The 576,716-nt window shown below is 40.6% G+C and overlaps 5 protein-coding genes and 1 non-coding gene across 13 annotated transcripts; 3 read left to right on the plus strand and 3 right to left on the minus strand.

Annotated features, from left to right (window-relative positions):
* Window positions 1-18,717: 18,717 nt before the first annotated feature.
* On the minus strand, window positions 18,718-35,012 carry EAF2 (ELL associated factor 2). Its single transcript, XM_032217117.1, has 6 exons — window positions 34,798-35,012; window positions 31,712-31,806; window positions 30,146-30,282; window positions 29,313-29,461; window positions 23,149-23,412; window positions 18,718-20,354 (listed from the first exon to the last, which is right to left on the minus strand). The coding sequence occupies exons 1-6, from the start codon at window positions 34,898-34,900 to the stop codon at window positions 20,308-20,310; spliced, it is 795 nt and encodes a 264-aa protein (XP_032073008.1). The 5' UTR covers window positions 34,901-35,012; the 3' UTR covers window positions 18,718-20,307.
* Window positions 35,013-35,357: 345 nt separating this feature from the next.
* Window positions 35,358-61,687, plus strand: IQCB1 (IQ motif containing B1). Of its 3 annotated transcripts, none has more exons than XM_032221124.1 (14): window positions 35,359-35,439; window positions 39,626-39,740; window positions 42,225-42,387; window positions 42,503-42,632; window positions 46,056-46,149; window positions 46,313-46,412; window positions 47,113-47,285; window positions 47,883-47,992; window positions 48,370-48,479; window positions 51,410-51,552; window positions 56,013-56,161; window positions 57,629-57,754; window positions 58,581-58,737; window positions 60,913-61,687. In XM_032221124.1, the coding sequence occupies exons 2-14, from the start codon at window positions 39,629-39,631 to the stop codon at window positions 61,137-61,139; spliced, it is 1,794 nt and encodes a 597-aa protein (XP_032077015.1). In that variant the 5' UTR covers window positions 35,359-35,439; window positions 39,626-39,628; the 3' UTR covers window positions 61,140-61,687. The 3 variants fall into 3 exon arrangements, with proteins under 3 accessions (XP_032077030.1, XP_032077015.1, XP_032077022.1); XM_032221131.1 differs by lacking the exon at window positions 35,359-35,439 and adding an exon at window positions 35,441-35,461; XM_032221139.1 differs by lacking the exons at window positions 46,313-46,412; window positions 47,113-47,285 and having other exon boundaries at window positions 35,358-35,439.
* A 115,270-nt stretch (window positions 61,688-176,957) lies between these two features.
* TSN (translin) lies at window positions 176,958-183,692 on the minus strand. Its single transcript, XM_032229822.1, is given in 7 exon segments — window positions 176,958-178,315; window positions 178,808-178,887; window positions 178,990-179,105; window positions 179,537-179,585; window positions 179,588-179,632; window positions 180,462-180,555; window positions 183,152-183,692. Coding segments are annotated over 7 exon segments (729 nt in total). The 5' UTR covers window positions 183,260-183,692; the 3' UTR covers window positions 176,958-178,078.
* Window positions 183,693-206,285: 22,593 nt separating this feature from the next.
* On the plus strand, window positions 206,286-471,448 carry CLASP1 (cytoplasmic linker associated protein 1). 6 transcript variants are annotated; one of them, XM_032216164.1, is made up of 40 exons: window positions 207,307-207,561; window positions 255,389-255,869; window positions 316,874-316,952; window positions 318,030-318,133; window positions 319,661-319,752; window positions 319,858-319,933; window positions 331,564-331,661; window positions 332,466-332,533; window positions 355,807-355,959; window positions 356,710-356,783; window positions 357,828-357,920; window positions 358,461-358,606; window positions 360,554-360,689; window positions 362,564-362,634; window positions 370,916-370,975; window positions 372,067-372,144; window positions 372,935-373,102; window positions 373,446-373,495; window positions 374,418-374,588; window positions 393,787-393,894; window positions 398,665-398,841; window positions 405,326-405,433; window positions 411,017-411,079; window positions 417,582-417,685; window positions 422,045-422,068; window positions 426,351-426,595; window positions 428,934-428,997; window positions 429,447-429,449; window positions 429,668-429,831; window positions 430,394-430,472; window positions 430,726-430,869; window positions 437,109-437,252; window positions 439,452-439,558; window positions 450,841-450,991; window positions 452,815-453,061; window positions 453,633-453,823; window positions 456,254-456,382; window positions 461,341-461,547; window positions 467,361-467,477; window positions 469,478-471,448. In XM_032216164.1, exons 2-40 carry the CDS (start codon window positions 255,675-255,677, stop codon window positions 469,562-469,564), a joined length of 4,575 nt encoding a protein of 1,524 aa, XP_032072055.1. In that variant the 5' UTR covers window positions 207,307-207,561; window positions 255,389-255,674; the 3' UTR covers window positions 469,565-471,448. The 6 variants fall into 6 exon arrangements, with proteins under 6 accessions (XP_032072024.1, XP_032072055.1, XP_032072016.1 ...); XM_032216133.1 differs by lacking the exons at window positions 207,307-207,561; window positions 405,326-405,433; window positions 411,017-411,079 and adding exons at window positions 206,286-207,228; window positions 434,722-434,817; XM_032216125.1 differs by lacking the exons at window positions 405,326-405,433; window positions 411,017-411,079 and adding an exon at window positions 434,722-434,817.
* Window positions 314,433-314,561, minus strand: LOC116523739. Its single transcript, XR_004257110.1, has one exon. It is a non-coding gene; the product is annotated as a U4atac minor spliceosomal RNA (small nuclear RNA).
* A 31,483-nt stretch (window positions 471,449-502,931) lies between the features above and the next one.
* Window positions 502,932-548,493, plus strand: TFCP2L1 (transcription factor CP2 like 1). Its single transcript, XM_032236635.1, has 15 exons — window positions 502,932-503,309; window positions 514,765-514,916; window positions 525,810-525,886; window positions 527,854-527,959; window positions 528,509-528,615; window positions 529,947-530,099; window positions 532,053-532,163; window positions 534,257-534,348; window positions 535,764-535,812; window positions 535,909-536,002; window positions 536,281-536,371; window positions 536,758-536,858; window positions 539,071-539,213; window positions 545,585-545,636; window positions 546,710-548,493. The coding sequence occupies exons 1-15, from the start codon at window positions 503,248-503,250 to the stop codon at window positions 546,745-546,747; spliced, it is 1,428 nt and encodes a 475-aa protein (XP_032092526.1). The 5' UTR covers window positions 502,932-503,247; the 3' UTR covers window positions 546,748-548,493.
* The last annotated feature ends 28,223 nt before the right edge of the window (window positions 548,494-576,716 follow it).

The raw sequence follows: 576,716 nt of genomic DNA on the forward strand, positions 1-576,716 counted from the left end.
GAGACATTAAAAAAAAGGACTACGTATGGTCATACATTGGGAGAATAAACACTGTGTAGTCTGGCTAATAAGGCAAACTACAAATACATGAGGCCTTCAGCCTTCCTCAACCCTCCAAGTGGTTAGACAAGGGTATCACTGACATGTGCGAAGTTGTAGTCTAATTTAATGAATTTTTGCTTAGCCATTTTATTGTATTGCTGTATTTTAATTAGTGGGGTATGCATGCGCAGAGTCTTGGCCGGTATGGATGGGGGGACTGAGAGTGCAGCCCAGAGTCCCCACCACTGAGTGCATAAGCAGAAGCCCGGATTCACCTCTCGTGCCAGAATGTGTGGTATGACTGGTCTGCCGGGGAGAACGGAGGCCATGGGAGGGGAAGTCAGGCCTACAGGTGTGGGGATGGGCCGGTGCATCCCGGTCATAGTTGGGAAAGGCAGGTTTGACAGGAGTTATAGGGCTAGCCATTACCGGGAAGGAGGGTTCGCTACGTCACAGTGATCCCCCCTTCTGGCCCTGTTAGCTCCACTCCAGGACCAGATGGCGAGAGTTGTCAGGGCCCTGGTCTCAGGCTGCTGTTGCTAAATGCCAGGTCTGTGGTTCACAAAGCTCCCCTTGTCCAGGACCTAATATTAGACGAGCGGGCAGACCTGGCATGTATTTGTCAGCATTTCTTCATTCAGTAATCAGGAAAGAAAACCACTGGACTCCATTTGTTGAAATCAAGTGTACTTTTACTAATTATAAATGAACAGTTCCAAAGCTAAGCTAAGTCTGGTTAATTAGGCGCGAAAGCGAATAATATATTGTATAATTCATTCCCCTCCTCTTGGCATCCCCGTGCACAGTCCAATCATAATTCTCCCAAATGTCAGGTGTGAGATAACTTCGAAAGGCATCACCAGGATGGAATGCTGGACTGTTGGCCTTGGCGGGAAACACTCCTCCTCAACATGCACAGTAAGGTGGTCAGTTCAGTATCTAGGAACTTCCTCCAGCACCACAATGATTCCCCTCCCAAATACCATGCCCCCCTCCCCCGTTTCAATGGCAGCCAAAGCAGTAGCAAAGCAGAGGCTGACATCCAGCCCTCCTCCAGAAAAAGGCGGTCAGACCTGCAGAAACGACAAAGCACAAACAAACAGACGAACAACAAAACATGAAAAGGGGGAAAAGGGAGAGGAAGAGAGAGAGAAAAGAGAGAAGAGAAAAAAAATTGTCAGGAAACTGGCGAAATCAGGGCTTGTCAGGATAGGCAGAATAGAACTTGCGGAGTAACTGAGGGGCCCGAACATGGGACCTGTCCACCCATTCTGCGTGAGAGGGGGGAAAATGCTTCCAAGCCACCAGGTACTGGATACGATTCCGGCCTTTATGAAAGTCCAAAATCCCGCGAACCTCGAAATGTTGTTCGTCAATCAAAAGCAGAGCGGGAGGTGGAGGAGCAGGCGGACACAACGACGAAGTGCAGACAGATTTTATGAGGTTAACATGAAAAACAGGGTAAACCCGGTTGAGGTGTTTAGGCAGCTGTAGCCGAACAGAAACAGGATTGATGATGTTGACAATGGGAAATGGGCCAACATATTTAGGCCCCAACTTCTTCGACTTTTGTGGAGTCTGAAGAAACCTGGTGGACAAATAAACTTGATCACCAACTTTGTAATCATACGGCTTAGTCCGCTTCTCATCAGCCTGTTTCTTATGGGCACGATGCGCAGCGTCCAAAGTTTGGAGAGCTAAAGGCCAAACGCGCCGAAGGCGATCACTCCACTCGGACAGAGACGATACTTGGGGCTGCGCACGAGGAACCTCAGGAATGGGCACAAAATCCTGGCCAAACACCCCACAGAAAGGGGTGAACCCAGTGCTGCTATGCACAGAATTATTACAAGCCATCTCTGCGTGCGGCAACAAATCCACCCAATCATCTTGCTGGTAGTTGATGAAACAACATAAATATTGTTCCAGTACAGAATTAGTCCTCTCACAAGCCCCATTAGTCTGAGGGTGGTGGGCGGAGCTTAAGCCCTGGGCAGAACCAATCTGCTTCAGAAACTCCTTCCAGAATATGGAGGTGAACTGCACACCTCTATCCGAAATGATGTGGTTGGGCACTCCATGTAAGCGGTAAATGTGGGAGATGAACATCTTAGCAAGAGTCTTAGCAGAAGGAATCTTGGAGCAAGGGATAAAATGGACTTGCTTGGAGAACAAGTCGATAACAACCCAGATAACAGTGTGTCCCTGACTCTTGGGAAGTTCGATGATGAAGTCCATAGAGATCTCCTTCCAAGGGGCGACAGGGCGACCTTGCGGTTTCCCCGGCGGGCGTTTAGCAGTAGCACAAACGGGACAACTGGCAACATAACATTCAATGTCCTTTTTCAAAGAAGGCCACCAAAACTGTCTTTTGACGAGATGGAGCGATTTAATGAAACCAAAATGCCCTGCCATTCGGAAATCATGAGTTCGCTGAAGAACAATTAATTGAAGAGACGGAGGAACGTAAAGTTTTGCCCCAATCCAGGGCAACTCATCCCTCATAGTACATTCATTCACGTGCTGCTGGAACCAATCGTCATCAGGGAGGGCTTTCTTGAGACTGGAAAGAAAGTCCTGGGACATCTCCACTTTAGAGCGTGCCTGATTCCTAGTAACAACTGGAGCAGCGATGCTCATCGTGTGAAAGACAGGCTAGACCACGCTGAGTTTAGAACAGTTGTATTGAGGAAGCCTGGATAAAGCATCAGCCATAAAGTTCTTCCCCCCTGGAATGCATTTCAGGGTAAAATTAAAATGATTGAAATGCTGAGCCTAGCGCATCTGTTTAGGAGAAAGTCTTCTGGGAGTTTTCAAAGCTTCCAAATTTTTATGGTCAGTCCACACCTCAAACAGGTGCTTGGCGCCTTCCAGAAAATGGCGCCAAGTGGCCAAAGCCCAATGGACAGCAAACACCTTCTTCTCCCAAATGGCCCCCCTCCCCCGTTTCAATGGCAGCCGAAGCAGTAACAAAACAGAGGCTGACAGTATTACTGAAACCTGGAGGGGGAGGTGTCCCCCTCACTGAAATGTGCCCAGAAGGGTTTCAGGTGCTCCACCAGCCGCGACACCAGTAAAGGGGTGGGGGAGTGGCTGTCATCATCCAAGAGTCACTAGTGCCTCGTAGGATCCCTGCTCCGGAGACTGTCGGGTGTGAGTCCCTTCTGGTGAAGTTGGACCTTGGGGGTCAAGTGGGTTTGTTTCTAACGTACCTACCTTCCAACTGCATTACAACAGCCCTGCCTGTGCTCCTCGAGTCAGTAGCCGAGCTGACGATTGAGTTCCCCAGGCTTATAGTGCTGGAGGATTTCAACTTGCCGTCACTCGGCGAACGCTCTGATGGAGCACAGGAGTTCATGGCTTCCATGACAGCCATGGACTTGACCCAGGTAATTCAGGGTCTGACTCATACAGTGGGTCACACGCTCGACCTCGTGTTTCTCTCGGAGCAGTGGAGGCGTGATCTAGATTTGGAGGGCATTAAGATCTTGCCCTTATCATGGTCAGATCACTTCCTACTGAGGCTCGATTTTCGGAAACCAATCCCCCACTGTAGGGAGATGGAACCGATTAGGTGGTTCCGCCCCAGGTGCCTGATGGACCCTATTTCAGATGGCACTTGGTGAGATACCTGACTCTCTGGCCCACAGTCTGGCAGAGTCCTTGGTCGCTGCTTGGAATACAGCGGTGGCGGAGGCTCTAAACTGGATTGCACCTTTACGGCCTCTCTGCAGCTGTGGATCCAGGAGGGCCCCTTGGTTTACCGAGGAACTCCAGGAGATGAAGCGCCAAAAGAGACGGCTAGAGCGACGCTGGAAGGCTAGTAACTCCGAATCTGACCGAACACAATTAAGAGCCTTCATTAGGACTTATCTAGTGGTGATATGGGCGGCAAATTGTGCACATTTTTCTGCTCTTATTGCATCCACAGAATTGCGCCCAGCCGCCCTGTTTAGGATAGCCCGCTCCCTCTTGAAAGGGAGGGATGCGGTCGAGCCTTTACAGGGTAGAGCTGAGGAATTTGTTCAGTTTCTGTCGGATAAAATCGCTCGGATTCGGACAGACCTGGACTCCACTTGGACGGTACCAGCCAAGATGCCGGGGGAAGGTCTTGATCGGATCTAATGGAGTGAGTTTCAACTTGTCGCTCCTGAGGAAGTGGACAAGGCCATGGGAGCGGTGAGTGCCTCCACCTGTTTACTGGACCCGTGTCCCTCATGGCTGGTCTTGATCAGCAGGGAGGTGACACGTGGCTGGCTCCAGAGGATTGTTAACATCTCTCTTCGCAAGGGATCCTTCCCACACCCCCTAAAGGATGCGGTGGTGAGACCCCTCCTTAAGAAACCTTCCCTGGATCCAACCATCTTGAACAACTATTGCCCAGTTTCCAACCACCCATTTGTCGGGAAGGTTGTTGAGAAGGTGGTGGCCTTTCAACTCCGACAGACCTTGGATGAAACAGATTATCTGGATCCCTTTCAGTTGGGTTTCAGGCCTGGTTATTGCACCGAAACTGCTTTGGTCACGCTGATCGATGATCTCTGGCGGGCCAGAGATAGAGGACATTTCTCTATCCTTGTGCTTCTTGACCTCTCAGCGGCCTTCAATACCATCGACCATGGTATACTTCTGCGACGGTTACGGGAGGTGGGAGTGGGAGGCACTGTCTTATGGTGGTTCTCCTCCTACCTCTCGGACAGGTCACAGTCAGTGTTGGTTGGGGGACAGAGATCGACCCCTAGGCCCCTCAAATATGGGGTGCTGCAGGGTTCGGTCCTGTCCTCCCTCCTATTTAATATCTACCTGAAGCCGCTGGGTGAGATCATACGCCAGCACGGGATTAAATATCATCAATATGCGGACAATACTCAGTTGTATCTGTCCACCCTGTGCCAACTCAGCGAAGCAGTGGAAGTGATGTGCCAGTGCCTGGAGGCTGTCAGGGTCTGGATGGGAGCGAACAAGCTTGCACTCAATCCAGACAAGACCGAGTGGCTATTGATGCTGCCTTCCAAGGATAGTCCAGATATTCCACCTCTTAGCCTGGGGGGTGAAATTATACACCCCTCAGAGAGGGCCCGCAATTTGGGTGTCCTCCTGGACCCGCAGCTGACATTAGAACACCATTTGTCAGCTGGGACCAGGGGGGCTTTTGCCCAGGTTCGCCTGGTCCACCAGTTGCGGCCCTACCTGGACCGGGAGGCACTTCAAATGGTCACTCATGCCCTCGTCACCTCAAGACTGGATTACTGTAACGCACTCTACATGGGGCTGCCCCCGAGTGTTCAAAGACTACAGTTGGTCCAGAATGCAGCCGCGCGAGCAATACTGGGTATACCTAGATACACCCATGTTACACCTATCCTCCGCGAGCTGCACTGGCTCCCCATTGGTCTCCGGACGCGCTTCAAGGTGCTTGTCATTACTTTTAAAGCCCTACATGGTTTAGGACCTGGCTACCTGAGAGACCGCCTCCTGCCATTTACCTCCCAACGACCAATAAGATCACACAGGTTGGGCCTCCTTCGGGTACCGTCGACTGGACAATGCCGGCTGGCGGCCCCTCGGGGGAGGGCCTTCTCTGTAGCTGCGCCGGCCCTGTGGAATGAACTACCCGTAGAGATCCGGACCCTCACCACTCTCCCAGCCTTCCGTAAAGCCACTAAGACCTGGCTGTTCTGGCAGGCCTGGGGCTGTTAATTAATATCCAGCCCCTCTTCGACAGAATGAATGTTGTGTTAATTTTAATATTGTATTTCTTATTTTTAAATTTTTTTAAAATGCTTTTATCTTGTCTGTTAGCCGCCCAGAGTCCCAATGGGGGTGGGCGGCATACAAATTTCATTAAACTAAACTAAACTAAACTAAACTAAACTAAACTAAGATAGCTGGTGAATAAAATCAGACCCAAAAAGAGTAATGTATTCTCTATGATCCAGATTGTTAAAAGATAAAGAACAAAGTATTCAGTCAATGGTAGCACTGACTATTCTTGCTCTTGCATATCAACATTACCAGTTTGGAGATGGTTACCTGAGTTACCAGTACTACTGGGTAATGTACAAAATTAATGAAACAAAAAAGAATCTTAGCATTATATTTGCTAGACAATACATTCCTGTAAAATAGCACATCAGCTGACTTTAGCTGATTCAAGTAAGCTACTGTAAGTAAGTTTAAACCTGCTTAACGTTTGAACAGGAGACCACCAGGACATCTCCAGCTGTAGACTAAACTAGAAGTGAAAAATAAGATCCCAGAAGAAAAAAAAATGAAGTAATTCTGTTTTCTTACCTCTAAGAAAACTACATGGAGATGCAAGTCACCCAGAACTGAGCTCAGTTAGAAGGAGACACTGGAGCAGCAGTCACCAACTAGTGGTCTGTGGACCACTGGTGGTCCATGAGAAAATTTTGGTGGTCGGCCAAAAAATTATTTGCATTTTTTATATTGCACTAAATCAGGGGTCCGCAAACTATGGCCCCAGTGCCAGATTCGTGCAATGAAAATTTGTGTTGCTGTAGAGAGTCTCCCGCTTTGGGGTCTTTTTGTGCAGGTCAGAGGGAGGCAGAAATTCCGACTTGGGGTCTGCTTTCGCCTCTTGGTGCGGGGCTTTGGGTGAAGGCTGGAGGCAAGTGCTGCTGGTGGCAAAAAGCTGGAGGGCCTCGTTCAGTGGGACTGCATCATGGTCTGGAACTGGCTGATCATCTCAACCTATTGAGCCTTCAGGTGCTGGCACCTAGCCTTGCACTCCTGCAGGTCTTCTCTCTGCTTGGAAAGTCTATGCTCATAGTCCTCAGTGAAGTTCCTCTGCTGAGCCTCCTTCTTGGTCATATCCAATTTGAACTGAGCCAGCTGTTTTGCCAATTCTTTCGCATGGTGGCTGCTTAGCTCCAGCAACTGCTTCCTGTTGGGCCCTAAGGAACTTGGGCGGGGAAGCAAGGAGTAGCGAGTAGAGGCTGGCAAGGCACCCCTAACATGAGTGACATCGAGTTGGCCATGCCCACTCAGTCACATGACCACCTTGCCATCTCCACCCAGCCGGTCATTAGGCAGATCATATTAGTAGTCTGTGGGATTTAAAATTATGAATTTAGTGGTCCCTGAGATACGGAAGGTTGGTGATCCCTGCACTAGTGGGCAATGACTTTAAATAACACTTAAATTTCACCTCATGTCCGTATCCTACCAAGCATTCAAATGCAACAAATACAAAGATTTTTCAATGTTTGTTTTAGCACTATTACAAATTGAAACCTAAAGATAGTCCAGGATAATTTGAACATTTTTTTTGGTAGCTGCAGAACATCAAAATAACTTCTTTCATCTGACATGCCATACTATTATATAGATTGAAAGTGAAGCTGAATGACCTTTTCACGTTCCATCAAATCCTGTAATTGTGCAACTATAAAAGGAAGACTACAACCCAGTTGGAGATAGTTATCTGGATGGGTCAGTCTAACCGTAAGAGAAGTCCTTTGAAAAAAAAAAGTGTGCAAATGTGCAGGCATTTGTATGAGTTGTACCAGCTGTGTACAAGTGGCTCTATTTGTAGATTCTCCCTTCTTCTCCTCAACCCCTCCCATCCCAAATCCATTTGACTGTTGCTCAGCGAGTGGTCTGTGGCCCTGAAAAAAGGACACAGTTGGAAATGGATTAAATCCAGGCTGAAACTTGCTCGGAAACAGTTTGACTGAAATCAGAGAGACACACTGTCTCTGAACTTGGTCCCACCCGGTTCTGTTAGTCCACAATTAGATAAACTAAGTTTATCCAATTCTCTATAATGAAAGCATTTTCAAATTCATGCATTCCAGATGAAGAGCAAAAACAGATTGTGATATGCAACTTTAAAAAAAAGAAAAGAAAAAGAAGGGATCCTCTCGCATTAATAAATAAATACATCTTTGGGTCAGGTTTTCTGTAGGTATGGTGGTCTGTATTTAATTTTAATTAATTAATTTAATTTTAATTTTATTTATTTTGTCAAGCATGTATAAGATAACAGATACAAGTATAAACATGATTATGAATATAGGAAATGGATACGGATAAATGGGAACAATAGGACAGGGACTGTAGCGACGTTGGTACGCCTATGCACGCTTCTTTACAGACTTCTTAGGAATGGGGTAAGATCAAAAGTAGACAGTCTAAAGTTAAAGTTAAAGTTATGGGGATTTGGGGATGGACCACAGAGTCAGGTGCATTCCAGGCATTGACCAGTCTGTTGCTGAAGTCGTATTTCTGCAATCAAGTTTGGAGCAGTTGATGTTAAGTTTGTATCTAATGTGACCTCATGTATTGTTGCAGTTGAAGCTGAAGTAGTCATTGACAGGTAGACATTGTAGCAGATAATTTTGTGTATTATGCTCAGGTCAGACGAAAGATGGCGTAGTTCTATATTGTCTAAGTCCAAAATTTCAAACCTGGTGGTATAAGGTATTCTGTTGTGAGCAGAGGAATGGAGGACTCTTCTTGTAAAATATTATCCCTCATTTTTAGCCAGTGACTCTCTGAAAGTTGTAGAAAGAGATGGAGGGGCTAATTCTGACTAAAACAAGACCAAGCCTTAAGAACAAATTCATACCAAGCCAGAATTGAGAAGATAGCAGCAGACAGTAAATGTCATGTTTGCAAAGGAGCTGAAAAAAAAGTAGACCATCTAAGAAGATCACACAGAGTGATTACAAAAACTGGATAACAAAGGAGCAACAAACATAAATTCGATCTAGCACAACCTGGCTTCCAGAACAAGAACCAGGAATTAGATAAAATTTTAATTGGACCAGATGAGAAATTAATTTCAAAAATATACAACTGCTTACTGATTCGAAAAACGGAAGCAGAAAGAGTAAAAGAAGTCATGGTAACCTGGGCCCAAAACATCGGCCACTCAATAGATCTAGACGACTGGGAAAGAGTCTGGGAATGGAATCTAAAATTGACAAAGTCGACGGCCTATAAAGAAAATATATATAAAATGTTCTACCGCTGGCATCTTCCACCGACAAGACTGGCGAAAATGTCTTCAAAAGTTTCAGCCATATGCTGGAAATGTAAAACGGTGCTGGGCACGTACTACCATATGTGGTGGACGTGTCCGGTAGCCAAAGCATATTGGAAGCAAATACTAGGATGGCTGAATGGAATCCTGTCAATTAAACTATGCTTTAAGCCGGAAACTTTCTTATTAGGAATAATAGATCAAAAAATTTGCAAATCTGACCAATACCTCCTAGTCCATATTCTGACAGCGTCAAGGATTGTTTACGCACAGTGCTGGAAGAGTGAAAATGCCCCCACCAACACTATGGTGATGAATAAAATTTTAGAACTAGCAGAAATGAACAGACTGACGATGCGAATTAATGACAAAGAAGACACAGACTTTTATACAGTCTGGGAGAAGCTATACAAATGGCTTGATGAGTCAGTGAAGACCTAGACATAAAAAGAGATAGCTAACTAACCTATCACGATTAAACCAATAACTCAAATGAACAATATACAACAACTGAGAGATAAACGAAAGGAGAAATGTATCAGGGGCGAGAACCCACCGTCGAGCAATTTTGTCACGCTACAATGCTGGGAAAACTTTAAAAAGCTGATAGGAAATTCGCTATAATTACCTGCATGAAATTAGTGATCAAACTTCATTTTAGATGAGGCGAGAAGACGTATAATCCTTGCCTCTTCAAGCAAGGAAAGGGAAAGAGAACCAGATTGTCCTCAGCAGAGGAAAATACGCAAATGTAACAAAGGTTAGAAGGGAGGGAAGGAGGATAGTAGGGAAGTCTGGATGGAGAGGAGAAAGGAGAGGAATAGGAAAGGCAGAAGAAGGGGGGAAGAAAGAGGAGGAAGAGAAAGAAGAGAAGGGAAAGAAGGTGGGAAGAAAGAAGGAGAGAAGAAAGAGAAGAAACTGGGGGAGGAAGGAGGGAGGGAAGAAGAGAGGGTAGTAAAGAGGGAAAGAGGGAGGGAAAGAAAGAGAGAAGGAGAGTTGAAAGGAAGGAGGGAAGGAGGGAGGAAAGGAGGGAGATTAAGAGAAAAGGAAGGAGGAGGGAAAGAGGCAGGGAAGGAGGGAAGGTATGTGTGAAGGAGGGGGGGAGCGAGGGAGGGAAAGGAGGGGGAAGGAAAGGAGAAAAGGAGAAAAGAAAGGAGGGAAGGCAGGGGAGAAGGAAGTAAGGGGGGAGGGAAGAAAAGAGGGAGGGAAAGATACCTAACCTTTGATGTTTATAATGATTTGATAGTATGGGAATATCTCGAAATGTAGTTGTATTGTTTTGTTACAAGTTATGGATGTTGTATTTTCTTTTTACCAATAAAATCTATAAAAAAAAAATTAAAAAAAAAACAAAAAAAAAAAAAACAAAGGAGCAACAATGGTGCGTTGGAATATCTGCAAGAAATACTATTTGCCTGAATGTTAGAATTGTCGGGATCATAAAATAGACAAAGTAGTGGAAAATGAAGAAGCTGAAGTGATCTGGGATGTTAGAATTCAAACAGACAGACACCTGCCACATAACAACCCAGACCTAATAATTGTTCAAAAGAAAGACAAAAAAAGTTTGGATAGTGGATGTGGCAGTACCTGGAGACAGAAGAATAGAAGAGAAACAAGTGGAGAAAAATTCAAATAGAAGTAAAATGACTGCATCAAAAAAAGCAAAGATATTATCAATAGTGATAGACGCCTTGGTTAAAATCCCAAAATATCTGGAGCACCACTTGAACACCATTAGCATTGACTAAATCACTTATCAGTCAATTGCAAAAGTCAGGTTTACATGGAATGGCTTACCTCCTGCGACAATACCTTTAATACTATTCAACCACAATATCTGCCTATCCCAGATTCTTGACAAGAGCTTGATGGATGGACAAAAATGCCAAATCCAGTCTAATCATCTGACTATGTGACCAATGATAATAATATTACTGTGCAGTATTTTACTTCACTATGGCCTCCATACATTTACCCCTGGAGTTAAGAAAAGGCATTGTTCCCCAGCCTCATCTAAGACACTTTTAGGAAGGTCATCCAGGCCTTTTTCTGAGGCAGTGAGAAAAACACAGTGCTTGTTTCCAGAAGCTTGTGCAACTGTTTCTAGAAAATTCTGGGAACTGGTAGAACAAGATGCTTGCCAAAGAAAAGTGAAACTGGAGCCTCCAAGAGCAAGCAACATTATGCACTGGATGACCTCTGTGGGGGGGAGAAGGAGCAGCAGAAAGACAATGCAGTTGGGATGAGAACAAAAGAAAGATGCTAAAGTCTTCTCCAAATCCCAAACAAGAGGTTTGAAATCTGGAGCGGCTTACAAGTTGGAACACGAAACAGACATTCAAATTAAAGCAAACAAAAAAGGTGGCACGCAAATGCATTCATCAGACCTGCCCTACAGATCCCAGTGAGTCAGCTCTGAACTCTCTGAAGACACATAATTTGCCTGCTGAAAGGAAGGCTTCCTTTAGATTAAATGTCTAGTCCAAGCTTGGTTGGACAGCCTCCCAGTTGTGCATACAATTGGCAGGCTGGATGTAATTATTTCTCCTTAATGAAATACTTTTTTCTGGGATATGTAACCACGTAAAAGTCAATTGCCACTCCTTGTTAATATTCATTGCGCTACCAAGTTTTTGACTAAGAACTGAAACTCAATTTGTACTTAATTTGTGCTTTCAAGCTGCAGCTGGTGTCCAAAAGCACAAATTTTATGACTAGAAGTGTATCCTTTCCACTAGGCCCCAGCAGGCTCTTTTTAGGGCAGTTCTATATTTACTGAGATAACACTTTCAATGCTCCTGTCAGATTGTTATGGGAAAGTACCCTAAAAGTGCTCTATTAAAACTTATTTGAATAGAGGGACTCCCTTTACACATTTCCCAGATGGCTCCCTGTGTAACTATTCCATTTTGTTTTCATTTTTTAAGGAGGGGAGAAGCAATGAGAGAACACAGATGGAACATCATAATATTGGAGCCTATTATTTACATTTATGAGGACACCCCCCCCCCATTCATTATTTCAATGAAGCATGAGAGCTGCAGGGTAAAAGCTTGAGAAAGTCCGTTTCCCTGCAGTCCACATAATAAAAAGAGAAGCCAATACAAGGCAAGGGGGAACTCGAATTAGACCATCCAATGGCTTCAATTCAGATCTGACAATCCGCTGTGACAATCACAGTGGGGATCCTTACTTTCTTTCTTTCTTTGTACTTTCTTTATAACAGGGGACAAGGTTTCAAGGAGCTGAGGGAAAAACCTACTAACATTGCCAAAAGCGGGGGGGGGGGAGGGAGGGAGATTTTCCTGTCTCCATCAAAACGATGGGGCAACATCTTGCAGCAAGCACACACTTCTATTAAGAACAATTCAAGTCTACTTTTCAGAAGAAGCACATTGTTGGGGTACACCAGTAACCCCAGGAGTGATATGCTACTGGTTCGGGCAGGTTCACACGAACCAGTAGTAAAAAATGCTACCAATTCGGGCAAACTGGTAGTCAGCTGTGTGACAATCAGCTGTGCCAAACGATTTATATGTGCTAAAAATCGTGCAGCACAGTGATTGTCGCACAGCTGATTATTGGAACTTTTTAAAAACTTTTTTTTAGCATTTTTTTACTACCGTTTTACTACTGTTTTAAAAAAGTTTTTAAAAAGTTCCAACGATCAGCTGTGCGACAATCAGCTGTGCTGCACAATTTATATTCACTAGAAAGCAGGAAATCCTGCTAAATCGTGCGGCACAGCTGTTCCCCCCGCGCTGTTCTACTTACCTTTGCAGACTTAGAAAAGGTTTCTTAGTGCCTGCAGTGCACATGCGTGTGAAGCAAACTAGTAGCAAACTTCCCAGAATTTCATCCCTGAGTAACCCCCAACCTTTTGGGTGCCAGGGACTGGTTCTATGGAGAGAGATTTTTCTGTGGACCAGACGGGAGTGGTTTCGTGTGCTGCCTGCATCCCATGGATGGGACTGTGCTCGTTTGCACAGCCCGGATACTGGCATGTCGCAGACCTGTGCTGCTCCATGGACTAGGGGTTGAGGACCCCTGGGGTATATGCAGAGGTGGGTTGCCAATTTCTTTGCTACCAGTTCAAGTATGCTCCCATGCATGCTTGTGCACGCACACACACGCAACATTCCTGCACATGCGCAGAAGTCTCCGGGTGGGAGGGCAGAGCCAAACCAGCAGCAATCCATCTCTGGGTATATGATGTAATATTTATCGAGTGCAAGGTTTAGATTTAACTATTTGGTCTGAATTTGAGTAGATTATATGGACATCATGCATATGTATGGAGACACTGAGAGCAGAGTTGTGGTTAGTTTCATGAAATGGAACTGAAAAACAAGTGAACCTCATGTCCCAAAGGTGTTTTTTCAGGAGGCAACTGGACTGTCTTGTTTTTTCTTTTGAAGACATTTCGCTTCTCATCCAAGAAGCTTCTTCAGTTCTGGCAAGACAGTGGGGAATAGAAGGATTTATACTGTCCTGTCAGAGCTGAAGAAGCTTATTGGATGAGAAGCGCAATGTCTTCAAAAGGGAAAAAACAAGAAAGTCCAGTTTGCCTCCTGAAAAAGCACCTTTGGGACAACCGTGACCTGGATGACTGAGAATCTCTACAGATTTTAATTGAACTTCATATTGCTAAATGGAGATCAAATATATTGCAAGCAAATTAAAGGCAGGGAGCCTCCACAAGAGGATAAGTACAATTGATCTGTTTCTTTGGACACATTGCCAGCTCAATAAACTAAAAGATTTTATTAGCCCCAGCTTCCTTTGTGAAGGTTAACGTTACTTGATTTGTGTGCTTTTGAGCTTTCCATGGAAATGTCAGACCTTTTAGTGTTGGTAGTTTATAGCTTTTGAAGATCTTTTATGTTTTTCCCCCTGGGTATTCCTGTGTATTTCTGCCTTGATTATAGCAGCTGATTCTAACTCATAAATACCCCTCAATTAAATCTGTAGCATATGTGGTTTCTGCACTTACTAAAACCCATTCCCAGTATAGTATTTTAGCCTTTAGTTCAGGAGAACCGCTCTCGAGATTCAGCTACTGGAATCTTTCACCCACCACTATATTTTAGCTTTCATTCTCTATTAGTCATTTTTCTTTTCTTTTCTTATTCGTAACAACCAAGGAGTAATGTATAAAATAAACATCTTCAGTAAGATTGGTATCTCTTTATTGACACAGCTTTATATGGAAAATGCAACTTTTCAAGCATTGCTGAGCTCATCAGAGAGTAAAAAATGGGACTAGAGCTCAATTTCAAAACTAATTAAAACAATGCAAGACTTCAGTCACTGTGGGCAGGATGCTGATTAACTTAATGCTTAATCTTGATGAAGTCAGTTGAGTGTAATAGCCAATTGTTGAGCATATTTTCAAAGGAGGAAACCATGAGAATATGTTCAGAAGAAGATTGAAAAGGATAGAATGAAAATTCTGCCTTCATCATCATCGTCTTACAGATTCATTGTTTGTCTTTTCAAAACATGTCGATATAAGTAGTCCTCAACATACAGCCACAATTGAGCCAAATATTTTTGTTGCTACGCAAGACAGATTTGCCCCATTTTATATGGTCTTTCTTGCCACAGATGTTAAGCAAAACACTGCCGTTATTAAGTTAGGATCACCATTGTTAGGTGAAACTGGCTTCTTCATTGACATTGCTGCTCAGAAGGTCACAAAAGGTGATCACATGACCCTGGGACACAGCAATGGTCACAAATATGAACCAGTTGCCGAGCATACAAATTTTGATCATGTAACCACGGGGAGGCTGCAACGATTAGAAGTATGAAAAACTATCATTAGTCACATTTTGCAGTGCCATTATAACTTCAAACTAAACAAATGGTTGTAAGTCAAGGACTATCTCCACTTGCCAGCTGCCGGCCAATTAAATCTCACCAGGGTCAAGGTTCACTCAGCCTTCCATCCTTCCAAGGTGGGTAAAACAAGGATCCAGACTTTGGGGGGAAATATGCTGACTCGGTAAACCACTTAGAGAGGGCTGTAAAGCACTATGAAGCGATATATAAATCTAAGTGCTATTGCTATCTGTTGTGACTCGGCTAGAGCCTTGGGAGCTGTTATCAGACTCTGACAGCGAGTGGGCTTATGAGTCATACTTGGAAGAGGAGGAGGGTTCTGGACAGGGGTCTGCCTCCGAGCAGGGCTCAGAGAGACTAGTTGGTCCCCAGGTAATGACTGAGCCTTGGGTCAATGGGGAGGACACAAGAGAGACTGAGCCTTGGAGCAGTGGGGAGGAGACAAGAGAGGCTGTGCAAGAACCCTTCTGTGAGTCTTTTCGGGATGCACGTAGGAGAAGAGCTGACCAATGTAAGGCACAACGGAGGACTCCTAGGAGGTGATTGCACTCAGATGTGCCTCGTTAGAGGCTTCCCTGATGGATAAAAGGACTGGTGGTGCCATGCCCTGGTTGCAGAAGTCAATGTTCCTTGATCCTTGATCGTGGTTTCTTTGATGTACACTTGGAAAAGTGATTTGACTTCTGTAACCCTGATTCATAGAGACTTTGGAATAAGTGCTTTGTTTCCATTTGGTTCACCTTGTGTTGCCGTAAGAAAGATTTGTTTTTCAGTTCGTTATCTTCTGGCAGAGACTTTAATTAGTTTATTTTGGCTCGCAGCCACTTTGAACTGAGAACTGATAAAGAGAGTTCCCTTTCATTTTGTTTGCCTGTCTTCTGTTAACAAGCGAAGGACGGGGGAACAGAACAGCTATCTATATTTCTCTTCTGTTAACAACTAAGCTAAACCTTCTTTTCCATGCTACGACTAAATCTAGATCTTATAAATGTTTTTTTTAAATTAAATGAGGCTGGATTTGAAAACACTACAAGATACACTATATTGCCAAAAGTATTTGCTCACAACTGAGTCTGATTATGTGGATGGGTGAGCGAATACTTTTGGCAATATAGTGTATTTAGAAGAAGCAAGCAAGCATTACAATTACTACTTCAGACAGTATCCCTTGTCACAACCAATTTAGGATCAGAAATGAGAATGAGGCGGCTATGATCTGGACATCATGAATTACATTTCAGTTCAATTTCATAAGGCTGGAGGCAGGCAAAACATTTAAATTGTAGATTGAATTAGGGCAACTGGACTAATTTTACTAACTTTACCTGGATGACTGAGAATCTTTTATTAATGATATTAATAACATTCATATTGTACTTTTTGTGCTATTGATACAGTGTAGTACATTCAAAAAATAAAAGTTTCACTTTGGAAAAGAAGGCAGGAAGGTAGAAAGGAAGACATGTATATGTTTTTTTTAAATAAACTTATCCTACAATCTGTAGAAATAATGTAGGTTTATTATTTTTCTTAATGCACTAATAGCAAGAACATATTTTTAAGGCAAAGTACATCAAACCCAGCAGTCAACATTTCCTATATTTTGATTTAATAAAACTTAATATTTGCAACCTGTTCTTCTTGTGTGTTTAAATTCCAGTTTAAACATACTATTATGTTTAAATTAAACACTATTATGTTTAAATTAAATTGAATTAAAATTAAACATGTGTTGTTAATTTTAACAACACATTTAGGCCTCGAACTCTAATTTAAAAGCCAAGCACAGTTGGTTGGTGTTGTCAATGTACAGGCATTCATGAACTGGGCTTTTTGTTTATTAATCTATAAGATTTATTTGGCTGCCTCAGTGACTTTGGATGACTTACAAACAGTAAAAACCCAATATAAAAGAAAAAAAATAGTAATCCCCTCACTCCAGCAGGTATAGCATGTGGTGCATGCAAACAGTTAAAAACTAAGCAGACTTCCTGTTAACTCAATTGCTCTGAAGATGATGTTGGAGTAAAATCCTAGCAATCTCTGGCCACATAATCCTGAAGACCAGTCAGTCATCCCCCTCTCCTCATTTAGACAACAAATTATGTCTTCTTTTGAAACAACAAACATATGCTGTGAAGTACTCTGTTATTCAAAAACATGACAGTGAATTACAGAACAAGATTATCTACTAAGAAGAAAGTTACCTTGGGCTGGCCTAGGGCAGAAGTCAAAATATTAAACATGTTATTAGCATGCATCAAAGCAAAAGTTAATGTTTTTCTAATGGGTAACAATTATTACCTTGTAGCTTTCAGGAACCTGACTGAACTATTCTTGGCTTTAAACAACTATATTTCCTATAAAAATAGTACATCCAATACATTTGTGTTATGCCACCTACTAGACAAAGCTGCATTTTGCTTATTATAAGGATGGCATGCTCCCATTTTTATCAGCTTGATATTATTAAGCAATCCTTTGCTTAAAATCCTTTGAACTACGCAGCGTAGTTCAACTAACCTATGTTAATCCTGTTAAATGCAAAAAAAAAATTTAAAAAGCAAAAAAAGGACTGAAATTAACAAGGAAATTCATTTTCCTTTATGCATAAGGATCTTTGTTCCTGCAATTTATGCTTCATCCACTTTTGACAATAGTTAATTGGATTCAGAGATGGGTTACAACAGGAGTCATCAACCAACTCTTGTAATCATCACATCCACTGCTGTATTCATTATAACTTCAGGTTTACTACCATATCCATTGACTTTGGTGTGCTTAAATGTATCTAACCGTCTCTTTTAGAAACAATACTAAGAGAGAACAAGTACAAAAACCTTGTTCTTTTTGGTTGCAGAATCTACTTCAAATTTCCTTCAAGGACTGGCAAAATTTAACTGCCATGCCTGCAGCCGGTCTATGGAATATGCATGGAAAAGTTCTTTACGTATTTCATGCAATCAAACACCATAGCATGTTGTCTCCGTCTGTTGTCTCAGCCTGCATTTACATGTGGTATGCTGATAAATGGCCTGTATTCTCTGCCCCTACACCTGGGTTCAGGTTACAGGACTGTTATGTTAACCAATTCAAATCCTTCCTATCAGTAAAAAGATGGTGAACGGGACAAAAATGTAAATCAATGTAATCTCAAGACTGAGAAATCTAGGGTTTTTCATTGAGTGAGAACAAATATGTACATGGGCACTCCATGGAGGGATTGATACAATGCAATATTCAAGACTCATATACATTACATTACATTATAATATTAAATTATATTACCTATTATACAGGTAGTCCTCGACTTACAACAGTTCATTTACTGACTGGTCAAAGTTACAATGGCACTGAAAAAAGTGACTTAAGACTTAGTTTTTCATATTTATGACTGTTGCAGTGTCTTGGGGTCATGTGATCCCTTTTTGCAACATTCTGACAAAGTCAATGAAAAAACCAGATTCAGATTCACTTAACAACCACATTACTAACGTAAGAACTGCAGTGATTCACTTAACAAATATGGTGAGAAGTCATAAAATGAGGCAAAACTCACTTAACAAATTTTTCACTTAACAGCATAAATTTTGGGCTCAATTGTGGTCATACGTTGAGGACTACCTGTATGTGTTGTGTTGTTGTGTTGTGTAGTTATTATATTATTTTATATTATATTATGTTATGTTATATTACGTTATATAACGTTATATTAACTACATCTATAAAGCAATTGATAATTTGTTGAGCTGTTATTGCTAGACTTGCAAAATAGAGGCAATACCTTAGGAAAGTTTTTATTTTATTTTTTTCTTCCAATGATTTTTTTTATTTGGCCTCTCCCTATCCCTTTGAAAATTCATTTGTGTGGTTATAATCTCACATGGCTGCAAATTGTACATGAATTAAATAGATACATGGCTAGAGAAGATCATATCACCTGGGGAATTCTAATATGAAATGACACCTGGTGCCAATTGTTTTGTCTCCCTCCTCAAACTATGTACCCTTCCAGAAGTGCTCACCTAACAAGAAAAAAGTACCTTCTATGCAGCTGAAGGGAAATAAAAATTCAACAGATCGACATTACAGAAGCTACGTATTTTAGTTCTGAATAGGGGTAGAACTGAGAACTTCCTCACATTTACCATTTTTTCTTTTGTGGCGCCAAACAGCTCCCAAAATGCTGTGTCTTGGCACCGAGAAAGTATTTTGAATCTAAGAATATATTTATATTCCCACAGCCAGTCCTTGAGCACACTTGTCACATCTTGTTTTACTCCTAAGAACATGCTTATTCAGCTCCCAAAAAATTAAATTAGCGCAAGGGAAAAGTTTCTGAAAATGACAATTATCTTTTTGACAAAAGACCAGATTAGTTTAGTGCTGAGAACCAGCTTTCTTGCTGATTCATAAACATGCTATTCCACAAAGTATTAGAATTCACACTAATAATACATGTAGTAAATTACTGGCCCCTATCTTAGAATTTTTTTATGGCTATATATGTGAGACAAATTGTTGGGATACCGACATAAGAAAATATTTCACCAGTGTAGTAAAATATATAAAGTATGGTCTGCGTATATTTATTATAGAATTATGTTTGCCTGCATGCTTTATAACCTCTTTGTAATTATGAGGTCAGAGATTATTCCCCTATTTTACATCAGTTTTAAAGGGCAAAGGGATCACAAATATTCCAATATCTACAGAAGTTATTAAGGAAATAATAAATATTTTATTATTTCTCAGCCAACCAAAAGCAATTCATTGATCTTAACATAATTTGAAGAGCACATTTATGTTATATAATGATATACCTTAAGTTGTCAAGATACTAAAGCTATTAATTCATTATTACCATAGACAATAAATTTAGCAATACCCAGATGAGGAAAAACTGATGGCTAGAAAAAAAAATGGAATTTCAGATTGTATTCATTACAGCTCAATTGTTACATAAAATTGGATAGTTCCATTCTGTTGATTAGAAAGTACTTTAGTAGCATTAGGTCTCAAAAATAAAAACGTAACAGATATCAACTTTTTGTTTTCTCTTACTTATAAACATGCTTGCTCAAGTAAAAGTTTTATCCAAAATATGTATATTATAAACAAATATTTCCTCCATATTTAAGTCACAGAGAATAGTTAGTTGTTTCAACTTTTAAGTAAAGGAGGTAGTAGAAGCTACTCTGGCTTGGCTAAAATACCCAATATCCAGACATTTACAACAGCCATATAAAGTTATGGCAGAAGGAATGCTGAGCTTCATGTCATGAAAATTAAGTCAACTTCATTATCAAAGTTCATAACATGGTTCTAATTTTATTACTTAGTGCAAAATAAATGTCTTTTCATCTTCAGCAAGGAAAATAATGCATCTTCAAAACTTCAAAGCATCTTCAATCATCGCTGTCACTTCCAGAATCACTCAACTGTAGATCATTTCCTAAAATTAAAATGGCAAGTTACACCATAGTAAAGAAGCGCAAGCAACCCAACAGCACAATCTGAACCTGGAGTCTGTGCTTTTCACTCCATATGTTGCTTTTCTTTTTCCAAATAAAAATACAGGACTTTCAGTCACTCATCTCTGATTGTATCTTTTAATCCTAACACATAGGATTAAAACACCAGGCTTTCAAAAGCTTTCAACATTACTCAACCTTGTTGAATTTGTCAATTAAAATAAAGGTTAGCTTTTTGAGAGGGAAAGTATCTAGTAACAACTGATTGCAATTTAGCAAATTCACAAAAAGTATAGAATGGGAACTACAGTATCACATGCAATAGAATGGACAATTGCATTAATATCCTTGTCATAGTGCTGTTTGGTGGGTGGCAATATGAGTAAAATACTAATTGGGAGAAGCAATTTAGTGTTTGTTTTCTTATATGTAGGTGAGTTGAGAAAGAAAGGGTAGCTGGCCAGACATAGGTGTGCTTAATGATGAGGAAGATTACAAACTAAAAAAGAAGTCTATGAACATATCTAGTAATATTTGGGGAGAAAGGTTCAGAAAATCATATATTACTAAGCATTTACAGCATTCATGCAACATTGTAAATTTAGATCAGATTCAGATATCCACCTTTGGACAGTGTACAATTCTGTCCTAACAAGGTAACCAGAATTAGTTGTGTTCAGTGTGGTTTTAAAGTTTAAACTTCAGAATAATAACATTTTAAATATCCTTTAAACACACTACCATTTTATCATAAGTGTAGACATGAGAAGTACAATTTGCAAATAATATGTTTCACCCAAGGACATAAATGAAATCTCATGCAATTCTATTTATTTCAATACAAAGTAGAAAAAATAATTCTTTCTAGAAACATTTCAATTGCAAGTTGTGACATAAAATCAATCAGATTTAAGGGTCATCAGTTCTGTATACTGGCTATAAATACTTGAGCCAGAAGCAATTTGAAACATGTTTTTTACTTAAAATTTTCCCCATACACATTAAGGACACATTTAATACATTTCTTTGTCCTAGAAGCAAAATATAAACTATACTTTAAATAAAAGAAGCACTTAAATATAGAAATGCGGGCTAATTAATGCTAAAAATCAACAGTTTCTTTCAAGTTTCTCATATTATGTTTAATTATATAATATTTATGTAGAAAGTTCAAGAATAGTAAGCTGGCTTTCCATTGCCACAAAAGGCAATATTGCATTGTAAGTTATCAACAATTTTTCTTCATCAACCTTATAGTGTTAACAGAGCCCAAACAAAATGCCAAATGATTACAATTATTTTGTTCAAATTTCTAGCCATTCAATCATTCTCCAAATGAATGCTCTCCAAAATTTTCCTCCCAGTTATTCATCATAGTATTTAACAAGTTCAGCCTTTTGGGCTGTTTTCTCACCTATTTGGGATGTAAAGTGAACATATAGTGCTAATCCTACCTAAATAAAAACCTTGCTGTTTCTCACTGGGTTTTCTATGCAACCGCCAATTCCATCACTAAAAGCTTTTAAAAATAGTTTTTCAGGTGGCCCAGGTAAAGACCATATATATGCTCATTTAACTTTATAAAATATTTTGCTTTATTATGTATTTTTTTCCTTATCAAGTTCATACTGAGGGCCAGTTTGGTCAAGTGGTTAAGGCACCAGCCTAGAAAGTGGGAAATCATGAGTTCTAGTCCCGCCTTAGTTATGAAAACCAGTTGGGTGACCTTGGGCCAATCATCCTCTCTCAGCCCAATTTACCTCACAGGTAGTTGAAGAAAATGTATTCCAGTAAACTGAATTGACCTTGTTGATACAGTGAAATGTTTTAAGAAGGCAAGTTTTCATTCCAAAATTTAATTTTGTCAATGTTCAAAACATCAAGATGTTCTTATTATTAAAAAAGTATCAAGGACGTAGTAAAATTAAATGAATTGCCAGGAAAATAAATAACTCTTTATTAGTATCAATTGTTATATAATCCAAGGGGTGTATATATAGAGAATACTGGAGTTAATAATCAAGTCCGATAATAGTGTAACTGAATAAAGATACAGTACATAGATACATACAGATTAGCACAAGCTAAACAAATGACTGGTTGCATCATTTTTGGCTAGCTTTGACAGCTAAGCTATAATTTATGTTCCCATTGTTCCTGATTATATATGATATCCCAGAATCAAGCAGGAAAAATCCTTTGCTCTATTTTTGGATCAGGAAAATACGGTAGGAGTCTACCATTTACCTATGAAGTGCCAACTTACTTGTGTGTTCCATTTTGGGAACTGTATATAAAAAAATTCTACAAAAATTCTTAAATTCTATAATCATTTATGCTTCCTATCTATCTAGTTACTTTGCTTTAGGTTGTGATAAAGGCTGGTTTGTTATAAGGTAAAGGAAAAAAAAATGTCAGGCATATATATAAACCAGTTCTTAGCAAAGCAGCCCTGGAAATAAAACAAAACATTTTACTGCAGTGAAATGTGAACTATACTGCAGTGATCATTTCTGAAATGTATGAATGCTTCTGGACAACATTGTTTTAAAACCCCAAATCCTGAAACCAGTCGTAGGTGATATCATCTGTGCTGAATTGTTTTTAACCATAATCTTTAATTTGGCATCATGAGAGGTCAATGAAACCTTTATCCCACCTTCTAATCCAAACTGCTGTTGTGTAACTTAAATCTGTGCCTGGAAAGTCGTAACTAACAGCATGTGGTTTCCTCATGCCCAAGTCTATCATAGCATGCTTTGTTTCATTACTTACTCAGTGTATTCATCAAACGGCCACTGCTCTCTTGACTTCTGCGATATCCAATATCCACATCTGGGAATGCCTGTTGGGATACTGTCATCATGGGATGCGGTGGCTGCAGGTGTGGCATTGACAAGGGAAGCGATAGCTTTGATCCTTCTTCTTCTGAATCACTAGAGCTGTTTTCACTACTTGATGAAGCAGATGAACTCTTTGATTCCGATGAACTATCAGAACTGCTCATTTGCTCTATGATTTTAGCTTCTGCTTTTAGCTCTGAAAAATACAATGTAAAAAAGGAAAAAAATAAAATGTAAGACAAAGGCACACATAATCACGTTCAGTTCACAAACCTGGGAGATCATTAATTAGGTGGTACAGAGGTTAGAATTGGATCAGATGTTCCCATAGCTGAAATCTCTACTCAAAGAAATAATAGATAAAAAGAGAAAATACCAGTTCTGTAAAAGGAAGAAAAACTCCAAATATATAAGGAGGCTTTCTGAAGCACAGCTCAATATGTTTCATGTTTTTCCTTAAGGAGACTCTTCAATAATTAATTTCAATCCTGGCCTCTGCACAAAACTGATACTGATCATTCACAAATGCTCTTGGGAAAAAACCTGGCAAAGGGTCCCGAAACCTCACTTTATTTGAGCAAACTTGAATATTGATGTAGAGCCCTGAGGAGCAAATACAAAATACGTATGAAAAAACCTGCTTCATCATTGTTTTTTAAAGTGATCACAGCAGAAATAACATGGCAAAACTCCCATCCTTCTATAGCCTATTAGGCAAGAATTGTTTAATCAGGTGATCAAATCAATTTAATCAATTACAGCTGTTATTCTTAGTAGATATACCTGCACTGAATTCAGAAAGTACTACTTCTGTATCAAAATCCAGCAAGCTGAGAACAGTTCCCCCATTCAGCCCAGTAGTTCTATACAACTCTTATTCTGACTGTAGCTAAAGTTTGAAATACTATTTGCCATGCAGCATTTTCAATCTTGAGGCAAAGCCAAACTAAACTGTGCTACTTCTAATGAACTCAAAGCAACAGCAGTATTATATTGTATGGGATTTGCTGATGAGCTTCAAATCAGGAGCACTGCCAACCTCACTCAGATTTTAGGCAGACTATGTTAAACCTTCCTTCACAACAATGCCTGGTTTAAATCATCATCTTGACTTCAGGACTTCAAGGAAACTACAACCTCACAATTATTCCTTTAATACTAAATAGTAAAAATGGTTGGAGAAGGCTCAGAGACATTCGTTCTTTTCTCTATGACAATATCTATCTATCTATCTATCTATCTATCTATCTATCTATCTATCTCTATAGGTGAAACTCGAAAAATTAGAATATCGTGCAAAAGTTAATTTATTTCACTAATGCAACTTAAAAGGTGAAACTAATATATGACTCATTACATGCAAAGCAAGATAGTTCAAGCCGTGATTTGTCATAATTGTGATCATTATGGCTTACAGCTCATGAAAACCCCAAATCTACCGTCTCAGTAAATTAGATTACATGCAATTAATAAAACAAGGATTGTACATAGAACAATATCGGACCGCTGAAAAGTATAAGCATGCATATGTACTCAGTACTTGGTTTGGGCCCCTTCTGCAGCAATTATTGCCTCAATGTGGCGTGGCATGGAAGCTATCAGCCTGTGGCACTGCTGAGGTGTTATACAAGACCAGGATGCTTTAATAGCGGCCTTCAGCTGCATTGTACAGCCTCATGTCTCTCATCTTTCTCTTGGCAATGCCCCATAGATTCTCTATGGGGTTCAGGTCAGGCGAGTTTGCTGGCCAATCAAGCACAGTAATCCCATGGTCATTGAACCCGGTTTTGGTGCTTTTGGCAGTGTGGGCAGGTGCCAAGTCCTGCTGGAAAATGAAGTCAGCATCCCTGTAAATTTGTGTGTTGAAGGAAGCATGAAGTGCTCCAAAATCTCCTGGTAGACGGCTGTGTTGACCCTGGACTTAATGAAGCACAGTGGACCAACACCAGCAGATGACATAGCTCCCCAAATCAACAGACTGTGGAAACTTCACACTGGACGTCAAGCATCTTGCAGTGTGTGCCTCTCCATTCTTCCTCCATTCTCTGGGTCCTTGGTTTCCAAATGAGATACAAAAGTTGTTCTCATCAGAAAAGAGGATTTTAGACCACTGAGTAACAGACCAGGTCTGTTTTTCTTTAGCCCAGGTAAGACACTTCTGACGTTGTTTGTTGTTCAGGAGCAGCTTGACAAGAGGAATACGACATTTGAAGCCCATGTTCAGGATCCATCTGTGTGTTGTGGCTCCTGATGCACTGACTCCAGTCTCAGTCCACTCCTTGTGAAAGTCCCCAACAGTTTTGAATGGCCTTTGCCTGACAATCCTCTCCAGGCTGTGATCATCCCTGCTGCTTGTGCACCTTTTTCTTCCACACTTTTCCCTTCCACATAACTTTCTATTATTGTGCTTTGATACAGCACTTTGGGAACATCCAACTTCTTTTGCAATTACCTTTTGAGGCTTTCCCTCTTTATGGAGGGTGTCATTGATGGTTTTCTGCAGAACTGTCAGGTCATCAGTCTTTCCCATGATTGTGATTCCTACTGAACCAGACTGAGAGACCATTTAAAGGCTCAGGAACCCTTTGCAGGTGTTATGGCTTAATTAGCTGATTAGAGTAGGACACTTTGAGACTAGGATATTGCACCTTTTCACAATATTCTAATTTTCTGAGATTGTGGATTTGTGGTTTTCATGAGCTATAAGCCATAATCATCACAATTATGACAAATCACAGCTTGAATTATCTTGCTTTGCATGTAATGAGTCTATCTCATATATTACTTTCATCTTTTCAGTTGCATTACTGAAATAAATGAACTTTTGCACAATATTCTAATTTTTCGAGTTTCACCTGTATCTATCTCAATCTCACCAAAGCTTCCATGATCAGCACCAAACAATTCAGCATTAGCAGTAAGAAATCTTGAATTTTGTATGAGTGCAGTTTCTGTCAGGTTGTCTTCTAGTTTAATTTTTAATTCATTCAAGAGTACTTTTCTGCGTGTATGATTTAATTAAATGGAGTCCATTTCACTTATGCCCTAACCAGTACTAGCTATCCACTTGGCAATGCAAAAAAAAATATTTTGCCATTCCTATCCACCACACTACACCACACCCCACTCTTGGAAGATCCTTCCCTGCCGGGTAATTGTCAGGTTGGCAGAATGCTGGGCAACCTCTTTGGAACTGTGTGACTCAGGAAAAAAAATCTTAAACAAAGCATTCAACCTTAGAAAAAAACCTCTCCATTTTAATGTAATCTTAAACACCCTCCCCTGCAGCAAGTGGGTACTTTTTTAAAGCAGCTATTGAGGAAACTAAATGACAAGATTTTCCAGTCAGAGTTGAGTCACAAAAGAAACACCTGCCTGTATCTCCCCCCCCTCCCCTGAATATTCAAAGACTTTGCCTAAGAAGAATGCCCTGGCCATCAGTACAACAAGCTACTATTTTTTTAACATTAATTTACCATCCACCAAGTTTTTCTTACTCATCTGCCACACTATGTAGCTGGAAGTTTATTCTATTTTACTTTACATAGTATGTAAAGTAAGTGTGACATTCCTACTGTTACTAACGGAAGGGGAAAAAATGGCACAACTTCCAAGCCATTCAAAGGAGCAAAATTCAAATTCAGTATGGCCCAAATTTTGTTGAAAAGCAGCATCCCCAGAAAATGGTACCTCAGATCTAGACAACTGCATGTGTATCCATGCAAAATCTTAGTACAAATAAAACCATAAAGGGGGGGGGACTTTCAATGGGATTGGCTCGCCACACCTCTGCCAGCAAAGGGGACATGTGCTGGCTTCATCAATCGGGGAATTTGGGCTGTTGGGGTCCATGAGAAGAGCCTTCTCTGCTATGGCTCCGGACATTTGGAACATATTATCCCCCCCTCCCCCTTCCTGAGATCTCATCCTTCTGACCTTCTATAACAGCCTAAAGACCTGGCTTTGGCAGATGGCTTGAGGCCGCAACAGGGGAACACCACACTGGAGTTGGTGGATGAATTAAGAGAAAATCCCCCCTCACCACCACCCCGCCGCAATGCATCCTAATCCCTCACCCCACATCTGTTAACTGCAACTTCACTTGGATTCTAATTCTGTTTTTATTGTTTTCAGAAATATTTATCTTTTATGGTTTTAATGTTGTAAGCCTCCTGGAGTCACTTCAAAGCAAGACGAGCGGCAAACAAATTTAATAAATAAATAAAAAATAAAACTAGAGACTATTATCAAAGAAAGGAAAGAATGAGGATAGTGACCAAGAGAATATATAAACAGGATCAACATGACTAGAAAATTCAGCTAACAGAAAGGCAACAACTCAGTTATATATCTGTGTAGTGTAGCATGAGGTTTTGTATTATTATACCACACTGGCAAGAATAAAGGATCAATGAAAAGACTGACATATTGCAACCAGTGCAGTAACAGAAGTAATAAAAAAAAAACTGTTCTATAGCCCTCATAATCTTTGGAGCCATGGACAATAATTACATAATGGCTCCAAATAGGAGCCGTGAATATCCATCTCTAACCTCTCTCTCCCACCCATCCCCAAAAAACACCCACCCACTCAAAACACATGGATACATTTTTATGACATTGGCATTGCAGTTCAGATGAGGAAGCAGTTTTTACTATAGTGAATTCATCTAGAGCAGGGGTGTCAAACTCGGAGTGTCACGTTGTCATCACATGATGTATCACAATTTTTCCCCTTTGTTAAACTGGAGTGGGCGTAGCCAGTGTGTGACGCAACCGGTCCACCTAGAACTATTCTGGTGATTCAGGTGACATGCAAGTAAGAAGTTAAATTGACAGAATTGCACAGAATTTCATAATAAGTTGTTTCAAAGTTTCAAAACAATAAGTTGTTCTGAGAACACTTCATTCCCAAAGCTGCTTTCCTTCCAACCAACATGAAAATGAAGCAATCTTGCAGAAGAGGGATTGATTGTTTTTTTCCTCATCTGGTTTTCATGTTGGTTCAGAAGAAATAAAAAAATTTTTATTAATATTTATAGCCAGAAAAAAGGAGCACTAGAATAGACAATGGTAAATTCCATGGTTTTCACTATTTCTGGTCCTCTATATCTCTGTGCTAGATTTGCAAAATGTTTTTCTATGCATTTAAAAAACAAGCTGACTTATGGATACTACAGGGAGTATCCTCTGAACTCTACAAGTGTTGTGCCCGCCAAATCTTTGCTGATAAGAGGGATTGGCAAAGCAGAAACAAACCTCAATTCTGAGGTTTATTTACAAGAAAATATTCTATATAGTGCCCTGGCCAGATCCTGAAAAACCTGGACAGGATCAGATCTAGTTAGTTTCTGGATACTCCATAGGAAATCTTGGGATTGTTCACTAGATTGAGAAATATTTTTTTAAAATTGAAAAAGTAAGTCATCGGAAACCACTTTTGTAAGTCTCCCAGGAAAACTACATGAATATAAACTATGTAATTCTCTCTACCTGAATTTAATTCAAAGATATCATTTCCATTTTTAAATTACTTGATCAAGACAAGAATAATTTAAAAGGCAATACATCTGGATACAGGTAGTCCTCAATTTATGACCACAATTTATGTTGCTGAGAGATTTGTTAAGTGAGTTTTGCCCCATTTTACAACTTTTATCTTTTTATGACTTCACATTTGTTATGGTGATGCTGCAAGGGTCATAATTGTGAAAAATGGTCATGTCACTTTTTTCAATGCCACTGTGATTCAAATGTTCACTAAATGAAATAAGTTGAGGACTACCTTTATATGGATATGAGTGTGTGTGTGTGTGTGTGTGTGTGTGTGTGTGTGTGTAGTCCTCGACTTATTAATCTATAAAATAGATTAAAAACCTTCTCCCGTTATATATTATTCTGCATACAGGCAGGGTATCCATTGTGAATAAATAATCATATGAATCCTAGCTGAATACTGAATCCCTGACACTGAAGCTGCTACCCCACCCCGACCAACTTATCTTCTCAAGGACAATTTAAGCAAAAAACTTCAGTCTCAAAGTCTTCAAGTTACGGAATCACTCTGCAATCTCAAGGAATATAGCTATAATTTACCTCTTTCAATATCATCCATAGGAGAAGGTGGAGACACCTTTTCTTTTGGTGGAGATGATTTGTGGTTGTTTGGCATCTTATTAGTGTGTTTCATTAGCTGCTGCTGGTGGTGCTCAATACGAGACTGCACCTTGCTGCTGCCTTCACCTCTGCATCAGATCATCAAAAAAAAAATCTTGACAAATATGTAATAGTTTGCTTTTTCAACACTTTTTAAAGAATATACAAAATAAATGAACTTCTGTGATATGGATAACTATAATGACTACTACCCATAATACAGTTGTTACAGACTAGTTATTTCATGAACTTGTGCTAAGGTTTTTATTAAAATAAACAAGTCTAAACTTGCTACAGGAAAACAGTTAAATGTGTTCCAGTATACAACATTAAAGAGAGTGAGCATGCTCAGAAATTGGGTTAAAGAAAGCAAATGAGAGTTGTCTGGAGACAGAATAGAATTTAAATAAATTCCCATTTCTCATTGAAATCTTCCAAAATACCTTACATTTCAATAGCCACTATACAAGTGATATGAACATGTAGTAGAGTACAACTGAAAGAAAATTAGAAGAGCGTTGAATCTCCATGCTCTGTTTGGCATAACAGCTTTTCAGTTTCAGTTAATCATAGTTTAAATTTACATCTGAATCACTAGCTGTGGTTAATATTAAAATCCAAGCACATGACAGCTTTCGCATTGCACTTCCTACTTACCCTGGAAAATGATAAGGGAAGGAAACACTCATGAGGCCAATGCTTATCAGAACTTTTATCCCAAAGCAACTATCACATTTTAAGAAGGAACAACTTGGCTATTTTTTTCTACCCACCTGGTTTTCTTCACTGTGATATTGCTATTAAGTTTCTCTAGTCTACATTCGCCAGTGTCATGGTTAATTATTAAGATGCATTCTTTTTGATATGGCTTCTTGGAACCCTTGAAAACTGTTACTGGTGGAGTAGAGCCCTATTTTAAATCAGAAAAGAATTACTAGTATCACTATAGGTTTTTTTTTCCTCTTAGGGAAGAGCCCTATATTTTATAATAAAAAGCCCTCACATTTCACACATAAACTCAAGAGTCTCTATTTCACTGTAAAAATAAAAAAGGGAAGCCAATCTTAGGATTCATGTTTCATAATGAAATTACAATTTTCTGGTTTTTCACAGAACACTGAATTCAGTCCAGCCCAGCTCAGTTAATTCCTGGCCTTTGTTTATCATATAACTACAAAGAATTTCATTCCATCTCTTTAATTAACATCCCTCCTCAGTTATTAAAAAAGAAGTTTATGTTTGCATCAGTAACTGCAAGCTATTACTGCCATGAATTGCTGCCTTTCCTTTTTTTCCTGTTGAATTTTCTATCAAAATTATAGTGCAACAAACAACTTTTGAAAATACTAGTTTGCTTCAAGATTACATACAGCAATTTTACAGTTCTAGCACAGAAGAGTAACTATGTGCGTTTTTTAACTTACGGTTTACTGAAAATATTTTGATATCTTAACAGAATTGAAGATGAATCTCCCTCATCAATAGGACTATTATATGTTCTCAATAAATCAATTTCAGCCTGATTCATATGTCACAAATAACACAAATCATATCATATTATGAGGGGTCCTTGGTGATCTCTAAGCTTGCTTGTTTTCTTGCGGATGGTTCATTACCCAAACTAGTTAACATCATCAGTACCAAGCCCCTTGAGCTACAAATATTCTCATTTATCATATCATGTTTTGCCTAACTGGTCTTCCCCACTTGGTTCATTCTATCAGGTGTGGCCAAACAAATCAAAAAACTCCATACTTAACAAGGAGAAATGTAAGTAATGTTTGTTTTTTACTTATGAAGAGGAACAAGCTAGGAGAATTAGGTAATACAAAGTTGCCTGCTTTTTGAGAAGTCCTGACTGGTAGGGAACAAGTACTGGGAGCAATTGCACAATTTGCTACAGCACCTTTCCTTAATTAGACTGTCTAAAAGTTAAAGGTTTCTGGCTTATCATAAAAAAAAACCAGTAAAAGTTGCTTTGCACTTCGGATCTGTTATCCTGTCATCATTAATCACTTTTGTGCAGCTATTACAAAGATACTTCTAAAGTGGTTAAATGCAAGAATCAACACAAGGATTTTCCTGCTACTTATTGCTCTCACATGTAGCCAGTATCTGTTGCAGAACATAGATCCTCATAGTAAACACATAAAATACAAATTGTAAGACTGCAACTTCCATTATTCTACAGTTCAATAGCATCTTGGAAGTTACCAATCCCCTAATATAATAGCCCATCTGCACAGTCTACCTTAATAATTATATTCTTCATGCACTAACATAAAAGTAATCACACTTAAGATATAGCTATGCCTTTTTAAGGAATACAAAAAACTTACCTCAATATTTGGCAACATTACTGTTACCTGTTCACCTTTACCAACTTCAAGGTTTCCTTCACAAGATGTATCAATTGATGCAGGTTTGAAGTCATCTGAATAAAATCATAAATATTTATGATTCCATAAATATTGATCAACTTACAAGATAAATGGAAAAGTTACATTATTCAATGGAAATCTTTTCTACTAGTAGTTTATCTGTCTTGTTTAGTCTTATTCAGAGGTCCTTAGGAGTAATCCACTACTTATTATAAATTAATAATTAAGTTCCCATACCACTCAACTCCTAGATAAATAGCCTGGGCTATTTATCAATGGTTTAAAAAATTAAAACAAAAAAAGCTCAACATAGAACTAAGTCAAAGATGGCAGAGATAACAAACCTTCATAGGAACAAAGAAAAAGAAGAAAAGGGGGTTCAATCATGCTCAACAAAGGCCTGGGGGGAAAGCCAGGTCTTTAGGGCCCTTTGAAACTTGAGGTGTGTGTGTGTGCGCGCGCACGCGCACTGCTACAGAGAAAGTACTATTTTGGGTTTTTTTGCATTTCTAAGCAGCACTCTTTTACAAAAACATGTCAATCAATTTTAAACAGATCCATTTTTAACTAATTTTCACATTCAACGGAAAATAAAGAACTAAGATTCAGAAAGAAAAATATTTCAAGTTTTAAATCCAAATATTCCCACATCCATATAACAGGATTTATAATTTTGGTAATACGTATTTCTATCCAGTGGAATTAATCACTGCTCTAATCCAACCTCCAAAGATATATATAGTGACGATTGCTTCTGACCATGACCAAATCAGGTTGTGACCAAAAAAATCCCTTTTTTTTTTTTCACAGCCAATTTCTCCTTCCGCGCCTTTTTTTTTGTAAGCACCAAATTTCCAAAATTAGGTTCAGGTCACAACTAAATCAGGTCACGACCAAAGTTATGGAACAAATTCTACTGTACTGATTAGGGGTACTATCCAATACATATACAGGGCTTTAAATTATGGAAAGGCGATGTCAAGACATGTCAGGTTTATCTTTTGCTAAATAACGCATCTTAATGAGCTGAACAAATATTTTATTCTATTTCTTATTCGTATTTCATAAGATTAAAAAGTTACAAACCTAATTTGTTTACTTCCATGATATTGTTGCATTTATTTACAACCAATTTCGTTGTATTTAAGTACAATGACAATAAAGATTATACTTATTTTATCTAAAAATGCCAAATGTGCCCTTGATTCTGTTAACTTGTCCTGTTAATTATTGACACTGCAGAGCGCTTAGGTTTTAAGCACTCTACAGTGTGGATCTATTCTAAGTAAATAGAAATCTTTAGGTTACAATTCTGTAACAATAATGACAGTTGTGATAAATATAACAGGATCCACTGCCAAATATAATTGTCCTATATTGTACAATAGCAATAGCAATAGCAATAGCAATAGCAGTAGACTTATATACCGCTTCATAGGCCTTTCAGGCCTCTCTAAGCGGTTTACAGAGAGTCAGCATATTGCCCCCAACAATCTGGGTCCTCATTTTACCCACCTCGGAAGGATGGAAGGCTGAGTCAACCCTGAGCCGGTGAGATTTGAACCGCTGAACTGCTGATCTAGCAGTAGACTGCAGTGCTGCATTTAACCACTGCGCCACCTTGGCTCATCTGCAAAATGCCATCACACCCCAAAATGCATACAAGCATTCTAAAAATTGGATCTTTTTTATACTATGAATAGAACAATATGATTTGGGTAGTGGTAACTGGTTTATATTCCTCTCTGAGCTGAATTTGAAATGTTTAAAAGCACATAGAAGTAAGTAGAACACTTATATAAACAAAACAATTTTTAAGAATCCAATTCAAAATACACTGTTCTACATCCCAGATATTTATACCTGAAATATGTTCTCACCTATAAAAGCTCATCTAGCCGGGAACTATTATTCAACACTTGTCTTTTATGAGAGATAGGGAGGCAGTTGGGCAACCTCTGGAAAACCAGCTTATTTCTCAAAGCCCTCCCAAGCCACGCCACAATCCCGCCAACTTTGTTTCCCTTCCGATCACCTCCCAGTCAACTTCAGGAGGTTCCCCTTACCTGTTTCTCGAATTGCTTTTCCCTTTAAAAAAAAAAAGCAGAGGGGCTCTTAAACTGATTAAGCGGAGAAGTCACAGAACGAAACCGATACATACGGTACGTTTAATCCCCTTAAGGCAGGCGAGCTTTCCCACCGCAATTTTACTCCGGAACCAAGGAAAAATCTCTCGCTGCCTCGCTGCATTTATAATTGCATCCCTTGAAGCTGGCTCTTTCCCCTTCATCCTCTTGCGGGAAAAGCAGCCTGAGTTTTGAGTTTTGCTTTGCCATCTAAAACAAATCCACACCCTCAACACGCGCGCGCGCGCGCGCGCGCACACACACACACACAGTGTGTATGGGTTGAGGGCGTGGGTTTGTATGTACTGCATTACACACACACATACATACACAGTAACAGAGTTGGAAGGTACCTTTGAGGTCATCCAGTCCAACCCCCTGCTCACGTAGGAGACCTGTACTAGAGATTCGAACGCCGACAAGCTCAGCGTCGTAGCCACTGAGCCACCTAGTCAGGCAGTGAAAATATTGACCTTCAATCTGCTTTTCCAAAAATAAATAGGGTTCAAATGGATGACATTTTTGCCTATATTTCTCCTGAAAATCAAAAGCCCAAATACAATGGACATATTTGAACACAGAGACACACACAGACACACAGACACACACGTCCCTTCTCCCTCGAAAGACTCTTCTAAAACGTCAGCAGGGGTACAATTTAGGCTTTCGGGCTAAAAACCACCAGGGTTAACAACGTATCCTGAAAAATTCGATTCCCTTGGCACAGATTTTGAGTCTCAGTCCCCGAAGTTTACACACACACACACCACAACCTTCTCTTGCCGGTCTCTTGCCTTACGGGCTGACTATAACAGCCGAGGGGTCCCCACATACTCCTAAGCCGGAGCTCACTCGCGAAGCCTCAACTTTTTCCGCCGCCCCTTTTCTCCGCCTGTTAAAGCTCCCGCTTCGACTCACAGCGCAAGGTGTGGAAAGCGCAGCGCGGCTGCTTCTCGAAACTCTCGCCCAACAACAGGACGCGCTCCTTGCTGTCGAAGAGAGCCCGGGCCGCGCCGTTCATCCCGAGACCCCCGCTTCCCGTTTCCTTCCTCTCTCGCTCGCCTCTTCTCTCCAACAGCTGCTTCCACTGCCCTGGTACATCTCTCGCGCTTGCCAGTTGGGGGAAAGGGGGCGGGGCTGCCGAGCGAGGCCACGCCCCTTGTCAGACTACCGCTCGCTCCTCACTGGATGAGGAGCTCCGAGCGCCGCCTTCCTTTCCTCTAGAAGCGGAGTCGGTTCAGGGAGGCTAGAGTGAGGCGAAGGGAAAGGGCCTCCCCTTCCTATTGGCTGCGACCGTCTGGGGAGGTCACGCCCACTGCCGGTCAGTGGCCGTCAGATAAAGCCGTCCCCCACGCGTCGGTGCGTCTCAGGGTTCTAAGAAGGGAAGACGTGTTATGCTAATGAGAACTGCGAGGAACAGGCCCGCCAATGGGAGGCAGCTAAAGCGATTCTCTCTCACCGAGGTGTGAGAGCACTGATTCTATTGGCTGGAAGCGCTTGTGATCTCACAACAGTTGGCATAACAGCGCCATAAACGTTTCCGGTCGGGAGAGGAGGCGGGTGAGAGAGAGTTGATGCCGAGGTTCTATGAGGGGTTTTTTTAGGGGTGGGAGGTTGAGCGGCCACGTCGTGCCCGCAATGAGCACTTTATGACGCGGACAGTTACTGAAATGATGCTGGGACAGAGGGAGGGGGGAGGGAAATAACATGAACTGGCTTTTGCAAAGCTGACACGGGGTTACTAATTCCTTCATTTTTCTTCATTTAGGTCTCGCTTATTTTTATAAAGTGGCTTTAAAAAAAAAAAAAAAACCTCAATCTCTCCCACAGTTAAGCTCCAGTCCCTGTGATTTATGATTTTGTCAGAAGCTCGAGGGTGATTAAGCATTAGCTCCTTTGATTGTTGTTGTTTTACCTCTGCTACTTATATAATTCTGGGATTTGGTTGTCTTCTGTAACTATGTTTTCACCCATATTTAACCTCTTCGGCTTCTTTTGAGATCACTCAGCACTGGCTAAGTCCTGCCACATCCTTACATCCCTGAGATGACTTTCGGTCGATTTCCTTCTTTGCCCCACCTTATCACACAGTCTTGTATAGGTAGTCCTTGATTTACAACTTTTCATTTAGTGACTGAAGTTACAGTGGCACTGAAGAAAGTGACTTACGGATGTTTTTCACACAAGAGTTGTAGCCTTCCCCATTGTCCTGAGATCAAAATTGGAAGCTTGACAACTGCCATGTATTTATGACGGTTGAAGTGTCCTGGAGTCATGGGATTGCCTTGTGCACCTTCTGATGACCAAAGGCAATGGGGAAGCCACGTTCACTTTAAAATTTGTGTTACTAGCTTAACAACTGCAAGGATTCACTTAACAGTTGTGACAAGAAACATCTTAAAATGGGACAAAATTCACTTACTTATATTCAAATCACATTACATTTCAATCATTTAACTGTCTCACTTAGCAACAGAAATTTTGGATTCAATTGTGGTCATAAATCAAGGACTACCGGTTCAGCAGTGGGGTTTAAATCCCCACCCTCCTTCAGATGGTTTACACAGAGGTTATTGAATCCATAACAACCATGTGATTGAGAAAAACTGATGGGAAATCTCTTAGTGAACTTCATGGTCAGTGGGCATTTGAATTTGGATCTGTCCTGCCCAGTATCTCAATATTTTAATCTTGCTGGCTCTGGAGAGGATATAGAAGTAATCCCAATATAGGTGTGACTGCATGAGAAGCTTATTCACTGACTGCTAAACTAGCCATATGAGCTAAGTTCATACAACATGTGATTGTGAACTAAAATATAATTGGCAAATTGTGGTCCAGGACTAATATGTTGGAGGGCAGTGACGTGCAGTCAGGGGAGGCAGGGCCTCACCACTGTCGTCATGAAAAGAAAAACAAATTAAAAGGAAAAAGGCTGAGGTAGTTGCTGCCAGAGTCACAGTGGATGGCTCTGCTTAGTGCTTAACTGTTTAAAAAAGCCTCTTAAAAAAGTGCCCTCTACAGGATGAGACAAGAGAACCACGTGCCTCATTTAGTCTATCTTTATGATCACTCGAGCAGAGTTAAGCAAGGGTTAAAAGCCAAAAAATTCGTTATGTAGATGAGGCACGTGGTTCTCTCGCCTCCTGTAGAGGGCACTTTTTTTAGAGGCTTTTTTAAACAGTTAAGCAGAGTCATCCATTGGAGACTCTGGAAGCAGCTAATCTAGCCTGACCTCAGCAGCTCTTGCCTTTTTCCTTTTACATTTTTACATTTTCATCATGGCAGACAAGAGCAGAGTTGAAATCCTCTGTGGAACAGAGGTATGTGGGTCGGAGGCAGGGGGGAGGAATTCAAAATTAATGTAATTTGTAAGTAATTGTATTATTGTAAGTAATTTGTGTGTGTTTGTGTGTATGTGTGTTTTACCCGCCTCTGCTGGCGCGCGGGCTGGCACTTTATTTTTTATGTCGGACATAACGGCCAGCAGGGCTTTTGGACATAGCAGCAGGCCAGGGCTTTTGGACATAGCGGCAGGGTGGCTTTTGCCTCCAGCCCCGGGGCAGCAGGGTGGCTTTGGTTCCATCCAGCATTGATTCTTTGAAGCTTTCCATAGGTCCTCTCTGCTTTTAAAGTCTTCTGCTTTTGGCTGCTGTCAAGAAAGAGGCTTTTGCCCGCCCCACAGGGCAAAAGCCGAAAAAAAGCACCCCACCACTTCTATCTGACATAAAGGTGTCCCGCGCCCCGCAGCTATGTCCGACCCAGCTGCGGGGCGCAGGGCGCCTCTATGTCAGACAGAAGCGGCTATGCACGTCTAAAGTGCCTTTCCATTCATTGTTATATAAGATCAATCCCCGATCCCAACTAAAGTAACTTTTAGAAGTGGGAGAACGATTTCAATGGCAGCAGCAAGATTGCGCTGGTAACGCCTCTTTCTTGTGGAGACGGAAGCGCGTAATCCTGTTCCATGCTTAGAACTAGATCACCTTCGGGGAGAAGGTAAACGATTGCAGGCTGCAGTCTTAAGCCCTGGTATAAATGGCTTCAAGCAGCCTCCGATAGAGAAGCTTCCTTCACGGGAAGCGGTGGCTGGATTGGGGGCGCGACTGATGCCTCCTTCCAGCTGACCGGCCTGAGGCGGGGCCCTTTGCGGAAGCGGTAGCTTTTGCAGCGGCTACAAGGTGACGATCGCCCAGGAGACAGTTGATTTTGGGTGTGGAGCCTGGCCGAGCTGGAGCCATTGTGCAGGTCTACAACTTGCACCCCTTCGGGTTGCAGCAAGTCGTTCCTCTGAAGCAGGAACCAGCACTCTTCTGCGGGCGGGACGTACTCCTGGTGGCCTGCGGCTCCGGCGCCTGCAAGGTGGAAGTGTTTGCCCTGCGGGGCGGGCAAAAGCCAAAAGAAAGCGCCCCGCCACTTCTGTCTGACATGGGATGCCTCTATGTCAGACAGAAGTGGCGAGGTGCTTTCTTTTGGCTTTTGCTCTGCAGGGCGGGCAAAAGCCAAAAAAGCCCGCCCCGTAGGGCAAAAGCCAAAAGCTATGGCCTGCTGCTATGTCCAAAAGCCCTGCCAGCCGTTATGTCCGACATAAAAAATAAAGTGCCAGCCCGAGCGCCAGCAGAGGCGGGTAAAACACACATACACACAAACACACACAAATTACTTACAATAATACAATTACTTACAAATTACATTAATTTTGAATTCCTCCCTCCGACCCACATACCTCTGTTTCACAGAGGATTTCAACTCTGCTCTTGTCTGCCATGATGAAAATGTAAAAATGTAAAAGGAAAAAGGCAAGAGCTGCTGAGGTCAGGCTAGATGAGCTGCTTCCAGAGTCTCCAATGGATGACTCTGCTTAACTGTTTAAAAAAGCCTCTAAAAAAGTGCCCTCTACAGGAGGAGGCGAGAGAACCACGTGCCTCATCTACACAAGGAATTTTTCGGCTTTTAACCCTTGCTTAACTCTGCTCGAGTGATCATAAAGATAGACTAAATGAGCCCTGCAGCTGGGTCAGACATAGCTGCGGAGCACGGGATGCCTCTATTTCGGACATAGCTGTGGAGCGGGCAAAAGCCGCTTTCTTTCTTTTTGCCTCACCAGCCATAAACTTCACCGCACGTCACTGTTGGAGGGCTATAGGTTATTCACGGAAGATACTAAATTTGGAAAGACTGAGGCAAACATCTAAGATAATAAAGCGCTCTGTGTTCAGAAGTTTGTTTTCAACAAGGAAAGATAGAAATACTGTTTGTGTTAGAAGTGAGGTGTTTTATTACACTAGTTTTAAGAACATAAAAGCTTTCTTGGATCACGCCCTCTTTTTCTCCCTGCAGTTAGTAATTCAAGTTTGTTATTGTTCAGGAGGTAGTGAACAGCTTTCAAAACTAGTACCCATTGATATACACTCTTCTACAAGTTTGCACAATACAGCTTTAAACAGTGGATCTAAATGGATGCCCGTGTCTATTGCTCCTATGTTCATAATTAAATTATGTTAAAAAGTACCCTATTGTCAGTCTTAAATCTCCAAAATTCAAATAAAAATGTATTTTAGTAGAAACAGTAAAGTGTATGAATTAGATATTAAAATTAGCTACTATTAAAATATCTTCCATAGATGATGTGGATTTTATTAGATGAAATCTATTTATTACATCTTGCTTAAACTATTGCTTGCCATAAAATGTCACTTACTAAAGATAATTATCTTGAGTGACTTTTTTCCCTTTCTTTTTGTAGTTAATGTTACGTGAAATGAAGCCACTTCCTGTGGATTCTAGAATATTGTCTCTGACTGCTCAGATTACTGAAAGTCCTGATCAGGATATTCCTGTGTTGCTGCTAAAGTTAAAAGGTAAATTGAGATCTTAGGTGTAGCACCATAAGGTAAAACTAAAGCCTACTCTTGTGCTGAGCCTGCTATGCTATGTTTGAACAAGTTCAGTAGTCTATTACTGTAGAGATCTTTCCATTAGGGTTATTGGAAAGGACATTTGTACATAAAGAATAGAGATTCTAGTATTAAAGAGAAGAAAGACTTGATCATTATGAATTACGAGGTTCTTTTGAATCTTAATACAATTGTTGTAAAGAGTGAATGTACTATTGGACATGTTCAAGTTCTTACTTGTAAAATATTTTTAAATAAGTTACATTTTTATAAAGACATATGAATACATAAACCTCCAATTTTCTTCTTCCCACGCCATTGTTCTAAATTAATCTGATTTTAATATGTGTTTTTAATTTACATGATCAATCTTTGTTTTGTGTAATAGTTGTGCAGGAAATGAGATGTTGGAAGGCAAATAAGGAAAAGGGGGGAAATAATGCTTGAGGCATTAAGATTGGAAACCAAGGGGAAGAAACCGAAGTTATTCATATATTTCTAAATTGATAGAATGGGCTCAGTTTATGCTTCATATGACATCTTGACCAGAGGTAGTATTCAGCTGGTTCGGACCAGTTTACCTGAACCAGTAGCGGAAATCGCGGGTGGAACCACCCACCCGCCCCGACTCTATGCTGTCTTATTAGGCACATGTTTGAGGCTGAATGCATGTGCAGCAAAGCATATATGTGGAAAGCACATGTACAAAGAGGGCATGCGTGCGCGGGGAGAACCAGTGGTAGTGAAATCTGCAACCCACCGCTCATCTTGATCTATTAATTAATCATGGGATGAGAATTAGAATGTGTTTCTGTATCTTTAAATCTAACAAAGAATTGTATGATATGAATTATGTAAAAAGAGAACCAATTATGAAGGATACACAATACAAATTATATTTCAGAGCCAGGAGTTAGTGAAAAGTTAGGAATTTGGTAGCATGTTTTCACACAATTTTTATAAAAAGTCGTAAACTTGATCAAACATGCATCTGATAAGGCAAGCTATAGCTCATGAAAGCTAATATCTTTTTCTCAGAAAAAGTATACCAGGCTTATAATAACTAATATTGATCTGTTAGCAAATCAGATGCATGTTGGCTCAATACACTGAGCCATAATAAAATGGCATATTTTAAGTGTGGCTCTGCTATGCAAACTCACTATAAATTGTGAATGTATAGTTCAGAGTATCAAACAAGCCTAGAAAATCAGGTTTGGTAAATTATGGTTATTTTAATTATGGTAAGCATATTATGCAAATATGCTGAACAAAATGAGACAGAGAATAAACCACAGTTTCATTTCAGTTGGAGAAACTATCAGTTGCTAGAGGGCTGCTTTCCAGTAAAGGAAGTTACAGCCAAAGTTGGTTCATTTCAGCTGTGCAGAATAAGGAAGTCTTACTTTCTGATTACCAGAATTCCAACTCAAAATTAGTTTCATATTTCTGTATCATGGACACTGTGACATACCATATGTTCAAAGCATTTTCTCATTGACTAAACAATATTTATTTACATTTCTACTGCTGCTTGATTCACCAGTTTGATTTTTGTCTGCCTTCATTTTCTCTTTAAAATAACTTTTAATAATATATTTCTCTCAAAAATAAAAATAACCTTTTTGATGTGAATTACATAGCTTGCTTTTTATATTTTATCTAACAACCGGTTGGTTGCCTGTACTTTAGTAACTGACTAGACAATCCATGACCTGTTAGATCTTTGTTTCAGATATATTTCTTGACCAGATTTCTTAATATCTTCAACAATTGCAAAGTTTCTAATATTCTTTTTAAAATTCAGAGAGATATTCAGAGATGTACTTGACTGAGATCCGGACCCTCCCCACTCTCTCAGCCTTCCGAAAGTCTACTAAGACCTGGCTGTTCCAGCAGGCCTGGGGCTGTTGATCCTCAATTGAGTTCCAGCCCCACTAAGAACTGAGTATATGTTGTGTTCTTTTAATCTCTTTGTTTTTGTATTTTAAATTTTCTAGTATTTTTAACTGTTTTTATGTGAGCCGCCCAGAGTCCTTCAGGATTGGGCGGCATACAAATCCATTCAAATTCCTTGAAAATAGCCCTTTGAACTTATATAGCAGTCAAACAGCAGTTGACCACTGGAAAAATGTTTTATGACATTTTGTGTGATGTAACCTGCTTTATGAAATTGTTCATGTCATAAAATATTTTATAACATTTGTCAAATTTCAATTCCATGGGCGTTATAGGCCCCAGATTTTGTGTGCATTCTGTTAGTTATCCCATTTGGGTTTTCCCTATGGTGCATCTTTTCATCCAGTTACAGAAATCAGAGTTTTAGTAATATATAGATAGATGCTCCAATTTATTACCTGATATTGTGTTTTTGCTATGCTCCCTTCTGACCTGTATTTGTTATTTGTAGAGGGCTCCAAACCTAAGCAGTTCAATTTTTTTTCTTAGAAATTTTAACAAGTGCATCCCCAGGAAGTAATGAAACAAAGAAAATTAAACAAGATTTATACTACTGTGATCTAGTCCAGTACTGTCTACTAGTCCTTAAGCAAGATTATACAAAAGTGACTGGAGGATGGACTACTGCTGCCCAGATAGCAGAGATATTAAGGTAAAAATACTGCAGAGTTACACCGCTGTATTCCTGCTCTAGTAACTCTGAATTAGCCTATGGCTATACTATTTGCAAATTACAGAAGGGATTTTTTTTTCCTTTTTCTTCTCAGTCAGTGTTGTGTAGGTCTTGAGGTGAAAACAGAACGTGAGGAGTTTTACAGTAAACAGCTTCCTTCTGCAATAGACAGCCTCCTCTTTTTGGGAAGGCGTTTGCAAGCACAATTTGTTCGGGCAATCAAGGTATTTGAGCCATTTTGTAATATCTTGACATACTAATACAGGCAGTCCTTGACTGACAATAGCTCATCAAAGTTACAATGCACTGAAAAAAGTACTTATGAAGATTCTTCACCATTGCAGCACTCCCATGTTCATGTGATCAAAATTCGGATGCTTGGCAACTACTCATATTTATGACTGTTGCAGTGTCCTACAGTCATATGATCACCTTTTGCAAACTTCTGACAAGCAAAGTCAATGGGAAAATCAGATTCACAACAACTGTATTACAGTGATACACTTAACTGTGGCAATAAAGGCCGTAAAATGGAGAAAAATTCACTTAACAAATGTCTCCCTTAGCAACAGAAATTTTGGGCTCAATGGTGGTCGTAAGTCAAGGAATACCTGCATAGAAAAATGTTGATATGGGTAGAAAGAGGGTTCCCACCTCTTCTAATACCTAGCCTAAGTGATGCTTACTAAGATATAATTTCTATGCTGTCAAGGTTCAAGACAGTTACCAAAGCAGTGTATTGTCTCTTTTTGATAATGTATGATAATACTCTGCTTGACAATATGGACAAGGAATGTCAGGGCTGCTTCACTTAATAACCAAGAAAGAAACCACTCAACTCCCATTTTGCAGAATTAAGAGTACTTTTACTGGTTATAAGTAAATAGAAGAGTAAGTAAAGCTGAATCTGAGACAAAAGCGCACGCAAGCATAGATATCAATGCATGACCCATACCCCTCCCCTTGGTAACCCCAGCTCATAGTCCAATCCAATCATTCCACAGGTGTCATGTGGGCAGGGACGTGTAGTCACTAGAGGCAGGGGAGGCGGGGCCTCACCAGTCTCCTAAGGGAAAAGAAAGAATTTTAAATAATTTTTTTAAAATAATTAAAGCCAGAGTAGTTGCTACCAGATTCAAAGTCACAGTGGCTTGGTGTCTGCTCTCAGTGTTAACTATGGGAGGAGGCCAGAGAACTCGGGGCCTCTTTTGCCTAAGGAATTGTTCGCCTTTTAAAAGTTAAGGAGGAGTTAAAAAGTGAAAACTTTCATATGCAAAAGAGGCACTGATTCTCCCGCCTCCTGATCGGGGAGCAGCGAATCATGCCTTATGAGCACGCTTACGTTGGGCGAACAAGAGGAGAGTTGAGAGAGTTTCCACAGCTGTAAAAGGTGGATCGGACGGAGGGAGGGGGGGGGATTCAAATTTATTGTAATTTAATTTGTAATTTTTTTATTGTGAGGTTTGTGTGTGTTTTTTTTTCTTTCTTCACAGCGGTGGGGTCGGAGGAGGAGGCGGGGGGCGAGGCGGCGGAGCGCGGAGGCGGCAGGGACGTTCTCGCCACTGTGTCCCAACAGGCCAGGTGTCTCGCGTTTATGTCCGCCATAAACGTGAGATGCCTGGCCTGTTGGACACAGTGGTGGCGGGGGAGGAATGGGCTGGCTGGGCTGGCTGGCGGTTTCCCTTGCCTGCCTTAACCAAAGCTTGGCGCCCTGCCTCTGCTTTCGCGCTCTCCCTCTCTCAGCTGTGCAGCAGTGTCGGCAGCAGCTCTCGGCCTACGGCGGCAGCGTCGCACAGGCTGTGGAAGGAGAAGGAGGAGGAGGAGGGAAACAAGAGAGGCTTTTACCGGGCGTGCGCCCCACAGCCAGGACCGTCATTGCGCCTCAAGCCGCGTTTCTTCCTGCAAAGCCCTTCGGGCATCAGGTGGAGCTCTCGGGTTGCCCGAAGAGCTTTTCAGGAAGAAACACGGCTTGAGGCGCAATGACGGTCCTGGCTGTGGGGCGCACGCCTGTTAAACGCCTCTCTTGGTTCCCTCCTCCTCCTCCTTCTCTTTCCACAGCCTGTGCGATGTTGCCACCGTAGGCCGAGAGCTGCCGCCGAAGCTGCTGCACAGCTGAGAGAGGGAGAGCGCGAAAGCAGAGGCAGGGCGGCAAGCTTTGGTTAAGGCAGGCAAGGGAAACCGCGAGCTGAAAGGAAGTCTTGCTGGGAAGGCGCGGCAGCAGGGCTTTAAAGGGCTCCCCCCTCCCCAGCCAGCCAGCCCACCCAGCCCGTTCCTCCCCCGCCACCACTGTGTCCAACAGGCCAAGTTGCTGGGAGGAGAAAGTTTGGGCTGCAGAGCAGAGTTTGAACTGCCGAGTGACGTGCTGTGAGCTTCATGGCCGGTGAGGGTCCCGCTCTATGGCGGACGCGGCGCCGGGGCTTCGGCGGGGCTTTCACGCTTGCCTCACTAGCCATGAAGCTCACCGCACGTCACTGCATGTGGGAGACATCTTCAAAATCATCATCAGGTTGGTATGCTGGACAGTTGGCCTTGGCGGGAACTCCTCTCCCTGCCACATGCGCAGTAGATGGCGAGAACAACTCCCTTTTCACAGTCCTCCTGTACAGAATAATTCCCACACCCAAATACCATGCCCCCCACTCCCCATTTCAATGGCAGCCGAAAAGCAAGCAGCAAAACAGAGGCTGACAAGGAAACTGTTGAACTTAGGTTACTATGAAAATGCATCTACATATAGCTTCATTAATCATTTATTCAGAGTAATAGAACAAATATTAGACCTGCCTCTGGCTATAGACAGATGCAACATTGCCAAGGCAGATATTCTGCTGTTGTCTCTTTATGTATTGTTTTTCCTTTTGCAATGTATCTGTACTTACATTTTCAAATTGATGAGAGTAATCGATACATAATGCGGTAAATTCTAACAATTGTATTTGTCCATTTATTTGCATGTTTCTGATAAAACAAAGAATAGAAACTAATAAAACCTTATTTGCTTTGCAGTATTTTTAATACCTGAAAAATACATACTACTAATAGATTTCACAAAATCCTCACACTGCATCTAATTTATGGCTGTACAGATGTATAGTTTCCAATTCCAAAACACAATAAAAGTATTCCAGTTGATTTAGTATTAACATTTCTTCCTCCCTTAACACTTAACTAAATGTGTTATTTTAATGTCCTATATCAGTTTTCAATCTAATTTGAACTATACTCTCATTAGAACTCTCAATTTGAACATATATTCCCAGTATTATTCCTCATAGGAATCATGAAAGTTGATGTCCAAAGCATATTAAAGGTCGCAAATTCAGCAAAAGTAAAAAATACACAACACTCCAAGTTTTTAAGATCATTGTGATGTACAGTACACTTTTGTGTATTAGTTATTGCTAAGAGACATGCTGGATCCTGCAAAGAAATACCTTATACTTGGTTAGAACAGTTTCAGAATAACAAGGAGAAAGGTTATTTTCTTATTGTCCCTGTATTGTCACTTAAGTAGACCCCAGTCCTGCTTCTCTACTCCCTTTCTTAATTTTAGAAGAATATTATCTTTTTAATATATATAGCTTGAGGGTATAATCACTGTTTACTTTGTGTGTTTCAAGAATTTTAATCATCAGTTTTCCTTTAAGGATGAAAAAAGGAATGAATTTCTACATTGTTTCAGGACAGTGACTGATGCCATCTGTTGGTTGTGTAGAGGTCACATCCATCTAGTAGAAAATGGTAAGGGAATAAAAGTCTGGAAATTCATTGGGTATGAATGTTATTATGGTTTCTGATTCACCTGTGATCTGTATTTTGCTGTTAGCTCCCACTCTCCTTCCCTGAAATAAAATTAAGCATAGCTTGAACTTCTGTTTGAAATAGATTTCCTGTTTTGCCCTAGTGCTTCAAAATAAACACTTCCAGCAATTGCTGACAACTGATGATGATGAAACAACAACCCAGACTCTGTCACTCTTGCAGAATATTTTAAGGACCAATAGGTAATTATATACTAAAGTATACAGAACATTAAAAACAATTAGAGTGAAATTCATCCTAAAATATGAATAGTTCCTCTAGGTTAATTAGCTTTACATCTTCATAATTCTATATTCTTCATTCTAAAACAAGAGATACAGATTATAGCTATAGTTTAAAGATAGCATCCTCCCCCCCCCCCTTTTTTTTAAACTGGTGGACATGTTTGGCATGTTGGACAGGTGGAGGCTTTCACAAAATGAATGCTGAGAGAGGTGCTACCCTATTCATGAAATGAGTATTGCTGGGATGTAGCTGGATATAGAGCACCAGTTGGAAAAAAATGGTGCCTGCCAATACTGTCCTTATTTTTTCTCAGTAGCTCTTGGGATCCAGTGTAGAACATTGCCAACCGAAGCATCAGGCACTCTTCAGCTACCTATTATTTCTGTGTTCACAGGATGCTCATAGAACTCATTTGCAACATGCCACCTTCTCATTTATTACATTTTTTAAATTGTAAAAGGCAGATGGGGTGGGGAGCCTGACATGCATCAAATAAATGGATATTGGAGTCCCCTGACTTTTGAGTTGGTGGAGCCTCATTCAAAGGATTTAGTGTATTTTTATATTACAATATGGTTGGGGTTCTTCTAATCCTGCCCAATTTCCCATACACCATTTTTATTCCAATATGATTTCCTCTCTCTCTGGTTTTCTCAGTAAAGCATTAGTTCAAATAACTGAAGAAGCCCTATACTTCCTTCTGGATGAACTTATTTACAAGATTTCCTCTACCACCAACCCTGCCAGAGGAAATGCAACTGCTAAACTGTTACTTTTGATCACAGAATCCGATGCCCAACTGGTTATCAGAGTCAATGCTCGCTACAAAGGTTTGTCCAAAAAAGATGGATTTTGAAAAATATTCTAGAATAATAAATGTTGGCATTGAACATTCCTTGGATTAACTGTAATCCAAACAGTTTGTTACATGTATCGGTTCTCCAACTTTAGCACTCATGCTATTGATTGTAAAATATATTAAATGGGCATTGTTTTGAAACAGTGAATATTTTGGGTGAAGTCCTGTAAAGGAATCTAGCATTATGTATAGTAAAACAGGTATAATTGATGGGTGTTATATATGTCTTATATTGCCATAATCATATACTAGGAAAAGCAGTGGATATATTTATTTATTCATTCATTCAGTAATTCATTTATTATGAATGCATATTCTGCCTTTCACCTGCATTCAATGCAGGAAGTTTTATTACCCCGTCCTATACAATTAATCTATTCATTATTTAAGCTTTTCTTTGGCTCTTTCACTACTTTTTGCCACTGGTGTATATTTAGTGTGGAACATTCTAACTTTTACCTTAGTATCTGTGCCACTAGTAATTTATAATTGACATCTGTAGGGTAAATAAACAAGTACTTTTTCTTACCAATTAGCATATTTATCTTAGCACATCTCATTTATTAAGGGCTACATACTCTTCTAAGCAAGCAATGGACTGGCAAAGGATTTGACAAGAATCTCAATCAATTGCTGGATTTGCTGGATGCAGAAAACTCCAGTTCTTATGATCCACAGGTACGACACAGGTATACTGTGCGTTTTGTAGAAAGAATTCTGTGTATGGTGGAGGTAGCTCATGTTAGATTTTACCAGTGTATTCATATGTGTTTCATAACTTATAATCTGGTCTCATAATTGGAATGTGGCTATGTGAAGGAGAACTGTTATAGAGGCATTCTGAAATGGTTAGCTTCATTCTTCATAGGGAGTTTGCCATATCCCCAAGCCTGGATCAGATCTCCTGATTAGATTATAAACCAGCCTTGGTTTGAATGTAGACTAGAAAATTGTCAAATCAAATAAAGCTCATAGAGAATGTACATTCTTAACATCTACAACTGTTTAATTACACATGCAATATAAAAATAAATAAGCTAATTTGTTGATTTCAGAGAATGCACCAAGCAGCATGCTTGATCCAGGCATCTTGGCGAGGATATCAGACGCGAAAAAGATTAAAGCAGCTTCCAAAAGCTATAACTATCTTGCAAAGGAAATTTAGGTAAAACTATGGGCTTTTTAAATTGAAAACAATGTTGTCTTGTTAAAATGGCTTGGAAAGTAAAGCTACAATATAAGGATTTTCCAGACTTCCCATCTGGCCAGGGACATCAACATAGGTATGTATTTACTGAATAAAATCTCTATGTGTATGTTTCTTTTTAACTTAAAAATATCCCAATTGAACAAATAAACTTGTATGTAAAGTCACAATAGACATAATTTCTCTGTGTTGCTATTCTAAGAAGAAACTTGCTTCTGTAGAATTAGATAAGAGTGAAGAAATTAGATTAGAATTTCTTCGCTCCCTTCTGTATTCATGCATTGTCTGAGGCTTATACAATTTTTTCTATTTTTTAAATTTATTTACTGGTATTAGATTTATGTGCTGCTCATCTTATCTAGAGGTGACTTTTGTTAATACTACTATGATTAATTCCTTTCTTTGCATTCAGTATTTGCAGGTGTACTGGTAAGGATATGGTGCTGAATTATTGTATGACTTTATATCCCAATTGATATTTATTTGTTAATGTTTTTTTTATTGTGGGTGCACTATGTTATAACCATACCCTAATTTATTTCTAAAAATACAAAAAGTTCTTAATTGGTACTTGTTTGAGGAATCCACTAGAGGGCAGATTTCATTCATGGATTTTCAAGCCTGCAGATTATTTTCAAAATGAAAATTCCATGCTTCATTGCTAGATTACACTATATAAGGTATAAATTACATTGCCTGATCCCAGCATGCATACATAAATAATTTCTATATATCTATGTGCATTTTAGTCAGTCTTGACTCCAGGGGCTGCCTAAATTAATCCCTGCAGTTTTCTTGGTAATATTTTCAGGAATGATTTGCTCTTCCAATTTTCCTGGGCTGCGATAGAGAGTGACTGGCTCAATCAACCATCTGGGTTTATGCCCTAGGTAGAATTAGAACTCACGGTGTCCTAGTTTCTTGCCTGGTACTTTAATCACTATGACAAAATGACACATTCATATACTTTTGTGGGGGTGGGTGGGTGGGGGTAGTAAAAGAATGCTCTTGTTTACTCTTTATGTGATTCTTAATTGCCATTGCTGAAAACAGCTGAAGAAGATCTTGGTTTTAGATAGTTTCAACTATCATATTTTTTCAGAGTATAAGACGCACTGAAGTATAAGACGCATCAAGGAGGCAATTTTTTAAAAAAAGTTTTTGCACTCTGCAAACCTCCCAAAAACGGCCCGGGTTTTTTTTTTCTCTTCAAAAAAAAGGGCATGAATAGCCCTTAGGAGGCTTGTAGAGTGTTCCTGGTGGGGTAGGGGGACCAAAAATGAGCAAAAAGCGGCCTGTTTTTCGCAAAAACAGGCCTTTTTTTGTCAAAAAAAGGGCATTAGGAAGCTTATAGTGTGCTGCTGGGGGGGGGGACAAAAGTGAGCAAAAAACGGTCCATTTTTTGCTCATTTCTGCTCTCCCCAGCCCCCAGGAGCTCTCTGAAAGCCTCCTATAAGCTATGCACGACCATTTTGGTGAAGGGGAAGGGGTTTGGGGAGGCAAAAAATGCTGTATTCAGTGTATAAGACGCACACAGATTTTCAGCCTCTTTTTGAGGGAAAAAGGTGCGTCTTATACTCCGAAAAATATGGTAAGTACATAAACTAAAGTTTACTATCACATACTAGCATACATCATTAGTACTATAAAATAATATGGGATCAGAGGAAGACCCGCCCATGTCTTCAAAATGGAAGGGCAAGGAGGGCAGGAGTCTAGGCTATCACTGATGAGTTTATTTTTGATATTCAGAATTTAGAATAGGTACTACGTAAATTGGGGCCTGAAAAAACCCCAAAAGAATGACTAGAGCAGTGATGGCTAACCTTTTCTGGACCGAGTTCCCAAAGTGCACGTTCCTGAACCCTCAAAATGCAATACGCGCAGCCCCTGTGCATGAGCCCCGCCACCATATATGTGTGCCCCACCCCCATGCATGTGCTGCCCCCTGTGCATGGAGCCGAGGTGGCGCAGTGGGTAGAGTGCAGCACTGCAGGCTACTTCAGCTGACTGCAGTTCTGCAGTTCGGCTGTTCAAATCTCACCGGCTCAGGGTTGACTCAGCCTTCCATCCTTCCGAGGTGGGTAAAATGAGGACCCGGATTGTTGTTGAGGGCGATATGCTGATTCTGTAAACCGCTTAGAGAGGGCTGAAAGCCCTATGAAGCGATATATAAGTCTAACTGCTATTGCTATTGCTATTGCATCCATGCATATCCCCCCACCTGTGCCCCACTCCCTGTGCTTGCGCGGCAGAGACCCAACAACTAGCTGGCTGGTGGGAGGTGTGCTCACATGCACGGTGAAGATGAACTGAGGCGATGGCTCATGTGCCCATAGAGAGGGTGCTGCGTGCCATCTGTGGCACGTGGGCCATAGGTTTGCCATCATGGACCTAGGGATTGCAAAGTTAATCAAGAATAATGTCGTTCCTTTAAAAATAGCCCAGACCTCCCCAAATAAAAAAGATTCCCCAAAATATGGTTTTGTCCACTCTGGGGGACTTGTTTTGGCTGTGTCTTGTGGAGCGAATCTATTTCCTTTTTTCCTCCATCAGGCAATTAAGAGTGAATGTCAGTAATACACTAAGAAACAAATAACATTGCAACAGACTGGTTTTGAAGGGGTTGAATTGTTCTTAGCTGATTAAAGGAGTTTAAACAGAGCTGAATGGCCACATCTCAGGAACACTATAGTAATAGGCAGGAAGCTGGACTTCATGAGGTTTGAAGTCCCTTAACTCTTTCTATCTACAAATGGCTAGCCAACTTTGGTTTGTGGAAGAACAAATGGCAGAAATTCTCATGACTTGGCCCTAAACAGTGCTAAAACTGGAAACAGTTTAAATATTGAAAATGGCATTTTCAGTATTTTTTTTATTGTTTATAGAGCTAAAAGAGAACAGGAGTTGCAAAGTTTAAGAAGACAGAAAGAAGAAGAACACCTCCGTCAACAACTACAGCTTCAGAGACAAAGAGCCATGAGGCTGTTTCATGAACGGCAGCTGACACTATTGGAAATTGTCCATGCAGGTATAGTTATTATAGAACCATAAAGAACTATTATGGGACAGGTATCTCATTTTCTTTAATTTGGATTTTTTTTGTCTTTGCTTTGTTCCCCAAAGTGACATCATTGATGCTCTTTAAACTTTAAACTTTAATAGAATTTGTATGCCGCCCACTCCCTAGGGACTCTGGGCGGCTCACAACAAGTAAAAAGCATTTAAAACATTTAAAAATACAGAATTAAAATCAGTACAACATCCATTCCATCAGTGAGGCTGGGATTTCATTAGCAGCCCCAGGCCTGCCGGAACAGCCAGGTCTTGGTCGCTTTACGGAAGGCCGGGAGAGTGGTGAGGGTCCGGATCTAAGCAAGTAGCTCGTTCCACAAGGCCGGTGCAGCTACAGAGAAGGCCCTCCCTTGGGAAGCCGCCAGCCGGCATTGTCCGGTCAACAGCACCCGGAGGAGGCCCAACCTGTGTGATCTTATTGGTCGTTGGGAGGTAAATGGCAGGAGGCGGTCTCTCAGGTAGCCAGGTCCAATACCATAAGGGCTTTAAAAGTAACGACTAGCAACTTGAAGCGGGTCCGGAGACCAATAGGAAGCCAGTGCAGCTCGCGGAGGATAGGTGTAACATGGGTGTACCTAGGTACACCCATTATCGCTCGCCCGGCTGCATTCTGGACCAACTGTAGTCTTCGGACACTCTTCAGGGGCAGCCCCATGTAGAGTGCGTTACAGTAATCCAGTCTTGAGGTGACGAAGGCGTGGGTGACCATTCGAAGTGCCTCCCGGTCCAGATAGGGCCGCAACTGGTGCACCAGGCGAACCTGGGCAAAGGCAACACAAATGATGTTCTAACGTCAGCTGTGGATCCAGGAGGATACCCAGATTGCAGGCTCTCTCCGAGTGATGAATAATTTCACCCACCAGGCTGAGAGGTGGAATGTCAGGACCTTCTTTAGGAGGCAGCATCAATAACCACTCGGTCTTGTCTGGATTGAGTGCAAGCTTGTTCGCTCCCATCCAGACCCTGACAGCCTCCAGGCACTGGGACATCACTTCAACTGCTTCACTGAGTTGGCACGGGGCGGACAGATACAATTGTGTATCGTCCGCATATTGATGATATTTAATCCCGTGCTGGCGTATGATCTCATCCAGCGGCTTCATGTAGATATTAAACAGGAAGGGGGACAGGACCGAACCCTGCGGCACCCCATATTTGAGGGGCCTAGGGGTCGATCTCTGCGACCTGTCCGAGAGGTAGGAGGAGAACCACCTTAGAACGGTGCCTCCCACTCCCACCTCTCGTAACCGTCGCAGAAGGATACCATGGTTGATGGTATCGCAGGCCGCTGAGAGGTCAAGAAGCATTAGGATAGAGGAATGACCTCTATCCCTGGCCCGCTAGAGATCATAGGTCAGCGCGACCAAAGCAGTTTCAGTGCCGTAACCAGGCCTGAACCCCGACTGAAAGGGATCCAGATAATCTGTTTCATCCAAGGTCCGTCGGAGTTGAAAGGCCACCACCTTCTCAACAACCTTCCCCATGAAGGGGAGGTTGGAGACTGGGCGATAGTTGTTCAAAATGGCTGGATCCAGGGAAGGTTTCTTAAGGAGGGGTCTCACCACCGCATCCTTTAGGGGGTGTGGGAAGGATCCCTCCCGAAGAGAGGTGTTAATAATCCCCTGGAGCCAGCCACGTGTCACCTCCCTGCTGGCCGAGACCAGCCAGGAGGGACACGGGTCCAGTAAACAGGTGGAGGCGCTCACCGCTCCCATGGCCTTGTCCACTTCCTCAGGAGCGACAAGTTGAAACTCGCTCCATAAAATCCGATCAGGACCTTCCCCCGGCACCTCGGCTGGTACCGTCCAAGTGGAGTCCAGGTCCGTCTGAATCCGAGTGATTTTATCCGACAGAAACTGGGCAAATTCCTCAGCTCTACCCTGCAGAGGTTCGTCCGCATCCCTCCCTTTCAAGAGGGAGCGGGCTATCCTAAACAGAGCGGCTAGGCGCGATTCTGAGGATGCGATAAGAGCAGAAAAATGCGCACATTTTGCCGCCTGTATCGCCACTAGATAAGTCCTAAAAAGGCTCTTAATTGTGTTCGGTCGGATTCAGAGTTACTAGCCCTTCATTGTCGCTCTAGGCGTCTCTTTTGGCGCTTCATCTCTCGGAGTTCCTCGGTAAACCAAGGAGCCCTCCTGGATCCACTGCTGCCAAGAGGCCGTAAAGGCGCAATCCGGTTTAGAGCCTCCGCCGCCGCTATATTCCAAGCAGCGACCAAGGATTCCGCCGGACTGCGGGCCAGAGAGTCAGGTATCTCCCCAAGTGCCGTCTGAAATCCCATAGGGTCCATCAGGTGCCTGGGACGGATCCACCTAATCGGTTCCACCTCCCTACAGTGGGGGATTGGTTTCCGAAAGTCAAGCCTCACCAGGAAGTGATCTGACCATGACGGGCAAGGTCTTAATGCCCCTCAAACCAAGATCACATCTCCACTGCCCCGGGAGAAACACAAGGTCGAGGGTGTGACCTGCTGTCTGAGTCGGACCCTGGATTACTTGGGTCAAGTCCATGGCTGTCATGGAAGCCATGAACTCCCGTGCTCTGTCAGAGCGTTCGCCGAGTGACGGCAGGTTGAAATCCCCCAGCACTATAAGCCTGGGGAACTCAACCGCCAGCTCGGCTACTGACTCGAGGAGCACAGGTAGGGCTGTTGTAATGCAGCTGGGAGGTAGGTACATTAGTAACAACCCCGCTTGACCCGCAAGGTCCAACTTCACCAGGAAGGACTCACACCCAACAATCTCCGGAGCAAAGATCCTGCGGGGAGCTAAAGACTCTCGGATGATGACTGCCACTTCCCCACCCCTTTACTGGTGTCGGGACTGGTGGCGCACCCGAAACCCTTCTGGGCACATTTCAGTGAGGGGGACTCCTCCCTCATGGCCCAGCCAGGTTTCAGTAATACATGCCAGGTCTGCCCCCTCGTCTAATATTAGGTCATTTCATTTTTTCATTTCATTTTCCCATTATTTGTATGCCGCCCTTTTCCCTGGGGGGACTCAGGGCGGCTCACAGTTCAAAAAAAAGGGGGGGGGGAAGGACAAACAATTTCTAACATAAAGACAATACATCATTATTAAAAACACAACAGTCACACAATTCGAGTGGGGTTAGAATCTTAACCCCAGGCCAGCCGGGACAGCCAGATCTTTAGGGCGGCGCGGAAGGACTGGAGGGTGGTGAGGGTCCGAATCTCCACGGGGAGTTCGTTCCAGAGGGTCGGAGCAGCCACCGAGAAGGCTCTCCTCCGGGTAGTTGCCAGTCTACACTGGCTGGATGATGGAATTCGGAGGAGGCCTAATCTATGCGATCGTATCGGTCTAGTGGAGGTAATTGGCAGTAGGCGGTCTCTCAAGTACCCAGGTCCAATACCATGAAGGGCTTTATAAGTGACGAGGTCCCGGACGAGGGGAGCCTTATGGACCACAGACCTGGCATTTAGCAACAGCAGCCTGAGACCAGGGCCCTGACAACTCTCGCCATCTGGTCCTGGAGTGGAGCTAACAGGGCCGGAATGGGGGGATCGCTATGATGTAGCGAACCCTCCTTCCCCGGTAATGGCTAACCCTATAGCTCCCATCAAACCTGCCTCTCCCAACTATGACCGGAATGCACCGGCCCATCCCCGCGCCTGTAGGCCCCACTTCTCCTCCCATGGCCTCCGTTCTCCCCAGCAGGCCATTCATACCACCCATTCCGGGATGAGAGGCGGATCTGGGCCCCCATCCACTTCTGCTTCTGCACTCAGTGGAGGGGGCACCAGGCAGCACTCTCAATCCCCCCATACATACAGACCTAGCATTCTCCACATGCATACCCCTAAAGGACTTTTATACTTTATGATGGATCTATTATCCAAGGAATAAGGCAAAATGTGTTCTAATTTGTATCTAGTAAAAAGTTGACTAACAAAAGCATAATTCAGGATAGATACATTAATATGTATATGAATCATACGGTACATGTTGTATTTGGTATAAGAGCTTATCTATATAATGCACAAATAGAGGGTGCGGCTAGCATAATGTATTATCAAATATTTATTATAAATGAAAGTACTTCACATCTGTAATAATCATGTTATATTTCTGGACCTATCATATTAAAACTTAGACTTCGGTTGATATCTCTGGGTAAAGTACAAATTGGGGCTATATCAATTCTGAGATGTCATATTGTGCATATACATGAGGTAGCAGATAAACTTGCTTTGCTGTGCAAGTAACTATAGTGGTTTTCTGTTTAAAATGATTGTGCAAGTAACTATAGTGGCTTTCTGATTAAATAAAAAGTTTTATTCTAACCCTGTATGGTTTCTCTTCTGCATCTTTCATCTAGTTGGAATGAAATTCAACTCTCTGCTTATGTGAATTCTGATGTTCTAATAATGAATATACGCTCTTTATCTCCCAGGTCAAATAGATAAGTATATGCATGAAATGAAAGAAAAAGCAGCCTTAACTATCCAAAGATACTGGAGAGCATTTAAAGCAAGGAGAAATTTTCATCAGCAAAAAAGAAATCTCAAGGAATATAAAGCAGCTGTTCTCATTCAGAGAGCGGTCAGTATACAAACCAACTGTTGGCATAATATAAAACATTTTGCATTTCTTTCTTTCTTTCTTTCTCTCTCTCTCTCTCTCTCTCTCTCTCTCATCTATCTATCTAATCTATCTATCATCTATCTATCTATCTCTATATATATCTATGTATATCTATATCTATCTATCTATGTATATCTATATCTATCTATCTATCTATCTATCTATCTATATATATATATATATATATATATCATGCCCTCCAATGCATCTTCTAACTTAAAATTTTAATTTAAGATGTTCATGGGACACAGCTATCTACAAAAACCTAAGCATTAAAAGCAATGTTTCAGAAAGTCTGGTCTGCAAGACTTAAATTGGAATAGTATTTCAATAGCAGATTTAAAACTATTCTTGTTTTTATAATCTTGCTACCAGTTAATCAAATTGTTCCTTACTTCAATTATGGTCTAAACTACCGTAGGTTGCTTGAACCAGACTGTCAGTCTTGAAGTAAGCATTGTTCTATCATTATCTGCCTGAAAAAAGATTCAAGAGAAAGAAAAAAACTTCCTGTGATTTTGTCACAACTTTTAGCAGCAAAAATACTGCTGTAGAAACTAATTAAGGAAGAAAATATTGAGGTACATTGATTCTCAATGTCTTTTACCAAGAATATATATATTTTATGTCCTTATGGACTTCCTATTTAGTGCATTGGCCAAAGAAAAGTCTACATTTAGTATTTCTTCTTCCATCCAATAATATGCAGCAATTCTAAATCTAATCTCTGTAATTGCTTCATGGTTCAAATAAGTCTCTTCATGATGTCTTTTTTTAAAAGTATGAAGGCTCAAATATAGCTGCATCTTCAGCTGTAATGTTTGCCCACCAGTTCAATTTCAGGCCTTACTAAAGTGAGTCGCAAAGAGTGAAACTTATCCCTAGAGGGCTTATCATGGCCAGCATTATATGATCCATCTCCTTTCTCATGCATGAAGAGGGTGTAGGGAACACTGTTGGGTCCAGGATGTGACAGTTGTTTTAGGAAGATATTATTAAAAATATTAAAACATATATTGTTGTTTAAATGTGATCCATCAAGATTGGTTTGCATTGAAGGCAGAGGTGATGCAACATTTCTTTTTCTAAAATGTCCATGTTCACTAAGACGGCATAAGAGCCGCAGTGGCGCAGTGGGTAGAGTGCAGTACTGCAAGCTACTTCTGCTGATCACCGGCTGCCAACAGTTGGCAGATCGAATATCACAGGGTCAAGGTTGAGTCAGCCTTCCATCCTTCTAAGGTCGGTAAAATGAGGACTCAGATGGTTGGGGGCAACATGCTGACTCTTAAAGAGGGCTGTAAAGCACTGTCAAGTGGTATAAAAGTCTAAGTGGTATTGCTATTGCTATTTCATGAACCTACCCTATGTAAAAATGAAAATTGTGTAAAGAGTTAATTTTTATTAATATTTTGTTTCAATAAGGTGCTTAAATTCTTGGAGAAGAAAAGAAGAAAGGAATCTTCTCTCTGGAAGCAGCCTGAATCTCTTTCGGATGAACAGAGGATATTGTTGCAGCAAAAGGTGGAAAGCTATACCAAACTGCACCCAGTAAGTCATCATTACACTCCTATCCCCTGGATGGTCTCATATTTGCTTTTTACTTCAAAAGGCAAGTGGGCTGTTTTTTTCTTGAGGTAGAAGAAGAAAATGTTTTGCTTCTCACCCAAGAAGCTTTGGGCCTTTGAAGCATTCCATAGTCATATGACTACATTTTACAATGGTTTTGCTGAAAACAGGCATTTACTTCTGGTTTCTGCAACCCATAGTAAACTATTGGTTCACTTAAGGGTCATGGATTCAGTTAATGACCACTGTGATTTGCTTAATGACCTTTACAAAAAACTTTGTAAAATCAGGTTGGTCATGTGATTGACCCATTGAAAACTATCAAGAGTTACTATCATGATAGGCAGGTTCCATTACAGTCATAACTTGAGGACTACCTGTAGTAGCTTTACAGCATTGTCTTCAAATCTTGAAAAGTTATAATTTATGTACATATTTTCTTTAATTCTATTCCCTTTACCTAATAAAACATGTCAATGATGCGTAATTTTTATAGCTATGTAAACTGAAACTATGCTATGGATAACCTGCTTTGCTTTTATTTGATATGAGAAACATAAAATATTTGGTAGGGTTGTTTGGGTCTTTTCTTTAATCTAATAATAGCAAGTTGCTTCTTCCTGAATCTTAATTAAGAAACTAAATTAATTCGGTGATGGATCAATGGCTTCAGAGAGAAAACATAGAGAGAAGCTCGGTGATTAGATTTACCAGTTCCCAAGGAATGCAAATGTTGTGCTGCAGACCCTTACAAAGGTTTGAAGCTGATAACCGTTAATGGTAACAGAGATGGTAATTTTTTCTTCAGGCTTCTGCAATGTCAGAAGAAATGAGCAGAGAACTTCATCATCAAGCCCAGGAAAAACTAGCCCACTATATGCTGAGAAAAAGAAAAGATCAGAAAGCAAAACAACATCGAGAGGCTTTGCTAGCCCAAGTTCATACAGATGTGGATCAATTGTTAAGTATGTGTCTATCTTATTTTGGTCTTGCATAGATTGTCTTCCCAGGTTAGCTCTGATGTGGTTAATATCACAACTGAATTTATCCAAGTAGGCACTATTACTTCACCCAGCTTGAATTTTCTTCTGAGATCATCACTGCGGTGTAAATTATTAATTCACATTCACACCCACCCACCAAGATTTATAGAAAGACGACAGCTCCGATCATGCTTTAAGGCCAAAGCACCAGCCTGAAGATGGCGAGTGAGATCTCGCCGAAACGTTGCCAAGACAATCTCAATCTTACACGGGAAAAGACCCGAACAACAAGACCCCATATATATATGTGATATATATGTATGTCTGTGTGTGTGTGTGTGTGTTATGTTTGTGCTGATAAATAAATAAAGGGAGACTAGTATAGATCTATTTCAAGCTATTTAGCTCTCATCAGCTAGCCATACCCTTACTGGGATTCGAACCTGTGCTGTATTACATCTTAGGCAGACGTCTTCGCCATTAAGCCACAGATCCTCCTCCTTATCAGCTGAAGCCAGGGAGGAAGGTATATATTTAGTGTCACAACCCCTGGTATGCCCCAATTATGGGAGGAAGCTAACTGCTTCCATTATCTGTCAATCGGCTCGTCACAAGAGTCCATCACAACAGAAACCCAATATTTTTACTGTTGCCTTTGTTATATTTGTGTTATATTTGTGCTGATAAATAAATAAAGGGAGACTAGTATAGATCTATTTCAAGCTATTTAGCTCTCATCAGCTAGCCATATTTATTTATTTATTTATTTATTTATTTTACGTACATACATACATATACATTCACACACACACACACACACACACACACATATACACACACACACATACATACACACACTCACACACACATAGGTGAAACTCGAAAAATTAGAATATCATGCAAACGTTAATTTATTTCAGTAATGCAACTTAAAGGTGAAACTAATATATGAGATAGACTCATTACATGCAAAGCAAGATAGTTCAAGCCGTGATTTGTCATAATTGTGATGATTATGGCTTACAGCTCGCTCTCGCTCTCGCTCTCCCTCCCTCCCTCCCTCCCTCCCAGGTTATATCATAATTTTGTTCTTTCCTTAAGCTATGCTTTCTAAGTTCAAACCAATAAATTACAAATTCTTTTCTTTTTTTAGCAAGAACCACAAGGGCATTCCAGTCACTAGTAAATGTAGTTATTGATCTTTCTCTAATCAAACAAATTAATTTTGCCATTTCTGCTAGTTCAATATGTCTAATATTTTCCACAATATTCTTCAGAAACAACACTAGAGATGCTTTTTGTGTTAGAAAATTCAAGAGATACTTTCCCCATGAGAATAATTTATGGACAGTTTTGGCCCACTCTGTTATTATATTACCTGTCAACATACACACTCTGTTATTAGTTCCATCCTTAACTATTGCTTCCATGTAGAAATTTTAACCTGTAATATAACCAATGTTGTTTAGGTCTTCAGATTCGCCTTTTAAAATATTAGTTATCGTTTTGCTTCTATCATTTTTAGTCTTTCCTAAGTTTGATCTCTACTTCCAAACCATGTACTTATAACATTGCATTATTTTCATCTAAGATAAGACATAATAAATAATTGGGGCAGGTGGAGAGCTTAGGCACCTTTTTATTGTTTTCTACCACAAAATATGTAATAACGTGTACTATACTTTAAAAGGATTTGCTGCTAAAATTCAATTGGACTCTAAAACCTGAAAAATTAGTTTCAGATTAAATGTAGTTTGTTCTAATCTTTTAAAGCAACCCAAGTTGTGATCATAAACGAATCTTATGATAGCAAATTATGTATGTTACACATAAACTCTTATTTATATACAATTCAACCTTACTTCAAACTGCCAAAAAAACCATTATGATTTTTATTTATTTTGATCTGGACAACCACTAATTTCTCGTCCTTAAATGCTTCTCTCTATTTTCTTGGTTTCTTTCCTTTCACATGTGATATGTAGCATGCACTTTACTTGTTAGAACTTCTGTGCTTCTATGTACTTTGGCTGCATTGCTCCTATATGTATTTCCTATTGCATCGTTGTAGGATGCTACTTTGAAAACAAGATGATAAAAACTGCAAATGAAGAGAAGGTTAACCAATTTTAAAGAATATATGTATTTTTGCCATAGGTGCTCCAAGTCTCTCAGAATGTACCATGAGGGATCTGAATGTCTTTATGAGCAGATCAGTTCCTGTGGTAGCTAAAGCCAAACAATCCCATAATACAATATTAAAATATATGCAGTGGCCCTGGTGGAAGAAACTTGAAGAAGGCTTCTTTAAAGAAGAGGTTGATTCGGTGGATCCTACAACTGCTGAACTGGAGACTTTGTTCATTGGTGGAAGCAGAGCATGATTATTATAGAACATATTCTAACGAAGTAATTGTGCACTTTTTCTTCATGATTTCCCCCCAAAATATATTAGCTATTATCTACTGAATTCATAGTAGAATTCTACATTCCAGAGATTGAATTCTGTGTAGAAAGTCTGAATTTGACTGCTCAGATTTCAGATGATCTGTAGAAGTGTATTGTATACAGTTTTATACACTAAGAATTGTATAATTTTGACTAAAATGACATTTAAAACCGGATGCTGTAGATTTAGAACTATGGGTACACAGAATAAACAAGGAGGGAGATCCCAAATTACCATAGATGTATGCATATGTGTTGGGGAATAGTTTTTCTTGTGAATAATCACCCTGTGTTCATAATATGGAGTCTTTCTGTCTGTTTAAATGTTAAGACAGCATCTGAATTTGAATATAAGCATCTTGGCTGTGTGCCCTTTACTACATGTGCTTGGTGATTCCTCAACTCCTCTCATAGACATAGAAAAGTTCTATTCTTTTAAAAGACAAAAACAGAATTCCAGACTTGTGAAGCAAGAGGTTTCCGTAACTAAACTAGGAAAATAAATAAGAGTGTACTGAATTTCCCCAGCAGGATTCAGATTATTTTAAATCCTTTGTTACAGAAATCAGTAATTGCTCTAGTTAGACATTGCATTGTTTTAATTTCTTCTGCCTGATTTAAAAGCCTTGTTCTCTCCCCTCCTTTATAGCAATAGCAATAGCAGTAGACTTATATACCGCTTCATAGGCCTTCAGGCCTCTCTAAGCGGTTTACAGAGAGTCAGCATATTGCCCCCAACAATCTGGGTCCTCATTTTACCCACCTCGGAAGGATGGAAGGCTGAGTCAACCCTGAGCCGGTGAGATTTGAACCGCTGACCTGCTGATCTAGCAGTAGCCTGCAGTGCTGCATTTAACCACTGCGCCACCTTGGCTCTTTATTTCTGCACATTTAGGACATTCTGAGTAATTTCAGACTGAATTCAAGATTTACTTAATATCTAGGATGATAACAAATTTTCAAAAACATCTCTTTCCCAATATCTCTAATTGTAGTCAACTGGGACCATATTGTGTTTGCTCAGAGTAGTGAATGTGTTTTTGTAGATCAAATTCATATATCTTTTGAATTACTTAAATAAACATCTTTTTTAACTTTGTTGTGATTGATTTATCTCCCAAAAGGAAAGGGAAAGATTGTAGCCGATCATCACACTCACTTGTATTACAAGACATATTATAGAAATTATTTAACTATGTTCCATATTGTCTCTTATTTACCAGAAAGGCAGTACAGGTTGTAGAGCCTCTGTCATTCTCATAAAACTAAGTTTAGGGGGAGGACACCAAAAGAGACACTGCCTGGAAAATAGATGGTGACAGAGAAACTTCCAAATTTGACAGGATATTTAAGTTAGTGTTAAGGGGGCAGAAAAACTCTTATGCTACTGAAAAATGGGGACACACTTTTCTTGTGTAGCTATTAGAAGATATTTTGCAGTTTGTTAGATTCCAAGACTTGTGCCAAAGGCTACGGAAGTCATCTCAAGCACTACTGTAAATGGGATCCATCTATCTGCTTGAGCTCAGGACATGAGAAGTACAAGCTGGGATGGAATTTAAGAGAATAGAATAGAATAGAAGAAAGAGGAGAAAATTAAAGTAATGGAGCTATAAAAAATAAAATGGGGGAAGAATTAAACATGCCAGTTAGGTAGAAACAAACTGAAGTGGAGAGTATCCCCTGCAACCAGTCCAACACTCCCAGAAGTGTCAATAGAAACGTTTTCAGAATACAGGGAAAGTAGGGATGCATGCCACTTCTACAGTATTTTGAAGATTCATGCCTAAAATGTCAGGGAAATCTTAGTATATATATTTTTGAGACTAGGTTCCCAGATCACTATCCTATGAAATGGTTTGGCTGTTGTAAGAAACTTTGCACTCTTCAAGACTATGATGAAATCCTAGATAGGACTGCCGTCAGAAAATGTAAAACAAAGTTATGAACATTATAGTGGAATTGCCCATTTGCTCACAAAGTATAAACTATATGATGCAAGTATATGGGAGCCAATATAGTCAAAGTCATTAAGTCATTAAGATTTAAACAGTTCACGACCTAACTATCTGACCAGATTTATGATGAAGTCATTCTAATGGGACTTAAGATAATGGATAGTTCATAAGCTGGCAACCCTCTTGGTGATGTGAAAACAGGACAATGCAACCATCCTAAGACATTTGTAAGGTGGGAGGAAATCTAACCAGTCAGGATTAATAGAGGCTATACAACACCTACCACTAGAATATCCTACCAAAGCACTATCTGATCGACTGTCACCAGCAGAGGGCAAAAACATCCAAAATCTTCAAATTTGTGAAAGTGGGACATATCAACAGAGACCGCGAAAGCCCAAGTAAATTAAGCTGAACTTAAGAGATGAGGAAAAAAAATCTTTCCAATCTAGACTTCCCTAAATTCAGTTATAGATGCTACTCCAGTCATGAGGAGAGTTCATGTGATAGAAGATGAGTATATAATGGCCTGAAGAGATAGTGGAGCCATGATCTCTGCTATAATGTACGAACATCACTTGTCAAAAACCAACATTCAGTCAAGGTCTTAGTTGAGTTTTAATGCTGTTTGCAAGGGGATAATGGAAATTCCATTTTTAATCCCCCTTTCAGTGCTTAATTAAAGGTCCCATAGTGTCAGTAGAGGTCTCCTTATAAAACCCATTTTTCATCAATATGAACTTGATTTGCTATTCTCCAGTGCTAGAAAAGCTATTTAATCTGTGAAGAACCACATTATGTAATTAATAATTGTCTCTTCTCGGCAACTATATAATCCATACAACCATAATTTCATCGTTCATTCCAGCCAAACTCAATGCAAATTAAAGTAATGGTTCTTAATATAAAGATGGCCAATTGAAAAATTAGATTTCCCTTACATTTTGAATTATGATGTGATAAATAATATCCAAGATAGGTACACATGATGAAATTTAGGTTTACCTGTAATTTGGTAAAATAGTGATTAAGATGCCAATCATCCTATCACAAGGTTACTGAGTAACTGCTTAATATTTCTATTAAGCACTATAAACCCATCAATCCCTGTGGCAGTCCTCTTTTAGTCAAAATCCTTTTCCTTTCAAGACCAAACTCCTTGATCTTTATTCTATACCAGTTTGCTAAATAGTCAGGCATTTGATTTTTCTCCATTTGTTGTTCTTTTTAAAAATGTATCAGTGCAATATCATGAAATTAATTGATTTGTATTTGCATTTTACTGTTTCATTCTATTGAACATTTAAGCAAAGTGATACAAAGTCTTTGCTGCAGCTTATTACAGAATGCAAATCCTACAGAGCATAATTTTATGACACAGGAAGCGCAGTTCTAAGAGAGGGAAATAATTCAATGATGTGCATTTATTGAATCATTAGCAGCTTCATATTCTAGCCAAACAATTTCTTCTCCTTCTTTGAATAAAGTGCTCAATAAATACGGTCTATATAAAACTTGGTATAAGAAAAATCTTCAAATACTAACAAGTCAGAATCCCAAGTATGATAAAACATACTGAGTGCACCCTCAAAATACCTAGTATTCCATTTCTTGCTGATACTTCAGGGACAAAAAAAGCCATAATTCAGGAAATGCAATTGCTAAAATAAAATAAAAACAATGCCCTGGATTTTTAATGGGCCATAACTGTATAATCATGACATCAGAAAAAATAATGCAATAATCTTTAGCAATGCATTTGTCTTTAATTCAGTGAGGTTCTTAGGCTCATTAATTTTTCTTGGAACATTAGGCAGAAATTGATGTTTCTAATGTTTAAAATGTAAGTAGTAAAGACAGTATAGAATTTAAAACATAAGATATGAATTTTAAAAAGCATGGGAGAACAGGGCTGCCCCTTACCTCAGATAGCTTCTAGTATTGGACTGTGGGAAGGTTAATGGGACTAAAATGTAGGAAGAAGCCACTACATTCAAATCTCTTGTGTTATGAATCACATTCACCTAGTCTCCCCTTTATTAGATCCAACCAGAATTTTATTCTATGGCTTTGGATTCTCAGACTATTTTTCTTCTCAAGAGAATTTCAATTTAATTCTGATCACATGCATAGAACTTTGCCTCCAGGGACAAATAAAAAAGCCTGCCCTACAGGGTCAAGCATTAAGCTCTTCCACGGTTTGTTTAGGCACTATAATATTTCCTCGGCAGATGCCACAGTACTGTAGCAACTCTGATCTGAAGTTGCTATTAATGAAATGATGAAGACACACAGAGACATTGAGGTGATACTCCTCCATAAATTCTATGAAGCCTCACTTATGGCTATCTGAGCAACTACGGCTATATTGGTATTTTCATCAGGACACTTATTGTGTGTGTTAAATGCCTTGTATGGTACATTCTGTAAGACATGCTGGAGCTTAGGTAAAAAGTGAGCAAACATGGCAGATACCAGCCTGGACAGCATTGAATTTTCCATCAGTAGGAAATAGCATTGTCTTAAAAATTGACATCTAGACTCTAAATACAAGATAATGCACATTCTAATAAATAAATACTAATGTATTATAATGTACTAATAAATTACATGTTCTCTTGTGAAACCTTCAAACCTGGTTCAGCTTAGTTCATCAAAGCTCATCAAGGCTAAACCTGGTTAGTATTTGAATGCACAGGAAATATCAGGACTATAAGCAAGATCAAACAACCTGCCAAAAGGGAAATTGGACATACTTGGGGGTTGGGGTTTAAAAAAATATTAAGATGACTAATATGACTGTGCAATCCAGTCCTACTTTCTATTAATATGCCATACATGTTCCATATCCTTTTGGTTACACTGTCACAACTACCCACTAAAGATTCTGAACCTCCTCAACTTCTTCATATCTCACATCCCTCACTTCTCAGTTCCCATTTTCTGGAATATAAACTGGGAAAAGATGCTCAGTCTTTTGTTACTTTGGTAATTACTTTGCTCAATCATCAGACTCTGCAAGGATTATCATGTAGGAGACAGGGGTTAGAAGAGATAAATTCAAAATACTGCCCCTTCCCAGCTTTCATTTTGATAAGTGCTTTTTTAGGAAGTCATAGGCAAGGAGTATGCAATTCAGCCTGCTGATATCCTATTTAATATTATTTTTACTTCAAGTGCTACACCAATGCAAATGCTTTATTTTCAGTCTGAGCTATTAAGTCAATCACACAAGAATTTCACTAAAGTACTAAAGCAAGGCCAAGTTTTCCCAAGATCAAAGATCAAGACCATCTTCATCTTTTCTATTGGATACTAGAAGATGTGCTACAATATTTTTTGGAACAAGAGAAGATAGGCTTGATTTGTCCAAATTTCGTGTGGGGGCATTTTAGTGAACCGGCATGTACTATCATGTACCACTGTTTTATCAACTGATACAATTTGTCACCCATGTGCACCCTCACACTGGAAGCACTGCTGAGTTATTTTTGTTGCAATCAAAGTGATGACCCCTCCCAAAGGATACAAATGATCCCTCTGCACACAGTGGTTCAAGCAGCAAAATAGTCATAGAACACATCTGGAACATTAACATCATCAAGTATAAAAACGAAAAAGATCCTTTGTATCACTGGTACCTACAATGCGGTTCCATAACTTAAATAAATTAAGTTGTTTAGACTCTTATTCAGAGGGCTAAAGGACTAAGAAGAATTAGGCACTGAAAGCAATGATATTAAGGTATCTCAATAGGGTCATCAAGCTGACATGTTTCACGACCTTCTTTGGCTACTGTATGAATAAGAATAAAACTTAATACTATGAATATTTTCCTCAGGAAACAAACAGGTGTAGGTATATTTGATCTCTGCACATGGGATGGAAAGAAACTACTTTATTCATACAATTTAATTTTTTTAATGAAATAAGTTTATTGTTGTATGACAAGAATTAAAGAGTAAGTGGCTCATGATAAATCCAAATGAAGATCCTTTGACTGAAAGCAGATGATGATTACAGAAAAAGATGAGGCACTGAAATGAAAAATAGATGACAAAGAATGGTGAGGTAAAAAATGTGATTTCAGTTTATTTAATCACCCTAATCATCACATCTAATTGAAGATTCCTTGGAAATCTGGACCCTACAGGAATGTCTTCAAAACAGGCTACATTAAGGGCCAGCTGAATATCAGATGCTTTTAGGGTTTAAGTGTGTGACTACTATTTTAGCATGAATAGGCAATCAATTCTAGTAAGATATACAAAAGGGGTTAGAGTGACACACCAAACAACAGAAGGCATTGGGGCAGCAGTATTTATAAATATGAAATGATATGGAAATAAATTAGGGATTGTGAAATTGATTTTGTATTATTTGTAATATGACTTCAGCAACAGAACAGTCAATGCCTGGAATGCACTACCTGACTCTGTGGTTTTTTCTCCTAACCCCCTAAACTTTAACCTTAGACTGTCTACTGCTGACCGCACCCCATTCCTAAGAGGTCTATAAGGGGTGTGCATAAGCGCACCAATGTGCCTACCATCCCTGACCTAATGTCCTTTTTTATTTGTACCCTTTTCATGTATTCAAAATCATGTTTATACTTTTATCTGTTATCTTATATATGCTTGACAAAATAAATAAATAAATAAATAAATAAATAAATAAATAAATATTTTGCATATTGCTTCCATTTTAACATATACTGTGTTGTGTGTTTTTTTCCCTAGTTTTCTAGTTTCAAGGTTTATGCATCATATATAGTGTGCTGACAGTAGAATGGGACACACATCTAAATAAAAATATCTTCTTAGTAGTACCAGAGGAATGTTTGAGGCTGGCCAATGTTAGCTTGGAAGATAACATAATTTTCATTCAAGAGGACAAAGATAGAATTTCAGATATAATATGATGATCCCAAATTTTATGAGTACAGAGTGACCTTGTAGGGAGGGGGGAACAGAAGAATCCATTTACTTCAGATTACAATGCCCCAAATCACCTTGACTTTCCAGTCTTAACACTTGGAGAATTTTAAGTGTAGCCTCCAGCATAGTACATGGAGTTTTGCTTGGAAAACCTGAATCGGTGAGCATATAGTGGTGCGTAAGCATAATGAAGATCTTTGTTTCTCAGACAAAATACTTGCAGGAATCTATAATAGTTTTTTAATGCTAAACTCTCTGTGCAATGGTTTAATCAACTAATTACATATCAAGTTTCTAACTGGATTTTTAGATATGCTTAAGTAAGACTGTCAAGTCTTCTTCATTATCTTAAATAATAACTTCCAACTGGGTAGTTCTTAAGTGAGGGAGAGAAAAGGGTAGTGATAAAGAAACCATATTTTGCATGATATCATTTTGCACCTTTTTGGGGGTATGGCTGAACATGTAGGACTGAAGTAGCTGTGCAAAATGTGAGAATCTATATCTGATTTTGAACAGTTCTGCTCATTTTCAAGTGTGAAAATTCTAGATGGCAGAATTCTAGATGGCAGGATGGATATTTTGCAAATTGCCATTTTGTCTTTCTGCCAGCATATTGCACATAGGACGCCACTAGGTGAGAAGACAAACAGAGTCATCAATTAACTGAGGACATACAGCTCTGACTCTCAGTTTTTAACTAGACTGGTATTTACAGTATTTTCTCACTTCTAGACATTGGATTGAATTTGGCTGATAAAGGTTAACTATCTGACATTTCAACCAGACATGATTGAAATAATGATGACTGGCATGTCCTATGATTGAAGTGCAGAGAATTGGTTGTAAACTGAAAGTTTCGATCTTTACTGATGGTCTTCACTCAATTCTGATTCCTTGGGTCCTTCTAAAGCCATATACTGCTTTCATATCTGTAACCTTTACTGGGTGAAATGGTACTTCACAGGGCAAAACTTTTTCAACCACCCCAAATGGACTAACCTACAGAGTTACAGGACTATTACTCCTGTGTGAATGAGTTTGGAAAGTTCGTGCCATTTCAAAACATGCATCAAAAGATAAAACTTTTTCAACCAGGGTACTTCGGATTAACTTACAGAAGGCTGGAATTCATTACTCCATTACTGTGGAAGTACAATTTTGGAAAGTTCTTGCTATTTCAGTGAACACTATGGTGCTGTTTAACACTGCCACTATGCTGCCACAGTCATATGGTCCTCATTTACAATGTTCCATTCCTATAAGACATTGAGGAAGCCTGGGAAGCTTGCAGGAAGAAAGTCAGTAGGGATCACGTGACCATGGCTAATAGCAGGAACATGATGGCAGGTCTGGGACTTGCATTCTCTGATTAGGTAAGGAAATATATTTGAAAGGATGACCCAACAGCATATCAGTTGTCTAGTTAAGCATTAAACATGGATATTTATCCCTGTGTTGCAGCTATGAGTGCTTTTTGCTACAGGTCATCTTGGTGCTTCATGTTTAACAGAGCTAGATTTTTTGGAGTCCAGAAGACAACACAATGATGTGAAGTAAGAGGGACAATGTCACATACGAAGGAAAAACTAGATCTTTCTTTCCCACCCCCACCGGGAGAGCACGCTTGAGTTTATTGTTGTTTTGCAAACTATTTAAAGACTTTGAGTCTATTCTAGACTCTAAGTAGGAATGTACTTCCTACTTAAAAATGGCAGAAACTTGTGTTGCTGCATTTTAGTAATTATTATTAAGCTGGAACCTGGGCTCTTGATTGTAAAAAGAAAGGTGTTCAGAGGTGACATGTGGGACCCTTCGGCCTCAAGTGTCCATTCTTATGATACAATTTTTGCATCAGTATATTTAGTACTGTATGTTTATTGAGTATATTTATTACTTACTCAAATACTTTAGCTTGAGTTTCTAATTTAGCTAGAAATATTTTGAAACGACTAAGCACCTTATTATTTATGTATCTTCGCCACTGATTAAATTAAGGCAATACTTGTTTCTTCACATAATTAAATTAAAGGGAATTTCCCAAGATTAGGAAGAGGATCATTTAATTGAGAAAATTAGAATTCCCGAGCAAGGAATATAGCCCATTCTGAAGGGTTAACTTCCTCCTACTTTTAATTTTTTTAAAAAAAATAGCTGCAACTTGTTTCCTCAGATAAGGTCGCATCAATCCCTCATTTTTATTCCTTGATTTCATCCAATTTCCAGTCTACTTTGAGAGTCCAAATACAATAATTTTACACTGGAGAATAAATCAAATTCCTAGTCCAGTATTGACACTCTTATTTTTAATTCTTTTCATAATTATCCTCAATATGTCATTTTTCTTTTTTTTACGTGACATGTTGAATTTCACTGAGCTGCTTGCCCCGAGGTTCCTTTCCCAGATATCTTCTCTAGCTCAGACCTCACCGCGTCTATAAACAACTTACAATGTATTTCTTCCTCATAATGGACAAGCAGGCCGCCTTTGCATTTTATGCGACCTGCTGTATGAAATCCCCTTATTTCTCAGCCTCAGCCTCAGCCTCGCCCTCGCTCCGCGCGGAGATCAGCAAGCGCATCCCTCACGTCTGCCTCGCCCATGCCGCTCTGCTTGGAAGGCATCGGTCTGCCAGGCCCCGCCTCCTCGACGCTGTTACATGTAAGGCTCCCGCTACCCAATCAGTTCGCCCCCTGCCTCTCTCGTGCGCCTCTCGCAGGGGGTTGCTGTGGTGACGGACTAAAGCAGAGGCTTTCCGCCAGTTCGCGAGTGGGGAGGAGGAGGGTTGATTTATTCACCGTGCAATGAAAGGTGCTGCAGCGGCTAAAGTCGGAGCCGGAGCCGGAGCCGGAACCGGAGCCGTGCACAACAAAGGTACCCAGCTAAACGCTCCAGGTAACAAACGCGGGGAAGCTGGCAGGAAAGAAGACCAATCGAAGCCGTTTTTAAGAGGAAACCAAGGCGAGAAAGGGGCGGAGGCTGATATGTCAGAATAGAGGAGGGGATAGTTTGTAGGTTGAATTTCTATCTCCGTGGCGTGGCATGTGGGTCCTCCTCTCCCCTTACTCGCCGCCACGGTTGTCTACACCGAACGTGGAGCTTTCTTTTTCTCCATTGTGTGCATTGCACGCAATCGATAAAGCGCATCCCGGCAATTACAGGGTTCTTTTTTCTCCCCTTATCCGCGTGTCGCGTGTTTCGCGTGTGCATTTGGACTGTTAGAGATGGCATAAAGTTGGGTCTTGAGTTTCAGCTGAAAAAAGGGAGAACGAGGATGCCGATCTGGTATAGGCGTAGCGCTGCAGGACGGAGAAAGAACGGGGAGAAACTTCTCCCTTGGGTTTGGATTTTGTGTTTTGCATGATCGACTCTTACATGCGGGGATATGAGTTTTTTATATTATATGTAGTGTAAAAACTCGTTCAAAACCCCTTCGCTATGAGGGGGATTAGGCTTTGGGGGGGGGCGTTCTGGCTTTCCGTAGTGGTGTAGGGGACTGCTGTGTTCTGGAAAGAGACTCACATAACCATTTAAAATAAAAGACCACCTGACAACCGAAGCTCACACCTTCCAATTGTCATCTTTCTCCCGATTCATTTTCAACTTCGGTTGTTTTAGCTGGAATGATTTATGTTTCACGATGCTAGCTAAGATTTTTATGAATGATCCAAGCAAGAGCAACGTCACCTTGCATAGATCAGACCAGGAGGCTCTGTTTCAGGAGTGACTTTACTATTCCTTTTAAAAAATGTTTCTTTTTCCTGTACAAATAAAAACACCCTCTCCCTTTGAATAATTTTTTAAAATAACTATCACAAAGCACCACATATGTGAGTACATTTTCCCCAAAAATTCTAATTCCAACATAGCGAGTGTTGTATGATATAAAAGAGAAGAAGGATTTCTGCAAGTTGAAAAAAAATGCTTTGCTAGGAAAGCTGGGAAGAAGGGATTTTCAGCCAAACCTGCTTATATTGACCTAAGCCTGCAAGGCTATAGCAGAGGCTTTGCTACAAAAGCAAATGGCTGCATAGAGTGAATTGGAGAGAGCTGCAAAAGGTTAGTGGGCAGGCAGTGCCTTCCCTCTTTTGGATGCTTTTCAGCTCTTTTCCTATTGAACTAGCAAATAGAGAGCATTTCATAATCATTATGATAATAATAATAATAATTTCTTGGATCATTATCATTCTCTTTCCTCCTGTTTACTACTAACCTACCAAGCAACTAGCTCAGGCTGCATCTCTTTCATACTGTACTGTCACATTGCAGAGGCAAGGCAGGGGTTCCAAAATGGATTAACTCCTTTTCTGGCTGTGCCTGATGCTCAACAGTCTGTTTCTGTAGTCTAGAGACTCATTATGTATTTTCTACAGCTATTGTCTTCTTCCTAGTCATACTTTCTGTTACCACTCCTCGGCTGATGAATGCATAGATTATATACTGTAGTGTAGATCAAAACCGAGGTTAAATGACTACATATGGACAATAGATAGGCTTTTCCTTTGAGACAATTTACAAGCCTGTGTTTGCTGTCTTCATCTATTTGCATTAGAATCAACAATATATCCTTCTTTTAATTTTTCTCACCCGCCCTCCTTATAAAAACTGAAAGATTAAATATATAATAATTCACAATCAATCACTAAAACTGTTGTATCTCAGCATTACAATATAGACTATCTGGATACTAAGTATGCTTAAAGGGGGGAGTGGGAGGGATTTGCATTTATGGATGGTATTTTCACTGATTTTGTACTTTAAAGACTGGAGTTTATTATATAGGCAAGAAAACAAGCTGAATTAATTCATCTTTGATTCAGGATGTTCTTACTTTTCACAATATTGACCCCATTCTCAATATCTGCCTTAAGACTTTTTGTGACTGTGGCAGAATATGGATATAATAAATAAATTACGCTTCATTAGATTTATACCCACTCATTATTTTAAAATTAATTTTCTACATGTGGATTTAATGACAGGTATGTATTGGCAAGGTCACCCATATGAGGGCTAGAATCTAGAAATAGAACTATTTTATTAAATTATGGAAAGATATGAAATATAAATAAAATTCCAAAGTGATTTAATAATGACCAACCAAAGTCAGAAGTACAGCTTAATATAATAACATTGTAGAAACTTAATTTTAAATTTAATATTCCTTTGGTGTTTGGTGTTTTTTGGAATGATAGAAGAAATTGTGAATGTCATGTTTCCATAAAGATAGTCTGGATGGAAACACTTCTATTCAAGTATCATATCAAAATTGGTCTTGTGAGGTTTATTTACTCTTACCCTTGCTATCTAAACTATTGCATATAACATGTGACAGTGATGGCTAATCTTTTCCGGACCGAGTGCCCAAAATGCTCGTGCCTGAACCCCCAAAATGCAATGCATGCAGCCTCTGTGCATGTGCCCTGCCACCGCACATGTGTGCACGCTCCCTCGCATGTGCCCCGCCCCCATGCATGTGCAGCTCCCCATGTATGCATGCACAGCCCCCCCACCTGCGCCCTACTCCCTGTGCTTGAGCAGCAGAGACTCAGCAATCAGCTGGCTAGCGGCAGGTGCGCGCACATGCATGGTGAAGCTGAACTGAGGCGATGGCGCGTGTGCCCACAGAGAGGGTGCTGCGTGCCACCTGCCATAGGTTTGCCATCACAGACATATAAGATGGGCTTAAATGAGATTCACTTGTATGGTTAGAATAAAAGGGGGTTGATTTGACATACTAAAATAATGTACAAGATTTATAGTGATGATAATATTCTGCATCATTTTTTCTCTATTAATATTTTTAAGTGTGAAATTAGATGTAGGTTCTAGGTCATGAATTAGATATGTAATTCATGGCACCATAGGTCTGTAGGAAACTTATTTCAGCATTTTAATTATATTTTTGGCTATCACAGTACTCAATGTCATTCCTGGGAGAGGACCATAATTCAGAAACAGAGCACATATAGAATAGCTTTTCCCTATCAAGTGTTCTCCAGATGTGCTGGATATAGTCTTTGCCACTACCTCTGGGGAAATTAAATCTAAAACAATCTCAAACGATGCCAAGTTATGATTCTTGGTATTTAAATGGGTTAAAAACAAACACATTTGGCAGGTGCTGGATATAGCACAAACAACTAAATATTTAAGGCAACTTGCCTTACCTCTTTGTAAGTTGGGAAGCTGCGACTCTGAGATGCTGTTGTATTATAACTCTAAGCATCTTTGTCATTAACAGTGCTTTGAAGGAGTGGAGTTTCAGCAAATTCCTCACAACTGACTAAAAATATTGTCCCATCACCAAGTGAATATTAATACTTCTCAAATTAGTTTCTACAGGTGGAAAATTGGGGTTTATTGAGATATTTTTTATCCTGCTTTTATTACTTTGTAAGGAACTTAAGGTAGTAAACATACATAATTCCCCTTCTTCCTCCTATTTTTCACCACAATGATAACTCTGTGAGGTAGATCACTTCTATTTTTTATGTACAATGAGAGCTTATGCACCAAAGACAAATTCCTTGTGTGTCCAATCACACTTGTCCAATAAAGAATTCTGAAGAATTCTATTCTATTCTAGATTGGGTTGAGAGAGACTGGCTGGCTAAAGTCACTCAGCCACTTTCATGTCAAAGATAGAAATAGAACTCACAGTCTCTTGGTTTCTATGCCAGCAAAACTATTACCCGAGACTGGCTCTGGATCATAACAACTGACTTATTACAATTGGACTGTGTTAACTTGAGCAGCAAAATGTCTGGGACAACCCTGGTTAATGGAATCAGGTTATAAGAAGGTTTTGTATGGAATATGGCTAGTTGGAATACATGATATTTTATTAAAAGTACTGACAATATGGCTTAATTTCTATTTTTACTGACATATGAGAGATGATAGTCAAGAAGGCATCCTTGGTGGCTACTGATTTACTCCATGTTTAACTTGAAAACCTTCATAAAGAACATTTGGGCCACACTCTCTGAAATTGCAAAAATATCCCAGAAGAACATAATGGCAAATGTTTTCCATATTCTTGTCACAAGAACAATGTGGATTGCCTATGAAGTTAGTAGGAACTTCAGGGAATCTCTTCCTTTACATACATTTATGTCTTCCTCAGAGTGGAAATGCAGATTTGCAGGTGTTCATGCTGCAAATCTAAAGCCAGCTATCCTTCTGGTATCTGTGTGTTTGCTGCATTGTTGCAACACCCCTCTCTCCCTGTAGACAGTAGATGATGAGAATATTAGCATGGGAATTTTCAATCTCTTATCTGATTTTTATGTACATAAATTGTGACCCGTTCTTCAGGCAAACTGCTGATTTGAGATTCTCTTATGGATGCATCCATACACATTGTATGCAATATTGTATATCATATCTTTGTTGCATAAAAAGCTGAAGCTTCTATTTAAATATAAGCTGATGTAAACACACATTTGTATGCTGTGTAAATTGTCCTCTTCTAATTAAATACTGTCTGGTGTAGGGCTTTTAAGGGTCAGTAGGTTTACTACCGTGGTTTGCTGGCAAGGACATCTCACAAATGGAAATAAGAATAGTATATGTTTTCCCTAATAGTAAAAATAGTTTGATGTGGAAGCAATTACTCAAGAAAGATGGTGAGTTTCCTATTGCTCAGTGGGTGACAGAGGAGTTAGACAACCAGCTGTTCGGGGGTGTTTTAATTTGGATTACTGCAAAGAGCAGCAGCTTGGACTCACTGGTCTTTACGGCTCTTTCCAATTTCATGGTAGCATGATTCTATTCTATGTACTAGGGTCATATGCTGAGTTAGCATATAAGGTGAATTTAAGAAAACTATACTCCAAAGCATAATTATTTTTTAAAAAATATGTTATAATGCTGCAAAATTGGAGTTGCAAATATCTGGTCAACCATTAGATGGCAGCAAAAAGCTACATCTGTAATTGCTACTAAAATCAACTATTACTCAAATATCTATGTAGATTCTCAGACTCCACACCCATTTGCACTACTCAGGTGACCCTGATGACACAGATAGCCTCCAGGTAGCCTTAAAAATGCAAATGATCAGCTATCTGCAAGGAGTATAAACCCTTCCGTTCCCCACTATCCAGTCAGAGCTGAAGAAGCTTTTTGGGTGAGAAGTGAAACATCTTTAAAGAAAAACAAGAAAGTCCAGTTGCTTCTTCAAAAAGCACCTTTGTTATTCAAATACAACTTTTTGATCAAAGATTGATTATAAAAAAATTAATCCAAATTAATCAGCCTAACAATTAAAATGCAGCAAATGAATTCCTTTAATCGAAGGATGTAATCTAATCTTTAGGAAATATTACAAGGTAAAAATATCTTTCTGAAGATCAAGTCATGATAATTTTGTGGTCACATGCATATAGTTCTCATGGGAAGAGTACAGAAATGATTTGGTAGTTTTACAGTTGTTGGGAATTCAGGTTTTTAAAAAAAATAATCCGCTCCAGGACATGAAAGCTGCAAGTGCAAATTTGTCTGCAGTTTCCTATCCTACATCCACTTAATGACAACCAAATCTTCCTGTTGAGTGTACCTATCTTGATCACATTGACATTATATTATTAGATGTTCTTTTAAATACATGTAGGTATATATCTAAAAATATTCTGGCAGATATTTATTCTAACTGTAGACAATTCAATGTTCTTTCAGATGTTATGCTCTTGAATAGGCTGACTAGAATTGATGGGAATTTGTCCAAAATTTCTAAAGAAGACAAATTTGCTTATCTATAATGTATAAATTAAAGGATCCTGGCTTTAATTAGAAAGGTATTTCTCTTTTTTCGGTGGACTGCTTCAACCTAGGCAGCCTCCAGATTTGTGGATTTTAACTTCCAGTGTTTTTAGAAAAGACCATGTATACTGGAATTTTTTTTATTTGAAACCCACGATTTGCATCTTACCCAGTTTGGAGAATCAAATCAAATCTTTATTATGGTCAGAGACCAACATAACCAGTTTGGGTCTTGGCAATTTCCCTTTCCTCTTCTAAGGCAGAACTGAATCTTGTTTCACAGCTCCTCTTATAATTTATTCGGGAGAATTTGCTTTCCCTATAGCTTGGTATCCTTTCAATGCACTAGAAATTAAATTGTAGCCATGTCTGTTAATATATTATTTTGATTCTTGGGGATTTCATGAACATTTCATGTAATATTATTAGCAAATAACTTTGCTTTTTCTTGCTCCTGAGATATTTTTCAATTTCTCTTTCTACCGTAGGGTTTTTTTGTTGTTGTTTTTTTTAGTTTCAGGGGCTGAGGGATATCCACTGTTTTTTATCAGATGTGAAAGGTTAGTGCCACATGTTAAGTTCCAATTAAATTGATTTATTGTGTATCTCTGTGCATAAGAATCTAGTCAACTAATAATTAGCATTATTTTGGAGCTAAATAAGGTTTATTAGAATTCAAGAAAGGTTGGACTTAGTGTCCTTGTGGCAACAGAGAGATTCTAGGCTATCTTTTGACTCTACTCATCACCTGCCACTTCTTCTCCTGTATTTGCTATCCAAATGCTAACTACATCAAACACTAGTTCACTGGATTGTGTACTTTGGATTATGTACTTTGAACTGGAAGATGCAGGTTCCATGGGCAGTGCAAGAAAGTATATGCATTTTAAAAAAATTCTTACAAGTCTGAGTCAATAGATCTTTTATACATTCTTGTTGGGAATTATCCAAAAGATCAAGTAATAGTTGCATTGATGGTATATATGAAATCACAACCACCAATGGGTTAGTGTGAATGTAAGGAAAAGAACAATATGTTAGAAAGATTTTAAAAAATAGAAAAACAATACTATATGGTATAATGATTAAGCTGTTACTCCTACCCAGGAATATCTACTGACGTCCACAGTAGCTCACTGAGGGATTATTCTTGTGGGGAAAACCTGTAAAACTAGCATTTTGAGTTCCTTGAGAAAAAAATTGTATAATCTTGTCTTTTTAGAAAATTTTCAGAAGAAGTTGTCTTTTTATAATAATTTTATACCTCTATGGAATTTTAAGAGACAATCCAATATGTCGTGGTTTTAAATACATAAAATTATGTAGTGTATATCAAAACTTTACAGCACATATAAACAGTGGTGGAATTCAAATAATTTAACAACCGGTTCTCTGCCCTAATTATTTCTTCCAACAACCAGTTCATCAAACTGCTCAGAAAGTTAACAACTGGTTCTCCCAAAGTGGTGCGAAGTTCTGCTCATTTTTGTATTCAAGTCTCATTCAACTCAGTGGAACATAACTTCCTAATAAATATATGTGAATGCACTTCTAAATATAATTTTACTATTATATGCAGGAGAAATAAATTTTAAATGAAGGAATGCATATTAACTCTGTGATGAAAAGCTTTTTTTTCTTCCGTTCAATCATGGCGGATTCTCTGAGACTGCCTGGACAAGTCCCTGAAGTTTTCTTGGCAAGGTTTTTCAGAAGTGGTTTGCCATTGCTTCTTTCCAAGGGCTAGGGAAAATGAATAGATCAGGGTTACCCAGTTGGCTTCATGCCCAAGGCAAGACTAAAACACATAGTCTGATATGATGCCTTACGTCAAACTGTCTCTCAAAATGATTGTGTAGATGAAAAACTATCAGCTGCTAATTAAACATGCATATGGAAATGTAGGGGAAAAAATCAATGCTGATCACAATGAAATGATCACACACCCACTGAATAAAAATTAAAGTGAGGGGTAAATAAAAAAAAACCCTGGGAATTTTTAACTATGAATTGAATGATGCCAGGAGCCACAATGTGTGAATTGGACAGCTATGTAAATTTGTTTTTAATAATAAATAAATATTGAGAAGCAAATGCAATTAGACCATTTAAAAAACGGTCTGACCATTTTTATATTTCAATTCCCAAGTAATCAATTTAATATCTGTTAACACAAGCATCTGGAACAAATTACAGTAACAATCCTGATATCAGGACAATATAATGCAAATAATCTGCATCAGTTGAATGGGGCTGTGTCATGCAAGCCTGCTTATACAGTATACCATCACTTGGTTTTTCTCGATTCTTTCTGCCAAGAGGACCAGCCAGCTTAACTAAACATCTTTTTATGCTTCGTTCACTGTAATGCCCTAAGCAGTAATGCCCACCCGAGCTCTGATGCGGGCAAAAGAAGGCACTTTAATCAGTGGGATGCGTGCAGGGAGGAGAGGAGATATTCCTCCCTGCGCGCAGCCCACTGATTAAAATGCTTGCTTTCGCTCGCCCGAGCTCTGATGAGGGCGAAAGAAAAGTCCTTTCCTTCGCCTGCATCCCGCCCGAGCTCTGATGCAGGCATCAGTGGGGTGCGTGCAGGGAGGAGAGATGCCTTTCTGCACAAGCCCCCCCGACCCCCTTCTTTAGAAGAGCCGGAAGCATTAAGGTAGGGGGCTTTGCACATCCCCCCTCCTCTGAAGCCCCGCGCCTGCTTACAGCAGTCTCAGATCGCCAGTGGCATCGGACTCCAGCTCCCATCCCAGCCCTCTGCACAGGGTGACGCTTGCAAAGGAGAGATGCGAGAGGCGCTGGGATTGGTTAGAATCGGATGAAGCTTGGCTTTGGAAAGGGTGGGGGGGGGGACAAGCGAAAGTGAAAGCCCCAGAGAGTGACGCCACCAAGAAGAGTTTTGCAGTGTTCCACGGCCCTCCGCCCTCGGGAAAGGAGGGTTAGGATCACAGGCACCTGACTCTATTCGCTTTGGGTGTTCATTATAATGTTGTAAGCCGCCCGGCGTTACCTGTGTGTGAGGTGGGCTCCCTATGCCTTTGCGTGTGTGCGTGGGAGAGAGAAAGAGTGAAAAAGAGAGGGAGAAATAATTATATTTATTAGATAGATCAGTGTTTCTCTACCTTGGAGACTTGAAAGTGTGTGGACTTCAACTCCCAGAATTCTGGGAGTTGAAGTCCACATACTTTAAAGTCTTCAAGGTGGAGAAACACTGAGATAGATGATAATGAGATGAGGGAGGGAGAGGGAGAGAGAGAGAGAGGGAGAGAGAGAGAGAGAGAGAGAGAGATACCATAACTAGATAGACAGATAGGCAGGCAGATAGACGGATGGATAGAGAGAAAGAGAGAGAGATAGGTAGGCAGGCAGATAGACGGACGGAGAGAGAGGGAGAGAGGGAGAGGGATACCATAACTAGATAGACAGATAGGCAGGCAGATAGACAGACAGAAGGAGAGAGAGAGACAGAGAGATACCATAACTAGATAGATAGATAGGCAGGCAGATAGACAGACAGACGGATGGATAGAGAGAGGATATGTATAATTAAGGTGACCAGATGTCCCTAGCGAGGCCATGGGCTGGCACTAACCGTTGCAGCCTAGCTTCCTCCCCCCCCCCCCCCCCCGTTTATGGTGTCCCTCTTTACCAATCTGAAAATCTAGTCACCTTACTTATGCTAGCTTACATTTTCAAGAGAGAGACGCTAAACTCCTTATTAGAATTGAAATAGAAATGAGTAGAGTAGAGTAGAGTAGAGTAGAGTAGAGTAGAGTAGAGTAGAGTAGAGTAGTTTATTAGCCAAGTGTGATTGGACACACAAGGAATTTGTCTTTGGTGTACATAAAAAAAAATACATTCATCAAGAATCATAAACTACAACACTTAGTGATAGTCTCTCTCGCTCTCTCTCTCTCACACACACAAAAACAACACAACACACACACACACACACACTCCTCCTCTGGATTCAATGGGACTTTTAGAAAATCCCCCCTCCTCTCTCTCTCTCTCTCTCTCTCTCTCTCCCTCTCTCTCTCTCTCCTCCTCTGGATTCAATGGGGTTTAGAAAATCCCCAATCCTCACACACTCCCCCCCTCTCTCTTCCCTCCTCTGGATACAATGGGGTTTAGGAAATCCCCCCTCCTCACACACTCCCTCTCTCTCTCTCTCTCTTCCCTTCTCTGGATTCAATGGGGTTTAGGAAATCCACCCTCCTCACACACTCCCTCTTTCTCTCTCTCTCTCTCTTCCCTCCTCTGGATTCAATGGGGTTTAGGGAATCCCCCCTCCTCACACACTCCCTCACACACTCCCTCCCTCTCTCTCTCTCTCTCTCTCTCTCTCTCTCTCTCTCTCTCTCTCTCTCTCTCTTCCCTCCTCTGGATTCAATGGGGTTTAGGGAATCCACCCTCCTCACACACTCCCTCTTTCTCTCCCTCTCCCTCCCTCTCTCTCTCTCTCTTCCCTCCTCTGGATTCAATGCGGTTTAGAAAATCCCCCCTCCTCACACACTCCCTCTCTGTCTCTCCCCTTCTCTGGATTCAATGCGGTTTAGAAAATCCCCCCTCCTCACACACTCCCTCTCTGTCTCTCCCCTTCTCTGGATTCAATGGGGTTTAGGAAATCCCCCTCCTCACACACTCCCTCTTTCTCTCTCCCCCCCCTCTTTCTCTCTCTTCCCTCCTCTGGATTCAATGGGGTTTGGGAAATCCCCCCTCCTCACACACTCCCTCTTTCTCTCCCTCTCTCTCTCTCTTCCCTCCTCTGGATTCAATGGGGTTTAGGAAATCCCCCCTCCTCACACACTCCCTCTTTCTCTCTCTCTCTCTCTCTCTCCCCTTCTCTGGATTCAATGGGGTTTAGAAAATCCCCCCTCCTCACACACTCCCCCCCTCTCTCTTCCCTCCTCTGGATTCAATGGGGTTTAGGAAATCCCCCTCCTCACACACTCCCCCCCCTCTCTCTCTTCCCTCCTCTGGATTCAATGGGGTTTAGGAAATCCCCCTCCTCACACACTCCCTCTTTCTCTCTCTCTCTTCCCTCCTCTGGATTCAATGGGGTTTAGGAAATCCCCCCTCCTCACACACTCCCTCTTTCTCTCCCTCTCCCTCCCTCTCTCTCTCTCTCTTCCCTCCTCTGGATTCAATGCGGTTTAGAAAATCCCCCCTCCTCACACACTCCCTCTCTGTCTCTCCCCTTCTCTGGATTCAATGGGGTTTAGGAAATCCCCCTCCTCACACACTCCCTCTTTCTCTCTCTCTCTCCCTCTTTCTCTCTCTTCCCTCCTCTGGATTCAATGGGGTTTGGGAAATCCCTCCTCCTCACACATTCCCTCTTTCTCTCCCTCCCTCTCTCTCTCTCTCTCTCTCTCTCTCTTCCCTCCTCTGGATTCAATGGGGTTTAGGAAATCCCATTCTCCTCACACACTCCCTCTTTCTCTCTCTCTCTCTCTTCCCTCCTCTGGATTCAATGAGGTTTAGGAAATCCCCCCTCCTCACACACTCCCTCTTTCTCTCTCTCTCTCTCTCTCTCTCTCTTCCCTCCTCTGGATCAATGGGGTTTAGGAAATCCCCCTCCTCACACACTCCCCCCCTCTCTCTCTTCCCTTCTCTGGATTCAATGGGGTTTAGGAAATCCCCCTCCTCACACACTCCCTCTCTCTCTCTCTCTCTCTCTCTTCTCTGGATTCAATGGGGTTTGAGAAATCCCCCCTCCTCACACACTCCCTCTTTCTCTCTCTCTCTCTTCCCTCCTCTGGATTCAATGGGGTTTGGGAAATCCCCCCTCCTCACACACTCCCTCTTTCTCTCTCTCTCTCTCTCTTCCCTCCTCTGGATTCAATGGGGTTTGGGAAATCCCCCCTCCTCACACACTCCCTCTTTCTCTCTCTCTCTCTCTCTCTTCCCTCCTCTGGATTCAACGGGGTTTAGAAAATCCCCCCTCCTCACACACTCCTTCAGCCTCTTTCTCCCTTCTTTCTGGATTCGCTCCGAAGTTTTTAAAATTACCTCTTCTGTAGAGACCAGGTTATCAGCCATGTGAGACACACGCTGTGGAGAAGCAGCAGTCCGGGGAGGGGGAGGGGCTGAGTTTGGACAACCTCAGAGGCAGCTGCTAGCTCCGAGAGAGAGAGGAAGAGAGAGGGGGGAGGGAGGGGCTGCTCAAAGCAACAGAAGACGAAAATATCCGTGAGGGAAGTCTGCGGTCTCCACATGGAGTAAGTCTTCTCCTCCCTCAGCCATTGGCAACAGCTCCCAGGGACGCGCTGGCAGGAATGCACTCGTCTCGGAGAAGAATATACGCTCCCAGTTGCTAGGAGAGCCTCGGCGGCTGGAGGCTTTTTCGTAACTTTAAAAAAATCAGGGATGCGGGAAAAATTGTGAAAAAGTGTGACTATCCCGCCAAAAGCGAGACATCTGGTCACCTTATTCTCCCCTCAAGGTTATCATCTCCAAATTTAGAGACATGTTGCCAGATTACAACAAACATTACAATAAATAAGCAGCAGAATGTGTAGTATCAAGCCTCCAATAGGCCTAATACATCTATTTTAGTAAATCTAAAACACCCTCTTTGTTTTAAAAAGAAGGCAAAACACTCAAATCTTACTCCCTTTTGTGGTCAGTACCAGATATATCCTTTGCAGTTTTTGCACAAAAAGTAGATTAACAAGAATCTGTAGGCTTTTGCCACAAAAGGTTTGCCTACTCTTGCACTAAACTAAACCTAGAAGGTACTATGTTACTATGTTAATCAACCAGCCAACACCATAATTTAATCCTATAATTGAAAATGCTGACTTGGAAGAAAAAAGAGTAATTTCAAACCTTTCTGAAAATTCTTCCTTGGGTTCTTTTTGAGAATATTTTGCTGGTTGAATAGATACTGAAGAATTTAGTTTTCCCCTTAATGACAGTTTTGGCACCACCTTTGACCAATATAAATTAAGCATATATATTTCATCTTTTAGAACTGCATAGCCTTATGGAACAAACAAACCACCCTTTGAGAGCTTTTGTCAGAGTAGAACAAAAGCAACTCCCTATCATATGTTACATTCATTTAATATGTGAGGCAGATGCTTTGTGATTGGGTTGATATCATTGACTGGATTATTTTCTTTGTAGTTCTAGTTGCGTCCTTTAGATGATTGAAAATCATCTTGTTACAAAACTGTCAAGCACTTTGCTCTTGCCTGGCCTGACCTTGCCTGAATTCCCTCCCCCCCATCTCTGACACTGTAATCAAATTATGCTGTCTTTTCAGGTATAAATGTATATACATATTATTGGAAAGTGGGAGTGATATAGAGAGAATAATGCTTCTTTCTGGAGAAACAAGACTAGACATTTTATTTTATCTCACAAGGAATATTGACATTTTAAAGAAGTCTGCATCAATATTCTCCACCCTATATTTCTCCCTTTTCTATGCAAAAGGCAGAATGCTCATCTGAAAGAATATGGGTTGTGGTTGTGTGGTTCTCCACAAGGGACCATATTTGTTTCTGGGCTGTAGTTACAAACTAAGCCATTGTAAGAACAGTGCATTAAATATAAAATCCAAATCATGTTAAGGTTTTTCACCATTGTTCTTCAAGAGGATATGCAAGCCTCGGTAGGATTTTATGAAGTCCAGAACAGTTTCTTCCTCTTCTAGCATTTCCCAAACTAAGTATCTTGTATGTTTTATTGAGTGATAGCTGACTTGTCAGATACGTCACATGCCTTATGATATCCATGATATGACATAATAACAGCCGTCTTAATGAATGATGATGTACTTTGCTTGGCTAATAAAGGGTGTTTGATGAGGAATTTTGGCAGAGTACCATATTCTGAATGAACAATTTGTCTACTTAACAGCATGTTGTTGACTCTTCTATACCAAAACCTGGTCCCACCTGAATTGCAGATTTACCATTCTAGCATTAATGTTTTCCTTTTTCTTTCTTTTTTGTAAATCTCCCCTCCCCCAGCAAAAATTGTGCTCAATTTGCGTGTCTGCCTATAAAAAGGACACCTGCTGTAGTGGCACTGGGAAACAGATGCACGACTATTGTGCAGATAGATGGGATGCTGATAAAACCTATCCAGAGACACAGTGTTGATGATAAGGGTCTAGTAGTTCTGTCTGAATCCAAGAAGCAAACCAGAGGTGAGTTCCTACCGGTTTGGGCTGGTTCAGCCAAATAGGTAGTAACTTGGGCGGCCACGCCCCCGAATCGGTTCTATCGGCAGTGCCATAGGCACTGCCATCTTGTTTTTCGATTCTGCACATGTGCAGAAACAATTTTTTACTACTGCATAGTAGTGCATCAAGCGTGCATTAGTACTGCACTACTACTGCATCAAGCGTGCATGAAGTGCGTCCCTAAGCGAATCGGCAGTAACAGAAGCCGGAACCCACCCCTGAAGCAAACATATGGCTTGCTTGTGGTTTCCTGGCTATTTTCAAGTTAGTAAATGTGCACTGCAGTTCTACCCGGAAAGAACAACCATAAAACAAAAGAGAACTAACCAAGAATGGGCAAAGAATCCATGATTACACTACCAGTGTATATGTGTTTATATTTTTTTGGTTTTGTATTATATGCAGACCTACTTATTGTAATGTATAATCCATAGTTTGTAGATTAGTATTATATAATATAATATAATATTATATTATTATATTATATTAAATCCATTCCAATAAAGCATATAATAATAGTTAATGTAAAGCAATAATAGACTCAAGGTGAGTTGCAGCTATAAATCCTATGAGAAGTGTTAAGTATTCAAAGTAAGCACACGTTAGTCACATCAGTAATGAAGCATTTGAGAATCTACTACTTAAAAGTGCTAGAAATATGGACAAGGATATTGATTGTAGGAGATAAGAAATTTCATAAGCAGTGGATTGTAAAAGTTAGAACCTATAAGAAATGTGTATAGTTTTTAACTTTTCCTCTGGACTCCTAGAATGCTTAAACTGTGCTGGGCAATGTGAATTTTACTGGTGAATCACCCGCTCACTTGTCCACAGTCTCCCTGTTTTAGCTAACACACTGGTAGTGCAAGAAATCACAAACCAGGATGTTGCAAATGTCCTTTTTCAGGAAACAACTGGATTTTTTTTCTTTGAAGATGTTTAGCTTCTCATCCAATAAGCTTTTTCAGCTCTGACAGGATAGTGGGGAATGGAAGGATTTATACTCCTTGCAAACAGCTGGTCATTTGCATCCTTTTAGAGTGTTTAGAGAAGCACTTGGATGTTTAATTATCTGTGTCCTCAGGGTCACCTGAGTAGTGCTCCTGGTTCCTGTAGTCTGCAGTTTTTCCTTTCTGGAAATCCATTCCTACTCCCACACCATTCAAAGGGTGTTCATCCCAAATTGTATGGCTAAAATTTTCCAGAGGAAGGGAGGGAGTGGTTACCTGTTGGTATTCTCAAAGCCTGATTGGTCCAAAGACTGAGAGCAAAGACTTAAATACTGGTGCCTTCCAATCCTGGCCCAGTTTCTCTCAGTCTTTCTTGGTCCAAGTACTGTTTGAGAATATTCCATAGATAGGCTTTGTTTCATTGCAATCTGGCTTATTTGGTTTGATTGTGCACTTTAAATTTCCCAAATTCTAAAACCCTTGCTGCGGCCCCAAGGGACAGTCCTCTGCCTCAGGCGGTTGGGGAGGGTCCTGTGGGGCATTCGGCCTCCCCCCCCCGCGGGCCCGGAGCCTCAGCCCTATCCCCGGGATTGCGGGGGTGCCAGCTCCTGGAGCAGCTACAGGGAAGGAGGTTTGCCTTTCTGGGGGGCAGGAAAGCTTTCTTTAGCGCCTCGTGGCATGCGTGAGCTATCTGCGCCGCTGCTGTTTGATTTGGGCGGCTGCCGCAAGGCTCCGACTTTGCTGGCTTTGCAAGGGGAGTTTGGGGGTGAGAAGAGCGTGCCCTGTCGTTATTCGGACCAGCGTCGGCTCAGCGAAGCAGAGCTGAGCTGCGTGAGCTTGTATCCAGCCTCTCGCATCTGCATGGAGTTCCGGCGGCCATTTCGGCTGCCACCACGTACGTGAGGCCCTTGCCTCGTTCTGCAACCGGTGGTGAGGCCCATCTGGAGGCATTTTTGGCCTAGTCCCTCCACTCCACACAGCAGGCCCAGGTCCCGGTGGGGCCTACAGAGGCCGGTGTCTTCTCCTCTTCGTCGGACACATGAGTGGGGCATGAAGGAAGGGTCAGATCTCCCCCAGGGCCAGGCGGAAGGCCCGATTAGGGGTGTGGAGGCTTTGGTGCAGGGCTCCGAGGGGGTTCCCCTCCCTAGGCCTAGCACGGCTCAGCGCCGATCTAGGGCTTCCACCAGGGAGGAGGCCAGAAGGCACAAGGCCATTGAAAAGATTTTTGCTAGAGCAGAGAGGCAGGCCAAGGCCTCTGGGCCTAGTTCCAGGGATAGATCCAGGTCTCCAATCAGGCCTTTTTCTGGGCTTTCCTCCCCTAGGGGTTTCAGCCCTTCTTCTCCCTCAGCCTCTACAGACAGGGTCCTCTCCTATTCTAGGCGAAGGGGGTTCCTGTCTCCCTCCCTTCCGGTGTCTTCAGGTTACACGGGGAGGGGGGGGGGCGGTGCAGATCCTTTGGAAGGTACTTCCAGGGGTCCTTGCTCTTCTCGCAGGTTGGCTCCCCAGAGGCCTAGCTCTTCTTATGGGGATGTGTAGGATTTGGAGCATTTTCCAGAAGGTATCAAAAGGCTTATTTCTGCTGCCATTTCGCAGGGCATTGCCCAGCGGAACAAGAGTTCCCTTTCTTCCAGGCATGGGGGTCTAGGCAGGGCTCAGTATCGTGCTTCCTCTCCTTCCATGGTTAGCGAAGCTTTGTTCTTGGTGGTGGAGAACCTCCAGGACATGGGCTTCTCGGATGATAAGAATGCGGGTCTCCTAAATGAGCCCTCTTCTGCGGGCCTCTTTGTTCCTGCAACGTTCAAGATTCTCTTGGACAAGGCACAGCAGACCACCAAGGTGGGGACGGGAGATCCTTTGGTGCCCCCTGCTAGGGATCCTGACATGGCCATGTTCTCAGCCACGGCCACAAATAAGGAGGAGATTCTGGCTCCTCCCCTGTTTCTGGAGGTCTTGACCAACCAGTGGGCTCGACCCTCCAATTTCTCGGCTCCTGGAAGTAATGACCGCCGGCACTATAACATGGAGCAAACCTTTGCTCAAGCCATTCAGCTGCTGGCCATTGACACCCCGGTGGCCCCCCTTGTTTCCTCCTCTCCGGTGGTATCAGGCGATGCGGCGGATAAATTGAAGCTGGAGGATAAGTGCACGGAGCTTACCTTGTGGAAGAATTTTAATGCCATGGCATGGGCTGTCAAGTCCGCGGCCTTGGCCTCCTACTTTAACCGTGCCACTGTCATGTGGCTTAAGAAGCTCCAGGAGCGCATTCCCATCCAGGACGAGCGGCTCCACCAGGATCTCTTCAGGATCATGACGGCCTGCCAGTTCTCCATTGATGCAACCCTGGTCACGGTCAGGTTTGCATCCGGTGCCTTAGCCACTTCTGTCACTTCTCGCAGGCTCCTTTGGCTGCGTCACTGGCAGATGGATAACAAGGCAAAGTGGAACTTGGTAGCCGCCCCTTTCAAGGGGCCCAATCTTTTCAGGGAGGCCCTCGACCCCATTCTAGTCAAGGATAAGGACAAGAAGAAGGTTCTTCCTTCTAACGCTAAGAAGTCCGAGACTAAGTCTCACCCTTACCGTAGGCAAAGGTATAGGGCTGCGGATTACGACTATAACCAGCGTTTTCTTCTTTCTGCTCTGATAGGCAGTTCCCCAGGTGGTCCTTTCAGGACAGGAATCGTTTCCAGAACCAGTCCAGGTGGCCCTTTCATGGAGGAGGAGGCCGTCCCTACCACAGGGGGAAGTGACTCGAACCCGAGTTGTCCCATCAGCGATCGCCTTTCCTTCTATGCGGATCAATGGGATGAGATCACATCGGATGCTTGGGTCCGAGTCACGGTTCGTTACGGTCTCAGGTTAGAATTTCTCTCCACCCGTCCGAACCTCTTCAGGTTGTTCCCTCCGTCTCCGAGCCTGGAGCGCCGCCGCCTGATGGATCAGGCGATCGCCCACCTTCTCGACATTCAGGCGGTGGAGGCAGTTCCTCTAGAGGAACATGGCCTGAGCCACTACTCCAACCTATTCGTGGTTCCGAAGAGCACGGGAGGCTGGAGGGCGATTCTAGACCTCAAGCTCCTGAACTGTTTTCTGGTGTACAGGCGTTTCAAGATGTCATCCCTCAAATCTATCCTTCAGGGCATCAGAAAAAAAAAAGAAAAAAAGAAAAGGGGACTTCCTGGCCTCCGTGGACCTCACGGAGGCCTATCTCCACATCCCTATTCTGCCCACTCACCGCAAGTTCCTGAGGTTCTCGCACGGGACCCGCCACTACCAGTACCGGGCTCTTCCTTTTGGGCTGGCCTTGGCTCCCCAGACTTTCACGAAGGTTCTGGCAGCCATGGCAGCTCATCTGCGCTCCGTCCCAGTGCGGCTCCAATGTTATTTGGATGATGTCTTGGTTCAGGCGGGGGTCTCTTCCTCAGGCCATCTTGGACCATTCAGAGCCTTCAGAGCCTGGGCTTTTTGGTGAACTTTTCCAAAAGCCATCTTTCTCCCTCCATGCGTATTCTCCACCTGGGGACAGTCATAGACTCCGTGTCGGGAGTGGTGCATCTGTCCCAGAAACATCAGAGCAGCCTCCGTCAGCTGGCAGAAAGCGTTCATGGAAGTCAGTTAGCTTCGATCCTCTCTCTATCACAGTTATTGGGCAAGATGGTCTCTTGCATCGGGATTGTCCCTTGGGCCAGGCTTCACCTTTGGCCTCTCCAGTGGGAACTCATCCCCTTTCAGAGGGGACGTTTGAGCAATTCTCTTCGGACTCTCCGTCTCCCAGCGGGGGTCCAGGTCTCTCTGGGATGGTGGCTTTCCCCGGCCATTCAGCGAGGCTGCTGCTTCTGCAAGCTGGACAAGGTGACCGTCACCACAGACGCGAGTCTGTTCGGGTGGGGGGCCCTGGTGGGTTCTCGGATGGCTCAGGGCAGGTGGACGGCCTCGGATCTCTGCCACAACATAAATTGGCTGGAGCTGAAGGCAGCCTGCCTGGCGTCACTTTCAGTCTTCGGTGGAGGGGCGTCACATGCTCCTCCTGATGGACAATGTGGCCACCAAGGCCCACATCAATCGTCGGGGGGGACCCACTCTCGGGATCTCTGGCTAGAGGCTCTGAGGTTGGGCGCCTGGTCGGAGAGGCACATGTTGACTTGGTGTCGGAACACATCTCCGGGCTCTCCAATGTCCAGGCGGATTGGCTGAGACTTGGGCGGGTGACTCTGGACAATGGCGAGTGGCAGCTCCACCCGTCGTTGTTTCGGAGGATCTGTCAGAGGTTCGGGACTCCTCTGGTGGATCTGTTCACCTTGCCCGCGAACTCCCAACTTTCTCAGTTTTTCACCCGTTTCCAGTCCAGGTCTGTGGAGGGCATGAACGCCCTCAGGAGCCGGTGGCCCTCAGGCCTTCTTTATGCATTCCCTCCCATTCCCCTCATCCCGGGGACTGTCAGGAAGGTGGTGGCGAAGAAGGCCCTGGTCATTGTGGTGGCCCCTTATTGGCCCAGGAGGCCCTGGTTTGCAGACCTGGTCCAGCTGTTGGTGGCCCCTCCGTGGAGTATTCCTCAGGGGGAGGTGGTCTTGCTGCAGGGGGCCCTGATTTACTCGGAGCCCCAGTGGCTCCATCTGACCACCTGGCTCTTGAACGGCGGATTCTGAGGGGGGGGCTAACCTGTCCTCCAGGGTCATTTGTAGCATCGAGGCATCTCGGTGTCCATTGACAACCCGCATTTACAATTCCACCTGGGCGGCCTTTGTCCGGTGGTGTTCTCCTGTTGGCATTTCTCCTGATAGGGCCACTATTCCTAACATCTTGGACTTCCTCCAGAAGGGCCTCGACGGAAGGCTTCCACAGAATACATTGCACCGCCAGGTGGCAGCTTTGTCTTCGGTCCTGGGGGGGGGGGTGTCTTCTTCCCTCTCCCATGTTCCCCTGATCAAGCGTTTTCTGAAGGGGGCGGCTAATCTTAGGCCTCCCCCATCCACAGGTTCCCCACGTGGGATCTTCCCCTGGTGCTCAGGGCTTTGACGGGGGCCCCGTTCGAACCTCTCCGGTTGGTTCATCTGCGGTTCTTGTCGCTGAAAGTGGTTTTCCTGGTGGTGGTTACTTCCACCCGACGCATTTCGGAACTGGGCGCCCTGTCGTCCAGGGATGACCTTTGCCATTTTCACCAGGACAGGGTGGTGCTTTGTCTTGATCCTCCCTTCATCCCGAAGGTGAATTCTCCCTTCCATAGGCTCAGGAGATCGTCCTGCCTGACTTTTGCCCGGGCCCATCCAATGATAGGGAGAAGCTATGGCATCGGTTGGACGTGCACCGCGCTCTACGGATTTACCTCCGGCGGACCGAGGGGATCCGTCAGTCGGAGGCCTTGTTTGTTTCGTTCCAGCCAGGAACGCTAAGTTCTAGGGTGTCCTCGGCCACCATTGGCCAGTGGCTGTGTCAGGCGATTACGGAGACCTATGGGGTGGCTGGTCGTCCAGCCCCGTCAGGCATCACAACCCATTCTACCAGGAGTGCCGCGACACGGCGGCACGGGCCACGAGGGCCCCGTTTGAGGACATCTGTCATGTGGTCACTTGGGCTTCTCCAACGCCTTTCATCCGACATTATCATCTGGATGCCTTTGCGTCTGCGGACGCGTCCTTTGGTCGGAGAGTCTTGCAGAGGGTGGCGCTGATGCTCCCCTTGGCCCCTAGTAGTTTTCCTTGTTTTTCCCTCCCTGGGACTATAGCTTGGGTTTTTCCTCTGGAAAAAGAACGTTGGTCTTACCTGAACGTGTCTTTTAAGAGGAAGGGAGGGAGTGGTCACGACCCGCCTTGAGTGTTGTTCCGTTGGGGCCAAGGGGAGGGCCTGGGTGGTCCCGGGGAGTTGTTGTTGTGTTTTGTTGTTTCAGTTCTACCGTTCGATTTCGAGGAAACTGGGCCAGGATTGGAAGGTACCAGTATTTAAGTCTTTGCTCTCAGTCTTTGGACCAATCAGTCTTTGAGAATACCCACAGGTGACCACTCCCTCCCTTCCTCTTAAAAGACACGTTCAGGTAAGACCAACGTTCTGTCTGTAGAGATTCTCAGTCATCCAGGTCATAGTAGTCTCAAAGGTGCTTTTTCAGGAGGCAACTGGACTTTCTTGTTTTTTCTTAGAAGATGTTTTGTTTCTCATCCAATCTGGTCTACTAAGGATGAAGGCAAATTGACACCAGATAAGAGTCAACGGACTTCAAAGGGGGCTGGACCTAGGTCTCTTTCAGGGGCATAGAGACTCCAAACTGATGATGCATTTAACCCCACCCTCGGGCTCAGCCTGGTCATCTCCTAAACCAGTGATGGGCAACCTTTTTGGCGTGGTGTGTCAAAAATCGGCAAAAAATCGAGCATAACTCGCGTTGTGTGTCACTTCGACAAAAACATAATTTTGCGCAATTTATAGTTTAAACTACAAAAATGTATAATTGCAATATATAATTGTATTTAATAAACCAAAAACAAATTATTTAACATACCTGCTTAGTAACTTCTTTGTTAAGCGCTTTTGCATGCTGAGCTATGGAGTGAGCAATGCTCAAACTTGCAGAGTTTAAATTTGTAGAGCCTTTCATAAATTTAAGGATGGAGTTAGATTGGCTCTTATAAAGGTGTAGCTTCCTGGAAATGTATTCCCTCCTTTCATCCTCACTTTTTTCCAAGAGCTGGGAATGATTAGTTTCAAAATGTCTATTTATATTCCACGTTCTGCTTACTACCGTTTCAGTACATAGAACGCAAAATGATCTGCCATTTTTTTCTATAATGCCATACATCTCGCTCCATGTCTCTTGAAAGGGTCGGCCACTGCCACTACCACTCCCTTCACTTAACCTTTGTTTTTTATTTTTTGGGTGCTCCATCAGTGGGCCAGTGACAGCAGATAGAATTATAGATAGGCAATTAGGGGTTAACTAGCCTAACAAGCTAACACAACCTCCCCCTCACTTATCTCAGTTATTGTGGGCAATTACAAGTCCATGGCACCCCAATAGTTGCTGCTAATGGCACTCACAGTTCCCGTTGGCACTCCGCTGTTCCCTGCTGTGGTGCGGTCGTAACCGACAGTCCCAGGAGTAGACTCTCTGTGCCGGCCTGACTGGAGAGAGGCGCGCACTGTTCCCGCGCTCCTCTCCTGCGGGTCCTCCCTTGCCGCGCTGATGACGTGTGTGCGCACGGCACGCACGCCTTACCAGCAGCCCCTGCGCTCAGAAAGGGGCGGCGGCGATACAGTAAGTGAGTGTGGGCGGGGGAGATCACACGTCCCGCCCCCCCCTGTTCCTCCAGCACAGATTCTTTCATCCTCGGTGGCCGTGCAGGAGCCGAGGATGAATCGCATGAAATCCTGTGCGTGTCACCCCAAATGGCTATGCGTGTCAGCACTGACACGCGTGTCATAGGTTCGCCATCACTGTCCTAAACAGAGATTACCTCAGATTTACTTCAGGGTTTCCAGGATAGGTGATATCAAGATTGTCATAGTCAAGAGACTTTAGCTCTTTATGGTCACTATGACAATTTTGGGGTATTTCAATGCCATACTGTCCTGACATCTGAAGTAGATCTAATTCTAGATTTAGTTTCCACAATCAAGCAGACGATGGTGATCTAAAAATAGAGGATTTATCAGCTTTTCTTTTGTCAGAATGCTGCTGAGAAAATATGAGAAGGTTTCTTTTTCCAAGTGAATGAGAGATTTATTAAAATGTTATTTTCAGAGGCTAATAGACTACAATGAGATTTACTAATATGGCTGGTGAGATTATTGCAAAGATTAGGCCCAAGTGCTTTTTTCTTTGGGTGGTGGTTGAACACCTGAGCTGGCGATAATGAGTTAGCTAGATATCATCTGAATTATAGCTAGAGGAAATTTTGTAGTGAATTCAACCAAATGCAAGTTGAATTCATTATGGAGCCTGTTTATTGGTAGTAATTATGGGTATACATACACACAAACACATTCCACTACTGTGGTACTTTATTGTTGTCCTATGAAGCTGCTTCAGTTATTTGGAAGCTCTGTGGAAAGGTTCATGATGGCCTCATTAGCCCACTGTGATAAGTCTGAGAAACACTTTTGTGTTGCTTGCCTCTGTACACACTGAACCGTTGCACTGAACACAGTTGCTTGCCTCTGTACACACTGAACCGTTCCTATTTTAAATCAATTATTCTAATGAAATGTTGTACCATCAGTTCTCTGGTTTTCTTGGGTATATTCTATCTGCTGCGACATAAAAATATATGTGATGTCAATCATCTACCGGTATAGGCTTGATTTTTTTTCTTCTTATTTATGTTTAGGGTGATTTAGGATTAGGGTTCAGTAGTATCTAGGTGGGAGACATTCAGGGAAATGCAGGACTGTAAATTAGACTAGGAAATCAAAACAGAAACCAGAAAAAAACTCTAGAAAATTGTGGGGCCATTACAAAGTTATTATGAGTCAAGTTTTGCCTTGAATGAAATTATACTGGAAGCGAAGAGAAAGGGAACTACTACAAAGAAATTATATTAAATGTATTGATTTTTGTTCGGTTTTTTTGGAGAAAAGCCCTAAAGGGTAAGGCACATTGAAGATTGGAGATTATAGAGATTATTATACGATAATGTACCCTTCTTTTATATGGGTTAGCAAAATGTGGGAAAATGTCATGACAAATATGGAGAATAAATATTGCAGGTAGTCCTTGACTTATGACCACAATTGAGCCCAAAATTCCCATTGCTAAGAAGGACAGTTAAGCGAGTTTGTCTCATTTAACAACTTTTCTTGCCTCAGTTGTGAAGTGAATTGCTGCAGTTGTTAAGTTGGTAACATGGCTGTTAAGTAGATCTGGCTTCTCCAATGATTTTGCTTGTCAGAAGGTCATAAAAGGTCATCAATGAGTATCATAAATACATGCCAATTGCTAAGTGTCTGAATTTTGATTGTGGGACAGAGGTGGTATTCGGCAAGTTCTGACCAGTTCTGGAGAACTGGTAGCATAAACTTTGAGTAGTTTGGAAAACTGGTAAATACCACTCTGACTGGCCCCGCCCCCATCTATTCTCTGCTTTCCAAATCCCAGCTGATTGGCAGGAAATGGGGATTTTGCAGTAACCTTCCCCTGCCATGCCCACCAAGACATGCCACACCCACAAAAGGTAGTAAAATTGTTTGAATCTCACCACTCTCGTGGGACCATGAGATGCTGCAACAGTCAAAAGTGAAAAATGGCTGAAAGTCACTTTTTCAGTGCTTTTGTAACTTAGAATGATCACTAAACAAATGGTTGTAAATCGAGGACTACCTGTAATAGGAAAAGGGTTCAGGAAAAAGGTGAATGGCAAAAACCTACTGGGGATTCAAAGTTTATCAATGTATTTCTATAATCACAGTGTATAAAAATAATGTAGATCATAATTAATTAGAATCTTATTTATTTATTTATTTTATTTATTTATTTATTGAACATTTATAGGCCGCCCTTTTCCCTGAGGGGACTCAGGGTGGCTTACAACGATGTGGGAAGGGAGTGCAAGACAAGACATAAAAGAAAAACATGAGTAAAAAAAAAATTAACCATAAAACACAACATTCACTCAACATTCGGGCGGGGTGAGAGTAAAATCCTATCCCCAGGCCTGACGGGATAGCCAGATCTTGAGGGCTGTGCGGAAGGCCTGGACTGTGGTGAGGGTACGGATCACCACGGGGAGGTTGTTCCATAGCGTCGGAGCTGCAACTGAGAAGGCTCTCCTCCGCGTAGTCGCCAGTCGGCACTGACTGGCGGATGGAATTCGGAGGAGGCCTACCCTGTGCGATCTGATGGGACGCAGGGAGGTAATTGGCAGAAGGCGGTCTCTCAGATAGCCAGATCCACTACCATGGAGCGCTTTATAGGTGGTAAGTAGGACCTTGAAGTGCACCCGACGATCAACAGGTAGCCAGCGCAGCTCACGTAGGATCGGTGTTATGTGGGCGAACCGTGGTGCGCCCACGATCACTCGCGCGGCCGCGTTCTGGACTAGCTGAAGTCGCCGGATGCTCTTCAAGGGCAGCCCCATGTAGAGCAGAATCATCTGCTTCTAAGAAAAAGAAACTATATTAAGTCATGAATTATGCAAAAATGTTTTTCAAAAAAATCACAGTGATGTACTTAGATTGCACAGCTCATATATCCAATATTTATTAAGCAGTATATTGATGCCAGTGGGGAATCTGCAGGAGGGAATACAATGTATAACTAAAGCAGTGATGGCGAACCTATGACACGCGTGTCAGTGCTGACACGCGTAGCCATTTGGGGTGACACACACAGGATTTCATGCGATTCATCCTCGGCTCCTGCACGGCCGCCGAGGATGAAAGAATCTGTGCTGGAGGAATGGGGGGGGGCGGGACGTGTGATCTCCCCCGCCCACACTCACTTACTGTATCGCCGCGCCCCTTTCTGAGCGCAGGGGCTGCTGGTAAGGTGTGCGTGCCGTGCGCACACACGTCATCAGCGCGGCGAGGGAGGACCCTCAGGAGAGGAGCACGGGAATAGTGCGCGCCTCTCTCCAGTCAGGCCGGCACAGAGAGTCTACTCCTGGGACTGTCGGTTACGACCGCACCACAGCAGGGAACAGCGGAGTGCCAACGGGAACTGTGAGCGCCATTAGCAGCAACTATAAATTGCGCAAAATTATGTTTTTGTCGAAGTGACACACAACGCGAGTTATGCTCGATTTTTTGCTGATTTTGACACACCACGCCAAAAAGGTTGCCCATCACTGAACTAAAGGTTAACTGCTGGACCCATAAAATGGATTAGAGAAAATAATGAGGACTTTTGCAAAGCAGTGCAGTGGTTCTGGAACAAAGGCTCTCTATCTTAATTGTTGGCATTGGCAATATCCAGAAGTTGCATAAAATAATAGTCCTAGCTTGCTAATGTAATGCCACAAAACCAACAATTTGAATTAATCCAGAGCTACCTGACTGTTCCCTGTAAGAACAGAACCAGGATTGGATAAAACTTTGGTCTGATCTAATCAAGGGCTTCTTAGATTTGTCACTGTATAATGGGTTTGTACTGTAATTATCAAGGGACACGGTGGCTCGGTGGCTAAGCCCTAAGCTTGTCGATCAAAAGGTCGACAGTTCAATGGTTCGAATCCCTAGCGCTGCATAACGGAGTGAGCTTCCATTACTTGTCCCAGCTTCTGTCAACCTAGCAGTTCAAAAGCACATAAACATGCAAGTAGAAAAAATAGTGACCACCTTTGTGGGAAGGTAACCACGTTCTGTGCACCTTTGGCATTTAGTCATGCTGGCCATGTGACCACAGAGATGTCTTCGGACAGCGCTGGCTCTTCGGCTTTGAAATGGAGATGAGCACCGCCCCCTAGAGTTGGGAACGACTAGCACATATGTGCGAGGGGAACGTTTACCTTACTGTAATAATCTTAATGGCTAACTAGCCACATTACAGTAGTATAGTAGCAAACATGTATTTCTTTATAGAGATTTTTCTAAATACAAGAAAGAAGTAATGTTTGTAATATACTCATTAGAATTACACACACCTTTGGTACTACAGTTCTTTATCCATTTCCAAAAGCCACTTGTCAGGACTCTTCACAATTCGCTTATCTGAGGTTTTCTTTTGTTTTGTCAATTTCCATGTTAGGATTCATTGAATTTCTAAATGTAGAATCCTTACATTTAATTTCTAAATGTAGAATCCATTGGAGAATCTGTATTCCTCCATGGAAGCCAGGCCTGTACATCTCAAATTCTGGGTGTGCAAGAATTGGGACAAATTCAGTTTTGCACCTCTTTAGGACCTGAGATTTTATGTCAATGTTGTCATGGCTTCCTTCTCATCTGTTCCACATGAATGGATCAGCTTTCAGTGCTTGGTAGTAATATATACTGAAATCAGAATGACCCATTTGATAGAGGTCTGTATACAGTTGCACCATCCAGATGATTGTAATTGGAAACCACTGTATACCCAGGAAGGCCTTGGAGTCTTGGGAATTAGCCTAGCAGCACTGTGGATTGTTATATGGATTCCTTTTAAGATGTTCAAGCAGCAAACTGAGTCATCGACACTGAGGTTCAGATTTGTATTCCTATTTTGCAAAAGGAATTTATTCCTGTTGTCCCCGAAGATCATGGTTGAATTTTCAAATGACAAAGTAAAATGGCATATTTACACAAAAGGAAGATGACACTGAATTGAAGATGATTCTGGCCCCCAGGCCAAGAAGATTGAGACAGGGAAAATGTAGTAAATGTACACTGCTCAGTTTTCTGTTTTGTTGAGGAAGATTTCTAACTCCTACTGAAATTCATGGATTTTTCCCACTTTAACAGATATGTGTTGGTGACATTTGTGCCTGCTTGTGTGCACAGGCCAGAGGCCACATTCCAAAAAAGGATGCCATGCAAATACTGATTAACTGTAGACCAATTAAAATTAATTAGCAATAAAATTACTATTTATATACATTCATGCATACATACATTCCCTCTAGGGGTGGGTTGCTGTCGGCATTACTGCCGGTTCAGTGCACGTGTGCATTTGCACATAAATAGGTCTGTGCATGTGCAAAATGTTAAAAAATGAAAAAAATTAAATTTGTGCAATTAAAATTGTTCTGCGCATGCGCAGAACCAAAAAACCGGTTTGGGGGCATGGCAGGCCTGGGTCACTGCCAGTTCCAGTGACCCAGGCTGCCAAACTACTACTGGTTCAGCCGAACCGGTCCTATCCGGTAGGAAACCACCTCTGATTCTCTCTCTCACTGTGTATTACCAATAAGGCACCTCATTTTTTAAAAAAAATTAACTGGTCCTATATATGTGTGTGTGCGTGTGTGTATGTGTGTGTATACACACTCACACACATACATACATATAAACATGCACATACATATTGTATTTATAAACTTTTCTGTCTCACACAAAGAGGGTTTGCGTTCCCAAATACCATAAACCACATGGACACATGCAACCAAGCAGAAATGTGGAAAATCTAGGCAGAGCAAACAAACACCTGCATATTCTGCAATAACTACCTTCAATTCAGTGGCTCTTACTCCCAAGTAAATATGCATGGGCTGCTGCTATGGGGAGATGGATCTGTTGTCTATTTACATCCATGTGCCTCTTCCTCCTCCCTAACATGTTCTACATAAGTTGGGGTGAAAATTGGGGAAGAGGTCTTGGGGCTTTGAGCCATATTTTTGTTTGCAAAAGAAAGAGCTGGGTAGAGCCCCCTGTGTAAACTGCAAGCACAGGGATACTTACACTTGTTTAATGTATAGTGAGTCCCATTGATTTTCTGGTGCTTTCTCCCCAGGTAAGTATGTTTAGGACCTAGTGGCCTGTTCAGATAATGGACTCACCTCCCACAGCTCTCATTTCCCTCCACCTACAATGAAGGAGGGTCCGACCTGAGCAGTCTTTCTTACCAAGGCATCCCTATGTGGAATATGATTTTTCCAGAGTCATGGCATGGGGAGCTTTTGTTTGAGCACAGCCTGCCTTCATCTTCTACCTCCTGCCCATTTCTATGTCTGTCTTGAGTTCTCCCTGAATATAGGACATCACTCTCTCTCCAGTTCACAATAATTGAGGAAACAATTCAGTTTTTTCTTTGGTAAATATGATCTCTCCTTCAACCTCTTCACCTCAGTTTAGCTCTTCTGCAAATCAGAGCCAACTGCACTTTTCACACCAGGGATCCATGGACCACTCACTGGGCTTGCTTTCTTGGTGTGTCTATGTCTCTCTCATTAAATCCCCCCTACTTGCACCATTGTCCCTTGATGCTGCTGTGTCTTCGTTCATGGCTGACTGATTTGCTAGGTAGAGGCTACCCTGCTGGGAAGAAAGATCTACAGTCTGTAGCCTGAAAAGTGCTCCTTTCGCTGAGTAGAAGAAAGCATTGAATCCAGCTGAGATGTTCCATTTCATTGACCTAGTACATTTTATGGAGCAGAAGAAGCGGAAGGTTTGGTGATTAGCGCTACCAAAAATAGTTTTTAAAAGACCCTCGTCTCTTGTTCATAGTTTTAGTGCAAAAAAACCGAGGTTAACAAATGCTGGTGTTTCAACTGTGGAAACTAACCATTTTTTGACAGGATGTATAGCCAATCAGGGCCCTCCAAGTTCATGGAGAACGATGGTTCATGCAGGTTTCCATCAGCGTTCCTTCATGCACGGAGCCCATTTGCAGCCTCAGCCTCATTTTCCCACATGTGCCAAAGTCTGCTGGCTCACAAGAATAAGAACAATGGTTGAAAACTGACTCATTGAAGCAACCAAGTGATAGTCCAAGTAACAATGTGACTTATGACGTTCAGAAAAGTGAGAGCCATGAACTGATCTCAAGTATGCCAATTGTGAGTCAAGCTCTGAGTCACTCCAGGTGATTCATGGCATCATACCCCTTACGTGAAATGTATTTATTAGAGGGGAAAACTGATGTAGTCTTTCAAACATACAGTATGTGTGGTTATGCATCAATAGTATTAATGTTAGTTTGTATGCATTTTGATGCAGATGATTGAACAACACTGAAGTCTTATTTGAGTTACCAGGAGAAGAATTCAGATATTCTTAAAACTCTTTTTTTTGTACTTTTCCCCCTATCATTCTAACTCAGGGGTGTCAAACTCGATTTCATTGTGGGTTGCATCAGGGTTCTGTTTGACCTCGGGGGAGCTGGGGGGGGGGCATGGCCAGCTCAACATTACTTGTGTTGGAAGGTGCCTGTGGTGGGCCAAGCGCTCTGCCAGCAAAATGGGTTCCCGAGCTCCGTTTTGGCTGTGGCAGTCCCTGCAACCCTTGCCAGCGAAAACGGAGGGCCGCCTGTGGCCCTCTCAAGTTCCATTTTTGCTTGCAGAGGCACCATGGGCTGGTCCTTTGCTGTTTCCAGGGCGGCCCCATGGGCCAGATCTAAACACCCCACAGGCTGGATCTAGCCCCCAGGCCTTGAGTTAACACCCCTGTTCTAACTCATTCAGGTAGTCCTCGACTTGCAACCATTCAATTAGCAACATTTCAAGATTTGGAACTGAAAAAGTGAGTTACACTGCCCCATACATTTATGGCCATCATAGCACCCTCACAGTCAAAATTTAGATACTTGGCAACTGGCATACCGTATTTTTCAGAGTATAAGATACACCTTTTTCCCTCAAAAAAGAGGCTGAAAATCTGGGTGCGTCTTATACACTGAATACATTATTTTTCCTCCTGAAGCCCTGCCCCCTTCACCAAAATGACAGTGCAGAACCTTTGGAGGCTTTGCAGAGTGCTCCTGGGGGCTAGAGAGGGCAGAAATAAGCAAAAAATGGCCCGCTTTGTGCTCAATTCTGTCCCTCCCCCCAGCTCCAGGAGTACTCTATACGCCTCCTAAAGGCTATCCATTCCCCTTTTTTGACAAAAAGGGCCCATTTTTGCACACACAAAAAAACCGGGCCATTTTTTGCTTGTTTTTGCCCCCCAAGAGCAGCCTACAAGCCTCCTAAAGGCTATTAGTGCCCTTTTTTGAAAAAAAAAAATGAGCCCGTTTTTACGAAAGACAGGCCATTTTTGGGAGGTTTGCAGAGTGCAAACCCCTTTTTTATTTGCCTCTTCAAAACTTTGGTGTGTCTTATACCTCCAAAAAATATGGTATATTTACAACGGTTGCAGCATTCTGGGGTCATGTGATCCCTTATTTGCAAGCTTCTGACAAGCAAAGTCAATAGAGGAAACCATATTTGCTTAACAACTATATAATTCACAAGAGCTGCAGTGATTTGCTTAACAACCCATGCAAAGAAAGATTATAAATAAGACTTGTTTCACAACGAGAAATTTTGGTACCAATTGTGGTCACAAGTTAAGAACTATGTATGCATGAAGGAAGTGGGAGTTAAGTCCTTCTTGTTTTAAATCGTTTCCTTCCGCTACTGGGCTACTTTGCATTCAGAGTTCAACGTAACAAGTTGAATTGATCTTGGCTGAATGTTTTCTGGCTTCTTATAATTCTGTCCAGATTGGATTTGTCTTGTATGTTTTAATTATCATCCAAGAGAAGAGTCAGGAGAACTATGATGACTGCATTTTCTTTTAAAATTGCAGAATGTTCCTGGTGAGGATTACAGCCCCTTCACCATATTTACCATTGATCTGCTTGTTTTACTCTCAAGGGGAACAGCGTAGAAGCTGATAAATGGATGCCAGTTTTCACTGTGGCTTTGTAGGATGGTAAAGATTCTTATGCTTATATTGGTGCCATTTATATTGTTCTAATTTTATAGTCTTGTCAGTAGAATTAACATCATTATTTAGATGTATTACTACAAAATTGATATTAAGCCTATTTCTGATAACTGAGTTCTAATAAGAATGTCATTCTTCTACCCCAGGACTATGTACACAATTCATATACCTTACAGATTTGCAAGGTTTGCAGTATAATTCTATGTATGTTTATTTAAAAGTAGGTATAATAGCATTTGGTGTCAGATATTTGCAGATTGAGTACTGCAATCATGATTAGGGAGAGTATTCTCCATGATCAGAGCACATTGTAGTTTTAGGTGGTCCAACTTCCTTTTGTTTTTTAAGTGACAAGAGGTTATTTGGGTAAGGGATGGGTAACTGAATCTGCTCTAAGTAATACTATATTGAAATCTGCTTTGCTTTTCTTGCTTTACTTCATGCAAAAAGGATTTTTCCCCCGTCTGTTTTTCTCAATATACTTGGAATTCCCCCCCCCCCCACATTTCCTTGTTGGGGCTTTTATTGTTGAAATGAGAGTGGGGAAGTGTGCCCTCTGTTTTCTGCACATGTGTTACTCCAATCTTCTTGGCTCAATAAATTTTCCAATCTGAAAACAAATGAAGTCTTGTCATGAAGATTAATTAAGCCCATAGTTGAGCCCAAAATTTATGTTGCTAAGTGAGATATTTAAATGAGTTTTGCCCCATTTTATGAACTTTCTTGCCAAAACGTTTAAGTGAATCACTGCTGTTTTTAAGTTAGTATAAGTTGTTAAGTGAATCTGGTTTACCTATTGACTTGCTTATCAGAAGGTCGCAAATCTGACCACATGATCCTGGGACTGTCATAAATGTGAATCAGTTACCCAGTGTCTAAATTTGATCACATGGGGATACTGCAATAGTCGCAAGTGTAAAATATGGTCATAACTCACTTTTTCAGTGATGTTGTAACTTTGAATAGTCACTAAATGAACTTTTGTGAGAACTACCTGTGTCGTAATTGAAACATGGGAAGCTCAAAGGGCTAGAGAGCTGAAAGGCATTACATTCCTGGGAACCCCTTAGCGACCATGACAGTTCTCCACAGCCAACTCTCCACAGCCAACTCGCTGCAGGACAATTTGCCACAGCCAACTCACCACAGGACAACTCGCTGTGGGACAAGAGTTACACTAATATCAAAGAAATAGTGGAATAGAATCATTAAAGGATGCAAAAGGAAGGACAGAATGAAACGTGGAATGGCAAAAAATTAAAAAAAATATTTATTTTAAATAAATAGAATTGTTAAATTGTCCCACAGCGAGTTGTCCCATAGTGAGTTGGCGGTGGGAAGTTGGCCATAATGTCTTGGCCGCAGCAAGTTGTCCCATTCTGCCCCTTAGCAGCTTTATAAGTCAAAGTCTTTTTTTTTAAATAATCTTTATTAGTTATACATTTTTTAAAGAGTAAAACATACAAATACAATTTTAAACATACAACCCCCACCAACCCACCCCCCCCGCGTGACAGTCATTCACAGCCCAACTTTTTTTTTCCTTCCTCATTGTTAGGTCTCTAAGCCACATCTTCTCATTACAAAATTCAGGGATCTATTACCATACCCATGTTCACTTTAACTTTCCCCGTTTTAAGTCCCTGCTGTTCTCCTTGTCGCCCACATATACCATAAGTTCCAGCTAAGGTAATGTTCCATTTCTCCTTTGTCCCTCAGCCAACCCGTCATTCTGTCCATTTCTACACATTCATAGATCTTTTTAATTATAGCGTCTTCTGACGGTATGGTAGTGGATTTCCCAAAATTGTGCATAAGTTATTCTTGCGGCCACAATTATATGTAGGCTCAAATGCCATATTGAATTGCTCATGTTTTCTGGTTTAATGCTTAGTAGAAGGTTCTCGGGTCTCCATTCCATGCTTGCCCCGGTAACCTCTTTAGCCATTTTTTAATCCTTTTCCAGTATTTCGTGGCCTCAGTACAGGACCACCAAATATGGTAGAATGTGCCATCCTTTCTTCCACATTCCAACACAGTGGAGATAACCCAGGAAACATTTTGGCTAACCTCGTTGGGGGGAAATAAAGTCAAAGTCTTTATTGTCATTGTACATCATGTATACAAACTAAATTGGTTTAGGCTCTGCTGGTGCAGTTCATACAAGACAACATGAATAATATAATATACTTAATATTATACTTAACTTATACTTAATTCAGTGCAATAGCACCACAGTTCACCCATGAAAATGTTACTAAATTTCTTTGCTTTTCATTGAAAAAAATAAAGGAATTAATTGTCCTTCATCAAGTTGATATGAACTAGTAAAACTAACAGAGATCCTCAGGGCACTCTAGACCTGTGGCTTAGGTTACCTTTCTTTTTAACTTTTGTTGCTCTGATGTATTTCTGGGTCTACCTTTCAAATCATATTTCTTCACATATTATGAATAAGGTGACCAGATTTTCAGATTGGTAAAGAGGGACACCTTTGACCAGAGAGGGAGGGGGGGGGCTTGATTAAAAATTTTATACGGAGCAACAAAAATTTTCATACAACGCAAAAATAGTATTGTAATATTTTTTTATTTCAACATAACTACAATTTACAAATATAAATTGTAACTGTTGCCAAACATCAAAATTTTGATCACGTGACCATGAGGTTGCTGCAATGGTCACTAAGTGTGAAAATGGTCGCTAAGTGTGAAAAATGGTCATCAGTCACTTTTTTCAATGCCATTGTAAGTTTGGTCACTATACCACCTTTCTTGCCACAGTTCTTAAGTGAATAACTGCAGCTGGTATTTTGTATTTTGGATAGAATCTTTTTAAAATAGTCTAAGACAATTTTAAAAAAGAATCCACACAGAATAAATTGAAGTAAAACATTTCAAACTATTCCACACAGAATAAATTGAAGTAAACTATTTTTTAAAATTCTATGCACAGTATATTTCAAAGTATTGTGCATAGAATTTTTAAAAATGGTTTCACTTCATTTATTTGGATAGAATCCTTTTTTAAAATTGTCTTAGATAAATTGAGAGACCGCCTGCTGCCAATTACCTCCCACAGACCCATTAGATCTCACAGGGTTGGCCTCCTCCGAGTTCCATCTACTAGCCAATGCCATCTGGCTACTACCCAGGGAAGGGCCTTCTCTGTGGCAGCTCCGGCCCTCTGGAATGAACTCCCCGCAGCAATTCGGACCCTCACCTCTCTCCAGGCCTTCTGAAAAGCCATCAAAACCTGGCTTTGCCGGCAGGCCTGGGGTGATGAGTTCCCTCCCCTCTCGACTTGTATGGTTGTGTGACTCTTGCTTATTTTAATTATCTGTATTCGTTTTATGTTCCCCTTTTTCCCCTTTTGAATTGTTCGCCACCCTGAGTCCTCCCGGAGAAGGGCGGCATATAAATAATAAAATTCAATTCAATTCAATTCAAATTTAAAAAAAGATTCTATCCAAAATACAAAATACCAGCTGCAGTTATTCACTTAAGAACTGTGGCAAGAAGGTGATAAATGGGCTTAGTGACCAAAGTTACAATGGCATTGAAAAAAGTGACTGATGACCATTTTTCACACTTAGTGCCGTTGCAGCATCCTCATGGTCACACGATCAAAATGTTGATGTTGGCAACAGTTACAATTTATATTTGTAAATTGTAGTTATGTTGAAATAAAAAAAAATATTACAATACTATTTTTGCGTTGTATGAAAATTTTTGTTGCTCCCGTATAAAATTTTTAATCAAGCCCCCACCCCATCAAAGGTTTCCCTCTTTACTGAAATCTGGTCACCTTGCTTTTTAGGATGCTGTCTAGATTTGCCATAGCTTTCCTTCCCAGGAGCAAGCATCTTTTAATTCCTTGGAATTGGGTAGGTCTAGTTTAATGAAAGAAGGACCGAGTATTGTATTGTGGTTACTGGCAATTAATATACTTAATAACTCCATTTTTATTCTTTATTTTTTAATAATAATTTTCATAACAGTTGCTCCTGTTTTGAAAGGCATTAAAGCCAGAAAATCGGGACTTTTTAAAAACGCGGCGGGAAACGGGACAAATTGTTATAAAGCGTGATTGTAACACTGAAATCGGGATGTCTGGTCACCTTAATTATGAAATCTTCTACTCCTCAGTATAAGAATTCAATAAGAATGGGGGTATCAGCCAATAGAAAAAGAAAGAAAAAGTAACCTTTCCCTTCCTAATTTCTCATTCACAAGACTCATCTGAAAGTGCCTTTCCTTTTGCATCCTTAATATATTGTATTTGTTTGAATATTTTCCCATCTAATATGTGAATTAGCTCTTGAATTCATCGATGACCAGTCAAAAGTTATTTTATTACTCTAGCTGAAATTGTATTGTAAGAGTGTACTTAATATAATCTCTCCCCACCCCCAAACTGCTTTAAGTGATTCATAACAAAATTGTGTATTTTGAATATTTGAAAATGTAACCAGTAACTGAAGATGTAGCCACATTTTCTGCCGTCTTTGTCACCGTTGGCGCCTTCTAGATTACATTTGTTCGGAAGTCAGTTTGATCCCATTAGTAATTGACTTTTAAATAGGCATGGATTGAAATATCTTATAATAATCAGAGAGATACATTTGTAATTTATTTTCTATACTTGTTTTATTGTTGGTGGTGTTTTACTTTTAATTGAAAGCTACCTTGAGTCTCTTTGATTTGGTAGCCTTATCAATTAATAAATTATAATTATTCCAAGATGCTTTAAAACAATAAAGCAGTAACAATGGGAAAACATTAATAAATAGCTCAGAAAGGAATATGAAAATAAAAAACACATAAAAGCCACCAACCCTAAATAACATAATATAGTCATTTTGAATTTGAACCATTCAATGAATGGATAAACTGGTAAATAGAATTACTCTTCAAATGTGAGTCCTGTTCCAGAATGCTAATTAGTTGTATGAAAATAATTCATCAGATGTGCTGCTTGTATTAACACTGTTCAGAATACAGCTTCTTATTGTAACAAATCATCCCAAAGAAACTGTTTGAAGTTTTGGGCACAACCATATTTTCCAAATACACTGAATTATTTCTTATTCTGCTTTTTATGGCTGACTCTTTAATAATCTAGCCCAGTTGTTCAAGTGTATTTTGTGAAACTGTTTCATCTACATTCAGTTCAATGCATGATATTGCCTTCTTAAGTCCCATTTAATTACCTAATACCCAGAGCAATCTTTTCCCAAGAAAATATTTCTCCATGTATGTTTAAAACAAGTGAATGCAAACATGTTGTCCAACACAATGCAGCACAATGTTGTCCTTGTGGGCATGGATGCATAGAAATCTTAGTGCAAGTCCTCTTTGGTTAACAGTTTTACAGGGACAACCATCTCCAGCTGATCATCTAACTTTTATCCAATTTCTAGCTGCTGCCGTTGGGAACTGTGCTGCACAAGCGTGGGCGAGTGTGTGAGCTTGTATTGTGGTTGGGGACCGCTGTTCTAAAGCATGGCGGATATGTTTTATTTATACTACATATTACAATACAGAGATAACTTTAATTATCTAAATGTAGCAACATTTTGTGCATATAAACTCCTCCTACCAATGGAATAGTCAATGATGTAGTTTAGTTGCTTATTTATTACATCATGACACACTAAATTAGCTTCATTGTATAGTTTTTGTATTTTGAATATTAATATTATTTACTGGTAGAATGTAATGATGATAATAAGGTGATTTTGTGATATACACTCACACAGTATGTATATATAGCTATCGTTCCATAATTTTATACCGTAACATTATATTAGATAATTTACACTGCATTGTTCTTGCTTGCCTTATTTGTATGTTCTTTGACTGTTGATCATTGAGTACTTTGATCAGTGTGGATTGTGTTCATGGTACCCTTGAATGTGACTTTGTTTTCTCTGTTTATGATTATGTTCAGGAAGATAATCTTTTGTTGTTCTCTTCTTGTAAAGTGAGTCTGTGGAAGTTGTGATGATGACAGTTCTATGGTGTGTTCTAATCTTTTTATCCCTTTCTTTTCATTTTGATGATACCAAACATGGCATCCCCACAATTGATCAGTAATTTGTGTATATCTTTGGGGAAACTGCTGTTTCCAGATTTGCATGACTGTCTCTGCTATGAATTATGAAACATCACAATAACCTCACACTCTAAAATGCAGAATAGGCTAAATATAACTTCTTTTCAATACAGTGGATACCAGCATAACTTCATCAGTGTCTAATCATGCAACTGACAACTATACAACTCATTAAAAGGAAAATTCCATCACATTCAAATTTCTGAAACTACCAATAGGTTACCACGATTCCTACAAATTATAAGTAGCCCATAAACTAACAAGTTTATCCAAAGCTCCTAAGCAAACCTAAAGACCCAACAATCAAAGAAGACAAAACAAAACTCATCTACAACATACAATGCAAGGACTGGAAACAGGCAGAACACATGCTTGAACATCAATTGGCACTTTAGAAAACATGGTGAAAACTCAGTCTCACAGCACATTGACAGTTAAATTACAGTTTCAACAGGGTAATTATAGACATCTGAGATCACAGCAGATCCAAAAATGCAAATGTTTCTGAAGAATCCTTTTACAGATATAGTTAAATTCTACCTGCAATTCATTCAAGAAAGAAAGCAACTAAAGGTCAAGGAAAAAGGCAAACAGATCTAAACACATCCTTCCTGATTAACCAATACCAGATAAGCAAGACCTAGCATTAGATAAACAGGAATAGTGAAAGAAGAAATAACATTCATCTTAAAAGCATTCAAGGATACTATCAAGGAGGATAGTTCAAGATACCACATATAAACAGCAACTTGTTCACTGATGATACTAGCTAGCTAGCCTGATAATGAAATGTCTCTAGGAAGAAAAGCAAGCTAAAGGACATCAAGAATCCGGCAATTCAGAGACTTCCAGTTGGGCGTGGTCTGAGAGGAGTTGTTGTTTTTAACAGCTCCGGATCCTTGGCTGTGTTAAGCTGTCTAAACAGTATCCATCAACTGTTGATAGTTTGATCACCTCTTCTCCGGGCATAGGAAAGGAGGTGAGAAAGCTGTGTTTGGGTAGTGCTCCATTCAACCCCACCCCCCCAGAACATAATCTGGGGGTGGAAAGGTGTGAACCGCCCTGCAACCTAGTGAATTTTCCGCGTCAAGGACTTTTTCTGCCTTTTTGCAGAACGAAGGCATAAGTCCACCCTCAGCTCAAGGATGGATTATTACTGATTCCAACACGGGCAGACTAGTACTGGAGAACTTCTAATTGTATGTATCACAGACTTTAACTCCATTTTTTTAAAAAAATCCTTCTGATAACCACTTGCTAGAAACAAAAAGAAAATGGCACCGAAACAGCTTTGTAGGCAGGGTCAGGCTCTGATGTTACAGATTTTCATGGAGCTCAGAACATTTAAAGATCATTAACTCAGTAGTGATTTATTACTAAGCTAAATAGTAATTGCTGGACAAGCGGCTTGCCTGGATTTAGTATTGGGTGGAGAAGATTAAATGAGAAAATGGCTTCTAAGCAGCAAAAAATAATGCCTCTAAAAGTGCTGGTAATTCACCTGCTTCCCGGAATTAAATTACAGTCACTACTCCCCCCCCAACCCTCCTCTACTCCCACAGGAGAACCTTTGACTCGAGAAATACTGCAAAAAAGAACTAAGTGTGGCCTTAGCCGAAGCCTTAAAAAATCATGCAGCTGTGATGGAAATTAAAATACAGGAAAAGATATCTGCTGCCCATAAGGAACTGTCAGAAGAAGTTATGAATTCGGTCCAGATTTGTAACCAACAATTAGAGACGATATTTTAGACGCTTTTAAATGCTTATCTGGTTATGTATCAGGAATCGAAGATATATTTTAAGATTCTTAATGATTCCAATATTAACCTGGTAACAAAAATGGAGGTGGTACAATAAAAGGTTGGTGATGCAGAAAATGAAATTATAATGTTGCAGTATAGACAGATGGAATTTGCCTTAAGGATAAGAGGCCTCAAAGAGAAAAAACCAAGAAAATTTGAAGCAGATTTTCTCAGAAGCTTTTTTAAAAATAATTATTTATTTATTTATTCCAAAACAAACATATATTGTAAAAAGTATATCAAGCTGGTTACAAAAAAGCTTTTGTGCATCTCTTCCACTGTCATCAAATATAATTCATATTAATTCAAATATCTTAAGTCAAATATTTACTATATTAACATCATCATACCTCCACTTTTATTTGACTACAGTTATTTAAAACATCCTTCATCCTTAAATATACCAAGATTCAATCCATAACCACATGCTGGCATTTCATTACTTATTTATAAAATCCTCCATTAACATTAAGTCCTCATATCCTGTTTTAGCTAAACATCCATAATATTAATATCAAAGTTTTCTAATCCTCCATGTAATAATTTATTATCATTATCCTTTCTTTATTTGACTATATCCTATATCATAGCATTTTCCCCCTATTAGTTAAAAGTTAAACTATATAGTTTTGTTTTTTTATGATAATTATTATTGTTATTAATAATCTTTATATATAGCCAAAAATATTTCTAACCTTCCCTTCTCATATCCAATTATTACTTATCATAACAACTCAACATTGTATACATTATATCATTATCAATTTTTATTTACTATACCTATTACTAATGGATTTAACTAAGTTTAGCTAATTTTGAATTATACTCTTCCATCTATCAACCTGTATCTCTCCAATAACAGAACAGTCTTATATCTGCTGCCATTTGTGGATCCATTCTGCCGAACAACTTTTTGAATGAATCCATACGAAGAAATCTTGCACCTTCTTGTTTGTGGTATCTCTCATATACTGTTGATGCCCTCTTTTGTTTCCTCTATCAGCTTGTCTTTAATTCTCAGCAGTGTGTATAAATGTTTTGTAAATAGTATTTCATAGTCCATAAATTCATTGATATTTTCTTCTCCTTCTATGCCCTGTCTTTTGAAGTAAATTTTCTCTCCATTTAACTCCTCTTCAAATATTCCATTCTTTCCTCCCTCAGAAATAAACCAATTGTCACAAATGTCAACAAGCTCAAATTCTTTATCTCCGTCTTCCATCTTATTTTGTATTTGGTAATTATCCTCAATTTTTTTCTCATAATTTGTTTCCAAAAACACAAAATAATCCAATTTTCTCTGAATTCTGTCCTCTGTATCAGACAGCCTCTTCAAAGCTGAAAGTATTGCTTGGAGAGACACTTGAAAAGACGCCATGTTTATATGCAGTTGTATTTTTTCTTAAAAGCTCTGAAGCATTCACAAGTGAAAGCAGACTACAAAGGGAACAGCTGTACAATCTTATCAGATCTTAAGCCAGAACAGCTAAGCAATAAAAGTGTCAAGATGTAAACAGTCAAATTGTAGTCAATTAGTTTACAGCCAGCTTTGGATACCAAGAAAGATAAGAAGGGTCTCCTGCAAAATATCCAAACGTGAGCGAAACTACCCAAGTCCCTTTTTGATATGATGGATGATTTCGAACTGAGAGGCATTTGCGAGAAAAGAATGCAGAAGAACATCACTTTACATTTTTCTCTGATAGACAACAAGTCCCTTTTCTAGGATTGATTTTATACTAACAACCAATTATTTGCTTTCTAGGGTAAAGAAGACAAAGATATGTTCCAGAGCTTTATCAGATCATAATCCAGTTTGGATGGAGCTGGAATTTGGGACCAAAGCAAGAAGGACTTGGAGATTAAATGAAAATTTATTTAGATATGAGAAAAATATTAATGAATGTAAAAAATTGTTGAGAATATTTTGTTTTTGATATGAATAAGGGCACATCTATGGAAATGGTCTGGGATGCAAGTAAAGCGTACATGTGAGGAGTCCTAATAAATTTAAATAGGTTACATAGACGTGAACAGGGGGGGGGGAGAACTGAACTAGGAAGAAACCAGGAAGAGAACAGGAGTTAATATTAAACCCAGGAGATAAGAAGATTAAAGAAGCAATTACTTTATTAAGAGCGCAATTTAATATGCTGATGTCAGACCAGGTGGCTACTAATTTGTTATATGCAAAACATAACACTTTTTGTAACGCAAACAAATCTGGTAGATGGTTAGCATATCTGATTAGGAAGAAACAGAAATCTCGCAATATATCGAAATTACATTATAAAGGGAAGGAAATGTATCAACAGGATGAGATTCAAAAGGCCTTTCATGAATTTTTCACAGGATTGTACACGAAGGACAAAATACAAGGTTTAGATATAGATAGATACCTGGATAAAGAAAAAATACCCATAGTTAAAGACGAGCAGAGGGAGAGATTGAATCAACCAATAACTTTGGGGAAATTCTCCAGGTAATTAAACAGCTAAGGTAGGGAAAGCACCGGGTACAGACGGTTTGACAGAGGCTTACTACAAAAATTTACAATTAGAAATGGTAGAACCCCTTAAGGAACTATTTAATAAGATCCAAATGGAAGACAGCCTTCATATCCCTGATACCTAAAGAAGATCAAGATCTTAGTCAACCAAAAATTACAGACCTATATCATTACTTAACGTAGATTATAAAATTTTCACTAAAATACTAGCGAATAGGTTAATGTTGGTTATTCAGCAATTGATTCATAGTGATCAAACCGGTTTTATACAAGGGAGACAAATGAGAACTAATGTAAGACAAATTGTTAATATACTGGAATACTTGGGAAAGAATAATCAAATCCCTGCAGCGCTTTTATTTTTAGATGCCGAGAAAGCCTTTGATCGAGAGAATTGGCAATTTCTAATGAAAATAATGCAAAAAATGCAAATGGGAGAGCATTTTTTACAATCAATTAAAGCAATATATCAGGAACAAACAGCACAAATTATAGTCAATGGAAGTTTAACAGACTCATTTAAAAGCGAGAAAGGTACAAGGCAGGGTTGTCCCCTATCTCCATTACTGTTTATCATAACCCTGGAATTATTGTTGAATAAAATAAGGGGATCAGATGATTTACAGGGAATCAAGATTAGGCACCAAGAATATAGAATACGTGCTTTTGCGGATGATTTGGTTATAACATTAACTCAACCACAGGAATCTAGTAAGGTTTTAATGAATATGATTAATCAATACGGCCAAGTGTCCGGATTTAAAAGAAATTTAGGGAAAACAAAGATGCTAGTTAAAAATATGAACACTAAACAAAGGGAAGAATTAGAAGGAATGACAGGATATGAAATAGTTAAAAAGGTTAAATATCTAGGAGTCTATATCTCAACCTCAAATGGGAAACTATATAAGTATAATTATGAGCCACTATGGCGCAGCACACAGACAAAGATGAAAAATTGGGAAAAATTACAATTATGTTTGTTGGGAAGAATAGCAGCAGTGAAAATGAATGTTCTATCTAAATTTTTATTTCTTTTTCAAATGATACCAATACTTTAAAAAGATGCAAATTTGCTAGAATGGCAGAAGGGCATTAACAAATTTGTTTGGGCAGGGAAGAAGCCAAGAATAAAACTAAAAATAATGCAAGATGTGTGTGAGAAAGGAGGTTTGAAATTGCCAGATTTAAAACTATATTATGAAGCAGTAGTTTTATCAGTAATCAGTGACTGGATTAACTTAACAGATGATAGAATACTTAATATCGAAGGGCATGATTTGGTATATGATTAGCATGCTTACCTGCTATATGACAAAAGGTAGATAAGAATTTTAAAAGTCATATTTTAAGGAATGCTCTACTGCAGGTCTGGAAAAAATATCAATACAAACTAAATGACAAGATACCTATGTGGGCAATTCCTAGACACGCAATAGAAAACATAAATATAGTACAAAAACCGGATGTAATTACATACAGACAGTTTCTCACCTTAGAAAGAGGTGTATTACAATTAAAACCCTTGAATGTACTAAAGAGGAAAAGGTAATTCAAACATGGTTTCAGTATGGGCAGTTACAGGCCAGATGGAAAAAAGATCAAAAAATTGGTTTTATGCAAAATGAGGATAATTTATTAAAACAAATTAGGGATCAAAGTCCAATGTATATAAAGAAATTATATAATGTATTAATAGAAATGGATTTGGAAACAGAATTAGTTAAAGACTGTATGATAAAGTGGGCACAAAATTTTGAAGAACCAATCATGTTGGATACATGGGAAAAGATATGGGTAAGAAATGTAAAATTTACACAAGCCCAAAATTTGAGAGAAAACTTTTATAAGATGTTTCATAGATGGCATTTAGATCCTAAAAAATTAGCCTGTATGTATCCGAATCTACAACCTAAATGCTGGAGATGTGATTGTCTCGATGCCACATACTATCATATATGGTGGACTTGTAAAAAGGTAAAAGCATTTTGGATAAAATATGGTGGATTATGCAAAATGTTCTTAAAAAAGGATAAAGTTTACCCCTCAGTTATTCTTGTTAGGTATAATTACTGATTGTACAGTTATAGAGACTAACTTGATTTTGCATTTAATAATCGCAGCAAGACTGTTGGTGGCGCAATACTGGAAGAGGGAAGATCTGCCTACTATTCAGAATGGACATTAGCAGAGATGGCTAAAATATCAGCATATCTCAAGGATCACTCAAATGAGAGATATAAATTGGAGTGGAGAAGATGGATTGACTATACTCAAAATAAATATGGGACTAAGAAATTCCAGATAGTTTATGACTGAAGAAACAAGAAATGATATAATCTGTTTAGAGTTAGCCTAGCAAAGAGGAGTTAAAGCACATATGAAAGATGATGCTAACTTTTTTAAAGTTTACTTTAGAATATCTTTGTTAAAGATTTATACCCTGTATTGGTTCTGGGAAGTCGGGGGGGGGGGGGTGGGGGGGGGGGGGAAGGTTGGGGGGGTGGAGTGGAGGGGAGGGAGGTAAACATCTGTAAAAGTCTTTTTTTCAAAAAATTTCAATTAAAAAAAAAAGAATCCGGCAATTCAGTCCTCAGCTACATATTTTCTCCATTGTAGTTATTTTTGTATGATTGATTACTGAATATGCCCTCAAGTTGGTGTTGAGTCTTAGCATTTCCATTAAATTTTATTCAGGATAATCTGACTCTAACCTCATCCTCCAGTTCTTCAAATGGTGCACACTTTCACTTTGTAGTTGAGTCTACTCATCTTGCTGCTACTAACCCTCTTTTTGACTTACACCCAAACACGGAGAAGACTAGAAGATGTCCTGTAAATGGATGATATTCACATCATTCCAAAGAATACGGTGTTCTCTGAGTTCCTCTCTATTGTCCCTAACTATGCAATCTCAATAATTATCCTCCTCTCCTGAGACATGAGTCTCTTTGGGATACATGTTTTATTAGGTTGTCAGGGTCAGTAGCGGTAGCTGCTCATTATTAATTCAACAGAGAACCAGCCTGAGAAGTCATTTCCTCTTTGAAATGTTTCTCTCCCTCTGTAAATGTGTGTGTCCTCTTCTCCAAATGTTCATTGGGGTGATAAAAATAATAATAATAGAAAAGGCAGAGCTCCTGGCTTCTAGCATTTTTCTTGCTGATTCCAGCATAAAACAATTTCACCATTTTCCATCCAATTATAAATTTTAATCAGAAAATTAAGAAGTTTTAATATGGTCTTGGTGGTTTTCACTGTTATCACATGCAGTGAAAAGGTTTAAAGCTGTAAACCTATAGAAAATGCATGTTGTAAATAAACTATGGGGGCATCTGACAATTGCCTCCATTTTTTAACTCCCCTGTTGCTAATTATCTCCATTCACTTCTGCCTTTGCAACTCGCAAAAAAATTAATTGGCAGTCTTTACAAACTTCTGTGGCCCCAGATCTGCTTAAGTAGGTTCAAAATTATTTGGTTGATGGGCAGCACCTTTGTTTGACAGATGCCACTCATCCATTTGTTAATGAATTAATGAATGATGTTTAGGTCATGTTAGTCATTGGGGCAATAGTTCTATAAATAGTTTTTTAAATGTCTGCCGGAATAATGGTAACTAATGGTAAGTGGGGATTTTGGTCTAGAAAGAGTTCATTAAAAATACCTTCATTTGGCTGTATTGAGGCAAAGGAAGTGTCCCAGCCACAATTTTGCACATTTGAAATGAACTATAGAATGGAAAGAAATAAAATGTATTGCCAGATTGGTTTAGTGGTTAAGGTATCAGGCTAGAAAACAGGACTGTGCTTATCCAGTCCTGCCTTAGACATGAAGATCATTCTCTCTCAGCCCAAACCTTACAGAATTATTGTGGGGAAAATAGGAGGAGGAAGATGTGTTGGATATATTGTAATAATAATAAAGGTGGGAGATGGTAGGTAGGTAGGTAGGTAGGTAGGTAGGTAGATAGATACATGGATGGATGGATGGATGGATGGATGGATGGATGGATGGATGGATGGATGGTGGATGGATGGATGGATAGATAGATAGATAGATAGATAGATAGATAGATAGATAGATAGATAGATAGATAGATAATTGCAAAAACCTTTGTTGGAAGAAATGTCCTTCTGGGTTCGGCTCCAAGTGGGAAAAAAGACACTGGAAACGTGGAGGCTGCTTGGAAAGATGGTTTAATGGTAGACAGGATCCCGTGGCTTGAGCTCCTGAACAGGAAAGGAGGATCACATGCTTCCAGATGTTGGGTGAAGGAGAAAAGGGAGCGAATGCTGAAAGTTCCTGGCTTTATGCCCTCTCTGGCCCTTGATCTTTATTCTGATTGGTTGTCAGACTCCCATGGATTGTCAGACTCCCATGGGCCATGCGGGGACAACTCTCTAGGCTTTTTGAGTCCAGGTTTGGTTGAGCATTGCTTCTTCCCAGGTGCCCTGTGGTGAGGTGGGTAAAGGGCTAATACTATTATGCATTAATCCCATCATCCTGGAGCTGAATGGGGGACATCTTTGTTATGTACACTGGCTCGGGCATTTTAATGGCCCATTGACAAAGGTGGGGGCTCTTAAGAGTGAGTCTGTTTCCTGCCTAAAAAAATGTTTCTCTGTTTCTTATCCAGGGAAATATAATATTCTGCCTTTTCAGTATTTCCCAGGATATTTCATTTTTCTAAGAGAGGGGTAGGTGCTAACTTCCTACACCTTTACATAAAAGGTACACCTGAACAAAGGTGTTACTAGTTACAAATGTAGATCTATTTTTCTATATAAATTTTATTCATTAGCAATTTCCACATAGCTTGACAGATTTTGTTGAGACTTTCCTGCTGTCCAGCTGATTGCTATTGATGAGCGACTTTAAGACCAATATTTTTTCCATATGCCTCTTTATCTTATAAATGCTGATCTGTGTAAAGTAAGTACGTCACAGTAAGAGCCAAAAAGCACCTCAAGAATTTTTGTTCTTTTTATATAGAACATAGACTCAGATAGGTAGAAACTAGGAATACAGAAATTCTTGTATACAAAATGGAAATGCATGCATGAGTGTGCTTGATACATAATATTCAAAGTAATGCAACTAAGCCATTAAAATAAAGAAAAACAATTTTAATATTAAAAACTATTTAAAACCCCTAAAACAGAAGTGCTATCCAACTTATTAACAATATAATAATTTAACAGGCTTTATTCCACCAGTACTGAATTCCCAAGCAAGATGGCAAAGCCAAATCTTCAGGCCCTTCCTAAAGGTCAGAAGGCTACATGCCAATTTAAGTTCCAAGAAAATTATTTCCATTTGTTATACGCAGATAACAAGTTATTATTCAATCACATTCTTTCACATTTTCATGTTAAGTCTTTGTTACTGGAGAGTAGGACATTCAAGCACAATGGTTTTATTGTTGTGTTGTCACATTACCAAGATGGTCCGATACTTATATAATGTTAAGTCTTAATGTGGCTTCATTTGAGCCTGTTGTGATATGTGAACCAATTTATAATGGCTAGTATTGTATTCAAACCAGGTTGCTATGTCTTATTCAACAGCCTGTGTTCAAAAACATTCCTGGTATTAGTGTTGTGCAGATACTAAAAAGGCTATTTTCTGTTTTTTTCCAAACCATTAATTCATTTTATAGCGTCCATAATTCATTTTATAGCGTCCAGATGCTCATTATGGAGGAGTTGAGCCTTATTGCTCAGGAGACATGCTCTAAATTATTGATGATTTCCTGCCAGAGAAACAATCTGAATTGTATAAACATTACATCTTGGTAGAATATGCCTGGTAGGAAGTTCATTGCCTTGTAAAACGGTATGTAAAACACTAAGGGCTTAATGTGGTTGCAGATTCCTAGGATAAAAGAGAATTGTCATTTGAGAAAATAAATGGAATGAATTCCACATCTGGTTATGATGGGCATTAATCAGAAAAACTCTTTTTCTGCATTTACAAAGGTTAAGTTGGTGGTACAGTACAAATCTCATTTTTGTGCTCTGCTCTGGTTTATGAATCCATTAGGGGAAGCACCTTAAATTATCTTTGTCGCTATAAATGCTAGCTTCATCTTTTGATTTCAGTTTAGAACACACAATATTTTTTGTTTTGTTATTTTGGAGTACTGCCTTTTTTTTTACAGAAAACATATGATATATTATTCTCTGTGTAGTCCACAGAGCACTATGAAAGTGCAGTATGCAAGTGTACATATGTCAACCTGGAAGAGAATAAAATAGACCAGCATATCTGAGGATTCCACTGGTTTCCCCCCACCCCATTTTTTAAAAAAAATACTGCCAAGAACGCTTCCTTCTTAGCAGCAAAAGGAGCCAATGGTTAAACATTTCATCTTAATCTTAATCGAAACCAGTGGTGGGATTCAGCCAGTTCGCACCACTTCAAGAGAACCGGTTAACTTTCTGAGCAGTTTGGTGAATTGGTTGTTGGAAGAAATCATTCGGGCAGAGAACTGGTTGTTAAATTATTTGAATCCCACCACTGATCAAAACTATGATATAAACCAGCCTTCCCCAATATGATATCCTCCAGTGTTGGTCTGCAACTGTCATCTTGGTCATCTAGCAAAGTCCTATAAAATGTCTTGGCATGGAATAAGGGGTTCTTTGGGGGATACCAGGATAGATATCCAAACAGGTATTTCAGCCTACGCCTATATCTGTTTTAAAGATCTGCTTATTAAGAATCTCATAGCACAATTTTAGGCTGTTTCACCTTCATCCATATTTGAAGAGATGGAAAATTTGAGTGAGTTTTCGGGAAGGATGAATGAGTGGCCGCAAAGGAAGAAAAGATGAATATGACATGTGTTAGGGAATCTCCAACAGACTGGAGGGAGGTGTTAAGAGACAACCAAGTTTGGATTCTTTTCACTGCAGAAAGTGGCACAGACTGGGCCTCCACCAGAATCTTTGAACCTTTACCTACCATTCCCAAGGGAATAGAGTCAGTCTGGTGCAATTTTTGTAACATAGGTGAGAAGCAATCAGTCTTCTGTTTGAGACTATTCATGACTGGTTTTGGTTGCTTTCCTCTGACACATATGAGATCTTTGACAATCGCTCTCTAAATGGGTGTCCCTCCCCCCCCCTATTTAAAACAGCAAAATATTGGAATGTAATAACAATATTGAGAAGATAACATTAATGTTTTGCTCCATATTCTTTCTTTTTTTTTAAATTATATGCCTCCCCTTTTGTGGCTTTTTTTCTCTCAGAAAAGGCAATTAATAGCTTGAGGCAGGGGAAGGAAGATAGTATTGATTTCCATTGAGGAAGACTCAGACAAATACCTCTCTCCCTTAACTTGACTACCTAATTAATCTCTTTTACGTGAGTAGTTTCAAATTTTAAATATGGGTGGATCTGATTACTGAGCTTCTGGGGCTGACATTGATTAATATAAAATAACTATGGAAAATGCATGGGCCTGTCCTTGAAAGCAATAGGTGATGAGCTCGCCGTGAAAGAAATGTCTGTGTGCCCAATTTTGACTAATCTCTTCTAGTTAATTACAGTTATATCATCTGATCATTTAGAAATCTTCTTTATAACTTTCAGTTAATTGTGGAATCTTTAGTGCTAATAAGACTTTTCTCAAATGTGTTAAGAATATGAATGTCTATGTTTAATCTAGTATTTCTATAACTACGGCTACTATTTTTATCATTTAATCTCGCCATTCATAAAAACTGATTGCTAATGTTTTTATGCAATTCTTGTGTAGCATCTGCATTCCTTGTCATTTTATGGTTTTATATGTTTCTCCGTTTCTTATCCAGAATTATTTATTTATTTATTATTTTATTTCATTATCTGCACTATCTGCAATTTTCTATGGTCCACTTTACCTCCAAACCTTTTTGAAGAAGATTTAATAGAAGGCTCCCTATGAAATATTTACTTTTCTTATACAGTTTGATGAAAAACATGGATATTTATAGTCCATATTATTTATTCTGATATTAGCTTCCCTTCAATGGAGATCAAGGAGAAGTTGGACAGTCGTCTGACATAGATCCTTTCATTTGGATTCGAACACTGGGCAGGGGATTAAATTCACTGACCTAAATTCGTATTTCCAGCTCTTATCAGTACAAAAGCTAAGAGTAAAAACAGTGAGGAACACGTAGCTTCTGATTTCACAATGGAAGTTTTCATACTGTTTCCCAATAAGATCTATGCTAACTTGTTCCAACTGTAATGTTCCGTAAACATAATAGTGTGGATGTTGTATGTTCTCTGCTAGAGATTCTCCTACTTAACCCACTGCAGAATTATTTCTCCATGTTGCTTACAGGATTACTTGGGAGAAAAGAATGGCCTTTAAGAAATATTTTGCAAACTAGAACTAACCCTTTTTAGACCAGTCAGCTGGTATATTAGCACCCACCTACAACTTGGTCTATTGTGACCACGCATGGAAAAACACATCCAATCTAATGAATACTTTTTTTTAACTTTTCGTCTTGTGACTTTTGGACATAGCATGGTGTGGTTTCTTGAAGCAATGTCTTGTTGAACTCTTGTTACTGCAATACCTGATAACAGTAGTGAATTATTTAAGAACAAGTTGAGTTCCTCATTACAATTAATAAGTGCAGAGTTTTTACAATGCCCTTTTAGCCTAGCCAGGTCTATTGACTCAGGCATGAGATGGTTATTTTCTCTAATTCTGTTTTGTGCTCTTTCTTTTGAGAAAAAAATATATAGAAGCTTGTGTTTTAGCACAGACTATCAGCAAGATTGCTTAGTACAAACTTGAAAATACAGTATTATGGGTAGTTCTTTGAGGTTAATAATATCTCTCCAAGCCTAATCTATCACTAGGATTATTTAAAGTAGCATTGCTGAAAATTGTAATTTGATGCTGTTGCAAGCTAATTTTCTGGCGATTTGAAGAGAATTGATTGTCAGTTGTTTATCTGTATTCAAGCCAAAGCCGTGTCAACTGACAGTAATACAAATGCTCATTTCTGCCCTCCCTTTTCAAGATATACCAAAGTATCCACTAAGAGTTAAGACATCATATTGGATATGCATGAATATGGCAGTGGTCAAAGTAGCAGCCAACTTGATTTTCTGCCATTTTAAATTGGATACTCTCAACTTACTGAGTCTAAGACGAGGTACAGACATTTTTCTGCAAACAAATTACAATTTTTCCTACTGAAAATAAACCATCTATTCTAGCCAGTGGAAGCGTAGAAGCATTTCCTCTATAGCAAAAAAGTGCTGCCCATGTTCACAGGGGAAATGCCATCGGCATCCTGGATCCCTCCTCTTACTTCTTACAGAACTACTTGTGGAATGTATTCCATGTTTACAATGTGGATCACAGATTCAACTTTGTGGGATGCTACATTTAAGCCCCGTAGGGACAATTAAGAACCATCCATCACCATTGATTGATTTAGATTTTGTACTATGATATTAGCAGCTGTGGTTCCCCTCCTTCTCTCCACCCCTCCTCAACCCAGCACCCCTCAGCTCTCAAGGAGCAGCCCATTTTCAATGCTGCTGAATAGTTTGTGAGGTCCAGCGTTAGTAATGTTGCCATCTGTCCTTAATTTAAAACCATCATCCTATCATTTCTTATTCTGTCAAGTGTCTTCTCCATTCTATAGGTGGGTTGGAATCCAAACTGAAAGATTCTTAGTCTACCACTTATTTTTGTGTTGCTGAACATAAAATTTTCTGAATAACAGACCCCTTGCAACTATTTAGTTGTGTCCCAAATATGCATCTGAATAAAACTTGCTCTCCCTAAGGGCAGCACTTCCTTTACTTATATAGGTAGTCTTTGATTTACAATAGTTCATTTAGTGACCATTCGAAGTTACAACTGCTCTGAAAAAAAGTGACTTGTGACCTTTTTTTTACCCTTACAACAGTTGCAGCATCTGGTCATGTTATCAAAATTCAGGTGCTTGGCAACTGACACATATTTATGATGGTTGCAGTGTCCCGAGGTCATGTGATTATCTTTTGTGACCTTCTGACAAGCAAAGTCAACGGGAAAATCCAGATTCACTTAACAACTGTGTTACTAATCACAACTGTGGCAAGAAAGATCGTAGAATGGGACAATAATCACTTAACAACTGTCTTGTTTAGCAATGGAAATTTTAGGCTCAGTTGTTGTAAGTCAACACTACCTGTTTTGAGGGTCGTTATTGTTCTGTAATGCTTGGAGTTCATAGGGTGGAATGAAGGTGGGCTAAACTAAAGCGTAAAATATAATTTTGGTATAGATATAGAATATGGATTCTTTCAGAACATTTTGCCAAGATGCTTATTTATTATTTTATTTATTTATTTAAAGCTTTTATATGCTGCCCAATCCCAAAGGACTCCGGGCGGCTTACAAAGAAAATATAAAAAACATAACAACAATACAATTTAAAACAACAGTCATCCCTCATAATTCATTCTAATCGGGGCCGGACCTCAACAGTGAGGTCAACAGCCCCAGGCCTGCCGGAACAGCCAAGTTTTTACGGCTTTCCTGAAGGCCATCAGAGTGGGTGTGGTCCGGATTTCCGGGGGGAGCTGGTTCCAAAGAGTCGGAGCAGCCACCTAGAAGGGTCTCCTCCGAGGGCCCGTCAGCCGACATTGTTTGGCCGACGGCACATACATACCATTATGTCCTCTAAATCTTTCCCTACAACAACTGTGTGAGCTGAGGGAGTATGAAGTTGAGTCTTTCCAGTCCTAGTCTAAAACTGTAACAATTGCATTAGGCTGGTCCTTTCATAAACCACTCTGTATATTCTGAATCACAACTTCTCCTAGGCGCTGCGGAGTGTCCAAGCTCAGGTTAACTTCAGCTTGCTGCCCAAGGAACAGAGTTTGAAACTTTGTTGTAGCTCCGCCTCCTGGTTGCTCCAGAGGCTCAGTTTTAAAAAACTCAGTCGCCCAACAGGACGTATTTCCAGGGGCTCCAGTCCTTGTGCAGCAAGCTGGACCCCAATTTAGTATTTCCTAGAGAGTTTGTAGCTCCTTTTTTGCTAGTTTGGATAGATAGGTTGCAGTTAGGATAATTTTATCCTGCTTTTCTACTTCTTCGAGAATTCTGCCTTAATCCATCGCGCAGGCAGGCTCCCTGAGGCGATCGCACCAGCCTCCACCTGGGCTGTTTCTAGGTCAGGTCTCTCCCAAAACGCCGGTTCAGTGAGTACGTGGGGGGGGGTGATTCGGCTGCTAAAGCCTTCCTGAGCCCCTGACAGGAGCGCTAGGCTCCGTGCCGGCCCGACAACGCTCCAGGCGCGCGCGGCAAGAGAGCCCGCCATTTTAATCGGCCCATTTTGGTGCGCTTTCATTTCCAGGCCTCTATTCTTGCCGCGCAGCCTCCCTTGAACAGCGGATCACCGCGGAGGGCCGCCTTAAGCCCAGAGACTCACGTGGGGTGCTCACACTGTCTCTTGCCCTCCTTCTCCTTCCAGCGGCTGCAGGGAACCCGGGCTTCAAACCCCCGCCTACCTGCCTTCAGCGCAGATCCGCAGGCGCTAGGCCGATCCTCTCAGCCAGCTCCAGCCTCCCTCTCCTCTCTTCAGCCGGCTAGGCCTCTGAGCCTTAAAGGCCCAGCGTGTGGATCAGGTTCTGGCCTACCCCAGGCCTGGTCTACTGCCATTGCCAGAATGGAGCAACAGCTTAGTACTATCAGCATGGAAGAGAGGCAAGGGGAAAAGACCGGGCCCACTCCCAGTAAGCGTAGCAGGCCCAATCCATCGGGCAAGGGAGTTGGGGGGGTATTTCCCCAAGGGAGAAGCAGCCTAAGGTAGGCCCGGCCTCCAAGCTGAGGAAAATATGGCACTGTGCCGTCAGAAGCCCTGGAGAAACAGTTCCAGAGGGCCCAGGCCGCACAGTGCAAGATTTCTATGGAGCCATCCCCCATCGAGACCGGGTGTGGGTCTCCCAGGGGCGAATCCCAGCAAGGGGAATCCCCTCTAGGCCCAGGCAGTGAGGACTTTGGGTTCTCCCCCAACCCTCATAGGGCTTCCTTGGGATCCTACCCATTCCATGGCTATGGATTCCCTAGCAGACATGGATTCAGGAGCTGAGGAGGAATCCTTAGTTCCATCTGAATTGGAGCCCCCTCCCCCACAGGGTCAGGAGTCCATCCTATCCAGGGCCATGGAGGAGGTGGTAGCTCGGGCCATATCCAAAGGCATCTCAGATGGCATGGTACAGCGGCGGCCCAGTTGCCCTCTGTGGCGCACAAGCCAGCTCCCAGTCAGGCCAAGATCCCCAAGGCTTCTGAAGCTAGGCACCCTCTCCTGCCCCCATGGGCCTTAGTGAGGTGTCAGATCAGGAGGAACCTGAGGTAGAGGTTCGGTCCTATCGAGGATGAGGAACCTGCGCTGAACAGGCCACGGGCTCAGCCCTATTCATCTGGCCATGTTTAAGCCCCTCCTTACGAAGGCCAGGGCTGCAGGCCCCCAGATGGGTCTCCCAGCTCCGCAGCAAAGCCTATATCTGATCCGGTCACGGGTGTAGTCATAGGGCCCCAGGACCCCGGCGCAGGCCTTTTTAATGAGGTTCCTCTGCCTTTGGACCTCGTGCCGGCACCCCAGTTATTTTTGGACATCATCCAGCGACAATGGGTGCAGCCGGGGACTCTAGCCACTCCCAGTGGGACGGAGAGGAAGCTATTCACCATGGAGGCTCCCCTGGAGGAGCTCCTCAAGGTTCCTCAGGTGGACGATCCAATTATGGCTCTCACATCCCCCACTTCCCTTCCAGCCGAGTTATTGGAAGGCCTCAAGGCAGAGGACAAGAGGGTGGAATCCGCGGCTCTTAAGACGCACCAGGCCACCGCCTGGGCCATGCGCGCTTCCGCCAGCTCCTCTTATTTTGGCAGGGCAGCCCTCTTCTGGCTCCACAAACTGCGGGCTGGCCTCCCGGCAGGCAACTCCAGGACTAGGCAGGACATCACCAAGATCATAGCCGCCATGGAGTATTCTGCTGACGCGTCCCTGGCCGCCACCAAATTTTCATCCAGGGCGCTGGCCTCGAATGTCACCTGAGGCGCCTGCTGTGGCTCCGCCACTGGCAGGCTGATGTTAAGGCGAAATGGAAGTGGCTTCCGCCCCCTTCAAGGGAGGTAAGCTGTTTGGAGAGGCCCTAGATCCATTCCTCACCGAGAATAAGGATAAGCGCAAGGTGCTCCCTCGGTCACAAAAAAGCACGAACGGAAAGGTCAGCCCTTTCGCAAAAATTCCTTTCGGAATAGCGAGCCCTCCACTTCCCTGCCGGTCCTAGTCGAGCCTACGGCGCCTCACAGGATCGGCCCAGGATAGACCCTCCTTTAGAGACAGAGGGAAGCAGCAGGGTTTCCGCAAACCCTTCCGGGGAGGCTATTCCAACAGGCCCTTTAGAAAGTCAAAGTGACCGTCACAGGGCTCCCCCCATAGGCAGCCTCCAGCTCTATGCCGCCCAGTGGGAGGAGACGACGACGGACAGTTGGGTCAGGAACACGGTCCGCCACGGGCTGACCCTGGAGTTCCTGTCCTTCCCCCGAGAACCTTCCTCCTTGCCCTATCCCCAGGTCCGCCCACAAGTTACAACTGATGAGGGCGGAGATACAACACCTTTTAGAGATAGCGGCCATAAGGAGGTCCCCAGAGGGCAAGAAGGCAGGGGGTTTTATTCCATCCTCTTCCTGGTCCCCAAGTCATCAGGGGGGGTGAGGGCGATCCTGGACCTCAAGAAGCTGACAAGCATCTGGCGTACAAGCGCTTCAAGATGCAGTCCCTCCAGACCATCCTGGGCTGCATCAGACCGGGCGATCTGCTGACATCGATCGACCTGAAGGAGGCGTATCTGCACGTTCCGATCCACCCGGCGCACCGCCAGTTCCTGAGGTTCCAGTTCGCCCATCACCATTACCAGTACAGGGCCCTTCCCTTCAGGCTCTCGTCGGCCCCGCGGACTTCACCAAGCTGCTGGCAGCTGTAGCCGCACGACTCCGGTCTCTGCCCGTCAGATTGGAATGCTACCTGGACGACATACTTATCCACTCATCGTCCAGGGGCAAGCCCAAGCAGACCTGGCCACCACCATCAAGGCCCTGCAGCTTCACGGGTTCTCAGTCAATCTCACCAAGAGCCATCTGAACCCGACCTGCAGGATCCAGCACCTTGGAACGATCATCGATTCCGAAACCTGCCAAGTCTTCCTCATTCAAGAGCGAGTCGACAGCATCTGGACCCTGGTGAGGAGCATCCGCTCGACCGGGTCAGCCTCGATCCTCTCTCTATCACAACTGATGGGGAAGCTGGTGTCTTGCATCGCGGTGGTCCCTTGGGCGCGGCTGCACACGCGAGAACTGCAATGGTTCCTGCTCCCTCTCCAAAGGAAGAAGGCCAGCAACTCCAAACGGGTGGCACAGGTCCCACCGAAGGTCCTCCGCTCCCTCTGGTGGTGGCAGACGGAAGCCCTCCTCAAAGGCACACGCTTCAGGAAGCCAAAGAGGCTGATAATCACCACAGACGCCAGCCTCTTCGGCTGGGGTGCTCATCTGGGAACAGCGGTGGTGCAGGGCAGGTGGTCGCAGGCGGAGCTTGCCCACAACATCAACTGGCTAGAGCTCCGGGCCGCAAGACTCGCCCTACGCCACTTCCTCGACCAGGTCAGAGGCCGCGATGTACTGATTCTGACGGACAACATCGCCGCCAAAGCCTACATCAACCACCAGGGCGGCACATGGTCTCTGGCGCTGATGTTGGAAGCAGAGATTCTGGGTTGCTGGGCGGAGAGTCATCTGGCATCAATACGAGCAGACTACATCTCCGGCGTGGACAACGTGACAGCAGACTGGCTCAGCAGAACAACCATCCAGAACTCGGAATGGCGTCTGCACCTGAGACTGTTTTACCAGCTGTCTCAGAAGTTTGGCCACCCGGTTGTCGACCTGTTTGCCTCGCTGGCCAATGCCCAACTTCCAAGGTACTTCACCCGGTTCCATTGCCCAGGGGCGGAGGGCACGGATGCTTTAAGATCCCGCTGGCCCCCGGGTCGGCTGTACGCCTTCCCTCCAGTCCCTCTGATACCACATGTCATTCGGAAGATTCTGGAGGAAGCTGCGGAGGTGCTCCTAGTCGCTCCTCACTGGCCGAGGAGGACTTGGTTTGCCGACCTGGTCCGTCTGTCGGTTGGCCGTGGCGCATACCTCAGGAGCAAATCTCCCTCAGCCAGGGGGTCGTCCAACATCCGGAGCCCCAGTGGCTGCAGTTGGCCGTCTGGCACTTGAGGGAGACCTCCTGAGGCTTCATTGCTTCTCCGACAGAGTCATTCAGACGATCCAGGCCTCCAGACGACCGTCCACCGTCAGAATCTACGAGGCTACGTGGACGGCCTTCTCCAGTTGGTGCCTCAACCATCACCTTGTGACATCCTCCGCGACCATTCCGCAAGTCCTGGAATTTCTTCAGGACGGTTTGGAGAAAGGGCTGGCACCAAACACTCTCCGTAGACAGGTGGCCGCCCTGAGCACCATCCTGTCTTCTGACTCTCAGCTACCGATTTCACGACATCCTCAGGTAAAGGGGTTCCTGAAGGGGGCGTCCAACCTTTGCCCACCCATTCACAGGTACCCTACCTGGGACTTGACTGTTGTTCTGCAGGCATTGACCGCATCTCCCTTTGAACCTTTGGAGGTGGGCCTACGCCACCTTACGCTAAAGACCGCCTTCCTCATCGCCATCACCTCCACCCGCAGAATTTCGGAGTTGGCCGCCTTGTCTGTCAGAGGCGACCTTTGCATTTTCCACTCTGACAGAGTCATATTGAGACTGGACCCTGCCTTTGTCCCGAAATTAACACCATCTTCCACAGAGCGCAGGAAGTGACACTCCCTGACTTTTGCCCTCATCCCAAGCACCAGAGGGAAGTCACTTGGCACAAATTGGACGTACAGAGGGCGGTGCGTATTTACATCAAGCGAACGGCTCCTTTCCATAAATCGGAGGCCTTATTTGTGTCATTCCAGCCGGCCTCCATGGGCAAGAAAGTCACGTCCTCTACCATCGGACGCTGGCTCAGAGCGTGCATCAAGTTGTCTTACGAGATTCAGGCCAGACGGTTCCCTCGCGCATAACAGCACACTCTACGAGGAGCGCTGCGACTTCGGCCGCCTGGGCTACGCAAGCGCCAATTGAAGAAATCTGCCGTGCTGCGACGTGGTCTGGTCCGTCTCCATTTATACGCAACTATAGACTGGACACTTTGCCTCCGCTGAGGCGTCCTTTGGGAGGAGAGTTCTACAGAGGGTCGTGGCAAGCACCGCGGCCCGGACATTTCTTCTTCCCTCCCAACTTCGACATAGCTTTGGCATGTCCCGAGCTTGGACACTCCAAGCAGCGCCTAGGAGAAAGACCATTGGCTTACCTGAATGATCGTTCTCGAGGCGCTGCGGAGTGTCCAAACCCACCCTTAAGGTGGGGCCGCGAGGTGTGTTAGCACCTTTGTGTCTTGGACTTTGGACTTGGACTAGTTCAGTCATGGACTATTGATCTCCTTCATTTTTTAAAACTGAGCCTCTGGAGCAACCAGGAGGCGGAGCTACCACAAAGTTTCAAACTCAGTTCCTTGGGCAGCAAGCTGAAGTTAACCCGAGCTTGGACACTCCGCAGCGCCTCGAGAACGACCAGCCAATGGTCTTTCTATATAATCTGAATGTTCCCTTTAGAGTAGCAGCTTTTCTCTGCTGCTGGAGTGTTCCATGTGGTCCATTTTATGCCCCAGATAGTGTTGCCTCACTTTAGGAAATACGGGTTTCTTACTGTGGGACTAAGAGATAAAGTTGTTGCTCTTCAGTATGTGGGAATGCCACATGTTTGGTAAAATTGATCTTTCTTTTCTTTTCTTTTCTTTTTTTAACTTTATATTAGTTTGTATTAGTTTTTAAATATTTAATAAAATTGTAGACAAGGTAAAATTGGGTACTATGGTGATAGCAAATTTACAAAATTAAATAATTAGCATCAAAGATCTGATTAACAAGGAATAAATCTCTAAATTAGTGCTTACTGAGCAGAAAAGCAGAGTAGGTTTTGAATTAAGGAGGAGGGAAGGAAGCAAAAGAATGTGCAAAGCTGAAATTAAAGGGAGCTCTTCGGTCTAAAATAAATTTGTTTTTTAGAGCGTGGTGTAAATTACAACATTTGAGATGGGGAGAAGGTATAATTGGGTCAAACAGAAACACTGGCCCAAAAGTTTAAATCCTGGTATTCCCATCTGGAAATTAGCCTGCAGTATGATGTATACGGTAAATATATGGAAGAATGTCCCACTGCACACATTGCCCTGGATGAGAATGTGCTTTCTTTAAACTCAGTGGGACATATTTCTGATTAAATTGACATGTGTGCGAAACAAAACATTATCTAAAGGGCATGCTTACTGGAAAATAAATCATATTTAAATAAATGGGAATGACTTCTAAAAAAGAACACACAGGAGATACTTATTATTGGTAGATGTTTGAAAGCCTATGGGCTAAAAAGTATGAAAAGCTTACAAAATGTAAGAATGCCTGCAAGATCAAATGATAGTTAATGATTTTTATGTGGCATGAATTTTTTTTTTAAAAAGCATTGGGAGTAACAGACAACTTAATATATGGTATATATTACGTTAGATAGGCAACTTAATAGGAAATAGGAACTTTGAAGATAGAAAAGTATTCATGACAGATATTGGAGGATACTGTAAATTGGGATAGAGAAGTATGTTGCTTAAACTATTTAGTAACAGAGACACATTTTGCTATGTGCCTTCACTTCTAACCTGCTGCTTGCCTCATGAATTTTTAATCCCTCTCCAATGTACTATTCCCTGCTTTGTCAATGAATATGCCATCACAGACAGTCAAAGCTGAGCAGGTCACCTGCAGGTTTGACCCTGTGAATCTGTTTGATTGATGTATCAAAGAGAGATCTTGCTAAAGGGACATAGCCATTAGGGGAATTTTAATGAACTGGCTCCTAGGATTAGCGAATGAAAGGGGGGTACCACACAGCATGAATGCAAGTCATATCTGCAACAGTGAAATAGGTAGATCTTTGTAAGAGAAGATTGTAGGTCCAGTTGTGAAGCTGAAAAAAACAACAACCCAATGCTGAAATAAGATTGATCCAAAACAAAAGTTATGGAAGTGATTTTTTTTTTTGCAGGTTTGACTATATTAGAAATTGGTGGGCTATGGTACTTACTCTGGTGTTGTTTTCTTCTAAAGTGCAAAATGACCTATATACTACTAACCCCTCCACTATTCATCTATTTGAGAGAATTTGGAAGAGATCATGTGACAAACTCCTGTGCTGATCATAAACATCACCAGTGGCCTGCTTCCCCAGTGGGGTCCTTGAATAGCCTAAGGATCAATAAGTATGGTTTATCTTCTACGTCTCCAGCTCTCTTGGTTACTTGCAGGAGTGGAACATGTTGGAACTTCTGTTTTAGCCCAAATGGTAGAAAACGATCCTATGAGTTTGAAAATTATTTCCGAGGACCAGAAGAGATAGTCATTATCAGTTTTGGATCGTTCTTACATTTTCTCATAATTTAAAATTATATAACACTCAAATTGGGAACGTGGTGGCTCAGTGGCTAAGACGCTGAGCTTGTCGATCAGAAAGGTTGGCAGTTCGAATCCCTAGCGCCACATAATGGAGTGAGCTCCCATTACTTGTCCCAGCTTCTGCCAACCTAGCAGTTTGAAAGCATGTAAAAATGCATGTAGAAAAAATAGGAACTACCTTTGGTGGGAAGGTAACAGCGTTCCATGCACCTTCGGCATTTAGTCATGCTAGCCATATGACCACAGAGGCATCTTTGGACAGTGCTGGCTTTTCGGCTTTGAAACGGAGATGAGCATCGCCTCCTAGAGTCAGGAACAACTGGCACATATGTGTGAGGGGAACCTTTACCTTTACCTTACTCAAGATTACAATAAAATCCTGCAGGGAGGAGGCAGGCACTAAAATAGGAAATCAGTTTGTAACTCACCAATTTCAGATTCTAGCCCAAATACAATAGCAATAGCAATAGCTATTGCTAAATACAAGCCCATCCCAAGTACCTGATCAAAGATAATCTCTACTGAAAGGGGAAAAATCACATCCTCCAAGAGTGCTCCAACATTTACTTAGCTTTTTAAAAAAATATTATCAAAGTAAATTGATCCTCATGTCATAATGAGATGCCACAGGTTTCCCTATGGCTGCATTGTTGTGTGGTGTCATTAGAAAACTTGTTATCCAGTTAAAAAAACAAAAACAAGCATCATAGTTCAAGTGTGAAGCAAAGTGATTCTACGGCAATTCCATCCGTCTCTTATAAAACCTAAACTACACCTTACTTGCAGTCATTTATATCAAGTTTTTGATCTTTTTTTTTTTATCAGAATAGTACTCACTGTTAATTCCAAGAAAGTAGCAATGGAAGGGAATAGGATCTCCCTGGCCTTTCCCACCCTTTCCTGCTATTTTTCTGTTACTCTGTGGAAGAATAGATGAAACATTTTGGCTCAGGCTTGCAGAAAAAAAATGGAGAAAAAGTTAGGAAGAATATTCTTGCCATTCCTATGGTTGTGATGGAATATAGTTTTGGTTTCCAGGAAGGAGGCAACTCAGTTCAGATATTATGTGTGAGAGAAAGAGACAAAAAAGAATATTGCTTCATGTGGGTTGTTCTCTTTGGCAAGATTCTGTCTATAAAGAAATCTGCTCAAATGAACCTGTGTGTGTCTGCCTTGGCTTTTGGAGCCTGACCATCTCTGAGATTGGATTTTTTTTCTAGTTTAAGAGAGAAAAAAGAAAATCAGCTTCCTGTGGGGCCCAATGTGCACCTTTGGCCATCACATCCTGCTCAAAAGGTTAACTTTCTTGAAACATTTGGAAGATGAAAAGAAATGGGTTCTGTATTGGATCTCAATCTGTTACAACACAAATGGGAAATTGGTTGTTTCCCCTTTGCTGCTGTTTGTCATTTACATGTTTCCTTGTAACATTAAGATGATATAATGAAGCAACCTGTGGTTCCACATCAGTGGAAGAGCTGTTGAAAATCACATGCTATTTTTGCCTCAGTGAGGAAATAGATGAGTTTGAATGTCAGAGAGCACTGTGGACAGAAAAGCAGGATGATGTATTGCACTGGCTTTCCCCCATCCATCTGTTCGACTGGCAGGCCTAATGTTCAGTTACGGACTGTCCCCGTTGTTGTAAATGATGCTGACCTACAGGATATGGGATGACAAAGGTCACACAACTTTTCCTCTTGCATTTCTATAAGTGACCATTATATTCTCTGAGATATGATAACTGCAGAGAGATGACTGCCAATTTAAATGGAAGAAAAACTTTTTCCTGATATTAAGAGGTTATTCTGTATGCACACATGCGCACAGACAGACATACCTTGATTCATATAGTTGCTTTTGCTGGGGGGACTTTGCCCACAGCCTCTGTTTTAAAAGAAGCATTCTGGCATATTATACAGATTAACCCCTTCAAAGATGCTCATGGGTCATAAGAAGTTGCAAGTATCTGTGACTGCTACCAAAATCCCATCCTCGAGTTGCTGAGTTATGAGGATTCTGCCCTTAGCGGCATATCTGGACAGTCACTTTAACATGCTTTCCTCCAAACTGTGATGGGTGCTAAAGCAAGCAGGCATAATTTACTCTGTCTACATAGCTGGTATCTAGTGTCATCTGGATACAACCTGCTTGTCAGGCTTGGGTGGAAGCAGATTCTGGATACACAGGTTGTTCTGCAGGTCACTTCACAGAGGTCCTGGTCTACTGTGTTTATTTTAAAAAAGGTGGACCAGGATTTCTGTATAGCAACCCATCTTTAGTTGCTCAGCAAACATTGGAATGAAATATCTCTCTGTGAGGCATTTCAGTGGTCTGTAAAGTGACTTGGGCGTCTGGGATTTGTTTCTACGTATGTCTGACAAGCAGTATGCTTTATTGAGCTCCTGGACTACAGTTGTCTCTAGCGATCTGGTGTCATGTCATTTCAGCAACATAAGCCAAAATGGTCTACAGGGAAGTCAGCAGCAACCAGAGAGAAAGAAGCAGACTTGCAAAGATGGGACTTTTTTTAACATAGGATCAGAATAACTTGGAGTGAATTGGCCTTAGCTACAAGTTATATAGTTATAGTTATATCTATCTATCTATCTATCTATCTATCTATCTATCTATCTATCTATCTATCTATCTATATCTATCATCTATCTATCATCTAAAACTGTGTGTAGCACAGTGATGGGATTCAGCCAGTTTGCACCACTTTGGGAGAATCGGTTGTTAACTTTCTGAGCAGTTTGGTGAACTGGTTGTTAGGACAGAGAACTGGTTGTTAAATTATTTGAATCCCACCACTAGTGTAGTACTATACTAGAAATGATTATGGAATCTTCCTATTTGGTGAATAAATTGTTTCCTAATCAAATCAGTTTTTACTATTAATCTGAAAAGAAATTAACTCTGTTGCTTAGCATCCAACAAAGAATGTTACTTCATAAGTGACTTGGTTTTGGCTTAAGATAATACGCAACTCATACATTATGGCATTATGGATGACAAATATAGCAATATAGCTTATTTAATAGAAGCGGTTAAAAATCTCAAATTAACTTTAATTGATAGTACAGCCAGCTTATAATATAATTATATAATTGCCACAAGCTATAGGTAGTCCTTGACTTACGACAGGGCATTTAACGACTGTTTGAAGTTACAATTGCTTCGGTAATGGTGCTTTATGCCCCACACTTCCAATTATAAAATCCTCCCCCTATGGTCATATGATCAATCTGGGTGCTTGACTATCTTTTTCCACTTATTGTCAGTTGCCAGCACCTCACAAACATGTGTTTGCCATTTGCAATCTCTTCTGCTGGCTTCCCCAGCAAGTCAATGGGAAAGCCGACAGGACAGATTGCAAATTGCTGCCTCGTGCTGAGAAAACTGCCTTTCATCTCTGTGGGCTGGCTAAAAGAGCTGCCCACCAACAGGTCCTTAACTCCTTCAAAGATCTAAGCTCCATTCCTACAGCCCCCTGGAGCAATTCTCTTCAATGCACAGAGAACTGAACTTGGCGCGTAGTTCTTTTTCTAATGGTTAAGCAACCCTTAGATTGCTTAATAACCACAAGTGGAAGTGCTGGGTTTGTGGTTGTTGAGAGAAGCTGTCTCATGGAATATCTGCAATAATATTTCTGTTTTCAGAATCCTTATCCCGTGGTAGCTAGGAATGTTGAAGATAATATCCAATCTCTCCATGCCTTTTTCTATTTTGTTTTTGTTTTGTTTATTTTATTCATATAACATTACAATATTGCCTCTCTCCAGGCATTGTTTCCTATTCATATCCCAAATTGCAATGGATTTAGTTATAGATTGATTTTAAAGTAACATACTACAGTACTTTGTATAAATGATGCTCATTACCTTGAGAGTAAGAATGAGTGTATTGTTGAAGCTTTACAAAGTGGTATTATAAGATCACTTATTTTTGGTAATTAAAAGATGTAGTTGTCCCCCAAATAGTCAGCTGCTAACAAGGTCTCATTGAACTCTAGGAACTTCAAATCTGGAGGCTTGTTGCTTAAATGCAGCACCTTCTTATTCTATAATTGGGTATTATAAGCAGAAAATATGTAACTGAAGAAAGTTATCCCCTAAGAAATTGCAGTCCCTGAGGAGGAAGTTCTTCCTTACCCTTATGATTGGGAAATTATTCTTCACCAATTAATGACAGACTGTGAGGGCTATGAGAGGTGTGTAATTGGAAAAACCCTGAAAAAGCACCCTTAGTGTGTCATGTGTCACAACAATAATAAAGAGTGATTCTTGAGGTGAGACTCTCTGAAGAGTTGTCTTCAAATTGGGGAAAATAAAGGCAATTTATTAATGAAGAAAAATTGCCCTCTTTCTGTCTTCACTTCATAGTTATGTTTCTCCTGTATTAATGCCAGCTTCCAGTTGGTTCCCATCTATTCTTTTCAACTCTCCTCTGGGTCTGAAAAGAGGAGGATTCTACACCTCTGGCTCTTGAGGCCAGCAGCTGAATACAGAAATAACCAGGTTCTGCATTGTGTAATTTGAAAAGGCTGTTTTGGGTTAGATAGACCAACAGAAAGCCAAACCAGCTGGGGGGAAAAAGTAGTTAATATTGGCTGGTCTTTCACAGCATAGAACTGAGTTTCCTTCCCATATCTTATTAAATGCAGAATTTCTACATTTAAAACAAAACAAAAACCCACAACCCAACTCTTCCTGATTTTGCATTCAGAGAGAGTTCTCCTGCCACGAGTGCAGCATGACAGTAGCATGAAAGATATCTCCAATATAAATGACCATTTCTGTTCCTCCTCTTTTATTAATTTCCACGCTAGCTCATTTTATAATTTTATAAGATTTTTTAAAAAGTTCTTATTTCTCTGCTTTCTGAGGATGTCCTAGCTATGAAATCTCAGTTCGGATTTTTGCCAAAGGTTCACAAATTCAACAATTCTATTAATTGTGCAGCATATTGCAGCCATAATTCTAGCCCATGTGTACCGGCCTAGGCTAGCCTGACAGTCCTCTAAAAGGAGCCCCGCTCCTTTTGGACAGGAGTCCAGCCTCCTTTTGACCCGATGAACTTGTTGGGCATTTACCTTGATCTGCAAATGGTCCATCTGAGGACCATAAACAAACACCACAAACCCATTTTTTTCACTGTCTCAAATGCTTGCTTTTCACTGGTGTTGTCTCCAACTTCCAACAGCCATGATCTAATTGATTAATTGTTTGGTAATCCAGTACAGTTGATGATGGACAAACATGTATGATCCAATTCATTGCTTGGGATTGCATGGTTGAGCATTATGTTTTTGTAATTGTGGTTGAATGAGGGAGCATGAAGTAAGATCCTGAGTTTTCCCCATAGCATATGATGGTATTGTATGCTGGAAGAAGACCATAGTTAAACAGTTAAACATCAGTATCTCTCATCTAGAATCTCATTACTCCAGTGTAGAGCAGGGGTGTCAAACTGGCAGCCCATGGGCCAGATAAGTCATTCAGATTCAGATTTAGTTTATTTGCATGCCGCCCTTCTCCGGGAGGGACTCAGGGCGGTGAACAACTCAAAGGGGGAAAAGGGAAGATAAAGCACAATACACGTGATTAAAATAAACAAGAATCACACAACCATACAAGTCGAGAGGGGAGGGGAACTCATCAACCCCAGGCCTGCCGGCACAGTCAGGTTTTGACGGCTTTCCGGAAGGCCTGGAGAGAGGTGAGGGTCCGAATCTCCACGGGGAGTTCATTTCAAAGGGCCGGAGCTGCCACAGAGAAGGCCCTCCCCGGGTAGTAGCCAGGTGGCATTGGCTGGTGGACGGAACCCGGAGGAGGCCGACCCTGTGTGATCTAACGGGTCTTTGGGAGGTAATTGGCAGCAGGCGGTCTCTCAAGTACCCAGGTCCAATACCATGAAGGGCTTTATAAGCTACGACTAGCACTTTGAAGCGTATCCGGAGACCGATCGGTAGCCAGTGCAGCTCGCGGAGGATAGGTGTAACGTGGGTGTACCGAGGTGCACCCACAATCGCTCGCGCGGCTGCATTCTGGACGAGTTGAAGTCTCCGAATACTCTTCAAGGGCTGCCTCATGTAGAGCGCATTGCAGTAGTCATGCACAGGTCATGCCCACCCCATCTCCACGAATGGGAAAAATGTCACAAAACGTCACATGATGGCATCATGATGCAGCGAGTTTGACACCTGTGGTGTAGAAGACCATCTTGGGTGATCCATATTTTAAACCTCATTTGTCATCTTCTACCCAGATACTGACATATTTCAAGTGAAATGGTTTATATATATAGTATGTATGTATGTGTATGTATGTATGTCTGTCTGTCTGTCTGTCTGTCTGTGTCTGTCTGTCTATCTATATCTATATCTATATCTATATCTATATATCTATATATCTATCTATCTATCTATATATAGATATAGATATAGATATAGATATAGAATAGATATAGATATAGATAGAGATTAGATATAGATATAGATATAGATATAGATATATAAGATTTTTACAAGCCCCGGTATGCCCAAATATGGGAGGAAGACCGGCGGGTTGTAAAAATCTAATAGATACCTTTCACCCTGGCTTCGCTGATAACGGATAAGAGCCTGTGGCCTAATGGCTAAGATGTCTGCCTAGATGTAATATAGCCCAGGTTCAAATCCCAGTAAGGGTATGGCTAGCTGATGAGAGCTAAATAGCTTGCAATAGATCTGTAGTAGTCTCCCTTTATTTTTTATCAGCACAAAACAACATAATATATATATATATATATATATGTATTTGTGCTGATAAATAAATAAAGGGAGATCTACAACCCCCGGTATGCCCAAATATGGGAGGAAGATCACTACTTCCATTCTCTGTCCTTCGGCTCATCACAAGAGACCTTTATTTATTTAAAGTCACAACCCCTGGTATGCCCAAATATGGGAGGAAGTTTACTGCTTCCATTCTCAGTCTATCGGCTCGTCACAAGAGACCATCCAGACAGAAACCCAATATTTTACTGTTGCCTTTGTTACATTTGTGTTGTATTTGTGCTGATAAATAAATAAATAAATAAATTTATCAGCACAAATACAACACACATACACACACACAACACATATATAGAGTAGGTAGATAGATAGATACATAGATAGATAGATGATAGATAGATACATAGATAGATGAGAGAGAGAGAGAGAGAGAGAGATGATATAGATATATAGAGATAGAGAGATAGATAGATAGATAGATAGATAGATATAGATAGATAGATAGATAGATAGATAGATAGATAGAGATAGATAGATAGATAGATAGATAGATAGATAGATAGATAGATAGATAGATGAGAGAGAGAGAGAGATGATATAAATCAGGGACGTGCAGGCAGGGGAGGCAGGGCCTCATCACTGTCATCATGAAAAGAAAAAAATTAAAAGGAAAAGGCTGAGGTAGTTGCTGCCAGAGTCACAGTGGATGGCTCTGCTTAGTGCTTAACTGCAGGAGGAGGGAGGCGAGAGAACCACGTGCCTCCTTTAGTCTATCTTTATGATCACTTGAGCAGAGTTAAGCAAGGGTTAAAAGGCGAAAAATTCCTTATGCAGAGGAGGCATGTGGTTCTCTCGCCGCTCCTGCAGAGGGCACTTTTTAGAGGCTTTTTTTAAACAGTTAAGCAGAGTCATCCATTGGAGACTCTGGCAGCAGCAGCTCTTGCCTTTTTCTTTTTACATTTTTACATTTTCATCATGGCAGACAAGAACAGAGTTGAGATCCTCTGTGACACAGCTGGAAAAGGTATGTGGGTCAGAGGGAGGGGGGAGGAATTCAAATTATTGTAATTTGTAAGTAAGTTTTATTGTAAGTAATTTGTGTGTTGTTGTTTGTTTGTTTGTTTCTTTACTTCACTCAAACAAACACTCTCTCAATTTGAGAGAGAGTTTGTTTGAGAAGAGAGGAAAGGGGGAGAGGCAGGGAGGGCAGCTTGTTTGAGAAGAGAGGGGCAGCCCGCCAGCAGAGGCGGGTTTTACGTGGCTGCATTCTGGACTAGTTGCAGTCTCCGAACACTTTTCAGGGGCAGCCCCATGTAGAGCGCGTTGCAGTAGTCCAGCCTTGAGGTGACAAGGGCGTGAGTGACCATTTGAAGTGCCTCCCGATCCAAATAGGGCCGAACTGATGCACCAGGCGAACCTGGGCAAAGGCCCCCCTGGTCACAGCCAACAGATGGTGTTCCAATGTCAGCTGTGGATCCAGGAGGACCTCCAAGTTGCGGGGCCCTCTCTGGCCCTCTCTGTGACCTATGGTTGATTTAATAGGATCTATGGAATGAAATTTTGAGAGAGAACTATTTTGAATAGGCAAAATTGTGGGGTGGAAAATAAAATGACAAAAAGTTTCAGAGACACAAAGACTTATTAATAACAAATACATGTCAAAACTTATTGACAACAAATATATGCAATACCAAAAATTGTTGCTTCCAAGACAATAGTTATGTCAGATTATCCCAGCAAAAACAGCCCAGAGTTCGGTAACATCTCCAAACAACAATGAAAGAACAAGGTCTAGTTTACTATTATGGGAAAGGGGTTATTTATATTGTTGTGGGAGGCAGAAATGGTAAAGAAAAGATGAGGAGGTAGGTAGCGGTTAGGTGTAACACAGACATTCCAGCCCTGAATAGAGTGAACATGTGTCATTTGATAAGTCTTGATCTATGTTTAATCCATGGGAAATGGTGCCCTCTTGTCTAATGAATTTGACCTTAGCTGTTTAGGAATCTTTGTAATTCCTTCTACCAGAGCAGATGTCCAGAGGAGTTTGAACAGGGTACTTGCTGGTACCAGATTTGTGTCCATTTGTCCTGCCACATAGAGATTTGCCAATTTTTTTTAAATACAAGGTATGTGAGGGATTGTTGACAGGTCATGGCTTGTACTGAATTGAAGAATCTGCTTGATTTAGTATCCTCAAATAGCATTGCCAGATAAGATGTACCGATACAATAGTATCTAGCTTCATTCTTGGATGTGAATCATTGTGGTCCATTGTGTGGAAAGGTCAGTCTTAACAAACTAGAAAGCATAATTTGGCCTGCAAATTACCAACCTTTAGTTAGAAAAGCCTTTCACAGTAATAGCAAGCAATCAGGAGCCTTTCCAAATTGGGTGACCTTGGGCCAGTCACTCTCTCTCAGCCCAAGACACTTCACAGGTTGTCCTTGAGGGGAAAATAGAAGGAGGAAGGTGAGTTGAATACATGTATATTTACCACTTTGAGAGGTATTTGTAAACAATAATAAATACAACATATAAAGATAGATGATGGATGGATGGATGGATGGATGGATGGATAGGCTACATTTCATACAGTCCTTATTTAGTGACTACAATTGGTACCAGTAACTCAGTCATTAAACAAAGTGGTCACTAAGTGAAATCCCGACTGTGCTTATGATCCTACTTAAATTTTCTTTTAGACCTGTGAAGGTAATAAATATGAGTACTAGTTGCAAAGTTGATTTTCATTATCACTGTGGTAACTATGAATGGTTATTGTCTGAGGTGGCCACTAAAGAAGGATTACCTATAATTCACTCTTTGATCATTCATATTATTCCTGTTGATTATTCCAGGATTCCAGGTTTATTGTTGCACATGAACACAATTATTATTTGAAAGTTACTCAAGGAATACAATATCACTTCTCTTAAAACATGTACATTTTGGGGGTGTTGATGTATGCTGTCTGGGTAAGGGGAATATATAGATTGTTTAGATGGTGTTATGTTGATCTCAGAAAAGTCCATTTCTTTTTTTTAGTGTTGAATGTAACTGTGGACAGTATCTACTGTCAAATAGATGTGACAATGCTAGTGCTACTACTCCTTTTTCTCAAAACCATGTTTTATTTATTACTAGCTGTACCTGGCTACGCGTTGTTGTGGCCCAATCTGGTTAAATGGAAAAGAAAGAAAAGAGAAAGCGCAAGTTTCTAATATGTTTAATTTCACAATGCTTGTGGGTATACAATATTTTTTGTTGTTCCATTGTCTGTGCAGATATAGAGATTGTCTGGTTTGCCGACTCTAGAACATGCAACATATAATTGTCCATGTGAGAAACAATTTTCAATTGCTGGAAAGATGTTGGACCGGACACATTTACCAACAGCATGCAAAGAAAGAAACATTCCCAGGGTGGTTCCCTCCGGGCAGGGTCATGCCGTTGCCAGCAGAGGCAAGGTTCATGAGGGTTTTGCCCACCTGGCGGGTCCTGCCACTCACTCCCCGGCAGAGGCGGCCCCCGCATGGAAGTGAGCCACGGTGGCCTCTGCAAGAGCCACCACGGAGGATACTCCCACAGGCCCCGTCCTGGCGCCCTCCAAGCTCCCCACAACGGGCAGCCTCCAGAACGACGGGCTGGATGGGGACCCTCTGTGGGAGGGAGGCTGGGGGTGTTCCCCGTGGGCGTAGTGGGGCAGCAGGTGAGTGCTGCCATTGGTTAGGCCTTGGGGTTGCTGGACCGGGCAAGGCTGGTTGGGGGAGACGGCGTCGGGGCTGTTGGCCTCATGGAAGTTGTTGAGCGTCTCCTCGGAGGAGCTGCGCTTGGGCTCCCCCAAGTTGGTGGCCCGGGAGAGCAAGACATCCAGGATCTCGGAGGAGGAGAAGTCAGAGGTGCTCTGGGAGGGCAGGAGGAGACCGAGACGGAGGCGCCTGGGGAGGTGGAGGCGGCTGGCTCGCTGTGAGGGGGGTTGGAGAGCGCGTGCGGCCGGCCGGGCTGAGGAGACGCTCCACCTCTGCCTCCTCTGGAGCTCTGCTGGGCTGGGCGGGGGGAGGCTGGCTTAAGGACGGGGGCAGGTGGCCGAGGGATGGCGCAGGCCCTGCCCCGCCGCAGACAGCAAGGCCCAGCAGGAGGGGAGGGGAGAGAGGGGAGGGAGAGGCTGAAGGGCTCCCCTTGGCGGAAATGGCCAAAGCTCATTGGAGGAGGGGCAGAAAGGGGAAAGGGTGTGGCTGCAGCCCAGCAACACATATAAAGGGACCGTCGGGATGAAGCTTGAGAGAGGCCGAACTGTTCCGCATATACTATACTCACGAAATGAACACTATGGTAAACGACACAGCTCAATTCCAACACAATGTCACACGAAATAGTTAAATCAAAATGAAAATAAATCAAAATCTATGAAAATTCAATATAACAATGCAATCGGAAACATTGAAATGGAATCGTGAACTATTTAGTATAGCGTGTGTTTCTTTTATGTCCAACAGATGCCGCTAGTTTTCAAAAAAGCATGTTTTTACCTGTCACAGGTGTGGCATCTCTATAATATAGGTATATAAAAACACACGCTTATTCGAATGCAATGTTGTGTCAAAATTTCAAAGCAATCAATGAAGAACTTTCGGAGATTTAAGATTTTGAACAAACTAACATTTACATTTTTATTTATCTAGATCATGAACCTGATATGAACCTAGAATGCAAATGCATGCCCTTAAAATTGTACTTAGGGAGTGGAAAATTACGATTCAAATTGTTGGATAAGAATCCATGGAGTTTTTCTGTTGGCTATAGAATAGAATAGCAGAGTTGGAAGGGACCTTGGAGGTCTTCTAGTCCACCCCCTGCCTAGGCAGGAAACCCTACACCACTTCAGACAAATGGTTATCCAATATCTCCTTAAAGACTTCCAGTATTGGAGCATTCACAACTTCTGGAGGCAAGCTGTTCCACTGATTAATTGTTCTGTCAGGAAATTTCTCCTCAGTTCTAAGTTGCTTCTCTCCTTGATTAGTTTCCAACCATTGCTTCTTGTTCTACCCTCAGGTGCTTTGGAAAATAGTTTGACTCCCTCTTCTTTGTGGCAACCCCTGAGATATTAGAACACAGCTCTCATGTCTCCCTAGTCCTTCTTTTCATTAATGGTTTCCTGCAACTGTTCTTCATATTTTAACCTCCAGTCCCTTAATCATCTTTGTTGCTCTTCTCTGCACTCTTTGTAGAGTCTCCATAATTCAGCTATAATTCAGCAGATGGGTTTTTTTAGACTAAACCTATTGAATATGATCTTCCTTGTGAACCTATCTTAAATTACACCAAAAATGTTTTTGAGAACACTTGCTTTTCCTTTTCCTTCCTTTTGCATCATTTCTGGGATGTTGCTCCTCTGAGCTGAATCATCACGATTCCTTGCTAAATCTGCTTTCACACTGTTCTTTATTCACTCCTTCACTGCAGAACATGTTGTAACCTTTGATCACACAAGAAATCCTTCTTTGCCACTAACTGTGATCTTCCCCAAGTAGAACAGGAAAAATAATTAAATTATGAATAAAAACAAGTGTTGGAAAAAAAATAAGCTGTTCCAGATGGGATGATGATTAGACGAGGTGATAGACTGATTACAGAAGCATCTTGAAAAACCATGAGCACATTATTTACACATATTACATGTGGTCAGCAGTGCTTTTCTGGTTAACTCTGAAGAGTGACTCCAGTCAGTCTCAAGTGGCAATGATCTTAATTTACCCAAGAATGTTCATGCAAAGGAATAGATACCCTTGTACGTAATACCAGTATGTACACATTAATCAACCCTAGTGTAATGTAGTGATTCTACTAGTTATAACATTGTGCTTGAATGTAATAAGCTTACATTAAAGATTTTGTATCTGTGTTTTTAATTATATTGTACAATAGGACGCTTAAATGTGCCAAGATTTTTGCACCACAGTCTAAGGTAGTAGTAGGGAACTTTAGTCTCTCAAGATGTTATTGAACTACAATTGGCCATGCTACGTTTTATGGATTTGTTAGAGGGAATGAAGAGTCACTAAATTTGTTTATACTTGTGATGAAGGTTGGAAGTCACTTATATATTTTTTCTTTTTATATTCATATTTTTTGTTTCTTCTCACTTTCTTTTTATTGCTATTTTACTACTTTCTGTTCTCCTGTGTTTCTTTAAGTTTACCTTGCATTAGATTTTACCATTATATCAAAATTCTTAATAGAAATTTCACACACACGCACACTAACCTAGCTGAAATGCTTTTGGTTCACTACTTCTGATCCAGTATGAATGGATTAATATTACTGAGATTACATATTAAAGTATTGATATAAATGCCATAAAATAGAATAGTCTCTGTTTTTTAATGTGTGTTAGCAATCACCAGTGGAGTAACTCTGGGCATGAACCTAGTGCCCCAATGACCTGCAGCTTACCATATGGGCTGGAAAGCAATGGCTTTGAGGGTCATTCCATTCCATTCCTCACCTGTAGCAGTGGTGGGTTGCTCCCGGTTCGGCCGAACCAGTAGTAGTGGCGACAGGAGACCCGGAAGCGCGTGGGGGAGTGCACCCGAACCAGTAGTAAAAATATTTGCAACCCACCACTGACCTGTAGCCTTTGTCCCCCTCTATAACTTTTCCTCCATTGTTGAGGAAGGAGTACTGACAGGCCTGTCTTTCCAAATTTGATTTCTCTCAAGAGAGGAGGACAGGAGATATGAATGTACTTCCTGCCTTCTGCTTTTTCCTACTATCTCCCTTTGGTAGCATTTTCTAGTTTTGCATAGAAGGGAAGCCTCAAAAGTCTACTATTTTCTTCCCTTGCCATTCTAGATTTCCTTCCAAAAGATCATTGCTCTCTTCTCAGAATCTTCTGCTATGGTTATGCTATCCGTTAATAGTGATGAGAAGGCAGATTTGATTCAAGCAGCATACTGTTTCAAGGACTAGTGGTTTGACATTTTTTTATTATAGGAATAAATAGCAACCATTCCCTTAAATGAGGGAAATGAAAAGAAATGATACCAAGCCAAACATTCCCAAAGGAAGGAGCGTCTAATGGTGTTACCTTCACTGAAAAACTCCCTTCTTTTGAAGATGTATGAAACATGGGTTTCCCAATATGTTTGCTCAAATGTGATTGGAAGTTGAAGACTACCTCTAGTCTAGACAGTTCCGCCATGTTGTTTTAATATTCCATTTGTGCATTATTCTTATGTGCTTTAATGTTAAATAATTTGATCATTTGGTGATGAACAATACTCAGAGTAATAAAGAATATCTATACTTGTCAATAACCATCAGACTTGCACTACTTTGTACCCATAAAGAATATATTGTGCTAGAACAGATGACAATTTGTATAGCTGCCAATATAATGTGCTTTTTATTTAAACTGCCCTGATGTTCTTTGATCATTTGCTCCACTGTCTAATAAGACTTTAGATTAGTATTAAAAGTACAATTGCAAAGCATAAGTTGGGAATGTTCTTTGTAGGAGAATTCTTGAACAGTCAGGGAAAAGCAACATGATAGCAAACCTGATCTATTTCCAAAATAAGAGACGGGTGTCAACTGGATCCAGTTTCCAATAAAAGGCAGACTAAACACTTTCATTATAAAGGGCAAGCAAGAAGACTGGTGCAAAAGAATTTGAATATTGTAAAAAGGATTCTTGCTGTTACAGCTCAACTGTCCCAGGAAATTCTCTGGAATTTTTTGTTAGGGTTTCTAATGCTTCTGGTAAAGAATGACTTATTGGGAATTTTGAATTCTTGTGAGCTTGCTCAATTGGTTCAATTCTTTGACTTTTGGATTATGTCTGACATTGTGATAATTGGTTGCATATTTAATGAATTGCACAATTTGTCCCTGAATATCAACCTTTTCCTGTAACTTCCTTTTTCTCTTCTTTGTTTGATCAGGTTTCTCTTCTGGTTGAAGACTTGCAGCCATGGCTCTGGACAAATATCTGCTCTTTAACGTGAGTACCCAGATAGCAGCCTTCTGCTGTCTGTGGCCAGGACCTCTGAACGTCAACTGAAAGGTCTGACAGCCCATTCATCCTTTCACCCTCTCCCTTCTAAAATCATCCGTCTGTCCAGTCACCCATGTCAATTTGCTATGACATACATCAGCGTTGATGAGAGGCAGGAACACTCTCGGGTAATTTTGAGCTGCCAGAATAATCAGCTGTATGTGCAACATGGCTTCAAGGAGTTCTCAATTAGCAACACGCATCCATTAAAGAACATGGACACTCGTATTTTCACTGGAGACTTTAATCCCGTAAATAAAGGAGGCAACAATGCAGGAACACATCTGTACCAGAGCATGGAGAATATACACTGGGCCACGGTAGCTGATCCACACTGCCATCCTCGCTGTGGAAATGTAGACAATAAACTTGTCTTTCATTGCAAAGGCACAGCCCACTCTTCCGGGTATTCCATGGAAGATTCTCTAACTCCCAGTTCACCTGAACGTTACCGACACTTCTCCCTTCCATCAGAACAAGGGATCCCTTCAACGCAAGATATAGCGATTTCCTTTTGTGCCAAAGTGCCTCCGTGGTTTCTTTCCTCCATAAGTGGGGATGCCAAAAAAATCCTGAAAGAAAAACTTAGAATTCACAGTGGTAAAGCTCCTGAGATTTGCAAGCCCCTCAGAGCTCAGCCTTCTTTGAATGATTCGGTTGCAAGGGAATGTTCTCAATGCTGGGTCTGCCAGCAATACAAGAATGGTTGCTCCTCTAACTGTTGCACCATATTTGTGCAGCATGCCACTCTTGCCCATGCCCCTGGCCTTGCTTTCATAGCAGGCTAACCAGCCCAGAAGACATCAAGCAAGAAGCCCAGAGAAGGTTGCAGATCAGGAGGCAGAACAGTTCCCCCAACTTGACCCTGCATTGTGCCCATGATAGTCAGAAAGTGATCAAATCCCAAACTATGGGATCATTAAATGGAGAGGGAGAGAGAGGAGATTGCAAAGGGGCTCCGGGAGAGAGCAAAAAAGCCAATTGCAAAGAGAGGCTCTACATTCCAACGTTTGAAGAGTTCAAGAGGATGAGAAGCAGGGAAGCCCTTTTTCTCAATGGCAATAGTGAAGTTGTGAAGGACAAAATGGAAGCAACTCAAACGTTGGAGGAAAAAGTCAAAATCAGGATCACGTTAAAGGAGTAGTTTCAGCCATAGATGACGACGATGAGGTGTTTCATGAAAACAGCCAGAATGCTTCCAGGTTTGTTGGCTGTGAAGAAAATTCATCCACATGGGACAGAAGTTTCTGCCTAATAAATATCCCTATGGCCAGGGATAGGATTTCCGAAATTCCAGCATCAGAAACTGTTCCCATCTGTTCTAGCCCAGTCCCAAGATCACCTCTGCAACCTGCTGCGGCATTTAGGAAAGAGGGCAAGAAAGATTTTGTGGACGGAGAGAAGCAAGGATTGGATGAAACAAATGTCAGGGAAACCCTCCATTGCGCTGGACAATCGCTGGTGCCCGAAACTCCATCGTCTTGCTGCCCGCTGCTGTTAGAGACAACCGATATTTCCAGTTATGGAGCTAAGCTTCAGAAAATGAAAGATGAATTTATAGGTACTGCTCTGGACCTCATTAAAAAGAGGTAATCGTTTGTTAGAGATCCTAAGGAATGTTAAGTCCGAGGGAACTTAGTAATATCTAATACTTTTATATTTGTATGTTGTCAAGGTGAAGTAGGTAGGTTTCGACTAGTGTGAAAATTGATGTCCTGGGTAGCATCCTTCTGGGCTTTTGGAAAGTTTCTTCTCAGATAATCATATAACTTCAACCCAAGAAGCAGGGTTAGTGTCCTGTGAATTTATTTTGTGTAAAACAAACAATGTTTTTGTTTCAAAGGAACAGCTTCATGTTGTGCTTCGATGATAATTTTGTACCGTGTTACTAGAGCTTAGTTCGCACTTCATGCCAAACCACAAAGAGGCTTGGCTTTAGTTTGGCGTGATGTGTAAACCTCGACTTTTGGCTTAGCATTCTTTTAATATACTAACAGGTTAGCACAATTTACGAACCCCAATTTTTATTTGGTGCAGAAAGGATTTCCTACATAACTGATGGGAAAGAGTAACAGTGGGATTAGATCCTTTCCTCTATTTGGCATTATTTATTTATTGAGCACGTTGAAGTGATTGGAATTTATTACATGACTCTGTCCTATTAATGCTCATGAGCTATGTTACACATAATGCAGGGGTCTCCATGGAGTAGGGGTGGAGGGATAAAAATGCCAAGGGGAACATAACCTGGCAATCAAAGCCCTGCTACTGTGTGCAGTGTACATAGCAAAGGGATGTGATGCCACACTAGGATTGAACACTGTGATGGAACCTAGCTTCTCCGTGTCCTCTTCCTGTCTGTCAACGTGACAGTTAACATCACTTGCCATTTAAACCATGGAATGTAGTCAGTCTTAGCTATAGGGCTGGCAAAAACAAGTCACTTTATTATGGGTTTATTACAGTCTTAACCAGTGTTACAATTAACTGCATTTTTGTGGGTCTGGATAACATGACAAGTTTAAAGTTTAAAAACTTTCCTGAAACCTCCTAAATGATTGGAGGAAGAAGGGGTCCCAGGAGAAACCTAGAGAAAGGCCAATCTTATTCTGAAAACCATCAGGTGTCCCTTGCTCAGTCTGATCACTTGCTAATTCTACTTGAATATGCATTAGGTAAGGTTACACTAAGCGAGATCAATTTCTGTCTTAATCATGGGGCATTCAGAGTGACATCTAGATTACTGTCACAGCCATATAAAATACTCTTAGGCTCCCTTTAGAAAATTTGGGGCAGTGATTCATAATAGATGGTGCATGGACATTAGTACTGAATTAGCAAATGTGCATATTTGGGACAAAATAGTGCATAAGGCAAAATGCAGTTTTTCTGTTGAAATTATAAAACTGAGTCAGGAGTTTCTCAGAATTTAGCTTTGGCTATTCCAGCAATTTACAGCTCAAGGCTATAGAATTGGAGGTAATACTTAAGCAGCTATGTAGATTGTTGCTAGATTTGGGAGTTAAAACATTCTCAGGCTCACTCTTGGTCTTTTGATAAGGAAGAAACATTGGAAAATTGGAAAGCTTAGAAAAAGAAAAAGAAAGAAAAAAGATACAAAGATGTAGCTTCTCATCTTTTTACAGTAACCATAAAAACAATTGTAGGTTTGCCTCTTTCTCTAAAGTTACATTGTGACTTTCTTTTTACTATTGAATCCTTAAAACCATAGATCATAAATTCTTCTGTTTTATGCAAAAGGTTCATAAAGGGTTTGCAGCCATCAATAAACGTATATATTGTCTAATCAAAGAGGTCAATTGGCTATCTCAGTGTATTCTATCATGTTCACCACCATTCCTCTGTGTAAATACAGCTATATCTTTCCATCTTTGTGCTTCATTTCATTTTTCTTTTTTTCCTTTATGCATTTTCATTTCATTTTCATTCATTCATTCATTCATTCATTCTCATTCAATATGTTGCCCATCTCTTTGTCCAAAGTGATCCTGGTACAAAATTTTAGTTTGTACTAAATTTTGCCCTTGTTTTAAAACTTTCAATAGATTATATTTAAAAAAAGGAAGAAGTCCTGGGTTTACTTTAGTAACATGAGACAGAGAAATTGTTTGAAATGTGCCAGTAATACCAACTATTTCCGTGCAGTGTCTTACTGGCTACTTTCCTCACATTGCATTTCAAACTATGGTTTGCTAAACAAGACATTATGGTCTATTTCATAATCCTAAGCCATCATATAGTGGCTGAATTCATATATTGTGCTTTCCCAAAATAAAACAAATATATTTTGTTTTTGTGATTTTGCGAAGGCAATCATGACTTATTTTGGCATTTTTAAGTATCTTACAATTCAAAATTGCAATTAGTAATATATAGCTGCTCAGAATTTAAATATAGCTCCAAATGAACAACCAGTCACACGACCAATTGATCACATTGACACACAAGACATTTTTAAGCTAAGGAGAATAAGACAAGAAAATCGTGTGGATGGGTTACCTAGTCCGTTAATGAAATGTTCAGAAACTAAATTGAAACAAGCTTGGAGAGCAAATCTGCCAAAATACTCTTACTTTTTGAAAAAATATTTTAATGGGGTTTCCAATAATCTTCCTTTGGTTAGTCAATGGTAAATACTTAATGTATTTGTTCTGAATCACACATCACATTTATCATCATAGAAAATTTCTCACAGAATTCAATTGATAGACCCTCTCCTGAAATGTAGAATAGCAAAGAGCATGATTTACTGTTTACTATTAATAATAGTAAAGAGCATGATTGAGGGGATTATTTGTTTGTATTTTAAAACTGAATTATATCTACTGCATAGGCTAAATCATTCTCAATAGTTTTTTGAATCAGTTGCTGTTCATCTTCTTTTGCATACTGGATAAAAGTGTTCTGAGTTGTACAAATACTTGGAGGGAGTTATAGCCGCCAAATCTGGAGTGTAGTCAATTGGGAAGGCTAAGCTAAGCAATGTAAATTCTGCAGGCAAGACTTGGAAAAGAATGGTGAGTGGGGGAAGTATAGGAAGAAGAGAATTATGTATGTAATCTTATGGGTGGGATATTAAAGCCTGCACTTTTTGTGAAATCAGGAGTCACTTTTTTTAAAGATTGTTTGTTCTATTTGATTTTTCCACCTTTTTCTTTCCTTTTCTTTTTGCACTTTTTCTTGTTTTTTTTCTTTCTCTCATTTCAGTTCAATTCAGATTCTTTAGACTTAGAATAACAAAGTTGGGAACTTGTAGGTCATCTAGTCAACTCCCTGCTCAAGCAGGAGACCTTGTACATTTTTGACAAGTGGCTGTCCAGTTTTTTCTTGAAAAGTTCCAGTGTTGAAGCATCCACAATTTCTGAATGCAAGCTGTTCCATTGATTGATTGTTCTCAGAAAAATTCTCCCTTATTTCTAGCTTAAATCTCCCCTTGATCAGTTTCCATCCATTGTTCCTTCAGATGCTTTGGTTGTCCCCCTCTTCTCTGTGACAGTACTTCAAATATTGGAACACTGCTATAATGTCATTCCTGGTCCTCCTCTTCACTCTACATTAGCCATTAAATGCTTCTGTTAAAATTATTTTTTTCAAAAAGAGGAGGATGGAAGCTGGAATTAATCTCAATAAATGGGCAGAGAAGCAGAGCTTTATTATATCTATCAGTGTACCTATACGGACTACCACATATACAAAGGAATGAGGAAAAAATATGAGGGTAATCAGGAAGATGGTTGAAAAAGAAACTTCAGGCAAAAGGTTTTTTGGATTTAAGCAACAACGCTTTGTTACACAAATGGTCAAAATAACCACTTATTTTATGATTACAAAGAAAGAGGGATGGAAAATGGTTGACATTCTCAGTCATCGAAATACCCAGTCTGTACAGCTTTGGACCAGAGTTCTGATGAATTTGTGCTACTGATCATATTGGTCAGGGCTAATTATGCATGAAATCAAGAGCATTTAAAAGCATTTCCTGGACTACTGTGGTAGAGGCAGATGGATGAAGAATGCACAAGAGATAAAGTACTTTTAAATGTTGGGCCAGTTAGATAGAAATGTGCTTCCAGTGGAAATCTGGCTGGTAGAGAAATTAATGCAAATGATTATATAAATAAATAAAGGACAGGGTAGACCACTACAGCAAAAAACAAAATCTAGGACAGATTTGATAATTAAACATGTTTTTGGGAGCCCTGTTTTCTGCTATATAAAAGCCACTTGCAATGCTTTGGTATAATAAGAAGCTTACGTTGGTTCATTTATAAGCACCTCAGCTTTTTTTCCAGTTAGCATCTTCCTAAACTGATCCCATGCCAGATAGTGTATCTAAGCTTATTAATTTTTTCCTCATCCTGAAGTCATCAGTTTCCTTGTTCAGTTACAACATTTGATGATCTAATAGAAGATGAGAGAATTCTTCATGAATGCATTTTATTCTCCTTATGTAACTGAGAGCATATGCACCAAAGACAAATTCCTTGTGTGTCCAATCACAGCCAATAAAGAATTCTATGACCTAGATGAAAAAACAGTTGGCCAGAAGAAGTGAGAGAAGGAGAGGGAGGAAGAGAGAGAGGAGAGAGAGAGAGGAGGAGGGAGGGAGAGAAAGGGAGGGAGAGAGAATAATTTATTCAAATGGAAAAAAGTTTCCTATGTCATTCATTAGTTGACCAAATGGGCCAGCATTTAAAAGTATTTCCTCTCTTGGGCATTCTTTGTTTGTCTGCACGCGCTATGGAAATCTACCAGATGCCTTGTAGAATCATCATCTTCAATAATACCAGTTTTTGAAGTTTTAGTGAAAAGTGTTGCCTATTTCTCTACCAGAACATTGGATAACCTTCTAGGACACAAGTCCTCTATTAGCTAACTATGTTAGATGACTTCATTGGCAGCCAGCTTATTTCTAGGCACAACTGGAGATTATGTCTGCAATTTGAAAGTGCAGATGCTTTTATTATATCAGGAAACACTCCCTCATAGGTGTGCTTTCTCAGCAATTAAGATGTATAAAAGAGATTTTTCTTCCAAATCCAATTGATTTATTTTATTGAAAGGCTAAGCAGATTTCCATGAGCATTTTATGTGCCAGATTCAGCTAATAGGGGCAAATATATGCCACATGTTTTGACTTCCTTGTTTTGTGAAGATTTTTACTTTTCAAGATTGATGTGTTTTTGGCTCTACTCTTCTGCATGCATGTTGGAGGTAATCCCCTGATATTATAAGTTTTATGCAAAATGCTTTCAGAAATAGTAGTGATATGGACACGAGTCTGTTTTAGATCCTTTGAAATGAAAAAAAGATCTGAGTCACAATTAATGATTTAGGTCGTTTTAAAAATACCCATATCTGCTCCCAGCAGTCCCCAAATGACTTGCATACATATCTATGCATATGTTAATTTAAATTAATCAATGGAACAGCTTGTTTCCTGGAGTTCTCGGTGCTCCATCACTGAAGGTTTTCAAGGAAAGATTGGACATCCATTTGTGCAGGATGATATAAGGACTATTACTTTGGACAGGAGGTTGGACCAGAAGACCTCCAAGGACCTTTCCAGAACTATGATTCTATATAAGGATTTTAAAATATTTTATATACTAAGTTATAAAATTAGAAAGAATATGGTGTGTTTTTCTACTTTGTGTGGATTGCTTTAACATTGCTTTATTTTGTGCAATTCTAGCACAATAATAGTATCTCCGGCTTTTATGGATCTTCTCTAAATAAAATAAGCATTCTTTGCAGTGGATCTGTCAGGGCTGCTTCACTTAATAACCAAGAAAGAAACCACTCAACTCCATTTTGCAGAATTAAGAGTACTTTTACTGATTATAAGTAAATAGAAGCTAAGCAAAGCTGGATCTGAGCAAAAGCGCGCGCAAGCATTAGATATCAATACATGACCCACTCCCCTCCCCTTGGTAACCCCAGTCCATAGTCCAATCCAATATCTCCACAGCTGTCAGGTGGGAGACATCTTCAAAAACCATCATCAGGTTGGTATGCCGGACAGTTGGCCTTGGCGGGAAACTCCACTCCTTGCCACATGCACAGTAGATGGTGAGAACAACTCCCAATTAACAATCCTCCTGTACAGATTATTCCCCACCCAAATACCATGCCCTCCCTCCCCGTTTCAATGGCAGCCGAAAAGCAAACAGCAAAACAGAGGCTGACAGGATCCTTGACTTCCATTAAACCTTTTTTTAAAAAACCTACAGATAGTCCTTGACTTACAATCATTTGTTTAGTGACCATCCAAAGTTACAACTGCATTGAAAAGAGTGATTTATGATCAGTTTTAAAACTAACAACCATTGCAGCATCCCCAAGGGTCACATGATCCGTGGCATGACAAAACCGCGGTCCACTAAAGCGCGCCCGATTAAAGCGCGTACCTGACGTCATCAGCAGCGCGACAAATACAACCGCGGAGAAAAAAGGGTGCTTTAAAAAGCGCTTTTAAAGCAAGCTGATTCATGTAAAGGTAAGGTTAGGGTTAGGGTTAGGGTTTTAGGTTAAGGGTTAGGGTTAAGTTTAGGGTTACGTTAAGCGTTAGGGTTAGGTTTAGGGTTAGGTTAAGGGTTAGCGTTAGGTTAAGGGTTAGGTTTAGGGTTAGGTTAAGGGTTAGGTTTAGGGTTAGGTTTAGGGTTAGGTTTGGGGGGTTAGGGTAAGGTTTTCGCGTTAATTTTAACTTTACCGCTCACAGCGTGATGTTTTCGTCGCGCTGTGATGACGTCAGGTACACGCTTTCGTCGAGCGCGCTTTAATCTACCACGGTTTTGTGGTGGAACCACATGATCAACATTCCTATGCCTGGCATTTATTTATGACAGTTACATTGTCCCAGGGTCATGTGATCACCATTTGTGACTTTCCCAGCTGGTTTCCGACAAGCAAAGACAATGGGGGGAAAGCCAGATTCACTTAACAACTGTGGCAAAAAAAGGTTTCAAAATCACTTAACTGTCTTGCTTAGGAACAGAAATTTTGGACTCGGTTGTGGTTGTAAGTCAAAAACTACGCATATATGATTTAGTGTTGGCAATATTTTAGGGTACATTGAATACTCGTGTGTGAAGATCTGCATGAAAATTATTAAAATATTCTGTAGAAATAAATAGAGGGCATCGTTCTACCAGTAGCTATTTGACATGGAATAAAAATACTGTATTTTAATTTTTTTCTCTCTTATTCCAAATATGTTTGCAAAAAGGAATGATGTATCTGAATCCTGTTAATAAGTCAGTGAAGGATACACTTCTAACATCTGGAAAGGCTCTTCAATATTTATTGAAATAATAAATATGAATTGAGCCAGTTCGATGTAGAAGTTAAGGTCCCAGGCTAGAAAGCAGGGAAATGTGAATTCTAGTCGGGTGGCTTCAAAAATTTCAGCAACAGGTTCTCTGCTCGGTTGCTGGGTAGCCATGGTGGGTGTGGCCTAGTCTGCCTCCTGTACCACGGGGGGGGGGGTATTTTCATCTTCCCCAGGCTCCAGAGGCTTTCCTCAAGCCCCTGGGAGAGCGAAAACTTCCTTCACTGGGCTCTAGAGGCCCTCTGGGAGGCCATTTTTCCTCCTCTCCGAGCCTCCATACGGGCCTGCACTTACCTTGAATCTAAAACGGGCTGCGTGGAGACTCCTAGAAGGGGCATGGTGGGGTGGCAGGGGCAGGGTGGGTGGGACGGGGCCAGCCAGGGGTGGGATTTGGATGTTCTCTGAACTGGCCATAACCTACAGGTTCTCCTGAACCCAGGCTGGAGGAACAAATATTAGATAAGCTTGCTGCCCTGAGTTTTTTTTTAAATTAAAATTTAAAAAATCTAAATGTAATGTAAAAACTGAACATTTATTAAGCATTCCTATTATTTCTACAGTTCTAATCTGAGGGGTTCCTCTCTCTTACCCTTAGTCTTCCATGCCTTGGGTATTGGTACACTATTTGCTCATAATTTATGGATGAGGAATTATATGTGACATCTCCATGATTTAGGGAGCACTTTGTAATGATGGAAGGGAAATGTTTCTTCTTTCTCAGGATAAAAAAATATCCGAGAGTAGCAAAGGAAGAGAATATGAGCTAGTTTGTTACCATTCTATCTTAAGGAGCTTACCTTTTTCAAATTACCATAATTTCAATTAGTAATATCACCAGAGGTAACTTGTTTAAATAACCTGTACAGGAGGGAGAGATAAAGCATTCACTGTTTCCTCAGTCAGTACAAATGAATTTACATTTTGAATACAACTATTTGTTCCCTGGCACAGTTAATTAGTTAATTAGTTAAATGTAAATCAGTTATATATTTCCAACTGAGTATTTTGTTCTCTACTTTGTGAATGGTATTAATTGGATTCTGTCCCTTTTCTCACAGCTGCACTGCTGAAACTACCCTTGATCTCCCTTCCCCCAAATCCTGTGAAGTTCAGAAAGCAAATAACACTTTTGTGGAAGACTGTCATCAATCCACAGTGAGTTACTTGGCTTGGGCAACAGGTCACAAATGATAATGGATGCATCATGATTTGAATAGAGTAATTTAGACACTTGCCTTAGACTCTGTGATGCAAACTATTTTCCAGAGCACCAAAAGGTAAGACAAAAACAATGGTTGGAAACTAACCAAGGAGAGAAGCAACCTAGAACTAAGGAGAAATTTCCAAACTGTGAGAGCAATCAACCGATGGAACAACTTGCTGTCAGAGGTTGTGGGTGCTCCATCACTGGAGGCTTTCAAAGAGAGACTGGATAGTCGTTCATCTGAAAGGGTATAGGGCCATGATCAGTGGTGGGTCCTACTGGTTTGGACTGGTTCAGCCAAACCAGTAGTGGTTTGGCGGCCTGGTTCCCCAGGCCCCGGCGTCGTCATCTTGTTTTTCAGTTCTGCACATGCACAGAACAATTTTAATTGCACTGTGCACGTGCGTGTAGTGTACCTCAAGCATGCACACGTGAAGCGCGCACATGAGCAAACCGGCAGTAGTACCTGCCGGAACCCACCCCTGGCCATGATGGTGAACCCATGGCACGTGTGCCACAGGTGGCATGCAGAGCCCTCTCTGCGGGCACGCCAGTCGGCGCCCCAGCCCAGTTCCACCGTCCATGCACGCCCGTCTCCCGCCAGTCATCTGGTCTTCGGGCCTCTGCTGTGCATATGCAGGGAGAGCGCTGGGGTTGGGGCACATGCGGGGGGTTTGTACACATGTGCAGGAGGCAGGGGGGTGCATGCATTATATTATAGGTGTGTGCACACGCTTTCAGTACATGACGACAAAAAGGTTAGCCATCACTGGTATAGGGTCTCCTGATTGAACAAGGGGTTGGACCTGAAGACCTCTGAGGTCTCTTCCAGCTCTATTCTATGTTCTAAGTACTAACTAAGTACTAACTGATCTCTTTTGAGCATTTTGATACAGATATCATCACTTTGATGTGATCATAGACACTGCTGCTACCTGGGCATTGAGGAGCAAATGAAGAAATATGCATTGCAATATTGTGATGCAAACTCTTCTCCTTTTGTGACCACATTACAACGTTGAAATCATCCATATATAAGGGGCAGACTCGTGTTCGGTGAATTTGGCAAATATTAACTTGCTCTGAGAATCCCTGCTAAAATGTAATTGGCTATCCTGTGTAAAGCTTTCTTCTGACTCAACTTCTTTACCTTCCAGAGCGCCACCTCAAATTGCCGCAGATCGAATTCAGGCATCTCCTACGAAACCCGGTCTGCACCAAAGTTGAGCGGGAGTGTAGACTACGGCCTCATTTCAGTGATCCAATGCCAACAGATGCTGTAAAGAGGAAACAACTGGAGTTGAAGATAGCTGCAGCGGCCCGACACCATGCCCAGAAGCGCCGGCAAGAGAGAGAATCCAGTAAATCTCATCTTTTACTCCTTTTTTTATAACGGTTGTCGTGCCTAGATGGCAGCATGTAGTTGACTTTGGTTGATCTTGAAACATAACAAGAGCCATGGTGGTGCAGTGGTTAGAATGCAGTACTGCAGGCTAATTCACTGCTCACTCCAGGAGTTCGATCCTGACTGGCTCAAGGTTGACTCAGCCTTCCATCCTTCCGAGGTGAATAAAATGAGGACCAAGACTGTTGGGGGCAATATGCTGACTCTGTAAACTGCTTAGAGAGCCTATGAAGCGGTATATAAGTGCTATTGCTATTTCTATATAGTTTTCAAAGATAAAGAACTATTCGTCAGCACTTGATTAATATTTGGGCTGGAAACCACTGGAACCTAGAGTTGTAACCTAACTTGGGAATTGAAGAAACCATCTGAAAAAGGCAATGTCAAATCATTTCTGCACTGTTGTCCATCTGTCACCAGATGCTGAGCTCATCTGTCATGAGGGCAAGAACACAGAAGTTTTGTGATTTCATGAAATGTTTCACCATTAAATGATTGAAATGGTTTTAGATTTAATTTCATGGCTTCACACACACCATTTAGAATGTTGCATTACTGACCTTTGCTGTAGAGGTTACAAGAGGAAAAAACATAGATGCAATTGACTTGGCACTACTCCTTGCCCTTTGTAACAAACCTCTAGATCAGGGGTGTCCAAACTTGGCAACTTTTAAGGCGTGTGGTCTTGAACTCCCAGAATCCCGCAACCAGACTGTTTTAAAGTTGCCAAGTTTGGAGACCTCTGCTCTAACTCGAGCAGAAATTTTGCACATTTCGACTAGCCATGTTCTGGAGTTGCTCCTAGTCTAGTAATTAGAAAGGGAAGATAATGCCATCACTGTGTCTAGCAGGGGTGAAATCCATCCGGTTCTGACAGGTTCTGGAGAACCGGTAACGGAAAATTTGAGTAGTTCGGAGAACTGGTAAATGCCACCTCTGGCTGGCCCCAGAGTGGGGTGGGAATGGAGATTTTTCAGTATCCTTCCCTGCCATGCCCACCAAGCCATGCCCACCAAGCCACACCCACAGAATCGGTAGTAAAAAAAAATCTGAATTTCACCACGGGTGTCTAGCATTTAATCTTATATAGAACAAGAGACAAACCTGAAACAACTGGTTCTACAGGAGCACCTGGAGCAAATGAGGAGTCTACTTACTAGGATAAGGAAGAGGAAAATTCTTTCAAAGATGAGTCATGCAGCAAATGAGAGTTTTCTTTCTTAGTGGTCAAATTAAAAACAGAGGTGTTTAGAATCGGAATGTACTTTTTGATTGCAAAAGTAATAGAATTTGATATCCACCAAGCATTGTATGACTGTCCAACCATGGATGCTTATCTACTAGGAGTGTCATGAAGGTTTTTGTTGTGTTAAGTTTCTTAGCTACAAATATTGATAATCATTTTAGCAAGTCACATAACTACTGGAGTGTATTTAGTTTAATAATGGCTGATTCTCTTGCCCAACTTTCATAGTTCATTTAATTTTCTAAAGAAATGCTGTTGGTTTAGAACAGGGGTCCCCAACCTGCAGTCCATGGACAAGCACCGGTTTGTTGCATGGTAGAAACTGGGCGCACAAACAAGTGAAGACCAATCAATGGGATTCAGGCAGCACATGAAACCACACCCCCTCCAGTCGGCGGAAAAACCTCTCTCCACGGAATCAGTCCCTGGTACCCACAAGGTTGGGGCCTGCTCATTGAGAGAGTGGCTGACATTAGCTATAGATAACATGACAAATATATATTTTCTTCTACTTAATAGTAACAATAGAGATACTCTCAGGTTGAACTTGACTCCTGGTGAATTCATGGACACATCTTTGCAATTTTCTTCTTAGTCTCATATCACTTCCTTCTTTTGAGAATTGTTTCCACCTTTCTAATTTATCTTACAGTCTTAAAATTTCTTGATGATGTTCCCACCAAAGTAGTAAGCTGGTCTAATTTTGCTTAGTTTCTGAGCAGAATTAGTCAGGTGATTTACAAGATTCCAGTGAAAATAATGCTGCATCATGAACCTTTTTATTGCTAGATAGTGATGTCCATTCTTTTTGCTTCTCTGCTCAGGTCCAGCACTGACTAAACCCACTGTCAACTATGGAACCAATGTTGATGAGAATCACCATGTCCTGAGCAGCTCCTTTCGTTCCAAACACCGCTGGAGCAATGTCAGCAGTCTCAGCGCAGATAGTGGAATTGCTGGTGGGAATGAGGAGAGAGACAATGCTGACACCACTATTGGAGGGGTGCCAAGGATTAGGTCATCCAAGATGGAACGAGCTGATAGTGGTATCAGCCAGGTGTTGAGTAGGAAGTGGAGGAACCGGGCATCAGAAACATTAACATCTCTACAGGCATGGGAAGCCCATCAACCTTGCACTGACTGTGGTGGCAGAGATTTTCCATTGGAAACAGATGTCCAGAATCAAAACAGGAAACAGGCCATTCTCTGTGAGAAGTGTCTGAAGTGCAGGACAGAACGGAAAGAATCAGTGTTGGAATTTGTCAACACTGAAGCTAGCTATGGGGAAGACCTACGCATCATCAAGGAGGAATTCTATCTCCCCATGCAAGCAGCTGGCCTCCTAACACAAGAACAGCTGTTGGTGGTTTTTAGCAATATCCAGGAGCTAATTGACCTCAATGAAAACTTTCTGGAGTATCTTCAAGAAGAAATCGATCAGGCTATTGAGCAGGTAGTGTGTGTGACTTCAAATCACAATTCCCTTCCCATTTGCAACAGTTAAATTATCTCTTGCAGTATTTGTTTCTGAAGCATGCTACTTAATGGCACTCATTTAAGAATTACTATGTCCAAACCTGCTTCACGTGAAATGTTAATACCACTTTATAATGCCTTGGTAAGGCCACACTTGGAATACTGCATATAGTTTTGGTTGCCATGATGTAAAAAAGATGTTGAGACACTAGAAAGAGTGCAGAGAAGAGCAATAAAGATAGTTAGGGAATTGGAGGCTAAAACATATGAAAATAGTAGGAACTGGGTATGTCCAGTTTAATAAAAAGAAGGACTAGGAGTGACATGATAGCAGTGTTCCAATATCTCAGGGGTTGCCACAAAGAAGAGGGAGTCAAATTATTCTCCAAGGCATCTGAGGGTAGAACAAGAAGCAATGGGTGGAAACTAATCAAGGAGAGAAGCAACTTAGAACCGAGGAGAAATTTCCTGACAGAACAATTAATCAGTGGAACAGCTTGCCTCCAGAAATTGTGAATGCTCCAACACTGGAAGTTTTTAAGAGATTGGATAACCATTTGTCCGAAAGACTATAGGGTTTCTTGCCTAAGCAGGAGGTTGAAGACCTCCAAGGTTCCTTCCAACTCTCTTATTCTATTTATCATCTTGTTGACATCCGATGTATTGAGAACTTCAGAATTCTGGGAAGATGTCTTCCAGATGTGTTACTGCAACAGATGTATCCCAGAATCCTTTCTGCTCATCTATCTTGAATCCATAGAAGAGGCACGTGAAATATGCTTCATCGGTTCTCAATTTAGTTAATTGAGCATCTGTTCTTCCCTATGAAGTGCACCTTCATTTCCCAAACTTCAATAAACCTATTGTACTGTGACATCTGCCATCGGTTACCAATATGAGCATATTTCTTTTGGCTTAAGGAAAACGATGTTAACAAGTTGTGATAGCTTCTAAAAAAGCTAACATAATGTAAAGACCACTGCCTGTTTATATTTTGTAGTTCATTATTGCCTCTGAAAGGAATGAAAACCATATGCAAATAGTTTTCAACTTACAACCATTTGTTTAGTGACTGATTCTCAGCATTGATAAAGTTGATTCACAACTGTCCCTCACCTCACTCTTAGAAGCAGCATCAATTGATCAAAATTTGGGTGCTTGGCGAATGGTGTGTCTGTGTGTCTGTGTCTGTGTGTCTGTGTGTCTGTGTGTATTGTATTTTTGGAGTATAAGATGCACCTTTTCCCCCAAAAAAGAGGGTGAAAAATCTGGGTGTCTTATACACTGAATACAGCCATTTTTGTTCTTCCGAAACCCTGCCCCATGCATCCTGTTTTTGCAAAAACGGACGCGCAGAGGGTTTGGGAGGCCTGTAGAGTGCTTCTGAGGGCTGGGGAGGGCAAAAATTAATTAAAATGGACCAATATTTCACAAAAACAGGTGTTTTTGCCCTCCCCAGCCCACAGGAGCTCTCTGCAGGCCTCCCAAACCCTCTGCACATCCCCTTTTTTGTGAAAAATGGGCCCATTTTCGTAAAAAACGAACCTGTTTTTTGCTTGTTTTTGCCCTTCCCAGCCCCCAGGAACACTCTACAGGCCTCCCAAACCCTCTGCATGCCCCAGTTTTGTGAAAAATGGGCCTGTTTTTCACCTCCCACCCCCCGGTTGTGTTTTTGTCCTCCCTGGCCCTCAGGAGCACTTTGCAGGCCTCCCAAACTCTTTGCATGCCCCGTTTTTCACAAAACCTTTTTTTTTAATTACCTCTTCAAAATCTTGGTGTGTCTTATGCTCTGGTGCATCTTATAGTCCAAAAAATATGATATGTATATATGTATGTATGTATTTATGTAGGTATTTATTTATCTATTATCTAGGAGATTTATAATAGTTGCAGAGCCCCAAAGTCATGTGATCGCCCAGCCAGATTCTGACAAAGTCAATGGGTGAAGCCAGATTCAGCTAATAACTGAATGGTTCCCTTAACAATTGCAGTGATTCAGCTAATAATTGCAGCAAAAAATGCCATAAAATTAGACATGACTCACTTAACAAACACCTTAACAACAGAAATTCTGGTCCCAACCATAGTCATAAGTAGAGGACTACCTGTAATTTCCTACAGAAATTCATTTTCTCAGCACCATCCAACTGGGATAGTTTTGCCTCTGAGTGAATAATTAAAAGAACCTTAGCTTTGCCAACAGTTAATGAATTAATGAACATTAGGGTGGGTTGATTTCTTAAGTATTATTCAAACCCACTACAGATTGTCCGTCTTTCCTGAAGGCATTCAAGGTTATTTATAATGGATTGGAAAGGCATTTTTTTTAAAAAAATATTAATTATGTCAGCCTTCTTGGTTAACCTCAAAAGTCGGTTCAGACAGAGATGATTATTTTAAGACTGGCAAGCACCTTGGGAAAGAGCTTTCATTTAATACTAGTACCCAGTTGTTGCATTTTTCCCCCTCATACAGATAGGGTTAGCTTAGGTCCCAGGCATACAAATCTCTGCTTTAATTTTTAAGCAACAGATGGCCTCTCTACAAAATTGGGAGAATTGCTGGCCAAATTGAATTGGGTAGGGTAAGGAACTTGCAAGCCTTCAAACACTGTTAAACTATAAGCCTCGGCCAAACAATTATCATGGCTAATCATGAGGGATCATGGGAGCTGTAGTTCATCAACAACTGAAGGACCACAGGTTCTTCGTCTTCTGGAACAAATAGTACTGATCCAGATAGACAGATGGTCAGAGAGAGAGCCAGGGAGTGGGGCATAGTTCAGGCTATAGCCAAATTTTATACTTGTTTGATTCCTGGTAACTCCAGGTTAAGCTGTTTGTTTGTTTGTTTGTTTGTTTGTTTGTAGTTTATTTATAGAGCTGGAAAAAGATCCTGAGAAATCTTATAACTGGGCAGTGCTGGATGAGATAGCCCAAAAGTCTGGTATATATTAGGAAGTTGTATGTATTTTTAGTAATGAGAAAAGGATTGTCCTCAAAGGTTCCCTCGTCTCTGCAGGCATTTGCAATTACAGTCATTTTGCTTTGCTTGTGATTCCCCCCGCCCCCTATAAGTATTGCCCATGTGTGTCCACATATGCCGAAACTGGAATGAAAACACTTGAAATAGCTATGGCAACCCTTCTAGAAGATGTGGCTGCTATAATACTTCAAGGTGGGGTGATCAATCCGAGCTTCTGCATTTTGCAAGGTGTCCTTGTCAATGCTTTGCACGATCCTAATGTCCACTTATTTGAATAGACTCAGTGGTCACAGGTCACCATAGATCAAAGGTGGTTCATTTAAATTGGCTTTTGCATGATTTGGACTGCAGTCCGGTGCATTTTTATTTGTAAATCAACCCCAATATATTTAATGAGTAGTTAACTGCTTCTTAGTGAACCTACCCAGAATTCTGTAAGTATCCTCAATTTTTGCAGGGAAAAAAAATTGCAACTACAGATGTTTACTTTTGGTGCTTATGAATTCTTATGTCCTAGTGATAGGATCTCTACCCATTGGATCATAACCTTTATCACAATAAAAGGAGATCCCAATCAGTGACGTGCGGTGAGGATTATGGTTGGTGAGGAAAGAGTGCAGCAGCGGAGAGAAGCAACGTTCCCGCCGCTGTGTCCGACGCGTCTCACATTTATGTCCGCCATAAACGCGAGATGCCTGCCAAACATAGCGACGGGAATGGAGGAGGCGGGGGGGCGAGGCGGTGGGTGGTGGCCATGATGGCGCCCGGCAGAGAGACGTGCACTGGGCTGGGCTTCGTCAGCTTCACCCGGCCGGGCCTTCTTGGGGGCCCCCTGGCCTTGGGGGGCTCCGGCGCTTCCCGGGGGACCTCTTCGCCACTGCGCCTTCTCCTGCTGCCCTCCACTTCTTCTTGGGCCGCGCCAGCGCCAGGCTGACCAAGCGGCTGCCGAAGATGGGGATCTTGCTCAGGGCTCGCTGCGCGTCCTCCGGCAGGGAGAAGCTGATGAAGCCCAGCCCAGTGCAGGTCTCTCCGCTGGGCGCCGTCACGGCCACCACCTGCTGCACCGGCCCTGCCTGCCCGAACTCCTGCTCCAGGTCGGTGCACGTCTCTCCGCCAGGCGCCGTCACAGCCACCGCCCGCCGCCTCACCTCCCCACCTCCCCACCTCCTCCGGCCCTGCCACTGTGTTCAACAGGCCTGTCGGACTCAGCGGCGGGACGGAGGAGGCAGGGGTCGAGGCGGCAGCCGGCAAAGAAACGGGAGAGGAGGAGGAGGAAAGGGAGAAGGGAGCAGGACAGGGCTCCCAGTGGGGGGGAAGAGGGCTGCCCCTCTCTTCTCAAACAAACTCTCTCTCAAATTGAGAGTTTGTTTGAGTGAAGTGAAGAAAGAAACACACGCACACGCACACACACACAAATTACTCACAATAAAAATCACAAATTAAATTACAATAATTTTGAATTCCCCCCCTCCCTCCGTCTGACCTATATACCTTTTCCAGCTGTGTCACAGAGGATTTCAACTCTCCTCTTGTCCTCCTACCATGATGAAAATGTAAAAAATGTAAAAATAAAAAGGCAACTTAGGCGAGAGTTGCTGCTGCCGGATCAGGAGGCAGAGAACCATATGCCTCCTTTGCATAAGGGATTTTTCGCCTTCCTAACCCTTGCTTACTCTGAACAAGGGTTAAACAGGCAAAAATCCGTAGGCAAAGGAGGCCCGTAGTTCGTTCTCTCGCCTCCCCTGCAGTTAGCACTAAGCACGAGTCATCCACTGTGACTCTGGCAGCAACTACCTTAGCCTTTTTCCTTTTAATTTTCCTTTTCTTTTCCTCATGACACTGGTGAGGCCCCGCCTCCCCTGACTGTACGTCCCTGATCCCAATGTACAAAAAAGATGCACATTTGCTTCAGCTGGTGAATGGTAAGGCAAGGAATGGTTTTGAATGTCTAAGAAGTTTAAACTTATGAATGAGCCCGTCTGCCTTCGTGAATTCCCATTTTCTCATTCCATGTTTAGAAGTTTTCAATTTACCATATCTATACCAAAGAACTGTATGGTCACCTGATTTAGAACATTGTAACTGTATTGTAAACCACATTCAGATCTTATTATTGAAGTCTTTAAATCCAACAGGTGGTCATTAAATTTGAGATATCCAACAGAACTGGTCCTTTCTAAAATGTCTCCACTTCCTTTAATCCTCAAATATGTCTCCTGTTACGATCCTATGTATCAGCCAAATCAAGTCTAATCTCTGTAATATCTTTTGCCAGTAATGATATCAAGTTTATATTTCAGAGTAACATAATAAGCTTTGCTAGCACTCTAGTCAACCTCTGCAATTTGAGAAGAGTTTCATTTAGTTGTTTAAAACCAAATCAGATCATCTTAGCTGACTTATCCCTATGCATCTTTTAGTTCCTGCTTGAGCTACTTTACAGTATTTAGATTTCCTATTTTGTCATTTCAGAACATTCTTAACAGTGCTGGATTTTTAATGCTGTATCAGAATATCCACAGACACTGCCGTTTGTTTTTATTACCAGTGTGGCATGCTGATTCCCTGCTTTTAGTTCATTCATGTAAGCCTTAGTTTCTCCTGCCTTTTGGGGAGTCACCTTCCTTAAGCTCGTTTTCTAACTAATATTGCCAATTAATGGAAAGTGAAAATGATCAGAAAAACAAATTGGGAGGAGAATAATCAACTCACATCCGTCTTCTCCCCATTAATTGTTTATCCTTCTGTATTTTCTGTTTCTCTCCTTCCTCTTGTATGTTGACAGGGTGATGATGATCTCATGACAGTGTGCATTGGTGAAATATTCCTGGAGTTTGTGAACATGCTGCCTGCATTCCAGACATATTGTCTCCAGCAGCCATCCTCTGTGAACATGCTCAATGCATTGGAAAAGGAAAAAGAGTTACTCAGGTGAGGATGGGCCCAAATTTTAACTAGGCAGGAGGTTCAAGGAAACAATTGTGCTTTGGGGATGGATAAGTTGATGAGTTTTTCCAGAGAAACAGATATTTCTGAGCTTATACTAACAGAGACATGTTGACAACTGGAATAATGAAATGGCTTTACTCACCTATTGGTCTCCCTGAGTCACTAAGAGAGCTAAGTTTGTGAACAGGTAGTCTTCAACCTATGACCACAATTTTGTTTTTGCTAAGAAAGACAGTTGTTTACTGAGTTTTATTTCATTTTATGACCTTTTTGCCACAGTTGTTAAGTGAATTACTTCAGTAGTTAAGTTAGTCATAAGGTTGTTAAGTGAATCTGGCTTCCCCATTGACTTTGCTTGTCAGAAGATCACAAGACATGATCACATGACCCCTGGATAATGCAACCAACATAAATACATGCCAGTTGCCAAGTGTTTGAATTTTGATCACATGACCATGGGGATGCTGCAGTGGTCATAAGTGTGAAAAATAGTCATGTCACTTATTTCAGTGCTGTTGTAACTTTGAATGGTCACTAAACAAATGGTTGTAAGTTGAGGACTACCTGTAATGCAGCGATGGGTTACGACCAGTACACCCCGATACAGGTGTACCGGTGCCTGCTGGGAGTACCAGGTAACGTTCTGGTATGGTGCTCCTTACTGACTAAAAATAATTCAGTTCCACCCAGCACCAGCATAATGCATTGTTAAGGCACTTGGGTCACTAAAGATAAATATGTTTTTGTTCAGCACAAAAGACCAGGTCCACATGTGAGGGTCCAATTAAACTGATTATTGCTAAAAAGCCTATACACAGGAATCTTCTCAACCAACAGTTAGCACCTGCTGGGGGTTAGATAAGGGTGAAAGAGGGTTGGACTTAGTCCACTTGTGACTACATAGGAATTCTAGGCTAGTCCCTCTTTTAACTCCACCCCCAGGTTTTCCTACAGTTTTGTATGCATGAAAAAGTTATGATTTAATCATTTCCATGGTCTGCAGGATATTCCTCAATGTTTCTCAGAATGACAACACCGCCCTTCGTCGCATGAATCTGAGGTCCTTCCTCATAGCTCCACTCCAGAGAGTCACCAAGTATCCCCTTCTTCTGAGCCGTATCATCAAGGCCACTATGAAGTACCACCCGGATTACAGCAGTCTGCTGGAGGCCAAAAGCCGCATCGAGTCCCACCTGGAACACATCAATATGAAAACCAAGCAGGAAGGAAATTCGTGGACCTTGCGCTCCTTCCGCCAGGACAGCAAGAAGAACAGAGAGGTGATCAACATTGAAATGAGGGAAACTGCTCTCAAAACGATGGGCTGGCTGCGGGAAGAAACACGGTTTGTGATGGAAGGCCCCTTACAGCTGGCCCAGCCACCTGATGGACAATGGGTGAAAAAGGGCAGCAAGACGTTAAAGTTCCAGAAGATGCAAGTTCTCCTGATGGTCAACATCAGGCGTGCATCTGAGTCCAGTTTCGAACCGGGGGAGCCAGGCTCTGTGAAAGATGCAGTATTGATCCTTATTCGGGATAAAAACAATGGGAAGTTCAGTTTGCTCAGGGAACCCTTGAGACTCAGCAACTGTGTGGCCTCTGTGGATCCCGACTGCGATGACACATTTGAACTGCTTGAGATAAGACGGGAATCCTTCATATTTCGAGATGGGGACAAGGCACGGACTCATCACTGGTTTAGGCAGATCAGGAGGTACTCTCGGGAGCTGGGCTCCTGGAAGAAGCGGCGTAACGCTTTGCCCAATATCATGATAAGTGCATCTCACAATAGGTCATGAGTGGGGGCTGCCCAAGAAATGACTTGACCGAGCTCTGAACCTCCACTAGGTCTGCTTGAATATCACTTGTCAATACAATTGCACAACGGATGAACTTCAGATATCCAAATAGCATTGGTGCTACCTATGACCACTATCTACTAGGAAGGACTTTCTAACAAGTGCTTTGTAGTGCTGTTTTCACACCGCAGGCTTAACTAAGTCAGGTAAAGGCACAGTGCACGTATTCACGCAACATGGTATGCTTGATGGGTCTTAACTGTGGTTAGGCTTAGCAAAATGTGCAACCCAGAGCATTGGTCAGTTCATGGTTCCATATGTTGCGTGATCCCAGGAAGTGGAAAAATTCAGTAAGTACCAGGTTGAGCATGCGGTGTGAACCACAACCAGTATTTTTAAATTCTAGGGGGAAAAATGAGTCCATATTTAAACTTGTTAAATCTTCTTATTACCTAGACCCTAACCTAGAAGCCTCAGTGTGGAAGCTTAACCGGGATATACACGTAGGCAGTGTCCTCTTACAGCATTCTTAGTTCGCAGCTAATACAGAATCCTCAACGCCGGAACTTCTGAGATTAGATAACGCAGAACACTTAGAGATTTCACCGATCGAATCCTCTTTTCCAGCTTGAGTAGTTCTGTTCACATAGAAGCACACTTTGGGAAACCCCGACTCTCTCTTTAGGTCTACCATCAACTCAATGTAAGAATTCTAGCCTCTTTTTCCTGGGGCCTGCATTCCCTTTGAAAAACACCAGAGGAATAAGAACAGAAAGGCTCAGTGGAAGTAAAACTGCAGTGCCTATCGTCATATTGAGAACCAACCTATCATTTACAAAGCTGGTATCAAGAAAGAAAGAACTTACTTGCCTGAATTTCCTATACAGGTAGTCCTTGATTTAATGAAATCATTTGGGGTTACAATAGACTTGGAAAAGGGACTCTAGGACCCATAAAACAAGTCCAGCCATTGTAAACTGTTGCGCCCCTGTGATCACATGACCACATTTTAGGTGCTTGGCAACCGGCTTACAGCCGGTTGCAGCACCTTGCAATCACATGACTACAATTTGCAGTGGTTTTTAGTAGTTTTCGGCAAAAAACCCCAAACCCCTCCCATTTGGGAGAATGGGTCCAAATTTACGACCGCATGATTCACTTAATAGCTGTTATAAAAATGTCTGTAAAATTGGATCTGGTCACATGGGACTAAGACCATCATGACTTATGACCGAAATTCCAGTCCCCATGGCAATCATAAGTAGAGGATTACCTGTAAGCACTGAACAAAATATGTGTTGTTGGGGATCGGGTCTGTATAACAGGAAGCGAGGGCAGCATTCTGCTCTTGGCCACCAGCCTAAGAAATAACTAGATGAGGTTTTCATGTGGTAGAATGTTAAGATCCACTTCTTGTAATAAATAGGTTCAACAGCAGCGACAACAAAATCAGGGTTGTCTGACGGAGGAGATGGGGGCAGAGTGGAAGAGGGCAGGCCTTTCAGGTTTGTGACCTATTGGGGATAATAATCCTCTTGTACGGTAAATGGATAGCGTTGGCTTCAGATCTAAGGAGCAGGTCTCTAAGAAATATTGAACTAATATTGTTAATATTGTGCAACGTGACCCTGCATGACTGTGCTGCGGAAAGGCATCCTGGGACCATGTAATAGAGATTTCATTGTATGTATAATAGCGTTAGGTAACATGCAGGTCAACTTTAGAGCAGTATTAATCCAATAAGAGAGAATGTTTAGACAGTGTCATTGTTTTCACATTTTAGCTTGCTATCCCAGGAAATACTACTTTTAGGAGTTGTTTTTGCTTCTAGGAGAGTTTTATTTTATAAAGAAAATCTACGAGTTTTGTCCTCTTTTGCTCTCAAGACCAAGTAGGTGCCAGTTTATTGAATTTTACATTGCACAGAATGCATGTAAGATGTAAGATGGAAGGGAAGCCAAATACATATTTGACATTCAGCCACAACTATTCCTGAATATATATAGAATCCTGCGGATAAGCAATAGCCTCTTTTTAAGCACTAGTGGACTTATTTGTAAATGAATTAAAGAACGACTGTAGAAATCCAATTCTGTATATATCAATTTGTTCCAAACTGTCTTCTGTTAATAATGTTCAGTCAGTGATGGGATTCAGCCAGTTCGCACCTATTCGGGAGAACCGGTTGTTAACTTTCTAAGCAGTTTGGAGAACCAGTTGTTGGAATAAATCTTATTTTGTTTTTTTTCCACTTTATAGGGCTAATCCTATAAGGAAGGCAGGAAGGAAACATTCTGGTGTTGTTTCTAGCCTAATCTTTATTGTCCTCGCTTTCAGAAATTGTTTTTCTAGTTAACACTATTACATTTTAACAGCTAAGACAAAGCGCCCATCAACGTGAGTGACGTTGAGTTGGCCACGACCATCCAGTCACATGACCACCAAGCCATGCCTACCCAGCTGGTCATTAGGGCATAGAACCGGTTGTTAAATTATTTGAATCCCACCACTAGGTTCAGTCACCTCTTCTAGTTGGTGACTTACTTACATAAAAATATGTATTTCCAATCTGTCACAACAAATTCTAGAGATTAACAATAATACATTCATTTCATTTTCATTTTATTTGTCTTGTATGCCGCCCACTCCCGGAGGACTCCGGGCGGCTCACAACAGACAAGGGAAAGGGGATAAATAGACAAGACAACACTTAAAAAAAAAGACGCAACATTCACAATTTCCGTGGGGCTGGGTGTTTCACAAGCCTCCCGGCCTGCTGGAGCAGCCAGGATTTGGTGGCTTTGCGGAAGGCCAGGAGGGTAGTAAGGGTCCGGATCTCCACGGGGAGGTCATTCCAGAGGGCTGGAGCTGCAACAGAGAAGACTCTCCCCCGGGGAGTCGCCAGCCGACATTGGCTGGCAGAAGGGACCCGGAGGAGACCTAACCTGTGAGATCTTATCGGTCTGAGGGAGGTAATCGGCAGGAGGCGGTCTCTCAGGTACCCAGGTCCGATGCCATGTAGGGCTTTATAGGTAGCGACCAGCACCTTGAAGCGGATTCGGAGACTAATGGGTAGCCATTACATTTTAATACCTTTTTCTTAATTATTGTAAATATTTTGCACTGATTCCATATGCTTCTCTGCATCAGGATTTAAAATGCTTGCTGTTGAATATCTGTCATTCTACACTTCCTAGCGGTACTTATCTTTCTTCCCAGCTATTTCAAGCATGGTCACTAGGAAAGAGGAATAAACAGATCCTAATTTATTTATTTCTATTTTGTAAAGTGTACGAGAGCTGAAATTATCTAGGCAATTTACAATAAAGCCCATTGATAATAAAATTTGAATAAAAATATATAAATAAAATCCAATAAGATTTGGATTTTAGAATGCCGGCTACTTGCAATTTGGCAGTTCGAATCTCACCAGGCTCAAGGTTGACTCAGCCTTCCATCCTTCCAAGGTTGGTAAAATGAGGACCCAGATAGTTGGGGGCAATAAGGGCTGTAAAAGCTCTATGAAGTTAAGTGCTACTGCTGTAAGATATAAAATAAAAACAATAAACTAGGCAGCAACATGATGATGTTTGGTAAAATTAAAGTACAGTTTGAACAGTATGGTCCACTTAGCTGCTGCTTCCTTCAGCAAACTTAGCAGAAGTCACTGGTGCATTCAGTAGAAAACTCCACTAGCTTGCCTCCCATAAACATAATACATTGACACTGAATGTCCAGAATTATTGCTGGTCCCCTCTGAATTTCTCTACGAAGCTCCCTTTGGCATACAGGAACATTGGCTGAGCCACAAATTGTGCTGCTGTGAATTGAGGCAAATTCTGCCCCAGCTGTTGTATTAATTGTGTCGTGACATTCTGCAAGTTGATCATCTGTGCCTCTATCTGCTGCTGCTATTGCAACAACCCTGCTGCTGGATGCTTGGCAGATTGCAGGGCTCCCTGGGGATCAAAGGCCATTCCTAAAATTCCTCTCTTTGGGAAAAGGAGACTTGCAAGATTGTCAGCCTTATGAGGTGCACCAGACAGGAAACCCAACCAAATAAGCGAATTCTACTTTATTGTAAAGCTACATTAAAGAATCTTGCAAGTCTGAAAGTACTTCTGTCTCCTTCCTCCCATCCTCTTTAGAGCCCCCAAACTAGGAAGGGATTCTTTTTGCCCCACCCACATTCTTGCTTTGGGCTCAGCTACCTTTTATCTGACCATTCCCTTGGCTAAATCTCTTTGCCTTGACTCTCAAGATCATCCCTACGTACCATTACACCAGCGATGGGTTGCTCCCAGTTCGCCCTGTATCAGGCAACCAGTAGTAGCAGTGGCAGGAGGCTCCACCCACCTGCCCGGACGTTTCTGTGCTTGTAAAGAAGCTGCACATGCGCAGAAGTGTCGCACGGGTGTTCTTGCAAGCGTGAGTACACACATGAGCAAACAAAGTTGTAAAAAAATTGGAAACCCCCCACTGCATTACACTCTTGTCAGTTCAGCGAGGGAGACTAATGGACAGCATGGCAGGCAGTACACCCAACAGAATCCCCAATCTGCCCTTAGTATTTCTGCAAATTCAATCTTAATACTCAAGATATACATATATGTGTGTGTGTGTGTGTGTATGTACACACACACACACACACAATTTCATTGATGGCCACATTAGGGTTGTGTTTCACCTCGGGAGGGCCAGGGGGCATGGTCAGCTTGATGTCACTTGCATTGGGTGTGCCTGTGGTGGCCCAAGGATTGCCAGCAAAAACGGGCTCCTGAGCTCCATTTTCATCTGCAACGGCCTCCTGCAACCCTCTGCCAGTGAAAACAGAACTCTGGAGGGCCATGGGCTCGCTCCGTTTCTGCTGGCAGAGGCACTGTGGGTCGGTCCTTCTCTGTTTCCATGGCAACCCCTTGGGCAGATCTAAGCATCCCTGTTATATATAATAAAATATTCCAAGTGGCAATAATGGTTGAGATAACACATAATTCTAAGCTGGGAATTTTAATTGTGCATTGTGGAATCCTCGGTGCTCTCTGAGTTTGATTGCATGGAAACAACCAAAGGTTTCACAGTTGAACCCTGAGCTTCATATATTCTCTTTTATTAGTAACTATGGATTGTTGAGAGATTCATTGCACCCTATTATGTAGAGCAGTGTTTTTCAACCACTGTGCCGTGGCACACTAGTGTGCCGTGACATAGTGTAAGGTGTGCCGTGGGAAAAACACTTTATATATAGTCAATATAGGCACAGAGTTAATTTTTTTTAACATTTTCTAATGGTGGTGTGCCTCGTGATTTTTTTCATGAAAAAAGTGTGCCTTTGCACAAAAAAGGTTGAAAAACACTGATGTAGAGCCATAATAGCAGAATTCATATATCCTCTTAAATCCAGAATTCATAAGCTTGTTTTAATTGGAGGTATTGGCCTTTGCAAGGCGTATCAAGGGCTGATTACAAAAGTTTCATTTAACCACCAATAAACTTCATTTGAGAACCAGTTTGGTATAGTGGTCTTCCTCATTTATCAGCAGGAAGACTCAAATCGAGGAAGCCGCCACTGGCACTTGCACAAGATCTGCCTAACAACTTCTAACAATGCTTCCCAATGGAAAGCCAACTAGGTGGTTGAACACCCACTCATAGGACGACATATAAATGATCCCACAAAAAAGGTGCCAGGCTTTGAACAACCATTGTCAGCAATGGACAATCCTGAATAGGATTCACACCTCACATGCCTTCTGCCAGGACTCTCTGTATACCGTATTTTTCGGACTATAAGACGCACCGGTGTATAAGACGGACCAAGATTTCAAAGAGGTACCAGTAAATAAGAAAAAAAAGTTTTTGCCTTCTCTCAGCCCCCAGCAGGCTTCAGCAGGGGCGTTTTTGCCTTGGGGCGTTTTTATCTTGCCCCAGCCCTGCTGAAGCCTGCAGAGGGCTGCTGTGGGCTGAGGGAAGGCAAAAAAGCCTCCGGTTTTGTGAAAATGGCCCGTTTTTTGCAAAAATTGGGTGCAGAGGCAGGGCTTTGGGAAGCCAAAAATGACTGCATTCAGTGTATAAGATGCACCAACATTTCCACACTTTAAGGGGGGAAAGGTGCGTCTTATACTCTGAAGAATATGGTAAATTATATCTTCTCCTCAGTGTGACTGTGGGGTTCCACATTAAATTGTAGATCACATTGTGACCGGCTGTAAGAAGAGAGGTGGCGCAGTGGTTAGAGTGCAGCACTGCAGGCTACTTCAGCTGACTGCAGTTCGGCTGTTCAAATCTCACCGGCTCAAGGTTGACTCAGCCTTCCATCCTTCCGAGGTGGGTAAAATGAGGACCTGGATTGTTGGGGGCAATATGCTGACTCTGTAAACCGCTTAGAGAGGGCTGAAAGCCCTATGAAGCGGTGTATAAGTCTAATTGCTATTGCTATTGCAATATATTGGTCCAGTATCTGATTTTTTAAAATATAAATGATGCTGTGTTCCAGTGATTAGATGATAGACTTTGGTATATGAACTCATATCTTTTTAACATTTATATTTTACTGAGTGTTACTAATCTAGATGAAATGTTAATATATATTGCTAGTCCATATATGATATGGCATACAATAAATAAATAGTGGTTAAGACATCAGGTTAAAACCCGGGAGAACCTTGAATTCTAGTCCAGCCTTAGGCACAAAATCAGTTTGGTGACCTTGGGCCAGTCACTTTGTCTCAGCCCTCAGAAGGAAGCAATGGCAAATCACTTCTGAAAAATCTTGCCAAGAAAACTGTAGAGACCAGTCCGGGCAGTCTCAAAGAATTGGGCCAATTGCATAAGAAAAAAAAGTCCCCATTTTGTAATCATAGTTGGGCCTGGCAACTTGGTTGTTAAGCAAAGTGATGGCTAACTGAAAACGCAACTGTGCATACAATCCTAGTTTAGCTTTCCTTTGTTTTTCAGACCTGAAAAGGTCAGAGATATGATTGCTTGCAAAGTTTTCTTTTCCTCAATGTTGTAACTGCAAATAGTTGCTAAAAGAGGACTATTTATACATCGTTTTTATTTAAACCAAACATTCTCAAATTCTGTAGTTTCATGCCGTAAGATGATTAATATATTTGTGTTAAGTCATCTTATGGCAATAATCCTTTCAGATTTCTTTCACATCTTTCTAATCTATCTGGAAACCCATTGCACTGTTATTAGTAATAGCAGTCTTCATAAACCCCAACTATGCTTAGGGTAAGAACATTCTCTGAGGGATTTCTGTTTAGCCATTGTTATAATGTCTCAAACTTATTTTTAACGTTCTTTTCAGTTGCTTCTTTTCAGACAATGCTCTGTTGGCGCTAGGCTAAAACTACAGAATTAAAACAAGCCTGCAGTTCAGGTTTGTTGGCAACATACAGATAACATTTATAGGTTTTGTCTTTAGTAACAAGTTCTTGTTGAAAGCAAAGAACTGGAGTGCATAAGCATTGGGGACGATTACAGAAGTTCAAGAAGAAATTTAGTTGCATTGGATTTTCACATGATCAAGTGGCTTCTTGAATACAAAGTATTAAGCCCAAATCATACACATTGAAGTTTAGTGTGGTATGTGAATTAATCTGTCTCCGTCTCGGTTTTCTCTCTGCATATAAATAAATAATCATGTTTGTCACTTTGTGACACCAACCGCATAAACATTTTTTACTCAAAGCTCTTAAATGGATCCTAGTGAAAGAGAACAAACCATCTATTTTCAATTTCTCAAAATAAATTCAGGAGTTTGATAAGGGTTTTCTGATTAACGAATTCTAATGAAAACCATACACACCTCATCAGATGCATGGAGTGCTAAACTGATGTAGGATTTAAAGAGGGTGTTCGTACTATTACATTGGAGTCAGATTGCAAATACATCAATTAGTAATTGCAATGTTTTTTTAATAAAGTTTTTATAGTTTTATAGTTTAATAAAACCTGTTGGAAAAGGTACTACCAAACTTTGTCTCAGCTGCCATAGACTAATACAGCCCTTTTACGATGTATGCTGTAACTCTTTTGTCCAACATTATATAAATTTGAAGGATTTTTTTTAGTGCAGGGCTGTCATACTTATGGCCCGGATGTGTCATGCGCTGGCCACGCCCACCCCATTTAGCAGAGGTCACAATATGTCATGTGACATCATGGCATGAGTTTGACGCAATGGTTTTAGTGCCTGACACTTGAATTTGTGACTCTGATCATGGAATTTAACATTCTAGTGATTCCTTTATGAACAGATATTTAGTTTACTTATCAAATCCAGAAACAATTCACAAATGTTAATTTTAAAAAAGTAAATTTTTCATGGTATTTTTAGCCCATCTGGGAAAGATAGGAATATTTCTTTTAAATAAATCACTAAATTAATCACTGGAGAGACATCTCATGTTCTGAGAGATATGTTAACATTGTGTATCACATTGTGCTGTGATATCCCCTTGGACTGAGCTATCTCTCATCTATTATTTGGCAGCCCTCTTGCTAGTCTAATGAAGTTATAATTGGGGAGAGCTGTATTAGATAGTAAAAATCAAGGAGCACCTTTTCTAGCAAATTTTATTAACCTAACTGAAGGGGTGATTAATAACACGCAGAATCCTGAATTTAGGATTTAGAAATTTAGGAAGTTTAGCAAATTCCAATTTTACTCTAATTAAAAAATTATCAAACCATTGACTTTTACTGGCATTATCTTGAAGTGTAAATCACAGCACAAGCCATGTTTAAAAAATGTCTTTTTATTTTTATTTAACAACTTTAATAAAGGAAATATTTGCTTCCCATTGAACATTTCAAAAACAGCAACCAGAACAAGGAAAAAAATTATAAACAAGGATGCTTATACGAATTATAAAGTATATATTTTTATTCTTTGGAAAATAAACTCTCAAAAAAAACATGAATAATGGAAAAAGAATGAGATAAAACATTGTGTATGCAAAATGGTCAAACATAAACATGTCGTTATACATTTCAGAAACAGTATGTAGTTTTTGCCTGAATGATAGGGAAGATGACAATCAAATATTAACATAGGAGAGGAAACCATAAGTGGCCATAAAAAGTCAGTTTGCTTAACATCTGCATCTTACTGTTCTAAGGCTGTGATCTTATGTTTGCTGGAAATGAGTTGAATGAAAACAACCTGTATTCAGGTAATTAGGATTTAGCTGACATTGTTCTCTACACTATTTGCTAAATATCTACTTAGAACTTTATTTTAAATTGAATGGATCACTATCTGACTCAAGTGCAGATTCTAAGTAATGTAATTGCATATCCCCCCCTTTGCCCTTCACTAAACCACAAACACATTTTCATGTTCTCAACTTTTTTAAAAAAAGAAAAACTGGATATATAGACTAAGAATATGCATATAAATGTATTATGAATGGTTTACAGTTCTTTTCAAAGTTTAAGAATCCGCTTATTTCAGAATACAGACTCTCTGTACTATATAATGATCATTTAGAAATAAATTCCTAACGTGTTTACTTATTCAACCGACTACATTACATCTGAAATCTCACAATCTAACAAGAATAGGAAATGAAGCATTCTGGTTTTATTCTAATGATAAACATATTTACACAAGTGCTCCTTTTAAAATGAGCATTCGTTGTACTAAATGTGAATTATGGAGAGGTCCAGAAAGAATCAGCTCAGCCTGATACTAAGATACAATAACAAAGGATTACCATGTTTGGGACTGCAGAACAATTAGACAATAAAGGTCATAATTCACAAATACAGTTTATATCAGTAACTTATACTGCAAACACAGTCTACTAATGGGGGATTTACAGAACGGTTTTCAAGTCAGATGTATACTAAGCATTCAGATGGAGGAAAACAGTTTGCAGCTTGTGGTTGTTCTACATTACTGCTAGAGAGCTCAGTTAAAGCTTCTCTTTCATTGGCCACATTACTGAGGTGATCATGAATCCAGTTCAGTGAGGCCTTTTCTATTTCTCCTCACCAGCACCTCCGGTTGCTGTTTTGCTGAGTCCTCTGATTGACAAGTCGTAAACCACCTCTTCTATTTTCTTGACGTCATACTTGAGGCCATCGTAGCGTTTCCTCAGGGAATCATTTTTCAAATTGAGCAGGCGGAATCCTGAATCCAGCTCATTGATGAAAACAGAGATGCGAAGTGGCCGAGAATAGTCCCCAGATGTCACACTGTTCACGGCTAACCTAGACTATTAAATAAAACACAGAATGAAGCCTGTTACGACTCACTGGTGTTCCATTATAATTCCTGTATGTTAATAGGATACAAATACAACCTGATTATTTTCAGAAAGCATGAACTTGAAATCCAGATGTTTGGAAAGTACCTATGTTGGGTGATGTAGCCTTAGATGAATCCCCAATCTCAAAAGCCTTTTATTTAAAAACTTGCACTAATTAAAATCTTGCCCATCAGACAATAGGAAAGGCTAACAAACTTTAATCACTCAGCCAACAAATAAATAAATATTGCCATTTAGGTGCACAATCTTCACCTGCTGTCCTCTAAATAGAGATTTTACACTTCCCAGAACCTTTTAGCGAACATTTGAGATTGCCTCATCCAACGAGAATAACCCAGTCAGAAGAAACCAAACTAACTTTATCCATGCATTAACTTGCCATTTCCTTCTATTCAATTCAATTAGATGAGAAATTTAGCTGTATAATATTCTACATACCAGCTCACTTGCAAGAGTCAATACTCCAGAAAGATAATCCTCAATGTCCAGATGAAAGCCTTTTTCTCTATCAGCTTCAACTGAAAGAAAAGGAACGTACATGAATTCAAAAATAATTAGGCAAACTATTTAGCAATTAACAAACATGTCATGACTTTCTCCAAGCCTTCTTATTAACTTACTTCCAAGAATTTCAGTAACAGCTTCCCGTGTCACCAAGGTTTCTGTTTCCAGATAGACAACAAATGCTGCTAAGAACACCAATCGTTGGAGCACAAACCTCCAATGTTCATGAAATCTGTATGGAAAACCACCTGATTGAAATCTAAGCATTTTATGAGCATTTTTAATGATAACCAGGGTCATGTTTACAACGTTTCAATGGTTGTATAACCAAACATCAATAGAAAATATGTATCTTGCTCTTCTATTGAAGGTCAACACACTCTGTGATGCAACAAGTTAGATAGTATAATGATTGGCTCCAGAATGCCAAATTATTTTAGTTATTTAAAAACCCTCCAACAATTTCTCAAATACAACTACTTGCACAACAAGTCATTAACTATTTAACAAACAAACAAAAACCCCACTAAGGATTAATACAGCAAATAATTGTTTAGAATTAGCTCCCTCTAACAATAATTCTATCTTTTACCAAATCATTTTTTTTCCTTTTGAAATCTATTGTGTCAAATGTGTACTGAGGGAAGGGAGGAATTCACTAACCTGTAATATTGATCTGCAGGAAACTTTGTTTTCAGAGAAGCCAGATGTATTTAACAGTATTAAAGTGTTCTCGAGCCTTCTGACATTTCTTTGGTACTGAAATTAAAAGAAAATAGCAAGTTAAAAAAAGGTACTGAAATTGTTATGGCTTCAAGCATAAATGTATGAGCTGTGAAAAAAGAAAACAAATTCAGAATTAAAAGAAATTGATTCAGATTAAAGTAGTCATTCCCAAATAAACAAAACAAATTTGTGATGACTATAATTTTGATCTAGCCCTTTTATGTCTTAAGCTGGGAAAATAAACCTTCTGCAACAGGCAGCCTATTTTTTTTCCTCTTTCTGTCTCTTTTTAGTGGCTAAGGACCACAGCAGGCACATGCTGACACACCAAAGTGGCCGAGTAGGATTTCTGAAGAAGGCGCTTTTAAGATGTATTCCCTTTGTTCATATGCACATTGGTATATTCATTCTAAAGAACTTTAACACACCTTGAAAATATTTTTTTTGCCAAAAATGATCAGGAAAAAAATCATACTTTTCTTTCTTGGGGATTGGCCATTGAAATTCAGCTGCACAATTCAGGACACTACAAGAAAAGGATTGGGAACCAAATGCAGCCTGCTCATTCTTGTCCTAAATTTTCAAGGCTTAAGAAACATTTTGCTACCACACCATTAAAAAATGATATATCAGATATTCAACTCTCTGCTAAAAAAAAGTAATTATTGACTGGCTAAATACCTAAGCTGTATTACTTTAGATAGATCCTCATATTTCTGACAAACAAATGCATATATCATTCTGACTAAGAAAATATATTCCCCACCTTACCTGGTAGCAACTGCTTTTGTAGGATCGATACATTTTAAATTGTTTCCCAACAGTGTGATATACTGAATACAACAAACAAAGCTGGACTTACTGTCTTGAAATCCAGAACCCTGGTGGACTCCTTGAAGCACAGTCAAAATTTCCCGGGCAGTTTGCTCCAGACCCTGAACAACTTTCCTAATTTCCTGTATTTGATTAAAAAAAATAATCTCTGAGCAAGATTGTTAAAAACAAAAACATTTTCAAACAAGACTAATGTCATTTTGACTTTTTTCCCTAATATTACGGCCAAACCTGGTTTACCATAAGCAATCCAATCACTTTGAAGATGCAACACAAATTCTTGGACTTGAGATTTCCAGATGAGTACATACATAATAAGTTACATTTTGGCTTATACTTCTAATCATGTTATAAAAGACCTCAGCTGTATCCATCTGCATATGGGAATTTAGACATCTACACCACCACCCCCCCCCATCCAATTCTGGGTGCCTTCAAAATCTATTAACATGATTTGATTTTCTTATTCCAACAGGAAAAGGATTTACTTTTAGAGGCCTAATACATTTTGAGGATCCACTTGCCTTCAATACTGGTACAGGTAGTCCTTGCTTAGTGACCAGCAACTCCATCCTAAGCGCTGCAACCACTAAGCAAAAAATTACATAACTGCAATGGGATTACAATCCAATCCCCATTTGGTTGTTAAGCAAAATATCACATTACTGTGGATCACGAATGGCGCTCATGTGACGCTGTGATGGTCCTAAATGCATGTTGGTTGCAAAATGCCTGTATGGCAATTATGTGATTGCAGGATGCTGTGACAGTTATAAGTGTGTGGATTAGTTGCAAAGCTATTTTTATAGATGTAACTTCAAACAGTTGCTAAATGAAGCAGTTGGTAACTGAGGACTATCTGTAATATGATAAAATCTATCTTTGTATCTATTGCATCAACCAACACTGCAATACTACTTTCTATCTTCATTGTTGAGGTTCTTTATTTTTGCTATTTGCTAAGTTTAAGATGCCTATGTACATTGTCTACTAGAAAACATAAGGTTGGGGTTCATGGGCTTTATGATTTCCACCGAGAGAAAACACTTTTCGTAAAAAATGTCTATGGAAAAAAGTCTTCAAACTGTGTTTTAACTTTCTTGCTTCTTCCCCACTACTTTTTGTAAAATTTTGCCTAATGAATACTATTGGACTACAGAAATGTGGTACACTCACTTGTGATCAAAGACCACTTAAAAATTCCAAGTGGGTGTAACATGTTATTAAAGAAATAGGGGCTGCAGTTACTTGAGTCAGATGTTGTTCTGTACAGTTTAGCTTCAACATATTAGGTATATTTTCCTGTTTATCCACAAGCTAGAGTAATTTGGAATCTCTTAACAGCATTTGTATTATAATACAAATACAAATATTATTATATGGAGCTGACAGGAAAAAGCCATAATGCTTTTAGAATAACTGAGCTAATGAAACTGGGAACCCTGCAAAGGGATCAGAAACATTTATAATTCATTATCTGCAAAAGATTGATTAAAATTTGCAAGTAGATTGCCCTGAAGATGAGTTATATCAGTTACATCATCACTTTCTTTGAAGGGAAAAAAACCCTAAAATGAGAAGGCAACCCAAGGCAAACAAGACCCTTATTGTTAACTGTTATGCTGAATGAGAGGTGTAGAATACACCAGATTTTCCTCTTCATCAAAACATAATTAAAACATCTGCTTCTTCTCTGCTTTCCCTTCCTTTGACAAGTAGTCTTTGATTCATGACAGGTAATAAAAGACCCTTCAAAATTACAAGGGACATCCCCAGAGCTACTTATAATCCATTTTTAAAGTTATGACAGCTTCCCAGGTCATGTGATTGTATTTTGGATATTTGTCAACCAGCTCACCTTTCTGGTTATTTGCAGTATCCTGAGGTCATGTGACTGATTTTATTTTATTTTTGGCTGGTTTCTGGCAAAAAAAGCCAGAAAATCTATTTCCTATTTGGGAAATAGATTCACTTAAGGATTGCTGCAAATATGTCATAAAAGCAGGCCTAATCACATGATGCCTCAATGTACAATCTACAAACTTACAACTGGGTTCAATTATGGTAATGTAATATACACTATGATTATAAGTCAAGACTGCAATATAAATGCAGATTTATTTTAGTGTTTCTTACAACTATTTTTTTTCTCAAGGCCCCTTCCGACTTCTAAAAATTATGGAAGACCCTATCAATATTTACTATATTAAAACTTAAAATGGATGCATTTGCAGAATATTTGTTCATTGCATCATGTAAAAAACAACATTACACCTAAACAAATATTTTCATGAAAAAAATCGTATTTTTGTTTGTTTTAGAATGAAAACATTTTAAATGTTTGCAAATTAACTTCAATATCTGGCAAATCGTTTTGATTTTGTAGATTCCCGAGATGCACTTGAGGAACCCCCAAAAGGCCCCCGGGCCACAGTTTAGGATATACTGGTTTAGACCATGATTATTCACTACGGAGCAAATCCATGCAACATAGGTAGATATGGGGTTGGTAGGTGCGTGTGTGCGTGCAGGAAGGGCAACAAAAGCCCGTTCTCCTTTTTTCCTTTCAACCAGTATTTCACCCATCTTACGCCCCTTCTCCGGACTGGTAAGGACTACAATCCCCAAAATTCCCAACCACGGCCGGGAATCCTGGGAGTTACAGTTCCAGTGCCTTGGATGGGGAGCCCCAGGCCTCCCTCTCCCCCCTGCTCTTACCTCTCGGATATCCTGGTCGGCGGTGAGCACCCCCTGTAAGGAGATAAACATCTCGCTGACGGACATGGCTCGAGCACCGGGACAAAGATTCGCGCCTCCTGGGACCATGCGCAAAAAACCGACGGGCTGGCCACGCGCTCTCTGTCACGTTCAGCGCAGAAAATGGTCCTTCTTGGCCGCCGTCGTATAAGGCTGTCCGCCTGGCTGCCTCCCTAAAAGACTGAGGCGTGAAGGAGCAGGTTATTGCTGCCGCTACCGTAAACCAGAAAAGGCTGGCTCGCTTTTCTCACTGTTTGGTTGCTTTGCTGCCGTCCTCCCCTAGGCAGAAGTCTTCCGCGCTGTCCAGGAACGCGCAAGACAGCCCTCCGAGACAGCAAATCCCAGCCCGAACATCGTCGCTCGCTTCCACGCCTTAGTTTTGGCTCCAGCCAGAGAGAAAAGATCCCAGAGCTGCAGGCCCGGGAAATTAATACGGCTGAGAAAAGGGTCTCGTCGAGCTTTGTAGCGTTATTTCCTGTGCGCTCGACCCAGCGTGGGGACCTTTCTCGGTTTCGGCGCGATTTGCTCTCCTGTGCTGGGGGCGAGGGGCGTGGGGAGGAGAGAGAATAAGGCTGAGACGCTCCCGCGCGTGGTTGGCATGGAAACGAAACCCGGGATGGCCATTGGCTTCTTCGACTGGCGGACTGAGCGTCCTCGCTTCTAGGTCGGCCTGGGCTGATCGCGTCAGTTGTGAGGAATGCGCAAAAGCGGGGCGGACGATATTTTATTTTATTTATTTTATTTTATTTTATTTTATTTGTCAAGCATGTATGAGAAAACAAGTAGAAATATAAATGTAACATATAAACATATAAGTATAGGCAGGTATAAGTATATACATAAGAAATGAGTACTAATAGATGGGACATTGGGACAGGGATGGTAGGCACATTGGTGCGCTTATGCACGCCCCTTACAGACCTCTTAGGAATGGGGTGAGGTCGACAGGAGACCGTCTAAGGTGAAAGTTGTGGGGGTTTGGGGATGAAATCACAGAGTTTCCAGGTATTGACCACTCTGTTGCTGAAGTCGTGTTTTCTGCAGTCGAGTTTGGAGCGGTTTACTTTAAGTTTGTATCTGTTGTTTGCTCGTGTATTATTGTGGTTGAAGCCGAAGTAGTCATTTACAGATAGGATATTGTAACAGATAGTTTTATGTACTACGCTTTGGTCAGACCTTAGTCGCCGTAGTTCTAGGTTGCCCAGGTCCAACATTTCAAGCCTGGTGGCATATTGTGAGCAGAGGAGTGGAGTACTTTTCTCGTGAAATACTTTTGGACCCACTCAATTGTATTAATGCCCATTATACAGTGTGGATTCCAGGCAGATGAGCTGTATTCGAGAATTGGTCTGGCAAAGGTTTTGTATCCCCTGGTTTGCAGTACAATGATATACGATGATATGGTGGATTTCAACTCCGGCTCCCTCCAGTCCATAGCAGCCGGAGTGGCGAGTGGGTCACCATGTCGGAGTAGCAAAAAACTGCCACTGCAGACTCCCTTAGCTGCTGTCTCGCGGTCATCGGATTTTGTTTTTCAGCTTCAGTTATGGTTGTTGAAAAGGGAATGGCAGTAGAGCTACCAGGAAACCCATCACCCCCCATTGAACTTTGCATTCACTTTGGGTGAACCTCCAGGATGAGGAAGCCTTACTGTATTATTCCCAGGTTCTGTGCTTTCCCCTCCCTATTTGGAATAAGCTGTGTGTCCTCGACTTATGACCACAGCTGAGCTGAAAATTTCTGTTGCTAAGTTGAGATATTTGTTAAGTGAGTTTTGCTCCATTTTACGACTTTTCTTGCCACTGTTGTTAAGTGAATCACTGTAGTTAAATTAATAACATGGTTGTTAAGTGAATCTGGCTTCCCTGTTGACTTTGTTGACAGAAGGTTTACAAAAGGTGATCATGTGACACTGCAACTATCATAAATATGAGTCAGTTGCCAAACATCCAAATTTTGATCACATGACACTGGTTGCACTAGTCATAACTGTGAAAAATGATCATGTCATTTTTCAGTGCTGTTGTAACTGAACAGTCACTAAATGAAGTGCTATAAATCAAGGACTATCTGTATTTGGTAACACAGCTGAGAATTAAGGGGGTCTTGAGGAGTGGTGGAACTTAAATAACTTAACAACCATTCTCTGGCTGGGTAGGCATGGCTGGTTGGTCATGTGACTAGGTGGGTGACATCACTCATCACACCCAGCCTGCCTCCCAGCCACTCGCCTCAAAGGCAGAGGTAGGATTCAGCCGGTAAATCGCACCACTAGCTAGCCATGCCCCTGCCCACTTTTTGGCCATTTTTGGCCCTTTTTGGTTGGTTTTGGGGCCATTTCTGGGCCATTTCCGAGCTGTTTTTTGGCCTGAAAATGGCCTGAAACACTGCCTGAAAACAGTCCGAAAAATGAGCGAGGGTGGGGCTAGCCAGTGGTAGGATTTGCTGGTTGCTAACTGCATGGAATCTTAACTACTGGTTTGCCTGAACCGGTGCTAACCGGAAGCAGCCCACCTCTGGTTTTGAGTTGATTTTAGTAATATTATCCATTAAAAATTAGTCACTTAGGAGAGTCTTTTCCCAAGTTCTGATTCTTGGTGATGATTTAAGAATAAATATAGGTTGAGAAGAATATAGACTAATCTTTGAGAGTTTGATTTGCAATTTTCATAATCCATTGACTTTGGACTAGAGCTGATTAGAGTTGAAGTTCAAAACTATCATTATCAATCTTTGTTTTTGCTTATATGTAAAATTCCTTAACATATCTCTATTGCATCCCTTCTTACCTGCCTTCTTTCTACCTATAATTTTTTTTCTTCTATAGGAATTGTTCTTTGTTTGCTCTTTTCCTGTTCTACAATAATTACTGAAGTGTGGAGATCAGAAATAGATAGTATTCCAAATGTTCTCACACCACAGATTTATATAAGTGAACATGGGCAGTTTTACTTTCACTATCTTTTTAATGATAGACATTTTTATCAAGCATGACTCCAAGATTTCTCTTGATCATTGACAATTGCATTATTATTTGCCCACCATTATCCCTCTTGGCAATTCATTATTGTTTATTTTTAGGAGTCTCTTAATGGTAAATATCCCTATCTTTTGATACAGGGCACAGTTCAAACTTCCCAGTGTACGTGGCCAACAGGAAAATTCATCCCACCTATCCAGTTGAACATTAGGAATTCTTACTTCACAACCAACTATTACAGTTTTGTAATGAGTAGCACTAGGGAATCTGTAATGTTTAGCATTATCTGTAAGTTATTAGATTCACTTGCATGTGAATTTTGTTTTGATACCTGTTGTGATCCTTACAGCATTTAGCTTAGATGGGGCAATGTTACCTAATCTTTTTATCTGACTTACAGCTGCTACACTGTACTTATCAGATTTTATTTCATCTCACAAACACAGAATGCCAAATACATTTGCATAATCAGAGATGAGAAATCCTTTCATCTATACATTCGCTTGTAGATGATCATTTGTACCATTAAATAATTTTCAGTACTTTTTACCATCTGCAGGACTCCTGTTAAAGCCCCTTTTAAAAGCAATCACATCAATATGTCTGAGAAAGTAATGAGTAAAAGGATTATGATTGAAAAATTTATAAATAGGGGACGGGATATGTGGAAAAAAAACCTGAAGGTGCAAAATATAAATTAGTCTGAGTGTGTGTGTGTGTGTGTGTATTTGTGTCAATATATTCTCTGGTTAACTTTTAACAGAATTCAGTGGCCTGTATGTCAAATATTTTTTCTATGTACATAGTTATAAAATGTACTAATCCAAACAAAGTATGAAGATTTGTAGGAGGGAAAACTAGTCCCCATTCTTTAACACGATGATACACCAGGGGCAGCAAATTTCATTTGCTTAAGTAAGACTTCATTTTCCACCAATATTCATTTATTTTATACCAGTATAGAGTTATTTTTTCATTTGCAGCACATTTTGCACAAGCAATCTTTACCATCAAATCTTTGCCTTTTCTCAGTATAATAACACATTCTATGATGTGAAATGTAGTTTATAATTGCAGTGTAGATTTTAAGAGTAAGAATACGAGTGGTCCTTTATGATGAACAATGATAATGACCTCTATGTGTTGGGATTTTGCCAAGTTTCAGATAATGGCTTAATGTGAAGTTGAACTGCACTCACAAGATGCTTACTGGAGAGAAAAAAAAGAACATATTTTTTATGTCTATTGCTCTTTCCTTTTGCAAACCAAAGACTTCGTCTATCATGCTGTTTCACAGTGTTGTGCCTCTGGGGTCCTATTCTAAGGGGCTAAAGGGAAAAGTGGTGAAAATTATTCACCACCTACCTGTTCTTTTCTCACTCCTTCTAGATCCCTTTGGGTATAATGGAGCCTGTCAGTTCTAAAACATCATTTCTGAATCCAGCCTTTGAATAGCCACACATCTCATAAAGGTGACTGGGCAGCATACAGAGCTAAAATAATTCAATAAAATTCATAAAAACAATATGTAAAAAAAATAACATGCCTGGGATCAAAAAACACTTGTCCTTCAATTCAATGCAATTTGACAGTGGGGCTTACTTAACCTCTTGGTCCAGTTCCCTGTGGAACATCCAAGCTTTCAAAGTTCTGCAAAAGTCCAACAGGGTGATACTCATTTGGATTTTTGGGGCAATACATGAAACAAGCTCTTCATGGGGCTGTCCTTGAAGAGCATCCGGAAGCTCCAGTTGATGCAAAATGCAGCAGCTCGCATGGGTTGTGTGCAGACGCCATTGTGTACATATATCACCTCTCCTGTGGGAGCTGCATTGGCTGCCAATTTGCTTCTGGGTGCAATTCAAGGTGCTGGTTGTCACCTTTAAAACCTTTCATGGCTTGGGACCAGGTTTTTTGAGGGATCATCTCTTGCCGGTCACATCTACCTGACCCATCAGAGCGGGGAGGCAGGGAATGTTGCAGGTACCATCCCCGAGGGAGATACACCTGGTGGGACCCAGAAGAAAGGTCTCCGTGGCGGCTCCCTCTCTTTGTACATCATTTCTCCAGAGATTAGAATGGCCCCTACTCTAATACTCTTCCAGAAGGTTGTGGTTCTGGTTCTGCCAGCAGGCCTGGGCAACCCAGAGTGGGATGGAGCCCATTAAATGGCTCATTTGATCTGCTGTCACCAGGGGAAGTAGGGGGGTGATTTTGTTATAATGTACTATATTAATTTATTTGATTATTTTTGTTAGTTTTTATTGTTTTAAATGTGGTTTTATATTATGTGTGTTCAGGCCCTCATCTTTTATCCTTCTGGAGAATATTCTTCCCCCAAGCACTGAGATAGGATGAAGTCAGGGTGAAGTAAAATGAGAATTCGGGTTTCCAACAGAAAAGAGTGTTGTGGTACCAGATTGTTCTCCTGTGCACCGCTTGGAGAGTCCAAGTAGAGGTTATTACAGTCTGCTTGCCCTGGACTGAGAAGTCTTTTCTCTGGCCACGCCTCCTTGCATGGTCACGGTCCTCCAGAAAAAATTCTCAGTCCAGCCCGATCGGATTGTTTTTCTGTAAGCTCCAGCTTTTGGCTTTCTTTTCCTTGGCTTGGACTCTCCAACCTGTCTTTTCCCTTTAAGACTACTTTGCCTTTTTTCCTCTTTCCTCTTTCGTCCCTGAGCAGCCTGGATTGCTGCTTTAAGCCCTCCGGAGGCTGGGAGGCAGACGGGTGAGGGAGGGGGGCGCTCTCCAGGCCGCGCCTTTGCAGCCAGCTTCGAAAACCTGCCCTGGCCTTTTACAGGCACGGCGATCGGCGGCCTGGCTCTAAGGAACGCAGAGAGCTGTGCTGGTCATATTTATTGTTTCTCCTGTAGTTCTTTCGTTTCTGGCCATAGTTTGGGGTAGCCTGCCGCAGAGGCGAGCGGGGCCGGCGGTGTCAGCCGCACGCGTCCCATCGCTCGCTCTCTCTTCCCTCCACGCTGTTGTGGTGGCCATTTTGGGCGAAGGAGTTTCGCGCCCTTTTAGGCCCTCGCCTCCGTCTCAGCCCCGTCTTGTCAGGCAGCCACTCGGTGGACAGGAGGTTCAGCGGGGGCTATCATCTATCCCTCAACTGTCCCTCGGCCATCCTCATCGCTCACCATGCGGAGCTAGCACCAGTGCCATCCCTGGCCTGCGCCCTGGCATATATATATATATATATATATATATATATATATATATATATATGTATGTATGTATGTATGTATGTATGTATGTATGTATGTATATGTATGTTGTATTTGTGCTGATAAATAAATAAAGGGAGACTAGTATAGATCTATTTCAAGCTATTTAGCTCTCATCAGCTAGCCATACCCTTACTGGGATTTGAACCTGGGCTATATTACATACTAGGCAGAGATCTTAGCCATTAGGCCACAGGCTCTTATCCATTATCAGCGAAGCCAGGGTGAAAGGTATCTATTAGATTTTTTACAACCCCCGGTATGCCCAAATATGGGAGGAAGATTACTACTTCCATTCTCTGTCCTTCGACTCGTCACAAGAGACCATCCAGGCAGAAACCCAATATTTTTACTGTTGCCCTTTTTGTTACATTTTGTTGTATTTGTGCTGATAAATAAATAAAGGGAGACTAGTATAGATCTATTTCAAGCTATTTAGCTCTCATCAGCTAGCCATACCCTTATTTTTTCTTGTGATGAGTCCCTTTATTTATTTATCAGCACAAATATAACAAAATGTAACAAAAAGGCAACAGTAAAAATATTGGGTTTCTGCCTGGATGGTCTCTTGTGACGAGTCGAAGGACAGAGAATGGAAGTAGTAATCTTCCTCCCATATTGGGCATACCGGGGGTTGTAAAAAATCTAATACACACACACACACACACACACACACACACACACACACGCACGCACACACACCCATATATATATATGGCTCCCAAACCGTGATCTATTTTCAAGTCATCTCATTTTTTTCACAATGCCAAGACGCTGATACAGAACTGGATTGCTTAAGCATTGACATTGGTTTTCTTGCTTTGCTTAATCATTCTTTGTTCTGTTGTATCTAATGTAGAATATTAATCTTATTGGCCACATATTTGTCTGGAAAAACTGCATTCTTCTGTCCATTGTAAAACCAACAATAATCATTGCTCAAGCCAGATTTTGAAATAAACTTCAAGGCTTGAAAAGAAATTGTTTTGCTGTTTTAGTCTTTAGGGCTGCCGAGGTTATAAATACATAGATCTTGCCGGCTAAGTGCATGAGTAAAAGCCAGACACTTGATACTTAACCAAACATAGTTTCCATAGCAAATGGATGGGATGTAGTGTCATGATTTGTTCTTCCGCTTCTGATAGGGAGAGTGCATGTTGATGATTCTGCTCATTGAACTAAAGATGTACAAAGTCCTAACTGGCAAAAAAATACATTCATAAGATTTCATAGGAGTCACTGCTTTCCCCCAAAAAACATTTTTAGAATAGGTATAAGTAGCACAGTTGTTAAGACTGGGAGAATGATGAAGAAATACATTTAGAATAAGGTCACAAATCTTATGAAGGCTTTAGTGTTCTTAACAGATACAGTACGTGACACACAGAAATTGAATAGATAATGACTCCCCCCGCCATTATTACCACCGTTTGGGTCTTCCAACTTTATTAGCGTATTATGAACTTGTAAGAATACCTGATAGGCAGACATCCCATATGTAATATTTTCTTGGCTTAGCAATGTAGGGCTAAAATTTCACCAATTTTATTAGGCAAAAAACCAACAACACTTGGTAATCCTAGGTATGATATAAGGAACTTTCAAACTATTAAAACTGTGACATTTTTGAAAAACTATGATGGAAAATCTATTTGGGCCCAAGAGTTCAGGTAAGTAAGCATGTTGAAGGCCACAGAACACCATATGATGGATACACCACAAATAAACAGGGAAATCACTATAATGAGCTTGCCAAGGCAGTATTTGGGTTCATAGGTTACGTCATGCTCTAAATAGATTGCTTGGTCTTGATTTTAGTATGGTTTATGAACCCTCTCAATTATGTCTTATTTAGTTAATTATGGTTAAATACCCAAAACTGATAATAATGTGCAAATTCAGCCACACTCTCCTCACATTCCTATTCATTGGCAGAGCTTCAGTGTAATTTCTAAAGGAATCACTTGAAGCTATTTCTGATTCAACAAGACAATGGCTCTTTTTTTTTTGAGGGAAGAATCAGATTGGTGACAGAAGCATTATTCCTTTCCTTCCCATCCATTCCTCCACTCCCATAAATACATGGAGCTTGTAAAACAGCTTATACTTACTATTTAAAGATTTGCCTGAAGCCAGGAGAGTTTTTAAATCTAGTTAGCTGCTGACAGGAGATAATAGCTGGGTTCATTGTTGTTAATCACATTGTTGAATGAACTGTACTTGTCTAGATTCTACATTTATGCAATCCACTAAACTAGTGTTCCCAATCTTAGCCAAGATGTGTGGATTTCAACTCTTAGGATAACCCAACCACACCATTTTAAAATGGCTAAGATTGGGAAGCACTGCACTAATTGTAAGTATAAAAAACAGCTTGTTCATCCAACAAGCTAAGCCAATTGTGACTTGTTTTGTATGATACAGTCAATAAGATCTTTTGATATAGGTAGGTGGTTCCTGAACCTGGGGGATGGGATGCAGGTCTGAGGCAATATTGAGAAGTCTACTGAAAAGGATGGAACTTGAACAAGAAGCCAGTGAGCTAGATAGGAGTTCATGCCTGACTGTATTTTTATGAGGCAAGAATATTATAATATTATTCTCTATTTGACAAAATACTCAGGCAATTCTGATTTGTTTTATGCATAGTTGTTATTATCAGGCCAGTTTGATTCCATTTCTATGAACAATGGAAGTTCTGTTTCCACTGTCTGGGAAAGCAGACAACTTCGATCATATCAGTGACTTAATCACAAACTGTTTTACTTTGTTTCTTCCACTGTTGGATTCTGGTGAAGTGACTGTAATAATGATATATATGTATGAGCTAGATGCACAATTCCAGCAAGCTGGAAGCTTTCCTGACACTTCATAGAAGAAAAAGGGTTGATAAGCAAATAAATTATGTGAGTACTTTTAGCTACAAAAATATTTAAAGACACAGCTTAATTATATCTACATATTTTGCCACATCTCATAATTCACAGTGGTTATATTTTTCAGCCATATTAAAGCAATAGCAATAGCAGTTAGACTTATTTACCGCTTCATAGGGCTTTCAGCCCTCTCTAAGCGGTTTACAGAGTCAGCATATTGCCCTCAACAAACAATCTGGGTCCTCATTTTACCCACCTCGGAAGGATGGAGGCTGAGTCAATCCTGAGCCGGTGAGATTTGAAGAGCCGAACTGCAGTCAGCTGAAGTAGCCTGCAGTGCTGCATTTAACCACTGCGCCACCCTCGGCTCTGAAGATAGTCCATGACTTACAATCACAATACAGTTCTGTCCTATTTATGATCGTCTTGCCATAGTGGGTTAGATGAATCCCCACAGTTGTTAAATTAGTAACATGGCTGTTAAGTGATTCTGGCTTCTCCATTGACTTTGCTTGTCAGAAGGTTGCAAAAGGTAATCACATGATCCCGGACACTGCAACCATCATGAGTATAAGTCAGCTGCCAAGAGTCTGAATTATGATCATGTGAACAGAGGGTGGTCATGAGACGGTCATGAGAAAAATGGTCACTTTTATTAGTGATGTTTCTTTGAACATCACTTAAACAAATGGTTGTAAGTCGAGGACTACCTGTATTATACCAGTTAAAAAAACTCAGGATAAAATGAAGTCCTTGAAAAAGTGTACTTGGACCAAACTGTGTCCAAATGTTGCATTTGGAACAAATTATACACCAAGGACTCTACAGATGAAGCTGTATAATCTTTTAATTTTTGGAGAAGATAACTTCTACACAGCTGCACTAGCTGTAAGCTCAGAAGGGAAAACTTTGCATCTTCTTACATGGCAGTGTAAAAAACAGCTTTCCTAAATATTTCTCCAGAGCAGTTGAGATACAGCAACATTTTCTCACCAGTAAACCTAAATATCCTAGCTGAGGGAGGAAAAGAGAAAACTTTCTTTGGTCCTGTTCTTGTTTTAAGGACAATGTGTATCCAGCTGAGTGAAAGAAGCTGTAGTTATTTAATCCCCGAAGGTTTTAAGTCCCTCACTTTCTTCTCAAGAATTTGAAAAAAAAGGAAAAACTCCCCAGCCTTGGGAATTGAAATGAATTTATAGTTCTACAACTGCTATCTGTTGTAGGATCCAGTCCTAGTCATTAATGTAAACTGAAATCCACTCCTGTGTTGCCTAATGCAATAATCAGTTGCTTGCACTTGGCAACTAGAAATTGCTATAATAAAAAGGTATCATGATGACATGAGATGCTTCATACTGAAGGGTTTTACAGTTACTACTCATTGGGATCAGCTTTCCTCCTCTTGCAAGGAGGAAGAGGAAGTGATGATAGAATGCTAACTGGCTGCTGGTTTTTGTGCTCTTCCACTGGTCAGCTGACAGGAGCTCTGTTTGCCTCAGGGAGAGTGAGCAAGAACATGAGCAAAATGACTGTGAGTTTGAGAACAGGTATGTGAAACTGGTTTCTGTATGAAAATTCCCATAGGGATGCAAAGAGAAAGAAAGAGGAAGAAAGAACAATTTCAGTTTTAGCTACAATTTTGGGAAGTCAAAGTAGATGCCACTTAAAATGAGAAAAAGTATGAAAATAATTTAGGCAAATACTGTCCATAGAGAGAATGAAACATCTCTAACTACAAGCTATTTGTGTGAAAAGTTCCAGACCAGCATTAGATAAAGAGAGATGGATGAGATTTCATCAGGAAGCAGTGAGGAGGTATTGGCAAGTAGAGGTATGTATACGCTCTCCCTTTTGATTTCTACCTTCTCAGCTAGCCTGCTGCCTTCAGGTGCAGTCTGGAACTATTATCAGTGTTGAATTAATTTTGCATACAAAGGAAGTCATGCTCACTATCTGAAGTTAGAGCAATATCAAGGCAGGATTTAGAAGAAGTAAATCTAAAGTCCCTCTTCTCCAAACAACCAGGCCCCATTATTTAATTTTAAAGGAAGTTAATACAATTGCCATCTCATAAGGCAATGAAGTCCAATCTTACATGTTCTTCATTCATCAAACTGCTTTGATGAGCTCAGCAAAACTTCTCTTTCTACTCAACCAAACCACTCTTCTGTGCTGGGACTCAGTTCAAACATTCTAATAGTCCTTAATTTAAATGAGAGGAAAATGCAAGTAAATCCCAGTGTTTTGAACCTTACAAAATGCTGGCATTTGCGCTTCCTGGGAGGAGCCTGCTGGTGGTGGCAGCAAAAAATCAGCTGCCTCCGAATTCCTGGCTACGTACCTGTTTAGAGGATCTTCCATCTGACGTCTTATCAGGTTTTCTTATCCTTCAGGCAAGAAGGAAAGAAGAAACTGTTTTGCTGGCAAATGCTCTTCGATTTTTGCAGCTTTGTGCTTGCAAGGAAAGGGGGGCTAGCCCAAGGCAGAACGGCTGTCCGTGCTGGGAACTTCAAACTGCCTTGTGCAGGACAAAGTAGGTCTCCCCCACTCTGCTCAAAGTTTTGTTTGATTTAATCTTATCACGAGCTGAATCCGTTTACTGCATGGACAATAATTGTTTATCAACATTTTAGCTTCTTTTCTTTTTCTCCTCTGAAAAATTATTTACTTAGAGGCTTTTAAAATGGCGCCGAGCAGGCTGGTTTCTCCGGTAATAACGAACACTTTTTGCTAATCCTCACAAGAATTCAAAACAAAAGAGATTGCTTATCATATGTTTTGGTTTCACAATAGAAGAATTTTACTCCTTCATTAACCTTGCTTATCTGGAAGTTAAATGGTGATGAATCTGCTGAACGGTCTTGTTACAATGTTTACTCACTGAAAGTTTTGCCAAGCCTTAAACTTCAAAATAAAAGCCTCTTTACTTAAAGCTGCATATTCAGGCAATAGAGTTTTATTAACTGCAGGCAGATAAATTTTGAAATGGCCTCAAAACCAAATATTAACTTGAAGTCGTCACCCTCTACTTCCAGGGGCACATCCTCAGTGCCTGGCACAAAGCTGCAGCCTCCGCTTCCTACGCCCCCTGCTGGGGATGTGTTAACGAAAGAATTTTTCCTGAGTAATCTAAGCGAGGCTCTTAATGCACAGACAATTAAAATGGAAGATAAATTTAGAGATAATAGAGAGGAGAGAAAAGAGGAAATAAAAGAAATGAAAGAAGAAATTAAAAGTGAAATAAAAGGACTTAAACAGGAGCTGTATGAGAAATTTGAGGCTAAGGTTGATAAAATTAGAGACGACATGCTGAGTCTTGTAACTGTATTAACAGAACATATTTCTGGAGTGGAAGATACTCTAGAGGTTCTTAATGATGCCAATGCTAACTTGATATTGAAAACAGAGGTGGTGGAACAAAAAGTGGAAAATGCTGAAAAAGAAATTATTATGATACAGTACCGACAAATGGAGTTCGCATTAAGAGTAAGGGGGCTGCGTGAGGAGAAACAGGAGAACCTGAAACAGATCCTATCGGAAGCTTTTGACCACCTGATGGGAAGACCAGGGACCAACCAAGACTGGCAAATTGACAAAGCTTACCGCGTTAACTCCTGGCTGGCAAAGCAGAAGCAGCTTCCTCGAGACATCGTTATATATTTTACTACAAGAGAGCTTAGAAATATGGTACTGCAAGCGTCTTATAACACTAAGCTTCAAATTGGCGGTCAAGACCTGGCTGTTTTGAAAGAGATACCACCTCAAATGTTAAGAGCCAGGAGAGACTACGCTTTTTTGGTCGAAGAACTCAGAAATCGTCAGATACAGTATAGATGGGATGCACCATTTGGCATCATATTTACATTTGATAAGCAAAGGTACCGCCTCAACTCTGTATGGAAAGCCCGAGATTTTTATTATAATATATTGAAGGCCGGACACCCTGCACCATCTGGACCTAGAGAAAGACCACAAGAAGGACAGGATAGACAGCAAACCACACAACCACCAGACAAGATGGAGCATCTCTCTTCTCTAGAAGTGCAAGGTGCTATGGAACCAAGACCTAGCCGCATGACTACTAGACGTATGGAGAAACAAGCTAAAAAGCAACAGCATCAACAATCATCGGCCATCGATCAAGGAACTACAATAACAAATCTGGAAGCAGTGGGAGGAGCTAGACCTAAGGTTAAACAGGCCGTAGCAGGAAGCTCTAAAATGCTTCAACCAAACCAAAGATGACAACTAAGATTTTAACATGGAATGTCAACGGACTGAACTCTCCACAGAAGAGGAAGAAAATATTTCATTATCTCAAACAGTTTAAGAACGATGTAATTTGTTTGCAAGAAACTCATATCAAGTCAACTGATCAAAAATATTTGATCAACTCAAAACTTGGTCAACATTTTGCAGCTTCTGCTATGGAAAAGAAGAATGGTATAGTTGTATACTTAAGAAAAGATATGAAAGCTGAATAATAGAAGCAGATCCCTTCGGAAGATATATTGCTTTAGACTTAATCTTAGAAGGGAAAAAGACATTACTTTTGGGAATTTATCTCCAAATCAACAGCAAGATAGATTCTATAGAAATCTTCATGCTAAATTAGTACAGTGGGACTATAGTTTCCTGTATACTATTGGGTGACTGGAATGGAGTGATAGACACTAAGAGAGATAAGAAGATTTCCCGCCTAAATACCAAGATGCGAGCAAAGTTACCCAAATCTTTCTTGACATTATGGATGATTTTGAATTGAGAGATATTTGGCGAGAAAGAAATGCAGAGGAATAATGACTTCCTTCTTCTCGGACAGGCATCAATCCCTCTCAAGGATTGATTTTATTCTAACCACTAATGATTTGCTTTCTAGGGTCAAGAAAACAAAGATTGCAACTAGGGTCCTTTCGGACCATAACCCAGTTTGGATGGAGTGGGAAGGTAGTGCAGGCAAGAAGGTCTTGGAGATTGAATGAAACTTATTTAGATATGAAAAGTATATTAATGATTGTAAAAAATTAACTATCTGAATATTTTGTTTTGAATATGAATAAGGGGTACATCTATGGAATTTGTATGGGGACGCAAGCAAAGCGTATATGAGAGGAGTTTTTGATGAATATAAATAAAACACATAGAAATAAGCAAGGGTTAAAACGAACAGAACTGGAAGAGCAAATTAAGAGAAAAGAGCTGGAGTTACAATGAACCCAGACGATACAAAGGTTAAGGAAGCTATTAACATATTAAAATCTCAATTTGACATGTTGATCTCTGACCAGGTAGCTACTAATTTATTATATGCAAAACACAATAACTTTTTGTAATGCAAACAAACCTGGCAGATGGTTAGCTTATCAGATTAGGAAAAAAAGGAAAACTCGAAATATATCTAAACTGATTTATAGAGGGAAGGAGGTGTTTCAACAGGAAGAGATCCAAAAGGCTTTCTGGGAATTTTTTACAGAACTGTATAAAGGGATAAAATTAATGGTTTAGACATAGACAATATTTAGACAAAGAGAAAATACCTTCAGTTAGAGAAGAACACAGGCAAAAATTGAATCAACCAATAACCTCGGGGGAAAATCCTGCAGGGTAATTAAGCATTAAAGTCAGGGAAAGCACCAGGTACAGATGGCTTGACAGCGGTTTACTATAAAAAACTTACAGTTAGAAATGGTAGAACCTCTTAGAGATTATTTAATTGATTCAAACGGAAGGTAAAGTCCCTCCATCTTGGAAGACAGCGTTTATATCGTTTGATACCCCAAGAAGATCAAGATACTACTCAACCCAAAAATTATAGACCTATTTCATTACTGAATGTAGGATTATAAAATTTTTACTAAAATATTAGCAAATAGGTTAATGTTGGTCATTCAACAATTGATACATACGGACCAAACAGGTGTTATACAAGGGAGACAGATGAAAGTAATGTTAGGATAATTATTAATGCATTAGAATATTTGGGAAAGAACAACCAGATCCCTGGCTGCGTTTATATTTTTGGGATGCTGAGGCCTTTGAATCGAGTTAACTGGCAATTTCTGCTGAGATACTGCAAAAAAATGCAGATAGGAGATATTTTTTACAGTCAATTAAAGCAAGATACCAACAGCACACACACAAATCAGAGTCAATGGAAGTTTAACAGACTCTTTTCAAATTGGAAAAGGTACAAGACAGGGCTGTCCTTTGTCCCCATTATAGTTTATTATAACTTTGGAAGTATTGTTGAATAAAATACGGGCCTTGGATGGTTTAAAAAGGGATCAGATTAGGGCAGCAAGAATATAGAGTCCGCGCTTTTGCAGATGATTTGGTCATATATTGGAACAACCGCAGGAATCCAGTATGGTTTTAATGAATACGATTAATCAATATGGTCAAGTGTCGGCTTTAAAATAAACTTAGGAAAAACCAAAAGATTAGCTATAAATATGAATATTAAACAAAAGGAAGAATTAGGAGTGATGCTAGATGGTGAGGTAGTTAAAAAAGTCAAATATCTTGGAGTTAACATTTTACTTCAAATGGGAAATTATATAAGCATAATTATGAACCACTTTGGCATAGCATACAGACCGAGATGAAAAATGGGAGAAATTGCACTTATCTTTGCTGGTAGGATAGCGGCAGTGAAAATGAACATTTTACCAAAATTTTTATTTCTTTTCCAAATGTTACCTATACTTAAAAAAGATGCGAACCTTTTAGAATGGCAGAAGGGTATCAACAAATTTGTGTGGGCAGGAAAGAAGCCGAGGGTAAAGATGAAAATAATGCAAGATGTACGTGAGAGAGGAGGATTGAAACTACCTAATTTAAAACTATATTATGATGCAGTGGCATTATCTGTAATTAGTGATTGGACTCATTTAACCAATGATAGAATATTGAATATTGAGGGACACGATCTGGTATTTGGTTGGCATGCTTACCTGTTATTCAACAAAAAATTGGATAAGAATTTTAAAAGTCATATTTTAAGAAATGCTTTATTGCGGGTTTGGAAGAAATACCAATATAAATTAAATGACAAGATACCCATGTGGGCAATTCCTAGACACGCAATTGAAAATATGAATACAGCACAAAAACAGGACAGAATTACTTACAGACAGCTTCTTACCTCGGAAAGGGGGGTATTACAATTAAAATCTTTAGAGGTATTAAAAGAGGAGAAGGTAAGTCAAACATGGTTCCAGTATGGGCAATTACAGCTAGGTGGGAAAATATAGCCAAAAAATGGTTTATCCAAGTTGAGGATATCTGTTTAAACAAATAAGAGATCAAAGCTTAATGCATATAAGAGGATATATAATGTATTAATACAGATGGATTCGGAAACAGAATTAGTTAAAGATTGTATGATAAAATGGGCTCAAAATATTGAGGAACCAATAATGTTGGATACATGGGAAAGAATCTGGGTAAGAAATTGGGAAATTTACACAAGCTCAAAATCTGAGAGAAAATTTTTACAAGATGTTCTATAGATGGCATTTAGATCCTAAAAAGTTGGCTTCTAGTATCCGAATGTACAGCCTAAATGTTGGAGGTTGTGGTTCTCTCGACGCTACATATTATCATATAGGTGGGACCTGCCAAAGGGTTAAGGCATTTTGGATAAAAATATGGTGGGTCATGCAAAATGTTTTAAAAGAAAGGATAAAGTTTATTCCTCAGTTATTTTTACTAGGTATATGTACGGACTTTACAGTGGTAGAGACCAATTTGATTCTGCACCTGATAACTGCAGCAAGACTGTTGGTGGCGCAATATTGGAAGAAGGAAGACTTGCCTACAATCCAAGAATGGACATTGAAAGTAACAAACTTAGCCGAAATGGCTAAAATATCGGCATATCTCAAGATCATTCAAATGAGATATATAAACGAGAGTGGAAAAAATGGATGACTATATACAAAATAAATACGGGACTAAGAAATTCCAGTTAGCCTATGCTTAAGATCAGAATGAGTTAAACTGTTAAAAGTCAGTTCAGTAAGAAGAAGCTAAGTCAATCTAGAATGTCATTTATTTCTTTTTCTCAATAGATTAGACTGTGTTAGTTAAAGAATCCATACCGTTTACGGGTTCTGGGAAGTCGGGGGGGGGGAAGGAGGAGGGGGGGTGGGGGGGGGGTGGGAGGGAGGGGAGGGGTACACACAACAAAAAAAAATGTACTTCAATGTCTTAATGATTGACAAATGATGACATATTTGTGTTTTTTTTTGAAAAGAAAAATAAACAAAGTTCTGTTTAAAAAAGAAAAAATGCTGGCATTTGCTAGTGATTTGCTAGATTGAAGTCATTCCTTCAGCATGCAGAGTTCCCCTCTCTGCATGGAAATCCTCCAATCTCAGAATCATATCCTACTGTTGGAAAGAAATATCCACCTGGCAATGTTCCCTCTAATTTTTTTTCAGTGTGAGCAGAAAAGTATAGTGTTTGAGCAGCATATTTTCATGCCTGAGCACCTGAATTTTTTTCACAGATGTCACCCAAGACAACAACGAAATCAGTATTATTTGAAACTCAGTTATGTTTATTCAAGGTACCCGCTTAATTAAAAGTGTTATATAATATCAGTATCACTTAACAACGCTCCTGTTTAGCAACCAAAATGTTGGCTCAACGTCTGGCATTTGAAGCACGCAAGTCTTAAAGCTGTCAAGTTACAAGACCTTTGCACCCCTAACCCTTTAGGGAAAAAAACCCCCAGGGGTCTTCAAACCTGACAGCTTTAAGACTTGTGGACTTCAACTCCCAGAATTCCTCCTTGAGGGGAATTATATATTTGGACTGTTTCATAGTTACATTAGAGAACTACATTGTTAGAACTTAGCACAAAAGATACCTTTTATCTGAAAATCCAAATAGAGTAAACCTGCTATTATCCCAGAGCACTAATGGTCATTTGTCCCAATCTGTTTTACGAGTCTGTATTAAAAATAGATAGAAATATTTTCACTAAATTTTATAGATCTATATTTCAGGAACCTATCAGAAGTTAGGGCAAGATAAGAGTGGAAGAATGAATTTTGTTGCAGGTCATGGGGATTTTTTCAGCATTTTAAAAGTGGAGCGCATGTGCATTGAACTAGCAGTACCCATTTAATAACAAAAGGAAATGGCTGAATTAAATTTGGTAAAGTTGCAAGCGAGCTGTAAAAAGCTTGTGGTTTTTAAAATCATAGAATCAGAAGGGATACTGGAGGTCTTCTAGTCCAGCCCCTTGTCCAAGGCAGGAGTCTTTATATCATCTGAGACAAATGGCCGTCCAGTCTTTTGAAAACCTGTAGCAAATGAATTAAGATTCCATTGATTTTAATTGTTCTTACTGTCAGATTTCTCCTTATTTCCAGCTTGAGTCTCCTTCTGACAAGTTTCCATTGCTTCTTGTCCTGTCCTCAGGTGCTATTGCTGCCGCCTCCTCCTCCTCCTCCTCCAACAGCACCAACACATTTGCTGCCCAGCGATGCGGCTGAGGTGAAGCCGCCAAAGCTCCCGCTGGGCCCCCCGCAGCATTGGGCGGAAATCCGGCAGTGCTGTTGGGGGAGGAGGAGGAGGAGGCGGCAGCAGATATAGGAGAATGATTTCTTACTATTGCTTGATAAACAGTTGGAATCTGAAATTTTCCTGAAGAAGTTAAAGGTTTAAATTTTTAACCAAATGTCTTTTAAAACTCTGTATTATCTACTTAATGTTAATCATGCTTGCTCATTTTAGTTCCACTTATAAAAATAAATTTACTGGACCAAAATTGAAGCCAATATAGAAAATATTTCAATTAAAGCCAACAAACAGGTTGGCTTTAAACTTCCTATAATTAAAATATCAAGCTGTATTCTCTGAAGTCAGCCATGTTCATTACTATACCTACATTTCTCTATTTGCCCCAAAGGATTTAAAAATACCTTGAAAATAAAGAGAAAAAAACTTTTTCTAGAATAAAGCTTAAACAAGTACTGTATATACTCGAGTATAAGCCTAGTTTTTCAGCCCACTTTTTGGGCTGAAAAAAGCCGCCTCGGCTTATACTCGAGTCAGTGAAAAATTTGCCCGAAATGGAGGAGAAAAAGGGGCGGGGCCATGCCCGCTGGGTGACACTCGTGAATGGCCCAGTGCCCCTGTGAGTTTTCCCTCCCTCTGTGTCAGTTTGCCGCGCAGCGCGCACCGCACCATCCCCCCTCCTCACGTTCTAATGTAATGCAGGGCTGTCTTACGATTCCCCTTCCTCCCCCTCCTGCCGCTCTGCAACGATGTCCCACCTCCTCCTTGTTATGGCAAGCAGCCACATAGCGATGTCCCACCTCCTCTGGTACAGTGATCCAATGATAGGAATCACTGTGCCGTGTGTCATAGGAGGCGGGACATCGCTCCCGCGGCTGCACAGGACATCATCATCACAGCGGGACATCAGCATCATGAGGTGAGTGAAGTATTTCATTGAATACACCGCTAGTTTACTGTTTTTCTTTGAAATAAATATTCAAAAACATTATTGGTATCTATTTTTATTTTTGAAATTTACCGGTAGCTGCTGCATTTCCCACCCTAGGCTTATACTCGAGTCAATAACTTTTCCAGTTTTTTGTGGTAAAATTAGGTGCCTCGGCTTATATTCGGGTCGGCCTATACTCGAGTATATACGGTAAATAGGAAAAAAGACATACAATAGATTACGTAATGTCCATTACTTCACTTTGTAATTCTTCCATATAAACCAATCCTCTCCATTCCATTAAATATGTGCCCACAACAGACTTTAATATTTGTATGTGTGTAAGTATGTATAAACATACATGTTCAAGCAGATATACCTCCTAATCATATACTGCAACAGTAAGAGCAATAAAGTTTATATTCATTAATCAAATTTACACAGCCAGACATCTATCTCATCCAAGGCAACTCTTAGACATATTAGACAATTTCCACTCCAATCTTCTCTTTTGGATGCCCTCCTCGCCTGCTGCCAGGAGAGCCTTCCTGACACTGAGCCAGAGAGACTCATTCTGATGCAGCCCCAGACAGGAACAGTGCATGAAGTTGTGACACTCCCAATGAAAGCACAGGAGACCCACTTGGAGAGATCAATGGGATCTTCTAGTCCAGAAACCCAATGGTGACCTCATACTACTTGCAACTGGTAAGGTATTTACTTTACAAACAAGCAAATCAAAATAAAAATCAGAAAGGAGGTACTGATAACATCTTCAGAAATGTATCTTGATGTAGGACCAAATCCCTTCCTAAAATGAAAAGCCCACCAGTAAAACACTACGGAAACCGCCGGAGTCAAACTTCCTCAAGAAAATGAAAAAAAAAAATGTTTGCCACGAAGGCTGCCGGACAATTGGAAACCTTTGCCTCTTTAGTGAAGGGGGAAGCATCTGATTCCCCCTTCTTCCCTTCTTGATAGATTAGTGGAGCGTGAGAAGAACTTGCGTTTTAAAGTATCAATTCTTAAATCCTCCTTTATTGGAGAATCTTTGAATGCCCGGTTGCAAATAAAACCCCATCTTCAGAGGCGGACTGACTCTGGATACCTTCCTCCTGGTCCCGGAAAGTAAAAGCCACCAGGGCAGGGCGCCCCGTCTCTCCTCTCCTCGCCCGCCCCCTCGCGCAGCACCCCGTCCGCTGGGCTGCGCCGGAACGCAGGTGCCTGCTCGCCCCTCTGCGGACCAGGTTCAAGTTAGGGGTGCGGCGGAGGGAGGGGGGAGCAGGTCGAAAGCTGCCGCACAGAGGGGGCGGCGGTGGAAAGGCAGCCAACCAGCCTGCCACCGCCAGCCCCGCCGCTCTTCCCACCCCCTTCCCAGCCCCACAGTCCAGCGGTCGCAGCAGAAGCAGCCCCCGGTCTCTGCTGCCGCTCCCCGCATTTTCTGGATGGGGTCTCGCAGGAAGGAATCCCCTCTCCAAGGGATCCCCTGAACATGGACTTGAAGAGCCGTGCTCTTCAAAACAAGTCTGGGGAGGTTCTTTGCAGGCGGCCAGTTCTAGCTTCCTGCAAAGGACTTCCCCACGTTTGCTTTACAGAAATCTCTGCGTGGCAGATAGAAACTGCTGCGTGGGATTTTCTTGCCACGTGCGCGGCCGCGCAGCCGTGCACCTTAGAGGGAACAGTGCCACCTGGTTCGGTTCCAAATGGGGAGAAAGGCACTGGGAACGTGGAGGCTGATTGGAAAGATGGTCTAATGGAGCAGAACTGTCAATCATCAGGACCTGGTGCAGCTGATCACATGGAGTGGAGAGTGAGGGTTATTTATACCCTCTCTTGGGCCTTGCCCTTGAGCTTCCTGTTCCTGTACAAGAAATGTATTATAGTGGCTGTAGTCAGACTCCCATGGGGCCATGGGAGGTCAAGTTTGGTTGAAGCCTGGAGGGTGATGCAATGTCTCCAGGTGATTTTTCAATGCAGTGAGCCCTGCTGCTAAATAATCCTATTATGTCTTGGAGCAGAGGTGGTATTCAGCTGGTTCTTATTGGTTTGGGCGAACTAGCAGCGGCAGCTGCTGGAGGCTCCGCCCACCCACCCCGACGTAATGTGCTACCTTCTGCACATGCACAGAAGGCAGTGCGTTTGTGCAGGTGGTGTGAGCACGCGTGCGAGTGTGTTCACATTTACGAACCAGTAGCAAAGGTAAGTGAATCCCACCACTGTCCTAGAGGTCATGTCTTAATCCCATCACCTGGAGTTTTTGTTTTGTAGATAGACTGGCCCAGTCCTTCTCAATGTGCTGAAGCACTGAGTTTCTGTCTCCCTTAAGGTTTCTATTTCTCTTTTAGGGAAAATATAATATTCTGCCTTTTTAATATTTCCTAAAATATTTCATTCTTCTAGGAGGGTTGGGTGCTAACTTTCTACACTTTCTTCATTGCAACCTTCCTTGCCGGCTACCCCATTGACCCAGTCAGCTTTCTTGCCTTCTGCTTTCTAGGCCATCACCCAGAGGTGGTATTCAGTCAGTTCGCACCGATTCACCTGAACCGGTGGCAGAAATTTTGTCCTGTTCGGCGAACTGGTAGTGATGGCCGACTGGCCACACCCCTGAACTGATCCCTGTCGCTGGTTTCTCACCCCGCCCGCCCGGTCGCCGCTCACTCACCCCAATGCTTTGCATACTGGCTTGCAAGGCAACGGGATGTGCATGCGCGAAGAAAATGGCGACAGCAGCAGCTTTTTCGCCATCCGGAGGACTTTTCTGTCGCCTCTGCCAGCCGTCACCTTTTTAACAGCTGGTTTGCAAAGCAGCTCTCAAAGAGGCAGAGGCTGGGAGGCCTACCTTTTCCTGAGGGCATGGATTGGTGAGGGGAGGCATGTGACTGAGTGGGCTTGAGTGATGTCAGGTTGGCCATGCCCACTCAGTCACATGGCTCCCCCCACCTAGCCACACCCACCGAATCCCGCCACTGCCATCACCTGAACCACTATACCAAACTGGCTCTCTGAAGGGAGTTGGAATTCAACAGCTTTTGGAAGGTCATGCATTTTCCCTTCTTGATAGGTCAGATTCTCTTGTTCCTTTTGTTATAATCTAGTAATAAAATCCCATGACCCAAAAGTTTTTGCCTGATGGGAAAGCTAATTAATGTTAATCGAGAAAGTTACATGAACATTACAGAATTATATAATGTGGCAAGTCTGATTTTAGTCATTTGAAGGAACCTTGGCATAAAAATAGATTCTAAATAGAAGTATGTGTGTCATGTAAGAGTCTGGATAGTTCATAAGGGATTGGAAATCATGTTTTTTTTCTCCTTTTCAAACTTAATGTTTCTATAATTTCATATTTTCCTAATCTAAAATTTCCACAAACAGTATAACCTTAATGCAACTTACATTCTCTTTTTTGTAGTGGCAGAATTATTTGAATTATCAATCTTTCTGCTGCATCTAGCCGGTTTCTTTTTAAAAGACATTTCTCTTTAATGATTTTATTTCTTATCCAACCTAGAACTAAGGAGAATTTTTTCTGACAGTAAGAACAATTAATCAGTGGAACAGCTTGCCTCTGGAATTTGTGGGTGCTCCAGCACAGGTTTTTAAGAAGATATTGGACTGAAATGCAATAGGGGTTTCTTGCTTAATCAGGAGGGTTGGACTAGAAGACCTCTAAGGTTCCTTCCAACTCTTGTTAACTCTATTCTGGTGTGCATTCCAAGATACCCTTGTGATTATGGAATTTATGGATGGGCAGAAAAAAAAGGAGCTGCATGCTACAACTCTCTTAATTTCTCGAGTATTTTTCAGGCAGTGTGGGTAAAATGGGTGACTCTGACGTTAAAAACAAGCCTTGGCCAGAAATCAAATTTCAAACCATTAGGCGGTTTATAAAATGAACGTACGATAATCTCAAATACGGACGACGATAAACGCCCCCCGCCCCCTTGGTGCCTTTTTTTCACAACTTTTAACCCCGGAAGGAAAACTCCAACCACGCTCATTTGCTAAGTATCCTTCCGCCTTCACGCAAACATGGCTCCCCCTACTTTGCCCGCCTAAGTGTATTAATGAAGGTATGCAGCAGCCCGTTGCGCCTATACACCATTACGGCTCACGCCTCACGGACGCATGCGCACTCCGCGCGCTGAGATCATCGCTCCGGCCGTCCTTCAGGATTTCCCCCTCCCTTATCGTTCTGATCGGATTCCGTCACCGTAGATAGGTTCGCTCGTTTTCCTTCCGTAAAAACTCTTTGACGTCGGGAATTCGGGGCTAGGAAATCTCCACGGAGAAAAAAAAAGCTCACGCGACCCTTGGGAAGCGGGGAAAATCGGAAAAAACCCGCCCCTCTGCTGCCACCTAACGCTCGCCGGGAGACTTGCAACCGAGCCCTTCTAGCCCGCGAGGGGCGAGCGCACTAAGCGAAGCCAGACCAGCACATGCGTGATGATCATTAGAAGCGCCAGGACTACGAAGCGCATGCTCACTTGAAGGTTGGTATTATTTGGGGGGGGCACCCTGGTCCTATTGCGCATGCCCGCCACCGGTCCGCTCCGTCTCTCCAGCCAAACGCGAAGTGCGCCTGCGTAGCAGCGCTTCCATTCTTACCAAGCCCAAGCTGCAGTTTTCTCGGCAACTAACAGGGGCGGAGAAAAGCATCAACCATGCATTGCGGTGGCAGTAGCAGCAGCGGCGGTGGCGGGAGCAGCGCGGATTAAACACGTCTGTTGCTCCCGGTTCCGTCTGAATGTCTCTTCCAGGACGTGCTGGCCTCCAGATACCTTTGCACCCACCTCCAGTGTTAGCGCCGCCGCCACCACAGCCAGGTAGTCGACCGTCTTTCCCTCCCTTCCCAGCGCTTGCACTGTCATGTTGCATGGACTTTCTGCATGGGTGGGTGGAGGACTTGGGGGAGGGGGAATCGGCGGACGGTGGGGATGGGGGGGTGAAGATCGAGGAGATGTGCATTGTTTGGATGTGAGTGTGTGCAAGGCTGGCAGGGCTGATGAAGCAGGGAGGAGGGGAGATCTGGTTTAGCTGAATACGGTGGAGCCAGGCAGGCAAGAAGTGCGGGCGATCGTCGCCTCTTGTCTCGCCGGCCTCCCTTCGTCTGGCGAAGGTCACCGTTTGGTACTTATTTTTTTATTTTGCTTCAGATGCGGGAGAGGGGAGAGAGATCGGAAGCGCTTGCAAACACACACAAACACACACACACACACACCCCGACACACACAGAAAAATCACACACACACAATGGGCGGGCAGGGGCAGAAAAAAAACTCCTTTCAGAAAATGATCTGGGTAGGTGGGGGGATTTTCCTGCCGATCCTCCTTTCCTGGGGGGAATGATTTAAATGCGAGAACAAAGCCAAACCCCGTTCAGTCTCACTGCATATCTCCAGGCCGGCGGAAAGTGGGTTGGGTGACTGTTCCTTTCTCCTTTTTCTGTATATGTGTTTTTCCGTCCTCGATCTACATTGAGAGAGAGAGTGTGTTGCCGGAAAAGTGCAGCTTTTTGTTTTATCTCCGCCACTCCCTATTATAAATGTCTTTATATCGGAGATTCTGACGCCACGGCCATAATACAACTATATAAATTGTATTATTTCATTCTTCCTGCCGGATCTCTTAAGTGATTTTCTTTCTTTCTTTCTTTTGGACATTCCGGGTTTTGATGTCCGTTTCCCTAACTCTAAAAGATGTTGTCGCATTTCTGTAACATTTTCTTTAAAATGACCTCTTTTTGTGCATCTGTGTGTACACACTTAACCCGGATTTGTTATCTGGGTACAAAATGAAGCTGTGTATGTATGTATGTGTGTGTGTGTGTGTATATATATATATATGTGTGTGTGTGTGTGTGTGTGTGTGTGTGTGTATTTCTTGGGCATTATTTCACTACACTTGGGTCTCAGAAGTTTAAATGATGTGAGGTTAGGAGTAGTGCTTAAATATACTGAGATGCTGGAAGGAAACAATTTAAAGAATTTAGTTTGTGTTCGCCTAAATAATTTACTGATTGTTGGATTTGCACCATTTCTCTTAAACGTCAGTGGTATTATTTCATCTGCCCTTTCCAGATGATGAATTTATTTCGTAGTAAATGTCTCAAGTGCTATAGTTGATTATATGCCATCAAATCAGTGTTGATTTTTAGAGAACACACAGATAGATGATCTGTTCCCAACTGGGCCCTTCAAGTCTTCCAATACTTATCATTGCAATCAAGTTGATCCATTTTTTTGGTTGTCATTCTCATCTCTTTCCTTCTACCTTTCTCAGCATTCCAGATTTGTCAAAAGAGGCAGGTCTCCTCTCATCGAAAATACAATAATTTGAGTCTGATGCTTTGTGTCTTAAGTGAGATTTTTTTTCTCTTGACCTGTTTGCTCTCTTGGCTATCCATGGTATTCTCTGGAATCTTCTCCAGTAGAGTTTGACAGCATCAACATTCTTTCCATCCTGCATCTTCAGAGTTGAACTTCTGCTTCCATAGAGTGTGACATGGAAAACCAATGCCTGCTCAATCCTAACCTTTGTAAATATATACACATTATGGCATCTGAATATCTTTCCATTGCTACAAGTGCCAGTTTGCAGAATATTTCTTGATTATTGGTTCCATTATTGTTTGTACATCCTCATTAAAGAAGTTAAGACCTCTGTACGATCACTTTCAGTTTTAAGGGTGATTGGACTATCTGTGGTCATTAGCTTGGTCTTTATAGTCCCATTCTTTTCATTGTGGCTTTGGCTTTTCTTACTATAATATTTTCATTTGTCAAAATAGCATTATTGCCATAACATAGCTTATTGATTTTTCTTCCTCCATTTTAAAAACATGCTCATCTTTAAATCCAGCCCCCTTCAATATATACTTAGCATACAGATTAAATCAATAGAGAGAATACATCCTCTGCTGATCTGGAACCACTCTGTTTTGCTATTTTCCATCTGGACCATGGCTTCCTGTCTTGTGTATAAATTTTGCAAAAAGACAAATGAAATTGTTTTGGGATTATTATTTTCTTAAGAACATTCTAAAATCCTTGTTGATATCTCTTGCTCTTCAGCCTTTTCTACAACCAGTTCAAACATCTGGCATGTATGTCTGTAAAACCTGCATCAGATATTCCTAAGTACTATTTTCCTAGTGTGTGAAATTAAGGATATCATACCATAGTTTTCACATTGTTTTGAATTTCTTTGATATTGTATGTAGATTGACCTCTTCCAATCATTCGTTACTGTGCAGTTCTCCAGATTTGCTGACATAATTAGGTTAGAATATTTATTGATTCTTTTGTTGCTTGCCATTTTTCTGTACGTTCCAATTTCTGTAAACTTTCAATTTGGTAATAACCTTCTGGTATTACAATTCTTATGTTTCTTATTTTTTAAATAATTGTATTTCTTAGAGAAATTTTCTACTATTTTACAGTATTTTGGAACTTGTGTGTACTATATAGAATTTTAGTAGTCTCCTTCCATCTTTGTTTAGTCTTTGAATCAGTTCACTGATATCTTTTATGACATCAGTTCAAGGTTGACACCTCTTCCTCAATTCAAAAAAACTTTCCTTGTTTTTTGGTTTCTGTTATCATCTTTGAGGTTTTTACAGAAGTCATTGTAATATTGCTTCTTGTCTCTTCTGTCAACTCCCTGTTATTGTTTCAAATTCCTTTCTGAGGTCTTCTTGGCTTTGGTTTCTCCTTTCTTCTTGGTAATTTCTAGTTTTTTGTTTCTTTTAATGGTGCCTTGGTTTTTGGGAGTCTAGATTCACAGTTAATCTGAGCTACTATGTTGGTCTCATTCCATAGTTTCTCTGATTCTCTATATATTAAATTCAGGACTTCATAGCAATTGCTGATGTTCTCCTTGACAATGGTGCATATATGCTCAAGATCATATGATGGAAACTCATTGGTTTCCTTTTTTAACCTGGAACATGCACAGGAACAGTTTGTGATCTGTTCCACAGTCATCACCTGACCATGTTTCTGACCCTCTAATTGAGCTCTTCTACCTTGTTGTATCAAAAATATAAGCAACTTGATTTCTGTGTACTCTGGTGATAACTATGTATATAGGCATTATTTTGATTTTCAGAAGGCTGTGAGCAACAAAGACATCATTGACAGATTGACAGTGATTGATACATTATTCTCATGCTTCACTTCTGTTTCTTAGACCATACAGTCAAACTACATTTTTCTTAATATTTTCAATTTTGAAATCTCAGCTTGCAACTATAGCCAATACATCTTGCTTGCATGTTCTCTCTATTTCAGATTGAACTTTCTTCTGCATCAGTGGTTGGAACATAAATTTGGATAACCATTATACAGAAAAGTTGCCCATGAATCTAATTGATATTATTCAATCACTGATTGCATTGTCTTTGTCATCCCCCCCCCACTATGAAAGCAACATATTCATTGTTTTTTCACATCATCAGTATTAAACAGTATGGTTTTCTGATTAAAATTGTCCCATTCCAGCATTTCAATTCAATGCTTATGATATCAATGTTTAATTAAAGATATAATATTTCACTATGTTGGGCTTTGCCCTGTTCATGCTTCTTATATACCATGTTCCCACTACATTTGTGTTTTTGCAGCTTCAGGTTTTCTTTCCCTGCATAGCAGTACCAGCAACTAGATATTCCAAGGATTTAATCCAGCCACATCATAAACATTGATGCTATGAAAGATCTTCAGCTCTATAGCATATTGATGGGCATCCAACCGGAGGGGCTAGCACTATACCATCAATCATTGTATCTTGCCTATAGTTTTCTTGATAAAACTGAGGAGTGCCTCCTTCTCCTGTGTAGTATAAAATGATACATTTGCTCTTGTTTTCCCCTCATCCTTCCCAGGAACAATAGTCTGCAATGATGAGGCAGCATAATCTGCAGTTGGGCAATTATAACACATCTCTGCATCAACAATTTTCAAGTAGTAGCTGTACATGAGGGATCTCTGATGATCTCTTATGTCTTCCAAGTATTTGTATTGTAACTCTCACATTCCTTTATCACTGAATATGTGGTCTGGTCTTCTGGGGATTCTAGTCTAAAAATCTGAAGGCATAAGATATCATAGTATCTAGCATGTCACTTTTTGAAATTTCTTACTTTTCATGTCTTCTTAAACCACATTATCTCAAAATGATGAAATTCATTATTTGTATGTTTATTCAACAGCATTTATGTGAAGATGAAATTCATATCTTAGCTATCTTTCAAGACTAGAGCCTTCTAAATCATAAAAATCTAGTAAATTATAGCAAGAATGTATTTGAAAATAAATAATAAATTAAAATCAGCTATACATGTAACTTTGTCAGTAGTACATGACAAAAGTTATTTTATATGTTGTAGACATGTTTGAAGATTTATTTTTCTCATTATCAAAAAAGAGAGACATTCCATATTTTTTGGAGTATAAGACACACCTTTTTCCCTCAAAAAATAGGGTGAAAATCTGGGTGTGTCTTATACACTGAATACAGCATTTTTGGCCTACTGAAATCCTGCCCCCTTTGCAAAAATGGACGTGCAGACGGTTTGGGAGACTTGCAAAGTGCTCCTGAGGGCTGGGGAGGTCCTTTTTTCTCGTTTTTGCCCTGTCAGCCCCCAGGAGAACTCTTCAAACTTCCCAAAGCCTCTGCATGCCCTTTCTTTTTTGTGTTCAAAAAACGGCTCATTTTTGCCCCCCCCCCCAGTCCCCAGGACCACTCTTAAGAGCCTCCCAAAGCTCTGCATGCCCTTTTTTGTTGTTGCAAAAAACAAAGCATGCAAAGGGTTTGGGAGGACTGCAGAGTGCAAAAACTTTAAAAAAAAATTACCTCTTCAAAATTATGCTGCGTCTTATAGTCCGAAAAATATGGTAAGTCCTGCTGCCATATGTTTTTGAAAACCTTTTTTAAGTGATTGAATGATTGCTTCTTGGAAAAATGCTTTGATTTATTGTTGAAATAATAGATGATGACACATACTTCAATTTAAATGAATGTTTTGATTTTTTAATACAATAATCACTTCATTATTTTTATCCTATATAGATATCCTACCTTTATGTTTTAGAAATATAAGCATGGGCTGGATCCATACTTTAAATATGTATATTTAAAAGTGTTGCCTGATTAGCCATGACTAAATTAATGTTGATTGTAATAACCTACTGAATACAAGAGTGTCTGAATCTATTTTACAGTTTCCCCTCAGTAAGCCTTTCTCTGAATTCTAGAAGAAATCTATAGTTCTTCCTGCTTAAGATGGATCATCAATAGGATTGAGTTATGATTCTGTATTGTACTTTCACTTTTGCTAGTTTCATTCACATTGTTCCTGATAGTTGCTAGGCTCTGCAAGGAATAGAGATAAGGCATGTGTGGAAGGGTTTGTACCTTGATAGTGGAGGCTAAATTTTAAGACATAAAATATATAGTGCTGCTGGGAAGAAGTCCTTTTGAAATTTAGGAAACAGGGTGTCATGTGTTTTGATTTTTGAGTGAAATGGATTAACTGTTTGATATGGCATAGTAGCTTCAATTCTGTATTTGGTTTTGTTGTTGTTGTTAGTTGCAAAGTAGTGTCCGACCCATCATGGACAACGTTCCTCCAGGCCTTTCTGTCCTCTACTATCCTCTGGAGTCCATTTAAGCTCATGGCTACTGCTTCAGTGACTCCATCCAGCCACCTCATTCTCTGTCATTCCATTCTTCTTTTGCTCTCAATCTTTCCCAGCATTAGGCTCTTCTCCAATGAGTCCTTCCTTTTCATTAGGTGGCCAAAGTCTTTTGAGTTTCATCTTCAGGATCTGGCTTTCTAACGAGCAGTCAGGGTTGATCTCCTCTAGGATTGACCGATTTGATCGTCTTGCAGTCCAAGTGACTCCCAGGAGCCTTCTCCAGCACCATAGTTCAAAGGGCTCAGTTCTTTGGCACTCAGTCTTCCTTATGGTCCAACTTTCACAGCCATACATTGCAACTGGAAAAACCATAGCCTTGACTATACACACTTTTGTTGGCAGGGTGATGCCTCTGCTTTTGCTATTTGGTTTAGAGTGCTAAACAGAAAATATATATTTCACTGTCATTGAATCCATTGAATCCATTTAGATAAATGCATTTTTAAAGATGTCATTCCTGAACACAATCCTCACTGGAAATGTTGCACTTAATGCCCCATCTCCCTCTTTACCATGGTATAACAGATTAGGAAATGAAGGTTCAGTTGTTATGCAAAGTGTTACAGTGTTATACAGGTACATATTAAAATGTATGTGTGTAGATTTTTGTTTTCTTTTTAGTTTTGTTAGTGATATAAATCACCTGAGTAAATAAAAATCAGTCTCGGGGAGTAGAATTGTGTAACTGTTCCATAAAGATTATTTGGTCTTCAGTCAGCAATGGTTAATTTCATTAATGATTGTCTGGAAAAAATTACATTTGAATTGTTTCCATAAGTGATTTAGCAAAACAACAACAAAAATACCTCCATTGATTTAGAGCATGCATGTTCTCGTGTGCACTGCTTGGAGACTCCATGCATGGCTTATAACTTCTGCCTATTAGACCTGAGACTGAGTTGAAATGTTTGGACACGCCTCCTTGGCTTGACTAGATCTCAGTTCTTAACTCAGTCTTAGCCCAACGAGATGTATTTCAACTCTTCTCCAGGATTAATAGACATCAGTTAGAACGTTCTGTTTTGGAGTCTTCAATCAGTCTGATTAAATTATCACCACCAGTTGAACCAAAGTTTTTATGTGCAATTACAGGGAAATTCTCAGGAAACTAATCAGTGACTGTGTATAACTTGCTTGCCTTGATATTGTGACAGAGGAGCATCTTGAGATCTAAATGGCAAGGACCCTTAATTATACAATGGAAAATAACAGTGATGAAACACATTGGCACAACACAACTACAGTAACTGAGTCTATCACCATTCTCAAGGACCATGGACTTACCCAGTAACAGGCAACTGATGAAATCTGAATCTGTTCTTGTTAAATACAGAGTAATTGTCCAAAGTAGCATTCCAGCTTCCTTTTGATTTGACAACTTCTCTCATTTCAAAATTCAGACAATATTAAAATGCATGGCAGCTTGATCAGGTTTGGAGCAAATAGAGGATAATTCAGGATCAAAGGCAATGGGAATATTCATTGGGTAGAGGTGAAAACTGAAAATATATCATAAAAATCAAATGCCTGCAGCAGTCAGTGGCTGCTCTAGATTATCTCTAAGTCTCTGTTTTCAGAGGCTGGAAAGAAATGTTAACCTCAGGTTAACCCAATTTTTTAAAGCTTTGATACTTTGGATTTTTGGTGAAAGCATGATCTGACCCAGAAAGGAACAAGTGATTAGGTTTATATAACCCAAGAGGTATTTAACTAACTTAAAAAAAAATGATTGTAGCTGTACTGTGAACTTTATTATCCTTAATTTCCCAAAGATTCCTGATTCTGTTATACTTTTTCCTTGCTATTTCTTATGCCAGGAACTGGGTTGTGGAACATTTTAATGCAACCATTTACTTTTAGGTATGTCCTTAGAATGCTAGAAATTACATCTTCCATTATCTGCTCAGCTGAGAAGGATTGGTTTCTTTTTCCAAACTGGGAAAAGTGTCCTTTCTCATCATGTTTCAAAATGGGCCCACTGGAAGACACATGCCTTATTCTGAAAGGTATCCTCCCCCCTTCCCCCAAGTTGCTGTGTACATCCTGTGAATCATACCTGTAATGTTATGACTGTTTATGAGCTGCAGCACCCAAATGCCACCGAAAACTCACTACTTTTCAATAGTCAAATAGCATTTGGGATATTTTGATTTTGCTGTGGGGCCCTAGGATGCTGCAATGTGCGGTTAGGGGACTGCGGGCTTAGAATATTATTTAAGATAAGCACTTGTAATCTGTAAATGATACTTTATAGATTAGCTGTTAAACCCTGGCACAACATGCAAACACTAATCCAGCCATTCTGTATAGATTAGTAAATTCTTCCAGTTAACGAAATCTTGGTTTGGCATGCTCTGTGAGGTCCCCGTAGAAGTCACTGTCACATGGGATTGCTTTGAGGACCAAACTCCCTAGAATGAAGCATTCTTTAGGAGAGGGATTGTGAGACAGTTCCCAGAAATAAAGGAGATCAGAAAAGATAATCCCCTTTTCTCCTTCAGTGCTACAGGTTCTCATCTCCTACCAAATGGATGAGGCAACTGTAGTTGGCTGTAGACCCCCCCCCCCAAACCATCATTTATAAATTGCTGTAACTAAAAGTGCATGCACTTGGAACAATGATCAGTTGTTCCTCTACTTACCCAAATTTGCTTAATCCCCTTCTTGTTTATTTTGTATGCCTAATCTCCTAGGGAATGAGACTAATGTAATAGTGATTTTAAGGGCCATATGCAAATCCTAGACAGTACCCTATAGCTATGTATGTACATAGTCAATGGAAAAGTAAAGATAGCTAATAATTGATTGAAAATATAATGAGCGGCTGCTAGGATATTTTTCTACAAATATTTGATAGTCCCCTCCCCCCCACCCCCTTGCTATTCTGTGCTTCCGCAGTAAGAATTGGTTTCGGTTCAAAAGCTTGATGGTCCCCAGGAATCCAGAGATTAGTAAGAGAAATAGCATGGAATGATTGCGTGCACCATCTAAAGAGGATGCCGTTATATTGGGTATATCTATGAAGAGCCTGGAACAATCCTGCACTCCACTGACACTCCTAAAATGAGGTTTACAACAGGATAACTTTTATACATGCAACTTTAGGTGCATTGATTTTTCACATGAGCCATGTCCTTGCATTATTAAAGTCTTGGTTGATGTGGAATTTTGTGCCTATATAGCTGTATATGCAAAGACTTCTCTACTGACATAAATGATGTCATTTATGTGATTTTGGCAATAGAATGGATTTACTAGGTCCCTTACATGGCCAATATTTTAGATTTCATTACAATCAGATAGGAGGTAGTATGCTAAACAGTGGGTGAGTTTTCCTTGGGCTGTGGTGAGCAGCCAGAATACCACTTGGAATAGATAATTTCTATATGAGCTGTAGCAATCTGAGATACTGATCTTTGAATTTGAAAGGCTATTTCAGTTTCCAATGTTGGAGGTGACAATCAGGATAAAAAAAGAAATATATGTAAAACGAAGGTAGTTAACTTAAACCAGCCTTTCCCAATCTGGTGGCTGTTATATATGGTGCCACTACAATTTTTAGGATTATCTGCTCAAATGCACAGACCTCTCTCTCCACCCCCAATCTAAATGATTGCAGTTAATCAGCTTTTTAAGCTGTAGTTTGTGATTATTTCCCATTATTGTATTTTGGGAAGTTAGAAATGTTGTAATGTTAATGAAATTAAAATTGTCTGGCAAAATAGTACCCTTGAAAGCTATTATTTAACTACTTTTATTGAGCCAGACAGGGACGTGGTGGCTCAGTGGCTAAGACACTGAGTTTGTCAATCAGAAGGTCGGCAGTTCAGCAGTTCGAATCCTTGAGTTCCTGTTACTTGTCCCAGCTTCTGCCAACCTAGCAGTTTGAAAGCATGTAAAAATGCAAGTATAAAAATAGGGACCACCTTTGGTGGGAAGGAAACAGTGTTCCGTTCACCTCTGGTGTTTAGTCATGCCGGCGACATGACCACGGAGATGTCTTTGGACAGCGCTGTCTCTTTGGCTTAGAAACGGAGATGAGCACCGTCCCCTAGAGCCGGAAGCGACTAGCACACATGTGCGGGGGTAACCTTTACCTTTTGAGCTAGACTGTCTGGGTAGTAAATCAAAAGACTATATTTTTTTCTTAGCAACATTAGCAAAATATCATGAACCTGTCTTGCTGTGTGAAATATATTTTAAATGCTTCTAATTAATAGATTTATACTGTGATTTTTCCTGACAGTTCAAGGCAAAGTACACTTAGAAAACAGTCTCCACATTCCTGCTACTGTGATCCAGATTATTTGGAAAAACAATTAAATTGAGGAAGAAATTTGAAATCGCACCCATTAGTTGTTTTTGAATATGCAAGCTAGAAAAATGTAATCTTATTTGTATTAAGTAGCTGTGTTAACATAAACAAGGCAACATTGAAAAAAGATATGCCCATTCTTATTTAAAATATAATTGTTTTTATCTTTTGCTTTTGATATTCAAGAAAACCTAAATGTTGAGTTTGTTTTCAGTATTTTTCCCCTTTTGCTGTGCTTCTGATATGTCATCTCAATAATTTGACATTAAAATCATTTGTGCCCTCTATTTTTAGTATCCTAATTCTGTTCCACTTTCATTTAGTAAATGTAATATAGCCATATTTTAGAAAGAAATAGAATGATCATGGGGGATGAATTAGTGGAATGCTGGAAATATATGGTATGCCCTAAAGGTTTATTTATGTATATATCTGTAGATTACTTCGGGTCAATCAATTCTAAGCAATGTAAAGGAGTACATTTTGAAAATTTACTGAAACATAATTAGCTGTCAAAGTTGTAATTTGAAATCTGTGACAGTAATACTCAAGAACATGATTAGAACTGGATTAGCATTTTACATGTTTTAGCTTTCCTTAGATATCAATCAACCCAGACTTTCCCCCCATAAAAGACACATTCTTTTAGTTAGACATAATGGTAAACCTACACAAGGCAATTTCGTTATATTTCTCCTTTTCACCACTTTGGGGAAAAGATCTGAATTATTCACCTAATTTTAAAAGGCTGGAACTTTCCAACATAGGCAACAAGTTTTTTTCATAATCTGGATGCTGAGCTTTTAAAAGTTGCTGCAAGTTTGTACCTGCTTACAGAAATTTAAGATCTATTAAGTTGATTGTCACTTAAATCTGTCTAGACTTGTTTAGGATTGTAGTAGTATTGGTGCAGAACAAACAATAGAGTCTATGTCCACTTATTACTTATTAAGACATTTATCATGATGTGAGGAGGTAGTTATTTACCTTTTCATTTTTAAGCAGACCAGGGAAACATATGAAGTTTAATTTCACCTAATAGAAGATGGCACATGAGGTGTGGGAGGCAGAATCTGTCTTGGTGCAAGTTTATTACCTTCCTGGTGGGGCTAATAAACTTGCACCAAAACAGATTCTGTGAAGCAATCAAATTTATTATCTATAAATTGGACATCCAGCATTTGCAGGTTGGCACTTCTTTTGCATGATGGTAGATCTATTACTTTAAAAATGGCATCTACAAAGACTATGATTTTCTCTTTGTTTGAGGTGCCTCTGACTTTTCCTCAAGAAGCTTAGAATGGTGTACAAGCACTCCTTGCGTCATTTCCCCCCATGCCAATAACTACATGATATATGTTGTTTGATTAGATATACGCCGCTGAGTGTGTATGACCGGGATTATTTACGTATTTATTTTTTAAAACCTTTATATAGTTGCCCAATGCCTAACCAACTCTGGGTGGCTCCCAATCAAAAGTTAAAACAACATATAAAATCATATTAAAACCATAAAGCTAAACAGATTAAAATATTAAAAACAACAAAGACCTGGCGCCAAATCAAACTTCTAGAATGTGCAATTATCCGATCTTATCCTAGTGCTTGTGGGAAAAGCCAGTCTTTAAAGCTTTACAGAAGGCTATAGGAGGATGGAGGCCGGCCAAACTTTAGGAGGCAGAGTGTTTCCAAAGGTTAGGGGCTGGCATGGAAAAGGCACCCTTCCCAGTTCACATCAGATGGCAATATTTAGGGAAGGGACAAGGAGCGTACCCACCTTATCCAGGGTTGGGATTTGACCGGTTCAACGATCAACTGGGAGTGAACCGGTTCTCTCTGACAATCAGATGGGCCCACCCGCCCACAGCTGACTTGCGCAGCAGAGTGGATTGCAGTGCCTCTGCTGTGTTATTCTCCTGAAGAAACAAGGAAGTGAAGATTTCTTTAATCTGTGCACGGATACACAGCATGCGTCAGGCGCATGCATGCGCGATCACCAATCCGGTTGATAAACTGGCAGAATCCCGCCACTGACCTTATTTAACATAGTAGGACAAGTATATATCTTTAAGGAAAGGCAATCCCATACATAATCCACACTGTGCCATGTAGGGGTTTAAAAATGATGACTAGCAACTTGAATTAAACTCAAAAAGAAACTGGAAGCCTGTAGGAGTAGGAGTGGCAGAATCTGGAGGCGGAGTTAAAAAAGGAATCGGCTTAGAATCCCTACAGAGCTATGAGAGAAGGCAGCCTCCCTTGAATTCTAGTGACCCTTCTCTAACTCCATGCAAGTGCTGATCGTCAGTTGCGAAGATTCATGTGCATAAGCATGATTAGGAATAAATCAGTTCGTTCATGCGTGGATCTGATCTTTCACACTGACAAAACCAGTGCAGTTCATGCAATAAAGGTGGTACATGGGAAAACCTAGAGGTCCCCATTACTGTGTGCATTTCTGCGTTCTGGACCAATTGGAAGTTTCTGGGTGATCTTCAACCCTCATATAGAGTGCAGTGCTATATCCAAATGGAACGTGACCAAGGCATGAGTGCATATTTGAAGGTAAACTTTAGACCTGTTCTAGCACCATAACCACTCTTTTCAGTGTGCTTTCACATTACTGCTGTGTTGAAATTCTATACAATTTGTATTAGCAGGAAACAATATTGGCATAATGCTTTACTATCCCTATTTCTGATCCCTCACCTGCTTATATTATGTCTATTCTGGAAGGCTGCCAAATGATGGTGTCCCGATCAGGAAGCATGCCACTCATTACAGGCAAGATGGATTAGTTTCCCCTCCTTGCTTTACTGACATTCCCTTTCATCATGTCACTGGCCAGCCAGGAATACTTCCTGCAGTAACAGCACCTTAGCAAAAATGTGTTGAGGTTAATGAAATTTAATTATTCTGATTGTGCTTATCTAGACTGCTTTGCACGCTGCTCTTCTGCCTCCAATTCTGTGATATCACAAATTGAATAAAAGTGTAAGCAAGAAACATACAGGAATAATGAAAGAAGTTGAGTCCTTAGTAATGGTACAGAGCAGTACAATTTGAATTAGGCCCTCCCCTCCTCTTCCTGTTTACCTGCCCCTGTGAATGCCAGCCTCTTTTGCATGCATGCGTGCATGCAAGCAAGCAGACACATACACATGTGTGATCAACGAATACCAGCCTCAGTATTTCTCTGTGTGATGTTGGTTTTGTGATTTCACAATTCCACTAGCTCAACTCTGCACAGTGCTGCTTCCCTTTTCCATCCCAGCATAATACAGTACTAGGAACCTCTTTATTGGAGTGGTGGAAAACCTGGAGAGAAACTGGCTTGTCAAAGAAATGGTGGTAATATACTTGATAGCTAATCTATATATACTGTATATAAAAGCAAAAGATCACTCATGCATCATTACGAAATCTCCAGAACCGTAAAGCCTACAGACTTGAAATTTCATGTTCCCCTTGGCTTCTATGTGCTCGCTAAGAAACGTCAATGACCATCAGATCATTAGTATTTTTTATATTATTATAAACACACCCTGATGCTAAGGAGTTAGACATTCTACTCTCCCTCCCCACCTGAAAAGAACTCTGTTCAAACTGCCGCGTGGGCGTGGCCAGGGTGTGACTTACCTCACCTGCGGGCTGGAAGTTTAGACATTCTACTCCCCCCTCCCCGTCTGAAAAACGCTCTGATGTTAAGCAGGTAGACTGAGGGAGAAAAGGGGATAAGATAGGAGAGGCCTCTGTGGAGCAAGCCTGAGGGAGAGGATAGGAGAGGCCTCTGTGGGGCAAACATGAGGGAGAGAAGGGGATAGGAGAGGATCAATGGGGCTAGCCTGAGGGAGAGAAGAGGGAGAGGAGAGGCTTCTATGGGGCAAACCTGAAGGAGAGAAGGGGAGAGGAGAGGCGGATTGTAACTACTCATTAATTTTCAAGCTGTGTTGATTTATCAAGCACGGGTATCCAGCTAATGCTGATATAAATCTTCTCTGATCAGGTTGAAGTGATTGGTTGTTGAGCAGAGCAAAGATCTGTTAGCAAATGGGAGTTGCTTCTGCACTTCTGAGGATTTCCTCTGCTGGTTCATCTTTCCAAAAAATGTAATTGTATGGGTAAGGTGACCAGATTTTCAGATTGGTAAAGATTAAAGATTGATTAAATTTTTTATATTTTGTCAAAAGGTCACAAAAGACGATTACATGACCCCAGGACACTGAAAGCATCATAAATATGAATCTGTTGCCAAACATCAAAATTTTGATCACGTGACCATGAGGATGCTGCAACGGTCGCTAAGTGTGAAAAATGGTTGCTAAGTGTGAAAAATGGTCATCAGTCACTTTTTTCAATGCCATTGTAACTTTGGTTACTAAATGAACTGTTTGAAAGCTAAGGCTAGCTTGCATTATAATGCCTTATGCTAGCTTACATTTTCCAGAGAGAGAAGCTAAACTCCTAAACACACAAGGAATTTGTCTTTGGTGAATATGCTCTCAGTGTACATAAAGAAAAATAAAATAGAATACATTCATCAAGAATCATAAGCTACAACACTTAGTGATACTCACTAAAGCCTGGAGGATTGTTCCCTCTGTGCTTCTTTAAAACAGTATATGTTAGAATAGAATAACAGAGTTGGAAGGCACCTTGGAGATCTTCTAGCCTAACCCCCTCCTTAGGAAGGAAACCCTACACCATTTCAGAAAAATGGTTATCCAACATCTTTTTAAAAATTTACAGTGTTAGAACATTCACACCTTTTCTCCTTGATTAGTTTCCACCCATTGCTTTTTGTTCTACCCTCATGTGCCTTGGAGAATAGTTTGACTCCCTCTTCTTTGTGGCAACCCCTGAGATATTGGAACACTGCTATCATGTCTCTCCTAGTCCTTCTTTTCATTAAACTAGACATACCTAGTTCCAGAAACAGTTCCTCGTATGTTTTGGCCTCCAGTCCCCTAATCATCTTTGTTGCTCTTCTGACTTGTGACTGTTTTTCTCCTTTATGACTACTGCACCATCCTCATGGCCACATGATAAAAATTTGCTTGGCACCTGGCATGTATTCATGATAGTTGCAGTATCCAGAATTATGCGATCACCATTTGTCACTTTCCCAGCTGGTTTCCAACAAGCAAAGTGACCGGGAAAAGCCAAACTTGCTTAATGACTGCATGGTTCACTTAACAATTGCAGTGACTCACTTAACAACTGTGGAAAGAAAGGTCATGAAATGAGGAACCATCTTGCTTCGCAATGGAAATTTTAGGGCCAATTGTGGTTGTAAATCGAGGTCTAGCTGTACAGTATATGGAAATAATCCCAGTCCCTTAAAATTGAAGTGTGCTTGCCTTGCATTCTAAACAACAAAATATCCAACCATTTTTTTCTTAAATATTTTAAACAAATGTTCTACAAAATCTCCCAATGCAATAAGCTTAACACTGTATCCTGAAGTGTTGGAATATAAAAACTGTCTCATTCACATAGTATGTGAAAATAGCAATGAATGTAAATGTATGAATTTAAAACTAAGTTTGGAGCTATTGTTTATTAGCCAATTTTGCACTCTATTTTATACAAATGCTTACGTATCAGAAAACACCCATGTTCTCCTAGGCGCTGCTTGGAGTGTCCAAGCACGGGTTAACTTCAGCTTGCTGCCCAAGGAACTGAGTTTAAATTTGATTGTAGCTCCACCTCTTGGTTGCCTCAGAGGCTCAGTTTCAAAAAACTCAGTCGCTCAGGACGTCTTTTCTGGGGCTCCAGTCCTTGTGCAGCAAGCTGGACCCCAATTTATAGCTTACTAGTGATATTGTAGCTTCCTTAGTTTAGGACAGTTAGTTTAGGTTGCAGATAGTGTCTTTTTGCAATTCTGCCTTTCTGTTAACTCCGTCTGTCTCACATTGCGCAGACAGGCTCCCTGGAGGGCTGGCAGCCCAGACATCATGTTGGGCTGCTCCTAAAGTCGGGATCCCACCAGGAGCAATGTTTCAGTGAGTACTGGGGAGGCAGCCAGGTAGCCAGAGCCCCCCTGAGCCCCTGACAGGAGTGTTAGGCTCTGTGCAAGCCTGACGACGCTCCAGGCGCGCGGCATGAACGTCTGCCATTTTAAAAAGACCGTTTTGGTGTGCTTTCGCTTTCAGGCTCCTTTGCCGCGCAGCCTGTCTCACCCAGCGGATCGCCGCGGAGGGCCGCCGTAAGCCCAGAACCTCGCGTTGGGTGGCCAAGCAGGCTCTTGCCCTCCTTCTCCTTAAGCGGCTGCGGGGAACCTGGGCCTAATCAGCCTGCCTACCTGCCATCAGTGTGGATCCGCCGGCGCGAGGCTGTCCCTTCCAGCCAGCTCCAGCCTCCCTCTCCTCTCTTCAACCGGCTAGGCCTCAGAGTCCCTCAAAGGCCCAACACGTGGATCAGGTTCTTCCCTACCTCAGGCCTGGTCTACTGCCACTGCTAGAATGGAGAAGCAACTCAGCCCTCGCAGCGTGGAAGAGAGGCAAGTGGAAAAGACCGGGCCCACTCCCAGCAAATGCAGCAGGCCAATCCATCGGTCAAGGGAGTTGGGGGGTGTGTGTTTCCCCAAGGGAGAATCAGCCAAAGGCAGGCATGGCCTCCAAGGCTGAGGAAAAGATGGCGCAGCGCCGCCAGAAGGCCCTGGAAAAACAGTTCCAGAAGGCCCAGGCCGCACAGCGCAAGAATCCTATGGAGTCCTCCCCAAGTGAGATCGGGGGTGGGTCTCCCAGAGGTGAATCCCAGCGAGGGGAATCTCCCTTAGGCCCAGGCAGTGAGGACTTTGGGTTCTCCCCCAACCCCCATAGGGCATCCTTGGGATCTCCTACCCATTCCATGGCTGTAGACTCCCTGGCAGACTTGGATTCAGGGGCTGAGGAAGAATCCTTAGCTCCCTCAGAATTGGAGCCCCCTCCCCCTCAGGGTCAGGAGTCCGTTTTATCTAGGGCCATGGAGGAGGTTGTGGCCCGTGCCATATCCAAAGGCATTTCCGATGGCATGGTACAGTTAGCAGCCAAGTTGCCCTCTGTGGCGCCCAAGCCAGCTGTCAGCCAGGCCAAGGTCCCCAAAGCTCCCGAAGCTAGGGCACCGTCTCCCACCCCAACAGGGCTTAGTGAGGTGTCGGACCTAGAGGAGGCCGAGATAGAGGTCCCGGTTCTATCTGACGATGAGAATCCCTCCTCTGAACAGGCCACAGGCTCAGGGCTGTTTAATCCCACCATGTTTAGAGCCCTTCTTACCAAGGCCCGGGCAGCGGGGCCCCAGATGGGTCTTCCGGCCCCCGAGGCCAAGCCTCCGTCTGACCCAGTCACGGGAGTAACCATAGGCCCTCAGGATCCCGGGGCAGGCCTATTTAAAGATGTGCCTCCACCCTTGAATCTGGTTCCAGCCCCTCAATTATTTATAGATATCATCCAACGGCAATGGGCCCAGCTGGGGACAATGGCCAACCCAAGTGGGATGGACAGGAAACTGTTCACCATGGAGGCCCCACTGGAGGAGCTCCTAAAGCTTCCCCAAGTGGACGATCCTATCATGTCCTCCCCTTCCCTTCCCGCGGAGTTGCTGGAAGGGCTTAAGGCGGAGGACAAGAGGGCGGAGTCCGCAGCCCTTAAGACTCACCAGGCTACCGCCTGAGCCATGCACGCTTCCACCAGCTCTTATTTTGGCAGGGCAGCCCTCTTCTGGCTCCGCAAATTGCGGGCTGGACTTCTGGCAGGGAATTCCAGAACCAGGCAAGACATCACAAAGATTATTGCCACCATGGAGTACTCAGCCGACGCATCCCTTGCGGCCACGAAATTTTCCTCCAGGGCTCTGGCCTCGAATGTCACCTCGAGGCACATGCTGTGGCTTCGCCACTGGCAGGCTGACATAAAGGCGAAATGGAAGGTGGCTTCTGCTCCCTTCAAGGGGGGTAAGCTTTTTGGGGAGGCCTTGGATTCATTTCTAACCGAGAACAAAGACAAGCGTAAAGTGCTCCCCCCGGTCACTAAGAAACAGGAACGGAAGGGCCAGCCCTTCCGTAAAAATTCCTTTCGGAATAACTAGCCCTCCACTTCCTCAGGCGGTCCCAGTCGCGCCTATGGTGCCCCTCAGGATCGCTCCCAGGATAGGTCCTCGTTTAGGAACTGAGGGAATCAGCAGGGTTAAAGAAGAGCAGAGGCAAAGATTGAATCAACCAATAACTTTTGGGAAAATTTTAAAGGTAATTAAGCAGTTAAAGGCAGGGAAGGCACCTGGTACAGATGGCTTGACAGCGGCTTACTGTAAAAATCTACAATTAGAAATGGTAGAACCTCTTAAGGAATTATTTAATAAGATTCAAATGGAAGGTAAGGTACCCCCATTTTGGAAGACAGCTTTTATATCCCTGATACCCAAAGAAGACCAAGATATTACCCAACCAAAAAACTATAGACCTATCTCACTACTTAATGTAGATTATAAAATTTTTACTAAAATACTAGCAAATAGGTTAATGTTGGTTATTCAACAATTGATTCATAATGATCAAACAGGTTTTATTCAAGGGAGACAAATGAGAAGTAACGTTAGATTAATTGTTAATGCACTAGAATATTTGGGAAAGAATAACCAAATTCCTGCCGCGTTCATATTTCTGGATGCTGAGAAAGCCTTTGATCGAGTTAATTGGCAATTCCTGTTGAAAACACTGCAAAAAATGCAAATAGGAGAACGTTTCTTACAATCAATTAAAGCAATATATCAACAGCAAACGGCTCAAATTACAGTTAATGGAAGTTTAACAGATTCTTTTCAAATTGAAAAAGCTACAAGAAAGGGTTGTCCCTTGTCTCCATTACTGTTTATTATAACTTTGGAAATATTGATAAACAAAATACGGGGCTTGGAGGGCCTAAGGGGAATTAAGATTAGGCAGCAAGAATATAGAGTGCGTGCTTTTGCGGATGATTTGGTTATAATATTAACCCAACCGCCAGAATCTAGTATGATCTTAATGAATATGATTAGCCAATATGGTCAAGTGTCAGGATTTAAAATAAATCTAGGGAAAACAAAAATACTAACTATAAATATGAATACTAAACAAAAGGAAGAACTAGAAGGAATGATAGGATGCGAAATAGTTAAGAACGTCAAATATTTAGGGGTTCATATTTCAACCTCAAATGGGAAATTATATAAGTATAATTATGAACCACTTTGGCATAGTATACACACAGAGATGAAAAAATGTTACATTTATCTTTGCTGGGAAGAATAGCAGCAGTGAAAATGAATATTTTACCTAATTTTTTATTTCTTTTCCAAATGCTACCTATACTTAAAAAAGCTGTGAACCTGTTAGAATGGCAGAAGGGTATTAATAAGTTTGTATGGGCAGGAAAGAAGCCGAGAGTAAAACTAAAAATAATGCAAGATGTGCGTGAGAGGGGAGGTCTGAAATTACCCAACCTAAAATTATATTATGATGCAGTAGCATTATCTGTAATTAGTGATTGGATTGATTTAACAAATGATAGGATACTTAATATCGAGGGGTATGATCTGGTATATGGCTGGCATGATTACCTGTTATATAACAAAAAAGTGGACAAGAATTTTAAAAGTCATATCTTAAGGAATGCTTTACTGCCGGTTTGGAAAAAATATCAATACAAATTAAATGATAAGATACCCATGTGGTCAATTCCTAGACATGCAATAGAAAATATGAACATAGCACAAAAACAGGATATAATTACTTACAGACAGCTTCTTACCCTAGAAAGGGGTGTATTACAACTAAAATCCTTAGATGTATTAAAAGAGGAAAAGGTAATTCAAACATGGTTCCAGTATGGACAGCTACAGGCCAGGTGGAAAACAGATCAAAAAATTGGTTTCATGCAAGTCGAGGATAACTTATTTAAACAAATAAGAGATCAAAGTTTAATGCATATAAAGAGAATATACAATGTATTAGTACAGATGGATTCCGAAACAGAATTAGTTAAAGACTGTATGATAAAGTGGGCTCAAAATATTGAAGAACCAATAATGTTGGATATATGGGAAAGGATCTGGGTAAGAAATGTAAAATTTACACAAGCCCAAAACTTGAGAGAAAACTTTTATAAGATGTTTTATAGATGGCATTTGGATCCTAAAAAGTTGGCTTCTATGTATCCGAATTTACAACCCAAATGTTAGAGATGTGAGTCTCTTGATGCTACATATTTTCATATGTGGTGGACTTGCAAAAAGGTTAAGGCATTTTGGATAAAAATATATGGTGGATTATGCAAAATGTTCTTAAAAAAGGATAAAGTTTACTCCTCAGTTATTTTTGTTAGGTATAATTACTGATTGTACAGCTGTAGAGATTAATTTGACATTCACCAAGCTGCTGGCCGCTGTGGCTGCATGGCTCCGGTCTCTTCCCGTGAGATTGGAATGCTACCTGGACGACATCCTTATCCACTCGTCGTCCAGGGGGTAAGCCCACGCAGACCTGACAACCACCATCAAGGTCCTGCAGCTTCATGAGTTCTCAGTCAACCTGGCCAAGATCCACCTGAACCCGACCTGCAGGATCCAGCACCTCGGGACGATCATTGACTCCGAGACCTGCCAAGTCTTTCTCACCCAGGAAAGAGTAGACAGCATCTGGACCCTGGTGAGGAGCATCCGCTCGACTGGGTCTGCATCTGTCCTCTCTCTCTCTCAGCTGATGGGGAAGCTGGTATCGTGCATATCGGTGGTTCCGTGGGCGTGGTTGCACACACGGGAACTGCAGTGGTTCCTCCTCCCTCCAAAGGAGGAAAGCCAGCAACTCCAGGCATGTAATCTGGATCCCCCCGAAGATCCTCTGATCCCTCTGATGGTGGTTGTCCGATGCCCTCCTCAAGGGCAGTCACTTCAGGGAGCTGGAGTAACTGATCATCACCACAGATGCCAGCCTCTTTGGCTGGGGCGCTCATCTAGGGACATCTGTGGTCCAGGATAGGTGGTCGCAGGCGGAGCTCGCCCACAACATCAACTGGCTGGAGCTCCGGGCCGCAAAACTCGCCCTGCGCCACTTCCTCGATCAGGTCATGGGCCGCGATGTACTGATTCTGACGGACAACATCGCCTCCAAAGCCGACATCAACCACTAGGGCGGCACGCGGTCCCTGGCCCTGATGTCGGAAGCAGAGGCCCTGGGTTGCTGGGCGGAGAGACATCTGGCATCAATTCGAGTATCACATCTCCGGCGTGGACAATGTGATGGCGGACTGGCTCAGCAGGACCACCATCCAGAACTCGGACTGGAGGCTGCACCCGAGACTGTTCTGCCAGCTGTCCCAGAGGTTCGGCCACCCGGTGGTCAACCTGTTCGCCTTGCTAGCCAACACCCACCTTCCCAGGTACTTCACCCGGTTCCACTGCCCCGGGGCGGAGGGCACAGAAGCCTTAAGGTCCCGCTGGCCTCCTCTTCCTCTAATTCCACATGTCATCTGGAAGATTCTGGAGGAGGGGGCGGAGGTGCTTCTGGTAGCTCCTCACTGGCCGAGGAGGACTTGGTTTGACGACCTGGTCAGCCTGTTGGTGTCCCGGCCATGGCGCATACCTCAGGAGCAAATCTCCCAACATCCGGAGCCCCAGTGGCTGCAGTTGGCCGTCTGGCACTTGAGGGGGACCTCCTGAGGCTTCATCGCTTTTCCGACAGAGTCATCCAGACGATTCAGGCCTCTAGACGACCTTCCACTGTCAGAATCTACAAGGCAACTTGGTTGGTTTTCTCCCATTGGTGCCTCACCCTTAAACTTATGGCATCCTCCGCGACCATCCCGCAGGTCCTTGACTTTCTGCAGGACAGTTTGGACAAAGGGCTGGTACCAAACACTCTCCGTAGACAGGTGGCTGCCCTGAGCACCATTCTGTCTTCTGACACTCAGCTACTGCTTTCTAAGCATCCTCAAGTGAAGGGTTTTCTGAAGGGGGCGTCCAACCTCTGTCCGCCACCCATTCATATGTACCCCATCTGGGACTTGACTGTCGTTCTGCAGGCGCTTGCCGCGCCACCATTCAAACCTTTACGGACGGTGGGCCTACGCCACCTTACACTTAAGACTGCCTTTCTGGTCACCATCACCTCAGCCCGCAGGATATCGGAGTTGGCTGCCTTGTCTGTTAGAGGCGACCTCTGCATCTTCCACTCCGATAGGGTCATCTTAAGACTGGATCCTGCCTTCGTTCCGAAGATTAACACCGTCTTCCACAGGGCGCAGGAGGTGATACTTCCGGACTTTTGTCCTCGCCCAGGCAACAGAGAGAAGTGACATGGCACAAGTTGGATGTGCGGCGGGCAGTGCGCATCTACATCAAGCGGACCGCTCCTTTCCGTAAGTCGGAAGCCTTATTTGTGTCTTTCCAGCCAGCTTCTATGGGGAAGAAAGTCACGTCCTCTACCATCGGACGCTGGCTCAGAGCGAGCATCAAGATGTCTTACGAGACTCAGGCCAGACCGGTTCCTCCACATATCACAGCACACTCTACAAGGAGCGCAGCGACTTCGGCCACCTGGGCTACTCAAGCTCCAATTGAATAAATTTGCCGTGCTGTGACGTGGTCTGGTCCGTCTCCATTCATCCGTAACTACAGACTTGATACTTTTGCCTCTGCTGAGGCGTCCTTTGGGAGGAGAGTTTTACAGATAGTCGTTGCAAGCATCGCGGCCCTGGACAATTTTTCTTCCCTCCCGACTCCGACATAGCTTTGGCATGTCCCATGCTTGGACAATCCAAGCAGCGCCTAGGAGAAAGACCATTGGCTTACCTGAATGTCGTTCTCTCGGCGCTGCAGAGTGTCCAAACCCACCCTTGTGGTGGGGCCGCGAGGTGTGTTGTTAGCACCTTCATGTCTTGGACTTGGACTCTGACTGGTTCGAGTCATGGACTATTGGTCTTCTTCATTTTTTGAAACTGAGCCTCTGAGGCAACCAAGAGGCGGAGCTACAATCAAAGTTAAACTCAGTTCCTTGGGCAGCAAGCTGAAGTCAACCCGTGCTTGGACACTCCGCAGCGCCGAGAGAATGACCATTCAGGTAAGCCAATGGTCTTTCTTCTATTCTAGACACCTGTAATGACCCCAAAGGACAGCTATTTGTCTATGACCTTCTATAACAAATTCATGGCTTTATACAGAGATACAGTAATATCAACACCCAACTCTGCTCCCTGGGTAGTTTCAGATAACTGCTATTTGAGGAGAAGTTTTAGAAGTTACTTGCAATCTTGTGGCGAGTTTTCTGTTTAATCTGCTAGTTTTGCAAAAGGAGAAACTACACAGCCATAAAAATAATTCCTGTTGCTCAATGCAGCTGTGCTGAGCTGCTTTCCTGGCACGATTTGGAAGATATTGGTCACAGTAGATCAAATATGGATAAGAGAGTCAGTTTGCCTAGTAGTGGTTCAGGCACCAGACAAGAAATCAGGAGTTTCTAGTCCCATTTTTGGCATGAAAACCTGCTTGGATGAAATGAGGCCAGTCACTCTTTTTTCCCCTTCTTTCCTTCCTTCTTCCTTTCCTTTCCTTTCCTTTCCTTTCCTTCCTTTCCTTCCTTCCTTCCTTCCTTCCTTCCTTCCTTCCTACCTTCCTTCCTTCCTTCCTTCCTTCCTTCCTCCTTTCCTTCCTTCTTTTCCTTCCTTCTTTCCTTCCCTCTTTCTTTCCTTTCCTTCCTTCTTTCCTTCCTTCTTTCCTTCCTTCCCTAACTTTCTTCCCCCCTCCCTTTCTCTGTTGTGGGGAGTCGGAAGGAGCATTAGATCTGCTCATCACCTTAAATGTGGGATTTTTTTTAAATGGCTTTTTTAAAAGTGATTTCAGCTGGGATGCCTTTAGTACTTGCCCCATCCGTCCTCCCATCCTCCTTCCAAAAAGTTGATTTAAAAAGCCAGCGATCCGCGCCCGCTTCTCCAGCGTTCCTGATTCAGGGGCAGAGTCCGAGACAGGTGCCTGGAAGTGCTCTGTTCCCCCCTCAAGGCTTCGTGTTAAAGCCAAAAAGGACCTCCACAGAGATGGCTCTGGGAAGACAGGGCAGGGAGGGACGCTGGAGAGCAGCTTTCGCCTACAGCCTTGGGGGGAGGGGGGTGTTTGCAACCCTGCCCTGTTTGGTACCCCCCGTTGCTTGAAATGGGGTTCTCTGTTTGGGGGGGGATGCAGGATGTCCAAATAGGAGGCGGTCTCAGCCTCCGCTGGGATGGAGCAAGCAGAAGGAAAGGCAAGAGCGGGGGGGGGATGGGACTTCACTGGCAGTTGCAAAGCAGCCTTCCACCGATTGCCTTCCCCCATGCCCACCAACCCTTTCAAAAGCCACCCCCATCGCCAGCCTCTCCCAACCGGATCCCCACCTGCCTTGGAAAGCCGTCGCTCTCCCTGCAGAAAAACGGCGCGCGTCGGCGCGCACGCAGGAGGGAAGGGAGGGAAACCACTGCCCTCTACAGGCCACATTGGGAATGACACTTCAGAGAAATTAAAACATTTTTTTTAACGGCATCCTTTTTAAAATTGATTTTCTTTCTTTTGGAAAATCGGGATTTTTTGAACACGCCGCGGGACACGGGACAAATTATTAAAAATTGTGACTGTCCTGCCAAAATCTGGACGTCTGGTCACCTTATTTATGGGGCACTGATGTGAAAGAAAGAGCACTAGATATTGCATGGAGGAAGACAAAAAAAGCTAAGCCAGCCCAAGGAGAATGCCACAGCCAAGGACATTTAAACTTAGGGTGGTTTCGGATCAAGAGTTCAGCATTACATTACTAAGTAGATTGGAAAACTTGACAGAATTAAAGAAAATTGAAAATGCTCTACAATGCTGATTGGCCATTTAAATTTGTTCCTTGCTTAGGAGAACAGCCAGATTAAGGTGGTAACATGTTAACATCCATATGTCACCCTGTGCTGTACATGGGCCCAGCAGCTGGTAGAGGGAAGCCATTCAGATGCCAAGGTTGTGAGGAAGGCAAAGGAAGTCCCCCCCCCTTCTTAGAAATCACAGCAGTGTAGTGAACATTCTAACCTAGCTGTGCAAGCTTGACAGTCTGCTAATAGCAGACCTTGCTCCAAATAGCAGCATATATTTGGCAGAGGTTAATAAAGTAGCCTGTGGGTTATTGTAGGGTGCATTTCTGTTTGGGGCATCAGGAATACAGATTCCCTGACCTATTTGGGTGGGTGGGTGGTGGGTGGGTGGGAGTTCCTCTGAATTGTGACGGGAGAAAACGTGATGGCTCAGTGGTTAAAGACACTGAGCTTGTCAGCTGAAAGATGACTGGCCAGGTTCGAGACCCAAGTGTCGCATGATGGGGTGAACTTCCATTACTTGCTCCAGCTTTTGCCCACTTACCAGTTGAAAAGCATGCAACTGCAAGTAGACAAATAAGTACCACTCCAATGGGAAGGTAACTGTTGTGTATGCCTCAACATATAGTGATGCTGGCCACCTGACCACAGAAGTGTCTTCGGATAACACTGTCTCCCTTGACTAAGAAGTGAAGTTGAATAAGCACCACTCCCTAGAGTCAGATATGGTCAGACTAGGGAAACCTTTACCTTTAGTATTGAAGGGCTAGTAACAATAGGTATGGAACATCTTCTAGTGCTTCTAAACAGCAGTGTACCTTTCCGGATTGACCCAAAGGTGCGTTTTCAAGAGGCAACTGGACTTTGTGTTTTTTCTTTGAAGACGTTTCGCTTCTCACCCAAGAAGCTTCTTCAGAGCTGAAGAAGCTTCTTGGATGAGAAGCAAAATGTCTTCAAAGAAAAACCACAAAGTCCAGTTGCCTCTTGAAAACGCACCTTTGGGGCAACCATGACCTGAGTGACTGAGAATCTATTGTGCTCTGCCAGGCAGTTACTTGAAAGGACCTATAAAGGGTGTGATCACAACTTTATTGGGTATTTCAGGCTGATCCAGGTACACTACTTCACCTCTCGTCTCTAGTCAGCCTTTTCTGCTATCATTCTGCTCTTCCCTACCTAAACAGCTGAATAAATCTTCAATCAGAATAGAGCTGGAAGGGACCTTGGAGATCTTCTAATCCAATCCTCTGCTCAAGCAAGAGATCCTTTACCATTTCAGACAAGTGACTGTCCAGTCTCTTCTTAAAATTTCCAGGGATGAAGCCTCTACAACTTCTGAAGGCAAACTATTCCACTTGTTAATTGTCCTCACTATTAGGATGTTTCTCCTTAGTTCCAGGTTGCTTCTGTCCTTGATTAGTTTCCATCCATTGTTTCTGTCCTGCTTGGCATATGAAATACTGTAACACAATCCAGAAATGTGTCTATGGAGATTTTATGTATCTTGAGAAGTTTGCATTGTATTGGAATAAGGGGAGAAATATTATGTTTATGCTGACTTACTTTCAGGCTGTGTTACTCTTGTACTGGGAGAAAGATAAGGACAGTACAAGATCAATTTCTCCCTTGTGGGAACAAGGGAGAAATTGGTGCCAGGGTGCCCATTAGTGCAAATGGAGATAGAAAAATATTTGAATCCAACCCATTATATTATAAAAATTGCAAGAGACGGTCTAATTATAACTGAACATAATTGAAGAAGATATTAGGGCCAAAAATCCATAAAATGCAACCTCTCTGTTGCATTTTTTATGATCATGTGGAAAGTTGACACTGCAAAACCAAATTGGCCCTGTAGCTCTTCTAAATAGCAGGGGTGGGTGATAGATAACACAGTCCTTCCAATTTGGTTGTGCTAAATTTGGAGAAAGAGATACTCCTTGTTTGTAGGATACAAATCAATATATGTATCTAAGTTCTCACAGCTACATATAGGAATTTGCTAAATGAGAGGGCAGGTATTTTTTCATGAAATTTAATTTTTGGGATAGGGAGCTGTTTTCTCACCTTTACAGGTGGGGGACTCTCAAGGTGAAGTACCAGGGGTGCAAGTCTCTGTGACAACAGTGAATATTGAATAAACATACTCAAGCTACAGAGTATGGAAAATCAGATTTGTCTAGCACCATCTGATAGGTGCATGGCTCCATAAAATAACATTTGCCTTGTTCTGCCTGAAGCTGAGCTGGACTTTAAACATTAGATTGCAGGACTTCCTTATCAAAATTGAGGTCCTCTGTGGTAGAAATCTATTAAGTAAAAAAAAAGCAATCCTTTTATTAAGATTAATTGCGGTGCAAGATAAAAGCTTTTAAGCTTTGCAATTTCCTTCCTTATCCAGTTTGTTTAAAAGGGAGAACAGGTTCGATAGGCATTTCAACATTGCATTTGCTTAAAATAACTGTGTTAAAGTTGCACTGCATTAACTCCTTGTTTGCAGTATGAATATGAATTACACTGAATTTTGCTCTTGATGGTCACTAATGAACTAAATTCTGCTAAATTTACAAAGTCTGTTTAAATGTAGGCACAGTAGACATGTGCTTGTATATCAGTTGAAGTGGCTAAAGTTGCAACTTTTACACTAAAATGTTGTAACATTAAATAACTTTATACCATATACATATCCTTCAAACTATAAAAAGGGTGGACCTAATTTAAAAACAGGAGCAAAATCAGAAGACTATTTCATTTTCAAAGAAACACAAATGATAAAACATTTCATGTAGTTATTTGTATGGGCATAATATTCACCTGTTCAAAGATGAAGGTTCATCCTTGTCTGTTAGTGCTGAAAAGGATATTCAGGAGTCTTCCTCTCTCATTCTGTGTTCAGTCAGTTCATCTGTTATTTCTGTCTTGCTGGTAACTAAGACCTTGGTTGCTTGGTGATTTTACGGTGTTTGGGATATGCTTGGAGGAATGATATGAGAACAGCTTTTAAAGTCATCTTTTTAAACTTTGTAAATGAACAACTTACAAAACAGCTATTATCCAGTAAAGACATCGGAAGATTATAGGGAACATTTCCCAATTCTTCTTTATTTAGAAGGGAAGAACCTTTGAGGCCTTTAAACCTTTGACAAACTTGCAAAAACTGTAGGGAAAGCACTTTTTGTACAATTGTGACTGATCAACTTCTCTTTCTTTCTTCATAGTCAGCTAAAGGCATTATCTGTTTCTGTCACCGAGCGCTTGAGGAGTTACAGGAAGCTTCTTTTAAGCTTCTTTCCAAATTTAAGAGTGAGAGCGAGTATTTTGATCGCCTAGGATGGGTTGGCTACACTAATCAAGTTAGGAAATTTGCAGGCAATATCTAAAATTCATGTGGTATCACAGAGAATATGCATTTTAATGGCATGAGCCATAATAAGGATTCATTTTTTTATTAGAGATAAATGTAGGTAGCCTTTGGAAGTGTAAAATACTTTGTAAAATAGAACCTGAAATGCTATGGAGCAAGCAAACACACACACTTTTTGTAGCTTTTGAATTAATTTTGACCCCCTCTCTTTTATGTATAATGTATGTGTATGTGTACACACACAAACACCTGTGTGTGTGTATGTGTATGTAAGTAAGTAAAAGGAAAATGAAGTTAGTCTGATAGGAAAAATATGGTTCTAATTGGATCTTAGGATCCAAAATTATTTTTGTCAAATCAATAGTACTTGGGGCATATACTTTGGGTTCTGATTTTTAAATATTCAAATAGGTCCTATGGATCAGTACATCCCCATAAGCCAAAATTATTTCTGTTATGTTGTTGTTTGAAGCCATTTTTCCTTTTCAATTATGGAATTTTGGCACCCAGAAGTATTCAGATAACTTTTTTTTTAAAAAAAATAGCAATATTCCATAATTACCCAAATTCTCAGAGGGCCTCCCCATCTTGCAAGTGTCTCTGACACGTTAACTTTTCTTTTTATTTTAAGATGAGTAGCTGCTTGCTTGTTGAGCTCATTGTTCTTACTGTTGACATCAGTATTTCATTTGATTTCTAAAAGGGAAGTGTGGAAGCATTGGGTTGATTCAAACTTGGAAAGGCTGTCTTCTGAATCAGGAAATGTGGTGAAGGGAATTTACCCCTGCAGGCCTCCAAAGCAATTGTATTATTTAGTACTGTTCTTACATAGTTCAAGGTTGAACAATTTGTCAAATTGAAAACTCATATTAATGCATACATTTTGTGGGGTGGAGGGTTGGGTGATTATTTGAAACATGAACGTTTGTTTATTTGCCAATTAGTAATATTATATTACACTCTCATTCAGAATGCAGATAGTTTTGTCTCCGAAATGGATTGCAAATTTATTAAATCACTATTAATACTTTTAATAGAGTTTGCTCTCCCCCTCCCTCCCTCCCTCCCTCTCATTAATCTTATATATTTGTATGTACCAGTGTTGACTCCTGACAATTGCTTGGATTAGTCCCTACATTTTTCTTGGCAGCAATTTTTGGAAGTGGCTTGACTGTGCCTTCTTCCTAAGAGACAGCAACTGGCCCAAAGTTGCTTAGCTGGCTCTTTTATTTTTTATCCTAGAATCTTCATCACCTCACCAAACTGGCTCTTAAATAAAATCAATCTGGCCTCAGATCTCTAGTTCTGCAAAAATCTAGTTATACTTTTAATAATTATTCCCTTTATTATGAAGATTTGCTTGGTTAAAACAAATATACTGTTTGAAATTCCATTCATAATATAGAATCGGCATTGTCTTCAGATATCTGCTAAAACTCTGGTTTATCATAATAGGAGCAAGGTCATATGAGCCTTGCACATACTCCCTCCTTTTTCTAGCATGAAAGAGGAAAGCTTCAAAATATGGTTCCTGTTTAAATTTTGTTCATTTTATCATCTTTCAGATCTGACAGACTGTGCTTAATCTACATTCACGTTTACTTGAGACAAATCAACTTCAAACCATGGAAATTTCAGCCAATCTTAATTTAAATTAAGCACAATTTGAGCTTAGTTGTAATGTTAAATCATCATTAATAAACATGGAAGTGCAAATGTCCAGAAGCTTCACAAAACTGATAGTAATTAAATTAAATTAAATACATGGTGGTGAAGAGCACAGGTTCAATTTCCTTGGACTAATTCATATAATGCTGCTCTGTGAATTATTGTGAGATGTCCAAAGCAGCCATTGGCTGAAGCTGGATGGAGGAGAGGGCAGTCTGATATCCTTCTAAAACATCCACAGAATTGGTCTTTTTGGTCTCTGTTTGCAGTTGTTCCATTGCTTCCTGTTGGGTTGGGTACAGAAGGTGACATGTATCAAAGTATCAGTTGTGTTGAAAAATAATATATATTCTCTATATAATTGAGAAACTGGGGAAGAAATATTTCCTTAAAACCATCTGAAGCAGCCTTATCCTTTCAAATAATATATAATATATATTTATGTAAAATTATATTCACATAAAAATGACAGTTCAATAGGGGGCTGTTGACCTGTGAGGGTTCCATGGAGTTTATTCTTATTGTTTATTCCATTCATCTCTATGAAGCCAGTCATCTGGAGTTATGGAGTAAGATACCATCTGTTAACTGATGACAACTGCAATTCTGCTGCAGTGTTTCCCTATAACTTCAGGGAAGCAATCAGGGTTCTTGAATGTTGCTTAAGTTCCATTAGCAAACTTCGTGAGTGAAAACAAACTTAAATACAGAGTTTCTGGAAATCAAGAACTGAAGTTTGATATTTGCCCTTCAAAGTGTTGAGAAATATGCTCAGATAAATTCAATATATACTTTACCTTATGCAGGTGGTCTTTGACTTACAACAGTTCATTTAGTGACCATTTGAAGTTACAATGGCCCTGGAAAAGGTGATTTACGACCATTTTTCACACTTACGACCGTTGCAGCATCTCCATGGTAACGTGATCAAAATTCAGACGCTTGTCAACTGACTCATATTTATGATGGTTGCAGTCTCTCGGGGTCATGCGATCACCTTTTGTGACCTTCTGACAAGAAAGTCAGTGGGGAAGCCAGATTCACTTAACAACTTAAATGCAGTGGTTCACTTAACAATTCTGGCAAGAAACATCGTAAAATGAAGCGAAAGTCACTTAACAAATCTCTCACTTAGGAACATGAATTTTGCGCTCATTTGAGCTAACAGGACAAAGACTACCTGCATGTTTTTATATTGGTTCATTCTGGGTTTTTTAATTTTTGTTTTCCTGTGTTGTTTCAATGATGATGCAACCTTCGGGGTTTTGTTTTCTTAATGGAAAAGTGCATACACACACACACAGACAGACAGACAGACACACACACACGGACATGGGGGGGGGAGAGAGAGAGAATAATAAGCCAAATTTGTTGCTTAATTGTGATTATATGAGCAAGCTGTATGTCATGGTATACTTTGCTGATTAGCCAGAAATTATTATTTATAATTTACTAAAGATGATGTAGTGAGATCATAAAGATAAATGGAAAAATACCCAGGGAAAAACAGCAACAAAGTAGCTTTGTAAAATGGAATGCAGAGTCACCCGGAATGATGTATTTGGAAAGCCACAAATCTCCTTCAGCAAGAAGATTTTGTGAAAAATAAAACTTCAGATTCCTGATCCGTTAAGAAAACTAAAGCTATGAAAGTAGCACGTGGGGCATTTCTAGAATGTGAGGTTTTAATTCATTTTATTTGTTTTTAATTTGCCAAAATAATGATGGCAGAATGTCTCCCAATTTAAAAAAAAAGTATGATATTTTATATATTTAAGATAGAAACATGTTTTCAGTAGCTAAGAAGGCTTTCATATTATCTAGCATGAGATCTTCAGAAGAATTAGAGTATGGGGAAGAGGAGAGGGTTTCTTTAAGATTGTACATATTTTAAAACCATTTACCTTTTCTGGAAATAATTATTTGTTGAGGTCAAATGTCAAATCTGTTCAAACGCTGAGTTCATCCATTTCATAATACATGGGATCTTATTCATAAGACTTTTTTCCCATCCAAATCTAGGACAGTGTGTCTCTACCTTGCAGCTTTAAGATGTATGGACTTCAGTTTCCAGAATTCCCTACACTGGCTAAGGAATTCTGGGAGTTGGAGTTCACACATCTTAAAGTTGTTAAGGTTTAGAATTACCATTTCATTGGAGCAAGGACTTTCCAGGTGATCGGGAACATTGTCCTTTTGAAACTTGAGTCCCAGCAATAATCACTTTATTGAGGAACCTAGATTCCATAATGCCAGAAACAAAAAGATTTATTTTTCCAAGAATGGTAATTTAAATATCTTAGCTTCTAATCCTGTGCCCTTTCAAGATTAATTCTGAGTCCCACCATGGTATATATACCACCAGCAGAGAACCGCTGTATTAAATCATACAGTCTTCCTCATTTAATGAGTTACTGCTACTATCACCACTAGATATACAGCATATGCATGCAGTTTATTAATTAAATCTAGATTGAATATCTATATTTTTAACAGTAGTTTCCCAGGACAACAATTGGGCAGCAGCGATGAGGTAAATACCAACAATTAATGCAAAATGCAGAAACTTCACATTTCAATTGTAACAGACTTACAGAATAAAGCCATGATAGCGAACCTATGGCACAGGTGGCAAGCAGAGCCATATCTGCTGGCATGTGAGCTGTCAGTTCCAGTGCGCATGTGCACACCAGCCGGGTCATTTTTGGCCTTCCAGAGGGCCAGGGGAGGTTGTTTTTGCCCTCCCCAGGCTTCAGGAATGCCTCCGGAGCCTGGGGAGGGTAAAAAACAGGCTCAACGGACCAACCGGAAGTTCGGAAACAGTCCATTTTCCAAGGCGCTGCTCAGGAGAGTCCAAGCAAGAGTGAAATACAGCCAAACTGCCCAGAACTGAATTGAAACTTTAAGCCACGCCTCTGGTGATGATTATCCTCAGATTTTTTCAATTCAGCTAGCTCAGTGGACGTGCTTAGAGTTTTCTCTTCGTTCTGGAAGTTTTTGCTTGGACTCTCTTGAGCTAATTGTGAGTAGTTTTCGTTAAAGGTGAGCAGGCTTGGTGAGATTTGTCTATTTTAAGTGCTTTAATTGCTGGATTTCACCCCTTGTTTCCCCGGCATCCTGCTTCATACACAGGCGTCACGGGGAACTCAGGCAGCTAGCGGGGGCGCGTGGGTCAGATAGCCGGCGCCAGCGCTGCGGTAATCCCCGCTGAGAGGGGGAATCCCCGCTGAGGCTTCGAAGGTTGCTGTCGTCCGTGCCTCCTGGTGGCCGGCGTGTGGTGCGACTCAGGGCTCCTATTTAAACTTGGTGGCAAGCTTTAAAGCGCTGGGAAGCTCCGGATGCCATTTTTGAGCCACTTGCGGTTTCGATTTCAGTTTAACATACCGCGTGCCGCAGCTGCCTGCAGCCTGACACAGCAGGAGCCGCATGTTGCCTTTCTTATCTGGCCTGGCTGGCAATTTGGCTTGCTTTCTCTCAGAGCGGCAAGGATTGGGGCCTACTGATCACAGACCTTCTATTCCTGCAGGCGCTGGGAGCATTTAACGCTCGCGCTTATTACCAATTGCCTGACTTGGTGCTACGACCTCCTGCGTCTCCCTTGAGTGTTTCAGGGGCCTGCAGAGGGCTTTGCAAGGTGGTGAGTGGAGGCGATCCCTTTCATAATCCACAGTATTCTACATGGCTGATCAGGTGCCAGAAGACCCTAGCCAAGTAGGGGGGGTCATCCAGGGCTTTCTCCAGGCAGGCCGGCATGGCTGCCCGGGAGGCCATCAGGGGATCAAAGCGATACTCTAGGCCGGGGCCTAAACAGGGAGCGGGCCCAGGCAAGGATGCATTGCGTCGCCAGAAGGCCCTTGAAAAGCAGTTCTCCAAGGCCCAGCACCAGGCACAGGCTTCCCTGAGGAGGTGTCTCCTGAGGAGCCCTCCATGGAGGTTCCACCAGCTCAGTCAAAGCTTATTTCGGATAGTGAGGAGGAGGAACAGGAGTTTTCACCCACGGCCTCCATGGCAATGGCAGTTTCTCCGGGGCCTTCCATGGTGGAACAGGCTGACCTTTTCGCTTGTCCTTCGGATCTGGAGGAGGCTCTGGCCCCGGGGCCCTTGGCTCCTCAACCTCCACCTTCCAGACCTGACCCCAGGGTTCGCCCCAGGGAAGATCTAGGGCCTGACCTGTCAGTTGAGATGCAGGAGGTTATTAATAGAGCCATTTCCCGGGGCATTGAAGCGGGCATGATGCATACGGGTAAACATACCCGCAAAACTAAGCACCTCCAGCCCCAGCTAGTTGCCAGGGCTGCATCTCCTCCACTTATATCTCATTTCCCCCATTCCTCTGGGTTCCGAGGATTCGGACTGGGAGGAGGGGGAGGACATTCTTCCTAGATAGGAGGCTGAGTTCTCTGGGGAGGAAGTGGTCATCACCGAAAAGCCCACATCGTTGGGACTTTTTAAATTGGCCAATTTCAAAACCATTTTGGATAAGGCTAAGTTAGCCACCCATATGGGGTCTACCCCCCCGGTTCAAGCTACTGCTGATACGGAGGATTTATTTGGGGATTTGTTTGAGGAGCCTGTTTCGGCTCAGGAAATCATGCCTGTTCCCAAACTTTTTCTTAATTTGGTTCAGAAGCAGTGGGCTCAACCAGCCACTATGGCTACCCCCAGTAACAATGATAAGAGGCTGTACACAGTGGATGCTAGTCTGGAGGATGTACTTAAGCTGCCCCCTATCGATCCTCCTGTGGCGGCGCTTACCTCGACCTCCGTGCTGCCGCCAGACCTTCTGGAAGGTCTCAAGGCTGAGGATAAAAAGTCTGAAAATGCCTGCCACAAGACACATCAGGCAGCTGCATGGGCGATTAAGACATCCGCCTCTGCCTCCTTCCTCTCCAGAGCCGCCCTTCTCTGGTTGAGACAGCTATTGGCCAGAGTTCCAGTTAGAGATACCAAGTTGCGCCAGGACATTAATAAGATCATGGCGGCCACAGAGTACACCGCAGATGCCACCCTAGCGCAGCTAAGTTTGCCTCTCGGGCCCTGGCTTCTAATGTTACCACCAGGCGTCTCTTGTGGCTGAGGCACTGGAACGTTGACATGTGTTCCAAATGGAAGTTGGTGTCTGCTCCCTTCAAGGGTGGCAAGCTTTTCGGGGAGGTCCTGGACCCAGTCCTGGTTGAAAATAATGACAAAAAAAAAGTGATGCCGTCGGTTACCAAGAAATCCGACAAGAAGGGTTTTTACTCCTACACAAGGCAGCCCTTTCGGAACACGGAGTCTTCCTCTGGCTCCGCTCAGTCGCAGAGGCCTTTTAACCAACAGGCAGATAGGCCCCAGGATCGCCAGTCTTCCCGGGATAGGGGTTGCCAGCAGCACTATTCCTGTCGCCCCTTTCGAGGGGGCTCTGGTTCCAGTCCATTCAGGAGATATAAGTGACTGTCGCTGGTCGGCTCCCATTGGAGGGCGGCTCCAGTTGTTTCATGCCGAGTGGGAGCAGATCACGTCGGATCAGTGGGTCTTGCAAATGATCCAGCTGGGACTCACCTTGGAGTTCCTCTCCCCTCCCCCTGGTCACTTCATCAGGTGCCCCATTCCCTCATGCCCGGTCAAACGGTCCCTCATGGGGCAGGAAGTCAGGCACCTCAGGGATATCAGGGCCATAGAGCCAGTTCCAGCAGGACAGGAAGGGTCAGGGTTTTACTCTATCCTGTTCCTGGTTCCCAAAAGCTCCAGGAGGTGGAGGGGGATCCTAGATCTAAAGAGGTTGAACCATCACATCACCTATCGGAGGTTCAAGATGCAGTCCCTCCAATCTATTCTGGGCTGCATGAGGCCGGGAGACATCTTAACCTCCATAGATCTCAAAGAGGCCTACCTCCACGTTCCCATCCGCAAAGCCCACCGCAGGTACCTGAGGTTCACCTACGCAGGTCAGCACTACCAATACCGAGCCCGGCCTGTCATCGGCTCCCAGGACATTCACGAAGATCCTCGCGGCAGTGGCGGCTTTCCTCAGATCCCATCCGGTGCGGCTGCACTGTTACCTGGACGATGTCCTCCTTCAATCGTCATCCCACCAGCAGGTGGTCCTAGACCTGCAATACACGATGCAGGTACTTCAAGACCATGGTTTCTCCATCAACTTGAAAAAGAGCCACCTTTATCTGACGACCAGGCTGCAACACCTAGGGGCCGTCATCGACACCGTCACCTGCCAGGTCTTCCTGTCACAGGAGAGGGTGGTGAGCCTCAGAGAAGGTCGCACATGTGCAGCGATCCTCCCAGGCCAAGGTCGTTCAGCTGTCACAGCTCCTAGGTAAGATGATCTCTTGCCTGTCCATCGTCCCGTGGGCACGACTTCATTCTCGCCCTCTCCAGTGGCTCCTGCTCCCTTACCAAAGGGCCAACAAAAGCAGTTCACCAAGGTTCATCCCAGTTTCCATGAAGGTACGTCGTTCGCTCAGGTGGTGGATGTCTCCAGCCCTGACGAAGAGGTCCCTGTTCAAGGAGCTGACCCAGCTCACCATCACGATGGATGCCAGCCTGTACGGTTGGGGGGGCATTTCCGCAATCAGATTGCTCAAGGCAGGTGGTCCTCGGCTGAGGCATCGCACAGCATCAACTGGCTGGAGCTGAGAGCGGTCCGGTTGGCCCTGATTCGCTTTCAGGTTAGCATTCAGGGTCGTCACGTGAGGGTGTTGATGGACAATGTCACGACGAAGGTGCACATCAACCGCCAGGGGGATACGCGCTCCAGGTCCCTGATGTCGGAGGCTGACGACCTAGGTCAGTGGGTGGAGAAACATCTCTCCATTCAGGCAGAGCACATCTCCAGCAAGACCAACACCCAAGCGGACTGGCTGAGCAGGGCCACAGTCGACCACTCGGAGTGGTGTCTTCATCCACGGCTGTTCCAGCGCCTAGTTCAGAGGTTCAGTTGCCCTCAGGTGGACCTGTTTGCCACGGCAGCCAACTCACACCTTCCCAGGTTTTTCACGAGATTTCACGATCCAAGGGCCAAAGGGGCCAATGCCCTCCACTGGCCCCGGGTCCTACTCTATGCCTTCCCACTGTTACCGCTGCTCCCCCGAGTCATCCGGAAGATCCTGGCTGAGAGGGCAGAGATCCTGCTGGTCGCTCCCTTCTGGCCCAGGAGGACCTAGTTTGCCGACCTGGTGAGCCTTTCTGTAAAAGATCCATGGCGGATTCTGCCACAGGAGATCTCTCTCAGTCAGGGGGCCCTTCAACATCCGGAGCCCCAGTGGCTGCAGCTAGCCGTCTGGCACTTGAGAGGGATCTCCTGAGCAGGGACAACCTTTCCACCAAGGTGATTTCTACCATCCAGGCATCCCATCGTCCATCTACGACGCTACTTGGAGGGCATTTGTTAGTTGTTGTGCTTCTCGTGGGACCTCTGCTCCCTTTGCGTCAATTCCTATCATTCTGGACTTTCTACAGGACGGACTTGACAAAGGTTTGGCGCCCAACATGCTCCGCCATCAGGTGGTGGCACTTTCCACCATCCTGGCCCCTGACAGTCAGTCATCCCTTGGTCGTCATCCCACCATCCGCAGTTTTCTCTCGGGGGCTGCTAACCTGAGCCCTCCTATGGTTCACAGGTATCCGACTTGGGACTTTAATGTGCCCTTGTCGAGTCTCCTTTCGAACTCCTGCATACGGCCAGCATGAAGCATTTGATGTTTAAGACCGTGTTCCTCATCGCCATCACTTCGGCTAGGCGTATTTCTGAACTCTCTGACTGATTCACCAAGACAGAGTTATCCTCAGACTGGATCCGTCTTTCATCCTCAAGAGTAATTCTTGGTTTCATTGGGCTCAGGAGGTCATCTTCCTGACTTCTGCCCTCATTCCAGACATCTCCGTGAGAAGCGCTGGCCCAAGTTGGATATCCGCAGGACGCTTCGCAGATACATCAAGTGCATGGCCAGCTTCCGCCGTTCTGAGTCACTGTTCATCTCCTTCCAGCCATCTTCTCAAGACCGGAAGGTGTCCTCGTCTACTATTGGCGGATGGCTTAGGGCCTGCCTCGCCCATGTTCTGCAGTCTAAACAGGTGTTGCAGGTACTACACTCATCATAGGTATCGATGGTGCAGCTGTCACAACTCCTCGGCAAGATGATTTTGTGCCTGTCAGTAGTTCCTTGGGCACGCCTTCATTTGTGACACCTACAATGGCTCCTCCTGCCCTATCAGAGGGCTAACATTAGCAACTCTCAACAGCTGGTTCGAGTCTCTCTGAAGGTACGTCAGTCTCTCCAGTGCTGATTGTCCCCTGCGCTGGCAAAGAGCACCCTTTTCAAAGAGCCAGACCGTCTCACCATCACAACGGATGCCAGTCTATTCGGCTGGGGCACTCATCTCCACAACCATATTGCGCAGGGCAGATAGTCGTCCCACAGCATCAACTGGTTAGTACTGAGAGCAGTGCGGGTCGCACTTGTTCACTTTCGAGACCACATCAAGGGGCGTCACGTGAGAATCCTAATGGACAATGTGGCCACAAAGGCGCACATAAACCGCCAAGGGGGCACCCGCTCCAAGTCCCTGATGGAGGAATCAGAGCGCCTGGGAATGTGGGCAGAAAAACACCTGTGCTCGATCCAAGCGGAGCACATCTCCGGGGTCCACAACATCCAGGTGGACTGTCTGAGCAGGCCACGGTCGATCACTCTGAGTGGTGCCTCCACCTGCAACTGTTCCACCAGTTGTCTCAGAGGTTCGGCCATCCTCTGGTCGACCTGTTCGCCTCCCCAGAGAACACATACCTCCCCAGGTTCTTCTCCAGTTTCCATGTCCCGCAAGCCGAAGGGGTCAACGCTCTCCACTCTCCGTGGCCACTGGGTCTGATGTACGCCTTCCCCCTGTTGCCTCTTCTTCCCAGGGTGATTTGGAAAATTCTATTAGAGGAGGCGGAAATTCTGCTCGTGGCTCCCTACTGGCCCAGAAGGACCTGGTTCGCCAACCTGGTGAGTCTCTCCGTCAACCTTCCTTGGCAGATTCCCCAGCATAAGGTCTCTCTTAGCCAGGGGGCACTTCAACATCCAGAGTCCCAGCGGCTTCAACTAGCCGTCTGGCACTTGAGAGGGACCTCCTAAGTAGGGGTAGCCTTTCCACCAAGGTCATTCACACCATTCAGGCGTCCAGACGGCCTTCTACAACCAGAATATATGATGCGACGTGCAAGGCCTTCGACAACTGGGGCAGAGAGCATGAGGCTGAGGCTACTACAGCTATGATTTCCCAGATCTTGGACTTCTTACAAGACGGACTTGACCAGGCCCTAGCCCCTAACACTCTTAGATGGCAGGTGGCGGCTTTGTCCACGATTTTGACGGTAGATGACCACTCTTCCCTTGGGTGTCATCCCATCATCCGCAGTTTCCTACGGGGCGCAACCAACCTGAGGCCTCCGGTTGTTCACAGGTACCCCTCATGGGATCTCAATGTAGTGTTACGGGCTCTCATTGCCCCAGCCTTTGAGCCCCTCTGTTCAGCCAGCCTCAAACATCTGACATTTATGACAGCCTTTTTTATTGCCATCACGTCTGCACGGCGAATTTCCGAATTGGCAGCTCTGTCAATTCGTAAGGACTTTTTTTTTATTCAACCTCCATTTGGACCCGGCATTTATACCCAAAATCAACTCTTGGTTTCACTGGGCCCAGGAGGTCATACTTCCGGATTTTTGTCCATACCTCAAACATCCCAAGGAGAAAGAGTGGCATGTGCTTGATGTTTGTAGAGCGATACGTAAGTACATCAAACGCACGGCTGCCTTCTGTCGCTCTGAATCACTTTTTGTTGCATTTCAACCAGCCTCCCAGGGCCGCAAAGTCTCTTCTCAGACCATCGGTCGCTGGCTACGGGCCTGCATCACCTCGGCCCACATTCTTCAATCTATCCCGGTGCCATGCCATATCATTGTGCATTCTACGAGAAGCGCCATCACCACACCTGCAACGTGGACTTCCTTATCCCCCTTTGTTTGACATTACAGACTGGACAAATTCGCCTCTGCAGAGGGGGCATTTGGGAGGCAGGTTCTCCAGGGCATTCATACCAGTGGAGAGACCCTGGATGCTTCCGCTCCCTGCCCTAGTGACATTTAGCTTGGGTATGTCCCATGCTTGGACTCTCCAGAGCAGCACCCAGGAAAATGACCATTGGCTTACCTGAAGGGTCCTTTTCTGGGTGCTGCGAAGGAGAGTCCAACCCCACCCTGGGGTCTGCTCCGCCAGTTGTCATATGGTTCTGCGGAACTATGGATACTTGTTTTGACTTCCTTGACTTTGTTCCTGAACTCAGCGCGCATTGTCCACGCATTCATTGAAGAAAATCTGAAGAATAGCCGGCACCAGAGGCGTGGCTTAAAGTTTCAATTCAGTCCTGGGCAGATTGGCTGTATTTAACCCATGCTTGGACTCTCCTTCACAGCACCCAGAAAAGGACCCTTCCGGTAAGCCAGTGGTCATTTCTGGCTTCCAGAGGGCCTCTGGGGGGCCGGGGGAGACCGTTTTTCACCCTTCCCAGGCTTTGGAGGCTTTCCTGGAGCCCAAGGAGAGCAAAAATGGCCTCCCCTGTCCCACTGTAAGCCAGAAACGGATGGTGTCTAAACTTCTGGTTGGCCCGCTGGACCTGTTTTTCACTCTCCCCGGGCTCCGGAGGTTTTCCTTAAGCCTGGGGAAGGCAAAAACTGCCTCCCCCCAGCCCTCCGGAGGCCCTCTGGAAGCGGGAAACAGATCATTTCCAAACTTCAGGTTGGCCCATTGGGCCTGTTTTCTACTTTTCCCAGGCTCTGGAGGATTTCCTGAAGCCTGGAGAGGGTGAAAACCCCTCCCCCTTGCGGGGGTGGTACTGCGTGCATGCATGGGGAGGTGTCATGCGCACTTGCATGGGGGTGTGCATTGTGCACACATGCGCAGGTGAGTGGGGTGCATTGCATTGTGGGTGTGAGGCACATCCACGCGCCATTGCGCACCCGCACATAGTTTTGGCACACTTTTAGAAAAAGGTTTGTCATCACTGGAATAAAGCATGCAGCATGGTTCATTTATACCCATGGTTTTATTTGATATTATTGAGCCATGGTTAAAGCCTGGATCTCTGCTTGTGGTATTTCCTTTTTTCATTCTTGCGGCAAAAATCTTCCTTGTCTATTTAAATCTGCAAAGCTTGAAGGACTTCTTTCAGAAGACCTGCCTGTCAGTCTGCTCCAACAAAAGCAGGTGTGGCTTTGTAAAACATCAGCCATTTTATTTGTGTATATGCTTTAGCTATTTGACTTCATTAGCTCATGAAACATTTACTGGTAATACTCGAGTTAACAACTGAAATTGAACCTGACAATTAAGGTTATAAGTTGTGATGGTCATACTGTGGGGCACCAGGTGACTGGATTTGATTTTATGGTTAAGCAAATGAAGTAGTCAATAAGTGATACTTCAAATGCATCAATACTCTGCCTATCCTGCTTCCTTAAAGTCAAACCTTTGCTTTCATAGTGTCACAGGGAATATCATAGTTGCATGATTCTTATCTTTGTAGGAATAAACACATCACAGCGTTCGAAGAACATTTCCATTTTAATGGCGGTTCTATCAGGAGCTACTTTTTAGAATTTTTCTGGACTGTTCCTTTACTGCTTAAAAAGCAGAAGCTATCCACCACTTCAGTAGCAATAGTTCTTAGGCTTATATACTGCTTCATAGTGCTTTACAGCCCTCTCTAAGCGGGTTACAGAGTCAGCATATTGCCCCTAACAATCTGGGTCCTTATTTTACTGACCTAGAAAGATGGAAGGCTTAGTAAAACTTGAGCTGATTAAGATCAAACTCCTAGCAATGACTTGAATAAACCTGCAATACTGCATTCTAACTCCTGCGCCACCACAGATCATAGTATCTTTATTGTCAAATTCCACGGCTGCTTGTTTTACTGGTCATTTATTTGGTCTTCTTTGTATTTAATTTTAATCCCATTTTCACTGTCTTTCTTGGCTTTTAGATCTTCCAAATATTTTGCCTTGTCAGTTATCAGTGTAGTATTGTCACTATAGTACAGGTTAGTAATGTTTCTTCTTCCTCCAATCTTAAAACCTTGCTTACTTTCTAATTTCCTGTTCCTTTTGCAGCCTCCACGTACCCTTGTCCTGTTGTTCAGGATAGTTTTTAATACATTCCCTCCTGTTTTCCAGGAAGTCATCCTGTGAGTAGAAACCTCCTTCGTAGGATGGATTTGTATGTAAATACTTTGCAAACACAAGTCATAAGTTTGGGTCTAAGGCCGGGATGGCGAACCTATGGTACGCGGAGCCATTTGTCAGGGCATGCGAGGCGCTGGCCTGTCAGCTGGCCAACACGCATGCGCATGCTGGTCAGCTGACTTTAGCCTTTTTTTGAGGCCATTTTTCGCCCTCCCCAGGCTCCAGAGGCTTTATAGGAGCCTGGGGAGGGCAAAAGCAGTCTCCTCCACCCCACCGGAGGCCCTCCGGAGGCTTCAGGAGCTTTCCTGAAGCCTCCAGAGCACAAAAAACTGCCCCTATGGGCAAACCGGAAATTCAGGAACGGACTTCTGGTTTGCTCGTAGGGCCATTTTTAGTCCTCTGGAGCCTTCAGGGAAGGCCCCTGAAGGCTCCTGAGAGCTTAAACTGGCCCTACGAGCAAACCGGAAGTCCGTTCCCAAACTTACGGTTTGCCTGTAGGGGCGTTTTTTCGCACTCTGGAGCCTTCAGGGAAGCTCCTGAAGCCTCCGGGGGGGGGGCTGTTTTCGCTCTCCCCAGGCTCCTATAAAGCCTCTGGAGCCTGGGGAAGGTGAAAAAAGCATGCAAAAAATGGGGGGGGAGCGCCTGTCATGCATGCATGCGCTCTGGGGGTCGCGCATTGGATTATGGGTGCAGCACGCCTGCGCACGACTCCCCCGTGCTCCCCCTGATTTTGGCACGCGAGCCAAAAAAGGTTCGTCATCACTGCTCTAGGGTTTGCAATCTGGTTTACAACTCGAATGCAAAGAAAAGTTAGAAGGGGGATGGGGAAATCTGAACTTACTAAACAAGGGCAAAGGTAAACAGAAAAAAAAATCAGTGGCATTGTTAAATGTTAAATAAAAGAGAGAAAGAACCACTGATGGACTTCATTCTTGTTTTGAAAAAAAAACATAGGAGAGGGAAGATACCCATTTTTGGAAGAGAGCAAAAATGTACGGGGGCAGTCAAATGAACCGTAGCACCAAATAAAACAAAAGTAGGCAAAAGACAAGGTTTTTTTGACATTTTTGTTCAGTTGGCTGAACATTCGTCATGATATTTATTCTTTTACAATAAATGTTTTTGTTAAAATGATAGAAAAGCAGGCAGTAATAGAATACAGCACAGTAACAGGCAGCTCTTCTGCTAGAGGAATTGTTTTGGAGGAATTGGTTTGCGGGATCTAGCTGCTTTTTATAAAAGAAGAGGATTGAAGGAATGATGACCTGGAAAAAACAGGAGGTCTGATAAGCCAGCTGCAGCTCATGGCAGCTTAAATCGTTGATTCTTTGCCCTGCAGATGAAGAGGGTTCTCTTCCTACATCCTCCGATAAGGGAAAGAAGATTCAGATCTGCAGAAATCTCCTTTGATTTGATAAACGTCACTTAGACTAGACTTCTAATGTTTTGGATGGCATGATGCCTTTAGGTCTTGCTCTGCTTGTTTACATATCAGGTTTTTTAAAAATATTTTTATCTCTGCTCCATTCACACACTTTACTGCTGAACTTGACCCATTTTCCTTCAAGTGTGCCCTACTTTTTTTTTTTTTGCAGAACCAGAGGCATGTCAAATTATTATTAGTAGATCTGCCCTCTTTTTATCAAATGAAAAGAGACAAGCTGGACTTGAGTACTTTAAGGGTAAAGAGACTGTTCTCTGCAGGCAGGCGGGAGTTTTCCTCTATTCTAAGTAATGGTTGCAAGGTTGAAGGACTATGGAGCATGGCCGGAGGACAGGAGGAGATTGTGTATCTGTCAGACTTAATAAAGTAGAGTACATACAAGAGGGAAATTCATTTTGTTATAAGGGGGCAGGGAAGAGCCAGGCTGCAGCTGCTGGTAAAGTGATACAGAAGAGCCGGCCCTGTTGTCATGAGGAGAACCTGCAGTGTGTATTTTCCTTGTGTCTATGCTTGCAAGTAGTGCTTTGGGGCTTGGATTGTAGGAAAAGGACAAAGTAAAACTCGGATTAATTCTCTATGTATGTATTTCATATGGCTAAGGTGTTAGTTGGGTGCTGGAGAGGCCAGTCTCCATCATGGAAAGTCACCGGATCATCTATCTCGTGTTGTAATGGGAAAAGGAAGTGCTAGCTATGCAGTCTTGCACTGCTGAATGATGAGGATGAGGGTGATAGTGATGAGGATGAGGATGTGATTGCAAACAGTAAAGTTAGCTTTTAGCCAACGTAAGTCCTCTTAGTCTGAATAGACTCACTTATATGAACTCAAATAATTCTGAATGAAATAGAAGCAAAATTTTGAAATGTTTCAGTGCCCCGTGAAACATGAATACTGCTTACTAGTATTGGTAAGAAATATTTGTTGAGCCATAAACTTAGGCCTAGATGTGTATCACTCATCCCTGATAGTTTGCAAGTTAGCAGTGGTGCCACTTACCTTGCTGAAAATCAGGTTGTGTAATCCAATTTATTCTTAAAGTCACTGTTTAACATGGTAAAGTGAGGGAGTTATTCTTTATTTACTTACTCATTCCAAAATTGCTCTTAACAAGCAGCCAAAACAAGCATATCCAAACCTGTTTGATAGGAGTCTGGTAATACCGGATGCCTGAAAAGGCAAGGCTGCTTCAGATGATTTTAAGGAAATATTTCTTCCAAGGTTTCTCAATTGGGGTCCCCCCTGTTCCTGCTTGAGCACATCATTTTCTACTAGTGTACCATGTTGTGTGGTAGTGGTAGAAACCAGGAATTCAGTTCTTATAAGCAATCCTTTTGCTAATCGCAACTACTCTAAGCAATCTGTTGTCCTACCTCTTGCACAGTTGTATTGTTGTCTTCCCTTAGCTGGTGAAACAAGTTAAGAGATTAAAAATGCATATTTTGTCAACTCAGGTTTCTGCAAATGCACATACCAATCATTGCAATGTAAATTTATTTCAAATTAGCATGTGGATTGCACGTATGGTTGCACTTCTTATAATAACCTGTGTAATAGAGCAAAGCGCCCCTGCATTTATTTGGTGTTACCTCAGAGAAGTCATTAAATTAGCATTCATAACAAGGGGAGTCTGCATACTGACAGTTAAATCCAACTTTTTCTATTTGAATTATGATAATCCATAGTATTTAATTTCATGGCTTCAGTTGCATTAGAAATAGGAGTGTGCCAATTTAGGAGCCCGATTGCCTTCAGAAAGAAATCCTGAGGATGCCAGGTGTCTGAGATTAGAGAACTTTGCCAGTAGGTATCATGATACATGGCATTTGCAATTTATATAGGTAGTCCTCAACTTACAACCATTCATTTGGTGACCAGTTGGAGTTACACCAGGACTGAAAAAAGTGACTTATGATCAATTTTCACACTTAACAACCGTTGCAGCATTCCCCATGGTCACATGATCAAAATTTGGACGCTTGGCAACTGACATGTATTTATGGCATCTATGATCCCAAGGTCATGTCATCACCATTTATAACCTTCCCAGTGACTTCCGTTAAGCAAAGTCAGTGGGGAAGGCACATTTGCTTGATGATCACATGAATGGATTATCACTTAACATATGCAGTGATTTGCTTAATAAAATGAGAAAAACAGAATTGCCTTACTTAGGCATTTTTTGGAAATTTTTGGGCTCAATTGCGATCATAAGTTGATCTGTACTATTAATGTATTCAAGGTGGCTGGCTCCCAAATAAGTTTGAAATAAGTGAGGGTTACTTTTGACTGGACATGTGTAAAATTGAGCAGTTAGAGTATTCCAATACCAATGTGATTAATCCAGCTTTTATAATAGTAAATTTGTATTTGCTGTACATATGAATATGGTAGATTCAGCAGCTTTTTCAGAAGGAGAACACCATGACAAAATTTTGTCTCATGTATTGGGTACCAAAATACATTTTTTAAAAAGACAATAAATGACATATTGAGATTACAGAATTCTCATTCTGGCAGCTCACAAGATTTCAGTGTTCTTTTTCTGAAAGTTTGTTTCTCATGTGATTTCATGTTTGAATGCTGAAGTCTTGCAAGATTTTGTGATATCATAATATTTTAACTATACAAACACATGCAGGAGAAATGCAAATTCTCCTTTCAGATTTTCTGAAGTTTTGAATATTTTTGTTACTGAATATTGTCAAAGCTTCATTTGATTGATGCTGATTTATAAAGAGAGGCTGAGTAAATGAATGACGTGGAAATTTCTTTCACAAGCACAGTATCATTATGCAATGGGCCACTGGTATTAATTGCCCCTTTAATATAATCATTTCAACCCAATAATCAAAGCTAGCTACATTAAACAATATAGGTTGCTTTGGGCCATTCACTGTAGAAATCTCACAAACTTCGTTCCTGTTTGGGGGGAGGGGGGAGGGAGGGAGAGGGAGAGGGAGAGAGAATATCACACACACCAAACAAAAAAACATGTAATAGCCTGGAGGAATGTTCTGTGGATAGGTAGATCAAATGAGTAACTTTTGAATCTACTTGAGTGTTATGTCTGGCAGAAACCAAGCACTATATTTTACAATAAGAGCTTTATATCAAGTCAAGCAGGGAGATATTTGACAATACAATGTGGTAAGGCTGCTTGCTTTCTCCTTAACACCTCCTTAGTTCACGTGTTTTCGGGTGCAAGTATGGCAAGCCTTGAGAAAGCCATGCCTTCTTTAACAAGCTGCTGACAAATAGAATCAATGTGTAACTAGAGAAGAATCTTCCCTTCATTGTAGCCAAATAGCTGCACATCTCTAGCAAGGATCCTGCAAAGCTGACAACATTCAATGGGAAAGACAGGCACCGTTCAGAAAATCCCAAAGAGGGCAAAGATACGCACACCCACACACCCACACACACCCTCCGTAGATGCTATCTGGGAGTGTTGTGAATGATGTAACATTCATGCCAGTGTATAGCTTGCCCTGCAGCAAGAGGAGGTTTCAGAATAGCATTCTGACATTCCGGATTATGGAACGTCTCCCACAGTATCAGTTAAGCCATATTCTAAATATGATGTTTGTTTTAGTATTTAGAAACCTTCATCCAGTATTGATTTCCCTTAAGATTATCCTAAACCTTACTGTTCTATATCTTGGTTATTGCATTTCTCTCCCCTCCCCCCCTCCCGTAGCCCCCTTGATATAGTACCTGGTTTGGATGCATAGATCCTGTAACAAAGTGTCTTCTCTATTTAAATATGATCCCTGATAGTCCATTTTGGATTCATGTTTTTGTTACTGAAAAATGGGGTGATGTGTGTGCGTACCTGTGCGTGCATGCATTTTCTGAACACTTGACATTTTATTACACTAAAGCATCACATTTTAATTTTAAGACAGACTTCAATACTACATAAGATACCAAAGCACACAAGTTTTAAGTCCCAATTTTTAGAACCTTAATTAGTTGTCATAACGGTGCGTTGAAAAAGAACTGAAGGAAAATTCATTCCTTCTAAATGGAAATGTCATATATTTAATTTGGGATTTTGTGAAATGTAAATTTTTGCTTAATATTTGCCAATAACTTTTGCTCTTTAAAATTTCAGGATGGACTGCTGATTTGGAAAGTACTACAAACCTGGTCCTACAGCCTGGCTGGTCTGCTTTCTGCTTTATTTATCTATTACTAGTTTTTTGAATTGAACTTTTAATAACCTGCCAGCTGCTCTTTAGACACACATGGTGCATTGTTGTCATTCCCAGAATCACATCTTTGAAATCCAGGACCTTGGTAACCTTCAAACAAAGAGGCGACCTCAAGGATAATCTCTACAGGAGGACTTTTCAAACCTGCCGCCCTCTAGTTTGTCTCCGCCTTCTTTCTAGAACATTATGGAACCCACAATGGAGTCCTGCTTGATGCAGGTCCTGCAGAAAGATGTTGGGAAACGACTTCAAGTTGGCCAAGAATTGATAGATTATTTCTCAGATAAACAGAAATCTGCTGACCTTGAACACGATCAGACCATGCTGGACAAAATGGTTGATGGCCTTGCTACCTCGTGGGTAAATTCCAGCAATTATAAGGTAAGCTTGATTTGCAGAGACAGGAGCGTGAAGGGGGAGACCTTGTGTATTTGCACAGGTTCTTCAGTCAGTTTTGGAACAATGAGTTCACATTGCAAATCCCTGGAGGCCAAACACATTTCTTACTGATCCACCGTAAGCCTTCATTTGTGGTATTTCCTCCCCGTCCCCTTTGTTCTTAGGAACTCTCACACCAACTTGTAGGCATAGGCACTTTCCAATCAAAATAAAAAAGGAACCATGTAATTGAATTTGACAAGTTATTAGTTATCTTTGCTGGGTGCTTGGGATGGTGATCCAAGCTAAACAGATAAAATATAGCGTTTGTATGTGTGTCCCTGTTAAGGACTGGGGGCCCAGGTTCAACTTCTTACAAAGTCATGGAGTCTAATTGGCTGACTTTTATCAATATTGTCACAGGATTGTTGTAGTAGGAACAGTTGGTGAGAGAAACACATTTCATGCTGGCACCTAGAAGAAATTTGGTTATAAATCTAATGAATTAAGTATAACATCAAACTAGTACTTTCCTTCCCCCCCCCCCCAAGAGACTGCCTGTATAAAAGAAGTATGTATTTAAGATTAGAATATTATATTTTAAAAGACATTGGGCTGCTCTTCAAAAGTTGATCTTGTGTTGTCACATCCTATGATTTTTTTTAAGTGATTATGCTGTACATTTTCCTTCTTTCTAACTTCATTGGTTGCTACAAATAATACTCTAAATATGGTAATGCCGGGCAATCAATTAAGTCCTATTGCTGGTTACAGGAGGAAAAACTGTAGTAGCATTTGCTGTAGCATATAATAAGTTTGATAAATATATTTCCGCAGGAAAAGTTACAGGATAATGGGGATGATTCTGGAAAGTCAATGTCACCAGTCAGATAATGTCTGTCATCAAGGAGTCATAATTTTAAGAGAATAGAGATTTTGCATTGTATGATATAAGTAATGGGCTAAGTATTACCTGAATGACACACAACTAATATAACTGTGGGTGATGGGAGACCCTAGATCCTTTTCTAAAGAATCTGTAGTTTCCCAAATATTACTGATTTGTAATTTGTCCATACTGTCTAGTGCTGGTGAGTATTGCATTTATGCAAATCTGCAGGACTACTTGTTTCTCATATCTGTTATTGACATTCTCCAGAAATTTTTTATGTCTGTTTCATATGGAGCCTGCTTTATCTCCATGAAATAAATGAATAATAGCCCACCACTGAAATGGATTTCATTATACAATTTATTCCTATTCTTGTTGCATTCTATATGCATTAAAAGTGATATAAAAACAAAGCATCAAGGCTGACTTGTTCTGTGAGGTGAACGCCAATAGAGGGGCATTTTGGGGTCAGAATTTGAACAGTTGATTAGGATCTAGAAACTAAGGCTTACACGCAGCGAGATGGAAGGAACTGAGCATATATATATAGTGTTGAGAAAGTCAAAGGCACAGGAATATGAAAGCGTTCTTCAAAGATTTGAAAAGTTTTCCTATAAAAGATCAAGTCTGGTTCTCTTTTGTTGCAGAGTGATGGAGTTAAGATCTAGGAAGGCAGATGCTAATGGAGGAATAGGAAAACTTCTTCACAGTGAGATTACTTTGACAGAAGAGCTGGTTACCCAAGGTGTTGGTGGGCCTCCATGCACTCTGCATGTCCAAGTAGAAATTAAACAGCCAATTGTCTTTAGTTTTAGTTTGGATTTGGGTGCTGAATGATCAGGGACCTGTCTAGTTCTATGATCCTGAAGCCAGCTTTGGTAACAGAATGATCAGATGTAGCCTCTTTATTCACAGAAAAGAAATTACAACTAAAGGTTTCTTTATGGCAGCATGAAATGAATAGTTTCTTCTCAAATCAAAATTTTAGACAGACACCTGGAACTAGCCATATTAAATAATTCTGGCTGGCACTAAGAATTGGGCTGTGGCTGTTTTGAAACTTAAACCTGATATTTGTCATGCTCATAATATTTTACAGTTGCTCTGTTAGCATCATTAAATTGTCATAAAAGCCGTTGAGTCAGACTCATATTTTATCTAGTCTTGTATTTCTTCTTGGGAGTGGGAACAGCAACAACAGTTTTAGGTAGCTATTCCCATCCCAGCTGATTTTATTTTTATTTTTTTATTTAAAAAGAATGTTGAAACTCCATCAAGGACTTTCTACATTTTAACCACACCTAGTATTGCTGGTCATCTTTTAATGTTAATTCGGTGTCTAAATGCTAGCTTTGAATTTTATGCACATCCTATGCAATGCCAAATGAAACAGATTCTGTTGTTACACATTTGTGATGTGTTTGGTGTATCTGCTTCACAATCTCAGACTACAAATGTCCTTATAAATAAATAAAGTGACAGACCTCTTATTTGATCCTCCCCTGCTGATATTTGAGATGAAAATGACCATTTAAGGTGAGTTCAAAAGCAGGGGGCCCAGCAGATGTATAATAGCCCTAATAGAATTTCAGGAAGACTGTCACAGAAAGAAAAAAAAGTACTGTAGCTTTAGATCAATTTGAAGCACACAGTTCTTTCCATGGAAAGATAACAGCATGGGATCTTTAAGCATTGGTCACTGCCATATGGGCCCTATTTATAACTACTTAGTTATCAAATTCTTTGTGGCAAATGCTACAGTTGTTAACACATATTTTTTTTCATGGTAGTGGTATCAACAGTTCTGTAAATTAAGTGTTATGAAGATGCAACTCCTTTAGAATGCAGAGAAGTTAGTTTGTCTCACAATAAGAAGATCACAGAATTTATCTTATGGATGCTACGTGAAAAAAGGTCTTTTAAGTAAGTTAAATCTCAGAAGTTCGAAAGTGTTGTAGACATTGTAGGTTGTGAGGTTGTAGATACATTAATGTGACCTTCGCTGATCTACTGTCCCCTAAGTGGGTTTGAATTGTAGCATTCTGAATCTTGGATGTGGGAAGATTATAAGGGTTGGGAAATCTATACAGTGAGAATGAAAAGTGACTCAAAACAAGGTAGATGTTGCTGGAAAAAATTTTCAGATCTTGTATTTTGAATGTAAAAAACACCTCTATATCTTTTATTTCCATTGCCACAAACTGCTTTCTGAAAAACAATTGTTGGAAAATATAATGAAAATGTACTTCCTTTAAGAAATCAAGGGAAGCCTATTTTTATGACTCATGCATACAATGTAAGGAAATATTGTATATACTCCCAAGTGTAGATAAACAGACCCTCAAATTTTAAACCAAAATACAATGAAAAATGTGGGTCAGCATATTTGTGGTTGGCACAGTTTGTATGCTATTTTAATTAAAAATTCAAAGGTCGGCTTATCGTTGAGTAAAATGTTCCTTGTCTGATACAAAGGGGAAAAAATTGGAATTCCTTGGATTAATAGTGTCCTGGCACAAGTTATGGCTGCAAAAGAGTAGGACAGGGTCTTTGGAAAGCACATTGCATCTTATAGATTTTTAGGGCAAAACCTTTTGAAAATATACACATTTCTATAATTAATTCTTCTAATTTTTTATCCCTCCTTTATTAGTTTTATAAATAACTTAAGGTGGCAGACATACCTAATACTACTACTTCCTCCTGTTCTCCTGCGCGCTGCTTGGAGAGTCCAAGCATGGGTTAAATTTAGTCTATTCGCCCAAGGACTGAGTCAACTTTTCTTAGACACGCCTCCTCCTCCTCATTGAGGACAGTTTAAAAACTCAGTCCAGTCCAGTTCAGATGCGTTTTTGGGGAGCTCCTCAGTTCTTGAGCGAATAGACTGGGACTCTCCTTTAGATAGTTAGGATTTCTTATTTTTGTCTAGTGTTTCATTTTTTCGTAGTAATTAGTTAGCAAGGCTTTTATTCCCTTGCTGTCTCTTTAAGAGATGCTGGGTGAAGGCTGTTGGGTATCTCTGTCCTCTAGCCACCATTCCCCTTCCCCTAGTCCCCTGCCAGATGTAGCAGAGGCTCCGTCCCACCCATATCATCAGAGGGTTGTCTCACCCTCACTGGAGGAGGAGGAGGGCTCTAGGGAGGGTTCCCCTGAAGCATCAATTGGCTATCCTGAGTCCTTGGTTTAATCCATGGCTGAGGAATTAACCCGCTTTGACTGCGCTATTGCAGAGGAGGAACCTGACCATCAACACATGCAGACAAGCCCATAGCAAGGGGAACCAGCCCGCTGAAGAGCAAGGGCCTAATCTTTCAGTAGAAATGCAACAGGTTATAGAGCGGGCTATTGAGAGAGGCATTACTGCTGGCCTCCGCAGGGAGCACCAGCCTTCCAAGCGTACCACGGCCAGGTCTTGCCAGCAATCTGTCCGCAGGGATCCGTTGCCACAGAGGTGTCCGTTCTAGATTCGTTTCTGCCACCCCGGACTTTTGGACCTTCTTCAGGCCTACAGGAGAAGGGAAGACAGATATTCTCCTGGTTACCATCTACTGCCATTGCTGGTTCTCAACCATTCTGGACTTTTAGAGTTATCTGCACAGTTTCTAAGACCCGCGCAAACTGTCTTGGTATGTGGAGTGTTTGAGTATGTATGTTAGTGAATGATCCCACCTTTATTAACTTTAACTTTTTACCCTTTTTTTATTGTACCTACTGTTTTTATTGTTATAGTGGGGTTTGTATGTTGAGAATGGCTGCTTGGTATATATGAGGGGACCGGGAGTGCGGCCTGGAGCCCCCTCCACTGAGTGCAGAAGCAGAAGTGGATGGGGGCCTGGAACCGCCTCTTGTCCTGGAGTGTATGGGGTGAATGGCCTGCCGAGGAGACTGGGGGCCATGGGAGGGGAGGAAGGGTCTACGGAGGGTGGGACGGGCCGGAGCATCCCGGTTACGTCTGGGAGATTCAGGTACGACGGGAGCTTCAAGGCTAGCCATTACCGGGGAAGGAGGGTTCGCTACGTCACAGCGATCCCTTGTTCCGGCCTTGATAGCTCATCTCAAGGACCAAGTGGCAAGAGATGTCAGGGCCCTGGTCTCAGGTAGCTGTTGCTAAATGCCAGGTCTGTGATTCATAAAGCTCCCCTCATCCGGGACTTAATATTAGACGGGGCAGATCTGGCATGTATTACTGAAACCTGGCTGGGCCATGAGGGAGGAGTCCCCCTCTCTGAAATGTGCCCAGAAGACTTTCAGGTGCTCCACCAACCATGACATCAGGGAAGGGGTGGGGGAGTGGCTGCCATCATCCGAAAATCATTAGTTCCTCATGGGATCCCTGCTCCGGAGATTGTCGGGTGTGAGTTCCTTCTGGTGAAGCTGGACCTAGGGGGTCAAGTGGGCTTGTTGCTAACATACCTACCTCCCAGGTGCGTTACAACAGCCCTGCCTGCGCTCCTGGAGTCAGTAGCCAGACTGGCGGTTGAATTCCCCAAACTGATAGTTTTGGGGGATTTCAACCTGCCATCTCTCGGCGAACGCTCTGATGAGCCGCAGGAGTTCATGGCTTCCATGACAACCATGGACTTGACCCAGGTAATTCAGGGTCTGACTCATACAGCGGGACACACTCTTGACCTCGTGTTTCTCTAGGGGCATTGGAGACGTGATCTGGAATTGAAGGGCATAGAGATCTTGCCCCTTCATGGTCAGATCACTTCCTACTGAGGCTGGATTTTCAGAAACTATTCCCCCACTGCAGGGAGGGGGAGCCGATTAAATGGTTCCGCCCCAGGCGCCTGATGGACCCATCAGACGGAGCTTGGGGAAATACCTGACTCCCTTGCCCGCAATCCGACAGAGTCCTTGGTCGCTGCTTGGAATACAGTGGCGGCTGGGGCTCTTGATCGGATTGCGCCTTTGTGGCCTCTCCGCGGCAGTGGATCCAGGAGGGCTCCTTGGTTCACCGAGGAACTCCGGGAGATGAAACGCCAGAAGAGACGCCTAGAGCGACGTTGGAGGGCCAGTAACTCCGAATCTGACCGAACACAGTTAAGAACCTTTATTAGGTCTTACTTAGTGGCAATACGGGTGGCAAAATGTGCTCATTTTCCCACTCTTATTGCGTTCGCAGAATCTCGCCCGGCCACCCTGTTTAGGATAACTCGCTCCCTCCTGAAGGGGATGGATGTGGAGGAACCCTTACAGGGAAGAGCTGAGGAATTTGTTCAGTTTCTGTCGGATAAGGCCCTCAGATTCGGACGGACCTGGACTCCACTTGGGCAGTACCTGCCGAGATGCCGAGGGTGGGCCTTGATCGGATTTCTTGGAGCGAGTTCCAGCCTGTTACTCCTGAGGAAGTGGACAAGGCCATGGGAGCGGTGAGTGCCTCCACCTGTTTACTGGACCCGTGTCCCTCCTGGCTGGTTTCGGCCAGCAGGGAGGTTACACGAGGCTGGTTCCAGAGGATTATTAACACCTCTCTACAAGGGGATCTTTCCCGCAGCCCTTAAAGGATGTGGTGGTGAGACCCCTCTAAAGAAACCCTCTCTGGATCCAGCTATCCTTAAAAACTACCGTCCAGTCTCCAACCTCTCCTTTGTTGGGAAGGTTGTTGATAAGGTGGTGGCCTTTCAACTCCGACGGTCCTTGGATGAAGCAGACTATCTAGATCCCTTCCAGTCGGGTTTCAGGCCTGGTTACTCCACTGAAACTGCTTTGGTCACGCTGACCGATGATCTCTGGCGGGCCAGGGATAGAGGACATTCCTCTATCCTGGTGCTTCTTGACCTCTCAGCGGTCTTCAATACCATCGACCATGGTATCCTTCTGTGACGACTAGGGGAGGTGGGAGTGGGAGGCACCGTTTTGCGGTGGTTCTCCTCTTACCTCTCAGACAGGTCGCAGTCGGTGTTGGTCGGAGGGCAGAGGTCGACCCCTAGGCCCCTTACATATGGGGTGCCGCAGGGCTCAGTCCTGTCCCCCCTCCTATTTAATATCTACATGAAGCTGCTGGGTGAGATCATTCGCCAGCACGGGATTAAATACCACCAATATGCGGACCATACCCAGTTGTATCTGTCTGCCCTGTGCCAACTCAGCGAAGCAGTGGAAGTGATGTGCCAGTGCCTGGAGGCTGTTAGGGTCTGGATGGGAGTAAACAAGCTGGCACTCAATCCAGACAAGACCTAGTGGCTATTGATGTTCCCTCCCAAGGATAGTCCAGACTCTCCATCTATTAGCCTGGGGGGTGAAAGTCTACACCCCTCAGAGAGGGTCCGCAACTTGGATGTCCTCCTGGATCTGCAGCTGACATTAGAACACCATTTGTCAGCTGTGACCAGGGGGGCTTTTGTCCAGGTTCGCCTGGTGCACCAGTTGCAGCCCTATCTGGACCGGGAGGCACTTCGAATGGTCACTCATGCCCTCGTCACCTCAAGGCTCGATTACTGCAACGTGCTCTACATGGGGCTGCCCTTGAAGAGTATTCGGAGACTACAGTTGGTCCAGAATGCAGCCGCGCGAGCAATATCGGGTGTACCTCGTTATACTCATGTCACACCTATCCTTGGCGAACTGCACTGGCTCCCTATTGGTCTCCGGACGCGCTACAAGGTGCTGGTTATTACCTTTAAAGCCCCACATGGCCTTGGACCTGGATATCTGAGAGACCGCCTCCTGCTACATACCTCCCAACGGTCGATAAGAACTCTCAGACTGGGCCTCCTCCAGGTGCCGTTGACCGGACAATGCTGGCTGGCGGCCCCTCAGAGGAGAGCCTTCTCTGTAGCTGCTCCGGCCCTGTGGAACGATCTACCCGCAGAGATCCAGACCCTTCCCACTCTCGTAGCCTTCCAAAAAGCCACCAAAACCTGGTTGTTCCGGCAGGCCTGGGGCTGTTGACCCATGAATGTGGTCCAGCCCCCAGCTAAGTCGAGTTAAATTTAAATTGTTCCTGTCTTTCCCCCTTTTTTATTTTGTTTTATCTTGTATTTGTAAGCAGCCCGGAGTCCTACGGGATTGCGCGGCATATAAGATTATTAAATTACGAATTACGAATTAGAGGAGGACAACATAGGGGAGCAGGAGCTATTGGAGGATGAGAATCCTTCTCCTGATAAACCTGCATTTACTGGGTTATTCAAGCCTTCCCTTTTCAAAGCAATATTACATAAGGCCAAGGCCTCAACCTAATTGGGCAGCTCCAATCAGGGTGTGGCGGCTGCCTCTGGATCCCAGGATCCGAAAGAGAGCTCATTTAAAGATAACGCCCCAGCGCAAGATCTGGTTCTGGTGTGGGATCTTTTTGTAAACGTCATTCAGCAGCAATGGACGCAACCAGGTTCATTAACCAACCCCAGCGGGGCAGACATAAACCTATACTCAGTAGAGAGTAATCTAGAGGATATATTGCAACTTCTGCAGATAGATGCCCTGTTATCTCACTCACGTCCAGTTCTGTCCTTTCAGCTGACCTCTTAAAGGCCTGAAGGCAGAGGACAAGAAGGCAGAGAAAGCCTGCCATAAGATGCACCAGGCAGCTGCCTGGTCCATTAGGGCTTCTACCTCAGCCTCCTTTTTCACCAGGGCCTTGTTACTTTGGTTATGATAGTTGATATCTAAGCCCTTTACGGAAGGGTCCAGATGGAAGCATGATCTTAACAAGATCATTGCTGCTGTAGAGTATTCAGTTGATGAGTCTCTCAACGCGAAATTCTCTTCCCGGGCATTAGCTTCCAATGTAACTTTACACCATCTCCTGTGGCTTCGCCACTGGCAGCCGGACATGAAGTCCAAATGGAAATTGGCTTCTGCCCCCTTCAAAGGGGACAACTATTTGGAGAGAACCTAGACAAGGTCCTGATCGAAACAAAGGATAAACGGAAGGTTCTTCCGTCCACCACCAGGAAGCCAGACAGGAAGCGTAACACTTTCTTTTGGAGGCAGTCCTTTCGTGGGACTGATTTCTCTGGCTCTGGTTCCTCCTTCCACAGGTCCTGCCCTCAGGGCAGCGACCGTGCCCAGGACAGCTCATCCTTCAGCGATAAGGGTAGACCACAACAGCCCTTCCGTCGCCCCTTTCGTGGTGGCTCCAACAGCCGCCCGTTCCGTAGAAATAAGTGACCACCAGCCGGGTCCTCCCATAGGTGGTCGTCTCCAACTATACGCCGCCCGATGGGAGTCAATAACAACCGATGCCTGGGTTCTCAACACGGTCAGGCAGTGACTGCCCCTGGAGTTCCTCTCCTTCCTCCTCGGACCTTTGTTCGCTGTCCCATTCCCACATCTCCCATAAAGAAGCAACGCATGCAGACAGAGATACAGCATGTGCTAGAAATAAGCGTGATAGGGCCAGTCCCCGTAGAGCAGGAGAAAAGAGGGTTTTATTCTATCCTCTTTCTCGTACCAAAGAGCTCCGGGGGGGTGGAGGGCCATATTGGACTTAAAAAATCTAAATCGTCATCTGGCCTACAAGCACTACAAGATGCAATCCTTGCAGACGATCTTAGGCTGCATCAGATGGGAGGACGAGCTGACCTCGATAGATTTGAAGGAGGCATACCTGCACATTCCCATCCACAAGTCACACAAAAGGTTCCTCAGGTTCCATTACGACGGCAGGCATTACCAAAACAAAGCCCTACCGTTCTGACTTTTATCTGCACTGAGGATCTTCACAAAGATATTGGCGATCCTAGCAGTGCATCTTCGCTCTCGCCCAATACACCTCCTCTGTTATTTGGACAACATTTTGATCCTATCGCCGTCCAACTCCCAAAGTCTCAGGGATGTTCAGACCACCATTCACATGCTGCAGCACTATGGGTTCTCGGTGAACCAGGGAAAGAGTCCCATGATGCCTTCCACCGCATCCTGCACCTCAATGCTCTGATAAATTCCGACCGTTGTCGTGTGTTCCTCTCGCCAGACCATCTGCGCAACCTCATGGCCTGGGTGCTGAAGGCGAATGTGACCAAGTATTCCGCCTTATCGCAACTGTTGGCGCTCAAGATATCATGCATAAAGGTGGTCCCCTGGGCACGCCTTTATGCGAGGGAGCTCCAGTGGTTTCTCCTGCCCTTCCAATGGGCACAGGCGAGCAGCTCTCTCAGATGGGTTGCATTGGTGCACTGGTGCCGAGCACATCACATTGACACATTTTCTTCAACTATCGCACAACTTCTTAACTTTCTACAGGAGGGGTTGGACAAAGGCCTGTCTCCCAACACCCTTCACTGCCAAGTTGCGGCCCTATCTACCATCTTGTCTAGGCACTCATCACAGTCCTTGTCGCAACACCCTCAAGTGAGAAGCTTCCTGAAGGGTGCTTCGAATCTACATCCGGCCATAATCCATCGGTTTCCTACGTGGGACCTTCCACTTGTTTTATACATACATATATACATACATACATACACACACATACACACACACACACATACACACACACACACAAAAGAGGCCTGGAAGGCTAGAGTGGCAGTGGCTATCAGACTCCTTTCTTTTTTCTCTCCTTCATTTTTTTTTGGGGGGGGGGAATGGATCAATATGCAGATGAGGAAACCTTAAAATTTTGAAATATCCTGGCTGGAATTCAAAATATTTTGGAAGGATTTGGGAGATTTGAGAAGACGTTGGATAGACTATTGTTTCTCACAGCAAAAGATGATGGGGTTGGAGCCCCAAAAATTAAAGAAGAGAATGAAAATATAGAAGATAAAGACAAGACAATAGATGAACTTATTAATGGGGCAAATAAGGGTGAAAATGGAAAGAAGGGAAGATGGAAAAGTGGATTTGACAATTTGGAGCTTTATCCCAGATTTCAAGATACAGGAGAAAAAAAGGGTGATAATGATGGAGTTAAGAAGAGAAACCTTTTCAGAAATAAGTCTGACAACCAAAGACAAGCTAATTTTAATAACAATTCAAGGGCAATGAGATTATTTGAGAGATCTTTTAAGCAATAAAGTGCGGAGAGAAGTTTATAAAAACTTTATAAAGGAGCTGAAAAGAGAATTGACACAACAACTGGCAAGAGAGATAAGACTGTTTTGCCACTGGAAAGATACAGGTTGATAATGAAAGTTGATGATAAAAAGTTAGTTAATTTTTGCTGATTAATAAGTAGGAATTTCAGTATTTTGTAGATTGTTTTAGATTGTTATTAAGTGCTTATTTGTTTCCTTATAATTAACTATGACAACAATAATGAAATGATAACCTCAACTAGTATAAGTAACGGTTATAAATTATAAATTGGGACTTGGCAAAAAGACCTATAAATTTTATTAATAAATTTTTGTTTAGATCTTGTTATAAAGGTATAATTTCTTTGGGTCTGATGAGAGAAGATGTGATATAAATAGTAAATATTTTTTTGTTAATCACAACAATAACAAGGAAATGTTAATGGATATTTTTGGTGATTAATAAGTAGGAATCTTAGTATTTTGTAGATTGTTTTAGATTGTTATTAAATGTTTATTCATTAACATATAATTAACTATGATAATAATAATGAAATGATTACCTTAATTAGTAAAAATAACTTGGATATAAATTGTAAATTGGGACTTGGGGAAAAGACCTATAAATTTTATTAATAAATTCTTGTTTAGATCTTGCTATAAAGGTTTAATTTCTTTTGGGCCTGATGAGAGGAGAGGTGATATAAATAGTAAATAATTTTTAGTTAACTACAATAATAACAAGGAAATGTTAATGGATAATGTTTAATGATATATATGTTTGTGTGTGTGTGTGTGTGTTGTATTGGTAAAAGCAAATTGGATATAAGCTTTAAAGTGTGAGTTGGGGGGAAAGGGGGGGAAATGCTTAGATATCTTATTAACTGATTTTGTTTCAGAATATGTTATAAAGGTGTAATGTTATTGGAGGTTTATTGAAATGGCGAATGAATGCCAGGTGGTTGTGTCTTTAAATACAAATGATTTCAGATAAAAGCACTTTTAAATAATTGTAGTTAAATGAGAATTGTGGTACAGTATTGTGGTATAGTAAAATAAATAAAGATTTTTGATTTAAAATGTACAATGTACAATGAATGAAGTATATGTAATGATTGTGGAAGAAACGCACAAAGTGTATTTGTAACCAATCGACATGCTTTCTACAAGATGTAATGAAGGATGAGTCTTTTTTGTGTTTTTGTTTAATTAAAATAAAAAAAACTTTTCAAAAAAAAGTGAGAAGAAGAAACCCGCCTCCACCATGCAAATGTGGAGTCTGATGCTGGTTTGTTCTTTGCCATGCAAGAGGTTTCTAAAGACCATTGGCAGTGAAAGTTGCATGAAATGCAGAGTAAAGTAAAACAGAGATTGGCAGTCTATATTCTTCTGCATGGCTGGAGGTTGATTCTGCCTTCTGTAACTAGAGAAGGAGCAGATGGTTTAAGCTTATTTTAAAGTGCAGGGTCTATTAAAATAACAAGCTGATAACAAGCATTTGACAGTTTAAGAAGTCCACTTTCCGAAGCAGGCTTTTCACTCTGTGGAAGTCCGGTGGACAAAACATTGTTAGAAGCAATAATAGGAAATAGGCAGTGTTTTATAGGTTTTTTCCCCCTGAGAAAACTTTGTTTATAGTTAAAGTTGTTATAACTTTTTAATTGTGAAGTACGGAGAAAGAAGGAAACTGCTTTAGAGAAGTAATGCGCACATTCTGATTTCAGTTGATGTAATATTGTGATGTTAGCTATCCTAAAAAAAAAAAAAAAATTTATTACTGAGTGTTATAGTCATGCAACACAGTGGTCCCCTAAATTGAATGTCCTTAGACTATGCCCTTAGCAATATGACTCATGGGATAACTGTTGATCTGAAGTTCTCAATCTTAATTACATTTAAACATTGTGCTAGATCATGTTTTGTTTTAACCACTGCTTTTCTGATTATCTGCATGATTGATTCACATTAAAGCTAGGGCATAAGCCATAATTGAACAAAGCAGAGTAGCTGTGTTGATGCAGCTCGGCAAGCTATGAGATGTCATAAATACAGTCATATAACAAATGATAGGTGATTCAAAGTTATGCTAGACTTCAGATTAGAAATACAAGTTTATACAAATGCAAAAATTACATAGGTTCATTAAAAATGGAATGGTAAACAAACCTACTTGGTGGAATATTTTGAGTTTTAATTCAAAATAAGCTGCCTCGACCTCTCTGGAAGTGATTCTACAAAATAGAAAGGGTTCTTACTTTAAAATATGGGGATTTTGAGGTCAGACACCTTAAATAAAGTTGGAACCATGTTGAAACACTTATGTAGAGTCTGCACAACATTTTATTAAGTAGGGTGCACCTCTATTTATAACTCATTCTCATTCTAAGTGAAAAATTATCCACTATGGAAGGTTTTTAAGCCTCTCTATCTATCTAAAGTAGCACTTCTCTGAAGATGTTAATGCAGCTGTTGTGATTTTAATGTGCATTTGCATGAAGCACAATTTGCTGGTGCAATTTGCATTGGGTGTAATTTTTTCAGGAGTTCCTGACCTAATTTCTCAGTACTTGCTTTAAAAAGTAAAAGACAAACTCTGTCCATGTCACCAACACAATCCATGTGGGTTTCTTATATAGCAGCCTCCCTGATATACCAGCATAGTTTTTAAGAATATCGCTCCTTTGCCCTTGTTCATTCATCAGATTGTGATTAGGAGGACAAAGCACTAACAGCAGTCCCAAATTGGTTTAAATCCATAAAAGTTTTTCACTAAATACTTCCTTCCCCTCCATCAGTTTTCTTCATTTTCATTTTCTATACCAGACCAGGGGCACCTCTGTTGTGAAGTAATGAGAAATTGTCGCTTTAGGCAGTAGACTTTAGGATGGGTGCCATTGTGATGCTATCATTTTGACATTTTGGCTTCAGGGGCAAATGTTTTCTGAAGTTGCCAAGGTGAGTATATAGCTTTGGGATGCCTGAAATCTGTGACTCCACGTCCTTTTCTGTGCTTTTTGACTTGGTTATTGCTTTGCTATATCTGTAATATCCAGTAACAATCTTCCTGAGCTTAGACTGGTATTATCAATATGAGGAGTGTCACGGGGAGGGTAATTGGCATTCCAAGTGGATCTCTAGCAGCTGGACTCTGTCAGAGTCAATATTAATTTGAAGCCCGTCTTACAAATTTATTTAGCTATTTAAGAAAGTAGGCTGTTATGCTTTACCTCATGAGGGGTGCAAAACAATATAGAAAATGGCTGTATTTTAGTAGCAGCTTGTGGAAAAGTGCGGAGGAGAGACAGGGTGGGAAAATTACCTATTGACAGGTTGAAATATGCAGGAATACAAACACTTGGCTTCTAAGAAGGAGCCAACTAGACAACTGTGCAAAGCAACTGGTCCTAAAAGCTTGAAAACATCAGTGGAGTTTATATTTAAAAAATATTATAGCTTCGTTTAGGCTTTTTAAAAGGATTACAAGTAGTCCTCGACTTATGGCCATTCATTCACTGACCATTTAAAGTTAAAATGGCACTGAACAAACATTTACTTGTGCCTGGGCTCCGAAGTTATGGCTGTTGAAGTGCCCCCACAGTAACTGGATCAACATTCAAGTGCAATGTGTTATGAATATTTATTTAGTTTGCAGACTGTATTTCTCAGGGAAAGTTCTGAAAGAAAGAGAAGGTCCTTGTGCCCAAAGAGTAAAACATGACCTTTATCTGCCATTTTTAATGAATACTGAAGCTGTATGTGGGTGAAGTATAAGACTTTATCTTTGTTTATAGAAGAAGATAAAGGGAATAGAAATCTCAGTGTTCTCAGTTATTTGAGTCACAGGAAAAAAGGCTTTGCAAACGTATTGCCTTATTTCTGCAAAGTTTCGGCCTCAGTTGGTTTTGAAGTACAATGTGAATTTTAATGTATTCCCTTGCTCATCTTCATCCCAAATGAACTTTTTATATTAGATTATTCCTATATAATCAACATAATTTCTGGGAAATGCTACCTTCAACATAAAACTGTTTAATTTTGTGGATTTGACACATGATATAAATATGTTATTCCCTTACAACAATAAATGTTTTCGAGAGTTTGGAAAGCCAGTGTAATTCTTGATCTTGTAATTATTATGAGAAATAGAATGCTTATTTCTAGAATTCAGGAATAACTCTGAAGGGACTCAGAAAAATGAACATGGCTTTGTGAAAGAGGCCTTTGGTCTGTTATGATCATCTGAATCTTTATTTTTATTATGCTTTCTTTCTTCTTTTTGACCCCCTTTAGATTCCCTTTCCCTTTTTTCTGTTATTTTGTATTTTATCTTTTTTAATTTTTTTTAATCTAGTTGCTTTTAAAAAGCTCTTCATTGTTCAATCCTGATCAACCAAAACCCATTAAAGGTTACCAGAGATCTATCCATATTATATATCTAATTTAACCTATCTATATTACATACCTAATTTAACCTTGGCCAAATAAAGCAACTTTACATTCCTCCTTTTACTTTTAATAACCTTTAACGTTTACCCTGTAACATAGAATCTGATTTCTTTTCAGTTTTTATTTGTTCGGGTTTTATTTGTTTATTTGTTTTATTTGTCCTGTGGATGAATCCAACCCTTTCCTTGTCTGGAGAGGAATCTGGTCCATTCCTCTTTATTCTGCCCTGGGCAGTTTTTATAGAGTTATCTTAAGTTTTCCATTTCTTCTCCAGAAGCCCAGAAGAGTGATTTTTCAAGTGGTTTTTATGGATGCGGCCTGTGATTAATTGTGTTTGTGTGTCTATGTTTATGTGTGTGTGTGTGCATCAGACTTAGGGCAGATGTTGGGAGTTGTAATGCAGTTCATCTGGACTTGTAGATGAGCTGTTGTGGAAGTTTTTTATCAGATCTTTTATTGCTTCCAAATGTTGCATCTTGAAGGGAATTAGCATAGTAACCCGAGTCTCTCTTGCTGAAGATAAAAGTATTGCTCTGACTCTTCCTAATCTTCATGTTTGGTGCCATAACACCTTGCTTGGTTCCTGTCTTAAGTAGATTGATCAAGCAGCTTTGAAAAGCTCCCAGATGTAAAGCCTTGGAAGTCTTGGTCCAGCCCCAGGGCCCAGCCCAAAATGGTTATGAGGCTCACGTTTAATGTGACAAAAGGGGAAATAATTTAATTCCTAATTAGAAAGGAATCATATTTAATTTCAGTTCGAAATGAAAAGCTACTTACTTCTGACTTGATTCCTTCACTAGCATTTGGAAGAGCAGTCACTGGCTTGTAACTGAAGGCCAAGTATGATTGCCATCTGAGAAACTGCAAGCTTTGGTTGGTACTCATGGGGATGATTGTTCTAAAAGGTAATTTGTGCATTTATTGTGCATGTAAGATAAAGAAAACATTTGAATTGTTTTTTAAAAAAACCAGTACTGTTAAAAATATTAATGTTTTAATGGCATTTTCCAGGTTTAAAAATGGTAGATAAAGCCAACAGACTGGAGTTGAAGTAACTGGTGATTAAGTGTAATTCTAGTTAGCCTCAAATCTTTGATCAGAGGCAGGGTTGAAATGCTACCTGTTCGGACTAGTTCATCCAAATTGGTAGTAAAAAATACTACCGGTTCGGGTGAACCAATATTTCCAACATCAGCTAGGCAATGATCAGCTGTGACACACAAATTTTATTAGCTAGAATCATTGGATTTCCTGCTTTCTAGCTAAACTAAATCATGTGGTAGTATTTTTTACTACCAATTTGGATGAACTAGTCCGAACAGGTAGCATTTGAATTCAATGTTTTGAATCCCCCCCCCCCCGGCACTGTTATACTTACTTTACTTACTTACTACTCAGACTCAGAAGGCTTCAAAATGTTCCTTTTTTAGCACTGCGTGGGCATGCTCAATAGCAGACTTACCAAACCGGTAGCAGACTTCAGAGGATTACACCGCTGATCAGAGGCCACATTATAGGTGCATAACTTCTCTAGGGTTCTGTTTACCATTTTCCTTCTAGATGTTTTCAGAACAAATCATGGAATTGGGAACTTGTTTACATCAAGATGTTGGAACAGTGCAGAATAAATTAGAATTAAGACCCTGCCCACTCCAAGGTGTACAGGTAAAAATTAAGCTAAGATGGGGATGGGGGTGGAGCTGCCCTACTACTTACTATTGGATAGTTGCAGCCAGGCCTGGCACACCTTGGCCCATTTCTTCTGCTGGCAAGGCTTTCCTGAAGGCCTCTATAGCCGATAATAGAGCTTTGGATCGATCCAGAGCTCTATTATTGGCTACAGAGGCCTTTTGGAAGGCCTTGCTGGCCTTGCAGTACGAAGAAGTTCCTGAAGGTCCCTGATAGCGAAAAAGTGGCCAGGGGCGACGTGTGCAAGTGACATGAGTCAGTGGACAACATTCCCCCCTCCCCGAAAATAAGACCTGGTGCCTTTTGTGGCAAATATATATATAAGATAGGGTCTTGTTTTCAGGGAAAAATGGGTAATTTGCTCAGCCACTGTCTGAAAGAAAATGACATGATAAGTCCTCATACTTATGACCACAACATGGTCACATGATTGCAGTTTGGGCACTTGACATTGGCTTGTATTTACGATGATTGCAGCGTCCTGGAGTGTGTGTCACATGATTGCCATTTGTGATGTTCCCAATTGACTTCTGACAAGCAAAATCAGTTTGCTAATGACCACATGATTTCGCTTATGGCAAAAAAGTCATAAAAGTGAGTTTGACCCACTTAACCCACATTAGTGGCAGACATTCCAATTAATTTTGAGGACCAGTTTTATTTCAATTTCTTTTGATGCTAGATCAAAGGTAATTGGAATTTCACTTTAAAAAGTTATTTTTGGTAGAGCAAAAACTATATTTGGTAGCTTTGCTGACTAGATAATGAACTTAGGAAATCAAGCATTGAATCTGTTTGCTCTCTGTAACCAAATTTTATTATTTATATTCAATGACATACAACAGTGTGACATTCCCTATTGGGAAAGATTGAAATTCTACATTCAAATCTATCCCTAGTTTGTACAAATTTTGGAGAAAAATCACATTTGCTTTGATTCCTATAATTCATTTGATATTGACTCCAAAAAGAAGAGAGGTCTTGTTTCACCCTCAAATAATTTATCTTTAAAATAAGGTCCTCTGTGATCTGCTGAGAAAATAGAAGAAGCTGGAAATTAGTTTTTGGCTTAAGCATTTAGTCTTAAGCATTTCTTTTAGGAAGTGGTCATTTTAAATTCAGGCTTATCTTCCTTTCAGGTAAATAATTTTTTTTTTTTTTTTTTTGCTCTTGCTAGCATTGCAGAACCATTTTTCTATCTTCTGGCTTTCTGTCCGGCATTATCAATGTATAAGTCAGTGATGGCTAACCTTTTTCTCCTTGTGTGCTGGAATTGCATGCACGACAGCACACCCATAATGCAATGCATCCCTGTGTATGTGCACATAACCCCTGTGCTTCTCCTGCGCATGTATGCAACCCTCCTCATGCTCCCCTTGCATGAGCACAACCCCCCCGTGCCCCATTTTGGGCCTAGCAGGCCTCCCTAAAGCCTCCTGGGACCAAAAACGGGCGACTGGGGGGCATCACACATATACCATGCCCTGTTTTGGGCCTAGCAGGCTTCCCTGAAGCCTCCTGAAACAAAAAATGGGGTGTAGGGGGGGTCGAGCCGAGGTGGCGCAGTGGTTAGAGTGCAGCACTGCAGGCTACTTCAGCTGACTGCAGTTCAGCAGTTTGGCTGTTCAAATCTCACCAGCTCAAGGTTGACTCAGCCTTCCATCCTTCCGAGGTGGGAAAAATGAGGACCCGGATTGTTGGGGGCAATATGCTGACTCTGTAAACCGCTTAGAGAGGGCTGAAAGCCCTATGAAGTGGTATATAAGTCTAACTGCTATTGCTATAATCCCCGCCCCCCACGCATGCATGTGTATGTCACACATGCACGGCAGAGATCTGAAAATTAGCTGGCTGACAGGAGGCGTGCACACATGCACGATGAAGCTGAGCTGCCAACCCTTCACATGCCCACAGAGAGGGCTCCATGTGCTACCTGTGGCATACGTGCCGTAGGTTTTTCATCATGGTTATAAGTCTTTATGACTATGAGGGCTAGAATCTTACGGTGTTTTGAAAACTGACAGTTGAGGACTTCCGGTGGGCGGGGCCTGACAGAGGGTTGTTATCTCTAACAGCTCTGGAATCTTGGTGTCATTAATCTGTCTAAACAGCAATCTATCAAGCTGTTTAGCAGTTTATTTATCCTCCCTTCGGGCTTAGAAGAGAGAGATGAACAGCTATGTATCGGAAGTTTTCCAACTAGCTCTTTCAGCATAAACGCTGGGAGGAAAGTGGGAAAGCACCGGCTGTAGCATGGCAGCTCCGTGCCAGGATTTATTCCTCTGCCTTTTGTTGCAGAATGAAGGTTTTCGCTCATCCTCAGCACAATGATTTATTATGGACTTCAAGCCGAGCTGAACCAATACTTGTGAACTTCTTAATTGTATGTATAAATCCTTAGCTCCATTGTAAAGAATTTCTTCTGCTGATTACTTGCTGAAAGTGCTATAAAAATGGCACCGAGCTGTGTAGGAGGGTCGTGCCTCGGGTAGAGCTTTTGCAAAGCCTAAAAGTGATTTACTATCAAGAAGAGATTTATTATCAAAACAAATAACAATTGCTGTATAATTGGACTGCCTGGACATTTTAACTGACTAAAGAAGATTAAGTTTGAGATGGCTTCTAAGCAAAAATTCCCCCCGTCCTCCCCCCGCATCGAAAAGTGCCGGAAATTCACCAGCGCCTTCTGCTAAAATACATTCATCACTCCCTTCTACATCTGCAGGGGACCCCCTGACAAGGGAAATTCTGCAGAAGGAATTAATCGATGCGTTAAAAAATCATACCGTTACGATAGAAACAAAACTTAAGGAAGAGAAGCTGCTTCTAACAAACAGATGTCTGAAAAACTTATGACATGTAACCAAATGATTAGAAGGGACTTGGTGACGGCTCTGAATTCAATAGTTGGTTATGCACAGGCCCTTGAAGAAAAGTTAGAAGAACTTAGTGATGCCAATACGAACTTGGCAACGAAAATGGAGGCGGTCCAGCAAAAGGTTAGCGATGCAGACAATGAAATCATAATGCTACAGTATAGGGAAATGGAATTGGCTTTAAGGATAAGGGGCCTCCCTGAAAATACACAAGAGAACCTGAAATAGACTCTCTCTGAAGCCTTCGACCTGATGGCGGGAAGGTCAGGAGGGAATCTTGACTGGCAAATCGAAAAGGTTTATCGCGTTAATTCCTCTCTGGCAAAACAATTACCAAGAGATATAGTGGTCTACTTCGCCACTAGAGATGTGAGAAATACGATATTACAGGAATCCTACAAAAATAAGCTTCAAATCCGGGGTCGGGAGGTGACTGTCTTGAAGGAGATACCACCTAAAATGCTGAGATCTAGGAAAGACTATGCCTTTCTAGTGGAAGAGCTCAAAAATCACCAGATACAGTTTAGATGGGACGCACCAACCGGCATCGCATTTAGGTATCTTGGAAAAAGACATCGCCTCAATACAGTATGGAAAGCTCAAGATTTCTACACCAACATACTGAAGGGTGGACAACTCTCTTCCTCTAGATCTAGACAAAGAGAACAAGAAGGATATGACGGAAAGCAAGCCACACAAGTTTTAACAAGGGGGGATCAACTTGTTCTTTCAGAGGTACAAGAAGCTAAAGAACAAAGACAAGTGGTTACCAGACGAATGGAACAGGAATTAAGAAAGCAACGTACACAAGCCACCGTTCAGGAGCATACAGGTGTTACATCAGAAACAGTGGGAGGAGCTAGGCCAAAGGTTAAATTTCAAGAGGTTCAGATGGCTATTAAAAAGTTTCAGGGGGCTAAGGATGGTAACTAAATCTCTAATATGGAATGTTAAGTGATTGGATTAATTTAGCAGAAAATGGAGTGCTCAGTATTGAAGGGTTTGATTTGGTATATGGCTGCTTGTTTGCTGTATAATAAAGAGGTGGATGAGAACTTTAAAGGTCATGCTCTGGGGAATGCTTTGCTATGGGTTGGGAAAAAAACATTAATATTAATTACATGGTAGATTTATAAAAGGGTTAAGGTATTCTGGACAAAAATATGATGGATTATGTAAAATGCTCTCTCTCAAAAAAAACCCCACCTATTCTCTGTTATGCATAATCACTGACTGTACAGCAGTAGAGATTAACTTGACTTTGCATTTGATAACTGCAGCTAGATTGTTGGTGGCGCAATACTGGAAGAAGGAAGATTTGTTTGCTATCTAGAAATGGATATTGAATATCACAAACTTAGCAGAGATGGCTAAAATAGTTGCATATCTCAAGCATAATTCAAATGAGAGATATAAACGAGACTGGGAAAAATGGATTGACTATTCAAAATAAATATGGGTCTAGGAAATTTCAGATAGTTTATGACTAAGATCAGAAACGATACAAATTGTTTATAGTTAGCCTAGCAAGGAGGAGCTAAGATCAATTCAAAGATGTTATTAACTTTCTACGTTTTCTCTTAAGTATATCTTAAACTGTTTTTGTTAAAGATTTATACCTTGTATTGGTTCTGGGAAGTCAGGGTGAGGGAAGGTTGGGGGGGGTTGGGGGTTGGGTGGGAGGGAGTGGAGTTTACTAAGTTGGAGGAGGGATGTTGGATGATTGAACATGTATACTGCTATTTTTTCATTTTTATGTATATTGAAATGGAATTATAAATACCATCAACACAAAAGGGATTTTGCTCAGATGCTGAAACATACCAAGTGAATTAGAGGAAGAGTGGGAAGTGGAGGAGAGAAGAAAGATAGGAAGAGAGGGATAGGAGAGAGGGTGAAGGGGGAAGATGAGGTGTATAAGGAGGAGTGGTAAGGGGAGAGAGGAGAAGGAGAAAGGAAGGGGAAGTAGAGTAGTATGGAAGCGGAAATACACCAATGAGAGGAAGAGTGGGAAGCAGAAGGGAGAAGAAAGGTGGGAAGAGAGGGATAGGAGAGAGGGTAAGAGGGGAAGATGAGGAGGATGAGGATAAGGAGGAGTGGAATGTAGAGAGAGGAGAAGGAGAAAGGAAGGGGAAGTAGAGAAAGAAAGATGGAGGGAAGATAGGAAGTAAGAGAGGTAGAAGAAAGAGGTGTATGGAGAGTAGAAGAGCTAATAATGGGTGTTAATCTTTTGGGGGCGTTGAGGACAAGAGGAACTGATGTAATCATTATTTAATACTATATGATACTGGCTATGTATAGTATACATGTGATTGTATGTTATGAAAATGGAAATAAAAATATGTTTTTTTTAAAAAACTGACAGTTGAGATGCTGAGGAAAATAATCTTCCTTTGATTAGAGCGTCATTTTATTGATACTCTTCTAGTGTTGTAGCATATGTGGGAGGGGATTATGTGACATAATTGTCTGGCATTGCTCCATAAATATCTTTTTTAATGGAAAAGTGATACAGATGGGTTACTTATCTCCATTTGAAAACCGGTAGGCCAAGAGGAACAGCATGGGTCACTGCCATTAGAAAAAGTGAGATTCTGTTAATTCAGTATGTAATATGTATAACTTTCTGATAGCTCACTTGCACAGTGACCTTGAAATCACTCATGAATCATTAAACTTCATTAGAACCTTGTCTCCTGCTACTGTAAGATAATGTCAGGATGAAAGTTTTTTTCCTATGGTTTTCCAAATACATTCCTCAAAGTTTGAATATGACTGTGGAATTTTTGTATAAGTCTTGATTCCAGCAGTAGAGATTTTATTTTCCATGCCTCTTATTTTCCAGAGGAGGGGGAGGGAGTGGTCACACGTGGGTTTTTTCCAGAAGAGGGGGAGGGAATGGTCACACGTGGGTTGTTGTCAAAGCCTGATTGGTCCAAGACTGAGAGAAAACGCTTAAATACTGGTGCCTTCCATTCCTATTCCAGTTTTCCTCTCAGTCTTTTCTGGTCCAAGAACTGTTGAGAATTACTGGTAGGATTACTTTATTCAATTTGGTCTTATTTGGTTTAATTGGGCATTTAAAAGATTTCTAAATTACTAAATTCAGCAGCTGCGGCCCCAAGGGACAGTTTACTGCCCCGGGCGGTGGGGGAGGGCCCAGTGGGGCATGCTGCCTCCCACCCCGCAGGCCCAGAGTCTCAGCCCGTCCCCGGGTGCGGGGGTGCCAGATCTCCTTTCAGCTGCTGGAGAGGCTGCCTTCTCCTTTAAATAGCCAGGAGAGGCAAGAGAATCGGCTCGGACTGCTACGAGCATTCCTGGGGGAGGGGGAGCGTGCCTGAGAGCCGCGTGGCCTCCCCCGTCCTTGCCTCCCATCCTTACCTGCCTCAGCACGGCCTTTCAGCAGGCCATCGGAGCCGCAGATCGAAAATGAAAGTTCCGGCGGCCATGTTGGCTTGGTCGCCACGTGTGCGAGGACCGGGCCTCGACCCAGGTCCATTGGCTGGTGCGGTCTCTTCCTTGGCATGGCAGGCAGCAGAGAAAGCAGGCCCAGGTCCCGGTGGGGCCTACAGTGGCTTGGAATCCTCCATTCCTTCCGGCTGGACGCGTAAGTGGGGAAATGGAGGGGGGGCTTGGAGTTTCCCCAGGGCCAGGTGGCAGACCTGGCGGCAGGTGAGAAAGCCCTTGCAGGGGGAGGGGGAGGGTGTTTCTCCCCCCCCCCCATGTCTTCCTCTGCCCTGAAGTCCTTCTCGTGGGAGGAGGTCAGGGGCTGCATTGTGCAGGAACAGTATTGTGGCTCGGAGGTTTCACATTGCAATTAACATAAGGTCTAAATAGCTTGAAATAGACCTATACTAGTCTCCCTTTATTATAAGGCTAGCTGATGAGAGCTAAATGGATTGTAATAGGCTATACGAGTCTCCCTTATTTGTTTATCAGCTCAAATACATATATATATATATATATATATATATATATATATATATATATATATATATATATATATATATATATATATATATATATATATATATATATATATACATGCATATATGTACAAACGCACTTCACAACTGTGCTTAATTCGATGCCAGTAAGGGATGACTAGCAGATGAGAACTTAAGGGCTTGCAATATTAGTCTTCCTTTTGCTACTGGTGCCCGGGGATTCTACCCGGGCCTACTCTGGGTTGGCTCTGCCTTCCTCCTTCAGAGGTTAGCCATTTGGGAACTGTTGTTCTGTGGGGCCCAACAGAGGGCCGTGCACATTTCTGGGGACTTGCATCAGATCTACATGTATGAGCCTTTGACCTTATCCCAGGGTCTGGGGTTGGTCCCGCCTCAGGCCTTTTCCCCCCCAAATCACTCCTAGGGGTTGGTTTTCCTGCCCTGGGGTTCCCAGGCAGGTTTCCCCTTCCTTCCAAGTAGAGTGGGGTCCCTCTCTCCCTCCCCCACTCAGGGGGTCCAGGGGGTGGTGGTGAGTCGAGGGTCTTAACCCGTGTGCAGGTAGGCTCTCCCGGGGCCTGGTTTTGCCTATGGTGGTACGGAGGATTAGATGGTTCTCCGCCCCTTCTAGACATGGGGGTCTGGGCCGCGCCCATCGTTGGGCTATGTTCCCCCCTACTTGATCCGCGGTCAATGATGAAATTGGAAATTTGCTAGGAAAATAAAGTGGACTAAAAGTTAATGAATAAATAAATAAATAAGTAAATAATAATGATAATTTAAAAAAAAAAAAAAACCATTTCTATTGAGGCCAGGGGTTCTTCCTGGCCTGCTTAGATCTGTAGCATTCCCTTTTGGAGATTGAGTTCCAAGATGCCAGGTGGTGAGTTTCTGTTGCAGGCTAATCCGACCTTTGTTATGTAGAGTAGACCGGCTCAGGCGTTTTAATCGCAGCTGTGGCCCTGGATGGGCCCATCTCTGGGCGCCTTGGCTCAGACTGTTTGCTGTGCCTGGGGCAGGCTCGGTGCATGGCCAGCTGGTGGGGGGGACCTTGATGCCTCCGCCCACTGATCCTGGCAGGACCACGTTCTGCCACGGCCATGGTCTGGAAAGAGATCTCGACTCCTCCCTTGGCACGGAGGCGCTGACCATTCAGTGGACGCATTCCTCCGACTTGTCTGGGGGCCTGGGCCATTGGCTCTAGAGTAACTGGGCCCTTGCCTGGGCGATTCAGTTGCAGTCCGTCACCTTCTAGTGGCTGCCCTGGTTTCATCGGGCGCGCTGAGCTTCTAAGATGTCCTCCCGTTGCCGCTACGGGGGTCGCCCTCTGCGGACTCAACTCCCGGTAGTTTCGTCAGGCCTCGGTCAGTGACTGGGGCAGCGCCGGGAGCGCTTTCACGTCCCAGGGAGCCTCGCCGCCTGGGTCTCTTCTGACTCGGGGCAGCCCGCCCTTCCTCCCTGGGGCGACCGGGGCTCGCTCAAGTTTGCGTCCAGGATGCTGACCACTTCGGTCACGTCGTCCGGGCTTCATTGCCGGCGTCACTGACGGAGGACCGGCTCGGCCCGCTGTCTCTGGATGACCATGCCTTCGAGAGGACTGACCCCTGGGGGGGGGGCTCTTCCCGGTCCGAGGATGGAGACACGGGACAGTTCGCCCACTTGTGACAGCTGAGCCGGATCTAAATCTTCTTTGTCATGTGCCGGCATGGATTTCCGATTCTGTCAATAATCTTGCGTTTTTCTCTTCCATTTGTAGGCAGTTCTCCAGCTCATCCCTCAGGAGCGCCTACGGCTCCCTCCTCTGGTCCAGACGGTCCAGCCACAAGGGGGGGGGCAGCACCCCTTCCGCTCGGGGGGGGGCTTGACCTCGGGTCGTCCCATTGGAGGCCATCAGCCGCTAGGCGTGTTCTCAGAGCGGCCGGCATTGGACGCTTGGGCACGGGCCTCTGCTTGCCTCGCTCCCGCGTTGGTTCTCTCCTCCCCGCCGGCTCTTTGGGGGATCCCTCCGTCCCGGAGCCGGGGGGGGGGGGCTGCTACCCGGTGGTTCAGGCCATTGTCCTTCTCTTCGGCCTTCAGGGAGTGCAGATGACTCCTCCGGATGACCAGGGCCTGGAGCGCCTCTCGCATCTGTCTGCGGTTCAGACGGGTGGCCGGAAGGCTTAGCGGGCCCTCTCGTTTCTGCACCGCTCTAGTGCACAGGCGGGGAGAGCGTTCTCCCCCCTTTCGGTCCTTCGGGGTTTCAGACAGGAGGCCCCTGGCCTGGTGGCTCTTCGGGGGGCTTATCTTCGTTCCTCGGCTCTGGCCGGTCATCGCGGGTCCCTGGGGTTCCCCCCCCCGGGGCTTTTCCCTTGGTCTGGTCTCCGTTCTCCGGATTTCACTAAGGCCTGGCGGCCCAGGCGGCTTGTCCGCGCCCCATCCTGGGGGCTCTGATTCCTTGGCGGGCTAGCCTATTCAGGTCTTCGGTTATTTAGCGCCTGTTCTAGGAGCTCGGAGCCCCGTCCTGTTCCTCGGCTGGCTTCTCCGGCGTCCACCTCTTCCCTTTCCGCTTGCCTGGTGTCGGTCATAGGCTCCATGTCAGGGGAGGGGGTGGGTCTGTCCAGGAGCTCCACCTCGGCCTATGCCCGCTGGCGTAGGGCCTTAGGGATGTTGTTCGGTTTCAACCTCCCTCTATCAGATCGGGCGAGATGTTTCTTGAGCAGGGATAGTCCCGCCCGCCGGACCCTTGGACTCTCCTGGGGAGCCTCGTCCTGGTTAGGGGGCTCCCGGTTCGCTCTCGGCAGGTGGTCGCTTTCGGGGCTTACCCTTCGTCACTGGTATGGCGCTAGTGCTGTCCTGCTGGGCTCTGCGCTTCCCTTGGGCCCCGTAGCTGGGCATCGCGTGACCTCCCGTTGGCACGGGGACCGCTCAGGCCCTCATCTGTCGGGGGGGGGGTCTTCTCCAGCCCTCGACCGGAATGCTCGGGACTGGACGTCTGGGCGGTGGGGCCTCTGTTGCCCCCAGAGTCGAGAATCTCCCCGGGCTCTCCTGTCTCCGGGCGGCTCGGCAGCATCGGGCGGCCCTGACCAGGGGAGCGGGCCTACTCCCTCAGTCGTCGGTTCTTCTTTTTTGGCGGATCTGTCGACAGTTCGACACTCCCTTGCTCGCCGTGTGTTCTATTCCTCCCTGGGGTTTCACCCATTTCCTATCCTGATCTGTGGAGGGCGCAAGCGCCCTCGAAAGGAGGTGACCTGCGGTCTCGGTATGGGGCCTCCCGTCCCCCTGGTTCCATGGGGACCCTGACCGTGGGGGTGGGCCATTAGGACCTAGGGGCCTTGGTTCGCGGACCTCGTCCAGCTGTCGGTGGCCCCCCGCGGAGGCGCCCGCGGGAAGGGTTGGCCTGGCAGCGGGGGGTGGTGGTCCTGCTTCGCCTGGTCCCTGGGGTTGCATCCGGCCCATGACTCTTGTCTGGCAGCTGTTGGAGGCTGCTCTAGCCAACGGGGTCACTCTCGACTAGGGATGCCTGGGGGCCTTACGGACCGCGGCTGCGGTTCCACCTGGGTATCGTCCGGCGGTGTTATCCGCCTGGCCTCCCCTGGCTTCGCCTGGCAGGGCACCTTTCTCTCAAACGTCAGGAGTTCCTGCAGGAGGGGCCTGACTTCGGAAATCCACAAGATTGTGCCGCCTGGTGGCGGAATTGTTTCAGCCCTGGAGGGGGTGGGGGTTCTCCCTCTCTCAGGTCCCCCTGATCGAGCTTCTCGGTAGGGGGCGGCTTCTGGGTTTCCCTCGGTCCGCGGGTTCCCCGTGTGTTCTTCCCCCTTGTGCTCAGGGGGGGCTTCTTCGAATCTCTTCGGTATGCTCGTCGGCTGGCTCCCTTGTGGCGGTTGTCTCCGCCCGGGTACGTGGAGTTGGGCACCCTGCTCTGAGGTCGTTCCCGTCACCTCCAAGGGGCGGGGCGAGGCTTCGCCTTGCTCGTGCCTTCTTCCCGTAGGTGGCCACTTCCTTCGCTAAGCTCTGGCATTGGTTGGGCGCGCACCGCGCCCTGCGGCTCCATCGCCAGCGGACCGAGGGGTCCGTAGGTCGAGCCCTTGTGGACTGATCCTCCAGCCGGGGGTCGCTGGGTTCGTGCGTGTCTTCAGCCACAGTTGGCGTTGGCTGCGCCAGGCCATTGCGGAAGCCCTCGGGGTTTCGGGTCGACGGGCCAGTCCCGTCAGAGTTCGCGGCCCAGCCTATTAGGAGCGACACGAGCGTGGCCTCGGGGGCCGCGGGGGGGGGGCCAGTTGAGGCCGTCTGTCGCGCGGCCTCTGGATTCCCCGGCTTCTTCCTCCGGCGCTATGGTCTGGGAGCTTTGCAGATGCGAGTGTGTCCTTGGTGGTGGGACCCTCTGGGGGTGGCGGTTGAGGCTCCCCTTGGGCCCTGGTGATTCTCGTTCCCCCTCCCTGGGACGGTAGCTTGGGTATGTCCCACGTGTGACCATTCCCTCCCCCTCTTCTGGAAAAAGGACGTTGGTCTTACCTGAACGTCTATTTTCAGAAGGGGGAGGGAATGGTCACAACCCGCCCTGAGACCTTTCCGTCGGGGCCAAGGGGAGGGCCCGGGTGGTTCCCGGGGGTTTTGTTGTGTGTGTTTTTTTGTCTTTTCAGTTCTACCGTTCGCCTTCGAGGAAACTGGGATAGGAATGGAAGGCACCAGTATTTAAGCGTTTTCTCTCAGTCTTGGACCAATCAGGCTTTGACAACAACCCACGTGTGACCATTCCCTCCCCCTTCTGAAAATAGACGTTCAGGTAAGACCAACGTCCTTTCTCTTAGCCTGATTGGTCGAAAGACTGAGAGCAAAGCTTTAAATACTGGTGCCTTCCAATCCTGGCCCAGATTCTCTCAGTCTTTTGATCCAAGCACTGTTTGAGAAATGTTTAGGTAGGATTATTGTATTGCAATCTGGTTTCCATTTGGTTTAATTGGGCATTTTAAAAACTTTGTACAAATTCTAAATTGTGCAGCTGCGGCCCCAAGGGACAGATCTCTGCCTCGGGTAGTTGGGGAGAGCCCTGTGGGGCGTTTGGCCTCGCCCCCACGGGCCCGGAGCCTCAGCCCTATTCCCGGGATTGCGGGGGTGCCAGCTCCAATCTTCAGCTGCTTGAAGAGCAGCCTTTCTTGCCGGGATCGGTGGCAGCAGCAGCTTCGGCGCCTTGTGGAACGCTCTAGCCGCCCGCGAAACAGCTGATCGCTCTGGGCAGCTGCTGCTCCGCTGATCTTACTATTGCTGCTGTGGGGTTCGAGCGGGGGTGAGGAGAGCATGCCTGGGTTCCACGTGGGTCTCCCCGACTCTATTTAGCGCGGCGCCGGCTCCTGGAAGCCTGGCTGAGCCGCTTGAGTTGGTTGCCGGCCTGTTTGCCTGCGCACGGTGTTCCGTCTGCCATTTTGGAGATCGCCACGTGCGTGGGGCCTTTGCTTCGACCTGCTTAGTGGGTGAGGCCTGGCAAGGGTACCTTTTCGGCCTAGTTCCCCTGCAGACCTTTAGGCCCTGGTCCCGGTGGGCCTTCAGAGGCCTGTGTTCCTGCTCCCTTCGTCAGACACGTGAGTTGGCTATGGACGAGGGAGCGGAGATTCCCCAGGGCCAGGTGGTGGGCCTGATTAGGAGTGAGGAAGCCCTGGAGCAGGAAGTGGGGCAGGGGTTTCCCCCCCAGGTTCCTTGGTTGCCCAACGCCCTTCTAGGTCCTCCACTAGGGAGGAGGCCAGGCAGCATAGGGCGATTGAGAAGACGTTTGCCAGGGCAGAAAGGCAGGCCCGATCATCCAGGCCTTCATCCTGGGACAGGTCCAGGTCCCCCCCTCGGGCCTATTTCTAGCAGATCTTCCCCTAGGGGGTTTAGCCCTGCTTCTTTCCCGAGCTCCCCCGACAGGCCTCGGTCCTATTCCAGGAGGGGGCATTCCCCTTCCCCTTCAGGTGATCCTTTGGAGCAGTGGTCCCCAACCTTTTTATCGCCGCGGACCAGTCAGCCTTTGATAATTTTACTGTGGCCCGCTGAGCGCGCGCAGGGGTGGGGAGCGTTGTTCGCGACGACACATTGATTGTTTATATATCAGATTGTTTTGATTAAACTTCCCTGGAGCCAATATGCTATATGTTATGTTACTTAAGAATATATATACCTCAGAATCAGATACAACATCCACATCATTTCCAACTGAGTCAATAAAATCATATGCCATGCCAAAACTATTTTAAATAAAGATATGAAATTAATCAAGTATTGCATTTATTTTTCAAAATGAATGTACAATTTTTTTATTATTTAAGTTTTGTACCCTATCTTTTCTAACTAACGTTAACTTTAAAAAGATGTTACATCAGACTACAATACAAGTAATTAAATGAAGACTAAAATAAGTGTTTTGGCATATTGAGCTTTTTATATTTCTTTCTTATATTGCTTCCTTAGTTGAGAACTTGCTCCTCAGCTTACTTACGCATTAACTGTTTGTTGCTTTTATGGTTTATTCATTCACTGCTCCATCTTCAGTTTTTTTCACAGGGGGCAGGGCTTCCTTCCTCCCTCCCTCCCTCCCTTCCTTCCTTCCTTCCTTCCCTCCCTCCATTCCTTTGGCCACCAATTTTGATCCAATTCTCTCTCTCACACACACACACACACGTTCTTTGGGGGGGGTTGAATTACTCCGCCTCACTGCGCAAAGTCGGCTCAGCATGCGTTCGGCCCCCACTTATGCCGAATCAAATCCGCGGCCGGCGGGACCAGGGGGTTGCATTTCAAAGCCGCCAGTCCTCTTGCTTCTTCTCCTTCACCGGCAAAGCTCCCGCTGGCGGCTCCGCCCATGGTAGCAGTGGTGGTGCCTCCCCCTCCGCTCGGAGCACCTCAGCTGGGCTCTGGGTTATCCCTGCCTCCACCTCCGCCGCTTTCCTACTAGCTCCCGCGGCCTCAAAAGCACGGCAGAGGAGGAAGGGGGAGGAATAACGCGGGAGCCAGCTCAGGTGCTCCGCTTGGAGGGAGAGGCACTGCCACTGCCATGGGCAGGGCGCCAGCGGGAGCTTTGCCGGTGAAGGAGAAGAAGCAAGAGGACTGGCGGCTCATCAAAACAAGTCTGGGGAGGTCCTTTGCAGGCGGCCAGTTCTAGCCGCCTGTAAAGGACTTCCCCACGTTTGCTTTACAAAAAACTCTGCGCGGCAGATAGAATCTGCTGCGCGGGCTTTTTTTGTGACGTGCGCGGCCGCGCAGGCGCGCACCTTAGAGGGAACAGTGATCATGGCCCCCGGTCGCTGCGCGGCCCGGTGCCAGGTACTCCACGGCCCGGCACCGGTCCGCGGACCGGGGGTTGGGGACCACTGCTTTGGAGGGTCTGTCCAGGAGCCCCTGTACTTTTCGCAGATTGGTGCCTCAGGGGCCTAGTCCTGCTTATGGGGATGTGGAGGATTTGGATAATCTTCCCGAGGGAATTAAGAGGCTTATTTCTGTAGCCATCTCCCAGGGCATCGCCCAACGGGACAAGGGCTCACTTTCTTCCATGGTCAGCGAGGCTTCGTTCTTGTGGGGGGGGGGAGAACCTTCAGGACATGGGCTTCTTGGATGATGAGAATACAGCCCTTTCAGACGAGCCCTCTTCTAAGGGCTTCTTTGTTCCAGCCATGTTCAAGATCCTCTTAGACAAGGCGAGGCAGACCACCAAGGTAGGGACGGGGGATCCTTCGGTGCCCCCTCCTAGGGATCTGGACATGGCCATGTTCTCTGCCACGGCCACTAACAAGGAGGAGATTCCGGCTCTGCCCCTGTTTCTGGAGGTATTGACCAATCAGTGGGCTGGCCCCTCCAATTTTTCGGCTCCTGGGAGTAATGACCGTCGGCACTATAACGTGGAACGTCAAGCCATTCAGCTGCCAGCCATTGACAACCTAGTGGCCGCCCTTGTTTCCTCTTCTCTGGTGGTTTCGGGCGACGTGGCTGATAAGATGAAGCTGAAGGATAAGCGTACAGAGCTTACCTTGTGGAAGAATTTTAATGCCACGGCATGGACTATCAAGTCCGCGGCCTCGGCCTCCTACTTTAACCACGCCAGGGTCATGTGGCTTAAGAAGCTCCAGGAACGCATTCCCATTCAGGACGAGCGGCTCCACCAGGATCTCTTTAAGATCATGGCAGCCTGCGGCTCTGGGGGAGGAGCCTGTCACCGATGGGAGCTCAACGGAGCTCCTCTCAGAGTTCTGGTCTGTATATCTTATAAGATCTATAGATATCTCCCCTTTCTGGCAGAAAGGGGCAGGGAGAAGGTCAGTTGTTAGGATCTCTTTGTAATTCACAGCCTTTTTTTTCGCTGTGAATGGAGAAGAGGTTCAACATTAGCTGAGCTTTTACTCCAGCCAGTTCTTCGCAGCTGCTTTTTTGCAGCCCTAGGCAGGTTGCCCCCCCCCCCCCAGGACAAAGCTAAGCTATTTAAAAATTTAATCCGGGCGGGGACCATTCCTGAGGAATTTCTTCTATTATTATCCAAAATACCAGCTTCAATTTTGTAAAAGGCTCCCTTTTCTAGCTGCGTCACAAGATGGCGATCTTATAGCTTTTGTGTTTGATGTGACGTACTTAGTGAGCCCTACTCTCCTGAAGGCTTCTCTGTATTAACTGTTAAAAGATTAACTGAGGGGAGCAGAGACTTTGATTGTTGGCTTGCTTGATTGCTTGTTTTTATTTTTTATTTTTTTGGAATGGCTCCCAAATCTAAGCAGAAGCGCTTCCTTAATAACACATCTCAAAAAATTGCTATGAAGTCGCTGCCCTTGCCTCCTACGCCCTCCACTGGAGATTTGTTAACACAAGAATTTCTTCTCAAAACGCTTAATAATTTCAGACAGGAAATTAATCAACTGATATCGGATTTATATGATCAATTTGATGCTAAAATTGCTCAAGCAAAGGAGGATATGATCGGAGTAATGACAGTTATGACAGATTATATTGCTGAAACGGAGGATAAATTGGAACTTTTGGAAGAAACCAACTCTAATTTGACATCCAAAATCCAAACGTTACAACAGGAAATTGAAAATGCTCAAAAACAACTTGTCATGATAAATTATAATAAGACTGCGTTTGCAATAAGAGTTAGAGGACTGCGTGAAAAGGAACAGGAGAATTTGAAACAGATCTTCTTTGATGCTCTTAGCCGTTCGGTGGGAAGTCCGGGACTTAACTTTGATTGGCAGATCCAAAAAATTTACCGCCAGAATTCGTGGGTAGCAAAACAGCGACAGCTTCCGAGGGACATAATTATATATTTCACCACAAGGGAATCCAGAAATGTGATAATACAGAGGCTTTACAACAAGAGGCTGAGAATTGATGGACAGGACTTGATTGTTTTTAAAGAAATACCATCTCAAATATTAAGAGCAAGGAGAGACTACATTTTCTTAACTGAAGAACTCAGAAATTCTCAGATTCCATACAAATGGGAAGTCCCGGCTGGCATTACAGTTACATTTGAGAATCAAAAACATCGCTTTAACTCTGTCTGTGAAGCCCGAGAATTTTATTACAAGACTTTGAAGGCGGGACTTCCTGATTCATCCGGACCTGGAGAGAGACAAGGAGAAGGAGAAGACAAGCAGCGGGACACGTGGCCACAAGGCGGAGGGTGTTGCTTTCCTCTTCCGGAAGGGCAGAAGAGTAAAGAATAAAGACTTAGCGATGCTTTTAAAACTTCATGATTTCTGCCTGGTATAAAATGGAAAAGTTGTACATCGATGATGAGATATGGAGGCTGAAAGAAGCGCTGCTGATTGTGGACATATATTGTATATAAGATTTGTTTGAACTCTAACTCAAATTGCGCATGAATTATTTTCCTAGGCGAGGAGAGCGGAGATCGCGATCTTCTTGAGTTGTGGTTTGGGACGAACGGAGTTGGGAGCTGCGTGGGAGATGGAAGGGTAGCGAAAGCTTAACTAGACTACTTGGGGCTAGAATGCAAGCTGATGTTTGTATGAATTGCTATTTCAATATAAGGTTAAGAAAGATTAGTCAGAGAGTCTCCAGGAAGGTGGAGTAAATATGTGAGGAGCAATGGACGCGGATAAAATATATATGTGGACATGGGTAAAGGCAGGGTGGAAGGTAAAAAATTTACACGTGGATGTGGGTAAGGACAGAATGGGAGGTGTTGGAAAAGAAAAATGAAAGAAGTACTTGAGTTTAATGGTTTTATAGAAAGGTTTGGATATTTGGATAAAAAAGAGATAAAGTAAAGGTCCGAATAGATAGATAAAGCAATGAGACCTTTAGTTGGAGAACCCCAATTGATTAACTTACCTGGCTCTAATAGAGTTTGAAACCCTGCAAGTAATAAAATAACCGAAATTTGGAATGAGGCACATTGTTTAAGATTTACAGAGGATGGGAAGCTGTGTTAATGTAGCGGGTTTATTGATCTTTCTTGTTTTTCTTTTTTTTGTGTGTCTTTTTCTTTTTATTTTTTTCTTTTAATTTTAAAGTTAGTTGGTCTTATTACACTCCAGTGCTTGTTAAAGAACTATGCCGGGTATGGGACCTGGGAAGCCGTAAGGGGGTTAGGGAGGGGGGATTATAGGGGGGAGGGGGGAGGGTGGAAATACAGTTTCAATTCTTAGAACAATAAGAATGCACTTGTATACTGTTGCTCGCTTTTCTTTTTTTTTCTTTCATTTTCTAAAAAATAAACTGAATAGATTAATTGTAGGGATACACCAAAGTGAGGAGTAGAGGGAAAGAAGAGGGAGAAGTAAAGAGGGAGTGAGAGGGGAATGTAAGGAGGGTGAGATGGAGGGAGGGGGAGATGTCTGAGGGGGAAGGGAAGTAGAAGAGGGGAATGTTGGAGGGGAGAAATGAAAGTTGGAGGGGGAGAAGAAAGGGTGTATGGGGGATTGAAGTGTTATGTTGGTTTTTTTATGGTGGATTTTTTTTCCCTTTTTTTTTTGTTTTTTTTGTTACGCACAGTATATAAGTGATTGTATAAAATGAAAATGAAAATGAAATAAAAATATGGTAAAGAAGATCATGGCAGCCTGCCAGTTCTCTGCTGATGCGACCCTGGATACGGTCAAGTTCACTTCCAGTGCCTTGGCCACCTCTATCACCTCTCGTAGGCTCCTTTGGTTGCATCACTGGCAGATGGATAACAAGGCAAAATGGGATTTGGCGGCTGCCCCTTTCAAGGGGCCCAATCTTTTCGGGGAGGCTCTCGTCCGCATCCTAGTAGAGGATAAGGATAAGAAGAAGGTCCTTCCTTCTACTGCTAAGAAGCCTGAAACTAAGTCACGCCCGTTCCGTAGACAAAGGTATAAGGCTGCGGATTATGGCTATAACTGGCGTTTTTCTTCTTTCCCAGGTGATAGGCAGTTCTCCGGGTTGTCCTTTCAGGACAGAAATCGTTGCCAGAACCAGTCCAGGCAGCCCTTTCGTGGTGGAGGCGGCCGTCCCTATCGCAGGGGGAAGTGACTCGAACTCGAGTCGTCCCATCGGCGGCCGCCTCGCCCTCTATGCGGATCAATGGGATGAAATCACGTCGGATGCTTGGGTCCGAGCCACAGTTTGTCACGGTCTCAGGTTAGAATTTCTCTCCACTCCTCCAAATCTCTTCCGGTCGCTCCCTCCGTCTCGGAGCTGGGAGCGCTGCCGCCTGATGGATCAGGCGATCACCCACCTTCTCGACATTCGGGCATTGGAGGCAGTTCCTCTAGGGGAATGAGGCCTGGGCCACTACTCCAATCTATTTGTGGTTCCAAAGAGAACGCGGGGCTGGAGGGCAATTCTAGACCTCAAGCGCCTGAACAGGTGCTTCAAAATGTCTTCCCTCAAATCCATCCTTCAGGGCATCAGGAAAGGGGACTTCCTGGCCTCCATGGACCTCATGGAGGCCTATCTTCACATTCCTATCCTGCCCGCTCACCGCCGGTTCTTGAGGTTCTCGCACGGGTCCTGCCACTGCCAGTACAGGGCTCTTCCCTTCGGGCTGGCCTCGGATCCCCGGACCTTCACGAAGGTTCTGGCGGCTCATCTACGGTCTGTTCCGGTGCGGCTCCAATGTTATTTGGACGATGTCTTGGTTCAGGCGGGGTCTCTTCCTCAGGCAGTCTCGGATCTTCGGCTCACCATTCGGAGCCTTCAGAGCCTGGGCTTTTCGGTGAACTTCGCCAAAAGCCATCTTTCTCCCTCCACGCGCATTCTCCACCTGGGGACAGTCATAAATTCCATGGCGGGGGTGGTGAGTCTGTCCCAGGAACGGCAGAACAGCCTTCGTCAATTGACGGAACGCGTTCGCGGAAGGCGGTTCACTTCCATCCTCACTCTGTCACAGTTATTGGGCAAGATGGTCTCTTGCATCGGGATTGTCCCATGGGCCAGGCTTCATCTCAGGCCTCTCCAGTGAGAGCTCATCCCCTTTCAGAGGGGGCGATTGAGCAATTCTCTTCAAACTCTCCGTCTCCCGGCAGGGGCCCGGGTCTCTCTGGCGTGGTGGCTTTCCCCGGCCATTCAGCGGGGCTGCTGCTTCTGGGAGCCAGACAGGGTGACTGTCACCACAGAAGCGAGTCTGTTTGGATGGGGGGCCCTGGTGAGTTCTCGGATGGCTCAGGGCAGGTGGACGGCCTCGGACCTCCGCCACAACATAAATTTGCTGGAGCTGAAGGCCGCGCACCTGGCTCTGCGTCACTTTCAGTCCTTGGTGGAGGGGCATCACGTGTCCTCCTGATGGACAATGTGGCCACCAAGGCACACATCAATCATCAAGGGGGAACCCACTCGCGGGCCCTCTGGCTGGAGGCTCTGTGGCTGGGCTTTTGGGCGGAGAGACACCTGCACTCCTTGGTGTCGGAGCACATCTCCGGACTCTCCAATGTCCAGGCTGATTGGCTGAGTCGGGCGACTCTGGACAATGGCGAGTGGCAACTCCACCCATCGCTGTTTTGGAGAATCTGCCAGAGGTTCGGGACTCCCCTGGTGGACCTGTTTGCGTCGCCCGCGAACTCCCAAATTCCACGGTTTTTCACCCGTTTGCAGTCCAGGTCGGCGGAGGGCATGGACGCCCTCAGGAGCCGGTGGCCCCGGGCCTTCTTTATGCTTTCCTCCCATTACCCTCATCCTGGGGACTGTCAGGAAGGTGGTGGCGGAGGGGGCCATGGTGATTGTGGTGGCCCCTTATTGGCCCAGTAGGCCCTGGTTCGCGGACCTGGTCCAGCTGTCGGTGGCCCCTCTGTGGAGGATTCCGTGGGGGGAGGTGGTCTTGCTGCAGGGGGCTCTGGTTCACCCGGAGCCCCAGTGGCTTCATCTGACCGCCTGGCTCTTGAATGGCGGCTTCTGAGGGAGGCTCATCTGTCCTCCGGGGTCATTCATACCATCGAGGCATCCCGGCATCCATCGACGACCCACATTTATAATTCCACCTGGACAGCCTTTGTCCGGTGGTACTCATCTCGGGGCATTTCTCCCGATAGGGCCACCATTCCTAATGTCTTGGATTTCTTTCAGAAATGTCTTGAGGATGGGCTTTCGCAGAATACTTTGCGCCGCCAGGTGGCAGCTCTGTCTTTGACCCTGGGGGTGGGGGGGTGGGGTCCTCTTCCCTTTCCCAGGTTCCCCTGATCAAACGTTTCCTGAAGGGGGTGGCTAATCTCAGGCCTCCCCCCGTCCATAGGTTCCCCACGTGGGATCTTCCCCTGGTACTCAAGGCTTTGACGGGGGCCCCTTTCGAATCTCTCCGGTCTGTTCATTTATGATTCTTGTCACTGAAAGTGGCCTTCCTGGTGGCGGTTACATCCGCCCGACGTATTTCGCAGCTGGGTGCCCTGTCTTCCAGGGACGACCTTTGTCACTTTTACCAGGACAGGGTGGTGCTTCGCCTTGACCCGGCCATCATCCCGAAGGTGAATACCCTCTTTCATAGGGCTCAGGAGATCGTCCTGCCCGACTTTTGCCCGGGTCTATCCAATGATAGGGAACGACTCTGGCGTCGGTTGGACATCCGCCGCGCTCTGCGGATTTACCTCCGGCGGACCGAGGGGGTCCGTAGGTCGGAGGCCTTGTTTGTTTCCTTCCAGACAGGGCCGCTGGGTTCGAGGGTGTCTTTGGCTACCATTGGCCATTGGCTGCGTCAGGCCATTGTGGAGGCTTACGGGGCTTCGAGTCGGCTGGTCCCGTCGGGGATAACGGTCCATTCTACTAGGAGTGCCGTGACCACGGCGGCGTGGGCCACGAGGGCCCCGTTTGAGGACATCTGTCATGCGGCCACTTGGGCTTCTCCGATGTCTTTCATCCGGCATTATCGTCTGGATGCCTTCGCGTCTGCGGATGCGTCCTTTGGTCGGAGGGTCTTGCAGGGGGTAGCGGCTGAGGCTCCCCTTGGGTCCTAGTGGTTCGTGTTCTCCCTCCCTGGAACTTTAGCTTGGGTATGTCCCACGTGTGACCACACCCTCCCCCTCCTCTGGAAAAAGAAGGTTGGTCTTACCTGAACATGTCTTTTCAGAGTAGGGGAGGGAGTGATCACGACCCGCCCTGAGTTGTGTTCTGTTGGGGCCAAGGGGAGGGCCCGGGTGTTTCCCGGGGTTTGGTTGTGTTTGTTTGTTGTTTCAGTTGTACCGTTCGGCTTCGAGAATCTGGGCCAGGATTGGAAGGCACCAGTATTTAAAGCTTTGCTCTCAGTCTTTGGACCAATCAGGCCCACGTGTGACCACTCCCTCCCCTACTCTGAAAAGACACGTTCAGGTAAGATCAACGTTCTTTTTATTCTCTCTTCTTTGTCTACAGTCAAATGGCTACTTATGTATGTGATTTACTCCAATTATAATCCATTAAAAAGGTTAAAAAGTGTGCATGCAGGGTTTTGCCTTTAGTGAAGGACATTAATTTTTCTTTCAACTCTGCTGTAAAAAGACCAAGGCGGTTAAAAATAGTTGTAATCTGATTGGAAAAGTAAAACCTAAGTACAGCTATAGAAAGCAGTATGGTGCCACAAGAAGTTACCTTTTAAAATGCAAGTTAGCTTTTCATCATGGTTTAATTCCATCTTTTTATTTTCTATTTCTTGTTTGTAAACTCTTTAATTTTCTTAAATATTTTACCTTCATGGGTACACAATTATTGTATTTTCTAGCAGCAGTGTTCATTTTTGAAAAAGGTAATTATTTCCACAGGACATTCTATTAGTGTTGTGTGTAATAATCCAAAATGACAGCGGGCGGGAGGGGTGTCCTGATTTGATTTTCTATTTAAGATGCGGCATATTGTGAAACTATTCCTTTGAAAAATTTGTATGTGGGTCTACAGAAGGAAGGAGGGGAAAAGATATCCAGGTTTTAATCTCTGTATTGACTAGTGGTGCAATATCCTATGTATGGCATGGACCCTCAAACTACGGCCCATGGGCCACATGTGGCCCGCTGAAGCCATTAATCTGGCCCACGCAGGACCACAAGGCTGCCCTGCCCACCCTTCGGCCAAGTGCAGGACTTACCTTTGCAAGCCCCTCAGGATGGAACTGAATAGTAAGGCCAACAATTTTGGCCTGCAGAGACGTTCTGGAGGTGGGGGAGGTGAAAAACGGGGCACACAGACGCCACAGGAGGCCACAAAGCAGGTAAAACAACCAATTTTTGCCCCCCAAATTTGGCCTGCAGAATGCTTCTGGAGGGGTGTTTGTGTGTGTGTGTCTGCGTGTGAGAAAAACGGAGCGCATAGACACCCCAGGAGCAAAAAAAAAAAGGTTAGGGTTTGTCACCCTAAAAAAAGGTTAGGGTTTGTCACTCCCCTACCTCTGGAAGATAGATGAAAAGGGAGAGATGGACACAGAGAGAGAGAGAGAGAGACAGAGAGATAGACAGAGATAGAGCTAGATGAGAGAGAGAGAGAGAAATTTCTCAAGCTTGTTGGGGCTGAGAAAAATTGCTGCAAAACTGAGTTTCCTGAAGTGGCCCATGAAAAATGATCTAGTAAAAAGAAAAGGCAACCAAAAGAGCAACATGCAAACAAAAGCAAATAAAACACCCCCAGGAGCAAAACAAATTAGAGTTTAATTTGTGTGCATTGTTCAATCGACTATTAAATTGGTCACACCCACCCAGTCACATGACCTAGACATGTCCACCCACTTGATCTGCCCCTCCTCCCAAACAGTCTGATGGACAGTGAATTGGCTCCCTGTTTAAAAAGTTTGAGGACCCTTGTCCTATGGTATGCAGGAAATATGCTTGATTAGAATATAATGGTTTTTTTCCAGTCTGATGGCATATTGGTTTTTTGGAAAGTCATTTTAGCTGCACTTGTCCCTGTTTTCCTCCTTGACTTTCCACCTGACCATTTGGGGTAACTGATTCTCTGCAGAGGTTTCTTAGTGAAGCAGCAGGTTTTTGATGGGTAAACAAAGAAAAGCTAAGTGACCAAAAGACAGACAGGAAAGTGGGTTGGGGGAAAAAAGACAGAAATTGGACGGATGATATGGGTGGCTGCATTCTGTTGTAACATAAACCAGGGTTTGTCTTAAGCCAGCTATCTCAGTCTTTGGGTCAAGCAAAGGAATCTGTTCAGCCCTTCGGGTGGGTCTGACTTCAGCCCCAATTACCTCCTGTCAGGCTGATCAAAAGCGAAGTTAGCTGGAGATGATGGGAGTTTTAATATAGCTCATCTGGACGTGTAGATGAGCAGGTGTGGAAGGGCACAGAGTTTCATATCTTTTATCGCTACCAATTGTTGTATCTTGAACGGAATTAGCGTCGTAACCTGAATCTCTCTTGCTGAAGATAATACATTGCTCTGACTCTTCCTAATCTTTAAGTCTGGTGGCATAAAATCTCCCTTGGGTTCCTGCTTTAAGTAGACAGGCACTGATTTGGTTGAAGCATTCCTCAGACAAATCGGACTTCTCCAAAATGAGGACTGAAAGAAGCTTTGCTTCATTTCTTTGCATTTTTATACTTTCCCATAGTTGATAACCGTCCTATTTATTAAGAAATGCAATTGAATTGTCGGCTTATGCGCAGTTTATAACCTAGATATGAAAATATATGAAAATATGCAGAAATCGGAGAGGACTTGATATTTTGAAGAGAACTTCAGTAACTGGAGTGAAAGTCAAGTTATATAACTCGCTAGTGAACTCTTCTTTTGGCTTAGAACAGTAATGGCAAACCTTTTTGTAAAGGCGTGCCAAAATTGTGTGCCCACACCCACAATGCAATGTGCCCGCGCAACTGTGCATGCGCACCACCCTTCAATGAATGCGAGCATGACCACCACCACCAGATAGGAGGCTTTCCTAAACCTGGGGAGAGCAAAAAACGGCCTCCCCCGGTCCACTAGAGGCCCTCAGGAAGCTGGAAAGAGATTTTTTCCGAACTTCCAGTAGGCCCGTTGGGCCCATTTTTCACGCTCCAGAGGCTTTCCTGAAGCCTGGGAAGAGCGAAAATGGCTTCTCCTGACGCTCTGGAAGGCTGAAAATCAGCTGGTCAGCATGAGTATATACGCTGGAGCTGATGGCAAATATGGCTTTGCATGCCACCTGTGGCATGCATGTCATAGGTTCACCATCACAGGCTTAGAACATCTTGTGTACTCCAGTACTATATGAGAAAACGTTTGTACAGGGTTGGTGGTTTGCCTGTCAAGCTTATAGAGGCGAGGTGGCGCAGTGGTTAAATGCAGCACTGCAGGCTACTTCAGCTGACTGCAGTTCTGCAGTTCGGCTGTTCAAATCTCACCGGCTCAGGGTTGACTCAGCCTTCCATCCTTCCGAGGTGGGTAAAATGTGGACCCGGATTGTTGTTGGGGGCAATATGCTGACTCTGTAAACCGCTTAGAGCGGGCTGAAAGCCCTATGAAGCGGTATATAAGTCTAACTGCTATTGCTAAAGTACAGTCCTCTAAAATTGATGCAGCTTTGACACAAGCTATTTAAGGTTTCTTTCACTCAAATATTGATCCAAGAAAGCTCTATGATCTTTCATGCATGGATAAAAACATTCAAGGGCAAGTTATCCACCTCTGGTGGTAAGATGTCTTACTGAATAAGTAGTAGCCTAGTGATTAAGCCTGAGGACTTGCTGAGATGTTTGGAGAAAACAATTGGTGTGAAGTGAGAATGTGGCCTTTTTTCCCAAAGATTTTGGAAATCACTGCTATTCTCAAACGGTGAGCTTCTCTCCCCCACTTCTCCAATATATGCTTGAGGGGAAGGGTATTTTAAAAAGGCCAATTTCTTATTTGTTCCCCTTGCCCCACCCCTGGTTCTGGGCCTGAAAGATACCAGGAGCTTCATTCCATAGTCACACATATTCCAGTTATGTCTTTAACACTCAACAAACACACTGGTTTCAGAAAAAGCTCAAAAATTACAAGACTTGGAAGCACAAGCAAATTGTGGAAGTTAATAGTGTGCAGGTCATTTTTTCTTTCTATTTCTTATTCTGATGCTTTGGTAGGGACCCTAAATTAATATACTTTTGTCACTGTTACTTTTTCTTATAATTGGGAGCGCCCAATGAACAACCAATTTGCCATCTCTTCAGATCTGGATAGAACAAGCAGTGTTCCTTCTTCTTTCCTTATACTTCCTCACTCAATTTCCCATGAACCTTTTAAAAAATCTTGACAAGATTCAAGGAAGGAACAACTTGGAGATAAATGCGCAAATAGTGATTGTGGGAGATGATTTTTTTTAAAGACATGCTTCCTTTTAAAAAAAAAAAAAGAAATCAATAGGAGGTATTTAGTTCTGCTTGGTAGAATGGCAGTAATGCTTCGAGAATATTTGCAGCCATTGGACCTCAATCTTCCAAGATGAAAAGATATAGATTGTTTGATGGAACATGCTATTTACAAACAATAGAATTAGAACAGAGCAAGACAGCCTAATAAGCAACCTTGAGGATGAGATGGGTCTATTCCCAATTGACCAATAAATCTGATTATATTATTTCTGATGCTAATAATGGAGCGATTTGGGGGGCTTTTTAGGAATTGATTTGCTTTTTCTGTACAGTTTGACATTTAATGGGGTCATGGCAAGAGATAAACCTTGCCTGTATTGTCAACTTAGGCTGTATCTGTTCTCCAGATGAATAGTCACCATTGAAAGATCGGATTCCACTCCCTGCTGCCTCTTCCAGGTTCCCTGGTCCTCTCATGTCACACTCTTACGGAAGCCTTAAATCTCATGATTTAGTTGACCACAGAAGTCACCCAGTGCTACATCTTGATGTGACAGATGAGGAGCAGATTGTGAGGGTGGGGAGGGAACAGGGAACCACTGTAAACCTCAAGAATAGATTTGAGGACATGTGATGTCAGGCCTGGAAACCATCTTGGGCATTGAATTTTCAGGCCTGCCACATTTACTTACAGGGTATTACTTGGGACCTGCAAGTGGAATTGTGCAAGCAATGCAAACTTTTGCAGACAAATAATTTATGGGCTTGCAAACTGACCAGCATTTTTATTTAACTAAATTTTAGAGGAATCCCAGAAGACAAAGTTCATGCTGCTTGAACAAATAGGGTAGGGCTTGTCAGATCATTTATTTAAGATTCCTATTTCTATTTCTGTTTGTAAATCAATCAGTCCCATTTGAGCAGAATTCATTATTCTATATACTTGCATAAAAGGAGACCACTGTAGTTTTTCAGGTTTTTAAAAAATAAAAGCTTGAGAAAATGCAGCTGCCACCAATGTAAGCAAAAAATTTATATATCTGATTTCTATACACTGAATGATGTCCCTTAGGGAGAAAAACAACAGGCTGGTGCATGTCTTTGTTTCATTACTGCATGGCTTGCATATCCTCATAAGTTCAGCTTTAAATGTGATTTAAAATTGCATGATTGATGAAACAAATAAATACTCATATTCTTACATCTAGGATGGCAACAGAGATTTGTGGAGGTGCATTTATATATCTGTGCATGTGCAACCAATAAGTCATGCTGACATAATCAGTTCAAAGAAATAGACACTTGTATCATCAACCATGCAGCAGTATTTAATAAAGTAGTATGTGTGCTGAAGATTATAATTCAAAAAGCAACTTTTTCTCCTTCCTGCTTGAATATAGAAGATCTATATCCAATCCCTCTATTTCCCTGAAGGATAAAAAAAAAGATTTCTATCTGAAAGATCAGATGCTGGTGTATTCTAGCAGTGGGGAACTTTGACTACCTGAATATTAGATTTCAGTTCCATTATCCTTGACCACCAGCCTACTAAGGAAAGCCGATGAGAGTGGGAGTCCAGCAGCATTTGAAGGCTATTGCTGTTGTCCAAGTGTTCCTTTCCCTGGTCAGGAGAAAAGAAATATCATAATTCACCTTTTGTTATTTGGAGTTCACTGGGTCTGTTGGCTTTTAAGTTTCTAAAAAGTTATTGATATCAGAAAGAGGGTTTTTTTTTTTTTTGCAATTTAGGTCGATCAAAGCATTACACTGTCACAAGTGAAGAGATAACATAGTTTCTTCTATTGTTATCTTCTAGGATGTTCAGATGGCTTCTCCAGGTTTGTGGAGGGTTATTTTGTGATTGTTTGGAAAGATTCTGAGCCTGGTAAAACCATGCATATATTTAAAGTGGGGGAAGCATGTTAAAATACCAGTATTTTGAGAGTAGGTAGCTCAGCAAGATTCCCTAGATCCCATGATAGGTTGAGTTTCAAAAAAGAGATGTGTAAAGGAGCAGAATTAATAAGACAGGAAGAATCACAAATATCCACATGGGTGAAAACTGTGTGGTATTTTCATTTCAGACTTGATGTGACACATTCCATATTGTTACATGCCATCTAATTTTTTAGGTGCAATAAATGAAAAGATCATAGTTCAGTGGGAGCACAACTACTTTGCATGTAGAAGTCTATGTTAGTCCCAAGCATCTTTGAACAATTTGAGGAGAAACTAAACCACCCTTGTAGATCAACCTGGAGCAGTTATGGCTAACTTTTTTGTCGGCGTGTGCTGAAAGTGCACCTGCGCCCAACAGCGTCCACATGCCTGCACCCATAATGCAATGCGTGTGTGGAACCCCCCCATGTGCCCCACCCCATGCATGTGTACCCCCTGAATGTGCACACGTGACCCCCGCACATGTGTGTGTGATCTCCTGCGCCCCATTTTAGGCCTAGTAGGCCTCCATGCAGCCTCCTGGGAGCAAAGATTTGCTGTTGGGTGACCCACGCTGCACCTCCTATGCTCCCCCCCACCCCAACACTTGCATATGCACCCCGCTGTGCATGCAAACGTGTCTCCCACATGCATCATGCACCCCGCACATGCACAGCAGAGACCTGAAAATCAGCTGGCTGGTGGGAGGTGCATGAGCATGCGTGGTGGAGCTGAGCTGGGTGACTGTTCACATGCCCGCAGAGAGGGCTCTGCATGCCACCTGTGAATTTTGCACACATTCCACAGGTTGACCATCACAGACCTAGAGCCTTCCAAATGTTTTGAATTTTTAATTCCCCTCAACTCCAATCAACAGGATGAGTAGCAAGAAAATGTGGGGGCTGCACTTTAAAAAGTCACTAGCTTGCCTGCTCCTGGTTTGAATAATAATAGACACTAGACCCGTGATGGCGAACCTATGGCAGTCAGAGCCATTTGTTAGGGCATGCGAGGCGTTGCCATGTTAGCTCCAGGGTGCTTGGGCTTGCTGGCCAGCTGACTTCAGCTTTCTTTTGAGGCCGTTTTTCATCCATACGACTGAAAAACCAGCCCTATGGGCAAACAGGAAGTTTGGGAATGGACTTCCAGTTTGTTCATAGGGCCGTTTTTTGCCCACTGGAGCCTTCAGGAGGTTTCCCTGAAGCCTCCGGAAGGCTAAAAACGGCCCTGCAGCCAAACCGAAAGTCACTTCCGGTTTGGCCATAGGGACGGTTTTTCGCATTCCAGAAGCTTCAGGGAAGCTCCTGAAGCCTCTGGAGGGCCTCAGGGTGAAAGGAGGGTATTTCTGCCCTCCCCAGGCTCCTAGAAAGCCTCTGGAGCCTGGGGAGGGCAAAAAAAGTGTGGAAAAAGCAGGGGGGGGTGTTGCTGGTTGCACGCATATGCGCGCAGAGGGGGAAAGCGCATGTATGTGTGGCACGCTGTGCATGACCTCCCCCTGTGCTCCCCCTGCTTTTGGCACGCGAGCCAATAAAGGTTCACCATCACTGCGCCATCTGGATCTGGTTCAGGATAAGGCAACTTCCTTTGTTTTTGTCAAGACATTTCCTTTTTGTGCTGTAGTTCTTGGCTAGCCAAGTCAAGGCTGCCATTTTGAAGAGTAAAGTCCCTTGAAGTAAAATCCAGTTTTCCAAGCCAACCAAAATTTTTATTCCTATAAGCCCTGGGGCAGCTCTGCTAATCATCTGACAATATTGGCAAACGGCAAGTTGGTGAAATACCATTCTAACAGCACTGGATCCCCCTCCCCCCCACTTCTCCCTGTGAAAGAATACTTTGCAATAGTTTGACCTCTTAGCTAATTTTAAATACTGATTTGACATAGATAAAAAGATCTTAGAGGACTTAACTATTTCTCATTTGTCTAAACCCAGGAACAGGGAGGGGGGTGTTGGGGAATTCAGTTTCTTTTATATTTAGAACCTTGCAGGTTTTACGCTTTGCTGTACTGAATTGGTAACGCAGGTTTTGTCGGTGGAAGTAATCCTGCTACTTCTGTTTTGAGATTCATATTTCCTCCCTATGGATTTTGTACATGGTTAGGTGGTACTTATTTCCTGCAAATGAGTTTAATTGCTGGTTGAATTGATCACCCAATTGTAAAACCTGTTCGCGAGACGGTCCCATTCTTACAGTTGGGTTGCATCAGTTTTTAATCTGTAAACGAGAGTTGTGCGAATGGAAAACCCATGTTTTGCCAGCATCTCTTTGACTCTGGGCAGGACACAACAATCTAGCTTTCAAGGTTGTGTACATAGAAGTTGCTCCTACCTTCCTTCAGAACAACTCCACTAGAAAAATTGGACTATCTTGAAGAGTTGATGTGAGACCTAAGGCATGAAAGGCAAGGCACAGAAATAAGAAGATGCATACAGGTAGTCCTCAACTTACAACAGTTCATTTAGTGACCATTCAAAGTTATAACAGCTCCAAAAAGGGTGAATTATTTATTTATTTATAGAATTTATATTGCCGCCTATTTGCACATGGTGACTCAAGGTGGCTTACAGAATGTAAAATATATAGTTCCTCGTAGGATCCCTGCTCTGGAGCTTGTCGGGTGTGAGTCCTTGTTGGTGAAGTTGGACCTTGCGGGTCAAGTGGGCTTGTTGTTAACGTACCTTCCTCCCAACAGCGTTGCAACAGCCCTCCCCTCGCTCCTCGAGTCAGTAGCTGAGCTGGCGGTCGAGTTCCCAAGTGTATGGTGCTGGGGGATTTCAACCTGCCTTCGCTCGGTGGACACTCTGATGGGGCGCAGGAGTTCATGGCTTCCATGACAGCCATGGACTTGACCCAAGTAATCCGGGGTTCGACTCACTCAGCAGGTCACACACTTGACTCGTATTCCTCTCGGAGCAGTGGAGAAGTGATCTAGATTTGAAGGGTATTAAGATCTTGCCCTTGTCATGGTCTGATCACTTCCTACTGAGGCTGGACTTTCGGAAACCAATCCCCCACTGTAGGGAGGAGGAACCGATTAGGTGGTTCCGCCCCAGGCACCTGATGGACCCTATGGGATTTCAGACGGCGCTTGGAGAAATACCTGATGCTCTCGTCCACAGTCCGGTGGAGTCCTTAGTCGCTGCTTGGAATACAGCGGCGGCGAGGGCTCTAAACCGGATTGCGCCTTTGCGGCCTCTCCGAGGTGGCGGATCCAAGAGGGCTCCTTGGTTCACCGAAGAACTCCGGGAGATGAAGCGCCAAAAGAGACGCCTAGAGAGCCGCTGGAGGGCCAGTAACTCTGAGTCAGACCGAGCACTGATGACAGCCTATATCAGAGCCTATCTCGTGGCAATACGGGCGGCAAAATGTGCGCATTTTGCCGCTCTTATTGCATCCACTGAATCGCGCCCAGCCGCCTTGTTTAGAATAACCCGCTCCCTCTTGAAAGAGAGGGACGCGGAGGACCCTTTACAAGGTAGAGCTGAGGAATTTGTTCAGTTTCTAACAGATAAAGTCGCTCGGATTCGGACAGATCTGGACTCCAATTGCATGGTACCAGCCGAGGTACCGGGGGAAGGTCTTGAGCGGAGTTTATGGAGCGAGTTTCAACTTGTCGCTCCTGAGGAAGTGGACAAGGCCATGGGAGCGGTGAGTGCCTCCACATGTATACTGGACCCGTGCCCCTCCTGGCTGATCTCGACCAGCAGGGAGGTGACACGCGGCTGGATCCAGATGATAGTTAACACCTTTCTCCGGGAGGGATCCTTTCCGCTCCTCCTAAAGGATGTGGTGGTGAGACCCCTCCTGAAGAAACCTTCTCTAGATCCAGCCATTTTGAGTAACTATCGTCCAGTCTCCAACCTCTCCTTTGTAGGGAAGGTTGTTGAGAAAGTGGTGGCCTTTTAACTCTGGCGGTCCTTGGATGAAACCGATTATCTAGATTCCTTTCAGTCTGGATTCAGGCCTGGTTACAGCACGGAAACTGCTTTAGTCGCGCTGATCGATGATCTCTGGCGAGCCAGGGATAGGGGTCACTCCTCTATCCTAGTGCTCCTTGACCTCTCAGCGGCCTTCAATACCATCGACCATGGTATCCTTCTGCGACGGTGCGGGAGGTGGGAGGCACCGTTCTTTGGTGGATCTTCTCCGACCTCTCGGACAGGTCGCAGTCGGTGTTGGTTGGAGGGCAGAGGTCGACCCCTAGGCCCCTCACTTATGGGGTGCTGCAGTGTTTGTTCCTGTCCCCCCTCCTATTTAACATCTACATGAAGCTGCTGGGTGAGATCATACGGCGGCACGGGATTAAATACCATCAATACGCGGATGATACACAATTGTGTCTGTCCGCCCCGTGCCAACTCAGTGAAGCGGTAGAAGTGATGTGCCAATGCCTGGAGGCTGTCAGGGTCTGGATGGGAATGAACAAGCTTGCACTCAATCCCGACAAGACAGAGTGGCTATTGATGCTCCCTCCCAAGGATGGTGCAGCTATTCCATCTCTTAGCCTGGGGGGTGAAATTATTCGCCCCTCAGAGAGGGCTCGCAATTTGGGAGTCCTCCTGGACCCACAGCTGACCTTAGAACATCATTTGTCGGCTGTGACCAGGGGGACTTTTGCCCAGGTTCGCGTAGTGCACCAATTGCGACCCTATTTGGACCGGGAGGCCCTTCAGATAGTCACTCACGCCCTCGTCACCTCAAGACTGGATCACTGTAACACGCTCTACATGGGGCTGGTGGGGGTGTTCGAAGACTTCAGTTAGTCTAGAATGCAGCCGCGTGAGCGATTGTGGGTGCACCTAGATACACCCACGTTACACCTATCCTCCGCAAGCTGCACTGGCTTCCCATTGGGCTCCGAACACGCTTCAAAGTGCTAGTTGTTACTTTTAAAGCCCTTCATGGCATCGGACGTGGTTACCTGAGAGACCGCCTCCTGCCAATTACCTCCCAAAGACCGATTAGATCGCACAGACTAGGACTTCTCCGGATTCCATCTGCCAGCCAATGTCGGCTGGCGACACCCCAGGGGAGGTCCTTCTCTGTTGCAGCTCCGGCCCTCTGGAACGAGCTCCCCGTTGAGATCCGGAACCTCACTACCCTTCCGGCCTTCTGCAAAGCGACTAAGACCTGGCTGTTCCAGCAGGCCTAGGGCTGTTGAGTTGTCCAGCCCGACTTCAGGTTTGTGACTGTTGTGTAATTTTAAACTGTTGTTTATTTGTTATATATCCCCCCTGCCTTTTATTGTAAGCCGCCCTGAGTCTCTTTTGAGAGTGGGCGGCATACAAAATTTAATAAATAAATAAATAAATAAAACCCCATATAAAAACAATGAAACTAATAAAAGAAGAGTCATATAATAAATTAATATATTAAAATCACCCTCTGCCCCAGCGACAGCACTTCACACAAACCATTTAATGGATTCTATCCTGCTCTGGGTTCTCTAGGCTCGCGGGCAGAACCAGGTCTTTAGTGCCTTTCAGAAGTCTGCTAGAGTGGGAGCCATTCTAATCTCTGGGGATGATGTTCCAGAGAGAGAGGGCCACCACGGAGAAGGCCCTTCTTTTGGCTCCCACCAGGGTGGGTGTCACCAACATGCGGTTCCTGAGCCACATGCGGCTCTTTCTTCCCCCTGCTGTGGCTCCCTGTCGGCAGGCTGGCTCCACTCCTCGCTCTCCCCTCCCAGTCACTCCTCGTATGGCCTGGGAAGAAGAACAAATAGCAAAAAACAACAACACCCCCCAACCCTTGCCTGTTTTTGAAAATGGTTCGGGAGGGAACACACACGAGTGAGGGCGGAAGAGAGAGGCTGGAAGAGAGAGAGGGAGGGAAAGAGAGATAGATGAGAAAAGGGAGAAAAAGAGAGAAAAATGAGAAAATGATGGGAGAGAATGAGAGGAAAAAGAGAGAAACAAATGAGAGAGAAGAAGGGAGAGAGAGAGAGATGGACAAAGAAATGAGAGAGCTGGAGAGAGAATGAGGGGAAAATGAGAGAGAGAAGTGGAGAGAAAGTAAAGAAAAAAGAAAGAAAGGGAGGGAGAGGAAAAAGAGAAAAACGAGGGAGGGACCCATTTCCCATAGAAAACACTCGGAGCCACAAAATCCAGATGGGCGTGGCTGGGGGAATCATGTGACTAGGTGGGCGTGATGTTAAATTGGCCACACCCAGCCAGGTTTTGTGGCTCCCAGTGTTTTCTGTGAGAAACAGATCTAAATGGCTCTTTGAGTGTTTAAGGTTGTAGACCCCTGCCCTAGGGTATGGGACCCGCAACATATCCTGCCTCCCCATTTTGATGGGTCGGGTAGATGTGATCGGCAAGAGACGGTCCCTCAGATAATTTGGTCACAAGTCATGAAGGGCTTTAAAGTTGACAACCAGCACCTTGAATTGCACTTGGAAGCAAATTGGCAGGCAATGCAAATTGGCAGGCTATAGGAGAGGTGATACATGTGCACACTGGAGTCTGCACAAAGCCATGTGGGCTGCTGCATTTTGCACCAACTGGAGCTTCTGGATGCTCTCCAAGGGCAGACCCAGAGCGTGTTGCAATAGTCAAGATGGGAAGTGACATGAGTGACTGTGAATAGGGGTTGTTGGTCCAGAAAAGGGTGTAACTGGTGCACAACCTGCAATTGCACAAAGGCCATCCTGGCCATGACCACTACCTGCTCTTTAAGCAGGAGTCATGAGCACTGTTCCCTCTAAGCTGCGCGGTGTGCGGCCGCACACGTGGCAACAAAACACCGCGCAGCAGTTTCCAACTGCCGCCCAGTGGTTTTTGTAAGACGCCTTCCACGATAATAGGAGGGGAGAGCCAGCCTGGAGACAGCAATCACAAGGCAGAAAGTAGCTGAGAGAAGGGGTGTGGGGGTTGGGAAAAGGCATGGGACCGGCTCCCAGCAGCGGCTGCTCGGATTTGCCATTTGAGAGAGAGAGAGGAAGGGAGGGAGGGAGGAGGAGGAGGAGGAGGAGGAGGGGAGGGAGGGAGTGAGGGAGAGCGTGAGCGTGTGTATCCTTCCTTCCTTCAGCCCAACACTCTCGCTGGCATCCCGGCCAGATAAGAAGGACTGCAGAGGGTCTCCTTGAGTCTAGGGCAGCGAGTCATTCGATGGGAAACGTGCCTCTTTGAAGGAATGACCTGGCTTGGCTCTCGCTTCATCTCTCCTGTCTCTTCGCTTCTCCGTTCGGTCGTTGGGCGGCAGATTGAAAGTGGGAACCAAGCCGGGTCATTCCTTCCAAGAGGCAACTTTTCTACCGAATGACTCGCTGCCTAGACTCGAGGAGACCCTCTGCAGTCCCTCTCATCTGTCCGGGATGCCAGCAAGAGTGTTGGGCTGAAGGAAGGAGGGATTCTCTCTCTCCCTCTCCCTCTCCCTCTCTCTCCCTCCCTCCCTCTCTTTAAGAGAGAGTTAGTTAGTTAGTTAGTTAGTTAGTTAGTTAGTTAGTTAGTTGGTGGGCAGACTTAGCACTTTGTTAAGTTTGTTTCTCTCTGTGTTGTGTATATATACATGTCTCAGTGGGTGCAATTGTGCAAGCATTTTTTTTCCTCTTTAAAGAATTTTTGGATTTCTCCTCACCAAACCTTTAAGACTGAAAGAGTTCTGGTTGAAATATAAAGAGATTGTCAATCGCCATACTGTTAGATTGATAGGCAATTATGGACTATCTTGATTATATCCTCCTTAGAAAGAATATGCTACTGTATGGATGAGAAAAAGATCAAACTTCATTCCATGGAAACCCAACAAAGTTCATAGGGAGGGTTTCTTTCTGCGATGGGCTTCTTGGGTCAACAGTGAATATCAGTTATCAAAAATGTAGGTAGTAAATTAAGCAGGCAATAGGCAATTACAAAAAGGGAAGCCAACTTTCTGAATCTGTTTCTTTGCACTTAGTGACATAAATAGACTAATGTTCTGAAAACTTGACCTAAATTACTATATATTTTAAATAGCTGTAAAGCTATTGCTGAAAAAGTTGTTCTCACGGTATTGTTTTGTTTGTTTTGTTTATTAGTTTTGTATGCCGCCCACTCCTGAAGGACTCCGGGCGGCTCACAATAAACAGGGAGAGGGAAATAAATAAGACAATACAAAGAATTTTAAAAATGCACAACATTCACAATTGAGGCGGGGCTGGATATTTCAACAGCCCCCAGCCTGTCGGAACAGCCAGGACTTGGTAGCTTTACGGAAGGCCGGGAGGGTAGTAAGGGGCGGATCTCCACGGGGAGCTCATTCTGGTGCAGCAACAGAGAAGGCTCTCCCCTGGGGGATTGTCAGCCGACATTGGCTGGCCGATGGAACCCGGAGAAGGCCAAGCCTGTGAGATCGAATCAGTCTTTGGGAGGTAATTGGCAGGAGGCGGTCTCTCAGATACCCAGGTCCGATGCCGTGCAGGGCTTTATAAGTAACGACTAGCACCTTGAAGCGTGTCCGGAGACCAATGGGTAGCCAGTGCAGCTCGCGGAGGATAGGTGTAACATGGGTGTACCTGGGTGCACTCACAATCGCTCGCGCGGCTGCATTCTGGACTAGCTGAAGTCTTCGAACACTTTTCAAGGGCTATTGTGATAAATTCAATAAAAAGAAGGGAATTCTTGATGAACTTAAGGAGAAATGAGAGCATTGGATAGTAAATGGACAAATAAAATTACCAATTAAAGAGAATATTTGCACCTCAGGGTTGAAGTGAGATGTTCTCTCTTACTCTTTCCTCTTCCTCTCTTCTCTCTCTGTCTCTCTCATCCTCTTTCTCTTTGTCTCTCTTCTCCTTCTCTCTCCCTCTTTTCCATTCTTCTGTCACTTTCTCCTTCTCCCTTCTCTCTCCTCTTTGTCTCTTTCTGTCTCTTTCACCCTCTTTCTCTTTGTCTCTCTTTCTCTCTCCTTCTTTCCCACTCTTCTGTCACTTTCTCTGACCTTCTCTGTCTCTTTCTGTCTCTCTTCCCTCTTTTTTTCTTCCTCTCGCCCACTCTTTTATCACTTTCTCTCTACTACCCAACCTGTCCCCATACTTATCTTCAATTGATCATGTTTGCAATAATTTACCTTCTTTCCTAAATAGGCGCAGTTCCCTTACCGGATCCCTCGCTCACTCAAACACACACAGACACACTCACGCACAAAACCATTTTTCTCCATTCCAATTTGGATCCTATAAATCAATTGCTCTGTGAAACATCTGTGAAAAAAATTCAGGTGCTCAGGCATGAAAATATGCTGCTCAAATACTATACTTTTCCGCACTCACTGAAAAAAAATTAGAGGGAACATTGGTCATGAGTCCAGGAGACCCCCCCCCCCAGATTACGCCCAGGGTCTGTTTGGGGTAGTGCCACCCCATCCAAGACCAGTGGTGGCAATTCTCCCTGAGCCAACGAACCCCAAACCCAGAGCCACTCGGTCTTGCCAGGGTTTAGTTTCAACCTGTTATTCCCCATCCAGCTCCTAACAACCTCCAGGCACTGTGAGAGGGAGGAACACGGCATAGTTTAACTCACCACATGACCGTTTTCACCGGTTATCACCATTGCAGCATCCCCACGTGATCATGTGATCAACATTCAGATGCTTGGCAACTGGTTCATCTTTATGACTATTGCTTTGTCCCAAGGTCATGTCATCCCCTTTTGCAACCTTTTGACAAGCAAAATCAATGGGGAAGCCAGATTGACTTAACCATGTTACTAAGTTAACAATGGCAGTGATTCACTTAACAACAGTGGCAGGAAAGGTCCTAAAATGGGGCAATTTACTTTGGCCACTTAGGCCCGGACATGACTAAAATTTCTCAAGACACATGATGCGATACGGATAGATAAGAAATTGTATTGGAAAACCTGAGTGAAGCAACATTGCACATTTGATTTGTCCTTTTTCTGTGAAAAGACACATTTCCCTTCTTATAGGTATGCCCCTGGCTTCTTCTTCAACCATTTTCTGTGTTCCTCTGCATTTCCCCCCATGCTTCATGGTCTTAAAGCTAAGCTGTTATTGGCTGTTTAGACCATGACAGCAACCATAGCATCTCCAGATACATTGTCCATGCTGTCAGAGATTAGTGGGAATTGTAATCCAATAGATTTGAAGATGACAAACTACGAAAATATGGTCTTATCAGAATGTATCATCTTAAAGCACCCTGCCACTTGAAGTAAAAGGACTGGTGATTTCTCTTTGACTGCATTGGTTTTGGAACACTTTAAGAACATTTTCATGGACCTGACTTTGATATATATGTATCATTCTGGTGCCTAATGAAGCCTTTTTCATTGGTGCAGGATTTCCAACATACGCTATATAGCAGTGATGGTGAACCTTTTTCTTATGGCATGCCAAAATTGTGTGCGCACACGGATGCACACACGACCCCTCCCAAGGCTCTGGAGGCTTTCCTGGAGCCTAGGGAGGGCGAAAACGCCCCCCCGCCCCCCGGAGATCCTCTGGAAATGGATCATTTCCAAACTTCCAGTTGCCCCATTGGGACCGTTTTTCACCCTCCCCAGCCTCCGGAGGCTTTCTTGAAGCCTGGATTGGGCGAAAAGGGTCTCCCTTGGCCCTCTGGAAGGGCGAAAAATCAGCTGGCTGGTGCACGCATGTGCGCCAAAGCTGGTGGCTGGCCACCAAATATGGCTCCACGTGCAACCTGTGGTATGTGTGTCATAGGTTCACCAGCGTGGGTATATAGCAATAGCACTCAGACTTATATACCGCTTTACAGCCCTCTCTAAGCGGTTTACAGAATCAGCATATTGCCCCCAGCAATTTGGTGTCCTCATTTTACCCACCTCAGAAGGATGGAAGGCTGAGTCAACCTTGAGCTGGTGAGATTCGAACTGCCAAATTACAGGCAGCCGTCAGTCAGCAGAAGGAGCCTGCTGTACTGCACTCTAACCACTGCACCACCGAGGCTTGTATATTCCATCACATGCTGTGAGTTTAATTAATTCTTTAGGTTAAGCCCCTATCTGAGATCAACATCTGGTGCCTTCATGGACACACAGTGCCCATATAGTTTTGTTAGCTAATGGAAATCAGGATTGCTCTTGCTTTCTTCTAGCATGTTTTGTCACTTTCTACAATAGCCTTCAGCACTGCAGTTTTGTACTGGCTTCCAGTCCCAACTAGCATTAAACTCCCCAACTGTGCTCAACTTTTTCAGAAGAAGCTACGATTGGCTTACTGCCACATAGCTGAGTGATATTTACTGTTGTGCTTCTGTTACACTAAATTTCTGGTTTTTCTATCTGTTGATCTTTATCCTTTTATACTATCCTAAGGGTGGGGAGTATATTTAATCTTTTGTGAATAAATACATGCAATACAACAATCCTATCTGGCTTGTCAGGAAAAAAAATACTTTCATTTGAAAAGGCTGAATTTCCTGATCTCCTTAGACATCCTTCATTAACACTAAAGAGACTTAAGTTGTACTGTTGCCCTCCTTTGCCAGGGGCAAATCAAAGGATAGATTTTCAAATATGAGATCCACCATGATTCATTGGTATCTGGGCTACTGCTACTTTTCAATCAATCATCTCACCTAAAGGTGACTCTTATGTATTCAACTACATAAAAATAGAATGAAGAATGATTTCCCCTTTCCCTTGTATTTATTTATTATTTGTTTATTAAATGTATATGCTGCCCATCTCACTATCAAGCAACTCTAGCATATGACATTTCTGATAACCTGGAAAGAATAATAATCAGAATAGAGCTGAATGGGATCTTGGAGGCCTTCTAGTCCAATCCCCTGCTCACGCAGCAGACCCTGGTCTATACCATTTCAGACTGACTGTCCAGCCTCTTCTGAAAAACTTCCAGTGATGAAGCACCCACGACTTCTGAAGGCAAGCTATTCCACTGGTTCATTGTCCTCACTGTCAGGAAGTTTCTCCTTAATTCCAGGTTGCTTCTATCCTTGTTTAGTTTCCATCCATTATTTCTTCTCCTGCCCTGCCTGGTGCTTTACTAGGGAGTTGACTTTCCTAGTAAAGATTTATATTTTTAAAGCAATGCCACCTTAGACTGTGCAGTGATAATTTGATTTTTAATATATGCTTAGATATCTCATGATTTGCTATGTGAATTTTGATGGTGTAAATTGCATAGACCTAGTTCAGTCAAGCAGGATCACTTTGCAGTAATAGTTGCAATGTGACAATAGTCGAGCAGTTATTTTGGTATTGTGTGACACGTAGGGCCTTACCCACAAGTACCTGAAGTAGCACATATTGCAGCTGACCTTGACTGATCCTGAAAAGCTGAACAGGACCAGATCTGGTTATTTATTTGGAGAGAAGACCAGCAGAAAATCCTCAAATGAGGAAACTGTGAAGGTTTTTTTAAGCCTTAGAAAAAGACAATTGATTCCCAGTAGCTGGTAAAAGATGCATTAGGATTGGTGCTATGTGACCTTGTTTACCAACTTGGCCACAGCATTTTCCAGTTGAGGCTTTGAGACTGTTTCAAAGATGAGACATGGAGAGTGCCTCAAAATGACTGTTCTTTGCAATTATTAGGGCAGGCTCATTGAAGAGACTGGGATGCTGTGGCATCCCTGATGTCAGGGGACCAAACACATAAACTCACCTTTGCAGATTTTTAGTAGTGACCTGAGCAACTACAGGACTTTGAATCCCCAACCCTCAAAATTGCCCCAACTAAACCCCATTAATAGTGAGGGAGTTAGCAAGATTACAGGAGAGCATCCAAAAACTCATCTCTCAGGGTAATCCAGACAGTGGATCTACTCAATGTCCAGATTTGAAAATGGAAACATATAGAATTAATAATGTAAAGAACGAGGGACTCATCAATTAATGTTTTAAATGTAGGTATTACTGTATGTCCTTAAATGCATAGACTGGATAGCTGTCGGGTTCTTACGATGGGTGTAAGTCACTTGCCTGAAAGAGCAAGGTAGTGTATATATGTACCTACATATGTATTACATTTTATTTCTATAGTTCCTTTCTCAACAAGTGACCCTGGGCAGCATACATTCTACTCTGCTTCCTTGCAAAGTGGATCACCCTTGATTCCTCTTTGTAGAAATGCGGAGTTCAGGTGGCAGCCCCATGTCAAAAGTGGGCTGTTCTCAGAAAAGCTAAGCGTGATTGGACCTGGTTAGCATTTGGCTAAGAGAGCGCTACGAGATTCAGAAGATTGAGCTAGACTGGAAATGAAAAGAAAAGTCTCAGAAGGTGGCTGAATTGAACACTTTACATGTTGCCAGGAATTCAATTTGACTTAAGGGGAGTTTTTACGTAAAGAGACAGCCACTTTGGTTACAGTAGTTAAAAGCACCTGGTTAGAAACAACCAACACATTTCCTCTTATATTGCTATTTATAGGGGGGAGGGAGAGTCCTAAATTTTCCACTTTGCTAGTTTGAGTCAGTTGGGCGTGGTGTCAGGCACCAGACTAGAAACTGGGAGACCATGAATTCCAGCTCCTCCCTTAGGCCTAAAGCCTATTGGGTGACCTTGGGCCAGTCGTTCTCTTTCAGCCCTGGGTAGGAGGCAAGGGCAAGGCTGAAAAACCCTGCCAAGAAAATCTCAGGGACTTTTCCAGGCGCTCACCAGCCAACACTGACTCAGGGGGATTCTCCCCACCTTTTACCTAAAGAAAGATGATGGTCCAAGGCTGATAAAACAGTTAAAAGCAAGTACACTGCTGCTTTAGCTCTCCTGATCTTCCTGTCCCCTACAAATGTTAACACAGTGAAGGATTGGGGAAGAAACCACTTGCCTTCCTTAACAATCTATTAATGTTTTACAGGCAGCTTTTAACTTTTTAAAAATTTGTTAGATGCCTTTGGTGTTTGAAGTAGTTTTGAAAGGGGGCTTTGTATGGGATTCAAATACCTCTGTGCTCTTGGCTCAGTTTGGATTACTTGTTGAATAAAGGGTACCTATGGAAATAACCAGGTTACCTGTGATTGCTTCAGGATACAGAAGTTACCTTGTCAAATAAAAGGTACCTATGGAAACAAGCAACTTAACTACGATTGCTATAGCACCACCTAGTGGCAACCTACGAAAACTGAGTACAGTTGCCTAAATATTCGTTTACTTGGCACAAAATAAGGAAGCAACATACATTAACATTGCTTCCTGGATTTGTACCCCACTGGAGGGGGTAAATTTAAAATAATTTTCCAAAAATTGCACCTCACGTGGGGAGCAAGCCCCCCAAGGATGCCAATGTGTTGTGTAGGTGTTAGCAGTACTGTCCTCACTAGACGTTCATTGAACAGTAGCGCAACCCCAAGACAAGGATGGTTGAGAGAGACCAAGCAGGCGGCGGTCTGGGGAACTAAGTAGGAAACCCATCGAGATCATAGTGAGGCGCGACCCGCGTTTGCTTGCTTAGACTGTTTTGCGGCGGGCGGCATCTTGATTAATGCCGCTTCTGAAGTATTTGCAAAGCAATCAGCTTTCCGGCTCCTCTCCGTGAGTTTTGAGGTTACCCAAAATGCCTTGCAGCAGTCACTTTGCATAATGGGCTGTGCTACGACTAAGCGTAGCGGGGAGGCGGTCTTAAGCTTCGAAGCAATACCTTCTTCCGCTTGTGAATATCTTGATATGGCGCGCCTGCCTAGCGTTGGGGGAAATTCATCCTCTTTAGGGTTGCTTAGCCTACATTTCTGTACGTGTCTTCGTTGAGTTTAGAGCTTGGTTGATCTTTTTTTTTCTTTTTAGTTGAAGCCCTTAATGTTACAGACCAGCTTTCTCCAAACGGGCGCAAACTCATTGCATTAGACTGTAGCTTCCACAAAGGAGGAGGATGGGAGGTGTAGTCCAGGGCCCTTCAAAGGCACATGCACGAGAAAGGCTGCCCTATTTGGGTAAGCTTCCTGTAACAGAAGCGCTCTGCATGTAAATTCCTTCTGTGTTTGGAGTTTAGTCTGCAATTGGAGGCTTATTTATCCCTGAATTCTGCAGCAAGTACATTCTGGGAACTACATAAATTTGATACTTAATGGAGTTCTAAAATATATATCAGGTTTGCTTCCTTTCATGCTTCATGCAAACACTTCTCCAGTCTGGTTCTTTGCAGATATGTTGTGGCTGCAAATCCAATAATGAGTAGCTTTGTAGTTAGAACATGTGCGGGGATAAATCCTGTTTTAAAAATATAGCCTTGCGGAATTTAGAGGCAGCTTTTTTGCATTTAACTTAGTATTTTTAAAAAGAAATTTTGGAAAAAAGTTTACATCTTACACTTCATGTGTAGCATAAGTTATTTCCCCTTATTTAAATGTATTACATGTAAGCCAATACATTCATAGTAATTGCATTAAAGGTGTCAAGAGTTGGAATAAGTTAAAAGCAAATACTGTATTATTGGTCTCTCTCCTCCACCTTACATGTTTGAAGTATGAATTTGAAATATGTGTGCAAAATCTATAATTTTATGGATTCAAAATGTATTTGGATTTAGAACAGCGTGTATTCAAAATACATAATCCATTTATTAAACTTATGCCGCCCAATTCTCAATGACTCTAATCCTTTGGTTAGTCATAAATATACTGCCCACATAAGGATTTTAATCTCCCCCCCCCCCCCTATGGCTTTATAACTTCTTCAAAGATTTAGTATTAATAAAAAGTGTTAACTGGATATTTTAAATAACATCTCATTGAATATGAGCACACTGTTTTATTGCTGTTGTGCTGCCACATGATATAGTATACAACATTTTCAAAACATAATAATTACGCTTGGTAAACATGTCAACAACTTCAACTTATACAATATTTGGCCCAGGATTTTTTTTTTTTGTAACTCAGTTAGTTTTAATTTGCTTATTAATAACTTCTAGATTACAAAGTGGTACATCTTCAGTATAGTTTGATTTGCCATTTTATGTATTATTTCAAATAATGTTTCTTTCTCCTCGCTTATCTTAAACCAGTATTGATAACGTTTATGGAAGTAATCTTTAGACCCGGAGCTGTTCTGCTTGTTTGCATTTTCCTGAGCCGTTGCATAGATGTTGGCTAGGTTTCCTGAATCACAGCTAAAGAAACCACAAAGAAAATACAACACTACATAACCTGACATCATCCCTCCACTCTTCTTCTGTCAGGTCTTACAGTATGTTAATTAATCCATAATAAGTGACCAAGCTTAAAACTTTAATAGCACTCTGTAATCCAGATCTTCAACCTGCCATTTAAGTATATAGGAAGCAAGGACAGAATAAGCAATAGAACATTTATTGTCCTGAGCAAAGTTAGATTACTGAATAGAAGGATTTACTCCAATAAAGGTGCATAGCATCAGAAGGGACATTGGTTTTGGTCCATCTTAGTTGTTGAATTGTGATCATTTATTTCAATAGCAGTTGCCTAATTACATAGTCCTATCTACAATGTTGGTTACCTAGAAGACGCCAGATCCCTTGAAAAATTGAAATGAAGTTTGTGCAACTTTTAACGTCCTTCTGTTTGAGAATTTTGAGAGCCCATTCCTTTAATATCCTTTTAATGCCTTGGTTGCAAATACATTGTTTTCATATTCATGTTTCTTTTCCACATCCAGAGGTTGCATCTTTTTTTTTAACCTTGTTGTTTTTGTTGCTTTCAGGTTGTCCTGCTGGGTTTGGACATCTTATCTGCACTGGTGACACGGCTCCAAGATAGATTTAAAGCTCAAATTGGCACAGGTGAGGTAATCAGAGCCAAGGGATAGGCTGCTGCATTAAACAGGGTGTACTGGCCTTGGTAACTTTTCATAAAATTACATTTATTTGATGATGAAACTAAGATCATATGTGTGGGCTAGCTTGTTCTTAAATTGTTAATTAATTATTTACATGTACAGTGTAAATTCCTGAATTCTTAAGGATTCTAACACATAAAAAACAATATACAATCAAGTAAAAGTGTAAAATAAGTGTTCAGAAACAAATGAAAGCATGGAATAAAACTAAATTAATCAAGATCCCCTCTGAAAAATCCCAGTTCCCAGAAAGCAGCCAGAGAGGCACCAAAAAGTAGCATTTTCACTTATGTTCCTTAAAACAGACTTTACTAATAGTTTCTTCCCAGGTAGGCTGAACTGGCCATGGCAATTCAAATGAGTGAATCTACTCATGCAGATAACTAGCAATTTTAAAAGTTAATACCAGCACTTTAAAATTGTACCAGGTGCCTATTATCAATCAATGCAGATTCCCACAACATTGGTATAATGTGTTCCCACTGGCAAACGCTGGTCAGCATACAGACTGCTTCACCCTGCACTAACTGTTATATTTCGTGGTCAAAAAAATGTAAGACCCTGTCATATTTTCAGGGAAGCATGGTAACAATGTAAATGTGATCTAGTTGCCAAGTGCCTAAAATGCAGTCACGTAACTGCAGGTGTATGTATGGCAATTGTAACTATGAGGATAGGTTTTAAGTAACTTTTGGGGGGTTCAAATGATTGTTAAGTGACTGGACATTAAGCAAAGATTACCTGTATAGGGTAATTACAGGCAGCAGCCATTAATACAGTGCATGGAAATAAATACGATTGGACATACTTGAAAAGCTTGCAGCATATGCAAACATCATGACAGGGCATTCTTTTTTACAACCTGTTGTCTGAAGCAAGTATCTATTTCTTCCACACGAGCAGCTTACCAAAACACCACACAAGGCACTTGGGAAGGTGGACATATTTTAGTGTTGATCTAAAATGCCAACTCTGTTTTTTTAAATCCTCCTTTGTGATCCACCTTTCTTTTTGTCTCCAGTGTTACCTAGTTTAATTGACAGACTGGGAGATTCAAAAGACTCTGTACGAGAACAGGACCAGGCCCTGCTGTTAAAAATCATGGAGCAAGCTGCTAGTCCCCAGGTGAGTTCTTGGAAATGTACAATGATCAGGTACAAACTTATTGTACCTGCTCCAAGAAAACCATTCACAAGTGGGTTCAATTTGTATTGAACATTTTTATTATGCCTAATAAACTCTATTGTTCAAATAAGATGGGTGCTATGTATCGATCAAAGGCATACAGGTTGAAGAAGTACTGCAGCAGCAAAATTGTCCTTAGTACTTAAACAGGTAGTATGAGGAAGTCAGCAGAACAGTACCAGGATTAATATCAGTGCAGAAAATATCCTTAATTGAGGTGACCAAAAGCCTTACAATCAGGAATCTTTTTATATATGATAAAGCTAGAGCATACAGCTAACCTATGTATTTGATCAGAGTGTTTGTGCGCCTTTTGTAATCAAAGTAAACCACAGTTGAAGCATACTTTTGTAGTTACAGAACCAGGCACAGAGGAGTGGAGATAGGGAGATGCTGATCAGCCTTATCTTAGTGCTTGAACATAAAGCTTCTATTTATAATTTATGTTTGCATAGCAATATTTAAGAATATTCTCAACCATAACCCTTTATGTTCAAAAGTCTACTTTGTATTATATTAAACCAATCAATACCAGAAACAACATTAAATATATTTTGAGAACTGAGAAAAATCCAGTAATTTAGCTGCTATAATTCCATAACTACAGGTAGTCCTCGACTTACAACCCAATTAGAGGCCAGAATTATGGTGGTAAGTTGTGCTAGTTGTTAAGTGGATCATCACTTGACCTGATTTTATTACCTTTTCTGTACTGGTCATTAAGTGAACACCTCCGTCATTAAGCAAACCAATCAAACTGATGATTTTTAAAATAGCAGGATGACTTTTTCATTTAGAACAGGTTATCTTTGCTTTTTGTTCATTAGTATTTATTAGTTCCTCAGGCTAAGTGCCTATTCCTTTAAATGGTCTAATAGATAAGGTTTTATATTTATATTATAAAATAAAAATGTGCTAATGAAATTCAGTCATTTGCGGCCAAAAAGCTGTACCATGATCTGGGAATATTCTGTATCTACAAAATAGGGGCTGTTAGGATGTACTTGAGGATTGTAACAATAGATTGGCTATCTGTGCTTTAAAACTTCTGAATAAAATTATACATAGATTATGAAGTGTCTTATTTATAAATAATGTAATGTTGTTTAGCATTCTTTCAGAGCAGTACTCTTATACAAGATATTTTAATTAGCTTGCTTTGATGTTCAAAATATAACTTTTTAGAGTCTTTATACATGGATATGATAAGAAGCCAGCCAAAATAATATAAAGAGGCCACATCAGCATATTCCCACCCAATAAAAATAAAGTTCTAAAATATTTTTCAATAGTTAATTTAGTTCCACTTGCCTACACTGCCTTCATTAATTTATGCATCCACACATGCACATTATGTGTCCAACCCCATCACACTTGTGACAATAGGATATTCAGGATCAAGCAGATGCAACTGATCTTGATTTAGGGTGTTTTCCTGCCCCTTACTTTTTTATATCTATGTGACAGTACGTATGGGACAGAATTTTGGGAGGATTCAAACACAAGAATTTCCGGACAAGAGAAGGAATTTGCCTCTGCCTTATTGCAACTCTTAATGCGTAAGTTGGACTATTATGCCTAATTTATACCTACATTCAATTGCTTTGAAAAATACTTCGCTGATATGTTGCTTGCTTGCTTTTTCTCTCCTTCCTCTGTTTTAGATCTGGAGCTCAGAGTTTAACCTTGAGCAAGATTGTGCCCCATATATGTAACTTACTTGGTGATCCAAACAGCCAGGTGAGTCTTTAATGCTCTACATTTGCCTTCCTGGAGAAGAATAACTGTTCTAGAGGCTTTATTTGTATTTTATTTTACTTTAATTTCAAAGCTTTAGCACATCAACATTTCATGTCACCAGGAAAGTTTTAACTTCTTTTATTGATTGCAGATACCTATGCATTTTAAAATATATATCATCATCTTTAAGCAGTAACTCCTTAAAGAATCTCTTTTTTTCAGGGATTCACATGACTATTACTCCACAATCCCAGGAAAATGCAGTTAATTTAAAATAGGTTGATAGATGTTATGCAAAATCATAACATCTGTCATTTTGTCAAATCTGTCAAATCATAACCTTTTTTTTCTTGTTGAATCTAGATTGATGCTTTGATCTCATGATTAATTCTTGCTTCTTCGTTCTCAATTTCAACCGTATCTTGTAAAATGAATTCTATCCATATTTATTGGTCCATGTTAGGCTTGACCAAGTAGTTTGGCGGCCTTGATAAAGGAGAATTCATGATTGTGCAGAGAAGCATCCCATGTTTGAATCACAGCACAGACTTATTTCATTGATCGAATATATTTCTATTCCACTTATATTGTTCTAATTTTTCAAAAATTTCCACAAATTTACTTTGTTGTTCCAACTGACGGGTAGTCTGGCAGGGTCTGTATACTTGTCTTTAAGATTGCTTTTCTTCCATTCAATCGTACAATACTCTGACTGCATGACAAATTTCTGCAGTTTTCTTGGCAAGGTTTTTCAGAAGTGGTGTTTGCCCTCCGCTCCTTCCTAGGACTGAAAGAAAGTGACTGGCTCAAGATCCCCCAGCTGTCTTTGTGGCCAAGGTGGCACTAGAACTCATGATCTCCCAGTTTCTAACGTGATGCCTTAACCACTATACCATACAGGCTGTCCCTGATAAGTTATCCAATATTTGCAAAATAGAGAGCCAATATAGAGTTCTGAATGATTATATTCAAATGTCTTTTGTGCAATTTTGTTAACAAAAGCAGGAAATATTTGAATTATAATACTGTTTACTATGTAGTGTGTTCTGTAATTGTCTAGAGCAACGGTTCTCAACCTGTGGGTCGGGACCCCTTTGGGGGGGTCGAATGACCCTTTCACAGGGGTCACCTAAGACCATCGGAAAACACATATTTTTGATGGTCTTAGGGACCGAGACACCAATTTGATGGTTGGGGGTCACCACAATATGAACTGTATTAAAGGGTCGCGGCATTGGGAAGGTTGAGAACCACTGGTCTAGAGTGTAGACATTCATTGTTAATCTGCATGCATTTTGTATGGAGAAAATTATGTAGGGCACTGAAACTCTGTTCTCTCATCCACTTAAAGACCTGCTGAAACTCAACACTTGCTTTCTGCTTTGAATTTGTGCCATGTATATAGCTGGTTTTTTGAAGAATTGTTTTGACTGTAGAAGACAAAGCTATATACAGATAGTCTTGAAGATATGACTGAAATGGTTCATTATGGTTGTATGTCCCCAATGGTTGTTAGCTCTTCCTGCTCTCGCAAGAATTATTAAATGTCCGGGTCATTAAGTGGACCATGGGGTGCCTCAGGTGGGGTAGGCCCTTAGAGACCTAGCATAGGCCCAGGGTTGCCTGCCCTGGGCCTCCCAAGGCCTCCCTAACTCTCAAAGACCCTGTAATCCATTTTCCATCTCTTGGGTCCCCAAAGGCTTTCCCCACTGGGTCTTTCAGCCTTAGGCCTGATTCCCACTCCATCAGGCCAAGCACCCTCCCCCTCACTTAACTTTTGAAGGACTCTGAGGCCTTCCAGAGCACTGGAATGGATTGTTCCTTTCTACAAAATACAGTTCTGGAAGCAGCTGCCATTTTGTCCTACCCACAAAGTAGTTAGCTTTGCAGTGCTATATATGCCTCATAAAGGCAGCAAAATGAAGCAGTTTGTCTGGCAGCCACCATTTTGTCCCAGGGGCACATTGCCTGCCCTCCTTCCTTACAGTGAGGTCTGAAGAACTTCAAAATATCAGTGAGATTGGTGATGGGCATATGGGGTCTCAGAGAATGGGATGGAGTGAGCCTTTTTGTGGTGGGTTGTAAGGGTGAATGATCTCAAGGAGCCATTTGTAATTTTCAGGGTCATTTATAATTTTGGAGTGTCTGCTGTAACTTTGAATGTTGGTTAAGTCATCTATCATATCTCAATACCTACCGTATTTTTCTGTGTATAGGACGCACCTTTTTTCCTGAAAAAAGAGGCTGAAAATCTGGGTGTGTCTTATACACTGAATACAGCTTTTTTTTGCCTCCCAAAGCCCCGCCCCCTTCACCAAAATGGCCATGCATACCCTTATGGAAGCTTTCAGAGAGCTCCTGGGGGCTGGGGAGGGCAGAAGTTAGCAATAAATGGGCCTTTTTTGCCCCCACCCCACCCCCAGCAGCACTCTATAAACCTCCATAAGGCTATGCATGCAATTTTTTTGACAAAAAACGGGCCCGGTTTTGTGAAAAACGGGCTGTTTTTTGCTAGTTTTTGCCCCCCCACCTCCCAGGAGCACTCTGCAAGCCCCCCAAGGCTATTCATGCCTTTTATTTGGGAAAAAAATGGGCCAGTTGTCGCAAAAAACGGGACGTTTTGGGGAGGTTTGCAGAGTGCAAAAAGGTTTTTTTTTTCCTTTTGGAAAGCTCTTTAACTGATTGATGAGAATTACATTGCTCAAGTGCTAGGCCAGCAGAAACAAAGTCTTAGGTGCTCCAGCGATTTCCTTCTCCAGGACATGGATAAATACACCTGGAAACATCTACCTACCTACCTACTCTCTCTCTCCCTCTCTACTACCTACTGTATTTCTCTATTTCTCTCTATCCCTCTATCTACCTACTCTCTCTCTCCCTACCAATCTACTGTATTTCTCTCTATCTCTTTCTATTTCTCTCTCTCTATCCCTCTCCCTACCTACCTACTGTATTTCTCTGTCTCTCCCCCTCTACCTACCAACCTACCTACTCTCTCTCTCTCTCTCCCTACCTATCTACTGCATTTCTCTGTTTCTATTTCTCTCTCTATCCCTCTACCTACCTACTTACCTACCCAACTACTTACACTCTTTCTCTCCCCCTACCTACTGTATTTCTCTCTCTCTCTCTATTTCTCTCTCTCTCTTTCCCTTTATCTACCTACCTAACTACTCACTCTCTCTCCCTCCCTACCTACTGTATTTCTCTATGTTTCTATTTCTCTCTCTATCCACCTACCTACCTACCTACCTACACTCTTTCTCTCCCCCTACCTACTGTATTTCTCTATCTCTCTATTTCTCTCTCTCTCTCTCTCTCTTTCCCTTTATCTACCTACCTACCTAACTACTCACTCTCTCTCCCTACCTACCTACTGTATTTCTCTCTCTCTCCCTCTATCTACCTACTTTTTTTTAAAAAAAAAAGCCTTTTCAAAACCTTGGTGCATCTTATACTCTGGTGTGTCTTATACTCCGAAAAATACGATATATTGCACTGAAATTGTACGTTTAAGTAAACCCCCTTTTTAGTAGAAGACCAGCTTTTCTTTTCTTTTTTAAGTAATTTTTTTATTTTTTCATTTTCATAATATATAATCACATGTATACTATTACATAGCCAGCATCGTTTTGTATTATTAAATGTTTACATCAATTCATCTTACCATCAACTTCTTCTCTTCTTCCCTTACCTCTCTCCTTTTCTTCCCACTCTTCATCTCATTTACTTGGTGTATTTCAGCTTCTGTGCAAGCTCCATTTTATGTTGATGGTATTTATAGTTCCTTTTCGATATACATATTTAATTCTAACTTATATTCTCCTCCTTTCTTAAAAAAAACAAAAAAGTATACATATATAGCCATTGTACTTTTAACCTCCCCTCCCCGCCTAATTTTGATAAAAGTGAAACACAAACCTCTGCTTTACAACCTTCCCATATCAGTTTCATATTTATCCATATTCAGTATATTTTGGCCACTTTCAAAAGCATCCTGAGGCATTTGCAATACATATTTTGGCTCCTGCAGCTGACCAATAGATTGAAAACTGCTTTGCATGAAAGCTTATGTGTGAACAGAGAATATAAAAAATGGTTGAATTTGTTGGCTGTCTTTTTCCATCCTATTTTCATTTCCTATTTTCTAATCCTATGCTTTAATTAACCACATTATTAAAACAGTGTCGCTAATGTGACTCTTAAAGCAAAATAATGTTCTTTCAGCCTAATTTGGAAGCCTGAAAAAGCCCTGCATACTTTAACAAATAACAGAGGGTCACAATAATGAATAGCAGAGAGATTCTCCGCACACTTTAGGTCAGTGGTGGGATTCTGCCAGTTTAACAACTAAGCCAACCCCCTGTGAGGCCAACCACCTTGTGGAGGGTTTGTTGCTGTTTACTAATATGCATATAGTATTCAGTCCTGGTCCCCCTGGACTTTCGGACTCCAGCAGTAGAGATGGGAATGCCAAGGAAACAGGAACCCAGAACAGAACGGAAAATCCCAGCTTCCGGTGCTTCTGTGGTTCTCGTTTTAAGACTAAATAGGGCCTTGGCAAACACCAATCACACCGCCACCCGGCAGAGGTTAATGTGGAGCATGTAGCTGTCCTACCCACAAAGCGCCTGGTGTGGACCGATGAGGATGATGAGGCACATGCGCAGGTGATACAGGCATGTGTGCAGTTGCGCAGTTTTAAGAAACTTACCTTCCACGTTACTGCTGGGGAGTAACATAGCCGAGGAGCGGCAATCTGCTCTGCTGCGTGAATCAGCTGAGAAGATATAGGTCAGTAAAGCACAGTCGCAGGCGGGCAGACCCACCTGATTGTCAGAGGGAACTAGCTCGCTCCCAGTTGATCATCGGAGCTACCGGTTCGCTCGAACCGGTCCAAACCGGTAGAATCCCACCCCTGCTCTAGGTATAAGTATTTATTCTAAATCATTTTAAAATCAGCTACTGTCCTAACAAAGATTGGAGAGCAACTGTTGCTAGAGTGTAAAGAGGAAGCTTTCCATTGTTTTACAGGCATTACTGTAATTGTTCCCTAAAATCTAGACATTTCCTAATTGCTCCTCATTTGACTCCTTTTGCGCATGAGTTACACAAGGTACTTTAAGCCATATTCTTTGCAAAAATCTTGTTATTTTCTTGATTAGGCCAGTAAACCAAGCTAGAATTATACCAGTTCCAATCCATATACAGTTAGAAATGAACCTAATTATTAATGGATATGAACAGGTCTAAAAATAACTCAGTCAATTTAATAATTGGAGTTTATTGAAAAGGATAGATAATTCAAATATTATCAGAACGTAATCTATCTTTCACTTGTTGCTGTAATGCAAGTGAATCAGCATTGTCCTATTAATACAATATATGGACTATCAGTCACCCAATCCATCATTTTGGGAACAGTGTGTTCAACCCAACATCTGGAACACTTCACACTGTTCTGGATTTGTGGGTTTAGTCTTAGAAACTGCCATTGGGTATTCTGAAAGGATAACGGTATTCTTATTTCTAGTTGAAACAAAGTAGAAAAGACCATTGATTTTTAGATTGGTTTGCTTTTGAATAATTGTCTGGGGTTTTAGTTGGTTTTTTTTTTCCTTTTGTTCTTTTAAATGAGTTATACCTTAAATGATTATCTAGTATTAAACACTTTGATATTTAATGTATTTACTGGATTCTTCCAAATCCTTCCATTTTTATCATGATTTTTCACCTTCTGCTTCTTTCCTCCTTCATACAATAATTATAGCATTTAATTGTGTTGTAAGAAAAAATGCAGTTATCTTCATTCACTACCTCTGTAATAGATCCCAGGATTTAAATATTATGGGCAAGAGCACCAATGCCGTTGAGTTTCTAATTTCTTTCTGCAAAGACTTCCATGTTGTTCAGATAATTCATTTGAGCAGAAAGCATAATGTTGGACTAAAAAATAAATGCCATATCATAAACTTTATTACATGAAAGCCACTGTTAAGAAATTCCAGCCAAGTATAGCCTTGGACATGTTTTTGCATATTAATCTGGCTCTTAGCAGGAGTGACTAAGCTTTCTTTTGGGGCCATCAAATATTTTATTATTGAATTTTATTTGTATGAAATGAGGTAATTGTGATGCCTTTTTTATACTGTTCTATATTATTGTATCCTACCCAGAAATTTGGAATTGGCATTGTAAAAAAGCTTTTGATAAGTGCACCAATGAATAGTTCCCCCTAAATCCATAAAATCATTGTTTTGCTTGTGGGGCTTACTTTATTGATATTTAATTGGTAAGAAAGTAAGAAATTATATGGCTGTTTTAATTTTTATTTTCCCCCAATCTGTCATGAAATTTATGATGATTAACTAAACATTAAGTATTTAATGGTTTTATTAAAGGCATAATTTCCTGTTTATGTGTGATAACTCAACATTTATTTAGAACGGCTTTGTCCAGCTTGGTACTCTATATATGTATTGGCTAAGATGGCAGATAATTTTAGAAACTGTAGCCCAAACCGATCAGAAATATACCAAGTTGGAAGAAACTGACTTAGAATAATATTTTAAATCATTATCCTTTTTCCTCCAATTTTCCTGCAGGAGAGGGAATAAATTAGGTGGCTCATGTTCTTGCTGTAAGGCAAATGAATTGCTGGGTTGTTCAAAGGAAATGCTAGTGATTGTGACAAAAAACGTACATTTTAGTTTTCTCCTTCAATCTGTTCTGTAGTGCTAATCTTCTAAATGCAGATAACCATCTTTCATGGGTAACCATCTTCACTAATACTTGGGTCTGTGGAGATAGCGCCAATAGCATGGCCCTATTCTTCAGTGGTCCTCTTAAACACATTCTTTTCACCTATACACACAGAAAAATGACTGCCTTTGTCTACCTTTTTATTCATTTCTTTTGGGGTATGAGATACACTACTTGTGAGGTATTGAAATTGCCTAGGGATCCTGAAGTTGATTCTTCCTGTCCCAGGACATGGGTGAAATACGTAAGGCCAGTAGTCAAAATCCAAGTTTCAGAACTATGCAGTTGACTATCAGCAGTTGTGTAGCCTAACAGTGACAGTTCAAAAAAAAAATATACATGTATATGTAAATAATTTGGTGGGAGAATGCACAAAAATATCCTTTAATATGTATGTTTGGCCCTCCCGTGATCATTCTTTTCCTCAAAATGTTAAGACATTGGGCAGTCTGTTGGCAAAGTCTTACTTCCCTCTAGTCTTGCAACACAGTGGCTTACCTGTGGTTACCATGGAGACAAAGAGAGCTTTCAGCCATGATAGGCCAGAAAGGTGGAAGAACAGCGTGGAAGAACCGTTTGGAATGAGGATAGAGGCCTAGTGAAGATGGCTGGCAGGATGAGTATGATTTGTGGGAAAGAAGAATGGTGGATTAATTAGAAAAGTTTGCAGCTCTGTGAGAGAAAAAAACAGAAGAGGGAAGTATTTTCTAGAAATGCTATTGTTAATGTTTGGATGTGTATGTGTGTTGTCCCTAGATCAATTTTGAATTTTAACTTCTTTTTGAACTGGAACTTCCCTTCAGAATCAGTATTTGATGTTGATCAAAGACAGGTAGCCACATTGACCTATTATGACATCGTTTATAAGGCCATTCAAATTATATTTTCATTATAACCCTCCTATCTATATCTATTTGTCTGTCTGTCTGTCCGTCCATCCATCCATCCATCCATCCATCAAATTTCTACACCCATCTCACCTCTATGACCTTTTAGTATATTGGAGATCCTTGTGGTGCAAAATTCAAAAGTTCAACTTAAGCAAACTATTGTACCCTTTTAAAAGTTTTTTTTTTAAAGAGTGAGATGCTTTAGACTCAAGCCTTAAGTCTGAAGTGGATGCCAAATCTGATGCAGTGTATGTGACTGAGATTGCTCCTATGAATAGTTCACTTCTTTTGATTTTATTTATCTTATTTATTTAAATGTATTGGAAGCCTAACTCCAATGGAATCTGAGAAGCATACAAAAGTAGGAAAAAATATAAAACCAGCTAAAAACATTAAATAAGGTGGATAGTACAGACTAAATTGATCTAATAATAAAATCAAATTGGTTTTAACCATTGGCTGAATATATTGGCCTCCTTCACACTTAACAACTATAGTTTAGTTAATATACCACTATGGCTGGGTTCACACATCATATCAAGATAAAATCAAAAGCCAAGCCTATTGCTGTTCAGCATGAGAAATTACTTTGCTTTGGCCTTGGTTTACTTTCACTCAATTCTCATTCCCTCTATTTAAAAAACCCCAAGTAATACTGATTTATCTTATATCTACAAAAGGTAGGAAATCCCAAACAGTCTGTAAAATTTTGAAAAGTCAGATTTTCTTTTTACTATGAAATTTTAAAAGATTGTTTAACAGCTTCTTCCGTTAAGCATGGTGGCAAGAAACATGGTTTCATTTTTCTTGCAGGTGTACTGTAAATATATTGACAAAACTTAGCAATCTGCACATACAAGAGAAATGGAGGTTGATTCCTCTAATAACAATCTGCTGCAGTGGTATGCTGATTTTTGAAAGAGGACATTTTCCTTCTCTAAGAATATACTTTGATTCCATGTTAATGCTAAGGGAAAATGAGGTCCCTTTTTATTAATGTACTAATCTCTGCATTTTGTTGTTGTTTATGGTTAGCAAATCAGGGTATAAGGCTGCAAGGGTTGAAATGTGCGATTGTGCTAGAGCTGTACTGAAAGTTGGATAGTTAATTATATGCATATCGAAATTACCATAGAGTTAGCCAGATGAGTTTTCTGCAGCAACACATTGCAAAATGTCTTGTGGCACCTTATATATGCCATATATTTATTACTACAGACACTTCCATGGATTGTGATGTTAGGTAGTTCCAGCTTGTCTGTTAATCTGCTCTGATATTATTTCTCAAAGTCTTTAGAAATTGTCTCCGTAATTGGATGAATAATGATGACATCCTCTTTGTCACTTTTAGTTTTTTTGCTTTCACATTAAGTTGTGAAAGAAGATGCTTTGCCGGATACTTCCAGTCATAAATTAGTTTATCTACCACAATGGAGAAGTCCTTCTGCTATGGAATGAACTATTTTAGGAGTTGCATTTGGTGGCTATTATCATTAGATTTAGAAAATTGTAAAAGGCTATCTTTTTCACCAATCACTCACTTACCTACTTGTTCACTCATTCATTCTTTCCACTTATATTCTACCACTATCAGACTAACTTTCATTTTGGAACTTTCTGTACTTTCTGTTTTAAATATTGTTACCTGCTTTGCCTACTCATTTAAGTGGAAGGTAAAATAATCCATGGATGGATGGCTAAATAGTAGATTGTGATTTTCTGTGTTGTGTGAACTCATCCAGTTGTGATTGACTTAATACTTGGTTAAAATAATGACCTTTATGAATGGACATTATTGAAAAAAACGGATTTAATTTATTTTCCTACCAAGACATATTGAAGCATACAAACACATCAATTACTAAGTGAAAGTTTCTTTAATTGGATAACTGGCCGTGATGTCTGAAGCTAATTGGCTTGTTTCAGCAATTGTTGTTTTCTCTAAGAAGTGCAGTTGTTAGCTTTGTATTGTTTCACCACAGCATCAAACCATGATGTGCTTTCTGAACAGTGCCCTTGTAGACAGGATAGATGATGTAGGGAAATGGTGTGGGAAGAACCACTATAACCTGGTTCTCAGGTAAGCAGGAAATGTACATGCAGAAATAAATTCCAGTAAAAATTCAAGTCATGACCATTCCCCTCCCTTTTTATTTCCACTTTAACTCTATGCAAAATATGTACACAGTTTACAACCTGTTTGCTATGCTTGAGACTGGAATTCAAAGCAAACCTTGGCTGCCTAATTATGCAGACTTATCCAGGTTTATAATTAACTTGTTTAAAATTGGTTGCAAATGGTTTTAAAATATTGTTTCTAGTTCAGTTGTATGAATAAACCTGCTCTTATGTAAGGTTGAAGTCAAGAAGAACCTTACTACCAAGAGGAAGAAAGAAGTGGAGGAGTAGAGGGGACTACAGGTAGTCCTTGACTTACGACCAGAATTGAACCCAACATTTCTGTTGTTAAGTGAGACATTTGTTAAGTGAGTTTTGCCTCATTTTACAACCTTTCTTGCCACAGTTGTTAAGTGAATCACTGCAGTTGATAAATTAGAAATCCGGTTGTTAAGTGAATCTGGCCTCCCCATTGACTTTGCTTGTCAAAAGGTTGCAAAAGGTGATCACATGACCTTAGGACACAGCAATGGTCAATTGCTAAGCATCTGAATTTTAATCACATGATCATTGGGGATGCTACAAAGGTTGTCACTTTTTTTAATGCCATTGTAACGTTGAACGGTCACTAAATGAACTATTATAAGTCGAGGACTACCTGTATAGGAATTTGGTTCTGCTCGTAGAAGTAATTTTAAGTATCAGTTTAAGGTAATATGAAAAGTGGATCTTTGTGTAAACTATCCATAAGTGCTGAGATCAATAGATAGATACAGAAATAGTTCTATAAAATTTACTTTGATCTCTGTTCTTTAGTATAAATAATTAAGTGCTAGCAATAAAGAAAAGTATTTATCGTTTGGGTTGAAATGAGAGGTCCTTGATCCTCTCCCAAGGATCTCTCAATTAAGTGCTATTTCTATCATCACAACTCTTATAGAAAATGCATGCCCCTGATGTGCGTGGGACCTGTATCATTACATACTTCGAATATGCACCATGATGTGCTTGAAATGGTTTATTCAGAAGGAAACATAACTCTACATTACCGCTAAAAGTGCAAAAATTGTGGTATATTTATGCCTTACAAGTAGAATTTCTTACAAAATATTCTGGGCTTTGTGGTCCTCAACTTAAACTGTAATGGAGTCTGTCTATCATGGTCATAAGTTATAATGGTCATAAAGTAGGCTGATTATATGACCAACCTGATTTTATGACTTTTTTTGCTGTGGTCATTAAGTGAACATAGCTGTAACGCATCTATTGCTTAAGCAAACAATACAGTTGTTTGCTATGGGTATGCTTTTTCTGAAAACCAGAAATAAATGCCATTTTCAGCAAAACTACCATAAAACATGACCACATGAGTACGGAATGCTGCAAACAGAGAGAAATGCAGCATTTTGCCTGGCCCACAAAGTTTTGTCATGTGACAACAGATGGGGTTCAACTGTCAGAACTTCAAATCTAGGTCTATTGTAATTTCGAACAGCGATATAAGTGACTCTCATTAGTCATGAACTACTGTACCTGTATAGATATTATTTTCCAATAAGCTATAATATAGCAAGATAGGCTATTAGCATGAATTACATTAAGCTTTTAAGAATCTTGGATTCTTTCAGAAGAATTTTGAAAATTTGTGCTTTTGTTTAATTATGATTTGCTGCCTGGATGTCATTGGGAATACTGATTTACGCTAACTATGATCATTTCAAGGAAACTAAATAAAGATGAACCTATTGTGATTTCTAAAGCCAATGTCTTAAAATTAACAATTATGATTTTTTAATCATAAATTGATCATAAACTGAAACATATAAACCATATTTTCCTTTGTTATTCTTTAATGATTAGGTTCGTGATGCAGCAATAAATAGCCTTGTAGAAATCTACAGACATGTAGGTGAACGTGTAAGAGCTGATCTCAGCAAAAAGGGATTGCCACAGTCTCGGTGAGTGAAAAGCTTCTCTTTCTGAGTTTTTGTTCATTTGTTAGCTTTTGAAGTCCAATTGTGTTTTTTAAAAAAGATCAGATTATTGTAGGCAACTCTCAGTTACGATACTATCTTGAAATTAATGAGATTAAAATGCAACATCCTGAAGTATTTATTTGTGTATGTTCCTGGAAAATGATGTATAGGTAGTCTTCAATGTACAATTGAGTCCACAATTTTGGTCATAAGTTGTGATGATTTAAAGGAGGTCACCACTCGACTAGACTTAATTTTATAAACTTATTGTGGCATCTTTAAGCAAAAATAGCAGTCATTGTTCACTGTAGGATATTTTTTGTTGCTAATCAAAAGTAAATACCAATTTCCACGAAAATGTCATAAATTGCTGCTATGAATGTGAGCCCAAAATGTGGTCATGTGACAACAGAGAGGGGTTCTCAGATATTGGAGTTTTGTATCCTAAATAGCTTTTTTGGGGTTTCATTGTCCATCACTAAACAATCATCCATAAGTTGAGAACTAGCTGTGTGTTTTGTTTCAGTAAATTAAACTAAGATTGAAGAATGGACTAAATTTTCTCAGGGTTAGGGTTAGGGTTAGGAATACAGTTCAATTTATGTACAAGTTTGAAATTCCATATTCTTTAAAAAATGTAGTCTCTCTTTTTGTTTTTATTTAACATTTACATTTAATTAAAAGAAGGAAAAAAGGACTTAAAATTAGAGGCACAAATGTGCCTTATTTGGATGTCATTTAAGCACTGCCAAATTCATTATTTTTCTTTTTTTTTTTTCAAACCAGGCTGAACATCATTTTTACAAAATTTGATGAAGTCCAGAAATCAGGCACCATGATTCAGGGAGCTGGTGGTGAGTAGTAGTGTTTTCTTTAAATAAGATTAAATCAATGATTTAGTGTCTTTAAAATTGTTTAAAATTTTCTTTTATTGCTTAAACTATGAACATCATGCTTTTTTTTACATTGGCATATTACTTTTGGAGGGGACATCTCATTATTTATATATATACATTTTTATTAATATATGGTGATTTGTAAATAAATCTGGTTGAAATCCAATGAACTAGTCCATATGCAATATTAGAATATTTTTAGAATTATAGAAGCATGTTTTACGCTCATGTGATTTCTGCTACCTCTGCATGCTCAATTATTTAATAGTTTGAGGGGGACTCAATTTTAATGTAAGCAAAATACTTAACTACATTATTTAAAGTCTGTAAAGTGTTGGTAAAAATAATGAGCTATGACAATTAGAAGATTACCTAGATCAACCTCCCCAGCATGTTTTTGTTCAGATGGTTTGGATTGTAATACCTATGTATCCTATCCAACTTCTGGAGAATACCAGATTGGGGGAAATCTTCTTGTGTACCTATAGCGACTAAAATGGAATATTTTAAGGGTCAAACTTTCATTGTCAGAGCAGCAGTTCTGCTTGAATCCTGTTTTGAAAAATGACATACTATGATAGATATGCTGGGCATGACTTTCTAAACTTCGGTGTGTTGCTTAACATTAAATAACAAATATTAAGATGCTTTTGTTTGACAAAGGGGTATGTTTGCCATTGAACAGAGATGTTGGATTTTGAGAATTAGTTTAGAATTTAACAGGCATTCATTGCAACTGTAAATGTATTCCAGAATACAGTGCTAGGTATAAGTGATTCATGCTGAATTTGATGTCTTGTGCAATCAATAAATAAGTGTTTAACTTGAAACGACCTATTCATTGGAGGAATAGGTCAGATACACTTATCTACTCTGGAAATGTATAGGTTCATCTGGGATTTGTGAGATAAGAGTCAGGATCATCTTATGAAGGAATTGTTGGTTGAGAAATAATAGTTTTTGTGGATGCAAAGTAGGTACCGTATTTTGGGAGTGTAAGACACACCTTTTTCCCTCAAAAAAGAGGGTGAAAATTTGGGTGCGTCTTATACACTGAATACAGCATTCCCCCCCCCCCGAAACCCCATCCCCTTTGCAAAAATGGCCATGCATAGCCTTTAGGAGGCTTCCAGAGTGCTCCCGGGGGCTGGGGAGGGCAAAAATGGGCAGTTATTTGCTTGTTTTTACCCAACCCCCAGGAGCACTCTATAAACCTCCTAAAGGCTATACATGCTCCTTTTTTGATGAAAAATGGGCCGTTTTTGGGAGGTGCAAAAAATTTTTTTTTAATTTGCCTCTTCAAAATCTTGGTGAGTCTTATACTCCGAAAAATATGGTTCGTTTATTTGTGTATATGTTTGTGCATGTACACACATGCATCTGTGCATGTGCATATTAGAATGGTGGAGGTAATTTGACAAAGCTGATTACTGTATTTTTCAGACAATAAGATGCACTCCCCCCCCTCCAAAAGTGGGCGGAAATGTCTGTGCGTCTTAGAACGAATATTGTGGTGGGAGGTGGGGGGGTTGGTGCAGCGCCAATCAGCTGTTCTAGGCCACGGCCGCTGCCACCTAACGCTGCCACTCGTTCACGGCAAATGGGCAGCGGAGGCAGAGGTTCCTCTAAACTAATTAGAGGTAGGTTCCTACTGGTTCGGCTGAGCCAGTAGTGGTATGTTGGCCTGGGTCACTGGAACCAGCAGCAACCCAGGCCTGCCACGCCACCGAACTGGTTCCCCGCCCGTCGCCTTTGTCATCTTGTTTTTGAGTTCTGTGCATGCGCGGAACAATTTTAATTGAAGTGTGCATGCACGTGCAGCGTTGCACAAGCGTGCAAAGCGTGCACACAAGCGAACCAGCAGTAAAGCCAGCCAGATCCCACCCCTGAACTAATGTGCATTTTATAGTCTGGACCATCTTATAGTCCGAAAAATACGGTAGTTGATTTATATGTGATAAGTGCGTAATAAATGAATTATGTAGTAATAATAAGGAAAAATAGTTCCCACCTTCTGCAAAAATAGATTCAACTGAATAGAAAGGCAATATTTATTATTTTCACGGCTTAGCTCTAGTCAGCTCATATGTGGCATTCAAGTCCTAATATGTATTTGGGATTAAAAACAAAGTCAAATTTAAAAACAAATTACACATAACACTGGTAATAACGTAATACTGGAAGACATAACTGGTGATAACATAAAACTGGGAGAAGACTAACACCCGGAGAGTTATTTATAGCAAATCAAATTCCATAATTGAGGAGAATTGAGTGGAACAGTCATGTTTTCACAAATTTTCTGAAGAGCAGAAAGGGAGATGTTCAGATCTCATGGAAGGTAGAATGCTGTTCCATAGAAAGAGGCAGTGACTGAAAAAAGTATGCTTCTCTGACACTTGATGATGATGTGTCAAGGGACACATAAACAGCCAACTCGATTACATCTTATTGAGCAGGCAAATGTTATTTGGTGAAAGCCATTCAGCAGATACCCAACTGTATAAACTATATATGTCTTGAAGGTGACAAGGTGACATGTGTCACAAGGCACACCCATAATTACATAAGCATGAGTTAGGGACCAGTTGTAATTTCTCTGAATGCTCTTCAAGGTTATAGGTCATAACAGTAATTTCATCAAGAGATGACTAAGGAATGAGTGTCAGTGAGTAATGCCTCCCATTGCAGAAAAGTTCACAATTGTCACACAAGATGCAGTAATGTTGTGCAAAAGCCCTCCTTGAACAAAAGTCGAAGGGGACTTCCAAAGTGCTAGTCAGTATTTGGGCCTTCTTATTCTTTTAAATGCTGAAATGCCTAATAGAACAGCTAGATCCAAGGAATAGCATTTAAAGAAAACAGCTTCAGTGACTGCCTGCTCTCTAGGTTATTTGAATGGGAACTTTGATGAATTAGTGTTTTAAATGTAGCTTTTAGTGCATTTCTTTAGACTTTGTTGCATCCTACCTGGATTTTCTTCGGCTAAATCATGATATAAGTCAAAAACAGGAGTAGGGAAAACATCCTTTAGTACAGTATTGCCCATGCTAGCTAGGATTGCTAACAACAATAATCTTAATTTCATTAAAGGAAAGAGCTTTCATTGGCCTTTAAAATCATGCTGCTAAAATCTTTGTTCTCATTTAGGGATTTTAAATTTTGACTGTTGAATTGTCCCCCCCCCCCCCCCAAAATGGGTTATATAGTAATGAAAAACTTTCTGATAAATAGCATTTGAAAGTGGAAAAGCTTGATCTTTGTAATTCTCATATTTGTTTCATGTAAATGACATTATTGACCTTCGTATATTAAATAGAATACTTTAAATCATTTTTTGCTCTTTGGTTAGATGAACTGACCAGTTTTTAAGTATGAGATTTCTTTTCTCCTTTATTGTAGGGTATGGTAAATGGGAAATAAGATGCCAGCTTTATGATTGTTATGAAGAATGGCTTTACTTTTTTATAGTAGTAGAAATAAAATGCCAGTTGTTAGATACAAATGGTGATGTGAACCAGGCTTTACTTTATGTAACAGGAAGAAGGATTTCATCTTGCTTGATATGCCATAGTTGCTAGGTTACAGGAAGGTTTTTCAGTTTTTTATAGCAGAAAATGGTGCTAAGCTGCAAGCTGGATTTCTCACTGATTCTTAATATTCTGTCTATGCACATATGTGTTTATGTGACTGTGAGAGAAAGAGAGATCTGCAAATTGTTGGATTCAGGGTCTCAGCTAATTATTTTTCTGTTAACAGCCTTTTTTGTAGTTTCAGTAGAAATCTATTTCTGGGTGTGAAATGAAGTGATGAAAACCTTTGCATATTATCCTTTAGAACCAATTCTTTAAAAAAAATTCAGCTAGTGTTCTTTTCTAATAAAAGTGAAGGTATATTAATTGTCTAAAATAAGATTTTAGAATTAATGTAGAGATGATTTCCTGGTTCTATGGCTCCACCTTTAAAGCTTTACTTTCCAAGGAAGCTATCCCCCCCTGCTTTTTGAGGATTGAGAAATATGTTACACTTCAGCCACTCAGATGAGACTCACTTTGCTCTCTGCTATTTACAGCAGTGTGCTACAGAATGTTGCAGTCTGATAACTATGCCACACAAGTTTGTTCCATTTTCTAGTGTATAGGATGGTATTTAAGTCAAGACTTATTTTTCTGGTTTTGATTTTTAATACTCAAATGTGACCATTCTTCTATAGCATTTCTTTCAGGGGTTAGTATAAGAAAAGCCATATCAATAGGCATGCAAATTAACAAGAACGCATTGTGGTCTTTCCTGTTCATACTCCCCACATCTGGAAACAGTAGTTCATATTTTCTCTAATATCAATAAATTGTACTTTTTAAAGCTGCAATTCCATATATGAAGTAGTATGAAGTATGAAATACTTTTCTCAAATTAGCCTTGAAAGGACTACTATATTCCGGATCATTCCAACTTCATAGCCTGGATTGTAAAACTGAAAATGAGTATTTGGATGAAGTGTTGCATCACAAGTGTGTGATTTTTTAACTACTTGGGAAAAATCAGTTTTCCTCTGTATATGAATATTCCTCTGTATATGGTTTATTTTGACTTGGCTAACCAGTCAGCAGAAGCATTATAGCTAACAGGAGCAAAACAATCCAGTTTACTGAATTTTTTAACTCACGAATGATCATCTCAATCATGTCTTTATCTCTGTATTGATCTATTTAGATAAACATGGAAATATCTGTGTAGCTGGTCCATCAAATATTATATTTTGAGGCAGCTGTGCAGATTGACTATAGCTCATTTTTGAAAAGAACAAGCAGAATTTGTGCTTTTTAATATGTGTGTAAAAAGCCTCCCAATAGCCTGTCAGACAATTGTGAAGCCTGGCTGTAACCCCAGATGTTGGTCTATCTGTTTAGCCCAATAAAAATGTAATTGCGTTGGCATTGTATCATAATTGCTTTGATTAATGTATTTTGCTTATGTTTTACAAGTTTTTAAAATGTATTTTTGTGATTTATTGTGAGCCATACACAGGTACATATTTAAAAAGAGGAGGGATGATGAACAAATAAAAGTATAAATAAATATGACAGTTGTGGCTAGTTTCTTCACCATGGCAACTCTTGGCAACTAATATGAAAAAGAAATTAGATTATACAAATCTGTGCAGATATCTGAGAAGATGATTCCCACCAGGGGTTTTTTTAAAAACACCAAAACAAAAGCAGGGTTTCCAAATAGATGCTTTCGCATTAGACTACTATCATCTCCATCCAGAATGAATTATATAATAACAGTTAATAATAATATAAGGAATCTCAAGGCAAAAATTATTTGGAATTTGGCATTATTAAGCTGAGGGAGTTTATGCACTTTATTTGGATCTTGTAAAAAATCAATAGAGTGCTTATTTCAAGTTCTGAGAGATGAATAGTGCAATGGGCATAAAAGTCGATAGAAACATTCCTATTTTGAGAGAAAAACAATTGATGTTGACAAAAACACGTTACTGAATTCGTTGTGAATGATACATTTCAATCCAAAAATTACAAAAGTCATCCCATTCTACTTAAAGGAAGACAGAAATGGGACACAAAAAGATACTGCTTCTGAATGATCATGTCCGCTTGCTTTAAGCAGGCTTTGCATTAAATACTGTGCTGAAGTACATGTACTAATTCAAAATGGAGATCCTTTAGTTTGGTAAAGGCAGCTTTTTGGATAAATGTTTTCAAATCAGAGTTTGTGTAGAAATTCTATATTTCTACGGCCTTCTTTCTTATACCAGAGAGGGGGATGATTGTGCTGTACAGAGCAAGTATTTCTTCTTTATCTGCATAAGCAGCTTTCATTTTGGAACTGTATAGCACTAGCTTCTTGCACTAGGACTTCAGGGGAGGAGGGTGAACTGGTTTTTAAGTTGATGAGAGACTGCACACAGGAGTGTGTTGTGCAGTCACTTTCAGATTAGGGAGCATCACTGGACTGCCGCAGATCATGACTGCCAGCAATGGTAGGTATTTTGCTTAATAAATTGTACAGAATGCATGTTATGTGACAGATGACTGAATCTGTAATCTGAGTATGAACAAAAAATGTTTTTCTCTTGATATTTTAACAAATGGAATTTCATTATACCATTAATACGATGGAGAGAAGTTTAGGCAAGCAGTAGCTTTGAAGCAGATACAGAAAGGGTATTAAAATATGAATAGCAATGCTATTCATAGTATTAATCTAATAGAGAGAAACTGTTCTGAAATTTAAAAAAATCTGAAGGTTACAAACTTGTAATTTAATAATTTAAAATTGAATTGAATATGATTGTTGCTGGTGTATTTATCTGAATACTTAATATGAAATTTGTTTGAGAGAAGAGATCTTTAATGATGCTTTCCTAAGACACAATTCTAGCTGTATTTTTGGGGGTGCAGAATTTATGGAAACTGTGACAGCAGCATGCAAAAAAAGGGAAAATTTGACTGTTCTGTGTATTTCAAGTCATGCTTTTTTTCTTTTTATTAAGAAAAACAGGAAGGTAAAGGAAACATGTAAAATGAAACTGCAGAGATATAAGATAATTAAGAATTTACTTACACATAGGAGGAGATTTATTGCCTAATCAGCCTGTTCTTTCTGGATATATATTACATTTTATGGAATCTATTTATGATGCCCACCATTATCATAATAACACTACATCTCTGCTGACTGCAATGCCTACCTATTTGTCTTTAAGGATTGCTTGTTTGTTGAAATGGTGTCACTGTAGTCCTGTTCATGTTTGCCAATCATGATTCAGTTGTTTTTAACAGATGAAACAAGAGGGGATTGTATGTGCTTTGGTTAATAAATGCATCACTGTCTATCAGTTACTTTCCTTCGAATTCTCTTACAGAAACCTTCTCTTGCGTATGATAAGATGTAAATTTCAACTTTCAATTTAATTTCAGTTTTTGATTGATAATCATTGCAATTAACTTGTACTATTTACAATTTAGTGCAATAATGTTTATTGGTTTAATGATGGCAGCTGTATGCATTTAAATAATCATCTTGGATTTGAAAAAAGGTGTCAGATTATAAATACTAAGTATGATTAACAATGAAATACTTGATATATTATTCCCAGTGATCTTATCAGTTCCTTGTACTTACAGGTGCTAATTATTATTATCAGGGCTTTTGGCAGCTTCCTGATCTGAAACTTTTTTTCCAGGGCAATGCTCACGCAAGATTTATTGAACTGAAAGAAGTAAAGGTACCAGAATTTCAGCAAATAAATTAATTTTTCCTGTTGGAGCCAATATATTTTTCTTTGGGCAGAAACTTCCTCTTTCTCACAGTGTTACAATTAATGAGGAGATTTCTCTTAGTTGGTAATGGCAAATCTGACTGTATAATAGTTGTTTGAATCTTTATCACTGAGAACCAACTCTTAAGATGACCTTAGGTACAGTTTCATATTTAAGCTGAACAGTGCTTGAGTTTCAAAGGCAAAAAAGTACTTAAGACAGCATGTGGTATACAAATGTAGCACCATTCTGCAGTACCTCAACCAAATAACTTAAAATGCTGCACATCCACAATATTAGATACTAACTAGAACAGGGCTTCTGTTATAGGTTCATTGTTATAGGATCATGTGATCACCTTTTTGCAACCTTCTGACAAGCAAAATCAATGGGGAAACTAGATTCACTTAACAACTGTGTTACTAACTGAACAACTGCAGTGATTCACTTAACAAGTGTGGCAAGAAAGGTCATAAAATAAGGCAAAACTTATTGTCTTACTTAGCAGCAGCAATGTTGGGGCTCAATTGTGGTAAGTCAAAGACTACTTGTACACAGTTCAACATTGGCTAATTTCTTCCACTTCTTCCAAATGCTTTAATTAAAATTTTACAAAATACATAAAAGATGACATTAAGCTAATAAAAAGTGAAAGGGAGAGAGGAAGACTACTATGTGGTAGTGTCTACCAGTGTCTTTCTGCAGGAAATTAAGAGGACAATGTAGGAATAACAACACTAGTTTTGCTGTCTAGAGACATATAGAATGATGTAGGTGAGCATTCAAGCAATAAGCATGGGTACGGTACCCCCCTCAGTGATCAAGATTATATGTATGGAAAGCCCTTTGGACTTAGGTGTGTCCCAGTTGTGCTTCTGCTTTTTTAAGTCCTGCACTAGGACATTCCAGATACAGATAGGTGGCAGCCTTAAGTTTATTTGTGCTGAAAGTCCTTCATTTTCATGGAAGGGTTGGAAAGTAGGTTTCTTTATTAGAGCGGCTTGAAGCTAACAGTTATATTTATTTTTCCATAGATAGGGGAATAGTAAATAGGAAGAAAAGAGAAAAATATTGCTATACCTCACCACTTGATTTAATCAATATTTGCAGGAATTTTCAGTGACATTTCACTTACATACGCACACCAGTTCATGCCCACAATTAAAATGGCTTAATAACATTTTAAGAATGTACATTTCTGCTGAAACAATTAAAATGGGATTTAAGAGTTCCTGAGTTTCTTGCATTTCAGAACATGAGGCTTCCTTTCATCTTTATGTGATGCTCCTCTTCTGTATAGAGTTTTTATCTTAACATTTTCTAATTAGTGTACATTTTGCTGAATATTGCAGTTTAGCTATAGTAGGTATCCTGCTCTGTCAATTAAGGAAAGATCAATTTATTGTTCTCAGTATTTGTGGATTTATACATTCCTAATATTTTGAATAAAACTATATATCTTTGGGTTTCCTATGTCCATTGTAGTATGTCTACAGAATAAAACTGTTTTTAGAGTGTTTGGTGTTTCTTTACTCTGTGGCTTTATATTGAGATTTGGAGCAGATCTCCATTCTGTAATAAATAGTAGAGTACTGTTTTGTGTTTTTAAGAGTTACACAACAAGTGCTTTCTACGCCTGGCATTTTTGGCTACTGAAAGAATTAATCATAGCTGTCTATATCCTTATACATATTCATTTGTTGCATTGTGCCATGTGAATCTGTACCTTCTTTACTGGTCTAAAGATAGATGTGAATAATAGGGCTGTGCAAAACTTTGAAATAATGCTTCAGTTCACTGATGCTTCTAAGAAAGAACTCCATTACATTTGATTTGCAAAGTAACAGTAGTCTTTTTGCTTTTTAGTTCAAAGCAGAACAACCACATTGCTTCACTTTGCTCTGGTTCAGTGTTCTTCTCAAGGTTGTCTTGACACTACAAGAAAAAACTGAGAGGAATCCCAGTTTTGGGGGGAACTTGAGTATCCCAAAGGCATGTTGGAGGTATTTAACTTGAAAGTTTATTGGGGAGTTCCCTTCACTCACTAAGTTCTGTTAAAAGCAGGGTGGATAAAAATCTATGATTAAAAAAGAATAAAGAAAGATTTTTTAAAAACTTTAAATTGGATTTTTTTTATTTTTATCAAATTTAATAAAATGCTTTTGGGGTAAAAATCTGTCTAAAGATAGTTTTCTATTTAAGATACATTAATAACTTAGTTTATTCAGCATGAAATGGAGCTTAGTTATGTAGCATAAGGCTGTATATGTATGTTCTACAATATTAGGACTGTTGGTGAGTCAACAGCAGGTCAGAAGGAGCTGCTGCAGGATAGAGATAAAAGTTACTCTTTAAAAATTATGATTTAAATCGAGTTGATTTAAATCAAGCTGCCTTACTAGTGATTTAAAATGATTTAAATTGTGATTTAAATCAACTCGATTTAAATCAAACCCATCCTGGTTAAAAGGCTTTCTTTTACTTGAAGTGAAAGTATTAATTAGGTGCTTAATTCCAATATTTTCAATACAGTTGAGAGAGAAAAGATGTACAGTGGGGCAAAAAAGTATTTAGTCAGCCACCATTTGTGCAAGTTCTCCCACTTAAAAAGATGAGAGAGGCCTGTAATCGACATCGTAGGTAGACCTCAACTATGAGAGACAAAATGAGAAAACAAATCCAGACAATCACATTGTCTGGTTTGGAAAGAATTTTTTTTGCAAATTATGGTGGAAAATAAGTATTCGGTCAATATCAAAAGTTCATCTCAATACTGTGTTATACATCCTTTGTTGACAATGACAGAGGTCAAACGTTTTCTGTAAGTCTTCACAAGGTTGGCACACATTGTTGCTGGTATGTTGGCCCATTTCCCCATGCAGATCTCCTCTAGAGCAGTGATGTTTTGGGGCTGTTGCTGGGCAACACGGACTTTCAACTCCTTCCAAAGGTTTTCTAGGTGGTTGAGATCTGAAGACTGGCTAGGCCACTCCAGGACCTTGAAATGCTTCTTACGAAGCCACTCCTTTGTTACCTGGGCGGTGTGTTTGGGATCATTGTCCTGCTGAAAGACCCAGCCAAGTTTCATCTTCAATGCCCTTGCTGATGGAAGGAGGTTTGCACTCAAAATCTTACGATACATGGCCCCATTCATTCTTTCCTGTACATGGATCAGTCGTCCTGGTCCCTTTGCAGAGAAACAGCCCCAAAGCATGATGTTGCCACCCCCATGCTTCACAGTAGGTATGGTGTTCTTTGGATGCGACTCAGCATTCTCTCTCCTCCAAACACGACGAGTTGTGTTTCTACCAAACAATTCTACTTTGGTTTCATCTGACCATATGGCATTCTCCCAATCCTCTTCTGGATCATCCAAATGCTCTCTAGCAAATCTCAGACAGGTCCGGACATGTACTGGCTTAAGCAGGGGGACACTTCTGGCACTGCAGGATATGAGTCCCTGGCAGCGTAGTGTGTTACTGATGGTAGCCTTTGTTACGTTGGTCCCAGCTCTCTGCAGGTCATTCACTAGGTCCCCCTGTGTGGTTCTGGGATTTTTGCTCACTGTTCTTGTGATCATTTTCATCCCAGATCTTGCGTGGAGCCCCAGATCAAGGGAGATTATCAGTGGTCTTGTATGTCTTCCATTTTCTAATTATTGCTCCCACAGTTGATTTCTTCACACCAAGCTGCTTGCCTATTGCAGATTCAGTCTTCCCAGCCTGGTGCAGGTCTACAGTTTTGTTTCTGGTGTCCTTTGACGGCTCTTTGGTCTTCACCATAGTGGAGTTTGGAGTGTGACTGTTTGAAGTTGTGGACAGGTGTCTTTTATACTGCTAACAAGTTCAAACAGGTGCCATTAATACAGGTAATGAGTGGAGGACAGAGGAGCCTCTTAAAGAAGAAGTTACAGGTCTGTGAGAGCCAGAAATCTTGCTTGTTTGTAGGTGACCAAATACTTATTTTCCACCATAATTTGCAAAAAAATTCTTTCCAAATCAGACCATGTGATTGTCTGGATTTGTTTTCTCATTTTGTCTCTCATAGTTGAAGTCTATTTATGATGTCAATTACAGGCCTCTCTCATCTTTTTAAGTGGGAGAACTTGCACAATTGGTGGCTGACTAAATATTTTTTTGCCCCACTGTAAGTTCCCATTCTGCCAGAGGAAGCTGGGTATCTGGAAAGCTGTCTGTCAGGGTAATAACTTTTCCTGTGCATGCAAAGGGCAAACCCTGTCGGATATGCTCTGAGCTTTCCTTCCCATCTGTCATAGTTTGATCATAGGTTCTTTTACAGCAGAATGTGTCTGTGCCTTTGAGGTTGCTTCCCAGAGACAGATATGCCCTAGGGTTTTTTGTTTGTTTATTTGTTTATTTTACTGTGTACCAATCTATTTACAGAAATTAGGGAAACAACTAATAATGTCCAAACTTTTCAGTTTCACACTTTCTCTCCCTTCTCTCTCCCAGGGCTCTTTACCCGTTGCTTAGCTACCAACTCCCTCTTTCAACCTTCCTTCCCCCATCAGTGATTTTACAGGGAGAGGGAGAGAAAGAGAGGAAGATAATTGGCTGAGTTTGCTTAACATGTTTGGCTGTCCATGCATTTTCAGATCTACATCAGCCATCCCTCTGTGCTGCATGATGCAACTCCCTCTGGGTCCTTTGCCCTACCCTTTTTGCACTGCAAGCTCTGCAGCCTTTCATATGTCCCTGTGACATCACAGAACAGGTATAAAAGTAGCAAGGCTAGTGACACAATATTGTTTTTGTAGTTTGCTTTCCTTGACCCATTTTGTGCATGCAAATGATAGCGTTTATACAGTATTTTTTAAACTTATGCTATAAGCTGCAATGAATAAGGTTTAAAAATTTTTCCATGAACAGCATTAGCTTCTCTTTAGATGTAGATCTTAGTATTTTATCAGTATCATACTCAGTCTTAGCAGTAAATTGCAAGTCTACAGATCCTTATCCTTCATTCTGCTGATTGCTAGATTTGGAGGAGTACTTCCAAATACCACTCAACTATGTTTAAAGCCTCAAACTCAGAAGTTAATTGCCCAGTATGGAGCAAAGACATCCGTAAGTTGTATTTTTTGTATAGTTGTATATGTGTATAAGGTTGTTTCCTTTCACCCTTCCGAATTAGCAGATATTTGGCAAGCTGAGATATGTTTATATAATGCAGGAGTGTTGGGGCCCCAGCAGAGCTGGCAGCAGATTCGGACAGTGAGGAGGTTGGGGAGGAAGATAGACCAGTCCTGGAGTCAGAGGCGGGGTCTGATGAGGGTTCTTTGTTGGAGACAGAGAGGGGGCCAGGGCCATATGCCAGTTATCAGCTGCTTTCGAAGTCAGACATCAGTGAGGCAGACGAACAGCTGGAGCCTGTTCCCAGTGTGTGCATGTACAGAGTTGCCAGACAAAGGGGAACAGCTAAAGAACAGTGGTAGATGGTGAGTGGCCCCTCACAGAGGAAATAAAAGAGGATCGAAAGGGAAGTAGGACACAATTAGTTCGCTTAATTGGTTCAAGACTCCTTGCCAAGTTTGAAGATATTGGCCTGGCAGCTCTCCAAGCCAGATAAAGTCTGTGAGTGTAAATCCTCCCTTGAAAGACTTAGTTGGATGTGAATAATTCACAGTAAATTAATAAAAGGGGTTTTTGTTGTGAAAGGAGTTTGCTTCATGCTCTTGGAAAGAACAAAGGATGTCAAACTCAAGGCCGGGGCTGGATGTTTAGATGTGGACTGACTTACGGTGTCTCTATCACCGAAAATGGAGCTGCGAGGGCTGTCTGTGCCCCCCCTCCTGCTCCATTTTTGCTGGCAGAAGTTTGCAGGAGGCTGTTGCAGCCGATAATGGAACTTGGGAGCCCATTTTCACTGGCAGAGTGCCCCCAACACAAGTGACATCGAGCTGGCCATGCCCACCCTGGCCACACCCATCCCAGCCCCCTGAGGTCAAACACAACTCTGATGCGGCCCTCAATGACGTTTGACATCCCTGATGTAATGCTATCTATAACCTGAAAATTGCTTGTTCCCAAGTTCCGACCTTAATGGTGCCCATCCCCAGAATGCTAACCTTCTGGATGTATCAGTGATGAATTTTTGCAATGAAACATATGACTGTAGTTTTTGTTGTTATGTTACTAACAGACAAATACTTTTACAGATTCTTAGGCGAACCTATAATTTTGCAATAAATTATGCTGGTCTTCATCTAAAATAAAGTTCATTTCCATATATGTGTTTAAGTGTAGAAAACAAATCAATTTCAATTGAGAGGATTTTAACTTTGCAAAGTATTTATTTAACCAATGAAGTCTTTGATGAGTGTGTTTTTATACATGCATGAACATTCTCCAGAAGCTGTAGAGTTCTTCCTCATGCTAGTATGATTTTAAACGATAGAGTACAGGTAGTTCTTAACTTATGACCGGTTGTATAATAATCATTTGACCCACTTGATAAGGTTGCTTTATGGCCATTAAAAACTTCCAGCTATTGTAAAACACTATGCCACATCCCTCTCCCTCCCTAAAATCACATGATCACAGATTACTTGCAACCACTTACATGTGATCCCCATTTGCAATCTTCTCAACCAGCTTCCCCAGAAAGTCAATGGGCAAGCCATCAGGAAAAGTTGCAAGCTGCTGCTGCCTGCTGGGGGATTCCCTCTTATCTTTGAGGACTGGCTAAAGAAACTGATTACCTGGCCAAAGGAGTTCATCAACTCATTTGGCAAGGTAAAGAAATGGAACTCAGATCCCAAAGATCCATCCTCTATTCCTGTAGCCTGCTGGAGCAGTATTCTTCCACATATAGAGGGGAGCTGAACTTGACAGGCAGATCTTTCAGCTTTGTCCATTTAATGAGCCCTGATTCCACTTAACAACCCTAACTTGGAGTACCAGGATTACAGTGGTTGAGCAAAGCAGTCACCTGGGCATTTTGCTTAATGACTGCTTCACTCAGTGACTGAGATTCCTGTCATAATTGTGGTTGTAAATTGAGAACTACCTGTAGTTGGCCCTCCCCACCATCTCTCTGCTCACTCAAGCCTCTCCACTCATGCATATCCATTAACCATTCTCTTTCTTTGTATCTTACTCTCTTTTACCTCAGGAGCAAAATCATTGATTGAGTGGTGTGGTTGAAAGCCTTTCTTCTCCTCTTCCCACCCTGTAAACCAAGTAGATGTTTCTTTGTTGTTTAACCGTAGTAGAGAAACAGCAATGTTGCTCATCAGTGTCAGGAACAGTAAGTGAAGTGATCTTTGCCATCTTCCCTCATAACTCTGCTCAAGATTGTACTTGTTTTCTCAGTGTATGAGGAAACCTCATGTGGTTAAAACCAGGCTCCTTCTATTCTATTCTGTTTGCTTTAATTGTGTCTCAGAAAAAATGATTAAAATTGATAATATGGAAATAAAAATTTAAATCAGATCAATTGACATTCTAATAATACAATTCATAGAAAGTTGAATTATTATAAAAATATTTTTCAGAGAAAAAGAAAGCAACTAAAGAAACTATAGTCAAGCTCCATCCTAGTTTTTTTTTTTGTTCTCAGTTTCTTTCTGTGCATTTGTTTTTCTTTATTGTACTTGTTTACTTGCCTTTAATCCAGTAAATAACTCATCATTTTTGCAGAAGTGTCAAGCTACATTAAAAACAGATGTAGCTCTGCCTTCTTTAAAGGGGGATTTGTCATGAATCTTAATCATGGCCTGTCCAATTATTCAATAGTATTGCCAGTCTTGGCCTCTGATAAATGAAAAGTGCTAATCTCCACTTTCTTATTCTCTTGCTTGATACTAATGTCTTTTTAAAAGATGAGTGGGGGAAAATATTCCCAGGAGCCCTCTGTTCCATCTCTCATAGCAACATGTCTGGAGGTTTTGCTTCTTTTTCTTTTCCTATAATTGTTTTTTTTAAGGGTCTGCATGAGGTTGAATTTACTATCACTCACTGCTTGGATGCTTGCTAAATCTCAGCCTTGTTCTGTGTTGTTGACTTACACTTTGGTATGCTTCTTGACTATTCTTTGTCTCTGCTTCCTTGAATGGTTTTACTTCCGTAGTTTTAAACCCAGATTGAATTTGGACTAATCTAGCTGTTTTATCTTCACCATGTCCTTTGAGTCCCCAAATTTGGCACTACAGACTTTGTTGAAATACTTTGAGACAGGACATTTTTGCTTCTGACAGATAACTTGTCCACTACTGAGTAGCAGTAGATGCACAATTTTAAGGTACAAATGATTTTGAAAAGTGGGCAAAACAAAGTACTATCTCAACACTGCACAGTTTCATTTTGCTAAATGCCAAAAATCAGCTGGAGAAAAAAAAATCAATAAAACAAAGTTAGGAATCCATGAGTAACACACATATTGCTTTGAAATATAACCTTTAAACTAGCGATCCCCAACCTTTCTGGCTCTGCGGATCAGTGGTGGCAGAGGGGAAGGGATGGTTTTGTGCACACGCTGCTTGCACAAATACAGCTTTGCGCGCTGACCTGCTCTCTCACTGCTCTCCCAAGGCCCAGTTCCTGATGGTTTGCAGCCTGACACGTGACCACGGTCTGGGGTTTGGGGACCCCTGCTTTAAACAATAATGAAAGGCAAACAAATGGTTCTAAAGAATATGCAGTTGTTTGTTCTTGCAAGAGGCAGGTATTAGCGAATTCTGTTTATAGTATTTAGCTAGTATCAGTGTTTGCCTTATAGATTCTGTTTCTCTATTCCTCTCCACTGGAAGTGCTGCTTTTCTTGTGGGCACCTGAAGATTGCATTAGTCTTTGTACCACTTGATTCCTCTTGGTTCTCTTCATTTAGCACAAAGTCACTCTTGCCAACTGAATGAAAACAAATAGGCTATATATTGCCCATAAACAGGTATGTTTACTTTAAGCTAAGAATCTGTATTTGGCTTATTTTTCTGAGTTTATGTTAGAATTTATATTTTTTCTGCCACCTGTGCTTATACCTTTGAATATGGGTCTCCATGTATACAGTACATGCTGCACAATTCACACACATATTTTGGATTATGTTCCTGAATATAGATTTATAGTTTTTAAATCATCAGTTTTCCTTGGTAAGTTTGAGTTCTGTAAGATTCTGAGCCTGGTTGTAAACAAGCAGTTTGAGGGACAACAGCACTACCTTGTGTTCTGACTGGAGCATTGCACTTTAATTTAGACCCCTCTCTCCACAAGCACCAATGGATAATTTGTCCAGTCTTTGTGAAAATAAGATAAGTATAATCTTTTATTGTCATTGTACTTAAATACAACAAAATTGGTTTTAACCTCACTGGTGCAAAATTATAGCAGAAACGAAAAAAAGAAAGAAAAAAAACTAGCGTGTGCATAGAGTGATTGTGGTTGTATTTAAAATTCTGACAGCCCAAGGATAGAAACTATCTTTAAACCTATTTGTTCAACTGGCTATACTTTGATGTCTTCTGCCCGATGGTAGAAGTGCAAAGAGACACTGACCAGGATATGAATCATCTCTGAGTATCTTCCTTACTCTGCTAAAGCAGCGAGATCTGGCGATGTCATCCAGTGGTGTCTGAGGGCAACCAATGGTTTCTTGTGCCGAATTGATCACTCTCTGTAGTGCCTTCCTTTCCGCAGCTGTTAAACCAGCATACCATACTGTAACACAATATGTGAGGACACTTTCTGTGGTGGACCGATAGAAAGAGGTCATCAGCCACTGTTCCACCTGATTTTTTCGCAGGACTCTAAGGAAATGAAGTCTCTGTTGGGCCTTTCCAATCACCAGAGACGTGTTGTTTTTCCAGTGAGATCTTGACTAATAAGCACTCCCAAGAATTTAAAAGAGGAAACCCTCTCAACACAGCCTCCCTCGATATACAATGGGGCAGGCTCATCTCTGTGCTTTCGGAAATCTAGCACCATCTCCTTTGTCTTACTAGTATTTAGTTGTAAGTTGTTTCTTGAGCACCATGCAGATACCTTCTGGACTTCTTCCCTGTATGCTCATTCTTCCCCTCCAGTTATGAGACCCAACACCGTTGTGTCGTCTGCAAACTTTATTATGATATTGGATGGATCAGAGGATATGCAGTCATATGTATACAGCGAGTACAAGTAGGGGCTGAGCACACAGCCCTGAGGGGAACCTGTGCTGAGCTTCAGCATGGAAGGTGTAAAGGACCCAACCCTTACTGTTTGTGGACAATCCTTCAGGAAGTCTTTGATCCATTCACAAGTGAGGGGAGGGAAATTCAGGTCAGTCAACTTTTCAATGAGAATGCCTGGTAAGATGGTGTTAAAGGCTGAGCTATAGTCTGTAAAAAGCATTCTGACACAATTCTCAGATTTCTCAAGATGGCTCAGTGCAATATGTAGAGCAGTGGCGATGGCGTCCCTGTCAACCTGTTGCTTCTATAAGCAAACTGGTGTTGATCAAAATTTGGTGGAAGACAGGACCTGAGGTGTTGTAGGACTAGTCTCTCAAAGCATTTCATCACTATAGATGTCAATGCAATGGGTCTCATTCAGTCTATGTTGCCAAAAATGGAGATTGCCAGTCATCCAGGTCATGGTTGTCCCAAAGGTGCTTTTTTCAAGAGGCAACTGGACTTCCTTTTTTTCCTTTGAAGTTGCAATTGATCAGCTGTCTGCAAGGAATATGGGGTGCAGAAAAATGGCTGCAGGTACTCTGGACTGATGAGTCAAAATTTGAAATATTTGGCTGTAGCAGAAGGGAATTTGTTCGTCGAAGGGCTGGAGAGCAGTACAATAATGAGTATCTGCAGGCAACAGTGAAGCATGGTGGAGGTTCCTTGAATGTTTGGGGCTGCATTTTTGCAAATGAAGTTGGAGATTTGGTCAGGATTAATGGTGTTCTCAATGCTGAGAAATACAGGCAGATACTTATCCATCATGCAATACCATCAGGGAGGCGTATGATTGGCCCCAAATTTATTCTGCAGCAGGACAATGACATTTGGCATACAGCCAAAGTCATTAAGAACTATCTTCAGTGTAAAGAAGAACAAGAAGTACTGGAAGTGATGGCATGGCCCCCACTGAGCTCTGATCTCAACATCATCGAGTGTGTCTGGGATTACATGAAGAGACAGAAGGATGTGAGAAAGCCTACATCCACAGAAGATATGTGGTTAGTTCTCCAAGATGTTTGGAACAACCTACCAGCCGAGTTCTTTCAAAAACTGTGTGCAAGTGTACCTAGAAGAATTGCTGCTGTTTTGAAGGCAAAGGATGGTCACACCAAATATTGATTTGATTTAGATGTTTCTTTTGTTCACTCACTTTGCATTTTGAACATTGACAGAAATAAACAATCATTATTTATATTTCTGAAAGCATTATTTGTTTACAGTATTTTTTCACACCTGCCTAAAACTTTTGCACAGTACTGTATATATGCATACACCCCAATTCACAACTCTAGGCATCTTACAACATTTAAAACATCACATAAAAACTCCACCTCATCCCACCCAGGCCAACAACAATACAATCAAATCAACCGCTTGATTGGCTTCTTCTCCATTCATGCTCCCCAGGCCTGCTGACAAAACTGTTTTTGGTCTTTTGGAAAAGCAATACGGTGGAGGCCAACAGTAATTTGTGAATACTGAAGTCAGGCAGTAAGGCAAGAAGTAAATTGCCTTCAGCTGAAATAAGGAAAGACTGAATTTACCACTTAGTGATCTTTTTAGTTGTCTGGAAACCTGGAGATCTTTGGAAGTGCTTGCCTTTAGACTAGAGATGTGTTCATTTTTATGTATGTATGTTTATCATACTTGTATGCCGCCCTATTCCCGAGGGACTCAGGGCGGCTAACAAACAAGTGGGGAAGGGCCTATATTGGCCTAGATTATATTAGTACAAGAGGGCAATGAACAGAGTGAAAACATGTAATTAATTCAGAGCATGAAAATGAATTCTGATGTCATGAACTCTTTCTTAGAAATCCAGGCAGCATGACATTAGCCAGATTATAACTGGTGGCGCAGTGGTTAGAATGCAGTACTGCAGTCTACTCCTGCTGACTGCCGGCTGATTGCAATTTTGTCAGTTCAAATCTCACAAGGCAAGGTTGATTCAGCATCCCCTCCTTCCGAGGTCGGTAAAATGAAGACCCAAATTTTCTGGGCAATATGTTGACTCTGTAAACCGCTTAGAGAGGACATCTCTGTCCTTTAGGCTACTCTGCACTCTGAAGGTCAGGTGAGGTTGGAGTGGGCGGTGGGAGTAGGCAGTGAAATGTACGTGGTCAAAAGAGCAGAGATAAGGGGAGCGAGGGAGGGGAGTATAAGCAGGGGAGAGCATGGAAGGACAGGAGTATGAAATCCTGGCCTAACGACCGCTACCGTAACTACCAGAACTGCCATTTTGAACCAGTACAGTCATTTGATGTTTTGCCTAATGTCTTCATAGTTTAGCATCAGAAATTCGGATGGTTAAGCAAGGATATCTGTAACGTGGGAACATAGCCCCTCTAGCTGCTTGTAAAAATGTACTCTGGAAAAGATGTTGACGATATAACAAGCTAAATAAATGAATTAAATGAAGAGCTACAAAAACACTTCAACCCCTTAAAAGCTCTCCTTGAAAGGAAAAGAGGAATGAAACACAACTGTGAGTTTAATCAAGAGCAACAAATTTAGGAACAATTGTGAATGCTGAAGGTGACAAAGCTTTGTTTGGGTATTATAGAAGCATTTTTGCAATTTTTGTAGAGAATTTGTACAGCTGAGGATGGGGCATTATTTTTGTCTCTTCCTCCCCATGCATTTTTCTGACTTCCTGGCATCACCTCTTGTTTTTTGTAATGTTATACCTGGTAGACTGATGTTAGGAAGTGAGCTTTTAAAGCAACATCATGACAAATATATGCAAACGCATTTGTCATGGAGAAATGATGACAAGCTATTATGATGCTCCCATTAGACTTCCCGGAGGGATGAACTTCAGCTCTTTTTTTCTTGCTGGTCAAAGCAGCTCCTGAAGAGATTCTCTGCTGCAGGTGCCTTTAATAACCTTCCGCTTTTGCCACTCAAAAGCTTGGGAAGAGTGCATCGGCTGGTGCAACTCTCCAATCACAAGCCTCTAAACAGTGCTCGCCTGGGCTGTCGAATGCTGGGTGTGAAACTGCATGCTTAATGAACACAGGGGGCAAGGATTGATTATGCCTTGGACTTGGAAGCTGCAGCTGCCTGTGAAACAGTGCTACCTCTAAGCTCGCTATGGAAAATATGAAGGAATGTTGAAGAAGCTTATTTGCAAAAGGATATGCTCCTGTAAGCAATTTTGTCTCTCCCTGTGTGTGTGTATGTGTATGTGAAATTTTCTCCCTTCAGTGAGGAATAAAAAAAAGATCATTAAGTATTTTTTTAAAGAATGTTTAACTGTTAATAGGGACAGACAAAGGCCTCTTTAAACAAGGCATGTGTCTATGTAAACCTAGACGGTCATTCATAAATGAGCTTTGTAGAAGCGGAAGGAACAGCAGTGATGGATGGATAATGGCTAAATGTAGGGAATTGTGTACTGTCTGGTTTAAAGTCCATTAAAACCAGTGGAAGGCAAAGCAGGTTTGGATATAGCTTTATGAAATGTGTTGTTTGATTTGCAAACCTCATCCCTCTATGTGAACTATTATGTAGCACTCAGCTGTCATAAGGGGTGGATTTTATTCTGACTTTATAGTACAGATCTGACTGTTAAGGTTCCCATTTCCTGAAGTCCATGTTCAGATTTTTAACCTATTCTTTGTTTCTCTTTCTGCTCTGCACATGTGCTCTCAAAAACCTGATGTCTGGAAGTGAATAGCTTAGATTGTGAACAGTGAAAATTAAGTGTGGAAATGTAATGTTATTCAAACGGTTATTTAGATTGATTAAAAAAATCACAGATATTTAAATGTCTTTTTAAACTCTGTGAAATTCTGGGTGTTGCTATCTATATAGCAATGAGTTTTCCTGGAGTATTGTTACAAGGATTTTTTTTCTTTGAATCATTATGGAAAACAAAATGTTCTTCTCACAACTCAAACTACTGAAAATTGTACTTTCTTTAGTTAACACTTCAATATAGGAAGCCACACCCCTGAGGAATGTATAAGAGAGAGAATAATCTTCCGTTCATCTGTTTATGTTATTTGTTTTACTTCTGATCTGCTCAGCAACAAGGTTTTGAACTAATTAATTCAATTAATTAAAGCTTCAAATTAAAACTCTCTTGCTTTGATAAAGACCTAATTTGTATAGTATTTGAATGCTTCCTTTTGTTTGTAAAAATTTATCATGGTCCTAAGGATAAGAAGATACATCTCCACAAATGCCAATATCAAAATTGGACTAAGATGAGCAGATAGCTTTATTGAAGTTCTAGAGGTGTTAATCTGCACCCTTTTATGAGTACATGGTTCAGTGATTTCATTGCTGATGACTTGCATTGAAATATAGTATAAAGAGCATGGATTTTCTTATTACTAATAGTTCATAGAGGCACTTTAAAAAAATCAGAGGGTGTGGTATTAAATCTAGGCCTCTATCTCCCACATGTTTCACTTGTGTAAGAAGGGAGTTGTGTGTTGAATATGTTGTTGAGTAGAAATAGACTTAAACAAAAGCATTTGGTATGGTATTACTGTCAGCAATAAATTTTAAAATTTGATGCATTTGTTAGGTATCACACAGACATTAATTCCCAGTGGTCAGACTCCAAAGAACTGGGAAATTAGTTTTGTGAACCCTGTAGCCTTATGCTTTTGACACTGGGGAGTCTTCCAAACTAGGCTGTGATAAGATTATGAGCATTAGCCATCGGGTATTCCACAAAGAGCCCACGCTTGAGTATAAACAGCTACTTGGGAGCTCAGCCCATATTTGTAAATCATACTTTTATAACAGAGGAACATTCAGAGAAGTACTACATTTTTCAGAGTATAAAACACACCTTTCCCTCCCTCCCCCCCCCAAAAGAGGGTGAAAATTTGGGTACATCTTATATACTGAATACAGCATTTGTGGCCTCCCGAAACACAGCCTCTTCAGAAAAATTGATGTGGATAGGCTTTGGGAGGCCTGCAAAGTGCTCCTGGGGGCTGGGAAAGGCAAAAATGAGCGGAAAACAGGACATTTTTTGCATGTTTCCCCCCCCCCCTCCCCGCTCCTAGGAGCACTATACAAGCCTCCCAAAACCTATGCATGCCCTGTGGGGTTTTTTTTTGTTTTTTGTTTTGCAAAAAAAGGGTCCGCTTTCATGAAAATGGGCCATTTTTTGCTCGGTTCCCCCAGCCCCCAGGATCACTTTGCAGACCTCTCAAACTTTCTGCATGCCCCGTTTTTCACAAAAAATGAGGCATACAGAGGGTTTGGGAGGCCTGCAGTGTGCAAAAACTTTTTTTAAAATTTACATCTTCAAAATCTTGGTGTGTCTTATAGTCTGAAAAATATGGTAATACTCAGTATTAATATAAACCATTAATCAAATAGATGTTTTTTTAAAAAAAAAAATCAAAACATCGAAATACTAAAATGCTTAATAGAAATCCACAATTATTTTGTTTCAAAAAGGAAAATTACCATACTAATTTGGAAATGTACATAAGGAACCAAGGCATAAAGGTTGTTACGCATTACATTTATAACAGACACATGGACTTAACTCGGTTTTTACTTAGTTATCTTCTGAAGCCCCCTGTCTTCCAATGGACATTAAAAAGCAAAATAATGTATGTTTAGTTTTAAGTGACAGGGTACAGGCAGGCACATGTCTCTATGTTCATATAACTGAATAACAAGTTGTGTCTTCCTGTAATATATGTATTTCTTTTGTTCACATTTGCGGAGCAAACTTGCTTCAAAATGGGCTATGAGAATTAGAAGTAATTCTCTGAATTTTATGTTGTGTTTTGTAGATAAACATTTTGATGATGATGACTCGGTGGATGGGAACCGACCATCCTCAGCCAGTTCCTCAACCTCTTCAAAGGCTCCCTCATTATCTCGAAAATGTGGGACGGGCACTGCTCGAAGGGTAGGAGCAGTAGCTTTAGTCGCAAAAACTCCAGGTAGGTCAAGCCCTTGCAAACACCTAAATGTTACTTCTTTCAATCTTTTTTTCCCTTCCATTTTTTATGCATGATTCGAACAGTAGAACATAACAACTCCCTTGGTGCACTTATTTTGAGACAGTTGCTAAGTATCTGAATTTTGATCACATGATCATGGGGATGCGGCAATGTTGTGTGAAAAGTGGTCATAAGTCACTTTTTTCAGTGCTGTTGTAACTTTGAACAGTCACTGAATGAAGTGTTGTAAATTGAGGACTACTTGTACTTTGCAGTAGTACTTTCAGAAAGCTTTCAAAAATAGGGAGTCCAATCTAACTAATGTTGTAAACTGCCCGATTCATTCTTTAGCCCAGTCAAATAGATCACATTTACATTAATTATACATGAATGTATACACAATGTATACACATATACATCAATACATTAATACACATACATTACTTATAATTAAATAATTTTAATTAATTATGTTTATAATTATATTTAATTATATTTAAATAATAATTTAAATAAATATATTAACTTTTCTAAACTTCGCCATTTTAGAAAAAACAAATTTCATCACTTTCAGGTAATATTCTGTTTTGTTTGATTATTTCAATCTTTTCGTTAAAGTTTTTTCCTGAAGACATTGCATGCTTCACCATTTCTTTTCTTTACTCTTACTACAATAAGACCTATTTTACATATAGTTTATATAAATGTATTTTATCGCTGTTATTATTGCCTCCCTCTTGCATTTTCTAGCAACTAAAGAAGGAGCTGGTGCCATTGATGAGGAAGATTTCATTAAAGCTTTTGAAGATGTCCCAACTGTTCAGGTAAATGGCTCATAGTATGGTTAGAAATAAAACACTAGAACATAAGGGTGGAGGTAGAATGCATTTTTAGAAAGACACTATATGGAACTTTTGCTTGCATCACAGAGAAGAACAAAGACAAGATAGTAAAGTTGATTGGATTGGCAAATCATTTCTTTTTCAATATTGCCAGTGGGACAGCAGGATAGTTTGAGACTGTAAAGCAGAACATGCCATGAGAAGTTTGGTAAATTAACAGAATGGAACGATGAGGAAACTTGTATAATGAGGAATACTCTTAAATCTCAAACCATCTTAAGTCATGGATGATTTTAACAGTAATGGTATCGTTTCACAAGAGGCATAAAATGCACAGAATATAACATTGAGATATGTTTCTTTTGTTAATGGAAACTGGGTTGATCTGGTGGAGACATCCTTAAGCAGCAAATGGAGAGTTGTTTTTCTTGGATCCCTTCTTTTCTTTGTAATTCCATCCTATCTCCATCTGCACAAGAGGAGTTCCCTTTGGACTACATGAAAGATAAACAGGATGCTGCAGTAAAAATGGGACATTTTATTTATTTATTTAAAACATTTATAGAGACACCCATTGTTCAACTGCGCAGTTCCCAATCGAACAACGAAAGAAACATAAAATTACATTTAAAACTATAAAACCAAACCATTTAAAATATTAAAAACACTAAAAACCAATCATTGGTAAATAAAAGAAGTTCCTACCATGTTTCCCAGAAAATAAGACGGGGGTCTTATTTTCTTTTGACCCCCAAAATAAACGCTTGGCCTTATTTTTGGGGCGGTCTTATTATTTTTGAGGTGCAAGAGGCCCCTTAACTTGGCCTGCAGCCAGTGGATCACCTGAACCAGAAAAGTTGTGTCTCTATTTCTGGCACACTCTTGCTAGCCCTAGCATCCTATCCTCCTAACCATCTAATACATATTTGGAGGTATACAGAAGATGTGTGATGAGGCAGAGATAATTTCTTATAGTTCAGTGAATTCTTCTAGCTTAGTAAAATAGTTTTTATGTTTTCTTTACAGATTTATTCTAGCCGAGACTTTGAAGAATCCATAAACAAAATCAGAGAAATCTTGTCTGATGATAAACATGATTGGGAACAGAGAGTAGCTGCAGTAAGCATTTGATTCTATATGAACTGTTCATCTAATGTAACCTACCTGGCATGAGACTTTACATTGTGTGATATCGTAGAAGATTGGATAAACTCTACTGTGTCTGTATATTTCTGCAAATTGGAAGTTTCTTATGTTCAAGACATCCTGAAAATTCTTATTTCCTGTTAAAAATAATAAAAACTAAGCAAGAATAGTGAATGCTTAGTTTTCAGAGCTATAGAGGGAACTTTGAACAAGATCACTTTCTTTTTGGTAGGCCTCATGTTATAAGAAGTTGCCTTTCTCTTTAAGTGTGCTTCAAAATTGGTTAAATCAACCTAGAACTCAATTTTATTTTTTAAAGTTGTTTTAAATATATATGTTAGGGTTTTAACATGCTTGGATTTTAGCTTACTACTGTACCCTATTTGGAGGCTTAACTGAAATGGAAAATACAAATAATACAATTTTATCACTGACATATCTGTACTCTGCTGATGATAACTGATAAAATAGTTATCAGAAAATAATTTTCCTTTCTATATTTTTGTTCAACAGCTGAAAAAAATCCGGTCTTTATTATTGGCTGGAGCTGCTGAGTATGATACCTTCTTCCAACATCTACGCTTGCTTGATGGAGCCTTCAAATTATCTGCTAAAGACTTGAGGTCCCAGGTAGTGCGAGAAGCTTGTATCACATTAGGGTAAGGAACACAATCTACGTATTCTAAATTGGGTGAAACTACAACATATTTTTCCTCTGATCAACTTCTTCTGAGGTAGGAGAGTGAAAGGACACTTTGTTAAATTATTAATGGTCACTCCTTGCTGTAAATCTTTGTCACTCTGATTTATGAGAATGACAGAGTTTGGTTTCTGCTTTTTCTGACGAAGGGGAGACTGGAACCTGCCTTATGTGAAAATGGAAACCCTTATGCTTAGTTCCTGTGGTATATGCCCATATGATTTGTGTTAATACCACATAATGGGGTACTCTTTAACATTGATAGGATGGGTTAGATTGGGTCTTCTGACTTCCATGAAATGGTCTCTGAATCCTTCACCCACAAACCTATGTACTCATATTCATGAGGATAGCCTCTTTGATGGCACTGCCAGCAGTCAATTTATTAGAGAAATTATTTCTGCCTGGATTACTTTGAGGGAGGAGACAAATGGCAATTTTCTTGGTGGGGCATATTTTTCTTACCTGCCTTCAGTCAACCCCGGGAGAAAAGAACTAGTAAACAAATAGTAGACAGAAAACCAAGTACAGTATAGCAAATATTTGCGAATTGAGGAGCAGTGGAGGAAATTGTTACTAAGAACTTCTCATTTTCAGTGTAAACCATGTCTTTATATCATTCTCATTTCTGGACAACTTGGCATTTCTGTATCTGTTTATCTTAATCATGAAACTGAAAAAAAATATTTTTCTTACAGAAAGAATTATTAGGTCATAAATCCCTAATTCGTAACTCTTGTGTATTTTAGTAGTGGAAAAGCCATTTCCCTGTCTCAGATAAGTAGTAGGATTGCTGGGAGAGAGAAATCCATCTCTGCTGTTCTTAAATACTGTTAGTTTATGAATATATTTACAAATAAGCATGTCAGTGATTCTGGCTTCATGTCAGATATGTCCTTTGTGCTACAGTGATTGTCTACCCTGATATTGATAGTATGAATAACCTGTATCACACACCTGTGAAAAAAGGACTTAATAAGAATTATGCAAGTGAAAAGGCCTGCTTTCTTGCCCCCTGTATATATCTACATCCTGGTTACTTAGTGCAGGTAACATTTTACAGTTACCTGGCATGTTTATTCAGAAGCTACTCTCATTGTTCTTCAGTTAGGGAATATGGGATTGTAGTTGTTTGTTAATTATTTTCAGCAGTTTTTGTTTATGAATGGTTAACTTGGTTGTTAAAGAAAAACCTATGGATAGATGCCACAACAAATATATATTTAAATAATGTGATAGCTTGCATTTCTATAGAAATGGGAAGATGAAAAACAATTTCAAGTATTAATCACAAGTATTTTCAGATAAACCAAACATTCTCTTCTCTGTCCTCCTCTCATTGTTATAATTGAGAAATGTGTATTGAAACTTTGAAAAAGGTATTTTTGTAACCATTGTTTCAATAATTCAATGGTAGTTTCTGCCTTAAATGTCTGAAAACGTGCCTTAAATCTTATTTTATAGGATTGAATACTTTGTCTAGGTTCAATCAGAGTTCAGGGTGAAAGTTCAGGTATTTCATTTGCCCTGGCACTTTCATTCTGTACTGCAGTTTGCTGGAAGGACTGATTTTAAGCAGAGGGCAAGAGGGCTTGTTAATAGCAGCTCTAAAATTTACAAATGACAGGCGAGGTGGAAAGCAGAAGAGAAGGTCTGACCAACTGATCAGCAGTTTAATAGTATCCTTTAGCCTTTCCCTAATAACTTCACAGTGATCTACTCCAGACTGATTTCTTGTGAAAACTGACCATCATATCATGTGTTGGAAAGAAAAGTGAGAATACTTTGTTAACACACAGACTGTGTTTATAATTTATTGTTAATTGAATATAATAGCCTTGCATAACTGCATCTTGGCCTACCCTGCTCTTTCACTATTGCAATCTGTTTTCTTGTTGTATTTCAGACATTTGTCATCGGTATTGGGTAACAAGTTTGACCATGGGGCAGAAGCCATCATGCCAACAATCTTTAATCTCATTCCCAACAGTGCCAAAATCATGGCCACTTCTGGCGTAGTAGCTGTGAGATTAATTATTCGAGTGAGTATTGCTCAATTCAGATACAAATTGTTCTCCCATGTACTCCTGATGAAAGTAGCAGAGGGATATAATAAACATGAAAATCAATCTTGCCCAGAATCTTAAATAGGCCTTGTAGTCAGCATGAGAGATTCACTTACTGTTTGCCTTGCATCTGTGTTTGTGTAAACGTTACCAGACTGGCAATTCAAAAAGCTGAAATTAAATTGTGTTCTCTGGACTGTTTTTTAATAGTCTGACAGTGATATATTCTACATTTGTTACATGTTAAATACAAATGAAGAATAGAACACACCTGCTGAAGAATATATGTATTTTTAATGGAAAGCCTGTCTCGGCATTAAAAACAAACCTTCAATTTGCATTCAGATGTTTTAAATTGAGATTTGATTTTACCAGTGCTGCTTTTTAGTTTAACATTTCTTGATATGAAGTAGAAGCAAATCTGTGTTCGTTCCAAGGAAACAGTATTAATAGCAATAGCAATAGTTAGACTTATATACTGCTTCATAGGGCTTTCAGCCCTCTCTAAGCGGTTTACAGAGTCAGCATATTGCCCCCAACAACAATCCGGGTCCTCATTAGGCCTTAGCTGCAAATTACAGCATGTGAAAATTTTAAATTTTTCCATTGATCTAGTAGAATGCTAGTATCCTTTTACTGGTCATAACTGTACTATTCTTTCAGTGGTGTGCCAAGAGAAAAATCTAAAGTAGATTTGATGGATTTAGCTGATATAAATTGCTTCAATTTTTTTAAATGTATGGCTTTAATATCCCATCATTATATTAAAGCAAGTATTTCTTTAGTATCTAGTAACTTCATTTCTACCATATTCAAAATTACAACTTGAGTTCCATTTTGGGAGGACCGTTTGATAACTGCATCCTAGGTTTTGGGGTCCACATAGAGATCAGGACCCTACATGTATTTGTTATTTAATTGATCCTATTGGCAGTAATAGTCAACAAAGAGCATTAAGCATAAAGTATGTTTCTGGTAAGGCAAAATTCTAGTTTGATTTAACATTCAGTCAGAATCTTTTTTGGATAACCAAAATTTTGGACATGCAAAATTAAAAAACATAGAGCTGGGCTTATTTAAAAATTGTTGGTAAAGTGTGATTCAGAAAGTGAGCAAGTCTGCGTGATTTAGTAGGCACAGAATTTAAATAGAACAATCAATGTGCAACAATCAAAATATCAGTGGAAGAAAAATATAAATCGTACATTAAGATTTATACTGAGAAAATTTAGTATAAGATCAGTACTGATTACTAAAATAGAAAATTGGTTCGCTTAAAAATTGTTGGAAATTCAGTAAGCAGGTTGATTATTTTTTCATATTTGGTGACTGTTGCAAATGCCAACTCTGGGAATTAATTTGTAACAGCATGCAGCACATTTTAAAGAATTATTTACTGTAATCCTTTAGTTTTTAATTAAATATTATCAAGCCTTATATTTTCATGAAATATGCTGAATTAGCTTTGTACATGGTAAAAACTGCAATAACTTTTTATGCTGTTCCCTGGAAATTATATGGAAGTATGGTTTGATATCAGAATTAACCTCAGATTTGAAAAACAAATTTAACAAAATGTAGAAGCCATGAAAATAGAACTATATTCCAAGACCATTTGCTTTTTTAAAAATTTGAACTTTCTATTCCTTCTAGCAATATAGCAGGGACGTTAAAAATATATTGATTTGCTTGTTTTGAAAAATGGAATTTGATAGCCGTAGAAAAGAGTGATAAGACCAGCTCTGCTACCACAGATCTTTGTGAACTCTCTCAAGCCCTGTTTGGTGTTTTCAATTTGATAATCAATTTGTTTAAGCTATTGCTTTTTACATTTTTTTTTTATTCCCTAGCATACACACATCCCTAGACTAATTCCCATCATCACCAGTAACTGTTTCTCCAAATCAGTTGCAGTGAGAAGGTGAGTTATGCAGATCGGCATCTATAGTCTTCTTTATAACTTACTTAAACAATTATGTTTCTATGGAATAATTAATTTTGAATTGAATTGAATTGAATTTTATTATTTGTATGCCGCCCTTCTCCGGGAGGGACTCAGGGCGGCGAACAACTCAAAAGGGGAAAAGGGGAACATAGAACAAGATACAAATAAATTAAAATCAACAAGAATCACACAACCACACAAGTCGAGAGGGGAGGGGAACTCATCAACCCCAGGCCTGCCGGCAAAGCCAGGTTTTGACGGCTTTTCGGAAGGCCTGGAGAGAGGTGAGGGTCCGAATCCCTGTGGGAAGTTCGTTCCAGAGGGCCGGAGCTGCCACAGAGAAGGCCCTCCCCCGGGTGGTAGCCAGGTGGCATTGGCTGGTAGACGGGACCCTGGTTCTAAGACTATTTAGTTATAGGAATTTCTTTTCTTTTCTTTGGCCTTACAGTTATTGATGGAAAGATTGCTATTGTTAATTAGTTTTTGAACTTTGCAATCATCCTGTTCTGACCAGCAGGAGCAGATGTGGTGGAAGAGGTCCTTTTTGTAATCTCCATTTAGTGAAGAATCCTCTAATTCATGTCTTTGTCATTACTGAGCTGGACAATGCAAATATTGGGAACTGCTCCTAATGACTAAAAGCTGTCAATATCAATCCTTTTTGCTTCCTGTACTCTTGCAGATTTAAGCAGACCAGACAAGTGTAATCCTCAATAGTATTTGATCCACACACATTTAAAGAAATGTCTCTTTTCCCCTGATGGGGGTAGGAGACCATTTTCAGATCAACCTTTTTGGGAATATCTTTTTTTTCCCTTCTTGTTTGATGTCTTTTAAGTCATTTTGGACTCTAATCAGCCTGCTGTTTTCTTGGCAACATTTTTGGCTTGCCCTTGCCTTCTTCCTAAGGTTGAAGGAGAGCAATTGGCCCAAGGTTACCCATTTGGCTTTGTACATAAGGTAGGACTAGGCTTCATAGTCTCCTGCTTTTTAGCCTGGTGCCTTTAACTGTCACCAAACTGGCTCTCGGGAACATCAGGTAACTGCAAAGCAAAGTATGATTCTCACAACTCATAAAATTATCTGCTATATCTGACTTCCATGCCCCATTCTATTTACTCAGCTCTGTCTACCAGTGCTAATAGAAAAATAGAAATACTACAGGTTATAGAATAACAGTTGGAAGGGACCTTGTAGGTTGTCTAGTCCAACCCCCTGCTCAAGCAGGAGACTCGACACAATTTCTGACAGATGGCTGCCCATTGTCTTCTTGAAAGCTTCCAGTGGTGAAGTACCCACAACTTCCAAAGGCAAACTGTTTCCTTGTTGATTGTTCTCACTGTCAGAAAATTTCTCTTTATTTCTAGGTTAAATCTCTTTTTGATCATTTTCCACCCATTGTTCCTTGTCTGGCCTTCGAGTGCCTTGGCCAATAGGTTGACCCTCTCCTCTATGTGGCAACACCTCAAATACTGGAAGATTCTATCATGTCATTCCTGGTCCTTCTCTTCACTAGACTAGCCATGTCCAGTTCTTGCAACCGTTCCATTTTTTAGCCTTCAGTCGCCAAATCATCATTGTTGTTCTTTTCTACTGTGGGTTTTTCTTTTCTTTAATGCTCCTCTTTGGTATTTGTATTAATCATACCATCTCTTGTAACTGTATTTCAAAATTGTCATCTGTAAATCTTGCACAAAGTTGGCTGTTGACCAGAGGCTGTTTCCCCCCAGAAGAACTATGCATGCACACTAGATAATTCCCAAGAATAATGCTGCTGTGTGCACTTGTCCCTGAAATTAATCTGCTTAGATTAATAGTCATACATATAGCTGGGGAGGAGCGATTCCTTCAGGTATATGCAGACTTAAAAGATGTATGCAACGAAAAGGAATGTGATACTTTGCCCCCTCACCGCACCACAGATTGGGGCTAAACTGCCAAAGCCCCGAATATATTCTATGACCCTGCAATAGCTAGCAGAAATGAGGGCATACATAAAAAAGAATTTAAAAGGAGGCTTTATTCAGCCAGCTAGATCAAGGGTGGCTGCCCCCATTCTTTTCCGGGAGAAAAAGGATGGCGGCTTACTCCTCTGTGTTGACTCTCGGGGCCTTAATGCCGTCTGTGTGGAACATCTGTACCCTGTCCCTTTAATGAAGGACATGCTGGCTAGGTTAGCAGAGGGATGCATATTCACGAAATTAGATCTCAGGGAGGCATACTACAGGGTATGCATTCGGGCTGGTGACGAATGGAAAACAGCCTTTAATTGTTCTCTAAGCAGTTACCAGTTCCGGGTTATGCCCTTTGGACTGCAAGGAGCCCCAGCAATGTTCATGCAGCTAATTAACGAAGTGCTGCATGAGCATCAGAATCAAGGGGTACTCGTCTATTTAGATGATATTCTTATATATACCAAAAACCATGGAGGAACATGTAATTCTTGTACGTCAAGTGCTTAAAAAGCTGCTGGACGCACATTTATACATCAAATTGTCTAAATGTGAATTCCACAGGACACAGCTGGATTACCTTGGGTTCCATATTTCACCTAACGGGGTGGAGATGGACCCCGTGAAGGTAAAGGCGGTGTTGGATTGGCAGGCTCCCCAAACCTGCAAGCAGTTGCAGAGTTTTTTAGGGTTTGCCAATTTCTATCGCCAGTTCATCCCGTCCTTTGCTCAAATGGCCTTTCCACTGACCGACCTCTTACACACAAAACATCTCACGACAAACCCTCGACCGGGAAGCCCAGTTGTGTGGACAACAGTGTGTCAGCAAGCATTTAAGCTTCTGAAGTCCTTATTTGCACAAGAGTCGGTACTAAAATATCCAGAGCCCACTAAGCCATTTGTGATTCAGGCAGACACCAGTGATGTGGCACTGGCCGCAGTCCTCTTACAAAATAACAATAAAGGAGTCCTACAGCCATCTGCCTACATCTCGAGGAAGTTGACAGGGACCGAACGCAACTGGCCCATTTGGGAGAAGGAGACGTTTGCGGTCCGGTGGGCCCTGTTGACGTGGCGCCATTTACTAGAAGTGGGAGGGATATCCTTCAAGGTCTGGATGGACCACAAGAATTTGGAGGCCCTCCAAACCCCACCAAGATTGTCGCCAAAACAAGTTAGAGGGGCCTTGTATTTTCAGCGATTCAACTTCCAATTAAAATATATACCAGGGAGCAAGAACTTCTTAGCCGATGCCCTCTCTTGCAAACCACAGTATCATAATAAAAGGGAGGATTTAGTGCAGGCTATTATCCCGACCTCACAGCCTAGGGTGTTAGCCACTCAACAGGCCCCACCGGCACCAAGCTTGTATGCCCAGGGGAAAGACCAATCAAAGCAGCACTCCCAATGGAGCAGTGGTTTAAAGAAAATCAAACTTTATTAACACAGCAAGAGGGCTTTGACTGGAAGGGGTCAAAGTTATATGTACCAAGTGGTACGGGTAGCCGTGCTGCGGTGCTGCTATGATGTCCGCTCAGCTGGACATTTTGGGTTCCTCAAGACTCTGCATTTAATAAATCGCCAGTTCTGATGGCCCCACATGAAGAGAGACATAGAGGAATATGTAAGGAGTTGTGTTGTTTGCACTACCATGAACGCCTGGTCTGGCCGGCCTCCTGGACTTTTACAGCAGGTGGCAGATCCAATTCGGCCATGGGAACCAATAGCCATGGACTTCATTGTGGATTTACCAGACAGCCAAGGGAACAAGGTCATTTGGACGATAATAAACCTGTTCTCCAAGCAAGCTCATTGGGTAGCATGTACCGGCCTTCCATCTGCTAGGAAGCTGGCCAAACTGTTTATTACCTGTTCTGTCCCAAGCATCTAATATATACTGACACAAACTTGGCTGTCTGCCACAACTAAGGAGGGAGATAAGCAACCCCTTGGCTAGGAGCCCAGAAAATTATCTCCATGAAAACAAGGCTTGAACTCACGAAATTCTCCCAATCTTTCACTACGTCTGGATTAGTAAACTGCTGTTTCCTGCAAAATTCCCCTCCTGTCGCCCCACCTATAAGCTCTCCAGGAGGGGCCAATCAGTAGCCACCTGTTCCTATTTCCTTCTGTGAGCCTTTTTCCAAAGCTGCTCCCTCCTCCTCTTAGCCCTATGCATACGTACATCAGGGACAGCCTCCCTCTGTTCTTCCTCACTGCTCCCATCTGGTGGCCAAGAGGCCTCTCTAGTCCCTGCTCTGACTCCGAAAACCCCCCAGAGTATTCCTCAGCCTCCAGGGCAGGCCCATAGTGTTCATTGCTGTCAGATTCCACCAACTGCTCAGCCGGCCGCTGTTGGGCCACAACATTACCCATGTCTATAGAATCCATGGCATCCCCAAAAGGATAATTTCAGACAGGGGAGTGCAATTCACTGCCCGGTTCCGGCACAGATTCGTGGCAATGGTGGGGTCTTCACAGGGACTTAGTACAGCCTTCCACCCCGCGACTAATTGTGCTGCAGAGAGAGTAAACACGATGGTGGAGCGCTACTTAAGATGTTACATCCAGTACCAACAGACTGATTGGGCTCAACTCCTTCCCTTTGCAGAGGTTGCACATAACAATGCAGTGCACAAAAGTACGGGGTTTACCTCATTTCATGTGGCTACAAGGCAGAAGTTCGTCCCAATTCCGGAGTGTCCTCAGGTGCGCCCAGATGACACGACCTCGCAGGAGTGGATAGCCCGGATGCAAAAAGTTTGGAAAGTGGTGAGGGATGCCACATATAAAAAGAGTGGAAGGCGCAAGGACCTTTCCACGTAGGCCAGAGGGTATACCTCTCCACTAAATATATCAGGCTGCCGTTGCTATGTAAGAAACTTGGGCCTAAATTCGTTGGGCCTTTCCCAATTGTGTGAGTTATTAACCCAGACACAGTGCAGCTAAGACTCCTCCTCTACTGGGGAAAACACATCCAGTCTTCCACTGCAGCCTGCTCCAATCAGTTCAGGCATCTGATATCAGAGGAGACCTGCTACGGCAGCCAGCCCCGGTTACTGTAGATGGGGATCAGCATTATGTAGTGCAAGATATACTAGATACCAGGTGGGACAGGGGATGGTTACAATACCTTGTTTTATGGAAAGGTTATCCACTGTCGGAGGCATTGTGGGTTCATAGCAAGGACTGTAGGGCGCCCCACCTGATAGCGAGATTCCACCGCAGACATCTCACAAAACCGGGGGGGAAGGGGTCCTTTGACTCCTAACTGACTGTAATTTGTAGCTCCCGAAATGCTGTCTCCATGGTAGGGGCCAGATGTCAGCTCCGGCCAGCCCAGAGGCCTGGAGCTGCCATTCAGGGGAGAAACCCAGGCCAGCTGCCAAGACTCGCCAGGCTTCACTCCTCCACAAGGAGCTGAGTAAATCTACAAAGCTAGTGATAACTGACTGACAACAATCCACAATTAATTTCCGGGTGGTTTTCGTTCTGGATTACGAGGGGATGGGTGTCCGTACGTGCGGGGTACAGGTTATCTTAATTACTAACTAACTATAAAAGGTGGTGGGGAGCACTGGGTGGCAGTTCTGACAATTTATTCATTGCCTTAGTGCTTTGTTGGTCAGTTCGTGCCGGAGGAAGAATACAAATTGCATTTACAAACAATTTCTGTGTTTGGCTGTTTTCATTAACCCTTCGGAACCTGACACATATCCTATTTACTGTTGTTTTGCAGTTCTCAGACTTCCTACTGGGGTTGTTTTGGTGCATCCTCTGCTTTTACCCTAAAATAGGTCTAATTTCATTTGTTACGCTTTTTGATTTCTTACTGAGCACTGAATTGCTCAGTAGGAAATTTGTGGAATTTTTAGATACTCCCCAACTGATTCAGAATGTTCTTGGGGCATGGGGTAAAACCTGCTAGTTGTTATTCTTTGTCACTTGTTTGCAACAAGTTTGTATCAAAAAGCACATTAAAGTAGAAAAGTGCCAGGTTATGTAGCATTAGAAATATTTAGTTCCAGACTAAAATTCCAGAGTTGTGTGTTATGATATCTGCTGTCACTCTCATTCATTCAATGCATTTCAATTTTTTTAAAAAAGGCAACTACTTATTTATAAGTAAATACTTACCAGGAAACAGAGCCCGATTTACTTAAATATAAAATTTACTAACAGATAAACTAAAGTATTTATGAAGAAAGGAATTCAGTCCTCATTGACCTTTTAGTAAATGATTGCATACTAAATAATTGAGCAATAACCATGTTCAATTGTGATTATCTCTTGAGAAATCTTTAATTGTAACTAAACAGAAATTACAAAAAATGTTTTTACGGTTGGAATACTGGAAAGTAATGAAAATTAAAAAGAGTAACATGATAAAAAAAATTCTGAGCAATTACAAAGAGCTTCTGATATTAAGACAATAATTTAATACAGGCATTCTTTCATATATGACCATTCATTAAGTGTTTGAACTGACAGGGGAGCTGAATAAATAGTGGTTATGACCAGCCTTTAGTTCCAGCTATCATAGAGTCCCTTGCAGTCACGCAATTCCAATCTGGATACTTGACAGCCAGTTGTAGTGCCCCACAATTATGTGATTGCTATTTGCAATTTCCCCTCCTTACTTCCCTAAAAAGTGAGTGGAAAAACTGTCAGGGAAGATAGCAAATCACTGGGGTATGTTTCTCCCAACTGCACACTTCCCACCTCTGTTTGTCTTGCATTGGCTGCTTCTGCACCCCAGCACACTCTCCCTGACCCTCTTCTACCATCACTCATCTTCTCCAACCCATTCCCTATCTCTTAGGCACCCCTAGCACCCATCCCCTACCCAGTGACGTGCAGTCAGGGGAGGCAGGGCCTCACCACTGTCATCATGAAAAGAAAAAAAATAATAAAAAGAAAAAGGCTGAGGTATTTGCTGCCAGAGTCACAGTGGATGACTCTGCTTAGTGCTTAACTGTTTAAAAAAGCTTCTAAAAAAAGTGCCCTCTACAGGAGGAGGTGAGAGAACCACGTGCCTCATTTAGTCTCTCTTTATGATCACTTGAGCAGAGTTAAGCAAGGGTTAAAAGGCGAAATATTCCTTATGTAGATGAAGCACGTGGTTCTCTCGCCTCCTCCTGTAGAGGGCACTTTTTTTAGTGGCTTTTTTTTAAACAGTTAAGCAGAGTCATTCATTGGAGGCTCTGGCAGCAGCTAATCCAGCCTGACCAGCAGCTCTTGCCTTTTTCTTTTTACATTTTTTGCATTTTCATCATGGCAGACAAGAGGAGAATTGAAATCCTCTGTGAAACAGCTGGAAAAGGTATGTGGGTCGGAGGGAGGGGGAAGGAATTCAAAATTATTGTAATTTGTAAGTAATTGTAATTTGTATTATTATAAGTAATTTTGTGTGTGTGTGTGTGTGTGTGTGTGTGTGTGTTTTACCCGCCTCTGCTGGCGTGCGGGCTGGCACTTAATTTTTTTATTTTTTAAAGCCATGCCGCCGCGCCTGCCATAGAGCGGGACGCATCCCACTCTATGGCGGGCACGGCACCAGGACTTTAAAGCCATGCCGCCGCGCCCGCCATAGAGCGGGATGCATCCCGTTCTATAGTGGAAAGCTGCGCCGGGGTTTTGGCGTGGCTTTCCGAAAGCCCCGCCGAAGCCCCGGCGCTGGCAGACATAGGGCGGCTTTGCCCTACCCCCCGCCCCCCTTTCTCTGACTCCCACCCACCTGCCTGCTGGCCTTGGAAGTTGCTTCGCCTAATGCCATGGGATTTGGTTAGGACAACGATCGCAAGGAATTGCCATCATTAAATGATGCAGTCATGGTTGATGACCACACTGCTTGGCAATGAACATTGTGGCCCCATGTCTGACACAGGTTGAAGCTATCTGTACTATGCCGACACACAGAAGACTGCAGTTCCTGACTACAGCCATGAAACTGAACATTAGATAAAATAAAACAAAAAGATGGCCTTAACAGCATAATTGAAGCCTCGGCCCTTTTATGTATGTCATGTGGCATAAGTCAAAAAGAGCGGTGCCTCAATTGCATGGTCACAGGCATTGTTTGAACATTTCTGACACCCCCTCCCTCTCTGTTCATGTCAATGTCATAAGACCTAATAAGCCTGACTAGAAGCACATGATTTTCTTTAAAGTTTGTATTTAGTAGCCTGAGTACAGGATTCCTCAAGATACTTTTGAAATCACTTTTTCATGTCTAACTACTTCTTTGATGTTAAGCAAGTTGTCATTGAGGGACAATATTAAGGACAATTACCTTTTTTCTCTCTCAGGCGGTGTTTTGAATTTTTAGATTTAGTTTTGCAGGAATGGCAGACACACTCCCTGGAAAGGTAAGATACAAACATTATGATATGTCACATACTGCTCCTCTGGCTGCATTGGGGTGGTTGGGGTCCGGGGCTCCTTTCTCTCCTGCCCTTGCAAAGACAGGCAGACATTCCCTCTGACTCCAGCAGAGCAATAAATAGAGACCGGGGGGGGGGGAACGGGACCAGTTTCTTGTGCCTGACTAGTGTCTGAACTGTTTCCAGCCTAACTGCTCCATATAAGAACTGCTATGTGACTTGCACAAATTAGTGATTTCATTTTGATTGCTTAGTTTCGCCCTTCTTTCATCCTTCATTCGGGCCACATTTGAGCTTTTACAGCCTATGGGCAGGCTCTCTTTTGTTTTTGTGGATTTTAATAAGCTGCCCTTGAAGACTTCTCAAGCCGAAGAATGGGGTAAAATGCTTAAATTAATGCATGTGCAGGAAAGATGAGCAGAGGAGGTGGAAATAATTTTTAATCTTTTTATTTTTAAAAGTGTCTCTTTAAAATAAACTCTTTGGGGGTAAAATTTTAAATGAACCTTTTTGTTTGTATAGGTATTTACTTAAAGAATGTTTGTCTTACCTTTGTACTTAAAAACCCTTGAGTGATATCACTCTGGCCACTGGGGGGAAAATAGTGATTGTCTTTGGGTAAGCAAAAGGCAAAGGCATTCAGGGTGTAAGGAAATAGTTACAGAAAGTGGCCTCAAATGGGAATATTTTTGTTGACCCACATAAGCTTAGCAAGTTGGTGTTGCAGAAACCCTTCTGTGTAGATCAAACATTTGGTTTATAGCCACTCGATTACGTTCTTGTATGGCTTTAGCATCTTAATGTGCTTTAGTCTCTCCATGCTTCTGTGGTTTCCACATATAAAACAATGACCTCCAAGGAATGTTTCTTGGTATTTTTTATAAACGAGAATGAAATGCAATAAAGCTCACTGGTACAAACAAACACCCACACCTTCCAAAAGGATATTGTGTATCCAGTTCTTTCAAATTCTGGCCAAGTGGATAAACGTCCTTTGAATTCCAAATGTAATTTTGGAAGATTGTTTCTTCTCTCCTTCTTCTGACAAGGTAAATAGTGATGTGTTCTAATTTCAGACATGTATCAGTATTGGCTGAAACCATCAAGAAAGGAATTCATGATGCTGACTCCGAAGCACGGATAAAAGCCAGAAAGTAAGTGGGCATATTTTTGCTTTAATTGTTTAGTGCATCAATAATCACAGGCTTTATAATGCTGTTCAGCTGAAAATTCATCCAGTAACTCATATTCCAAGGAAAGAACAGGACCAGACCATTAAGAACTCAGGAAATGGACCATGCTATGCTTACTAGTGATTCTAAGTGTTTTACTGAGGTACTTCAAAGTAAATGCCATCAGATTCATTGGAACTTTTTTCTGCATAAGCCAACTAAAACTAGTAATTGTTTTGGCTCTATTTGATATGGTTTGTTCAGAAAATTAATGTGGGAATTTGGAAAGAAAAATCTTGATTTCAACATTTTCATTGCTTAGTACTCCTGAAAGTTCAGGCTTTTGCATTCTATAGGGTTTTTGATATTCTGTTCCCACTTTGGAATTTAGAACTTGGTTTAATTTAACATAGAAGAGAAATCCACCTATTTCTACGTTCAAAATATCAATAACTAATGGCAAAGTGGAAGCTTATTTAAGCTTGTAATGTGCTCACTTCTTTATTTATTTATTTTGTAATGGAAAATGCATTCATCCCAAATTTTTCAGTTCCTGCAGTCACTTTCCTATCAAAATGTTAAATTCCTTTAAACAATGTTTGGAAACCCAAATAATATATATGAAAATAAATAGGCTTGTCACTATTATACAATTGATTTTTTCTGCTATGTTTTCCAATTTTTTTCTTAAAATTTATTAGGTCTCTCTGAACAGTTAGAATCTGACACACTAGTATACTGTTCAATGATCAGTTTAAACTTTTATTTTCAGGTGTTACTGGAGCTTCCACAATCATTTTAGCCGAGAAGCGGAACATTTGTTTAATTCACTGGAATCCTCATACCAAAAAGCCCTGCAATCTCACTTGAAGAATTCTGATAGCATAGTGTCTCTGCCTCAGTCAGATCGCTCCTCTTCTAGTTCCCAGGAGAGTCTCAAGTAAGCCTTCCCTTCCACTAATGTATTGCTATTGGATGAACTTAATACCTTCAAGTTATCCCTTCCTCATCTATAAATTAGAGCCTTTGCATTTTGGGAATTGTTATTTTTGTGAATATAAAAGTAAGTATTTTACACTTACATAGAGTCTAAAACTGATTTTGCTTCCTTATTTATTTTTGTTTCTGTACAGCATTTTTGTAGGAAAATTCAAAGTGCATTAATGTAGAAAAGTATAAATACAAATAATATAGAATAATTCATTAATGTCGATAAAGAGTGAGTTAATAGTTAAGATAAAATTCATTCTGGAATGAAATCCATTAATTCTATTCCTTTTTAGCCGTCCATTGTCTACCAAAAGAAGCCCAACTGGAAGCACTACTTCACGAGGTAAGAAGCCAAGAGAAGAAATGGTCAGATGTAAGGCAGAATAAGCTCTCTCTCTCCTTCTTGCAAAATAAAGTAATTTTTACTCATATTGCTTTATTAGTTTTGCACGTTAGTTTTGTAAATTAAACAATTGGATCTAAAATAGAATGGTTCTAAATATAAGATGGCTGAATACTTTACATTTAAACCACTGGGAAGAAATATTGAAATATGAATTACTTTATTCTTAAGCAAACTTTGTTCTTGTCTGTAATGATAGACAATGGTGACAAAATACTGAAAGCAAATTCTAAGATATGGAAGGTATATATGAATTCTGAAAATATTCTTTATATGTATGATAAATGTTATTTTAAGATTGAAATGCAACATTTGATTAGAAAAGTTGTGTCCAGCACGGTTGTACTAATCCCTACCTAATGCTTGCTGTTTACTACAGTCATAAACAGCAGAGGGTATCTGATAGTAACCAATAGAGATCAAAAATCCCAATACTTGTTGAGCATAGCCCTATCAAGCAAAATATGGGACATGAAGTAGGTCAGTGGCTTGCCTGCCATAAATTCATAATGTGCTGTGGAGAAAGAACTGTGCTATGCAAAGTATAAAATGTCTGTTTGGGCTCCAAATGTCTGTCAAATAAAATACATTTTTACAATGGTAAACTGAGGATTTATGATGGTGTTGTGAGTTTCCAAATTGTTGAAAGATGATGTTGGAATATGCTGAATTTTGGAAATGCCTTTGATTGCATTTACAAATCTTCACCAGAAATTATTATTTTGAAATTACATTTTTATTAGGCTTAAATATGTATGTGCTTAAACATAAGTTCAGAATATTTCCTCTTTGTTCAGAATGAATTGAAAGAATATTCTGGGATGGATTTATCTATAACTCTGATTTTTCTCTTTCCTTAAAGCTTCTGGAATTAGTGTGAAATCTGCGTCAACATCAGGGTCTCTCCAGCGTTCTCGCAGTGACATTGATGTGAATGCAGCAGCCAGTGCCAAATCCAAAGTAACATCTTCTGGTTCAGATTCCCCCTTCAGTTCTGCTGCAGCCCTACCTCCAGGCTCATATGCATCTCTTGGTAAGTGTATTTTATTTTTTACAAAAAAGATACACAGCTAATCAGAATAGGAGGGAAAATTTGTTTTAAGGAATGTAGTTTCAAAGAGGAATGTGGTTTGAAAAGCAATTCTGGGCTAAGCCCACATATTGCACTGCATCCATAAATCAGGATTTACAAGCCTCAGTGGTTGGGGTCCCCCAATACAATAATCCAAAATGAAACTTTTGTGCCCTATGTGACATCAGATGGCATATAGCATGTGGAACAAATGCAGTAAACACTGTTTAATAACTTTTAGATAACTAACTAACTTAGTTTTCTAAAGTAACCATGAATTTTGAGGGGAAAGGTATTATTGGTGGTGTTTATTAGAATTCCCTAGCAAGACTTCAGAATTATTTAATAATTCAGGAACATCATAATCTGAAGTAAACGTTTGTTTAAAAACTGCAGTAGGCATAAAATGAGAAATATCCTATCCTTTTTCATTTTCAGAAAAAAGTTCATTTGAACTCACTATCTAATCCAAGAATAAAAATATGTATTACAAAAAGCAAATAGATTCAATCGAGTATATGTCAACAACACATTTGTATTGCTTATTGTTTATGGCCACCTCATTGATAATTTCTATTGGTGTCTGACATTAACAAAGTCTTAATTTAGTTAAAAGACAATAACTACTTTTGTAAGAAGCTATTCTTATAGCTTGGTGATTATATCAATGGCAACATGGTGTTTGAACACCACTAATGATCTATGAGACATCACTGCAGTATGTAGCAATGGTGCCTCTTCCACCAGTGGCATTTTCTAAATATGAGTTGTACCAGCATGAAAAACTATATCCTAGGTTTACTGAAATTTGAGATACCATACAAAGCTATTTTCAGCACAAATATATAATTCTCCTGAGACCCCCCCCCCCCCCCGGTGATATTTTGCCTTTATGGGCGGTACCTTCTTGTGGAGAAAACAGACAGAGTCTAATCTTCAATTAAAAACTCTAAGGGGAAGAATGATCCTGTCTCTCAGACTGATCTTCTCCAAGGCCTGATTCTCCCAACAAAAGTGGGTTGTGTTTGGGGAGTGAATTAAAAGATTTCTGAGGCTGTGAACATTCTGCAGCCAAAAAAAAAGAAAAAAAAAAGAGCAGGTTCATATCCCATCCCTGGTCAAAAAGTGCAAAAGAAAGGAGAGAAGAGGTTCTGATTCCAACAACGGTAAGAAAGGAGTTTATAAATCAAGGAATTCTTTCTGTGGTCCTTCCAAATTCATCCTCTTTCCAATTCTCACAGGTTCTCGAATTTCCCCTCCCCTGAGAATTTCTCTTAGAAAAAAGGCCAGAAAAATAAATGCCACAAGTGCTGTTTTTAAAGAGGGAAACTATGTTAGACAGAGCTTGTCATAATAGTTTAAAATCTCTTCTAATCCTAAAATTTTGGAGGTAGGGAAGCTTATAGTTAAAAAAAAAACTCTTTAAGAAAACTGTTGATATTGTCTTAGTAGAAACAAAAAATAAGAGTTTCCTAATTCAGGAAAGGATAAATTTAAATGTATAGATGTTATTCTTTTGCCCAATCTGCTCAGATGGTTTAAAGGAGTAACCAGACCTAGATAGTCTAAAAATGCAGGTCCTCAGGTAAATCTATTCTTTGCTCTTCCAAAAAAACCAGAGGTCAGAAGAAAACATCAACTACAGACTACTAGCATTCATTTATATGATAGGGAAGAAGCATCACCATTTAACAGTGTCAAAATAACAGGATTTTCTTAAGACTACCAGCGTCTTCTGTAAATCAGTGCAACAGAACAAGTGTAAAATTCCACAAATCTGGAATTTATTTTCCAAAGTAAATGGAGGCGTAAGGGTTAAACTAGATCTGAGGTTGTTCACAGAGTACCTAGGAGAGAGATACTTCAAAAGAGAAATATTAAGGTCAGTTTTGTTGATAATATGCAGTATTTGATAGTCTTTGCATTTCTAGAAGAAGCTTACTTTCATCACCTGATTAGAAAAGAAACTGAAGTTCTGCTATGATAACATCCCTCTTAGTATTAGATCTTTCTATTTTAGTTAATTCAAGCACCACATGAGATTAGTAACACCAGTAGCTCATCTACAGATTTTGTTTCTCTACTTAGCATTTTGATTTTAGTGTCACCTGGACAGAAGAACCACCTTCTACAAGAGCCAATTGTCTATCCTTGGAGTTATTATGAGCCATCGTGGCGCAGTGTTAGAATGCAATACTGCAGGCTATTTCTGCTGACTGTTGGTTGTCTGCAGTTCAGCAGTTTGATTGTCACCGGCTCAAAGTTGACTCAGCCTTCCATCCTTCCGAGATCGGTAAAATGAGGACCCAGATTGTTGGGGGAAATATGCTGACTATAAACTGCTTAGGGCTGTAAAGTCTAAGTGCTATTGCTATTGCTATTCCTAACTGTCTACCTGAAACCGAACAGATATGGTTACGGAGATATTCAGATAAAATTCACAAAAATTTACTTTCCTAAGGGAGAGCTTCTACTAATAAAATGTATAAGAAACTTTTTAATTAATAGAAAAATATAAGCAAGTCAGGATTTTTCAGTGAAATACTCTAATTTCACAAAAGGTTTGATAGAAGTGGTCCACAGTTCATAATTTTCTGATCTGGGAATCTAAACTGGGTCTTGACTGTGCTCATTTTCTTTGTCTTTTGCCTATTTGATATTATGAAATTACTTACACCATCTTGTGATAACTAGAATACTTTTTAAATATTTAGATAGATCCTTGATATCACAGAAAATAGATGATAGTCCCCTAAAGCTTAAAATTGTGACTGATTGGCAGAAGCATCCATGGGGAAATGGGAGGACAGGTAACAAAAACACTGTCATGTTGCAAGTGCTATTTTTCTTCACTTGCGTTGTCATCTTGCATGCACACATGAAAAGGGAAGAGCTTATAACATGAAGCTGCTTTTGTCGTTTTGATGAAAACCTTCTGTCCTGTAGATATCTCTAATGACTAGTTTTGTTTCATAGTGTTCAGGTATATAAGATCTCTGGGTGATATTTTATTCTGATATTACAATAGCATTGGAAACTTCGACACCTCATTTTCTTAAGCAGCTCCTCCAGTGTTTCCATAAATTTGTATTCATGATAACAAAATACATGGAAAAAAATTCACAAACAAACTAAAAGCAGAACTAATTTAACTTGTTTGTTTCTTGTTCAGACCTACTCATACTTGAGCATTAAATACTCTGTGCAGCAGCATTAATACAGTAAAAGGTGTGATTATGTTAGCTGCTTATATTAACAGTGCATTATATGGTCATTTTTACTCAATTGGAGCTGCTATTATGATTTGGTCTGTGGTGAAGAGATATTTGCTAAATTAGTAGAAGAATGAATACATATTTATAGTTTGCAGGTTCTGCTAAGTAGCATATATAATTCTGGAAGAAATGCATCATAATGTATGTTGTGTGAAAACAAGAAAATAGGCAAAGGAAATCTTTCTGTGGTTCTACTTTATTAACTAATTTATTTTACTTTGTTTGACTGATGTGATTTCCCCCTCATTTGTGATACTAAAGACACCCTGCCCACTTCTGCTGATATTACTAACGAATTCCCTCTTATCACTCTCCTTATTCTTTTAATTTGCTTAAAGATGGTACTACCAGTAAAGCTGAGGGTAAGCTGTCTGTATAACAGGTCTGTCTCCAACTTTACCAGGTCTCTGTTATCACCCGAGTACTCCCTGGTTTTCATCCGTGTCTGCTGGTACCTCTTGCATGACTCTTGCATGTTGTTTGGACTCTTTCCTCATGTTGGAACTATCGTATCCCTTTATTGTCTCTTTCTCCTAACTCCTAGGCACAACTTAATTTAATTTATTCAATTTAGGCAACATCTGACTCCAGACTCTCTGGGCTCTCACAGTATAACAAACAGTAAAGTACAGTGTATGAATAATAACAAACAACAAATTAAGAATAAGAATGATAAAGAGCGAGAAAACAATTATACAATATGCCCCACCTCCCCAATAGGTTTGTTAGGCTTAGACAGTATGTAACTTTTAAGTCATTCATGAATGTCATTCACTATACCATTAAATATAAAACAAGAAATTTACATCTTACATATATTTTTACTCAGATTTAAATTTATAAACCAGATACTGTAACAATGAATATCTGGAGTAGAGAAATGAATACGTTGGACTTTTTATTTCTGTGAGAAGAGTACTCAGTGCAGAATGTTAAAAGATATTTAAATTTATTGGCAGGAGACTTTTTCCAGTTCTCTTATTGGTTGTGCAGAAATAGTAACTTTTGTCATAAATAGATGGCTTTGTTTTCATTTTGGTTCTTGGCCATTGCTGCATTAAACTTGGATTTTTTAAACCAATATGTTATTCAAACTGAATTATTATTTTTGTTTAAAAAACGGAAATGGGGAAATGGCAGATTTATTCCTGCACAGATTCATTCTCATCCCTCCCTAACCAATTTCATCAGTACTGTACTGCAGAGGTCCCTAACCTCCAGCTCGTAGCCCAGTGCAAGGCCGCAGCACGTTGAGTACCATAGAAGTGATGGGTGAGTGCTCACACAGGTGCAGAAAGCTGCTTTTGTGAAAGCTGTGTGCACATACATCCCCCCCCCCGGCTCCGGGTCACTGCAGCCTCCTCGGCTAGTCTGCCAAGCCAGAAAGGTTGGAGACCACTGCTGCACTATAGACACATACATTCATTTTATTACTCCTTTTGGGGGTAAGTAACTTTATGTTAAGTGCAGAAGAGAATAAGAGACAGTAAGCCAAGGAAATTAAAGCATGAGGCAAGAAAAATGAATATCTCATTTATACCAAACTTTACACCTCATCTTTATTATCCATCCTTGCAAGCCACATTTATTCCATCATGTTCATACACTAGTTTATATATCACATTTTGCTTTTTGAAGTTCTTTCCTCTTTCTTTCGAGGATCTTATCAAATTTCACACTCGTTTATTTGTTTGGCAATTGAATCTTTATTTGCATTTATCTCACTGTATTTTTCTGTATACTGATCACTCTCATTTCTAGTATATTCAATCAATATCCACTTAACACCTGTTTATTCTTGACTCTACAGTAATGCTTGTGCACCTTTTGGAATTTTCAATATTTCTATAGAAATATGACCTGAAACATGATCTATTCTCTTCACAGGTCCTAAAAGTAAAGAAAACCCAATTAAACAAAGAGTCAAAAGGAATACTCATCTTAGGATCATCTTAGTTAATTGACTACTCATCGAGGGGGTTGGGGGGATTGACAATTGTATTGAATACCCTCCATTATCAGTCTACCTGATAGTGAACTGGTAGAGTCAAACTCTTTGGAAATAGTTTTGTAACTTTTCCAACTGGTGAACATCAACATCTGTTCAAGAGCAGCACCTCAATTACTGAAGACAAAGATTCACAGTTTTTTCCCCACAAAAATAAATAGCTTTGGATTATTTTCTTCAATGAATAAATAAGATTGAAGGACTCAGGAATCCATCATAGCAGGTTTCCAAAATGTCTATCTGCCTGCGCAGAGTTTTTCTCCTGTGTGCTGCTTGGGGAATCCAAGCATGGGTTAACTTTGTCCATTAGCCTAGAGACTGAGTTATGCAAATTGGTGACCACGCCTCCTCTGACTGGATGGGTCAGTTTTTTAACTCAGTCCAGCCAGACGAGACGTATACCAATTTTCTCCAGACTTCTGAGACAAATTTTGTTACCCTTTGGATTCTTCGAGTGGATGTTTGGGAGAGTCATTATGGCATAGTAAGGAGAGGCGACAGTTCGCTGTCTGCCCAGTCTTTCCACCCCTTTTCCCGTGTGGCAGGTATTTACTGGTATTGCAGCCGCTACCTTGGGGCTTGGGAGTTGCCGCTTGGAGACATTTAGATTAGGGCTTGACGCCCGGTTTTCTCGCCCGTAATTGCCTTTGGGCTTACCAACTGGGTTTTGCAACGAGACTTCGCCGATGTTGCCGTGGCCGCGCCTGGAGCCCTTCAGCCGCATTGGATGCCTGAGACTCCCGCTGTTCGCGGCGCGGTTCATCCAGGATCAGCTGGTTTTCCCGCCGTTCGCAGCGCGGTCTGTCCGGCTCCTTGATGGCTGAGCGTGACGGGAGCATTCTGCCGGTGCCACCAGCATTCTCCATGCTGCGGAGTTTCAGGGCGGCTTGTGGACTACAGGGCAAGTTTAAATTAGGCGCTCGAATTGCGGTCGCCATTTTGGGGCCGTTTCTGACGCATGCGCCCTAGGCAGTTGAGATCGGGGCTTTGTACTCCTTAGCGCCGGGAAGGCTGCTGAGTCATCGCCCCTCCCACTTCCCTCACTTCGAGCCTAGTCACCCTGGTGAGAGGATCGCGCTGCTGCTTCCTTTGTTGACCACGAGGCCTGCAGTTCTTACATAGTAAACCGGTGCCTTTTGTACTAATTGAGTCTTTTCACTTCTAAGTTGCAATGGCCGATCAATCCACCTCAGGAGGTATTGTAGAGCCCTCTACTGATGCCCAGCATTCTGCCCAAGCGGGGGTTAGCTTGAGGCCTGGCAGGGCCGCATCTAGAGCCATTAGTCAGAGGCCCAGGGAGACCTCCGGGGCTCCGGATAAGGGTCATAAGAAAAAGGATAAATCAAAGACCGCATCTAAGGTTTCTGGGGAAGGTAGAGTTTCTCCTCCCACGCTAGTGCCTCAGCGAATTTCACCAGCCCCTATTCCGCAGTCAGCAGGACACCAGGCCTGGTCTCCTGATCGCCCCTTGCCTGTTATTTTGGAGGCTGGGGCGGGGGGGGGGGTTGGGGATCCAACTCCCCCCAGTCGTTGCTGAGGCCCAGGCTGCCTCGGCCTACTTGCTGCCACGTGCTGGGCCTTCTGCCACCTTTACTCCTACTGCTACAGGCCTAAGGCCTATGGAAGGCTATGATCACGGCCTTTCACCAGATCTTTACCAAATGATCTCTGCAGCTATTTCCAGGGGGGTGGACGCTCAATTGATCCGTAGAACCCAGGCCCCTGTGGTTGCCAGTGCCCCTTGTGGGCCTAGCCTCCAGGTCCCTCAGGTAGATCTCCCTGATCTTCCAGCTGGGCCTTCTTCGCCTCTTCCTTCTACTTACAGCGAGGATTCAGCATTAGTGGAGAAAGGGGAGTTGATTGATAGAGATTTCTCTGATGATGAGGGCTCGATATTTGATCAACCTAATTCCTCTAGTTTGTTTCGGCCCACGTTATTTAAGTCCTTATTATATAAAGCTAAGGCCACTACCCATATGGGAGAGGTGGCTTCTAAGGATAGCTCTGCAGTAGGCCTTGATACCACCGAGCACCTTTTCGCTGAGCCGGTCTCACTGCAGGAGGTTATTCCTTCTCCAAAACTCTTTATGGATATTATTCAAAAACAGTGGGACCAACCGACTGCAGTTACCCCTCCCAGCAATAGGGACAGGAAACTATAAACTTCCACTCCTGATTTGGAAGGTATTTTGCAATTCCCGACTGTGGATCCGCCAGTAGCGGCCCTGGCCTCCCCGGCTCTCATTCCTTCTGAAATCTCTGAAGGTCTAAAGGCAGAGGATCGCAAGGCTGAGACTGTCATTCGTAAGACTCACCAGGCTGCGGCCTGGGCCTTGCGCGCTGCTACTGCAGCGTCGTTCTTTAATAGAACTTCTATCCTTTGGCTCAAACAATTGCAGGAGAGACTAGCCCCTGATGAGGTGCGTCTTCACCAAGATGTCACTAAGGTTATGGCTGCCCGGGAATTCTCGGCGGATGCCACTCTTAATGCGGCCAAATTCGCTTCTCGAGCTGTAGTGTCCAATGTGGCGTCGAGACGCCTGTTGTGGCTTCGCCATGGGCAGGCAGATGTTAAGTCTAAATGGCGCCTGGCATCCACACCCTTCAAGGGCGGGGCATTATTTGGATCCGTGCTTGATCCCATACTCATAGAGACCAGGGACAAACGCAAGGTGCTCCCTTCCACTGGGGGACGCAATAACAGGAGACAGCAGCCATATAACAGACACCAGTCCTTTCGAGGTGGCTACTCGGGATATTCAGCGGCTCCCTTTGTTCCCCACTACAACTGGCCATTTCACCAGCCACAGGATCACGGCCAGGACCGTGCGGGGGCCAGGGATAGGGGACGCGCAATCAGGCGCAATCCCACAATAGGAGGTCCTTTCGTGGATCTGGTAACCGGTCCTTTCGGAGGTACCGGTGACTCCCAAGCTGAGGTTCCGGTGGGCGGCCGTCTACTGGCCTTCGCTCATCAGTGGGTGGAGACCACATCCAATGCCTGGGCCCTTCAGGTGGTGAGGCTGGGCCTCACCCTGGAATTTCTCTCTATCCCCCTGAGGCGATTCATCAGGTGTCCAGTTCCCAGATGCTCCGTGAAGCGGCGTCTCATGGAAGCCGAAATATATCATCTCATATCCATCAACGCCATAGAACAGGTTCCCAAAGGGCAGGAAGGCCTGGGGTTTTACTCAATATTGTTTCTGGTTCCCAAGAACTCAGGGGGATGGCGGGCCATTCTAGATCTGAAAAGACTCAATTGGTACATCAAGTACCAAAGGTTCAAAATGCAGTCCTTAAAGAGCATCTTGGCATCCATCCGCCAGGGCGACTGGATGACATCAGTCGACATCAAGGAAGCGTACCTCCATGTGCCCATACACCCGGCACATCGCAGGTTTCTGCGCTTCCAGTTTGCAGACCGGCATTTCCAATACAGGGCTTTACCCTTCGGTCTCACCTCGGCCCCACGCACCTTTACCAAGCTCCTAGCGGTGGTGGCGGCTTCGCTTCGCTCGGTTCCAGTGAGAGTAAATTGTTACTTAGACGACATCTTGGTCCTGTCGTCGTCTCGGGAGCAGGCCCTCTGGGATCTTCAAGTAACAATGGACTCCCTGTGGAGGCATGGTTTTGTCCTGAACCTCCCCAAGAGTCATCTGCAGCCGACTACATCTCTGCTTCACTTAGGGACCGTGCGAAGTCTTCCTGTCCCTGGAGAGACGTCAGAGCATTCAATGACTGGCGACCCAGGTGTCAGCTCAGCGGCTTGTGCCCCTGGCCCTGCTCTCCCAGCTGTTAGGGAAGATGATTTCCTGCATCAACATAGTTCCCTGGGCCAGATTTCACGCACGGCCACTGCAATGGTTCCTGCTCCCCTATCAGAGGTCTCACACCAGTCATTCGCAACTCAAAGTTCAACTGCCGTCCAAGCCTCTCAGATCCCTTCGGTGGTGGGCATCTTCCAAGCTTCTCAAGGGGTGCCCATTCAAGGAGCCGGATCGTATCCAAGTTACGACAGATGCCAGTCTCTTCGGATGGGGTGGCCATGCCTTGAACCGGGTGGCACAGGGCCGTTGGTCGAGTCAAGAGCTGAGCAACAGCATCAATTGGCTAGAACTCCGAGCCATCCGTCTCTCCTTACGGGAGTTCCAGGACGTTGTGAGTCACAACCATGTGCTGATCCTAACGGACAATGTGGCCTCCAAGGCGCATGTCAACTGCCAAGGGGGCACGCATTCCAGGGCCCTCATGTTGGAGGCAGAGAAGTTGCATCATTGGGCGGAGTCCAGGCTGTTGTCGCTCCGGGCGGAACACATTTCGGGTGACTCCAACGTCCAAGCAGATTGGTTGAGCAGAGCCACAGTGGATCATGCGGAGTGGCAACTCCACCCCGACCTCTTCCAACAACTCTCTTGCCGATTTGGCAATCCAGTAGTGGACTTGTTCGCACAACCTCACAACGCACAACTGTCTCGCTTTTACTCCAGATATGTGACTCCCGGGCGGAGAGGGTGGATGCCCTGCGCAGCCCTTGGCCGGCCGGCCTTCTCTATGCTTTCCCACCGCTGCCAGTGATACCGGCGGTCATCCAGAAGATATTGACGGAGCAGGCGGAGGTTCTCTTGGTGGCTCCGATGTGGTCCCGTCGCCCCTGGTATGCCAACCTGGTGCACCTGTCGATCTCGCGCCTGTGGAGAATTCCGGACGAACAGATCCACCTCAGGCAGGGGGCTCTCGTACATCCGAACCCCCAGCTGTTGCAGTTAGCCATGTGGCACGTGAGCGGGCTCTTCTGACTGAGCTTCATTATTCCAACGAGGTCATCGCCACGATTCAAGCGGCCCATCGCCCCTCCACCACTCGGATTTACGAGGCTACCTGACAGGCCTTCTGCAGGTGGTGCCGCCGGACTGGGGCAGATCCCCTCCAGGATTCGGTGCCCCGGGTTTTGGACTTTCTGCAATCTGGACTTAACAAAGGTTTGGCGTCCAATACGCTTCGCAGGCAGGTCACGGCCCTTGCTACGGTGATTGGGGGCGGTCAGGGACGTTCCTTGTCTCAGCATTCGCAAGTCAAGGCTTTCCTGAAGGGGGCGGCCAACATCCGGCCTCCGACCGGGCACTGCTACCCTACATGGGATTTGACATTAGTGCTCAGGGCGCTTATGGACTCTCCATTCGAACCTATTACTTCCATCAGTCTTCGTCTATTGACTCAAAACCGTGTTCTTGGTGGCTATTACATCAGCCAGGTGGGTTTCCAAATTGGCGGCACTGTCAGTTCGGGCGGACCTCTGTATATTCCATCCCAACAGAGTCGTTCTCCGTTTGGACCCAGCCTTTCTACCAAAAGTCAACACATTATTTCACAGGGCTCAGGAGCTCGTCCTCCCGGACTTTTGCCCCAACCCTTCTCATCTGCAGGAGCGCCAATGGCATCACCTGGATGTGCGCAGAGTTCTTCGTCACTATGTGAAACGCACAGCGTCCTTCAGGCGATCGGAAGCGCTTTTTGTGTCCTTTCAGCCATCATCCATGGGGCAGAAGGTTTCTTCCCATACGATAGGTCGATGGTTGAAGGCGTGCATCGCTCTTGCTTATGACAGTCAATCTCGACAGGTACCCAGGCGCATCACTCCTCACTCTACCAGGAGTGCGGCTACCACGGTGGCCTGGGCCACGCAAGCCTCAGTGGAAGAAATCTGTAGAGCGGCTACCTGGTCTTCGCCTTCGCCGTTCATCCGACATTACAAAGTTGATGTGCATGCCTCGGCTGAGGCCTCCTTTGGGCGGCGTGTGCTGCAACAGGTGCTTTCCCCCATGGGGGACCCTGGCCAGCCTAGCTCCCACCCTGGATCTTAATTGCTTTGGCATGTCCCATGCTTGGATTCCCCAAGCAGCACACAGGAGAACGACCGTTGACTTACCTGAACGGTCCTTCTATGTGTGCTGCGAGGGGAATCAAAACCCACCCGCAGCTTCGGCTGGCCAGGGCTGTCGTGACTTTTTGACTTGACTGACTTTCACTGATCTATGACTTGACTATGACTGACTTGACTAGTTTGTAACTTGTGTTTCTGACATGTTTGTATACCTATTGGGCTACGGCCATCGTTGTTATTGTTATACATCATTAAACGGCTGACTTCGTACAAAACTGACCCATCCAGTCAGAGGAGGCGTGGTCATCAATTTGCATAACTCAGTCTCTAGGCTAATGGACAAAGTTAACCCATGCTTGGATTCCCCTCGCAGCACACATAGAAGGACCGTTCAGGTAAGTCAACTGTCGATTTGGCTTTTATACAGTTTTAACAAGCAGAAAATAGGATATATAGCAACAACATTATCATTGGCTTATTACCTCTTATTTCCCTTGTCAATCTCTAAGACCATCCCAGCCAGGGTTGAATCTCACATAACACAATAGTTCCTGGTAGTGCCTAGTTCTACTAATTAGGTGAGCTCGTAGACAGTTGAGGTAATCGGTTACTAAGATATGGCAGTGTGCTGCGCATGCCTGTACGTAACCTTTGTATAACCTCTACATAAGATGTTTTTGTATCATTTTTAAAATTGGATTCCATTTATCTGATTTTAGGACTTAATGTGAAGAACAAATAATCTTTAGGTCATATTCCAAAAGGGATATGCAAGCACCACTATAGGATCAAAAATTAACAGGTGCCTCATTTTCATATCCATAGTTGTTTCATTGTATAGTCCAACATTTACTACAGATTGATGGGATTTTCAGCCAACAGCATAATATTGTCTCCATACAAAATCATAAAATACAGGGGTGGGTTCCGCCCGGCACTACTGCTGGTTCGCTCATGTGCGCACTTTGTGCACGTGTGCTTGATGCGTGCTGTGCACGCATGCACAGTGCAATTAAAATTGTTCTGCGCATGCACGGAATTGAAAAACAAGATGGCGCCGCCAACTGGGGAATCGGTTCGGGGGCGTGACAGACCTGGGTCACTGCCAGTTCCAGTGACCCAGGCTGCAAACCACTACTGGTTCATGCGAACTGATAGGAACACACCACTGATACAGTAGTGGCCAAAATTGTGGAAACCTTTTGGTAAAAGTATATTTTTGAGGTTTGATGGCTTATAACATTACTTTCTTTTGGAGTTTCAAGATAATTATATTCCACTGCTGGAATGGCCTGGGAATAGCCCATAAAAGTTATTGCATTACATTCTTGATTAAATTATCTTTCCATTGATATTTAATTTTATGGTACTACTCAAAAAAAGTGGTGTTATTAGCTAGTTTTAGAAAATACACTTTTCCCAAAGGGTTTCCACAATTTTGGCCACTACTGTTCACACCTTCAACATATCTCAGATTTCATCCTAAACATTTATTCAATTATACAGTAGAATTTGGAAACAAATTAATAATATAGGACGTATCACACATCATTGTCTTACTCCTTGTTAGTGTGGAAATTCAACTAATATTCAATTTATTCTTATACATGCTTTGCTTCCATCATATATCATTCTTATGGCATTTAGCAATTAACCTTCTCTGTGTATTCATATAAACCATTCCATAATTCAGTGCTATTAATCATAGTAAATAAAAAGGATGGCCTTGAAGGACAGTGGGATGATCTATTACCAAGGCAACAGTCAGATAAATTAAACTTGAGCATAGGCTAAGAAATTAGTTTATGAAAATGCATCAGACAGTCTTCCCACCTCATCCCCAATTATCATGAAAATAAAAGGAGGAATTGTAAGCCATTTAGATCTGCAACATTCTGTAACTATAGCTGCTCTAATAAAAGTAGTTTTAGATTTGTATGGTGTCTGTTTCTTAATGTAATCCACTAGGATAGTGCTGGCATTAATTTTATCTTCGGTTGACAATTATTTCTTTTTACACATATCTTTTTACTTGTAAGCTGCCCAGAGTTGCTATGGAGTCAGGCAGCCTCAAAATTGGATAAATAAATAAAACTTTCTCTAAATCCACTAATACACAGTCCATCTGTCCCCTTTTTCCTAGTGACTTGCTAAAGAACAAAAATCTGATTTACACAGCCTTGCTGAACAATAAAGCCACACTGCACTTATCAAATTTTCTTTCTGTATGTTTTCAATCAGAATTATCTTCAATGCATTCCCTGATGTTTCTATTCTTGTTATGCTTCTCTTTGAATAGAGAAGAATCAAGGTTGCACAACCATGCCACAAGCAAAACATACCCATGTTTCCAGTTGCACTGTCTTTCACCTGCAGCTTTACCATTTTTCAGTATCATTGAATAATTTATTGTTTCCTTTTCATTATTGCTTTTTCTTTGACACAACATTTACAGTAATGATTTCACATTCAGATCTCTAAAATACTGCTGCTAGAATTTATTCCAGAATTTCCTTGGTTTTCTCACAAATCCTTTGATGGTTTTTAATATTGAATTCCATACACTGGTGGAACTTTTTTCACCTACTTCTAAAATAATCTGATTCCATCAAAACTATACTGTATTTTATCTACCTCCTATAACCTTAACGTTTCCTTGCTTCTTTGATAATTTTTGCATTTTTTTCTCTCTGTATACATAATCTAATACCTTTCCTTCAATTCGTGAATATTCACTGTATATATCCAATTCAGTTGGCTTCTCATATCCTTATCTTTTTGCAGCAATTATTCTCTTACAATCATCTTTTTCTCCTCCATGGCCTTTATTATTTCATCATTCCACTTAAGCATGCTCTTTTTTACTTCCCACTAGAGTAACTGCACACATTTCTATGTTACTCTATTCCAAGAAGTTTCTATATTATCCTTATTTGCATTATTAAATGTAAAATATTTTACATTATTAATTATATTGGGAGATATTGTGTATGTGTTTATCTTCTAATACTTCATACAAAACTCATACTTCCTTTTCTGGCCATGGTTCTAGTTTTGCGTTACTTCTTTCATATATTTCATGTAAAGTTCTTCCCCAAGAGCCACGTTAGACATTACTAAATAATAGTCTGCCCTTCACATATAAATTCTCTTACAACTTGTATATCTCACTTATTTTTCTATGTTTGTTCATAAATCAAATTACTGTATTTTTCGGAGTATAAGACACACCTTTTTTCCTCAAAAAGAGGCTGAAAATCTGGGTGCGTCTTATACATCGAATACAGCATTTTTTGCTTCCCGAAGCCCCGCCCCTTCATCAAAATGGCTGTGCATAGCCTTATGGAGGCTTTCAGAGAGCTCTTTGGGGCTGAGGAGGGCAGAAATGAGCAAAAAACAGGCTGTTTTTTGCCCCCCCCCCCCCCCCCCCCAGCCTCCAGCAGCACTCTATAAGCCTCCATAAGGCTGTGCATGCAATTATTTTGACAAAAAAACGGGCCCATTTTCTGCTCGTTTTTGCCCCACCCCCACCCCCCAGGAGCACTCTGCAAGCCCCCCCAAGGCTATTCATGCCTTAAAAAAACCGGGCCCATTTTCGTGAAAAACTGGCTGTTTTTGGGAGGTTTGTAGAGTGCAAAAACTTTTTTTTTTGTTTTGGAAAACTCTTTAACTGATTGATGAGAATTACATTGATCAAGTGCTGTGCCAGCAGAAACAAAGTCTTAGATGCTGAAGATTGTCAACGATTTCTTTTTCCAGCACAAGGATAAATACGCCTGGAAACATCTATCTACCTACCTACTCTCTCTCCCTCCAACCCTGCCTACTGTATTTCTCTCTCTTTCTCTCTCTCTCTCTCTCCCTCCCTCTCTCTCTCTCTCTTTATCCCTCTACCTACCAACCTACCTAATCTCATTCTCTCTCCCTACCTACCTACTATCTCTCTCTATTTCACTCTCTCTATCCCTTTATCTACCTTCCTACCTAACTACTCTTTCTCTCCCTCCCTACCTACTGTATTTCTATCTCTTTCTCTCCCTCTCTATACCCCTACCTACCTACCTACCTACTTTTTTTAAAACATTGCCTCTTCAAAACCTTGGTGTGTCTTATACTCTGGTGTGTCTTATACTCTGAAAAATACGGTAGTTGTTTCCTTATTCATTCCCATGTTGTATGTATAAACTAATAGATACGTATTCTTAAACCATATATTACAAATAGTCCCTTTTCTAAGGAAATATTTGCCAAACAGTCACCATTTTGATTCATTCGTGGGTCTCCAAATGGCCCAGTCTCTTTTTCTGAATTATCTCATCTCATTCCCACCCTATTCATGTCTCCTAGTTCAATACAGGTAGTTCTTGACCTAGGACCACAATTGAACCCCAAATGTATGTTGCTGAGTGAGACATTTGTTAAGTGAGTTTTTCTCCATTTAATGACCTTTCTTGCCACCATTGTTAAATGAATCACTGAAGTTTTTAAATCAGTAACACACTGCAACCATCATAACTAAGCAAGTTATGCCAAGCATCTTAATTTTGATCACATGACCATGGGGGATGCTGCAGTAGTTGTAAATGTGAAAAATGGTCATAAATCTTTTTCAGTGCTGCTGTAACTTTGAAAGGTCATTAAACAAGCTGTTGTAAGTTGACAACTACCTATATTTCCCCTTAGATTGCATTCCTTCTTAAGGTTTCAGAGTTTTAAACAAAATTCATCCCTGATTCTCCCACAATTCCCATCTATTGGACATAATATGTAGCTGTAACCTTCCTATGGATTTCTGTTTTTATACATTCAACAACTTTCTGGATTTTGTTCATTCTGACATACAATTAAATCTTTTTGTTCATAAATGTATGCTTTCACTTTATGACATGTATTTAGCAACCCCATTCCTTAAGATAAGTCCATCCTTATTATAATTATCACCAAAGAGGCCCACATGTTTTCCCTATTGCCTATTCTGGCTTTAGTCAATCAAATCCTTTACATAATACTTTCTGATAAGATAGAAATATATAGACTGAGTTATCATCATTAATTCAACCCATGCCACATGCATCATTCCTTACTAATGGTAGTTTTGGCATATTTTGATTAATGTGCCACAAGTTCAATCAAGCATCAGTTTCCCCCCAAGTATGTTAATACTATGCTATGCAAGCTAAAATCTCCTAATCTACAGCGTATTATATCGACCAACATATAGCTGTGAACTTAACCATTCAGGAAGGACTTGTGTGCAATATATTGAAACACATATATGGATACTATTATAAACTGTTTTAGAATAAAGCTGGTTATTTTACTCCACTCGGATTGATATTTGCAAATTATAGATTCCCAAAACCTATGCTCAGAATCTGATCATGTATCGGGTTATAATGATCAGAAGGAATCAGTAAGAATGATAGTGGAAAGAGACATGTGACTTCATATTCCTTTCCTAATTGGGAAACCTAGGTTCAAGGTAAATACCAGTTGCATCCAACTGAAGGGATCTATCTACTGAAAGATATTAACTTTATTTATACATTCATTTTTTTCAATGTCTATACATTGAATAAATGTTTATACATTCAATGTTTTTAAATCATTTGGACATGATTTAAGTAATGCTTATTTTTAATTAATAGTTCATGGTATTGAGATTTTTTAAATTATAATTACCATAATAAAATGGACAAGTATGCATCTGAAATAGTGCTGTGGGAGATAAAGAAAAATGGGTGATGACAGGTCTGAGTAAATCTAGAGAGAATATTTCTGTTAGCATGCCCATTATTTTAACAGAGAGTAACAGAGTTAGAGGTACATACCACTATTAAACTATACTGGATAAAGTATTATTGGACATTGTATTCTTTACTTCTTTATTTCTTTATTCCTCTTTTAGATGAAAAGGTCATATCCAGTTAAGATAATAGTATGCAGATAAAATCACTGTAATAAAAACTTACTACAGATCCTGCCTAGACTATTATAATGCAGAATAATTTGGGGATGAGAAAACGTAAAGAGACTGATAAAACTTTTTTCTTACCCTTATCCTCCATAGGCCCATTTGTAACTCAGCCTTAACTTTATCTTTTTTTCAACTTTCCAAAGAACCATTTTATTAATAATTCAAACATTCTTATACACCTTTCATAATTGGCTCTTAGTTAAAGCTATTTGGCCCTCCAAGTATACAATGAGTTTTTCTTTTATGTTTTTTACTTGTTTAAGTATCTAAATTCCTACTTCTAATAAATCTGAGGAGTGTCTTAGAAATTTGACAATAAATAAATACTTTGCAGGATCAGGCTGTGAATGATATTTTTGCTTGCATCCAACCCTATGCAAAAGATAGTGGATGCTTGAGAGGCCTTTTGGATAACCAGGCTAACTAATGATATTATTTTAATATAATAATGGAAGTTGCTTTTTTGACTCTGAAGGGGGAAATAGGCCAGTATGTTTTATTGTTCTCCATTTTTATTATAATCTTCAAATGTCCTTTCCTAAACCAATTTACATCATTAATATTATATCATTCACAATACCAACTCTAAACTGTTTTAGACAGATAATTGTCAAAGTATTAAAAAAAAGTAGAAATGTAGTGGAAAAAGTCTTCCTAGAAATTTTTTAATTTATGTGGCAGTCCCTGAAAGAAAACAAGACTTCAGCTAATTAAATAACTGTACTATACTGATGTTTATAATTGCCTTGTCATATATTCATGAATGGATTGAATTGAATTGGATAGCATTCTGCATAAAAGTAATGTCCATTTTATTGTGGAATAGATCCAATCGTGTGGCTAAGCTCCATGTGGTTTTAAGTAATAGCAAATGTGAACATTCAGAAGGGTTCACAAAATTTTAAGCACCACTGTATTTCCTGATAGTGATTGCCAATAAAAGACTTTTTTCTAAAAACAAGGGAAACTCTTATAAATCTGGTTTTAGTAGCTGCACAATTGGTATCAATATGAAGTGGGCTTATGCAGGTAGAAATGTAATACACATTGGTCTTTCTCCATGTTAGCTGGAACTCTGATTAGTCTCCACATATATAGGATCTCCTTATTATGATACCCTCAAAAATGATTACTGGGAAGCTTATCTGATGGATGACATTAAGTCTGTGGAAGCACCAGAGAGATTCATATAAATTAATTATAATAAATACTAGTATGTGATCTGGAGGGAAAGGAAGCTCTTTTTTCTCATCAGTAAAATAAGAGTCATGTTGCTTAATCCTTTTTAATATTAATTTGAAGATACTGCCATTCATTTTTTCTTAGCATATATTACTGTGGTTCTTTCCTTTTCACATTCACATCTATTTCTGTCTCTTTAATCCCAACTTTGTCTTCTAGTTTTGTATTTGCCTTGATAATTTAAGCATTATGCAAGTTACAGGACTATACTTCTTCTTTTTTTTCCTTTTCCTGTTAGTTCTGGTGGAAATTTTTGTTTGCAGTATGCTTTAAAAATAATTCTATTATATAATTCTTTCCTGGTGTGTTGAGTCTGGAGTTCTGAATGCATTAAAAAGATAAATAATTTGTAAGGTTGAGCATGATTCTAAACTGGTTTGGAAAATATTCTTTGGAAGTCATATGAACACAGGGTCTCTCTGCTACTCATTGAGGCAGCCATGTCTTTTTTCAGAAGTCTGAATAAGGTAGAAGTGCTTTAATGAGCTTGTACGAATTCCCATCTACTACTTCAGAATCATTTTAGAACCATGCTCAGCTTTAGTGATTGGTATATTTTGCACTAAGTAGATAGCTTCCATTCTAATTAATGTATATAAATAAGGCAATAACATCAGATTCCTAATTTGGGGAATCCAGTTTCAGCCTCTTATTACAATTTTCTCATTTTAGTTAGATTGCAGAACTATTAACTGAGGTGTGAGTGAAAGAAAATATTAACCACAATCATATTAAAGTTTAACTGTCACTTTTCTGTTCTTTTTTTCTTTCCTCAGGTCGAATTCGCACAAGGAGGCAAAGCTCTGGAAGCACCAGTAGTATCACTTCAACACCTGCTGACACTCGAGGCCGCAGTCGGGCTAAAGTAGTTTCGCAATCTCAGCGTAAGGAACCATTTAGTGTACTATTGTGGAGGAGACAGTGTATTTTCCAAGTTTTTTTTTTTTTGCCTACCTTATTTTCATGTACACCAGTGATTCCATTCAGTGCTATGAATATTCTTCAAATGCAGTTTTAAAAGTTAATTTCTATAGTTAGGTCCTGATAAATTAGGTATGATATGTAGATTTAAAAAAAAATACAATTGGGACTTAACTTCTCGGAATATTCATTGCTCTAAGAATGATTTGCAAAGATGGGATTGTCTGGGAATGAAGACACTAGAGATTGGCACTATGTTTTGCAACATGCCTCTTTTTGATTTCATTTTTTAAAAAAAATGAAAAATATTTAAACATAAAATATCAGTGGGGCAGAGAATGCAGGAAATAGTAGACAGAATCTCTGTAAGCACTCGGTCGCCACATGGAGCCATTCAGTATCTTGTTAGTGATATCAATAATAGTGTTTCACGTAAGCATTAACTCCTGCATACAGAGGTAGTGGCTTGGCTCATACCACATAGGATGCCTAAGCCAGGAATTATAATGCCAATTTGTATCTTATTTGAGTTAAGGTAAAATATGACTAATTTAGAGACAACAAAGCATAATATAAAACTATGGCTTGTTTTATTAATTTTCTTTTCTTTTCACTATGTGTAGTCAGTAAGTCTAACCATTGATAGACTAGGTGGTTTATTCCTGGTTTATTTTTGCGTTTCTCCCAAGCTTCTGACTAATCCAGTGGTACAAGATAAGAGCAGCTGGAAAGTTGCTCAAACCAAGCTGAGGTTTTCTTTCCAATATCTTTTTTTCCCTCTCTCTCTGGCAACGTTTTTCTTTCCCCATTCATTTTCTTCTTCAGCACATGGCAAATATGGGGAACAGACTTTCATATGTTAAATTACAATGAAAAAGTGGTAATGCCCCCAAAACTACATAGTATTTGGCAAATGATTGCCTGTTGTATAATGTTTATCGAGAACCAGGATCATTAATTTATCCTGAATCATGGCAGTATATTTTCCCAAACATGGGGTGAATACACACTCAGTTTCAAGGCCCTGTTTGTGAATTGTGAATAGACAGTGAATTTACAGAAAGATTTTCATTCCTAATGACCATTAGAAGGGAAAAAAACCTCTTCATACTCTTCAGAATTAGCTGTCTGTCTCAATGTGTTCACCATTTACTGAGGAAAGGACATAAAATATAAAGTAAATAAGTTAGATGCTCTCTTCAAATCTATAAAAGTTTGAGTAGAGGTTAGTAAACATAAAAGGTATTCATCTAAAATTGCTGCTTAACAGCTTAGTGTAAATGGCTGTATAAAACTGTGTATTCTGTGGCAAGGCTGCTAATTTATATGGCAAAAAACATGTCCACTGATTGTGGATAATTCCCCCCCCCCCCGATTTTTTTCCCCATCGTACACAGACTTCTATGGATACAGATAATTCTTGACTTACAACCACAATTGGGACCAGAATTTTCATCATAAATTAGTATAGTCCTAAAGTGAGTGGCCTTGATTTTACAACCAATTTTATCATGGTCATTAAGTGAATCAAATGATAGTTAAGTGAATTACATGGTCATTAAACAAATTTGGCTTTCCTAATTTACTTTGTTGGAAGCTAGCTGAGGTCACAAATCATGATCACATGAACACAAGCTGCTGCACCTCTCATAAATGCAAATCAGTTGCTAAGTACCCAGATTGCAATCATGTGACTGTGAGGTGCTGGAACAGTTGTAATTTCAAGGATGGGTTATAAGTCATTTTTTTCCCAATGCCATCATAATTTTGAATTATCATTAAGTGAATGGTTGTAAGCTGAGAACTACCTGTAGTACCTGCATACACATGCACACACACACACGCACACACACACACACACACACACACACAAACACACATAAAGAGAGTGTTAGTATTCTATTTAACTGAATTGATTTTCAATCTTTGTCACAACAGAAAAATGCCTGAATTTTCCCTGTGTTAGGTTTTCAAACAGCAGTAATCTGTAGGCCAGTGTAGGCCTTTTTGTCCTTGTGTGCCGAAAACGCACACGAGCAACAGCGCGCATGATTGACAGCACGTGCGTGCCCACACACCCCTTCCCTTGCGCATGTGTGTGTGACCCCCACTGCCCCTGCGCATGCGTTCATGACTCCCCCATGCCCTGTTTTGGGCCTATCAGGCCTCCCTGAAGCCTCCTGGGACCAAAAATGGGTCGTGGAGGGGGGCACACCATACCGCCCACACTTTCCCCGTGAATGCGCTAGTGTCCTCTCCACTCCCCCCCCCAGCATGGTGGAGACCCGACAATCAGCTGGCCAGTGGGAGGCGTGCACCCCCCTGTGGCCCATTTGGGGCTAGCAGGCCTCCCTGAAGTCTCCTGGAACCAAAAATGGGGCATGGGGGGGACGCCGCACTCCCCATACTTCCCCCTGTGAATGTACGAGCAACCCCCCTACTCCACACGCATGTGTGCACGTCTCCTGTATGCGCGGTAGAGACTCAACAATCAGCTGGCCAGCAGGAGGTGTGCACGCATACATAGTGGAGCTGACCTGCAGTGACGGCTTGCATGCCCACAGAGAGGGCTCTGCGTGCCACTTGTGGCACACGTGCCACAGGTTCGCCATCATGGCTGTAGGCCTTCAAAAAATCATGGCACTCTATTGATTAAAGTCTTTGGTGTTTCAAGTATTGTAAACATACTTACATTTTAGCTATAGGAATAAAGGAACTATATTATAAATTTTGTGATTCTAATCCTAAAAATAGTATATATATTTTCTCTCCTGTTTTAAAGAGAAATGCTGTCAATATGCCATTACTTTAGGGAACATCAGGATGGTTAAGCACAAAAAGATCTAGTTTGAGAATTTTGAATCTTTGCAAGAGAAAGGAAAAAAATATCAAGAGACTAATATTTTTCATTTGCTTCTAATCTGAGAGGCACTTCACATTAAATGTTTGAGTCAGATAAAAGTTTTTTTAGATGCTGCTAAAACTGCAAAATCAAGAACGATATTTTGAAATGAAGCCAGACAAAGATTCTTCCCATCTCTGACTTTCATTTTCAGCATTCCATATTCTTGCTTTAAATGCAAATAAAAATGCTGAACTTCATACCTTAACATTGAAACCAATATTTCACTTGTTTCTACAATGCACTGTAGCAAAAGATTGAAATGCTTGGTAGGGCTGACTTTGTTGTTAGAAGTGATGAATTTGTTTTCTCAATCCCCAAATGTTACGTGCCGTAGTCCACAAGCTGACATTCAAAATTTTGAGCATTATTGATTGCTCTGCATATGTGCTAGGGATGTTATTTGTGCCAACTGAAATGGTTGCTACTGAGTAACATTTCTGATGCTTATTTTATCTTTAAAAAATAAAGCAATAAATCATAGCCAGGAATAGGAACTATTTAATAGATAGAATGCTAGGTTTAAGGTGACTGGTGCTTTTTTTGTTTCATTTTGTTACTAACATCTATACTACCTGGTCATTCTGCATTATAAGCACAACCTTTGTAATATTTGTCTTGTTTTTCCTGTGATATCATTGCCTATTCTGTAACATTGCATTGATAGGATTGCTATTCCCAGGATAGTAATGTTACTTGTTTGTCCCGTGTCCTGCCAGCCTCATGGATAGCAGGCATAAAGCTAGAATTACAGTTTATTCTACTCTAAATAGTTATTTACTACTTGGCAGAAATGTTTTCTTGCCACACACTAATCCATAATAAAATATGAGCAGTTATGTGCTTGTCAAAAAGGAATTTGTATGCAAATAACAATGCTTCTTGAACTCTGTATTGTCTCGCTTTCTCTGCTTCACTTTCTGCCTGTCCTTTTGTCTGCTGTCATAATCCAGGATCCAGATCAGCTAACCCTGCAGGTGGTAAGAAACACCTTTTTGTTTTCAACTCTGTTTATATATCTGTACTGTCTCTCATGCTACTGTTTTTAACTGATTTAATGTCTGAAAGTCTAGTATTCCCAGAGGCTTTTAAAAAAACCTAGTATTTTTAAAATTAAAGTTTAGCTAGAAAAAAGTTTAGATACATGTATGATGTACTTAGACAAAGTACCTGTGTGTAAGTTCAGTGAGCAGTGGGACTCACTCCTAGGTAACAGGGTGTTAGGATTGTAAATTTGAAAAACTGAAAAAGGATTTGAAGATGCCTTCAAATGTTTATGGAGATGTTGTAAGTTAACACCAGCAGGGACAAGCCTGACATGCTATTTTTGAAACGACAGAATTACAAAGATGGGTTTTCATAACACAAATTGTATTGTATTTTTGGCAATTGCTCAGTCAGTGTTGTGGTTGGAAGATAAAGGAAAATTTCAAAAAAGTTTCCTTGTGAGTTGCATGAGAAAAAACAAACAATGAGACAGAAATTGTATATATGCACGTGCATGTGTGAGAGAGTCCCCTTGCAAATGAGTTATTCAGTTGCTTCTGTATAAAATATAGCTTGCTGGTATGACTGATCCTATTTGACCATTTTCAAGGTGAGTAGTATCATTCAAGGTTGTGTTTCTATTCATCCATCATCCTCAATGCTTTTTATTGTTGACTTATGTTGTTAACCCACTTTTTAAACATATCTTCATCTTGAAGAATTTCTGTATCCTGTTTTATTTTTAATTTACTATTAATTAAACTGAATTTTTAATATACACTTAGTAAATTTAATGGTTTGAAATGTTCTGAAGACTTAAGAGCATTTACCTTTTTTTTTGTAGCTGGTAGTCGATCCAGCTCTCCTGGGAAGCTGTTGGGAAGTGCATATGGAGGGCTTAGCAGCGGAACAACTAGAGGACACCCAGTGCCAACACCATCCTCATCTACTGACAAACGCAGTAAAGTCCCCCGAAGTCAGGGCTGCAGCCGAGAGACCAGCCCTAGCAGGATAGCTCTAGGTAAGAGTTTTCTTGGCTGCAATATAGAGCCAAGAGGCTGATTTCTTCTCTCATGCTGATTGGCCAAAAGAATTTCTGAAATAAATTATAGTTTTGCTATAATGATTTCATAGTAATGGTTTTCTGCTGAGTTTCTTAATAGCATCATAGGTCAAGAGAGCAGATGAAGTTGCCAGTGGGGTTAGCATAAATTGTTTATGCTTATTGTTTTAATTAGAAAAGAATCATTTTCTAATTAACATTGTTTTAATTAGAAAATATTTCTTCCTTCAGGTATGTTTTATTTCCATTTTCACTTGGCATGGTTCAGTGCCATTTGATGATACCAAACGTATTGTCTTACAGGTATAATACAAGATTCTCCTCCTTTAATTCTCCCTTTGAGTCTGTTGTTTTTTTCTCTGATCAAAAATTGTGCCTATTGCTTTTAGGTTAAATACTAAACTTTATATGTAGGTTTATTTTTTAATGAACTTGTTAGTATTACTATAGATATGTGACTGAACCCAAAGAACTGTTCTATCTTTGGATATATTAATTGTGCACAAATGCCCAACTACACATTATTAATATAAAATGGTAGCTTAGAACAGTGGTGGGTTTCAAATTTTTTTAGAACCTATTCTGTAGGTGTGGTCTGTTTTGTGGGAGTGGCTTGGCAGTCATGTGACTGGGTGGGAGTGACCAACTTGATGTCACTCACCAGATCTCATGGATTGGGTAAAATGTGGTGAAGCTCACTTAACAACGCTCTTGCTTAGTAACCAAAATTTTGGGCTCAATTGTAGTCATAAATCAAGGACTATCTCTGCCTTCCTCTGCATGGCAGCCTTGTCCTAGTAAACTATTTCTCCTTACTGGCAATTTTCCATTCTGTTAGAGACACCAAAATAATCCATACAATGTAAGCTTTCCTGCTGCAGCAGGGGGTTGGACTAGATGACCTCCTAGTAACCTTCTAGCCCTAAATTCCTGTGCTATTTTTCTTTCTTTCTACTAACAAAGAAACCTGCCTGAGGCTTATTTCAGATGCCTGCCAGATAGAGATAATGAGATAATGACCCTAGAGAAAGTTTGGCTCCATTCACAAGCAGGGAATGATCCAAACCCTTTTAGAAACACAATGCTCATATTGCACAAGCCCCAAAACTTCAAAAACATAAAACCATATAACATAACCATATAATCAATTTGTTCTTTCTTGCACCTTTTCAATTTAAAGTTATTAAGACTTGTGAACTTCAACTCCCAGAATTTCACAGCCAGGCATGTTCAGTTCTGATTTAAAGCGACAGCATTTGTTTTTCCTCCCTTGCGAAAGAAGTTTCCTTTTTTTTTCTCCCTTCCCCCCTCTCTCCCTCCCTCCTTCCCTCTCTCAAACACACACAGACACAGACACACAGACACACACACACAGAAGTTGGATTGGATTATCTCTCCTACCCCCTTCCATCTCTCACTCACTCTCAAACAAACACACACACACAGACACACAGAGAGAAAATGGATTGGATTATCTCCTACCCCCTTCCCTCTTTCACTCACTCACTCACTCTCAAACAAACAAACACAGAGAGAGAGAGAGAGAAGTTGGATTGGATTATCTCTCTTACCCCCTTCCCTCTATCACTCTCTCTCAAACAAACACACACACACACACAAATTGGATTGGATTGGATTGGATATCTTTTCCAATGGCTTGAAAGCAGCTCCTCTGCCACCCCCCCCCACTCCCCCGCTGCCTTCCCCAAACACCTCCCCCATTGCAAATGCAGCCTGCTGTCTGGGTGGGAAATGCCTGGAACGCAATAAGCCACGTTGCCTTTTCAAACTTGTAATCAGTGAAGCTGGGCTGGATTTTTGCATAGCATTATCCAGCTGTGTGTGTGTGAGAGAGAGAAATGGATGGGGGGCTAGGGAGGAAGTCACTACACTTGGGGAGGGAGAGCATAAGCGAGCACTGAGGAGACCACAGGAGGAGGCAGGAAGCCAGGCAAAGAGCCATGCTGTAAGCACACACACTTTCCCCCAGCCCCGGAAGGCTCAGATCGGTTATGTAAAACTCCAGTCCAGCTTCACTGATTACAGGTTTGAAAAGGCAACGTGGCTCTGCCTGCAATCAAACTACACTTGGGGAGGGAGAGCACGAGCGAGCCAAGTCCTTCCCTTCAGCCTTTGCCCAAAGCCCCGCACAGCACCAGTAGGATGAAGTTTGAATTCCTCCCTCTCTCACGTACCTTTTCCAGCTGCTTCAGAGAGGGCTTCAATGCTGCTCTTGCCTCGGGTCCTCTGAAGAAGCCCCGCCCTCGCTTCCTTCTCTTTGAGAAGCACCTTGCAAATGGGCTGCAGGGCAGGGGAACGTATCGGTATGGGGGCGTGGCCACACCTCCATGGAACCGGTACGCAAAAGTATGGCAAATTTCTGGAACTGGTACACCCGAAGAGGTGCAAACCAGCAGGAACCCACCTGTGGCTTAGAACCTCCAATTTTAATTTAGAGGTTGAAATTAGGAAATGCAGTTGAGATATGCCAGTTCAGATTTGGAACTGAGGCGTTCCAATGAGCAAGCAAGACAGATTTAAATGTAGCAGCTTTAAAATCTGTTCTCTCAGTTTTAGCAATGAAAAGGTATGAAAAGGCATGCAAAAAAGGGGGGGACGGTGTGGGGGGAGATGTGAGAAGAAAAAGGATTTGAAGCTTGCATCAGAGAAGGAAACTGAGAATAATCTCACAGATATTTGTACAAATAGGTATGGCAGAATGCACGGAGGAGAAAATAAGACAGTTAAATCATAGATATGCTTCAGAAAAGGATCAATGGGCATAGCACCAAATTGTCGCCAGTGAGGTCATTCACCACGTTGTGGTTTTCAAAAGAGTTTTCAATTTTTATGGCACAACATCCGCTATAATAATAATTTTACATGATCCGAACTCTGTGAATAACTAATGATTTCACTGGATTGAAGACTATGGCAAGAAATAAATATATTGTTTACTTTTAGGTTTAGGTTTAGGTTTATTAGATTTATATGCCGCCCTTCTCCCAAGGACTCAGGGCGGCGTACAACATTAAAAGAAACATAATACAAAAGTTTAAAAAAAATTAAATAGAATATCCCAAACCCAATTAAAATTGACAATTACATTTTTTTTAAAAAAAATCAAATTAAAATTAACAGTGATCAATAATTTATTTTGTTTCGTTCAGGCCAGGCTGGCTTGCTGGAAAAGCCAACTTTTTAGGGCGCGTCGGAAGGACCTGAGGTCGGGGATTATACGAAGCTCTGGGGGCAGCTCATTCCAGAGGGAAAGTGCTCCCACAGAGAAAGCTCTCCCCCTGGGGGTCACTAGCTGACACTGTCTGGCCGACGGTACCCTGAGGAGGCCAACTCTGTGGGATCGCACTGGACGATGGGAGGCTACCAGTGGCAGTAGATGGTCTCGCAGGTACCCTGGGCCTAAGCCATGGAGCGCTTTAAAGGTCATAATTAGTACCTTGATTATTAAATACTTTTAATAATTAATTCTTGTCTAAATAGCACAAAAGGTCTCAAATGAAATCTCAACCAAGCTGGCTTCTGTGGGCAAAGTGGGAGCAAAGCATAGATTTAGTTTTGAACGTGCAAGCCTGGTTTACAAAAGCAAATCAAGAAGCAATACCAGGAGCAAGTTCTGACAATTCTCCTGCTTTGCCTGCCCTGTCAAAACCTATTCCCATTTTGTCTAGACAAGCCCACAACTGGCAAGGAGCAAAGCCCTAGTAAGTTTTGAGGGTGCTTTCATTTTGTTGGGGCAAGTCTGAATTTTTTAAAAAAATTGAATAACCTCTTAAGTTTCTCACAGTACTCTAAGACATAATGATTGATCCAAGAAAACTATATTTTCAGTGAACTAGAAGATATTTAATTAACATGTGACACGGAAACGTGTTTTTATTTTGAGCTAAACATTTTTACGTGGAAAGAAAGAAAAATACTTGCAACAGGAAGTATACAGATTTAAATACAGGCTGAGATTTCTCCCCCCTCCCCTTTAATTAGTATGGGAATAGAGCTTATTAGCCAGGTTAAGGACTTATTGAAAGGACATTGTGTGTGTGTTTGTGTGTATGTGTATGTGTATGCATGCATGCAGTTGTAGCACTCAAATGAAACTAAATATATTCTGTCCCGTAGACCATCTTTTCTAAAAATCATTTTGATTTACATTTATATGCAATGGTTATTTATATTTATATTTACTTGCAATGGTTATTTATATTTATATTTACTTGCAATGGTTATATTTATATTTGCTTGCAGTGGTTAACCTAGAGCCATCTCTTGGAGAGACATTTCTGCTCTTATGCTGCTCATATTTTCCATGCATAATTCATAAATGTATGTTCATTTGTAACATAGATTGGCAATTCCAGACTTATCTTTATCTACTGCGAACAAACAGCTTTTTTTACCTCTGTATATGTAGTCCAAATAATATCAAGTAACAAAGGATAGCTTATTGTGGTTGGAAAGTGATCTCTTGCTTCCAGGGGGATCAAAACTGTGAATGAAAACATTGTTTGGAACTGTTTTACTAACTTGGTTGGTTTGGTAGCAGTAAAGCAGGAGGATCTCAGACCCAGACAGCATGCTGTACTGTTCCTACCTCTCAATAGTTATTTTTTCTATCTGCATGAAGAGAGAAACAAGTCAAGAACAAATAAGCTGTATATTTCAAGCATGTTGCCTTTTTACAGTTAACCAAAATAAATCCTATGTGGAAATATTTATTTTTTTATTGTAATAATGTACATGTGGTCTAGTCACCAAAACCCAGCAGCTCATGATATGGAGCCTATGTCATGGAGGTTAAAAAAGTATACAAGAAAATACTAGTAAAGGACAAAAGCTTTGAGAGGAAATTGGCTGAGAAATAAGAGGGCATCATATCAGAAAATGGTTTCCAATTTCACCGTTAGGACCTTTCTTCCCATTATATCAGGAACAACAGACTTGGTCACGACCAGGTACTTATGGAATGTTAACACTGTCTCCTGTCCTACCTTGGAATCAAAGCAAGTAAGCTAGTTGTAGATTTTGAATAGATATACTCCTTAGTTCTTGCCCAGTCATATCTCAATGATATGTTGCTGATCCCACCAACAGGTCATGGGGGACCATATAGACCATTGAATAACATGGCTGGATTGAAACATTTTCTACTCCACATTCACAAACTTATACTCTTTCCCAGGGACAAACAGATGGGACTTTGTGTATTTCTTATTTTATTTTTACTTTGATATTCAACATTATGACAGCAGTATATGACAAATGCTGTCCCATCTCTGTTAAGAGTTCCAAGAAGTTAATGGTGCAGTCAATTGGTTTTTCATTTGCCAATTATCATGCAGATTCAGCTTTTAGATGAAGATTTAGATTTATCGGTGAAGTAATTAATGGGACAGATTTATGAAAGTGAATTAAACAACAGTTTATACACTATTCAGACCACATTTCTTATTCTTATTGAAAATCTTCATACCATGTATTCATCATTATTTCAGAACAAGTGCTACCTGAAAAATTATGTTTCTTTTCCAGGGCTATGGCCTTTTAAAATACCATTCTTTTAATTTTTAATATTTATGTATTTGCCATCATTATAACCTATTGAACAAAGAGTGGATTCATGCCTCAAGGAGTCTGCAGTCCAAAAATTTTTGTCAGTGGGCAGGAGAAATATAGGAAGGAGTAGAAAACCTAAATGGGAATAAAAGTTGTTTAAAAATAACATCTGTGTATGTGCGGATTAGCAAATTTTATGGGAAAATTCAACATGTATTTTTAAATGTTGACTCCCTGAACCTGGTTTTGACTGTCTTTCTTAGAAAGAGAACCTCTAAGGCTAAACCCAATTATGGCTGCAATACAGAAGAAGAATTTAAAACAGTCATAATAACACTATGAACCAAAGAAGAATATAAAATAAGTTGATAGTATGTTCGCTTTGACATTCTGCAGAATTAAATACCCTATTTATTTCCTTTTGTCATCTAATTATTATGAGTCTATATAAAAATCACATAAATATGTTAGATTTGCATTGCTCATTCCCCATTAGAATCATTTATTTATCCCTCTAAAACAGAGTCAACCTTTCTTTCCTCATATTTTTTCTCTCCTCCTTCCTTCCCTCTCTCCTCCCTTTAAGTAGAATTTCTAAGTAAATCTGATATTATTGTAACCCTGTTTTCCCAAATACGTTTTTCTGGGTTGTTATAAATAGATCAAGGCTCTCAGGAGGGTCAGAACATCTGAAATATTCTTGGACAAGTTTAGCATGTATCACAGTTTATACATAACAAATCAGATTAGCAGCTGTCCGGGATATTTACTAATGTCAGTAATGACCAAAACTGTTAATTTATTGTCTGAGCGTTATATCTTCGTTAAACTTGTGTTCACCTTCTCTGAAACTCTCCATGCTGCATGCTAGCACGGAGCAGCCGTATCCCCCGACCCAGCGTGAGTCAGGGGTGCAGCCGCGATACCAGCCGTGAGAGCAGCCGAGATACAAGCCCTGCTCGGGGCTTTCCTCCACTTGGTGAGTACCTGTAGGCACTAGAGCTTCTAAGGGCCACCCCTCCTCTTTCTTGCTGGCTAGTTGATGTACCTCTGAGTGGAATGGGCTTGTTATTCTCTTCATTTTTTTAAACCCTTAACCTTTCCCCTTTCTGATCTTCTTGTTTATTCTGTTTATTTCTGCATGCTTAAATCCTGCTTTTCTTTACTAGGAAAACCCGTAGTTTGAAATGCTTTTGATAATCTCCAGATTTTTTTGGACATGCACTTAGGCGCCATTGGTCTTGCCAAATGCAACTATTGTAAAGGCTACATCGTTGCAGGGAAAGTTGATGCTACTGAAAAGCATAACCTGCCTTTTTTGATCCAATGCAAAATGGGCATCCTTTGGAGAAAATTTAGAAAATATGCTCATCATATACAATTGACACTGTATTCTTGGGCCTGAGTGCATGCTATATCAAGGATAACTTTTTCTGAGCCCCAGGTATACTGAGAATTCCTTTTATGCATAAAAAGCTTGTTCCTTAATTCACAGAGCTCAATTTCTATTTCTGCACTAGAGAAATTTACCATCTCTCTTGGTTTTTAAATTTATGATCCAGCCCTGTAGTTCACAGAGACCTATCTTTTCACATCAGAAAAATGAAGTCTTGTTTCTCTGTATATAATATTTTTTATGCATTATTGTAAAAACAGTTGCATATTATGAAGAAAATATTTTTACACTTGGGACAACCTGAAATCTTGAAAATTGTGTATGCATCTGTGTGAGTGCTTCAGTTCAATTATATTTCTAGTTTACCCACATTGTATTTATAGAGAGAGGGGGAGGGGACAGGAGGAGAGAGGAAGGGAGGGAGAGACAGAGAGAGAGAGAGAGTACTTGAGATGTAGGAAAAAAGATGTTACAGACCTGAATCTTAGCTTACTGTTCATGAGGGTCATAGGGCCTAGTTTTAACATTTAATTATTTAGTGATTAATTAATTAATTAATTAAATTTATTCACTATCCATCTTGCTGTCCCATGATTCTGGGCAGTTTGCAATAAATTTATATTATAAAAAATTAAAACTTGATAAATACATTAAAATCAATGAGGAAATAGGTAAAATAATTGGGGGGAGGGGATTATACAATAGAATAGAAGGTGGGCTCTTCTAATCCAGTAACTCCCTCCAGGATGACATGCCTCTGTCCAGGCCCCAGGCCAATCAGCAGAGCCAAGTTTTAAGGCCATTACTGATGAAATAATTCTATGAGAAAGAATTAAGACATTAATTTGCAAGGTGGAGAAACCGGAGCTAGAGCAGAAGGGAAAAGTGCTCTGAGGCTTCTGAGTGATTATTTATTTCTTTGTTTTTCCATTTTTTCCTGTTATAGAGCTAGAGTCCCGATAACGTCCCATACAGGAATTGTTTTAAGTATACACATATTTAGCTAGAAGACCAGACAGAACAAAATGGACAAAATGACAAAATAACTGAATTCTACATAGGTGGGCACAGTGACTAAGAAGTTAAAGATGCTGAGCTTGTCAGCTGGAAAGACCTGAGCTCTAAGTGATGGGGTGAGCTCCCGTTACTTGCTCCAGCTCCCGCCCACCTTGCAGTTCAAAACATGCAAATGTGAATAGGTAAATAGGTATTTCTTCAGTGGGAAGGTAGTGTTCTATGCGCTTGGCATATAATCATGCTGGCCACATGATCACAGAAGTAGTTTTGGAAAATTCTGGCTCTCTTGGCTAAGAAATGGACATGAGCACCGCCCCCTAGATTCAGACACAACTGGAAAGGGGAAAACTTTAGTAGTTCTGCATATGGCTAAAAAGAAACACTACTTAATAATAGTCATTATTAATTTATGAATGGGCTAAGCCCACCCTTGGCTGTTAAATTTACAAAGCAAAAGAATGCATACTTGGGGTCCCCCCCACCCCCCAAAGTCATAGATGGGCAGTTCATGGGATCAAGCCTGGACATTAATGTTTTAATGGGATATAAAGTCTGTGAATTGTTTTACTTGTTAATGGATTAGGATTTTTTTGGCATTTGGCATTCCTCCCCCCCCACACACACACATGTACACACATACACAAACATATTTTATTTAACTGAATTATGTGTATTTGGGGGGTTCTGCTATATTTTCTTGTGTTTTTCCTGAAAATGGATGGAGATAGTTCTAGATGCTGCAAGGAAGGTGATTTGGGACTGCTTCTAAGCCAACAATTTCAATGTGAATAAATAAATAAAAATTATAAAAACTTGAGCTAACTAAGGGCTACAGAGGATTATTTTAAAATCCGTTACAGAATGCAAAGGAATCTGTCACTTTTCCTTGACAGGAAAAGTGGATAAAGGCTTCTTACTTTGATCTAATAGAATAATCTGTATCACAAACATTTGCATAGAGCAAAGCGCTGCTATTGTGAGCTAAAAACTAAAGCTAGAATGAAGAACATGTGCCCAAATACATATAAGATGCTTCACCTTTGAGCATGCTCACTACAACAACTGAAAGATATAGTTCAAGAACATCTTGAGATGCAGATTCCCTATTTCTGTTTTACAGACATATTAAGCCTACTTGATTATTGAAGGTATTAATTTTAAAGTTTTTAAGTCATCCTAAAAATGTGTGACGCTAATGGAATACTTGGCTGAGGTTTCAGCTTTATTATTGTATTTATTATTAAATAATAATAAATTTATTTTGATTTCATTTTTTTGGCTAAATTTTATGAATTGGATCTACCTCATAAAATCTGAACAATTTGTGTAACAAAGGTGCCAGGAGTCTTCTTGATTGTAGCAAAGCATAAATCCAAGAGACAAAGAAAATCTGTAATATGGATTTCAAAATTGTAATACAATCGTTTCAGGACACAAAATTGTAAATGTTGTAGTCCTTGGGGGGGAAAAACCCAGATTTTAGGAAGATTAATTTAGTTTCAATAGGGATGTTCTCTATTATTGGATTACCGAGAAATATTGAAGAATATTCACCAAATTTACCTGGATATTTAAAAGTCTTAAGTATTTTGTATGTTTCTTCTTCGGTCAGAAAGTATGTACTGATCAATAGGTCAGTTACAGCTACAGCTCTGACTAAATTACCACCTAAGGAGAACCAGCAGTTCGTTTCCCATCTCCTTCAGTTTTAATAGCTGATTATTACAAATAGCCAAGCATGTATTAATAAAAACTACTAATATTAATAGAGTGATTCACAAACTATTATTCTCCCAATTGTCAATGACATCACAGAATCCACTGCTAATTTGCATTATTCCAGCTTCACTGTGATTAGCTAGCATTTTATTATATAATTCAATAAATTGTGGATTGTTTTATTTTTAAACAATTTTAGCTCCTTTTGTTTTTAACTCTGGATGGTTCCATGCAAACTGTGGCTATAAAACTGTGGTAGTCTGCAAATGCATTGAGGCAATTTCTAAATGCTTTAGTTAACAATAACCGCACTAATCCCAGCGCCTAATTTGCTATCTTGATAATTGAGATAAAGGCTGCTATGAGCAAAGTCAAAGTCACCTAAGCTTGTAAGACTGGTATATATAGAACAGCACCAGTTCAAAAAAATTAAAATAATTCCTTTATTTTTCAGAAAGAAACAAAGAAAAAACAAAATTATAGTGAGGGTAAACCAAATCAAAGCATATGTATTCTGCACCCTGGGATAGCATGGCTATGGTTACTGAAATAATACTTTTGATTCCAGGACAAAAAAACCCCATTAAATAATTCTTTTAAAATACTAGCAATTTTAAAATGATTTGTAGGAAACAAAAGTTTGAGAACCATGAATCTGTTGAATAAAGAGATGGTTCAAAAATAATGGAGCTGCAACACAATTTCTCATCTCTCAGCTGCATCTTTAGGCTTTTTTGCTGATGCTTTTTTTATTAGCAAGGCTTTTTTGCTGATGTCTTTTATTAGCTTCTCCCTGCATGTGTATGTATTGATTGGCTGTGCCCAATTCACCCAAAGAAAACCATAAAGTATAGAATTATCTACGTTGCATAGGTGTTTGAATACCCTTCTAGAGTTTCAGCATGATTTGCTTGTCCTCAACCTGCAAATGTTGCAATCTGTGTGACTTCAAGAATACAACTGAGTCTTTAAGGAGCAATTTGTGCTTCATATCTTAGGTTCATTGGAAATATCTTTTTTATAGTTCTTTAGTTCAATTCCAGAATTAAAATAACATTCTAAATGCAATTATAGAATGCATCTCATGAGGTTTCCTGTTGAACAAGTTATTTCTTCTTTTCCTTAATTATATGCTACATTCTATTAATACATTTTCTACCAGTCGGAACATACAGTGATTCTACAGATTGAACTATTTTATTCTCCAGCAATATTGTAGAAACCTATTCAAGCAAATAGCAATTCCCAAGCTCTTATATCTAGTTTAGCCTTGGAATTATTCACATGCCTTGTTCCACATTGCATGTAATTTTATTTATTTAAAGACATATCAGTATACATTCTGATTTTAATTAAGTTTTGATAGGATTTTAAAGTTCCATATACCAGAAACGTTTTCAATTTAGAGCTATTAACACTGTGAATGTGGTTAAAATAACTGTTGCTATTACACCTTTTCTTCTCAGGTATTCTGTTCTATCCACATGTAACTTAATAGTATTTCAGCTATCCCATTTTACTAGTTTTGCCTGTTAGTCAAAATCCACATAATCAGTATTGTACCTGAGTTTGTACATGGACGATGCCATGTGGATTTGGGGAGTCCTGTTGGATTAGATTTTGGGAAAGATTAAGCTTTGCGTGAAGGAAGTCCCAATTTCTGACTGTACATATAATAGTTCCAGATAGGAACTTTTCAAAAAGACTTTCTTTTTGTGAACCATGGGAAAGCCGTTGACAGACCGAATACGATTTGGAAGAGATGTTTCAATGAACTGAGTCTGCCTAAAATAGCATTGCAATCCAATTAATAAGTGCTTGAATAATAAATACTTAAGTATAATTCATATTGTCACTATGTTAATTGAAGGTTACTTCCTGTTGTCTATTGTTTTCCTGCACTAATTTACTTTGTCCCTGACTGTAAATTGTCTTTTTATTGATTGTGGGGTTTTACATCTTTGAATGAAAAAAACCTAAACTTTTATAATTGCAAGCACACTTTCTAAGGATTCATTGTGCCTCTCACCTTAGGATTTGGATTGTTTACATCTAAATCCTATTATTGCTCAGTTAGTCATTTCATGTTAACAGGGTGATTCACCGGTAGTCAACAGGTTATTATTGTTACCGATCTCTGCTGGACTTCATATAAGCTGGAAGGCTTAGAGGTTATTTCTTTTGTTTTCCATGTATCATATGTTCCATAGTTGAGGGTGGAGGGAGTGTATGCAAGAAACTCTCTGTCAGACCTACCATGGGACTCGCAATTGGTTTTCAAGTCCATTCATACACAATGCCATTTCTTTCCCCTGTGTAATCCCAGTGTTGGTAGTGAATCATGTGCATCTCCTTTGGATTGTGGCATTGTTTTTGTCTGAAGTACTTGTGTGTTAATTCTGTGGGTGTTGCCATTCCTTTTACTTGCAGCCTCTCGACGTCATTCCAGATCCACTAGTGCTCTCTCCACTGCTGATTCTGTTGGGCAGTCAGGTGAACAAGTGCTAACTGCATGAATCTGCTTCTTAATATTGTCTCTTTTTTATTACCTTTGTAACCTTTGCTCTCACAAACTTCATTCAGCACTTAGCATGTGGGATCATCATGAGATTATCATTATTTAACATGCTTTTGTCATATTCTATTTTTGAATGTTTTTTATTTTTGCTAATTTTTATTCTTTTGCTTAATGTTATTTCTGGAAATTAAAGAATATTACAGCGGCCAATAGAATATTGTCATGTATTTCCCCTGTACCTCTCAGGAAGTACTAAGGAAGGACACAGCAACTTCCTCCTCTTTATATCTATGAAAAGCAACCATAGCAATTGTTCATTAGTGAATAATATTTCTAACATCCAAAACTAGCTAATGAGATTAAGACAACTAAGGAAGAGGGTCAGCTTTCAGCCATAGTTTTGAGTTTTTAATACCTTGTTGATTAGGATCACACATAATGCATGAGCAAAAATACCTTGTATGGACAATAAGAACACAAATATTTTATTTCCCCTTTTCATAAAAACGGTTGGGAGAAGAAATAAGCCACAATCTCATTTTACTTTACATAAACATTTCCTGGCCTCAGGTATTCCAGATGTTTTGGCTATAGTTCTCACCATTCTAAACCATCATAGCCACTCAACACGTTTGGTGGACTCATACTACAAAAATCTTCACAATACCAGTTGGAGAAAACTGCATCAGCTAGTCCTTGGCATGATTCTATAGATAAGCCAGTAAGTAGTTTGTTAAATTAAGTTTATGATGGTTAGTGTAATGCTAGTTTCAATTGATTTTAAATTATTATATTTGGTTTCTATATAGTGAAAATTAGGAATAAAGAAATCAAATATTTCTTTACTCTCCTCCTCCTGGCCTGGCCTTTAGAGGAATGGCCATCCAAGTCTGGCGTTTTACCAAGGATCTTTACTGCTAGTTCATGTAGTGCTACAGGTACATGGTCATCAAAGTGGCAAAACTTTGCCCATCAACCTCAAAATTTATAGTTCTGAGACAAAAATAAAACAGTACGATAGAATTTCAGTTTAATGGACACGTTGCTTAGGTCTCTTGAAAACTATGCTACTTCTTTGATGATAGGAAATTATATAAAAATTAGAATTGAAAAGAAAGTCATTATGATGTTATCTGGGATGTGGAATATATAAATATTGAAAGAAAAAACTCTAGAAACAGGATCTACACCTGTTTGATACAGGTTTTAAATACTGATAATGTAAAACATTTACTATCAAGTAAATTCCAGATGTATATCTGAAACCTCCCTCTATTTACCTAATAGTTTTATGTGGACCACAAAAATCAGCCCCTTAATGTTACTTGCTTTCTTTATATTAATTTAAGTTAAAAGGCCCCACTGAATGAAAATGGTGTTTTTTAAATATATTTTTACATCAAAGCTTCATCTGTAAAATATGTACAGAAGTCTCTTTTGCTGTAAGAGATTGTTGTTCTTTAACTTAAGTGAGGCTCAGTCATGTATGTGACTTTATCAAAGCTAGCTTATAATAAAAGTCCTTGTGTATCACAGAATAGAGGTCATTGCCAAGACTTTGATGGGTAAATTCCAGCTCACTCAGCCCTCCCCATTACTACCCATATACTGGCCAGTGACCAACGAAACAATTGCTCTTTCTCTCCTACTTTCTTGTCCATCTATCTTTTCTGCTGACTCTGTCTCTCCACTTCCAAGGTGGCGCAGTGGTTAAATGCAGCACTGCAGGCTACTGCTAGATCAGCAGGTCAGCGGTTCAAATCTCACCGGCTCAGGGTTGACTCAGCCTTCCAACCTTCCGAGGTGGGTAAAATGAGGACCCAGATTGTTGGGGGCAATATGCTGACTCTCTGTAAACCGCTTAGAGAGGCCTGAAAGGCCTATGAAGCGGTATATAAGTCTACTGCTATTGCTATTGCTATTCTTGAATGCATGGCTTATTGGTGATAAGGCTTATTATTCCAAAAATACAGCCTGCTACCATGTGTGCTGGCCAATACTGATAAAACATATAATTTGGGGATGTGAATTTAATTGTTGCACATAACTAGCTTTATATACTACTGATGTTTATTAGTACAGTCTGAAGGGCTGTGGTGGTGCTGTGGTTAATGAATGCAGTACCACAGGCTACTTCTGCTGACTGTTGATTGCCAACAGTTTGGCAGTTCGAATCTCACCAGGCTCAAGGTTGTTGACTCAGCCTTCCATCATTCTGAGGTTGGTAAAATGAGGACCCAGATTGTTGGGAGCAATATGCTGACTTATAAGCCACTTAGAGAAGGCTGTAAAGGCCTGTAAAGCGGTATATAATTCTTACGTGCTACTGCTATTGTTGAATTACCTTGGAACAATATTTCTTTCCATGCAGTTAATAACCATTAATACCATTTCACAAGCTTCTCTTAAAATAGTTTCTTCAGTGTTAGATCAGTTATTAACAAAAGTGAAATAACATGACATAGTACCACCACCACCAATCTTTCTGTGTAACAGAGGTGCCCACAAAAAGATTTAAAAACTTTTCCATTGAGATTTTAGAGGCTATCACCAAGACTCAAGCCCCCCCCCCCCCTTCTACCTGGATAGAATATAAGAATGACACCAATTGAGACTGGAATTTCCATCGCTAAGCAAAATGGTCATTAAGCAAAACATCACATGACCTTAGCAACAGCTAAGCAACAGTTTAGTTGTTCTGGTAGTCCTGGTTATGGTTATTCGGCAAGGGCTTCATGCTTCTGCCTTGTTATGCTTGCCTCCACTTCAACTCCCCTTGCCTGTCATCCCACCCATGTCTTTCTTTTTGGCCACCCTATACTCCACTGCCCCCTCCCCCCCCAGCTGATCTTCCTCTCACTGCTGATGAGGAACATCTGGTTGAAGCATCAGCTGTCCCTTTTGTAAGGCATCGGAGCATTGCATGAACCTTTGGGAAGGATTCCCAAAGCCTCACAAAGGACAGCAGCTGCCTCAGCCAGGCATGCCTTGTCAGCAGTGGGAGGAGAAGATAGCGATGGTCAGCAGGAACAGCAGCAACGGAGTGCAGAGTGGCTAAAAAGATACAGATAAGGAAAGATAGGTGGGGGATTTGAAGTACACACTGCAACTGTAAAGTGCTAGCTTTTTTGCCTGAATTTTGATTATGTGACAGGAGGGTCACTGCAAGTCTGCAATTCCTTCAGCACTATCGTAACTTCAAATGGTTGCTGAACAAATGGTCATTAAGCGAGGACTACCTATGTGCTATTCTCTGTCAGTATAATAGCTTTAGAGCCTTCTGGGATTTATTGGAGATTTCTGCTCGTGCTCCTGAGGTAAATTTCCATTATCTGATAGAGTTATAATCAAGATAGGAACTGAAAAATACAGAATAAAATCCAGTGAAGTCCATTCCTTCATCACCACCACTACCGCCTCCACCACCATCATCATCTTTGTTGCTGTTCATATGCTAAAAATTGGGACATAAAGTTGCATGTCAGATATACTTAATATGATTTAATTTAGTTGTTTCTATTGAATATTTTAAAGGCTTGCAACTTTACTTTGCCATTTTGATTATCCATGTCTTTTTAAAACTATCTTTCCTTTTCTAATGCAATGACAATTTTTATTTAAAACTACATGAAGCCAGGTTTAGGACTGGTTCTTCTGGAAATTTGAGTATTTCAATTTAGTTAGAGTAAGTTGGAATAAGATTTTCACCCTTTATATAAGAACATTGGGGGTTTTTTTGCTACCAAATTTATTTCTCAGAAAAATGTTCTTTTGGAGAGGGGCTATCAGTAGTCAAACTAGGATGCAAATATACTTTTACTTACATTTGGACTTGTCAAATGATTATTCTGTACAGTATCAAATTAAGATGTAATCTAGTCAAGTTTATTGATTTTTTTAAAAAACCATTGTTTTTTTTAAAAAAAAATAACTGCATATTCATGATAGATTCCTTTCCCATTGTTCCAAAAATTACTAATTTCTCATGTCCCGAAACTAGTCAAGTAATATTCATGAGATGTCGTCCTAGGAAGTGTGACTAGGTTCTTGATACACTGATAACAATGACTTGCAATGTCTGTGAGCAAAACCTCTAGTCTAACATGCTCACATGTTTTTAGTGGAACAATATTGCAGTTTGTATATGTGCATTTTTGATGAATATGTAGGTGTATACATCCCCCCCCAATGGTAGAAATCAAGTCATACATATCATAAATTATTTTCAAAAATATTATTAGTGATAATTCTGCAAGATTTAAATGGGTGAAATTCAATTTCAGTTGAGATTGGAACTAAAGGATTGAAAAACCGAGTTATCCTATTATTGATTGCATCTTTGAAATAACCTGCTCAGTTTGTTCAGTAGAGAACTGCAAAATATTTTCATAATGTACACATTCTTACTGGGCCTTAAGATACTATGCTGAATGAACAAAATGACATGGCAAAATATTTGGATTCTCATATTCATTATCATTATTTCACCAAATCTTCCTGCTTGGAGCAAAGCTGATGTTTGAAATAAGCATCTGTGCTGCTTCAGCAACTACACGCATTAAAAAAGGAGATAGTAATACATATAGTTTTTCTTTCTCAGTAAACTTCATCAATTCCTTTTCAAAACAGGTTTTCATTAAAGACATTTAATTTTCGCATGTAATGTATCTTTTATTTTTTTAGAAAATGTGCTTGTTGTAAACTGTATGATCTTAGTAAAATTTGAAAAATATCAAACTCTTTTAAGTGGCATTACCACAATGCCCAAATGTATTTAATTTTGCTTTCTTCACATTAGCAGCAGTAATTGTTCACAATGTTGATCTGATCTTGTTCCCCTTAGTGGAAACTTAACAAATACAATAAAGTTAAATGGAGATTTTGTCTGTGAAGGCTTAAAATTGGTTCATAAATAATATTTCCCAGTGATATTTTTATGTTTCTAGGTTTTTATATTGATTATTGTTGCCATTTTCTCCAATTGATATTGAAAGACATTTCTGTGCATTAGGGTTGAAATGATAACTCTGCTTAAACAAATGTTATTTTTTTAATTAGAGTGCCCTTTAAATAGTTACATTCACTTTCTTAACATAAAAAAGTGTATTTGCTGGTAACAACAAATGATAAATTGTACATTCATCCTCTAACATAGCTGGATGCCATACTATGAGTGAAGTCCAATTTAATGGGGCTACAAATGGAAGGGACTTAGTAAAATAAATAAATAAATAAATAAATAAATAAATAAATAAATAAATAAATAAATAAATGGAATAATCTAATTCTTTATTATATACACAATATTAATTGGACACCATTGAACAGTTTTCTTGAAGTGCATGGGAAGCATATTTCCCTTTACATCAGTTATATGCAGCTAATTGCCTTCATTGGAATGACTATTTTAAATCTCCCACAATTAAGCCTTTGGGAGTTCATTGATGAGGAAGGAAATATGGCAGTTGTGTACAGTTTAAGCAACACTGGTCAGGACAATTTTTTAAAAAAAATTATTGGTAAATCTATCTGTTGATGTAATATTTAAAAATGCACATTTATTCTAATTCTGCATTACTTCTCCAATATAATAGTATTTTCCAATCTTGGTAACTTTAGGATACACAGACTGCTAGGGGATTCTGGCAGTTGGTCAACGTGTCTTAAAGTTGCCAAGGTTGGGAAATGCTTTCATATAATATACTTACAAAAAAAATCATAATTTAATCTTTAGATTTAAGAAAATAAAATAATCTTTAAAAACACAAATTAGTAAGTCTGAAACAATTTTAATGAACTAAAAAAAAAATTTTTTTTTAAGTATAACATTTATCTGTATCTACATTAAGAGATTGGAGTGGGGAAATCTTAAAATTATTTGATGGTCTATGAAGATTTATTCATCTTCCAAATACAATGGGAATAGGGTATGAAGTATTTTTTTTTAAACCTCACTTTTAATTTTTTGTTGATCAGTTGTTCAAATTGCTTTAACCTTACTTTTGATTCTTGGTTCTGTTTTCACTAAACCTCAACCAGGATGTATACAAATACACAACAATCAGAATAATTGGAACTATTCAGATTAAGACTTGAATAAGCATAAAACAAGACTTGAATAAACATAAAAATACTATTGCAAGACTTAGAAGTAAGTTAAGGAATTAACAATACATTACTGCAAGTTTCTTACTTGAAGAATTTTGCCATAGTGCTTAATACTACATCCTTTGGAAAATTGAGACTATGTAAAAGTAGTTACATCTAACCATTATTATAAAAGAGTTTAAATAACAGTCTCCCCCCTGTCCCTCTTTTCTAACCATATACACAGAATTTGTTTGACTTTCTATTATACCTCATAGTAACTCCTAAAACCTGGACCCAATAACAATTAAAGCAGCCAATGGCCTTATTAATATTCCAAAGGGTTGTGAACTTATGTAATGATGACTTTCACTCTTGTCTTTTGTTTAGAACGGTTTGGGCTTGGCCAGCCAGGCAGGTTGCCTGCCTCTATGAATGCAATGCGAGTTCTGAGTACAAGCACAGATCTGGAAACTGCTGTGGCAGATGCATTGGTAAGAGGGAAAGCACAACATGTTACCAACTCCAGAAAGTTATTTGAAGTTGCTTTCTGTATGTACATTTTCCTCTTCTTAATTTTATGTGTGTTCCTATTAAATGAGCCTGTATGTGTACATGTGACTCTGCCTAAATCTTTCTTTAGGGTTTGGGAAGATGTGAGGAAAGGGGTTTTTAATGCATAATTGCATTGTGAAGAGTAAAATTGTTGATATAAGTGCAGTGAAACGTAGAAGATGAGTTTCACAGTCTGATCCTAATCTTTTATTTGTGGAAATAAATCTTAACTGTTAGTATTCATTCTCTTTCAAGTAAATGCATAATAGTGAAACCATCTGTGTCAAATACTTATGAATGCCATTATAGTTATCTTATGAAGTGAATGGAATAGTTTCCTAGTATAAGTTGTGAATAATACTTATACTGAATGTGTTAGTGTGTGCAATATATTTGCTTCATATTCCACAAATGTGCTTTATTTTTATTCATTTATCCATTTTGGAGAGTTAAAATTTATAGTTGAAATGTCTGTTGAGAATAAATTGCCTTGTCCTACCTTAGGGAAAGTTTGTACGGGTTACTTTGACAAAGGCTTCTGATGTTAATTCTAGAGATTTCTGATCAGGATCACTTAATTATTAATTACCATTAACAATAATAATTAGATTATGGGTTGATGGACCTGCACCTGTTGGTTGGTCTTTGGATGATTTGCAGTAATAACACACATTTCTGATTCTTAGTTATGTAGCAGTACTATTCCAGTCATCTCTTTTCAGTTCTGAAATTATATTAAATATAAAAAAGTTTAAAGTAACTAAGGTTTATGTAAAAAAATAAATAAGATGAACTAAACTTCATATTTCATATTTAAACTTCATTAAATATGTACTTTAATATTTTCAAATTCTCTAGTATTCTTGAAATTAAGAGTCTACTTAAAATCAAATATATATAAATAATTTTATAAATAAATATAACAGATTGCATCACTACATCTCTGACTGCAAGTAATTCTATGAAATAGGTGGTTAAGGTCATATTTACTGAAAGCTACTTTTGACATTTTGCTCTTACTCCTAAGATCCAGAATGGCAGAAAATATTTGGAAGGCTTTTAGCCCTATGAACTATGAGTTACAAGATAATGCATGAACAGCGTATATTTTCTCTAAATCTGTATAACACAATACAGTTGACACCTGCATTCTCATCCACTGGATGATCTATAAATTCTCTATGAATCTGGACTTTTATAAATTACTAGGAAGCACATGCTACATGCATATTTTTGACATTGTTTTATAGCAGAAAAAAACCCTTTCTTTCGAACTTTCTCTTTGCTCTTCTGCTGAATCCAGGTTTGTATTATTTTTCTTCTAGTAACACTATTCTAAAGACCTAATGTGTAATGGATTTGCAAACTAAGAACTGAAACGTAATCAAATGTTAAAATTGGAGCCACTTGGCTGATAAATGTTTAGTTTCTGATTTGATAAAATGAGGTTTACTGGATAAAATTATCTTAATTATAGGATGATGCCCAGGATTTTATTAAATATAAGATAAGGTTGTCTAGATATATATGATTAATGTAGTTACTTACATAAATTACATAATGATGAAGATCCCATTCATAGTCATGTGAAGCAATATTCTAAACAACTCCAGTTCCACTTCTTTTTCTTCAAAACTGCTATAAAATTTACATGTGGAATTTTGGGAATGAGATGGTAGATTGGGGAGCTAATTGTTGATACTCTGATTCACGCGACTTGAGCTTGGATAAGTTGGATATGGGGTCTGGAAGAAATGAAGGCTTGCTGTCCTCAGTGTTGGTAAATGTGACTTTCATCTGACTTACCTTTATGGCCAAAGGTAAGGCCAATTTCAAAGAAAAAAAATCCTTTATCTGAGATACACTTCAGCACTGTGATTTTAGAAGGAAGGTTATAATGCTAGCTCCTGTAACTAGAATTTGCCCTGACTCTTTTCTACCTATTGATAACCATGTATGAAATCATCCATTGGACCAATGGTCTTTTACTTTTGCTTCTTGAAGATATAATTTAAATAATAACAATAAATTTTGATATAATTTTGAATGATAGCAAATACCTTAGGATAGAGAACTGAACTTTTGGTCCTGAAATGTTGCATTCATACAATTGCACACAACTTCTCCTTTAGCAGAAATTGTGACTATTTTAGGAATTTCACTATAGTACCATGTTTATCTGTTTTCCATTTCACAATTATAGAAAATGTAATTGTCCGTTTTTAGCAATCTTACTCCAAAAGAGGATAAAGAATGTATTCTTTTCCCCTGTGTTCTAGCTTTCATTGATCAGAACTATTTAAATCAGTGGCCCCCAACCTTTTCGGATTGGCGGCCTGGGGTGGAGGAACAGGACCACATGAGCGGCAAGTCAACGTCCGTGTGTGCATAGGCAACTTCACTTGTGCAAGCATTGGGCCAGTGCGCAAGTGCAGCTTGACCTATGGAGGTTGAGTTGTACAGGCGTGCGCAGCATGCCAGCATGCTGCTCGAACAAGTCGAGCTGTGCATATGTGCACACTGGTCCACCACTCTCCCGGCCCGGTTGCAAATAGGCCACAACCCAGTAATAGGCTGGGGGCTCAGGACCCCTGATTGAAATGATAGTGATCATTTTAATTTGTAGTATTTGTCTTATTTTAATCAAATCTTAACTAGTGTGATGAGCATATTTGGTTAATTTCACTTACAAAGAGGCAAACTGTGGTTGAGAAATTCATGTAAGGATATACTTAACCCTTAACCAGAGGCATTCTATTTCGGCTACACTATTACAGACATGAGGTCATAATGACCCCTCATACATTTTTGTTAATCTATGAAAACAATAGCTGGGATACTGTTGTTAAATTTACTTTGTATAATTATAATTTTCATTGATTGATCAAATTAACAAATTTTATAAATTCTATTCGCAACCAGAATGGTCCATTTCTAAAAATAGGGGTGTTCCGGACATTTTGGAAAACTGTTGCAGTCACTATGACCTCAGGTCTGTGGTTAAGAGTTAATGATATTTTGTTACTTTATCATTTTTTAGAAACCCTCTTAAAAATTCACAAGTTTTTAAAATGTGATTCGTAAAAAAAAGTCCATCTCTGTCTTTTCAGAACTTAGCTTCTTTTGCTCTGTGTTGTTGACGATCACCATCAACAGTCCTTTAACTTTCTTCAGCTGTTCTCTTGCCTATTCATCTTCACTTCTTGTATAAATATTCTAAATATTCTATTTCTCCTTTGTTCTCCATCTTTGGATTCAAGATGCTTTGCTTCACAGTAAAAGCTTTATTTCCATTTTTAAAAAAAATGCAAAACAAGTCCATTCAGATCAAATTCTCTGCCCTGGCCAAGGCTGATGGTTGTTCCTGTAAAAAGAGATCAACTGAGCCTGGTCCAAGGAAGAGTTCTTTTATTCCTAGATCACTGCAGAGAAAGACCTCTTGACAGGAAACCAGATAAACTTTGAGACAAAGGTTATTTATTCAGTAGTAGAAGAGAGTAAGCTATAAGAACTGAACTCTTGACCCTCACGGTCTATTTGATCATCTTTAGTGACAAAAGAGCTCTTGGAGTTTAATTCCAGGAGGTGAACGGGAATATTTGGTATTTGGTATCTATTACAGTAAACTGTCCTCAAATGGCACCTAGTAGGTAAATAATAACCATGATAGATCTCTTCGCCCCCCCTCCCCCCTTGAGAGTACTATACAGACATCAGCATGACATGAAACAGACACAAAGTATAGCTGAGAAAGTAAGTCATCAATTTAGACACTGCAGTTGCTGGAAACTAACAAAACAGTTTGTCAGTGATTTGAGGCCAGAAACATGCAGGTGTGGTACACACCCTAAAACAGGCTTCATACAAAACACAAAACTCGTGGGGGAGGGAATCTTAGCTTTTACTGATATACAGTGCATAACTCCATCCTAACCCTATCCACTGTGGACTTTATCCTCAGGAATACTAAATACTCCCCCAGTCGCCCCTTCAAATATAGCCCATTTCTGGCGTATTAGTGTTGCCTTTGGAAAGCCAGAATTCTAAATGCATATTACTTGTGCTCATATATTTTTGAAGTCCTTGGCTGTAGCAAGATGAGAACAGAAGAATGCACAATCTGATGCTTCTGTCTGAACTCATTTTATATTTCTTAAAAGAAACTGGCTGAATTTGTATTTTTAATTTGCTAAGTCTCATTTGCTTGTATTTTTGTTGCAAAAAGAAAATGCCTGCAGAAGCTTCTGACATAATTCTCTATGCTTTTTCCCCATCCTTCAATATTTTCCTGTATACAGCTCTTAGGAGACTCCAGAAGCAAGGTACTAGTGCCATCCTGACATTTTTTCTCCCTGCCTCTTTCTTTCTTTCTTTCCTTCCCTCCCTCTCATTTTTTTTTGTCTTCCCCTGTTACAAGTATTATATAGGGCTGTAATTATGTTGATACCTTAATGTTCAAAACTTGCATCCTATCAAACTGCAGAACTTTGGTGTCTTCAACCTGTGTAGTATATCTGTATATTCATTCCAACCTTTTGGCTTGCCTGAGCTGCATTGAATGAAAAGGAATTGTCTTTGGCCACATATAAAATATATAATCTAGTTGATATATAAATAAATAACAATTCCTTTTTTAAAAAAAATATTTTTATTATCTTGTGGTGCCGCATTACTAGCTGCCCAGGGCCACAGGTTGGAGATGCTTGATACAGACTTTCTGAAAAGTATACAGAAAATATACAGGGGGATAGAAAAGATATGGAAATAGACTTAGGTGGCTAATATAATTTCTGGTAGCCACAGAAAAATATTTGATAATAAGACTGAAGTTCTCATTAGGACCATGCAAAGCCTTCAAGAGAGGAGCTGCCTAATTGGTGGGAGCAATGAGGCTATACATTTAAGACAGCTATACATGAAGCAATGTGGCTAAACATTTAAGATAGCTGGGAGCAACTTATTAAACAGTTGTGTAAACCTGAAAAAGAGCATGGCTATTTTACTGATTTGAAAAGAGGGGCTTTAAATCTGCTCTTTCATACTATAAAGTACTTCTTTTGAAGAATTTGCATAGTTCCCCATCACTTAAAACATCCCTTGAGGGTGTGGGCATCTTTGTCTGGCACTCACCTGGATTTTTGTTCAGAATGAACAGTAATTTAACATGATCAGAACAATTGTACTGAATTGTTTCTTTTGCAGATGTGGGATGCTTCAAGGGGCTAGGGAAGGCCCTGGGGACCCAGGTCGTGCATGGAGACTTGCCATGGGTCAGAAGTCTCAGCCAGCTAGAGGACCCACTAGTGTACAGAACCTGTGGGAGGCTGGGAGGTCTCAGCCTTCTGCACACCTCATAATGCCCAGTCTTCCTCCCTGCCCTACTGTACCCAGGAGACCTAGGCCTGGTCCCCAGCCTGTACAGGTGTACAGGAAAGGCCCAACAATGCACATAATTGCTCTACTCACCTTTGTATTTTTCTGAAGCTACTGATAGCTGCATCCACCCAATGTGACATGCAGCCTTTCTGGCCACCTCGTGCCATTCTGCAAGTGAGCAGCAGCTCTCACAATCATTCAGAAGGCTAGAAAGAGTCTTACTCTAGCCTCCCAAATGATTGTGCTAGCATTTATTAGAAAGGCTATAAAGAGGTTCTTTTTAGTCTTCTAGACAATCACATGAGCTGGTGCCATTCTCTTTCTACCCTAGGCTAGAAAGCTAGTGAACATGATTATTTGGACAGCTAGAAAGAGCCTCTTTCTAGCTTTCTGAATGACCACCAGAGCTGGTGCCGTTATCGCATTAGCTCAGAAGGCTGCTTCTCCAAATCACACAATTTGGCATCTGCTTGCAGAATATCATGAGACTATCTCTCTGGCAAGGCTGCATGTTGCATCAACTGGATGTTCTTGTCATAAACTGCAGAAAACTCAAAGATGAGTGGGAAAAATTACATTTGCTGCTATCCCTGTAATAAATTGAGATCTCCTGCACATAGTAGGATGGCAAGCAGGCCCAGCCTTTAAGCCTGGAGTAGATTTGTGCACACTGATGGACCTGGTGGGCAGCTAAGATAGGGAACCCCTATGGTCAATCCAAGAGCTGTGGTGGCGCAATGATTAGAATGCAGCACTACATGCTACTTCTGTTGACTACCGGCTGTCGGCAGTTTGAGTCCCACCGACTCAAGGTTGACTTAGCCTTCCATCCTTCTTAGGTCAGTAAAATGAGGACCCAGATTGTTGGGGGCAACAAGCTGACATTGTAAACCACTTAGAGAGGACTGTAAAGCACTGTGAAACGGTATATACAGTGGGGCAAAAAAGTATTTAGTCAGCCACCAATTGTGCAAGTTCTCCCACTTAAAAAGATGAGAGAGGCCTGGGAAGACTGAATCTGCAATAGGCAAGCAGCTTGGTGTGAAGAAATCAACTGTGGGAGCAATAATTAGAAAATGGAAGACATACAAACTGTTCTGACCCCCACCTTGTTCGTTCAGAAACGACAGCCACACAAAGCTTGCAAAGGAGTGTTTTTTATCAGTCCCGGCTTGGGCTGGCTGCAAGCCCAAAATAAACACAGCTAAAAGGCTCTGGCAAAAGTAAACTACTGCAAAACAAGATTATATAAATCAAATCACTTATCCAAATGCTTCTTCTCGATGATTGCAAACAAACAGAGACTTGACTAGGACAGGAACGGAATCGAACAAACGAACGTTGACTTCTACCACTAGGGCGTGGCACCATCAGTCTTTTATCTGCAGGAGGAGAGATCCTAACGAGCCACAGCTGCTCGTTAACACCTCCTGTGAGCATCCCAAAACAAGTCACAGGAGGTTTCTGCTGAGTCACAACACTATCCCTCACCACAGGGCCCTTCCCCCGGGTCTGACAGTCCGGATGCGGTCGGAATGGGTTGTCCATATGATATGCCCGCAATCATCTCCTGTGTTTCCACCTTTGTTCCTTATGCTGGGCAACCCCCAACATGTGTGCCTCCTTATATAACTCCCAAATACCTTCAGGAACATTCCCCTTGATCCAATGCTCCCCCGGTATCTGGTGGCCACCATGTCCCTTCCCACCCTGCGCGGCGTCGACACCCCGTCCAAGGTCCTCCACCCTCTCCAAGGCCAACCCACCAGCCCCCGTACTGTTGGTATCTGGCGGCAGCTCCAACGGCTCCCGCCGGGCCCTAACATCCTGTCCAGGGTTCTCCACCTCCTCCAAGGCCGACCCACCAGCCCCCGTACTGTCGGATTCTGGCGGCAGCTCCACCGACTCCTGCCGGGCCACCACACAAGACCATTGATAATCTCCCTCAATCTGTGGCTCCACACACGATCTCACCCCATGGGGTCACAATGATCACAAGAATGGTGAGCACAAATCCCAGAACCACATGGGGGGACTTAGAGAATGACCTGCAGAGAGCTGGGACCAATGTAGCAAAGGCTACCATCAGTAACACACTACCCTGCCAGGGACTCAGATCCTGCAGTGCCAGACGTGTCCCCCTGCTTAAGCCAGTACATGTCTGGACCCGTCTGAAGTTTGCTAGAGAGCATTTGGATGATCCAGAAGAGGATTGGGGGAATGTCATATGGTCAGATAAAACCAAAGTAGAACTGTTTGGTAGAAACACAACTCATCGTGTTTGGAGGAGAGAGAATGCTGAGTTGCATGCAAAGAACACCATACCTACTGTGAAGCACGGGGGTGGCAACATCATGCTTTAGGGCTGTTTCTCTGCAAAGGGACCAGGACGACTGATCCATGTACAGGAAAGAATGAATGGGGCCATGTATCATGAGATTTTGAGTGCAAACCTCCTTCCATCAGCAAGGGCATTGAAGATGAAATGTGGCTGGGTCTTTCAGCATGACAATGATCCCAAACACACTGCCCAGGCAACGAAGGAGTGGTTTCGTAAGAAGCATTTCAAGGTCCTGGAGTGGCCTAGCCAGTCTCCAGATCTCAACCCCATAGAAAACCTTTGGAGGGAGTTGAATGTCCGTGTTGCCCAGCGACAGCTCCAAAACATCACTGCTCTAGAGGAGGTCTGCATGGAGGAATGGGCCAACATACCAGCAACAGTGTGTGCCAACCTTGTGAAGACTTACAGAAAACGTTTGACCTCTGTCATTGCCAACAAAGGATATATAACAAAGTATTGAGATGAACTTTTGATATTGACGAAGTACTTATTTTCTACCATAATTTGCAAAAAAATTCTTTCCAAATCAGACAGTGTGATTGTTTGGATTTGTTTTCTTATTTTGTCTCTCATAGTTGAGGTCTACCTATGATGTCAATTACAGGGCTCTCTCATCTTTTTAAGTGGGAGAAGAGAACTTGCACAATTGGTGGCTGACTAAATACTTTTTTGCCCCACTGTAAGTCTTAAGTGCTATTGCTTAGAGTTGGCAGATTGCCAAGCACTTAAATTTTCATTATGAGGGCAATGGCTGCATCTTTGGGTAAGTCCTTTTGTCATAATTCAAATTGGTCACTGAATGGTTATTGAACAAGGTGTACCTGTACTTTAGTGAGATTATTCAAAACTACTAAATCCAATATTTATCCCCCCCTCCCTCCGATCAGAAAAAACCAGTGAGAAGAAGGTATGAACCATATGGGATGTATTCCGATGATGATGCAAACAGTGACGCCTCCAGTGCTTGCTCAGAGCGGTCCTATGGTTCCCGCAATGGAGGCATCCCACACTACCTGCGACAGACAGAAGATGTAGCGGAGGTTTTAAACCACTGTGCTAGTTCCAACTGGTCTGAAAGGAAAGAGGGATTAATTGGCTTGCAAAACCTATTGAAGAGCCAGAGGACATTAAGGTGAGTGCATATTACATTAGTAACTTCGTATATTTTGTACCTGTTCTTTATCTAGTCTTTAAAAGTGTTCTGTAAATTATGAAGTGTATATGCTTCTTCTAAATTATCAATGTTTTGTTTAATAATCTTAGTTATAAGGTATATTTTAGATAACCAGTATTTTAATGATGGGACTGTGTTTTTGTTACTATCACCCATTATTGTTATTTTTGAATTCAACTTATAATTATGATGAACAATTGGAATTAATATCATTGCTGAATAGGTTTTCTACTTAGTGATAGAGGTGCTGTAAGTATTCAAAGCTATTCATATAATTACGAGTCTTTTTATCTTTTTACCTTGAATAAATCAAGATTTTGAAAAAGTTGAACAGTGGCTTAGAACATACTTTTTAATACTGTAATTCTATCCTCTTTATTAAATACAGATAGTCCTTGATCTGCAACAGTTTCATTTAGTGACCATTCAAAGTTACAAGAGCACTGAAAAAAGAGATTTATAACCATATTTCACACGACCGTTGCAGCATGACCATGATGACATGATTTACATTCACATGCTTGACAACTGACTCACATTTATAATGGTTGGAGCATCCCAGAATCATGTGATCACATTCTGCAATCTTCTGATCAGCACAATCAATGGGGAAACCAGATTCACTTAACAGTCATGTTACTAAATTAACAACTGCAGTGGTTCACTTAACAAATGTGGCAAGAAAAGTCATAAAATGGGGCAGAACTCCCTTAACAAATTTCTCACTTAGCAATTTAAATTTAGGGGGTCAGTTGTGGACGTATTTTGAAGACTACCTGTACAGAATTGAGCAATGTATAGTTGGCAGCCTTGCATGACCATTATTATTATTTTTACTCCAGAAACATATCACACATAGATGTTGATATACAGGCATCATGCTACTAAAGATACTTATTTTACTGTAGTGTTTGGTGTAAGGGTCTGACCTAAAAACCAGGAGATTGTGAGTTCTTATCCCACTTTAGGCATGAAAGCTGACTGGTTGACTTTGGGCTAGTCACATCTCTCAGTTCAGCCCAACCCACCTCACAAGGTTATTGCTTGCAGGTAAAAATTCGAGGAGGGAGGAGTATTAAATAAGTTCTCGGCCTTGAGTTACTCCAAGGTGGGATTAAAAAACTAATAACTAAATAAAAATAAAAACCAGAGAAAGCAAAAATATTTTGAGCGTTTTGCATTCTCCCTTTGGAGATGTCATCAGCATCCCTCTGTAATGAAAAATAAACAAGAGAGCAAAATGTGTGTCTAGAGTCAGGATATCTAAATGAAAATCTAAAGAAAGCCCAACAAATATGTAGATTATAAATATGAAACAGTATGCATAGAGAATTATGTGACGCTGTCCAAACTTCCCTGGTGGGCCCCCAGTTTATAAAAAGCTGAATTGTTGATTAAAGACTCTTTGACATTTAAGTAAACAGTTTAAGAGGTTTAAGGAGATTTATGAGAAATGATGTAAAATGTTCAATGAATTCCAGTTCTATTATTCCTAATGGAACTACCACTTATAATTTCTTTGGCTCAGGTTAAGTATATTTGAAGTCCAAGACAGAATGTCCAAGAGAACTGAAATTTCTTGTTTTGTGTCCATTTGTTCTTTTGTATTGCCATTAAGCATGGTTGAATATATGCCATATGAGTGTGTTGGACACCAGAGGTGCACTATCCCAAAATCAGTAGGAGAACATTTTAGTTCTCTAGAACTCTCTGTTTAAGACTTCAAGGGGACAATCCTTTAGTTGTGTGTTTCTAGAAAAAAGATTGAACATAAGATTTTTATTTTCAATAAAGAAATGGATATATATAGTATAAGGAGAACATACTGCAAGGCAGTTAAGTTCTTTACATTAATTAAAGTACATTTTGGCAAGAAAGCAAAATATTTAAAGATAGAGGAACCAACCTTTTGGCTTGCCTGGGCTGCATTGAGTGAAGATGAATTGTCTTGGAGTGCACATAAAATATACAATATGGTTAATATATATAAATCAAATAATAATGTTAAAAGTTTATGATCTTGTGGAATCACATTACTAGCTGTTCAGTGTGAGATGCGGGCTGCGGATTGGACATGCCTGATTTATATTATATCACAAATTAGAAACCTAAAGTATAGTCTCTTGACCTTATATTGAAGTCCCCTCATCTGTTGAGATTAGAATGGAGTTTCCTTGTCTATACTAATTTTCTGCTTTGGAAATAAATGATGGGTTTTGTATGTAAATTTTTGTTGTTACATATTACCCGCTTCTAATTTCTACAATATTTTGTGGGGGTTTTTATTTGGGTTTAGCCGTGTGGAGTTGAAAAGGTTATGTGAAATCTTCACACGTATGTTTGCAGACCCCCACAGCAAGGTAAAATTTAAAATATATGCACCTTTTATGAACAATCCCTAAATGTTGGGGATTGGGTTATAAATAAATGATTGAATTGAAATGATAATCATAATATTTCAATTTTTGTGCTAAATAGTTGTTGAGTCTTTGCAGTTATCTGTGGTGATATTTTTAAATTTCATAAGTAAGTCATGCAAGTAGGATATTATCTAGAGCAGAACATTCCCTTGAAATGTAAGAAAATAGATTATTTCAAAAACATTTATTGCCTCAAGAACTTAACAGTTGACTTGCTTATTATAAAAATATTCTTTCATAAATTATCTTAAACTTTCTGTGAATGCAATTGATCTGAATGCAAGGGAAACTGCCTTAAAGCAATTTGCTTTGATTTTTTTTTAATATCAGTTTACTAATGAATGGTTTGTTTTGTTGCATGGCCTGTTTTGCGGTGGAATTCACAACAGAGAGTAAGTGTATTTTCCTTCCTCCTCACTCCCACCACTTAATCTCACCTCTTTTATCTATTTAATATGAATCATCCAGTACATCCTTGTACTTCACAATATTAACATGGATGTCAAAATCATCCCTATTAATGCAGGGGTTTTTGCCTTTGATTTTCATCATTTTTGTGTTAATCATGATGTAAATCATGCTTTCCTCTGTTATCTCTTTTAATTTAAAGGTTTTCAGCATGTTTCTTGAAACTTTGGTAGACTTCATCATTATTCACAAGGATGATTTGCAGGACTGGCTCTTTGTTCTTCTGACACAGTTACTGAAGAAGATGGGTGCTGACCTGCTGGGATCCGTGCAGGCCAAAGTGCAGAAAGCTCTGGATGTAACAAGGTAGTGTATCTGCCAAGTAACTGGGGATAAATTGCTGACATGTTTTTTTTTTCCAAAATGCACCAGCTTTCTCAAACCTAGTGCTCTGCAGATACGATGGATTACAATGTTCATCATCTCCAGATAGAATGACTATTATTTAGTGTCTCATAAATTGAATTTGTTAAACCACAATCATTAGCCTCTCATCTGATACAACTGTCCTGAGGGAAATTGGAAGAATTTATTTCCTCATTTAAATCCCACATCAAAATTAGGTTTAACTAAGAATAGATAAAAATAAAGTCTTTGACATAAACCAAGTTCAAAGCAGAATATCTACTCTTGGATTGCTTCCGTTTACTAAGACTTGGATCCTTTATCTGTCCTCCTTGTGGCTTAAGAAGATACAAAATCATTCAGAAAGTCAACTGAAAACTGGGAGTGTGTTTGTTTATTTCTATTTCTTAGACTGTGGCATGCAGCTGTTATATATTTCATTTTTCCTGTCAGGAAAAAACTAGTATTTAAATCTTGGAATTTGTTCTTATGCTCTCTTTTTCCTTTTCCATTTTCATTGTAGAGATTCTTTTCCATTTGACCAACAATTTAATATTTTGATGAGGTTTATCGTAGATCAGACCCAAACACCAAACCTTAAGGTAAGTTAAGGTGCTTGCAATTCTATTGGGAAATGATTATGTCTGAGAGTAAAGTCGAGCATAATGCTTAAATATAGATAACTGGGGCTAATATATTTTTCCTTGCTTATATTTTAAGGGTTTTCAGAAGGTCTAGAGATGGCTCTTTTGCAGCAAGCAATGGTTCATAAAAAGATTGGGCTTGAGAAAAGGTTTTATTCTTTGAAATTTGTTGTGTTATCTTTATTTACAAAATGTATTCTATTCACTTCAGGTAAAAGTGGCAATATTAAAATACATTGAATCCTTGGCTAGACAAATGGATCCTACAGATTTTGTAAACTCCAGTGAGGCTAAACTTGCTGTTTCTAAGATTATTACCTGGACAACAGAACCAAAGAGCTCAGATGTAAGAAAGGTGAGTCAAAGCAATGGGAGGCAATAATTGGTGGAACTTTTATAAACTCATTGAAAAATTAAGATTATATCAGATCGATAAATTCATTCAGTTGTATTCAAAATGTGCTTTTGCTGGATGAAAATATTTCTTCCTTTGATAGAAGCCATTTGAAATCAAATATTTCAGTTACATTAGTGTAATAATTTACATTGATTCCCCTCTCTGTAGTCTAGTCTTCTTTTCCCCTTTTTGGGGGAGCATTGGGTAAATTTTCACATAGTGTGGAAGGGCATGCTAAAGAATGCAGTGAGGCTTTCAAGTGGTGGAAGCATTTGAGTGAAACTCAGGGAAGATTCATTCTCTGAAATGAAATTAGAGATGGATAACTTTTGTGGGCAAAACCTTGTTCAGGAAAATAATCAGGAGCCAAATTATGTTTTGGCTGAAAATAAAGCCTGGACAAAGCAAACCTTGTTTCTCTTTCTCTTCCCTTTATCATAATCACAATTGAAAGATATTCTTTTAATCTCTGAAATTTTGCATGTATTCCAAGTGTGTATGCAGATGCTCTCATGAAAGTAGAAATGCATATCATTCTTTCAAGAGAGGGCATTCAAGCACACACAAAAAGGAAATTTCTTTCATGTCTACCCATGTATGCATTCACATGCATCTTTATGTACTTCCCCATCCACGCACTTTACTAGAACATGTAGGGAGCAAGGTTTCAGATGTGTAGTAGTAGGATGGAGAGGATTTGCTGGCCACAAATTCCAACTAATGGCTTAAATAAATGAAACATTTTGGAGACCAAGAAAAACGTTTCCTATTCTTAAAATATAACAAGGTAAGAATTCTCAAAGCACTTTCACAAAAACATGTAGTACTGCACCATTCCACTTCTATTCAGTGAAGCACTTGTGCCATTATTTTGTTTGGTAACAGTAGTTTCTGTTAATTGACCTGCCTCAACTCTGAGGTAGAGCACTGAGTGACTGTGAAGTTATTCACAGTGCTGAGACTGTGCAATAAATCTCTGTGAAGCAAAGTATGTACCTCGTCAGAGCAAATCTTCCACAATCATACATACATATACACAGTGAGAAGTAGAGAAATCAGTTACCCGTGAGTTCCTCAGTCAGCTTTTCAGCTTACTTACTAGTTCCTCTGTGACGAAAAGTTAATAACACCAGTATCAAGTTTCAAATTTGCTTTCTTGCCATCAACATTCATGTTAATGTTGTCCGTGAAGTTCCCAGCTATGCGATGAGGTGCCATCTTTGACATGCATGTCAAAAAGAACTTCACCTTGGAAACTTTTTGCAGTAAGTCAACGACCTTCTAAAATAGGGGTGTCAAACACAAGGCCCATGGGCTGCATCTTGCCTGCAATATGGTCAGATCCGGCCCAGAGGGCCGTCCTGGAAAATGTAAGGGGTTGGCTTCCTTGGTCTATTGCAAAGAGGAAATATCAGGCCAGCGTGGCTTCAGCCCAGTCTACTCAATGTGAAGAGGAAACACTGAGCCAGCATGGCTTTGGCCGAGTCTACCCAATGCGAAGAGGAAACATGGCAGCAGTTTGGGGAGTGGTGTCAAGCAGGTCATGCCCACCCAGTCGGCCACACCTGCCCAGCCCCCCAAGATCAATCACAGCCCTCAATGAAATTGAATTTGACACCCCTGCTCTAAAAGGATGCAAATGACCAACTGTCTGCAAGGAGTATAAATCCTTCCATTCCCCACTGTCCTGTCAGAGCTGAAGAAGCTTCTTGGATGAGAAGCAAAATGTCTTCAAAGAAAAAACAAAACACTCTAGTTGCCTCCTGAAAAAGTACCTTTGCGACAACTATGGCCTGAATGACTGAGAATCTCTACAGATTTTTAGAGTAAGGTTAAACTATGTACATGGAAATATGAGCTTGTTATGTTGAAGAGGAGAAGATAGATCATAGGAAGCCCATTGAAATTGAAAGATGAAGCTGGTCAGAAAAATAGGTAGAAATGAAATGAATCTTGCCAACGGGCAGCAGCACATAATGATTAAATGGTAGGGGATTAATTATATAGCATTCTGAATATCCATTTTGGAATGGGAGCTACTGCATTGAATTTGTTGAGAGTAAAGTCATAATTTTAACAATTGTTTACCGTGAAACCAAGCATCATTAAATAGACAGTAAGAAGTTTGATACTTCTTCAATGTAACAATATGACTAATGGGTTTAGTGAAAAAAGAAAGAACAATAATTAACATTGGAGTTTAATTGCTCTTCTTTTATTTCTTCTTTTCTACAAATTGTCTTTATGCTAACCATGATGTAGAAGGATGCATACAATATTCTTGCAGTGAATATTGCTGATATAGATGTCTTGTGAATATATTTTATAAGGCTACTTCTTAGCCATATTACTTGAACAGTCATATTATGATTTAAAGACAGTTTAGATATGGAGATAGACTTGAATTAACTAAAGCAATCAACAAGAGAACACATTTAAAAGGATTTGTATGGTTTCTTTTTTTCATGGTAAAAATATGATAGAAATTTGCAGAAGCATTACACACACACACACACACACACACACATATATAACTCATTATTCATCTAATGCTGGAGGGCAAAAGTATGATCCATGAGCTGCACATTTTCCACCACTACTGTATATATTGGATCCTTAAACTAATGTTTCTTTCATGATAGTGATAGTAGTCAGAGAAAGCCTTTACTGTAAACAGTAAAACAGGAGAGAAGCTAATTCTGTCCCTTTCCACCATATTGATAGAGACTATGGAAAACCTTAGTTAGCAAGGGAAAAGATCTTTTCTCTAAACCTTTATTCCAGGTTCCAAAACGAGGTTCTGTCAAAAGATCTTCCACTGCTTGTTACATAGAAAAACAGTATACAAACATTTTTTAAATCGCACAGCTAGGTGTTTTCCTCATTGTTAGGTAAGCAAATGATGACTGTTAAGAGCCCACTTTTAAAACACTATCATCACCACTACCACTTCAGAATTAAAACATTATCTTTGGTATTTTAACATGCCAATATCACTTAAAATTTTAATCTTTGTTCACAAGTCATTTTTAAAACCATTTTTAATTTCTCAGCGTATAGTTTACAAAAGTAGATTGAATGTTGCTCAACAGTAAGGAGACAAAAAATATTCTTGCGTACAATGCATCATTAGTGCTATTGCAGTGAAAGGCTTCCTAATTTGCTGCCTTGCAGCTTTGCTTTTATTTGACTGCATCAGGCTTTAACCATATGCACATTTCTGTTTAGAAGCAGGTGGTAGCAAAAAGATGATGGTTCACTTAGACCAGGGGTGTCAAACTTATGTCATCACATTGTTGTCACATGACGTATCACAACTGTTTTCCCCTTCACTAAATGCAGGATGGGCATGGCCAGCATGTGACACATCCGGGCTGTGAGTTTGACACCCCTAACTTAAGATACAGTAGCACCTGTATCATTAGTACAGTGTTGGAGGTAGAATTGGCTGACCTCAGGTTGTAAGTTTTCTTTATCTGTTTTCAAAAAGGCTGAGTAAGGAAATAAATAACTAAAAATAACGTTACAGCTATTGAATGCTATATGAGTAACAGCGAAATTGTAAAATTTACATCTACAAATTGTAAAAGATATTATAGTACAGGTTGGGGGGAAAATAAGTTACAAAACTTAGTAATGGCCATCCACTTCCATTTTTGTGACATTAGTTCCATGTTGGAAAAGCATCTCTGCTTTATAAGCGCAACGTGTGCAAGAAACTAAACATAATAAATGTTTCTGCAACAGTCAGTGAAAATCTTGTGCTTGGTTCTAATAAATAATATTCCATTTCTTATTTGTTAAACTCAGACCATGCATAGTTGGGTAGGTGAGGATATGCCAGCTAAACCAGCAGCAGCCTCGTCAGGTCCTGGTGAAGGAAACTTGGAAGAAAAGTGTAAACAGGTAGACTAAAAGTAGCATACACTAATCATAAGATATTAGTCTGTGTTTGCAGTCCAAAATTCTAATCTACTTTAGATTTGAGGGGGGGGGGTTTGTGGGGAAGATTTTCTTAAAAAATGCAGTGATGTGTGATAACCTCACGTGTGTTTCTTTCACTCTGGTTTGAATTAGATTAAATGAGTATTATCTCAGGTGTCTGCATATAGTTGCAGTCTCTTATGAGTTCACATCCCAAGGTGGATGGAAAAATGATTGAAAGCTTTCAATATTTGCATGCCTGCTGTTCCATTAACATGCAACATGCCTGTGCTTTAGGATCTTGCATAATACAGCTCTTCCCTATTACAGGACACAAAGGCAAAGGACCTTTATTTATACACAATGACAACTTGGGTTGTACTGAAGTGCTTATACGCCCTTTTCCTTTGGCATGTCATTTACATTCATTTACAGTCACCCCTTTTGTTGATATATTTTTGGATTTTAATAGATGTTATTGGAAAATTTCTGAGGGAAATAAAATTGTAACAACAATGGGCAGAATCAGTTTAAGAACCAATAAGGCAGCTGAAAAAGTATAAAGGATAGTCTAAAAAGTATAAAGGAATTATGGTTGCATTGTAGCCCAAATTGAACCCTCTTGAATTGGGAAGATAGAAAATAGAACTAGATACACAGAATTGGATCTTTTGCTTGGTTGCTGTACTGGCTTGCATATAGATGCCCCTAACTAAATTAAAATTCCCATGCTTGGATTCGCATGATTTTTCTGATTGTTCATATAGCTATTTTTCTTCATTTTGTTATTCATTCTTTTCTTGGACTTGACTTGAAATAATATTTTCTGTTCAAAGAATGTTCTTTTAATGAATGTTCCCACATTTCTGTAGGGCAGGATGAGTATGAGCATATGTGGCTTATTTTTCACTTTCTGCGTTCTACGCAAACAGATTTCCCATCTAGTTAGAAGTACACTGATTTGAGGAAGAAGGAGAGGCCAGCTGGAACTCTATAATGTTCTTCACTTACAATATTTAATTTTGAAGGAACAGTGCTTATTCTTATGGGAAAGATAATAATTCAAACACTGAATTTCAGTCATAATTGATAGCTTAAACCTCACGCAGCCTCTTTAACCTCTAACAAGTCATAATGGATATTTTTTTCAAGGCAAACATTACGAGAAAGCACACAGAAACTGAATTAAACTTAGTTGCATTTTTTCTTATCCTGCCAAAGTTTATTATTACGAAAATGTTATCAATCCATTAGCTATTCCAGTTCAAGCTAGTACCTTCAGAAAATGCTCCCTCCCTCCGCGTGTATGTGTCTATCACAATCTCCTGACTTCTAGTCTGGTAACTTAATCACTACACCAGATTGGTTCTTAATAAACACATATAGGGTTGCATTATTAACTTCTAATTTCAACTAATAAACATATATATATATATATATATATATATATATATATATATATATATATATATATATATATATATACACATATACATATACATATACATATACACACACACACACATATACATACACACACACACATATATACACACACATATACATACATATATATACATACATATATATATATACATACATACATATATACATACATACATATATACATATATACATACATACAAACATACATACATATATATATATATTACATGGAGGGAGCATTTTCTGCAGGTACTAGCTTGAACTGGAATAGCTAATGGATTTATAAAAATAAATTGACTTACTGAATAGTTGAGATGAGTTATTTGAATGCACATTATTAATGAATCATGTATCACTAGTTCTGTTGAAGCATGAAGTATATGATGTAGAAGTCTGGAATCAGGTTGTTAACAGGGTAATTTAATTTTCAAAGCTGTGTTAGCGCAGTGTGTGTCTATATTTGTACAAAAACTTTTTGAATTTGTACTTATTGGTAGTTGTTTGATACAGGACAATGAATTATATGTAGTTTTTGTTGGACTCTTATATGTAGGTGTGTATTCTTAATTTGCAACTTACAGAAAATGCAATGGGACATTTCATTAGATGTGAGAAGTCTTTTGCTTTGTTTCTTTTTTCTTTTTTTTACTGTAATGGATTGATTTCAGCAGTACTTCCCTGTCATGTATTTGGAATGTGTGATATTACGGGTAAAATGAATGCACATAACTGCAATCTGGATATTGTGATATGTCCCAGTAACACTTAACAATTAAAAAAACCCAACCCCGCTGTGATTATGACTTTTTTCTTCATTTACTCTCTAGGCAGCACAAATAGTCCTGATCTCTCTGTTCGAATTGAACACTCCTGAGTTTACCATGTTACTTGGTGCCTTGCCAAAAACATTCCAGGATGGTGCTACCAGATTATTACATAACCACCTCAAGAATTCCAGCAACACTAATGTGGTAAGATAAGATTATTTTTCTGTAAGAAATAAACAGCAAAAACAAAAATTTCTAAAGATAATCATTTCTTGATCACCCGTTAATTTCAGCAGAGTCATGCAAATCTGCAGTTTTGGCTTTACAGGGCAGAAGAGACACAGAGTTTAATAAAAGAGGTGCCATTGTTCTGAATGGATCCAAAAGGTGTATGTCTTTTTATAATCCTCCATTCTTAAGTTCAAGAATCTTGTGCTTTCATATAAAACTTGACATTGCCTTGAATGTGGTGGATTGTGTGCCCTTTGTACACATAAAGTTCACCTTGGACTCTCATTAGCCTGCCAAATTCTAGGGGCATTTTTTGCTGCAATTGTAAAGGTGTTTTTTAAAAAAATATATTTAACTGCTTTGAGGACTTTCAAGAAATTATGCTTTAAAATAATTGTGCCATTACCCTGCATAGTTTGCTTTATCTGCATATTAGCTAAGATGCCATGATGCCAAGTGTGGGTCTTGGCAAAAGAAGAGGGAAAAGGAAAGATCAGAAAGTAGAGGTCCTGTGGCTTAAAGTTAAGAAAATATGATCGTTTGTTTATTAAGCTCAGATAGGAGCTTTAGTGGCTAAAAATAGGAGGAGAAAGATGTGCTGGATATGCTCGCTGTCTTGATTGATTTCTAAAAATAATGAAGGTGGGAAATAAATAAAATAAAATACCCTGTTTCCAGTGAAGTGGTTCAATAGTGTTTGTCGCACACTATGGTGATACAAAAATGATGACATACTCAATTACCTCCACTAGACCGATAAGATCGCATAGATTAGGCCTCCTCCGAATTCCATCAGCCAGCCAGTGTAGACTGGCAACTACCCGGAGGAGAGCCTTCTCGGTGGCTGCTCCGACCCTCTGGAACAAACTCCCCGTGGAGATTCGGACCCTTACCACCCTCCAGACCTTCCGCGTCGCTCTTAAAATCTGGCTGTCCCGGCTGGCCTGGGGTTAAAGACTCTAACCCCACCCGAATTGTATGACTGTTGTGTTCTTAAATGAGGTAGTGTCTTCATGTTGTAAATTGTTTGTCCTTCCCCCCCCCCTTTGAACTGTGAGCCGCCCTGAGTCCCCCCAGGGAAAAGGGCGGCATACAAATAAAGCGAAACTGAAACTGAAACTGAATTATGTCATCATGCAAATGCCATTACTACAAGCTTTCATGTTTGTATCTGATGCAATTTAATAGGGTGATAATTATATGATGTCATGATGCATCAGTGGTGGGTTCCAGATTTGAACGGGCCTGGAGGCATCCACATGGACGTGTGCAGCGCGCGCATGTATCTTAGCGCCTCTGCGAGCTTCCACGACGCTCCAGCTGCTCAGTGGAGCATCACATAGGTGCTGTACACGCTGTGCGCGGAAGCGCTGAAGGCTTAAAAGACTGGTAAGGAGGGCGGGCGGGTGGGCCCTCAGGTGCAACGGAACGGTATCCGGTGCTCCGGGCAGGCTCCGGTACGCCCATACCAAAGCGTACCGCTTGCAACCCACCACTGTGATGCATGTATTACCTTTTGCCCTCCTGTGGACAACCAGGAAGGAGGGACCATTGGGAGCCAATTTACAAAATATTCAGAAGAAATCCAAACCAGAAAATTCCAAAGCCAAACATTTTTGAAGCTGCTGGAAAGAACAGTAGAAAATAGGTCCAGATGCATGAAGAAGGAGAAGGGAGATCTCACCTTCCCCTTCCTGCTGAACCTGAGAGCTCTTAATACATAGACAAAGGCCTAACATATCCAGCCAACACCTCTTACTTTGCTGCATTTCTTGAAAATATATATTTTCAAGAAGCCCCAAAGCGTTTCATTCTAGAATATTGCTGAGGCATCAATATGAAGAAAGAAAGAAAAAAAAAATCAGGCCTCCCTATAGTAATTATTTTGCTTCTGTCAGATAGAGAATGTGAATATTGATAAGCACCTTGTCTTATTTATCTTATAATATAAATAGGGCAATAGTGGGCAACTTCCAACTCTAGAAAATTCTTATTGAATAGTTTTAAAGCTAGGAAGCAATTGATACTTGGTTAATCGTCAGAGTTAAAATGTTGGTAGATACTGCTTAAGTCACAATTTAAATTAACTGAAGTAAAAGTCCCATACTTCATTTTACTTTTCCCTTTAATGTATGTTACATTATGTCATTTCTTTTCTTTTTTGTGTATTAGGGTTCCCCTAGTAATACTGTTGGCCGGACCCCTTCACGTCATCCTAGCAGCAGAACCAGCCCTTTAACTTCACCTACCAATTGTTCTCATGGAGGATTATCACCCAGGTAACACTGTAGCATAATTAAAGTATGAGTCCAATGTGTAAAAGTTTTCTATTTAAAATATGGCTAAAAACTCAATATAGATGCATATATAATAGACGTTCAATTCTGAAAATAGGGGAAGAAAAATTTTGCTTCGCTTAAGGAAAAAAAATACTGCACTTTCTTTAATAATAGTCTTTGAAAAAATACTAAATTTTACAGATGTCAAAAAGCTATGACATTTGTATCTACCCTTTTGTCCTGCACACATATAGATGTCAATATATTCAATTGAATATGTATTCTATTCATTTAAAGAAATTACTTTTACATTTGTTCTCATTTCCTTGACAGTCATATTTCAAGATCTAAAAAAGGAGAGGAGGAACTTGAAAATGCTTTATCGATAAACTGGAAAATATGATTTTCATTTCACTTGTTTGTAGTGTTCTTAAAATGTGCTGCCAAGAAAATCAAGAAAAATAATGTTCTGCCTAAAATGACTGTATAATGGTTCTGGTGGTATAATATGAAAGAGATAGTTGATTAACATGCCCAAGTTGTTTTCCGGCTTCTGGTAGGAGATGAGTCTGGATGTATTAACTACACAGAGTAATATAAAATATTTTGAAGGGATGATGACAATAAAATTTGAGATAGAATCATTTTCTTCCAAAAGATAGTGTGAATAGACTTACTAAAGGGAGTAACTACATGTCTGTTCCCAGAACTTCTTTGGGGGAGGCATACACCAGAGAAGGAAGTGGCCCTTTCATCTATTTTGTCTCATAAATATAAATGGAGATATCTGCTCCTGTTTAGTAACATTTTTGTACTGATGGCAATATTACAAGAATGTTACTGATATTTCATTGTGAAATTATTTGACTACTAGGATCCTTTCCACATACTATCAATTTTGAAGTAACAATTTTCTATTTATCCTGCTACTTAGCATATCAGGCTTTATTGTATTCTGTTGATTCAATATTTGTTCTGAAATGCAGTCCATAGTAAAAGTTTCTACTGAATATTATTGACTGAGAACATTATTTGCAGTTGTTTATAAACAATATTTATAAACAAAGGACAGTTAAGTGTTCTTTGTTTATAAATATTGAAAATATTAAGTTTCAAGTTGCTGGAGTGGAATTTGGCACATTAGCAGGTTTGCTACTCCAAGCAACTCATGAACTTTGATCAAAATAAATAGGATTAACAAAAGGTATCTTTGCTTTCTAAGCTTTTACTGTATTTACACCTGACTTTCTATTTGAAAATTGAAAGCACATCTCCTACTGTTGATGGAGTTTAATTCTATGCCCTGGTCCCCAACGTAGCACCAGTGGATCATCTCCTTTATTTAGATTTTTTTAATTGAAAATAATGAATGAGAAGTGCATATCAGAGTCAGTGTAAACTGTATTCTCAGCAGTGTCTATAAGTGTTGCATAAAATGGCATATGGCTACAGAGCAATATTTATTTTATCCTCTGTGAATTGTGTGATTGGCTATATTCACTATGAACAATCATTTTGTGAAAATATCCTTAACATTCAATTTCCCTATTATTAGTATTTGTATACTGTCACTTTTCCAAATGAAAGATTGAAGACTTCTGGCATATTCAGATACAGGTTTTAAATACAAGGCATGCTTTAGTTAATTTAAGTTTACCAACATGTGCATAACAGATACGGAAAATGCAAAAAGTATTCTTTATCCTGTACAAATATGACCTTGGTGGCATTCCCCACCCCCTTTTTTTTGAAGATTTTTAAAATGTCTTGACATTTTCTTCTCTATAGTGTTTTCCAGCTCTGTGTATATCATACAACCTATTCTGTTCAGCCATTAGGTTATTTTTGTTCTACTGAACTTATTCTTTGACAAAATCAGGACAGTTTTGTTCTAATTATAGGGTCAGCTTTCCACAAATCAAGAAAATTGAATCTCTATAGAGATTTTCAGAAAAAAATGATTATATACAGTATATTTAAAATAAATGTGTATATCTGTTTGTATATGTATGGACATGCATTGTAATATACACATAAAGACACATACATAAATATATTATACCCTTGGGTTTATTTTCCTTAAGGAAAAAAATTGCATATATGTTTGATTTTATATTCTATTTCTGAACAAGCTTCTTGCTCCAAGCTATTTATTATATTTTTATTCATTGTCAATATTTTTAGTTTTCAATCATATTTTGCTGTTTTTGTTAAATTACTTTCTTTTTCAAGCTTTAGCCTATAATATTTGAGAAATGCTTCACTGTGATTTTTACATTTTTCTTTGATGTGCCTTTTTTATTTTGCACTCTAATTTTTTGTTCCTGCTTTTCAGAAACGTTGGAACAAAAAAACTGTCCTTCAGAATTTAAACTATTTCCAAATATGAGTTGCAGTGTTTTGACTCAATGAAACATAGTGATGAAACAAATGTCTTCCATTGCATCTGAGATGCATTTGGAGTTTAAACTAACATTTTGAAAGAATTAACCAGCAAATTGTATTTCTTTAGTTTGAAATGCTAAAATGCTGTTTCTCTCTCTCTCTCTCTCTCTCTCTCTCTTTTTTTGTCAGAATGTTGTACTTTGGAGTTGCAGACTTGTCAATTTGTTTGGCTATACTAAGATAGTAAAGGAGAATTGATTATACTTTGTTCGTTAAAAATTCAGGTTTGCCTGTCTTTGGTTGCTTGCCCCACAGGATCACATTTGTAATGTTAGCCTTTCTCTCTCCAAATGCAAAATTATGTAAACATAACTTATTTTTGGCCTTTTTTTTCTCTGAAAGACTTCCATGAGAAACAGCTGAAGAAGCATGCTGTAAAACAATACCGGTAGGGTTTTGCAGAGATCTAGATTCAAAGAGTAAAAATTGTAGGCATCTATGCAACATCTATTGGAACCCTCTTCTTAATAACTCTTCCAGGGAAACATATTGATTTAAAATATATTCAACAGGTGCTGTATATGTGCCTATGCTCACTTTGAATTTTAAATTTTGCCCTTGGAATCCACAGGTCTTTGCACAGCTCTAAAGTACTGCAAAATTATTCTGATGTTTCATTTCATGACTTGCAGTGTTTTTTCATTTATTTCTACACCAATGTGATCTTTTGCTATAACGACGTACTGGAAGCTCAATAGAAACAAAACGACCAATTGAATACTCCAGCAGTTCTAGAAATAAATCCCAATATATGACATGGCTCATATTATAGAACTGCAATGATGACAATTCCAAATCTGGCCTTTTTCATCTTGGCAAATCTTTGCAATTGCTAATGAATATCTGGCATGGAGATAGACTAAAAAGCTAACATGGATGCCCAAACTGTTTTACATTGGAGAGTCAGATCTGCACTGTTTAATTTTCCCTCCAGAATGTATGTTTCAATAATGGTTTGTGTATTTCCAGAAGTAGGCAACTCAGAATTGGAATTGGATTTGATATGTCCCCAAAATAGATGCAGTCTGAGAGATTTTCTAAGGGTTTATCTTTATTTATCTGATTTAGCCATTAGAGTAGTATTGGATAAAACTAGTCAACAGAATGTGGGCTGTAGGAAAAAGAAAGATTATTTCTGAGTTCTGGAAAGTGATTGTTAAGAAAAATGAATTAATAAATGGGGAGAAATAAGCAACCCTGTTTTAAACTATGGGTATAAATTATAAGTCTGAATGCTACTGTAGCTGCCTTGGGTTTTTCTGCTTTCAGTTTTCTATCAGGAGATTTAAAAACTCTGCAATCAGTTTCTTTGCTTGACAGTTGGGCTGCTAAAGATGAATGGGTTTTAAAGGTTAAGTATGATATAAAGTAGTGGAATCATATGCCCATAAGTATGATTACAAGAAGAAATTGTAGTATTTAATATTTAGTGCTGTTTCTGAGTATTTGGTTGTTGTTGATATAAGGCTAAGGAGAAAGATTTATTAAAAAACAGACCATGGAATATATTTTCAGCTTATGCATGTGTTTACCCAGACCCTTTTGGTCATCAGCATTTGTCTATTTGTGTTGTATCTTGAAATCGCATTTAATCTGTGATAATTGTTGCAGTGCATATTCTGCTCACCTTGACATATTAGGAAAAACTTTTTTTGCTGTAAAAACATTTTCTGACTCTGTATTGTGAAATAGGCAAATGGATATAGACAAGATATGCCCTAAAATTCCTTAGTGATTCCCATTAATATTGCAAGTATTAATGAATAGCAGGTATTTACCTGAAGCAAATCAATGGAGTATTCCTGTCCAATCTGTTTCTGTTAAGTTTTTCTCTAGTTGAGAAAGCAAGAAAAACAACAACACAGCACTCAGATTGTAGTTTTCTTTTTCCCTTTTTCTGTTTCTTCCCTCCTTTTCTCTTTTTTCTTCCTGTGATCACTGCAGTCGTTTCTGGGGTTGGAGTGCAGATGGGCTGTCGAAGCACCCCCCTCCCCTTTTTCAGCCTAACTCCATCCCCGCTGCTCCTTCTCACAAGACTTTCAGGCGCTCATACTCTCCCAGGTAACAAGCCACCTGTTATTCCAACCTGTCAGAGGTGTCACAATGTTATTTACCTTTTGGCTCAGATGAGTGCTTTCAAAGAGGCAGATCCAGGGGATGTGGAAAGAGGCAGCATTTTCCGCCTTTGTAGTTTTTACCTGTGAAGAAATCCCATCAGTTACATTGTTTCCAAAGCTCCTATTCAAGCACCCAAAGAAATGTAACTGAGTATGAATGTTTCTCTCTCTTTCTCTTTCTTTCTCTATTTCTCTCTCTCTCTTTCTCTCCATTCTTCTGCTGGAAAGAGTCAAAGCAAAGCAGAAGCTTGCTTTATGCAATGAAGTATTTCAAACCAATCTTTTAGATGTATGAAGCTAAAACCTAGAAATCAGGCAATGCCAAGTGATAGATAACAACAGGACCCAGAGTTAAGTTATGTTCAACTTTTAGTTAGACACTGAAACTACATCTTCCAGATGTGCTTGTCTGTAATTCCCATGATCTCTAATTGCAAGATTGATGGACACGCCGACTGGAAAAAAGCAATTTGAGTGTCACACAGGAAGACACCAGGTTGCAAACAATTAGAATAACACTACAACTGTCATAGCAGCTGAGAGGAATAGTCAATCACTAGGATTTAGTTGACATTTTATATGCATATTTATTGGCTGTATATAGGGAATACCTTCCTTATACAACTTTCCAGTCAAAGCACTCATTTGGAGAAATATAGAACTAGACTTATTCATTTTTTTTGTCACTTTCAACCCTACTCACCCCACTTGCCATGTGGTGAAATTCCAGTTTTATTTGATGAACTTCACATGCATAAGACTGGTCTTTGCATTTGTGCCCAGCCTCTGTTTTAAGACCCAGCCCTTTGGGATTGGTGGGCAATTGTAGAATTTTTATCTCTTGGAAACATTATTGGTAGAAGTGCTTGCCCATTTATAAAATTGCTATATTGGGAACATAACCAACCTATTATCAATTTCTTAGAATACTACTTGCAGCTTCCTTCTTTTGTATTTTCATGTTTATAGTTGCCATGTTAAGCAAGCAAAGAAAATTTCTCAATGAAGTATAGCCATCCATCTTTTCTTTTCTTGTAAATAAAGGTGACATTGAAGTTGAATCTTTGCAGTATGACACCTTCCCATTACTAATGAAAATTTTAAAAACGCAACAGGGGCAGGAAGTGCCTGTGGACACATTGAAGTCCTGAGATCTACCTAGGAAACCTTGCACCCTTTAGTTAAGAAATTTAATCATAAATTACAATTGTCAACTATGACAAAATTATACTAGTTGCAACAAAAGAGATTGCCTATTACATAATAGTATTTCAAGTTGCAAATAGCCATATTAAAATAGAAATCTGTTTTAAACAGTGTTTAGATACATACTATGGAGATGTGTTATTGGCTAAGTTGAGATTTCCTGGCATATTTCCATTATTACTCTTGTTTGTATAAAAACACTTATTTGTACAGCTATCAATATGAAGATTCAATAGATCTTAATCTTCATATTTGTTAGCAAAGCTTAAGGATGTAATTACAACATCAGTGCCTGAAAAAGTGTGAATATATCATTGCTTGCAGTGATGAGTATCTAGCTGCACAAGAACAGAACAATGAGAACATTGAAAGGGACACACAACTATTCTTATTACAGCACAGATAGAAATCTACAATGTTATTCTATCTACATTACTCTTGTGAAAATAAAATTATGACATCAATAAACGAAAATGAGTGATTTATGATATAAATTTAGATTTTTGTCCTTCAACCAAATGTGAAGAAGATTATTGATATTTAAAAGCATTTTCCTTTGTTTTATTCTGGTTTTACACTTAGCGTGTTTCCCTGAAAATAAGACAGGGTCTTACTTTCTTTTTATACACAAAATATGGCTTGGGCCTTATTATGAGGGGAGAGTTTATCGTTTTGGGGTTGCCAGGCGGCTGCTCTCTTGCGAGTGGGCTCCCAAAGCCGGGAACAGCCTCATGAGCGAATGGCTGTGTTGCGCTGTCGCAGCAGCACAACACAACAGCCATGAAGCGACCACGCTCACGAGCAGCCACCCAGCAAACCCCCTTTCCAGCCGGGCACAGCGCCATTCACTGACCTAGGGGTATCACCAAGCCGCGTGAGCACCTGTTCGCTGCTGCCCGGCTCCCGCAGCTTGGCACCTTCGAAATGCCAGTGAATGGTGCTCTTCACGGCTGGAGAGGGGGGTTGTGTGAGCGGCTGTTCCACTCTCATGTGCCTCCCAGCCTCACAATGCCCTGGCCCAGCTCTCCCTGCAGAGCCAGGGCATCTCCACCACCGCCATCCCAGTATGGCTTTTTTGGCAGCTTCCAAACCAAGTCTTCTGGCAGTGGCCGCTTTGGGTATACGCTCTATGGTTGTAAGCTCTGCCGACAGCCAGCCCACAACCATAGAGCGTACGCCCAGAGCGGCCACTGCCAGAAGACTCAGTTTGGCAGCTGCCGAAAAAGCCATGTTGGGATGGCGGCGACGGAGGTGCCCTGGCTCTGCAGGGACAGCTGGGCCAGGGCATCGTGAGGCTGGGAAGTGAGCAGGAGCGGAACAGCCACTCACGCAACCACCTTCTCCAGCCGTGCAGAGCACCATTCACTGGCATTTTAAAGGTGCCAAGCCATGAGAGCCAGGCGGCGGCGAACAGGCGCTCATGCGGCTTGGCAATACCCCTAGATCAGTGAATGGTGCTGTGTCCAGATGGAAAGGGGGTTTGCCGGGTGGCTGCTGTGCCCGGCTCTTTGGGAGCCCGCTCGCAAGAGAGCAGCCGCCCGGCAACCCCTCTCTTCAGCTGGGCACAGTGCCACTCCCCAACCTAGAGGTCTCCCGAAGGCACTTAGCAACGTGATCATCTTTGCCCCCCTCTGGTTTCCGCGGCTTGGCACCTTCGGGATACCACTAGGTTGGTGAACGGCACTCTGCCTGGTCGGAGGTGGGGGGTTGTCCAGGGGGCTTATTTGTGGGGGAGGGCTTATATTTTTGCCCACCAGAAAAATGTGACATGGCCATATTATCAGGACATGTCGTATTTTTGGGGAAACACAGTAGGACATATATGTAGAGTCCCAGACATTGGCTAATACTGAATCCTGAAGGCTGTATTTGTTGGAAGCTATGGCATTGGAAAATAATATTGTGACATCAATTAAAAGTCACACATTTTTTTCTCATCTCTTCGTTGTTCTTGTAACTTCTCCAATTGTATGCATGAATCACTGTTTTCTATTGTAAATAATTGATAGGATGTATTCAATTTATTCAGTGTAAATTGATCTTGCATTTTTAATTTTCTTTCTTTTACTTTCACATCTATACAATATTTCATACCATTCTTACACTGGCTAAATGTATTTGCTTGTTCGTGTAATTAGTTTTTTTTTTAAAGAAATAATACACCAAAATTGTTGTTCTTTCTTTTGTAAGATATTTTATAATGTCTTATTCTCAGGTTAAAAAAATAGGCTCTTCCCTTGTAGACTTTGGATGCCACTGTTATTTGAAGGTTTTTAATGAAATCTATTCCATGTAACAAGTAATAGGGAATAATCCATATATTTGCATAACAATAGTCCTAATTACTATTTAATGCATACTGTTGGAATCCACTCCAGATTACTTTGTTAGGAAAAGTTGGGGGTTTTTTTTGTTTTTGTTTTTAGTGGAAAACAAGGTCTCTCATTCAAAGGACCTTTTTTCTCGTTGGCATACTAATAAACAAATTGCAAATTTAGCAATTTGATGTAAATTGAGTTTTTGGTGGATCTATCATTTTGCTGTCAATTAATGTGTCATAGTTCTATACTATACAGTGTTCAGTTCCTTACTTTGAGGAACTTAACAATGTAAAAATTAAACATCAGGTAATAATAAGCCAATGGTGGGTATGAAAGCAATGCTGAAAGGATTTGTTGAAAATGAATCCACTTTGTAGCTGAAAAGTATTGATGATTGATTTGAATGAGGTTATTTTGCTTCTTTTATTATTTGACTTTATGAATCTTAAGTATATTGATTCAGATTCTCAGAGCCATGCTTGTAGTTTAAGGAACGTTAATAATAAGGGATGTGTCTACCTCTCTGTATTCATCTGCTCCATCAATAGGGAAAAACATTACTATTGTTATGTAGGGAAATATTGTTGAGAACTAAGAGCACAAAATATTGTTAAGGAAGAATTGTCATAATATTAACCAATGTTTATAAAGGAATTATAAAACTTCCTTTTTTACAGAAAATGATTTATCATGTAGAATCTATGAATGCTTGTTTTTAAAGAATAATAGTTGCTACTCTAACTTGAAAAGGTTGTATGTAGCACAGCACGCTGTCACATGCTGAGATTTTAGGATATGTCATATTATTGCTTTGCCAAAACATCAGATGTACATTCAGTCCTGCCAGGCTTACTTGGGCTGTGCTGCTGAAAGAGTACACTGAAAGAAAGTCAGGGACCGAAACTGTTTCCAAGTGGTATAAATCTGTTTTTAGCAGCTAGACTTATATACCGCTTCATAGGGCTTTCAGCCCTCTCTAAGCGGTTTACAGAGTCAGCATATCGCCCCCACAGTCTGGGTCCTCATTTCACCCACCTCGGAAGGATGGAAGGCTGAGTTTTTGGCAAGTACGGTAGTTTTAAATAATAAAATGCTAGTTTTGGGAGGCGCCATTCAAAATAGATTATCGTTTTGTGAAATACACTTTTAGCAGAGTTAGCGTTTTAATCCTGTTGTAATATAGGAGGAACTCTTTAATTGTAGGCCTGTTTCTCTGGATCCAGAGGAAAGCTTTCTGTGTTATTCACAGTCTACCTACTCTATGTACAGTATACAGCAATTCATTAGCTACAGAATAGAGAGCAATATTTTGTTTTATTATTATTTTCCCATAGTTGTTAAAGTGAATCTGGTTTCCCCAATTGACTTTGCTTGTTGGAAGCCGGCCTGGAAGGTCGCAAATTGCAATCATATGACTGCAAGATGCTGCAACTGTTATAAATGCGAACCGGTTGCCAAGCACCCAAATTTCAATTTCAACCACTCCCATAACTGTGGGAGTAGTCTGATGGTCGCAACTTTGAAGACGGATCGTAATTCATTTTTTCTGGAGCCACTAAAATTTTGAACCATCATTAAACAAATGGTTGTATTCAGAATAGTATAGAGCTGGAAAGGATCTTGGAGGTCTGCTAGTCCATTCCTCTGCTCAAGTAGGAGAACCTATACCATTTTAAATAAGTGACTATCTAGTCTCTTCTTAAAAACCTCCAGTGAGGGAGCGCCCATGATTTCTGAAGGCAAGCTGTTCCATTGGTTAATTGTCCTCCCGGTTAGGAAGTTTTTCCTTAATTCCAGGTGGCTTTTCCCTTTGGTTGGTTTCCAACCATTGTTTTTTGACCTGCCCTCTGGTGCTTTGGAGAATAATTTGACCTCCTCTTATTTGTGGCAGCCCCTCAAATACTGGAATACTGCTATCATGTCATCCCTAATTCTTTTTTTCTTTAGACTAGTCAAACCCACATCAAGTATTATCTGTATTTAGGTTTTAACTTTTTGCTTATCAGTTACCTGGATTTTTAAATAATAGTTTTTTGAACTTTAGCCTAAAAAGAGTAGACAGTCCTTCATTCCCACCTTCCAATATTTTTTTAGTAGAATCCTCAGGTTTTCAAATTTCAAATTTGCTTAGTATTTCATATTTCACCTAGTTTGCAGAAGTAGTAGTGATTGATCTAGTTAAAACACCAGTGATCAACCAAATAAAATTTAGTCTTAATTCTGGTATTTGAGAAACCACATCTTATATTGAGGAAGAAAGGAATTAAATTATATTAGTATTTTTTGTAATTCTAGATTCTTTTATGGTGGTTTCTTAGGGTGGAAAAAAACATATAGAGGAAATACTCCTTCCAGCAAGCACAAGAAAAAAATTACTAGAGGAAAATGAGACATTGCTGACAGATTTTTATTTAAAAATAATTAAGGTGTAATAGAGTAGATTCTTTGATCTGGATTTCTTGCAGAATCAAAGTTAAATCCAAAAATTAGTTTAAGTATTTCTTACCTTGAGTCTGCGGTATCATAGGTTTAATTTCTAGCATCACTGATGATCAATTTTATTGCTAATATTTTAGTTATTATCATATATTTGCAGCTACGTTTCAGGAAAAAAATATTAGAACTTTCTTATTCCATGGGGAAATAGTCCATTTTAATGTGCCTTTGGATTTTTATATAGGGGAATATACAGTTTTTAACATTTTGGGAAACATTAAATATAGTATTTATTCTGTTAAAGATATGCTGGGATGTTCATGTTCATCATGGAACTGTGGCAGCACAGGCAGTCAGTTTCCTTGTTACTTAATATTTTTATCTCACTAGATAAAAAAGGGTTAGAGAGATCAATTCAAAGCCACAAAGGAATGGTATGACTTCTAAGTTACCATTTATATCTAATTCAGGGCAAGTTGTTTCTTGTCTGAATAATAAATATACACCCCTACTCCCTTGGTAAATTGATGAGGCCCAGCATGATTGCTGTCCAATTATAGGTTTAGTTTCAGTAATTTTTGTACATTCTGGAAGTTAACATCTTGAGTTCCTGCTGCTCAGGCTGAAAAACCTTCTGAAAGTTGCATGTTTTAAAATTGGATTTCAAATTTTTGTCTTTCCAAATGAGAAAATGTCTAATTCAATCTCAAAGGAGCCATTCTTTAATTTTAACATTCTATCTATGTTCGTTCTTCAGCATGCTGGATTATGACACGGAAAACCTAAATTCTGATGAAATTTATAGTTCTCTTCGTGGAGTCACAGAAGCTATAGAAAAATTTAGTTTTCGTAGCCAAGAGGATCTAAATGAGCCAATCAAACGTGATGGAAAGAAGGACAGTGATATTGTAAGTAGACATTGAAAGCATATGTAATTTATGTGTGATTTATTAACAGCAGTGATCATTAATATTTAGATAAAATAGTTTGCTATTTTCAACATCTCCTACATTGTTCAATTTCAAGCGAACAACAAATAGGTGTTGAGTTTATCAACTGGGCATTTTTTATATATAATAATTTGACCAGATCTGCTGGACTGTGTAGGAGAAGAAGAGGCCTGGGGGCAGAGTCAAAAGAGGAATCAGCTTGGAATCATTATATTCCCACAAGCGAACCATGTTCAGTTCCCCTTGAATTCTGTTAACTCCTATCTAGCACCAATTTAGTGGTGACCATAGTTGATTAGATTCTTGTGTATAGGATTGAGCAATAAATTAGCTTGACTGGAAGTACCATATTTTTTGCACTATAAGATAGACCGGGCCATAAGATGCACATTAGCTTTAAAGGAGGAAAATTGGGGGGGGGGGTCTCCCTCTGCCTCCCAGCATCTATCCTCTAGGCTTGCATCCTTGCAGCAAACAGCAAGCTTCAGCACGTTATCGCAGCCCCAGCAGGTAGCTCATCAGGGCTCTGCTCTACAGTCAACTAAAGTGACCTGCTGCCGGAGAACAGTGGAGCCTTTGCTGCCGAGCAGCTGATTCGTGGTTGGATCAGCCTCCCGGAATACAACCAATCAGCTGTTCTAGGCGGGAGGGATCGCCGCCGCAGCCAATCACTGCCATTCAGTAGTGGTGATCAGTGGCAATCCCAGAAGGCTGATCCAACCACCAATCAGCTGCTCAGTAGTGAAGGCTCCAGCATTATTCGCTGGTGGTGAATGATGGCAACGGTGGTGGTGCTAACAGGCAGTGGCAAATGCCTCCGCTCCACCAATCCCTCTCTCCCTGCCGCAATATTTGCTCTATAAGATGCACAGACATTTCCACCCACTTTCTTTGGGGTGGGGGGAGAGTGTGTCTTATACTGTATTGCGAAAATTAACTTGTCCTGATTCTTCCTGCCTGACAGAATGCTAGATCCTGTAGTGATAATCCATTTTAGGAGCATCAGTTTGAGATATGCTAATGTACACATATACTGTATACAGTACATATACAGTATTGTTTCATTTTTTTTAAATTTTTACTTTTTTCTTTAACTCTTTATATTTGCCATCCCTGCAATGGAGAACATGATGGGTCCACTCCATGTATAAACTAAAATATATACATTTTTGTACTGTGTTGTAAAATTATATGATCTAATATAATTCTTGTCATTATAATCAAATGTTTGATATATAGTAGTTCTGTGCTCAGAAAAAGGGGGGAAGAAGGGAAGGGAGGTATGTATGTTTGTATAGGAGGCCGTCTTGAGACTATTTTGAATATTTTCTCACACATAAATTTTCCGGTACCCAAATCAAGCAGTTGGATTTATGCACAGAAACATCTAAGTGAATGAAATCCATGGTGCTAATTGAAGCCATGCCAATTATCATATCTTGGATTCAAAAATTTTACAGTTTTCTTCCTCTCCTCAACATTGGCAATAAATCCAGTTCACAGTGTTGTTCAATATTATTTAGCAGCTGCAGAAAGGAAGAATAGCAACTTATTGGAATGACTGCAGTTGATGATGAAGAAAACCTATGTTTAGAAACGGCCAGTTTGAAATTAGGGTTTGGTGCAAACAAAGTTATAATTTATTTAGCCCTATTAATCAAAGTGGAAAAAGACTGCTGTTTGCAGTGTAACCTATTATCAGACTAACAATAGAGTTGGCCTTTCTAGCTTAATGGAAACTGGTCCCAATAAAGTCATCTTTGTTTGATCAATTGTTACAGGTTTCCAGAGATGATGGTATAGCCTCACCAGCCACTGATGTGCGTGGAAGCAGTGATGTGGTGGAAGGAGGAAGGATGGCTCTGGATAACAAGACTTCCCTGCTCAACACCCAGCCCCCACGTGCCTTTTCTGGACCCCGAGCTCGAGAGTACAACCCTTACCCCTACTCTGATACTATCAGCGCCTACGATAAAACTGCTCTTAAGGAAGCCGTATTTGATGATGATATGGATCAGCTTCGGGATGGTTGGTTTTCATTTTTTTTAAATTCAGTATTGATCTTATTGTTGCCTCAGCATGTACCTATTGATGTTAAACTGTTACAGGATATCATACTGACACTAGCTTCTTGAATCCAGTTTACTTCATTTCTTAATCAGCCAGGTGGTACAACAGCCACAGGCTCATCTTTCAATTTTAATAGTGAGACTTGAGCCCTGACATTCTGTAAGTGGTCTTCCACATTCACATTAGTAAAGAAGCCAAGCTCCAAAAGTCATTTCTTTGTGAACTGAAAGCTATATCTGGTTAAAGGAAAAGCCGTGGGAACAGAACCTTCATATGTTTTCATTTGGCTCCCTTGCCTGCTCAGAATTGCTTTATGAGCACATAGTGACAAGTGGTAACACTGAGAATCAATTGTTAGAGACTTTATATATTTAGATTATAGATAAAATCTTTGTACTTAAAGGACTCAAGACATATTGTGTTTATAGTCTAGTTAGAAATATTGTGAATATGTCCTGCTGTCACCTGTTGAAAGTTCTTGCTTAATTTTCTTTGCTGTGAAATGACTTTTCCACTCTTTTCTTTTCAGTGCCCATTGATCATTCGGACTTGGTGGCTGATCTTTTAAAAGAATTATCCAATCATAATGAACGGGTAGAAGAACGGAAAGGAGCCCTTCTTGAGTTATTGAAAATTACAAGAGAAGATAATCTGGGAGTTTGGGAGGAACATTTTAAGACAATTTTGCTCTTATTACTTGAAACACTTGGAGATAAAGATGTAAGATAATGCCATAGGCTTTGCTGTGCCTCATAGATACTTACCGCCCACACTGACATTGCATCCTATGTGGCTAATGGTGGTTTCTGTTTTCTTTAGTTTAATCTGACTTCCACAGTCTCAGAAATGCCATCCAATATAATTATCTTAGTTATCTAACCCCACCTCCAGTTTCTCCAAAAGGATCATCACTCTGATTCTGTGACACTTGAAATTTGTATTCCTCAAATGTGTGGTGCATGTTGGAACACTCTCGCTATGCTACTCACTTCCTCTACCAAACATCTCCAGTTGAGGAGGGCGCCCATCACATAGTACTTTATTCAAGATGCCTTCAAAAGCTGGCTAGGATAGGGGCATCCGTATGGATTTGGAGATGGATGCTGCTGCCAAAAAATAATTCTATCAGCAACACATAGTCTGGGAACCAAATGTTATATGCAGAGGCCCTCTAAAATGTTATATTAACTTTAATTTAGCTTAATCAAATGTAATTGGCTTGAAATTAAAGTTTGTTTTTGTTCTAGCCCTGTCTATTTTTTTAGAGCATTGCCTTTGGTATATAAAGGTTGTGTTGTCCTTAAGCCCACCCCCCTCCCCCAAGTTGCAGCTGTGCCATTTAATAGCAAGATGACACTTAAAAAGCTAATACATTTCTTATTGCAGAAATTAGTCTTGCCCAAGCTAGATGCCTATGCTGAGAGATTTCAGAAAGTTATTATTATTATGAATGTTATTTTATGTAAACTTGTATGCCTCCTAACTCACAGTGATTCTGAGTAGCTATAAACTTTTGTGGCTTAATTAGACTATTATTTTTTTCATTTGAGTAAACAGAATTATTATGGCAGTGGCTATGAGATTATACATGTCAAAATTTTAATTTCATATTTGAAATATTTAAAAACGAAACCGTGTTTCTTCTTTTTTTTGTAAGGAAGCAGATATTTTCACTTCTGAAGCTCTTACATGGAGCAGCACGGTGGTATCTTTTCAGTGGCTTTTGGATAACTGAAAACCACATCAAAAGCAAGCAGAGCCAATAAACAATTTACCACTCAGCCAGACTCAAGTTTTCTGCAATTGTGGATATAGTCTGAATTATTTCATTCTTCTTAAATTCAAATAAACAAATTGTAACTTAATTAACTTCTCCTGCTATAGCAGGGGTCCCCAATCTCCGGGCCGTGGACCGGAACCTGTCTGCAGCCTGTTGAGAAATGGGCTATTTAAGCAGGTGATCTAGTTTGTGCACATGAAACCATCCCCCTGTCACCACAGCCATCACTGGTCCGTGGAGCATGAAAGGTTGGGTACTGCTGTGCTGTAGGATAGATAACATCTACCCTATTGATATTATATGATTATAATTTGTTTTCTTATCTATCTTTTTAATAATGGCAGGGTTCCTAAAAAATAAGAATGATATGGAAGGTACCTAAATTTGATAAGTAAATAAATTAAAAAAGAATCAAAACCATGTTCATAGAAAGTTAAGTACTTTTGGAATAACTTGCTGAAAGCAGGTAATAAAATTTGCACCTGTTATTTTTTTCCATTTGTTTCTATCAGTACTTCTTGTCATTCGATGCTCAAAGATTAAAATCTGAACAAATCAAATGTTAGCTTGGGAATTGCAAAGCATGAGGACATACTTAACAGTTCAGTCTGAGGAAGCTAAACCTTATGCTTCTGGGTTGAAGCTAGTCAATGGTTGGAATGGCTCTCATCCAAAAACCTATCCCAACAATTATATAACCTGAGATGTTATTCTGATATTCTCACTAATAATGATCTTCTTGGATAAAGATGCCGGTGACTAGGGAGGAGTAGGACTGTCATGACAGCAGAGTGAATGAAAAAACTAATACTGATCTCCAAAAGAAATGTAAAATAGATGTATTTATGCAAAACCGGGCTGTTTTCGCTTCCTGTGTTACTAATAATATAGTATTGATCTTCATTAGCAAATAAGAACCAAGGAAATGAAATTTAATTGAACTTTTGGATTTTTTATGTATTTCAAAAAGAGACTGAATTAGAAATGGTTATGTAAAAACTCTGTTTGCTATTCTCTTTGATACGCAGTTCAATGGGTGGCTTATTTTATATGTTGACATAATATAAAATCTCCCAATATCTATTAGCAGCTACTTAGTTCTCACGCAAAGAAAGTGATTCAGTTTTGCTAATGAACTTGAGCCCATGATGCAAGGCTACTCTGGTGTTCTCTTCTGAGCATTGTCAATTTTTCTTCTTAGAAATTTGATTTTATAAAATGTGTATCCATTCCAGTCAAACAATGCATTCCTTCTATTAATGATTTTGAAGAGTAAAATGAGGTCTTCAAGCCACCCAGAGTCGCTTGTTAATGAGATGGAAGTCATTTAAATTTTAATAAATAAAGATGTGCTACTTCTTTTGATTTAGCATTCAATACGAGCCTTGGCATTGAGAGTTTTGCGAGAAATTCTGAGGAACCAACCAGCAAGATTTAAGAATTATGCTGAACTAACTATCATGAAGACCCTAGAAGCGCATAAAGATTCTCATAAAGAGGTAAGTCTTGAGTATCATACTATATACCATACTTTAAGAATCAATTTCTCTATAGGTCATGCCTTACTATTAATTCCAATAGCACTATATTGATCCAGTAAGTATAAATGGAATGAAGAGAAAAGTAAATCATACCTTAATGGAATTTCTAACTTATAGTTCTGACCTAGTTTCCTATATTATTGACTATAGTCCTAAGTTTACTTTTCTTGTGAGTCTGCATTTAATGCAGGGCTGTCAAACTTGTGGCCCGTGGGCCGGATGCGTCATGCTCTGGGCATTCCCCCGTGCGGTTTAGGGAAGGGAGGGAAAGTCATGTGATGCCACCGTGACGCTGCAAATTTGACAGCCCTGATTTAAAGAATTTCTCTAGTTATCTCATGTGAATGATTTAAGCTTGGGACCCACCTTTTAGCCATATATGACCCTATAGCATTCTGTCTGCAGCTTCTAGGACCTACAAAGCCATCTTAATGGGTATGTGTTTCAGGGTTTTTAACCAAAATTAAGGCAGCCATTTCAATTTAGTTTATCCTATTTTTTCTCAAATGAAAAATAAAAAAATGTCCATGAGTCCAAAAATTTCAGATCCACCTACTTTGCAGATATTCCTCAAGCAGTATTGTCATTTCCCCAACACAAAAAAAAGGTTGCCATTTCTTGCCAGAACTCCAGTGACAAATAAAATGAAATAAAGAATATGAAAACATTCAATCTATTTCAATACCTTATATTTTATGTTTAACCAACACCAGATTTTCTTGTGGTGATTTAAAAAAAAAAACTAGCATTAGTCTTGGTATATATTTTTTCAGTTTACATCATGACTCTCCAGATTCATTACAGGACTGTAATCTTTCTAATTGAAGGCAACTGAGTTAAAGGTATGCAGTTTGTATAGAATAATGAAAACTTAAATACAGAAACAAAAAGAGATAGAAAGAGCTTTTGGCCATAGAATAGGAATAACAGAATAAGCTGCACTATACATCCATTTAGTTGTTTACAGGATTGTGTTTTAAATACATAATGACTTATTCGGTTAAACAAACAACATGGGAACAAAAGGCATAAGAATTGTTGTGAAAGGCCAGGAAATATTTAATCCTTTTAATAAATGAGCATGTCTTTATTATGTTTTCTTGGAATCAGAGTCTTCATACAACAGCTTTCTGTGTATGTGTAGCCACAATTAGCAACAGTTGTAACAGATTTTGCTATAAAGCACTTTGACAAAACATTATGTTCTTAAGGAGTGCCTTTGTTGGCAAGCTTCTCCCTACTGTGCATTCTTATTGTTTCACCTTGACTTTGTGCCCTTGTCCTTTTCTTTGTGAATTACCTGTGAAAATAATTGAGAAAGCTTGCCATATCCAGCGACTTTTATTCTGGTTAAATTTGTATATGGACATTTTGCACTTGCAGTTGGTAGCTTGTAATGTAATTGAATGTAGAGGAAGGAAGGAAGGAAGGAAGGAAAAGTGGTGGGTCCTATTCCATATATCTCTGAGCCTGGCTTTGCTACGCTCAGAGATATATGTAATATCCTTAGTGGAGCAATTTATTTATAATAATAAAAAGGCCAGTTTCCAATAGAAATATTTAAGAAACTCCATAGTACTTCTTTGTGAGAACTTAGCATTTATTTCTACAGTACTTTCTTCCTTCTTTTTTAATAAATCATCCACTGATAAAAGGGCCTGTCTTTTAATGACTGACAAGTTTGCTATGTATTTTAATGGCAAACATTGTTGAAAATCTTTTGAACAATGTCTAATGAACCAGCACTGTCTACATATTCTCAAAGAAAACTGGTAGTAAGACATGTTTTAACTTAAGGAAGCAGTGCTAAAATCTTCTTCAAAAAATTATTCATTTGTTTGCTTAATTTTTTTAAATTTAAGAAAGGTTTTTACAGTTAATCCAGAATATATAAATTAAAGCAATTAGCCTGTAATTTCATGGATCTCCAACATCCTTTTTACAATATTATCATATACTTTTCAATACTCAAAGCAGTTGATCGTAAAAATGTTGTAAAGTTCTGCCATTTTAAATAAGCTTGCTTTAATAATTTGTGTGGATGTCATCAGGACTCAGTGATTTGCTTGTTTTCCTACAACTTACTTTATTTACCACATTTTGTCTCAAGTCTTTGGACTAATTTCCTAAAAATAACTAAATTAGCATTAGTACTGTCCTTTTCTTTTGCATTGAAAACAGACACAAACAATTGTTATAATCCTGCTTGTTCTCTTTTATTACTCCTTTTTGTTTATTGCCATTCAACTGCCTCCTTTTATCTTTTCCCCCTTTTAACATATTTAAATATTTTTATTGTTTATTATTAGCAACATAACACTTTCTGTGTTTTTATTTGCTTGCTTTTCTATAGCAGAAGTATTATTTTTTGTTCTCATTTTAGAAGTATTTCCATTTCTTAAGGAAACCTTGGATACAATATCTTTCTAGTATAAACTGTCCATTCTACTATTCTATTATGTTGTAGTAATGAAGGCAAGGAAATAAGGGCATAACCTTGAACCCAGGATAGATATTGTTTGTCTGGCCAAAGGCTGGGTTCTTTTTTTTTAACTCTAATTTGGGTTATTATTCTGGGAAAGAAATGAAAACCACTCCCCTGCTTTGTCTTGTTCTTATTTAAATACTCACGGATTGTGAGCTTTTACTTTGGCTTATATTGAGCTAAAAGGAAATACGCTAAATTTTTAATTCAGTACATTCTCTTCCAAATATTTTGAAATCCATTTAGGAATTAACAATTTCTCTGCAGCATATGTCTAGAAATCCTATTCAGAAGGATGACTGTTCTATTTTAGCAATAGCAGTAGACTTATATACCGCTTCATAGGCCTTTCAGGCCTCTCTAAGCGGTTTACAGAGAGTCAGCATATTGCCCCCAACAATCTGGGTCCTCATTTTACCCACCTCGGAAGGATGGAAGGCTGAGTCAACCCTGAGCCGGTGAGATTTGAACCGCTGACCTGCTGATCTAGCAGTAGCCTGCAGTGCTGCATTTAACCACTGCGCCACCTTGGCTCTTTTATTCCACATTGGTCAAGATCTTGCCTTGAACACAGTGGTGAAATTTAAAAAAATTTCCTACCAGTTTTGTGGGCGTGGCTTGGTAGTCATGTGACTGGGTGGGATAGCTTGGTGCAACAAATAGGAACCTCACAGAGAGCTCATATTTACACAGAAATAACACAACAGCTACACAACTGACTCACACACAAATTCAGATTATCAGCTGTGACAATCACCTGTGCCGCACGATCGTCAGAACCTTTTATTAGCATTTTTTTACTACTGGTTCAGGCAAATAGGTAGTAAAAAATGCTCAAAAAAGGTTCAGACATTTGCGTGTCACAGCTGATCGTCAGAACCTTCCCCCCCCCTTTTTTTTAAAGCATTTTTACTACCTATTTGCCCAAACCGGTAGTAAAAAAATGCTTTAAGAAAAGGTTCTGACGATCAGCTGTGCCCCGCGATCCTCAAAACCTTTTTAAAAACTTTTTAAAGCATTTTTTTTACTACCGGTTTGTGCAAACTGGCCCAGACCCATAGCATTTCATCCCTACTTGAACACTGTTTCCATGTCAGAATACCACACTTAATATGAATTGACACAACCTGAAACTACACAAAAAAGGATCAGAATGATCAGGGGATTGGGAGCTTAGATTTTAGGGCAGAATCTTTAACTTTTCAAAAAGTCAACTGGAAGGAGGATAACATTCTTCAAGTACCTGAAAGTTCAGAAGAACTTGTTCTTTGTTGTTCCAAAGTGCAGGACATAGAATAATGATTAAATTACAGGAAGTTACATTCAAGGGTAAGTTAGGACAGAAAAACAACTTTCATACTAAGACCATCTAAACAGTAGAATTATCCTTTGCTGGAGATCTTTAAACAAAGGCTGCATAGAGATGTACTGATAACAAAGTTGGACTTAATGAGCTAACTGTGTTTTTCCAATTTTTTTATTTGATAATTTTATTATAATTTTATAATGCAGAATTATCAAAATAGGTTAACATTATCTATATTCTACATTTTTGTGCTTGATTTTATCGCTCAAGCGGCCTTCATTTTCATGAGTGTACAGTAGCCAAATTGTATTTTCTTCTTCATAATATGTTTGTACCAGTTCTTATGAGTGAAATGAATGGAATAAATATAAATAAACACAATCTATATGGGTATACATATACGGAGGCTGTATGCATATATATTTATGTTATGGATGATTTAGAATGCCAGTGAAAGAAAATGTATTGCTACTAATGTATTTAATCTGTTGAACAACTAAGTGAATAAAAATATTGAAGACATTCACATCTGAATAACATTACAATAGGCAGCTATGCAAAAATCTATCCTGTGCTGTACAATTCCTTCTGCAGTTTTTACATATGCATGTAGAATATGCTAACCAGAATAAATTCTGGGTAGAAAATTCACCTTTTATTTTTGATAGAAATCTGAATACATTCAGAGCAAACAGAGAATTTTGACAGATACAGTAACTCTATTTTCTCTCCACCTATTACAAGGAAGATCTTCATAGTTACCATCATACCCTAAAATGCAGAATATACAAGTTTAAGAAAAGTCATTGGAATCAAAATATGGTCATGCCTATTTTCTCCTTAATGTTTCCTTCAACAGTATGTTAATCTGCAATAATTAGTTCTTCTGACATGTTTGTAAATGCAGAACTAAGTTTCCCATGCTTACCACTGTTGATGGTAATGCCAACATTTTTATAGTGTTCTGATAGAAAAAATTATTCAGAAATATTCAGTCACTGAGACAATCAATATAATGTAATAAGTTTGTAGTTGCTCTACTCATGGTTCTTAAGGATGGAAATGTACTATTTTTTGTAATGCTGCAACTTTGACAATTTTCCATGCTTGTCTTTCTCATTATAGGTTGTGAGAGCTGCCGAGGAAGCTGCTTCCACTCTGGCTAGTTCCATCCATCCAGAACAATGCATCAAAGTGCTTTGTCCCATCATTCAAACAGCTGACTATCCAATTAATCTGGCTGCTATTAAAATGCAAACTAAAGTCATTGAAAGAATCTCAAAGGAGTCATTGCACCAGCTCCTACAAGACATCATCCCTGGATTGTTGCAGGTATGCGTCTATGTATGGAATTGCTCAGTTGCTCCAAGCAGCAAATATCATTTTTATTTATTTATTTATTTTATGTTGATAAGACTTGCTAAATTGAAGGAAATAATAGTAGGAAATTAGAACATAATGCATTTTCAGTGTAAATGAGAAACCTTTGGGCTAAGGACCTATTTCAACCTTAAGTCCATCCAAAGCCATCACCACTCTTTCTATCATTGCCAGCCATGGTAATGGTTGAAAAATCATGCTCTTTTTTTTATGGAAAAAATCTTTGTGCAGAAAAAAAAAATGGATGGCTTCAAGGACCAGTCCCAAAGGTGCTTTTTCAAGAGGCAACTGGACTTTCTTTGAAGACGTTTCGCTTCTCATACAAGAAGCTTCTTGGATGAGAAGTGAAATGTCTTGAGAGAAAAACAACCATGAACAACCGTGAGCTGGAGGACTGAGAATCACCATAGGCTTCAGGGCCAGGGGAGGATTCCTATCCAATCCTCCTACACTCATCCCTGTTCTAAATTTAAAAACTGTTTATTGAACCAGTCTCTCTGCTTCTTTCCTGTGGCTGCTTTAATAGCCTTTAGATGTGGCAACCAGTAAGACCTCCAACTCTTATTCTCTTTTTTCAGGCTATTTTTGCTATTTTCAGAGAGACAGCAGTCAGAGAATGGTTGAGTTTCCTTTACCAGCTTTACTAAATATTTCATTCTGTCAAGTTTTTGTTTATTTAGAGAAATTAATTCTGGAAACTCTCAAAAAGTACAATCAGAAGAGTCATTCTGAATCTCCCTAGTTGTTTGATGAAGAAAGGTCAGTTTCTGCTAAAGGGTTACAGACAGGTTAAGTAAACTCTAATCCTGTGACAGTATTCAACTAAATTTCTTGGAGTATGCTTCTCTCTCTCTCTCTTCCCCCCTTCCTCCCCCTTCCTCTGAGACATAAGGCTTTTTACAGTCAATCTTAGGATCTGATAAGTTTCTCTCTGCTTTTAATTGAGGGCTTATGAATCACCTCTCCAATAAAAGGCTTGAAACAGTGGATGGTAAAGTTAATATAAACTCTGAGAATATAGACATTGTTGATCAGGTTCCAAAGAAGTCCTTTATTTGCAGTCATTGTCTTTCTTGCCTCTCACAAGCTAACTGAAGGTCGAAATATCTCACCTGATTTATTGTAGTGTTTCCTCCTGAACCAGTTTGCTTAAGGACAGGTTCTTCTGTCTTCTTTCTCTCTTCTATCTCCTCGGGTGAGCAGATTCTGTAGTAGCTCTAAAATGGCAGTTGGAGGAAGAAAGGACCTTTCAGGCATTCTGGAATAAAAATAATACAAAGTAAAGTTAATCAAGGAATTAAGCCAGTCCTATTTTTGGTGTTGTTCTTGGTCATTGTTTTAGCATATGGCATCTAAAGAAGCCTACATCATATGTTCTTACAATATTTTTAAATATCAGACTTGTTCTGATATCTTTCTCATCAAAGTACTTGAAAGATTTATTTTGAAACTTTGCTCAAGGCTCATGAATTAATTAGGGCATCCATCGGAACCCTGACACTTAGGATTGACAATATTAGATTGTGTAGTGTTTGTCAGAATGGCCAAAGGGAATTCTTGTCTTGTTGGGAATCAGGTGTCATCTTTGTTTGTTTATAAAATGTCTGTGTTCAATGGCTTTTTAAAAAACAATCTTAAAGCACTAAAGGTACTGGTTATTACTTTTAAAGCCTTACATAGCATGGGTCAAATTACTTGTGAAACTACAGGTAATCCTTGACATATAACTAGAGGTGGGTTGCTCCTGGTTCAGCTGAACCGGTAGTGGGAGCGGCGAGAGGCTCTGCCCACCCAACCGGACGCTTCTGTGCATGAGTGAACCAGTAGTGAAACAAGTAGAAACCTACTACTGCATATAACCAAATTGCAGTGTCTGGTGGTCATGTGATCACATTTTGAGAACTTCTGACACGTGGAGTCAATGGGGAAGCCAGATTACCTTAACAACCATGTTGCTAACTTAACAACTACAGTGATTCACTTAATAACTGTGGCAAGAAAAGTCATAAAATGGAGCAAAGCTGAATTAACAACTGTCTAAGCAACAGAAATGTTGGGTTCAATTTTGATCATAAGTCAAGCACTACCTGTAATGACTATATCAAGTATGCTAGCAAAGAACAGCTTAGCACCATGTGTGCTTATAAAGAGTATGGAAAGGAAAGTGATATAAATGTGAGATTTCTCAATTATTTCAAAGGATGGAAGGGTGTTTGGCAGGAATGGTTTCTCTCTGTGTGTGTGTGTGTGTGTGTTTGTGTGTGTTTTGTGCATTTTCTCTGTATGTATGTGCATACTAAATGTTTGGGGGATGTTAAGTGTTTTTTCTGTCTTTTGTGACTTGTGGGTTGTAGTACAACCCACATTGGATGCTACTTTTCTGGAAAATTATATTTTATTTTTCTATTTTTTTGAACATTACTGTCCCCTAACCCTGAGGGCTGGTTCACTTACGTCTTCATTGGATTGACAAAGAGATTGGATGGGCAGATTGCTTTAAGATCCTTGAAAAAGACAGGATATAAGTGGAATACATACAGTACATGTATAAAACAAAACCAAATAAGTTCCACATCTTTTGGGTCAGATATAATGAATGATAACAATAAGAGTGAATTAATATACTAATTATAATAATGAGTTATTATAATTAGTGATAGCATTAATATTAACATATTGCTAACACATAATAATATTAATATGCTAATTATAACAATGAGACTGAATTAATATTAGTTTTAACCAGAACATTGTGATCTGATACTTGCATAATGCAAAATTGCTGCGTGTGGTTTAGACACTACAATGATAGGTTAACACATTAATAGCTATCTATATGTTTGTTTAAACTTAAATGGTAGCTGTTCTTGTCCAATCCTTAGGTTTCATAAGCAGGTATTGACGCCTTTTTAGAATTTACAGTTCTTGTTCCAAAGGGTATGTAAGGAGAGATTGTACAGCACAAGTTATTAAACGTATGAAGAGCTGTCATTTTGGGGGGCAGAAAAATGATCATTGGTAAAAAAAATAAAATCCGAGTTCCTTTATTCTGTTGTAGTCTCCAAAGACCATTTTTCATGTTTTAAAAATGGTACCAGTAGGTTTTTATATAGGTTAGCTTGTATTATATAGTTTAGCTCTGAACTACTTGTTCAGTTGTTCTTATTAGCCCTTCCTTGCTCTCTGTGTCAGATCTTTTGACTGCATGTTTTAGGTTGCATGTTTGAAAGATGTGGAGACTCTAGAAAGAGTGCAGAGAAGAGCAACAAAGATGATTAGGGGACTGGAGACTAAAACATATGAAGAACGGTTGCAGGAACTGGGTATGTTTAGTTTAATAGAAAGAAGGACTAGGGGAGACATGATAGCAGTGTTCCAATATCTCAGGGGTTTCCACAAAGAAGAGGGAGTCAAACTATTCTCCAAAGCACCTGAGGGCAGAACAAGAAGCAATGAGTGGAAACTAATCAAGGAGAGAAGCAATTTAGAACTGAGGAGTAATTTCCTGACAGTTAGAACAATTAATCAGTGAAACAGCTTGCCTCCAGAAGTTGTGAATGCCCCAACACTGGAAGTCTTTAAGATGATGTTGGATAGTCATTTGTCTGGAATGGTATAGGGTTTCCTGCCTAGGTAGGGGGTTGGACTAGAAGACCTCCAAGGTCCCTTCCAACTCTGCTATTGTATTATTGTATTTGCAAAAAGGAAACCTAATCTGATCTTGCCTTATTAATACTGTTCCCCAGCAAGGGCTGTCCTAGTATCAGATAAGAGTGAAAAAAACCACCAACTAAATGAATGGGCTGAAAATCCTTCTCCCAACAGAGGTCACTCTGAGTCCAAGGTATAAGCAAAACATAAGCTCAGCATGCCTCTTTCTGTTTTATTATTATATTTTCAAATAGTGATTTAATAGAATATTTTTACAATGATTATTATAAGAGCTTAGATGCTTTTTGGTGAAGCTCTGCTTCAACTGAAGGAATATAGGCTTTCTCGTAACTTACATCAGTTGTGGACAATTTTACTTTTTGTCATAATACTACATAAAATCTGTCATGAATCAAACCGCATGCAATTGGGAAAAAAAAGAGGTTACCGTATTCTATTTATTTCAAACCTTCTTTTCTTTCCACACAGTCAAGGAAAGGTAGATCACTTTTCCAGGGATCTGAACTGATTCATTGTAAAAGTCATATAAAATTAGACTAGGGGGTTGCATAAAACCAAACAATGGGACAATATACTTATGTGTGTGTTTATGTGCTGTATTTTATTTGACAGAACAGTCTCTCCAAATAGCAAGCAATAGACCTACATGTTGTGATTTCTTCTCCTCCCATACCACAGTTCCTACATTTTATTATAAAATTAAAGCAGGCTAACAACCTATATGATAAATTGGAAACATTTGCCTATCAATAGTAATGGTTCATTTAATTACAAATAAGATTCCAGATAAAGTTCTTTCCCAAATACTGCTGAATTAGGTCTGCGTTTTGAACTGAACCAATAAATTACTTTGAATCGTTAGCTTTTTTTCAGACATAAATCTAATGTGCAACCATTATATTTTGATCATTCCTAATTGTGATCTGAGCTGGTAAATACAAAAAGAAGAATATTCAAATAGATCGATCCCCTGAGAAAACTAGGGTAGGGAGGAAGATGAAAATCCATAACTTAAAAGACAAGTAATCAAACTAACCGTACTCAGCGGGATCTCAATACATTTAATAACCACAGATTTTGAGTTTGTTTTGGAGAAACAGAATGAAAAACCCATAGAAAAAGTATGGGAACTATATCTGTTTGAAAAGGGCTAAAATGTTAATGAACTGAAGTATCGCACTTACGTAATATTTGGTCCTAGTACTATTTTTATCTCCATTTCTCTAATCTTTGGCAGGCCATTCTACTATTAATATTGTGCTTTAAAAGATGCGTTATAACAGCAAAATTAGAATCACAGTGGTATTTGAGTTTTGAAAACTGCAAGTATAGGAGTTCTTTACAACATAAGGTTGATTTGGTTTTCTGGAATTAATTAGCTACAATGTTGCATTATAAAGCTAAATGAGTTTCTGTTTGTCTGCTAGAAACAGGCTACAACTAAAAAATGTTAACTGTCATAAATATGAGTCAGTTGCCAAGCATCCAAATTTTGATCACATGACCTTGGGGAAGCTGCAATGGTAGTAACTGTGAAAAATGATCTTAAGTCACTTTTTTCACTTCAAATTGTGACTAAATGGACTGTTTTAAGTAGAGGATTCCCTGTATTAGTTAACTGGGCTCATATGACACTCCAGTCACTACCAACCCTGAGTGGCTTCTGAACTTAAAATATGTAAATAGGATTAAAATAGTAGGCAACCCCATATCCTATACAGAATAATAATAATATATCTACATCATCATGCACCAAAACAACACTAATCAAATAAACAAACCCAGAACATATATCAACCATATATGTGTGTATTTGATGTATTACATATGTATCAGTAAACCTCTTGTCACTTTTACTTTTAAACAGCAGTAGAGTCTGTTTATAGTGATACAATAAATACTCTACACTTCTTTTAAAAAAGCACAGGCAGATATGGACAGTGGTACAGCAGTTTTCAGGAGGGTTATATTTAATATGTCTCCTTGGGTGGGAGGTGGGGGGATGCCATGTATCCATCTCATTCATCCTCTGAGTTTCTAAAACTGAAAGGAAAGTGTTTTTGATTCTCATACAGTTGATGTCTTTCATCTAGGGTTATGACAACACCGAAAGCAGTGTTCGCAAAGCCAGTGTGTTTTGCCTCGTGGCCATCTATTCAGTGATTGGCGAAGAACTGAAGCCTCATCTTGCACAACTGACTGGGAGCAAGGTATGTGCCCCACTGCTTCAAACTGTATTCATAGAATGAAGGGAGCAAGTCTTGAAATTAATAGCTGAGGTTCCCCTCCCAAATGACATGAAAGAGATGCATATCTCAGTCACTGATTTGGTGGGTTGCTAGTTTTATGAATGGCAAAATATCTCCTTTACAGATACATCTTTGAATCAGCTAAACAAGTGATTTCAGTTTGTCACACTTTTTGCAAATTTACACATACAGGATTGAGACTTATCCAAAATAGCAAGGAACAATTGGAAAACCAAACTGGAAAAAAAGTTTACTTAACTCCTTTTTAAATCATAGGAAGCATACTTGGCATTTCTTAAAACCTGAAACCATTGACTTATTTAATGTAGGATATTCAGTTCCAAATTACTTATATATTATCCAAATTTATTTTGATATTTTAAAAAAATATGTGTTGATCATATTTGGATTTATAAACTGAAGTGCTCTGAAGATGTTACCTACTTTGGTAACAAAATGTCTGCAAAAATAAAAGATCAGAAAGCATACAAATAATTATAAAACAAAGAAACTTTTATCCAGATTTTTGTCATTTTGCTGTTTTTTATCAATTGGGTTCCCTTTGTGTTCTTTCAAAGTTTTTTAGAAGGTTGTTCATAGATGGTTAAGCGTATCTATTTTCATCCTGTGTTTTCCAATATAATCAAGCACTTGTCAGGATTTTAAAGAAGCCAAATAATAGCTGTTTAAATGAGCCCACATTGAAATATTACCCAAGCAGAAGGATTAGAATAATATTTTATCCCAGATAAAATATACAGGGAATCAAAGTTTCTTCATAACCTGCTCCACACATTTAATTAGAATTAGAAGAAAGTTCTCTGCATATGTTAGTACTCTCTAATGCAATATACATTCTTTAAAAATGTCTGCTTTTTTTCTTACTGCAAAAACTCATTTTGAATCCAGTGATAAGAACAGCTGAAAATAACATTAAAGCTGAATATATGTAGAGCTGAACAAATTAGAAATGTAGGATTAGTGGTGTTCAAATAACCTTTAATTTGTTTTAAACAATTTGTTGTGAAATCTATTTTGAAATTTGGGCACTGACAAGATTCTATTTATGGCAGAAGAAGACAGTGCTCAAAGGTTTCTTTCAAACTTCGAAGACCACTCCTTCTTACTTTCTTATAAAATAATGCCAGCCCTAGCAAGAGACCAAATTCCTTTGCAGACCCCAGGACATTCAAAAACAGTACCCCCATATGCCAGGAGATGTGAAAAGGAGAATTGAGAATCAGCTTGGAGATTAAGCACCTTGAAAAACATATCTTCTCAGAATGCCAACAGCCTCCTTGATTCCATAGATGTTAGCAAATAAAGAAGGAGCTGGCTGCAGTGATGCTCATAAGTGTTAAGTCTGCTGATTCTCAAAGTAATTAAAAACTAAATTAAAACTCATCATGTTATGAGTGCCAAAGTTTGAAGGAAAGTACCCCGTTCCTTATGTATTTGATTATGTGGTCCTGATCCTGAATCTACTTACGACATTCATTCTGTAGAAACACCTCACTCAGGAAAGATGTGCTGAAATCTGAGAACACAGTTGTAATGGAAATCTGATGGATCATTTACGCTTTTCTTAGTATGAGAAGTATCATAAACCAAAACTAATGAAAGGCATCTGGATTTGATCAGCTGGCAAGCTTTCCATTTTTGAACTTCAGAAATGAACAGTTGAAGCTAACATATGGATTTCTTATTGGTAACGGCAAAAAAAAAAATTACAATAAAAATATTGCTGTGGAATTCCATCCATCCAAATAATAGTGATACTGTTCTACATGCATGAACAATGCACAATTTCTTTTTTTTTGGAGAGAGCTACTTCAGTGAGTGTTCCCTCGATTGTGGCAGTATACAAATAGTAAAAAATAAATAAATAACAATGGCCTGCTATGAAAAGAAATGAAATAACTAAAAAACTGTGAACCTCTCTCTTCTTTGTCCTTTTTCAGATGAAGCTCTTGAATTTGTATATAAAGAGAGCGCAGACGACCAACAGCAACAGCAGCTCATCCTCAGATGTTTCTACACACAGTTAATGGAGATCTTTGGACATATGTGTAGACATAGAAACAATCAGCTGTGCCTCTCAGAAACCCTCCCCTCATCAGCACGCTCCATCTGCTGATGGAGGCCATGCAAATATTTATTGCAATCAGTATTTTTAGTCCTTTTAAAGCTTTTTATTGTAGGAGATTCTTGGAATTGAATATAAGGGAAGCAAGGCCTGGATTGCAGTTTTCATTAAAAACAAGGTAATAGTGTACTGTGGTTAAATGCATTGCAGTTACATACTGTCTCTGCTAAGATCTGAAGTAGTCCCAGAGATGCATAACACGTTCATATTTTATCAAACAGATTTCTTTGATATTGATGGAGAGCTTGAATTTATATTAGACTATATTTGTATTATAGTCACACTTTTAACTAGCTATTCTAGTTCCCCCAATTTCTCAAGCATCGTTTTAAAACTGAGCTTAAAAGTTGGAATGAATTTGCATTTGTTTTCAGACGTAATCTATACAGGTTATAAAATCAAGCCCTTCAACTAGTTTTTTTTAAACTAGAAAAAGCCAATAACAATCACCTGTGTGGCAAATGTTAGGAAAATTCAAGAAATCCCAAGCAAATATGCAACAGTACAATCTATACAGGGCAATGTGGTTAGTTTTGTAGAACCGATTCAAGAGCTGCATGGACAACTCAGTTTACAATTTCTTCTCTGTGTATTTCAACATATATTTTTTTTCAAAATGTTTGAAATTGCAAACTACATTGGTTCTAACCTACCTGACACAGCTTTACTGTTTGTTTCTTTGTTTTAACAGAACTCTGTTTTGTTACAGTGTTTATGGTATTCCTTCTGTGACAACAGATTTCTGTTAGTGTGCACTGAGACTAGATGCATTGTAATTGCCTGTATACTGGTCAAGACCTAATGTTGCTGTCAGAGAAAAGTGTCTCCTAGGAGATATATGTGAAATTCTATTTCTGCTGCTTCGATGTTCCATGAGAAAATGTTCTTTCCAAAGCTCTGATTGGCTTCCCGGAGCTGCAACTCAGATAACCAGGCCTTCCTTCCTTAATAAAATACTTCTTTCATTTGTCAACAACGTTCCTTAGTGTGACAGTTGTTCTCTTAATTTTCACCTTCACTGATCAGGAGTCCTCCAGACTTTGAGTACTTCAGGAGGTAGCCTCCTCTTCCTCATCCCAGTCAGCCTGAATTATTTATAATGGTTTTTCTGCGCCTAACATATCAAATTATTTCCATTTTAAGATGATCATACACGTACGTTGATTATTTTTGGCAGTGCTCAAAGGGCTAGCTTAATCTGCAACAATTTGCTTTCTTTTAAAGCTGTACAACTGGGGAATGTAAGATGTATTTAAGTGCTCTGGGCAAAAGGATTCTTTAGCTACTACTCTGTCCATGCTGATGGAAGTAGATCTGCATGCTGCTGGCACACAAAAAGCAAGAGCCAGAATAGAGAGGGCTCCCTCTTTCCCCAGCACGATTCAAGTGTGCTCAGTTGCTTTGTCTCTTGCTGCCTTCTTAGACAGGGCTTTAACTTTTTGAGAAAAACTGATGTGATTTCCTTCAGGGTCTTCTCCATTGACCCATTCCTCTTCCCTTTTCAGGCCATTATATCTGAAAATTCACACAAATCAACCTGCCTGGTACTGGTTTGCTTAGATGGGGATGCGTCTGTTCTCCCATGGCACATCAGTGTATCCAGGGCAGGAGTATACAAATATGTGCAATCCCTTTCACCATCTAAATCCTGTCCATTCCTTAATGTAGTGCTGAATTATCCGAGGCATTGTGGCTTTCCTTTGAAAAGGTACACTGTGTGTGCTTACTGGATTACAATACAACACAAGACTTTTCTATCACCTCCTGTTACCTCTCGGTAACCTGTATACATAATGTACCATGCAACCTGTCACATAAATCTTCTTTCTACCACCCTCTCAACCCCTTTATTTATCAAGTGTAATGGTTCACATTAAAGGACAATGAAGAAATATTTGTAGAATGCAGAAAATGTTTGCTAACAATAATAATGTTATAAATGGGAAGGGCAGGGTGACAAAGCTTATCAAACCAGTCAGCCATCAGAAAAAGTTTCTTGGCACAGTGTTCATGCGCATGTATTTAATTTTGATTTTGGGTTGGTTGTTTTATTTTCTTTCATTTTTTTTGCGCTTTGTCATGTTACATCCATATCTGTATTTATATCTTATTTGTTTCACTTTGAGTGTATCATGGCAAATGTACAGATGTTTTTATGTTAACATTTACATGATAGAATTTGCTAAAAAAAAATAATAATAAAACTTTCTGAGTTTGCCCTAGAATAAAAGAAAATAAATTTAAGTCCTTATGGGAACTTCTTTGCACTACTTCTTTGCATTCCCCTTAATGATGAAAAAGAACCTTTAAGATCATGTTGATGAAATGCTTGTGCTAAACCTAATTTCCTAACCTCCAAATCACATTTGAATCACACATGCACACTTAAATCGATGCAAGCTTTCAGAAAACAGCTGTGTGTTTGAGATCAGGTGTTTGGTTGGGGAACATGACTATGGCATAAAAGATGCACCAGAAAGCAGTTCTACTTAATGCCAATCCATATTGCCATTTTATAGGGAAAATGAAGTGTAGAAATTACATGTTACATTTAGACACCTAGGGTGCTATATTAACATGCTATGAATTGGATCTGCCATCACAATCACAGAATTCCCTCCGTATTCTTTTATTGTGTTGGATGCATTTTCCTTGCACAACACTCTTAACTTGCACATTTCAAAGAGTCTCTTCCTAGAACAGTTCCAGCTAAGCTACTTCATTCTATGTTTGCACCTATACAATGCCTTATGATCTTTGTGTAATCCAGACACAATTCTCTTCTTTCGTTTAAACAGTTAAATTTGTGTCTGTGTGTATGTATATAGCTGCAAAACATTTGATACAACCTCTGTGTTGGTACACCTCTATGGAAATTCTTATTCCTGTACTGACCTTTTGACCATAGCATTTTAATGTCAAGCAAGTTAATCTGGTTTTTATCCTCTATAGCTGAAATTTCTATATGCAACTCTTTAGTTCCCAAGCGAGAAGAACAGGTTGGAAGAGTTAATTCTACAATCACAAATACTAAATCAGATACATAGAAAATCCATCCTTTTTGAAAGAATTGAATGAGTGCCTAGGTGCAGGATGTCACCTCAGCTAAAACATAGTAATGGGCACCCAAGTTTCTTCTACAAAGGAATGAATCAATTCTTAACTTTTTTGTGATACCTGAATCTTGCAATGAAGACAAATAGGAGGAATTAAAAAGCCTTAACAAAAGCATTGCCTACTAACAAAACAGAATCACTTACTAAAAAAGTCTACCCACAATACATTTGTGCAATACAGAAGGTTATTTCTTTTTCAAATACATACAGAAAACTAAAGTTAAGAATAATGGATATAATGGGGAATTGGTAATACATTTTGTTAAGGATTCTAATTAATACTGCTATGCATGTAGGTTTTTACATCACATCTCACTGAAATAATTTGCATCATAAGGCCTATTTACTGTATGTTTTGTATATATTACTAAATACTAGTGTCAAGGGAATAAAATGAATGAGATTTTAGTAAATCTGTATGTCTACGCATTGATGCAAATGGATGTGATGAGATTCTCTGCATACAGATTGCAACCATTAATTGAACACTTTTGTTCAAAATTACAATAGTGCTGAATGAATGGACTTAACTACCATCGGTACCTGAAGTTACAGCTGTTGCAGCACTTCATGGTCCCATGATCAAATTTGGCCACTTTGCAGTCCCATTACAGTTACAACTTACAGGGATGCTTCAACTCTCCCCATCTGCCTATCTGCCCCTCTATCTATGCCCTTTTGACACCCCCCCCCCAGGTCCCCTGCACTCCACTGCCCCAGCTGACCTTCACCATCTTTTTGCTCTCAATGTAGACCCAGATGGGACTGGGCTTCAGCTATGAAAACAACAAAAGCCAAAGGCAGCCCCAGAATTATGGTGCTAAAATGCCTCTGTGCTGCTGCTGTTGCTGCAAAAAAAAGGGTGGGTGGGATTTGCAGGACATTCCTCCAGGGGTGAGATGTTGCAGGAATGTGCAAAGGGATCTCGGGGCACCCCGCACCTTACAAGTTTCTTGCAGAGGAGCATTTTAGCACACAGCTCTGGAGCTGCTTTTGGCTTTCCCCCATACCAGCAGTTAAAACTCGGCCTGTCCCTTTCCAGGAGCATGAAGCAAAAGGGCTTTACGGCGGCACTATGGTTCTGAAGTTGCTTTTCACTTTTGAATTTTATTTAACATGCTGACCTGGCCCAGCAGCCAGGCCAGGCACATCTCATCAGCATTAGGAGCAAGAAGACAGTAACCCTCAGCTCTAGGCAGCAGATTGCAGAGTGGTGAGGATGAATACAGTTCCCTGGTTCATAACAAGCATCCCCAGAGCTGCACACACATTTTTTTTAATTATTATTTTGGGAATAATCTAGATATGTACATAGTGACCAGGAGCAGACTCCTACTTAAAGTCCCAAATGGATGGTATCAAAGGAAACATATTTGATTGCACTGGAGTAAAGGCTTAACATCCTATGACACCTTAGTTTCTGAACTAAGATTCATTGATTCTTTTTCCCTGTCCCAAATTTTCATTACTTTGGATCTACAAAAGCAATCACCTTTAAGAGTACTTTGGAATAAGAAGCCTTCAAGAACGTTTTTGTCCCACTAGGATATTTTGTTGAGCTTATGCTGTATATAACATAACAACAATTTGATTGCAAAGTGCTTTACAATAATATAAAACAACTGTAATATAAATTAACAACTATTAGCCTACTGTTTCATTGTGCTCTTGGCATGATCAATTAAAAGCAACCAGCTCCTCCAAAGAATTGTAATGTATTACCACAAGGGTTTAACTGTCTTCTTAGTGGTAATTAATAATGCTTGTTTAACTCTGTTTTTAGCAAGACTTTGAAGATTAGACCGTACAAATATAAAGAAATTTTGTCCCTTTCAGGTGTAAAATGAATGGATAATAATAGGAAATCAGGTTAAGACAAAATAGATAAAAAATACCTGTACAGAAACACAACCAATTCTACTGTAATCTCTATAAAGAAAGTTGACCCTTAAAATATTCCAAATTATGCACTTGATCATTTGAAGCCTAAACAACATGAAAGGTAAGGAGCCATCAACATAGACACTTCTGTCTTCCCAGAATGTAATCCCACTAACAGTTTCATGTATCAGTTCAATACTTCTGATTTACCTAATGTAAATGAGAAGGATAAGTAAGAACTACGTAAGTGTTATCAGACACCAGAGTTATGTGGAAGACACAAATGCTTTATTGCAGGGGTCCCCAACCTGGACCAGCACCGGCACCAGTCCGTGGCATGCCAGAAACTCAGCCACACAAACAAGCAAAGCCCCATCCATGTGATGCAGGCAGCACATGAAACCACGCCCCATCTGGTCCTCAGAAAAACCTCTCCATGGAACCATTCCTTGCTGCCAAAAAGGTTGGGGGCCACTGCTTTCTTCTTTGATATTTCCATCTCTTCTAGCCATCTTATACAGACTTTGATCAGAGGTTTCCTACTCTGTAGAAAGAAGTTCACACTGCATTATATGTTAAACCAGGGGTCCCCAAACCAGGGCCATGGCCCATTACCAGGCCTTGAGCCTTTCATAACCGGTTCTGGCTGAGGAATTGTGGGAGTTGAAGTCCACAGGTCTTAAAGTTGCCAAGGTTGGAGACCCCTGATCTGAAAGGTGCATGAGAGCAACCTAGCATATCTGAGACAAGATCAGGTCAAAATATAGATTGTAGTGGGTTTGATATGGGCTATTTCAATGAAGATCTCAAGAAAGTATACGTTGGACCAAATCAACTACACTTCATATGCTTACAATAAGAAAAGCAAACAGGAAACAGTCTGCAATACTACAAATGCCTTTGCTATGGCAATTGAAAGCCATCACATAAAACAAGACCATGTAATGCTCTGAATACACATGAAGACATTTACAAGAACTTTATATAAAGCCAAGGGTGCTTTTCACCCTGATTTGTAGTACCCAAAATATCTTGATGTGATTTGTCCGGACTGGATCAGATCGGATTTTAGCCCTGAGGCATTACAGAAAGCTCTGAAGTTTCCTGCATTGCAAATTGCATGTTAGGCAAAGTTGATAGAAATGCAAATTTTGAATGCACATGTTTCAATCCCCTTAACATCCCATTCAATCAAGAGACTCTTCTAAAAAGCCTAAAGAAAATGAAGGCGGTTATTTATTTATTTATTTATTTATTTATTTATTTATTTATTTATTTATTTATTTATTTATTTATTTATTTAATAGATTCAAGGAGATAGTACTTCACTATATACATATGTCAACCAATACAGTTTTTCTCCTTAGAATTATCCAGCTTTCTCCAATTGGGTAACCCCTCCAGAAGTTTCAAATTTCAGTTCACAGAATTCCCAAGTGGGAATTATGGCAGTTTGGTCCAAAACATCTGAAAGGCATCAAGTTGGGAAAAGCTAGATTAAAGAAATGACAAGTTTTTGGAGAGAATGCAATGTGTGTACCATTTACTTCAATAAGCTTACACAATTTTAAAACATCAACATTAGGCTCTATCATAATAATCTTTTTTAAAAAATTAACTGGATCTAAGTTAACTTTTCCAAAAGAAAAGTATGTTATTCACTGTTCTTACCTCAAGTAGTCTAATCATAGCTTTCACAAACAGTTTTACAGAACAAAATTATCAACAACTTTTGTGTTTCAATTGAGCCAATTATCTTGGGATGAATTTCCACGAGACTATGGTGGAAAAATACTTAAATGTATAAAGATCTTTATAATTTAAAACACAGGTGGGCAACTGGGGGTCTTTTTGTGGATTTCAAAGTCCACATGCATCATTAATGTTGAAAATTACTCAATTTACTCCCATCAAGGGTGATAGTTGAAAACTACAGCGTAAGCTTTAAAGCAGTCATTTCAGTTTTAAAAAGACGAGAATTCCCAAGGTTTTAAAAAGTAACCTCTATCCATATTCCATTTGAAGAAAACTCTGCCCTGTGGCACAGGAACAATCAAGACACTGAGCCACGTTGTACTGTTCCTATTATGCTATTTCATGCCAGGAACTCTTAGATAAATGTCCTTTGGCTCAGATTCATTTACTGTCTGATCAATTGAAATCTGTGTCAATGAATGGAGCTAGGTACTCCACTTGTCTGTGCTACATGCCATAGTGTATCAATAAGTAGCATTTAATTAGTTGGCTATTCATAGGTTTTGCAGATTTTGATATTGTTCACACGCACTACTCAATATTGGGAATTGTATGTTTTAATTTTGAATTTAATTTGAACTGCTCTATGACTAATAAATTCAATTAAACTAAGCTCTGTATCTAGGACTGTGACGATGAAGGTATGGCTTGCGTGCAAGAGGTGGCACGCAGAACCCTCTGCTGGCACATGCACCGTCGTCCCAGGTCAGATCTCTATAGCGTTTCTTTCATGAGCTTCTGTTTCCCTGAAAATGACGAAACAGAAGCTCACAAAAAAAAAAAATCTTACCTCTTGCTGTGCTGCCTGTGTTGGGATGCCCCACCTCCTGTCAGCCAGCTGGTCTTTGGGGCTCTGCTGCGCATGCACGTATGTTTGCGGATTTTCGGGCATGTGTATGCACGTGCATGTCCAGACATACACACGTCTGTGTATGTCTGTGCAATGGACGCCTGTACATGTCCAGGCACCTTTCAGTTTGTGCATGTGCGGGCACGGTTCCACCACAAAACCGCGATGCCCTTATCCTCGTCGACATAAGTGCGAAGGCAAATCCGCGGCGTCCGAAGCGCTAAGAAAAAAATGACCCTACCGCCGCGACAACAGCGCAGTGACAGAAGGGCGTTCTACATGCTTCGTTCTTTGCCTCCAAAGGTAGCCCTCCTGCTCCAGCTGACAGCGGCAGCGGGCACGGGGCAAAGCGGGCTGCCCAGCAGCAGCAGCCCACGGGAAGGATCCAGCTCAGCTGCGGGGGGCAGCAGGAAGCGGAGGAGGACGCGGCAGCGGCGGCAGCTGAGGCTCTCCCGGGCCGCTGAAGCGGGCTTGCCCGGCGGAGGCAGGCTGCCCTCTTCTTGCTCAACAACATCTCCTTGGACGGGCGGCCTCCGCCGCCGGCGCCTCCCCCGGAGGAAGAGGCATGGCGGGCGGCGGCTGAGGCTCTCCCGGGGCCGGCGAAGCGGGCTTGCCCGGTGGCGGCGGCCGCCCATCCAAGGAGATGTTGTTGAGGAAGAAGAGGGCGGCCTGCCTCTGCCGGGCAAGCCCGCTTTGCCGGCCCCGGGAGAGCCTCAGCCGCCGCCGCTGCTGCGTCCTCCTCCGCCGCCAGCGTCGGCGGCCCTGCTCGGGCCCCCCGCGGGCTTCCTGCTGCCCCCCGTGGCTGAGCTGGACCCTTCCCGCAGGCTGCTGCTGCTGGGCAGCCTGCTTTGCCCCGTGCCCGCTGCCGCTGTCAGCTGGAGGAGGAGGGCTACCTTTGGAGGCAAAGAACGCTCTTCTGTCGCCGCGCTGTTGTCCCCGCGGTGATGACGCGCGGTGATGACGTTGCAACTTTAGCGACACAATTTAATCTCCGCTATTTTGCGTAGCACGGTTTTGTCGTGCCACGGCGGGTACACAGTTTGGGCACTCGGTGTCTAAAAGGTTTGCCATCACTGATCTAGGATGTGATGGTACTTTGACCTCAGCTTACCAAAATGTTAAGTGTGGATCTTGTCCAGGAAAAGTTATCTTATTATGATAGGAGTACCAGTATAAAATAAATACAAATAACATTTTAGAAGCTGTTTTGAAGAAAAAAAAAACATTAAAATTACAAAAAAAGGTTCTACTAACCTACAAGCCACACTGCTTAAGTCTCCCCTGAGTTTAAAGAAAAACCCTTCCATGGCATCTGGAGCAGTTTAGCATCAGGAAAGAAGAGAATTGGAGACACTATTCCCTATTTTAATACTGCCTGCCTTTGACATCTGTCTTTACTTGGTTACTCATAAAAAAAGCTAGTTGCAGTTGGTTGCTATGCTCAGCCTTACAGCACTGATTAATCAGGTTTGTGAAAATAAACAAAGGATGGCAGAGTTTCCAAATGAGTATTTGACAGGGACATATCCAACTGGGAGCGGGGTGGAATACTTGTTTGACGGGTGTTTTTAAATCCCCTGTAAAAAATTTGTATGCCCCGACTCATCTGAAAGAAGAGATCCCATTCCAAAATGAATACCTTGCTTAAAAAAACGGTTGCCTTATGATGCACTGTTTCATCCAGCTAAAAGTCATGATGAGAATTTCAATTATATACAGATTAGAATGCTTGTAGCTTTGATCCATTTGAAAGGGAGATCCTTCATCTGTACGTAACTGCTGAAGGTAGCTTGCAACGAAATAAAACACTCCAATCCAAATAGTATTTTGGAAGTGGATCACAGAAGCGTGCCCTGAGATTGCTGGAAATTAGTAGAGGATGATGATGTTCATTTTTGCCCTCCGGAAAAGATGCCCTGCCTGTTCTGGTGACAGAGAAACTGTGTAGTAGTCATTATTCCAATGAAATCACTCCAAGCACAATAGAACACCAAGCATCATACACCATGTAAGAACAACTGGATTAAAGCCCTATCATTTTAGAAACACAGAATCCTATTCACTTTTCTCATGAAATGATCAGTATCTCCCAAAGCTTCATGACATTAGCTTCCCTCCTTTTTAACTAGGTAGGCAGAATTCAGAGGTGGGTTCCTATCGGTTTGGGCCAGTTCGGCTCAATTGGTAGTAGTGTGGCGGCCTGGGTCACTGGAACCAGCAGGGACCCAGGCCTGCCACGCCCCTAAACCGGTTCCCCAGTTGCTGCTGTCACTGCTACCATCTTGTTTTTTTGTTCTGCACATGCGCAGAACAATTTTAATCATGCATACAGCGTGCACGCGCACAAGCAAACCAGCAGTAAAGCCAGCCAGAATTCACCCCTGCAGCAGTTGCCATAGCAGGAGCACTGTTAGCAGAGTTTTGAGATATATTTCACATTTCTGAGCATTGTCTGTGGCCTTTATAATAAAGAAACTTGCTTCTTTTTCTCCAGCATCTTTTCTTGGAGGTCTCAATATGAAATCAAGTCTGCTGTTTAGGTTTTGGTTCCCATAACAGAATTGATGGGGAAGAACATATTTGACTCTATATAAGACTGAGTTTTATTTGGGTTTAAATTTAGCCCTTGGCTCCATCAGTTGGTATCTTTGAGACATTTTCAAAATCCATTAACATTCTCATTGATAAATTCAGTGTGTTCTTACAAACGGGTTTAATAAGTTACAGAAATCCTTGGAATCCAAATGAACAAAAGTAAGGAATTTTTTTGGGTTCCAGAAATTTGATTCCAGGGCTCAAAGAATCTTTTGAAAAAAAATATATACAAGAAACCTCTCCTTCAACTATCAACAGATTACGAAGAAACTCAGGCAAATATTAATTTAGAGTAGAATTCAGAAAACTTGGTGTAGAGCAACAGAAGATTCACTGGGCTTTGGATAGCACTTCTCACTCCCAATTTTCAAGAGAACAAATGGAGTGTTTTTAAACAGCTTACTAACATGTATCGAGATTAAAAATCTTCCTTCTGCATTGGGAAATATCTAGCCCACAGAAGAGGTTATGGCTGCATGTTTAGTGGAACTATGTTATTCCTTATCTTTACCTTTGAAGTTACAACAGCAGCAAATGTTGCCTTATATATGTATCTCTCTCTCTCTCTCTCCCTCTCCCTCTCCCTCCCTCCCTCCCTCCCTCTCTCTCTCTCTCTCTCTCTCTGTGTGTGTGTGTGTGTGTGTGTGTGTGTGTGTGTGTGTGTGTGTGTGGAATTTCCATCTTCCTCAAAAGGCTTTTCCTCTTGGAACTTTGCATGTGCTTCATGAGGGCCACTAATAATTTTGAAAAGTTAACCTTTAATCTAATCAAGACAGATTAGGTATTTCAGCTAATGCTATCAGTTTAGTTTTTCTGATGACATGATTTCACACATCACTGCTTTAAATAAACCTCACATGAATAGTAGTACATTATGGGGAAACTGTCTTAAAAAGATATCCACATTTTCATATACAATATTGTATTTTCTCTTGAAAAAGACAATTTTATAAAAGGATGTAGCGCTGGTATATGACACCAAAAAAACTATTCAAATTTATGTAGAAAATATGGAAAACATGAAAGGGCATTTTATCATGTTCGTTGGATTTGTAAAAAAAAAAAAAGAGAGAGAGAGAGAGAGAGAGAGAGAGAGAGGGAGAATTTTCAGTTCAAATACATATAATAATACAAAGAACTTTAAAGATTCAGTGGAAATAAGAACTTTTCTTGCTGGGACTAATGAATTGACAAGCAAAAAAGATTTTTGGAAGATTGTTTTTGAACAGTGAAATTATCATATACGCAAAGATAGAAAGACTATGAAATATCCACAATGGAGGAATGATTGGTAAAGATGTCAGAATATGCAGAGATGGTAACAATTAGGGAAAAGATAATAACAAATAGCCTAGTGACTGGAAACCCTTTGTGGGCTTTTTGTTGAAAATGGAAAAAAATGAACTTGAAATTTATGGGTTTCATGATAAAATATGGTCGAGTATGGAAAGAAGGCAATTTTAGAACTAGCAGAAATGAACAGACTGACGATGCGAATTAATGACAAAGAAGACACAGACTTTTATACAGTCTGGGAGAAGCTATACAAATGGCTTGATGAGTCAGTGAAGACCTAGACATAAAAAGAGATAGCTAACTAACCTATCACGATTAAACCAATAACTCAAATGAACAATATACAACAACTGAGAGATAAACGAAAGGAGAAATGTATCAGGGGCGAGAACCCACCGTCGAGCAATTTTGTCACGCTACAATGCTGGGAAAACTTTAAAAAGCTGATAGGAAATTCGCTATAATTACCTGCATGAAATTAGTGATCAAACTTCATTTTAGATGAGGCGAGAAGACGTATAATCCTTGCCTCTTCAAGCAAGGAAAGGGAAAGAGAACCAGATTGTCCTCAGCAGAGGAAAATACGCAAATGTAACAAAGGTTAGAAGGGAGGGAAGGAGGATAGTAGGGAAGTCTGGATGGAGAGGAGAAAGGAGAGGAATAGGAAAGGCAGAAGAAGGGGGGAAGAAAGAGGAGGAAGAGAAAGAAGAGAAGGGAAAGAAGGTGGGAAGAAAGAAGGAGAGAAGAAAGAGAAGAAACTGGGGGAGGAAGGAGGGAGGGAAGAAGAGAGGGTAGTAAAGAGGGAAAGAGGGAGGGAAAGAAAGAGAGAAGGAGAGTTGAAAGGAAGGAGGGAAGGAGGGAGGAAAGGAGGGAGATTAAGAGAAAAGGAAGGAGGAGGGAAAGAGGCAGGGAAGGAGGGAAGGTATGTGTGAAGGAGGGGGGAGCGAGGGAGGGAAAGGAGGGGGAAGGAAAGGAGAAAAGGAGAAAAGAAAGGAGGGAAGGCAGGGGAGAAGGAAGTAAGGGGGAGGGAAGAAAAGAGGGAGGGAAAGATACCTAACCTTTGATGTTTATAATGATTTGATAGTATGGGAATATCTCGAAATGTAGTTGTATTGTTTTGTTACAAGTTATGGATGTTGTATTTTCTTTTTACCAATAAAATCTATAAAAAAAAAAAAAAAAAAGGAAAGAAGGCAGCCATGCTATAACCTTAGAGATAGAGTATAAAATATAAATTCATTTACAACTGATCTATATCTTTATATCCTTTACATCTTTATTTTTCTTTTCCTTCTTTTAAATTCATATTATTTTGATTCTGTGAAAAATTAATTAAAAAGAAAAATGAATATTCAAAACAGTTATCAGGTATTACCTCTTTCACCACTGTGATGGGGAAAACTGCACCTAATGAAAGTTTGCTATTTATACAGTTAGGTAAAGGTAAAAGACTCATGAGACCAGACTTCTTTCAATACTGCTGTATTCTAATTTTCCAGCTGACAAAGGACATATATAAATCTTATGCAATACTTCATCTTCTTTCCAAACATATACCAAGAATGGGTAATTTATTGTCCCAAGGCTCTTTTCTTTTCTTTTTTTCTTTTTCTTTCTTTTTTTGCAGCCAGCAGAACCTCCCAGATCCTGATTGCTAATTTGCGATGAGTTAAAGAAAGATCTAAAAATTGTAACATATTCTAAAATAAGCTTGATATTTTTTTTAAAAAAGTCACATCTACCGCAAAATATCCTGATGATGCCTAAATGCAGAATGTGGCTCTGGCCATTTTATACAAGTATTCTAATCCCTGTGGTCCCTGAGCATACACCACATATTAAATGAATGTCTTGCTTATCAAAAGTTTACCCATCCTTACATTGCCTTTACAATGTGCATAAAAGATAGGGGACTTTCTCCAATAGGAACTAAAACTATGCTCTATTATGGAGATATAGGTAACAAAAAGGTGCAGAAAGGGATGGTAAACATATATTATTTTTCTAGACATTTGGGCCATGAACATTCTTTTGTACAGAAGACCTTCCTTAATTATTTCATTGCTTCAAGATTTCACTTCTCTTTCCTTTCTCCTATCTAGTTTTATTCTAATCCAGCTCTGACTGCTGACAAATTACATTTTTCTGAAGCATCCCAATAATGAAAGCATCACATATTAATATTCACAGTATTAATATTATTGGTGAAATGGTAAATTAAACACTGGGAATGTGAAAAGTCAATTAAACTTGCAAACGGAAAACATTAAAAGCAGCACAAACCAGAATGACTTAAGGATGGTCAGAAGGATTAAGGGTTGGGAAACAGGCTGTTTACAAATATATCTGCAGGCAAAAGAATGCTAAAGAGAAAGTTGTAATGAGTAATTAGTGAGGAAAGGTTGACTTACAAGCACCTGAGATAATGAACTCCCCTTAAAATCCAGTTTTAACAAGAAAATTTTAAAGAGAACAGGATTTGGATCAATTAAGTAGTAACAAAAATACTGCAAAAATAGAAAACATAAAAGTGTCTATAAGTTACTCTAAAAACAACTAGTAGATTATTGTATGTTTACTTAAAAGTAAACTTGAGTTCAGAGAAGATTATGCTCAGTTAAAACTCCCATTGTTCCAGTGGTGTAGTTTTATACTTCTAGATTCTGGCCATGATGGTCTTAACATGATATCCCATCTTCACGGCAATGTGAATTTCAAAAGCAATTTTATTACATAGTCATGGACCTATTATTAAAATACTGATATAGATAGCATTTCCTTTATCAGGCAAGGTGCGTAGTTGCCTGATTTTTAAAAAATGTGGTAAATCAGCCTTGTATGGAACCCCTTGTATGGATCTTACAATTTATGACTCTATGATGGTAACTAAGGAGGAATTCAGGGAAGTACAGCTCTAATGAAATGGTTTTTTTTTCATTACTACGACAATAAAATTATCTGCTAGAAATTTAGCTTAGAAAGGGGACCATATGAAGTACCTGAAGCTGATTTCTTCAGAAAACCGCTTTCTGCAAAGCACATTAAAAGGAATCTCAAAGTGGTTTATTTCTATTTCTATTTATTAAATTTATAGGCCGCCCAATCCCGAAGGACTCCGGGCGGCTTACAGAAATAAAATTTTAAGAAAAAGGTTAAAAAGACAAACAGAAGAGAACAGATTAAAAGAAACACATCATGCACCCAGTCTAAGCGGGGCTGGACCTCGGTCAAGAGGTCAACAGCCCCAGGCCTGCCGGAATAGCCAGGTTTTAATAGCTTTTCGGAAGGCCATGAGAGTGGGTAGGGTCTGGATCTCTGTGGGTAGTTCATTCCATAGGGCCGGAGCGGCAACAGAAAAGGCCCTCCTCTGAGGCCCCGCCAGCCGACATTGTCTAGTTGATGGCACCTGGAGAAGGCCCACCCTGTGCGATCTTATCGGTCTTAGGGAGGTGTGTGGCAGAAGACGGTCTCATAGATATCTGGGTCCTGAGCCATGTAGGGCTTTAAAGGTAATAACCAGCACCTTGAATTGTACTCAGAGACCAATAGGGAGCCAGTGCAGCTCGCTGAGGATAGGTGTAGTGTGGGTGTACCTTGGTACACCCAATATCGCTCGCATGGTTGCATTCTGGACTAATTGTAGTCTTCGAACACTTTTCAGGGGCAGCCCCATGTGGAGCGCATTACAGTAATCCAGTCTTGAGGTGATGAGGGTGTGGGTGACTGTTTGCAGTGCCCCCCAGTCCAAATAGGGCTGCAACTGGTACACCAGGCGAACCTGGGCAAAGGCCCCCCTGGTCATAGCTGACAGGTGATGTTCTAACATCAGCTGTGGGTCCAGGAGGACCACCAAGTTGTGGACACTCTCTGAGGGGAGTAAATTTTCTCCTCCCAGACTTAGGGATGGACTAGCTGGGCTGTCCTTAGGGGGGAACATCCACAGCCACTCGGTCTTGTCAGGATTATGTGCGAGTTTGTTCACTCCCATCCAGACCCTAACAGCTTCCAGGCACTGGCACATCACTTCCACCACTACACTGAGTTGGCACGGGGCGGACAAATACAACTGAGTTTCGTTCGCGTACTGGTGGTATTTAATCCCGTGCCGGTGAAGGATCTCACCCAGCGGCTTCATGTAGATATTAAATAGGAGGGGGGACAAGACCGACCCCTGCGGCACCCCATAATTAAGGGGCCTAGGGGTCGACCTCTGCCCTCCAACCAACACTGACTGCGACCTGTCGGAGAGGTAAGAGGAGAACCACCGTAGAACGGTGCCTCCCACTCCCACCTCCTCCAGCCGTCGCAGAAGGATACCATGGTCGATGGTATTGAAGGCCGCTGAGAGGTCAAGGAGCACTAGGATAAAGGAATGTCCTCTATCCCTGGCCCACCAGAGATCATCGATCAGTGCGACCAAAGCGGTTTCGGTGCAGTAGCCAGGTCTGAAACCAGACTGAAAAGGGTTTGTAGTTTATAAAAATGTGCAATTCCTTCTTTTTGATATTCTTTGCATTTCAAATCTATATACTACTAAAACTCTTCTAACTTCCCATTTGGTATATTGACTGAATGCATTTCTCTCATTCCTGTCTTGGTTAGCATGTTTTCAAACTCTCGAATTATTAGAGAGTTTCGTCAAATTACATTTAAAGAATACACCAAAAATCCAGAATCCATTACTCCCATGAGTTTGAAATTTAGCAAAGCTGTAGTTTAGACAATCATGAGATTGTCATTTCCAATGATCCCTGCCAGTTTCCTACAAGGAAACTCAGTGGGGAAGCCTACAGGAAGTCAGAAGTCACTCCCACTACCTTTCCCCCCATCCTTGATCATTCTCTGTTTATGTAATGAAATACGTTCATATAATAACTATTCAAACTAGTTTAGTCTATGGCTCCTTGAGGAGATGATTTACCACTGCCTCCTTAAGAGCCAGTGGGAGCACCCTTCCCTCAAGAAAGAATTAACTACTACCAAGACCCTATCATACTTCCTCTCTAAGCAGTCTTAACCAGTCAGGAAGGGCACAGATTTAACACAGAAGTGGCTGAATTAGCAGCTGCAAGGTCCATTTCCTCAGAGCTCTGTCCCCGTAACGTCCATTAATCCTGCTCCAAGGCTGGAGTCCAACATAGAGTGAATAAAAGCAAATTTATCTGCTAGATGTACAGCATATTTCTCACAGCGACCCTGTAAGTGACTCTCCATATTATCCCCTCCAAAGAGAGACTGACTCACCCAAAACAGGGCTGCTGGGAGGCTTATCTGCACACATAGTAAGGACAGAGAAATAGTTACGTTTTGCAGCTACAATCACCACAAGGTAGGCTATAACAGCAAATCTAGCTCATGCCTGATTGTCTTCACTCCCCATTGTTTGCCAGGTGTTCTAGGTATCTCTTAGCTCTCTTTAGTTTCCTCAGCCCTTCTTTTACTATAGGGAGTTATGGGAACTGTGGGCACAGAGAGGCCATTCTTATGCAATCTGGTCCAAAGTTGTGATCTTTCTTCCATTCCAAGTGACCATCAAGGCTTTGCCAGACTATGTAGACCTTCCAGAACAATGCCAAGCTCCCTTTGGAATCCAGCTGGGTCCATCTGTCACCTGGAGTGAGCTGATCTAATAGACCCAGCCTCCCAGGGGTAAGGGTTTCCAATGAACTTGAGATTCACCATCTGTTTTGATCATGATGGGAGAAAAATCAATATCTTCCCCAAATCCAGAGCATTGTGCCGCTGCTGTAACAGAAAAACCAGGTCAAGCATATGAGAACAATTATGAATCTGGCCCTGGATGACTTGGGACAGGCACATGGTGGGCATGAACTTCCAAGCTGCCTCAGATCCTATACCTAGGGAAGGCAAGTTAATATTCCCCAAGATCATAAGCCTGGGGAAATCCACTGTCAACCAAGCCACAGAGCTTCAGGGAGGTTGCTGCACAGCAGAGAGGCTGGTACAATAGCAACAGTCCCCACTGAACCCTCTTGGTGCCCAACTGAACAAATGCGAATTTGCATTCAATAATCTGATGGGCAGGACTCCTGGATGCCTGCCAAGTATCTCTGATCCTGTACCCTGAGATCTTGGCTGGTGCCACACTTGAATCTAGAGTTTTGAGAGATTTTGAAAGGGAATTTAGCTGGTCTGAAAAGAGACTGATTCCAACAGGTTACTTAGAGAATCTGATGCGGGTTCATTAGCAGGTCTACTTTTTCCAATACAATTGCATTCTTAATTGAACATCAGAAAAACAGAAGCTGCTAACGATCTGTTATTAAAAGAAAACTAAACCATATAGCATTCTCTCTAGATTTTGCAAAGCAAAATGCTTAACTGTCTTAAGTCAATGAAGATTCTCAGTCATCCAGGTAGAGTGGTGTGAAAGTTGAGTCAACAAAATATTTCAAACGAACAAGGAGAGAAGTACAGTTGCTTCTCTTACTTCCTCTTATTAAAGATAAGCAAATAAAGCTGTGTTTATGTAGAAATATGCCACTGTTGGTGCCATTCATAATTTGATTGCGATTATTAAGCCATTTATAACGCCTTAACCTAAATTTTTATTTTAAAGTTTTTTTATACATGTAAAGTGTTATGTACTTATTAAAACTTCTGTGTCCTAAATGTCCATTTTCTGAATTAAACCAGTGCAGAAAAATGGGGTACTTTAATATAAGGATTTTTAATAGAAGTTTGTTCACCACAGTCTTTTTTCTTTCTTTTCTAAGTCATCTGAAGCTTCAAAGAGTTAAGCTATCACTGACATGCCCGAAGGGCTAATACTCTTGATGATTTTGTTGCTATTCTAAAAATAGGAGGCGAGCTTTCTAATCTCCTTGCCAGTCATTTCCACTCCCTACCAGTTTTTTCCTGCTTTTTCTTGCAAAGGGGCATCTGCAACCCAGAACTGTCTATGACCTAAGTTTTTCGAATGATTGTCTGGGCTTATTCAGCTGAACAATTTAGAATCCTTAACCTGTCAATGGAGGGCTTTAGAACAAAGTTACAGAAAACTCTCTCTGTCTGTGTGAGTGTTTGACTTTTTTTAAAGGCAACTTTAAAAAAAAAAAAGGTAATAGAAACAGAATCTAGAAAGCTAACCCAGGGTGTTACCATGTAAATCCAAGTTTTGGGTGAAGATGAAAATCATCACATAAGCTTTCCCAGGACCAACAGAAAAGGAATCCAGGAAAGTCAATTTGGCAAAAACTAAAATTAGGTGAACACAGATCTCTCCATATATATTATGCTTGATTCAGAAAGGACATGGCTATAACTTTATTAAAAACAGAATGATCATCCTTCTGTTGAAAAACTGAATGAACTTTTCATCAGTTTGAGACCCAGGTTTGCTTACTTGTTCAAACCCTCCAAGTGAAGTATGAAAGTTTATTTCTTTTAATAAAATTTACAGTGAATTGAGGGATTACAGAGTCATAAAAAGCCATTGGTTGGAAAAAGAAATCCTGATTTTTTGCTACCATAGACTAACATGAATTTTCTCTTACAAGGTCTACAAGTCAACTACCTGGCTGAACGCCCAACTGAGTCAATCTTCCCATCCTAGTTCCACCACTATACCATGCTAGATCCCATTCCATCAAAATGGAAAGTTATCATAGTCCAAGTCAGCATGTTGGTCTGACAGGACTAACCAGGCTGACAGATACCACAAAAGCTAAGCATGGTGCCTAAATATTGGCAACAAAATTGTATATGTGTGTGTGTGTGTGTGTGTGTGTGTGTGTGTTTTCTGAGGTTTTCACAGGTCTTTGGTTATTCGGGTTTTCTCCTGCATAAAATTGGAAGTGTCTTGGCGATGTTTTGACGAAATCTCATTCAACTCAGACTAAGCCGAGCACAAAACCCTCAACCAATCAGAACACACCTCCACCCTATCAGAACACATCCAAGCTCCCACCCAATCAGCTCACACCCCCACTGGCAGTTAAAAGGAAGAGATAACTGTGATCTCACATTGCTCCTAGAAGCACAAAGCTGAGCAAACCAGCCTGAAGATGACGAATGAGATTTCGTCGAAACGTCGCCAAGACACTTCCAATTTTACGCGGGAGAAAACCTGAATAACCGAATGGTCTTGTTGTATTCAGGTCTTTTCCCATGTAAGACTGAGATTGTCTTGGCAATGTTTCAGCGAGGTCTCACTCGCCATCCTCAGGCTGGTGTTTTTGGCTTAAAGCGTAACTGGAGCTGCCGTCTTTCTATACATTTTGGTGTGTGTGTTTGTAATGCTGGCTTTGTTTCAGTTGTATTCGGGTCTTTTCCCATGTAAGATTGAGATTGTCTTGGCAACATTTCAACGAGGTCCCACTCACCATCTTCAGGCTGGTGTTTTCGGTTTCCTGCTTGTGCGAGTAAAGTGTGGTCAGAGCTGCTGTCTCTCTATAAATCTTGGTGGGGGTGTGTGGAGTGCTGGCTTTGTTGCTGTAAGTGGGTTGATTGGCTATGTAGTTGCATCCTGATTGGTAGATGGAGTTGATGTTTGTAGATTGGTCGGCTGTTTCGTATCATCCTGTGTGGCTGAGGTGCTGGCTATGTGTCCATTGTTCTTTTGTGTTGTAATGACCTGGGTGGTGGGTGGGGCTCATTTGTTGACTAGGGCTGGTTTCCAGATGTCTGGTAGGCAGGAGGTATCATCACATTTATTCATGTTGTGGGGGTGTTTTTCTATTTCAATGGCTTCCATAATTATTCTCTTGTTGAAGTGTTCAGTTTCAAAATCAATTTCAAAATCAATTTCATGTCCTGTTGCTTTAAGGTGCTGGAAAAAGGAGGAAGTTTTTTTCTTTTTTTCTGACAGCGTATATATATATTTCTATTTCAATGGCTTCCATAATTATTCTCTTGTTGAAGTGTTCAGTTTTGGAGATTAATTTGGTTCCTTCAAAATCAATTTCATGTCCTGTTGCTTTAAGGTGCTGGAAAAGGGAGGAGGAAGTTTTTTCTGACAGCGTTCTTGTGTTATGCATTTATTATCCTATTAGTTTGTCCAATGTATGTGGAGGGGCAGATTTTGCATGGTATTTTGTAGACTCCTTGGTTTTCTAGCTGGATCTTGTCTTTGGGGTTTCTTAAGATGTTGGCTATTTTTTGGTCAGTGCTGAAAGCTGTCTTGATATTGTGCTTGTGGAGAATTTTGCTGATTTTATCCATGGTGCCTTTGATGTAATGGAGGAGAGTGATGCCGTTGTCCTGTTCTGTGTCTCGGTTCTTGGGGGGTGTCTCCTTTTGGATTAGATTGGTAATTGTTTTTCTTTGGAATCCATTGGAGATTAATAGATTTGTGAGAGAGTGTAATTCAGTTTTCAGGTGGTCTTTGTCGGCTAGGCGTTTGGTTCTGGAAATGAGGGTCTTGGCTACAGAGTTGATCTGTGTAGGGTGGTGATGGGATTGTGTGTTTAAGTAGCAGTTGGTGTGTGTTTTTTCCTGGTAGATGGTGTGTCCTAGGGAGCCATTGGGTTTTTTGTAGATTAGGACGTCCAGAAAGGGAAGTTGGCTGTTTGCTTCTATTTCCATAGTGAATTGTATTTTAGGGTGTAGGCTGTTGAGATGTGTGAGGAAGTTTTCCAGTTTTTCTTTCCCATGTGGCCAGATTACGAAAGTGTCATCTACATATCTAAGCCAGAGTTTGGGTTTGTGTTCAGATTTATCTAAGGCATTAGTTTCAAAATGTTCCATGTATAAATGTGAGAACGGGGTGAGAGGGGTGATCCCATGGGTGCTCCTTCTATCTGTTTGTATCTTTGTCCATTATGGATGAAGTATGTGTTGGTTAGGCAGTGGTTGGTCATGTCCAGGATGTGCTTAGGGGGGTTGTATTTGTTCTGGAGCTGTCAAGGCTTCTTTTATAGGCACTTGGTTGAAGAGGGATATGACATCGAAGCTCACGAGTAGGTCACTGGGTTGTAGGTTTTGTTTCTTTATTGTTTCTATGAAGTGGAGTGAGTTTTGTACGTGTGAGGTGATGGATTCTGTGTAGGGCTGAAGTTGTTTGGCAGGGAATTTGGCAAGATTCTGTAGAGGTGAGCCTATGGAGCTGACTATGGGTCTGAGTGGTGTTCCTTCTTTGTGTATCTTGGGGAGGCCATAGAGCTTGTGGCATCTGGGTGATTTCTCTCTGGGGATGATTCTTTGCTGGATCTCTTCATTAATGGGAGCGGCTTTTATTTTGGATTTGGTGGTTTTTTCCAGGTAGGTGGTGGGGTCTGTGTTTAGAGATTTGTAAGCGGGATTTGTAAGCTAGAAAACCAAGGAGTCTACAAAATACCATGCAAAATCTGCCCCACCACATACATTGGACAAACTAATAGGATAATAAATGCATGCATCACAGAACACAAGAACGCTGTCAGAAAAAAAGAAAAAAACTTCCTCTTTTCCAGCACCTTAAAGCAACAGGACATGAAATTGATTTTGAAATTGATTTTGAAAACTGAACACTTCAACAAGAGAATAATTATGGAAGCCATCGAAATAGAAAAACACCCCCACAACATGAATAAATGTGATGATACCTCCCGCCTACCAGACATCTGGAAACCAGCCCTAGTCAACAAATGAGCCCCACCCACCACCCAGGTCGTTACAACACAAAAGAACAATTGACACATAGCCAGCACCTCAGCCACACAGGATGAAATGAAACAGCCGACCAATCTACAAACATCAACTCCATCTACCAATCAGGATGCAACTACACAGCCAATCAACCCACTTACAGCAACAAAGCTATCACTCCACCCCCCCAACCAAGGTTTATAGAGAGACGGCAGCTCCGACCACGCTTTACTCGCACAAGCATGAAGCCGAAAACACCAGCCTGAATAAGGTGAGTGGGACCTCGCCGAAACATTGCCAAGACAATCTCAATCATACACGGGAAAAGGCCCGAATACAACAAGATCATGTAGGTATGCTGGTCTTGTTGTATTCGGGCCTTTTCCCATATATATATTCTTTTGTAGACAGAAGCATGAATTATCTAGGAAGATTCATCTCAACAACAGAATTATTGGACAAATAATTGAGCACCTTTGACTGGGGAAGCTCCAGAGATATTAGATCCTATCCACCAGAATAACAACGATTAGGAGAATTCTTGCATCTAAACAGGATTTGGTTGAATTAAAGCAGTTATATTATCTTCTATGTTGTTTTTCCTAAGTATGAAATTTGTATACAGACAAATGCATTGTGTTGCCCAGTGCTTCAGTCAACTCCACCTGTTGTATGACTGTAAAAAAATAATGATAAAGTGTTAAATGATTATAACTATAAACTGAATTGATAATTTCTTACTAAAATTTGATTGGCTGTTAGTTGTAATTGTTATACACTATTATATCATAGGCATTCTACCCCTGAATACATATCAGTAAGTACAGTTAGTAAGTAAGTCTGAGTAAATAAATACAGCCTTAGCAGATTGCTTTATCTAGCTAGTTCTGGCTGATCTCAGTAACTAATGAGGCCAGATCTTTCTAGTCCTGTACTTGGTTGGTGGAGCACAGCAAATTTCAGAACTGATGGGGAGATTGGAGAGAGAGGGAGAGAGAGAGAGAGAGAGAGAGAATAGGGAGGGAGGGGGAGAGAGAGAAATATTTACTGGATTATTGAAGTGAAGGAAGTGAATCATGTTGCCACAGACTTTTTCTGTGTTGCCCAGTTTTATTGGGGGATAAGGTTAACAAAAGCTACTTCAGATTCTTTTGACATATTTACACTTAATTTGAGAAACAAGGTTTTTTGGCCAGATCATTTATCTCGTTGTAGTTCACCATTGATAACGTTTAGAGTCTGAAAATCCTTGAGTCATGGAACATATCTCTTCCCAAAAAATACAAGATACAGCATTAGATAATGTCTATTTATTACCCAGATTCTAAGCTGTTTATTATAAAGTTTGTTCTTAGACAGTTTCTTTCTTAACGGAAATAACTTTAACATAAGAGAAATTGTACTTGCAAGCAGAAGCTCCCATCTGTAATATTTACAATACAGGACAATTTGGGGAAATAAATCAGCATTGGACAGAAACAGTGGTGGGATTCATTTTTTTACTACCGGTTCTGTGGGCGTGGCTTGGTGGGCAGGGCATGGCTTGGTGGATGTGGCTTGGTGGGCATGGCAGGGGAAGGATACTGTAAAATCTCCTCCCAATCAGCTGAGACTCGGGAGACAGAGAATAGAAGGGGGGGGGCAATCAGAGGTGGTATTTACCGGTTCTCTGAACTACTCAAAATTTCTGCTACCGGTTCTCCAGAACTGGTCAGAACCTGCTGAATACCCCCTCTGGTCAGAAGTAGTTTGTCAAAAAATCTTACTAAAGGTCCAAAATTCATATTCTGCATTTTGGAAGGACATTATTCAGTAAGCAGTAGTGACAAATGTTAAAATTATTGCAATATACAACAGATTATTAATGGACATCAATTCCATTAACTATTAGCATTTCAATTCAGTAATAGCAGCAGTAACATATGGTACATCCATAATATTAGATTAATAGATGATAACTAAATAGCTAAATAGATAAACACAAAGAGGAAGCTTCTAACTACTCTATGATGCCTGATTGCTATTCTTCAAGTCATAGAATTGTAACCTAACAGTGAAAATGTATTAGAACGATGGTATCTATTCCTGGTATTTAGGCCAGATGCTTAGAGCCGCTAGAGCAGTGATGGGCAACCTTTTTGGCGTGGTGTGTCAAAAATCGGCAAAAAATCGAGCATAACTCGCGTTGTGTGTCACTTCGACAAAAACATAATTTTGCGCAATTTATAGTTTAAACTACAAAAATGTATAATTGCAATATATAATTGTATTTAATAAACCAAAAACAAATTATTTAACATACCTGCTTAGTAACTTCTTTGTTCATCAGTCGATTTCGTATGTTGCCCTTGATATTATTGAACTTGTTTGGGGTGCCGTGAACCAGGGCTGTGGAGTCGGCTGCTTCCAGCTCCACGTCCTCATCAACATGCCGCTCCAGCCCGCCCCTGCTATGAATATTCCTAGTGACGCGAGGGCGAAGAATATGAATATTCATAGCGGGGGCGGGCCGGAGCGGCATGTTGATGAGGACATGGAGCTGGAAGCAGCAGACTCCACAGCCCTGCCGTGAACTGAGATAAGTGTGGTGCGGTCGTAACCGACAGTCCCAGGAGTAGACTCTCTGTGCCGGCCTGACTGGAGAGAGGCGCGCACTGTTCCCGCGCTCCTCTCCTGTGGGTCCTCCCTCGCCGCACTGATGACGTGTGTGCGCACGGCACGCACGCCTTACCAGCAGCCCCTGCGCTCAGAAAGGGGCGGCGGCGATACAGTAAGTGAGTGTGGGCGGGGGAGATCACACGTCCCGCCCCCCCGTTCCTCCAGCACAGATTCTTTCATCCTCGGCGGCCGTGCAGGAGCCGAGGATGAATCGCATGAAATCCTGTGCGTGTCACCCCAAATGGCTATGCGTGTCAGCACTGACATGCGTGTCATAGGTTCGCCATCACTGCGCTAGAGAGAGATCCCATTATTTCCTTCTGAGCATCAAGATTTCCGATAACCTGTCTAACCACATTGTATGCCTCTTCTTTCTCACCTTCTGTCCTGTTGGTTATTGAAAGTTTTTCCCACCATCCACATCATTTTCAGCCAATCTTATTCATTGTGCATTTCCTTGATTGGATGTTGCATAAATGGAATGACAACAACAAGAAAAAAGTAATGCTCAAATAATTTCTATGCTTCCTTTGTATAAAACATACAAATACTTATGAATAGCAACTGATAGCATAGGTATGGATTGGACAGTACTTGTTTAGCAACCACAGCTGGGACCGACAACTCAGTCATTAAAGGAAATGGTTAAAAAGTGAACTCGCACCTGTGCTTATGATCTTACACCTTTGCTTTAGAGAACTGCAAAGGTCGTACATGAGAGAATTAACTATAAAGTTACTTCATCATTGTTGTAACTGCAAAGGGTTGCTAAATGAGGCAATTGTTAACAAGGAATACTTGTCCAATTGCAAATGGGATGCCAGAGTTTTTACATATTCAATGTTTTTCTTGGTTAGGGAAATGTGAAAGAGTGTGTCTGTGTGTGTGTGTGTGCATGTGCATGAGAGAGAGGGGGGGGAGGGAGGGAGGGAGGGAGGGAGAGAGAGAGAGTGAGAGATTCAAAAGCTTTAAATTAGATTAAGGCATAGTGGTTCCTTCAACGAATGGGCGGAATAGGAGAACGGAGGAAAAATAAGGAGGTGAATAAATTGTGTTGATGCTTTTCCTCTCTGTATGATTCTGCCTTAAAATGTCAGCCACTCAGGAACATTGGAGCATTTGTTACTTTATTATACATTATTACTTTTTCTTAATCTTTAGAGGAAATAAAGAGTTTTGTCAAGTTTTTGTACAAGATCAATAGAAAATGTTGTAAGTTTGCTATATCATATTTGACCCCATGCTAAACATTAACTTAAAAGTTTATACTCTAAATTATGAAATTTAATTGAGAAATTAAGGAGTCTTAAGATTAAATTCTTATCAGACTCATAAGACATGCAGGAATGCTAAGTCACACACAGTAGTATTAGTTATCATTTGTTGTGCATCTGCACACAGGCACCAGAATATGGGTTTCACCAGAAAACATTTTTTACAAACTATAGCCTCTGTTCTTATTTTTTTGTTTTTGTATGTGTGTGTGTAGTTGTTTATATAGTACCAATACACAGCGTGGAAGGCAGATGAATAAATGTCCCTAGATGTAATCTATAATTTGTTCTCACTGAACAGTTGTCATTTAAATGCTGTGCAGCATATCTACACTTTGCTTTTATATAAAACCTAAAAGCAAAAACAAATATTAATAGGGAAATAGTGCTATGGAATACACAACACCTGATATAAGAAACCACATGCATATCTTTTGATATTATGATTAAAAAAATTATCTAATGAAGCTAACTAGTATAACTGTGTGGAATAGAATAGAATAGAATAGCAAACTATAAATGGATGCTTGCATAAATGAAAAACCTTGTATTTGGCTTATCATATAAAAGCAATGAGAAGATGCAACAAGAATGTTTTCTGCCCTGACAGCCCTTAGGCGATCTAAAAAACAACATTTTGCCATGGCCATGGTTTTCGTTATATATATATATATATATATGGGTGGGGTACATGCCAAAGCAATTTCAAAGAAGCAATTTCTCATGCCCATATTCTGCTCTCTCCAGTAATTCCTAATGTCAAGGCACTTGAAGCATTTATTTTGTGGTGTTATGATGCCACTGCTAAGGAAGTTATTCCAGTGTTTCCTAGAAATGGTTATGTTGCAAGTGTAGCCTCTCTCAGCCTCTCTATCCCAGAATTCAATACATGGCCTCTGTCCCAAAGCAGAGAGCGTGACATAGTCCAGTTCATGAAATCAGGGTGAGATTTGTCCAACTCCATCTTGTTCAGGTAAAAATAAAAAAAAAGGTTTGAATCTGAGAGACATCTCAAATGAAGGGAGACCATCAAGAAACTATGCTGAAATGGGAACTTGAAGTCTATCTTACTTCAGCATCAGATTTAAGGTTGACATTTCCACAAAATCAAGAAGAAATTCAGATAAAATTACCGTATATACTCGAGTATAGGCCGACCCGAATATAAGCCGAGGCACCTAATTTTACCACAAAAAACTGGAAAAGTTATTGACTCGAGTATAAGCCTAGGGTGGGAAATGCAGCAGCTACCGGTAAATTTCAAAAATAAAAATAGATACCAATAATGTTTTTGAATATTTATTTCAAAGAAAAACAGTAAACTAGCGGTGTATTCAATGAAATACTTCACTCACCTCATGATGCTGATGTCCCGCTGTGATGATGATGTCCCGTGCAGCCGCGGGAGCGATGTCCCGCCTCCTATGACACACGGCACAGTGATTCCTATCATTGGATCACTGTACCAGAGGAGGTGGGACATCACTATGTGGCTGCTTGCCATAACAAGGAGGAGGTGGGACATCGTTGCAGAGCGGCAGGAGGGGGAGGAAGGGGAATCGTAAGACAGCCCTGCATTACATTAGAACGTGAGGAGGGGGGATGGTGCGGTGCGCGCTGCGCGGCAAACTGACACAGAGGGAGGGGAAACTCACAGGGGCACTGGGCCATTCACGAGTGTCACCCAGCGGCATGGCCCCGCCCCTTTTTCTCCTCCATTTCGGGCAAATTTTTCACTGACTCGAGTATAAGCCGAGGCGGCTTTTTTCAGCCCAAAAAGTGGGCTGAAAAACTAGGCTTATACTCGAGTATATACAGTACTATTCAGTTGACTGATTATACCTCATAGTGGACAGAACAATAATTATTCAGGGTAGTATAAATTAATAAATAATTGCATAATATAGTCCCTGTATAATAAGACAATAATTTCATAGGGACCTACTTCCTTGTCTTATGAAGAAGAATAGTAGTTTTTCATAAATTCCTTTTGTCTTTGTCAACTTTGTGAACTTTTTATGAATGATCATTTGTTCTAGCCTGAGGGGGCACTTCAGGTTTTCTCTGCTTTGCTCATCTAAATCAAAAGTAAAAGGAGAAAAAAGTAAAATACCGTAGAAGGAGCAAGTTGTGTTCCCATTACCATTTTCCTGAATAGGACAATGAAGCAGCAACAGAAGTTCTGTATACTCTATCAAGAGTAGAGATATTAAGAAAAGGGGCTACTTGTGTTTCACATTACATGTTCAGTTCTTTTTCATATGGCATTATAATTGTGGGTCTCAAATATTACAATATGCTTTCTCTTCAAAACCATATTGTGAAAAAAAAATTTTTTTTAAATTTTGAGTGCCACTAAGACAGTCTTTCATAGAAGATATGCAGTATATCACAGAAATGAGTATACCCACTCACATTTTGTAAATATTTAAGTATATCTTTTCATGTGACAACACTGAAAAAATTACACTTGGCTACAATGTAAAGTAGTGAGTATACAGCTTGTATAACAGTGTAAATGTGCTGTCCCCTCAAAATAACACAACACATAGCCATTAATGTCTAAACTTCTAGCAGTGACGTGCGGTGAGCTTTATGGCTGGTGAGGCAAAGCCCTGGCGCGGCTTTCCAAAAGCCCCACTGAAGCCCCACCGCTGTGCCCGCCATACAGGCAGGATGCGTCCCGCTCTATAGCAGACACAGTGCCTGGGCTTCGGCGGGGCTTTCGGAAAGGGCAGCACTCCTAATGTGGCATAAGCTGCGGCCAGGGCAGAGAGTAAAGCGGTGGCAGCGGAGGAAGCGGCAAGCAGCGGCCAATGAAGTTCCCACGATGCAAAGTGCCCCGCCGCCGTCGAGGCTGACAGTCACGCCGCCACCGATGCCGCGGGCCTTGGTCAGCCTTGGTGGCGGTGGGGCACTTTGCATCGTGGGAACCGCCAAGACCCGGGTCTGCAGCAAAGGCGCTTGGTGGCTCCCGCAATGCAAAGTGCCCTGCTGGACAATTATTTGGAATACATTCTAACATCTTATCATTTTCCATAGCCATAGCTATATGAATACTTTGAGAATCATTCTCTGCAAATATTAATTTAAACTAAAATAGATATTGATATATAAAAAACTTGTAAAACAAATATTTCAGTACAAATTTAAATGTATATTAAATGTTAGCTAGTTAAAGATATTGCAGGTTAATGGGGAAATAAGAGACCTCTAAGTCTTCTGATGGTTCTGCTCTTGGTGGCTCCCGTGATGCAAAGTGGAGAGTTGAACTTGCTCACACAGGAGCGTTTTACAAGCAAGGCTCCTGCTGCTAGATTGCACAGTCGCTCAAGTGCAAGGCATGATTCGCTGCTCCCAAATCAGGAGGTGGGAGAATCAGTGCCTCCTTTGCATACGAAATTTTTCGCTTTTTAATCCTTGCTTAACTTTTAAAAGGCGAAAAATTCCTTATGCAAAGGAGACCCCTAGTTCTCTCGCCTCCTCCTATAGTTAACACTAAGCAGACTCCAAGCCACTGTGACTTGGAGTCTGGTAGCAACTACCTTGGCTTTAATTATTTAAAAAAAATTCTTTCCTTTTCCTGAGGAGACTGGTGAGGCCCCGCCTCCCCTGCCTTTAGTGACTGCACGTCCCTGACTTCTAGCAACAAACGATATATTTAATTTATCACAATATAATCAGTTTCTTGATCCTTTTGCTAACCTCCAATTAATGCTCTGTGGAGGTAGCTACCCATTAACTTGGCAAAGCAAGAATGTGCAGATATTCTGTGCTTGTAGTATTGTGTAACCCTTCCTCTTTCCCAACATGTTACAAAAGTAGTCCAGCATTTCTATTTCCTTCTATCAAGCTAGGAGGAAATAAACTTACAATCACAGACACAGACATCATCTTACAATAAAGTGCTCTAAAGGAGAAGACAGATTTAGGAGGGAATGGATCTGTTTATAATATATGAGATACTGCTGCGCAGAGATTCCAAGATGCATCAAACATATAATAACTAAACTTACATAAACAAAGTAAGCATCAACAACAATAAATATCTTCACCTGTATACAAAAAAAATGAGAATAACCTTAACATGGTACTAACAAATATATATCTATAGGAGCTATGTAACGATTGTTTTCCATTAGAAGTTCTTTTCTAATTTACTGTATATACTCGAGTATAAGCCTAGTTTTTCAGCCCACTTTTTGGGCTGAAAAAAGCCGCCTCGGCTTATACTCGAGTCAGTGAAAAAATTGCCCGAAATGGAGGAGAAAAAGGGGCGGGGCCATGCCGCTGGGTGACACTCGTGAATGGCCCAGTGCCCCTGTGAGTTTCCCCTCCCTCTGTGTCAGTTTGCCGTGCAGCGCGCACCGCACCATCCCCCCTCCTCACGTTCTAATGTAATGCAGGGCTGTCTTACGATTCCCCTTCCTCCCCCTCCTGCCGCTCTGCAACGATGTCCCACCTCCTCCTTGTTATGGCAAGCAGCCACATAGCGATGTCCCACCTCCTCTGGTACAGTGATCCAATGATAGGAATCACTGTGCCGTGTGTCATAGGAGGCGGGACATCGCTCCCGCGGCTGCACGGGACATCATCATCACAGCGGGACATCAGCATCATGAGGTGAGTGAAGTATTTCATTGAATACACCGCTAGTTTACTGTTTTTCTTTGAAATAAATATTCAAAAACATTATTGGTATCTATTTTTATTTTTGAAATTTACCGGTAGCTGCTGCATTTCCCACCCTAGGCTTATACTCGAGTCAATAACTTTTCCAGTTTTTTGTGGTAAAATTAGGTGCCTCGGCTTATATTCGGGTCGGCCTATACTCGAGTATATACGGTAAGCAGGGATGTGTTTATGCAGCATAAACAAGCTCAGGTATTACTGAAGCTGTATTGCTCGGTTCATTTTCATTCTTCACTGTGCTCCACAGAATCTACAATGGGAGGCCATATTCCAATATAGATTATGTAGATACTGGTAGAAAGATAATTGTGTTAATTTGAGAAGAAAATGGAGATTAAATATGAGTAAAACTATAGGATATATGTAACTAAAGGATACTTCAAATTCTTTGGTGCTGTGTCATATTTTTCAGTCAATGCTTATTTCCCCCTTTTAAATATGTTGATCTCACAAAAAGGAATTTCATTTTTTGTGGTGTTTTCCTCTAGTAGGTTTGACAAACAACAATAAAAAATATGAAAAATGGGCAATTAAACCACCCAAAGTAGCAATTACAAGGTAGACTAGAAAGATGTTGATTAATATAATGCAATAGTATTGCTGCTGCTAAAAAGATATTAACGAAACTAAATCTATTGTGATAATACATATTAACCCTTAATATTGGAATGGTAACAGATTGAAAATCCAACAACAATTGAATTTATAGCCACTGAGCACCCTTTGAAGACCAAATAATACAAAGTTATTGTATCAATTACAATTGATACAAAAGTATCAATTAATTCATGGCAATTTTCCATTGCTATGGAAAAGGAACACAAAGAGCAGGAAAGTACTAGATAACTCTCCTCCCCCTACAATCTTAGTTCAAAGCATTCTGCCCAAATTTATTTATGCTTAACTCATTCTAAATCACTTATTCAAATGATTTCTAAATGGTGTATGTTGTAAGACATTGTTTTTCCTTGGTCTCAACATCTTCTCTCCTAATTTAGACTGTTTGACTCTCTTACCGGATTACCTTAACCATGTTTTTTCCAATTCAGCCAGGCTGCGTTTGCAAAACACTCTGAACCATACACCAGTCACATAGGGTGGTTTCTCACATAACACACTAGATTAAAATGTGGCTGGCTAGTTTACAGGTTCAGGTCATGTAATGTCTGCCTTTTCAGCAGTTGCCTTTGGGGAGTTGCATTGTTGTTGTTAGTTGCGAAGTTGTGTCTGACCTATCGTGACCCCATGGACAATGTTTCTCCAGGCCTTCCTGTCCTCTACCATCCTCTGGAGTCCATTTAAGCTCACACCTACTGCTTCAGTGACTCCATCCAGACACCTCATTCTCTGCCGTCCCCTTCTTCTTTTGCCCTCCATCTTTCCCAGCATTAGGCTGTTCTCTAGTGAGTTGCATGAGACTCCAGGGGAGTTGCATGGAACTGGGTTATCTTATCTTTGGATTCCTGTTTGGGAGACCTGAGGACCTGCAGCTCTTAAAAATTAACCACAAAAACCCAACTCCAGAAATCAGTTTTCAGTGCCCTGCATAACCATGCAATATGCAAAGAAAGCAGCCCCTTTGATCATTTTTAAGCTGTAGAGGTAGACCTTGACCTATGACCCCAATTGAGCTCAACATTTAGGTTGCTAAGTGAGACATTTGTTAACTGAAGTTTGCCCCATTTAAGGACCTTTCTTGCTACCGTTGTTAAGGGAATCACTGCCATTGTTAAGTTAGTAGCACTGCTGTTAAGTGAATCTAGCTCCCCTATTGATTTTGCTTGTCAGAAGTTTGCCAAAGGTGTATTCCCATGACTCTGGGGACAATGCAACCGTCATAAATATGAGTCTGTTGCCAAGCACCTGAATTTTGATCACGGGACCACATGGAGATGCCTCAACGGTCATTAAGTGTGACAAACGGTCAGAAGTCACTTTTTTCCAGTGACATAACTTTGGACGGTCACTAAATGAAGTGCTCTAAATCGAGGCCTACCAGTATTTGCTACAGGCCATTGTTGTTGTTGTGTGTGCAGTATATGTAGCTCCTTCAATCCAGTCAACTGGGTAAACCGAGGCACAGCTCCCTATTTTTCTTCAACAAACCCACTTCAGTTCCCCTCAAATCCCAATTCACAGAACATAAAATTTAAACCCCACCTGACTCAAAAAAGGTCCTTTCCCCGGAGTAATTCAAACCCCCAGAGCGCGTTTTTTTCCCCCAGGGCAGGGTATTCTGACTCAAACATTTGATGGAGGTATTCCTCACTCCCTCAGGGGCCACAGTTAATCCCCACCACCCCATCCAGAACCCACGAAGAAGAAGGCCCTCTCCCTCGGCTGAACTACGGGGGCGGCTGCAAAATGCCCCCTAAGGGAGACGAAGCGCTCTCCCAAACAGGCGACCGAATGTCAAACCCCTCAAATGGAGGGGACGGGACGCAACGAGGGGTTGGTATTCCGGGGAAGAGGCGCCCGCCTCCCGCTCTGTTGCTGCGCCTCCCTCGCCAGCCCTCTCCCTTCTGCTTCGGTGACTCCTCCTCAGCTCTTCCACCTTATGCCGCGGGCGACCACAAGCCAAGGAACCGGCGCCTAGTCACGGCGGGGCGGAGGCGAGGAAGGGGAAGGGGGAAAAAAAACCGGGAAAGCCGAAGGCACTCGCGGCTGACCTCAGCGCTGGGGAGCGGCCGCCCAGCGGCTCACGCGGCTTGACCAATAAAAGCGCAGCTGAGCGCGGCTCCGACTGTTCGAAGGCTCTGCTGCCGTCGCTTCTGCCTCGCCGCTCCCGACTTGAGTGACCTGAACGCCTCGTGGGGGCAGCTCGACCCAGCCGAAAGGATTTGACTCGGGGGTCGGCTTGGCCGGCGAGCGGAGGGCAAAGATGCTCTTTTGGCACTCGCAGCCGGAGCATTACAACCAGCATTCGACGGGCAGCTACTTGCGGTGAGTCAGGCGAAGGGGAGCAGCCGCGGGAGGGTCGGAGAAAAGGGCGCGGGATGCCCACGAGCCAAGGGGATGGAGGGGGGTAGGAGAAGAGGAGGAAAAGAAAAGGAAAAGGAAAGGAGGAAAGGAAAGGAAAAGGAAAGGAGGAAAGAGAAAGGAAAGGCGGAAAAGAAAGGAAAGGAAAAAGGGAAAGGAGGAAGGAATGGAATGGAAAAGGAAAGGAAAGAAAACCGCGCGTGGCGGGTCAACTAGTCAGGAGAATCCTAAGTGGCCGCTGAGGAAAAACCACCGCCCGCTTCTTTGGCTAGGCTGCGTTGCATTGTTTGGGGGTCGGGGTCGCTTCAGTCTGAATGGGGGGGGGGGCGAATCGGAGAAGGTTTCTGAAGCGCGGGGCGCGGGGGTAACCCGAGGGCATCATTAACAAGCGCAAACCAGCCGGTGTTATCCAACGTGTCCTCTTCAGGAGGGATCCTGAGCTTTTGGTGAGAGGCGTTTGGTGAGAGAGCTTTATAGGAAGAACCAACCTGCGTCCGGAGTTCGGGTGGTTTTGTACTGTATGTATGTATCGCACTCTCGGTGCAGGAGGGCGCTTTTCGGGGCATTGGCTACTCGGCGTAAACTCCTCTCCTTTCGAAAAGATTTGACATCATACGATGAAAGGTGGAAGAAACAACAAAAGAACCGAAAGGGGGAAAATACAACCGAAGTGAATAGATAGGTTTGCTAACAAGGACCTCGCCCTTTTCCCCCAGATCAATATGAGTGTAAGATCCAAGTTATACGTCTATGGAGATTCTCATCCAGGTCGTGGTTGTCCCAAAGGTGCTTTTTCTGAAGAAGAGCTGAGAAAGCTCCTTGGATGAGCAGCGAAACGTCTTCAAAGAAAAAGCGGGAAGCCCAGTTGCCTCTTGAAAAAGCACCCTTGGGACATCCAAGTTATACAAGGACGCTGCTTGAGTGTCTTTATGTGGGGACGACTTCCTGAATGTTAGAATGTCTGAAGCCCTTGATTCCATCCTGGGAGCTTGTTTGCATTACGGGGATGTATCTAGGCTGTTTCACACTCTGCGAACTGCTGCCTTTTCTCTGTGTAGTGGAATATTATTATAGGGTACCTAATGACCATCCCCCATAGTGGATATCTGAGAAATATTTAAAGAAGTGAACATTACAGAAAACCTCTGTGGATTACAGCTCCTATTTCCTATCAGGGTGTGGGTTAACTATTTCAGATCAGACTAAGATTAATTAAAAATGTGTGATTTAGGGAAACTGATTTATGGTGGGATCTGAAAATGGGAAGGTGGTGCACCATATAATTTGGACTAAATAACCAGCAATCTGGTATTGTGCGATTCCCCCATTTGTGTCTGTCAATTATGGTTTTTAAAATTGTCAGCAGTTGCCTATCTCATACTTTTTCCCCTCACTGCCTGTTGTGGGAAGGTCAGTATGGCAGTCAATGTTGAAATTTGTAATATACTATCTTGTGAAAAGATTAATACATTTACTAAGGAATAAATACTTTCACTAAATGCTATTCTAATTTGGCAGACATATCTTTTCAGTAACCTATACTGTAAGTCTCTTTTTTGTGTGTATATGCCTTGGCTTATAGTCAGTGTTTGACTCTTGACAATTACCTGGACAAGTCCCTTCAGTTTTCCTGGCAATGATTTTTGGAAGCGATTTGCCATTGCCTTCTTTATAGGACTGAGATAGTGATTTACCCAAGATCACCCAGGTGATGTCCTGCCTAAGGTAGGACTAAAATTTGCCATCTCCCTTTTTCTAGTTGGATGCCCTAAGCAATACGTCAAACTAGCTCTCCGTATAGATCTCTGCAACTTTATATATTTACATACAAATGTATGGATTTTAGTCCATCATATGTTTATTAGAATCCAATAATCAATGAACCCAAAGGAACTTTCAATTTGAAAGATGTGGTAGCAAAAAAGAAAAATGTAATACCAAAAAGTGGGGGATAGAAGCAGAAACATTTGAAAATAAGGCAAGAGTTAGTGGTTATATAGTATGTCTCTTGTCTTCGTTTCTAAGGTTCAAAACCTTTGTTTTTGCTGCAGTTCCTTATGCAAATCTGTGTCATAATATGCAGTTCTAATGCAAAGCATGGGGGGGGAACCCCACAAGAAGTAAAAGAAAAGGAAAGCAGGAGATAAGGGGGGGAAAAGTAAATGTAACTGAATCAACATTCCACAAAACTATTCATTAAATCATTCTGTCCCTGCAAGTCATCCTTGCTTCAACCATCTCACTGGAGTATCTATAGACACACTGCTGTTTAAGAAACAAAAGGTCTTATGACATTTCAAAGCAAAGAAAAATAACCAATTTTAAAGACTAAAAATTGTTCAATTTATTATAGCATAAAAGTTTTGGGGATATGATCCACTCTATCAGGTATGTGAAAACTCTTTGTTAAACAGATTGTGATCAACAAAACTTTCATATAATAAAACATGCTTAGTTTGTTGCAGAAAAAAAAGAAACATAATTCACATTCCAGTCCTTCTTAATTAGATGTAGATGGTTTTAAAAAGAAAATAACCTATTGGTTATATTGAATAAAGATGCTCAAATGAGGTTGCCTGAAGTAAATCCATTTAATGAACACATTTGGAAGACACAAAGTGTTCTTTCAGAAGTTCCAAGAACTTGTTGATTTAAAAGACTGTCTAATGGTTCTTTAAATCTGTGGCCTCAACCCTGCCCCTTCTACCCCCACTCCTCTATGCATGATGAGTAGTTCCTTTAATTCATTTTATGTACTGGACTTGATGAATCCAGTTTTTTCCTGCTTTATTTCTATGTTAGTCATGTTCTGCTTAAGTATCTTTAAGCAAAAAGGACAGTGAACAATGAAATAACAAATGGAAGGTCTTCATTTGAGCCCCCTAAGCAGCAAGCCATAAGTGAAGAACTCCTTTGTTTTAATATGATTTTATGTATGTAGTTAGGGAATCATTTTAAAAAATGTATAATTGTTCATGCTGCTTAAAAATACATTGTTTGGCAACATCTTTTTAAAGCTAATTACAATGCCATAATAAGTAAATAATTTTTTAGACTTCACAGAAGTCTTCATCAGATTGGATAGGACTGAGAGTAAGGAAAGCAGAATTGGTTGAGTAAAATTAGATTCACGAATCATATTATTTGTTTGGCTTGCCTTTGTTTCTGTGTTAATTTAGTCATTGTGCCTGAGAAGCCATCCACTAAAGTTTTGCTTAGAAGTTTTAATTTCATTATCTAAGGATTAGAGTGTGTCTCAAAAGTTGGCAGCACCTACCCAATCTTTTCTAAACTTGGAGCTTAGCTTACTATTTAGATAAAAAACTTACAAGGAATACCAATAGGTATGCTAATTAGAAAACAAAACATCCCAGAAAAATGTAGTGATGCACCAAGAAAACCTCATGTTTTTATGATGTCACCACAATCTGAATATGACTTGAAGTGAACTTTTCAGAGATTATCATGTATGCTGCTCTTAAATGAAGCCTGAGACCTGTTGCATAACATTTTGCCAGCTCTAATCTAGTTAAAGCATGTGATAATTTGCTTAAATTAGGAGCCAGGCTTCTTAATCCTTATCAACTAGTACACCTTTCCCCCACTCATCTTTCCAGTCAATTTACAGATTTCCCCAGCCAGCAGCACATCCTGCTGATTAAAAAGTCTGGGAGTTGTCATCCTTACTTACTTACTTACTTTTCAATAGATCTGAAAGGGGTAAGTAAATAATTGAAGCACAAATGTGGATAATGTCACTTTGGGAAGCTTAACTTCCCAGAGGCAAACACAAGTTCTTCTGAATTTGCTGAAGCCATATAATTGTAAGATAAGGAACCCTGCTATGATCGTTGTCAGCTTGCTGGGCCTGCCCTGCTGAAGTTGTTACTTTCATGTATTGGGAGGACACAGCTGTCTTTAGCTTCTCTCATCACTGCTGATCTTTGTTAAACACAGTACATTTTTCTGTTCTGGGCAATTCTGAAAGGCACAGGAATAATCTGAGACACCACTGCTGGACTGGAGTAGAAATTATCATTGTTTCAATCTTATGTTTCAGTTAATATAATAACATTATGGTACAGGACACTCAGGCTAATCATGTTTAGCCAGCATGTTGCATGGAGCCAGGCCACTTGATGTTTATGTTTATGATATAGTATATTGTGCAAATCCAGAAATTGAAGTAAATTCATTCATTTAACCATGGATGAGCAATAGAGGTGGGTTTCTGCCGGTTCGCCCCAGATCGGGCGAACTGATAGTGGTAGCAGCAGGAGGCTCCGCCCACCTACCTGGATGCTCCTCCACCTGTGCAGAAGCATCACATGAGCAAAACAGTAAAATAAATTGAAACCCACCACTGATGAGCAAGTTGTGTAAAACAATTGTCTTGCCACCAAGGTGAATTCATAGCAGGCTTGGTGGAAGCTGATGTTCATTGTAGAGTCAAGTTCCATCCACATGTGATTTCCCAGGTACTGCTTACAATGTTTTCAAATCTCTTTGTGTGAAAGACGGAATCCTTTGAGGCTAATGCTGAGTCGCTCTTTTTAATGATGTTTATCTGAATTATTTCTGACCAAGATAGAGTTTCTTGAAAAAGACAATATAGTTTTGTTTAATTTGAGTTTAAATTCATAGGAATCTGAAGCTTCCTTGGGTTACAGAAAATCCTAGTACAGAATACTGTATATACTCGAGTATAAGCCTAGTTTTTCAGCCCACTTTTTGGGCTGAAAAAAGCCGCCTCGGCTTATACTCGAGTCAGTGAAAAATTTGCCCGAAATGGAGGAGAAAAAGGGGCGGGGCCATGCCGCTGGGTGACACTCGTGAATGGCCCAGTGCCCCTGTGAGTTTCCCCTCCCTCTGTGTCAGTTTGCCGCGCAGCGCGCACCGCACCATCCCCCCTCCTCACGTTCTAATGTAATGCAGGGCTGTCTTACGATTCCCCTTCCTCCCCCTCCTGCCGCTCTGCAACGATGTCCCACCTCCTCCTTGTTATGGCAAGCAGCCACATAGTGATGTCCCACCTCCTCTGGTACAGTGATCCAATGATAGGAATCACTGTGCCGTGTGTCATAGGAGGCGGGACATCGCTCCCGCGGCTGCACGGGACATCATCATCACAGCGGGACATCAGCATCATGAGGTGAGTGAAGTATTTCATTGAATACACCGCTAGTTTACTGTTTTTCTTTGAAATAAATATTCAAAAACATTATTGGTATCTATTTTTATTTTTGAAATTTACCGGTAGCTGCTGCATTTCCCACCCTAGGCTTATACTCGAGTCAATAACTTTTCCAGTTTTTTGTGGTAAAATTAGGTGCCTCGGCTTATATTCGGGTCGGCCTATACTCGAGTATATACGGTAAGTGTCTTTAGGTAACTTCACAACCCTGCTTTGTTGCTTGCATAAGCCACAGTGACAGAGTTTACACAGCACTGAATCAAACCAGGCTACCTAATGGCTTTCCAGAATGTGTGAACCCAACCCCACGTGCTTATTTCTGATTGTACTTTTAAGTGTGCACAGAATTATATTCTTAATCCTGTTAACATTAGGAGGAGAGAAGGAAAGTAGGGAGAAAAAATTCCTAAGTTTTTCCAATGCTGACTCTAAAAAGAAACCAGAATAAATGGGAGAGGATGACCCTTTTACAACTTTCTGACAAACAAAGTCAATGGGGAAGCCAGATTCACTTAATAATTGTTAATAACTTAACAACACAGTGATTCACTTAACAACCTTTGTTAACCTGTTTTAAGAAAAGTCATAAAAGGGAGTAAAATTCATTTTAAAATGTCTCAATTAGCAACAGAAATTGTGGGTTCAATTGTGGTCGTAATTCAAGGATTACCTTGTGTGCTAGTTATGGAAGCAGTGAACCTGAAGAGTAAGCATTCTTCATTTGGTTACCAATTTTGATTTTTGAAAGAAATGTTCTGCAGCCCAGATTTTCTAGTCTAAGGCATGCTTTCTAGCCTTTTTTTTCAAATCAGTAGCAGACTAAAATTAAATGCAGCATTATGACCTTTCTTTCTTATATTTCTACTACCTAAATAATATTGCTAGCAATATAATTATAATTTTCCTTTCTTGGATATTCCTTTTCTGATCAAGAAAACAGCATGATTTTATATAGATTCTTGAATGTGAAACTGAACATACAATTTAAATGGGGGAGATTTATTATCCCATTGTTCATATACTTCCTTAACTTCACTGGAAGTTTTAAAATTAGCATTTTCCCACTGGAATTGAACTAGCATATTCTCATGAGAATCAGATAAAATAGATGGAGGCATGGGAATGAGGGAGATAACGTGAGTGTGTGGAGACCCACATCTAGATTTGGGCTTATGGGCAGAACTGAAGTGTAAGAATTTGAGTGTGGGATGATTCTGGCAAAGGGTAGGTCTTGTATTCTTTTATCTTTTCTCGTCTTCTTTTTTCGTCTGGTTTTGTAATACTGCAAACAGCAAGTCTTCTGGGAGGGGGAGCCCTGTGATTTCACCTTTTGCAATTCTGCTACCAGCCCAGCCCTTGGGATGAGTCAAGCCTATAAATCTAAATCTTTCAAAAAACAACAACAAATATATGTAAAGGATTTTTTCATAAAAGAAATGCAAAAATGCTATATAAAATGGCTGGGGGAGGGGGAAGAGAGTGGTCACACCACTTGGAAAATTTTCCGGCCCTGGAACAGCTATCTCAATTTAGCTTTGAGGTATATAACAATGGGTGTTTCAGTGTGGAACCTATTAAAGGCAGTGCACATGCCAGCAGATAATAGGGAAATATCCTCTATTACTTTCCTTAAATTTTTTTGAGAGTTCAAAAATTAACCCTTGTTTATGTTTTCAGAGGAGAGTACATGGTTTTGGGCAACTTGGAATGCCAAAATATGGCATTTTTCTAACTTAAGCATGTCTCCAATCCGCTTCATTCTTTAATCTGTTCTGAAGCGGGTGCAGATTTTCTTGTAACAATGTAGTACAGGTAGTCCTCGGCTTATGACCATAATTGAGCCCAATTAAGGTTAAGCAACACAGTTGTTAAGTGAGTTGTGTCCCATTTTATGACCTCTTTTGCCACAGTCATTAAGTGAATCATTCAGTTATTAAGTGAATCTGGCTTTCCCCTTTGACTTTGCATGTCAGAAACCAGCTGGGAAGGCTACAAATGGGAGTCACATGACCCTGGGACATAAATACAAGCCAGTTGCCAAACCTGAATTTTGATCAGATGATGACCATGGGGATACTGCAATGGCACCAGATTGGTGGATACTCATTCAGCCACTACTTCACTCTGGTTTTTTGCTTTAGCAAAAGAAGGAGGTTGTGTGGTCATAACATCCACTCTTTTTACAAGTTTATTAAGTCCTTTAATACATTATGGTACATTTATCATTATGGCACCAGTTATCGTTATGGTAGCTCTCTACTTTGAGACAGTGTAAAGACTTTACATAGTAGGCCTGAAAAAGAAAAGAACACAATATATTTTAGATTCTTGCTAACCTAAATTCTATATTGGATTTAAAATGTATTATTTTGCTGATTTAAAACAATTATTTCAGCAAACTATAAAATAAATAATATTGTCAAGATAGTGTCAGTTACCAGCAAAGCTATCTAAATTTTCATGTTTAACTTTGCAGCTCACATACTTTTTAGCTTTAGTTCTCCATAAAATGAAATCACGTTCTCTTTCAGTTAAGAACTTTTATCATGTTTATTATCAAACATGTGATGGATTCAACTAATTTTCAGATAATCTTCCTGCTGGTGAAAGAGAGAATTATTAATCTGTATAGGCACAAGAGAAACACCTTCCTGTTCTAATTTTCAGTTGATGTTTATTGATAATTGTAGATGTAGTGGCATCTAGAAAATGTAGGGTTTTTTCACATGCACACAAATATTTATGGAAGACAGTTGACCTAATATTGAATATTTAGAATCAAAAGCAAAAATTAAGCCCATTAAGTTAAATGAATTTGATTCATTAGGAAATAAGTAAGTATTTTAATGGCTTCTGCTTAGAAAAAGGCACAATTTATGCTTTGTTCATTCATTTTATAGACTGCAACAATCTACAGAAGCAGCATAATTCATTTTAATACTATAAAATATTAGTTTCCTGAAACCTCATGGTTTCCAACTGGAATTTCCATTATATACACTCCGTCTATTTTACTTTTGGCATATATGTTCCTAATCTTATGACTAGTTAAACAGTTTTAGAATGTGGCCCAACTTGTGTTGAAAATACTAAACATAAACTTATCTATAATCAAGAAGAGTGGTCTTTAAAAGCCACATGACTGGAAATTTGGAGATATAATCCCAATTTACGTCACCTGGAGGCACACCTGGTATACCTTACTTTATCTCAGAAAAGCTTAAGTCTGGGCAAATATGATTCATATTTGGATGGCAGACACTGGGAAATACCTGTAGTTAAACATAGAGTGAAAAAACTCCTTGGAAGAAAGCAATGGCAACTATTTCCTTACTACTATTGAAAAAACATACATGGATAGTCAGGGAAGTCACCAGAAGTTGAACAAGACTTTAGTTCTAACTTTTCTGGAGTACACCAGAGAGTGAACAGTTAATAGATTTCTTCTGCAGTTACCAAGCTATAGGTTATGCATATAGATATTATCAGGTACCATTAACCTGATCCAGTGATTTATCCCTGGATCTATTAAACATGCACACATGTCTTTGTACCTAGTTTGTTTGTTTTTATAACGTGTGTTTGTTTGTTTGTTTGTGTGTCTGAATCACTTTTGAGACTGGGAATAGTTTCTAGGAATGGTAGTTTCTGGGAGGATAGACTGAGAGAAGATGTTTTCTTGTTCTTGGTGGGAGAGGTTAGGTATGAAGAGGTTGCAGTGCTGAATTATTGGAGTATATTGGAGTGTCTTGTCTTATCAAGAACAATTGCATAGATTGAAGTATATTTGGGGAAATCTGTCTCCTATTTACCAAGTCCATTATTATTATTATTATTATATAATTGTATCACAGCGGCCAGTTGTTTCGCCGGATTTGGCATTGGTTACTAGTCGGGCCCCACCCAGGAGCCTAGGACATCGTAACATATTTTCGTAATATGCGTGCAGATCCAAGCAGTGCGGCTTTTTGCATTTGACTGATGGTGATTTTGTCAATTTTTAACTGTTTTAAATGTAATTCCAGTGCTTTTGGAATAGCACCCAGTGTGCCAATTACCACTGGAATTACCACTGCTGGTTTGTGCCATAGTCGTTGAATTTCGATTTTTAAGTCCTGGTATCTTGCGATTTTTTCATGTTCCTTCTCGGCAACCCTGCTATCACCTGGTATTGCGATGTCTATGATTGTGACCTTATTTTTCTCAACCAGTGTGATGTCTGGTGTATTATGCGCCAATATTTTGTCGGTTTGTATACGGAAATCCCACAAGATCTTGACCATCTGATTTTCGGTGACTTTTTCAGGCTGATGTTCCCACCAGTTTGTTGCTGTTTTAATATTATAATTTTTGCACAAATTCCAATGGATCATTTGCGCTACTGAATTGTGCCGCAATTTATAATCAGTCTGTGCGATTTTTTTACAGCAGCTGAGTATGTGATCAACAGTTTCATCAGCTTCTTTGCAAAGTCTGCATTTGGCATCATCAGAGGATTTTTCGATTTTGGCCTTAATGGCATTTGTGCGGATAGCTTGTTCTTGCGCAGCCAGGATTAGTGACTCTGTTTCTTTCTTTAATGTACCTGTTTTTAACCATAACCAAGTTTGTTCACTGTCCACTTTATCTTTTATTTTTTCCAGAAATTGACCATGCAGTGCTTTGTTCTGCCAACTCTCCATTCTTGATTTTATCACATCTTTTCTGTATTCTTGTTTTGTCTGTTGGGCCTTCAGTAGATTTTTGTTCTTTACTTCGATTAATAGATGTTCTTGACTTTCTTTTAAATAATCAGCCAGTGCATGTTTTTCCTCTTCAACTGTTTGCTTCACTTGTAATAATCCTCTGCCACCTGATTTTCGGGGCAGATATAGTCTATCAGTATCATTATTATTATCAGTATTATTATTATTATTATTATTATTATTATTATTATTATTATTATTATTATTATTATTATAGAACTATTTTCTAACATGAGCTGTGTATCTTTATCATAAGGTAAAGGTAAAGGTTCCCCTCGCACATATGTTCTAGTCGTTCCCGACTCTAAGGTACGGTGCTCATCTCCGTTTCAAAGCCGAAGAGCCAGCGCTGTCCAAAGACATCTCCGTGGTCATATGGCTGGCATGACTAAATGCCGCTGTTACCTTCCTACTAAAGTGGTCCTTATTTTTCTTCTTGCATTTTTTATGTGCTTTTGAACTGCTAGGTTGGCAGAAGCTGGGACAAGTAACGGGAGCTCACTCTGTTACATGGTGCTAGGGATTCGAACCGCCGAATTGCCAACCTTTCTGATCGACAAGCTCAGTGTGAGCCATCGCGTCCCTATATCTTTATCATAAAGATAACTTTAAAGTGAAGTCTGGTTTGAATCCTTTAATTCTCTTCTTCCTTGTAGAATATTTCAATGGTGTTTTGTTGATGGCAAAAAAAGCAATTATGTATTTCATATTTCCTTTCGTATTGTTACCTTTTATCTGCAGAGATTTTCAGTCATCCAGGTCATAGTTGTGCCCAAAGTGCTTTTTTCAAAAGGCAACTGGACTTTGTTTTTCCTTGAAGATGTTTTGCTTTTTATCCAAGAAGCTTCTTCATCCGAAGAAAAGCTGAAGAAACTTCTTGGATGAGAAGCGAAAAACAAGGTCCAGTTGCCTTTTGAAAAAAACACTTTGCGACCCTTTCTCCACATCAATAGTAAGAGTCTGTGTACATACATCATCTTTCTGTTTTTCCCCATATTTTTTTGAACACTTAGATTCCATACATCCAATGAAATGGATTAGAGTCCATAAAAGCCTGTGGAATAGCAAACTTCTTAAACTTTAATATGCTACATAGCTCCCTGCTGCTCCTGCTCCTAGAGACTAACATGACTCTTTAAAAAATAATTCAGTCTGCATCTATGAATATGACAGAATATATGATACTGCATTAAATAAGATTACCTGAAAAACAGTACCATCACAGCATATATTTCTAAATCCTTTTCTTTGTGTATCATTGAGTTTATTGTGCCAGTTTTCATCATATAAATGTGGCCGTATTGAAATGGATTGAAATTGATATCATTAGTTTTTTTTTTTGACAGATTAACTTATTAAATGAATGTGTTCACAGAAAAAATGCTCATGGGTTCAGACGATTCTGACTTTAACTCCATTGTAGTTGTACAGTAAAAAAAGGCAACCAATTGCTAAGTAAATTTTTATTTTATATTTTCAGTGAGGTGCTTGCACTGCCATTCTTTAAACAAGAAGAGCCTCAACTTTCCCCTGAGAATGATGCAAAACTCCCTCCGTTTCAATATGTGCTCTGTGCAGCGACATCTCCTGCTATAAAGCTTCATGAAGAGACTCTAACTTATCTCAACCAAGGTAGGACCAAAACAAAATTGAATGGATTCTGATTCTTTGAATTGATCTTTGGTGGTTTGAAGACTAAACATAGCAGACCCTAATTTGGTCTGAAGGCTGCTTGTGCATTTCTGGGAGATCAAGATCATTTAAGGTATTGTGCCTGAAATGTGCCTCGGTGGAGTAGAATTATGCATATTTAGGAAGTTTATATTTTCACTGCTTCTATGTTAGGGGCATATTTGACTAACGAAAAATGTTGTGATTGCCAGTTGCAATGTTGTACTCATTTAACCTTAATTCTTCTATTAAGGTAGAAAAACAAAACTTTACTGGATGGTGAGACATTGTAGATTTTGCTTTGTTTTCTGCTTAAGACAATACTATCTGGTTACCAACTCTAGGATTCAAAGATGCAATAGAAAAATGCAAAATGTACACCACACAGTATGGAGATTCTGATACAAAATATTGGCCAGTATACAGTATACCAGTCTTTCGCAGCTAGTTCCCTTTAGATGTTTAAGATTTATATCTTTAGAATTCCCATACAGCATAGCCACCATTTGGCCAGGAATTATGAGAGTTGTCAGCCAACACATCTGGAAGACATTTGTGCTTAATGTGTGTATTGTATGAGTTGGGGAATGTTGTGTATGATTCTGGGCTTCTTAGATAAAAGATGCAACACATCAATGAATATTGAGGCTTCAATAGTGATTGATTTGGGGAGGAAGTACCATATTTTTTGCACTATAAGATGTACTTTCCCTTACCAAAAAGTGGGTGGAAATGTCTGTGCGTCTCATGGAGTGAATATTACCTATCACCGCTGCCTGTTGCTGCTGCTGCTTCTTGCCACCACTGCTTATTGTGGCCACCTATCACTGCCACTTGCTGCCGCCCGCTGCAACTGCTCGCCGCCACCTATTGGCAGTTGGATCAGCCTTCCCGAATACTGCCAATCAGCTGTTCCAGATGGTGGGGATCACCACTGCCTATTGCCACCGCCACCCATTCCTGCCGATCCCCGCCACCTGGAAGAGCTGAGTGTCTGTATTCCAGGAGGCCAATCCAGCCACAGAGGTGAATGGCGGTGGCGGCGAGCGGCGGTGGTAGGCGGTGGCAATGGCAATAGTTGTGGAATGCTGGCAAAGGTTCCAGTATTCCCTGGCAGAGGCAGCAGACATAGAGGAGGAAGCAATAGCGCCATTTCTGGTTGGCCAGCCCACTAATTAAAGGGGCTATGGGAGGCCGGGATCCATCTGTCATTCAGCTGACTGGTGGTGGGCACAACAGAGCAGAGTGCTGACGAGCCATGTGCTGGGGCTGGGAGCAGATTTTTGTTTTCTCCCCAAAGGCTAGGTGCGTCTTATAATCTGGAGTGTCGTATAGTGCAAAAAATATGTGTTTGTACAGCCCACAGTTGTTAGGTTGAACTTCCATGTTATTGGTAGCTTATTGCATAAACTCAGTCAGTTATGCTTTAAACTATTTTTGGAGGTTTCTCTTTCCCTAATAAATGTGGGGATATTTCTCACATATTTGTGTATGTGTATCTGTATTATATATTTGCTAGAAGCCATGCTTCACAAAAACTAGGATTGACAAAATTTAAAATAAGATACTCCATTTTGTAATGAGCCATGATGGTGCAGTGGTTAGAATCAATATTGCAGGTTGACTCTACCCACTGCCAGGAGTTTGATCCTGACTGGCTCAAGGTTGACTCAGTCTCCCATACCTCCAAGGTTGGTAAAATGAAGTCCCAGATTGTTCTAGGCAATATGCTGACTCTGTAAACTGCTTAGAGAGTGCTGTACTATGAAGTGGCATATAAGTCTAAGTGCTATTTCTATTTCTAACATCAATACCAATAATTTTCTCTGTAGAAATATATTTCTATATACACAGAAATATATTTCCCCCTTCCTTCTTCTACTACAAATAGCAAAAAACTTTTTAAAAAAATTGCATTTATTCACATTTATTTCACCTGAAATTACAAAATTTCATGTGAAAAGGAACAGTTTAATTAATTAGTAGAATGAAAATATTGTTTTCAGTTCTCTTTTATTAATATTGATGACAATGCTTCCATAAGGTTGTTTTGGGGGCAAAGATTATTTGTAAATAAAAATATTCTACTTTCAAGATGTTCTGTTATTGCTTTTAAAATATTGTATATTATTTATATTTGTCTTTGGTCTTGTTCAATTCGGTATAAAATCATGTCCACTGTAGAAACCAACTTCAATTGGATATTGAAATACATTCATTTTTTATTCCTGAAAATAAATTAATTTTAGTAGTACTATCCAAACAGAATCTCAGTGATTCAAGACACTTAGAGTTTAATGGTCTTCATGGCCTTTCAAAATTAAGTCTGTTGGATTCATTATTCAATTGAATTGTTTTTGGAAATATATAACTAGACTATAGATCCCAAACCCTCCCATTATTACTACATGTTTACAAAGCTCTTGTGTAATGAAAACTGGCAGCAGCATAGGCATGCACTGTAGTAACTAACAGTACCATAAGGATTTACCAACAACATTAGTAGTGCTAGAAAAATACTTTGAATATAAGGATAAGTAGGCTTTATGAAAATTTAAAAAAAACACCTTAATCTACGTATGTTTTACTGGATTAAGGCCAATGCAGTCCTTTGTTCTGTTTCTTCATTTCCCCCCAATACTACTGGAAATTAACCCCAGAGGAAAAAGTGCACCTCATAACTCCCAGTCCTATTGAACTATTATACAAAGTATTATCTTTTTTTACACTTTTTAAAAGACATAAAAGCTAAAGAATCATATTAGATGCATTTGGTAGTAGTAAAATAGCGTTTATTATTTTCATTTTCCCTAAACTTAGTGCTGGCCTGTCATTATCTATTTTATAACTTAACACTAAAATGGAGAAGAAATTGTCCATTTCCTCTCCATAGCATTAATACTGGTAACTTTGTACCTATCCATACAAGCATCTAAGTTCAGTTATATTTAGCTAGAGATCAATATGCTATTATCATTTTATTTACCATATCTTAGACTTTTTTCTTGTCTCTGAAGTACTTTTTCTGAATTCAAGGAAGTGGGACGTTTGAACTCAAAGTCCCAAAGGTGCTTTTTCCAAAAGTCAAATGGATTTTCTTGTTTTTTTTTCTTTTAAAATGTTTTGATTCTCATCAGGTCAGTACTGAAGAAGCTTCCTGAATGAGAAGCAAAACATTTTCAAAGAAAAAAACAACAAGAAATCTCAGTTGCCTTTTGGAAAAAGCACCTTTGGACAACAATGATCTGAATGATTGAGAATCTCCATAGACCTTTGAAGTCTTGCGTGCCAGAAGGGTAAAAATTAATCCCAATAAAGGGAATAGGGCAGCCATAATAAGAATAGGCATAGCCTGGCTCTCTTCCATCACCATCTCTTCCATTGAAGCCATTTTCTTCTCCTACTAGACAGAACCTACATCTCCAAATGTTGTTGACTTGCAGGGCAGGAATCCTTTGGAAAACTGGATCCTTTACCTCCCATGAAAATCATAATGGCAAATAAAAAGCCAAATTAATATTATATAGATCACTGGCAAAACTACTGCTGCTGCAGTTCTTGGTTTTTTTCTTTCTCTGCCTTCCGCTTCTGTAAAATGCCAATTTAACTAAGCCTCTGGACAGCAATTTGTCTTTGTAACATCTATATAGTCCCAAGAAAATTGTAGGCTTCATAATAGCTTTGTATGTTGAATGTACTGTCTGTGTAAACTCCTGCATTGTGATCAAAAGAAGGGAGATGTTATAATCACAAATCATCCTTAGAGAAGGAAGGCTTTGCATATTGTAATAGATATGTCAGCCAGCACATGTGCTCTTTGAAGCTGAAGACTTTTTCATTCAGTTCAAAGGATCATTTGTTCTAGGAACTTTCAAACAGTTATTTGTTTGACATGGTGAATTCATAAAGCATAATTTAGACATTTTTCAAAAGAAACAGACTGTCTTAAAATGGAATTTTCAAAGAAATTGCAGGAAAATTATTATCATTAAATAATATGACATTTCATACAAAGTTAGGGGAGCTCCTTAGATAAAAAGAGTTCTACAAGCTTTTCCCAATGTTTATGCAGAAAAATGGAGGCATACAATCCGTATGTTCTGATTGTAAAGTAATCAATCTATTTCTAAAAGGTAAAAAGGTTTATACTATTGCTTCCATTTTGCACTGAATACCAAGGATAAAACATCAGTGAAATTTTCAGAAAAAGTAAAGAGTTTTTAATTTCCCTCTAATGGTATTCTTACTATGTGTTATTCAGAGAAGTTCAGTGAAAAAGAACATTAAAAAATTGTGAGTTCTTTGTTAGTCAGCTGGGCATCAGTAATACAATATATTTTGACTGCAGTTGAACAAGATTTCCATTGGATTATGTTTCATGCTGGAGTTTGTGTTTGTTCTTTGACATGGGTGGAACGTAGGGACTGAACTTTCATGATATAAGAAATATGCATTTTTCTTAGTGTTATATCAGAATCCAGGTGATTATTAACTTGGCCTTCTTAAATAGATATGACTTAGGTATGTCAACTCAGTCTCCTGGAACTGGTTTTTCTTCAGTTTACTTCTGTAAAGATGAACAGTTCTGCTAATTCCTAATATTTGTAGAGTTTTGGGAAAAAAATCTCTTTTACTTGTGCTATCATTACACAATCTGCTGATAGAAAGAACATTCTGATTGAAGAACATAAGCTACAACTGAAGCATAATATGCCAGTGCAGAATGTGAGGATAGGCTAATATAGTATAGGTTGCTTCCAAAATTTTCAGCCAGTCTGAAGACTGATCCAGGGACATGACATCCAACAGATTTGGAGACCACCAGGATGGGAAATTGTTCTGTTCATGGAAGTATCCAGAGTTTCAACTGGAAAAGGAGTGAGACGATTAACCAATTGTTAGCTTTCAATTATCACATCAAATATTCGGGTTAGTTTCTTATTCTGAAAAAACCAAAGATTCACACAAACTGTTATCAAAGTTAACTAATTTAAGCGACAATGCATTTGTGATATAAGAATTTAAAAATGCTCCCTGGCTTGAAGGCTTTAGCTCTGTTCAGCTGTTACAAATTTGAAATAACCCACATCCCCTCACTAACATTTATCCACTGCAATTTCTGTTTCAGACATTTTGATGGTGAGGAGATTCCTCAAGTTTAGTTGCATTATAAGACTTATAAGACTTTCTTATAAGACTTTCTTATAAGAAAGTCAACATGCACACAATTCTACATTGGTTGGCTTTTGTCTTATAGGCATGGAAGTCAATATGCAAACCACTCCAGGAGAAGGATGCCACTGGAGCAATCTTGGCATATGTATGTTAATTGTCAAGAGCAATCCCACAGAATGAGCACACCTAATTCCATAAGACATAAACAGTGTTGTTGTAAAATACAATAAAGCATAAATGCAACCTGACACCCACTGATAATTTATTGACTATTGAAGCCATATCATAACATTTGGTTTACACTTTGCATTAAGATTTGATGCAATTTGTTTAGCTGATCAGGTCATTCCTCATTTTAAAACATAATTGGTTACTTGCTTTTTGATTGCAACTATGGCCCAATATGATGTTAATACAAATATACAGGTGAAACTAAAAAAATTAGAATATCGTGCAAAAGTTCATTTATTTCAGTAATGCAATTTAAAAGGTGAAACTAATATATGAGATAAGACTCATTACATGCAAAGCAAGATAGTTCAAGCCGTGATTTGTCATAATTGTGATGATTATGGCTTACAGCTCATGAAAGTCCCAAATCCACAATCTCAGAAAATTAGAATATTGTGAAAAGGTGCAATATCCTAGTCTCAAAGTGTCCTACTCTAATCAGCTAATTAAGCCATAACACCTGCAAAGAGTTCGTGAGCCTTTAAATGGTCTCTCAGTCTGGTTCAGTAGGAATCACAATCATGGGAAAGAGTGATGACCTGACGTGCAGAAAACCATCATTGACACCGTCCGTAAGGAGGGAAAGCCTCAAAAGGTAATTGCAAAAGAAGTTGGATGTTCCCAAAGTGCTGTATCAAAGCACATTAATGGAAAGTTATGTGAAAGGGAAAGTGTGGAAGAAAAAGGTGCACAAGCAGCAGTGATGACTGCAGCCTGGAGAGGATTGTCAGAAAAAGGTCATTCAAAAGTGTTGGGGACTTTTACAAGGAGTGGACTGAGGCTGGAGTCAGTGCATCAAGAGCCACCACACACAGATGGATCCTGGACATGGGCTTCAAATGTTGTATTCCTCTTGTCAAGCCACTCTTGAACAACGAACAACGTCAGAAGTGTCTTACCTGGACTAAAGAAAAACAGACCTGGTCTGTTGCTCAGTGGTCCAAAGTCCTCTTTTCTGATGAGAGCAACCAAGGACCCAGAGAATGGAGGCAGAGTGGAGAGGCACACACTGCAAGATGCTTGAAGTCCAGTGTGAAGTTTCCACAGTCTGTGTTAATTTGGGGAGTCATGTCATCTGCTGGTGTTGGTCCACTGTGCTTCATTAAGTCCAGGGTCAACGCAGCCATCTACCAGGAGATTTTGGAGCACTTCATGCTTCAAATGCAGATGAGCTTTGTGGGGATGCTGACTTCATTTTCCAGCAGGACTTGGCACCTGCACTGCCAAAAGCACCAGAACCTGGTTCAATGACCGTGGGATTACTGTGCTTGGCCAGCAAACTCGCCTGACCTGAACCCCATAGAGAATCTATGGGGCATTGCCAAGAGAAAGATGAGAGACATGAGACAGAACAATGCAGAAGAGCTGAAGGCCGCTATAGAAGCATCCTGGTCTTCCATAACACCTCAGCAGTGCCACAGGCTGGTAGCTTCCATACCATGCCGCATTGAGGCAGTAATTCCTGCAAAAGGGGCCCAAACCAAGTACTGAGTACATATGCATGCTTATATTTTTCAGAGGTCCGATATTGTTCTATGTGCAATCCTTGTTTTATTGATTGCATGTAATATTCTAATTTTCTGAGATGGTGGATTTGGGGTTTTCATGAGCTGTAAGCCATAATCATCATAATTATGACAAATCACGGCTTTAACTGTCTTGCTTTGCATGTAATGAGTCTTATCTCATATATTAGTTTCACCTTTTAAGTTGCATTACTGAAATAAATGAACTTTTGCACAATATTCTAATTTTTTGAGCTTCACATGTACATGACGTGGTTTTTCTAGCATTTTAGGGTCTGTCTAAGCTCTCCAAATAGTCTATTTACTATAAGATCAAAGTCAACAAACAAATCATAAATGGAAAAACATGTCTTTTTCTTTTTTGTTTCGCCTTGTTTGTAGTTGGTTCAGCATATTACAATTCAGACAAATCCGTGTCTCAGTGCTTTTATTTCTAATTCGTATTATTTTAAAGGAGTTGTTTGGGGGGAAAATTTTATCCTGGAGGAGCAAAAAATAATAAATATCCTTTTCTGCCTTTCTACATCTCATTAGCAAAACAGATATTAACTTTCCTCTGAGCCTTGGAAATTGGAATAAGAGAAGATTGGACACTCATTCATTAACCCTCCCCCCCCAATACCATAATTCAAGGTTTATGAAGGAACTTAAAGTTCTGTCATATTGGCAGTGAATTTGCCAAACAAGAAATAAATATTTTTTTTGTTGCTGTCAGTATATCACCTTCAAACGTTTTATTTTTATTTTACATTGATAGTAGGCAGCTCTTTTGCCCTAAGTGCCCGAATGTACTGCTGTTTTATTTACGAGGTTTTTAATTGCAGGCAAAAATGGTGTTACTTGATGCAGAGAACTCATAAAAATTCTTTTGATGACAGGTGGAATTTCTGCATATAATACGATTCAGGAACATTGTGAACCTTACCACTTTTTATTTTTATTGTGGAACCACACCGAATATATGTGTATTATTGCCTGCTTAGTAGAACCCTATAAACAAACCTCTTTGCCTTGAACTGCTGTCAGGCCTTTCTCAGCTGACAAGATAAAAAATTGCAAGAATATATTTCCCAGGGCACAAAGGCACAGATAAAGCTGATTTATTGTGGCAAGACTTTGACCCATTACAAAAGACATCTAGTGATTGCAGTGTATCCAATGCAAGTTCTATTTATACTACAGTCAATAATCAGTTCCTTGTGCCTTTTCCCCACCCATTCTACATAAAGCCATTCTCTTGTGAACCTGTGATACAATATCCATTTGTACTTTGGTTTGGAAATGGCTTAATAGCAGGTGGTTTTACTTTTGGTTGGCTCAGATTGTGGGAAACCACAGTTAGAAAAGATGGACTATAATTACAGGTAGTCTTTGTTTAGTGAGGCCTCAATTAACGATGATTGTGGTGTAGGGTTTCCTACCTAAGGAGGGGGTTGGACTAGAAGACCTTCAAGGTCCCTTCCAATTCCATTCTATTCTATTCTATTCTATTCTATTCTATTCTATTCTATTCTATTCCATTCCATTCCATTCCATTCCATTCCATTCCATTCCATTCCATTCCATTCCCTTCCCTTCCCTTCCCTTCCCTTCCCTTCCATTCCCTTTCCTTCCATTCTTTGTTTGTTTAAAACATTTTTATAGCCATCCTTCTTCTACCAAACTCCCGACACTCCCAATCAAGAATTAAGGTTACATAAAAAACTACAGGTCACCCTCGACGTAAAACAGTTCGTTTAGTGACCGTTCAAAGTTATAACTGCACTGAAAAAAGTGACTCATGACTGTTTTTCATACTTACAACTGTTGCGGCATCCCTAGAGTCACACAATCAAAATTCAGACACTTGGCAACTGACTCATATTTATGACGGTTGCAGTGGCCCGGGGAGTCATGTGATCACTTTTTGTGACCATCTGACAAGCAAAGTCAATGGGGAAGCCAGATGTATTTAACAACCATGTTTCTAATTTCACAACTTCAGGGATTCATTTAACAACTGTGGCAAGAAAGGTTGTAAAATGGGACAAAATTCACTTAATGAATATCTCACTTAGCAACGTAAATTTTGGGCTCAATTGTGGCCATAAGTCGAGGACTACCTGCATTGAAGCCATACGGAAACCATAAACATTAGAAACAACCATAACAAAAAAGAATTGATGCCAAGTCAAGCTTCCAACATGCAGTCAGCTCATCCTATCCGAGAACAATCAAGCCAAGTCTTCAGTAACCATGGCTAAGGGGATTTCTTGTTATTCTTGATAATCTTAATAAAATATATGGAGTTCTAAACACAGGTTTATGTAGAAGATCTGGGGAGGGGGGTTCTTTTCTTTTGCTCTGTATTTGTTTCCTTTATTTCTAGAAGAGCTATAGTAATGATTATACTTTGGGGTTTTTTTGTTTTTTTTTTTGCTTTTTTCAGAGAGTTTTGTCTAATTCTTAAACTCTTATTCAGCCATAGATAATTCCATAAGTCCATATCACTAGAAGTGGTGTAAATTATTCAAAGTATTTGGGTAACAACACCCCCCCAATTATTTCTGGCCAAATTCCAGAAATGTAACATTTTTTCTTTTCTCTGCATAAGGAAAAGATTTTTTAAAAGAAAAAGATCAACTTCACTGGTCAAACCAGAAGTCATACTGATTATTATTTTAGATTGTTATACACTGAACTGCATTCTTGTACAAGGAGGGGAAGTGATTAGAAGAACAACTTGAAAAGCCAGTTTCTCTGTATCTGCTTCTTCTTTTATTGTATTTATAATTTTGTTCTTGTTCCCAACATTTGGTTACCAAACAAACAGTATTATATCCAAAATAAATACGTTTATATTTCTGATTAGGCTTATGTACATGGAAATACATGCCAAATTCTTACCTTGACGATAGAAGAGCAGATTTAATTCCCGGGTGGTCTTGTATTGCACCGAACTCTTATAGTTAATTGTATAGTTTTATACCATTTTGAAAGACAATTGGCCATGTTTCTAATAGCAATATGTGACAAGCTTAATTCAAAACAAATGTTCAAAGCTATTTCTAAAATAAATGAAAAGTCATTGCTATTTATTAAAAACACACCTGCTCATTTCATGCTGAAGGTTTCTGTGATACAGAGTTATATTTTTAGGAGCCATTTAAAGATCTGATCTTGTCCTTGGGTGCTCATCCATGTGATCCTCTGAAAGCTACTAAATAGCCCAAAAAGAGAAGAAACAGACCATCATTATACCTGCTTTTTAATTAAAGTAATGGTAGGAAGACCAGTTTTAGATCGTTGCTTGAATTCTCTGGAGTGCTTAGTATTTATCATTCATCTATGTGCAGATAGCTTTTGGAAAACAACAATAGTACAAATTTATGTCTGATTATTCAAAAGTGTCCAATGGGGCTTATTCCCTTATAGGATTATATTCAGGGGCTACAGTAGTAACTTCTCCTGATAATTCCTAAAGCAAAGATCCATTAGTCAAATTCTATGGATTTGAGTGGTAGAACATCTCACTCTGATGGTACAATGCAATAAAAAACACATATGAATGAAACAATTATAGAAAAAATTCAAGAATACTTGCATATTCTTGGAGCTGCAGCTGGTTTGAAAGATGTAGCTGTTTAAGAAGACTTCTTCCAGATGATTACATGACAAATAGACCATGTAATATGCTTCAAGAAGGGATTAGAAGGTTCTAAATTCTTGGAATATCCACATCATTGATATAACAAAAAAGTACAATATTTAAATTAAGCATAAGTTGCAATAATGCCTGACCTTTTATTAGGAGAAAATTGTCAAAGACAACATCAGCTCCAAAGCATCTCTCCCAAACATGATTGATGCCGTTGCAACTGTCTCTTGCTATTCTTGCTGCAACATGCTTAAACAACTTGGAAATGTTTCCTTGAACTCCTAGGTCAGTCATATGAAATCCGTCTACTTGAGAATAGGAAATTGGGAGAGTTTCAAGATTTAAACACAAAATATATAAAGGTAAGGATATTTTCTTCCTGCTGCCACACATAAGAGCTACTGGATATAGATTATGCTGCTGGAAAATACTTTAAGGGTACATGAGCCATAGTGGTTGCACTGTTTCCTGATTTACTTAGAAATAATGGAAATTTCAGGGTTTTGAGTACATTAAAGATTTTCTAAATTCCCTGACAACCATGAACAATTTCTTCGTAAATTATTTGTATTTAATCTGTGCCTTTCTGCCAGATATGCTTTGCATGTTGGAATGTTCCACAGTCAATTCTAGATACAGTTTTTGTACATTGTACATTGTCTGCCAAGTGTAGAACTTGAATGAATCCAGGATTCTTTCATATTTTACATTATTATTCATGATGCATAAATCAGTTTTAACGAAACTTGAATACCCATGGTACTTTTTCAGGAATCACCAATGTTTGAGGAATCTCAAAGAATAAACACTGTTTGAGAACTACTAATGTACACCTTTGGTCTTCTGGTCACAAAGTTAGTCATATTTTGGACTGAAATAGCATTTACATTTCTTGACAGCATCCTTGTTTGCAACAGTGCAACATCTATTAAAGATCAAATCAAGGGGTACTAATTTTTTTATTGCAGGTATATACAAATCTCAACTAGGTAAGACTGCCTTTGCACCATTGCTGCCATTCATAATATTGATCTATAAAGGGTAGTTTTTGACAACATCCAGCATTTGCCACATTTGCCCCAGTGTATGATAACAGAAATTTGTTGATTATTTGGTCAGCACAGCAGACTTGTAAATTTATGACTTGAGAATTTATTGTACTATAAGCTGGAGTTTTACTACCACTTAAGAATTTGGTGTTTGTTTATATATTGTGTTTTAGAATAAAAAAACAATAATATCACGTAATAAAATGACTACATGTTTCTATTCTGTCTAAAGAAATGTACTTCATGAATTGCACTGGAATTTTAACAGGCCACTTTGCAATCAGAGGAACAACCTACAAAATGCCATTGGATCCTCAATGCATCTAGTTCAGGGGTGTCAAACTCAATTTCATTGATTATAAATTATTAGGGGTGTGTTTGACCTCAGGGCCAGGGTGGGCATGGCTAGGGTGCATGTGGCCAGCTTGACGTCACTCATGTGGGGGGCACCTGTGGTGGCCAAAGTGCTCTGCCAGTGAAAATGGGCTCCTGAGCTCAGTTTTCCGCTGTGACTGCCTCCTGCAACCCTCTGCCAGAGAAAACTGAGCTTGCCAGAGTCACCATGGGCCGGTCCTTCATTGTTTCCAGGGTGCCCCTGCAGGCCAGATCTAAGCACCTTGCGGGCCAAATCCTGCCCCCGGGCCTTGAGTTTGACACCCCTGATCTAGTTCAAAACACATCCGCAAGCCTACAGTTCATAACATGGAAATCAATATCTAAAACACAGATTGTTTTGGATCTCTATCAGATTCTTCATTTGGATATAAAACTTCTAAGATCTTCTCCCTTAATAAATGGTCTGATTAAATAAAGACAAATGATTAATATTCTATATTATAAAAGCTACTCACTTTTGTCTTTTGACATACAGTTTCTGGAGATTTCCATTCTATTACTCAATCTTTCTTCAAATATTTCACTTTCTTGATGTTAGTTCTTTCATGGATTTTTTAAAAAACAAATAGTGACAGTAAGATATGATTTACAAAGTGGGATGTATCTTGCTATTTGCAATGGATATCACATGACAAGATACCATAGCACTAAATAATACCATTTTCCAGATTGCGGATTGTTGTCAGTATATTCTGAATAGAAATTTTATTTTATTTTAATTAAAATATTATTCTTTATGGAGATGGGTGATTTCTGCACATCTACTTAAATAAAATACACATTGCAAGTCTTCTATTAGCTTTGTCCTAGAAGTGGAAAGTATAATTTCTTTAAAATACTTGCATCTAACTTCTTTTATTATTTCATCCACTTTTCCCCCACAGAGCATTATTCGGGTAGTTTTTCATGATCGGCGTTTGCAATATACTGAGCACCAACAGCTAGAAGGCTGGAGATGGAGTCGGCCTGGAGACCGCATTCTTGACATAGGTGAGAACTTTTCATTATGATATCCATTGCTTCTTTCTTGAATATACAGTATGACTTCCCTGTGAAATACAGTAGGTATAAAAACACTTTGTTCTTTATACCTGTTGTAATATTTATAAATTTGAAAATACTTGGTGTGTTGAAATAACCAACAAGGTTTTGCTTTTGTTACATTTCATTCCAATATCAATGAAATGGTTTTTCTTTTTTTGCATTAATGTATTTATTTCTCACCTTTTAGGTAAAAGCTGTTAGAAAAGTGGCTTTTATATAACCATATCCATTTTTGCTGATAGTACTATAAGCAAACTCTTTATCTGTGCTATGAAAGCCAGAAGAGATATAAATATGGTAGGATAACTTTAGTTTCCCAGGATTGCGAAATACAACTCCAGGAATCCGTTTCAGATGGAAAAGCTCAGACCAAGTTTCTTACTCTGCAGCTAGTTGTGTCAGGCTGGTCTTTCAAATACAACTGGTGTTTACATTGCAATGTTTCTGCTCTTCAATTTTTAATTTTTTTAATATTTTAGGGGTTTTCTTCTACAGATATCCCACTGTCAGTTGGTATCTTAGACCCCAGAGCAAGTCCTACCCAGCTGAATACAGTTGAATTTCTATGGGATCCATCTAAGAGAGCATCTGCATTTGTTCAGGTAAGGAAAGAAAATACCCCTAAGTGGAATATGTTTTATCTCAAGCCATTAGAGGGCATCATTCTTTCATGTTCTTTGGGATACATTTCATTGAGACTATATGGGACTGAGAATCTGAGAATTTTATTTCCCTTTAACTTTAATTAATATTCCTTTCTGTATTGCCCAGAAATCAGACCAAAGCAAAAGAAACAATTCCATGTAATTTAAAATTGGAATCTTTATCTTGATGATAAATTGTGAGAAGACAGTAAAAATAGGATTATATAGTAATTTAACAGTGACATTCAACCTCTAGGGTCTTTTATGCATATTTTGGAATTTGAAGAATGACTGCTATAAAAATAAGATTGTTCATAAAATAACACTTCTAAGGACATGACTGTTTACTAAATGGGCAGGACAGAGCACCCTTACGTTTGAAAATCAATTCTTTTCAAATCTGCATTTTTTCTTTACAGTGAGTGTATTTTTAAAAAATTAGGGCTCTAAATTGCTGAGCATGAATCCCCTTTTGGGACTATACATTATATTTATCAGCTGAGTATCCAGAGTGTGGCACCTTGATTGACTCTGCCAGGGTGGAAGATAGAAGAAGTATTCCAATTATTGAAGATTACATAATTTTCATTTTTCTCCAAGAAGAGGAGTAAAATATTTAAAAAAAACATTGAGGGTTAAAAATATCTCTGAATATTTATACTTTTTAGTATTAAAAGAGGCTTTACCATCTGAGCATAACAATAGTAACAATATTGAAGTATGGTCCAAACTACAAGTGAAATTTTAATCATTAATACTTTTGGCATTATCTGGCCACCAGACAGATAATGATAAGACAAATTCCATTATTTAATGTTTGGTAGAAGGAAATAGCTGCTTTAGGGAAGAGCTGATTAAAAAGGAGAATGTAATGAGTAGTAGCAATAACACCTATATACTGCCCCTGTATACTTTACAGCACTTTTTGGGTGGTTTACAATGTCAAAGCATTATTTGCACATTGCTCCCATGTGGGTTCTCATTTTACCAACCTTGGAAGGATGGAAGGCTGACTCAACCTTGAGCCCCATCAGGATCAAACTCCAGGCTGTCGGCAGAGTTTGCCTGCAATGCCGCATTCTAACCACTGTGGATGAGGATTCAGTGGGTACCTCAATTTGGATAATACTGATTCCTTTCCCATAGCTAAGCAGTAGGTTACATTATTAGTTCAGCTTCCCCTCATAAGACTTGTCAAATACTTCTATTAAAAAATAAAACAACCCAAAACCCAAATCTCAAACAGTGTGATTTGGGACTTGAGCACTAAGCACATTTCTTTTGGTTAGGTGCACTGTATTAGTACGGAATTTACTCCAAGGAAACATGGAGGGGAGAAAGGGGTACCATTCCGAATACAAATGGATACGTTTAAACAGAATGAAAACGGGGAGTATACAGAACACTTGCATTCTGCAAGCTGCCAGATCAAAGTATTTAAGGTAGGTAGCTAATTTCTTCCATTAATTTTGTACCATAAGGAGATGCTACAAATGATATTTCTTTCCCTCCCCCCACTTTACTTCATTATTCTTGAAAAGAGGATAGTTGGACAGATATGAGGGGATCTGTAGGCTCTCAGAAAAGAAGCAGTTTAAATTGGCACAATTGGGGGTGGGAAAAGATTGTTCTGTGAAAATTACAGATAACCACATATTAACATTTGGATTTTTCATTAATTTTTGACATCTCTTTACTTCCTCTTGGTGATCATTCCCTCCCTTTTTGGCAGTTATTCAATTTTCTCTATATGGCCCCTTGACCTCTTAGTTCATTGAAAAGCCGCTTGTACATCCAGAACTAATTCCTAATCTCTTTCCATTTTTTTCTCATTAGAATTAGAATGGGATGCAATTGTATTTCCAATATCTTATTCCCAACTTGCACTTGATTTGACATAAGGATCTCTATTCATGGGATCCTCCCTAGTATTTCTCAAATTCTGGGAAAATTTGTTCTCCTGAAGGGTGAATGAATGACTACTTCAGTTTCTATTTTTATATAACTTGAGCATGGCCACTTTCTCATTGCTTTTACTTTTTTGGTAACCACTCTCAAATGTTTAGGATCAGATCTAGCAAAGCCCGTCTCTTATTTTTCTTGTCTGGACAATGGAAGTCTGCAAACCCAGCTCTGAAGATCTTGCAGTACTGACTTTGTTTGTTTCCAACTGTGTTCCGGATGGTTGAATTCTTCTATTATTACCATGCTCCTTCTCTCTGCAAGTTCTTTAAGATATTTAAGAATTATTATCTACTTCTGTTTGGCTTGCCAGTCTATAGCACATTATCAGCATACTATTTTCATGATTTTCCCTTCCTTGTATTCTTACAAAGTGCTTCCAAATAGATTCACGCTAAAATTCTTGTTCTATTAGCAAATGTGTGCACTTCCCACGTATGAAGCTACTCTTCCTCCCCTTTTGCCTGGCATATTACTGTTGAGTAAGTTATATCATTCAGTCCCTACATTTCACTCATGAATTTCATCCTACCAGATTTTGTAATATTGACTATATCATATTTGTGTTTAGACTCCTAGTTCTTTCTGTTTGTTCCCTATAATTTGTGCATTTATATAAATTCTTGACTCATATGACTTGGCCTATTTCTTCCTGCATATATGTGTCCATTATTGTGTGATTCTATGTCCTGAATCCCACTTCAGATCAATTCCAGGAATAACACATGCTAAAATAAAAGTGCTATAAAAATCTAATTAATAAATAAAAACTAGAAACAAAATTGAATTTAATTACTGAGCAAATTGGAATATTAGCCAATGATGATTAAGATAATAGATTATATCGATCTGAATGAAGACGGACATGTCTCTCTATATATTTCTGGAAAGTATGATACAGATACTTTATTGGGATATTGTTTTATGTTCAATAAAGTTAAAATTATTAAAGGCAGTTATCCAATAAATATCCTCTCTGCCATGAAATTCACTTGATGAATAATCACTTTAATAATTCCTGTATTTATGAGCCTTCTATGTTTGTTGAGTACCTAAACTCTAAGGTTTGCAAAAGAAAAGCAGGAATTGTCTTGCTCACCATGGTTGTATCCACTGATGCCATTGCTAATGGAAAGTATCTTTCAGGAAGGGTGGAGAAACTTCAGCATCCTCTACATATTGTTGAACTACCAGCATTTTCACCATAGCCATATTGGGCAAGATTTAGAGTTCAGCAACACCTGGAACAGATTGTCCATGCCAGTTTTACAAAAATAGTTTTCTGTCCTATATCCCATGGCACATATACGTACACAAGGGAAGAATGTCCATTAAATCATGCCTCAATGTCACTTTTATCAATAAAAACCTTTGCACTTTCTGTTTAACAATCCTTTGCTTAAGACAAACTAAATTTATATGTGCTTTTATAGCCTAAAGGAGCAGATAGGAAACAGAAAACAGACAGAGAAAAAATGGAGAAGAAAACCACTCAAGAAAGGGAGAAATATCAGCCTTCCTATGATACAACCATTCTCACTGAGGTACCACTGTCCTAGAGTTGCAGTGTTATATGGTTATTACTTGCAAAAGACTGCATATTTTATATGTATAGAAGGCAGTATTGTGGAGTGTTCAATTTTGAAGCAAAATGATACAATGGGTAAAGTCTAAAACAGGACACTGTTGCATTTTAAGATTTGATGATGCTCAGTATGACCTGCTTGACCTGTATTTAAAACTAATATATCCTAAAATTGATGCTTCCTAAAGTTCCAAAGAGCTAAAAAGGATGTTCTGTTGGATTCTGAAATTCAGATTATCAATAATAACTTTCTAAGCCAATTGGAATCAGTTACTTAAAGTGTCTCTACTTGGATACTAAGGTGATTTTCTAAAATCCACAGCCCTATCTTTAGTTGCAGTTTTGGCAATGAATTGAGGTAAAGCTCCCACCCATTCCCCTTCTAACCTGCCACCGGAATAATAAATAATAATCATTTTTTGTACCTCAGACTGCATGTACAATTATATTGTAACCTGAAAATGTATAATTCTGCAGACCTCCTCAAAATGATACTCACAATGTGGCAGGCTGGGTGTACAGAAGGAGAATAGTTGTGCTGTTGTGCTGGGGAAATAACATGTGAGAAGAAACCACAATTCTCTTGATGAGTACCTCCACTAAAGGAGAGGGATTGCTAGTCGAAACAGAGCCTTAACAATGGGGCATCCAGATTATAGACTGACTTCCCTAGAGAGGTTTACTGATGTATACTGTATATTCTTTCAGCACACAGTGAAGGTCTTCTGATGATCTCAGTTTTTTAAACATTTAAAAATAATTATTTGATCTTATTGTGTTATCCTTTGCTTACTTCTATCTTCAAGGTATTTCCCCCCCTTCAATTCTTCTAATTCATTTTAGATTTTGTGTTTTATTTGTGCAGTTCATTTCATTTCATCATTGGGCAATCTAAACAAACAAAAGTAAAAACAGATCAATAGGCAGATATTTTTTCAGGGAAGTTTTGGTCTCATTCTTCTTTTGAGACTTAAAAGATTTTAACATTTTAGTCTTAAAGTTCACATTGCTGCAAGACCCAGATTAAACAAACATTGAGAAAGTAGGGTAAAGTTAAATGTTTAAAGAAGAGCTGAAATAAATTTGCTGTTTCATTCATAGAACCTTTTATATCTGTCTGTGTCATTTAGACAGCACATTATGGGTCCTAATGCTTAAGGGCAGTGAGTCCTCTGCCTGGAAAATGACCTAGTTTTAAAGAACTACTAGATTGAGGTGGCCTGTTGTTGATGAGAATGACCTTTAGCACCTTAGAGCAGGGAGTCATAAAGTCCGTATTCCAAAAAAGTTAAATATTTACGAATGTTTGTATTTACTGTGGAGAGAAATCTTAAGTTAATGCACAGGTTGCCTGTTATATCACTGAAAATGAATGGCGAAATCCTTTCAGCTGTCTCAGTTGTGGCACCCCTTACAGCCACTAGCAAATCCACAGTGCAGATAATGGATAATATGGGGATTTCTTAAGCATATTTCAGCTGTAAGGAAGTGAGGTTGGAGGAGAAGCAGGAAACCTCCAGGTGCACAAACATCTACTCTTACAACATTAGATTCTTCTAAGAATTTAGTTATACAATAATATATAATAATTTAAGCATATGTTTAAAATTATTTCTGTGTAAAAAGTGAGTGGGTAGGCTTGTGCTAGCTTTCTTGTAAGCCCACTCTGCATATATTAAATATAACATCTTTATATGTAGTAAAGAGGGCTTGAAATGTATTATATTCTATATTTATAGATTAACAGCCCTTTCCCCTACTGAATATACAATTGAAGAATGGCTTTTTATTTGTTCCACCATGTACAAATCTACAGTGTTAGGAAACTAATTATAGGTTATTTCCCTGCTTATGCTTAACATTTGAGTAGCTGCTTGAATTCTAGTGCATATACAATCACTGTTGGAAATCAGATAATTTCAGAGTTGGAGTGTGCATGTAGGTGATAATAAATATATTTTTGCTATTGATGATCCCACAAAAGCTAGTTTTAAAACAGAATGAGATTGCATTTTTGGATTTTCTTTCTCAGCACCTTGGTTTTGTTTGCAGTGTTCCCCATGGCCAGATGTGCCTTATCAAGTGAACAATGCTCCATCTCCAAATTACAACAGCTCTCCAAACAGTTTCAGCCTCGGAGAAGGGTACGTGATGAATATTTTTGTCTTTTCTGCTGACAGAGGCAACCCAGTTTTGAGATTTTATGGTTGTGTGTTCTAAACACTTCCGAATATAAAAGATTAGGAAGCTTAACCTGGCTTTCAGGCCCAGCTTAATGTTGATGGACTGAGATTGTAAGATCCATTCCTGTGCAACTGAACTCTTGCACAACTTTGCCTTATTTGAAAGCTATTTACATAATAGAATACTTGAAAGATAGCTTTTAAATGACACCCCCCCACACACACACTGTTAGCTAGAGGAAAAGGTAATGTTTTAATTTATTTTAGATAATATAATATGCAACCTATTCCCTCCATTTTAGCTTTGTAACAAAAATATGTGTTGGACTAAGGCAGTGTTTTTCAACCACTGTGCCGTGGCACACTAGTGTGCCGTGACATAGTGTAAGGTGTGCCGTGGGAAAATTACTTTATATATAGTCAATATAGGCACAGAGTTAATTTTTTTTAACATTTTCTAATGGTGGTGTGCCTCGTGATTTTTTTCATGAAAAAAGTGTGCCTTTGCACAAAAAAGGTTGAAAAACACTGGACTAAGGGATGGTGGTTTGCTTAGTTCTGTAGCAAGCTTTAAGGCTAAATGAAGATCTGGACATGATTTCTCTCAGTCTGATTATAAACCATCTCTGGATCGCAAGATCTTACCATCATAAAGTAATATGAGCCACTTCAAACATTGCTAGAATAGTAATCTACAATGATAATTATCTTATATTGATATATTTATTTTTAAAATATGACCACCTATGTTATGAGCCATAGCTCTCAACAATACTAAAACTCCAGAGATAGTAATAGAACCTGATATTCTCCAATATATCACCAAAATATGGGCCCTGGGCTTTAACTTCATCCTATCCCCAGGTTTTTTCCATGTGGAAAAAACCAACTGTTTAGAACTTTCTGGAAATCAAAAAGGTCTGCCAAATCCCATGGGAAAGGTGTTCCACAGGGTAGAGGCATTTAAATGAAAAAGGCATACTTCACAGGACCTGCTATATGACAATATTTGAGGGAAGAGACCTAGTTCATGCCAACACTTTTTCTACCACTTGAATGAGATTTAGCTCCAGGAAATGCCAATTTGATTTTAAAACTCAAGATGCAGTTTAGATGCTTCATATTTCAAAACTGCATTGTAGTCATTAACCAGCACAGAGGCTTGATAAGACTCAAGCAGCTCTTGTTAAAACCAAGAACAGGTGACTATGCATTGGCCCAAATTTAGAAAATAATAATAATAAAGAAAATTCATTTTAGATATTTTACTGTATCACCTAGGCTGTATGGTGGTGGAAGTGGTGGGGAATGGCCAAGATGATTAAATGAGAGATTTAAAAATGCTTTCTTTTTTTCTTGACTGTATGTTTTTTTAGCAACAGTTCTCCAACTCATCAGGTGGAGCTCCTGCCTTCCAACAATGATGTAAGTATCTGGGATCGTGTTAATGTGGTGCTTTTCTTTTTTAGGACACTGATGAACAGTTCATTTCAAGACCTTCTTATTCTTTTTGCAATGTAGCATCTCCTTCCCTCTGCTTCTATTCAAGATGCTCAGCAGTGGCTTCATCGAAATAGGTTTTCTCAGTTCTGTAGACTATTTTCAAGTTTCTCAGGTATGTGTATTAAATGTACCCTTTAAAGGGGTACATCTCTACTTTTCATAGGTCATGTGTTGACATTTCAGCGGAATAGTTTAACTATGCATATTTGTATACATTGGCTTTCTGATGACTAGGTGCAAAACTCCTCCTTTTCTCCCCCCCCCCATTTTCTAATTAGCATGTGTGGTCAGCCAGCATCTGTCATAAAACATCTGTAAAAGGTGGTTCTGTATTCTTGGATATATGTTTTTGGAAAGAAAAAGAAAATCACCTGTGCTTGAAATGTATAGGTGCCGACTTATTGAAGATGTCCAAAGAAGACTTTGTTCAGATTTGTGGCCCAGCTGATGGTATTCGACTGTTTAATGCCATTAAAGGAAGGTTTGTTATAGTTCTTGTTCTTATATCAGTCATTGAGGATTGAAATATGTAAATATTGTGGAAGATAGAGGCTCAAATTTAATACTGTAACTTTGCATCATCAGTGATCATTACTGCTGCTTGTAAAAATCACAGATGTCCTCCACTATTCTGCTTGCACCTTACTGTTCAATTACAGAATACAGAAACAGATTTATTGATACAGAATACAGAATTACAGTGTTGGAAGGGACCTTGGAGATCTTCTAGTCCAACCCCTTGCTTAAGCAGAAGTCATACTGATAGTATCCTTGGGGCAGTCATGTTAAAGCTATTGATTAAGATTAGAGAACTGTACTTTTGCCTACGATGCCAAAACTGAACAGAAAACTTTGTTTTGCCTTTAGGAATGTAAGGCCTAAGATGACCATTTATGTGTGTCAAGAACCTGAGCAAAATCGGACTCATCATCATCAAAAACGAGAGAATGGAGATGGTACTCTTTGTAGTAAGTGTCATTTGGGCAGAATCTGAGCTATTTGAGAGTTTCTAGGATTCATTTCACAGAATTTAAGAAATTATAAAAAATGGTTTTATTAGACATATAAATCTAGCATTTGAATTATATTTAGAAAAAGTCTGTTGGATGCATTCTGGAAGATTCAGGGCATGTCTGGAGTTTCTCCAGAATGGACCATATGTACCCTGAAATCTTGTCTAGTGATTCCATAGTACAGGCAGTCTTTTTATAAAAATTATAACCTACAAGGTGGAATGATGGGAATTGTAATTTTTAAGTGACAGCTTTAGGTTCTAACATAGTGAATAGTTTTATCAGAATTTTCCAATTAAGGTGTTTAACATAAAAGGATGTTACAACAATTTAATAAAATATTTTTATTCACTATTCAGTGTTTCTGTCCTTGCCACTATCTGCTTCACATTTAATATCTTCCTTCTGCCCTATTGCATTTTCCATCACCAAATTTTGTAAACAAAAAAATGAAAGGAATTTTTTCATCATTGATGCATTGTTCCCATAGTATCTAAATTTGTCAGAATTTTATCTATATCATGGCCATGATATATGCCAAGACCAAATATTGGTGCCCAGTCTCAAAGAAAACCAAATTATCCCTATTGAATCCTCAAATTTGAAGACATTATCTACAAAAATAGTTATAATTATGTTTTTTAAACTTTGGGAGACTTGATATGCATGCAAAAGAAACAAATATGCCTTGAAATTCTGCTAAGAAACTAAGAAAGCTCAAAAAATTCTAAGCACATCTAGCTGTGGTCCCTAATAATGTGAAATTTGTCAGGCTTCATTTCTTCATCAGGAGAACTCTGTCTATAATATTAATGTCAGGGTTCCAAAAAACACCCCCAACAAAATAAAACTCCAAGGGTTGTGTTTCCTTAAAGTTCTAATTTATTAGAGATGTCATGTTGTCACATCTAGGAAAACCCGAATCTGAAAGCTTCCAGGTTTTCCCACCCAGTTGAAAGTGCAAGATCCTGCTTCAGCACCAACAAGTTTATCACATGGTCCAATCTTTCACTGCCACAAAGACAGATTCCACCCATCCAGTTCAGGCCAGACAAAGATGACCTTGACTTTCTAAGAAGAATATTATTATGGCTACATATCACCCAACTCCATATAATCCCCACCTCCTATTTTCCCATGGTAGAAAGTGTGGCAGGCCTGAAATCCAAAGGAAAAGATGGCTTGCAGTTAATTCATTTCTGAAATGAATCAAATGGCCTCCAAAGCAATATGGCAAATCATCAAAATGAGATCTGCATTAAGTATTGTGGTTGAGGCACATTCATGATTTTACCCCTATTCATGGGTAACTACAATAAGTTTCCATAATGTCCTCTCCTTCTCCTGATAACAGAAGGATTCTTCTCATGTCCCAGTCTCCTTGCAAAATAGATGACTTGGTTTTAAGGTTTAAACCATGGCTGTCAAATTCCCAGCCCTGATTTAGTGAAGGGGGAAAAAGTCCTGATACATTACATGATGCCGCCATGATGATTTGAGCTTGACACAGTCCAAAGGGCAAGCAGTTACAACATCTAATGGTTTAGGTGCAAGATTGTTATAGGAGTCAATAATTGACCATATCTACTGGATCTCTTTCCAAGGACTACACATGGTTTTGCAACCCTGAAGTTACCTTTTGAATCAGACAGTGGTATTGGGAAAGTTACTTTTAAAGGATGATTTTGGCTTTCACTAGAAGACATTCAATGTCAAAAGATTTCTTGCCTGCCTCCTGCAAAACCTTTGATAAGATGTGTGTCAACCAGCATGATGTCTGATTTTTGTCAAGTTTTGGATGAATAAAATATAGGAGAGCATACTTTGAATCATATGAAATGCAAATAGCATGTCCCTCAAGACACAGTTCAATGTATAGGTTGATCTTGTGCAAGTAATGTGTTAACTTGTGGCAGTTTACTGCATTAGCTAGGATTATTTTTTTTGTTTATTTTTATCCCATCTTTATTATTTTTATAAATCACTCAAGGTGGGGAAGATACCTAATACTTATCTTAGTTTCCTTACAACCACAACAACCTTGTGAGGTGGGTTGGGCTGAAAGAGAGTGACTAACACAAAAGAGGGCCCCACATAATCACATGTCGCCTGCAACTTGCCAGTATGTTCACTCCTGAAAGTTATTCTTTCTCCAATACTGTTGCAGTATACCATGCTATCTTCTTAGAAGAGTTAACTACACTGGAGTTGATGGAGAAGATTGCAAACTTGTACAGTATTTCCCCACAGCAGATAAACCGGATCTATCGACAGGGACCTACAGGGATCCATGTATTAGTGAGCAATGAGGTAAGAGTTTTAACCAATGTTCCCTCTAATTTTTTTTCAGTGTGTGCGGAAAAGTATAGTGTTCGAGCAGCACATTTTCATGTCTGAGCAGCTGAATTTTTTTTAGCCATAATTGCCATCAGAGCAGATGTTGGGAGGGGGGCAAGGAGGAAAAGGGGCCCCTCCCTCTCCCTCAGAAACCCAGGAAGGGAGGGAGGGGAGGGGAGGGAAAGGAAAGAAAATGGGAAACAAGAAAAGGAAAGGAAAAAGGAAAGGAAATAGAAAAGAAGGAAAGGAAAAAGGAAAGGAAATGGGAAAGAAGGAAAGGAAAAAGGAAAAGAGAAAGGAAAGGAAAAAGGAAAGGAAATGGAAAAGAAGGAAAGGCAAAAGAAAAGAAGGAAAGGAAAAGAGAAAGGAAAGGAAAAAGAACAGAAGTTAGAAGAAGGACAGAAAGGAAAAGGAAAGAGTGTAAAGGATTGGTACTGCTCAAAAATCAAGTCTCAAGATCCTGTGGACCCCTTTGGTTCAGGCATTCCAATCCCACGCTGCTTCCCTCTCTCTCCAAAGCGAAGGGATCGCAGAAAAAATGCTGAGCCCAGAACGGGGCTTCAGACGAGGCAATGCCTGAGAAACCCCGGATGTGCAGAGAAACGCAGGCTACAACCAGCGAATCTCGTTTTCCCAGGAACTGACGAAGCCCCAGAGGACCAATGGGAATTCTCCCTTCTGCAGCATCATCGATCTCCGGGCAGAGTCTTCCTTGATTTCACCAATCAGAAATCAAGAGTTCAGAAGGGAGTGAAGGGGGATATTTTCAGTCACATTTGAAGGCATTAAAAAACACTGCGCTGCACTTTGAAACTTGTGCGCAGTGTTTTTTTGTTACCTGCGCGGCCGCTCACGCCCGCACCTTAGAGGGAACGCTGGTTTTAACTAGAATATTTTGCACCTGATGTCCAAGGCATAACATTAACTTATTTGTTCATTCTGAATTATATTCCTTTCAAACGACTAAGCTTCAAAACATTAAAATGTCTTAATCACTCTTTACTGCTTTATTTAAATAAGTTCATCAATTTAAGATGCCTTGATCCTTGAAATAATTAAAACCAGAAATTTCTGGTAGAATGTATATGGTGCTAAAGTGAGTAGAATCAACAGATGAATGTTCATTTAGGTTTTTTTTTTAATAATTCCAATTCGCTTTATATAATATTTTACTTTTTATTTCCCAATCTGGTTTTTTTTTATGATATTACCTATTTTCAACCCTGATTACAGACTTGGGGAAGAGTACACTAGTCAGATAATAGATCTGAGCAGGCTATAAACCTTGCAAATAAATAGGCAGACAAAACAATATTCTGAAACATTGCCTATAAAAGGCTAGTATTGAAAGATAATTAAGGCATGGATCGAGAAACATGGCAATAGTTGGGATGATTTGTAGCTATCTAGTAACAAATTTTGACTTTCAATTGTTTAAGAGTATAGCAGCCCACCATCTCCAGTAAAACTGATGAAAGTTTGAGATAAACAGGAGTGGATTACATAAATTGGTTTAAATATAGTGAATTTTGAACAAAAATAAGGGTCATCAGACAATTTCAATTTACATTTTAAAAAGTTATTTCAACTACAAAATCTATGGCTTTGTTTCATTTTGATTAATCTTCTGATAGGCAGAGGGTAGGGAAAAAGACACAGATGTTCCTAGATAGCATTATATGAAGACTGAAATATATAAAAACGCGAAATAGTTTAGTAAAAGTAACTGATATCAGCCCTAATAACTATAAAGTGTCTTGCTTCGGGGCAAATGTGAAGGGAATTTACCTTCTTTCTTGTAACTACTTCTAAATATATCTCACTTAATTATACCCTGTATTTACCTGCCAAATATTACAGCTTTTTCTTAGTAGCCGGTTGCATGCTTCAGAATCACTTAAGTTTCATTGTATTTGACCTCTGGACGGAGTTATAGCTAAGCACAAAATTCCCATGCTGTTATGAATCAAGCCTGTAATGTTTGCTCTGAAAAGTTGCTCTACTGTTTCACCCTGATGATTCAGAAACTTGTAACATTTGAATAGTCATGAAATGCTTTAAGGCAGCATTTGGAAAGTGGAATGGCCTTGATTAACTTTGGTGCGAAAAGGCTTTCATTAAATATTTAGGTTACTGATTAACAACTGCTTTTGCCTTATTTTTTGTCTTCTAATGGTAGGGCAACAGCAGGGAAGTAAAGGATAGGCAGAATCTGGTTGTACCTTTTCTTGTTTTTTGTTTTTTTTTGGTATAAACATATTTTTATTTCCATTTTCATAACATACAATCACATGTATACTATACATAGCCAGTATCATATAGTATTAAATAATGATTACTTCAGTTCCTCTTGTCCTCAACGCCCCAAAAAGATTAACACCCATTATTAGCTCTTCTACTCTCCATACACCTCTTTCTTCTACCTCTCTCTTACTTCCTATCTTCCCTCCATCTTCCTTTCCTACTCTACTTCCCCTTCCTTTCTCCTTCTCCTCTCTCTACATTCCACTCCTCCTTATCCTTATCCTCCTCATCTTCCCCCCTTACCCTCTCTCCTATACCTCTCTTCCCACGTTTCTTCTCCCTTCTGATTCCCACTCTTCCTCTCATTGGTGTATTTCCGCTTCCATACTACTCTACTTCCCCTTCCTTTCTCCTTCTACTCTCTCCCCTTACCACTCCTCCTTATACACCTCATCTTCCCCCTTCCCCCTCTCTCCTATCGCTCTCTTCCTATCCTTCTCTCCTCTACTTCCCACTCTTCCTCTAATTCACTTGGTGTGTTTCAGCATCTGAGCAAAATCCCTTTTGTGTTGATGGTATTTATAATTCCATTTCAATATACATAAAAAATAAAAAAATAGTAGTATACATGTACAATCATCCAACGTCCCTCCTCCAACTTAGTAAACTCCACTCCCTCCCACCCTCCCCCAACCCCCCCAACCTTCCCCCACCCTGACTTTCCAGAACCAATACATGGTATAAATCTTTAACAAAAACAGTTTAAGATATATTTAAAAGAAAATGTAGAAAGTTAATAACATCTTTGAATTGATCTTACCTCCTCCTTGCTAGGCTAACTATAAACAATTTGTATCATTTCTGATCTTAGTCATAAACTATCTGAAATTTCCTAGACCCATGTTTATTTTGAATATAGTCAATCCATTTTTCCCAGTCTCGTTTATATCTCTCATTTGAGTTATCCTTGAGATATGCAACTATTTTAGCCATCTCTGCTAAGTTTGTGATATTCAATATCCATTCCTAGATAGTAAACAAAACTTCCTTCTTCCAGTATTGCGCCACCAACAATCTAGCTGCAGTTATCAAATGCAAAGTCAAGTTAATCTCTACTGCTGTACGGTCAGTAATTATACATAACAAAGAATAGGTGGTTTTTTTTTGAGAGAGAGTGCATTTTACATAATCCATCATATTTTTGTCCAGAATACCTTAACCTTTTTATAAATCTACCATGTAATTAATATTAATGTTTTTTTCCCAACCCGTAGCAAGGCATTCCGCAGAGCATGACCTTTAAAGTTCTCATCCACCTCTTTATTATACAGCAAACAAGCAGCCATATACCAAATCAAACCCTTCAATACTGAGCACTCCATTTCCTGCTAAATTAATCCAATCACTTAACATTCCATATTAGAGATTTAGTTACCATCCTTAGCCCCCTGAAACTTTTTAATAGCCATCTGAACCTCTTGAAATTTAACCTTTGGCCTAGCTCCTCCCACTGTTTCTGATGTAACACCTGTATGCTCCTGAATGGTGGCTTGTGTACATTGCTTTCTTAATTCCTGTTCCATTCGTCTGGTAACCACTTGTCTTTGTTCTTTAGCTTCTTGTACCTCTGAAAGAACAAGTTGATCCCCCCTTGTTGAAACTTGAGTGGCTTGCTTTCCGTCATATCCTTCTTGTTCTCTTTGTCTAGATCTAGAGGAAGAGGGTTGTCTATCCTTCAGTACGTTGGTGTAGAAATCTTGAGCTTTCCATACTGTATTGAGGCAATGTCTTTCCCCAAGATAGCTAAATGCAATGCCGGTTGGTGCGTCCCATCTAAACTGTATCTGGTGATTTTTGAGCTCTTCCACTAGAAAGGCATAGTCTTTCCTAGATCTCAGCATTTTAGGTGGTATCTCCTTCAAGACAGTCACCTCCCGACCCCGGATTTGAAGCTTATTTTTGTAGGATTCCTGTAATATCGTATTTCTCACATCTCTAGTGGCGAAGTAGACCACTATTTCTCTTGGTAATTGTTTTTGTTTTGCCAGTGAGGAATTAATGCAATAAACCTTTTTGATTTGCCAGTCAAGATTCCCTCCTGACCTTCCCGCCATCAGGTCGAAGGCTTCAGAGAGAGTCTGTTTCAGGTTCTCTTGTGTATTTTCAGGGAAGCCCCTTATCCTTAAAGCCAATTCCATTTGCCTATGCTGTAGCATTATGATTTCATTGTCTACATCGCTAACCTTTTGCTGGACCGCCTCCATTTTCATTGCCAAGTTCGTATTAGCGTCACTAAGTTCTTCTAACTTTTCTTCAAGGGCCTGTGCATAACCAACTATTGAATTCAGAGCCGTAACCAAATCCCCTCTAATCATTTGGTTACATGTCATAAGTTTTTCAGACATCTGTTTGTTAGAAGCAGCTATCTCTTCCTTAAGCTTTGTTTCCATCGTAACAGCATGATTTTTTAACGCATCGATTAATTCCTTCTGCAGAATTTCCCTTGTCAGGGGGTCCCCTGCAGATGTAGAAGGGAGTGATGATTGTATTTTAGCAGAAGGAGCTGGTGAATTTCCGGCACTTTTCGATGCGGAGGGAGGAGGGGGGGATTTTTGCTTAGAAGCCATCTCAAACTTAATCTTCTTTAGTCAGTTAAAAAGTCCAGGCAGTCCAATTATACAGCAATTGCTATTTGTTTTGATAATAAATCTCTTCTTGATAGTAAATCACTTTTAGGCTTCGCAAAAGCTCTACCCGAGGCATGCCCCTCCTACACAGCTCGGCGCCATTTTTATAAAACTTTCAGCAAGTAATCAGCAGAAGGAATTCTTTACAATGGAGCTAAGGATTTATACATACAATTAAGAACTTCACAAGTATTGGTTCAGCTCGGCTTGAAGTCCATAATAAATCATTGTGCTGAGGATGAGCAAAAACTTTCGTTCTGCAACAAAAGGCAGAATAAATCCTGGCATGGAACTGCCATGCTACAGCCGGTGCTCCCCCCCCTGCTTCCAGTGTTTATGCTGAAAGAGCTAGTTGGAAAACTTTCGAAGCATAGCTGCTCATCTCTCTCTTCTAAGCCCGAAGGGAGGATAAATAAACTGCTAAACAGCTTGATAGATTGCTGTTTAGACAGATTAACGATGCCAAGATTCCAGAGATAACAACCCTCTGTCAGGCCCCGTCCACCGGAAGTCCCCGGTTGTACCTCATGCTTGGTTTATACATGCATGCTAGTAGCCGCAACTTTAATTTTGGTGAATATTTCTACATTTGGAAAGTGAGTGGGAGAGAAGAAACCTAAAATGCTTGTAAGAACTATAAGAGGGAGATGGGTCCTAGAGTCACCCATGAGCATCATAGCACCTTGCAATCTGAACAAATGACTAGAGAGGTTAAGTGCTAAATGTACTGATGTCTGTAAACATTTACAATTAACATGTGCGTTTATATATGTGTATGAATGTATGAATGTATGAATGTATGAATGTATGAATGTATGAATGTATGAATGTATGAATGTATGAATGTATGAATGTATGAATGTATGAATGTATGAATGTATGAATGTATGAATGTATGAATGTATGTATGTATGAATGTATGTATGTATGGTGGTGGTGGTGGTGGTGGTGGTAGTAGTAGTAGTAGTAATAGTAGTAGTAGTAGTAGTAGTAGTAGTAGTAGTAGTAGTTATGTTATGTGATTTTTAGAGCCCAAAAATTCATACAATGGAAATGGCAACTTGTTTTCTCCTACATGGGTGTTTTCTTGTATGATAAAATAAATGGTGGTGGGAAACCAAACTCTTTTCCCCCCTCAAATTCCAATGGGAATCCTCCTTCCTTAATGGTTGGGTTTGCTAGTACTAGGAGACAATATCTACATGATTTTCTTTTAAAAATAACAGCACCTTATTTAGAGCCACTGACCTCTGGAAAAACATTGGATAGTGTAAAAAATATACTTCTTTTTGCCATCCAAAGATCATTGGGAGTCTGTAGCTCATGCTTGATCAGTGTTTCCATTGGATAAAGATTAATACAAAATGTATCATGAAAGAAATAAAAACATCTTCCATTTTTCTCTTCATCCAGATGGTACAAAACTTTCAAGATGAATCTTGTTTCCTCATCTCTACATTGAAAGGTATATCTGCATACATTTCCTGCTATAATGTAGTAGTTTTTCCAGGTCTCACACTGAGAGGTGCAAGAAACAAGAAACAACCTATAAGCATTGTTCAAAAGTTCTTTGGTTAAATGTGGCATAAATGTGAAGATATAACCAGATGGCACCCATGGAGCCCTCTTCTAAAAGCAATAATTATGTTATTCCTGTTGCTTTTCCAAGTAGGTCAAGAGTTCCTCCTGGTAATTGTTAGAACACTTTGAATGGGAATTTATCAAAATGCAGCCCCAGGAGCCAAATCAGTAAAAAGGCTGCTTACCATTGGGTAGGTGTTCTGAGAGGGAAACTGCAGAAGTCTGCTTTAGAATTAGACTGATCTTTCATTGTTTTATTTTTTTATGGCTGATACTCAGGGTGAGAGAAAAGATAAGTCATCTTCTACCTACCGTATTTTTCAGAGTATAAGACGCACCCTTTTCCCTCAAAAAAGAGGGTGAAAATATGGGTGCGTCTTACACACTGAATACAACATTTTTGGCCTATTGAAACCCCGTCCCCTTTGCAAAATGGATGTGCAGAAGGTTTGGGAGGCTTTCAAAGTGCTCCTGAGGGCTGGGGAGGGCGAAAAAGGGCAAAAACAGGCCGTTTTGCCCCCCTCCAGTTCCCAGGAGCATTCTACAATACTCCCAAAGCTCTGCATACCTTTTTTTCTTTTTGCAAAAAATAAGGCGTGCAGAGGGTTTCGGAGGCCTGCAGAGTGCAAAACCTTTTTAAAAAAATTTACCTCTTCAAAATCATGGTGCGTCTTATACTCCGGTGTGTCTTATAGTCCGAAAAATACAGTACTTGTATATAGCTTGTCTCCAACTGAAAAAGTTTATATTTTCTTGCAAAAAAATCCCATAATTTACCATTAATATGCCTTCCCAATACATTCAAAATGATTTTGCAGAATGGCATTTTTACAGTATCCTATTGTACAACCAGAATCCAAGCAAAGTATAGAACATAGAATTGTAGATATTTATAGGATTAAAAACATAAATATTTCAATGAATGCCTTATGGGTTTTTTTCACCCTTATCTTACAGCTGAAAGTAATGATGGTTACCATATTATTCTGAAATGACCCACTTCTCTGTATATTTGGTCTTGGATCAGCTGCACAGCACGACGTCTCATTCTCCTTCCTGCAACTCAGCCTGTAAAGATAGAAAATCCATTGGATAAAACACTCTTATTAACCAAACGCCCTAACAAGAAGAGTAAAGTGTGTATTTGGGAGACCTGAGGACCACATAATGCCTTTGCTTTGTTCCTGATCTAGTGATATTTTGATTCAAGTGCCTTGTTCAGAAAGTATTGAAATAAGCAGATGAAATAAGCTGGTACAATAAACCACCAGGTTTTGGAATTCATCTTGGATGTGAATTTGAAATTAACTGGGCTTATTCTATTGTCTCCTCTCTTTCCAGACAGTTAGAGGAAATTAATTGTAGGTTTTTATAACTGATTTGTACTAAAACAGTATTTTTTAATACTGCTTTGGCAACTTGAAGATATGTGGGCTTCAGCTGTCAAAATTTCCCATATCATCAAATTGCCAAAGTTCACAAACACTACTTCAGAGCAAAGGAATTATGTTCTAAGCTCATCATGAGAAATATTTTCTGCACTCTGTTCATATTAACAAAGGTTTCCTTTTTCCTTTTTCCCTGATCTTTTATACCTCCAGTTTCCATTTTTAAACTTTTAATTCATTTCTTTTGTACGGGCTTCAGACTTCCAACTAAAACCAGGACAAATAGGGTCAGATCTCACTTGCAACTGAATGATGTCCCTCCTTGTAGCTAGCTTATGTTATATCATACAACGTGATCATCATAAACTTCAGGTTTATTGCATAGATGAAAGGGGCTGATTCTTGAGTGGAAAAATGGGAGATTGCAAATTTGACTTTCCCACCATTATAGCTAAGAGAACTACAAAACCCTCATGGAACTGGGTGAAATTTGACTTTGAAAGACAATAAAAATGGTTACATGTGTACATAGCCTGTTGTTAAAAAAAAACCTAGCCGTACTCAAGGCTGCACATTAAGCTTTACTTTTAAGCCAGTGATATGTTCAAGAATAATGTAGGGTTTTTTTTGCAAATGAAGTAAAATGGTTCAATTCACTGCATAGGTAGAAAGCTATAAGTATAATCAGGAATATCTGACTTTTGTGCCTTGGACTTATAGCAAAACTCTTATTTCTGTGGTTAGTCCATAGCTCTGGTGGTGATTCCATCTCAAAACTTTAAAGAGACTGTTGTTGGATTTGCCAGCAACTGTTTTTTTTCATGCTTTCTAATGTGGAAGTGTAACCTACAGGAATGTACATGCTTTATATGTTAAAGTTCCTTCCACAAGTAGCGTGGACTTTCACATCTCTAACCTTTAGTGTGAGGAGAAGCAGATTTTTACCGTACATTGCTCCCACTTCTCTTACATATTGCATAGAGATGCATAGAAATCACATTAAACTGGATAGACACATGTCTAATATTATATGCTTTATATGCATTTAAGACAGACCTTTGTGCCCTGATCAATTGAATGGGGGAGGTGTGCAGAAGTACCTTTTGTACAAAATTGCTTGTTGGATTAGAAACATACATAAAGAAAGCTAATGTACATCTATCTCCCACATGATTGTATGATAGGTCGTGGATTTGCACACAAAGGTAGACAACACTGGTTGAGGTGGTAGATTATATCCAGCTGCATCATGCAACATTTGATTGATATCTGTTGAGTGAGTGCTCATGGCCAGAATCTTCATATGTGTAGAGTTAACTTCTTAGACCGGAATCTTGATTTATATATATATATATATATATATATATATATATATATATATATATATATATATATATATATATATATATATATATATATATATATATATATATATATATATATATATATATATATATTTGCCTTCATCAAGCTCTTGAAATAAAGCAAAATATTGGACTATTATGCTCCCCAAACAGTTCTGATGGAAACATATCATGGCACAATACAGCTTTGGTTCAAAATTGCCTTTAGCACATTCCTAACTGTGTGTTGCATTTCACAGAAGTATAAATTCTGTGCTCTTGATAATTGTCTTTTTTAACTTCCTGAAATGAACAGCCTTCATAGCAGGTTATAGCTATTCCCCCCCCCCCCCCAAAAAAAAAAAAAGAATGGAGAAAGCTTGTTATTTCAGATTAAAAAGTGTAAACCATTTGAGTCAGTAGCAACATGTTTTTCTGCCTTAAGTCTTCATGTTAATTCTTGTAATCCAATAAGGAAGCTGATTTAGGTTTATAAAATAGTGCTAATCCTTGAATGCTACAAAATACCTCTAGACTAGAGGGGCCCAGTCTTTCTGAGCTGAGGACATATTTGGAAGACTGAGAGTCCTTCACCAAATGAACATGCTCCCATTCACAAGTAAATGCCTCTTGTGATCAGTATGCCCAGTTCTGTGTGGTCTGGATGCACTTTATAGTGGAAATAAAGAAACTGTTGGAAATGGTTAAGCAGCATGCCAACTTTCCATTTAAAATTTAAACCTGTAAACAAAGTTTGGGATGGCAGGGACCAAGGGATAGGATTTTGAGAAATTACTGCCAGAAAATTGTATTATCTTGCTGTATCTACAGCTATGAGACTTTACTTGTCTGTTTTCTTTTGTACTAACCCTGACATCTGAGATAAAATTTTTGGGTAATGAAAATGTTTGGTGATGAAAAGGATATTAGATGTCACAATACCTTTTAATAGAGCTAGTCTCTCAGGAAAAACAGCTTTAAATCAATGCCTGACTTTTAAAAATGTATGCTGAATGTTTGCGCTTATGCCTTTTGTTTTATCCCTATATTTGGTCTTATTGTGAAGCCTGGTTAATCTTAATCTTGCTAAATGTTTGATATCTTCAGATGATTGGATTAGGGTATTTTTGTCTTTCAGAAGGGGTATGGGAGTTTTCTTGTTTTTACTGTGTAACACAAGGACAATTTTAATTGTGATTTAAATGAAGGGAGAATGGAGGCCCAGAATAAGACTTCTGAGTGAAAGTGTCAGAATGTTTGTTTATTGATTTTTAAAAAATACATATTTTGCACTGGCCATTCTGCTGTTGTACAGAATTTTTTTTTGCTGTCATTCAACTTTATGCTCTGGTAAAACTATAAATAAACTTGTTTGTAAAAAACAATTCTGGTTTTAAAGTATATGTGTTTTCTATTTCTGGTGTTTTTTATTATTTTAATTCCTTCTGCTTAATTTAATTTCATTCAGTGTCTTGAGATTGACTTTTTGCCACTCAAATATTACTTTCACAGTCAAGACTCTAGAGAACAGAATTACAAGTAGATTTCTACTGACAATTCTGCTGAGGTGGCTTAATTTGTTGTCTTCCCAGATTCTGCTACTGTGGAACAATGGAATTAAAATGTAAAAACAGCAAAGCAAACTGAAATTATTTTATATAATTTCCAAGGTGGCGCAGTGGTTAAATGCAGCACTGCAGGCTACTGCTAGATCAGCAGGTCAGCGGTTCAAATCTCACCGGCTCAGGGTTGACTCAGCCTTCCATCCTTCCGAGGTGGGTAAAATGAGGACCCAGATTGTTGGGGGCAATATGCTGACTCTCTGTAAACCGCTTAGAGAGGCCTGAAAGGCCTATGAAGCGGTATATAAGTCTACTGCTATTGCTATTGCTATATGATCATGAATTGAAAAACAGCAGAGCAACTAAATGGCACTTATGATTTTTACTAAAATTGATAATACAATTTATTGTGAAAAGAAGACTTTGATATCCAGCATATCTGCAATCATATTGTACTAGACCTAGTCTTAAAGGGAGAGTAACTAAACTGCGGAAATTAGACTGTGGATCTGAAATTATTCAGACTCCATGCAGTTTTCTTGACAAGAGTTTTCAGAAGTGGGTTGCCATTGCCTCCTTCCTAGGGCTGAGAGAAAGTAACTAGCCAGAGGTCACTCAGCTGACTCCGTTCTTAAGGCAGGACTAAAATTCATGGTCTCCTGGTTTCTAGCCTGATATCTTAAGTATTACACAACAAACTGGCTGTCAATGATTATGTGCCTACCTTAATATTTTTCCAAGAAGCAAGAGCAATGCGCTAAGATTTATGAGAGATTAGGGACATGTTCCATCCCTGCATCTCTTGAAATTGTGATCCAGCAATTACCAGTGAATTGAGATGCCTTGAGTCTCCCCCGTTGAATTGTTTTGTCATTTACAAATTGTGAATTGCCCTATTTCTGAAATTCTTCTTCTATAATTAGGAATCTATTTTCAGTGGTAGCCCTGGGCATGATTATCATAAAGCTACCATGTTTCCATGAAAATATGACCTACCCCAAAAGTAGGTCCTAGCTTGATTTTTACATGTGCACCCAATATAAGCCCTACCTCTCCAAATAAGCCCTAATTAAGACCCCACCCACTCCAGGGTGCATAGGTAAAAATTAAGCTATGGTGGGGATGGGGATGTATGGAGCTGCCCTACTACTTACCTTCAGACAATTGTAGCCAGGCTTCACACACCCTGACACTGACCCATTTCTTTGGCTTGCAAGGCTTTCCTAAAGTAAGGTGACCAGATGTCCCGCTTTCGACAGGACAGACTCGATTTCTAACAATTTGTCCCGCATCCCCCGGCGTTTTAAAAAAATCCCAATTTTGGCTTCATGTTGAAAGCGCAGTGGATTTGCTTAAGAAATCCTAAGCGGGGCAAGACAAAAGACACTCTATCTAACCCCTCTCTATGTCTCAGTACTTTCATTGAAGATATTAAAACGTTAAAGCAAGAAAACAGACCCCCCCTCCCCTTTTACTTCCTTTTATAAGAAAAGATGACCCAGTACCATAGAGCTGCAGGAAATACTTTGGCTAGAGAAGTAGTGACTGTTTCTTCCTGGATTTCCTGGAGGGGCACGGAGGTTGGAGGTCGGCTTGTGTGGGAAAAATGGTGGCAAGGTTTCTTTGAAAAATATTTCCCTGGGACTAATTTCACCATTTTAATTTGCTCATTCTTCATATTAACATCTACATCATTCTGGATTGACTTGGAGTGCTTCTTAAAGGCAAGCACAGAGAAAGAGTCAGTGAAATGTATCATTTTAAAGGTCAGAAAGAACAGCAAACCCTTCTCAGAGTCAAAATTATAGCGTAAGGAAAGAAGAAGAAACTTTTCCAAATCTTTGATGGAAATGGCACCAAACTGAGCAGTAAGGCACCGAAATGGAGCTGTGCACTGCACAAAGTTGTTCAGGGGTTCTTTTCAGCATAGGGGGGAACCCTGGTCCTTTCATTCCCCATAGCAACTGAGGCACAGGAAAAAGGGGGCATTTTCCTTCTGCCTTTCCCTCTTGCTAAATATTTTTAAAGAAAAGTTTAGAGTTTTAAAATGGATGTAAAAAAAGGGTTTTCCCTTTTTAATATAAATGATGATAGTCTATAAAGATTAATAGGTGTGAACAGAATTATGTTATTTATCACAGCAAGATGAAAAGTAGGGATGGTTAAACTGATTGCTTTATTCAAAGGAAAGAACATATCTATTTTAGTTTCCATGTGGAAACCACTTTTAAATTTTGTGCTTGCGGGGTAAAAAATGAAATTGTGATTTTAGTTTTCCTGATTAGATAGTTTGTTGTTATAGAATTGGGTAGTATATATTATTGTGCAAAAGTAAAAAGTTGAGGTTGTAATGTTATTGTCTTCTACTGTGCTAAAAAAGAGTCAGAAGTCAATGCCTCCCCCCCATTTTCCCTTTCTACCACACACTTTCTTCTTTTTCCTTTTTCCACTCTTAATTTCCCCTTATTTTCATTTTTTGTCTTTTATATTCTGATAAACTAATAAAAATAATTAAACAGGCGAGAAAAATGAATTAAAGATGTGATTAAAGTTCACTTTTCATCTTCCTCCACCATCAGTGCCTTTCCCTCTCACTTTGGCCTTTTCTAGTGGAGCAAAAATAATATTTCTGTCAAAGCTTCCTTCCCAGGGGAGAACTCCCAGAATGCCAAGAGATGGGCATTAAAGCCAACCAAAAAAAGAAAGACCCTATCCCAGAAATCTTGCTTCAAGCCGAATTTCCCCCCATTTCCCTCATTACACTAAAAAAAACCCTCTTCCGTATCTTCCTACTAAATGAGAGCCTTTTGGTGTAGTAGTGAAAGGGCTGGCCTACACACCAAGGGAAGATGAGTTCGAGTCTTGCTTTTGGGCCAGTTGTTCTCTCTCAGCCCAACCCACCTCACAGGGTTGTTGTTATGTGGAAAATATTAAAAGGAAGATTAGATATGCTTTCCGCCTTTCAGTTATTTGTAAAAATAAGACAGGTGGGATAAAAATTTAATAAATAATAAAAATAAATGAACCATAGACCATTTATTCTATCAGAACATCTTATTCTTAATCAATTCAATTGGATTATTCCTTCATGAGGATTGAAGGTAGCATTAACTAAAAAGTCCCATTTAAAAAAAAAATTTAATCAAGAACCCACCCCCCCCAGTCAATGGTGTCCCTCTTTACCAATGTTAAAATCTGGTCACCCTATCCTAAAGGCCTCTGCAGCTGATAACAGAATTCCACATTGATCTGGAGCTTTGTTATTGGTTACAGAGGCCTTCAGGAAAGCCTTGCAGACCTTGCTGGCAGCAGCAGAAGTTTCTGAAGGCCTCTGACAGCGAAAAAGAGGCCAGGGGTGATGCGTGCAAGTGAGGTGAGTCAGTGGATGATATTCCTCCCCAAAAATAAGACCTGGTGCCTTTTTTGGTGGTCTGTCTGTCTGTCTGTCTGTCTGTCTATCTATCTATCTATCTATCTATCTATCTATCTATCTATCTATCTATCTATCTATCATCTATCTTTCATCTATCTATCTATCTCTATATCTATCTCCCTGTCTTTTTAGGAAAACACGGATAGGTGCATGAAGAAAAGTATATGTATAATGTACTTTCTTACTCTAATAAAAAAAGACTATCCCCTAATTGTTAATAGGCTCACTGTTTATTGAGTGCTGGGTAGAAATAGTTGTAATAGGTTCTGAAACCCAGTGTTTTGCTGAAAAATTAATACTTATTTCCCTTCTAGTTTTAGTAAGATGTAGCAGGTAAATTTGATGTCCATGTTTGTAGATTGCAGAACTACCAGAAGCGAGAAACCAACTGAATTACCACTAGCTGTTGCAATTACTACTAATAGTAGTACTTTTCTGTCTCCTTTATATATATATTAAAATTAATTATAATGATTTGGTCAACATTTTCTATTAATCAGCTTTTAAGACTTGCAGGAAGTAAAATGTCTTAAAGGAAAACCGATTTTCTGCTTCTTCATAAAATGACAAAGGTTTTAACATAGAATGAACAATGCAACCATGTTTTTAAAAAAGCAAAAATAATTGCTGGCAAGCTATAATGGGGTTAATCAAAGGATACAAAAGAGCAACTTTCCAAATTGAGAATTTCAATGTATTTTATCAAGAAAGCTTATATTATGTTGGCTTGCAGACCACTTAATGTTTGCAGTCATTGTTTTGTATCAGTGGCTGAGCTCATTACATTTAAGATTATCCATTTCCCACTCCTGCTGTCTAGGGAAGTCCAGCATTCTCCATTTTGACAAGACATTTTACAATACATTTGCTCTTGCCATATGCACGCTGTTACCCAAGTCACCTACTCCTGGTTTACCTAGGAATTCCTATTAAATTCAGTGGGGCTTATTTGGGAGAAGAGAGGGAAATCACAGCTGGGTTTTTCTATAGACATGTGTAACTGACTGCTTTGGAGTTTAATATGGAAAGAGAATGACCAGCTGAACCACAATGTAAAGTATTTAATCACAACTCTGCTTCCCATACCTTGTCCTCTTCCTGCCCTCTGCAGCATAACAACCTACATGCTTTTATATTGTTTCTCAAAACATTATGTTATGTTTATAAAAATGTTTTTGAAAATATTGAGGTGTATCAGAAATTTAGGAAGATTCTTTAATGGAGGAAAAACTTGATAACAAAGATAGCTTATCTACCACTATTGCTCTTTTAATCTTGTCACCAATGAAATATTTCATGTTTTTGAAGTCTTTTCATCAACCATTCAATTCAAATGATCATTTCAAAGGTAATCTTGAATGGTATTACTAATTATTAATTAATAGCAAGAGCACTTAGACTTATATACTGCTTCACAGTGGTTTACAGCCCTCTAAGCAGTTTACAGTGTCAGCATATTTGCCTCCAACAAATCTGGGTCCTCATTTTACGCATCTCAGAAGGATGAAAGGCTGAGTCCACCTTAAGCGGGTCAGGATCGAACTGTTGACAGCAGTCAATCAGCAGAAGTAGCCTGCAGTACTACATTCTAACTACTGCGCCACCACGGCTCATGCACTAAAACAGCTGTAAATGATATTAGACTCCACTTCTAAATTGCTATTAGACATGTTCCCACATGTAAAACTTTTTTAAAATTGTGTTCAATTCTTGGAGGCTGCGTATAAAAGTCCCTATGGTTTTCTTGGCAAGGTATTTCAGAAATGGTTTGTTATTGCCTCTTTCCTAGGAGTGAGAGAAAGTCATAGTCTCACGGTTTCTAGTCTGATGCCTTAAAATCACCAAATGGTCTTTCTCACACAAACTACTCTCTTACAAAAAGATATTAATTCATATCTTCCTCTTTCCCCTCTTCCTTCAAGCAGAAAGGAAGGAAGGAAAGAAAGGAAGACTAAGAAAAAGTAAAGAAGGATTACCTTCCTTAGGCATTACAAAACAGCTTATAATTCAATAGGCAAGCAGCTTTTGTCTTCCCTGACTACCTCACATGGTCCCTCAAGATAGAGGTGGTCAATACATTTTATGAATAAATAAATAAATAAATAAATATCAACCACAAGCTTCACCTTCTACCTGTTTTCTAACCTGCTCCCTTCCATTTTCCTCTTCACAGCTAAGGGAGGAGGTGAGGAATTGTCTTCTCATCAGTATTACCCAACCAACAATCAGTACAATGCACAATATCAAGGGCAAAAGTTCATACAATCTCCATTTAAGAAAAACAACTAGCTAAAAATAAGTTCTGATGCAAAACAAGAAAATGCTTACATATAAGGTATAGATGGCAGAACCTCTTAAATTATGCCTTAGAAATAAATAAATAAGACTGATGAAATATCCTGAAGTGGACTGTCTGATGGATTATGCATAACATTGCACACTTTTTCTGGCTCTCTTCAGTTTCACACAAGAGTCAAATTCAGGTCAGGCTGAAGAAATTCCAGATAAATATTAAGCAATGGCTACAGTCTGAGAAGGCAGGAGGCTTGAAGACAAATATATACTAGCACAATGATAATACCCTACTTAGGGGTGGTTGGGTTTTATTCTTCTGATGTACACATTGTACTCACATTCAGTTTTTATGTAAATTGCTGGGACATAGTATTAAAAATCTCAAATTCAATCTCATGGATTTGTGGATTATATTTGTAGATTAGAAAACTAAAAAGTGGAACAAAAAGAAGACTCAATCTATCATGTTCATAATTTATTAAATCCCGTGCTTTCAAAACAACCTGACAAACATAAATTTAATTGCAAAACTTTTCTTGACAAAATTATAGTTGATAGATTTCAGCTGCTGAACTTCTGCATGTCAGTACAATGAATGGTGTGACTTGGGCTGTGATGGTTCATCCTGAGTTAAGATGAAGTTCAATAAAGACAAGAAGATACCATTAGAAGGTCTTTAAAGAATTGGGCTGCTGTAAAATGAACTAAACAAGATCTTGAATTATAAATATTTTTGAAATAAACTATCTTCCAGATGTTGCTCCCTAGGAAACATGCTTAGAAATTATACCAAAAATATTTGCTTTTGTTTGACGAATTCTCTGTGGATTTTGAATGTAATGAACAATAAATGCATTAGACTGGAAAAAGAAAGGACATTTAAAGTTACTAATACAAAAAATGTTCCTGTCCTTATTTGCAAGAAACCATTGACCAAGTAGCACAAAACCTTTAGCAAAATAAGACATCTGTGCTGAAAGTATATATGTTTGCAAACACTTGATCTTGTAGAAAATATGTCATTGGTGAATTTTCAGTCTCCTTATAATGTACCTTTTGTAGCTTAACAAGAAAGTAATACTGCAACAATAATGGGAAAAAATACCATCCTAGATGCTGCCTGACCTACTATCTTTCAAAAGAAAGTGATTACTGTATTTTTGGAGTATAAGATGCACCGGAGTATAAGATGCACCAAGGTTTTGAAGAGGCAAATTAAAAAAAAGATTGTGCACTTTGCAAACCTCCCCAAAACGGGTCTGATTTTTTCCCCCCCAAAAGGGCATGAATAGCCTTTAGGAGGCTTGTAGAGTGCTCCTGGGGGCTGGGGGGGGGGCCCAAAATTGAGCAAAAAATGGCCCTTTTTTGCTCATTTCTGCCCTCCCAGCTCCCAGGAGCACTCTGAAAGCCTCCTAAAAGCTATGCCCGGCCATTTTGGTGAAGGGGTGGGGTTTCAGAAGGCAAAAAATGCTGTATTCAGTGTATAAGATGCACCCAGATTTTCAGCCCCTTTTTTGAGGGAAAAAGGTGTGTCTTATACTCTGAAAAATACGGATAAACTGAGAAAAAGTCTGTTATTTACTATGGTACTTCTAAAAGTTGGTGAATTCAGTTTTCTAAATCCAAATTTTCCATCTTTGCAGTTGGCAATCTTGGCAAATTCCAGTTCTAGTATTCCACTCAGTATGGCCATAACTAAGAATTATGGGAATTCCAGTACACACATTTGGAAGTTTTCAAAGTTGAAAAATGCTAATCTGACTGTTGAGATGGCACTTTTCACTTGCAAGGTTTACCTTGATTACAGAATGCCTGGATTTGCTGCCATCTGTAGTCAATAGATCAAAAATAGACTAATCTGCAAATCTTTGTTGTTTCTGGACTACATTCTCAGCCTGCATCACCACAGGCCATACTTCCAGGATGTTGGGAATGGTAATTCATCAATACAGGTAGTCCCCAACTTACAACAGTTCATTTAACAACCATTCGAAGTGACCATTTTTACTCTTATGACCATTGCAACATCTCCATGGTCACATGATCAAAATTCAGATGCTTGGGTGAAACCTACAATAAAGAGAATATATATTTAATTATTCATGTATTAACAGCAGCTAGAATTGTATTTGCACAACATTGGAAAAGCAAAGAGATTCCTACTGAGGAGAAGGTCATTAGGAAAATACTTGAATGTGCAGCAATAGCAGTAATAGCAGTAGACTTATATACCGCTTCATAGGCCTTTCAGGCCTCTCTAAGCGGTTTACAGAGAGTCAGCATATTGCCCCCAACAATCTGGGTCCTCATTTTACCCACCTCGGAAGGATGGAAGACTGAGTCAACCCTGAGCCGGTGAGATTTGAACCGCTGACCTGCTGATCTAGCAGTAGCCTGCAGTGCTGCATTTAACCACTGCGCCACCTTGGCTCTTGAATAGATTAACATTAGCAATTAAGGAGAAAGAACAAATTGATCGTTATAGGATATGGGAAGTGTTTTACTAATAGTTAGAGAATAAAAAAGGAAATTGGAAATAAAAGGAAAGGAAAGGAAAAAGAAGGTTAAAAGAAGAACAGAAAATATATTAAGATAGAAATGAGAATAAAACGATAATTGTTAGTATTAGTATGATGAGAATAACTAGGTTTAATGTTACTATGATATTTTTATTGGAAAATATGTTAATGAAGGAAAGGAAGAGCATTACAATATTTAATTGTATTATAATTGGTGGAAGGATGTTGCACAGAAATATTTGTACTCAAGACGACACACTGCTTAAGAAAAGATGAAATGTTTATATTTAAAATTTGGAAAAAAAAACTTTTAAAAAATTCAGATCTTTGCAACTGGTTCATTTTTTTGATGGTTGCAATGTTCTGTGGCCATAGAATCATCTTTTGTCAAGCCAAGTCAATGGGGAAGCCAGATTCAATTAACAAGCCTGTTATTAACTTAACAACTGTAGTGATTCACTTAACAGCTGTGGCAAGAAAGGTGATAAAATTGGGCAAAACTCCCTTAACCAATGTCTCACTTAGCAACAGAAATTTTGGGCTCAGTTGTGGTCATAAAGCAAGGACTACCTGTGTCTACAAAGCCACAATTGGTCTCTGCCCTTAACAAATTACCGCTAGAAACAAAATCCAGAATCATATGAATTAGTGTTTTGACAGGGCTGCAATTGAAAAGTATAATGATGTTTCTTAAGGTCAATTAGTCCAATAATTCTCTATCTTGCAAGATGTACTTGGGAACATAGTTTTAATAGTTGAGATATATATTCACTTGCATTTTTCATGGGGGTTTGTTTTTTTTCAGATTCACAGATATCTTTATGCTGTTTCCATTCCCAAAAGAATGAAAGAGATAGGGAAAGTAAAATTCTACAAATGATTTATATCAATTAGTATCGATTGAGGCAGATGGAAGACTTCTCATCACTGCACAGTGGTCATAGTGCCTTAACTTTAAAATAATGAATAACCTTATTTTAAGTGATATCCTAGATCAGTGATGACTAACCTTTTTGTCCTCGCATGCCATAATGCAATGTGCGCGTGACACCTCCCCCACATACTCCACCCCTGCACCCCTGCATGTGACACCCCCTGCTCCCCATGCATGCGCGCATGATATCCCCCCGCCTGCATTGTTTTGGGCCTAGCAGGCCTCCCTGAAGCCACCTGGGCCCAAAAATGGGGCTGGAGGGGCGCATCATTCTTATCCCACCCCCTGCACATGTGTGATCGACCCCCTTCCCCTCCACGCATGTGTACGCGTCTCCTGCATGCACGTCAGAGACCCTAAAATTAGCTGGCCGGCAGAAGGCACATGCTCATGCATGGTGGAGCTGAGCTGCGGTAAAGCTTGCGTGCCCGCAGAGTGGGCTTCACATGCCACGTGTGACACATGTGCCATAGGTTTGCCATCAGGGTCCTAGATGTTTCCTGAAAACTAGTTTCTAAACAAATCTTCTGTAACTTCTAATTTGAAAGACCACTGATGGATAGGGTGACCAGACGTCCCGCATTTGGCAGGACAGCCACACGTTTTCATGAATTTTCCCACGTCCCGCACGGTTCCTTAAAAAACACGCTTTTTTTGGTGCTCGCAGCTCCCTCGCTCCCTCGCCCATCAGCTGCTAGCTCGCTGGGCTGGCTCATCGTTCCGTTCTATCCTACAAATTTAAGCCAGCCCAGCCTGCCGCTCACTGATTGGATTGGCGTGGACTCCAGCCAATCAGTGAGCTGGCTGGGATGGGAAATTTTCAGCATGCCACGTGCTGAAAATTTTCCATCCCAACCAGCTCACTGATTGGCTGGACTCCGTTAGCTGAGCACGCCTGCGCGAGTCTCCATTTCATTTCATCTTTTGGGGTTGCAGCTGCGCTTACTCACTGGTGAGTAATCATGTTATGAATTGGTACGGGTGGGAATCGGGAGGTGCTGGGGGGAGGAGACAGCCCTCCTCTCCTCCTTCTCCCCCTTTGCGGAGTTCATTTCACCTCCTCGCGTCACAGCCAGCCCCTGTGCTGTGCTGCCACGGGCGGCAGAAGCTCCATGACCGAGTGGAAGTTCTCTGCGCGAGGTGAAATGGCTGGCAGCAGCCTCGCTCTCCTGCCGCGGCTTCTGTTTCAGTCGCGCAGAAAACTTCCACTCGCTTCCCGGGCTTGTCCCGCCCGGGAAGAGAGGGAAAAAGAGGAGGTGTGGGACAGATCACGGGATCACTGGTTTCTGAGCTTGGTTGGCAAGGATCTCCCACCCCACCACCTCTTGAGGAAAGAGGAGGTGTGGAACAGATCATGGGATCACTGGTTTCTGAGCTTGATGGGCAAGGATTCCCCACCCCACCACCTCTTAGGGAAAGAGGAGGTGTGGGGCAGATCGTGGGATCACTGGTTTCTGAGCTTGATGGGCAAGGATCCCCCTCCCCACCACCTCTTGAGGAAAGAGGAGGTGTGGAACAGATCATGGGATCACTGGTTTCTGAGCTTGATGGGCAAGGATTCCCCACCCCACCACCTCTTAGGGAAAGAGGAGGTGTGGGGCAGATCGTGGGATCGCTGTTTTCTGAGCTTGGTTGGCAAGGATTCCCCACCCCACCACCTCTTGAGGAAAGAGGAGGTGTGGGACAGATCGTGGGATCACTGGTTTCTGAGCTTGGTTGGCAAGGATTCCCCACCCCACCACCTCTTGAGGAAAGAGGAGGTGTGGGACAGATCGTGGGATCACTGGTTTCTGAGCTTGATGGGCAAGGATCCCCCTCCCCACCACCTCTTGAGGAAAGAGGAGGTGTGGGACAGATCGTGGGATCACTGGTTTCTGAACTTGGTTGGCAAGGATTCCCCACCCCACCACCTCTTGAGGAAAGAGGAGGTGTGGGACAGATCGTGGGATCACTGGTTTCTGAGCTTGGTGAGCAAGGATCCCACTATCTTACTATTTTATTTTTCTTTATGTACACTGAGAGCATATTCACCAAAGACAAATTCCTTGTGTGTCCAATCACACTTGGCTAATAAACTATTCTATTCTATTTTAGTCTACTCTATTCGTTTCTATTTCAATTCTAACAAGGAGTTTAGCTTCTCTCTCTTGAAAATGTAAGCCAGCATAAGGCATTATAATGCAAGTTAGCCTTAACTTTCAAACAGTTCATTTAGTGACCAAAGTTACAATGGCATTGAAAAAAGTGTCTGATTACCATTTTCACACTTAGCAACCATTTTCACACTTAGTGACCGTTGCAGCATCCTCATGGTCACGTGATCAAAATTTTGATGTTTGCCAAGTTACAATTTATATTTGTAAATTGTAATGTTGAAATAAAAAAATATTACAATACTATTTTTGCGTTGTATGAAAATTTTTGTTGCTCTGTATAAATTTTTTAATCAGCCCCCCCCACCCCCCCACCCCGGTCAAGGGTGTCCCTCTTTACCAATCTGAAAATCTGGTCACCTTACTGATGGAGTTTCCTTTATCTAAGTTTCCTGTTTAACAGTTCCCATTTTAAATATAATGAATTTCCCATTCTTCTGTTGGCCTTGATCCTTAGTGGGAAATTACAGTTCTAGGCATTTGTTTTCTTGGCAAGCAAGGCCTGATTTAATTCACTGTTCACCTGAGATAGTGGAGCAGGACAGAACACAAGTTGCCTAAGGTACATTTTTTTTTATTGCTGAGTTATTTCATCTGTACATTTTGTTCCCACAGCTCTCAAAATGTCTGTTGTCTCTCTGTCTTCTTTAAATGCAGCTGACCTCGTCTCTTGACCTGGTGAGTGCCTGGAATACTATGTTTACTAGTTTTACAAGCTTGTGTTTGAAAAGGGATATTTTTGGATATGGCAATGAAGACATTTTTTGTGACATAAACCCCTAGGGGGTCCTGAAATGTAGCAACCCCACCACATAATTTGTGCTGACTTTAGGAAGTTTTGCATAGCCCTTTGTAGGAAGCACCATTGGTGTTCATGAAATTATTTCCATTTGCTTGCTAGCCGCTTTGTTGATAAATATATGGTTACATACATTTTTAAAAAAGAAACTAATACATTACTTTTTAAAAAATAAAGTGAGACAGAGCCATTTCTACTGACTCTATAATTGTAGTTTTGATAATAGCTTGACTTGCCTAAATTCAGAAGGTGATCATTAACCATTATTTATTCCACATAAGGAAAACTGTAATTGTCTACTTATTTGATCAGAAATGCCATTAATGAAAAATAACAGGTGAGTGCTTTATTTTACATCAGTCATGCTCAATCATGGAATTTTAAAGGAAGTCTTTGGGAAGGAGAAGGAAGAAACCTGAAATGACTGAGTAGATGACCACTAGGGGGAGGGGATAGTACAGTCACCATAGAGCCCTCCCACACCAGAAGGTAGAGCAAACAACTCTATGGTTGGATGAACTTAGCCATTGGTGTATTAAGGCTTGAACATTCAGGTCCTGTTGTCAATCTGACCAGCCTTACAACCATTCAATAATACTGCACTGGCAAATAGCTAAATTTAAATGCAGCTGGGAGAGCCAGTTTGTTGTCATGGTAAGGCATCAAATTAGGAGACTGTGGCAGGAAACCAGCTCAGGCCAGCTCGGGCCACTCACCTTGGGTCAGCCCTAGGAAGAAGGCAATAGCAAACCACTTTTGAAAAATATTGCCAAGAAGACTACAGGGACTTGTCCAGAAATCTTTGAGAATTAGACACGATTGAATGATAGTAAAAAAATTACATTAAAAAAATATGTTATAGTATAGAATGAAAACAATGGAAGGAAATAATATCAAGTATGATGGATTTTGCAACTATTAATGCAATATGTTGTTAGTAACAGGGATTCAGAGATGATTTTAATGTATGAGTATCTCTATCTATGTAGGAAAAAAACATATACAAGTTAAGATGTTGGACTGGCACCAGGGATATCCAGGTTCTAGTCCATTGTCAACCATGGAAATGCACTGGGTGATTTTGAGCCAGCTACTCTCTCAATCTTTGTTGTGGGGGAGGGGGAATAGGTGGAGACAGTGACATACATGCTAAGTTAGAAATTCAATGGGGAAGCCAGCAGGATTTATGGAAAGAGAGGGAGGGAGGAAGGAAGATAATGACAAGGAGGAAGGGAGTTTGATTAATAGAATATTTACACTAGTTTGGAAATTGTTTGTGGATATTTATAATTCAACTTTTTAGAGATATAGAGTTATTGATACTTTTAAGTCTCTGATATGAAGCTTGGCATTATTGTTGTTCATCTAAATTGATTTTCTTTATAGTTGGTTTCTGTATATATTTATATTCATTCCATGCAGAAAGAAATGCATTTGGTGGGTGGGGGGAGGCAAAAGTGGCTCCCCACTATATGAAAATTCCAACCTGCCTGAAATGTTTCATTGATAAACTTCCCACTGATTGAATAAAGAAAATCAGCTCCCAGCTAAACCAAGAAAGGCAAGCTAGTCAGAAGGAATCATCTTATCTTTCTTGGACAACTAAAAGATTTTCCTGGTTATGAAATGAATTGTTTGTCTAGATGCCAGGCTCCAAGTGTGTTCCCTTTACTATATTTTGGCAACTTGCAATGTCAGCTTATCAGATGCTGAAGAATGTCTAAAAGCAAGCAGACCTGTCTACAAGAAAGTGCCAGTTGCCAGCTGGGGCCAGAGCGATCATTTATTGCCATACTTCCTTCATTCTCACTGACAATGGGTTTAGCAAGAACAATCATTTAGGAAGGTCAACTCGTGGAGAATTGCTACATAGCTTTATTCTTGGAATCTTAATATGTTGTACTCCTTCAGCAGGTCCTTCAGGACAAGTTCTAAAAAGATAAAAGGCACCCTCAAGTTGTGCCCAACTCCTGCTGACTACTCATGTGAATTTCTTGGCAAGTTACAAAGTGGTTTACCATGGCCACCTTCTGGGATTTTTTTTTTTTTACTTCCCACTCTGGTTGACAGAGAAGTCCTCCCCCGCCTTCCAAATACTAGCCAGATTCTACCCTACTTGGATTCTAATTAGTCAAGGTCAGCCAGATACTGAAATACTGAGGCCAGAACAAGATAATGGGAAAGCAGTTTACCTGGAATTAGTGGAAACGATGCTACATCAAAAGGATAAGTTGGAGAGACCCAACATATTTTGGGAACTGAGATGAAGGATTCCCCACAATGTAATGGACAGAAGCCATTGAGATTGGCAGATGAATCTTAACTTCAACAACACAATAAGAGATGTCCAGGTGCTGTAGATTCTTAAGATGGTAGCCCAGGGCTAGGATGTGTCAGGCATGCCTCTTTCAGTATCCAAGAAAGAAAAACCCCAACTCCATTTAAGAAGAGATAAGGTACTTTTACTGGACCTGAAATGAAAACAGCTAAAGTGAAGCAAGAGCTGAAGCAAAAAAGCTTTTACTTATCAAACATTTGCCCATGACCCTCCCTCCCAGTTACCCCAACCCAATGTTCAATCTGCAACTCCCAAAGGTGTCATGTGGGGTGCATCTTCAAGTGGCCTCATTCAGCTGGTATGCAGAGACAGTTGACCTTGACCAAGCCCAAACACAAGCCATCAGCATGCGCAGAAGATGGTGAGAACAAAACTCCCTCATGATAACTCCTCCAGTACTTAGTACTTCCCCCCCAAATACCCAAGCCCCCACCCTCCCCGTTACTATGGTAGCCGGTAGCAAGCAAGCAAAATAGAGGCTGACAGGATGACTCTTGCTCTATGACCTGGGAAGGGTAGGCAAGGATGAGGGAAGACAAGAAGGTTGAGCTTGAAGAAGCCAGGTTTTTCTAGCAACAAGGTGGCATAGGGACTGTAAAAGAAGCCTCAGAACTCCTTCTGGCTTGTGAAGGTTATGAGGCAAGGGGTGGGATCCTTTGTCAGCCTTTAGGCTTGCATTCCTTGCATCACTAATCTTCTATGAGCTACATGCCAATGTTAGGCATGTGATGGAGGCAAGCTTATGGGTGAGATAAAGAGGCTTGACAGTCTAGAAAAGGTAAGCAGTTTTTCTCCAAAATGCAAATCTGAAGCCTAACTGGGCCCCCTCCCCCTAAATGTGCAGGATTTAGAGGGAGGAGGCAGTTAAGAATATAGTAGTTCAATTTCTTTGCATTCCTGGTGATCATCTGTTTATTGTCAAAGAGGAAGCATGTATGAATCCTAAAGTGGTTGAGCTCCAAGTATTGGGGTGCAATTTGGTCCTCAGTTCTAAACTTCATATAGACAGGCAGGCAGGCAGAGATCCAGACATTCTTGGTATGAAGGATGCTCTGAGCCTTCAGATATGAGCCACAAAGATTTTGTGGGAGAAATGAATGAATTGGGGCAGTGTGTGGTTTCTTGGTCTCAGGGACAGGTTTACAGAACTCTTGCTAGGGAAGTGTTTGGCCAGGAATTCAGGCCTGGGTTTATGGTATTTCAGCATGACACAAAAACATCTCCCTGCTGCTACTGTTTATCTTGCTTCCTAGCTCTTCGGCATACCGTACCTTGATTAGTAGAGGTATGTGATGTTTTTTTAATTTGACTTTAGTTCTTGCCATGCTATGTTGGAACTCCATGCTTGAGAAGAGTAATACTTTTACAGGGAGATTTTGCACATTTTGCATGTCACAGTTTCATTTTATACCTGTCTACTGTTAGTGGTTTTTTTTCTTTGTATCTCTCCCTCTCTAACATTTATTTTCCTAGGCTATTTTTACCTTAGTCTTCAATTCTTCTTCTCGGGATTCACATTTTTTAAATACTTTCCTATATAGCTGCTGCATTTAAGTCTCCTCACCTGAAGCATGTTCATAGATTCTTTTCTGTTTGTATTACTATTATGCATGCGCGCGCGTGCGCACACACACACACACACACATCATAACAAGGAACATAACAGAAACAAATCCTCCCCATCACCCTCAATTACAATAGGGTTGGGCCCTGTTCAATCTGGATTTGAAGTAGAAACTATGATCCTAAAAGCCTGGGAACGCTCATCTTGTGCCCAGGAGCAAATCAGGAGCTGTATCTTTTCTTGGGTTTGCATGGCTGATGTTGCACAATCCAGGAAAAGAAAAGTTTGGTTTAAAGACATGCTGGCAGATGTGATAGACCTGCCTATGCACCTTCTGAAATAATCTTTTCCTGATCAAAAGCAGCTCCTTGAAATAAGCTGAAGGGAAGAAGAAATGCCAAGGGTATACCAGGGAGGAGCGTAAGGATCTCTTCCCCATATACTATTGGTATTTCTTCTTCCCTTCTATCCTTCAGCTTATTTCATACCAAAGCTTTCTGATCTAATCCTTATTAAGTTAGACTGTTACATTAGATCATTGATTTAGACCTTCAAGGTCCTGCAGATAAGAGGCACAACCATGAGTAACAACTTTATTGTAAGATTGCAGTGGAAGAATCTTGCAAGTCTGGAAGATCCCTCCCATCCCTTACTTTTACTCTCCTGAAAACTTGGGAGGGTCCCTTCTGAGATGCCTTCTCACTTGACACAGCTACACCTGACCCATCACAAGACCTACTGAACACACAAAGCCCTTATAAACACATGTAACAATTTAATTTTTTTAAAATTAAAAATGTTCTTCTGAACACTGACATCCCCCAAACTCCACTGAGGTTGTTACCTAGCCTGGTAGTGAAACGTTCAGAAATCAACCCACAGGCTCAGAGAGTTACAGATATTTGCCAATATTGTATGCTTTTGCCCCTTTCTTTTCAGACTCAGATTTTGTTTGCCCTCCTGCTATCTAGGCTCTTCCTCCTATCTCCCATCATTACATCCTTTTTGCACAAATAGAAATGATGGAAGTATTTGCAGGGAAATCCCCAGTTACCTGGGAAGAGCATGGCACAACTATTAGGAAGACACAGTAGATGGAACAAGCACACTACCAGCTGGAGCCACAAAGGAATGCATTCTCACTCTTAGCCACAATGGCTGGTTACAAGTGAGAATGCATTCCTGGCCACAATTTCGGGGCAGTGATAATGATGAAGCACTTTTGCTTTGGTGTTGTCACATCTTCCAGCACCTATTTGGTAGGATTTTCAAGAGTTATTACCTTTTTAATAAAATCAATACCAACACAGGTTTTATAACAAAACCTCATCTATGTGTGTAAACAATTAGAAACAGAAATTTAAAAAAACATGCGTGGACATAAAAAAAAGAAATGCTAGAATTGAGAAAGGGAATTAGATGTGCCCCATCTATCCATTTTGCTCTTGTTGCTTTTCATCACACATGGGCTGAATTAAAAAATGCCAAGAGGGAGCCATAACAGGAATTATTAAATGCACCTCTTGAAAAGGTTACTTGAGTAACCTTTTACTTGGTTACTTGGGATTGGTTCATTCCTATTCTTTCTATACAGAGTAGGCAGATGCAAAAGAATTGCGTGTCTTGTAAAATGATATTTAGAAAAGGGAATGTCAGCAGGAATAGTGTGAAATACAACTTGGAGCTGCTAATTTTTCATTTTTCAGTGCAGCTGAGCGTTAAATGATACCTAGCCATAGAAACTCATTGCACAACTTTGTTGCTATCTCAAATACCAACCAGCTTCTCATGGTAATGTTGCAAAGGCAAAATAGATGCATTTCCTTCACTACTTTATATATGGACTTGTGACACAACCATCTTCATAGCAAAGTTTAGTTTAGTAGTTTAGTTTAGTTTATTAGTTTTGTATGCCGCCCACTCCCGAAGGACTCCGGGCGGCTTACAATAAAAAAGGGAAGGGGGATAAATAAGACAATACAAAATTTAAAATACAACAACATTCACAATTAAAGTGGGGCTGGATACTTCAACAGCCCCAGGCCTGCCGGAACAGCCAGGACTTAGTAGCTTTACGGAAGGCCAGGATGGTAGTAAGGGTCTGGATCTCAACGGGGAGGTCGTTCCAGAGGGCCGGAGCTGCAACAGAGAAGGCCCTCCCCCGGGGGGTCGCCAGCCCGCACTGGTTGGCAGATGGAATCCGGAGAAGGCCTAATCTGTGCGATCGAATCGGTCTTTGAGAGGTAATTGGCAGGAGGCGGTCTCTCAGGTAACCAGGTCCGATGCCATGCAGAGCTTTAAAAGTAACAACTAGCACCTTGAAGCGTGTCCGGAGACCAATGGGCAGCCAGTGCAGCTTGCGGAGGATAGGTGTAACGTGGGTGTACCTAGGTGCACTCACAATCGCTCGCGTGGCTGCGTTCTGGACTAACTGAAGTCTTCGAACTCTCTTCAAGGGCAGTCCCATGTAGAGCACATTACAGTAATCCAGTCTTGAGGTGATGAGGGCGTGAGTGACTATCTGAAGGGCCTCCCGTCCAGGTAGGGTTGCAATTGGTGCACCAGGTGAACCTGGGCAAAGGTCCCCCTGGTCACAGCCGACAAGTGATGTTCTAATGTCAGTGTGGATCCAGGAGGACTCCCAAATTGCAAACCCTCTCTGAGGGGTGAATGCTTTCACCCCCCAGGCTAAGGGATGGAATAGCTGGACCAATTTTGGGAGGGAGCATCAATAGCCACTCAGTCTTGTCGGGATTGAGTGCAAGCTTGTTCGTTCCCATCCAGACCCTAACAGCCTCCAGGCACTGGCACATCACTTCTACTGCTTCACTGAGTTGGCACAGGGCGGACAGATACAGTTGCGTGTTGTCCGCATATTGGTGGTATTTAATCCCGTGCCATCATATGATCTCACCGAGGGGCTTCATGTAGATGTTAAATAGGAGCGGGGACAGGACCAAACCCTGCGACACCCCATAATTGAGGGGCCTAGGGGTTGACCTCTGCTCTCCGACCAACACTGACAGCGACCTGTCTCAGAGGTAGGAGGAGAATCATCATAGGACGGTGCCTCCCACTCCCACCTCCCGTAACTGTCGCAGAAGGATACCATGGTCGATGGTATCAAAGGCCGCTGAGAGGTCAAGGAGCACTAGGATAGAGGAGTGACCCATATCCCTGGCTCGCCAGAGATCATCAATCAGTGCGACCAAAGCAGTTTCCGTGCTGTAACCAGGCCTGAAACCAGACTGAAAGGAATCCAGATAATCGGTTTCATTCAAGGACCGCCGGAATTGAAAGGCCACCACTTTCTCAACAACCTTCCTTACGAAGGGGAGGTTGGAGACTGGACAATAGTTACTTAAAGTGGCTGGGCCCAGAGAAGGCTTCTTCAGGAAGGGTCTCACCACCGCATCCTTTAAGAGGAGCGGGAAGGATCCCTCCCGGAGAGAGGTGTTAACTATCCTCTAGATCCAGCCACGTGTCACCTCCCTGCTGGTCAAGACCAGCCAGGAGGGGCACGGGTCCAGTATACATGTGGAGGCACTCACCGCTCCCATGGCCTCGTCCACTTCCTCAGGAGCGACAAGTTGAAACTCGCTCCATAAAATCCGCTCAAGACTTTCCCCTGGTACCTCGGCTGGTACCGTGCAATTGGAGTCCAGATCTGTCCGAATCTGAGCGACTTTATCCGTTAGAAACTGAACAAATTCCTCAGCTCTACCTTGTAAAGGGTCGTCCGCCTCCCTCCCTTTCAGGAGGGCATGGGTTATTCTAAACAAGGCGGCTGGGTGCGATTCAGTGGATGCAATAAGAGTGGCAAAATGCGCACATTTCGCCGCCCGTATTGCCACGAGATAGGTCCTGATATAGGCTCTCATCAGTGCTCGGTCTGACTCAGAGATACTGGCCCTCCAGCGGCGCTCTAGGCGTCTCTTTTGGTGCTTCATCTCCCGGAGTTCCTGGGTAAACCAAGGAGCCCTCCTGGATCCGCAACCTCGGAGAGGCCGCAAAGGCACAATCCGGTTTAGAGCCCCCACTGCCGCTGTATTCCAGGCAGCGACTAAGGACTCTGCCGGACTGTGGATGAGAGCGTCAGGTATTTCTCCAAGCGCCGTCTGAAATCCCATAGGCGCCTGGGGTGGAACCACCTAATCGGTTCCCCCTCTTTACAGTGGGGGATTGGTTTCCAAAAGTCAAGCCTCAGTAGGGAGTGATCAGACCATGACAAGGGCAAGATCTCAATGCCCTTCAAATCTAGATCATGTCTCCACTGCTCCAAGAGGAATACGAGGTCAAGCATGTGACCCGCTGAGTGAGTCGAACCCTGAATTACTTGGGTCAAGTCCATGGCTGTCATGGAAGCCAACTCCCCATCAGAGTGCTCACCGAGCGAAGGCAGGTTGAAATCCCCCAGCACCATAAGCCTGGGGAACTCCACCGCCAGCTCGGCTACTGACTCGAGGAGCGAGGGGAGGGCTGTTGCAACACTGTTGGGAGGTAGGTACGTTAACAACAAGCCCACTTGACCCTCAAGGTCCAACTTCACCAGCAGGGACTCACACCCGACAATCTCCAGAGCAGGGATCCTACGAGGAACTATGGACTCTCGGATGATGACTGCCGCTCCCCCACCCCTTTTACTGGTGTTGCGGCTGATGTAGCACCTGAAACCCTTCTGGGCACATGTCAGTGAGGGGGACTCCTCCCTCATGGCCCAGCCAGGTCTCAGTAATACATGCCAGGTCTGCCCCCTCATCTAATATTAAGTCCCGGATGAAGGGAGCTTTGTGAACCACAGACCTGGCATTTAGCAACAACAGCCTGAGACTAGGGCCCTGACAACTCTTGCCATCTGGTCCTGGAGTGGAGATAACAGGGCTGGAAGGGGGGATCGCTGTGACGTAGCAAACCCTCCTTCCCCGGTAATGGCTAGCCCTGAAGTTCCCATCGTACCTGCCCCTCCCCGTAATGACCATAATGCTCCAGCCCACCCCCGCACCCATAGACCCCATTTCTCCTCTCACAGCCTCCGCTCCTTCCGGCAGGCAATTTATATCAGTCATTCTAGGACGGGAGGTAGGCCTGGGCCCCCCTGACACTTCTGCAATAGCACTCAGTGGAGGAGGCACCAAGCTGCACTCCCAGTCCTCTCATACATACACAACCACTCACCCATACAGTCCCCACATAAATCAGTTAAAACACAGAAAATACAACAATAATGAGATTTAAAAAAGAGTGAGTACAGACATCAAACAGGCACACCATCCACACCACATTCATAAAATTTGCGGAGCACTGCAGTAGTGCGGTTTAAAATAGCTAGTGGTGCGGAAGGAGGAGGGAGAGCTGCTCCACCCCTCTCCCTTCCTCCAAATCCCCAAAAGACACCCAAGGCCAAAGGTCCAAAGTCCGTGTTGGGTGAGGTGGTTGTAGATGGAGGGTAGATGAAATGGTGTCCCTGATGGTTGGAATAATGTTCTTGGGGTAGCGGTGGGCGGCAGTAGTCGTAACAAAGGAGCAGGGTCATAGATCTGGAAGTCCGAGAATCCAAGTTCGTAGACAAAGAGAGTCAGATGGTGAAGATGGTAAAAAAAGAGAAGGAGGCTCCGCAGTCGTAAAGAAAGGCGGGGAGAGGTTGCACCACAAAGAGGCCCTGATCGAGTGGAGCGGGGGGGGGGGCTGAGAGGGCCGCGATGACGCCAAGCAAAGTCCACTGCCCACTTCCATCCAGCGCTGCGCAAATCGGCCACCCCATTCCCTGAAAGATGACGATAGATTGGTGCAAGTCCGAGGGCTCCTTCCAATCGTAAGAAACAGGAACAAGACTGGCAAGACCACCGCAAGCTGTTGAGGTGATACGGGGGGGGGGGAGGCGCCTGGGAGGGCCTATCTTCATTCCTAATAGAGTAACATTATATAACTCTATTCAATATTTGAAGTTGCAGGATATTTCTCCTTTATAGGAGAAATTTCTCCTTTATATACAGGGGTGGGCTGCTATGGGTTTGCCCGAGTTTGAGAAAACCCGTAGGTAACCTTATGGCCGGTTTGGAGAACCTCCAAATACGACTCTTGGCTGGCCCCACCCATCAAGCCCCGCCACCCCACCACATCCCTCCCAGGAGTCCCCACACAGCCTGTTTTGGATGCGAGGTAAGTGCAGGGTCCGTGTGAAAGCTCAGGAAGGAGGAAAACTGGGCTTCCCAGAAGGCCTTAGGAGCCTGGGGGAGGCAGTTTTCGCCCTTCCAGGGGCTCGAGGAAAGCTTCCAGAGCCTGGGGAAGGTGAAAACACCCCACTCCATGGTGCAGGAGGCTGACCCACCATGGCCACGCCCATCCAGCAACCGAGCGGAGAACCCATTGCTGAAATTTTTGAAGCCAACCCCGTGTACCTTTGTGTATAAGGACTTCATAAGGCTTTGTATAGCACTCTAAAAAGGCCATTTAGGGCATTTAGGGAGCACAAGGCTACCACTTGTCTGCAACTCTTTAAGCAGTTGTGTGAGCTCGGGAAAGGGGAGGCTCTTTTAAAGTGTTGCAGACAAGTGTTAGCTTTGTACCTTTGTGCACTAAAAACACAATTTTGGAACTGAATCTGAAAGTCGCACAATGTTAGCATCCACTGACACTATTGGTTCTATGTGTATATTTTTTTCTTCTTCTGTTGAATCGTGTCCAATTCTTTGAGACTGCTTGGGCAAATCCCTGCAGTTTTCTTGGCAAGGTTTTTCAGAAGTGGTTTGCCATTACCTCCTTCCTGGGCTGAGAGGAATTGACTGGCTCAAGGTCACCCAGCTGGCATTGTGCCTAAGAAAGGACTAAAATTCACTGGTTTTTAAAAAATTTACCTGCCATGTAAATTACAACAACCCGTAGGTTCTAACTGAAATCAGTGGGAACACCAAGCTATGGGGCACAAAGGTTTTTCCTCTGTTAAATCCTATCTTTTCACTCACCTTTTATAACAGCATCTGTGGAAGCCCCAGCAATTAATTTTTATCTCTTGCCATAAAAGTAAATGAACCTTAGCAATTATTCTATGTTAACACATTGGCAGGTATTTCATGGAAGGGCATATGGAGATAGGCATGGTCCAGACATAGTGAACAAGTCAGTCTGTAGGAGCATTTGAAGATGGAGAACAAGGTTATTTAGAAGTAATTTCTACTTATTGTCACTCTTTAGAGAACTGGAAAGCACTACATAATTTTCATAGCTTGCCTAGAATGATTTTTTTCAAGGATCATTTCCTTCCAACTTAACCTGCAGAAGTCTGATGGCTCTGATTGAAAAGTTGTTCTTTAACCAGCTTCAGCTGGTTGGAACCTGTTCCTTTACAAATATAATGACTAATTTGAAAACATGGTATGTTCTTGGAAGAAACTGGGCTGGGGGAAGGGAAAACAGGCAAGGAGAAAGGTAGGGAGGGACATGGGAGAAGTATACAAAGACAGAGTGGTCCAATATCTAAGGGATTGCCATAAAGAAGAGGGAGTCAACCTCCAAAGCACCGGAAGGCAGGACAAGAAGCAATAGATGGAAACTAATCAAGGAGAGAAACAACCTAGAACTAAGTAGAAATCTTCTAACAGAACAATTAACAGGTTGTTCTCCAGAAGTTGTGGGTGCCACAACACTGGAAGATTTTAAAAAACACTGGAAGATTTGTCTGAAATGGTATAGGGCTTGCTGCCTAAGCAGGGGGTTGGACGAGAAGACCTGCAAGATCCCTTCCAACTGTTATTCTATTCCAGTGATGGCAAACCTTTTTTGCCAAAAGCGGGGGGAGTGCAGGGGGGGTCATGTACGGGCGTGCCGCAACCATAATGCAATGTGCGACCCCCAGCACGCAAGCGCGCATGACAGGCGCGACCCCCCCATTTTTTGCATGCTTTTTTCGCCCTCCCCAGGCTCCAGAGGCTTTATAGAAGCCTCCTCGCCCCCTCCCCTGAGGCCCTCCAGAGGCTTCAGGAGCTTCCCTGAAGCCTCCAGAGCGCAAAAAATTGGTCCTACGGGCAAACTGGAAGTTCAGGAACAAACTTCCAGTTTGCTTATAGGGCCGGTTTAAGCCCTCCGGAGCCTTCAGGAGCCTTCCGGAGGCTTCCCTGAAGGCTCAAGTGGACAAAATATGACCCTATGAACAAACTTCCAATTTCCCCGTAGGGCGCTGGTCAGCTAACAGGGCAATGCCTTGCGTGCCCTGACAAATGGCTCCGCATGCCACCTGTGGCACATGTGCCATAGGTTCGCCATCCCGGTTTTATTCTGTTCTAAAAGAGAAAAGCCCTAATTGATTATTGGGAAATTACCTTAGACTTTTTGTGGTATATTGTTCCAACTACTTTAATACTATTTGGTAACTCTGTTTTCTGTTATTCTCTTAAATAGTGGCATATGTAAGTAGGCATAACCTTAATTCAGATTGCAGACATATGATTAAACATTTGATTTTCTCCCCCCCCCTCTCTCACACACAGAGAAAATGAGGGTTTAAGCATTAGCCTACAGCCCAGCAACAAATTACAGATGTGTCATATTCACATAAGTTATTTCTCATTCATAGGTATGAGCATGTTGATGACCAAGGTCATGGGTTTCTTTTTAGACTGTAAGTAGAATGTCTGCTATAGTATTTCAAAGCAAGTTTCACAAGAAATACATAAGATGCCAAATGCTTTTTTTAACCAAATATTTGCCGAGATGAAATTATACTGTCAGAGAAGTGTGCAGCAGCTGCCAAAAAAGCCAACACAGTTCTAGGCTGCATAAACAGAATCAAGATCACATGAAGTGTTAATGCCTTGATAAGGCTACATTTGGAATACTGCATTCACTTTTGGTCACCACAATGTACAGAAGTTGTGGAGACTCTAGAAAGAGTGCAGAGAAGAGCAACAAAGATGATTAGGGGACTGGAGATTAAAACATATAAAGAACAGTTGCGGGAACTGGGTATGTCTAGTTTAATAAAAAGAAGGATTAGGGGAGGCGTGATAGCAATGTTCCAATATCTCAGGGGTTGCCCCAATGAAGAGGGAGTCAAACTATTCTCCAAAGCACCTGAGGATAGAACAAGAAACAATGAGTGGAAACTAATCGAGGAGAGAAGCAACTTAGAATTAAAGAGAAATTTCCTGACAGTTAGAACAATTAATCAGTGGAACAACTTGCCTCCAGAAATTGTGAATGCTCAAACACTGGAAGTTTTTAAGAAGATGTTGGAGAACCATTTGTCTGAAGTGGAGTAGGGTTTCCTACCTAGGCAGGGGGTTGGACTAGAAGACCTCCAAGGTCCCTTCCAACTCTGTTATTCTATTCTATTTTAAAAGAGAAAAGCCCTAACTGATTATTGGGAAATTACCTTAGGCTTTTTGTGGTATATTGTTCCAACTACTTTACCACTATTTGGTAAGTCAGGCATGGAGAAGCTATAATCTGTGGGCCAAATATGATTTATAAGTGGAGGCTTTCTTTTGTCCCAGCATCAGTTCGTTCTCTGGATGGTGTTTCAGTTCTTTCTAATGGAGTGTGGGAAGCTGCTCCCCCTCCTAGAAGATGAAATATTTTTTGAGAAATATTTTTAAAAGGCAAGATAAAATATTTCCCCTAAAAGAGAAATAAAAATCTTAAGGGAGACAGCATCTCAGAGCCCCAGCTTCCTTTACACCCCACCCCACCCAGCAGATACTGAGCTGGAGCAGCTTTAGAAATGCAGATTTGGTAATCCATTACTCCCTGCAGCAAGGTCTGAACAAAGGTAGGATTAACCCATTACCATCTAGCAGCAGAGTTCACCACATTGCACAATCTCCTAAGGTCATTGCATCACCCTCCAAACTTCAACCAAGCTTAGCTCAGACAATCTACAGAGCCAGCTATGACCCTACAACAACCAATAGAATATATGTTCTTACACAGGAACAGGAAGTTCAAGGGCAAAGCCCAAGAGAAGGTATAAATACCCCTCACTCTCAACTCCATGTGGTCAGCTGCCCAGAACCACACATATGCTTCTGCTTCATCAGTAAATGGACCATCATTCCAATCAGCCTCAAGCCTCCATTTTGACTCCAGTGCCTTTCTCCTGGATTGGACCTGGACCTGGATATTTCTTCCAACAGGAGGAAGGGGAGTTTGTGTTCACCAATAGCTGTTTGGAGAAAAGAGCTGAGTTGCTTTTAGGGATCTCAAAGGGGGAGAAGCCATTATGGCCATGGGGGCAGTAATGGGGTTCAAAAAAGTAAGAAAGCAGGAGCAACCTTGTGATGCATCAACTTCCATGAATGGGAACATACTGTACAGTTCCACATTGCCTTTGTGGCTGAATAGACCACCAACATCTACAGAGGCAGATCCCAAAGGCAAGATGGCAGAAGTGAAATGCCATGGAAGTTTGATGATCAGGGGGAAAGAGCCAGTGTGTGCTTGTAGGATTCAGATTTAAACTCAGTTACAAGGAACTGGGTAAGGGTGGCATTAGGATATTGACCAGCTAGTTGATCCACTTGCTGACCTAGAAAATGGGAATGTAAATGTTCCAGTTCAAAAGGTTATTTAAAATATAATTGGAGTAATTCCAGTCAGGATCTATGTTTCTCCTTAGAGTAAGGCAACAACAACAACAACCACA

Source organism: Thamnophis elegans, chromosome 1 (assembly GCF_009769535.1).
Source record: "Thamnophis elegans isolate rThaEle1 chromosome 1, rThaEle1.pri, whole genome shotgun sequence".
Classification (NCBI taxonomy): domain Eukaryota; kingdom Metazoa; phylum Chordata; class Lepidosauria; order Squamata; family Colubridae; genus Thamnophis; species Thamnophis elegans.

Coding starts and splice junctions, on each gene's coding strand:
- TFCP2L1 (XM_032236635.1), top strand. CDS start 503,248: ATGCTCTTTTGGCACTCGCAGCCGGAGCATTACAACCAGCATTCGACG. Junction 514,917..525,809: donor TCTAACTTATCTCAACCAAG/GTAGGACCAAAA, acceptor TTGAACTCCTAG/GTCAGTCATATGAAATCCGT. Junction 530,100..532,052: donor GCCAGATCAAAGTATTTAAG/GTAGGTAGCTAA, acceptor GTGCTTTTATAG/CCTAAAGGAGCAGATAGGAA.
- CLASP1 (XM_032216164.1), top strand. CDS start 255,675: ATGGAACCCACAATGGAGTCCTGCTTGATGCAGGTCCTGCAGAAAGAT. Junction 356,784..357,827: donor AAGATGTCCCAACTGTTCAG/GTAAATGGCTCA, acceptor TTTTCTTTACAG/ATTTATTCTAGCCGAGACTT. Junction 430,870..437,108: donor AGAGCTCAGATGTAAGAAAG/GTGAGTCAAAGC, acceptor TTTACTCTCTAG/GCAGCACAAATAGTCCTGAT.
- EAF2 (XM_032217117.1), bottom strand. CDS start 34,900: ATGAACGGCGCGGCCCGGGCTCTCTTCGACAGCAAGGAGCGCGTCCTG. Junction 31,807..34,797: donor CGCTTTCCACACCTTGCGCT/GTGAGTCGAAGC, acceptor GATTTTATTCAG/ATGACTTCAAACCTGCATCA. Junction 30,283..31,711: donor TAATGTTGCCAAATATTGAG/GTAAGTTTTTTG, acceptor GATTTAAAATAG/GGCTCTACTCCACCAGTAAC.
- IQCB1 (XM_032221124.1), top strand. CDS start 39,629: ATGTTACGTGAAATGAAGCCACTTCCTGTGGATTCTAGAATATTGTCT. Junction 51,553..56,012: donor ATTGGAAATTGTCCATGCAG/GTATAGTTATTA, acceptor TTTATCTCCCAG/GTCAAATAGATAAGTATATG. Junction 56,162..57,628: donor CTGTTCTCATTCAGAGAGCG/GTCAGTATACAA, acceptor TGTTTCAATAAG/GTGCTTAAATTCTTGGAGAA.